The following is a 502,630-nucleotide window of genomic DNA, read 5'->3' on the forward strand; positions in this document are numbered from 1 at the left end:
ATCTTGCATGGTAGATTCGGAAGGAGACTAGCTAACAAGGACGTGTGCCTTTAAACTTCATGCCCTTCTGTATCGTACAACCTTCAATACTGCAAAAACAGTGCAAACACACACAAGTTTGCCCATGTTTTGTTTTTTAAAACTTAAGAAGGAAATTTTGCAAGCTTTATGCAGTATACAAAATATCACACTTATATTCCAATCTCTCGGTGTTACAACCACTTTCCTAATAAGCTTTGCCAGTCCCATACATGCAGTAACAATCCCGCAGCTGATTTCCTACAACTCACTGCTCCCAGTCCCCAAAGTTGGAGATGACAGGGTGGGAGTGTGCCCCCTCTGCCTGTCTCAGTGTTACAGATTTTGGGGAAGTATGTTGAGATCAAGAGACATTTGCTTAAATTAACATTATTATTATAAAAAATCCAAGAAATCTTCAAAAGCAAGAAAGCTTTCCTTGAAATTTTGAGCTTTAGGCCCTAAAAATTTCCAAAATCCTCCTCATAATATATGATGAAACCAATATGATATTAAAAATCATCCCCAGTGTATTTGTCCAAAATAACAAAATAGAAAATTCCAACTTTTTGCCCTTTCTGACAGAAATCATTCCATTTTGACCACCTGACGGGCCCTTGGGGTTAATTAGAAAATCCCCATCAAGAGCTCAGAGGCCAATATCAGCTGTCAAAATCCCACATTCCCCTCTTTCACCTCTTTCAAGTGCAAAACAACCTGTGTCTGAAGATGTGCCAGAGAATAAAAGGGCACACCACAACCACTGTGGGCTCTGACTTAGACCTATTCATGGCCTCACCACTATGAATACAGCAAAATCTCAAATGAAAGTTTTAATCTCCCCACTGCATTCAATCCAAAGAGAAAAGGGCTTCCCTTTTAACAATTTCCCCCCTTAAATCTTTTGTGTTGCTGTGCTCCTGAAAAAGCTGAGATTTTGCTCAGCCTCAGCAAGGGCTTTTTGCCATAGAAAGCGCTGCACCTAACCCCTTTGTGCTGACATAAGAGTAAAGGTCTGCTCAGACCAAAAGTAACTAATGCAAAAGGCCATCAGAAGGTCTAAATACAAACTGAACAAGATCAGAGTTGAAAGTGCAGGCATCTGAGCTTGCCCAACTTGCCTCACTTGCTCTCTTCTCTTGTTCCCAAAGGCGCACCTTAAATACAAAGATGAGTGGGGCAAAACAAACATTGAAAAAAAGAGAGACCAGATGTAATAACACTGGAAGATGAAGACAGAAAAGCCATGTTGCACCACATCCCCTGTATCTCCACCGTTCTGCAGATCAAACAAGATCTCTGTCATACATAGAGGCGCATCTACACATACACAAGTGCTATCAGAAAGCACAGAAGCGTTGCTATCCTGGTGATCACTAGCTCTTTTCCTCTCTGTATAAATTAAGTCGCTTACAGAAAAGTGGCTAGCAATTGAACTTTGTATTTAATTTTATGAATGAAGGCAAACAGCAGAGGCTATGATTTCATTGACTGATTGCTAGGCCATGTGCAGACATGTTAACAGTGCAGGTAGGTGCAGAAAGCCAGACCAATTATGAAAATGTGCCCAGAGTATGAATCTTCAGATGTGCTACTCCACCTTTGTGAGTTTGGGGAGGTTTTTTGCTATTTCACCACAAAATGCACTTTTTGTCCCCTTTTACTCAGAGCAGAACATTTCTTTCCAAGTGCCCCCAGCCTCCAAGAGCAACACCCTGCCTTACCTTTTGTACCCTGTCCCTCTTACCTACATGAAGGCGGCACAATTTTAAATCCTCAGGAGAGAGCACGCTTCCCCCCTGCCCAGGACGGCCTTCTCTCCCGTTCAAGTGATTATTGTTTTGTTTTTTTCTCCTCCTGAGCAGTAACACCTACATTGTATGGGGAGAGACAGCGAGCATTCATAGCCCTCAGAAAGCCATTCACTTCAAGGCAGCTGGAGAGGCTCAGTGTTCGGCTTGCCCTCTTCACTCTTGGATGAGTTTTGTACAAAGCTCGGGCTTGGAGTCCTTTCCCTCACAGATCCAAAGCAATTAATGAGAGGTGGAAAAAGGAGAGAAAATGTCTCAGGGTTTTGTCTCTCTTTGCAGTTTGTTCTTTGTTTGTTTGTAGCTAAATTATACTAGCTGGTTACCTTGGAAGGCTAGAAAAACACCCATCTTCCTTGTGGCGGAAAGGAAACGATGTTTAATTAATTAATATGTCCTTGGGCTTTTTCTTTTATACAAGAGGGCAAGTAAGGGTTTGGAAATAGTACCTCCTATTCACCCAGCAGTAACTGGAGCCACCGCTAGCAGAGAGGTCACTAGCCAAACAAGACTTTGAGTCTTTAAATTTAATATAGTCCTACTTTGGACAGTGGCTCACCTCTTTTTAGAGGATGGTTTTGCAGAGCAAACAGAGTTCAAAAGGTCCTAATGGGCTGTTAACGACCATTTTGCCCTGAGATTTGTGCCATACTGAACAGCATCAAATTCCAAAGCAGCAGTATGGTCCCCTAGGCATTAAAGTCTATGAAAAAGAAAAGGGAAAAAATTTTTTAGAAAATGAGATATTACCTAAACCCCCTCACAGCATCACTCATCTTCCTGTCTCCTTTCCACTTTATTTGCTCTTAATGCAAAGCCATTAGATTTTCAAATGCATTTTATTATCACGCTTTCTTTAAAATATACGTGCACCAAATACGCCCCACACATATTACATGGGCCATCTTCCACTAGAAAGTTAATTTTAACATTTGCTTCAGTGAAAAGGGTTATATATTAATGGAATAAACAGTGTGGTTTGTTTCTGGCAAGCCAAACGCTAAGATCAGTGAATTAATTTTATTGCATTGTTAGTAATAATGTATCATTTGTTCTTAGGGAAATGCAAAAGTAATGTAAAAAGATTACCATCACCAGTATAAAATGAAAATAAACACCATGGACAGTTTTCATTCTTTGATTTCACTTGGGAGACACCAGCTGTGTTAAGACACTGAAATAACACAGCTATAATGACACTGTAATGAATCCAACAAGATAAGATCATTTAAGGCAACTATCTATCATGTTGCAGTTATTTTCTACTGGTGCCAAGGCAGTGTGCTTTATACCAGATACAATCAATGCAAAATAATTTTACTAGGGAGTTGGTCAACAGCAAATGCTGTTATGTTCTATACGATAGCAAAGTCTTTTTCATCTTCCTTGCACCTTTGATAATACTAAAATAATTATTAAATATAATGAAATAATGATACCTTTAATAATATAATATCCTTTTTAATAACATGAAAACTAATTACTACAGATAATAATTTTGTCATGTTATTTTCCGTAGTAACGAAGTATTTTACTATTTAGTCCTAAAAGTAAGGGTAACCAATGGCAGCTGCTTCTAGCTGCTTTAGAAAACTATACAGCCTTGGCCTGGGTAGCACTGGACGGGATCAGAAATATCACTGCCAGTCAAGAGTAACTGTCAAACATTCCACAAACACCAGACCACAGAAATCAAAGGAGTTAAACTCCTTTCACTCTCATTGCACAGATAAATGGCGGGGGGGGGGGGGGGGGGGGGGGGGGGGAAGGGAAAGGAGGAGGAGTCTGGAGGCCTGAATTAGGTAATGGTTCACTGTGTCAGGTGCTGTATAAATATATAGCAAATGGGAGGTGGGGGAGTTTTTAAAAGATGAGTTAATTGCACATGGGAGTCTGGACTCCCCCCAAATGTTAAAGGAATAGTGACAGAGCTGCAGGAACTGCAAATCAATCCACTTGTGCTTGGCAGTGAACTCTACTAGACAGACAAATCAGCAGGATTTTAAGCCAGGGAGGTAAGCGTATTCTGGCAAATAGTACGGTTAATAAAACAGACCACTCTCCAGGCTTGTGTTAAAGGTGGGTTCCTTCCTCCTGTAGTTGTTCCTACTGACTCAGAGACATCCTTGCTTTTGCCTAAGCTGCACTTACTGGTTTAATACCCTGCAACCATACCAAAACAACTGTTTTTAAATTTATCCTGTGGATGACAGGTCTAATGAGCGTGACTTGCTGTGGTATAAGTCAGTGGAGGACCTGACCTCATGCATTTCAGTCCCACAAATAGGCCTCACTCTTGCAAGTAACAGTTAATTTCAGTGCAATACTCTCTGAGAAAGCATTTAATGGACTGTTTGTTCACTGGAGGAACTGGTGTGTGGGATGAGTTAAAATTGGTTTATGCATACTGCTGAACGGGGATCCTTGGTCATTTTTGTTTGATCATTTATACTTGGACAAGATTGTTCTCTCACCTACCCTCTGTGGCAAGTTTTCTTACAATGTCCTTGTCAATCATGGCTAAAATGAAAGTATTTTAACAACATCTGAAGTTCATTGTCAAGTGCCATACAGCCTACAGCACAGCCTCTGATGTGCTCTCTGCATTGCAGAGGAGACTGTGATGTTAAGACATGAGCATTGAGGATGCAGAACAAGCGTATGCACTATATTTGCCTTGATGGCCAAGACTGGTGGCTAACAGAGGTGGTGGACAGAATACCCCCAAGTAGGGTGGTATGTCCTGAGCCAGTGTATGTCAAAGAGCGACGCAGAGGGAGGAAGCCCCTTCTGCTTTCTCTTTCTTCATAGCTCATATAACTTTGTAAGAACAAAGCAGAAAGTTTCTCTGTTCAGTTTGGAGATATGACTTCAGCTTCTCTTTCGATCCTATCTCTTTTCTAGATCCTGAATTTATCAGACACCATTAAGAATCAACAATAACATTTGATAGGTAATATAAGTGATCCCAGGCTACTAAGTTGTATATTGTGATCCTGTTTGTTTTCATTTGCTGTCTTATGACAGCAAGTTTCTAATTGTGTAACACAGATTCATTTACCTGGATATAAAAAATATCCTCTGAGGCCAGTGTTTATTCACAAGGGTTTTTTAGATCTTGGATTGACAATGGAGTTGCTAATTAATGGATTTGAGAGTTTTGTTGGAAACACAGTTGTAATGGGTCACTGGTCGCTACAGTCAAGTCAAAACCTAGACCTCCACACAGGTCATGAATACCCTAGGAGGAAAGGTATAGTTTCAGCAGAGTTGAATTGGCTGAGATATGCCCTAGCAAAGGAGCCACAATGGCTATAATTACAGATTGCCTGGCCCTGTGGTAGGATTTTGACAGATCTGTTACATTAAAAACAGACCTTTCATCCTGTCAAGAAAAATACCTCACAGAATATCTCTACATGAACACTTCTACCTGATTTCAACAAATGATTTAGATCTTAATGAAAAAGTCACACACCCATAAAATTTTATTACACGTTTTGCCCAATTAGTTTTGGGCCAGAAAACTGAAATTAGTCAACTAACATGATACAAAGATTAGATGCGGCAGTAGTATTCTAAATATTGCTCCTATACATTCTTCTTTTCTAAAGCTTTTGAACATCTGCCTGCAGAGGATGTGGGGTCTTATTGTGGGGTCAAACGCAGAAATTTTCACAAATTAAAATATGTCCACAGAGTCCTGAGGAAATGATCCCACATAGCAGCATATCCAGATATCTGTGTGAATTTCCAGTAGTACATGAGGGCATGAACACTCTTCTGCCTAAGAAGAGCAGTCTAGCTCCACAATGCAACAGAAAAATAGGGCAGGGCCTCACAGAAGCAAACTGCAGACCTCTTTCCCCAAATACACCATCCTGGAGCTTCCTATTGCTGGACCCCATCCAGCTCACGAGCCATGAGCATACTACACAGTTTATGCACATATCATATCTTAATGCCTATGATCTATCTTCACGTTTGTAAGCATGAAGACTACTGGAAAAAAAACAAAGTACCTGCTCAGTTGCACCAATGCAAAGCTCTGATGTGCTATAAAGATGCAAACTGAGAGCTGCACCTATAGCATTTTCTTCAAAATAAATTCAATAATTGCCAGTAGGTGTTTACCAGGATGACATATGGTAGCGACATAAGTGTGCTACTTGTCAGAAAGTACAACATGGAAGATACCTATATGATAATGAGCATGGAGGATCTTCTATTTGTCAGCAAGAAAAACACTGAAAAACTACTAAAATAGGGTACTGTTCACTGAAGAGAAAGTTTGCACACCGTTTCCTGAATTACTGCATGATCTCTCACAAGTGAGTTTGGTCAGCTGTGACTATTTTACTGAAGGCAGACAGAGAATCAAGAGCACCTTTGGCTTGATCACAGCTACCCAAGATTCTGAAATGAGTATCATGGAATAGCTGTCAACCTGCCATAGGAGGCAAGAAGAAAAGATGGAAAGTACTAGTGCTGTATATTAGTACCACATGGTTCAACTGAGAAGCCTAGAATTCACCTAGAACTCAATAAATAATCTGTAATCTATAGCTATGACTTTAGACTCCCATTTAGCCACAATTTAAAAATCACTTCCAAAACCTTCTCTTTGGTTGTGATCAATACAACCCTCACACTGTTTTCTAGTTTCTACATCCTTAAGTGGTGAATAGCACTTTTCTATTTAGCGCACGCCAAAATGTTTTAGATAAGGTCATATCACAGATAAGATACAAATGCCACTCCCTCCCAGAAAGATCTTCCGTCAAATAAAGACAGTTTAGTGAAAACTCTAAAGCTGGGTCAAAGTGATGAGCACAGTATAAAAACAATAAAGACAAACTGAACTACGCCTGATCTGACAAACAAGTACCAGGGTATCTGCCTATTTGCAAAATGTCTCATGTTTCCATGTGAACATTGCTGAGCAAGCTGATGCTCTTGCTTAGGAATGATTTAATTTATATGCCCTCAGAATGAGGTCATATCAATATCATGCATGATCTCTATCAGCTTTACAGATGCCTTAACCTGAGAACGTTCAAGCTCTCCGAGAGCTATTCATACTTGGCAGATTGATATAGTAACTGACAATTCACTGCCATCCAAGTGTATCTGAGAACACAAAGCTCACATAAATATTGTTGAGCATATCCCATTGTTGGTTATTTACTTCTGCCATTCAACTTTCTACAGCTCTGAGAGGAAGATCATTTCTCTCCGTGTCATATATCTGACTTACCCAGCAGCCACGAAAAGATTCTTGTTTCCTTTTTACCATTAATGGACTGTGCTAGAAATGTCAAACACAGGTTTGTTCAACCCCGACCAACAAACAATGTGAAACATAAAAGTACAGGAGGGCAGAGACCAGTGAGGAAGCTTGGCTTTGTAACTGGCACAGAAACAGCTTGTAATGGTGTTTCTACATTCAAAAAGCTCCAGAAGGAAACACGAAGACCTGCCTGATACCTTTTCTTCTGCAGTTTCATAAACTGAGCTGACCTAAGCCCTTCCCAAAGACAACTGCGAGCAAACAGCTTGTACAGTGGACAAATGGGATTTTCATGCAGTCCATACTCATGGCTTTCCAATCCAAAAATGCCCACCTGGCCCTTTACTCTGGATTTATTACACTCATCTTAGCCTCTCTCTCACTATGACAACGCTGGGATAGAAAGACACGAAGAGAAGAACAAAGGATGAGAAAGACAGGAAAAGCAGCATGCAAAACTCATCACTTTCAAACTTAACCTGGACCAAATATTTCTGACTTGTAAGTCTGGTTGAAGGTCAGATGTACCCCATTCTAACTTTGGAGAGAGATTCTTTCTTTTAATTTCCTGACGTGCATCTCTCACACCATAATTTAAACTGAAAAGAGGAATCAAATTAAAAATCTATATGTCCCTAGCTGGGCTAATTCCTTTTGTTCAACCATTAACCCCAATTTTTTTAGAAGTCGCTTTTTTTCTTTCTTGATGAACTTCCTGTTGAGTTAGTGAGCCAAACTGGTTGACAAAGAGGTCAAACGAGTGCCACAACTGCCACAAGTAAAGCCATAGACTCATGTAGTCAAAACAGATCGGAGAGTGATTACCTTCAAAGCACCTACAAGCTGCTAGGCAGAACTCAGCCTCTTTGTCTACCAGTGCCCTCTAAGCATCACTTTAAACTTCAGTTGTGCAACTTGGACAGATAGGTTCACTTAATCACATGGAACAACTTTGACAAATCAGCAGTGTCCATACAACAGCTTTTTTCCCCTCATTATTATTGTCACATGCAATATTATTTCACAATTTTGACATAACAGCAGGGAACGGAAGAAAAAGAAGCCTTTCTTCTTTTCTCCTACTCCCCCTTAACACAATGCAAACTACTGGAAGTAAGATCAGTTAATAGCAAAACTGCAAAAATTATATAGCAAGTACCAAAGATACAATGGAGAAACAAGAAACATTCAAAGATAAAGCTTTTCTTTGAGCTGTAAGGATAAGTAATTTAATGTATATTTCTGGTAAAGTATGAAAACAAACAAAAAAAAAAGTAGTTCCATTGTCAAGAAAACTTCTTGAAGTAAGTACCATGAACACTATAGCCAGACCTGATGGAAGGAATAAGGGAGTTTCAGTGAAGTTAATCAATGTACATAATTTTACTCTGTAGATAGGACCATGAAAAGAACCCAGGAGCCTTAGTGTCCTGTACCGTCTTTGGTGCATTAGGCATCTCTTCCTTCCACTGCATCAATGTAAATAGAAGTCTTGTATTTGTCTTAAAGTACTCACGGCTAATTCAACTGGGTATGTTATCCAGGTCAGACAAGCACAGAGGCTCCATTTCATTTGCCTTCAACTTCCCCCAGATTAAGCGATCAGACCTACATCAATCATTGGGTGTAAAAGACATGGAGTAATTGGACTAGAAGGTTGTCAACAGACTGAGGGCTTCTGTTCAGAAAGCAGATGTCTTGGCTTTTTTTTAAGTCTTGTTTATTCTTCATAAATACCAGAGCAAGACAGCAGAGTCACTATTATCTCGTAACAAGGTTCTGTTAATCAGGCATGTCATTTGCTTGTATGGCCCAACCTTCTGCAGATCCCAGACATTCCCCTTCCACAAGAATTAACCACAAAAATACTGCAGTGTAGCTGCTTTATGACCATGGCTAGGATCAATTTGTTTTGTGCTTTCAGACACTGATCTTGCAACAGTGAACACTACAGCAGGTTTTTTTTACATAAATAAGAGGTTTTGACCACCATCTTTCCTTTTTCAATGGCAGTTTGTCAAGATCTTTTGCCTAATTCCCAGCTCAGAAAAAAGACAGCATTCAACTAAGGAACAGCACATCCTTCCCAAATTGCTCTGAAAAGCAGTCAACAGGGTAAAAGCCAGGTCAAAATAATAATTACACTAGAAGTGTAGCATTGGTGGGCTAAACTAAGGAAACAAAAAAAGAAAGAAAAAAGCAAAACAAAACTTGAAAGTTAGAAGCAGTAACCAAAAAAATTAAGAAATAAACATGGTGACACATTCCAGCCTTGAGCTCACATCGTGTCTTGCACACAGCAAGCGTTGGTGAACCTGTCACATCCCTGCCACCGCTGCTGGCCCTGCAGTCCTTCCCCCTCCACCGCAGGGCTTGAGCTCTCACATGGCACCCTGCACTAGGCTGCAGCTTGCTACACCATCTGAAAACTACTTGATTTTACTTCCTCAGGTTAGCTTTCTGCCAGGACACCGAAACAGGTTGGCACAGCATCTGTTAAGCACCACAGCTGAAGGAGGACCTGTGGGCTTACGCAGCCAGGAACAAGAAGGGGGTGAGGCAGGAGGAACCAGACCTTCTCCACCCAGCAACAGCCAGCTGCCAAACTGGCTGAAGAGTCCTGATGGGAAACATCCCTGTAAATCAGACCAATACCACTGGCATCAAGGAAGCCTCAGCACAAGATCTGACCCAAATTATGCATACCTGAGACATCCACAAATACTGAAGTTCAAGTGCAGCTGGCAACACTCCTACAAACCCCCATTTCCCATGTGTGAACATACTTATAGATGATCTACAAATTACAATATTCTTGCCTAGAACAGGAACAATTTTTACAGTGCCATTTGCTACAGCGTAACTACATTCTGCAACATCAATTTGATTCCTCCCGTCTATAGAAATAGCTATTGAGAGCTTTCCCAGCCCCTAGCTGAAGAGGGTAGGTGGGACATGTCCTATCCCCACTGTCTGCACTTGAAGTCTTTAAGTATTAGCAGAAGCAACAGAACTCTGAGTGAAAACTTCGGTAGTCTGCAGTAGGGGCATGTTCACTACAAAACCCTGACATCTTTAATCTTAGTGGATACTTTAAAACTCAAGTGAGTCCAAGTAACAGTCCAACCTTTCTGCGAATACTCAACTAACTCTAGAGAATATGGACCTGGAGGTTCCCACTATACATGTGCACGCTGACCCGCTAAACTGCATCCTAACGTCCTTGCTGGAAGATTTACATGTTGCTTGCTTAGAGCATGTTTTTTCTGGCAAAATGTCTGCAGACTTCAACGAGAGCAGGATTTCGATTATTTTTTTAAACTTCTCACTGCTGTGTTTTGTGAATTTTACACAGTTCGGTTGACTCAACGGACCCAAATATGATTCACAAAACAGTTGCACTACCTGTGTGCAAAGTCCTTTGCCAAACAGTCAAACACTACACTCACGTGGATAGTGAGGAGGAAAAAAGAAAAAAAAAAAACAAAAAACAAAAAACAAACAAAAAACCAACAACAACAAAAAAAAACAACACAAAGCAAACCCTACATAACATTTTATACAATAGAGATGCACAATATTTCACCTGAAAATTTAGGCAAAAATGGAATGTGATAGAATAACAGGTCTGTGTGACTGTGCACACCCCCCATATATTGTCCTCTATAAGGGTGTGCTTCAGGTGTCATGTCCAAAAGTAAAATGCTGGAGAGACTTGTTGGGGAGGGGTGGAGGGAAGCCCTTTTTCTCTTTGAGCCTCTGCTCAGTCACAGCACCAGGACCCACTTGCTCTCCTTCCCTCACCGTGCTGTTAAGATGCATGTGGCCAGCAGAACCATGACCTTCATTCCCCTATGGCAAATGATAACCAGGCTTACACACAAATAGCACTTTGAAAAGTGAAATAAGTGAAATAAGTTTGTGCCAAATAGCACTTTGAAAGTGAATTTGGTTCTCCTAGTTCTTTATCTCCCCACAAAGTAGTTTCTCTGCAGTTCAACATTTACTCCACCTACACAGTATGCCTTTTTTATTTAGGTTTCATTTTTATTAAATATCAAAAATTATGAAGGATGCCATTGTTCTAACTACTGAAAGCAGCACTATTTACATCAAATACGAAAATGTAACTGTAACTAGACATCAGAACACAATTTTCTTTCAGGAGTGTGTCAAACTTCTGCGTGAACAAGTTTAGCTTTGGGTTCTGCACATCGGGGTCGGGGGAAAAAGAAATGGTTTCAGGAGCCCTATAGATGTGCTTTTGCTTCCCTGACTTCTCACACAATATTCTTTCAAATGAATTTAAAGCTTTTCTTGTCCAAATCCCCGCAAAAGTAACCACACTGCAGTTTTTCTACTATTATGCAAATAGATTAATCAGCCAACGCTCCAGTGAGAATTAATTTATATTTGAATCAAATGAGGCCTTAGATTCTTTATAACCCAACCCCCGGGCCAAGGCCTGGGCTAGGTAGCAACCTCATATTATTCATTTGACGAAATGTGAACTGACATAAATACCATGGCTAACTTTCAATCCGATTACCCCGTTACCTCACATCAATGCTCTCCCAGCCATCAGACTCTAGCGTCCCTCCTTTCACCAGCACAGCCAACAACTGACAACTCCTCCCTGATAAACAAGCACCCACGCCGCCACCTCGGACCCCCACTCTTAACCCATCATCCCTGCTCAATGGCCCTTATTCGACAAGGTACTTTATTTTGTTTGTAGGAATCGGAGGACTAAACAGCACAAAAATACTGTTTTGCTGGGCCTGCAATTCAAAGCTGCCCTTTCAGAGCTGTGGAGCACTTGAGGCACTAACAATAAACATCCAAAAATATAGGAGCGTCATATCTGTCCGTACATATGTACACATGCAATTTAATACAGTCACCGACATCTGTTATCTTTCATACTCTCCTTAACCCTTAAAAAAAAAAAAGTAAAACAATGTTTTGGGCTACTATGTCCAAAGGTCAATGTAAAGTGAACCCACATTTTACACAGCATCCTTATACTAAACTCATGTTGACAACCACTAAATTCTTTCTATTGCCCTGCACAGGAACTTGTTTTTTAAAAAGATTTTTTTTTTCCTTTAAAACTGTAAGCATTTAAAAAGCTTGGCCAAACAATCCACCAGGTGTGAGAAAAGCCTTTTCTATGCAAGCAGCTCTGTGTCAGGAAACCTACACTTTGTAATTAGATTAGCAAGCAAGGACTGAATAGCTTTGATCAAAACATTCCCCCCCCCCCATATTGTTTATAGTGCATAACCAATAACTAAGCTTCTCTAGTCATGGTTAAAATCTTCTTAAAAATGGGAGTCCTGTGCACTTTGGAATTTAAATGAAAAGGAAAATAAAACAAAGTACACATTCTTAAAAAAATATAAGTAATTACTTGGCTGTCTTGCTTAAAGAAAGCTTTATTTGAAAATATGTCATAAAACAGACCCTGTATGATTTAACAGCAGCTCTTCAGGAGAGCACTGCTTAAAACACATCTAAGCTAGAGACTTAGAGATGTAATTTTTGCCTTAAGGACATACTTCACAGTGAACAGGCTGGGGCAGAAGGACGACAGTCCTCTTGGCAACATGGCTGCAGCTCCAGGGGACAACCTGGATCCCTGGCGTGAGAGCTGAAAAGTCCCCAGTCCAGGAGGATGACTTTAGTTGTCTGTGGATTTTTCCATGTGGCCAGACAGTCTAGTTGTGTAGTGAAGTCAGTTCCCCAACATAAAGACCAAGTTTGAAATGTGCTGGCTTCCTGGAGACACCAAAAGCGGGGTGAAAAGGAGCTGCAGGATGTTAGAGCACATCATCCCTACCTGCTCCTTCAAAAGAAAGGCTTACACTCACATAGATATGATGGCAAATGGAAAATAAGCCGAAACAAGGATCTTCCTAAAGCTTTCATACAAAGCCTATGTATTTTTCTTGGAAATGCAAGACTGTTTCACAGTCCTGCTCTGTCTTCCCAGAGTGCAAATACCCCAGTTTTGAATTTTGATCTCAGGCCAGCCCAGAGTCAGCCCCATTTTGTGCTGTGGAGCCTGAAAATAGATGCAAACCCTTCTAGGAATCAACTTTCCCAAAGATAGATATCTGATTACTGGATCCTTCTGCTCAGATCGGTACACCTGGTAAATACCATGGTTATTTCATCCTTCTTGAAACAGTCTTTTAAATATTAGGGCTAGGGCATCAGAACTGAGATCAAAAAGTCTTCTCTTTGGCTAAAGGACACTGTAGAAATAGCAGAAGATAACAAGAGGACATTCTCCCTCTCACAAACCTGGAGACACTTGCCATACACACAGCTGTCACAGACAGCAATGAATGAAAACTTTTCCATGCTTCAGTAACTGTCCTACCCCCTCCTGCTTCTGCTATAAGCACAGCAGCAGGGAAAAGGCCCAGACATTAACTCCCCTGGTGCAGAAGTTCAGCCTCTTTGCTTAAACTGCCGCTTGAGAGAGGGTCTGACCCAAGGCAGCAATTTAGTCCTGTCTCTATGCATACCCCTTCACTGATTTTTTTTTTTTTTGTCTTCTTCTGTAGAAGCGGTAAACTTTCAGCAAAAAGGGAGAATGGACAATTTTTTGGTGTGATACCTTTAGGGAAAGCTTGAGAAAGGTTGATAGGTGAGGGAATAGACTTCCATTTAAGACCTAAGCCAGAACTATGTAAGACAGCAGAGAACTAGCCCTTATCCCAAGACATCCATGAATCTGGAGGATGCAAATGTAGCTTAAAGCTCTATTAACCTCCTCTCTCCTGACCTTTCTGGGTCTGACGAGTAACAACCAGAGTTTGGCTCCTCGAAGAGAGCCATGGCCTGTGCTAGGACAACCAGACCTTACCAGACTTCCTCAAGTCAAATTTTAAATCTGCTAAATCCCATCCAATGTCTCTAAAGACCTTTCTGGAGGTACAAGATTTGATGCTCTCCACCCTCTTACATTTTTAATGGAAAAGGAAAAACAGAGAGAAAAAAAAGGACAAAACTCATGTCATGATGAGAGCCAAAAACGTGAATGCAACCACTAAAACATTACTTCCGTTAAGTAATTCTCATTTCTATGGGCATGACAAGAAACTTGAGAAAATCTGTTTCAGACTATGAAGATTCCATTCAAATATCCTGGCTGTCTAATTCTAAACCTCCGTCGTCTTTGATATTTCCCCCTGCAGTATCAAAACGCTCCTGACAAAGTACTGAAAAGAGACGAATACATTCAAATTCTTCTAGGGCTTAACCCCACTGCATTGAAATTAGCATGAGTTTTGCCCCTGACTTCAGCCCTGACAGAACGAGCAACATTCTCAGGCCAAAGGCATGGGGAAAAGCTTTTCTACAACTTTCTTTACATGCTTCCACTTTCCTTAGTCCTAGATATTTCCGTTTGCTTTCAGAAAGCTGAAGGCATACATGGACAGTGCATTCCACCATCTATCCATCCAATCTCCTGGCTGGTGGAAAACAAGCAAGGCACTTTTTCTTCGTCAGAAGGTAGCACAGTTCTCTGAGAAGGAACACACTTTCTACAGGGTGGGGAAGCTCTCATGAGAAAGGTTCTGGTCTTTGTTATTTCAAGGTTTTACACGTGCAAGGGAAATCAGTTTTTCCTGGTGATAAAATGGAACAGCCCTTCATCTCTGAACATCACCAAGCTGTGCTGCTTGCAAAGCAAAGCCCAGAAGAAGGGCAGGCCTGTTCTAGTCTCTCCAATAAGCCACATGTTTTCTAAAGAGAAGAACTCTTTGTCATGAATGGAGATCCAGTGCAAAATCTATTGGTTCTGCAGAGAGGCAGTCATCCTGAATCCAGAGACCTACACTTGAGAATCTTGAAGAGATGTCCATGAGGCATAAGACTATGAAGCTGTTCATTCCTCAGGCATTATTGCTCCATTCTCTTTGGTTTTGTCTACCTGAAGCATCTCACATGAAAAAAAGCATCCCCAAAAGACAACAGAAATACAGTTACCTTCTTTCATCTGACTTTCCAACTTACACAAAGTAACCAGGAGCAGAGCACAGGGACCAGTGCTTACTAACTCATTTCTCATGGGACAAAACTCATCAGCCCTCTCCTTGTCAGAGCTCCAGAAATCAAACATACTCCATACCAATAGCTTTCTCTTTCTGGAAAAAAAACAAGTGTTACACCTTCTCCAAAGAAGCCTGCACATGGTTTTTTCCTCCACGGATGCACTACAGTTTGCCAGCGACCTATAGACATGAATATAGCCATGCTTAGGGCAGGGTCTGGAAGAGAACCATGTAACTGTGAATCCATTGCCTCAGTGGACACCAGTATAATGCTTCCAGGGTGAAATCACTAAGTGCCCAGGGAATTCAATGATTAAAAAAAACCCCAGAACTCACAAATGATTTTTTTTTTTTTTTAAGAGATTCCCCCATTTCAATTGTAAGAGCATTGCAGTATCCCAGCAAGGAAATTTTGCACTTTTTTTCTTGCTAAGTAACTGTTTCAGTGTGTTTGAGTTTCTCATCTTTCCTTATCACATGGCTTTTAGTCCCACCAAAAGATCCATAGGTTAATCACTGCCAGCAGAACTTTTAGCACCTTCTCAGAGGACTCTGAGTGAAAACCACTGAGTTTTGAAGAAGATACCTCCACACCTTCAAATCAGGAATAAGCTTGCAACTATAAGTTTGTACCAAGAAGTTGATGCCTGCATCGTCAAAGCGTTTGCACCAGGAAGACCAATATGAATCTCCAGACAGGACGATACATCACAGTTCAGGTGACTGATTCATTAAAACTCTCTGCCGCTTACCTGGAAACCCCCATGACAGCCATCTCCCCCACTGGATCACAACATCTGAAGGTATTTTCACCTAGAAGGAGCAAAATGAGCCTCTCAGCCCATCACTATCTTTCTGGCTGCTCGCCACCAGCACTTACATTAGGGAAGACTTTCCATTGGGATAAGTGTTTCCCAGTACCCAGGCTCTCATCGGCATCTCACTTCCAAGCCTCTCAAACTTTTCCAGAGAGGCTTAAGCCCCAAGGAGGTGCACTGTCAGTTAGTTGGCATGGTAAAAACTGAGGGATTGAGGGCTAAAGGTCCGGCCCTTTTAAGAAAAAGTGTAGAAATAAGTGAAGGTCCTGGTTTAATCCTACAGGGTAGTTAAATACTAATTCTGTTCTTCTTCCCCCAAGAGACAGAGGCCCCTACGCACTGCTCCAGCGGGTGGAGAACAGCCTCTAAAAGACTGTGTCTGCCCTTGTGGCAGGCATCGAGGGAGTGCGTGGGCTCAGGGGTCTCAGTTTAAGGAGACAGCAAAGTGTCACGTTTGCCCAAATCTGCCCTGGAACACATTCATTCTCCTGTTGAACTGCCCTGAGAGAGTCCTTTCCTCCAAGGAAGGTTGTTCTTTCTGTCATAGCCTGGAGAATGGGGAACAGAACTGGAGCTTTAAGAGTGGAAAAGTAATGGGATCCTCAACTCCCAGCACTTAAAATTGCCCACTGCCTGGAGATTTCAGTGAACCAGTGAGCAGAGAAATTTGCCACTGTTATAAACAAAGGATCACCACATCAGTTTGTGGTGAGGTGGTAGGAGTAGATTTAAGACCTGATTTGAAAGACAAAAGGATTTTTAATTCTTCATACCTACTTGAGTAAAAGGAGAGAAATAGGTATTGGAGAATATGAAGGGGAAGGTACCACGTTCTCTCATCCACCAGGCTTCATCTGCACAGTCTAACTTGGAAACTCTTAGGACAGAGACCACAGCCGAAATAAGCAGGACCTTGGCCTCCAGCATCTGAGAATCAGAACAGCCACTGCCCAATTCCCAGCTAGTTTCCACCATGCTAAATAATCATGAAATTAAGGCAACAAATAAAACACCATGCTGCATTTTGCAAATCCTGGCTCTCCAAAATGTGCAAATCTTAGCTCATGAAAGGAGTTGTTTTTAGGGAGGTTGTGTGGTTGTTTGTTTATTAGACAGATCAGTGGAGAAGAAAGAAGAGGGATTGTTTGACCCCAGATTATTTAAAAAAAAAAAAACAAAACACAGAGGTGGAGGTTGGGGGAAGGATAAAAGGATGAAGTGGACAAAAATAATCGAATTTGGAAGAAAGGATGCAAATTAAACAGGCTTGGAAGGAGTTAGTAAAGTGCAAGCAAGACACAGAGACTAAACTAAAGTTAATTACTTTTGACATGATCAGATCATCTGGTTGCATTTCAGGCTGCGTGCACTCTAGGCTGGCCAGCATGAATGGCGAGGAAAAAGAAAGTAACTCTCCCCTCTAGGTCCCTTTGCCAAGTCTGGGCTGTGCGCTCTGTCCGAGATCCCTCTTTCTTTGCGCAGAGAGAGAGGGGGGGAGAGGAGAGAGAAACACAGTTAACCACCTGTCAGGGCTGAGGACACAATAAGGCAGCCCCCAAAAGAGCTTTTCATGCATGCGTAATATATTTGTTCAGCTATTCACTTAATGAAGCTGATAAATGTGATGCGAAACAATAGTCAAGTTAATCTATTTAGTAAAATGTTTTGAGACTCTCAGGCGATGTTAAGGAGGGTAGTGTGTTCGGGGACATTTTCATTTCAATGCGCTCATCTCTCCCCTCTTAGGGGGGTTTCAAGCAACCTATGTGAATATAATTTCTTATAAATGTGTCTTTAATGGGTTTAATTCACCCTTGCCAGCTGTTTTTTTAGCTATTTTGTAAGAGCAAAACAAACGTGCCAGGCTTGGAAAGCTAGTTAAAATTAGTTTCGGTCACTGGGGCCAAGCTATATTTCCTGCAAACCATCTGCTTGATTGGCACAATAGAAGGATTTTCAAGAAAAGGAGGGATCTAGAAGAGCTTTGAACGAACCAACAGTTACTGTTCCTTGTGCTTGAATTCTAAAGGTGAAGCCTTAGGTGTCTTAATATAGCTGCGCCCCCGCAGCCTCCATTGGCGCCCCCGGCGAGGTCGAGAAGCATCGTTAGGGAGCGGGGACACGCCGGGGACGGAGCAGCCCTCCCTCCCGCCGCCGCTCCCCTCCAGAAAAGAAAAAAACAAACCAAAAACACACACAAAACCAAGAAAACAAACCCAAAACGCGCACCCACACGCTTCCTCCGCAGCTTGGCAGAACGCGAAGCCGCGGGGCGAAGGGAGCGGGGGGAGCGGTTCTCGTCTTGGGAGCGGGACGGGGGATTTTTGGCTTCCACCTGGCTGCGGGACCGGCCCGGGAAAGGCAGGTGGGGGGGCCGTGGCGGTGATTGAGACGTTCGGCCGGCGGGACCGGCGCGGCTCCGCGCCCCCGGGGAGGCGCTGGCCCGGCCCGGGCGAGCTCCTTGGTCTCCGGATTTGAAGTGCTGGCTCTCCCAATTTCATGCGGATTACCAGCCTCGGACCGGGACACACGCAGGCTTCAAGCCCTGCCCCCCCGCCCGCTCCCGGTGGTTTTAGGGTTGGTTGGTTCCCCCCACCCCTTTTTTTTTAATGACAAAGAAAGTGAGTGACTTTTAAGAAATAAATTTGAAGATAACGACATTAAAATGAATGGCAGGAAGCACAAAACGGCATGAGCATAGGTCAAACGGCATTAGTCACAGGTTTTATCCTGAGACATTAGAATTCCCTTTCTCTTAAATGATCACTGCCTTTGAAAAGAAACTTCCAAAGGAGATCACTTAAAATAAGATCCTTTCGTCCGATTTCTTGGTTTCTTATGGTCTATCTTCCCTTTCAATAGATGTCTAGTCCCTTTTGCCGTGGTGCTTAAGGGATTCTTTATGAGTGTGCTCAGACGCATCACAAGGAACTGGGTCCACGTGTGCCCCAGCATGCGTTTGACCCAACCTTCCAGAAAATGTCAGATCCTCTTTTTTAAACCAGAGAAATTAGCAGCAGTTGGTCTATAGTGAGGCAAAATGCCCTCAATGTATATGTAAAGAAAGGAGTAAATCATCTCAAAGGAAACGTATAATGACTGTAAAAAACTAAGTGTTCTCGGAGCAGCCCGGGCGGAGCTGCCTTGGGAAATGCCGGGATGGGTCGGGGGGGGCAGCGCAGGAGCGCGGCTGCAAGAGGGGCAGGGAGCAGGGGGGAGAGCCGGGGTAGGGGGGGGTAAGGGGGTGCCAGTCAATTGTTTTGTTGGGAAAGCCCTGTTTGCTTTTTCCATTCTCTACCGTCCCACTCTCTTGATAACACCTTGAGAGCAGCCATGTGTATAAACGGGCTTGAGAACCCCGGAGCGCCTCGGATGGGGGTGAGAGGAAAGCTCAACCCGGAGCAGGACGGGGCAGCCCCCCTCTTCTTCTCCTGTCCCCCCCCGACACCCGCCGCGCTGCGCGCCAGCCCCTCCCGAGCCCTTTGGGCTCTGCCCGCGCCTTCCTTCCCCTTTTTTTCTTTACCTGCTAAGCATCAGGATTAACAAAACTGGAGAGGGGGGGGGGGGGGGGGGGGGGGGGGACACGGGACTCCAGCGAGGTTTTATTTCAAAGTGATGCTTTCAGACAGCGGATCTTCCAAGTCAACCTTCTGCAGATGCTCATCTGCTGGAGGCCGGCGTACAGCACCGGGAAAGCTTGTCAGGATCATACAATTTCGAGGGCTGATTCCGTCCTCTCTAATAAATAACTTTTTGATTTGAATCAAGGGAGAGGTTTAACAGACTTTCTTTCTTCCCTAATGTGATATAAATCGCAGATGCACTTTTATTGAATGGTTAAAGCATCGACATGGAGATAATCAACACAAAACGTCCGGACAAAAACCATCGAGAGAAATAAAGCTGGTTAATAAGATTTTTGAGAAAGCTTTGTGTTAAAAAGTAAAAAGGGAAAACAGCTGAAGGTGACAGTTAGTTCATGGTTAATAGGATAAAGGCTGCATGGTTGAGCTGCACACTTCTGCTTGCAAAGGTTCAGCCCCACCAAAGGACTGAATAGGGTGCTTTTAAAACATAGGACATTTAACACATCTGCTATAGTCTTTAACAGAGAAATCAGGTAAAACCACTCTCAATAGTTGCTTTCATCACCCAGCTCCAAAGCGAATTAACTACACTTGCGCCTATTTCCATATTTGCCACCACAAACAAAACCTCTCTGCCAGAAAAAGCCCCTCTAGTTTTCTACTTTTCCGTTAGACGATGTCATGTGCCCCTCGCACCCAAGTTAAGGGACCTGGGGCTCTGCACGGAGCTGAAGACGCCGCCAGAAATTCCGCACACGCACAGATCAAAAACCAGTTCAGGTGAACCTGGCGGCGTCGAGCCACCGCTACCGATAAAACCGAGACTAGCTCCGGCAGCTTGAGCCAGAAGGATCCAAATGCTACAACGTTGTCTTCATTTGCACGGTCGGAGGGCAGCGAGTTCCAGTGTTTTTAATGTAGACGAGCTTAAGAGGACCGAGAGACTGAGAACCTGAGGGCGCTGCTCCGGTCCCACAAAGCTGTTCGGATCTTTTCTGCGTTCAGCGTTGGGATGTTCTCGGAGCAGAGTTCTCAGCGGCTACGACAGGGTTTACACTTCGGTCCGGTATGGGCAAGCCCCTCGCCCGAGCACACGTACACAAGACCAACACCAAGCCCGAATCTTGAAAGCAGAGCTTAACACCGCAAATTCGCTTTGTACCGGACCTTTGACGGGCAGATAGAAAAATAACCCCAACTACACGCACAAATTTTGCCGCATACTAATAGCAGGGGGCAGGACGCGCTCAAACCACGATGGGATCCGCTCCCCGAGTATTGCCCCCCCCCCCCAACAGAGCTTAGTTCTACGTTCTCTAAATTGTATTCTCCATTCCACAAAATCCGTGCTTTTCTGAGAGCCCGCAGATAAGTTTATATGAATATTTATTGATTTATTTCCTAAACTCAGCAGGGGAGCGGCAAATAAATTTAGTGCTTTCTTTAAATAATTCCCTTTCTACGAGGCAAGATGTCATTCGAAACTTTTAAATAGGCATTTAATTAGCCTGTGTGTGTTGCCTCTGAACAAAACCCTGCTGGGAGCCTTTGGAGCGCTGTATTCCAAAGAGGCGGTCAATATGCAAAATTGATGACTACACTTTCTTTGTGGCGGGGCCATTGTGCCCCGGTTGCTTATGAAGTCTAATCCAATCATAAATTGCAGCCCCGGACCAATGGAGAAGCCCGGAGCTCGCCCTGAATGAAGCTCAAGTGGAGAACTTTGTTGAACCCCATTGTTGGGGCTGTCACTTTTGAAAGAGCCTCAGCGGGGCTGACCACTATAAAACCCATCGTCCAGGAGGAAGGGGCAGAGAGAACCCCGCCAGGCTTCCTAGCTGGATCTTATACTCCACGAGGTTTGCAAAGCAGAAAACAAAACCAAAAGCAAACAAACAAACAATCGAGCGGCCCCAGCCCTGCTCCGCGGACGGCCCCTGCGATGATGTTCCCCAGCCTCATCGCTCCGCCGGCCGTCTACCCCAGCCTCCTGCGCCCGACCCCCACCCTCACCTTGCCTCAGTCGCTGCAGTCAGCTTTTTCCAGCCATTCCAGCTTCCTGGTGGAAGATTTGATCCGGATCAGCAGACCCACCAGTTACCTGCCCAGGACTGCCCCCCCGTCCAGCATGTCCCCCCCAACCTCGGCGGCCAGGACGGACTCGGGGACGCCGGAGCTCACCAGCTCCACCACCACCTCCGCCGGCTCCAGGAGGATCTGTTCGCCACAGACTTCCAGCGGCGACTCCACTTTCCTCAAGTTTGGAGTCAACGCCATCCTCTCCTCCGCCCCCCGAGCCGGTAAGCGGCCCGATCCCGGCCCCCCCGCACCGCCGCTCCGGGGCTACGGGACCCCCCGCCTGCGGGAGGGGGCGCCGGGGGTGGGGGGAGAGGAAAGGGAGGGAGGACCTAGTACCGAGCTGGAGCCCTCCGGCGTTATTTAAGGGCGAGGGGGAGCGCCGGGAGGCTGCTGGCCCCGCTCCGCCGCAGGACGGACGAGAGGAGCAGGCAGGCGGGGGGGTGGGGGGTCCCCACAGACGGGTCTTCTGACCCACTCTGGCCTCCCGGGTGCCGCTTAGCTGGCAAAACCGTCCCAGCGAACAAGAGCCGCTTTTCCTAGGCGGTTCCGAGCTCAGTTCGGCTGTTTTGGGGCGGGGGCGGGGGGAAAGTCCCACCGCGTTGGTCCCCGGACCAAGCGACAGACCCAGCCGTGCCGTGGGTCGAGTCCAACCCCTCTGCTGAACTTCATTTTATTTATTTACTAGAAACGTCCCCTGCGTTGCTGCAGAGCGTCCCTCCAAAGACTTTCTCCTTTCCGTACTTTGAAGGATCCTTCCAGCCCTTTATCAGATCTTCCTACTTCCCAGGTGGGTCTTGACAAGCGTCTCTCCGGGCGCAGCGCGGTAACACCTCCGCGGCCCCCGCACCCCCGGGGGTTACGCTCCAGTTCAGAGGTTGGAGGGAGTACAACACTCGAGCATCAGTCGCGCCAATTTGATGCCCGATTTAGCACAGGCAGTGACTGCGTGACGCTCCCTGCCCGCTCCCCCCGCTGACCGGCAAATTAGCCGGGATTGTCACGGTCCCGCGGCGAGGCGGGTCCCCCTCCTCCCGGGCAGCCCCCCCCGCCTCCTCCTCGCCGCTTTCAGCACCACGAGGGGAGCGGTCAGCTCCCTCCGCGCCCGCGCAGCCCCCGCGCCCCGCTCCGCGCAGGCGGAGGGAAGCAGCCCGCTCCCCTCCGCCCTGTGGCCGTGTCGTCGTGTCCCCCCACCCCCCCCCCAATCTTTCCGCTCCCGCCGGATTTCTGCCGTTTACAGGCGGATCGAGCGTACCGCGGGCACTGCTCGACTTCCTCCTCCTCCTCCGCGTCCCAACCCTCCCCTCCTTCACCTCGGGTCTCCCACTTCAGCGCTTCTCGTTTAGACCGTCAGTGGTATTCAAACGACATGGTCCCGGCGAGAAAGCAGGCTACGGGGGTATGATTCTTACAGCGCTGAAGTATTATGATGTTGAGAGAACAATTAAAAAAAAAATCTAATTACACAAACAAGCTATTAATTTAAAAAGAAAACAGGGAAAGGGAGAGAGGGAAAAAAATAACCCAAGCTCTTCCATTCATCCTCCGGATAATGGAATTTGCTTCCTTTCTCCAGCATGTGAATAGCCTAACAAAAACAACTTGAGCTTTATAAATAGCTTTTCATGTCCATTTAATGAAAATGATTTGGGGAAAGAGACGATTGTGCCATCAGTATTCTCCCGAGGAGCCTGGCATGCCGTTGTGTTTAGTTTGAAAGTGTAAATCTCTTTTGTTCCAATAATATATGGCGTTAGCTGCTTGTCCTCAGTCTTTTTCTGTTAGTTCATTACTACACAATTACCATTCACGCTTCATTAGCATCTCTGTCTCTCTTGGGGAGTTCCTCCCCCCCCCCCCCTTTTTTTTTTTTTAAGGCGAAACTCTGCCCTTTTTATCATACCAATGCCACTGGGAACCAGGCAATGTGCTAATTAGCAGTTACTTTTCATGTCTTCGGATTGAATTCTCCAACTTTGGGGGGGGGGGGGGGGGGGGAGAGAAGAGATTAATATAAAAAGATGAATACTGATTGATCAAAACTGCATCTGAAGGAGCGGTTTTGTTCAAATCAGAAAAGTCCTCATTTTCATCTCGAGCATAATAAAGCGTCTGAAATGATAAAAGCGACTGAAAAAAAAATCAAATGCTTCTGAGTGGGAGGGAAAGCTTTTTTATTATACCTCTATCTTAGCTGGTACGGCTCGCTTTGCCTTTTCAGGCCGGAGACCTTTGAATCTCCCAACAAAACCGGCCACTATTGATCCATTTTACACGTTTGAGTTGATAGATCTAATCCCAGCGATTGCTGGCTGAAAGGGGGGCGCTTAGTTAAGCCTAAAGCTCCTTTTCACAGCTCCAGGTTGATGGGTGCCCACCCGAAGGGTGGGGAGGGGGTGGTGGGGGCCGGTCCTGCTCCTCTCAGCGCTGTGTGTCCCCCCCCTGCAGCTGCCTCTACTGTGGTCCCCATCCCTGGCACCTTCTCCTGGCCGCTGGCCGCCCGCGGCAAGCCCCGCCGCGGCATGCTGCGCCGGGCCGTCTTCTCCGACGTGCAGCGCAAGGCACTGGAGAAGATGTTCCAGAAGCAGAAGTACATCAGCAAACCCGATAGGAAAAAGTTGGCAGCCAAGCTGGGCCTCAAGGACTCGCAGGTGAGAAGGGGCACAGGGTGGGGAGGGCAGAGGGGGTGGGGGGAGCTGAGCCCCCTGGCAGCTCGAGGGCAGGGGAGGAAAATGGGAGCAGGGAGAACTGCCAACAACCAAGAGCAAGCCCAGAGCAAGTTACAGGGCCGTCAGCATCAGAGCTAAGAGAGCGGTGTGATTCCCAGCTGGGTCAGTAGGACAGGACAGACCATGGTCTTAGTGACCCCCTACCCCTCTCCTAGGGTCCCCAAAGTTCAGGTTTTGTGGTTCCTGTTAGCTTCGCCACAGGCATGAGCAGGGTTTCAGGGTGCAACCAAAAGGCCTTTCCTGGTCCCATTTTTACTGAACCATTTCACTTCTCTGTTGCTTCACCCCCTAGGTGAAGATCTGGTTCCAGAACAGGCGGATGAAGTGGAGGAACTCCAAAGAAAGAGAGCTCCTCTCTTCTGGTGGCTGCAGAGAACAGACCCTACCCACCAAGTTCAACCCTCACCCAGACCTCAGTGACGTAGGCAAGAAATGTTCAGGAGAGGAGGAAGAGGAGGAAGTTCCCCCCGTGTGCCCACCCAGCCCCCGGCACCCCTTAACCTACCAACAGTCCCCAGAACATCTACACCTGAGGGACAGACTGGACTCCCAGATGTCTCCTTCTCCATCCCATTCTAGCAGCCCCAGCAAACCTTCAGACTTCTCAGACTCAGAAGAAGAGGATGATGAAGGGGAAGAGGAAGAGGAGGAGATAACAGTCTCTTAGATCACCCTGCCTGCCCCTGCCATCACATGGGGACATTGCAAAGATGTAAATAAACAGAGGGCTATAAATTGAAGAGGTGATGTCCCACCCAAATGTCCACATACTTCTCCAGTGCAGGTTCTTTATCACATAGCTGCAAGACTTTCTACTTATAGGTATTCCTTATTTTTTTGCCCCATGTGGAGGTTTTTATATTCATAGCATCTGCTAACCTTTTCATAACTCCCTCTGCTTAACAATCAACATTTGCTCCCTTAGTTACCTTCTCCTGAAAGCAAGCAACAGGCAGCTCCTTGCTTTATAGCAGGGAGGAAGGTAGTGCCTGTTGAGGGGGACACTTTTTTCCCCCAGATAAGAAACAACAAAAAATACAATATAGATGCTGTGGCCATTTTCACTGCCTTTCAAATGAACTTCCAGCTACTATTAAGATTTCAAAACCCTGAAGACTGGTCTGATCCAGCAACCCTTTCCTCCAAAAATAAATAACATGATTGAGGGACACAGACCAAACACTGCCTCCCTCCTCACACCAAATAGTGTCGTACTTGTGCAACAGACCCATTGAAATCCCTGGAATGACTTCTAAGGTATACTGTAAGTGTGCCTTGTGTAATGGAGACCTTATATATTTATATGTTCTTCATTTTAATTTATGCACCAATATTATATTGGAAGCACCGTCTAACCCACCTTTTTTCCCCACAGTCCTGCGCTTATTTTCCACTTTGCTTTTGCTATCCATGGTGTGGACAGAGGAAAGTGGATATGCCTCTTTGATTTTTGACTGAACTTTGCTGTCTTTGCACAGCTTATATGAACTGTACACTATTTTGTACACTTACTCTGTATGGATGTTTTATACCAAGGTTATTGTGAATGAATATAACGATGGCTCAACAAGATTGCTCTCCTTTTTTTAATTAAATGACAGCTAAACTACAGACAAATGTAGCTGTTTAATTGTGTAACTTATAAAGAAACGCTTTTATTTTTTATTTTACCATGTACAGACTTTAAATATGTATATATAATAAAGTGAATGATTGCCAAATAAAAAGGTAGGTTTCCAAGTCTGATCATTCAGTAATACTTAGATCTAATTTACAGGTTGTGGTAGGTTGTGTCTGGGGCCAAACAGGCAAAGAGAAGAAAAATACCTTTTATTAACAGTATAGTGATTCAATAAGAATTTAACAACTTCAAATTAAATAACCTTACAAGAATATCTACATGCCTTTTAATTGGGGAGCAACTCAACCAGAGGATTAAAGATTTTCTGCAGTAAAATGAATACAGGTTCTCCCCCTCTGCATTTAAACACAACTTAACTGCTGCTGGTGTTACTCTGTGCTCCCCTCCAAAGCCCTTCTGGCTCTCCTCCTTCCTTCGAGTTATTACCCAGATTAGTCAGGGGGTGGACACCTGCCCTGCATCACCATGCTAAGATACTACAGTTTGTAGACTGAAAGCATGTAATTAGAAGATTCTTATTGTGTAGAGAAACAGAATGGAAGAGATAGACTTAAGACAACTCTTCAGCCTTAAGTCCAGTAGAGGATCTCTTCTACAACAACACAAGGCAAATCCATCCCTGTGTATTTTTTAAATACAAACTTACATAGAGGTAGCAGAGTTCTGCTGAAACAGAGATTACAAAGTTAGTTTATTTTCTGCTCCACAGACTCTAACACCCACCACTCACAACGTGCCAAAACAAAAGAAATAAATGCAGCAGACATCACCTGAACACATCTATCCCTGTATGCTCCACTTCACTACGGTGTCACAGCCACAAGGAAAGACATGAAAAGGAGAAGAGAATGATTCCAGTTGGAAGGGAGCTACAACAATCAACTAGTCCAACTGCCCGACCACTTCAAGGCTGACCAAGAATTAAAACATGTTATTAAAGGGCATTGTCCAAAAGCCTCCTAAACACTGCCAGGCATAAGGCATTGACCACCCCTTTAGGCAGCCTGTTCCAGGCCTTTAGCTACTTTCCAATTAACTGATTGAACACACCATCACATCAATCATCTACCCCTCTGACACCTTCCAGCCATTAGCAATTGATAACATACACCTGAGATAGGGCAGAGAATGGATAAGGCACATACAGTATTTATCCCTCCAAACATAGAAGACAGTGAAACAGCATAAGGGTGTGTTGGGCTTGGTTTGGTTGTTTTGCCCTTTTTTTTTTTTTAAAAAAAAGGTTTTACAAAAAAGCAGCACATCTCCCAAGCATACCTAAAACATCACACTAATGCACATTAAACAGCAACTGACACAATCAAGTGCTCATCCAGGGTCAAATAGAAGAGCTGCGACATGCATTATCAACAATGTACATACTGGAGGATGTATTGTTATCCACCTATTGACTCTTTAAGTGATAGAGCACCCCATAAGAATTATTTATAACTTAAATTTTACTAGTCCAGTAAACGTAAGACCGCAGTTAATAACCTATAAAGACAGATCTAATTCAAAACACGTATTTTGTTTTAAAATTCATAGACTCCTCCAGAGACCACAGGTACCATCACACATACCACAATACTCAAGAAAGGAACACGTTCAAAACAAGAGCAGGTATCGCTTATACATAATCCCTCCCAATTCAGTGTTCAACAAAAGCTACTAATCATCTTACACCCTCTGATCTTTACAGCTTGTCTGCACTTGGAATGTTACCAAAAACAATTACTTCAGACTACTTACTTCACCATAAGTACTATTACATCTTATTCTGCCAGACAAATAGACTTACTAAAGGAAAAACAACCTAGAAATACCAGTTAACAGTGAAAAACCCTTACCTGAATTACGATGTTTATCAATCTTACTCTTTCTTTTTTTTTTTCTTCCTTTCTTTTTTTGCAGCAAAAAGAACATTGTATCACCACCAACACAATAATTTGCGATGCACAAATATCTTAATATGAAATTAAAGAGCTATTTGTTTTTACTTACTAACACCTGCTAGATTGCTCTGGTACCTTGCAAGAAGAGTAGTCCCTCTCCGAGGCTTCCATTTTATACTCTGGAAGGTGAAGCCAGAGGTCACAGCTCCCAGGTGATGGCTCATGCAGGACAGCTGTGCCACAAGAAGTCCTGCAGAAGTACCTACCCTGTCTTATATCAGAGGCATAAACTTATTTGCTTACCTCAAATGCACAGAGATTCTAGTTGCTTTAAGAGGACCTGATGACAACTGGTTCTGTTTCTGGTGTGCATGACACTGGGACTTCATCTTGGGTGTATTTCTAAGAGCAAAATGTTTCATAATTTGCTGTTAACATAAAGAGTGGCAGAGACCACCTCCTCCCATTCCTTGAAAACAGCTAATCTTGATTTGGCTAATACAAAACTGCTGGCTTTGAATTTATTTTTTTTTTTTCTTCCCCAAAACCAGCTCTCTTTTTGCTTTGGGAAAGGAGGAAAGGTGATAAGAAACCTTTCCTGCCTTCATGGAGATGGAAAGAGTTACATATTGACTAGTAGCATTCGCAGTACTTGAAACTCTGGAACAGAGTAATCCTGTATGTAATGCGCTCCCATAACAACTGCTCTTTATGAAATTAAAGTGCTCTTTTTAAAGTCCTGGTGTCCCAGAGTGGTCTTATATGTCTAGTTGTCTTTCTTCTCACAGCCAGGATGGAAATATCTGACACTGGGGAACAGAAAAGGCTGAGGGGGGGATTTATCTTTGGTGACTGTGAGCTCAGGGCAGCAAATTCTCAATTATTTTATCCCTTAAGAAACCAGCTGGTTCAGCATCTGTGCCTGCTGTAACTCTGATCTCCCCCAGCGTGGGAGAGTGGCATTTGGGCAGGGACAGAAAGGAAAATAAATCGCTTTCTTGGGGAGTCTGTGATGTTGTTATCTGCAGAGCTGTAACGCAGCATCCTCCGCTGGCAGCCCCAAAACATGCCTGGGATGTGCGGGGCCCCGCTTCGCCCCTCCAGTCCCCCTCCCCAGCTGAAAAGCTGCTCAACCAGTTCTTTGCACAAGTCGAGAAGCTGGAATCGTTTTCACCTGTGCCACAGCCAGGGCAGACAAGGCAGGCAGCCTTCTGCATAGCCCTGTACTGGGAGCACTGCAGCAATACTGCCATGTGCCCATTGAAAAAAACACTTATCCATATGTGTAGAAATCATCTAATAAGCCACAGATGTTAGCATCATATGCAGGAAGGCATGTTTACCCCATCTGTATGAAATACTGTCTTTCCTAACAAGCAAGCCAAAAATCCTCACCAGCCACCCCACATTTCAGTACTGCAGAGTTTGAGAATGCCACAGTCGAGGCAAAAAAATAATTAAAAAAAAAATTAAATTGCCTTTTTTGAAGAACACCTGTCCTCCAGGAAAGTTTGAACATTGCAATCATCTTGAAGAAATAGAGCCCAAGATACAAGGCTGTAGTTTCCAGAAGCAACCAGCACAGGCTGAGGCTCATGAAAGGCTAAACCCCCACCCTAAGGAAAACCAGACATCTTTGAAGAGTCCTCAAAAACACTGATGGCATTTAAAAATCTTTGCCTGGGAAGTTTAAAATAGAGTTTGACACAACAGCTATGGGCTCTGCTATTGTCAAGAGGAACAAGGCAGAGTCTCACTCCTGGCTGTGTTGCCTCATCTCCTCCCCAACCCATGCACAAGCATTGACACATAGCTGGGCCTGAAGTGATCAGTTTGAAGAGCAGAAAATTGATCTGTTTTCTGGATTTGCTTTGATTTCAGCTGGTCTAGTACCTGGAACTGCCCTGTCAGCGTGTCAGAAGTGCATGTGGCAGAAACACTCAGCGAGGACGGGAAAGAGGTATAGAAGATCATCCCTTCTGCCAGCCCTTGTTATTAATGATCTTAATTGTACATCTTGAGGGCTCTTGTATTTTTCAACCAAGACTGAACCTGATCTAAATAAATAAAACCTCTCAAACTCCAAAGAACATATCAGGATCACTTTCCCAACTCACATAACAGAGATATAACACCAGGGAAAGCCCAGCAAAGTATCCAGGACCTCACAGGAGTGCCTTTACTGAACAAGCACAAGTGCTAGGTGTGCTGTTTTTACCTAGTTTTTCCCTCCCTTATAATCAGGAAAGGGTTAAAATACTTCATAGGATCATAGAACAGCCCAGGTTGGAAGGGAGCTGAAAAGATCCTCTGGTCCAACCCTTCATGGGAAAGGGAGCCTAGATGAGAACTCTTACCCTGTTCAACCACATCTTGAAAAACCTCCAGCGATGGGGACTTTACCATGTCCCTGGGGAGGTTGTTCCAGTGAATGATTGTTCTCACTGTAAAAAAAAGTCTTTCTTATATCGAGATAAAAAAACCTCATTGCTAAGCCACGGTGGTCTCTTATTCTGGCTTCTCCCTTTCCCTTCATAGGGGATGGACTGTTCTTGTGCTTCCAGGAGGCTGTTCTTGAGCGACTCCCAGCACTCACAAGGTCCTTTGCCCTCCATGGATTCTTCCCACAGACTCACTCACAGCTGGGCTCTGAGCGTATTGAAGTCGGCCCTTCTGAAATCCAGGGTCTTTGTCCTACTACTGGTCTTCAGTGTGCTTAGCAGGATCTTAAACTCCACGATGTTATGATCCCTATATCCAAGGCTACCACTGTTAAGTTGTAAAGTAAGTCTTACCGGGTTGTGAGCAGTAAATCTAGCAACGGGCTGTTCCTAGTCAGCATGTCCAGCACCTGCAGCAGGAAGCAGTCCTCAGTGCCTTCCAGGAATCTCAACGCCTTCCAGGAACCTGATGGACGACTTGTGCATTGCTGTGAAGAAATAGATTGGTTTAACAAAAACTGATGAGGGGGCAGGCAGAGAGTGGGAACCTGAAAATGATGGAATAACGTTGCCAGAAATACTGGATGAGGTGGATGAGGTTCAGTGGCTCACACAGATCTGAGTTTACGAGGTTTTTCCTCCACCACTGAACTTGGGCTTTGTGTCCTAACATCTGTTTTGCACTGGGTGGTGCTGGTTCACTATGATCCCACTAAGAAAGACCATGCTTAGCCAGAGCATGGTCTCCATCCCTTGTAACTAGCTCAGTCTCCTTCAGTCTCCAGCAAAGGAGCAAATAAAAAGTATCTGTGTATCTGAGCAACCTGATCCAGCTGAAGATGTCCCTGCTCATTGCAGGGGGGTTGGACTAGGTGACCTTTAAAGGTCTCTTCCAACCCAAACCATTCTGTGATTCAGGAAGGAGAGAGGAACATGGATTATTTGTGTGGCTAAGCCAAGAGAGATGTCGATGAGAAAGTTATTTGCCTATAGTCAGTCCCACTGCAATTGGCAGAGATAAGAGTTGTCATCAGCTGCTGTGCTCTGCTTTGACCCCCGAAAGTCTTCTCCTGATAAGAAGGGGGCGGGAATGACTGAGGCTTATAGGGTCCACGGACAGCTGCTCCTCTCCTGCTGACGTACTGCAAACATGTGCTATGGAAAGCAACCTCACGAGTTCTCCCTGTGCCAAGTTGGGGCTATAAACCGCGGAGCAGAGAGAACTAGACTGATTGTCCACATTAAAAGCTAGAAACCAATGAAGAGTAGGTGTTCCCATACCACCAGCCCTTGCTTATCACACCTAACACAGAGATTAATGTCAGAATCGTCAGCATCAGTAAAGTGGCAAAATGAGGCCGTGCACAGAAAATGCAGAAGAGAGGGTGGGAGCCTGAAGGGTATCAGGAGGTATTTCCTCTCTGGTTCTTGAGGTGACTATTTCAAGATACCAGTAGAAAGCGAAGGGTGTAAGTACATGTCACAGACTGAGGACTGATTTCATAAAACAACTCCAGGGAATTTCCCTATTGCAGAAAGGAAGTCAGCACCGATCCTACCGCTCTGAGAAATGATGAGGTGGATCCAGGAAGGATATAAAACAATGAAATAGGACGCTGGAAACAGAAAAGCAGGAAAATAAAGGTTAAAAGAGATGAGGTTGGGGGAAAAGTGAAGATGAGTGTACAAGACTGTGCACAGAGCAGAGAACAAGAACATGGGGGAGGGATGGGGAAGCGAAAAATGGAAAGGGAAGACTCCTGACATATTAAGCATTTTGGTGCCAGTCCAGTATTGATTCAAACATTGTCCAAGATCAGGGCTGGAGTGTTTTCCAGGGCCAATTCTAAAATGTGCAATTCTTGAATCAAAGCAAGTTTACAGAACACAGAAAAATCTGCTTGAGCATGTTCAAAACTATTCTGCCTCTGGAAAATTCCTGTGGAGGGACAAACGAAGCCCATATTATGGAAGATCAGCTCTGAGTTACAGTTTGCACTGCTGCATTATTAAAAGTATTTTTAGATTAAACTAACTTGAATGCAGATCATCAATTCTCAGCAGAATTTCTTCTCTTTCAAAACTTTTTCTTTGATATAGGTGAATCTGTCCTACCAACATTAATAGTTGAAATTAGTGAGTAGAGGACAACATAACTACAAGGAACTGTAGGAACTTACACTCTAAGTGCAGAGGGTTTGGGATTTATCCTTTCTGAAAAGACAATAGCTTTTTTTTTTTTTCCCCCCACCAAGTTAGAGCATTTGAAAGAACAGATCCCTCCATGTTCTTACTGATAAATGTAAATTTATTACTGTATAATCAGAGTGTCTCTACCAAATGGGTGAAGAGGAAATGATAATAATGTGTGGAACATGTAGGTTGCCCAGAGAGGTGGTAGATGCCCCATCCCTGGAAACATTCAAGGCCAGGTTGGACTGGGCTCTGAGCGACCTGATCTACCTGAAGAGGTCCCTGCTCATTGCAGGGGGCTTGGACTAGATGTCCTTTAAAGGTCCCTTCCAACCCAAACCAATTGTATGATTCTATGAATTTCATTCTGCAAAGCATGATAATAAGCCTAACATACACTGCTACCCACGGCCCTTGTGACCAACAGGGAATTCGCTCAAAAAAGAAGCTGGCACCAGCTGGTATGACGGTACGCCCAGCCTGCTGGCCACGTATTGACTGACCATGATCTATGCAGAGACACTCTGAATTGATAGACCAGTCTTGTCTTGAGCAGATCTTGATGGCTACTGTGTGCAAACATTAGCTATGGGAGAGAATCCTATTGGTGTAGCCCCTCTACTAGATCTCCTCCTGGATGTGGGTAAGGGCTGTTGGCATCTTTTCACAAGTACTTAAAAGAAGCCAATAAAAACAAGAACTGAACCCCACAATCTTCAAATAAAAACTAGCAAATGTTGATTAAGAAGGGACAAAACGTTCTGGGAAGCCACAAATCTGAATAAATAAGCATCAATTTTATTGAATCATGAATAATTTAAGACTGGTACAATCATCAGCTTTATTTTCCATGACACAGGGGCAAGGAAGGGGGAGAAACGAGGAGGGTGAGAAAGGGGAGGCATGATCTCAAACAGACCATTCACAAATTCCAATCCTAAATGAGAACTGAAAATTAAATAGGGAGAGGAGCAAATGGAAAACATCATAAACGTACACAAAATACTCAATTCCTAGTTTTTCTCTTTAAAAATGGCTAGAAAAAATTCATCAAAATGCAGCACTTTTAATCAAATATTTACATTTCTATGTTACAATGAAAAAATGTACATCTTATAGAACATATTTCATAAACTGTTCCACTGGAAACGACTAGATCAAAACAGCAACCTTCCATTTAATATCGACAAAGATTTTTTTGCTTTGTTTTTGTTATTTTTTTCTTGAAAGAAAATTGCCACATTTAGACAAGATTTCATACACATAATATCGAAGTTAAGCATCAACAATGAAATATCAGTTTGTTTCTTCCAAAATGTACAAAAAGGCTAACCAACCCCCTCCCTCCCCTTCCCCAAATAAACCACATCTCATTTATGGCCTGATCATTCTTGGCAGTTCCGAAGGAAAGAAAATGGTTTATACTTTCAATTTAGAACTCAACATGAATGTTGCATAGAATCTTGCATTTCTTTCTTGTTGTTTTTTTTTTTTTTTTTTTAAAACAAGCCAACTTTGTAAGGAAAAAAAGGCAAAAAAAGAAAAAAAGGAAGCGTTTTTAAAAAGCCTTAAATGAGAACAAAGTCACTTAAAGAAAGACTTAATCTATGAAAAGTCTTGATAAAAACTGACGTGTGCACAACAGGTAACCCTGCTTCCCGAAGTTTCAGAAAAGACACTGAATATTGTGATGCTTAGAATGACTAGCCTACTCAAACTTGCCCCTCTCACTGTAATCCAAGCTAGTGTCAATAAAAATAAGATAACAGAAATTCTTTCCTGAGCTTAAGCACAGGATTAAAAATGAGAGAAAAAACCCAAACCACCCCGTTCCCCACAAATAAAACACCATTTTAAACATGTCTTACAGCACTCAGTTAAAGGTTAACTGAGACATTTTCTAGGATATTAAGTCCATCTAAAGCCCTAGCCCTGCAACTGGATTTTTTTACAGGCACATGCTCTATCTGCATGGATTCAGTTGGGGGATTAGGTACCAAAATTCACAGTAGTAGCAGGTAAAGTCAGTGCTGGGAAGCAGAATTGTCAAGACTACTGGAAAAATTAACCTCTCAAACTCATCATCAGCATGCTATGTATTTGATTCCATATAGATTTATCCCATTTTTACAGTACCAAGAACTGGATTAGGAACATTGGCCGAGTAACCCTTGGTATTCATTCCGTGAAATAATGGAATAGAGTTCATAAGGTTAAAACAGTAACAACACCAAGCTTTCCCCCCCCATCATTAAAATATTTAAATTTTTCTTTTACAATATTTTTTCTTTAAAAAAAAAAAAAGTCATCAGCACTTAAAAGTTGTAACAGGAGAAGATTCAAGACCAGCTCAGTAAGACAAAGTACAGTTATGTTACAGAAAGTCATGAGGTATAATAAAACGATCCTCTCAAGCTGAGTCACAGAAGCATGAACTGTCTGTTGTATTACTTTAAACCCACAAGCTCTTTAAAAAGTGTTTGCAATAAGTTTTCTTTCTGTACATTGAAATACCAGCATATTCCTGTAATTTATTAATGACAGCATTTATTATAGTTGAAAAGCTTTTTTTTTTTTCTCCTGCATGGATAAAACAGCTCTTCAGTGTTTTGTTAGCTGCGGATTGATATGAACCTGAAAAGTTATCTCATTTCCCTCCTTTTTGTCACATTTAAACAAATTCTAGTATCTCATACAAACAATATTCACAGCAACTTATGATATTCCAAGAGATGACTTTAGCCCTGTTTCTTTAAATAAAATCCCATAATATACAGCACTAATTTAGTCAAACATAATTAGTACAAAATAAGGCATCGCTTTAAAAGTCAGCACCAAAAGATAGCTGGAAAGGCTAGTACAAATCAATATTGAGGAGTGATGTTTTTGCTGAGGTACAGCTGACGTTGTGGTGATGGTGGTCTAAGTATTTGCTTCCGTAAAAAGGAAAGTGCAATTCTTTAGGAGATGTTCTTGCTCCCCAACAGAAGTACAAGCCTTAACACTGATAGTGTAGGTGTGTGCGTTCAGAGAGGAGGAGAAATAAAACCAGGTTCACAGCTCTGCCAAAACTCAAAAGCATGGCCCAGCTAAACTTAAAAGACGCAATACCTTCCCTCCTTTTTTCCCAGATCTGAATACTGTTAAAATACTAATTTTTTTCTTTTACAATTAAAAAGAAAAGTCATGGAAATAAATGTTGTCACCAGAGTAGCACTGGAACTGCCACAGAGCCGAGTTTTAATTAACCCAATTTATGGTTGTGCTGATTGGAACGAAACCTCTGAACAAAACCCAAAGTTTTTAGAAAACAGCTGTAACATTTCATGGCAAGAATTAAAAACTGAAAGTCCAATTAATCCCTTTTCGGGGGTGTAGCTCACCTCCGTGTACAGGGCTCACGATGCCTGTGCACTGCCGAAGGTCCTTTGGAGCTGTAGGACTTCATGGGGCATGGCCCTTTTGCTGACTTCTGCGGAGGAGGGAAACTCACTCACATCGGTGTAAATAAATCGGGTGTAATGCCACTGAAGTCAACTGAGTTGGTTACGTGGATGTAAGTGGGAAGAGAATCAGGCCCTGACTAGCAAAGGGCTACCTGATCTTTCACTTGTAGTGGGATTGATTGTTACACAGTGTTTGAAAAAACCTGATTTGTTCAGACTGTATATATATTTTTATATATTCCTATTTATATATATATCTTTATAAACACACAATGAAAGAAAGCCAAGGTCTCAGACTGGCAAGGAGAGCAGCGCTTTTTGTTTTCTTTTTTCTTTTTTTTTTTTTTTTTAAATTTTCTTTTTTAATATTTATTCAAACTTCCCTGTTTTGCAGCTTTGCCTTTATTGAGTATTATTACCAAGGCAAGCAATATTGTTATAGCACCAGAACTATATGAAGCTGAGCTTAATCTGCAAAGCTGATTGGTAAAAGTCCAGCCCTCACCTAAATGTGTTTGGTCAGAAGCAGCATAGGCAAAAATTTCCTCTCCCCTCTCCTTCCAGACAGTACATGGCACAAAGCTGTTTGCTTCATAGCTGTGAAGTTCCCCCCTGCCCCTTCAACTTTTAGCAATGATGATTATTTTTAACATCTTCAGTATCTTAGGCATGAGAGCTTACAGCAACTAAACAGAAGGAAACAAAGGAATAGTGCAGTTCTCATCATCGTCAAAAGAAAAACAATACAAAGGTTGCTTGGGTTGCCTGCACCCAGATTCAAGAGTGACTCCAAGTGTCGTGCTGTTCTTGCAGCTCTAATACTGAGATCCCAGCCCAGCCTAGGAACGTGCTCTTTTCATGAGTCTGTGATCAGAGTTCTTGCCAAGTGGGAGAGCAATAATGGAAACAACCTATTTCTCTCTGAGGAAGATCACAACGTCGACTCCAGAGACGAATCGAGGATGTCATCATGATGGCTGTTGCTGTTAGAGTCACTGTCATAACTCTGGGGACTTGAGTAGTTGGCTGCTTCTTGCAGTCTCATTAGCATGTTCATCTGCAAAGGCACAGAAGTTCATGATTATTTGTATTCTGAGGTAAAAAAATTATGAGCTCCATATGAAAGCTACAGTGGCATTCACTTTGCCAGTGGGTAACAAAGGAAAGGAAGAGACAACTGGGGTAATTAATACTGAGTCTCTGAAAAGAAATATTAACTGTAGAACATGTCATAACAGCACGCAAGTTAGTCACGAGAAGTATGCTTTTCCAGCAAAAGTGAAAATGAGAAGATTGAAGGGATCTGCCCACAGCTGTACTCGACAGGATTCTGCAAGCATCCTACCCCTCTCCTGCTCTGACCCATGAAAGTAACTGCAGATCAGTCAAAAGAAGCAAATCTGAATGTCCTAATATCTAGCCTGATGTTTGTATATGTATATATGAGCTAGTGAAAAGTGTAACACATGTTCTATACTCCCAACTGTCTAGAAAAACACACACCTCAACAGAACAGCTTCAGGGAATTCATAGTTTGCATGGAAGTTTCAGTAACTGTTTCCCGTTGGAAGAAAACGTCCATTAGTGTTACCTTCAGGCTCGAATTTATGCATTCTAAACAAGCACAAGTTAGTATTTCCCTGTATGCCTGCATGGCATTTCTGATTCATAAGTTAGACACCAATCACAGAGACTAGTTTATACACTCTTTGAAAATCTCAATTTTCATTTGGTGTCAAATGAAAACCACGTGAAGTAAAGCAAAAAGCCTATTTTGTGATTGTGGCAAAGCAGGCTAAATGAAATGGTTCCACTGTGTTATTCAAGTATGTGTAAGATCATGTATTTAATTTCACAGTGTAGAAATTAAGTTTATTACACTCATCTCCAGTCACTCCTCAAAAAATGAACCCTAAAAATATCCTCAACAAATGAATCTGAAAAGCTTCTGCCACTGTTTTCTGCAAAACTGTACAGGTTTTCTGTGTGAATGCATTCCCTGAGCCGGTGTGATGACCTTCCCAGAACCACTGCCTTCTCATTTGAGAACTTTTAAATACTCTTCAACGGTTCTTTGTTTTTTTATTTCTGTTTCTAATCCCTAGAAACAAGGGAAACGAGGCGGTTCTGCCATTTCAAAAATGAAAGCTTACCAAAGGATCTCCTTCAGCATCACTCACTGGAACTTGTTTGCTGGTTGAGCCTTCCCGTGACATCGAGTAGCCGTCAAAGCCCACATCCTCAGGCCGCAGCTGTAGCAGAGGAGGCCACTCATGGTGCTGGGGGGTGGCTGCCCAGGGATAGGTGTCCATTACCCATTTGGCAGGATCCTCCCAGGGCGCTCTCCTCCCGTACAACTGGAAAAACATAAAAACATGTAAAACATTCTCATTACTGTAAGGACATACAAACTTTCAGCTGTTTTTAATGGCAACTGATTTGGAAGAGGCTGACCACCTCCTGTGAGACTGCAGTGCCTTTCTGTTGGCACCAGTTAAAGAAAATGAGACCTGAAAATAACTTCACTTTAATAAAGTTAACTTAAATAAAGTCAATACACAACAGAGGCCGTCGATGTTGACACCCGGATCGCAGCAGCAGCTGCCTTATCTACGTTTGCTGTCGTCGTGAAACTGCTGTCAGTGGAATGCGTAGGAGGAAATGTGAGACCTGTCATCAGGCAATAATGATGGATGTCATAGCAAAAGGTTTTCAAGTCAGGGGAATTTCTTTGTATTCAACCAAGAAAAAGCGCCAGCAGGATTTGGCTATGTTGATGTTCCTGTTTCAAGTATGCAAGCTCTATTTCAAAAACTTTTTCTGTTTGGAACAGACTGTGTTACTGAAACCCAATGTATTCTTGTTATATTCTGTTAAGCTTGCCTTAATTAGGTAATAAATTCATTTTAATTTCACATGACTTTCGGAAGCATAACTACAACTTGAAGTGACATCAAAACATTTATTTCTGCTTTATAAATCTCAGCCTAAATATCCTTCAGCAACTGGAGTTCGTTCCTGACATTCTGAATTCAGAGAACTCGCCTGCACAACACACAGGGGGAGAAGCAGTGGTCTAACAAAGAAATCCATCAGCTCTCTGATGGATCTAAGACTGTCTCACTTTCCTCATCACTATTGCTTCTTGGGTTTTTTGTGGCTTTATTTTTTGCACGCACAAAGTGTTAAATTGCTCTAAATACCAACATCTGCTTTATTCTGAAGCAGAAGTGAGCGGGCCCCAGCCCAGAGCAGAGGTGCCCAGCAGATGGGGCTAGGCAATCTCAAACACAGCCTCTGCCACAGCCCAAAAACTCATCATCCTCGAGCTGTACTGTATTATTTTCCTAGCATAATGTCTTCAAGCTGTGGTAAACCAGATCTCCTATTTTAATCTTGTTCTCAAATTTACAGCAATACATGTCAGTTGCTAAGTATTTTGTATTTTTCACATGTCTTTGCTACCCAGTGTGGATCCTAGCTCATTTCTGAAAATTGCCTAGTAAATAAAATTCCCATTTCAATATATGAAATCAACACATATCTTCAGGAGATGAGAGACTGAATGACTAACTCACTATTCCCTTCCACAGCAACCAGTTCTGTCCATCCCTTTCACGTGCACGTTTTCTAGGGAGTAATTAAGGGAGCAAGGATGGAACAGGCTGCTTCCCAAAGCACCAAACAGAAACAACTGGAGTATGAGTGACGGTGGCAGGAAGCCGCAGGGACTCTGGGTCCTCTTTTTGCTGGTGCTGCACTCTGTATCGACACACCGAGCAGGAAGAACTGGGGTTTTATATAACCCTCTAATTTTCACATCTCTGTTTTGAAGAACAAAAAAACTCAGCTCCAATGGGAGCAATTATTGTAAGGATCCATTTGGCTCGCTTGTCTTTGACCCAAAATAGTTCTCTAAATGAGAAACAGAAATATAAAAATAGTTCAGTTTAGATCCACAGAGATCAGAGTGAAATCAGCAGTCCACCCTTCCTTTCTGGCAGGCAGTTTCATGAGAGAAGATGTGTTCTCAGAGGAGCCTTTGTGGGTGTGGGGGACAGAAAATAGCCCAAAATATAACACCCAATTCTAGCCTTAGCTTGTTAATTAGCAGAACCCTGGCTACTCTTCAAGTACTGAAATCTTATCCATTCACTAAACAAAAGAGAAAATATTTAAATTATTTAAATGGAAATGAATTAGTGGAATTTGGGGAAATGGGACTGAACTGGATAAAGAATCTAAAGCACAAAGTAAGAAACTGAAATCCTTACACTTGGAATGCAAACCACTCAAATAACTTAAGCAAAGATGCAGGTATCAGGGAAAACAAGTAAGCAAAAAGATGGTATTATTAATTGTTTTTCTTTCTCTTAATTTCTGTTACTAATTTTTCAGTGCTTTCCACACCTACTGACCAGTGATACGAGAGCTTCAAAACACAGTACAAGGAGCCCAAGCATCCCAGCTTTCTCCATTTCAGGAAGAAACACTCACATGCTCTCCTTTCTCTTGTTTTAGGTCAAAAAGATTGTTGGCTCCCCTTACCTTCCTTTATAGGAAGTTTTATGCAAAATGGTTCTCCTGTTCTATTTCTAGCAAAGTTCCTCTGTGTGTTTTGGACTCTAGGGCCTATCGTGTTCCTCATGCCTAAGAATCTACCACAATTGTCTCGGAGAAAATGAGGTCTCCAGGCATGGACAGATTTCAAATGGTGATCGCAGTTTGCCCAAATTTTAAGCAAAACTTGCTGAAGAAATCATGTATTTCACAGATTTGTAAGAAGCTGTTAGTATAACCTGTTTTCTATGATAGGGTTTTCTCCTCTCTCTGTAAACATCTATAAATCTTTGCTGTACAGGTACTAAATTAAACCTCAGGTGGTTTTAACTGGACAATGCAAAATTCCCCCCCCATTTTTTTTGTACTTCTTCCAAGTACTCGGACTGGTGCATCTTCATGATTTCACCATTCACTGCAGAGTACTCCCATGCAGACAAGAGCTGAACCTCTAATATAGAAAGGGTACTGCATAGAAAAGAAATGTAACAAACAAGCAAGTCAAAACAAAATCCCAGTATTTTCTAAAAGAAATCTTTCACGCTTTTTTAAACGTATGTTAATGGCAAGGCATCCTGACAGACGCTGCAATGGTGAGCCCTAAGCAGCAGCAGAATGGAGAAATGTTTTTCACAAACATTCTGCAACAAAACTGTTTCTCCATGGAGCTCGTACTTGGGAGTTATTTCATGCTTCAGAAACACTTCAGAGACAGACAGAAATGTGGTGGAGAACCTATTACTTCTGTAAGTAAAATTTTGTTAATTAATCTCACTAATAACAAGCCATGTCTTTCTTACAGTTTGGATTTTTCTAGTCCAAACTTGTCAAAAATCCATTAGACTTTTTCTTCCCTGCAGGACTAAAGCAGAAGACTCCCATAGACAAGTAGTATTGTAGCTTCCTCTTGAATAAACTGAATAGTTTGAGCTGGTCACCTCTCTCATTGAATAATTCTTCCTGTTATCTTAATGATACCTACTGCTCTCTTCTGAACCCTCTCCACATTTTTATGTTTCTAGTGAGCCTTTTTATATATGGAAGTACTACCCTCTTCCTACCTTTATCAGATGTAATTATAGCTAATGCCCTCAAAATGGCATTTGTCCTCTTACCAAAACACAAGCTTCAATGCATTGCCATAATTTCCTATTCTCCATCTACCTTTATCCCATTTTTAATATTTTTTAATTTCACTGTGATCCACCTTTTTATTTCTGTATGTGTGATCTCATGTTTAGCTCTATGGAAAAGAAGTGACTTGAAAATGAGCCATCTGCTAACAGATGCTGCAGTGAGAAAGCTTCATGTTCCCATCTGTCCTGGCTCTTCATATTACCAAAATACAGGGAGCTTTCTCACAGAAAAAGCTTTATCAAAAATAATTACTTTCATGTATGCAATGCCCAGGATTTACTGATATTTGAATATGCTATGTCCAAAACTGTCTTTTAAATTATGTTTTGCCATGCTTATTCTGTGAACAGAGGACCGAAGAATAAAAAAAAGTCATTTTTTCCACAGATGCAGGGCAAGTTAATAGCAATCCTCTGTTGAACCCAACTCCTGATTCCAACAAGCTTTATAGTCATACAGATGCTAAGAATTGTGTGGCAATGCTTAGAACTATCCAAACTGCTAAAGTATGAATCAGTTACTAAGTACAGGCAATCAATAATGATTGCACTATGGCCTCTGAAAGAATTATGAAGGAATATACTGAAATATTAATTCTGTAGACTGAGAAGTAATCAAAATGTCACCGATACTGATCCTGTCACTCATTAACACATTTCTCTCCATACACAGCTTTGTTCCTCCTCTGTTGAAAGATTTGATTTACAAAGGAAAATCCTGCATAACTACATTAATGACCACAAATATGTTCTTCAGATGCACAGTACAATTTCAAAGTGTGCTTCTGGAACAGATTATTGACAGATATTTGGGTGTCTAACTCCCACCCCCCTGAAAACGTCAGTAGTTTGGCATCTAAACACTTGTCAAAAAATCTCATCTGGACTTCTAGTGCTGCCACTCCGTATTTCAAAATCATTTGAAGAGAATAATTCTGCCTGAAATTAATGACAATTTAGGTTACATTTTCACAAACATGCAGGTATTCAGTATGCAAAGTTTTATCTACAGAAAATGTTGCCATGATTCAGTTTTGTCCGATGCTGTATGGCCTTCTGAATAGATACCATTCAAGATCTATGATTTTTCACTTTTGCCTGCTCACCTGTAGCCCTTCTCTAACTGCCTCCAGAAGATATGGGATGATGGAGTAGTTCCACAAGTCAGTAAACCAAACTCTAGAACCATCGACATCTATGGGACAGGAGAGGAAAAGCCGTGGACCTGGAAAAGGAAATTCAACTATTACACTCAAACCACGATCATGATATGCCTCAAAATAGGATCAAAATAAATTCCACTTCTCTGGAGCATGAAGCCAACAATGAGAGAACATAAGTGGCTATCTGGTGAACTGCTGTTCCTGAGAGCTCAAAAAATCCTCTGAATCAACTTGAAAAGCTACAGCCTTCAAGGTGAAAACAATTAACTACATTTCGTAACACAGTTTATATCCAGGACTTAGAAAGAAGTCCTTTTCTCTTAGAATTGTTTAGAAACTTCTTGTACAGCTTGTACATCTAAAAGTAGGGTTTTAATGAAACCTTTTCAAAGTGATACAGCACAAGGAAATGTACAAGGATGGACCCGATCTACAAGGAAATAAAACGCATACATTGACATATGCCTGAGCATATGGGCAGAGCACTTACCAATAGTAACGTCAGAGGAGCTGTGAGCCTCCAAGAATTTGTTCAGATGTTGCCAGACCTTGGGAATCCAATCAATAATTTTAACCAGCTCTGCATTTCTCATCCTGCCACTGATCTCTGTTTCAATTAGCTTTCTTCTCAAGAAACGGCCAAGAAAGCCTTTGACCGGCTCAGTGTGGTTAGCACATAGCACCCATCTATGGCAGAACAGCAGAAATGTCCATTATTTCTCTTCCATGCTACTGAACATACCTATTCTGGGCTAAATTTCTTTTATTATTTCTAGATTGTTGTCATGATCAAAATGGATTATCCCAGTCACATATGTTTCTTAGAAGAAGTTATTTTTTTATTTCATTAGATGAAACAATTTGTATTATGCATTGTTTCAGCTTATTTCTCATTCAGTGTCTTCTTTGCCTATTATTTTATTTAAAATTTGTTAGAGGATCAAATATCTTAACAATCCTCTGAAAAGTTTTATGAACCGTAGTTATTTTAATAACAGCATCATAACAAAGTCACGCGTGTTAGGGCAGCAACTAGTAGCGAATGGTATTTCTCTCTTAGTTTGCTATTTCAGCCAATAAGAACATTTTTAGATGACTCAGTAGCCATTACTCCTTTGCCAGTCCACAAACATAAATAAGAAACATGAATAAACAGTACCTGAAATTGTGGTGAAGTTGAAGATTAGGTGTTGAGGAGGTGGCTTGGTTCATTGTGCCAATAATATATGGACTATTTAAAAAAAAAAAAAAAATCAAGCAAATCATACTTGTAAATTTTGAAAACCTAAGATCTCAACATTAAAAAAGGTTATTCAAACCTCTTTTGTCAAAGAATTTTTGTAATTACTTATAACCAAATTCTCTACTGAGAATCAGACTTCTGAGAACATTAAATTCGAAACCAAACCAGAAATCTCAAAGCAGGAACATTCACTAAAAATAGGGTTGTAGTATTGGAGATCTACTGCATGAAGTGAATGCAAATTACCCCAACCCTCTACTACTTTTTTATTACTGACTTCAGAGGAATTGATCATTTTATGAAAAAAAAAAGACCTCGTGTTGTCCATAATATGGACTGTCTGGCCATCTCAGTCCACTTTACCAAATTAATCTAGAGCTTGGTTTTGCGATCACATTTTGCAACAGCAGTGCAAAAGACTGCAGTATTGAAATCTGGAATGTTCTGATATTATTTCTTTACCATTTGTGGTACTTGCAGTTTAGAAGTCCATTAAAGATCTCTCCTAGGGAGCTAACATGATGCAAATTATCCAAAATGATTACGAGAGGCATATCCACAGCATTATTTTCACTGTTACACTGGTCTGCAAGGTTGGACAGGTATTGGCGGAGTTCCTGCAAAGCACGTATAAAGAAAAGAAAAAAAAAAATTAAAAAGGTAAATAAGAGTTTTCATCATATTCCTTGAAAACCCAGTTAAAATAAATAAGGTACTGGGGCTTTGTCATGAAATCTAAAGCAAAAGAGCCTGGCACCTTATAAATGCACACATTTTCCATGAGAAAACAGAATAATATGGGTTTCGTTCTCTTTTGTAGGTTATGCTGAAGATTCAAAGACTGTATCAGAAATCCTGTGAGAGATAAGGGCCTAAAGGCAGGTAAGATGTTCTTGTTTGGTTTGTGTTTTTGCATTCATGCTGTCCTAATCTGACACTGAAGAGGTCTGAAATGTATTCTTCTTTCTTTTCACCAACTTGTTCAACTCTCCATACACCAAACCAAATTTGCATCCCAGCTAGGTTTGTTCTATCTTCTTGAAACTGTGTGTCTATTGAAATACAGCTGATAAAGTTAATCTGGAACAAAGCATCCCTTGGCAGAGGCCAAATTCAGATGCCTTCAATAATGCTGTGAAATAAGGATGAGCTTGCGGGGCTGCTGCCAGGTGACTGGGTGTAGCTGAAATGCTCTCAGCAGCTTTAAAGCATTTATTCAATAGCATGTCTCAAATTATACCAGTGGCCTACAACCACAATTTCAAACATCCCTTTCCTCCAGAGGAAAATGTGCCTAAGGCCATCAAATATACAGCTGTTTGGGTTTTTTTTTTTCCTTTAATCTAGACATTCATTGGAGGTATATTCAGCACAACCAGCAGCACATAAAAAAGCAGAGACATGTCTTACGGGTGCAGGAATGTGTCTGGACAACAGTCCCTCCAAACCCAGCATATGCAGATTACAACTGCTGATACTTGCAGCTGCAGAAACTTTTGACAGCCCAGAGATGCATTTGAGCCTTTTTGGAAAAACGCCCACATGCAATAGGGATTGCTTGGGTTGCTGGGAATTTTATGCAGGTGTTTAACTTCCTGAGCAATTCTCAGGCTCCTAACCACTTGAAAATCATGGTACCTTTAGGTGTTTGAATATACACCTGGCAGCCTGCTGTTTCAGGCCCACAAACAGGTGAATCTGCAGTTCTGAAAACCTTAAATATTATTCCCTTCAAGATTAACATAATGCTTTAAAAAGAAAAAGAAGTTTAAAATCAGCTTTTCATGGATTAACAAAGGAAGAGTCTCTCATTTTTGATATACAGTAGCATTAGTTGTGCAAGGATGATTTCTGTTTCCTCACCTTACTGGATTTATGGTCCACATTGAAGGTTGCGATAATGCCATCAGCCAACTCCCTGCCTTCTCTAAGGACCATATACTCAGACAGACGGTTTGCTAGATATGTTTTACCAGTGCCACTGGGGCCAGATAAGATAATCCGTCTATGTTCCATCAGGAGAGAGACGTAACGCTGCAGTATAGGCTTTGGGATCAGTGATTCAAACACCAGACCGTCCAAACTGTTCTCGCAGATACCTGCAACAGGAAAGGATTCCTCATTTAGAGGGATTCCCAATTTTTATCCAAATTACCTGCATTTTTAAAAGGTTTGTTTTTCACTAAGTAGTTGTAATGCTGCAAAGCAATCCTGTTAGTGGAGTCTGAACAAATCAAGATTAGTTGAAATGACTAGATAGTCAAACCGGAGAACCAAATAATGTGGTTTTGTGAACGTACCTGGGCCCAGTAACAGTAGGAGAAAACCCCAAAATAACACATAGAATCAGCAGATTTAGATCCAACCTGACCAAGTGGTTTCTCACTTCAGAGATAAATCCCTTCCTTAACCCTGGCATCCCTCGTGGTCGAGAGCAGCACATATAAAACATAAAACAAGTGCAGAAGTGACCTGTGGGCTTAGCCTGGATTCTTCTCTTCAGCTCTCCCAGTTTTCAAAGTACTCAGCTGCACCCTAACAGTGTCTAAGGCCCTATGAAAGCTGCCATACTAAATGATTCCAGGCCACATTTTTCACACACAAACCATCCATTTTTCAGTATTTCACCATGTATGGTACGCGTTCATCCAGAATGTACCTGTTTACTTTTGAATCTCTAGACAAAAAGCCCAGCTATCATCAACTCCCCCTACTTTCCCAAATGCTTGTAATTAAACTCCTTCTCTGTATGCTGATAGTTATCTCTTCCAACAAAAAACTCCTACTGATAAGCATTTACGCAATGTCAGCAGTCACTTTAGGCAGAATTGGCTCAGAGAAAATACACAGTGCTTCAAAATAAACAGCAGAAAGGGAAGTTGGCAGATCACACACAGAAACGTTTGCACCTCAGTGGTTACTTGGAATATTAAATATTTATATAGGCAGCTTTTTATCTCAAAGGTATATGTAAGTGATTTTCCATAAATTGATTAAATACACTTCTGTTTTTATTGAAAACTGTTATCATATATGAACCTTCAAAGTACAAGTCAAGCCAATGCAAGTTAAATTTAAAATCAGATTGCAGCTTTACAGATATGGCTAGACCTTAAGCAGTATTTCAAATAGGATTTACTATTGGACAATGTATTCTAAGTAAGCAGAATACCCTGGGTTCACATCGAGCCTCAGGAAATTGAGATATTTCATAGCTTATTTTGTCTTCCTGCCTGCTGATTTGCTACCCAAGGTAATTGATTTTTTTTACTCCAGTATCTATAAATCAAACTACTTTCAGTCAAATGCCACAGCCAAACTCTGAAGCTGAGCTGCAGAGTGTTTGGCAATGCTCTCAAATACTCTACTGCTCTGTGCAGATCTGTGCTCGAGACTTCACTGCTGTGATGTTGAGCAAGCTGATGTACTTTCAAAATGCAGTGCTTGAGGGTTTTTCCTTCAAACTGAGTTTCAAAGTATAGTTTTACATGTAACAATGATTCCTTGAGAAACCAAATGGGCTTATATGAGAAATATAAGCATTAATTTCTTATCAGTATGATATAATGAAACTGATGAGAATTTTGAAAACAGTACATTTTGAAAAAATCCAGAGTTTAAGGTGTTTGTGAATTCTGGGATCCCTCCTTACTGGCGCCTAAGGAGGGACTCTTCAGGGACATAAATCAAGCAAGTGAAATCAGTAATTTTTTTACTCTGCATGAAGGAAATAACACATATAGCTGTTACAAAGAGGTGATGAAATTCTGAGGCTTTATTCATTTGGCCAGGTTGGATGGGACTTTGAGCAACATGTTGTACTGGAAGGTGTCCCTGCCCATGGCAGGGGGGTTAGAACTAGGTGATCTTTAAGGTGTCTTCCAACCAAAACTATTCTATGAGTCTACAATTTGCAACGTACTGTGCTGCTCAAACAACTCCACTACGTCCCTTGTGGTGTGAAGTCTTCTCCAGAACAACTCCAGGCATCAGTTCAAGATATGTAGAGATTGTGTGTAATTATTCCTACTGTTACAGGTTGAAAATTTGCTGAATGTATAGACTTAGCATACTCTAAGTGCTGTCTTTATCAAATAAAAATAGAAGGACCAGTAAACAAAAGGCAGGCACAGGGAAAAAGAAACAGAATAAAAAGTTTCTACTCCTCTGAGTTTCTTGACATAGCAGGCTTTGATAAAACTGTAATTAGTGAGAACTACAACAGACAGGTCAAGCATAATTACCTTTGATAGTAACTGAAATAGTGTTGTTTTCTCCAACTAGATAGCCACAAGGCAACAGCTCGGGTGTCTCAGCACTATTAGTACGTTTGATTTCTCCAATGCTGTAGCCCAGAACACTGTCTGAATTCAGTCCCAGCTGGCTCACGGGATCCACGTGAATGATATACTCCTAGAGTGAAAAAGGGACACGAAAAGTTAGGCAGCACTGAAATCTCCGTGACTTTGTTCTGTGCTATATAATAGTAATAATCACACCAAGTTGCTTGGTACCATCAAAATCTAATAGGAGAATTCAAGCACACAGCAAATTGTACTCACTAACCTTAAACAACCGTCTTACAACTCCATCCAGCACATCCCACTTGGTCTTGCCACTGACTCCGATGCAGCCTATGAGGAAGGTGCGAGGCCTCGAATCCTAAATGAATAGAAATGTGAATTTAAGTTAATAAATAAATCCTAACTGCATTAGATAAGTCTGTCTAATATAATTAACATGCTTTTAATATAATTAACATGCTTTTCCCCCCTTTTTTTTTAAGTTATGGTGCATCTTTACCACTCTGTATGATGAATTCTGAACGCTATATGAAATCATTGTTTTCTACTCAACATCTTCTACAGTGTTGGAGTCACAAATCTAAAGGATACTTAAGTGGTACTGAAGATATTTATTAAACAATCCACGAACAATTCAAAAACCTCCGAAACGATTACAGCTTAGCAAAAACACAGAAAGACTCAGGGAAATTACAGGCAGAAAAATTCAATTCATATTTATTTCTCCATGACTTAACAATCAAATATGTTGCATTTGCAAGGTTTATTCTATTTACTTCTAGAAATGCTGCCATGGACATAGAAATCTAAAAATATATATATCAATTATACATGGTTATATGCATAAGTAGTTATATACAGAATTTTAAAAATATATGTATTTATGTATATATAAATATATATATGTATATATAACACTTCTGTGTTATGTTTAGTATATCACAGCATTTTAGTGGATAATTGTTTCCAATTTCTAAGGCAGATTAAAAAAACAGAACACACCTCATCTTTCTTTTCTTCTATAGCTGCGCTCACTGTGAAACATTCACTGAAGAATAACTAATTTCTATCATAAGACTTCAAGTTCAACTAAAACACAGGAAGTCATTTCCACGTGGTAACTTTACTGACTGTGAGCACAGTGGAGTCCAACAGAATTAGCAATATAGCTTTACTGGTAATTTGTTTATCCAGGGCTGTAATTATTGATGCAAAATAGGTACTTCATGGAAAGATCTGCCAAGTCAATTTTATTTCTGATTATTCACATTTTTGTCCCCTCCCTTTACAAAAGACATCAAATTATTTCTTAAATACACTTTTACAGGTACTCAAAATGTGAGATAGCAAGGTCAGTGCTTGGTAAAGATTGTGTAGTACATTCATGCATGCGTTACACACATGAAGTGGGCTGCAATTTTACAATATCTGAAATGCATTTGGGTATTTAGGATTCTTTCAATTACTTGCAAATGGAGAACATCTGAAAGATGTCATTCAAAATGGGATACCTGTATCAGAAAGGACAACTTGAACTAGAACAATAAGGTATAGATCTCCCAGTTCGGATCCATTAAGCTCTTCCACAATATTGATGCATTTCGGTGCACCTTCTATTGACACATAGGATCACTGTCATTATTAGTTAAAATTTTATTTAACAGAAAGGCCCAAGAGCTTTGTGCAGCATTTAAGATACCAGTCTTAAACAGATGCTATCCCAAGGTACAGATTAGTCTGCTAACCTCCTTGATGCCGATGGAACGGCCTGGTTTTCAGAGATACTACTGAAAGGCTTAAATTGTAATATTATTGCCTACACCGCTGACACACGGTCTAGTCTAGCTAACCTGTGCTACTGACACTGTTCATGGCCAGTGCTGATGGCACCAACAAGAAACTGCAAAATAAAAAGCTACTGCAGGTGAGTCCACGAGACAACTTGAACTGGCGGTGTTGGCTTTCAGCAGTTCCAAGGAAGTGGGAGGGAGCCGAGTGCCTTGTCTATCACTAGTGATACACCAGTGAACTATTTTGCTGAGAAAATTTTAAAAAGTTTTTTGCAAATAATAAGCACCTCCAAAACAAATTGGATTTGAATTCCTGGGCACATTCCAAAGTCACTTATATTCCAGAGCTGAGGACAAAGCACAACTCACCTCCTTCCATTTCATTTCATCCTGAAAGTTGACAACTATTTTGACATGCCTGCCTCCTTCTTTCCGGGCAGAGCCATCTCCAGTGTCATCTAACAGCATGTCTGTGAACAGAAAACATCAACAGCTTCACAGCTGTCTCTTAATAACAATGAAGACCATTCACCAACATGTTTATTGTAGTCAAACACAACACATCTGGGCTTCACATGCCCCGAGGTAAAACACAGGAACCAGGTTTACTGACTTCCCTACCAAACATCAGTATCGCTCTTAAAAAGTGAAGGTCATTGAAAATTATTAGTCAGTTACTCTGTATTTTCCTTCCTACAATATATCCCCTGGCAAACGTAGACCATTAAATGGCTTTAAACATGACTCTTTGCAGCTGAGGTCATAATTGGACAACTCTGATCTAGGGCGTAGCAGGCCTATGACGACATTTTAAAAGAAGGCTTTGTGCCAGCTCCTGACATATTTCCACACCTCAACTGTTAATAATTTTCATGCTTTCATTTTTCCATGGCTAACCAAACCAAATCTTCCAAATGCAGGATAAAACCTGCCCACCGCCTTTCTCATTAAACTCACCGAGACTGGTTGACTCCGTGAGGTTCAAACTGTGTTGAGAGAGACCCACTGAATGTCTTGGAGAGGATGAAATGGAAACCTGAGACTGAGCCCTGCTACAGCTGCCGTGGTTTTCAGATTTCAGCCGATCATTTTCTGCTTTTAATTTTTCAATCTCACTCTTGAAAAGACAAGTCAGGAGTTAGAAGGCACAGTGAAAACACACATAAAAGACAGCAACATAAGTAACTTGGGAATAAATAGTAGTTTAGCAGAAATGCCATTTTCATAATATTTTAATTTATTTTAATAAATTAATTATTTTAATTATTACAATATCCCTTCCATGAAACTTTTCAAAGTATCCTAGAAAACATAAACATGTGTGAATCTACTAAATACTGAAATGGAGCTACATTAAGGCAGAGAGCATGGGAACATTTTAAGAGGTTGCTGACAGTCAACAAAATGATCTCCACATGGGTTTTTAGGGTTGAAACAGTTACAGCTGCAGAGCTGAGGGCAGCAGAACTCATGCGTTCAAGCTGACCTTTAATGAAGGTACAAGGTTTAACAATGGCACAAAACTAAACACAACTTTAGTGAGCATTCAAACACTTCAGACTTACCTTCTTTCAGATCTTCACTGTGTGGCAGGTTGGCCAAGCATTAACACATCAACATAGACTGCAATATTTGGGGTGGTTATTTCTTACCTGCATTCTGTTCATCGCCTCCCGAAGCTGGTCAAGCTGATGAGCAGAGCTAAGGGCTTCTAGCCGAATATCAGTCAACTTCATCTCCTTGTCTCTCAGCTCATTTCGTAACTGCATGACCGTTTCAGCTTCGCTGTCAGTGCATTCAGAAATACTGGAGGAGATTGAAAAACAAGACATTGAACAAGACCATTTGTTACTTCTCAGATGTTGCTTCTCCAGCATTTATGAATAAAGGAGGAATAAACCCCCTTTTTATTCTGCGGGAAGCAGGGAACAGTGTTGGCTTATTGGATTAGTGATACCATAAATCAGATATTAAATAGGTCATGGAAACATAAAAGAGACTAGTGAAATAAATATGTCTGAGGGTTATTTTTCTTTGATCAGCATGTGAAACAGAATTCTGGAAATCACCTACTATTGGATAGTCTTCATTTTTTTCATGGTAGTTGCCATAAAGGAAAATTTCTAAAGCCAAAATCTAAATAAATTAAGGGGGTGCAGGCAGTAACAGCAGTTGGTTGGAGATTGATGAGTTTACAGACAGATTTAAAGCTCACCAGGTGTGCACAGCTGGGTTTCCCTGAACTGTTCTGGAGGGCTTTGGAACTCTACACCTATTCAAGTGTGATAAATTCCTACTCACTTTAAAGCACTCATGCTTAAAAAATTTTTGGTGGCGTTTTCCTTCACTCCTCCCACAAAAAAAAGATTCTGGGTGAGTAACATTTCAGCACTTTCATAAGTGTATCTATATAAAGATCAACTACACAGCTGCATGCTTTGAGGGAAGTTTCATATAAAATGCCTCTTCCTAAATCAGGTTAATGAGAGATGTTTTCCCCACCAAAAAGCCAATAAGCCAAAACACACAAGTTTTACTTGTGCTCTAGCCTTCCTGCAGTTTGCATATTTACTCTCTTCTCATGTTTAGCCTTTTGGCTTTCATGTCACGATGAGACGCATGCACATAGCATTTTGAATGATGATAGATGGGATCATCATTTGACAGTTTTCAGGCCTTAGATTTCTAAAGCACAATTTGCTGTAGTCACCAGAAACTCACTGAGTGAGGCTCAAGAGACTGGAGAAGCTTTTAAAAAAAAAATCATGAGGGATTATCTTCTGCTACTAACATTTCATCGCTATTATATGGCTGGAAACTATTGCTATTGTTTTCACTTCTTCATGTGAAAACAGGTGATGGGCAAAACTTCAAGTTTGGGTATTCACTCAAATGCATTTGATCTGAAATCAGGCTGGAAACTTTGCATGACATCTACAAGGTCGTAAGGCTGTCAGGTAATTATATGTTTCACAATACTGCCTCTTACAACCTTCTGTATTTATTTATCTCACTCAAGCGACGAAGCTACTGACAGAATTAACATAAAATTTGTTTTATAGTTTTCCAAGCACGTTCTAAAACGTGAGTTTAGACACAAGCAGTGTGGTAAGGCAATTATTTAACTTTATTTTACAGGTGGTCAAAATGAAGCCTCGCGATTGCCTGTGACTTTCCCACAAACATAAAATAAGTTAGGCCGCAGAGCAGAAGTCCTGACTTTGAAGTCTACATCTCATTCTCATACAAACACAAGCAGAAGGGTACGGTTTGGTCACATAGATAAGCTTGTACAATAGCTTGCTGCTACGCAAAGGAGCACATTTGTTTCTCACTCCTCTTCCCCAGCCTGCTGCTCCTGGCTGTGCTGCTGTTATGCCCCCATGCTTATGCCAGCTCTGGCACTCAGCCGAGTCTGACCAGACCCCTGAGCTGAGCCAACCCAGCAACCTGGGCAAAAAATAACTGTTCACATGTCCGTCAAATTATTTTTCACATAATTTAGCATGTTGCATCAGCTCAGAGGAGTTGTCTGAGAAGTAGCAGAGCCAGTGCAAGTGAAGGAGCAGGCACAGGCAGCTGGGGAGGTACAAAAGGAAAAAGGAGAGGATCATCTCCATTCATCAGGCACAAGCTGTTAGATGAGTTCAGCTGTATCACTAAACCATGCTGTTTGATTTCCAGTAAATCCTTACCTTTATCTGAATTTGTCAACTTAATTGGGAACTCATCATGGCAGATTAGTGCAATATGTACTGTCTTAGCCAACAGAGAAAACAAAATCCCAGACTTGGCCTGGCTTGTTTCATTAACAGCAAGAGATCCAATTAATTCTGCACTCCAAGGTCACCCGGGTTATAAATACTCTTCATACTCAATATGTTCTGCTGAGAGAGCACCCCAATGAAATATTAAATTATACTACAGTAACAATGCAATGATTTTTGCCTTCCTGGACACTGATGCAAAGGCACTGGGTTGGGAATCAGTTTACATATTTTTAATTCTCTGAATATATAAATTCTGCTTTTCTGTCTTCTGCCTGGAATCTCCCTTGACTACAGAACATTCAAAATAGGCAGTAGTTGAAAGTGTGATCTTTGCTCATTCTTTTGCCAATATGACAGGGTTAAGGATTTTACCCAAAACATTCAATGCAAAACACAGCCCTCGTCTGGGAGATAAGGTAAGTGATGCTTGGGAGAAGGACTGAGCAGTGGCAACAGACCAGCCCTGATCTACAGGATAATCCTGTCTGGCCCACTGTGTCTTCTGCTGTGGCCTCATGGCTAACAGTTGGGTGGGTCTGGCAGTGCATGTAGCTGAACAGCCGTTGGACTCCTGTAGCGCTCATACAGATGTGCAGATGCTCAGACAGAGAAACCAAAGGGCGCAGGACAGTGTAGGGTACTCTGCTTGTTTCTGTAAAGTGGCCTAGAGATGTCCTGTAAAGCTAGCATGGAAAACACTGGATCTTTCCAAAGCACGATATTTCTCCTCTCCTCTACCAAGGCAGCAAGATGCCTCCCATTCTATTTTCTATTTAAAAATTATAAAACCACTCACAGAGAATTGGAATGGGAAGCTCTCAGCAATGGTGTTGAAACAGTGGAGTTATGGTGTGGTAGTTTTGGCGAAGAAGGTAACGAAGAATCAGTCATCTCCTCAATATCTGAATGAGAAGATGCTGACTTGGGAGATTTCTTTTTACCAAAAGCTTGCTTGAAGGAGCTGCGTAACTGAAAAAACAAGACCACAACAGTAGGCACATCATTAAGGATGAAACCAGGCAAAAAAAGCCATAGAGTAAAAACTCTAACATGCAAATACTCCAAATGATACAGCCATACTCACATATATTTTAATATAGGTAAAAAAAGAATCAAAAAGCTTTTTTTTCCTTAACTATTTTATGAGATTAATAAGGTCAATAGGACTGGATATGAATGCTTCCTATTTTTAAGATAACTATTTTACAGCAAACTCTGTTCAGTGGAACAAGCTTTACAGCGATGTTGTAACAACTTGCAGCTATAATGTAACGTGGCTCAGACAAGGTTAAGGATGCTGAAATGGTTAGTGATGTAAATGGATGAGTTAGCTTTGTATCTCATAGTTTAAAGTAGGTCTTCCTTACCTCATTGACCTGCCGGAAGAAGCGCAAGCAAAAGGAAGCAGGGGAAGGAAAAAAGACATGTTTTAACAGATAAAGCCAGTGATAAGGAAAGCTTTGGATTTCTAAGATAAACATGACCAATAATCAACAAAGACCAACAGTTACTTTAAAACTGGAACCCTCTATTTTCCAAAACCAGGTGTTTCAGACAACATACAGTCATTTTTGCATTACTTGAGGGAGACACCAGACCCAGATCTCTTAACCATTTAAATTATATTTTCTCCTTGGCTCAGACAGAATGTTTTGGCTAACAGCCAAGTTAATGCTGTGTTTTTCGTCACTGGAACAAGTATTTCACCAGGTGAAAAGACTGAATCTTCTCTACCTATCTGCAACTAAAATAACCTTTTTAAAGTGACTGTCACTTTCACAACAACGAAAAGAATGAATATTCATGTGATTAAATTGATTACCCCAAAGTTACAGTTCAACAGTTAGTGTTCAAGAAGCGTTTGGACAATGTTTAACTTTAAGGTTGCCCTGTGTGGAGTCAGGGCTTGGACTTGATGATCCTCATGGGTCCCTTCTAACCCAGGATACTCTACGAGCAGTGTTTAATGCTATTGCAAATTACCTGTTGCAAACAGGCTGGCTTAATATGAGCTGAAAGTTATTCTTAAACTAGACAAAGACTCCTATGGCGATGTTGAAATGTTGAAAATCTGGTGTTTCAGCCCTGAATGGACAGCTGTGTTGTTTTCTATATATAGCAAAAAAATCTTGGTCGAGAACTTCCTCAGTATTTGTGGAATAAACAATGCGTAAATCAGACTCAACAATATATTTTTCTCAGTAAATGACTGATTTAATTTCCAATCTTCATTTTACGGCAATGATGTATTTTTAATAACAAGATAAAAATACTGTCCTGCTTCTTCTACTTCATGAAAACTTTACTTATTTCTCTTTATAATAAGATGTTTCCTTAACCTTCTTTAAAAATAGTCGTCTGACAAGGAGGATGTGTAGGCTGATGTAGGATATCTACTAGGTTACAATAACAAAGAATAGAAGCTGAAGTAAAAATTTTAAGTGCTTATCTTAACTAAGGCTTAATGATTACAAAAGGTTTATGTCACAAATTAAGAGTCACTGGCAATTTAAAAGTTACAGCAATTTACTCTGTCTATAACTAATGTATAACGTAGCACAAGAAGGATTTGGAGATGACACTGTTTCAATTCAACCCATTATTTAAGGGGCAGAGTGAAAGGAGCAGGCAAGATATCAATATTAAACCACTGGGGTAAGAGAAATAAAACCAAGAACCTGCTCAGGAAGCTGTTTCTTACAGTTCAGGAGTTTTATAAACATTTCTGAGGGGATATTGTGCAAATACAAAACAACCTTTTACCACCTCAAACCACATTTTGTTAACTATACAGATTTATCTGTACACCCCAAAGATCCAGGGAGATTTAAATTCAGTGGGAAGGAAGCGGTGGATTGCTTTACTGGCTACAACAAAGGATCTAGGGACTGTAGTCCAAACTACAATCAGACTAGGTCACTAAAGCAGTTATGGTCTAACTCAAAATGGAGTTTAATATAATGTACCTTTCCTCCCGTACAGAGTACCTTCTACACAGTACACGATAACTAAATAAGGCAAAATGGGAAATGAAAGGTAAGTATTGCAAAATCTTGCAAAAGAAATGACCAGCACCATAAACTTTTAAAGACTGGTATTTTTTTGTTGTAGAACTCCACAGTAATGTTCAAAACACAGTTCTTGAAGTGTTTAACATGTTTACTTAAAAGAAAGCCCTACGAGCCAAAAAGAAAAAAAAAGTAAGAACGATCTCTCATTGTGGATTTGTTTTACTTTAATAACAGACGTCAAGTTTTCCCTAAGGGGTTGGACACCGTATTACTTTTAGCCAGAATTGATCTTTGACAGCTATTTCTAATTTAATACTGGCCTTTTGGCTATTAAGCTAAAATTCAATCCTAGGCAGAGTCAACACAAGCATATACATCACTTACGACTCAATTAAGCCTTCAAAAGAGAGTTTACACAGGATTTAAAGAGTGCATAGTCCTTGTGCTGACCTGTTGCATGAGGGGAGGAAGGAGGAGCTGAGAGGCTAGATTTCACCGTGCATGTTCCGACAATTTTATATAAACCTCAAGCGATCTGTTAAAATACACTCACCCAGTTCTTTCTCTTCTTTTTCTTTGAATCACTCTCAATGTTGCTTCCCACACTGGAGTGACTGGTAGCACTGTTAATACTGGAGACACTATCTGAAGAGTGCTGCCTTCGGATCCGCAGGTCTGTGGCTTGAGCAGCTCCAGGTCCTGAATGTGAATAGAGGTGGTGTCAAAATTATGTAGGAAACTTGATAGAAGTGTAAATTACTGGGATAAGTAAGAGAAGTGAGTTAAGACAGGACTGCATTCAGACTTTACATTGGAAATTACTGAAAACACCACAGAAAATAAAGCCAAGTGCTTGACAGCTCTGAAATGGGGATCTCTTCTCCTTGCTGCTTCACATTAGGGTCTATGTGGGTGAATTACTACATGCTATAGTAAATTCAGCGAGCTCACACTGAAGGTGGAGAAGCTTTGTTAAAATGCCTTCCTGTGTGTCTAACATATCCATTTACCTTTGTAGAATCGACCGTGCTATTTACACAAATACCCATTTCAAATCCCCACATCCAAAACAAGTAAATCTCGGATGGTTACATCAGCTATTACCAAGAGGTCTGAAGTCCCATGAGCACCGCACAGTTGCTAAATGTAGTGCTTGTTTCTCACCTTTGCAGTTGAGCTCAGGTGTGTTGATGACTCCATTGATGGCAGCCTGGGCAGCAGCATTTTGCTTCTTCAGTAGTTCAATAGTCTTCCTTAACTCGTTCAGTTCTGAGTCCTTGAATAAGAAAAAAAAAAAACGGTGATACATGTCTTATGAGGAGCGGCTGAGGGAACTGGGGTTGTTTAGTCTGGAGAAGAGGAGGCTGAGGGGAGACCTCATCGCCCTCTACAACTCCCTGAAAAGAGGGTGCAGAGAGGGGGGATGAGTCTCTTTAACCAAGTAACAAGTGACAGGACAACAGGTAATGGCCTCAAGCTGCGCCAGGGCAGGGTTAGACTCGCTCTTAGGAAGTATTTCTTTGCAGAAGGGGTTGTTGGGCGTTGGAATGGGCTGCCCAGGGCAGGGGTGGAGTCCCCATCCCTGGAGGGGTTGAAGAGACGGGTTGACCCAGCGCTGAGGGATCTGGTGGAGTTGAGAATGGTCAGTGTGAGGTTAATGGTTGGACTGGATGATCTTCAAGGTCTTTTCTAACCTTGATGATTTGGTGATTCTGTGATTGTAAAATGCAGATAGTATCTAACTGTTCCAAAGAAGCCACATTTCAATCTGAGCATTGGCGGTTGATAGACAATTTATGAAATATATATATGTACAATGAGATGACAATGAGGTTTGGTATACCTGGGGAAGCAGAACCTCAACAGGCTGCAAAATAGCTTTGTTATTACAACACACAAAAAAAGTACATGCTTTGTAATACAGAAATAATGTATAGTCAAGCACACTGTCCAAAAATCCAATATTGCCTGTCTTGCAATGATTTTTCTTGGTGTTTCTCTTGAACATGCACACGTATGGATGCACTGAGAAGAAATCTGTTACAAAAATATGCAATACTGAAGATTACTTGTGTCCAAAGCAACAATTTGTAGGAATACCCTGATCAGTTGCCACAACATGCCAGTGCAGAAGAGTATTTTATACAAAATTTTTACTACATTTTACTCTAGTCATCACAATTGAGGAAACTAAGGTGGAACAGTGTATGCGATTTTTTTTTCCCCCCCCAACTACAAAAGGAGCATGAGCAACAATGCTAGAAGCAGAAGTTAAGACTTCCCAAAAAACTTTTCAAGCTTGCCTTTTGTTCTGCGGTCATTGTCAGGCTCTGCAGTCTGATCGTCATGTTCCCCAGGCTCTGCTCAAATGCTGCCACCAGGTGAGCCTGAAAGTTAAACCATACAGAAGTAGTTTGTTCTCTCCCCCCAAACCAAGAATATTTCTGCAGGTATTTAAACAGACCACCTACTGCATTGCGTTGTTTGTTGTGTAAACGATACAAAGAAAATAAGTGATTAGAAAAGGCCAAAGGAGCAGGGCATATATGGTGAAAATGTTTGCAAATGAATTAACAGGAACAATTTAATTGTGGAAAATTAGAAATGCCAAAGGTAACAGACCAATTTCAAAATTTTAGAAAATGACAGCCCTTTCATGTACAACTGCTACTAGCAGCACACTACGAAATGATGCAGTTTTAGGCTATAAACCATGCTCGGCAGCTGCTGCTACACAATGCTTTAGGAAACACAGATGTAGGAGTAACACTGTGACCTGGCACATCGGTAGGAGATTTCCTGGAGATGGCTCCTCAGTCAGCTGCTACATCCATTTCTTTGATACTATTATTTCAACAGCCAGGACAGTTATCTCAGACATAATCCAACAGAGCAGCAAAGTGGGATTTTTTCCTAGTTTGGAATTCTCGTTATTGGGTAAAATGTGCAACTCGACATCCAGGATAGATCAAGAACAAAAACACCTCCTGGGTCCCGAGGAGTAAAGGCCCTTTGAAGAGTCACATCTCAAAACTAATCCAGTTCATGTTCTTTTCTCAGTTGTTTAAAGCTGCTTGGATTTTGTGATAAATGGAAAATACATTTTGCAATTTGTTGAAATAGATTCAACTTATTTTTTGGAAAACATCTCACAGATTAAGTAACTGAGGTTTTCAAGGGACACTTTAGAGAATACATGTTGTCACCTGAAAGTATTCCTGATACCAAAAAGGCACGGAAGGATGTCCTTGGTTATCTAGCCATGTCCCCAGGCTATTGCAAGCAATGACATAAAAAGACCTCCTATCACAAAATGTAGAGAGGAAAAAGAGACAAATCCACCCATATTTCTAAACATCTCCTGCTGTTCCATTTTTGAACTCAGACTTGAACTTTGACTTTTTATGTGGGCCATTATTAGCATGTATAAGGTTACTTAGTGATAGTTTTCAGGTATCCTCACACAGTTAAGGTAAGTCTTGCCACAAAGCTTTTTGCAAAAAGTTTGGATCTAAAAAAACCCCAAAACGTCACTCGTAAGTTTTAGGATACCCTAAAAAAGTAAAATAAAATAGAAAACAGTAAATAAAATATAAAGCAAGTTTTTAAATAGAGGAAAGCCAGGCAGAAATTTCCCTTCAACTAGACCACTTATTTTGCTGGTGGATATTTAAAGCAAAAAGATGCTGGAAGACATACATAGAGGTGGAGATCCTCACTATGCTACCCCAACAGAAGAACTCTGACAGCAAGGTCAGTCAGTTCAGTCAAGGTGCCTCCTCTGCAGAGAGGGACAAGGATGGAGGCAGAACTGCTGCGGCATTGCAGCCAGTCTGCCAGATGCTTTATCAGCTGATACACCTGCACATAACTCAAAGACCTGTCCAATATTTGAATGCACCTTGCTTGAAACTGAGATCTATGTGGTAAATATCATCCAAAACCTCCTGGTGCTTGGCCAATTACCCACCCTTCTTTTCCCAAGAAGCACTGAGAACCCCATGTTGATTATATTAAGGACATCAGCTAGGAATTGAAAATGACTGAGAGGTAAAAGGAAGGAAAAGTAGATTGAGAAGATGGAAAGGAACTTGATAAAAAGGAACTCTGTTTCTGGTGCGATGACATGGGTCTGTTTTATAGATATACATGTATATCTATATGCATGTGCACAAATAACTGAACACAGGCATAGTTCAATACCTATTTCTCATTAGCCATGACAATCTATACTAACCATATAAAATATTTTATTTCTCTATTAAAAATAATTCTACACGCACAACGACAAGTAAAATTGTGTGAAATCTTTCCAAGCGGAAAAGAACATTCTCTCACCTAAATATATACAGAACAGCAAAACCTTTCACAGAGCTATTCCAGACTTATTCATCAGCAGCACACAGCTGACTTGTCCTAAATAACTGTTCTCACATTCACAATGAAAACAAACATGAGCAGTACAATAACACAGGGATGTGCATCTCTCATTCCCATCAGCCTCTATGAAAATAAGCAGAGCAGAGACTGTGAGAAAATAGCAAAAAGTAATTTAAACCCTCACCCTACACATGTATGAAAACCTAAATATTTATTTTAAAACCAGAGATTGCAAAGCTTCTGTTGGGGAGGATGGACAGGGAACAACAAAACTGATATTCAGGAATCCTCAGCAATACTTTGCAAAAGCTAAAAATAAATGGGCAAGTGGGACCACACGGATTAATAATGGGATCTAAACCCTTAATGTTGTGACCTGAACCTTAAGAAAAAGTTTCTCTTTGAAAATTGGACTGGGCATCCTGTCTGGAAATTGTTCAGTGAGCTATGGAAAAGAGTTATCTTCACTTCCTAGTTGGAGCAAAACCTTTTCAAATTCTTGCCCCTGATGGCCTGAGAAGCATCAAAAGCTGCAATGCCTATATAGGAAAATTGAGGGAAAAGTTCATAAATTACATAAAGAGATGAATTCAAATTGCCTAGAGTTAGAAGCATTTTATTAAAAAAAATCTGTGTAAAGAAAATGTCCATAAAGCAGTGTCTTAACAAACAGCATTTACTAGTCTTAACTTTTTTGGGAACAGACCTGGCCTTTTAGACAGGAAAAGAGGATGTTCTCTGAAAAGAGATGGCCAGAGACTGAAATATATTACTAGGACAGTTATAGCAACATCTCTGCAGCAGACTGTTGCTGATTTAAGGACAAATAAGGGGCAGGTCCAAGTCTAAGAAGTTTAAATAGCATGAATAAAAAACTTCAAAGTTTCAGTGAAGTGAATGAAGCAAAAAAGGAAAATTATCAAAACAATAAATGATGCTAACTTTTTGGGGTGAACACTCTCTCTCCCCAAAACCCCAAAACCCAAATGACTCCGAAACAAAAATGTACAGCAGCAGCATATGTTAAAAACTATTCTCTGCAAAGATAGTGGTAGTGACCACACACAAATTCTTGGGCAAATTATGGCAGCTGGGGCAGGAACAGAGTAGCCTGTGCTACTCACTGCTCTTGGAGACAAGCTACTAACTCCTGTGTTGAGTAACACCCTACTGAATCTGAACGCTGCATGAAGAGAAACACAGCAAAACTAAGGCAGAGCTAGATGAGGCACAGCGGACAAGTTCTGTGTTTGGAGGACACAATCTGAGTTATTTAACAACATGATAAAACACTGTATGCAAGAGAGTCTGGTCCTGCTTTCTCACATGTAAAAGAAACTTCTGGATTAAAACCAACTCATGTATCCAGTCCCCTTTGTATTTGAAAGGCAAACATCAGATCTGATTTTTGGGGAGATTTTTAACATTTTTTCTTTTCCTTTTGGGACAGTGACTGAGTGGTTACATGCAGTCAAAGCCTTTTTATTTGACTTCCCTATTAACCGAGTTCTTGGTTTTCCCTTTCCATTTCGCAAGCTGGATGAAGCACTGTGATGCCTGCAGTGAACACCACAATAGATTTTCCCTTGAATCCTCCTTGTGATAGGTGTTACTGCTCAGATGAAAGCTGTCCTTCACTGTGCCAAGTTTCATATCCCACCTATTCAGAGAGCTCATGGACAGCAGCGTCCTCTTCAGTACCATGTGTTCTGATATTTATTCATTCCCACAAACTAGGATGTCGGTATGATCTGATTTGATGAGTATTCATCTGTAGCTTATTTACTCTAGAACTGCTTATTTTTCTAGCAAGCTTCTGTTTTGCAGATTTCTGCTATCTGTGACTACAGCACAGAACACATAAATAAACTTGCTCAGGGTCATACATACTGTTGTCTCAACACCTCCTGGCTCCCAAATCTTTTTTTTACAAGTGTCTTACATTACTTATTCATCAAATTCCTCAGAGGAAACAAGCAGAATTATTGTCTACACTGGTTAAAAATCAAGTATGTCCACTCTTTAGGCATAACTTTAAATTAGTTCTCAGAGCCTCTTATGCCACTATCACCTATCATGCCATCAGCCCACACCTTCATGCAACAGCAAAATACAATGCATTTCAACCCACATTTCTACCAGTTCTTATTCCTATCAATTATAACATCTGTATCTCACCCCACCCAAATGTCAACGCAAGTCACTATTTATAAGAAAAGACCCTGTTTCTCAAGATGGTTTACATATACATAAAGCCAAATGAGTATTATAATTCAGTATGTAAAGAAAAGCGTAACACAATTCAGTAGGACAGAGGATGTTATATTTGGAAAGGTCCCACATACAGGCAGTCATTTTTTTAAACGCATCGGTAATATGAACAGAACCTTATACACATGAAATCTTTTTGTCACTTAGAAAAACTGGGGTAGTAATTGGTGCATTAAAGGCATTCCCTGTTAGTGTTTGTTCTCAGAGTTGTACTCACATTGGCAGTCAACTGAGTTGTCAGAGCTGACACTTTTTCTTGGGATGCATCCAACTCTCTTCGCAGCTTGCGAATCTATATATTTTAAGAGAGCACTTTATTGCATCATAATATGGAGAAATAAGATAGCAAGACAAGAAATGCAGAGTGTCTTGACAGAACAATTACGCCTGTCAAACACGGTGTGCTCTTACCTCTGACTGGCACTTCTCTTCAGGCTATAAAATAAAAACAGAGGAAAACACATGAGGATATTACAACACAACCAGCCTGACAAATTTATAACTTTTTTTTTTTTTTAAATTTCAAAAACTCTAATGTGAATTTCTTATTTTGGAATCCCACTTCCATATTCAATCTAAAATAATCTCCTAATTTATTTATTCTTCAGGAAAAACAAAACAGGCTGCTAGTACAGTACTTCTCCCTGCAGGAAGGAATTTGGGCTCCACTTCCCAGCTTGCTGACCAGTGCACCTTGGAGTCTGAGCCATGGAAGGGTGAAGTCCTGGCTCCATGCAGAAGGGACTGCACGAGGCTCTGAAGAGCAGGACTGTCATAGAACATGGCTGATCCTAGGCAATTCCCTTCCTCTGATGCTCAGCTCTCCACAGGAGGGAGATCATGGTTTTGCATTCCAAACTGATGTGGAAAAAAAAAAGTATTATTCCCACTTGGGTGCTGCCTAGGCACTGTGGTGATGAAAAACTGAGGACACACTAGTTAACTGAGGATGCAAAGCGGATGTACCGACCATCCGTTGTGGTCTGCATGATAAAACTGTGGCTCCTATGGCTTGCTTCTAACCAAAGCTATCAGCTAAAGAGAAGTATATGGTAGGAAGTTACACACTCCACTGTCCTTATGTAAACATGTCCACTACCAGCCACCATGAAAATTATACCTATCAAACCACACTATTAAGAGCTGCTTGTGCTTGGGCAGCAAGCACATAAACCAGAAGCTCAGACAGCAGCTGCTGAGGGATCTGCTTGTGGCTCTCAGGGTTATAAACCAGAGGAAAAGGTCTGCTCTCCATCCTTCCAGTACGTTATCTGTTTTGGCTTCATATGGACCTTGCTTGAGGCAAGGTCATAATGAAAGGTGGTATTTTCAATTCATTATCAAGGTCTTAAGGCCATGTTACACATGTAGCCTCCTAACATGTAAAATCATGCTAAAAACCACTATGCTGGCTTGACAGACTTCACAGACAGTTATACATGACCTTCCAAGAGCAAGTTCTTCCACGTACTCCTGTATCACATACTTGTTTCAGCTGTGGATGTGTGGTAATTGTGAAGCTACATCATACTTGCACAAAAATTTGAAGATCCCGTTCAGTTAACACATATTTCAGAAGTAATTATTATCCACTGTTTTTTAAAAGGTTGTCCTTTAAGAAACCCCCAAAACTGTGATCGTAGCATGCCAGGAATACATAAGGCACCTTTAATCTGGCTAGCTTGGATAGTTACAGCAGTGAAGCCACTTGGATTTAACCATCAGTGCCAAATACTTCTGTACAGTCTTGTGTGGGCTGGAACCTGCCGTGCCCCTGGGTCGCTGCCATCACCCCAACTAGTTAGAGAAAAGCTAGGCAAGACAGGTCTGCATGTTGCAGCCTCACCTCCCCATTACAGCACAGGTATAGTTTTAATTTACATGGTCTTCCATAATATACATTTAAATGGAAAATCTTTCATAAGAATATGAGAAGAAAATAAGCAAATGCAACATGAGTTTAAAAAAACCCCGTTTTTTCAAACTCCAGTAAGCCTTATTTTAGGATCAGATAACCTAAATGAATACATACTTTTAGAGAAAATATTACTGGCATGATGGCTTCTTTAGAATTGTTAAATTCTGTGCATTAAAAACTTAGTAGCAAATCAAGGCTGGAATGACTATTCAGCAAATTTTGGGGTGCTTTAGGTAATGAAGTTTAAATCTCCTCAGATCTACTGAGGTCCTTTGTAGCAAAACTTATTTAGTGTAGTTGTAAAATACTGACCCAAAAAATAAATTGCTGCTTTTAGGCCATTAACGTCTGTGTTTAATGAGGATACTGCTAAATACCCACAGACATCATTATGAACATAAACATTTCTTTTGCAGCCAGCATTCAGAACACAATCAAATGAAAAATGCTTTTTCTTCTCCTCCTTGAATGGCAAAAATAATTAGCACAATAAGACCAGTCAATTCAATAATTTTGATCAGTATACTCACTGTTGAATAAATAGATGACGTACTGGACACCAAAGAAAGAGAAGAACCATGCACTAAAGGAAAGAAAATAAACACAACTAATATAAATACAGTAACCACACAGTGGAATCATCATAGATCATCCACTGCCAACTACCAGCCTACTGAAGAAATACTTTCACAAATTTCATCATCCATCATAAACTTAATTATATTACACTGCACCAATAATGTACAAGTTTGAAGAATGCATGGCCAGGTAATACAATCCATAAACTCTGATTTGGTAAAGCTATTTTAACTGTTTAATAATACTTGTTTTTTGGGGGAATGAGATGTGGTCAAGAAGATTAAAAAGAATAGTTTCAATGAAGATTTGTTGAGAAATAAATTTCTCTGGACAGCTTATTTTAAAGCCCTTGCAAAAGGGCTTAATCAGCAACAAATTAACTGAAATGCAGGAGAGATTACAGAAATAAATCTAACTGCTTCATCTTCAGTTTTAGATGAGACTGAGGGGGCAGGTTGTTTTCTTTAAGCAGCAGACCAAGATGGAGATGTCCTGAGAAGACCAATATAGCCAGCTCTGGTATATAATCAGATGCTCCAGAGGAAGACGTGGAGCACCCAGGGCAGAAACCGTTGTCTACTTTTGGGGCTCTGAATGCTGCTCTGAATGTAGCTGTAACTTCCTTTTGCTGATTACAAGGGCGTGGTATCATGGGTGTCCATGAGCTGAACATTCCCTATCCTTGCAGGGTTTTTTGGTCTTTCTTTAAAGCAATGACGTTTCTTTAACAAGGCCCAGTTCTTTCTCTCATAGAAAAATTACCTGAGTGAAAACATGGCTACAAAACCTTTTCTGGAAAAGAATCCATTTTAAGAAGTTTTTGTATTTAAATATACATTTGGTAAAAGATATACATATACATTGATTCTCAATCACCCCAGTGTTAGGGTTTACATATAACATAATTTAAATTTCAATTATGCTATTAAAAAAACTACCTGAAGCTATTCTTTCTGCTACTGAAGCATGCTAAATTATCTTTATTTTTAGTTTTAGAAACAAAATATATTTAACTGAAACTTTAATTTCAAACTTCAGGTAACTTCATAAAAATCATACAAAATCACGTTAAATCACTTTTTTCCCCCATTTAATTCCTCCAGTCAAAAAAAAAAAAAAAAGTTCAGAAAAGTTGCCATTTTGCTCTAATTACCTACTGCAATTCTCCTACATTCATAATAAATGGGCTCTGCTTTCCCATTGACATTATATCCTTAGGCAAGGCTGGAAAGAGAAGTAAACAAAGTCTAAGGTGGCTTCTGGAGGAATTTAAGACAATTAAAAAAACCCACAAGAAAGTAAAAAAGACTCACACCCGTTTGCTTTTTCTGGTTAATCATATTTTCAATTAAAAGGATCTTTATAGTTAGATGTTAAGGACTGTAGTGCATTAAGAACATAAAAATAACTAGCGTTGAGTCAGACCCAGGGTCTGTCTAATCGTGTGCTCCATCTCTGGCTGCAACCTCAGCGCATGTTTAGGGAAACGAATGCAAGAAGGAGGCAGATAGTTGGTGATTTTTCCCCAGGTACACCTTTGTATCTTCTGGGAATCATCAGAGATGGAAATTCCTGAGATGGAAACTGCAGTCAGACCATTATTTTTCATAGTTGCTGTGACCTCTCTGTCATTAACTTGCCTAACCGCTTCTGAACCCACTGACACATTTTGTCTGTAACAAAAAACTCTTCTGGTGTTTAGAAATAGAATTATTTGCAATTGTTTTAGACCTGTGACTGAACCAGTCAGTAAGTTCCTTGAGTTCCACACCCTGTGATATGACAAGTAATGGATAACTGACCTCTTTATAATGCACTAAATGATATATTATCACCTCCCTTCAGTCATCCTATTTCCAAGCTGAAGATTCCTAATCTATTATAGCTCTCTTCATATCGTAGATGCTATGCTTTAAGATCTCCTTGTCACTTTTCTTTTTACCTGCATTTTACCTTTAGGACCTCCCTTTCAAGATGGAAAGCCCAAAGCACAGGCAATATTGCACAAAGCCACCAATGGACTCATACAGAGAACATGTTCTTTTCTGGTTTGCCTCTCTATATTCTTCCTTTGTGCAGTTTTTACTAACAGAGATGTAGTCAAAAAAGCAGTCATACCAACTGGCCAGAGAAGAAACAGATCTCTTTACAATGGACTGGGACACATACATTTCTGAGTTAGCATCAACTGGAATTTTTAAGATCACATTGGGATTTAAAGGAGGAAAGAATACTCAAAATAAAAAAAGGGAAAGAACATGTAACTCTGGGAATCATACTCTTGCCTTGTAAAACATCACGACCGCACCGTTTGAATGTGTATATAATTTGAGATTTCTAGTTTTAAGGACAACCAAAGAGTTAATATTTTTGCGCAATTTCTCTTTAAAGTATCTGCAGATGGCTACTTTAAGGCTATTTAATTAGGAGCCTGAAGGCAGTTACGTTCTTGATGTGATTCCTGTTTTTAGCAGTTAACATGCATCTGCACGCAGGCTACAAACCCAAATTGTTTTGGAGCTATTATTTTAAAGCACTATAAATGCATATGCAAGCATGTATCATTTTTTATGTTAGAAAAGAAACGGTCTTGCCATGATCAACTGTCTAAAGAGTAGAAAGAACGACAGGTATTGCAGTCAGTAGCACAAAAAAGAATAAAAATTTATACCCCAAATACAATGAATTTAATTCCTTTCTCACTAGGAGGTTGAAGTATCAGGGTGAAGCCAGCAGCAGCACAGCTCCTGGGGAAGGCTGATGGCCAGCGAAGTGGGCAAATTGGATAGCCAAGAGACCACTTCAGTTTAAGGCTGTGTTTTTTCCCCTGAAGTTCTGGCTGGTTTGGAGGCTGTTGCTGCTGGCATCTCTCCAGTCCTGAAACCCTTCCTACCCGAAGAATTATGTTCTGCAAGGCTGACTAACATTTCAACCTACATGCTGCACTGTGAGAGAACATGACTGTACTTCGTACTGTGGAGACAAAAGAAAAAAAAGGCTTTTAAGAATAAATCCTGGCCCTACTGATGTTAATAAGAATAAAATGTCTTGTAATCTTATGTGCTAATAAAAAAAATAAGAAGTAAATTGGTAAGCTTTACTTAACACCTGGATTTATGCTTCATTGACACTGGCTGATTGTATAAAATCAATTTGTTCGTTAACCACAAATTTAATGCCTGTAACACTTTTTGATCTATTCTCTCAAGGTGAAGGTGAATGATGTATTCATGCTTTTCGATCTATTCTCTCATTCTGTGAAAGTGAATTAGATCTACAGGTTTGAAAGCACAGGACAACATATATGCCATATTCAGAACCACTTGCCCACTTGTAACTTGTGATTCCCTGAGAAATAAGCAGCTAATTAAGCAGGCTATTCCTGCCTTCTATATGGCCAGAGAAGTGACAGAAGGCCTTTAACCTGAAGACAAAAATACGGAGACTGCACCTACATGTTCATCCCATCTGGTAAAATATTATCATCCTCTTGGGTGCCAAAAAATTAGGAAAATTTGAAAGGGACTTCTTCAGCATGTCCACTGTAGAGACAAATTCCTTCCTCATATACAAAAGTCATCTTTTTCCAGTGCTGTCAGGTCCATAACTTGGTAGAGCTTTCTTGGACTTTGTTTTTAATTCTTTTTTTAAATTAATGAAATGTACTTTGCAGAACATGTCACCTAACTCTTCCCTTTTCCTTTTCTTTTTTTTCAAATGGTTCATCCTCAAACATGTAATACTTATTAAATATTCTTCCAAACTAGCCTCTTTCCTGGACAACAATTTCTGAATTATAAGAGATAGTTTAACCTCCAACATGCCAAAATGGATTTGCTGCAATTTTAAGCACACTTAAAAAGATTAAGGTTACAATATTTTGAGGACGTCTTCAATAAAACCTCTGTAAGTTTTGCTGTAGTAGTTCTTTCAGTAAATCTAAGAATAACACAGATGCAGTGATCTAAATCCCTTCACAGATTATATTAAGGAACTCTTTAGTAAAAGCAGGACTGTTCATCACAAAATGGAATTCAAGTATCTGACAATCTGTGACTGTTCAGGATCATCTAGCTTCCTGAGAGCATGGCACAAACAAAAGTTAATTCCTGCAATGACAGAGTTTTCAGCCCTACAGCGTTATTCTAATAGTTTTCAACCCCTAACGAAGATCCTCAGCCATGGGCCTCTAAAATACAATTAGATGTAATGGAGTTAGATTGGCAAAATTCGATAATGAATTAGCCCTGCATCTTTCCGCAGCCATATCCAATACACATTTTCTATCTTTTCCAATGGCAGAAAACTGATGGGAGAACCAGTACCTCCAGGGAGGCACCCTGGGGCTCTTAAAGGCCCCTACAAGCATTCCAGTGTGGCTCCCACGCACGCCTGGCTCTAGGGGAGCAGCAACAATGGGCCACTGATATTAACACTGCTGAGCAAGGTCTTCAGCAGTGGAGGAAGCAAGACAGCCAAGGCTTGTGTGACCTGTAGTGATAAAGTACTTGATAGCCAACCAAGCTCCCCATCCTTGTCAGAAAGGAGATGTAAGACTCAAGAGAGCTAACGCTGGAAGAGCTTCCTACGACCTTCCTATGAACCACTCCCAGAGCTCACCCCACTTCTGACTTCTCAAAGTGCAACAGTTGAGGGTTTTAACATGTGCTCATAGTTACTCCTGCTACGGCCATAATGTTGCTTGATCAGTAGCAATCAAACTAAACATTTATTTATAGGTAAATTACTTTTTCTTCTTATATTTACATGTGCTTCTTTTATCAGGTATGATTACGCATTTGAAAAGACAACAAGGGATTAAAAAGAAGAGCCTAGATGTTTTGAAGAACTACTCAGGTCCCTTCTGTGGAAGCTGTGTGATATCAACCCAGGACATTCAGCAGAAATAAAAAGTAAAGACAATTTGAATACAGATTAAATACTGGAAAGATTAACCAGGATAGAAACAACAGTCTGGTTAATACCAATTATTTATACTACAAAAAGAAGCGTGGAGGCCCAGGTTCAAGAGAACAGTCCTATTCAAGGAAACACTGTAATATGCTAACTCGAAGCATGAATTAGAGTCATTCTCAGATCACTAAAAATGAAGCAGAGGATGTGTTTAAACAATTTCTTGAACAGTGATGGTCTAGGTACAACACTTCCATGCTTTCCTATGTCCGACCAGAAGGATCACTGAATGAATATCATCAGAACAACGATGACCAAGACTAAAGTTTTATCTAACACTAAGAGCTTCCCACAGAGAGAACTGTGCTGCGAAATGACCCCTCTGCTGACTGAAAAGCACCAAATTTATACTTGGTTTATGTGAGAATGACATCTTCTGATCATTTCCAGCACCATCACATATTTATTTTACTAACCTTCTTCAAAGCCATCGCGGAAAGAGCCAGACCGGCTCATTGTTCTGCTTTTCTCATCCAGGGACATCGAGCTGTTCCTGAAGCGTGTATCGCTGTAGGGGTCGTAAGGACCATCTGCATTGGAAAGGCTGTGGGTCCGTAACATGGTTGGATTTGACAAGCTCATCTGGGCTGCAGTGGTTGGGCTTGCTATAAAGTGAAGAACAACCACCAATTTATTTGCGTGACCACAAATTTTAATACTTAATTTTTGTTTAACTACCAATAAACTTTTTTTTTTCTTTAAGACACAAATTTTTGATGTCATCCTCTCCAGGCTTCATTATTTTTCTAAATTTAATGAATTAAAATAAGAGGTATGCAAATCAAGCTAGTGAATAAGCAAACTCAAGTAAATAAGGTCATTTTAAACACTGCGTGATATGTCTATGCTTCTACAGACAAGCTCAGTCAACTCACTAACACCTTGTAGGCATGAACTAATTAACCATCATTTAATTTGGAACAGTCCTTCCTCAAAAAGGACTAAAATGCCCAAAGGAATTTAAACTAGTGTTTGGCCTATATAGAACAGGCCTTATGAACTATCTCCTTCAAAGCCTTCAGGTTCTCAAAAAATGACATTTTCCTATGTATTTAAGTCACAAATGTTAAAAGCTTTAGTTTCCTAATAGTTGTGTATTTCATAATTGTTTCTTTCCACTATGAGGAGCTAAGAACTATAAAAGACCAAATCTGCCAATACTCTCTCAACCATTATATAGAGTGCAAAACATCTACTCCAGTTTCACATTTTTTAAAAGAACTTTTGTGCTAAAATTATACCTTGTATTTACTAAGAACTAGTTGATTTGTGCAAAAAAGGGAACAACAAAATTGCTGTTCCAACTGGGAGGTTCCTCTTAGCGTGCTGTCACTGCCAGTTTCTATATATAGCATCTGATACAGACTATTGTAGAAGATAAAATAATTCAGTTTAAGCTCAACTTTCATATCAACATTTGCTATTAAGTTAAACACAGTGACCTCTCTTGACTCCAATATCTCCAAGCTCTTTTCTTAAGAACACAGAAAAATATCTTCTTTTTTTTGGTTAGTTGCTTGTGGCCAAACAGCTTTTGAAGATTATTAATGTAAATAATCTTCAATATTCTCCATAAAGAGTTAACTTTCTGGGCCCAAGACTATGCTTTTTTTTTACCATTAAGGTACTTTCATGAACTTTCATGACAGTTTGTTAGCTGTTGGCAATGTAATTACACTGTGTGTATATTCAGCTGAAATTCTGTTAAGTGTCAGTTTATTTAAAGCTGTTTATTTAATCTGTTTCTTTTCATCGCATTCAAAGAAAGGCTCTAAAACGTCACTGCTGCAATTCAAAACTGCACTAGAAATAAGTGACCATGTAAGTTGCTGCAGATTCACACAACACATGTAGCTCACAAGTATAGGCTTAGCTATTTTGCATATTATTTCTTTATTGTTCTAGAAAAGATGGAGGGGCTTCTGAAAGTCAAAAAGAAACAGCAAATGTCTGTTTGACATAGTTTTTCCAAATGTCACTTAACTTAAAGACAATATATATATATCTCTCCTGTTAGGACTGATTTACACACCTAAACAAATTGCAAAGGCAACAAAGTAATATTAAGCAGCACACCAGAGATGAGCGCTACAAGCACTTTAAATTAGGTTATTTCAGCTGCTGATATGGTCAACCAAAATCTGCGATGTTTTATGGATCCTGTCAATCAACTTTTATTGTTTCCTTCATTTAAAAAGTGTTTACTTTTATCAATGTAATTAAGTGAAGGAATGATATCTTTTCCTGATTTAAAATTCTTCTGACTTTTATTTCAGACTGAGCTTTATGCAACTTTCCAACAAGCCGCCTGAAAAATACATACAAAGATAAAATATCTTAAACTGATGAGACTGGCACATACAGTAAGTAATATGCTTGGATTTTAAAACAATATTACTAAATAGGTAGCCAACATCTTAAGTCCTTTAAACACACCAATGTGTGATATTAACAAATAGCTCTACTGAATAGCTCATAATTTATATTAAGGCATCTGATTACTCCCAGAACAGTATTTTCAAAGAGTTACTGCAAGTATGCCACCTTTGGGCATACAAGATAATAATGCTAATTAGTCACACTCATTTCAATGAAAGAGCTTCCTGATGTTGAATGAGGGACTCGAGCTGCTGAAAGAAAATTATATGGTGTAATATGCTATTTTCAAGACACACAATGTATTGCTATGATTATTCAAACAGATAATTATTCACCAAGCTGTGAGAAGTTAAATCTAGTTCCAGAGGGTGATGTTATGCTGGACCCAGATGAAAATGGAGAATTGCCAGCAGTATCCTGAAGTCCTCCTGCTGAATGAGACCGTAGCCATTCTTTTGCATCTTCCTGATTACGGAGCTGGGAGGATGGAGTATACCTGCAGAAACAAACAGTTTTTTCAAAATGAACTTTGACATTTATTTAAAATTAAAAAAAAAAATAAAATGAGATGTCACAAGACTTGGGCAGGAAGAAAGGGAAAGAAAGATGAAGAACTCTCATATGAAGTTTAAGGATTATATGATATAAAGCCAATACAATTCTGAATTAGGGAACTGCTCCAAGCTGTTCCTAATTCATTCCACCTCTGGCAAAAAAACCCCACAAACTCATTTCCTATGGTTTCAGTAGTAATCAAACTGGTAGTGAACAAAAAGCTACAGTTGTGCACTGTAGCATTTCAAAATAAGATACAGTGTGTATTATGTATGTATGATTTAAAAATAACCATAATTTGGAAATCCTTTCCTTAGGTTATGCCAAAATTCTATCACTATTTTAATATTTCAGTGTATTGCTAAACTTAGTTGGCTTTTTGTCATATTATAACAAAATTCAAGTCAACAAAGCCATTACCAGATTTTTCAACAAGTTGTGACTCAATAATTCATATTATAGAGACAACAGCATAAAGGCCTGTGGAGGTGTATCCCATTTAGTTCAAAACTAATAGCATTAAATCATCAGAAAGAAGAGTATGGTTAGTTTTTTCTGAAGGCAAAGAAAATAGCAGAAACATTGTCTATGCCAACATCAATGGCAAAACACCCGCCGGCTTCAGCTAAAGCAAAGTTTTAAATCTGCTTCTGTATATGCCTGAAAAATAGGTGTTACCACAGGTGTTATGTGAAATACATGATAGGGTACAGGTATCAACAGAAGAAGCATCATGGAAACACTTGTCTGCTGATAGATGTCAGTGTCTGCCTTATGCTGTGCCATCTGCTTTTGAGAAATATTTATGAGTTACTAGCTCTCCTTCCAAAAACTAAACACTTGGAGCCTATTATTAGTCGATATTATCTATTTAATTAATTAGATTGGCTCCAACTAAATACGTTACAATAAGATATCACTTATTAAGACTTATTAAGACTATTTTAAATTAATGTGACCACTAATTAACATTGCAAAAACTCAAACTGCTTTCAAAAAATACATTCCTTCTTCTGCTTATGCCTCAACACTTAAGCAACAGTCCCTGACTATCAGCATCTCTTAAAACTTTGCACATATATCTGTCTATTAAGAAAGGGACTTTAAGCAGTCATTTTACTTTAACACACTGAGGATTTTTTATTTGAGCGTTAATACCTACCTCTTCAGCACTCAAATGTTTCGGTCTTAAAAGAGAGTCTTTATTTATTAGAGACATACTTGTGAACCACAGAAACATTTTAAACAAAATGCCATTTTAATAAAGGCTTTTAGCACTCAAAGCAGCTATGAAGAACAATGTGTATAGCACAGAATAAATTGCTGCTGCAATTTCAAGGCATCAACTCAGTGATCCTAGAAGCTGCATTAAGCAATTCTGAAGCTGCAATTTTCTAAATTGTCTAAGATATCTTCTGTAAATTCTGTAACCCTTAAAGCATTTAATTAATACACTTAATGTTGATTATCTTATAGAATTGTATCAATGGTAAAATCTTTTTTGGTCCAGTTTTTTTATGTTATAAAAATCATGACCTTTCAGACATACAAAATGTATGAGAAGACAATTATCAATAGTTTATTCTGGGATTTTTTTGTTCTTTTCTAGAAGAGCAGAAGTTATCTCTAAGAGGCCTATATATTTATGTATTCTGAGGCAAATATTTTTTTAAAATTAGTATGTCCAATCTCATCCTAAAAGGTTTGCCGTGATATTGCAAATATTTTCTATGTATATCAACACCAAGGTTCCCGGGGTGAAAATGATCTAAAGTCATTCCATGTAATAGCCATAGAAGCTGAAAAATTACTGTTTTAAAGTCAAGCCCAGTCATGGTTTATGAGATGCTTTTCAGCAATTCAGCCAGCAAAAGCCACAGTTCTTGCTCAAGCAGAGAAGCCACTGGATGAAAAAAAGCACAGTGGTCAATGGCCTTCTTTGACGATTAAAGAAAGAAAGAAAGACAATATTGTTGCCACCTCTTGCAAACTGCGACCATCACCACCAGCCACAACAGAAACACAAAGCAAACTCCAAAGCCACAACAAAAGCTGTTAAACCGTGTGGAAACACCAATACCTGAGTCCCTTCTTAGGCAAAGTGTTCCTATCAAGATGTGGGTCGCTGCAGAAAAGTTAAAAGAAAAGAACTTCAGAGAAGAACAAAAGGGAAGGAACAAGATCAGGACCAACAAACATCTGCATCACCTTTTCAGAGGAAAAGGTGCTGGGGCCTTCCTACAGAAACATGCAAAAGCCTCCTTACCCAGGTGTGGATTTGCACAAACATGCATCTGGTACCATGCCAATGAATCTCATCTGTTCACAACGTGATTTTGCTATTTCTCCTACCCACAATGAACAAAAATGGCATTTTAAACGTTAAATGGATGCTTAAAAATATGCTTTTCAGCAGGCATGAGACAACTATTTGAGAAAACTGATGAGAATCTCCAAGTCCAAACCACCTTCCTGTCATTTCTTTCAGCAGACACCGTTTAGGGAATGCAGCTAATTACTGTTACGTAGCTGCAATGTGTATCAGTAAAAGTATTGAGCCCAGACGGTTTAAATTTCCAAATCTTAGCTTAAATTCCATTAGTGAAGCAAAATGAATCTACTAGTTGTCCATAACCCAAATATTTACGTTTTTACAACTGATGAACTTGTAACTGAGCGGAGTCTTTTAATTTGTTTTTAAAGAAAATATCCATGTGTTTAAATTAATTAATTTAATAACAATCCTTATAGCTAAATTACAGAGTGGGAGTGATTCAAATTACAGCAGTGAGCAAAAGTGAGCTAGATGTTTAGATTCAGGTCATCTTTTCCTAACTTTAGCATTTGTCTTTACAAGGATGGATGTGCCTAAGTCCCTGCAAAACACTCATGAGCCAAACTGCAATAAAAGACTGACGACACTGAATGACACTGGGACTTCACGACAAAAAAGGACAGGCCTGAAAGGCAGTGGGAAAAGCAGCATGCCAGAGGAATGCTGAAATGCTAGTGAGAGTTTAGATTGGTAGAAAAAAAATGGCAAGATTTTCAAATTGCCTTTGGCAAAGAAATGAGGGGGGGAAAAAAATAACCCCCCACACCAAAAGATGTTCCCAGTAATAAGCACAACACCAAAAACATGCCAACTCTGCTGTATGCCATTCTCCAGATTGATTTCGGTAGATAGATGGGGTGTTTGAGGGGACTCTCACTGGCATGTCTTTGTGTCAGTTCACACCTGAACGATGAACACAGCAGAGGACTCAACTGAGCACAGCCAGTCACAAAACAATTTGCTTCACCAAGATGGGCAACAAAACCTACAGCCTTGTGCATACTCCTGTCTTGAGACAGCATTACCTGTCCTGTCTCCTGGGCAAAGTATTTCGGCAGAATTTGGGGCTAGCAGCAGGGGAAGAAAGAGGGCTAGAAGAATCAGTCCAACAAGACAGAAAACGAGAGAAGGAATATTAGAATGAAAAGAGGAGACAACAGAAAGGAGTTATAATAAAACACAAACAGAAACCCAAACTGTCAGAACATTATATTCAGCAGTAATTTTCTCCATCGAGATGCAACTACAAAAATTTTGCTACCTGACTACAGAATTACACATCAGAATACAGCTGATTTCCAATGCTTGCAGGGGTACTACTGCCCTCTACAAAAGGTCACTCAGAGAGCATGCAAGTCACTGTTGGATTTATCCCAATGTTAGCTCAATGTGCCATTAATACAGCTCTGATGTTGAAAAAGCAGTCCCGTCCCCTCCTCCCTGCTCAGTCTGTTCCCAGCTCCTACTCTGTGTCCACACAGATATTGATTAATCTCATCATGTAAGGAGCTGGGGAACTCATCAGTCTGAAATACAATTCAGATGATCGTTTTTCAGTTGGACCCATCTCCCAGTTGGGTTCACTGTGCATTCACAGGAATGCCTATAACCAAAACACTGTAGGGAGCAGCTGGAGATGGGACAGGGCAGCAGGGAGAGAACGAGAAGGGATCAAGTAACTAGGGAGACAGTGACTTCTCTTTTCAGCATGACTTCCAGCTTAAAAGCTTGTCAAATGTTACAAACAAGAAGTTTAACAAGAAACAGTTGGCTTCTCAAATCAAAATGGTAACAATGATGGAGGTTTCTTTTGAGTATCTGTATCACATGAACTTTGGAAGGATAATATATGATGCAGAATTCAAATATTAGGTAGTAGCAAGAAAGCTCTCACATTGGCTACCACAGCAAATTAAAAACCTCACCTGAACCCATCCTCTTGCTCTGAACTAGGCTCCTTGCCTGGAATGGCCTCTTTATATGTTCTAGCAACACCATTCAGTATTATCTTGTAAAAAGCACAGTTTGATTTGCATCTGCAGTGTAGGTTACTGCTGCCAGGACTTTGTTCGCATATAAGCTACATAAAAGCTTAATGGAAACGAGAGAAAAAACTACTAACCTTTCAGACAATGTAGTCTTAACACTGTTGGTTCGGACAAAGGGAGTCAGAGAATCATCTTTAGAGGCTGGAATCAAGCCAGTGGAGGAGTTATGGCTCAGCCCACCTCCACTGCTCAGAGAGATATCAATGGATTCACAACTGGTGTGCAGACTGCTGACAGACTGATATCCAATGCCATCCTTGCTAACAGCAGAAGAGCTACTTGCGTTGGTACCCCACGTTAAACTGTTGGAAGGAGCTGAATGTGCTGAACTGGGACTAGAAGCTAGTGGAGACTGGTTCATATCTGTGTTTTTGCTATACAGAGGACTGCTGCCCCCACTGCTCAGCACACCACTGCCAGATGGTGAATCAAGATTACCCTGCTGGTTCATAGTAGCGTGAGGATTGGAGATGACTACTGAATTTTTCATGTTTTCAGCTGTTGTGATGGGAACTTGTTTACTAGGCTTGCCACCAAAAAGTCTGTAAAAAAAGACAACATGAAAAATACATAAAAGCGAATATTAAATGCAAGCATATTTTATATTAAGACCATATATCTTAGCTTCAGAAAACCACCATTAAGTAAGATCCTAGACTGGGCATACACAACTATAAATTTATGAATCTCCTTGTGTTCACTCTGCCTTCAATGATGCCCAGAGACAATTATCCTAGCTTCAAATCTATCTTAGGTGTGTCTTCTCTGAATCATCAAATACTCCTTTCACAAAGCTAAAACACAGCTTCACAGAACTAAAATACAGCCATATTGTCTTCTGCTCCTTAAGGAAAAAGTATACCAGAGAAACACTGCATTCATTAATCTGAAGCATGGAATATTAGAGGTTGAAAGCTTGTCTTCCAGGTAAATTCTGTGCAAATCACCAAATGCTCTGCACAGAAGCAGCATTTGCTGGGATGTAACAGGAAAAATATCTACTGATATCAAAGCGTGGCTAGAGGAAGACGACTGCAGCATCTCCAGTTTGCATCACTGTTGCCTGTGACACAGCTGCACTGCCAGTGAAGAAGAGACTTCAGTTCCCTCATTAATAGTCAATGGGAAAGTTCTCAGAAGTACAAAAGTGTCTTAGAAGTAAACATGCTCAAGAGCAGATTATCAATCATTCTAAAACTGATCCTCAAACTTATGAAGCATATCTTTTGACTCTAGCTTCAAACATCCACCCCAAAACGTTGCTTCTGTTTCGGCCACTTAGTTCCTGTAACTGCCGTTGGAACCTTAGTCTTCCTCACACATACCTGTATGGATTTGCTTTTTTTTAAATCAACCATGTGGAGTATTGAAGATGAAATCTTTCAAAGTGGGTATCTATTGGACCGTAGTCCTCAGAATAGAGGACTACAGCACTTCCACACAAGAGCTCCTGGAGACTTACGGGTGGGTATGCACCAAGCAGAACTTTCTCTGCTTTTGGGTCTGCCCAGGTTGTCTGTACAACACACGCACACTAAGTCACTTTGTCCAACACTTCCCAGAAACACAGGCCGTGGAACGCAGCTGGGACCTTACCGCACACGTGCAGTAAGCCCAGTGATGCCCAGAAGCACTGTACTTATTGCGCAGGTGCTATCTGCAGCTCCAGTGTACCTGCACAAGACACCTGGAACATATCTCAGATCTCGGCTGGATGGCTGCTGTGGTATACTTGCCACAAAGCACCTGGACAACACTGCTGGAGCAGGCTAAGATGCCCATCTACATCTACCTCATAATCCAGCACTGCTCTGTGCCATGATCCTCTCAGCACCTGATGTAGACAGTCACAAACCAGCACAGACCTGGCAAACTTGGTTCACCTGGAGACCACACCTCACCAATTAGGAGACACTGATTTAGACAGAACCCATTCCTACAGGATTAAGAGATATTTAGAGTCTAGGGTTTATTTAGAGTTAATGTTATCACAGTGAATATGAAGAAAAATGTCAAACCATACTGCAACTATACATGGCCTTCAGCAGCAGTAGCAGCTTAGGGTACTCCTGCTCCTACGGCATTGCACACCACCTCTTCAGTTGTACTGGGGGAACTGCACTCTCAGAGATAGGATGCTAGAGCTTAAAAAAACCCCCAACCACCAACACAACAGTTTTACAAGCTGTTTTTAAGCTATGCAGTCTTCTCCAAATGTCTCACAGCACCTCTAATACAACTAAAAGGCTACTGCACTGTGGCACAAACAGAAACATGCTGCTAAAGGCAAATGCCTGGTCAAACCACAACCTCATAACAAATGCCTTCAGAAGAGGATGCGGTCTGGCGAGCATTTGTTTCAGTCCAGAGAAAATCCAATCCAGCGAGACAGTCACATCAACACAGAGATTAACTCTGGAAGGACATCCCCTACAAGGAAGGACATCCCCTACAAGGACATCTCTTTATTCCTATCTACTATTATTGACAAGAGATTGACATATCTGAGCTGGCTCTTGGGTCATGCATGTCTCCCATCAACAGAAAAGCAGTGTATTATACACTGCAAAGCATGAAGGCCCAATTTAATAATAAAATATATCAAGATAAATGATGGTTTCACTTAAGGGACATGCCAGATACATAATACCAGAGCTGAAGGGAATGCTGAGAGAACAGAGACAGCAATGGCCCTCACAGCAGAATTATAGAATTTCACTGTTTATGACAGCATAGAAGTTACGTATATTCACAGACTTACAGGTAAATCTGTATCACTACAAACGTATGGATTCTAATTTGTTGTATAATATTAAAAAACTACAGGGCCAAGAAGAAATAAGCAAAAAAACAACATGTGCAACTCATTTCAACTGACTATGAAAATTAAGCTCAAAAAATCTTCTTTACTGTCATTCTAGAAATCTAGATTCTTGAGGAAATCTAAATCTAGTGGACGAGGTCCAATTCAACTCTGCTGCATTTCAATACATGACAATTTGAACAGTCTGGTAAAATTCAAGACTGAAATTGTAAATCAAATGAGGGAACAGTTAAATTGAGCCTCAGTGTCTTGTCTTTGAAGCTTCATGTATTTCTAATGTAGTATTTCAATTACATAGTTAGCAATGTGGCTTTGTTGTAATCAAAAAAAATTTCCAATCAAATTTCAAGATTGATGTGCCCGAGGCTTGCAATACTGAACATCTGCATTTCTCACGGGGCATACTGTAGAAATGAAAGGTCTATTGGAGTTTTCCTTTATAAGCAGCCATTGACAAAAATTAAATGTTCTAAAGGACATGGCTTATCTAATGATAACCAGAAATAAAGAAAGTATCTTGAATTATCCTCACATAAGATCTTCAAATAAAACCACCCATCCAAAAAGAAAGTTTACAACTCTTCACAGCGTTAGCCTAAGCTGCCATCACAGCCATTATGCTTGCACTGGTGCTTCAGATGGAATGTGGCTTTCTCACATCACTGGAAGCAGGATGATGTAGCATAACTGTATGGGTATTATGGGTGTCAAGACAAAATGAAATGCAAAACACTGCAACTTGAAACAGACAAGCTACTCAATGTCAAATTAAATTGAAAAATAATCTTAACGGAACCTTTCACCAATATCAAGGCTTTGATGCATACTGCATCAACAAATTAATTCCTGACCAACTCAATGCTAATGTTAAAATAATGTGTGGGGTAGTCATGAAGAAACAGAAGACAGATAAGATTTTTGTTTAAAAAAATATTATTAAAATAAAAAAATTCAACCCAGCTTAGACAGTAACTTTACTTAGGGTTCTTCTACACAGGCGAATAACCTGATGTTGACTCTCACAACACACTGCCCTAATCCACACAACTGTAAGATCGGTTTGGGTTAGACATGTGAATCTAAGTATGGCAGGTCAAGCTATGCCACTGTCATCAGGAAAAGCTGAAATAACTCTCCTGTCATCAGTTTATAATTCGATCCACCACTGGAGTATTTCCAGGTTTGTTACATATACATTGGTGCAAGAACTCTTCAGTAATCTTCAGGCAAGAAAACTCTTATTCCTGCGATATCTGCATGGATAAAGCCTTCAGGTATGACTTTTGCAACAAAGAGACTCGTATCACAATCGCCAAACTTTCTGCCAGACAGCTTTTTTTTCCCAAATGTTAAATTTTTGCTACTGTTGCGTGATGTACTGAGTATTTACAACACTGGCCAACCTGTTTATGTGAAATTAAAGGTAAATACAAAGACCTTGATGTAGGACACTAAATAGTAAGTGCTCCACAAAACACAGCCAGGCTTGGCTTGAAGAGTCCTCATCATTCAGCTCTGACTAACATCATTGCACAATCAACGAATTTATTGCCTACCTGCGCAAAGTGGGAGAGGCCACATCGGGGTACTTGGCTCCTTGCTGGTGGGTACTTTGAGCTCCGCTAGAAGCAGTCTGTGATGCAGGGTTCACTTTAACAGAATTACATGAGGCCACGCTTTCGTTGTCAGACGAAATCCCTTTCTCTTTATCAGTCTGATTGACTAATCCTGGCAGAGAGTTTCCAAGGATTACCTTGGCAGGCTCTCTCATTTTAGGGACAGGCAACCCAGCTGACTTGCTGCTTATGTTGGAGTCTATGCTACTTGTGCTAGATCTATTCCCAGCTCCACTTCTGCTACTGGATTTACTGGGCCGGGGTAAACTACGATACTGAAGATTAGTTCGGGCACTAAGTGCTAAGTAGCCATCATCCTGGTTCTGTGAGCCATCAACACTAGTCTTCCGACCAGTGGTCCTACCCATGAGTCCAGATGACTTTGGGATTTTTCCCAGGGTAGCCGATCTACTGGTGATAGTTGCCCCACTGGCAGTGATTATAGTCATGCCTACAGCTGACCCGCTCTGTTTCTTAAATCCAAATGTATTAGCATTAGCAGCAGTTGTTCTAGAGTTACTTGTGGGAAGCTTTTTGGATTCATCACCACTGCTGCGTCCTGCATCTGATGGGGAACGTTTAACATGTCCAGCTTTAGGAGATAGTCTACCCTTTTCTGATACCTTGGCGTCATCAGTTTTCCCTACAAAAATAGAAAAAGAATTCTAATATTTAATGACTTGAAAACATCAAGCAAATGATGAAACTCAAAGCAGCATGAAAAGCAAAAGCGTGTTAGCCACCAGAGTGTGGTTAAAAGTTATGATCTAGTCTGCACTGAACTTACATGCCACTCTGGTGAGTTATACATGCAGACTTGCCAGAGGAAGTATGTGGTGTGTTTGCCCCCAAGACTACGAAAAGCAGAACAGTCTTATGTAATAGTGACAGATAAGAAAAAAAAATGTTTCCCTCTGTATCTATCACAGATTGATCCTTTTTTATCATTAGACAAAAGTAGCGTTAGGCCATTAGTAAAATTTTGCTAGAAAGCATTGTTCAAGAAAGTATCTCACTGAACTTTTTCATGTACAATTGTGTACATGACCAAATAAGAGGAGAGATATTAACTTACATTAGTAGATTATGGAAATTCAATCAATTTTCATTCACACATCTGCAAGTGCTAAAATCACTAATACATTTCTAAGAAAATCCAGAACTAGTGTTTAGTATAAATGAACATGCTGGTTTAGTATGGGAAAAAAAAATAAAAAATCTCCTCAAACACACACACTGTATGTTCTTAAAATTAACCGTGACTTTACAAGCTGAAATTATATTATTTATTCTTCATATGATAATACTGTGCCCAAAAATAGCTTGGCTTCAGATTAGAGTTGTCATGAAAACAACTTGCACGGTGTACTAATTCAAAATATTCATTTTCAAATGAACAGAAATAGAAATGTGAACATACGAGATACTGCACAGGTTAAAACAATACCTAAAAATAAAGACAGGATTACCTGAAGTTCAGGTTCTGCCTCTGGAAAGTATTTAAACTGTTTTCATACCGAACACACTTTTGGGCTTGTTTATATCTTACACCTTTTCTCACCTGTTCCAGGTGTCTTTAACGTGCCTGAGGTGGTTGAAGGTTTAGTCCTTGGTGTGGTAATGCCAACCTGAGCTGACATGCCCCGTCGCCAGGAGCCCGTCTGTGAAATAACAGTGTTCTTCCTACCAGAAGTGCTTTTATCAGATTCATCTGACACATCAGACGGATTCCGCCTCCATTTAGATCCTGGCTCCATTTTTATACCGCTATCAGATCCTCCGTCTGATTTCTTGACTTCATCACCAGACCATAAGGAATTCCGCTCAACCTGGGAATGCTTTTCTGCATCAGTCTAGGACAGATAAGGAATTGCAATACAACCTTCAGAGCAAGCCTTTCTTTTAAGAAGCTTCATAAATGAAACCATCAAACTGATTAATCAACTGAGCAGTCATCTCTTAAGTACCAACAAACATAATACACCTGTGATAAAGAAATGTCACAGCAAGAAACGAACACCAGCAACAACACATTTTTTAAAATATGCTAGGGAAAAAAAATACAAATAGCGTAACAGCCATGCCCCTCAGAATAACTAAATAAATAAATAAACACCCTGAAAACCCCCCACTTGATTTGTAAAGGACATATTCAAGCTCCATGACATTTATAATCCTCCATCTCGAATTTCTGATGAACCCTTTTACTGCAATGCCAAAAAAACGTTTCAAACCTGTGCAGCCAGCTTTCCTTTGTTCTTGCTGCTTTCCTATCTCTTGTCTGGCAATCTTATCTCCACAGCATGAGGAGGCAGAGTTTTGAAGAGATTTGAAGGTGCGGAATGCTGTTCATTTTAATCTACCATAGTAGAAGGACACCCAAGAACTGAAGAACAACTCCCCAGCAACTTCCTAACAATACTCAAGACTGACTTAAATTACCTTAGTTTTTAATGTATATTCAACTCTCACAAACTGCTTTTTTCCCTATTATTTGCACAGACTGACTGTACTACCAGTCTTTTATGGAGAATTTTGCAAAGCTCAAAATCAAATATAGAATTTTCTCATTAGCAAGACTTTGCCAAATTCTCAGAAACACTTAAATAAAATCTGTAATCCCATATATATAAAAAATATATTCTCCATACGTTAACGTTTCCTACTGCTAATGATTACTCTTGTAGAATTCTATTTCTCCTGTCAAATGCTGTTGATTAATTTGGGCAAATTTTGTTATACCACAATCAACTATTTTGTGATCAGGCACAAATGACAAATATCCACACATTTGACCCTGATCCAGATAAAAAATTCATAGCTGAAGTGTTCTGCAGCCATCATGGTACCGTGAAAGAGACTGACAATTCAACACTTGATCACGAAGCTCCCAGTACAGAGTTGGCGAATTTTGCTAAGATGTTGAGTGCTATCTCTTCCCTGCAGCCTCAGCAGAAGATGAACGAGCATGACCATCTACCATGCTTTCAGCAGAATGTTATATTTTATTTTTAAGTTCCTAAAGTGTGTTTCAAGTTTATGACTTTTCTCTTCCTACCAGATCACACCATTAATATTAAAGAATCTAGGGAAGCTATGGTTTCATTTCCTCTGCTTTTTACTATAATTATTTTTTTTTATAAAGCTTGAAAAACAAGTTTAAGCAATCAGTATGTGAAAACTGACACCACACATCACAATGGTCTTTCTTCAGTCATGTGTAAGAGTTAGTTATTTGCCTGCATATTGAGTCATTAGACTAACAAGCATTTGCTGAATTATGGATTTAGATATTATTTTCTTGTACCTTCCTCGTGCTATGCAAATGTTGTTTCCTTGCCACTCCATTCAAAGAGAGCAAGTCAGCATAGGCTTGAATGAAACACTGCTTTCCAACTTCCTTCTTTTTGTATGGCTGCAAGGTTTGGGGATGGTTGGTTACCTTTCTATTTATGACCACTGGTAGGTGTGGAATAAATTCAGTGAGACTGTTTCTATGTCTCGTGTTTCTCTAAAATCATAATTTCATGCAAACATCTCCTACATTTATAGATTTTTGAAGAGAGCAGAGGCAAGAAGTAACAAATAATCAACCAGCAAAACAACTTCAACATCATCCCTCGTGTTCTTATTAGTATTTTGCTTCAAGTGTCTTGTCTGGAATTGCATATTTACACTGTTAGTGTTCAACAGCAAGAAATACATGTACTTTCTAGTAAATGGATTATTCTAGTTTTGGTTGACTATGAAATATTCCTGCACCTCTATTTCCCCTCCTTTATACCTGTAAGAATAGGAGAGTCTCAACAGAGAGAACAGCATTACAAGAAGTCCTCTATCTTTGTTCTCTTTCATTTCATTCTACTACTACACCATGGCCAGAGCTTTTCCATAGCCTCTGAAATGCTCCACACATCTACCCTTGAAGCCCTCTGGCCAGAGATGTTTCTGTTTAATGGTAAACAGTGAGCACAGCACAGAAACATGACTAAGGAATCAAAACCAAAACACAGTGAAACCTGGCTTCAGGATTGCAGCTGAAACTCCACCTGCCTGAAAGGCCTGGAGTGGGTGAAAGTGGAAATATTGTTTGCTGGAGGTCATGGCAAGCCACAGCGAGCATGAGCTGAGAGCAAAGCCTGCGGTCTGACTGAGCTGGGAGTAGCAGTAACCACTAGGATTTCTCAAATTTATTCCTATGGTTTTGTAAATCTATTCATGAAGCTGTGAGCAGACCAAACCCATCTTTGGTCCAACGAAACTGAGAAGTTGTCTTGATCCAACAGCTTGAAGATGCTGCTGTTTCCCATTTAATGGAATTGTTTCCCTTCCATCTTCTGACCTTTTTAGCATTGCATGAACAAGTTTATTACTTGATCGCTTTCTCTCTTCCACCTTATTTCAGTTAAATAAGTTATTTTCAAATGCCCACCAGATCTTAATTTCTCCTTAAAATAAGGTATATGATGTGACTTTAAAGGCATACTATATGCAATGCCCTGTAAAAGGTAACTTATCTAAGTCTGTGCAACATAAGGGAAAAATACTAGGTTCCCAGAAGTTGTATAGCTACATTAAGCGGTTTGGTGCTTGACACGATCTGAGCACGACATCGATCACTAGCTTGTTCAGAACCAACTTGCAAACATCTTCATACCGTTGTTACAAAAAGGGACTACAATTATGAATGTCTACAAAGCTGGAGTTACTATCATATTTAAGTCCTGATTCTCAAAGATGGAGAAACTACGGCTTCTGGAGTATGGGGTACTCAGCAGCTTTGAAATTAGCTTCTTAGTAGGGACTTTTTTTCTTCCTGCAACCATACCTTCTTCCTTTGCAGAAATGATTCTGCCCAAGTTACTGATTTTATCAGCACACACTGACATGTTAGGGCTCTCTCCCTTTGATGTTACCGTATTATTTGTCTGGACTCCCAGCTGCATATGTATTGGCTTCAAACTCCCTCTTTATCTGAAATCCAACTTCCGTAACATCTCAAAAAGAGGTGGCAGAATCACAGCAGCTTAAAAGTTAAGTGCCTGCTGTTTAGGAGAACCAAAGCAGTGGATACCCCGAGAAGAAAATTCCACATCCCTCTGCAGATGTCTGCCAGTCCTTTGGGCTCCCCACCCAGGGGAACACAAACCTGGGCACAGGTCATCATACAATACTCCAGGTAAGACAGAGAAGGCATGTATGCAGCATTCACTGTGTCATGAGCTCTGACAACTACTTTGGGCAGCAAAAAATCAACCCTGCAAGCTACGCATGGTTCCGTCACTCCAAGTTATTTGAATTCTCCTGGCTGACAAGATTAGGATATTCTGTCTGAACGAAAATGAATTATTTTATGGACAGTAATTTGCAGGTAATAGTAATACCTACAATATTGTCAGTCATGAAAACTAAGGAGAGAGGCAGATCACAGACACACAGCAAAAAACTGCTAACACAACTTATACGTCTTCGCTCCTAGCTTCCTCTTTTAATGACTACGCTCTACTGTCTGTACAAGCTTCAGCTGCTTTTCTTCTGGTGTATGTCTGCACTCTCTTGGATGCTGTAATAGTTGTGGAGGAGGAAGAGGAGTTCGTCAACACAGATTTTGATCTCTCTGAGGTGTTTCCAAGAATCTGATCCATCAGAAGATAGAAGTCAAATGAGTTTCTATTTTTTTTCCTTAGGTTAATGTTTAGTCATGTCTCCCTTTTTCTTCCTTTTTTCCAACAGTATTACAATGTTGAGACAGTAACAATTGTCAAAAAATACTTCGAGTTGTCTATGTTACTCTCTCTGTTACACACTGAAAAACACGCCGATAGAGCTTAACTCCTCTCAACTTGTATGGGACTTGTATTAGCAGTTTCGAGCACACACGCAATCGCTGTGATTTCCAGAGGCTCACTGGAAATCTTTAATGTAGGCTCAAATATGCACTTCATGGCAAGGGAACAAAGGCTAATATATGCTTGCACCACAGTCCTGTAGGCAGAGTAACACTTCACAGCAACCACAGGTCTACATTAAAACTTGATATTAAAAACAGATTTGAGGTCCAGTCATGAAAAGGACTGGAGAAGAATAAAAGAGGAAAGAAACAGAGGAGAAGGTTATACCTACATCCCCCTCCTCTACCTGCTGCAACGCCAAGTACTGCGTCCCGGCTGCTTTGACACACAACACCCAAGTCCCTTCAGCAGGTGGGTGTACAAAAACAAAGCTGGAATTCTTAGTCCTGCACTTTTCCAAACAAAATTCTATACAACTGGGGAAAAAAGCAGTTTATATTACTGCAAATCTCTGTATTATGCAGTCTACTTGATGAATGAAAATCTGTTGGATACCTTCACTTGTTTTACCCTCCTTGGATGTGTGGTGTCTGGGCACAAAATGTACACATATGCTGCTGATGGATGTAAAATTTATCCTCCTATGAAATGCTGCCAAAAATAAAAAGCCTGCAGTAACATGCCACCCCGGAAGTTTAAAATAATCTATTTAATTTGCCTAGCACACTTAACATTTCTGATGGAAGTGTAAACAATCTCTGAACTTTCATGTTGACTTAATTAAACTTTATTCTTTAAGAGAAAACTTAATACCTTTTCTAGAGCTAAAAAAAAAAAAAAATCCCATCTAGTGATGCATGCTTTCTGTGCAGCAGTGCCACCAGGAAGGCAGAAGCTGTTGCCACACCATCGCAGCAGAGATGCCACGGATTCCACGTGTAGAGGAAATATTAAGTACATACCACGTATGATAAGGCAGTTATATTGCTTGACATTGCCTTTTCAGTGATACTGTCTGTACTGAAGGCTGTCTGTGTGTTCAAGTTCATCCAACTTAGAACAATTATACCTACTACAGAGAGAAAATAATAAATATCAGTGTTACTTGTCTAAACCAGAAGTCTTACCTGTGCATCTAAGTTTTTGCGGGAGGAGGCAGGTGTGTTGGCATAGGAGCTGATAGAGGAGCTAGTGTTAATGTCATCAGTACTGAGATTATCTATGGTGTCACTGATCCCACTGCTGACAGAGCTGCTGTCATCCCAGCTGGAGAAAAAGCACAACAAAGATAGAAAACAAGGGTCAAAAGACAGAACATCATTCAAAAGGAAAAGTATTATTTCTACAAGCCTTTTTCTACTCACAGCTGCCAAATGTAAACGGTCTGCTCATTTTCCTAACTCACCTTTTTGCACTTCAAGTCTAAATTCATACAGCTCATTGGCTGCCACAAAGCCTAACATATACCATCATTAAGCCAATAGCACCAATGGTGCAACTCTCCCTGACCCAATTTAAAGTTTGTATGAGCATACAAACTTTCAAGTGACCCTCAAGATTTATGCCTGTAGTCTCAAAGCAGGGGAAGGTGGTGATAAGAAGTTTCTCCAGGTCGGCATAGTACTGACTTGGTGAGCCGGAACGCAGAGATGAAGCTTAAATGCAAGGAAAAAATCGTCCTGAAGCAATCGTTTGTACCTGGCTGTTACAAAGACCTGGGCAACAACTTGGATCTACCATTGACAGCATCACCGGTCTCAGAAATTTTTAGCAATTGAAAGTTTAGTTGTTCAGATGGTACATAACCCTCCTGAGCTGTACCACACATCCTTTTCAAGATCTATCAAAAGCTTACTATTCAGGACTACCTTCTTCCAGCATGTGACAGCTCCAGCATTCCCTAGAAATGAGAAATGTGTAACTGGAAGTTCAGGACACAGAAAGCACAAAAAAAAAAGGCCATACCTGAAGCGATTTGAGTGTTAGGACAGAATCAAAATGATCTAAAAGTCAAGTCAGACACTCCGCTCCTAAAATGCCTGTAAAAATAAGCTCCTTAAGGAAGAGATTTATGAACTGGCGTACAAGTGTTCCATCTCCAAGAACAATAAAGATGGGATTGAAACACTGTCCTGAAAGTAGCTCTGTGAAGACATTTCAGTCCTGATGGATAACTACTGCTGGAAATGCATAAATACATATTTTGTAGATGATCTGCGAAAGCTAGAGGTAGGAGCTCATCTCCTGGCAGTTCTCTAACTATTTATCACCATAGCCTCAGATTTTGGGAGCTCCAGACTCTCCTCCCTATTGCATTTGTTTGCTTTACAAACTTGTAACAAAGAGATTGCAGTGAGTTTTTTGACCATAGCGTGAAAGCCATTCACAAATTGATGATATACTGGACATTTAATACATGCATTTAAAAGCGAATTGCATGTTGTGTAATTGAACTATGTACAGAAAGGCAGTCTCTGTCTGGTTTCTTGAATTTTATTCATAGCTTCACCACTGATTTACTATATAGCCTTACCATATAACCTTTGGCAACTTTGAAATGAAAAGCATTTCATTTTTCTCACTTAGCTCTATAAAGCAGCTACCCCTATGGGTTTTAATGACGCTTTAATAATTTTTAATTGCTTTTTGCTTACTTGGGAGTACTTTGTTCACCCACATCTACATAAGGCCTTTCAGGGAACTGAGCACAGCTTAACCAGCAGCACAATTTGCTGAACCACATGAACAGCAGTGGCCACAGGGACATGCTTCTCTGCGTGCCTGCAGAGAGGGTTATTGCTCACAGCTGCTCTTTGCTACTGCTTTGTTCCCTGTTACGGTCCTCATCAATCTGCCAGCACAGTCATTTGTGCCAGTTCTCCCCATATCGCTGCAGTCAAGGCCAGCTGGGAAGCTCAGATCAACAGTTTCAGCAAGCCGGATTGATTTTGCCTGCAGGAAATTTGGGAGCGCTCAGCCAGGCGGCTCTGCTGGCAGAGGAGAGGGATGGACAGGGACCGACACCAGGACACCAGGACCAACCGCTGAACCCTGCCCCAGGCTCCGTTTCACGGAGCCTTGAGATCGTCCTTCATCTGGTGTCCTCCAGCTTGTAAAAACACACTCCTGCCAGTTCTGCTTGACTTCCAGGAGTGTCCCAGTTTACAGGCAAGGCCCTGGCTTTGCAGATTTTCCAAACACTATTTGATAAATCCACAGACACTCCAGCTCTCCTAATCAGAATGAAATGCTGTAGTCTACAGAGTTGGTGATGCTACAATTTAAAGGAAAGATTTTTTTTTTCTAGATTTGCCTTCACCTGGATATTTTTAAAGAGGAATCCGCTGTAATACAAAATATAACTCCATGCACAATGAGACCCACTGAGTCTGAGAAAGCCAGCCATCCAGATTCAACACAACCATTTTATTTGCTATTTTCCAAAATCTTTCTCAGCATAAGTGAATGAAAGATGTGCTGACCATCCACAGAAATCCATGAAATGTAAATTGGGGACACACACAATCATATTTTTCCCCCCAGTGCCTAGTATGGAAAAATTGAAAACTTGGAAAAGAATTGACAGGCTTCTTTGAAGCACCTTTTTTTTTTTTAGAGCAGGCAATTAAATATTATAATGCAAAATATTTAAAGTTGTTATTACTTCTAAATTTCAGTTCTTAAAAAGAGGCCCTATAACTGATACTTACTTCTATTTCAAAACCTATAACATAAAGCAATTACAATCCCTAGATTTTATAAGTCTATAAGTTACAAAACAGTTATTAAAATAACTGCATAAAAGAATATGCTCCTCATTTTCCAAAGTTTTGTGTAGCAACTTACATCATCTTTTCTATTTCTGAACCTATAATAAAATCCTAATAATAATAATATCAGCAATGCCAATGTTTTTCCATGTTTAACAGTTTAATTTCCTTCTTAGGGAGATATGCCAATGCCCCCCCAGTACAATAACATTCTTCTGTATGACTCATAGTTCCATCCTGAATGTACAGAAACATTACATTTCCAGCCATTCACCATTCTTAAACTATCACAGGTCCCAGTCAATCAGCATCTGAAGAATGTGTCTAATGTTAATCATAAGCAGTTTGACTGGCATCAGCCAGTCCTGTTGACTTCAGTTGGGCAATCTAAGGCATTATGGAAGTATTTGAGCGCCCTTCTGAACTGGGACACGTGCCTGAGGACAAAGGTAGAAACATGCACCTGAATACATTGATGCTTGTGGCTTCCCCTTATGTATATTCTGGGCTTTAAGTCTTTTATGTTCTGATGGAAACGACGAACAACTCAAACTTTGTATTTTCAAGTTTACTGATCTGTTACTAAATTAAAATAGATTAGCTACTATGAGGTCCAAAGATAGATGTCTAGCTTTTTGGCTGCCAGAAGCTAAGCAACGCAGCTCTTGTAGGCATGTTGATGACACCAAGTGATGATACTGATGCACAGGGCTGTTCTGACAAGGGACGGTGCTGTGTTAGCTTAACCCAGACATCTCAGGTTTAGCTTTATTTAAAAAAATCACTTCAGTAAGTGAGTAATGAGGGGTCACTCTCTAGCTAAAACAAAAGGATGTAAGAGAATAAGAAAACACGACATCGTAAGACATTTAAAATAATTTTGAAAACCTACATAAGCAATTATTGATGCTGTCCTCTGGAGTAACTCTACAGACAGTTTTAATGCAAATGAGATGGTACGTAGAATTCACTGAACTCTTGTCAATTAGATGCCACCGCAAGCAACTTTATGAGAATACCACATATACTGCTAAAAAGTAATACAATTAAAGCACATACAGTGCTTAACCTGCTGACAATGATCCATTACACTAAATGCTCTGCCCCATCATACGTATTGGGTGTAAGATACACAGTATAGGACACGCTGCTCCATGTCCGTATCTGCACATGGGTGAAGACTGCAGCTTCTCGAGGGGACAGCATCTGTTAACAAATTGAGGTAACTCTATTTCACATTGTTCTTGAAACCCCAAGCCCTTCACATAAATTAGTTCACTTTTACCTTGATCCAGTGCCTTGATGGTTAAAGTCAAAAGCAAGTGAGCAGAATGGGTAATCTAACAGCCCTCCTAATTACGGTGTTCTTGGCTCCCAAAGCCATGATAACATCTTTGTAATTTAGCTGGTGCAATTAATAATTTCTGATGTCAGCAAAACTCTACTCAACCATAACCTGAAACTGAAATGTTTGGACTTTCCTTTATTTGATCAATCACCTGAAACTTTACTTTGATTACCGAAAATTACAAAAAAGAAATAATCTTAGAAGTGTATTATATATGAAAATTATACAACCACCCATTTAAAAACCATCACCACCATCACTTAAAACTCCCACAGAGCTGCCTCCTGCTCTCTGTGAAACCAAGCACCCTAAGCACCCTCCTCTCCCTCCCCATCTCAGCCTGCTCTCCCTATAATGTAACTAACAACATCGCTACTCTAGATCGCACACATACAGCACCAGGTCAGCTACTCAAAGCTGCTTTTTGAAAGAGGTTTGCAAAGCAGTTAGGCTCAGACTTGTATTTTTCCACAGTCTATCAGCACTTTTCCATCTTGCATAATCATCATCCGTGGAATTGGCTCTTCGTTGTCAACTTGGACGGCACAGCACATGAAACCATCCTGCAATCCTCAGGACAGCCCCCCTCATGACAGAAATCTTCCCCCTTCGCAAGTCCAAAGCAAAGGATCATTAAATCACTACTAAATAAAGCTATTGTTAAAGGCTGAAAACGCACCCTTCTCTACGTATGGGTGTGGATTTTAACTTTGCTGGGTCTTCAGTCAAAATCAAAATTACAATGAGCTGCTGAAAAATACATTTGTCCGAGACAGGAGCTTGGGGCTCTACAATATTTCAAGTGGAAACATGGTAATTATCCTCTTCTACCTAAAAATTTAACTATTTATGAGTTGATAGAACCCCCCCAAAAAAACCCTTACAAAAAAAAAAAAAAAGTCAAGGTGTAAAACGACTGAAACTTCACAGCATCTTCAAAGAATTAAATGGAAAAATAAAATTCCAGAAAAATGTAAATGTGCTACAAAGCAAGATACAAAATACTGCAATTTCCATTGTTTTCTTCTGGGATTTCCTACAATACTGACATCACTGGTCAGAAATCCAAAAACCATATACAGACCCTTGCATGGTTTTCCTTTCAAAATAGTATGAAAGGTGACAAATAGTCATTTGCAAGAGAATGGATGGAAATCTACTTCAAGAGAAGTGAATTTAATTAATGTATTTTTACATGGTTATTAATCACCCACCTTCCCCATGTCTTCAGTTTCTCTCTTCTTATTCCATCTCATTATAGGTATTTTAAAATAAACCACTTTGTTTCTAACTGAAGGTGGAGCCCAGGGACAGCACTGTTACATTGAAACGCTTTGTAAAGCCAGAGCATGAAAAGTGAAAAGTAAACCAGGCAAAATGAATATAGACCATTTCCAGCTGTTCTTTCTGGAGCAGAATCTAATCCTTTTAATGACATTTTTTGGTGCAGAGTTAAACTTCTGTAAGCGTGCTCGGAGCTATTCAGATTCAGTGATTATTCGGTTTACAGCCAACAAGCTGAAATACAGCTCTGTCAAGCTCTGTTTAGAATTCATCCAATTCAGGATTTACATTTAAAATACCTATTTGTAAAAGAGAATAACTCACAGAAGAAAAGTATCAATTAGTGTCGAAAAAAGTTGGGTAAGAAAAGATCTGCAGAAGCTAAAAAACCTGCACATGCTCCTTTAATTTTTTTATATCAGTGCTAATAACCTTATAAAAATAACAGTGGATTTTATTTTGTCCCTTAAAATCTGACCAGGAATTTGACCAAGCCATTGTCAAACTTGAAGTGAACACAGCTGAGCACACACACTGGAGCTGCTAAACCCAGCTAATCTCAGGGAGTTTACCGTTTGCAACACTCTAAAGCTTCATGAAAGCAATCTGACTTTCCACTGAAACTCATCATCTCCTGCTCTAAAGCAGAAATTCAAATGGCACCTTCTCCACCTGCACACATTTTGCTCAGAGACCCTTCAGTCTTTCACTGCCTAGAGTCACTAAATGCAGCAGCCAGCGCAACTGTATTCAGTTGCAAAATGCTTTGACTGGTGGAACTTGTTTTTTTGGCCATTGTTCACAAGAGTGGATCCTCCAGCATTGCACAGCCTCGGGGGAAGGTGGGAACCCAGAGCAAGGCCCTGCCTTTGACCCAAGTGCTGGAGAACATAAACTCCTGCCTAGGTCTGAAATACTTAGCGTAAAATGCTTCAACTAGCTACCAACTTCTTTTTCCTGGACTCACGACCTATAAACCATATTCTTGGCATTCCCCGTTTACTGTTCTGTCTGAAGACTTACTGTGCTTATAAAGCAGTTTACAGACCAGGCCTACACTGGGCGCAGAGCACCCCTGTGGCCAGCAGCACCTTCCCCTCCCTGCTTTGAAGGCCATGGGGTTGATACTCATCCCTGATCATTTCTGTGCGACTCCACTGACCCCAACTGATTTGCACCAGTGAAAGCTGGAAAGAAAATCAGTGTCTTCGTACTGCAGTAATGTCAGTGTTAAATCTCAGCTGTTGTTATGTAAAAAATATGCTTTGTTTGTTATGCCTTTGTTTCCAAGTCAGTAAGAAGTGCTGAGCAAAGTCTTCTAATGGAAGTCAGAAATCTTTTTTTAATGTACAAAGCCTCTGGTGCTCTCCAGAAAATAAATCCCTGTAAAGTGCATAGCCTGCATGTGACAGAGATGGACTGAACAAACCCACAGAGGTCAAGCCAAAGCCACTGGGGATGCTGTGATGGGCTCAGGGATACCGCGATGGATGTGGGGGATGCTGCGATGGATGGCAGAGCTGTGGTTAGGGACGCTGGGGATGCTGTGGTGGATGCTGGGGATGCTGTGATGGATAGCCCCAGCTCCCTGCACTCTCCTGGAGTGAGGGAATGGGGAGGAGTTCCCTGGCAAAGATCCAGGTGTGGATCACCACGGCAAAATGCCTCTTGGCCAGGCCCCAGCCCAAACACCTCCCTCCTCCAGGCAGGCAGAGAAGGTGCCCTGCCCAGGGGATGGAGAGTTATGATAACCAAACATCAGATTGTGTAGGTTTCTTTCCCCTGCCTTACTTACCAGTTTACACTTTCTTCTCCCCCAAAAGCAGATACCTTCGGGATCACATCACCTCCTCTACGAAGGCACTATTTAAGTTATGACTTAAAGAAGGGGTGGCACTTACTGGAAACACTGCCATGGTTTCTGACACCCATCTTCTACCTGCACGCTCCTCCAGCACTGAACTGAGCTGGTGAGAGCTCAGCAGCCCACCAGCAGTTACTGGTACCTGTCAGCCTGCTTCATCAAAGGCTCCAAAACACAGTAAAAACGGGCTTAAACAGCAAGAAGAAAAAGACTAGATTAGCTAAATTCTTATGGGACTGACGTAACTAAAACATGGAAGGAAAGGAATGAAGGGTAGTATGGAAACAAAACTATGCAAGACACATTTCAATTCCCCGCTGCTGAGTGCGCTTTTGAAAGATTCACAGGGCTGGACCCACCTGCCCCTGTGGTCACTTGCCCTCCGGCCAGGGCCACTTGCCCACCCACTCCCCCAGCACAAACGGCCACTGGGACCACTGGGTAGCCTCACCCAGGGAAAGGTGGCTACTAAACACAAACCACAGAGCCAAAACCTCCCGCAGCTGGCAGGTAGAATATAGCTCCTTTGGTTCCCAGTCTGGTTTTATTCCCTCCTGCCACTGTAACTCCAGTAGTGACACCAGTGCAAATCTTCCAAGGTCTGCAGGCTGTAATCCCAAGCAAGAAACATGCAGGCACAAAATGAAGAAGTGATACATATGCATGAACACTTGAAGCAATTCACAGCCACTGCTAAGTTCTTCCTTATTCAGAATACACTGTAAAGCTGCTACATAAATTGATCAAGGCAAAAACCTGTGCACAGCAAAAGGCAGATTTCACACATGAGAACTGCTCCTCTCGCACACAGCAGTATCAGCTGCACTAAGTACACGGACATAAACATGTATGCTTGCACACTCTTCTCCCATCCGAAAAAAGGAGGAAAACACAAAATTTGTCTTTCTGAACGCATTACAGCCTGCTGACATATGTCTTAAAACAAAGCTGAACTTGACAATAAAAGGTGTTAATTTGATCACAGGACACAGCACTGTTCCTCAGGAACCCAAACCACTGAAAACCAAGCACCGTTATCACACCAGGGATTTATAGAACAGACACACACATAATCAAGTGAAACATTTTATTCTTTGTAATATGGAGATGTGTGGAAGATGTTAGCTACTACCAATTCTGAAAGCAGGTTTTCTCCTAGCAGAACTGCAACATCCTAAGTAGTACCAGTAACTCCTGTTCTATGTCGGCCTTTAAAATTGGGCTTATTTGAAAGAATCAGTAGAAAGTAAAAAAGATCTTCTAACCTTACTCAGACAAATTAGGAAGCCGACAGAAATTTGCACAGGAGTGACAATAAGAACTGCTTATTATGTCCTAAAAAGCAAGTGCACTCTGGGCTGTGATCTGGCCTGAAACAGCCTCACACACGCCTTTGTTTCCCTGCAGAGTGAGCTCATTCCCACAGAGGTTCCTCCTTTGCACAGAAAGCAAACTTACAGTGCTAAAATATAACAAAGCCCCATAGTTTTCTGAGGCTAAAAGCCTGTAACACTAGTGGAAAGATAGCCGGTTAGATTGCACCCTGTGAGACGGTAATAATTATTGATAAACCTCACAGAATGCTAAAGTTAAGCCAGAAGAAAACAAATACAGTGGCAGCTGTCAGATCTCACAGGGGGTATTTCCTATTATGTTATTTAAATATTTGTAACGTACTAAAAATATGTTGATTTCATATAGCATGCAGTGATTCAAATGAAATCGTGCAGGGAGAAAACTTATCAGATTTACTCCATCATCTAATGTGTTTCCATTGCTGTCAGCATTTACAAAGCTAAACCTACTTATACAAAGGTGTAACACAACACACTTCCATGCTTTCAAAAGCACAAAAAATCTCTTACCTTGCAATATTCCCTGGCCAAAGCACTTCTCCACCTTGTTGCCCATGAAGAATTCCAGCAAAGGGGCTTAGATGTATTTTGCAGGTTGATACCTTCATTAGGCTACCATCCAACACCCCCCCAAATGAAACAGCTTGTAACCTGACTATCTAGGAAAAGACTTGAAAAAAACGTTGGAGCGAGGTTGTTTTCCAACAGAGCCCTCAACATTCAGCAGCTCTGAAAGACACTGGAAAGTAAAGCCTAGCTAGAAGGTGATCATCAGAAACTTCCCCTAGAAAGAAATCTGATCCCTCAACAAAATTAACCTCTGAAGTGCTGAAAAAGTGAGAGGTCAAGACTTTCTGCTGGGACTAGGTCATCCTTGAAAAGCTGTAACCTGATGGCAGTAAAGCAGGCAGACTGGGTGCCTCCAGATCACATACCGTATCGTATGAAGCAAAAGCTCATGTCAGCAACCCTGTACTTGAAGGTACTAAATGACAGTATTTGATCTCAGCTAAAAGCCTACAATCTCTAAAAGCGTATTTCCTACTCTGCTTTTATAGATGGATTCAGCAACGTGACTGCTGAAACAACTATAGCTTTATGAGAATGTAGCAGGAGGAAAACCCCAAAGGTTTTTACATAAAATACTCGAATACTGGTAAAATAAGGAATTCTTTTTTTTTTTTTTTTTTTTTTTTTAGGGGGGCTAGTAAAAAACACTTCCAATACAAATTGTACTGAAAATACCCATTTATTCACTGGTATCCCCAATAAAGACCTTATGAAACTGGGACAAGATATGTAAGATTTCTCTGAGTAGAGATTAAACACGTTAATCGTTATTTACAGTTGTAAAGGGACTTATACTTCCCTTTATAGTAAATAGAGATGGGTATTTATACCTATTTGGTCAATAAAAATTTATGGTGGTTAGCATTCAAAACTCTTATTTTAGCCTAATATATATATATATTTCTGACAGGATTCTTCCCAGATCTCTGCATTCTGCCATACACATGGGATTTTTTTATTCTAATATGGGAAATTACACCAGCTCTATTTACCGTGGGTAGTAGTGCTCAGAGGCACTAATTACCCTTATGCTAGATGCTGCATGAACATAACCTGTAAACATTAGAAAACCTGGAAAACAGTGAGAACTGGAAAGCTGGTCACTTCCAGCTCCCGTAAAGTCGTCACTCATGGAGTCTGCAGCGTGCTAATGGGCACAGAGCAGCAAATGATACAAGTACGCCAAAAGAGAAATACCAGAAATGGTAGTAATAGCATAGATGATGGAAAACAGAGTGGCATTGGATAGCCCCGACTAGTTGGGCATGGAAGGCAGTACTTGGAGTAGAAGACTATGGGGAAAGGTCAGGGAGCCCATGGGTGGATGAAGAACCAAGGTCACTGCAAGCTGAAAGCAGCTGGTGGGAGAAATGCTACAAGTAGATGTGTGAAGGATCTGGGGACAGGGAGTTGGAATAAGGAAACTGAGGTTAGGGGTGGGGTCTTGGAAGGTGGCCTGAGGCTGAAAAAAGACATCTATCAGATGTAAAGCACAGTGAGGAGATAAGATGAACTTGACAAATAGCTGCAAGTCAGGGAATTGGACTTCAAAATGGAGAAAACAGATTAGGGAAAAAAAGTCTGAGTTTATGAAGTTAAGAGCATATTACAGTAATATGCACAAGGAGAAGGGATTAAATTCAAGATTGAGCCTACAGTGTTTATCATATTTTATTATTTAAATGGGGACACACACAAAACACTGACTCTTGCTGTAGTTTATAGAGTTATCAACATTAACCAACACACTGACTTCCAGCCAAGGGGGGAGTACACAAGTCCGTTCCCATTTTTACAGACAGATTTGTTCACTAAGCAAGACACTACATTTCTAACTCAACCAGCGTAGATTTCTGTTGTCTGGGTTACCGATGAGGGATCCCATCATGAAAAGGAGACAGGCAGCCTTTCAGATGGAGGAAGTGGAGAAGACAATACCGTGTTGTCCTCTTAGCCTCACCTCAAGAAAACCATCAATCATTTGGCCCGAAACCAAAGAAGTCAACTACACCCATGTATTTATTAACTCTGTTCAGCGTGGCTACCCTATCTTAAATAAAATACATCTTTTAGCACAACATTTTTAGTTGAAAGAGTTAAAATGCAAGTATTCAAAGGTTATAAAATAAAGACTTTGTGGACATATTCTGCTGCCAAAACCTTCAAATAAATGAGTCGCAGTCTGAGCTTGCCTTTCTACACCGGAGTCTATATTTTAGTGGCCACGGTGTTACTATAGCAACACAGAGGACTGGTAATTTAGAGGCTGGTGGATGTGACAACTTGTAATTTAGAACAATACTAATAATAAAAGCGGCTTGGGAAAAGCATCATTTAACACAAATGTTTGTGTTTTAAAATGAAAAAAGGCTGTTCATTTAATTCCTTTTTTTTTTTTTTTTTTTTTTTGCAGTTGGACGATTATCTATATTAAGTTAGTCTGGTGGTGAATAAAAGATAGAAACATGACTCTTCTGCTTTTTGGTATGTCTGTACCCTAGAGTGCAGTCAACTCACCCCCTTCGCGATGTGTCTATGTATAAATGCAAAGCTGCAGATGTCATTATTTCTGTTGAAGATTAGACAAGAATCACACAGCTTTTTTTTTAAAAAAAGTATGTATTATCCATAATGAAAATGAGGGTGAAGATACTCATGGACTATTATTAATCCCGTCTTTCTTGCCTCCGGTGATTTTAACTGATATCCTTTATTAACAAATCCCATAAACTGCTCCTCATTCATTACTTTAATCACAGAATAGTTACTAGAGATAACTCTCAGATATTACAGATACTTAGAAGAATCACAACTAGAATAGCAAAGCTGCTTCTAATCTCTAACATCCTTCCTGTCTTCATCAAAGTAGGTCTCACAAACATGATGTTTCTCAATTATCTGCTCACAGGGGTATATACGAAATTAGTGACTGACCCGTAAATAAGAACAGCCAAAAATATTCTAATTGCAAAAATAATCAAATCTGAAATGGTAACCTAGGGAAAAAAAAAGAATTTGAACATCCCATCTGTTGAATCACCAGCTCCAAATAAAACCAAAATCACAAGATTAAGGTACAGCATTACTCGCTATACACCAATTTACAGCCCCATTGTCCTTCGTTTTCCTGGCAGCCCTTACACTGCAAAAGAGGAGGGATTTTGCAACATAATACCCATAACACTAAATACAGAGGGATATTTCCAGATGAATTTTACATGTAGTAATAATCATAGTTTTATGGGTCAGGAAGTTCAGAAGATTAGTGTGTTATGGCTGCAGTTTATAAAAGCGTTTGTGTTAGAAGTTTCACATAGCAATCGGGTGAGATAAGCTGTGAACAGCTTTACATTAAGTTCTTTTATGGTAGTTAAAGCTGGGGAGAAGTAAAGAGACCCCAGGTATTAATTTACCTAAAGAACAGCTGCTTAGAAAAGGCTGCAAAGTGTCCTAATACTTGGTGTAATAAAATCATTGCACCTCCAATTGCTTGTTCTTTCTCCCCACACTCATGTGCTATTCCCATTAATCTTAGTAAGAATTGTGTTCACCGCCTGAACCGAGCTAAAACTGTACACAACAAAAAAAGAGACTTATCAAAGAAACGCGTGGTTTGATTCTTATTTGAAAAGGCCCAAAACCATAATTACAGGTTTGCATTCTAGGTTAAAGCAGCACAAATCTTGCTGCGTTTCAAACTCTCTCTTAGAGAACATCAAAACGCCTGGAAATTGGGGTTTTACTGCAATACGTTAATTTCCTTTGTATTTTTTTCTCATTAGCTGAGATATATCAGTAAGGAGCTTACAAAATGTCTGCATTTGCTGACTACAAAAGTAATGCAAGCAGCATAGACTGTAAAGACATTGCGCTTCACGGTCTTTGTAAGCTGTTTTATGTGTGGTATGAAGCGTCTGCCACACTTCACCCTGGAAGAGACTCCATTACAACCGGGTAAACTGATGCCTTAAAATGACCTCAGCTGTAATTTTTTAAGACTTCTTTTTCCTTTCTGTCCTCCTAAAGAACACCAAGATTATTAAAATGAGAAAAAAATATATTCGTAAAGCCAAAACATGTTCTGAACAGACTCAAACGTGCTTTTGAACACACTTCTATCCTTTTAACTTAAGCACATTAAACAAAAACATACATTTTAAAAGTACTTTTATTGATGAAATATATGCATGAGAAAATAAATCAGGAACACAGCAACTTGCTGCACCATTACAACTATCACAGATCACACTATAGGGCTAAAATTCTATGTATCAACCTAAACAAACTACGTTTCCTGTTAAAGTGAAATTTTTTAGAAGAAAAACAACTTCTTGTACTTATATGTAATCGTCAATCCTGGGAAGGTATTTCTAATTAAATCCAGAGGAACACTGGAAGCACCATAAACCCACAGTAAGAGAAATGGTAACAAACAGACCCTAGCTGCTACAACCCTGTGAGTTGTGGCTTTTCACTGTGGTTCCAAAGGGAGCTTGGGGGCCAGGAGAAGCGAGTCTGGAAAAATGAAGATGTCTTTTTGAATTCCCCTCGTTCTGCTGAACAAAAGAGGCACTAAGTTTGCAGACTGATGAGGGATATATGCTACAAAATACTCTTCTTCACATTCTTAAACTGCAAGGGTAAGAGACTTCCCTGAGAAGAGGCCATTATATTCTAGTGGTGCCGATTTATTTATTTTTAGAAGTGAGCAAATGTAGTGTAGAATACTTTAGGATTTTGTTAAAATTACTCATATAGGTAGTGTTGTACAGAAGAAAGTAAAAAGGAATCATCAGTGTGCATTACTGTGTGGGTATGTAAGAAATGCAAAGGAACTGACCCATCACAGATTTAGGGAAAGAGGGCAAGATTTTTCTAGTCCCTTGCCACTTAACAGCAAAACTTCACTTGACTTGAAGAGTAGGGATTTTGGCCCTGGAAAGACTGTGCATACACAGAAAAGCAAAATACGGGATAAGATTAATGATTTGGAGTAAGATTCATGATTATTGCATTGATAATGCATCAGGAAAATAACATGAGACAGACTTAGCATCTAACTCCTAGGAATTTTCACTGACCAACTGTTAAAGAAAAACACAGCTTCCTCCAACAAGGTGACATGCATGTCTGATGGAGAAGAAAAGACTATTTATGTATGTGTAATATATGATAAAAAAAATGGTTTTATAAGCTTTTATATTTACTTCAAAGATTGTTTAAAAAATGGCAGTAGCCTACATGGAGCACTTGTGTTGACACAAGTGTGAGGCATACTTTTCACTATACCCGCTTCAAATGAGTAAGCACATCATAGTGAATAAACACAAATGGTTACTTTCTAGTGGCAGTGGAGAAAGAAAACGGCAGGCAACTGGAGATAATCCAATAAAAACTGAGGATGCTGAGCAGCAGTGCAGCTTGCATGCTATTATCTGAGAGGAATTCCAAATGAATGCTGAATTCAGGCATTATATTCGGATGATCCAAATATTTGTTTCTAGTTTTAAACGTCTTATCAAGTCTCAAACTCCTTCAGCGAGAAATGCTATCAACATATTTATACATACACATGTATACGCTTTTGTATCTGTTTTCTATGCTAATTTTTTCCAGATATAGCAAATAATCAAATCAAACAAAAATATGTATGACAGGGCAAATAGCTTATTAGTAAGAACAGTCTATACAAAATGGAAAAAAATCTGATCTTATAACACAGTTAATGTAGTGAAATACAAGAATGAAATATCATTCCCATTGTTTTAAATGCAATTTGCTTTTGTGTCCTTCTCCAAACCATAAAAATCAGTCCTCTTTCCAAAGAGCATAACACTGTCAATCACAGATTTTAACACACATGCCATTGACCAAGGGGAAAAATTTAATTCTTCCAATCTAAACTGCTGAATAGAGTAACAGTTTACTTCTATTTTGTTGTAAGACCTTGTCTTCTGCAACCATTAAGATTTTCAACTCGATCCCTAACATAGAAGTTATAAGAATAGTGCAGCTGGCATGATTGCTTTTCTCTCAGGACTCTGAAAAATGCTTTGGGAGGAATATATGACAGATGTCTGTATATGATTTAGTTTGTTTTCTGAGCTTTCTAATGTGACATCAACAAGCACTACAGTGGAGAACAGAAACATCAGATATGAAAGCAACTATACAAACCCATACCTAGGAGCAAAGTTCTTCATGGCCAACGAGGCAGAGAACAGCTCAGAGAGAAATAATATTTGAATTACAGGTTCTGTTTCCTCCAGCAGGACCAGGGGACTATCTCAGAGGATGCATTCAGGCCCAAGAAGGGTATGTCAAGTGTAGTATCTACAGAACTACACTGAGATACTTCTGGTTGAATAAGCAGCTCTCCAGGTAGCTGTAGTATGGTTTTGAAAAGCCCCACAAAACTTGATTTACCCTCCCCTCCCACACACCCCCAACAAAATATTAAAATCATTATTGCTTAATCAATAGCAGTTATTTTATTAACAGCTTATTAACCATCTGATTGCAGACATTAACCATCTCATGGTGCCCACTGTAAATGGCACTGTTTGTCAGCTATAGGTGTCTTAGTCAAATCCTGTTCAGTTATGATCAATAGAGTTTGCCCATCTTAATTGCTTCGGCCTCCCCCTAATTAGATGTATCTCCACATTTACAGTTGTTTATTGTTGCTGTGGCTGTTAAAAAGCTAATACATCCCACTAGAAAAGTAAACTCATTTATGCTAATTAAAGTAGAACTACTAAATCAAGCTAGCATCATTATAGCTTGATCTTGTGTTTGCAAATCCTCTGTATTACTGAGTCTATAAACATTCAAACCACATAAACACTTCAACTGAGTAATGAGCAAAGAACAAAGATGCAAACCCTCAACTTCAACAAAAATTAATTTTCCTTTATTTTGAGAGTCCATCTGCATTTTTCTAATAAAACAAAGGGATCCACTTCACCCATACAACACAAGAATGTTCCGAAGATTGTATCCGAGTCAAAAGACCCTTTCTCAGATTACCTTGCAAAATCTTTCAATTCTTTTGAACATGGTTTCCCATGTGAATTGCTTTTTTCTTATTCTTACTGGTACTGTCTGTCAAATAGACTAACTTGCCATTTCCAAATTCACAGTAGACTATTAATGCAATCTAGAATGAGACTTTTCTCCTCCCTGACACTGTTACCTACGCCTGGTTAAGAAAACCACTAAATTTTCTTTAAATTTATAATCTTCCTAACACAAACGGTAATTGAATCAAACCACTTACCTACAAGACAGCAGCTCTGACTGGTGGGCACTTTCAGACAAATGTCTTTCTTAGCTCTACATTTTATGGTTTTGTGAGTAATGCTGGCAACTCTTACGGACTCAATATTTTTGCTCATTCAGAGACAGAAATTCTTAATTAAGCAGTACAAAAAAACCCAAGCTTGTCAGATAAAACACTGAATTTAAACTAATATTTGAAAATTACAGCTGATGAGAAGTATGCTGTCCATGAAACTCCTTATCTCACAAACACCTGTGGCAATCACACCTTGCCCACGTGAACTTCTGACCTTCACTAAGCCCTAATAAAATCGTAGCTGTAGACGACCTGAGAAGAGTAACAGTCACCCAGATTAGAGTATTGCAGCACACACTTCAGGTAGCTAACATATCAGCTTTATGGAAGCTTGTCTGGAGGAAATTTCAGATGGTAGACTTGCTCTTATCAAAAGGTCAACATTTTAGCTGCAACATCAGTAAACTGAAAATGTATTTTCCATTGCTCAAAAATTATGCACTTAGAAAAAACTCTTCTCCTTGCAAACACAGAAAGCCTCTAAGGGTGAAATGTTCTGCTTTTATTGCATCAGAAGGACATGATAACAGTCGACACGTTGTTTAGACTCTGCACTGTACCAGTTGGGTTTGCCACGACTGCCTGTGCCCCTGAACAACGATGAGTCTGCTAGCTCAATGCTACCTAAATCTCTGTCCCTTCACAGATGCTCAGCAGAAGCTACCTCAGAATAACCACAGTGACCATGAGCCTCCTGGTGAGGGACATAAAGTTTCCCCCCCATGGTAAGCCACTTGGAGCAGAGATTGTAACTAGTACACGACTGGGCAAATTTGGCTCACTGTTTCCATACCAGGGGTGAAGGTCAGTGTAGACACAGTGGACTACTGCAATTACAGTGCAGAAGAGCGTGGGGCTTGGGAAGCAGAGGATCTGCAGAAGGAACAGCAAAATTTAATGGGTGCATAGCCAGGCTGGCGTAACACTTCCTCCAACTCCTACCTGAGCACTCAGCTGCGGCAGTGACAGCACGGTGTAATGACTGCACACCAGGGATCAAGGGTGCAGCCATCCCCAGGCTGCCTGCACCCAGCTCCAGCCAAGCTTCTACAGTGGGGTGCAGCACCCCGTGATGCTCCCTGCAGGCAGCAGGCTGTGGGGGGAACCGGGAGCTGCACGCAGTTCTGCCTGTGCTGAGTGAACTTGAGTGAGCAGCACCTCTTCAAAATTATTAAACCCATTAATTTTCCTCTGGAGGAGCAAATCCTTTCAATTGCTATAGATCCTACAATAACTATAAAACATGCAGAGTGAGCTGCAATGGGACGTGGGAACATCAATGGCAATAACAACTGAATATTGATGTGGCAAGCTATTGCATTTAACAGTTATTTTCTTTTGAAACTGAACTACTAATTCCAAACATCTGTGCCTTATAGATTATCTGATACCCAAAAAATTAATCTGGTAATAACTTGTAAATTATATTCTTAAGAGTTTCCTAACAGGTAAATATTTCTATTATATACCTTATGAACTTTGTTAAATATTTAGTCTGGAATGCCAGATAACAACTCTTAGATCTTTTCCCAAGATACTATGGGTTTGGTTTTCTTTTTTAATTATTTCATTCTAAGTAATAAGCTGAAAGCAGTGCTCAGTGGTGTCAAAATACTATCAGAAAAAAATCAGCACAGCTATAAATACAGAAGGCATAGCTACACGGTGCTATGAAACATGGTTCAGAGATTCCTGAACTGGTGCTGCATTATGCTTTACAGATGCACATCTGAAGGTACTAAAGTGGGTCTGGATGCAATGCAGATTCAGCACGACACAACCTCAGCTGTCACATCATTACATTTTATAGGGCGTCATTCACTTCTACCACTAGGTACTCTCATCCTATGGGCCAAGTTCTACTCGTATTCATTTAAGTGAGTAGGTCAGAAGGACAAGTGGGAACTTTCAGTTAGGCGTAATGAAATGAGAAATGCTAGGCATTCAGAAGATGTGTGGGAAAGGAGGGAGGAGAAGAAAGAATATGTGGAGCTGCCCTTCTGACCCAGCTCGCCGAAAGTCCAGTCTTCCTACCAGTCAGAAATACTCTGGTCACAAGATGCTGATCTAATATAAACATGGCTCTGATTCACGTGTTCAAATATTTTCCAAAGAGTAACTCTGCTCACATTTTTCTACCTCTCCACAGAGCCTGGTCTCACCTGTCCTCCCCCAGGTGGCATAAAGTCAGTATAAAACTACTAAACTTTATGCTCTGGTATAAAGGCACAGCAATACACACAAGCATGCACGCAGTAATTAGCCAACACGGGGTTAATTACTATCATGCATCGTTGCATTATCATGCATTCATGTACCCTTTTGTTTTATTTTATTGTCATTATAATCAGGTGCAAGGACAGATGTTGTCAGTGCCAGAGTGACACTAATCCTGGGCTCCTTCCAGAAAGGTCTCTGGTATGCGTGGTTATCTCCAGGGCCCATCTAGCCCGGTATGCCGCTGTTCATTGTATTAGCTATTTATTTGCACAAGAAAACTTTGCAATATTCATTAACGTGATGCATCATTTTACAAATGAAAATGCTAAGGACAAAACCTAAGATGTGCATTACTGGCAATGTGCACAGTGTAATTAACATGCAGATGATCCGTATGCAAATCGTGTTATTGAAAATAGTGACTATTAGCATAACAAGTGCTTATTATTTATTGAGATGCAACTCAAGCAGGCATCCTGCTGGGGTCCAACATCCTTCCTTTAAACAGCACCATCTTTTCTTTCTTCGTTTACACATTCTTCTCTCCTCTTGATGATTAACAGCACAGAAAACAGGGAGACTCCCCTCTGTGCCTTTGTTTAAAGGGGGAAATCTTGTGTGTTTAATTGCCCTCAAGCATCTGATCCAGTTCAAAGCTCAGCGGAGCCTCTCCTATGGTGCTACATTCCCCTCCCACCCCCATCATGACTGAACTGCGGCTGTTTAAATGAACTGTTAATATATGCAACTTCACCTACATTATCTCTCTCTAATTCTTAACTGATAACAAGTTAAAAGCAGTTAGGCTTCTTTCTCTGTCTCTTTTTTTTTTTTTTTTTTTAAGGCATAAAATGGGTACAAAGTGGGAGAAAACAAAAGCTCAACTGTGCAGGTATCATGCCACCCTTCTCCTATGGCACTGCAGATGAATTTAACCTTTTAATCATTCCAGCCATGAAATGTAACAAAAAAGCACAATTTTTATTTTTTTTTCCCGGTAGGTCCGAGCAAAGCTTTCTTGCTGGATCAGTTCTGCTAGCCCTGTCTGCTGGAAGGCCTGCATCACTGGTGCTGGCACTGTTTCCTCACTCCTCTCCCTACCCTGCAGAAGTCCTGAGGTCCCAGGGTCTCTGCAGGACTCTTTAACCTTTCCTAGAATTTCTCTAACAGCAAAAACTTGCAAAACTGTTCCTTGCCCAGCCCTGCTGGGTTTTAGGCTGCATGTTTGTTCTCTCTGAGGCTACACCCTCTGCTTCAGAGATGGCTGTGTTACAGTAATGAAATAATTAGCAGGGGGAATGATTTCAATTATTTATCATTTTGCCAAAATTGAGCTGTTTGGCCTGAAGTTTTCCAAGCTGCATGCCAACCTAAGGATGGACTTTGGTCTCAGTTAAAAACAGCACAACAATTCCTGAGTATTGTTAGAAAAGATGCATGATTTTACTATTAAGTTATATCGATCTTCCCTGAGAAACCTTGTCTTGCAATACAAATTTTTTATTTGGTTCTGGTGGGCCCTGGAGAACAGGGACAGTAAGTCAAGAAGGGAAGCTCAGACTGTATGTGAAAAATAAATGGAAAAAAGAAAAGGAAAGGGAAAACAAATTCAGGTGGAAACTCTGAAGTCAAAGGCTGGGACCTGCTGCGCAAAAACAACAGAGCTGGGACAAGAAGCCTCAAATGGGCCTGGAAAAGGAAAAAATAGATGTGGGACAAATTGGAAGGAAAGTATCAGAACTGAATTGTCTGTAAATACACATTTTGATATATCCTTTAACGATGGGATTTTTTTCCTGCTTTCTTTTTATGACTCCTATTTGACTGCAGGAGACAGATCTGCTGCAGAGGTGAATCACTGCTCTACCACGATGACGCCTGTTACTTGGGGAAGCCCTGCCTGCTCGTCACAGCACAACCTCAATTTTCTGGTAATGCCATTTTTCGCAGGCAATAAGTATATAGGCCCAAGTTGTTCCCTACCACTCATTCTTTCTTTGAGATGCTGAGAACTTTATAGACTTACCTTCTAACCAAACACAACACCTTTACACCACAGTGGTGACACAAAAGCAGCTTAGAAGCAGTAACTGGAATCCAGTCGGAAATTAACTTTGTTAAAAAGAGGTTTTCAGGCACTCTCTCCCCTCCTCTACTTTGGCAAGCTTTAGATAAAACTCTCAAACTGCCAGTTCTGCTACCGCTACAGCAATGTTTTAGAGATGGTTTGGAATTTTTTGATTAAAAATAATTAAATATCCTGTTGGTTTATAAAAAAACGTAACTCTTCACAACCCTAAGACTCCCTTGGACCCTTTGTTAATTTTCATAGTTAAATCATCCAGGGGAGATGTGGGAGTTCAAGGACTTCAACCTTAATTCTTTCCATCACATTTCTGTGACCTGATGGCTCCACAACAGCCAAGAGTCCAATTAACACCTTTTGGTATCTTGTATTGATATTATTTCCAGCAAATAATTTGGCAGGAGAGACAGAGAAATGTTCTTAAAAAACCAACCCAAATAGAGGAGGCCAAAACTGAGATCCCTGCTCCAGTCAGGCACAGCAGAGACCTCAACTTGACTTTTTACATTAGAATCTGAATCACTGCATCACTGCTCTGTAAGGGGAAGAAAAAAAAAGAACAAACCCCAAACTCTTATTTTCTGTTCTACCCCAGTGCAATAATGAAATGAAAATAATTTTAAACCAGCCTCTCATCTTTCTGTCCTATTTCAACATCGGCAGAATATGGTCATCTTGTTAAGGCTGAGCTGTGAAATGGTGTCTCACCTCGCTATCAAAGACTTAACACAAACTAGTACTGATAAAGACAGCTCTACTTCAGTGAATTCCTCTAGAATTAAGGAGTGGTCATTGGATATCTTTGTTTAGAGACTTTAATGAAGTGAACTGCACAAGGGACGATAGGATGAAAGAAAACCCAGATTACTAGTTAGATTAATGCAAGCATTCTTATTTTGTATCGTAACAGGCACACCTAACAAACTATGAGGAAAGTCCTTGCCTTCAGTATTAATAATTAAAGATTCATCTGGAAAACCACTTTGCCTCTAATATGTGATTGTGCTTTGGTTCATAAAGATTTTTAAACACACAAAGGACAGACTTCCTAGACACTAGTTACAAGTCAGTAAGTGCCAGAGAGGTTTTTCTTACAATCATTCTATGTTTTCCTTGTCTCCCTTGAATCCATTCTACTTAAGTTATAGCTACAATTCACCGTTCCTGAAAATGTCCAAAGAAAGTTTTGTTCTCCTCCCATGATCTCAGTCAGCCTCACTTAGCCAAGCTGTAAGTTACCTTTGGCTCTCAGTTTTTTCTTTCTAAAATAATCCCTTGTTCCTAAATGATTTGATAACATACACATTGCCATAATAAACTTAACCGCATTGCCATGTACTGCAAGCTCCCTCACTCCAATGGTGTTAAAATATAGATCTGAAATCAGAGACTGATGTGATTAAATAAGAGGAGAATGTATTCAAAGTAGGGAGCAACTTTAAGATTCAAACACTTTTCATGAATGAAGCTGGGTTTCAGTAATTCATCGAGGACAAAGGTAGACATGATGAAAGCCCACCATTGAAAGCATAATGCACTGGCTGGAAAGAGATAAATGGCTGCAAGAGAAAACAATTTGGTAGCAGAGGGGAAGATGTAGGAAAGGTAAAATAACTGGGTCAAGTATGACTGGAATTGTGGTAGTGGAGACTAGGGAAAACATATGGCATGACTCACAGGAAAGAATGATTATTTTATCAGTCACATGTTTAGCTCATTACAACTAATGTAAGGTCAGCCCATAAAAACATGGTGAGAGAGAGAAACAGAATGTCACTAAATCAAGAAACACTCAGAAGCTACTGCAGAAAGGGACCCAAACTCTAAGCCACAGCATGGAAGACACCTCTGTTTCTACCTTCTGGATGTTGGTGTTGGAGGCCAAACCACCCAGCAGGTTTTGACCAAAAGGAATGTCAAGCAACTTCATGTTGCCATATGGCATACTTGCTTTGAATCTATACTAACAAAAAAATGGCTTAGTGGTTATCATTAGAAGACAACAAAGAATTTCAACAGAAATCAGGGCACAGAACTCATATCTTGACTTCAATCTGAAATCAGAGTCTTCTGATTTCAGAAAATTTCTGTCTTTCTTTTGCATGCACATTTAACATATTAGATATGTATACATGCAGATTTCTTGCCACCACCCGATCTATCTTATGAGTCCTTTGGTTCAGAAATGCTCTCAAAGCACAGATGGATAAATTCTCTACGTAGGAGCAGACAGAGAATACACACAGTCCCAAAATATGGATTAAGTGGAGTATAAGGCTTTCCTGGATGAACATAACCTCTGTGAACTTCAGCTGGCACAGGACGCTCATACTACTTTCCCAGAGGCTCATGATGGTGATTCTTCCTTCTCCTTTTCCCTTTCTTCTCTTTCCACAGAGATATACAGTTGTCTACAAATACATCTCTAGCTATTTCCTGATAATATTCCCTTCATCCCTTCTGCATTCAAACCAGTTCAGTTTTGCAAATGCAACATTATGTTTCAGACATCTCTGAAAATAAAAGTTAAATCTTTGCATAAAAATGCAAATGAAACATAAAACTACGCATGTGCACATCAGATAGTATCAAATAACACCAATAGTTTCAAAGAGATGTTTAAGGCATTAAGTCATGTTACGAAGAGTATTTCTAGCTGCAAGTTTCATAACAAGAATAAATCAATCTTGACAAAGAACATGAAAGAGCAATAAAACCTTTTTGAACACTCAAGGTGGTTTGCTCATTTCCCCTGAACCAAAACGAATGAATTAGTTGATATATATGAAAATTAACTTAGGCTAAAAACATAATCAGAGAAGATAAACTTTAAAGTTAAAATTAGATTAAAAAGATAAAAAATATTACTTGGGGCTGATGAGAGCACATGGCAACTCCAGAGTAGCTGCTGAGCTGAGCCTTTGTCAGTTAAGAAACAACAACAACAAAAAAATCATATAGTTAAAAAGAGCTGACCTCAGCCCTTGGACTTTGCTCAGGCACTAACCAGACTTCCAGTGTTTAGCGTCGATCCTCTGGCTACTTATTGACCATATATACCTGGACACACATAAACATAGCCTCTAGCTATGTGGTAGTTACTCGGGCTCCCCGTGCTAACTCTGCACACAGGTTTCACACTGTTCCAGTATCACTAATGTCAAATTAATTAGTCTCAAATTGCAGCAATCAAGATGCAAAATTAGATGCTTTATTTTTACTGAGAATATAAAAACTTTTACTAATAAAAACATATTACACACGTTCTCATAATACTGCTGTAACAGCACAATGTAGCTCCAAGTGTTTCCACTGTAGAGCTGGAATCGTTTATCCTGGCCAAATGTATATTTAACTGTATATACTTTAGTAACATAAGACTATCATGTGAAAGCCCTAATGCCTGTTTATATAATAGCAGAGCATTTTTAAGCCCCATGGAGCTGTGTTAACACTGGGCCATTTAAGCCTCAGGCTGTTGGTGCTCAACTCCGAAAGATCAGGAGCAAAGTGACTACTTGTTCTGTGGAGTCTCAACTTCACTGTGAATCCTACTAGCTGTCATAAAAAGGTCACAAAGTCACGTTATCATAGTGCTGCAAAATCCCTATACCATGAGGAAGCTGAGCAGAACAGGACTCACAGATAAGAAGGGTATGGAGCCCCAATATGGAATAGCTTGTTGGCCACCAAGGAAGCTATCGTGGCACCAAGGAACAGCCTGATATAAATACAGTAGCTCCAAGAATCCTGGGGCAGCAATAATATAGTTATGCACTTCTGTCCCTGCCACTCCACTCCCTCAACACCTCTTCTGCAAAATGCAGCACAGCTGCTCTCCAGAGCTGGAAAGTCCTTCCAGTGGGGACAGACGTTCATTCTACATGGTCCATACACCCCGATTTCTGCACTTCTGTCTGTGGAGATGTACATGGGAAATGAGACATTCCCTTCTTTATGAAAACTCAGTTACAGTTGGTAGGTAAGGTCTGTGAGAGGAGGGAAGGCAGTGCACCTCTTTGTGAGCCATGGAAACAGGGAGTGCACCTTCATTTTATCTGAAAATATCTTCTGCCTTGAGGAGTGCTAGGTCAGGGACACTTTGGTTTCTTTTCACATCAGCCATCCCAGAAGTATCTCCTTTACTTGATTACCTTCTTAACACAGGAGTTGCCATTCAGGACAGGTGAAGGAGATGACTGCTTATGAAATACATAGCATTTTAAATACGAGCTCAAGGTTGTGATACCTTACAGCTCCTCCCGCTGTGCTGCAGATGTGGATGTGTATTGGATATACAGGGCTATTAGTATCATCCAACTTGAAACCTTTTAGTTAGCTGTCCGAGTTAGTAGTCTCATGTCCCTGTATAGGAAATGGATCAAAGCATCTGGATACCCTGAATTCCTTGGAGGCTTCTCACTGATGATATAGAGGGTGTCCCCTCACCACATCTGCAGTGCCATGTTCGAAAGCTCCTCACTGGATGGGACAAGACTGGGAATAAATGACTGAATATTCGATAAACATAATCAATAGAGTAAAAAAAAAAAAACAACAAACCCAAAACAAACTAAAAACTCCAGCAAAGCTCAGAAGAGCATGCACAAAGACATGGGCATCCTATATTTGGACTCAGAATTTTGATATCATTTTCCAAACAATACAATTACAGGAAACATTCAGCCACTAAACAGAAAGCTTAGGAGTCTGGCTATTAACATTAACGTTCCTATTAACATGTAAGTCATTACTAACGGAGTATTATTATAATCACAAGAGAATACATAGCTGTAGAACAGAAGCAAAAAAACCTTATGAAAAATTCTAATGAAGTTTTTCCGTACAATTACAGACAACTTCAAAGCTCCAACAAACCAAGAAGGGCAAACAAAGACCAAAGGGAGAATCTTAGTTTTTCTGGTAATGAGACATTTAGTAATACACACAATATTTGAAAAAATCATCTGTCTTGAAATTTGCTTTACAGCCACAATGAGCTTCCACGCTCGTCAAAGAGCCCCAAACTGAGATTTTTCTTTTGGAGTCTGACAGCTGTCTGCTATTAGTTTTATCTATTCAATCTACAAATCCCAAACTCAGAGGTTACTGGTGTAGGTCAGTTGTGAGACTATGTTGACTCTCTTGCCATTCGACATGGAAAACCAAATAACAAAGTCTGCACTATGTCAGCAAGCATTTCACATTCTTCGGTTTGTCATGCAAAGCACAAAGACCCTGATACAGTTCAAAATGGTCTTTGTATCTACAATCTTGTTTACCCTTGGAATACAAGCTTAATTTCCCACATGCCTAAAGTGTTTTAAAAGCCACTTCATACAACAGAAAAGACAGTGCTAAACTCTGGCAATGGAACCAGAAATATTGAGGGTTTCAGAAGAGACTCCAAATCAGTCGTTAGATCAACTTTATACTAATACACATAAAGTGGGTGTGTATGAAAGGAAATGTCACTTCAGGAAAATCTAGTTCCAGTGGTGTAGGATCATGATTTTTGCCATCCCTAGATGCAAATTATTCAGCTGCTTAAATCAGGCAGCTCCTCCTATTTCCACAGAATCAGTATTCACAATTCTAGAAGATGTAAGGTCCCTTCTTCACCTGTACACACGCCACAGTGCAACCTTCTAGGGGAAGAGACAAACTGTCCATAGTAGAATATATGGGCAAAACCAAAGTCCTAACTTAGCTATGACGAGTTGCTCCCTTGAGCCACCTGCCACCTTTCATCAGCTTTGTAGTGAACTTCAGCTCCTGGCTTAAGCATTTTAACTAGATGCTAGAGCAGAGGTGCAGATACCCCCTAAAATATAAAGGAATGCAGAATAAGAATCACAGCAACGGGCATGACATGAGGAAAAAGGTTTCAACAAGAAATGCGGTTTTTAAAGCCTAGATCCAGCCTCTCTCTTCAGTCTTTACATCTAAGCAAAAAAGCAGTTCTGAAGAAGGGATTTAAAACTGTAGTGACAGCCAAGCATGTAAAGATTGCCTAATCTACTAACTTTGGAGAGAACAGCTTGCAATTGGGGGGTGTTTTGTTTGGCTGGTTGGTTTTTAGTGTTGAGTGGTAGAACTGTACCTCCTAATTGAAACAAAGTTCTTGAGAAAGGCAAGGGACTGCTCTCAACTGGCTTGTCAGCCTGTGGAGCTACTAAAAGAGTATTAGCTAAAAGAGAAGAACAGGATCATTCTTGACTTGTACACATGTAGGTCCTACCTGCAGCAAAATCTGCTTTTCTTTGTGGCCATGGATACATGGAAAAGGGACTTCTCCCATAGGAAAACAGATTGCATTTTACAAAAAGTCAGTTAACTAATAGGCACAAAACTGCTTCAAGTACCAAACCCCCTCACATCAATCATACATCTGCTATTGCTACATGACATGATAATCTAGAACCTGGATAGAAATTTTTAAACAAATACAATTTCTGCTTAAAAATTATCTACTTCCTTAAGTCATCCTCAAAACTCTTTCTAGCCTCCTCAAAACTCTAGCCGTCAAGGAGTTCCCAACCTCACTAAGTTGATTGTTGGAAACAAACTCTGCTGATCATCATGCAATGAGTAAAATTAGACCAAGCCTGAGAAACAAACAAGTGTGTCCAACATATCTCCATTCCATCACGCCTCTCTAAACAGAAATGACACTATCACCAAATCCTACATAAGTACTTCCCAGAATACAGTATACTTCATTCAGTGTACTATACATAAGCCCAGAAGTATGTGCATGGAAAAAAGGGAAAAAAAAAAAAAAAAAGTATTACTGTGCCCACTGAGTGAACTCACATGCAAACCACAAAGCTGAGAAGAACCTGGTTACCCAAGGGGGGCAATTCTCACAAAACCACTTCATCTCTGACCTTTTCCTTCTCATCTTCAAGGAGTTCTATAAAGCATCTTCAAAGAATAAACCAGAGTATTAAAATAATAACTCTGGTAGATATTAAAAACCATAGATTCAATAAAGAGACAGCCTTTACAGCCTGTAATAATTTGATCCCTCTCTCCACTCAACCGCTCCATGTTATACAGGTGATAAATCATCGATCTCTCTCTTCTACAGCACACAAACATCACATCATACCTTTCCTTGCTAAATCTTCCTCAGATTTGTAGGTATTGTCTGCCTTTAAGAGTTAGTCTAAACTACTAACACAGCCTGGTAAATTTAGAGCAACTGTTCTTCAACTTGTATTTAGTAATGAAAATTTTTGCTTCTGTTTTAGACCTGAAGAAAAACTTACGTGCCCAGAAGTTTGTCTTCTTTAGCCCACTGAAATGGATCTGACAAAAGACATTGCTTCCCTTGACTAACCTTGGTACTGATAATTTCAGCCCTCGGGTATAGCTACTATACCTTTGCTTTCAACTACTATTTGTTGCTTAACTTTGCAATTACTTTATATAACCTAAACTCACTTTGGATTGCAGCTTGTAAAAAAATTCCTTGGAAAATAGAAGTCTATGGTATTGTGATTCTAATCAGCAGATCCCAAGGCCATAAACTTCAAAGCATCTTTGCAATGTGAATTTCCCTGTTTCTGCGAGTCAGTTTTCAAGACAAATGTGGGATCTTTCAAAGACAGAGAGATAGGTATCTATAGGTACTAAGGTACAGCTTGCATATTCAGAAGAAGCAGTATTTTTTCTAACTTAGTGATAAAATCCAAACAGATGGTCCAGCAGAGTAGAAGATCTGTTAGGCACGAATAATTTCACCAGTCCTGTGACCTTGCTGTTAAGCAACTATATGTGGGCATATATTTACAAATCGCAGTGATTCACAGCACAGATACAGTGAGCAATGAAAGCTCAGGTGTTGGCACTTACTTTCTGATCTATATTATTTTAAAACAATTTAGAGACTTTTAAATTATTTTCTAGAAAACTATACTTAATTAGTACATAGGATCCTTATATAGGGGTTTCCACTGTCCTAGCAAAAAAAAAAACCCCAAACAAAACCAACCAAAAAAACCCCAGAAGGGAAAAGTAGAATTTATAAATTATTTTAGTCATAACAACTGAATGCAAGTACAATTGCCAGGGCTTTCTGGAAGTGAAGGAACTGTGAAATGATGGCACAAAATCTTCCTGGTAGAGTGGTAACAGCTTGGCAGCAACTTTTTTAGCTGAGATCTCCTGAGGTCTGTAGATGATTTCAATGGATATACCTCCTCCTGACAGAAAGGACATCCTCCCTCCACAAACCCATTCACATAAAATAACAGATGAATCTCCCTGCAAGTTCATTTACTGTGAAACTCCACAAACACTTATGTCAACGCTCCTGAGGGAGCACTGCAGGAGCAGGAGATGCTGTGCAGGAAGGAGATGATGGGAATTCCACTGCCATATCTATTTCTACGTATTTTTACAACCGTTGGGTCCATCTGATGTTTAAGATATAACCCAGTCATGTTTTAACATTTTAAGACAAAGACTATCCAGTCTATGTGCCTATACGTGTCTATTCCAGACAAATTTTCTCTGTTTTTCACCTTTTCTTATGCATCATGTTACCACTGCTAGAGTAGCAAAACCACAGTAATGATGAGATGGGCAGTAATGGGGTAGTATTGCTAACAGATATTCTCTGTGAATGGAGGACTGAATTCCTCATTTGTAAAGCCAAGAAATGCAGACACCTTCATTTAATCTTAGCTGCATTGTCTCAGTTAAGAAGAAAAACTGAAAATACATGCTCAGGACTTAAAACAGTCTTATCCTACTATAAAACTACATAAAGGATACCTTAACAAAATTTTCTTTTTTCCATGGTCTACAATAAAGGATATTGTAACATTTTCCCATGGTCTATAATAAAGTAGCACCTAAAAAGAAGAAAATTTGATACAGCTTCTTATGTGATACCCATCAGCACAGTGTCTGTAATCTTGCTTTCAGTGAAATTTGCCTCCTTCCAAAAGCAGTGACATCTTCTTCTCTCCCCCCTTTTCAGAACAGGCCAATATTGCCCCCAACTTGCTTCAACTTGCTTTTCAGCTCTTCTGAAGCCTGATTGAAGTTCTCATGGTTATGAAGGCAGTCCAACAATCTCCCTCCAGCCCTGAATGCTAACCCATATTTTCAGTAATCTCATCGCTGTAACAGTATTCAAGAAATTAAATTGCAGTTAGTGAATTTAAACATACTCCAGTCAAAGGGTTTTACTCCATGAATGCATGTGAAGCGTTGTCTACTACCTCAGCCAAGACACATATAAATAACCTTAATCTGTTTTTATAAAATGCAAAATAACAGCAAAATACTACTCTTCAGCTATTTTTGAAAGCTGTAATTCTTACCATTTGTAGAAATTACTATAAAGCATAGCATCTGAAAAATCTGCATTCAGTGAAATTCTTATTAATAGTGATATATCCGTGCTCTGCATGGAATGTCCTCTGTTCTTCTGCTCGGTTTCTGCTTTACTTTCAGTTCTTTTTTCCTGGCCATCTCCTCTCCTGGTTCCACAGTCTCCTCTGGGATTATCCAAAAATTTTGCCAAAAGCAGGAAATGCTACCAACTGCCAGGAGTCAGCTTCAGTCACAAGTCCTAAGAGTTAGGCTGAATATGGTCTTGTTTCTAAGAGTGTGACAAGACTGTCATTGCAGTCGTCATAGATCTGAACCATGATACAGAAACACTCTTGAAGAGCATGCTCAACACCCCAGACGTGTCTTACCTACAGCCCACCAATGCTGTAGCTGTTGGAAGTACCAAGACAATGTAACCTGCTATCTGCTGAGACAGGTCCTCATAGTCAGAAGCTGGGAAGATCTTTTTATGCCTTATACTCTTATGCAAAGACATGTAATGAATGCAACCTCAAATTAAACTGTAGAAGGAAAACAATCCAAGTTAACCATGCTCGGAAGTAGTTATTTAAGCACTTCATCACGGAGGATTTTTAAAAAAGTCATACAGACATTTCCCTAATAACAGCATTAAAGTTACTCTTGACAAGCTCACATCCATTAATATAGTATCCTGTCCTATTCACAAGGATATGAAAAAATCAGCACAGGTCTGAATTATTTTGTCTAAATAATAGGTTATACAAGCAAGCAATTACAGAAAGATTTACTCAAATCTAAGTTTCAAATTTCTTCCTTCTTATCTATATGTATAAATGCAAGTTACATATAGAACAGTAAGGGCAGAATTTTGTGTCAGATCAAGCAGCTGCACCTGACAATGTGAAATCAACTTAAATAATCAGATGGTACACACCAAGCCCACGTATCTAGAAGAGACAAACCCATAGGTGGCTAATTTGCAACCTTAAAAAAAAAAAATAATCACAAACTAAATAAAAAGGCATTTTTAATGCCTTTTTTCATTAAAAATGCCTTTGTTCTATGCAAACACAAATTGTCTCAAAGTGAATAAATAAGCTCAGCTGTGTTGTGCAATGATTCCATTAACCTTGCAATCAAGCATTAAATTAAATTGCCTTGTTTGGATTTCCCTGCTGCAGGGGAAAATGTACCTTCTAAGGTCTCTTTTATGTTACCAGAGCCAATGAGTAAAAGCTTCGCAACTAAACTTCTACAATAACATAAGAAACTAAACAAGTAAGCATACTGCAAAAATGCCTCTGATAACTTTTTAATGATTAACCTTATACTCTAAGGTTCGCAGCCTGTCACACTCGTTCTCCCATGCATTCAATTAACATCTGCTTTGAACAAGTTAAATGTAATCTTCATATGTTTTCTAGGTGTACTAATAAACCAACTCAGCACTCCTGCTTGCTGCCTCCATTCACAGAAAGAAGAAAGAGATTCATTACTGCGTTTTATTCAAATCCTTTTTCTTATGCCAATTTTCACCCTGGAAAACTGTTGCTCAAACCGAGATTAAATTTTTGTTTAAACTGCACGTCATGATCACCCAGCAACCAAAGAGGAGCTATTTTCAAATCACTACCCTATTGTCAGAAAACTCTGCATAAGGTGAGTAGGCTTACATTCTAAATAGAACAGACTAAATCAAAACAACACATAATAATGCCAGCAACCCTGGGACCAAGGGTAATTTTTCTGTGATCTCACGTTGCAGCAAATTGTGAGCCATACGAAGTCTTTATTGTGTGTAAAGTCCGTTCCCTGCATGTGAACTGAGAGAAGCTGAAACAATTGACATAAACTAGGGATTGCATTTCAGTGTATCACAATCCCATTCTAAGTGGGATATATTTAAACACACAAATAGTTTCTCTTGTTGAACATACATAATTGGTCCTGATGTGTGGTGTCTTCAGGGAAGGAGTTTAGCAAATAAAATATGAGAATAATTTACATGCCAAGAGGAAGTGTTGTAAGCACAGAAAACATTGGATGGGGGAAGGAATCAGTGACGAGGAATGTATCACTAGCTCTCCAGAAGGCTGACTGTTACTTAAACAATAATATAATTTATATTAGACCAATTCTGTATTGTAAACAGATAGTTTCTGTTAATGTGGCAATGTTCAGAAGCCACAGCAACAGACAAGGATGATACTTGGTTAGCCTTCGGTTGCATCACCAGGCAGCAATGCCTTCACCCACCGTCAACCAGGAGCGAGCACTGTTGGCTGAGTACGGGTTTCAAGTTGCAAATTTCAGAGAGAGAGAGATATGAGCTCTTGAAAAATCCAGGCATGTTTTGCAACTGGCAAGCATATGTTGACTTGGTAATTGAAACTGAGCTGAGGTTCTCTGAAAGGTTTTAGCTCTTTTGTTTTGATTTACCATCCTGCTCTTTACTAATATCAAGAGAACACCAAAGCAAATTTAGTATGGTTTTCTTTGAACACAAGGCTACATTCTCCATCACTTGTATTTCCTTAGTAATCTGTGCATCACTACCAAGAAAGTATCAGTCATATCAAACACAGTCAACTGCATTATGTCCCAGGAAAGACTTATCGATAACAAAACAAAAGGAGAAAAAACTTTCAGTTCAGAAACTGCTTCAAACCTGTAACTCAAAATCCATGTTTTATACTTAGGGGCCCCTTATGGAAGAAAAAGAATACAAAGTTCACTTACTACATCAACAGTAATGCTCATCAGGCTTTGGGTTTGGAAAGGAAAGAAGCAGCAATAGGCTGATGCCATTAAAAGCAAAAGTATTTAACCCATTTATCTCAACTCTAACAGAATACAGGTCTCATTACTGTCCATTTCCCCAGCTTCCTTTATGATTGCACTCCCATAAATTATGGATTTTTAGTCAGCTAGTTCTTGACCTTTGGCCTTGACCGTTCACACTGAATCACTGGACTTGGAAGAATCAGTGGAAATAAGAAGACAATTAGGTCTTTTTTATTTCAAACACAATTAAAATAGAAGGTTTACATTTTCTTGTGTTGCGTTCTGTTCACAAAAACCCAGGTAAGATTTCAGCAGAGCAATCAGAAGACACAAAGCCAGCATTTATCCTGACACCTCTGTCAGCCTAAAATACCCTGGAGAAGCTTATATCCACCTATTCAGTATCTGAATTGCCAAAGCTATTTAATCTCATAGATTCCATAAGCATTAAATACAGCGTGAAACAAATAATCCATTATACGCAAGTATTTGCTGGATGAGACCTTACCTGTCAGCATCTCCTAGTCCCAGTGAAGTGTTACGCTGCATCGTCTCCCGCACTGCAGCCATGCCATCAGGCAGACGGTTTAGCCTTCGAGTATAGAGGCCCAGACCACCATCAGTCATATATCTTTAAAGGAGCAAAACAAAATGTCATGTTCAGTAAAACAATAAAACTTTCACATATTATTGTAGCTCCTATCTTCTGCATGTTTTTAACTGTATATTGTAATTTCCCCACTTTTAAATTAAGAATATTACTTGGAATATGAAGCAAGGAAAACTTTATTCTTCATTAGATCAGAAATATTTTTTGCTTCTCATCATTCTCCACTGCATCCTGCACTCCCTCTCATCCATAAGAACTGAATTTCAGTATAACTGTGACAAAGGAAGAATACTTAACTTTCATTAATGATGCCTAGATGGGAGTAATTTAACATTTGTGCATGCTGTCATTAATCATCCCTTCCCATCAAAAAAATGCATGGTTTATACCATCCTGAACTATTTTGTGTGGGCTAAAACAACATGATGGAAATCTCAACCCTTTTACAAGTTAACTGCAAAAATCGTATTCATCCTAGATTTTGTCAGTGATCCATGAACAGTGAGTAGCTGAAGAGTAGCCCAAGATTTATTGTGAGAAATCAAAGTTGTAGCATGAATGAAAAGTTTTTTCCAACCTTGTTTTGGCTCCTACATTGTACTCTGTCTGTAACTGAGACCTAGAGACATCTGCATTTAAAAAGTGTTATTATTCTTAGATATTAAGATGTGCCAGGTGTACGTATGACACTTCACAAATTGCTAAGATAGCACATTTCTTACTTTCTAGTTTAGACAAATGAAAAACGAAACTTAAATTGAGCAGAAAAGACGCATGGTGGACAAGAATAGATAGATATTGATCACCAGGAGCAATTCCTCACAAAATGCAGATTGTGTCATCCAGCATTTTTGGTGAAGCCTGTACCGATGCAGACAGCAAGAGCCATCATGTAGTGTAACTTCAGGATGTGGTGGGAACGAAGAAAGGGAAGTTTTAAAAACTGTACAACTACCCAGCACTTTGCTTTAGTTTATGAATAAAATATTTTAATATATTAAAACTGAAATTAAGAAGTTACTCCAATCTTCCCTTCTTGAATAGTTTTCTCAACGAGCTGCCCTACATCACTATCTCAATAATGTTTAAAATATTTTGTGGTGTTTCACAACAGCAGTATGTAAATGAGTTCCAACTGTCAAAATAAAAGAGGAGGATTTATCTCTTGGTTTAGCTTAATTTCTTTAAGTATTTCTGACTACAGCTATATGTGAGCTAGCTTTAAACTAGAAGGGCAAGTCCCATTCACCTCTCAAGACGAGTGAGCTCTGTGCTACCACCACTGGTTTGTCAGCCCAGGTACACCTACATGAGCAGCACTGATAGCTGTGTAAACACACTGCAAAGATTTTCACGCACCCGAGACTGAAATGACTCTAACAACTCTAGCAATACGCCTGCTTTCTCTGGCATACTGTTGGATGTGTAACATACCTCACTGAGTTTGGAGTTTATGCGATTGTATCCTCTTAATCCTTTAGCCACTCTTAGCAAATCGACAGCAGCCCAGAGAATATCCAGATACACAGCACACCCTCCTCTTGCTTAACAAGGCACAGAGGTTTCTCCTTAACAGCGAGACACCCTCATCCACAGCAAGAAAGGACAGATGCTCCTAGCTGCAGCCACCAATGCCTCTGCCAGCAAGATGTTACTGCAACAGATGTACTTCACTCAAGTCAAATTCGGTTACTACATTTATAAAAACAGGATGGTAGACAGTCAAGAAGCCTTGCACAATCTGCTGGTTAACATTTCAGTCAGATGTATAAATCTGCACAGGGCCTTCCCAGGAACAACCCAGGAGTCTCTCTGGGGAGTCTAACAAAGAGGTTGCTAAGCCCAGCAAGTCAGACACAAGAGTATTCTCTGTTCAGCAAATCTGTGGGGACATGATTCTCCAAACTCATAAACAAAGACTGTACAAAACACGAGGGGCAGTTGCACTGTAACTCATGTGGAATTTGCCTTAGGTCTAGCATTTTAACTTCTGTTTGACATAGTATAAATATTTTATTGTGGAAGAATATTTTTTCCCTAAGCTACTAAAATAAAAGAAAGGGAAAGAAAAGCTGAGCTTGAGACTGTATCGTTATACAAACAGACAAGCAGCATTTTGCAAAAACGTCTAATGTACATACGCTAGTTGGTTTATTGCACATACTTGTCTGCACATGAAACACGTTTTTGTATGAATACCCGTTGTACACGTACTGGAAAGTGCAGCTTTGGGCTTTGCTGTCAGATTTCTGGCATACGACTAGTCCTTTGATAAAAAAGAACAACTACACCTGAGATGGATTGTTCTCCGTACTTATTACTCAGAATAACACAGAATATGTGAAATAAAATATAACTTAAGAGTTAGCAACGTTGAAATCAATGGAAAGCCTTTTCACCAGCATCAACAGATTTCATCCTCTACGTGGAAGCTCAGCAAGATGATAGATTAGAATAATTCGGCAGTTGCATCAAACTGAAAACTAACAGTCAGATTTTCATTGGTTTTAAGCGCTCATAAATTTTACAGAAGTCAATGGAACCTGGATGCCTTTGGCATCTTTGACAACTAGATTGTGAGTTTTTCTAACCAAGACCCTGTAAAAAAGAACATAGATGATGACTTTTACCTGCTATACCAACAGGACAAGTTTCTTACATGCCAGAACAACACAAGATAGATTTTTGTATTTTGAAACAGGTTTGTGTAATCACAGATTGAAAGTTTTATATCTTTTTTTTTTTTTTTTTTTACATGCAATGTCCTCTACCCAAGAATGTTTAATTCCAAAAAGATGCCAAAACCAACGATGCCTGAATCCTGCATGCAACAGTGAGGTGAAAGAAGGAGGAAAGGTACTAGTTTATAAATTCTGTGGAGAAAAACGCATTTCCAATAAATACACTTGAAAATAAATGAAAAAAAAAGTAAACTCTCTTCTATCCATTGGTTATTACAAAGGAGATTAAAAATTACTGGTGCCACAAACCTCCAGCCATGGCTTTCTTTTCCTTCTTCCTCTTCATCCCTTCACACTTAATGCTGTTTTGGCTCTCAGAAACCATCTTGCCTTTATGAATACAATGTTACTATTGCTGCAGATTCTTGCTTTATGAGAAAGGAGAATATAATGAAGGTATATTTTTCTAAAGACAATCTTATAAGGTTTTACTCAGGGAGGAATAAAACCAGGAAATATTATCCTGCATGTGTATAATTCTAACGGTACTCAACACTAACTGAATTTATTACCCTATCACACACCTACTCAATATGGAATGCCAGTATGCTAGCCTCTCCTCTACAATGACCCACTGCAGTCCAAACAATTGTATTAGGCCAGTTATTGATTAGGTGTAACTTTTCTTATTAAAAAAATGACAAATTTGTACTAGATGCCTTGCCAGATTCATGAATCGTAAGAACTCTACAAGCACATTCAGTGCAAAAACAAGCACTTCAAAGTATGATTAGGGAAAAAGCATAGTATCCAGACTCTGTGACTTTTATACAGATGAGTAAATTCTACACGTTCAAAAAATTTAATAGCTTTAGGAATGGTACCAACAGCCAATGGAGAATGACTGCCTTTAATGAAGTCGAATATAATAACACTTAATGAATGGACAGTGAGGATGGTTATAGGGAATTTCTAATCTTTTCAGGAAAGAATGCTTAATACTCATCTCTAGAGTTTCACTCTTCATCAGCAAGGAAACAAAATTAACCAAACTTCTCTGACTATGAAAAGACTCAGGTTGAACAAGAGCAGTATTATGCACTTCTAACACACAACTGGAACTTACAGCCCACTTTCTAGGTGACACTTTTTCCTGTAAGTGGCTCCCTGTCCTGTATTACAGGCATAAAGTAATTTGTTTTGGAGTTCCCTGGACAACGTGGACCTTTGAACTTCTCTTTTCTTTATCCAGATCGCCTTTTCTGTGCCTCTGAAATTTTGAATGCTGTAATAAGTCCTTCCAAGTGCAATATTTTTAGGGTATTTCTGATGCTGAAGTGATTTATTTCCCTTTCCTGAAAGGCACGCTGAGGAAACAGGAACGGGTTATGTCAGGGATCTGTAAAACCCAGCGGTCTGAGTCACTTGACTTCTGTCCGCACTCCCTACTTACCCACTTATCCAGCCAGCCAACAGCACACCTACTTTTATGGTCTGACAACTCTACCACTTCATATATATTCATTTCACTCCTTAATGTATGAATATGAATTTTCCAATTTTGAAAATAGATAGCCAAGAGACAGGCATTCTTTACTTAAGCAGCAGGTCAGTCAGCAGCACACAACAGTCCAGGCAAGCCTACCCTGACCTGCTCAGCATCACATGGCTCCCTAATCCCAAATCCACAAGCAGGAGAGCAGCAACGTGCCCCAAAACTGGAGCTGACTTTGGCAGCCCAGGTGCTCCTGCCTTCTTGGTGCTTTGAATTCAAGGTTAGTTTGGAAAGAGCTGCCCAGGTGCCTCCTGGCAGCAGACCTGCCCAGCAACCCAAGTGCTTGAAACTTGAAGAAACAAAAAACTTCTAGGAATTACAGTTTTTGGATTATTCTGTGCATCAACATCCGCTTTGACATGCCAAAGCATTCTCTTTTAGCTGCAGCAATAGCACTGTTATCCTTAATGCTTTCCTTTAAACGTTTCTTTTCACTAGGCTTCATCTGCCTTGTCATTACAGTCAGTTAAAACAAGATCAAGAGGCTTAACAAGCTCTGAGTATCAAAGGAGTCTAACTTTGCCAGTTGCTAAAAACCAACAGCAGAAAATTCTCCACTGCTGTTTTGGAAATATGATAAATGAGACCAAAACGATCCTGCTATTGCAACCAGGAATATGTTCCAAATCTGACTGAAAAAGAAATTCTAGCCTCACAGCAGGATGATGGCAACCCCAAATTTCTCAGTTTAATATGAATTTGGTCTGTATTTTCCATCATGACATTGGAATTAGACCGTATGACCTCTCCCCATGTTTCCCCCCCGAAGTCTTTCCACCCATTATTCTTGCCTGACTACTCTCTGTTACGATGCCCACCACATCAGCACAGTACTTGATCTCTCTAACCAGAGGGCTGAACATAAACCTTGTCTACAAGGCCTGTGACTGGTTTAAATTCCATTCTTTTATCCATGGGAATTTCAACAAAGGTATACAGGAACAGGATTAAGTCCTGAGCTTTCAGGTTGGGACTGCTAACTCAATGCCCAAATCCCTAACTTTAGACCAAATATTACCTTTCAGGTTCAGAGAAACACAAACCTATTGCTCATTTCATCCAAAATTAATAGACTTTTAATAATAATCAGTAACTACTTGCAATTAACAAACTAACGAATGAAGTATGAATTGTTTTGAAGATGCTCAAACCCAGAAGTGGAGTAAATGCAGAAATAACAGTGACTTGCAGTCTCAAAAATCCTATCACTGCTGGGAAGAAGCAGATACCTGTTCCACTAATGTGTAAGACTGGAAAAATGAGATTATGCAAAACTTAATAAGTATATTTTAGTTTCATTGTTTACTTGGAGAAACCTCTCACCTGTAAATCACTAATAACATGAACGGTAGCTGCTTATTCTCACTGTCCAAACCAGTCCAGACACAAAACAAGTTCACCCCCATTAACTACTTAACCCTCAGATCTTCTTCTGGGAAAAAAAAAGAAGAAATCTACAGAAAGAAGTGGCTTCTGTGAAATCAATACTTTTCTACTCGAGATGTATTAAGACTGCCTGGCACACAAGTCATTCAGCAGCCATCAGATAACACTTTTAGGGCATTGCTGCCCAGGGCTAAATTTATTTCTACCTATCTTCTCAGCTGGGTCTCCCTTTCAAGAAGGCTTGTTGCTATAAAACTTGCATTTGCTAAGGGAAGGATTTCCAAGGACTGTATAGCCTGGAAGGGACTTGGGTGGCTGCACTCACTCCAGGTTAGATCTCACACATGCCCCCACATCTGTTCCCTCCATGACAATGGCTTCTTACCAAGCTTCTGAAGAAACCAGTTTCCTGTGGAATTAGCAGTCTTATATAGATCTAGTTTAAGAGAAACTGTCAGTATATAAGAGAAGAATATTAGACTGAAAATAGGCATCTCTTACACATCACTGCATCCATTCCTGTTTCAGAGGAGACTCTTCTATTATATGATCCTCTTTCCAACACTCGCTCAACCTGTCCACCAAGTGCACCTTAAACTTAAAATCACCTTCCTCTCAAGGAAGAGGGCTTGCTCCAGCATCATTTTAAAAGCTCTTTTACAAATCTTGCCAGCCCATCCATGATGATGACATGGATTAGGCAGTGAAAAGCATCCATTTAAGATAACCGGACTTTCAAAAGCTATAGTAGAATAAGATTATTTTGAAATTTTTATATTAAATTATAAATACTATTTTATGTTCTCCTCGATTGCCTCAATTTCTCTCCCTTTCTTTAGGCTGTTAATGAGACAAAAGAATAGGTTAAAGCTTTACTTACTCCTCTTCATCTATCTTGGAGTTGAACAGCCCTTCAGAAATGAATGGAGCACTGTATCTTGAAGGAGAACCCTGGCTACGACAATGAGACTTCAAATGCCAATATTAACTATGAACAGCCCCCAAAGCAGGCTTCAAAGAAGCCAGATGATTAACATATGTACAAGAAGATAGCAAGACCTGAGAAAACTCATGGGAAGAGACTAGGACAGATCCTCCCCAGATTTCATGGAGGAATTTGGACAGTGACTCTTCAGTGACTTTGTTAGGAGACACGAGGGCTTCATTAGAGCATTAGGACTTCATTAGGATTAGAAGAATTTTCCCCCTTGTAACCAAATGACCAGTAAAAGCATAATTATTTTTAAAAATGTAGTCTTGCTTAACTATATTTATTGCTGTTTCCCCACATTTTTCCCAAACTGTATCTTTAATTCTGAGCAGGTTTAGTTTAATCCAGTGAGACCATCAAGTTAATCCTAAATTGTGTGATTTAGAGGCCTTGGTGCAGAGCTGCAAGAGTTGCCTGTATGCAGGAACTGGGCCATAGCAGATGCTAAATCTGGGGTCTACCGCAAAGCCTCTCTAGCCCAAATCTATGTCCAACATACCCAGATTGAAGGTGAGCAGCACAAAAAGGTAATTAAAAAAAACCCTGCTCCCTTCTCTGTGTGAGGAGATTAAAACCCACATTACTCATCTCACTGAAGTCATCATCTGACAAGTGGACTAAGCTAACACTAACGCCACACTAAATGCTCTCCAGGGGATGGAAAAGGGCATCAGCTATCCACCTGACTGGAGCTGGGCCAGTGAAACCCAAATGGGTCACCACACTGGAAGGTTCACTCACACAAAGGAGAGTAAATCATAGCACAGCCATTGCAGCATTCAGAAGGAGGAAGGGCTAAGCCCTGGGGTTCCAATTCCCAGGTGGTTTCAGAAATCTGCCCAGTCATTTGCTAACATAAAATGAATGACCCATCCTGGGAGAGGTGACCAGAGACAGTGATCTGACAAAATGAGGCAGACAAGACTGGAAAACACCCAAGACGTTAATTCTTTCAGGTGTGCACCCCAGTGAAACAGGGGTGAAAACACGTTACTTAAGACAATGATCCCACCCACCAAGCACAGGCTGCCAGCCTGGAGCAAGCTGAAGATCCACCAGAGTTGGGCAGCTGTTCAATAGGGTTTTGCATATGCCAATTTTGATTTAAATGCCTAAATCCTTTCTCAGAATCTGTTTCAATGAAAATCACTGAAATAAGCTATAGAATGAGTGATCCATTTCGCATTGTCCTCTTTAATTTTCTTAGGGAGGGGAATGACATGCGACCAAAGAGAAGCAACAAGGGAGTGGTGCTGCTTCTCCACAGGTGCTCAGCAGGGTCAGCAGCGAAGGAAGAGTCACTCCACAGCAACTATCGACTCCCTCTGCCTCCTCCTTGCCTGCAGACGATCGACAAACTGTGTATGACTGCATCCCCCTCTACTGGCTAGCCCCAGAGTGGGACCGTGTTTCATCCAGAAGCTGTCCTTTTGCTCAAATTACAAAAACCTGTTGGCACTGAAGCAGCAGTTCAAACACTGCTGAGGTGTTTATTACAGAAGCAAGCGCCGAGTGGGATAATGGCTATTAAATGGAATTTTGGTAGTCCTTGACAATAGGACAGTATGTACTAAGTAAGCAAAAAATGCAACACACCACAAGTCGAGAGTTGGTTTTACTGACCTATGGCCCTTTTTAGCAGTATACTGAATAAAAAGCTTGATTCCAGCTTATCTAATGTTATGACGTATAAGCCTATGATGTCTTCCTACGCTGAATGCTACTCTGCAAGAAAAGTTCTATGAGAGCGATTTATCTGAGATACCGTTTGTGGTAAATGACCAAACACTGTTTTATGGATGAAGCTGATGCCAGCACCACTCCTGAGCTGAGTGCAGTATTTAAGAATATTTAAAATAATATACAACATTAATAATATTCAAAATCCTTATGTAATATTCTAGTCATGTCTCCTGTAAAGAACTTTAAGTGCAGTTCTTGGAATAAGAATATTATTTTGATTTAAACACTGCCATAATTTTTTCTTTTCATTCTCACAACACCAGGTCATCTATGACAAAGTCCGAAAGCTAGTTCTGAACCAGCTTCAACACAGTTTACTAAGAAGTCAGAAGTCAAGGTTTCCTTATACATTTTCATAAAAGTCAAAATTTTTGAGTTCACTTGCCTGACCCCTTCATTATTTGCATTAATTATCTATTTACCATATATAGCTACTATTCTACAATGTTGAAAAGATCAAAATGTAAGAAGCCAGTCCCAGCAGACAGAAGGCAGTTTAAATAAACACTCTGCTCAAACAGAGAAGAAAAATAAAATAAACCTGCTAATGATTCTCAGTCATGTCGAAGTGTTATAGCCATATAAGGAATGCAGTTTTATCCATCCACTATCTTTAGATAAAATATTATCACTAAAATCATACCATTTAGAGAGCAATGTCCAGTAAAATTACTAACCCACTGTAACTCAAAGCATACAGAAAAAATACAGTGGTAATGACCGTGGCAAAAAATCGGCTAGAAAAGACTATATCTAGCATTGAATCAATGTAGAGGGTGAACAGGCTCTCATTCAGACCATGATTACTACTGTCACTCTTGATTTCTAGCTAGCCACACGTTACCTGGAGAAGCAACCATTCCTGTTGCAGACAGCTTAGAAGGAAATGGTTTCTCTTACCTACTGTTACCAAGAACAAATTCTCATAAGCAGCAAACTGCATAGTCCTCCTTTTCTCTCTCTAAACCCTTAGCCCAAGGGAAGGTCTGTTGCGCCACATATGAGCCTGACATCTGAAAAAGATGTGTCGCTGTCTAACTGATAAATAGAACAAAAGCAAGCAACTGAGCCACAAGAATCCTACAGATACGAATTACACGTCAACACGCAATGAAATCAGGCCTCAGTGTCAGCTCTTCATATCAAACTCTTCTTTGCCTCCTAATAGAACTCCTAAATTTCAGCCTACAAGAGAACTCTATTTCAATGACGGTTTTGGTTCATGTTACTCACGGGCAGACAGGCCTCTGCACCACAAAGATGATTTCTACCTTAGGACACCACGATTTTGTCTGGGTTTGAGTGACCTGAGCAGAAGCAGGGGGTGAAGCCTGGTTCCCCAGCCCAGAGTGGCCTTCTCTCCCTTTTACCATCCTTTCATCCATGTTCCCAATTCACCTGCTTGTAGTGCTTGTAGAAAAATCCCTGGAGAGCACAAAGGCTTGAATAAACAAGAAGGAATCATAATCCCATGAGCATCGCACACAGAAACACATTAAGAGTTTACAGAAAAAGAGATATGGCATGGTAACGTATTGGCCCCAAAGCATCAAATAAATGGCGAGGTTAATAAAACGGTAAAAAGCCTCTTCCTCCCCTGCCAGCAGCTGCTGTACCCGCGGGAGGTTGCTGAAAGGAGAATTTTAGCATAGGGCCTCTGAATACTGTATGCAGGCTGAGCACTTCTGTCCTTGTCTAATAGCTGAGGGAGCAGTTCGCTGCTAGGCTGGCTAAGGGAGGTACGAGAGTCACTAGCTAACGTTTCTTAATGAGATGCACTCCAAAGAGTGAGCTGGGCATGCCCCAGAGCCCAGCCTGGTGTGCAGCAGACTCATGGTCCATGCACGGGGCTGCTCACATCTGCCCTGCCTTGAAGATCAGGCTCTAGGGTGGCTGAGCTGTCAAATCATCAAATCTACATTTTCTTGGAACATAGCTGGAACAGCCACGCTTCTGCAAAAAATTGTTTTGACAAGCTGCGTTTGCAGACCCAAAGCCATTTCCTGAGAAAATCTGTGACCAGCACTAATCAGTATATCCACCCTGTTAATTCTGCATAGAAAGCTGCACACCAAGGTAATGAAAACAGGGGCAGAGGATTAATTAAATTAAAAGAATTTTTAACAGCTCTGTTGCTCCATTCCAAGGACAGATAAAAAGGAAATTAACTCTACAATCTCATTAGAGATGCCACTTTCTGATGAAGCTCTGAAGCCTCGAGCTCAACCAGCTGCTGGAAGAGGTGGTTGGGTGCTTGCTCCCCACCTCACACAAATCCTAGTCCTGTTACTTTGTCGTTCGGTTCATGTTTTAGCTCCCACAATAAGACAACTTCTTACCTTTGATCCACTCCCTGGAGACTTCCTTTGTTTAAGGGATATTCTCTGCCCGTTTGGAAAAGATACTCTTTCTAACCCTATGAAAGCAATCCTGGTGTCTGCCAGAGCTCTGCTTGAGCAGATTTATTAAAGGAGGCCAAACGAAACTTCCCATGACCCAGTACATTTCAGAGAAAGCATCAGGATCACAGGGCTAGAATAGTTTGTCTTGGCTATTGGATTTATTTTGGCTGTAACAAATATTTTGGCTTCCTTCCCTATCAGTTTGCCAATGAAAACACAGATCCAAGGTTTTCAGACTGCAGGATTGTAGCAATTCTGAAAAATGACAAAGTGAAACACATACCAGCTAATAAAGAGCTATTCATGCTATAAATGCCCTCTTGTGCTGCTTTCCACATACTGTAACTCAGCTTCTGGAAATACTGGGCTTGTTTGCCCTAACATTGATCTCAGAGATTTGTTCTGCAGCAAGTCACTCAGATGCTTTCTTTACAAGCAACCTCCCCGACTTCTAAGCGGTGTGTTATTCCTCTGCCACAAAACCACAATGCTATCCTATTTTTTTATTACTGGGAATAAACCGACATAGGGGAAGATAACTTATGAAACAGGCTACCAAAACATCTGTTCACACTGGAGATGGTAGTCCAGCATTATTAGGTGTCAGTGAGATTCACCAAAGGTAACACCCTCATTTTTTATCTCTCTCCATTGGTCCTGGGATTATATCCAATGCTGTTATTGCAATTCAGTACTGCAATACTCCCTTCTCGGGGAATCTGCACACACAATTACTCCCCACAGACTATGCAACCCCAACACTGTGGGGCTCCTTCCCCGAACACTCCCTCCAAATGCCCACCAGTGCAGCAACAAGAGGACCTCCAAATCCCCCAACCTCCAAACCCTGACCACAACCTGGAAATGGAGCTGGATCTTTCTGATGAGGGATTGACCTACAACACAGATTCTGCCCTTGGAATTTAGTCAATGGCTACAATAATGCTGTATAAATCAATGAACCAACTCACATTATTTAGCAAAATAGGCTTTTGTAGCTAAAGGCAAAAAATATGGAAAAGAAAAAGACATTTGTACACATAACTCTTCTTGTCCTAAGAACTTTAAGCTGTCATCTCATTTATCAATCTGTGACTGGTTATATGAGTAAAAACTGAAGGTTATCTCCCTCCTTTAAAAACTAGTGGGAAATAAGTGTCAGGTAGTCAATTAAAGATGTTCTAACACTCAAGGCTAGGAGCGAGGTGCTGTGCAGTATATGACTCTTCTGCTAAATGATGCATTCACCATTCTTGGTATTATTCTTGGTATATAACTCGCTGCTTTGGTGACAGAGGTACCAACTGGCAAACACATTTTATTACATTATTAGTCCCTTAGACCCAGAATCCAAAGACCACTCTTACATTTTCAGACTACAGAGACTTCCATTTTTTTATCCTACAGGATGGCCAGATAGACACAGAAAAGGAAATGATACACAGAGATGAGCGAAGGCACAGATTTCTCTGGAAATATCATTTAAAAACTCAACAGCTTTCTTATTCTTTCCTTTTCCTCAACCTGGAATCTAAACTTCATACACTATGTAAAGATCTGCAAAGACTGGGGCTCCTCTAGGATATGAGCAGCAGAAGCCTGAACTGACACAACTCTGCCAGGGACACTTCTCAGTTCATACTCTAGGTGTTTTATAGAAACCATAGTGCTACTCAGAACTTACTTTCCTCACTTTTAGACCAAACTACAGCCACCAGTTTAAATAAAAGTCATAGCCCAGAGGAAAAGCAGTAACTGTTATTACAATGAACACTGCCAAATTCAGGTGTAAGTTGATTTATTTCAGAAAACACAGGGTGCTTTAGTGACACGATGTAGTATTAATGCAGCAACAGCTACTGGGGTGCTTTATCTGAAACAGAATTTTATGCTGCTTTTTGCATCGGCTTCTTTACTATATACTTCCCTAACGAAGAATTAAAAATAAAGTGTTTGACTTCTTAAAAAGGACAGTGTGAAAACATACAAATATTCACAAAGGACGGAATTAATGGAGGTTTCCAGATTGTGTAACTTAACTGGTTAAGTTAGTGACAAATCAGCAGCTGGATTCCACCTATTTCAGTAAGAGACACTAAATCTTCCAAATAAGCCAGTGCTACAAGAAATGTCACTTATAAAAAAATTACAGAAAAGCAAAGGATGTAAGATGGCCAGACAGGGAAAAAGCTGCCACAAAATAAATATAGCATTTACATCTCAAAGATCAGTTTTAACATCAGTGTAATGCTGATGTACTTGAGCTAAGAAAAAATGACTATACTTTCTAGAAGGAACTGAAAATGGACATAATGAATTGAATACTGACTTTGGATCAAAGAACAAATGCTTTTTCCAGTCAAGGCAGAGGTAAAATGTTGACATACACCATTGTTAATAATTGCCTATCAGTTTATATTTCTGCACACTAACTTGTTCTTTAGACTTTATTTTGCGCATACAACTATTTTACCCTACACAGAGATGTAAACTCACTTCCCTCCAAAATGTTCAGACAGCAAAAGGGTTCAGTAAAAGTACAGCAAACGCCTCACTCGCCCCATCTTCTGGGCATAAATGAACATTGCAGCATGTATTTGCCGACCACAATAAACCCTGAATCGGGAAAACATTTAATCATGTACAAGAGTATATTCATATATAGGAATATCTTCTTAACATGCACTTAAAACTTAAATCGTGTGCTTAAATCTCACTGACTAAATTAACTGTGATAATGACCTGTCCCTCTAAACGCTTATGAAAACTGGTAGAATATCTTTGGGGATTTTCTTTCTTTCTCCAAATAATCACAGGAGTACAATGGCATTAAACATAATTGAAAAATCACTTGAAGTATAGTATTTAGGAAGAAAAATAAAGGCACTTACCCACTTGTGATGTCATCAGCTCTGATATTCTTGCCCAGCACATCCCCATCGCTCATATAGCCGGTGGCATCCATGGTGATGCCTTCCAGATCGATTTCATCACTTCCCTTGTCCGAGATGTCCACGTGGCAGACACTGCTCCCGCGAGACGCCAGCTGCCTCCGCAGAGGTGCCGAATACATGTAACGTCCTGACTCGGTGTTGATGAAGCGGCTGGCGTTGCCTCGCGGAGGATACCCGTTTCCCATCGATGGAGCATCACCTGCCTGCAGGCGAGGGCTGGACTGCCCCAGTCTCCATGATAAGGGGGTCGGTCGTCCCGTCAAGCTGAGGATGCTGCGGCCACTTATCTCGGTAGTGACGTTGGTGTCAAATGTAGTTTCCAATGTGCTTAAAAAAAAAAGAAATGCATTTGATTAAACGTATATGGAGCACCGTGAGATTTCAGGTAAATGCAAGACCCTACACACCAAACACTCACCAAGTTACAGCATTAACAGAATTTATCTGCTACAATGCCTTGAGAGAGATAGTCCATTCACAGAGTCATCTCGGTTGGAAAAGACCTTGAAGATCTTCCAGTCCAACCATGAACCTCACACTGACCGTTCTCAACTCCACCAGATCCCTCAGCGCTGGGTCAACCCCACTCTTCAACACCTCCAGGGATGGGCACTCCACCATCTCCCTGGGCAGCCCATTCCAACGCCCAACAACCCCTTCTGGAAAGAAATACTTCCTAAGAGCCAGTCTAACCTTGCCCTGGTGCAGCTTGAGGCCATTCCCTCTTGTCCTGTCGCTTGTTCCTTGGTTCAAGAGACGCATCCCCCCTCTCTGCACCCTCCTTTCAGGTAGTTGTAGAGGGCGATGAGGTCTCCCCTCAGCCTCCTCTTCTCCAGACTAAACCCCCCCCCCAGTTCCCTCAGCTGCTCCCCATCAGACCTGTGCTCCAGACCCTTCACCAGCTTTGTTGCCCTTCTCTGGACACGCTCGAGTAATTCCATGTCCTTTTTGTAGTGAGGGGCCCAAAATTGAACAGAGTAATCGAGGTGTTGGTTCCTCCAACACTGTTCTTAAATAATGATACTCTTGCACCCAGGTCACCAAGTGTTCTACATACATGTGAGAAGACTTAAGCAGGAACTTTTTAATGATTATCCACAGTATCAAAGAATAACTTTTTCATCTTCAGTCATATATAACTCTATTACACCATGGGTTTGCCACTCAAGGCAAGGGAGTGGGATATTACGCTGACTAAAGGAAAACCAACTCAAGTACTATTTTTCTGATACATTTTCTCTTTTTTTTGGCTGCATCCATGAAAGTCCTAATACTCTGGAGACGTGTCCAGCACTAACACGGTAGCTATTTCTACACTGAGAAAAGAATTAAATGAAAAAACTGTAAGAAAGGCAAAACAAGTTTATTTTTCAAAGTAGATTTTATATATTCATGAATTTATTTTTCAAAATATTGATAATATTTATGCAGAGCTCTGGTTACAAAAGCATTTTAAGTCATGGCCTGTAAATACAGTTTTTGACAAGTGTCAGCTACGTGAAATCTTCCATTCTCTGAATCTGACTGTGTGATTATGTTGCACCCCTTCCAACAGTAATGCTAGTATGGTGTGAGTATGGTCTGAGAATGCTGTGACCACTCATCTTGGCAGTGACATTGGCATCAAAAGTAGTTTCCAATTATCCAAAAGATAAATGCATTTGATTAAACGTAGACTACTATATGGAACCTTAAAAATGGGATTGCTACACCATGACATTTCAGGTGATGTGTATAGACTGCAAGACTACACCCTGAACACTCACAGCTTAGTTGCAGCTAATTTATTTGCAGCTAATCCATAGCTGCAACTTCTCTTACACACACGAACTCCCTCTTTTCCTTTCTTGCTCAACTAAAGGCTGTTGCTTTTTTTTTTTTTTTAATTGTGGCTATTTGTTAAAATAAGCAACATTGTACTATTTGCAATATAATGCTACATATACGCTGCAAAAACCTATGCATCCTCTGGTTATAGTAATTCAATCATAATGAACTGTCACATTAACTGAAATTTGAAAAGAAAAATAGCATTGGGAGTTCATCTTTGAAAGCTCTGCCTCAGTTTTAGATACAAAGCCAAAGCATAAAGTGTTGCCCCCATGAACTCATTTAGGGCTGGAGTCCATAAGGCACTGAGCAGGACCCCGACCTCATTAGGGGCCAAACAGCTTATTCTCCAAGCCTCCTGTTCAACACTGAGAAGATCTGAGTCACAGAATGTTTAAATGTAATAATAGTCTTTGTTTATTTAGAGCATATTTTAAATATTGCTGAAGATTTCCAAACGCTGCTTTACAAAGAAAAAGCAGTTATATACATGGATGACTAACACTATTAGAAAAATTTGTTTGTCCAAAGATTGGTCAGGAATTCAAGTTATGCACTTGAAGTGGGTCAAGCGCAGTTCACCTGCTTATTTAAACAAAATATTACACATAGGGGAGAGGGGTGTAATGCACTGAAGTTGTTTAAGATGAAGAAACATTTTAAACTGTAACCTATATTCAAACATCACCTAACACATTTAACAAGCACTGATTATTCTCCACCTTTGATTCTATATACAACCCACCACCACCAATTACTCATCATATATCTCAACAAACACTGAACATTATTCAGAATCTGTGCTTTAAGACAAGAAGTACAAGATCAGTATCTTCCACTGTCAGTGTTAACAATTTTTAAAGGATGCAACCCAGTCAGATCTAAGAGATGTAAAGTAAGAGCACAATGATGTCCATTTTCTTATAAACAAAGTCATGTCATTACCTGTGAGTGACCTGGGTTCCACGTAAACTGGACATAGTTTCCTCTAAGTTCTGTCGAAGATCGGCAATGTTTTTCACAGTTCGTAACCGCCGAGTTTCTGGATCCTCTCCTACAGGGAAAAAAAAAATGTAAGAAAGGATAACACAGGAAACAGCAGAGAACTGAGCTGTTACCTCTGCCTGATTCTGACTCAAACACACCTTTTTCTGACTTTCTGTTATTTAACACTCCAAACTGATTACGATGGAGATACCATTCCCTTACGGCAGGCACCTGCCGCTGCCACAGCCGGACTGAGAACGAGCTCTGTACTGTTAACTTTAATTCACAGGCTGCCTTTGCACCAGATGTTTCTATATCGTAATTTCCCCATATGACCCAATTTAAATTCCGGTTAACTTTCCACCTCATTAGGAGATATAGTCCATCAATACCACCCTTTCCATCTCATATATTGACACAATTAACATCAACCCAACACAGCCAATTTCTCCAATGCTGTATTTTCACTAGATCTTCTTTTTTCATTTTAAATAGTTGTCATTCTACAACAACAGCCTTCCAATAAACTAACTTGTGTAGACTAGGCGCTCCTTGCCAAGTGATGTTTTAGGTAATGTAGCAAAAATTTTTGCTTGTCAACATGACAACACAGTTATCGTTACTTAAGTGTGCTACATGACACAAAGTTGGGGGATGACTTTTAGTTTCCCTGGCATTTAGAAATCCTGTTCTTCACATATTCTGATCTAAAACACATTTATGTCCTGTTCTTTAACTCTAAAAGTAGAGTTTACACACATAAAAAAAGTCCTCCTAGTGTCTCAGCATAATTTATTTTTATAAAATTAATAATTAGTGCCTCAGCATAGTTTATTTACTTGCTCTCAGCTGTCAATGAAGAAAAGCTTTGGTTGCTAACTCAACTGAGCTTTATATGGTTAAACCTTCTAAGAGGTTGAAGAGCACTGAATTTCTAGTAGTGCCAACATATTCTTTGTAAGCTGAGTACTGAAACAGAAAACCTCCAAAAAGCCGTCACAAAGCTTCTGCTGGGCTTTGTGGAAGGAAATGATTTCATTCTAAAGGGTTTACAACTCATGACTAAAGAAAATACTACAGCAAATTTAAAACTTTTCAAATTTTGTATCCGCCTTCTCTGCACAAGTGATGCATTCTTCAGCTGCCAGGATACTGGTCATCCATACAATTGGTAGTTTAGATGGCTATCTATACATCACACACATCAAAAGTGTTAGGGAGCAGATAAATGAACTGTTGTTGGAACTTTCCAAATTCTTTGCTTTAAAATTCATGTTTCTGAAAGATGCCAGGTTACTGGCACAGAAAAAGCAAGGCAGGTACTCTTGCCCGCAAAGCGGCAGTTAGAAACTACTCGCCAAAGTGCTGGAGCCCCAACTACAGGGGAATTCTCTAGGGAGGGGAAGATAGACTTTAATGTTTATACAATCATTAGCCTTTCTGAGACAAACAACAATGGCTCATGTTAGCAAAAATGTTAGCAATTTTGTTTTAATGGGTCTCTACTCCCTGGGAAATAATCTCCCTGAGATACAATTCACTTAGGCCAAATGATCAAACAATTATGATCTGGCTGGACTGGCAGTAGCCGCCTTACAAGACCAATTCCTTTAGCCAATGGGTCTCTGGGACAGAAAACATCTTCTACACTCATAGTTCTACAAATTTTTGCAGTAAAGAACATAAAATATTTATAGGCCTTTAGCCTAACAAAGGTCACAGTGCTCTTTTACAGATCATTTCTCTCATAGCTATTAAGGCAAATGGCAGATAAATTCTTAAGAGAATAAACGTGAGACAAGCTAAACCAATTTCTATTGAGATGACTCTTATACCTAAATTGATACCGAATTTTTATTTAAATGACATTCAGTTGCTAAAATTATGAGTATACTTAAAAGACAGACATTGGATAGTGCCATTAGAACTTAATTATTAAATCACTTAGCTCTTCATGAACAGGCACTATCACTAAACTATTCAACTCCCAGTTTTCCCTATCCATGCTCTCTTTTGTTTTATATGTGCTTTTAAATTAAAAGCAACAATAGCTGCTACGTAGTGAGAAAAGAAATCTGTCCCTTATTTCTTCTAATTTATTTGGGTTGAGAGACCCTTTTGTTTTGTTTGCTTCTTTTCCCCTATGATCCCTTCAGGGACTGCTGCTGTCTGTGGGGTTTGGCTGCACACAGCTGGGTTTTGCATCTCCACTGTTTGAGGTTGTCAGCTGTCTTCCATTTTTGTATCCCAAAACTTACATATTCTGCTTGAATAATAGTTTGCATTTACGTAACATCTGTCGTTAAAGACTACAGACCTTTTGTGATCTATAAACACTTCTCAGTTTACAGGCTAAAATACACCTAGGCTAGACAACATGATGACTAAGAGGCAATACTGAAAAAGTTTAACAGCTGGACACTCTGCATTTCTTACTTTGAACTGTCTCTCATATTTAAATATGAACCCAAAGATGTTCTCAAGGATTTTATCCATTGTGCCATTTATTTGCCTTTTAAATATTTAATCCACCTATATATGTCATACACACAGATACACATATTTATGCATTCCTGGAGCCCTTTTCCTCACCAATGACTCTGCCCCTTGCCTTTGCCATCAGCATACATGCACACAGGTATAAACACAGCATTGACAGAACATGTAACGCAGTATGAAATTAACCCAATTGTGAAACTTTTAGTGACATGATTTTTCCAAGCAAGACGATCAGTTTCAAAACACACATTAAACTGGAGGACACCAAACCTAAGTAGATGAAAAAACCTGAGATATTCTACTGATGTGATATACTGCAATAGTATGCAGTAAGCAAAGTTATAGACATTGCTGAAACTGGAATAGGAGACTTGACTGTGACTATAAAACCACATTTTAGATCTTTAGTAGAATATGGTTGTTAAAAATTGCTTTGTTATATTGATAAGCTTAAAAAATATTGCTAATTATCATATATTTCTTACAGTAGCAAGAATTCTAGATAAACATATGAAGTACTTTTTAATTTAGACTGCTAGTATCCTAATTACAATCAGTTTCAGCTTCTATATGCTGGACACAGTAAAATACGGTTGGATTTCTGTCTCCTATTGCTGCAGAGACCAATTCTCAAATTGATCAGATTCACGTGAGTGAATAGTGAGATTCCTCCAAACTTAGAAATGAACCAAAACATCAAGGAAATTAACTTAATCTCCTCTGTAAGCTCGGAAGCAAAGTTTTAAAAAGAAAAAAATAAAAATCAAATGCTTCGGAATACTTAGGATCCTTATAACAGCTTAATCCTAAAAGGTGCTGCACACCTCCTAGAAAAACATTAAGTACCTAGAATTTGTAATGATTTCAAGAAATTTGTGGGGCACACCACTGCGTAGAACTGGAGCATCTAGTATTCACATTATTGACAGCTGATTGCCAGTGCTGAAAAGCTGAAAGAAATATCATAACTAGTAAGCTAAAGCATTAGGAATAAAACCAAATTAAATCCCCCCTTAAATAAGGAGCTCCTGACTTCAACCTTGCTTTGGCCCATTCTTATTTAACCAGACCACAGACAGCGGGTCATGCTGCAAGACATACCTGAGAGGTCTTCGAGGGCAGGCTGTCCAGTTTTGACATAAAGAGCAGAATCCATGCTGACCCCTCCTGTGCTGGCCTCGGCTGTTACGTTCCCTTCGTTGTCTGTCTGCGATCTGGACGGCAAAACAGAACAGAGACGTGCAGTCACTCTCCATCAAAAGTATCTCAAGTATAACAACTAGACAATTGCACCTGCCATCAGCCACTCTGTCCCCCTCTCCAGAATAGACCAGCAGACTGATTTTACATAATTCATTAGTCCCATGTTGAATTATGTCCTAGAAATGGAAACAAGCACTCAGCTGTAAAAGATAAAAAATTCATAGTCAAAGATAAGCTTCACAGGTCTTCAGATGGGGTCTTAAGACACTCTGTTTTCCAGCTAAATTTTAATTATCAATAACCATCATCTGATCCTCTCTAATAAAGTCTGTATTGCGTGAATATAAAGCAGGTAGTGCATGATGGCATGTTACACTCCTGCTAGTTTCCCTTCATTTGTATTTTAAAATAAAGGACTGGGTAAAACCAACTTCAAGCTCCAATTTATTGTCTGATATTGTGGCTGTCAGGTAATGAAAGGTGATGTACGAATCTATTGTCACATTTGAGTAATATATCTTGACTCGTTTCATTTTACTAGTTGCACCGTGTTTTGCTCATAGAGCCACATCAACAGCGGCGGGAAGTTCTCCTGTCCAAAGGGTAAGTGCTATACAAAAGTGAAGACACAGCCGGGAATGACTATTGCAATATTCTTATTTTCCGTTGGCCCTATATGAAATGTAGAACAACCTCTCACGTCTTTTAGTTTAAAAACCCAAACAAAAAGTCTATAGGCAGATGAAAAGTTTAAAGTAACCTTTAGTGATAGCAGGAAAAAACTGAGACTACTACTGCAATGCATTAACAAGTGCATTTTGCAGATTCAAAAAGTGTCTGAATAGTAAACTTATAACAACACTATATGTTTGCCTTGCAAGTCAATACAATTTGACTTTTCTCTTTCCTTTTAAAGCCATCAAGATTACACAGTTTGGCCTTTTTTCCTCCAATGCTGAAAAGTAAAGGTTATTTTTTCAATTTCTCATCGTTTTCTCCAGCTGCCAATAGGTAGTTTCATTACTGTTTTTTTGTAAAAAGTCAAACCGAGAGTTTATCAGTATGCTTAGATTACAGAGAACATACGGACTGCATCAGCTTTTACACTTTAGATGATGATTTCTATGTTCAAACTAATATGAACAACAAGTTGAGTGCTTTTTCACTTTATCTTTTGACAGGACATTAAAATGATAAACTGAACAACCCAAAGCATCATGAATACATTTTTGGAGGTTATGAGGGATAAACAGTATAGCAATCAGTTTGCAATCACAATTTTCTACTTAATTATGGATTACAATAGTACAAACTGCTCTGGCAATTTTTAACTCAAAATAAATCTCCAAAAATTACCAGTAATAGATCTCACCTTCAAAGACACAACAACAATGCTGATGTATATAGATGAAAGCAAGAGCAAGGGAAAACTAGAACATATACTATTAACACAAGTTTTAGTCAGATGAACTTTTCCCAACTGGTTCCTTTTCATGTGACCGCATCCCAGAAGGACACCTGGCATTTTATTCCATACACACAGGGAAAACACTCAAGGGGTCAGGAGACTCAGGGGTTGCTCTTCCCATTTTGCATTCCTACATTGGCCTTTGGCATCCCTCTCTTTTAGGTTTATTGCATTTACATTCACTTTTATTTAAAAAATGTGGCCAACCATCTCTTATGCTATATCTGCCAAGAGATCAAAGGCAAAATGTGTATAGTAGAACTGAAAAAATGATGGGAAAGGGCAACAAAGATGACCAGAGGCTATGAACAGCATCTCTACAAGTAAAATCTAAACAGGCTACATGACACCTTAGCCTAGAAAAGACACATCTTAAGGGAGGGAAGGATATGACAGGTCTCTCAAATCATGAGCAGCAAGAAGATGATAAAGACAGAACAACTGCTTGCATATTCTTCCTATGAAAATGGCTGTCAAAACCAAAAATCCCACCATCTGACTGAGGAATTTCTTGCATCATGGTCAGGCTGGGGACCATGTCTTTAGGAAGATTTGTTACTGATTTCTTTCTTGTTAGTTTTCCCTACATATCCTCTACTGTCATTGTCAAAGAGAAGATGCTGGACTAGATGGAGATTAGAGGCAACCCCATATGGCTGTTCTTTTGCTTACCTCATTCAGGGTTAATGCACAGAACAGCAGACTTAGTGCCTGGGCTTACCTATACTAAGGGATTTTTATTTCATGTTTTAAGTTTTCCCATTACGGCTTATAGTGAGGCAGCTCCACCACTGTTAGCCGCACTGAAAAGAATAAGTGTATCTATGTCATAAATTGGCATTGCTACAACTTTTAAAGCTATGATGCAAAAAACCCCACCTAATTCCATGGTGCAAAACCAGGCACGAGCAGCACCTGGTCAAGAAGGTGTTAGCATTCTCATCTTAACTGTTAGTAGGGTCGGATACAACAATTATTCACCCTCCTATCTAGCACAACTTCTTGTACATCTTAGTCTGATGGCCTTCACCAAGAATTTGTGTGTAAATGTATACACTGTCTACTCTCTTAAAGCAAGAAACTTCTAAATTGCGTGCCATTCATCTCGCTGCCTCACCCCCCTCAAAGAGAGTCCAAAAAGAAATCTTCCTATCTAAGTGTCATGTTCAAAACAGTCTAGTGGAGAAGTTCACCATACCTGTACATGAAGGGAGCTACCGTGGCAGTGTTCGGGTGGCTGTATTGCTGTTGGGGATGAGGTAGCTGAACACTCACAGTATTGCTCCCTGTGGTGTGTGTCGTCGCGGCGGGTCCGTTGACAGCTTGGCTGCTGCTGCTGCTGTTGAGGCCTCCTACGCCTTTTCCTTCTGAAGAGGCCAGGCTGGACGAGGAGCTGGAATGCCTGCTGTCCAGCTGAGACTTCTGATGAGAGAGTCCCGCGCCGGCTTTCCCGCTGCGGCTTCTCTCGCCTTCCTTTGCAGGAACGGGGGCACTTGAGGATTTCCCTGTGGTGTTTTTCATTCCTGGTTTTGGTATTCCACTGTGCGAAGGGGCAGAGGCCTCCTTCTTGGCACTATTCAGCTTGCCTCCTTTAGGGATAAAGCTTGCGATCTTGGAGGACTTTTTTGGCATCTCTGTTGTTGTTAATGTTGTCTGTTCTTCTTTTGGTTCCTCTTTCAGGTCCAGCTTTTCAGTGATAGATGTTCTCTTTGCAATGTCTTTACTTTTATCCTTTTCTTTCTCTTTCTGTTTCTCTTTATCCTTCTCATTACCCTTTGGAGAACTCTTCTTATTAGTTAGTGCCCGACTAAAAGTCCTTTGTGCAATTCCCTTGAGTGCAATTTTGGGACTACTGGACATCGATCCCGGATTGTTCACATTCTGATTCGTGGCATCAATTTCTTCGCTCTCCTCAAAGCTGAGAAGTGTCTCCAGCTTTTCACAACTGTTGTCCCGAGACCCCGGACACTCAAGAGTTGTCCCTCCTGCTTTGGAGCCTCCTTTGCTATTGAAGAGTTTTAACTTTTCAAGCATGGATTTTTGACCATTGGGAGTTGTTTTGGCGATTTCTGAGGGTGGCTTTGGAGGTTCCGATATGGGCTGCTTTACGGATAACATGGAAGACGTAGCTGTGTGCTTAGCACTAAGGGACTTGCTGCGCCAAGGTTTAATAGCAGAGCTGGGCTGAGGGATGGCTGATGAGTTATTGCAACTAACAGAACTGCTGCAGCTTTGAACTGAGGATGAGACATTTTCATTCATTCCTGTGGGCTGGGAGGCTGCACTGTCCGCAGACTCTGGAGAAAAACCAAAAAGAACCCAAAAAACCAACACAGTAGTACCTGATATTATAGCTAGACTGAGATTCTTTCTGTAATGAAACATTAGGAATTTTACACTAACAACATTAAAAAGAGACATATATTAGTATTTTCAACATCAGTATCACTTAAAGAAAATAGAAGCCAGTTTTCTTTTCCTAGCCAGCAGAACAGCAATGAGCTCCTACTATGTAATTTACATTTACTTGCTGTTTCAAGAAAGAAAAAAATAAATCTCCTCCAATTGAAACCAAAATGTGTTTCACAATGTGTTCTCCCTTATTAAGTTCATTATACTTTTTCATTAGCAAAAACACAGCACTATTTTCTAACTAGGGATTCCCTCTGCTTTTGGCAAAATACTTTCTGTCCAAGTTCGATTCTTAGAAAAACCTCAAACATATAAAAAAATGCAGGAGTAAGGAAAAAATTAAAACTGAAGTCCTTTCAGTTATTGGGGGGAGGATATGAGATCTTCATATGCAAAAGGTAGAAGAAAACTCCATGTACAAAAATAATTGTGCCGTTATGCAATGAACCTAAATTAAGTATTACCACATATCTTAACCCAGCTGTAAGAGAAACTAGTGGCAGTAACTACAGCCCTCCCCCCTCAGAGAAAGTAAATCTTCTATTTACTTAGTTCTTCCTAATGTTATTTGTTCTTGTTAAGAAATTAGTTCAGAGCTTAGAGAGAGCTTGAAAAATCACACTCACCTACCAGTGGCCACTTCTCCTCTGAAGTTTCTCTTTGCAGAGTTTCCTTTCTGGAGACGTTACTCTCTCAATTATCACAAATATGTTTTCTGTTAAACTGCTCATGTTTCCAATTAACTTTTGTCATCTATGTCTGTTCGCCTGCCCAGCAGCCTGCTGGGGATTAACGGCTCTTACCTATATTTCCCTGCCCTCTAGCAATAAAGTAAACTGTGTATAGAGCTGCATTTTTTTAATTCAAAAATCAACAGCGGTTGAGAGCGTGCGTTTTCAGCAGCAGGAGCAGCCCTGTGAATTCAGCCCTGTAAATCATGAGCCGCTGCAACCACACAGGGACTGTTTTACTTCACTTTCAGCTCTCAGTGAAGATACGGCTCTGTTAACCTCCCTCCTCTGATCCAAACCAGATCTACTAAAGATTTAAAGTACATTCATCTTCCTGACTTAGCGCAGAATCGGGTTTCTAAGAGTATTAGAGACTCCTTAATAATAAACTCAGTCATTTCACGTGGTTATGGACAAAGCGGGATAGCAGGAATTAATGATACTTTTAAAAATATTACTGAAGTCAGAAGATTTCCAGGACTCTTGTTATTAACCAATAACTATTATACTGGGCAGTCTGCTAGTCCTTTTCCTATGGCAAACTACCCATGTGGAACTGGAAGGAAGCAAGAGCCAGATTACAGACACAGAAACGAATTGTACTTCTTTTAAGCTAGTGCCAGTCTGCTGACTTCCAGGGCATTACTCTTGTTTTACTCTAGTACAGAAGGAAAAGCAAGCCACCGAATGTCCCAAACAGCAATGCCACCTGGTCCTCTAGGTGCCCTGCTCAAGCCTGCTAAACACAACCCGATGGGTTAAGGAGGACTGAAGAAGTGATAGCGTAGGAGTCGCAGTGACTCCCAGCGCGAGGGGAAGCAGTGACCCACCATCACAGCACCCTGCCCACGGACACGAGAGAGGAAGGAAGGTCACAACTACTTCAGAAGCTGCTGGAAATGTTATTCCCTCTGCTTTCAAAAGCTGTGCACCACTGCTTTCTCCTTCATGCCTCTTACCGTACACTGCTGCTTTGTTATTATTTTTATTTCCTGAAGTCCTCCTACCCATCAAAATCTACTTCCCATTGCAACACTGCACCACGGTCCTTTTGAAAACTCAGAACAAGCAAGCCTTTGTCTCAGCCTGCCTTCCACAGAAGACACCCAGCAATGTACTGAAAGCTTCACTAAAATCCCAATTGTGCATCATTTACAATTCATTTGTATAGTTTCTTTTAAAAAAAAATATTTCCCTTCTCAATATCGGATATTTCTACAGAAACTGCAGTACTTTCAACACTAAGTTCCTAATCCAGATGCATTCCGGCCATATCATGCTAAACAAATCTCGACACAAAGTGTACCTGTGCCCATAAATCATCAGAGCTGCCTGTGATTCATGAACACGCCCAGGACGAATTTACAACTGGGTCCAGGGATGAACGTACTAATCAACATGGGCAGGGAATACTTTACTTTCTCAGAAAAACTGATTGCAAGGAGTAACGGGACTGGGACAATTATAAGGGTGACAAATTGAAAATTACTGGTAAGGGATGTAACTACAAAGTAGAAGAGCTGGTTGCACCCTCGGTTAGTACAACACACGCAGCAATACAAACCCAGCAAGGGGTGAAACAGCGTTCAGACTGAGCACGCAGCCAACTGAACAGACTTGGGAAAGAAATCTGCATTCTTCTCAAACAGGTTCTTAACAACAGTTTGAAAAAAAATACAGGCAATGTGTGTATCGGTAAGAACAAAGCCATCCTGCACCCACCAGAACTCAGCCTATGCAGAGTCTTTGCGTGAGCCATGACCCGCTGCGGCACCCACTGGAGACAGGAGCTACCTGAGTACCAGGCTGTGGTCCATAACCTCACTGTAAGGTCTGACTCCAGCTCAAACCCTGAGCGAGCTGTTAAGACGCTGCAGATCAGCTGGGGGAGCAGACACCGGAGGCAACCCACAGCACACCAGGGTTCCTACCAACTCTACAGTGTTTTCCTGGAAGTGAATGGAAGGTGTTGGTTCACTTGGGATGGCAACCTCATCCTAACAGTCCAGGTGAGTGCTCTAGTTCATCGACTTTTGGGGAAAAGGTTTCGCTTGGATCAAGTGAAATAACTTGTTTTCCAAATCCAAAAGCATTGCTCAGAATTTATTTCCCAACAAAATCCAGAACTTTTTCTTTTCTCCTTCTCTTGAATGCTTTCAGGATTTTTTTTATTTTATTTTATTTTATTTTAAATTCTGTTTGGTCACTGACCAAACTATATTTTTTTCAGTTTGTTTGTTTTTAAACACAGCACTCGCTTTGTCCCCAACTCCCCCACATACACCCTCCTGTTTGGAACTTAACTGTGCTTCTGTTGCCAGAGGTGTAGGATGAGTACAATGTAACTCCATTGACACAGTTGCTCCTCATTTGCAGACATGTCAGAGAAATCAGAAGTAGGACAATACTGTGACTGTAACATTTTAAAAAATGAATATATTGGGACGTTAATGTCATTTTCAGAGTCTCTACCTAACATTTTCCAGAAGTGAATTCTGTGAACGTTGGATGCTACACATGCAAAATGAATGAAAAATATTTACCAACTCTTACATATACATGTTAAGCAGCTACACTATGGGAAAGGGAAGAAGATATTTTATTACACAAGTACAATGGATTTTGATTCATACTTGGATCAAATACAGTGAAACTGGAAATAAGTCCTCAAGTTTTTGTTACATTGCACCATGCAATGTTAATGCAAGAAATAAAAGGTTCACCATAAAACACAATCACGAAAAATGGCTTCAGCTTAAGAAAACTTCAGGCTTTTTGAGATTCTCTGTTTCTTTCTTACAAACAACTCTGCTGGCTCTTTTACTCCTCAGACCAATCTTGGTAAACGAAAGGGGTTCTGCTGCCAGAATGGAGATTCAAATGCTAGGTTTCCTAATGAAGCAGTAACATCAATACGTGGATAACACATCAGCATGCAAAGGGGAAAGTTTTATTCAGCGTAGCATAGGCCCTTCTTTCATGAAAAGGAGAGCAGGTTTCATGCATTCGATTAATAAGCTTATTATTTCCCATGTGTTCCTTTGTGAGGGAGATATTTTCTTTCTTCAGCAACCTGCATTAACTAAAACTGACTATAAAAGAAATGTTTTCAAACCCAAGCTACAGTCTACAATAAATAATGATCGCTTTCCTCTTTTCAAAGTCAAATCTTGGCTTGAAATCTATTTTGTTCCTAGCGTTCCTGTTAAAAAAGATGTTGGTGGTCTAGTTCCAATGCCAATACGCACTGTAGCATGGGTAAATCTGATTTCAGCTGCTCCTGCAAAGTCTTAACTGCATCTGCAAACCTATCCATTTGTGATGAAAAAAAGAGTCTGAAGGCTTATGATTTAATTCTTCCACTGAAGTCTTTGAGAGCTTACGTTATAATAAGGTCAGGAGAAAATATATGCAATTTCCCATCATTTGTCATGTTCGCTCTAAGCAAGTGGACTTTGATTTGTTATAACTGAAAACTTTCTAAAACAGTCATTATAAGCATGAAAGGCAACACAAAGACAAAGGATGTTCTCATAGTTACTTCTCCTTAGGAGGGTCAAGAACTTAACAGCATTTTTATTCATTTTATAATGAACAAGCTGTCATTTTTTATTTCACAGCTATGGGAAAAATAAGAAGTTCTCATGAAGAGAAATATCTTTTAGTCCAGCCCATAGATTAGATAACCAAGTTAGAAACATCCACAAGCAAATTCTAATTTAGGAAGTAAAAGCAGATCTGCTCTATGACATTACAGTGTCAGAACTGCAGAAATCACTGTGACAGTTTCATCATTTCCCATCTAGAGGAATAACTGGTGAATCTTGACCCTTCCCATCCACCCACCAGAAGATTCTCCTTCAAAGCACTACAAGTAAGAGTCCTACAGAGAAAAGCTTTTTAGCTTATTATCTTCTTCAGTAATGATTTATCATTCTCAGCAAACCTCTGAAATATGGGAATGCCTGCATTTCTGCCAGGAGTTGCCTATAAAAATCAGAATCTTTCCATAATCTAAACCACGAGCAGGTAGAGCAGAACATTCCCAACAAGAGCAACCTGGCACACAGCCCTTCCTCAAAATAAGCACCACTCCTCCGGCCCACAGAAGTGTCTATTTCAGCTGAAACGTTGTTGACCTGAGAGAACTACAGCTGGGTGGAAGGCACTGTCTAGTTACTGGCTTGGGGTGGGCAAGAGGTATGGCCTCCACCCACAAGATAGCCAAAGCTTTCTTTGTGTTGTCTCTTTTACTCTGGACCACAACAAAAAGCAACAAAAACATTTTCTTAAAGAAGAGATTGACAGATAGGGAAATTCTGCATAACCTGACAAAAGCCCAGATAGGAAACATTTTACTTTGCTGAGGACAAACACTTGCCGAAGCTGAGCAGAATTGGTTCCTTCAAATTTTTTCCACTGTCTTTCGCTTTAGGGGTCATTTAATTTACTGTAACATGAGACAAAAATTACCTTTACTCCTTGATATTTTTCTTTCCTTCCATCGTATCTACTTCTTCAGTCCCAGTGTTGTAAACTCCGTAGCTTCAACAGCAGTTTCATGTATTCACAGAAATGTGCTGTACCTCTGAAAACCCGTACCGAAGCCCATGGATATGTCAGTAACTCGACTTCCACATTTCTGTACGGTTGCCTTCATTCACACAGCGCTCCAGTACATGAAACAACAGTTTTGCTGTTTACTTCGCCAAGACTCAGCATTTTTGCTGAGGTGAAGGGAAATAAAACTGGAGCACAAGCGATCCTCTTCTCATTGTCTTGACATAACTAAGACACTTGAATTCCTTGTTGTTTTTGTTTAGTTACTGTAAAATTCAAAATGCTGTCCACATGACTGCCTGAGAAAGAGGTTGGAGGGACCTCTATCGACTACATACCGGTTAGATGACCATAAAAATAATGAAACCAAGTTTACTGTGCCATTCAAAACAAGTCGCACTCTCCATTTAATATTAGACAAATACCATTCTTGTTCAATACTCTCCATTTTCTTCTCACTATTTGTACAATCAAATCCCCCAAGATTCCTCATAACAGAGTTATTCAAAAGCATTAATGAATTCCAGGCAGGGAGCTGTTATGGAGTCTTTCATTTGATTTTATATATAGCTGGAGGGGACACTATGTACACTTAGCAGCCTCGATCTGACACATCTCTCCTACAGGTAGGTTATATGAAATAGGACATACACGCATTAGTGGCCTGAGAATTGCACTTAGGGATTTTGACCATTAATAGTGGCTCAAAATCAGGGCTTGGAGCAACCATGAAGGTAGAAACCAAGGCAGATTTTTAACAGAGAAGCAACAGGCAACAGGAAAAATATCTGGAAAACTACCACTGATCAGTCAATCTACATTTTAACTCAGAAATGCCTTACTCTTCTCACTGCGAAGTCATACAAGTGCCCAACTGTACACAATGAGGTGGTGAATACCAAAGCACTCTCAAAGACGGATATTCTGTGTTCAAACAGAGGAGTCAAACCAAGCCATACAAAAACACCAACACTTTACCATCATCTGTATTCGCACCTATATATGAACATACATAAATACGTGGAAATCTATCATATTTTTATATCAAAACCAGCTAACAGACACATGCTACTACTTATACTGGGGTCTTCTTCATTTTCTCTCTCTGGTCAATGAAACTACTCTACGATCTGTAGCAGTAGATCTTTCAAACCAGGCCAACATGCAAGTAACCACTGACTATTCATGACAGTAAGGAAGGGCTGGGCCATGGCTTTATGCACATCAGCCACTTCAGAGATGGTGGGAGTTCTCTGGCACCAGACATGGATTCTTTAGGTATATTTGGTTATGGATGAGGAACAGGCAGAAGGCTCAGTAGAGCAGCCACGAATGGATGGGACCAGAGAGGCTGGACGATGCTCTCACCCAGGGAGAGGAGGCTTCTACAGGTGTGGTAGAAACAGGCTGGCACTTATACAAGTCTGGGACATCGCACCACTGCTGTTTGCTTTCCTATGATTTAATAGTGAACTTTTGTTTCCATGGCTGTTCTGGCACGATTCACCCCGCAATAAATTTACAAGAAATTGTAAATATTTATTTTAAAAGGAAACATCTACGAACTGTAAAGGCCATGAAATGCTGGGCCAGCTCTTCAGCTGGTATAAATTAACATGGTTCCACTGTCTCCAGTGCAGCTACACAGATGTACACTAGGGAAGAAGCTGCTTCCCAAGGTTACATTTTACTTCAAAGCTCAGGATTTTTATCCTCATGAACTGTACAGTTAAGAACATGTCATTGGCTAATTTTTAGTTTTGTTTTTTTTAAAAAAAACTTTATTTAAATACATTTTTGGCTTGTTTTAGATATTCCTAAAGTTTATACCAACTATGGCAAAGCTCTGTGGTCTTGTAAAGCTCCACTTCAGCTGCAATTAAGCCTTCAGCCAGCCTTTGTTTAGGCAAAAGAGAACATATTTTTACATGCCAAATTCAGCCAGTTGAACAGTTGTAAAATTAAGCACAAATATGATTTACTGCATACTTGTATCTGGTACTATAAATGAGCCATATTGCTTGTTATATTCTGACAGTCTTTAAACTGTTTTATGGGCACACACCCAACATATTCACTAAGATGAGACAATCTTTCAAAAAATGTACTTGATTAGAAAAGTGAAAAGATACAATCAACACCCCAGCACATATATAGATCTATCTCAATTGCCCAAAAATTAGTATTTTGTTTGATGCTCTCATGAGGGTCACCTTATCACATAAGCCAGTAACCTCATGTTTGGGGAATACAGAGGCATTAATACATTTGGTAGATTGGAGACATAACTGAGTCAATAAGATTACTGAAAAGTTCTGTGCTTAGAAATAAGAAATTGAATGCCTAAATAGAAAAAGGTCAAACAATCAGCTATGCACCTATATTGCAGAAAAGAAATAGGAGTTACAGTAGACCACAACTGCACACCTCTTAAATGTGACACTAAGGAAAAACTAACATCATTCAGGAATGCATTATGAGTATCAGATACAAGACAGAGAATGTAGTTATTCTGTCCTACTCAGCACTAGAATAAGACATCAGGTGGAGCACTGTGTCCAGCCCCAGCAGCTCTCTAAAAAAGAGGTCAGAATAGATCATCAAGACACAAAAAGATTTATCTCAATCTATGAGAAGGTTGAAATAGTAGAGATTGTTTAGTCTAGAACAGAGAAGACTGAGGGGAGACAATGTAAGCCTTCAAATATACGAAGACTGTTATAAGCAAGACAGAGATCGAGGAAGAGTAATAATGTGCTTAATTTTTAGCCAAGCAGAATCCTGGTTTTATATATTTTTTTAAAAAAGCTAGCTTTAAGATCAAATGGACACTGGAAGGGACACGCTTAATGAGATCATCAAGTCCTTGTCATGAGACATTTCAGAACAGACTAGCAAACAACCCTCAGGTACAGGGACAGTTGATTTTGCTTCAGAGTTGGAGCAGAGACTCCCTTGGTTATCTACAGATGCAATTCTAGAAATATATCATGTACACTGCAAATGTCGTAATTTCAAACACAGTTCTTTAAATGGAGTTAAAACCAGAAGGCATATCTACACTGCAAAGTTATGACTCAAATTTGCATAAGGATATGAGAAGCAGTTTTAGGCTAAGGGACAAACAAAAACCTAAAGATTCTCCCAGGAAGAAAATACAAACCAAACCACCAAGTTCTCAGGGTATCTTTCAGATTATCCCACACTCCTTCGTTTCTCTCTCAGTTTTTATTTTTTCTCTTGCCACATCAAATTCATGATCACTGTATCACATTCAAGGCAAAATAAATCATACTGAACATTAGGTAAATACCTTCAGAGTAAGTTATATTTAGAAAACTGGAAAGGGTTATTCCAGCACCTCCTTTTTAGTAGTTCATACAGCAGAACGATAGAAAACAGCAACTACTCTGGTTATGGATTTGTCTGGACTAATTATGCAAACTTACTTTACCATCAGTCTGACTTATAAGGGAAAATGGTCAGCCAGTGAAAACAGAGAACACCTCTCAACTGCCAGCACAGGTGAGCACTGAGGCAGCATCCTAAACACAAAGCAGAATATGCTGTTTGCTTCGTACCTGACCTAGATGAAACACTTGTACATTTTTAAAGGGTGTAATGACTGAAATTTATGAAATTATCATACTCTCACTTTGTTGAGCCAATCACATTTATTTCCCAGTGAAAATCTGAAAGCATGGGTAAACTGGTTTCAAACTTTATGGACTTATGTCTCTTTAAAAAAGTAAAACCTTTCCCACTTTTGCAGTCCTTTCAATCTTATTGGCTTTTGCATAGTCTTATCAAGTCAACACTTTGAGAGTAAACATTAGATTCATTCAATTTTCTAAAGAAAAAGAAAGCTAAAGAGACACTTAAAGCTGAGAAGGATATAGAACAGGAGTGAAAGTAACTGCTCCAAAAAGTCAAATGAAGGAATTTTTTTCTAAATCTATACGGACACAATTTTCAGTCATGAAGAAAGTTATAAACACCAAAAAATAAAATAACAGTAATCTTTAACTTACTGCTATCTGCTGCATGAGCCAACTGTTTCATTCTATAAAATCACTTCCCAGATTTCTGACATCCATACACTGTTCGTCAATAAGGAGAGGAATCATTCCATTTCAGGAACTCTGCTTATTTATCCTGGTCTCTAGTGAACTGTTAAATCATTCTGCTGGTCCTGGTTTCAAAAGGCTTCCTCACCCCATCACTCCCCCTCCCGCTCTCAGCAGCCTCGCAGAGCTGGGCTCAGCGCTAGTCCACTGGCACAGTTAAACCCAATTTCAGTGATGATCTGGCAGTTTGTCATATAAAAAGGGTCAATGCCTTTTTAGTATCAACTGAAGTATAACAGGATCCTCAGTCCGAACCCACAGCAGCCTACTGCCTGTAAAGGCCACTGGTTGAGATACCAGGCTTAATTTCACATTTCAGTCTTATTTACCAACATTGCCTGTGTGTCACCGATACTGCAGTGACCAACTCAACAGGGAGCACCATAAAAACAGGGAGTACTCCCAGCTGCAAATTAACTTTGTGGGTTTGCATTGACTCTCTCTTCTATAAGATACCACGCACCTTCTATAAGATACCACGCACCATACATCAGGACTATTTAGTCTTTGACTAGTAAAAGATGTCACTCAAAATGCTAAGACTTATTATGACAACTGTTATATATATATAGGATGTATAAATAATTTAATATATATATTAGAGCAACTGTTATTAATATGTTGGTTTATTGTTGGGGGCTTCTGTAAGAAGAACATCACAAGTGCTTTCAGATTGCTTTAAAGACAGTCCTCACCCAGCTCTCTGAAAAGCACCCCTTTGTTACTTCAAGATAGTTTCTGAACACGAGAGGAATCGACCACAGACCCTGATGAACCTCGAAGACTGGACTTATTCAGCACGACACCAACAGAAAAACTTTCCTCAATGCTTAAAAAACAAGAAGTTGAGCAGTTCAGGCTGTGCAGTAAGCTGCCTGGCAAGACCAAATCTAGAGGTCCCGCTTTTATTTTAACTCTTCCTATTGAGCCAAAGAATCCTGTCTAGTAAGTCCTCTAGCCTGATTACTAAAAAGGACAAAACCACAGAGGACAACTGCTATTTTAGGCCAAAAGAGATTGATTTACTACTACTGGAGTGTTATTATTGTCTCCTACAGTGGAATGAAAATTGTTGTAGATACAAATCAAGCTGGTATGAATTGGGGACAATAAAATCTGTTTAATTTTTTTTCTTCCAGGTGACAATAGTCATTTGAAATGAGTTCACATCAGCCCAGGTTGGTCATTAATATGCCCAGCACTGAAATGTTCACACAGTAGCTGACAACTTGATCATCACCAAATCGAAACAGCCGGTGGGTTTGTTTGCTTTAAACATATCACTTGTTATCCTGATCATCTCAACCATTAAATATTGAAAGGAATGGCTTTTTCTTTGGCCAGGAAAAGGGGGATGCGAGGTGGCACTGAGCCCTGGAACAGGCTGGCCATATATATAGCTTCCACTTGGAAGAGACTGACTGTTCAGCCATCCCAGTAACCTATTGCCAGCCCTAAGTCAAGCTGGCTCAATGCCACAGGAATTGAATCCGATGTCTCAGCTCCCCTGCCAGAGCTGTCATGACAACTATCCCTGTACCTGCAGCCAGAAAAAGCCTTCACTTTCATACTCAGGCTTCTACGCTGAATGCCACTATAGATGGGTAAAAAAAAAAAAAAATGTTAACTCTCTAACAGGAATTTCTATCATGCTTTACAAGTCTCAAAGCTCTTTTTTCACCACTTTAAAAAAAATTCTTATACTATTATTTGGCACAAAGACAAAAGCCTGGGTTTTGTCTCTGTTTATTATTATTAATGTTTTTGGAGTGGAAAAACTGCATGAGGTTAAACAGAACAGAAGGGTTCCAGTGAGGAAGCTTACGCAACATCACTTGATCATCCTGTACGATGTACAGGAGCCAAACCCAGCCATTCAGAACATCAGATATTTCATCTGATTTTATGTGCAGCTATAGAAGAAGGCTTGTCCTTCATTTTCATGTTATTAAATGAAAGATTTTTCATTCAAGAAAACAACTAGGATCATCTGGGTTGATCTTAAGGATAACATGGTTCAAAGAATTTCACTCATTTCTGAGCCTCATTAATTTCTGAGCCAAAACTGTAACTCTGTCTGAACATCAGCTCTAGGCAAATATTAAATTTTGACTCATTATGTCTGATTTAATCCTTTTCAATGGCTAATCATCCTCATTCTTAAAATTTTTATTCAGTTTGTGGTCTGAATCGGGCTAATTTTAAATTCCAAACAAACACGTACTCATACACTATCTATTGAGGTAATGAAGAACCCTTATTACTATAAATGTCCCTACCTACAGGTATCTTGTAGACAACAAGGTAGTAACCTTCCTTTTAGACAAAGAACATAAACTAACCTTATAAATACCTAACTGCAAAGGAGTTTTTCCAAAACTCTAATTATGCAGAGCTCTTCTCTATGTTTTATCAGCATCCATCTTTTTCAAAGCCCATTGGAATACTGCTGAAATTTTTAGCCTTCAAAATATTGCCCACAAGAACTCTGAGTTTTGATCTCACTATGGACATCTCACCTTGCTCCTCACAGGGATGAGAGACTTTCTTCTCTATTTCTAAAGTAGCGTTTTAAAATTGAATCTGAGGGTTTGATATAACCCAAATCTGCCACTTCTAAATGACCTTTAATGACGCTGAACTCAAGACAGGCTCAGTATCACACAGAACCAAGCCATAAGAGTGTATTCCCATGTGCTTTTTGTATCAGTGCAGGATTTAATATGAAAAATTTGAGTCATTAGAAGGAGAAATTTCAATTGGTTTGGTTCCAGATTTAGGATTTTCTACTCTTTACACAAGAAGACATTTAAAATAAATGAATAAATATGGATTTCACAGTAAAGTTGATATGAAAAACTATGGTTTGCATCAACATCGGTAAAATAAAAGATTACTTTGTAAACAAACTCTGGACAACCCCCCTTTTTTTTTTTTTTAATTTTAAATTGATGTCTGCTAGTTCACACAACAGGAACATACAATCACACTAGAGAATCCCCCAGTGACCTGCTGAGCAGTGCACATCCAGGAATCAGTACCACGTGGATTCACATAATGTTTAGTTGTGAAAATCTCACTGCAGCTATATAGATTTAACTTTGAAGAGTCGTTCCTACTAAAACCATGACAAGATATGCCATGCCCTCTTGAACTGTGACAACAACTATAACTGCCTACATATAAAATGCACAAATTTGGCATATATAACCATACACCAATAAGACAGATTTGCTCAGCAGAGCGGAGGTTATATTTCCTTGCTAACTGTTTATTAATTTGGTAGCTCGGTCCTATTCTCACAACACAAAGTTTAAAAGTTATAGAAAAGAAATTCTGTAACTGCCCTTTGAAATACCGTAGTATCTCTTCCTATTTAACTAGTTTATATTTAATAAAAAATTTAAAAGGAAATAATATTTAAAGGTATCAAAAATGTGGTAATTTTATACCTGCCAGAGCTCAGAGCTGGACTCAAGTAATATTAGCCCCTTAGTGCTGGCTTCATACAGGGCTGATCCATGCAAAACTGTCATTGCCATGAGACCCTGTCTCTTTGGGATCTGCCGGTCCCTGCACTTCCCTCTGTCTCTATGCCACCCTCTGTACTGGAAGTAATTTAGCTGTGTGAGCAGAGTAAATATGTCTGTAATGGCTATAATGCAGACTGGTTTGATTATCACTGCATCACACTGCAATACACACAGCTTTGCACGACAACAGACCAGAACTGCGCATCAACACAGAAGAAGGGAAAACATGGAACATATTTAAATAAGGCAGGCGTGTAGGACACTTATAAAATATTATATATTTTTCTTAACAGGCAGAACTATCAGTCCTGAAGCACACTTCAGTTTTGCTTTGCCTTTATTTTCCCTCCACAGAGTCCCTGGAATAAATCACTGATAACTGTTTAGATAGTGTCCAGTGTACTTTTAACACTCTAAGAAACTAACCATACATTTCAATTGTAGAAATCATAGGACAGTCCAGGAAGAAACCTCTGGAGATCATTCCTTCCAGCCTTCGCTTGAATGAGGTCATCCAGGGCTCTGTCAAAGCAAGTCCTGAGTACCTCCAGCAAGGGAGATTCCACCACTTTGGACAAAATTCTCCAATGTTTAATTCTTCTCGTGGCAAAGAATTTTATTCTTATTGCCAGACAGAAATTCCCCTAAAGGAACTTGTGCCCATTGCCTCTTGTCCTGTCACCACGCATCATTGTGACTACAGTGACTACCCTTTAAATATTAAAAGACAGTGATCAAATATATTCTGCGTTCCAAGTTAAAAGGGATTGCCCCAAATTTGAAAGAAATAAAACAAAAGGAGCATCAACCAGAGGGGCACATGCTTTTCTTACTCTCCTGCCCCTATAGTATATCCATATCTGAAAATCAAGACATGCAGAGCTCAGATTATAGCTGAGTCAGCACGATCAGGTTTCAGAACCCTCTAATGAGACTGGCATCAAGTAAGTCTGCAAGAACACTGCTATTAAAACAGTTATTCATTTAATCTGAGTGCATTAATCTGTATGCATATATTTTTTTTCCTCCTTTTTTTCTAATACTACCTATTTAAGAGAAACCTGACATTATTAGCACTGCCTTCTTCACAAATCTTAATGATAAAACATTTCCTCTGATCTCACGTGGAAATGGTCAAAGTCTGGTAGTGCTCTTTTCCTCTTGACATTTTACTTAACATTCAATCCAAAGGCAAAGTGCCATTTTTCCCACAGACTTCTACTGCCCTCTGTAGGATTATTTTAAATAAAATAACAGGAACAAAGTAGAAGAAAAAAATAAAAAGAAAGGATGTAAGTCTGTCACATTACTATATCACTTCATAAACATACCAGAGATGGTGTATTAAGTTGATGTTTCCTATAGCTTCATAAGTTCAGGGATTTTATAGACTGTGGATCCAAATCAGGAAGTCATAATCAGAATATTCCCATACAATGTTACCAGACTTTTGAGACTGCAAAATGAAAAAGGAACGCCTGAAGATCAGTGAAGACAGTGGATATATGAGGGTGTTCAGAGCTAGTCAAAAATACCCATCATTTCTCAGAACGGCAGACTGCTTTCAAAGCATGTTCCAAAAGACTCTCCACCAGGTGTAGCTAAGCAAAACACTGAACTAAATTAGTGAGAAAATCTACTCTATCAACGTCTTTACTGAAGTTGCATGCTTCAATATTTAAGTTTCATTCTTGATACTACCTAGGACACAGTTCTGCTCCTCCTTGCCATGGACAAAAAATTAGATTTCTTTATTCTAAATTGCACATGCAGATAAAATTTTGGCTATTTTTTATTTGATGATCATATTGGACAATTGGAAGGACATGGTAATGTGGAGCCTCAAGATAACTGATAACTAATAATTTACATACAGGCATAGAAATGCAAAGCTTATTTGCCTCTTTACATTCCACAGAAATGTTTTTGATAATTTAGATGAGTTCTGTAGTGACCTTGGGAGTGGCTGATGCTTTTCATGCTATAGTATGCTTGTGGTGCCAAAGGATATTAAAGGGCAAGAAAGTAAATCAAAAGTATACTTACATATGCATGGACTAAATAACTCTGACAATTCAGAAGTGAATTAAAAGGCTCTGATTGTATGAAGGGATTATGATGACACAAAAAAAATCACAAGCCTGAGCGGCTCATTATTTCCCCACAATCTAAAAATGCAATTAGACTTCAACTGCATTTTTCTTAAGAAAAAAGAGCCTGCAACAGCAATTACACACATTAAAATACCCTGCCTAGAATGTTACTGCAATTATAAATGGCTAATCACTGTGACAATAAATAAAAAAATGTACCACAGCGTGTTACCATTCCATGATGTGAGGAATGAGGGCACTGAAATCCCTGTAAGTTTGAAGGGAATTTCGCATATAAACTGCAGGGCTAACTCCAAAAGGCAAGTTAAACCTATCATGCCCTAACCTCAAAGAAGGCGTCCACAGGACTGAAGTAGGTGTCTAAGTGATCCCTACTAGAGAAGACGTATCTCTTCTCCACATCTTGAAACTGGTTTCAGACAGCATGCAAAGATGCGAAGACTGAGAAAGCAAAATAAAATACTGAAAACACAACGTAAGCTGTGGGGAAGTGAGGTTCGCATCTCTTTATGTGTGCTCCTTTGCTAAGAGTACATATGCATCTCACAACAAACATGTACATACATCCAAGAATCTGTTATTTTTATACAACAGTGTAACTGTTTTTGACGTTACGTAAATCCTTTCCCCTAGATTTCTAGGAAACCAGTGGCCTCATCATTAATTGATTAATGGAATCTTTCAAAAAATCTAGGTTATTTATTTTCCAGCAGCTAGCTATTCCTCCACGCTCCATTTACTGTCTTTTTCATTTCTGATGTATTCTGTTTCAATTAATCCACTTTCATTGCCACAAGACACAGACGATTGACTAACAAGACAATTCACATTTGGAGGGAAAGGCCACAAATTAATAAAAGCTGAAAATGACAACCTACTTTGTAAGAAATGATTCAAACAGAAGACACTGAAAGCTACCTTCCATCACAAAGTGACCACTCGTGCCAAAACAGTCTCCTGAAACAGGAAGATTTCTCTTTCTCCCATTTCCTTTGCCAGAAATATGCAACGTAGCTAGTACTGGGTAAAGAGATGAAAACTTACCAAGACTAGCACACGACATGGTCATGTAGGTCTCATTTCCTTAGGCAAAATACAGGATATGGGTCAGAAAACTTGAATTGTCTTAGTATTCTGACAATAAACTTTGTCTGGCAACATTACAATTAACTTAAAATAAGCCAAAAATTTGTCAGACCAACTACTTTTGTTTCTCATGGATGCAGACCAACTTTGTGTCATGATTATATTTTTAAGTAAAGTTCAAGTTCAACTTACATAAGCCCTCATTATTTTTTTTTAAGACCATAACTTATGACTGGAAATTTTGACCACAGCAAAGTTCTCAGTATTTAATGCAACTTATGTAGGCTGTCAACCTAAAAACCAACCCCGTTTCTTCCAGTCATTTGTAATATTCATAGGAAGCAGATGATCTTGTAGGCTTCTTCAGCAACCAGTTTATCTTTCTGAAGAGATGGATTACAATGAAGAATGAGGGTTCACAGAACTGTCTGCCTAAAAGCAGTTGATATTTAAGTTACTTAGTTGACAAATTATTGTTATTTCTCTGTATGTGAGGACTTTTTTTTTCTTCTTCTTTTTTTTTTTTAAAGAGTGAAACCAGTACTTTACTTTCCTTATTTAGTAATCTTGGTAAACTGTTAAAAAGACATGACAGTTCAGGTTATCTCTTCAATGCAACCTAAGAGCACACCACCCATGCGCAGGTAGGGATCATCTAGACAACCAACCTATGCTTCAGGACGAGACATCCCACACTGAGTCTCCCCAATCCAGCAGTTATGGGAGATAAGCAAAAGAGGAGAGTATTGACAAGGAGGAGACAGAGGGAGACTGGGGAGATATTACACAGCAAAACAAGGTTTCAACAGTTCTAGCTCATGCCATAACTTGTCAGCTTGTTCTTTTAACTGACAGATCTAATTCAGGTTTAGAGATGACTATTGCTGATGTTACAGTTAAATCATTACTGTTCACATAGTGTGCCTTCTAAAATAGTAATCATGGATTTACCAAGGTAGACTGTTGCTAATCTGTTTGTATGTTATGTTAATACATTATATCATCATATAATGACAACAATTATATTACTCAGCTGTGAATTTAATTTTCTTCTTATACAGGGTCTGATCAGGGTGATTCAGAATGTCCCTGGAGGATGCTGAAGACCCTCCACTGCCATTGTCACAAGATGAGGTTTGGGCTTTAATGGCTACGTGGGGTAACACTCCAAAACCTAATGACATGCAGTCACAGGACAACAGTTTCTAGAGAAGGAAAAACACAATTTCCTGAAAAGAAACAAGCACGAAAACCACAGGCAAGTTGAACCAGACCAGTACTTTTCCCTCAAGCAAAATCCTCATTACTGCTAACAGAAGTTATGCACAGACAAGATGGAGACTTGAGCCTAAAGGGTGCGACTGCCAAGTCACTGCAAGAAGATTGCACTGAAACCCAGTGTTGATCTATCTTTGTAAGCGCAATGACTTTGTTAAGGATACAGAATTAGCTGCCAGCCTACGCCAACAATTTGACTGTATCAGACTAATTTGCTCAGTTCTCACCAGCCACATCCCCCAAAACTCCATGGTAAATGCTGCATTATAGAGCTCAGAGCTACAAAGTCAAGCTAATGAATGCTGTCAGATTACTATCTTAGTGAATGGACACAAAGTCAGTAAATGTCATTCAAAAAGCACCATTTCAGACAGAACACAGTACTTAGCATTTCTGATGCACTCCCAGAGACACAGCTTCACTGCAAATTTATAAAACTATAACATGTTCCTGCCTTCAAACCCTATGCCAGACAATCCTTGAAATTAGATTTAAATCATGTATTTCTGTAACTTAAAGGATCTTCCACAACAGTGGAGGAAAGGAAAGCAAATGGTACTATTTATCATATAAAATCACTCAAGAAATCTTTAGTGGTCATTTTCCTTTCCTGTCAAACTATTCATCAAAATGTCTTATTTTTTGATTAATTCACTCCCCCTCATCTGTGTTTGAAGCAAAATGAAAAAAAAACATGTTTCACCAGCGCCAGTTTTTCTTGAAGTTATTTTTTGCATGTACCTTCAGGACAGCAAGTCACAGCTTCAGTTATACTGAAGGAGGACTATAGCTTTTTCAAGAAAAGCCAGCTGGTTTTTGGATTGTAAATGTCATGTTTACAACATACAGCTTTGAGATAGCCTTACAACTTCTTGAGCTTAATGGAAAATTCAATTTCCCCCGAACGAAGCTGCTATTAAGAAAAATCTGAGGATGCCCAAATCTCAAGTGCTTACCTCTGTCATTGCTACTTGTTGGTGTTGGAGGGGGAAGTCCAGGCTTAGATTTGTCGTAATTGTTAAAGCTCTGGCTGCGACGGTTGTTGGCACTAATAGAACCACGAGCTTTGGCCTCACTGCCTGCAGCGGACACCCTCGTGGTGGGGCCTGGAAGTCTGATGAAAGAATTACAGTATGATTAAATATATTAAAAAACCACTCTGGGAATGAAACTGTGGAATACCGTGCATAAACTGAAAAGAAAAGGATCAATACCACAAGTGTATACTCATAAGGGTCTTTGTTATTCTCTAAGAACAAATCAAAAAATCATCCTAGATGAAAAATATATGTCAAACAAGCTACAGTCTGAATTGTTTTACATCAGAAAAAAAACCCTGAACTGAAATTAATGGTCACTTGTCATAAATCTTCTGAATCAGAAATAGTTGCAAGTAAATTCAGTGGAGCAATACCACTGGTACAAGATTAAGACTGAGACACTACTGTACTTAAACCAGATTGCTGGTCACTATTATATGCTGCACATGTAAGGGCTACCCTTATTTTGGAAATAACAATGAGACAGAACATGGCTGCCTTTTCCCTTGTAGAGAAGCACATCACATCTCTGCTCTGAAAGCTACAAACCCTAAAAGCCAAGCCCAGCAAAACTTTAACTTGGTTTAATTATTTGAGCCTATAAAAATCACTCAAAGATTAAATACCCCCTCTTAGGGCAACCACGTTATCAGTGAGCTGGTATAAGCCTCTGGTTTTAAACTGGGTCAATCTCTTCCAGCATTTCCTTACCGTAGCCTGTATTTACAAGATTTAGCTGTTTACCTACAAAAAAAAGTAGTTAGGATTCTGGAGTAAGTAGTCAGGGAGGGATATTGCTTTCATGCTTTTCAAGCGAAAGGGGAGGTGGAAAACTTTTCTAAAAAGCCCGACAGAATTAGGAAAACCACTAACATCATGTCTTAGAACAAGATGTGTGCTTGAGTCCTTCAAAATCAAAGTTCATACATAAAGTTTCCATGTTTGTACTGTATTTTGTGAACTAATGAGCACTATTTCTACATTCCAAATAGATGAAATATTAACAATTGAAAGATTTGGTAGTTGTTCAAAACGCATATGAGAGTTAGTGAAACAGCTCACTGTTTTGAAAAGCAAGGACATCACCTTAAAGACTAAGACAGAACCACTTCATGTCACCTACAGTAGGACTGAAAGGGACCGCTCTTTGCCATCTTTGTATTTTCTGTACAGTAGAATCTCTTTAAAACTTCTTTATATAAAACACAAAAATCTGTCTTAAACAACATGTGCCAATAATAGGTTAAAAGGAAGAAGTCCCAGCTGTCAGAGAGAATGGGGATGCAACCGACCAAATCACCGTTGTGCCTCTGGGAAGGAAGAGAAGCCAGGAAGGAGTCTGGCAGGGCTTCCTAAATAAACTGACTTATCCAAGACTAGTGAAAAAAATAGGAAATATGAAAAGAAACGTGAAGGGAAAGAGCAAAAAATGTCAACAGCTGCATGCACATGCTTTCAAAGCTCAAAAGAGGGTAAGACATAAGGGCATCATTCAAATACAAAACCAAAAATTAATTTACAAACTCAAACCACCACAGATCTGGCACAGCACATCATGGTTCTGAGGTTGACTTTGCTGAAGCCTTTTCGACTAACCCCTCAATTTATCCAGCCTTTTTCAACACTGGGGGTTGCTAGAAAGTTGTACATACTCATCACTGCAGCAAGGTGTAAATGAGAACACCCCAGAGATGCTTCATCCACTGTAGAGGAGACTACACGGGAAGAAGCAGAGGCAAACCAGGGACAAACGCTGATCTTGACAACTTAGAAGTCACCAAGACAAGAAAGTTCATTAAGAGTTTGTTTTGCTTAATAGGAAACGAGCTAGGTTTCCTACAGGTAGGAAGGGCACACAAGATACCTCCACTGAAAGTTTCTACCCAGTGATAAAACATTGCGAGTATGGGCCAACCACCGCAGGAAGGCTACCAGAGCCCCCAGTACTGGGAGAGGAGATTTCTAGCAGGGCTGGGCAGGAGGGAAGGGATAATGTTCTGGTACCGATGGGTAAGAAAAGGGTCCCCACACAGGTTTTACAAATCTGTCACATTTTGAAGTAAATAAAGCTACTCAAACCATGTGACCACTCGAGAAATGACACGTTTTCGATTCAAGTCAGTATTGTCACTGCCAATAAAAACATACTGAGAATAAAAAACATACATGCTAAAAACACTCTCGAAGAAGGTATCATTTCTCTTAGACTTTTTTTCTCCCTGTAGTTTACTGACTGATTCTAAGCGCCTGCTTTTGGTATTAGGCCAAGATATTTCACAGCAGTGCCTGTGAAATCTAGGGGAAAAAAAAAAATAGGTTCAGGGAGACATTTCTAGCTTCTTGCTATGAGAGACAAGGTACTGAGCTTGGAGAATACTCTCCATTATTGCACTTCAGCACCTCTTCTAGGCAAGTATGAATCACCAAGCCATAATTATGATCAAGAGAGAACATGAAAAGGAAAGATGGGACGTTTTAACAGGGGTTATACTGCAGACCTTCACTGTTGTCACAAAAGAAACAAGATGGGGTAAATAAATGCAAATTATACAGCAGAACTAACAATGTATACAAACTTGGCAAGCTGAATAAAAATTGTAATTAATAGTTCACAAGCTTAGCAAAAATGGTATAGTATACTTTACCAATGTATAACTATATAAAAATTCCTACTGTAACATTTTAATATATAATAGTACTAAAAGCAAACATGATTAATAACCACATTAAGAACACAGCAACCCTTATGATCACTGAGATGAGATGGTCATACAAGCTGGCATGCAAGTCATGCTGGGATTCAGGGAAAAAACAGACTGAAATACCTATCAATCATTTTTAGGGAGATTAGCTGTGCTCAGCCTCAGAGCACTGGGGAGTGCAGCTCTGATGAGACAGACCCACACAGTGCTGTTTAGGCTCGCATGGTTCACGTGATGCTCCACTTACTGCTAAGACAACAGCCTGATACTGGTCGTTTCAATAATGCAGATCTAAATACAACTAATACAGATGTGTACAGTGGGGAGAGAACTCCCAGAACCATGTTTCATTCTCAAAAGCAAAAGCTCATAAGGACAAGAAAACCAAATTATTTTCTTGCGGGCCAGAATGCATTCCACGCCTTCAAAAAAAACAAAAAAATTAAAATCCATCTAATACTTCCAGGCTTCAGCTGTTTGTAAAATGCCTGGTTACAAACTATTTTCAACAGGAACCCTAAACATGCATCCAGAAATACTGCAAAAGGATTATTCATGCTTTGCAGAAGATGAAGAAATGCTAACCTAGAAGACTTTTTCTGACCAAGAGTGAATCGGATGATTTTGCTTTGAGATGAGTCCCTGGGAGATGCACTGTATGACAGGAAAGAAAAAGTGGAAGATAACATTGAACAAAGAAACTTTTTTTTTTTATTTAGCCACTGAATTTATTAACTGGTTTTAGGGAAGAAGAGTTTTTATTAATTTCACAGGAAAAAAAAGCTTCTTGCCTAAGTATAACTTTATGCGAAAACTCCTAAAATCTGAAATGAATTAATTTTTACAGAGTAATGAACGTGCAATCCTGCATGCAAACCCCAACTTCACTACTCTTTACTTTCCCAGTCTTTTATTATATGTATTTTTCTGCACAATCTGAGCAATTTCACTTTAGTATGTAGTAAGAAAACATGACGTTTAAGACCTTCACGTTAGATATTTTTAAATTATTTGAAACCCAGCACAATCCACACAATGGACTGAAAATATCAAAGCAATATTCAAATGGTCCCATGCACTTCTGCATGTTTTTGACAGAAACGTCGCAGAAATACATTCAAATACATCTTTGTTTTCCAGTAATTATGTCCTGTGCAAGTTTATAGATGCTGTAGCAACACTATGTTTTTCAGTTATACGAAAATATTGTTTACACCCAAAATGAGCATGATTTATGAAGGAAGAGATAAGCAAAAACCAAATAAGCTCTCAGTAGTCTCACTTGGAAGGCCTCATTTAAACTGTTTATATCCCTCATAAAGCAACACTTAAACTACTGTTCACCTTAATATGTGTTATTTTAGCAGAAATAAGCCTTAACAATTTGAGATATTTAAAAAAAAAAAAAAAGAGCCTTCATACTTCAGTAATTGTGCAAATACAGCTTCAGTCCTTACTCCTGCCCACTGATCCCCACTAAATCCCTCACTCTCTCAGCAGTGGAAGGATCAGACAAGCAGAATGCTGTACATGGATTCACAGTGATACTGCCTTCATAAATTGCTTTTATTCTAACCTGGAAGGAGTACCCTAGGATTAAAGTCATTCAAGGGACAAAGACTCCTTCTATTTATCTTTATTCAGATCTAGGAGCGCCAACAAACACCAATTGTGAAAATTATTTTTCATATAAGCCAGCAGCATATTATTTTTGACCAATAAGCCTAGATTCGATTTTGACTGTCACCAGCCATGATGAGCTCTATTTCTTTTACCCCTGTCAGAGCCTTCCACTTCTTAGTGAGGACTGTAATTCTTGTAAACTGAGAACCGAAGTTGGTTTTCACATGCGCAAAGTATATATTCTGTAATGGCAATGATATACGTGGTTTGCAAGCAGAAAGAAGCAAAAGGAATACTGAGGAAAACTTTCGTATAAAATACTGTGGTTACTTTGTCTAGCAGGTATTTTACACCCAAAGGACTGGATATTTCCAGCACTGAGAACATATTTAAGCACATCTGTTTTGATTTCCAAATGCGTGAAGTCAATTTCCAACACACTCTATTCTAGAGCAGAACTACAGAAAGAAGTTTCTTTGGCTTCTGAAAACCTTGAACAAGAAGAGAAAAAAGAATGAAACAAATAATGAAAAAACAAAAAAAACAACTTAAAGGAAATTTCCCCACCTGGACTGCATTTCTGGTTGTGCTTTGAACTGATGCTGCGCAGCTTGCGGGGGCTGTTGGCACGGAGTCTGGAGTGAAGCTGGTACCTGCTGCTGCAGGACCCCGACCTGGCACTGGGATGGAGGCCCTGCTTGCTGGGATACGGAGGGAGGCTGCTGGGACGGATGGTGTTGTGGTTGCTGTTTCTGTGGCTGCTGTTGCTGTTGCTTGTATCGAGATAAACTGAAGAAAAGGCCCAAGATGGCCTTTAGATTCCCATTCCTGATTTCTGTAAGGCAATGTTCAGAGGTCACTCGTCAGTCACCAGTCGTTGTTCCTCTCCAGCAGTACAGTGGGTCAGCCACTGCACTCTTCATCACACTGTCTGGACTCAGATCCTCTAGGATATAACAGGCTTTCTGAACATCTAATCGGCATTACAGCTGATTACCAGTGAGCACCAACTACAAATAAATAAATAATTTCTCCCCTGCGGTGACTGCACAATGTCTCACATTTCTGCTATAGTCTGCATTAACGCCAGTGTGTTTAAAAAGACAGTTCCTTTAAATAGTTCCTTTAAACTAAAGTAACCAAAAAAACCAAAACCAAAAACCCGCAACAAGTGTATTAACAACAGCACACTGTAAATGATTTCTCAGTCCTAAATTTGCACGAGGAGAAACTACTCAGATAACACACAGTATTATATCATTTCTGCTATATCAGACTAATTGCTTCCACTAAGAAAATCTGATGCAAGTTTTGTACCAGAAAATATGATTATTGGGTGAAATAGCTGTATTAGAACAGATAATTACCAGTTTGATGCTATCACAAGCCGATAAAGAATGGATACCTAAGGTATGTAAAAACAGCTTGAGAGTGAACGAAGGAACATTTCAATTCCTAAAAGTCATCCTGTTCTTCTAGGCAACATCAAATGCAAAAATGTAAAAAAAACCCAGAAGTACAAAGATAAAGACATGTATCAGAACATGCAGTTAACGGCTGTATCATAATTAATATGCAAGAGCGCTAATTCCATCTTGCAGACAACCTTAATAATGCACCATGACTCAATTATTTAGCATGTTTAATTTCCTAAATTAAAAAAGTGAATTAAAAAAGCTATATCAAACAGCTGAACTTTTGCATGCACTATAGAGACCACGTGACCTAATAAAACTTACTGTTGCCCTATGCTTCTAAATCCCTCCACATGGAGTAGTGCAAGAGGGGAAGAAAAGGACATGTGGCAAGACAGTGACCAAGCACAAAGGTGAGAACCAGAATTTTAATTTCTGTTCCCAGTTCTGACTGACAGATTGCTGTGACTTCGTAATGGCCCCCGCTCTACCCTCTATTTCCTCTGCCAGCCAACATTTCTGCTCACACTGCTCATCTTTGCTGTGTAACAAGCTTCTGTTCTTAAACCCAAGCCCTTTACCCAGCAAATCTCAGGCTCACGGCTTAAAAATTTTGCTCCCCTTTTTAGACCAGCTTCCAGGTCTGGTGACCTTGTCTATCTGTGCCTCAGTCCACCTTTTCTTCCTAGCCTCTAATCTAATTTACTTTCTTTCTTAATTTTGTTTTGGCCCATGCCCATGTCCTCAGAGACTCCTAAGTGGTCCTGGTCATCACCCAGACCCAGAATATTCCTTTGCTTTCCTCTCTGACTTCTTGACTGAACTTCCTTACCCATTTTTTCCTCCCTGCGGTCTGGCCCCACCACCAGTGCTCTCTCCCATCACTGTCCCCATTCTCTTGTTTAAATGATTATCAATCCCAGGGCCCTTGAGCAGCCATTTTCTGTCTTCCTTTGTTTTCTTAACCAATTTTAGTCTCTTCTTGGACAATGGGGTCCCAACGAATCCTGCCCGTTTCCCCTTTTCCCACTCCTTCTCCCATGCAGTGTCATGCCACAGACCCATCCTTCTCCCACTGCCATCAGTATCTGCATCAGGCAGGTTCCTTCTCTAATCTGCCCGTGTTTAGCTAGGGAGGACAGGAACAGAAGTAGACAATAAAGTAAAACAGACACAAAAGACAGCAAAGCACAGTATAAAGGATCTTATCTTCAGTAAAGAACTCAAATTATGGATGGGAATTGTAAGGAAAGTAAGTACTTAATCAAAAGCTGAAGCATAACTAAACAGAGCCAGAGGCACTGGGAAGCTGAACTGCACAAATACGGGCCAGAAGATAAAAGAAATTACCATGGGTCTGCATGTTTAAACTTAGCAAAGCTATACACAATTGGAAGGGACTTGATTTCCATGTGAAACAAGAGGCTATTATAAAAAAAAAACACCTAAAACCTGTCGCTTTCTGTGGCTGTCTGTCTTCTGCTGTATTTATCAGAAGAGCAACCTGCTTTTGACATTTTTCTAAGGTGACCAAAAAATAATCTAAAGAAAAACACCTTTAATGAGTTTAAAAAGAAGCAGTTTCTCTTCCTCTGGATTTTAAGTAAATTATTTCAAATGGCACTTTCAGAGGTAGTTCTGTTTCTCTTATCTTAAAGATAGACTGAGGTAATTTGCCTGGCAGTTTGCCGCTGCACTTTGTACAAAAAGAGTATTTCAAAGAGTACTTCAACCTCACTGTGCTCTGCCCATCAGTGCAGTCTCAACCGCTTCCTGCCTTAAGGCCCCTCCAGCCCATGCGTCAGCTTAAATATGCGTATTAACTTAGATAAGGACAAACATGTCACCCACCCATTTTAAATCTGGAGCCAAAAATTACTCATCTTGTTTATTGGAAACAAACACTCTAGACATTTGAGAGGAAAGTGGAATTTGGTTTTGAGAGAAACCCCAAAAATCTACCCTTTGGAAATTTCCATCCTGAAATATCTCCATTGCTGCTTGCTTCCCCTACATCTGGAGCTTCCATCACTGTAGCTTGCCAACCACCCTTCTCCATCTTCACAAAAATGCACTGGACTTGGTGGAAATTGAAAAAAAAAAATCAGTTCAGGACAAAGAAAATGTAAAGAAAAGAAAAGTCTGCTGGATAGATTACTAGAGAAATATCATTACCTGATTCCTCTAACACCTGAGAATGCAATTTCTGCAAATCATAAACTACTCATTGTGTACACAATGCAGATCAAAGCAAACCAGTGAAGAAGAAAAAAGGTCTATCACTGTTACCTAGTCAAGCTTGTTTGCAACTGCTTCTGTAAAGCTTATTTTGTATCTGATCCTATAATGCACGTGGGACTAGAAAAAACAGAACTAGACTACATGGACTAGGTTGGTTAGTCAAACTGGTTAGCAGGAGTACAGATTAAGCATCACTGCTCATCCCTTAGCTGGCATTTATCCTGCCAGAAAATAGGGGTGTCATATATGCGTACTATTTACCCCTCAAGATAGTGGGTGTCTGCTTCCATCGCTTTACACTAGCCTCTTATGGTTGACGACCAAGGGATTCTGCAATCAGTCCCCATCAGCCCTTTCTAGTTCATTTAAGAGGTGAGGCAAGATGGTCTGCTGAACAGAACAAAATGAAAAAAACGCAGGAAATTGTGTCCACAGTGAATGATGGGAGAGGAGAGAAAGGGCCAAACTAACTACAAGCAGGTCTGAATTTAAGATAAAATGTTGAGAAGTAGATATATGCTACATCTGCAGGTGTTTTGATAATTAAAGAGCAATTTTTTGAAGGCTGCACATAACTGTACTCAGTGTGGTATCATCAAAATCTGGCAGCATGGTAAATGCCCTACTCAGGTATGCTTAAAATAGCACTGTGGGATATTTGTGCTGTACAAACAAAAATTCCACCTTGACACTGCAAAGGACCTAAAATGGAGGAACTGCAGTACTGCAGACTGTGTACACTGAAACTCCTTTACCTACCAAAACATGAATGCCATTTCAGAGGCAAAAGTCTAAGCTGAATTGTGGTTGTTCCAAAGTCTGGTGAGATGCGTTCTTTCATCACTTTATGGTTTCATGATTTGTTCAGCTGATCGTTATCCAGCTAATCTGTTACCCAGAAGAGGTGCAGCTGCTACCTATGACATCAGTTTGAGTTTTTAATGAACATTTACATTCTCCATAATCTTCAAAACCTGGGCAGTGAGGAGATATTGTGTGAAGGAGGGAAAGCTTAGGTGGGCAGCTGCAATTCCAGAAGTCTAAAACCCAGCTCTGTGTGGAAATAAGTGTAAGAGCATGGGTATGGAGAGACAGCTCAAAGCAATGGACAATAAAAAATTGCAGCAAGGAGAGAAAAGAATTTTCCAGCATCCCTGCAGTTTTCTTCAGTAACTACAAATGGAGATTTTAGGATTTAAAAATCTTTGAGTAGGGAATGCCTTTCTGGCTCCGCATCGCTGGGGAAGGGGGCCTGTCTCTAGTACGGTCATCACCAGTGATTGCAGATCCTTAGCATCTTCACTGCATAAATCCGTAAAAAAAGACTACGTCTAAGTGGCATGTACATATCAAAGCAGGATTTTTTTTTTAATACTGGAAGGATACGACACATAATGTCCCAAATTATTTAAACATATAGAAGTCATCCAAATTCCGGTTTTGAATCATGTAACTTCCCCCCACATTAAAACCACGCTATTGAAAAATACATTGTTCTCAAGCAACCCAGGAGAGACTTCAATGTTTATTCCCATTTGGAAGCAATCACAATCTTCTCCTTCCTCCTAGATGAGGATCTGCCAGTGAAGTAAACAAAGTTATTTGCACTTGACCTAGCCGGCCTTGGCAACTTGCGCAGAAACGCTGGCTTTTTTGGTTACGGCACTATTCATTTTAAGTGATTCTGTGTTTTCTCTTGTTCGGTTTCTCCCTCCTGCCTCAGCACAGCTAAGGAGTGACTAAGAACAGAAATTGAATTTATTGTTGAAATCAAGTCTTTTAACTTCATTTTATTAAAAAAAAAATGTTCTTTCCCTCCCCCTCTCTAGCTGTTGCTCTTTTCCTTCAATGTTAGCAGTGGAGCCAGTAAGCGTTCTCACGCATATGTTGGCAGCAAACATGACTGGTCTCTTCCTAGCTTCCGTATGATTTAATATGTTAATTCCTAGACAGTGTAAAAGAAAGGAAGAAATAAAAAAATCATCGAAGCCATGGGATAACCTACATCCTGCTGAGTCTGACTTGTGATTTGGCGGGAGAGCAATGAACATTAATCATGCTGTCCCTTCCCCAGCGTGAACAACACTACAATGCCAACTTGCACACCCAGACAGTTTCCTCATCAACTTATCTGCTACTTTTCTTAGATTTTGCATTGTATCGAGACAGGTAAATAATGTGAAATTTACTATATTTTTACAACGTTTACATATCATGTCAAGGTCGAAATTGGCTTTTACAACTGACTCAGTTGTATTTTCTTTTTAACCATTTCCTAGTAAACAAACTTTCTACTCTTGGAAGTTTTAGCTCATACTTTCTTTTCTTGACATGAGAATCCTTCTGATTATAACAGCTACTGAGGCATATAACACAGGCAGCACTTGGGTTGACCATATTAAAGCTTCTTTCTGGAGGAAAATACTTGTTATTGGTGTTCTAACCCAGCTTAAGGATACACCACAGAAAAAGACAGCTAACCTTCAGCCTCCTCTTCTCCTACCAGTTGTTGTAACAGCAGGTTAGAACAATGTGTACTAAGTATCTGCTACTTTGCTTTCCACACTTACAATCCACCTCAAACTTAGGCTTCAAATTTTAAATTACATTTCAAATACACATTTTCAAGTGGCTTGTAAGATCTCATAGACTAGGATGAGCTAGGCGGCTTCCTTTCAAGGACAGCAAGAAATTCTTTAAGCTGTTTTCCAAATTGTTAAAATGTAATTTTAAATTGTAAGTTTTAGTAACAGTTTTCTAAATATAAAAGCTTTGATTTTATAGTAATTTTATGAAAGTTTTAATATTTTTGTAATGTTCTTTAAATGTAACGTACATATATAAAACGATAATTTCACCATGAAGTTCATCCACAGCGGTTATCTGGCATACATTTATTGACATCATTTACCATCCCTAAGGGAAAGTGTGTTTTAGCTAAGACTTCAAATGATGATCACAAAGCGCATGGTGCTGGGTCTTGGATTAGTGACTAAAACAGTGTTGCTAAGGCACAGTGTTTTGGCAATACTTGCTCAGTGTCAAGGTTTTCTCTTTCTCCCACACTGCCCTCCCCCAGCACACAGGCTGGGATGGGCAAGAGCTGGGAGGGGTCACAACCTGGAGAGCTGACCCCAGCTGACTGAAGGGATACCCCATGCCGTTGGATGTCATGCTCAGTAATAAAAACTCAGGTGGGTGGTGAGAGGGTGTTGGGGAGGTAGCCATTGCTCAGAAACTGGCTGGGCATCTGCCTACTTGTGAGAGGTGGTGAGTGATTGCCGTTGCATCACTTGCTTTGTTTTTTCTCTTCCTCTTTCCTTCACTTATCAAACTATCGTTATCTTGACCCATGCATTTTCTCACTTTTGCTCTTCCTATTCTCTCTGGTGCCTAGCTGCCGGCCAGGGTCAGCCCACTGCACCTACACATCCTTTCTTGCCTTCCTTGTTTGAGCTATAGGATTCCTTCAGAGGAAGAAACACAGCTTTAAACATACAGGCAAATCAAGTTATTCACACACAAGTAAATGTACATGCATGATCTGATGATATAACCTCCTCCTCTAAACTGGCTTTGCAAAAAGACTCAGTCACCATCAGCCTCACCTGATGCCACACATCCAATTATTTGTTCTGTGAAGCACCAAAGGAGGTATCTTATAATAGACTCAAAGTTTGCCTTACCAGCTACCGAACCCAATTGCTTTTCCAGCACATTTAAAGAAAAGTATAAGTGGAAGTTGGTGCTGCGGATGACAGAAGTCTGTTTGATCTCTTAAAAAGACAGCAGTTAAACAGCTTCTGAGCCAGAAGGTACCATACATCCTGACACACATCATGCACTGGCATAAAGGAATATAGTATGCTGAGTCATGTTTGGGTTTCAGAAAAATTCTGGTGCTCTTCAAAAGAAGAGTGATAAATTAGAGGTCAAGATGTCTTTTTTGTTTTGTTTCAAAACACTTGGATTTTATTGTTTCATGCATTTGGAAACAAGCTTTTAAAAAAATAGCCCTTCTTTAAAAAACAGAAGAAAGCAGGATACTTCTTCAGGTAGGAGAATAATTTAAGAATGAGAAAAGAAATTTTTCTCTCAAAAGGCACACAACTGCCAGCAGTTCACTATACATATGTGAAAAATTTACACTCTCATCAGTGTGCCAGTTATAGAACTTAAGATGAGAAATTTCTGGTTTTTAGCAAAAAGAAACCAAGTTATTGAATTCTAGTTCAATCTCACTGATTGTTTTTACAAGTCAACTGTGTGGAGATTAGATATATATTTACCTACCTTTCACAGTGAGATGGGGAAAAAAGAAGTAAAGACTGTCAAAAGTTTAAATTATCCATATTACTCTTCCATGTGTTGGTTACAATCACAAGTAGTAATTCAGGTTTCTCGTTTAAAATGGAATTTTAAACAACCAATTGACTCACCTTCTGCTGACAGCCCCTGTATGTTAATTCCCTTAGCAGCCAAGAAACTCAGGCATGCATCTATGTTTTCAATCTGTTCAAGAACAAACAGAGAGACACAAAAAGAAAATGCATTGTAATAATTGTTTACTTTCATCTCCCGCCACCCTTTATTGCACTCAGTCTTCATATCACACAAAAAGTCCCTCTGCTCCTTATGTGGAAACCATAATATGACACCTCCTCTGTAACTAAGGTCCTAAATTGATCCAGTATTACGTGGGTCGGGACTTTCTGTTATTCGTACTTGCATGAAGCAAGCTATTTAATACTCTAACCATGAAAAAAGATCACTACATATCTTACTAAAGGGTCAGGGATGTTATGCCAGGATTCTTAACCTACGATAAGTATAACAAACGTGAAACCGAAAATAAACATGGAGGCCACATTTGCTTGAGAAGGCAGATTGCCACTTGCTCTTAAGTTGACAGCTGGCAAAAGTTTCCAGCCACAAAAGCAGTCAAATATAAAAACTGTAACTGGAAACCCCAGCTGGAATCCAAAAAACAGTCACTTGCCATATCTTCCACGTGTCAGAAATGACAGGCAACTCTGGTGGCTCACAGTAGGGCAAATCCTACCCTTCAGAGAGATGGTACGATGGCATTAAATCGCACAGGATAAAATGAATTTTGACCAGGTAGGGTCTTCTGCACAACAGGCCTGACTGTTACTGACTACAGCTACTAGATACAGACTGGACTCAAATCCTACCTAACAAAGTGAACTCCAGAAAGGTTGAACTAATTAGGCATTTCTTCCCCTGTATCTCAACATCACAGTAGAGATCTTGCAGTAGCTTCATGCCTAGTTTCCCACCAAGCTACCACCAAAACTCTGTTGTCATATTCAGAAGATGCAGAGAGATGCCAGTCCCCCTAGACCACAGTACTTCTATGCAGAAGCCTAAGCTTAGACACCTTGAGAAGCTGCAAGGAGCAACACTTTAGGAAATATGATGTTTTGTGTGTGGTTACACAGAAGACTTCTAGATAATACCATTGAGCAATTCTTTGTTTTATCATGATAATCAGTAAGTGATAAAATGGGGTGACCATGTTTGAACATCGTGCAAACATTAATTTATTAATTCCCAAAACATTGCAACCAAACATTGCTTCCACTTCATAGATAAGGAAGTAGAGACACTGATCCCCATGCTTGCTCTCACATAACTACCTTTCTTCTGTGAAGTTTGGAGACATCAGAAAGGACATGAAAGATCCAGCTTCCCTGTCAGCTCCTGCCGGCCCTCGAAAAAATCCACAAGTGAGGGCTGTGTGGCATTCTGGAGGCTGAGCTCCCAGCACCTGACCAGCACTTCCCGCCCTTCTCAAAGTTATGAAAAAGTACTGGGGAAACTGCCAGAAAACCACCAGCATGGATTTCTCTCAAGGTACTTTCATTTATTGTCTATAAATATAACAATAAAAACATTCTCTTCTATCAGGGGGGAAAAAAAATTATTGGCATTACCTAACTCTGATTTCAACAATTACAAACACTGATATACTCAAAACTATTATCAACCTCATTATACTTTCTGATATACTACATCAAAGTATACAAAGCATGTAGTACACTCTGAGTATACAATATACTTCAAAAACCAGAGAGATACCAAAGAAAACATTTCCTGTAATGTTCAGACCTTAAAGCTTGTAGCAGGGTACAGTTCAAAGGTTCATTTATCCCCAGTTCAATATGATACAACAGTCAATCTCTACCTGTTTCCTGCCTCAGTGTTCAACAACCCTTTCAAGTTTTCAAGCAGCTCTTTTATTGAGGTGATTTGGGACCTTGCCGGAAAGCCAAAGTTCACCTTTTCAAGAATAAACACCACATAAAAGCAACAATCCATTTCTACCACCTGCACTTAACAAGTCTTCATCATTCCAAGAACACTTGCAGCCTTCCACAGCTGTGGGTAGGTTTGTCCTCTCCTAATAAGGAGGATTACTTAGGTTAGTGAGTAAAGGTAAGTAATATTTAATTTCCACTCCAGATTTGCCATTGTAGAAACTCAAAGTAGCTCTTTCAGTCCTGCTTTGTTTCTCTTCCCAGGTCCCTCATCTTTGCTCAAACTCCTTTAGGATAGATTGACCAAAGGATTAAGATTTACTTCTGGGTATCAAGTTCCTCATTGCTGACTTCCTAATCTCATGCTCACTGAAGACACAATTCAGACCCAAGAAGTCCCCTTTAAAATCACTACCACCTCTTCCCTGGGACAAAGCCACAGTTTTTACCAAGCATTTTAGCCCCTTAATTAACATATACAGCTCCTGTTCTCAGACTAATAGATGATCTCCACTGGAGCACTAATGTTTGAAGTTGAGTGACCTGGACCTCACTGCCATATAAAAGGACAGACGGGCTACCCTGCTGCACCAGTTGTAACGCCTGGCTAAAGACTGTGAGAAACAGGGGCTTTTAGGTACTGTATCGATATGGAAACAAAATAAGGAAAAAAAATTAAGAGTAATAGAAAATGCAGAAAAAAGATTACAGGATATAGACTGTCAAAAATTTATAATGCATTACAGTCAAGAACTCATAAGAATCAGAATATTATAGAAACAGGAAAATATCCTATTTCAGAACTTAAAACCAGGCATAATGAAATAAAGTGGTAATAACAGAGGCTTGCAAAAGCAAACCTCTTACATTCAGAAAATAAAGTACTATGATAAGATCCTACAGGGATGCAGAGCATTGCACGTACAAGGAATTCACTAAAAAAATACAAGTAAAGGACAAAAAAGCATCAATGATTCTGTTAACATCTACGCAGCATCATCTGTGATACTAACAACGTTACATGGCAGAATGACAGGAATGTGAGCAATTAGTTGATTTTGCAGGAAAAATAGAGGCCAAAAAGGAAAACAGAAAGAAATCTGGACAAATTCAAGAAGAAAGTGAAACGCAGAATGCAGGTCTATAGCTGAAATGATTAAAACTTAGTGTTGACAGAAATTCAGGGTGCTTCCCACACAGTGACTTGCTGGTGGCCCACATAAAAGTGATTTGTGACTGCTCTCCAGCTCCACTGGGAAAGGGCTCACGCTCACTTGGCACTCTGGAGTCTCATAAGAGGCAAAAGCCCTGAATGCTCAACCAAGGACCTGTCTCCAACCCCCCAAGGTGCAGAGAATGAAAACACTGATGTTGGGATGTGTGAGGGAAGCAATCATTGATTTTTAATATTGTAAAAAACAATGATAAAAAAGGTACTGAAATCTTCGTATGTCAAATAGCTTAAGGTGTGACTATTATTTTGTGGCCACTGGCCTGAAGAACCCAAAGCTTGGTTGAATTAGTCTAATGCATCAGAAATCAAGTTCCTTGTTTAAAGAGAAGCGTTTCCAACAGTGTAACATTTAATTAATTTCACCTATAAAAGCTCCAAGAAAGGATTCTGCTCTAGCGGCTGCTGTATTAACGTAAGAACTAACTACTTATAATCTACAAATACTGTTTTATGGAAAAAGATTCCCCAGTGCATAAAGGATTGAAGATAGCAAGCTATTCTGAAGTAGTAGCCTGGTAGTTAGACCATTTAGATGTATGTACCCAGGACAGAAGTGAAGTTCCTGGATAAATCTCAGCTAAGCAAAGACCTAATGACCCTACGTAGTGATGACTTCCAACACAAAGTACAGCTGCCTCCTCAAAATTGCAGTAATCAGCAGCAAATTGTCACTGAGACTCTACGGGCCCTTTCTTGGCCAAGTCCATGTATTGCTTAAACCCTTTAAGCAGATGTGAACAGAGTGGATTTGCCAAAGGGGAGTGTATATTCTCTTTTTCACTGTGAGTTACAATTGTTTTTTGGCTGACAATTCTGATTTCTCATTTGCTTTGCCAGCAATGCTTAACACAGCAGAAGCAAAGCAAGAAAGAAGGCAGTTAGATGCTCTCATTTTCCACCTACCCAAAATAGGGGAAAAGCTGTGCAAAAAGAGAAGGAAAACCAAGGATCGACATCCACAGTAATTATCTCACTCGGACACATTACTGGGAGTGTCCACAACTGAGCCTTGCCTTGTTATACTTCCTGGCCAAAAGCATCAAATGAATTTGCAATTTTGAACCGCCGTTAAATAAACTATTTCAGGTATAGTCAACTATCAAAGCATGCTATCAGTCCCACACCCTACACAATGGGTATTTATTCCAAAACGTCTCTAACTGCCAACCAAGGACTGCTGAGCCCCCACCTGAGGGGCTGCCCACTTCCAGGGGCTCCTCCTCCTTTTTTAGATTATAAAACCCTGTAGAATGAAACAAGTGTTACAACTCCCATTCACATACTCACAGAAACGGTGTGTTTCAGTCACCTACCTGAAAACTTCCTCTTAACATGGATTTCTGGGTGGCATTTGCTACCGTGCAAGATGGGAGCTGAAGGCATCATGCCAAAGAAGTATTGCACACGCATAATGTTCAAACACCAGACCAGCAGCCGTTGCTTTGTTATACCAGTAAGACCATCAGCCTTTTACTGGAAAAGCAGGATTAAAAGCTAGTGGTGTATTTAGCGATTTCTAAGTAAAGAACATCATTGAACATCACTGTTTTCATTCCCACCAGACCTGCACGTTCCTCATTCCTTCCTAGCTTCTACACATATGAAACTCAAGTACACACAAATTTAACAGCTTCATTGAGTTTCTACATGTGTGAGAAAATACATTTATTGCATTGTCATTCCACAATTACTTTCCCAGGTACATCACTCAGATTTCCCTCTATTCTCAAATGTACCTTACAGTAATCATGCATTTCCAACAACACCAGCCACCAGATCCACACAAGTTTTTGCACTTGTCACGTAATAGCAATTTCAATTTCTGTTCTTGTCAGTGCTAGAAAGAAAAGGAGCTAGGAAACATGCCCTGGCCTGTATGAGCAAAATAGGACAGACTAGAATAAAAAAAAAAACAAACAAATAACCTCAGCCTGTACCCTGTAAATGGAAACCCATACATGGGCACCGATATACATTGAACGTTGACTATAATAGACAAAGACTCTCTCCAGAAGGGAAAGAGACACCTGCTAATCCGGGATATGGAGACGGCTGAAATACTCAATGACTTTTTTGCCTCATTCTTCACTGTCAAGGGCTCCAGCCACAACACCCAAGATGCAGAAGGCAAAGGAGGAAACTGGGAGAATGAAGAACAGCCCACTGAAGGAGAAGATCACATTCGAGACCATCAAAGGAACCTGAACATGCACAAGTCCATGGGACCTGATGAGATGCACCCGTGGTTCCCGAGGGAACTGGCAGATGAAGTGACTAAGCCACTATCCACTGCATTTGAGAAGTAGTGGCAATCCAGTGAAGGTCCCACTGATGGGAAAAGGGGAAACCTAACCCCCCCTTTTTAAAAAGGGAAAAAAGGAAGACCCAGGAACTACATGCCAGTCAATCTCACTTCTGTGCCTGGCAAGATCATGGACCAGGTCCTCCCAGAAACTATATGAGGACACATGAAAAATAAGGAGGTGATTGATGACAGCCAACATGGTTTCACTGAAGGCGAATCATGCCTGACAAATCTGGAGGCCTTCTATGACAGGGTTACAGCACTGGTGGATAAGGGAAGAGCAACTAACGTCATCTACCTGGATTTGTGCAAAGCTTCTGACACTGTCCCACAGAACATCCTTGTCTCTAAATTGGAGAGACATGGATTTGATGGATGGACCACTCGGTGGATAAGGAATTATCTGGATGGTCGCACTCAAAGAGTTGCGGTCAATGGCTCAATGTCCAAGTGCAGAGCAGTGACGAGTGACGTTCCTCAGGGGCTGGTAATGGGACCAGTGCCATTTAACATCTTTGTTGGTGACGTGGACAGTGGGACCGAGTGCACCCTCAGCAAGTTTGCCAATGACACTGAGCTGTGCAGAGCAGTCAACAGGCTGGAGGGAAGGGATGTGCCATCCAGAGGGACTTGGACAGGCTGGAGAGGTGGGCCCATGTGAACCTTATGGAGTTCAACAAGGCCAAGTACAAGGTGCTGCACATGGGTCAGGGCAATCCCAAGCACAAATACAGGCTGGGCAAGGAGTGGATTGAGAGCAGCCCCGTGGAGGACCTGGGGGTATTAGTGGATGCAAAAACTGACTATGAGCTAACAATGTGCACTCACAGCCCAGAAAGCCAACTGTGTCCTGGGCTGCATCAAGAGAAGTGTGGCCAGCAGGTTGAGGGAGGAGATTCTCCCCCTCTACTCCTCTCTCCTGCAACCTCACCTGCAGTGCTGTGTCCAGCTCTGGGGCCACTAACGTAAGAAGGGCATGGACCTGCTCGATCCAGTCCAGGAGGCCACAAAGATGATCGAGGGGCTGGAGCACCTCCTTTATGAGGACAGGCTGAGACAGTTGGAGTTTCTCAGCCTGGAGAAGAGAAGGCTCCAGGGAGACCTTAGAGCAGCCTCCCAATACTTAAAGGGGCTACAGGAAAGATGGGGAGGGACTCTTGATCAGGGACTGCAGGGATAGGGCTATGGGTAATGGTTTAAACTGAAAGAGGATTGATTTAAATTAGATATAAGGAAGAAATTCTTCCCTGTGAGGGTGGTGAGGCCCTGGCACAGGTTGCCCAGAGAAGCTGTGGCTGCCCCCTCCCTGGAAAGGTTCAATGCCAGGTTGGATGGGCCTTTGAGCAACCTGGTCTAGTGGAAGGGAGGTGGGAACTAGATGATCTTTAAGGTACCTTCCACTTCAAACCATTCTATGATCCTATTATTCTATGATCTATGAATATGGAAACTGTCTACAGCCAAAGCTACCCATCCAACTCAGTCAAATCAAATACAGTAAATTATAACTAGTGATGCCCTTGTGACAGATACAGATGTTCTCAAACAAAAATCAGAATTAAACTTACTGTAGGTTCCTTCACTTAGAAACCATGGGAAGTTTCTCATGTTATGATGCAAGACCTCTGAGCCCAACTTTTACAGTGATAGATGTGGTGTTTTTATGAGACTATCCAGAAAACCCACCAACTTATATTGAAACCAGTGCTTTCCATTTAATGTGAGGCTCCATGTTATGGCCAGTATACTCTTTTTCAAAGGAGGGAAAAGAAGATTGATTTCATGTGAAATTTTTTGAAGTTACACAAAGCCTTGTGCAATATTCCAGCAGACTTCACATACAATGTAGAAAACAAGGGAAGAGCCTAACATAAGCTGTTTTCAGCAAGCTGTTTCTTAAGGCAAAATATATTCCTTGTATTTTCAGATCAAGCTTTTATGCCCAATGTTTTTATATCATAAAGTTTAGGAATACCCTTAAAATCTTAAGCCATTACATTGACAATCCTTAAAATCCTGAAGGAATTTTGGGGGGGGGAGGGTTCTCCCCTCAAATAATGTCTCATTTGCACTATTTCCTAAACATAATTATACATAAGAAATACCAAGGCAAAATTGCAAATTCCGTTTTCCCTAGAAGGATGTAAATACTATTATTGCTTTGTTTAAAATACATCTTCATTAGGAGTTACCCCAAACAAAACATATCTTTTTTAAAAGAAAATAATATATTGCTCAAAGTATGCATATGCTATTCCCGGCTATTTGGATAAAAATGCGTCTCAAAATTACGTTTCAAGATTTTAATGGAAGTTAGTGGTTATCTTGGAAATGAAATAACAGATGTAACATTAGGACAAATTAAGCTAATCCATATTCTGGAGCCAGGCTTTAACAGATCTAGCCACCAAAACAAAAATGTATTATCATGGGTACATTGTTTTCACATGTATGTGAAGAGTTGACCCCCTCCATTACAACTGCACTATTTTGGGTTTTTAAAGAAAAGGACAGTTTGGGCACTAACCTAAGGCTGGAGGACTAGCCTCAGCCTCATCTCTTGCATCCCCTCCTCTGTGCCCCTGGGTTAAACCTTAGCTTTCCTGTGCCCCAGCTCTTTCTCTGGAAATAATGGAACAAATAACATTTCTCTACTTTACAATATGCTGTTAATATTCAATATTCACTCACAACATGCCTAATATAAATAGAAACAGGGGCAGCAAGCACCACAGAGAAAGCTCCAATTCATCATGGCCAAGATTTCTAATCACATCAAAGAGCATATCCAAAGGGCATTCTTGTATTGTGAATGGTTTCAGGCAATCCTGTGCAACTCACAGGGCTTGCCAAAGCTAAGCCAGTCTGCGAGAGGCAGATGGAAGGGTTGTAGAAATTTTCCTAGTTTATTTTGAAATTCAGCTTTTCGGGGTTTTTTCAGGTTTATTTATTAAAAACTGAAACTTTCCTCTGGAGAAAAAAAAAAGTAAAAGTGTAATCTCTTTGAAAAATATCCCTAGAAATATTATTTTTGGATCAGCTTTTCAGGATCAGGCCTTAAATATTTTTGAAAAGTTGAAACAGATAATTTGTGTGTAACAGATAATTTGAAATCTTGAGACATCCTAGATTACAATTTATTAAGCGACAATTTCAACTTTGCAAAACAAATATCAACAGAGTATCCTGCCTCTGGAGAATCGTTAATTTAGGATATAGATGAAACCTCTTCACTGATCTCAATAGACACGTGACTAGATCTTAACACATACCAACACTAACTGTATATTACTGTCATTATATGTATAAATGAAGACAGGAACAGATGGGGAGAAACCGTGGCTGTACTCAGTAAATACATAATGATGAGGGTAGCAAGTCCCATGAATGCTTTATTTCCACCTTCCCTGGTTGCTTGCAGAAGACCCTTTTCTATCTAGGGCTTCCAGACTAGAAGTTATACTTTTAGTGCTGTGCAGCTGGGATTAAATATAAAATATGATCAATATCTAGTGACATCCTTGAATTCTACATAAAACAATATTTTTAAAGAGCATAAACACTTAAAAGGAAGGACTGACACTAAAGCCACTGGCTCTTGTACACTGCTGTATTTCCTGACATACTAGCTCAAGTGTTGAAAGCTTTGTACATCCTGAATTGGAATTTGCAGCAGGAATCCAGGATTTAACAAAACGCATGTAGAAAGAACTACACAGAATGTTTTACCACAAACAGCTTTTAGCTCAGCAAAAGTTTCATATTAATACTGCCGCACTTTATTAAATGATTGATTATAAAAATAAAACCACCTAACAATCAAAAATTTATTTTAAGTAATGCAAATAAACGACAGATTCTCAATTATTGCAAGTGAGATGACAGTACACCAGCTAGTGATCTGGTTTCATTTATTCAAATACACACCAGTATACAAGTAGTAACCGTCACCTATGGTGTGTCACACAAGGACCTCTTGCAATATAGTCACTGACAGTTGTTCATTTCTAAAAAAGATCCACGGGAAGGGAGCTCCCGCTGCAGCCGCTTCCCAGGCGCAGCGTACCCTCTCCCTCTTGGCTGACGTGCATACTTATGTCTCGGGGCCTGAGGGTCACAGCTTCACCTGTTCCCAACAGATTTATTCTAGTGGCTGGAGGGGCACCAAGACATATGTGCCCCCTCCTTCCTTGCACCTGGATCCTGGATAACATCTCCTACTGAAATTCCCCTGCATAATGGCTTAGGGCAAGCATAGCAGTACTGTTTAGATATATAAAAATAATCCTACATAAAACCAAAAGAATAAAACTTTCTGGATATGTATTACCTCCACAGAGTGATTAATTAAAATAGCCACTATGACACAGTTACAGTGTATAAGCAATGGCTGGAAATCAAAGGTTTATGACAAGTAGACAAAAAAGTTTATTTCTCTGGGCAGTCTTTATCCTTTGTAAAAGCTATGATCTGTTTCAAATATTCAACAGTGAAGAGCTTAGTACTACATATCCTATGAAAAGAAACTAAGACCTAGGCACGAGAAGAAATTTCCATACAAACAGCTTTAATTCTTACATCACAAACGTGACAGAGAAATTTGTCATATTCTTGTTTAGTTTATAGTTTCACTCTACTGTTTTTAAACAGTGGAGCTGACAGTGAGGTTTCTGTTGAGAAAGCAAAGCAACAACACACAAGTCAGAAACCAGAATTAAACTATGTAAACAGAAGCAGATACCTTTTGTTATCAATCTAAGCTTTAAACTCGGGTTACTGTGATTTTGCTGCCGTTTTGAAAGTCTAAGAAGTTTTCTTCATAGCCAGGGTTCAGAAAAAGAATGAATTTCCCAGAAAGGAGAATAATTGAATTTTTACTGCCATCTGTCCTCAAATCAACATAACCTTTTTTCCTTAGTTAGAAAAGGCTCAGACAACATTAACCCTGAATAAAAACATAATTTACCCCTGAGACTCCACACAAAATTTAGTCTTGAGCACAATTTTTGCTCATGGTACCAAATTCAACACCAACAGAATCTCGGTGAAGTTAATACAATGTGCTACACCCCATATGGCTTCACCAAGAATGGAGTTTCATACACTGCATATGCCCTAACATGCAGGTGTGGGAGGTTAAAGACTGTCATCCATGATTTCCCATTTTTCACCATTTATGCAAAACATAGCAAGAAGCTAATTTTACATAAATATTAGGCATGGCAAAAAAGAATTCTTTTTCTAGACTTTGGTGCAGGTGTAAATACTTAAGTGAAAGTTATAGGGATCTCCACATACCTAAGTGGAATGACCCTGGCCCCTTAATGCATTTGCTGTTTCGTCTACTTAATCCACAAGGCGGGTAGAACCATGTATTTAGTCCACAAAGGTATAGAACCATAGGTATTTAAAAAGTGTTAATTCCTCTTAATTCCTTAACAGTGAAATAAATGACCAAATAGAATCCAATTCTGTCTTTATAGTTAAGCTCACATCTTCCAGTTTTCCCATAAAAATTACTTTTAAAATCAGTTCTCTTTTGCTCTTTATCAAATCTCATGCTGTTTCAGAGACAGATGATGTCTAAATTCTTACATCACTGTATAGGGCAAAGAGCACACCATTGAGGACCAGCAAGATGATCTCTTATGGGGATGACAGACTCATCAGCAATGTCTCCAAAGGTACCACACACCCAATGGACAGAACAGCACACACATACTGCCTTATCTCCATCTCTGCACATGGAAGAATTTTGGAAGCCTTTCCCTCCAGAAATTAAACAAATATCTGTTTAGTGACATGTTATCATGCAGTATGGCAGGGAGATGTATATATCAGCCTTTCCCAATCCAGTCTAGCTCTATTTATCATGTTATTTTCCATGTAGGACGATGGCGGGGTGAGAGGGCGGCTTGTGGTTTTATTTAGACTGCAAGCTCTGCAACACAGAAACCTATGATCCAGCCACGCCTGTCTCACTGATAACAATACACAAATAGTAAGCATAATAGTGTAACAGCAGTCTGGATCTCTGGAAAAAAATACAATAAAATGAATCTTATCTAGGAGCAACAATCATTATAAAGTGAGAAAGAAGGACACCTAAGTACAAGGAACCTGGCAGATCACCTCTTGAGTAAATTGTTCTTGCCTACATGACAACATGGGTTCATACATGATCAACAGAGACCCGGGAAGCTTAGAGAAAATGCTTTAAACATTCCTAAACTCAGTATCTGGCCAAGTGCCTCCACAGGCAGTTGAAGGAGCTAAGCTGGTGTCTGCCACTGGCCAGTCTGGCATGGCTCTGGGAAACATCTTCCCCTCCAGCTAACCTTCAGCTGTGAGGAAATATACCACAGGTTAGGGCCAAAAGATACCCATTTGTTACTATAGTAACACTAAACCAGATTAAATTTCTAAACATATACTGACAGTATGATACAAATTCCCCAAGCAAAGCAGGGGGAATGCTTACCACAAGACAGAAAAGTTCCCTTTACTACATTGCTCAAAACAACCTTGGAGCAGGATTACTTGAAAATGTATGGCTATATTTAACCACTGGCTTATGTTTCCAAAAATCCTACACTGGGAATTTGCAGAGGAAAAACATGCTTGTGATGCTTTTGATCTTTCCGGTGGACCGGCTCCCCTGAATTAGCAGCACATGCCCAGGCAGCAGAGCCCTCCTCGGCTTGGGGAACGGGTGGCTGATGGACCAGACTTCAGTCCCACCAACCCGGAGCGGGCTGGAGCAAGAGCTTTGCAGATTTATTGCACCTAGCTAGGGCAATGTTTAGACAACACCAGCTCTACAAAAATGCTCAAAATGTTTAGAGGAGCAGGTTGAAGTGGACGCCTCCTCTTGCAAAGCAAAGACAGAATTACCTTCCATGAAAAAAATACAAGCTACTACATATATTTAAACCTCCCCCCCCCGCCCCCATACAGCAGCCATTTTTAATTATTTGTACAAAACACATCAGCTCACCTATTTAGTGGATATTGCACACACATAGTTAACTGCTTGGGTAATTCAGATGGTTTCAGCTCTTATTATTCCTGCTAATCAACTCATTAATGTGTATCCAGCAATACCCTTTAAGTATGGGCCATATCACACCAGCATTTAGATTTATTATTTCAATTCATTGAAGTGTTGAGAAGAAGAACACACAAGTATGTATAGCATGTGCCATACACACAAACAGTAATGAAGATTTCAACATCTCATGCTCTTTTCACCAATTAAAAAATATTCATAGAGCAGGGGCGGAGCTGACAAGGGTCACACTGAGGACGGAAGTGGACACATGGCTCTAACAGCTGAATTCAAACTCCCAGCACTGCTCACTTCAAAATCAGGGTCCCTACAGGCTGGAGAACTTTCATACAAACTGTTTTTTGACTTTGGGTGTCACACATATTGCAGAACATCTCATTTTCAGAATATAAGAAATCAGTCAAATATTATAGTAATAGTCAAATTGCCATCACTGGAGCAAGGTTTCCTTGCAAATTAAGTCATCATACTGAAAACACAGCCTTCGTCTCGACTTTCAAAGTGTTTGGCAAGAAATGCAGGCTCTGGCCCATACTGCAGTACAAGATTCTTTATGTTTCCAAGACACTAGCAGAAAGACTGAGCCATATTATTTCACTACTACATCTTGATATCTGCATCAGAAAGAGATGGTTCTTGAAAAACTTTTGGTCAACACGCACACAAAAAACAAACTCCTTTCTGTTATTTGATAACACAAATACTTATACACAGAAAGTGATCATCCTTAAAAATAATAAAAACCAACCACAAACCCACATGAGAACCACAGTTATTTCCTCCTCTATATATAGGTGTTGGTTCAGCCTACATGCCTTTCTGTTGCTCCAAATTCTTGTCTTGGGTGTCCCACAACTTCCCCAGGCTTGGCACAGAAAGATGAAAGAGTCTGGTGTATCCACCTACAGATTCCGCCATCCTCTTCCCTTCAGCACTGACAGCTTTGCTACTGCTCCACTCCTTCAGGCTTCAGTTACAAGGGCAACATGCTATCACTTCTCAGAGTTTCACACCTAACATTCTAGTCCCTTCTAGAATATCATAATCTGTGATTTTTTTATTTTGAACGTTGGAAAAAATACATTAGTATCTTCTCTATTTTTTAAAAAATAGATATAGAGATGTGTCTTATCTCTTTCCTATGCCACATTCAGTATTTCTTACCTTCACATTCAAGGTGGCAAAACCCCTCTACCTCTCCTATAAGACACATTGCTGCTACTTCTTTTATCCCTTCTTCCAGTCCCATCTTCAGTTGTGTTTCAACTGTCGTTTGTGTCTGCTAACATATCCCTTCACTTGCAAGTATCTCCTCTCTTTGCCTTCAAGTCCACATTTTCAAAATGAACTTTCTTTACTTGTCTCTCTCCCCAGGCACTTCTAGTCTAGCTGACAGGGATCTTCTCGTTCCTTCACCTTGCTCTCCATTTCAATGCTCTAATTTTTCAAACGTCTTGTTCTTTGCTTTTTTCTTGTATCATCTAATCTTTACCATTCTCTCATCTGCTGTGATTTATCACTTCCATGTAACAGGTAACACAACCACCTCCCTCTCTCTCCCTCCTTGCCATGCTATGCAAAAAGGATGTATTAATGTACAAGATAATAAAATGCTCAGCTATCACACTGTGCTAAAACACTGATGTGAAACTTCTTTCAAAACCTGTGAGCATTTTACGCAACATATTTCCTCACAGACAGAACACAGCCCCTTACAGAGCAAGATTTCTACAGCCTGCCATTACAGCAAGACTTGATATAAAACATATAGCATATAACAAATCACTTAAGTACTCCATTTTTTGTTTATCATTTTACAAATACAAGTGACATGAACACTTTTACAATAGGTATCATTCAGCACTTGCAAAGGTACCACATCAATAACAGTAATTTACACTACCTAGAAGGGCAGGTACGAAGCAGTACCTCCTATATCATCCAGATTCTTCAGGATGCCAAATATTGACCTCTAATATCATCCCCAAAACAAGAGGCAAATTGAAAGAAAGAAAAAAAGAAAAAAAAAAATCTCTGTTTTTCTATAACCAAACAATATTAGCAGAGACAGCCCTACTCAGGTTTACTGACCTCAGTCTTCTTTTCAGAAGCAGGTAGAGGAAACTGAGGTCTTGTTTTACCCTCCTTTGCCCAGTTATCAAGGGCTATGCCAATATTTTCTGGGGCTTCATTCTAAAAACCCAAACGTAGTTGTGGTGACAGCCTCCAAATCTTCTTGGTCTCAGAGGCTGTGCTCCATACAACTACATCCTCTATTAACCACAGGATTTTCTGCATGTCAGCTGGAACTAATCACTACAATTACAGGCTTTTGTTTAGAGGAACATCTACAGTACAAAAATGCAGAGGTTTGGGAAAAAAACCCTGAAACAGGTCGTATGCAGAGGACAAGATATAGAATACTCTATAACATATTATATAAAAGGCAGCCAACTCTTATCTGGAGCAAAGGAAAACAGCGATGTTCCCCACAGCAGAGAAACCCAGACAAGATGACAAGGGGGGATAGGTTCTCACCTAAGTGATTTTTCATGGAGCCAGTGGGGGTCCTTGTCATGTCATTTCTGGCTCGGGGACTACGTTGATAATCACTGGTGGTCCCAAATGGTTCTGTAGTACTAAACTTAAATTGACAAGGCTTATTAGCACTGGCATTGAGCCTGACAGACCCAAGCTGTCTCTAATGCTCAATTTGGACAAATTTGTATGATGCTCTCCAACACTATAGCAATGGGAACAATGCAAAGAGACCTGATCTGGCTCTGTGTTGAGCTCACTAAGGTTTGGCGGGCTTTACTGGCGTAGGGACTGTGCCACATGGAAGCAAATATACTTGCTTTCACACCCCCTTTAATGAGCTTGGAAGACACAGATTTGCTCCAGCTTTCTAAGCTGATACATCTGGCTGGATGTGAGCTAGCTCTTCACAGTTCAGCTCACACGTGTCTCTGCTCATGGCATCCTAATAACTGCCCGTTGCGGGAAAGATGATGGTAGAAGGCTTCCCTCTAAGCTCTGTTGTATTTCTATTTAATGAGCAACATTAAATCTTCATTTACAGTGCTTTTTTTAAAAAAAAGAAAATCTACCCATTTGTGGTGCCCACCTCACAGACACTACAGTATAGATATGGACAACTGAAAGATTCATTTGAAAAAATAAGACTAGACATGATGTGGTTGAGTGTTTGAACCGTCTGGATAGCCTTGCCTCTGCCACCTCTCTGAACCAGAAGTACCAGACACAAACAGCAGTTCCCACACTCTGTAAGCTATATTAAGAGGAAAGCACATTGAAACGCAAAGGATTAAGACTGCTGTATCTAAACAAACACTGTAACACAGGCATTTTCCCTAGAATACAAGAGACCTGCAAAAAGGGCTGTCTTCTTAAACACTGCAAGCAACTGTGTAAACACCACCTCTATGAAGATGCTCATGTTCTTGTCTTAGTATCTTTATTGTAAGATGATGAAGAGCTTTGTAAGCACACACACTTAATAAAAGCAAGCCATAAGAATAATCCTCGTTTTTCTCATGTGAGGGAAAACCACTGGGGACACTTAGCTGCGACTGATGCAGGTCTCATGAGCGGGGGATACAGTCCCACTCACTCCACTCTCCTGAACGAGCAACTGGAGTAAAATCACAGCTTCAGAGGTGGCAGCACAGAGCAAACACTTCTTTCCAGCACTCTTCATAACTCCTGACCCAGCACATGCCCTCTGCATGCCTCTGGTTATAACCAGATCTGACTTCTATAAGTAACTGACAGTGTGCATCCGACTATCCAACACAACAACACTGTTCCTTCGCTGAGAATAATGACTCAAAGGGACGTTTAGCTACAGTGTCCTGAAATTTGTTATAGACTCCAGTCCTGAATGAAATTCTGTTCTTATGATACACTTGTGGAACATTATAGTAATTGTCAAAATTTCCTCAATTATTTATATTCTAGACAGCTGCTGTGGCTACAGCAAGAATAGCAACCAGCCTCTTCAAAGCAGTAAAAAGTAGCAATGATAAATCTTTTAGATGGCTTTCTTTTTAGGGAGCTCTTGCCCCGTGGGTTTAAGCAAGATTGCTAACTTCCAAGAAACAACAAAAAGCCAAAAAAGAATAGCAGAACACAGTGTGGTTTCTGAGTTAAGATGGCAAGCTCTCATCAAATCTTTAATCTTTCATCTAACTACGTGAGTGGTTTTGCTGAAGTTGCAATCGTGGAGGTAGGGGCAGTCGGGAACAGTCATAAAAATGAAAAACATTAAAACAGCTTCACACACAGAACAGATACTCCCGTATCCCAATGTGAGCATTTGCAATGCAAAGAGAAGATTTTAGAGTTTATATTGTAAACGAGTTTTTTCAAGATACAGAAGGAAATAACCTTTAAAGTATCATAAATGTTAAACACTCCTCTCCTAGGATGCATTTTAAAAATCAGTTTCTTATAATGTGCATTCTTAGTAAAGTTCTGCCTATAATTTTAGCTTCAGCAAGCCTCGCAGCAGACATACTCCTGAGGTACTATAAGCTTTTAATTTTACTGCACTTTTTTTTGGTTCTTCGGTTTTAAATATTATATACAAGCAAACTTCTATTAGAAATTAAAACTAGTCAGTCAAAAACAAGTTGCATACATAAAACATCTTGAAGTCAGCAATTAGAAATTTTTTCGTTTACTGTGTTTTGCTCATTTACTTTGTTTCTCTTCAAATGATATGGGAACTCTTAATCCAACTTTAACATAAGTATCTAATTCTGCTTTTCCAATACTACTATCTATATAGAGGAACAATATTTTATTTTTATACATTCCTGTTTAACTATGTGATATTTCAGAAATATGAAATACCAATGTAAGAATAATATTGATTTCAAGTATGTGATAAAAGGCCTAATTCAACTACTGTGGAGTACAATGGGGCAAGAACTGTAATATTAATGTTCTTTATATATTTGTTCTCACTACTATAAAAAACTAATTAAAATTTTTTATTAAAAGTCTCAGACAGCAAAGTCACACATACTCAGTCAATTCTCAACCACGTATACACAAAAAACAGATCTACTTACCATTTGAGACCTATTTTTTGGGCAGCCATTGATGTCTTCAATCTTTTCATTTGCTGAAAAGCAAAAAAGAGGAAATAAAGCAAAAAACTGTACCAAGGACGTTTATTCCAATTATTTCCAGAGCACTTGCTGGTAGCTAAATAAAGGGGCTTCAGATTGTAGTTGTCCAGTCAAAGCGAATGTGTGAAACACTGAGACCCATCAAAAAAAAAGCAGCTGGAGTTTCCTAGTGGGTCATGCCTCTAGAGACAGCTGGGGGCAGAAAACAACTGGTCTGACAACATCTTGTACAAGTCGGGTGACTCCTTTAAACTACAAAAAAACATTTAAACTCTGGAAACTGAATCACTGCTGGGTGGAAAAGAGAACACCGCACACGTATAGATGTTTGCATGTCAATTCATTTGCTTGTAGAGCAAATATAGGTTTTAAATCTAGATGGGAAATTTATGATGAATAACTGGTTTTGGGGGGGGTTTTAAAGCAGAAATCACGGGTCTACTTTTCAAGCTTCTTGTCCACAGCTTACACACATTACTACTTGCAGAAAAAAAATACAGTTTCAATCTTTAAAGTCCCAAGTGAATTGTTGAGGTGGTTATGTGTTTGCCTTAGAATCTTAGTTTGCTCAGTTTCATCTTTCAGTACTGGACCCACAAAAAAATATTTTTTGTACTAGACTGAAGAATCAGCTATAATCAAAATTCAGTTTCCCACATTTTTTTCACTGTAATAAAGGTGAGTGTTCACATCCCATTTGATGAATCAAACAGATTTGCCTCCCATCGATTCATATATTAAAAGCTGTATTTTCTACCAGTCCCATATTCTTAGGACATCAGTCAGAACTCCATCTCCCTTCATGTTGTTCTTCAGTTAGGAATATCAAATTTGGCACGATAGTCCTATAGCAGTCATAACAGTGGCAAACAAAGAAGCAACATAACTTCGCTCTTGTCTAGTATTCCCCTTTTTACACATCAAGGTGTCCCAGTACACCTTTATGCCACAGTAACACATTTAAGAATCGATGCTGATATGAAAGAGACTGCAGCTAAATCCACTGTATTGTTCCCCAGAGTGGTCTATCAGCCTCTACACAGAAAGACACATTTCCTTCTAGAGGTGTGATCTCAGATTTCATCACACAGAAACAATCTTTCATCTGTTTATTTTCCTTTAAAAAAAGAAGAGTTTTTCCCCTAGTCCTCCACAACTTCTAAAACGTTACACGATGCATTTAAAACCTATGTTAGTAAACCATAAAGCTTATTACCTGGCCCTTTTTAAGCTCTTGTACACAAACTACCTAGACTTGCCTACTTGAAACTGCCTAAACTGTTAGCAACTCCTCTCCAAGATTCTGCTGCAATATAGCTTTTGATGGTTTCTGAGGTTTTTTTAGTATGCAAATGTAGAGCTAAATTATTTACTCAATGCTTCTATACTTTGTGGGTATTGCTACAGGCTCGGAGTACAAGCTTGGTTCTAGAGCTGCACACTGAACCTTAACCCCACAAACCCTAAAAATTAACAAATAGACTGTTCTGTAACATGGGAAAAATAATGGCAAACCAAGATGTAAGCCACCTGAAATTCTTCTGTCAAGAGAAATTTACATCCAACACACCAACTATTTGAGATGTTACTTCTTTATCCCTTTCCTTTTTTACACTGTAGTTAATAATATTACCATTTTCAACTAGAAATCATTCCTTTTGTCCTCTTACCTTTCCATAAGTCTCCAAGATATTATCAGCTATCCTTGTACTCTTCTGATCAACTTCTTTATAGCTTTATTTCATTACTATCAGTTTCCTGCAATTTCTTGTGCTCTACTTTTCCTTTGTTTGTTTTTAAACAGTTGCTTTTACTTCCTCTCAAAAGCTATGTAAACCAAGGCAACTTTCCCCCCCACTTGTGAACCTACAGTTTTTTGTCCACCACTTGGTGATTCCTCATCAGTTCCCAATAACTCACCACTTCCTTTTATGCTGTTGGCATTCTCTGCCACAGGTGATTTAGGATGTAGATGACTCGAAATGCTGGAAATCATAAGAGCAACAAGAACTGGAGTTTCTGCTCCAATTTACCCGGCCCATCAGGTGCTATATTTCTGCTTACCCTGAGCAATCACCTTTCCCTGGGCAGGTTTCTTCTCTACCTTTTTTCCTTCTAACCCACTCCCAACTCACACACGGCTCTTGGGTTACTCCTTTCTCTAGATTAATGCAATTCTTATCACCTCCTGGCTGGTGCAAGTGTTACAAAAAGCAGGTGTAATCATGAGCCACCAAAAAAGCTGGGGGGGGGGGCAAGCTGGCCACTGAGCTGAACTTTAACTCACACCTCTCTACTGAACCCAGCAGGACAAGGCCTCGGAGACTCAACCTAGGCTGGGGAAATGCATCAAAGTGGCCCACAGGCATATTTGGCACTTTGCAGGAATCTGCCTAATTCACCATGCAACTGTTTTGATGCTCCGCTGGACCCTATCTTTGACCCTTCCACCTAGCTCCAAGGAACAGCACTTGCAGCAGGTACCAGCTAATTTGCCTTTCTCGTGGGGGATGATTAGAAAGAAAGAGCCACAAATGAGATCAAAACGTGGGTGCTCACAGGCAGTGTGATGTTACAGGGGGCCTTGGAAACGTGTCCAATTTCACAGCTGAAAAGCACAGCTTTCTGGCTGAGATAAATAGGCAACTCTCACAGCTACTGTTTCTATTTGCCATGTAGAAACACTACATCATTTAGCATAAACTGGATGTCACAGGCAATCGTAAAGGCTTTAAATTCTATTTCAGCCTTCAACAAGATGTAAATTCACAGCCACAGAAATGTGAAATACAGGGGATTTTTCCCGAACTGACTGCAAGTATGCTGAACTTCCTCCCATCACCCTTTTTCCTTCCATGTGAATACAGCGAATTTGGTTCAAACACTTGTAAGTGTTTGCAAACTTTTCCCATTTATACACAGATTGAGGGATGTACTAAGGTAGACAGTAGAAACCCGCTGTGCTCTCTATAATGAAAGTAGTGCTTTCACTAGCTGGTTCTGAATCAAAGCTTGGAAAATGGTACCTAAAAGAATATTCGGGTTGAAGTAGTTCAACAGGAGGCATATTATGAAACTGCAAGCCAAAATTATATGAAAACACAAGTGAAAAGGAACCTCTAAAGTGAAAAGTTGTAAAGAATACTTTAAATCTACTGGCCAGCCAGCTGTCAGTGTCCATTTGCATAGGTAAAGGTATGCATTCCTGGTGAAAAAAAAACTTCAGCAAATGACATTCCAATAAGTGTGTGAAAACTCATAATCAGAACAAATCAAAAGTGTTTCAACAAGCATTATACAGAGCAAAATTGGCTCCATATAATTAATCATACATTTATACGGACAAAAAAAATCATACAATTATATGGACAAAAATAAGTCCATGTAGTTCATAATAACGAATTAAGCCTTCTGTCACAACCTTAGCAGCTCTTCTGCATTATTCAGTATTTTAGGCATACCCTTGGACATCAGATTACTTATCTTGAATGTATGAATGAATACTGTTCAATGTAATTCCTACATTTGCACAGGAATTGTCATCTGCAGCTTTAAACTGAACAGCCATTCAAATATTAGTAAAATGAACTTTTGTGTAATGTCCCACCCAAAATATAATAGGAGTTATCACTAGAGAGTACTGCTAGGCTTGATCCGAAGACTCTGGTTTGAAATACAAACCTGTGATCTACACCTGCCAATTTAACGTTACAATTTTCATGACAGCAGACAAAAGCTGTACTGACATAAGTCACGGTATGAATTTGCACTGGAATAGTTACCTGGAGTAATCGCAAATGACTTAAAATGAAAGATCTATTCTGTTTAAATTAATGCAATTAATTTCAATCAGAACACAAGTTACCCAGAATATTTAGATATACCTGTAAGATATGCTATCTTCGCATACCCAAAGCACCTACACCAAACCATGTGCCCACCACCTCCTATAATGGTGTACCTATTGCCCAGCACAACACTGATGTCCATATTTTACTTCTTATTGAAACTACTTTTATTGACCTGAATAAGTGTTTAACATTAACGCTATGTCTGCATCCCTATTTATAAAGCCACAGCTTTTATATCTGATCTGACTTTGATTGTATCCAATCAATTAAAACATTCCACAAAACATCCTAGGCATCAGTAGGAAAAGTCCTATTGGACTGAGTTGAAGTTTAATTTTAGCATTGATTTTAAGTCTTGAAAATTTAAGGTTCTCACAGAGAACTAACTGGCAATTTGATATGCTACCAATTTCAGAGCATGCACAGACCCAGTACATCTTCATTCATGAATTTAAATACAGCCACTATGTTTATATGGCATTACTAACACATATTACTTATGAATTCTTTTACAGACTCTTAAATTTTTAACTGAAATAAACCAGAATACTATGAATGTATTTTAACTGGCTTGCAAATAGAAAAAACTGTCATCATATAATGCTTCTATATTATCATCAGCAGTTTTGAAGTCTTAAGATTATCTCCCCTGAAGTCAAATGCAGCAATGTTTAGTTTCACATCTTCTTAGATTTCCTCCTTGTTTGGATGCTAAATTGAAAGAACTGCCTAATTATTACTAATTTTAAAATTTTATTTTCCTAAATATGCAGCTATTTCACTTAAAGGGAAGCAGAAAGGATTGCAATCACTGTCTCTGTATCATCATTAACTCTTATGGAGTCTTCATTTAAAAAAAAAATAAAAATTACATTCATTCTTTTTCCAGCTTTGGGTATTAAGTAGCATTTCAAGATTCAACATCTGCGATGCAAATCTCAGATGGTGAACACAAGAAAAATTGTATCACTAATAATTAAACCTCAATCAATTTTGATGACTTTGGATAATCTCCAGATATTCCAGGCACAGGAGGAGGAAAGGAGGAAATCTTCATGGACGCTTTTACACATAGCACACCATAACATAAAAAAGAAAAACCTCTCCTGCACTGCATGTAGAAGCTTTCTTAGTATGCAGTCTTGTTTGTTAGGAAAAAAAGTTTCTATTTTGCAGGCTACAGTTAAAGCTGCTTCTAGGTGTGAAAGTTATCACCATCTTTGTGACAATGAGATGCAGTGTGCCTAAGGCCATACACAGCAGATACAAATGACTTTTTCTTCACTGTTAAATCCGAGGATTAAACTGAGAATGTTTCAATATGGACTTTCTTTCACATGGAAAACATTCTTTGAAAATGAAATCTTTCGCCTTGTACTTTAATTTTTGAAAGCTTGCAGACCTAATCTTAAATATTAGCCAAAAGGCAGCTCTAAGAATAGCTAAAAAAAATGCAAAGATGAATCAAAACAAAATACAATAAGCAATATTATTTCTGTGTATTTTAGAGGGAATAACTTGAATTTCATGAGAGTTTTCACAAGTCAATACTCAAACAACTACATGTAAATGTTTGGTACAACCAGGTTCACATTTACATGGTCGTATTCTCACACAGAAATTTTCTACAACAGTGTTAACGCAGGGTAGCTAGGTATGCACAAAAGGAGTCAACAGCTAACTGCTCCTGGGTTTCCAAAAATTTTACCTATTAAAGGAAACAGATATAGGATGAAGTGGTGTTCACTATGAATACCTGCCAGCACACAACCCATTCACGACCTGTTTTTATACATCTGCAGCTGCATGGCAGATCTGTAGAATGCTACCGAGATAAAATGTTGCTTCTACAACAGAGACAAAATCTTTTTTGATGTATTCCAGTGCAGCTCTAGCAGAGTCATTGGAACGATGCCTCGCAATTTCATCCCAGAACAGGGCTTGCAGATTAGTACCTTAAACCAAGGAACTAGCTCGTTTACAGCATCTAAACACATATAAATATGCATGCACTGATGTCTTGTTACTTCACTGCTGTCTTCTTAATTTGCATCTCAAATCTGTCAGTTTGCTTCTAACAATAGTTGTCCTAATTCCCATTAGCAGGCATTCTGATTCCATCAATCTCCACTGGCCCATGCGTGTGTTTTGTGGCATCCCAAGTACCAGATGGATGAGCCTCTGAAGGAACTAATGAAGGATCCAGGCCCAAGGGAGAGGGACAATCTGTACCTTTACATGGGGCCAATGGAGAACTGTTTAAAACCTTCATTATCTATAAATATTAGTGCAAACTGAGGGAATGAAAGGCTCTGTAGAACTGAGCCTATATTTGAGACTTGTCCTAATGATACATGATCTTCTTTATTTGAAAACTCATCAAGAGAGATTTGTTTTTTCTGCCACACAAACATTATACCCCTTCTCCCTTCCTAGCTGCATATATGGAAACTATACTAGGGCATATGGAAAATATAGAGGTGATTGGTGACAGCCAACATGGCTTCGCTAACAGCAAATCATACCTATAAATCTGGGGGCCTTCTACGACTGGGTTACAGCACTGGTAGAAAAGGGAAGCGCAACTAACATGATCTACCTGGATTTTTGCAAAGCATGGGACACTGTCCCACATGACACCCTTTTCTTTGAATTAGAGAGACATGGATTTGACAGATGGACCGCTCGGTGGATAAGGAATTGGCTGGATGGTCGCACTCAAAGAGTTGCGGTCAACGGCTCAATGTCCAAGTGGAGGGCAGTGACGAGTGACGTTCCTCAGAGTCGGTGTTGGGACTGGCGCTGTTTAACATCTTTGTTGGTGACACGGACAGTGGGACTGAGTGCACCCTCAGCAAGTTTGCCAACGACACCAAGCTGTGTGGTGCGGTCGACAGGCTGGAGGGAAGGGATGTGCCATCCAGAGGGACCTGGACAGGCTGGAGAGGTGGGTCTGTGCAAACCTCGTGGAGTTCAACAAGGCCAAGTGCAAGGTCCTGCATGTGGACTGGGGCAATCCCAAGCACAAATACAGGCTGCGTGAGGAATGGATTGAGAGCAGCCCTGTGAAGAGGGACTTGGGGGTACTGGTGGATGGAAAACTGACTGTGAGCCAGCAATGTGCGCTCGCATCCCAGAAAGCCAACCATGTCCTGGGCTGCATCCAGAGCAGTGTGGCCAGCAGGCTGAGGGAGGGGATTCTCCCCCTCTGCTCCGCTCTTGGGAGACCTCCCTGCAGTGCTGTGTCCAGCTCTGTGGCCCCCATCATCAGAAGGACACGGACCTGCTCGAGCAGGTGCAGAGGAGGCCATGAAGATGATCAAGCGGCTGGGGCACGTCCCTGATGAGGACAGGCTGAGAGAGTTGGGGGTGTTCAGCCTGGAGAAGAGAAGGCTCCAAGGAGACATTATAGTGGCCTTCCAGGTCTTAAAGAGGACTACAGGAAAGATGGAGAGGGACTTTTCATCAGGGAGAGTAGTGATAGGACAAGGGTAATGGTTTTAAACTGAAAGAGGCAGATATAAGGAAGAAATTCTTTACTGTGACAGCGGTGAGACACTGGAACAGGTTGTGGCTGCCCCCTCCCTGGAAGGGTTCAAGGCCAGGTTGGACGGGGCTTTGAGCAACCTGCTCTAGTGGAAGGTGTCCCTGCACATGGCAGGGGGTTGGAACTAGATGATCTTTAAGGTCCCTTCCAGCCCAAACCATTCTGTGATCCTACGACTTCCCAAATCCAACTGGAAGCAGGAGGTTCAACACATCAGTCCAGTATCACTGTGAATTATACTCAGACCAATCCCCAAAAGGTATCACAAACAGAGATAGTGAAGCCTAGTAACATCCTTGTGGAAAAAAAATCCCTCATTGGTTTCTTTTTTAGCATTCAGCTCTGTGGAGTGATGTTGCTGTGTCAGGAGATCTTATCAGCAACATCAAATATTTTTCCACTATGCTTTAAGACAAGGCTTTATCGAATTAATTAGCAAAGTCTCTGAAGGAAAATTATCTACATAATTCCATGTAGTTTGATGGATTCCGCCCCCCCTGCCCCCCCCCCCCCCCGGTGTTTATCTAGAAGATAAAGGCAGGGAATTTCTGAGAGAGTTGGTAGACACCTCGCAGGAAAACACAAAGTCACTCACCTACAACCTGGATTATTTCAGCTAGTAAGACTCCATCAGTCACATCTTGCTGTAGATCCTTTATCAATCTCTTGTGGCCAGATTTTGCTAGATAGTGATTAGCCCAATCCGTATAAATCTGTTAGGAGAAAGATAAACAAAAATAAATTATTCCTCATAACACCAACTTTAAAAATGAGTGTTCTTTGTTTCTCTCAGTATCCGAGAGGCTGATTTAAGATCACAGCTTTTTGCTCTTTGAAACAAGTCAACAACATTAAAATTCAGGGCATTGTGCAGATCAAGTATTCAGCTTCCTATACTACGGCTTTTCCTATTCAGAAATTTGATATCAAAGCTCGCTGAAGATGACAGTAAACTCCTGAACATGTTACAGCTTAAATGGACCATCAGGTGGTCAACTGAATGTTCTACATCAGTAACAAGTGTGTAGAAGTGGTTTCAGTTTCCATCTAAGGTTTTTTTTTTTTTTGCATTTTCCCTTTGACATTCCTTCTCTGTATCTGGTATTGAGAAATCTGAAAGATTCTTTTCAAAGAACCACTTCTGGTAGATACTAGCCATACAGCAATTTCATTTTCAGGAAACTCCTTTGTTATATTACCCAACAAGCCATTAAAGGTCTTAAAAATCTCCTCATTGTAATAAATCCATCTCACAGACTACAGAGGCCTATTAACTTGATTTTAATCTCATGAAAACTTTTAACTGTTGGGATTTATTTTAAAATGTATTATCTGAAAACTAAGCAAACAAACCAGTCAAAATCTCTCTTTAATTTGCATTAAGCACTGCTCACCACATGCTAGCACAATTTATCCAAGATCACCAGAAAACTTGTAAAATCTTTTCATGCTAGGTTACCAAAAAGAAGGAAAAATACCCAATTAGGAATTTCTGCTTATGAATTAAATAACACTTCTTGTTTTTTGTATAGGAAGAAATTTAAGGGGAGACTTTTTTATATGATCTAATTATATTCCAAAGAAATAAAGTAAAAGCAACTAAATATCAGGATTTTATCTTTTAAAGACCCAGACAAATACTAAGGTTCACCCCTACTCTCAAGAGTGTCCAGCATATTAGAAATACATTCATCCCAATTCAGCCAATCAGTAAGCAGTAGATTCAATGTGCTTCCTAGACCATGACCCATGCCAAGTCTTCACCATCCCTTACAAACCACCATGTACTGGGTTTGGGTTTTGGGGTTTTTTTAAATTATAGCGCTATGTTGGTGATGATTGCCTCTCACAAGTGGCTGAATCACTGACCTGGAGAGAAATGTCTGTGCAACTCTACAGTCCCCAGAAGCCCAGGGAAAGCTCTCCCTGTGCACTGCCCAGGAACCACGGTTTTCCTGCACACCTACAGACAGTTAGAAAGACAAGAGGACAAGGAGAGGGGCCCTAGCCCACAGGGCTCTGAAGCTTCCTATCCCCAGCCTTAAGAAAGCAGATGTAAATAATGGCCACTGATTCTGTCTGCTAGTAAAACACTGTTGAAAGATAACATGGGTTCAGAGCCATTCCCCCTCCACCACCCAGTTCCTGAGCTTTGCAACCTCCCATATCATTGTATATCAACACAGATCCTTTAAATTACTGACTAATATCACGGAGCATAGACAGGGCTACTGATTTCAGAAGCATCTTCAGCATCATATTGAAAATGCAAGGCTTATGTCCTTCTCCTTCATGGAAGTCAAAAGCCAACTGCCAAGTCTGAGAGGCAAGTATGTGCCCCACGGGATGGAGGAACCTGGAAATAATACAAGGATTGTAATTTCACGCTCCTCTTGCACTTGCTGAGTCAATGTTAATATGATAAAAATGAGGAACAGACATTTTCACTAGAGTTATTTTGGTTATAAAGTCTTCATTTGTGATTTTATTTTAACCTATAAAACACTACTGGTAGCAGCAATGAACAAATCACTCAAAATCCGAAACATATGCCCCTATTTTCCATCATTTATCCTCTAACTTCCATCTCTAGACCAGCGGGATGTGCATTTCCTACACTAACAGCGTCACGAACTTGAACAGAAAAACACACTGGAACACCCCCATGAAAAAAAAAAAGAGCTGAAAAACATCTCAATGAAAAACATCTCAATGAAATAAACGCTGAGTACATGAGTGATTTCCCTAGCCGACAGAAAAAAGAGAAGGGGAAAAAAAACCCCACACCTTGCACAAACCAGACATTGTGTTCCTTAAGTACTTTTACAAGAAAACATTTTCCATAACAGGAAGATATTTTTAAAGATCCAACGACTTCAAGGAGCTAGAATTGACCTCACCTATTTTTCTGCCACATGTTCCTACCTTGCTTATCTACAAGCAAAGCCATTATCAGAAAACAGGTTGAAAAGTACTTACTTCACAAGCGCAAGGGTCCACACACCCCTACACCGATACTGCAATTTAGCTGACAAGCGATTTATCAAACACAATAACTAAGTTTCTTTTAATGGGAGGGCTGTGATGAATGTCCTAATTTATCACATAAGGACTCTCAGCAAATAAAAGATTGTACTTCGATGCATCAGTTCCAGCCTGGATCATTTCCACGATGAGACCATCATGCTATCAAACCAATGCTTGGACCAGCCCTAGACTTAAGACAACACAGGAACAGAGAACAGGCAGAGCAGACCCCTCCTGGCAGAGCCTGAAATGACAGCATCAGCAAGACCTTGAGAGCTAGTTAAGCATTGATTTTTAAGTCAAATAACAGCGTGAGAATACATGGCTGGCATTGCAAAACTGCTATTTCGGAGCTGTTTCCTAGTGCGCTAATTCCTGCTGCATCCAGGACACGAGATCTTATATTCATACCCTGTAAATAAACAGAACTGCATCAAAGAAATCCCTAACTCCCTCAACAAATCCTCCTGGTAAAGGAGACAGCTGGAAACACCCCCAAATACCTGATTGTCTGATTCACTGTCTCCAATAACACATAAAGAAATTCCCTCTGTGGACAAATCATTCTTGTAACCCCTACTTTTGTGTGCTGAAGTCCATGTCTGTGTTTGGTATCAGAACTGCAAACAGAGCTTTTATGCTCATTGTAAAATATTCCATTAAATGCATCAATAGTGCATACCCATATAGAGAAAATCATTTGTTTCTGGGGTATTTAAGGGTGTGGAATATTATTTCATTCAACCAGTTGATTAAGAAAGCTTTTTGCAGCAAAACACAAATATAATAAATCTGTTTCTCTTAAAAACTTTATCACATTATTTTGCAATACGCTTAACATGCAAAATATATTTTTTTAAACTGACTGGGCTATATATTTACGAGCTCTGAAGCGTTCTTATGGATGCAGTATTATCCAGGCTTATTGTAGTACCTCTTCATTGTAACTGCTCATTTTTATGGCATATATTAAACTAATTATGGAAACTTTCCAGGATGTTTTCAAAACCTGTTTGTTGCAAGTCTTTGTAATGTATTACACAAATACGATTCCTAATGTTTCTTTTCCTTTTCCATACAAACAAGTGAAAAAAATATAAGTGTACAATAGTTGCTATTTCTAGACACATGAAAAATGTTTCAAAGCACATAGTGTTTTCAAATGTTCAAAACCAAGCAAATAATTAGGAAAACAATAATAAAAGAACTAGGAAAACACTGCTGAGAAACTCCATTCATATATGCTTATCTCTCCACATGAATTTTGAGTGTTCCTCAGGTATTTTCAGCACACGGGTTACAAAGTCACATGTTTGAATATTCACATGAAAATTACCTGAACAGTCGCCTAATAAAAAAATACAAAATTATGTGATATGAAATATTTGACCCACTACAACCATACAGATACTGCCTTATTATATATACCTCTATGGGCTTTTAAAACTTCTCAGTGATTTCACACAGTATGAAAATCAGTGGAAGCAGCTTCATTATTTTAGTTTAAAAAAATCAAGCCAACAACATGATTTGGGCATTATCACCATAAGCAGGTCTTTGTGCCTGAAACCAGTCAGTTTAATGTTTAACTCAGGTCTAAGTTCTGGCTTTTGTTAAAGGTAGACTCAGCTGTTGGGTAGCTTTTTTTCTCCATAGTCTGTGATCTTAGGAATCCAATTATCTTGGAACAAATTAAAAACAAATGTGAAAGATTTTTTTTCCCCTACACCCCCCCCCCCCCCCCCCCCCCCCAATCCATCAGGTTTGAATTAAGAGCATTACAGGTAAATACTGATTTTGGAAATATGCAGTACATGATGAGTCATAGCTAAAACACTACTGCATGAAGTACCAAGGTTTTGAGCAAACCCCCCTAAATTCTACAGCTTTTGAAAGCTGTCTGTAAAGAAAAAGGCCTGAAGATAATAAGTCTTCAGTCAGTAAGAACACTACATTTTGAAATTTAGTGGGGTTTCTTCCCCCTCCCTTTTCCATAGCCTTATATCTGCTTGTTTAAAGCACGTTTCAGATGAAAGAGAAATCTTGCTTTCCAGCTAGGAGACCTCTGCACTTTCTTGTCACTTCAAGTCTCGAGTAACTTTTCTGACTGTACTAAGAGATCACATCTATCACACCCAGAGCACACTTCAGACCACCTGCACCATATCTGAATACAGAATCAGCAGAAAAAGTGCTTTTGCAGAACCAGTTTTTTCTTCAAGACCACACAGCTACCACTAAGCAACTTGGGAAAGGCTGGGGAACGTACCTACCAGTAAAACGCAAAAACCCTGAAGCTTCTGTCCACTTAGAAGTAATTCATACAGTCTTTTTAACCTTGGAAAAAATCAACCAAAAAGCTGTATAAACTAGAGCTTGCCTAGCTAGCCATAACAGTCTGAAGCTGGCATCTCAAACCCCAACGTTCCTTTCTCCAGACCCCATTTTGGAGGCAATAAGCCAATACCTGGGTGCTCAGACATGCTGATGGGCCGGTGGTTCTTGATCTGCTGGCAGATAAGGCCTAACATCTGTAGAACTATATTCCTCTGTTCCCATAATCAAACCCAGGAAACAGAGTGTGAATAAAGTCATGAGAGCAATGAATCCAGGAAGACCCTTTAGAGATCATGAAGGAGAGCCAGTATATCCGCAGAACTGCAATTACATTAAGGTGCCAGGTATTATCATGTACTCCAGGGTCTCCTTTAAATGGAATTCAGTCCCAAATAGGAACACAACTACCCAATGTTTTTTGCCTCCCCACTGGTATTCTGAAATACACTCATTATGAAAAGGGTTCACACAAAACTCCTTGAAAAGGATTTCCATCTTCTATGCAAGTAAGTAGAAAATAGGCCTGAACCTCTTCCTTGTTACTCACTTCCACAACAAAAATATAATTATAATAAATGCCCAAGTACATTTCTTTCCCTTCCTCACCATGTCAGTTCCTAACTAATCAGACACTGATTGTTTTCTTCCAATAATTATCGTGAATCAGGCTTTCATGCATTTGATAACAGCTGAAGAGTATCTTTTTAACATCATGTAGCATAATTAGACCAGAGCAAGGCTTTTTTCATGACTGAATAGCAGGGTTAGTCACATCCATGAACTACACCAGAACACCCATTACAATGCAATGCCTGTGTTGCTGCTAACCCAAACCACACTGCCTACTGAAGTTCACAGGGAAAAAACCACCCCAAACCCCCAAAACAGACCCAATATATTGAGATGATCCTAATGGGAATGACTGCAGTTGTTACAATGCTATGGGGGGAGGAAAGCCCATCAGATACTCATTGCTGCCCAGTGTAATGGGGTTCACACATTCAGAGTCATGAAATCCCTTGACTGGTAACATTAATTGCAGTCTTATGCTGATCCACGATACGCTCCAATACAATTATATTTATTAAGAGATATCACACTGCAAAGCCCAGAGGTAAACAGCTAAAGCCAAAGCTTAGCTGAAAAACTGGTCTCTCGGAAGCATCTCTGGCTCCAAGGGAGCACGCTGAGGATATCAGCTATTTTGAAGGTGTATAGAGATTATGGCCTTGACAATAACATAGCTTATATTTTGCTGAGTTACTGGCAAAAAGACAACTAAAAAGCACATGGTAAAAAAAAAAAAAAAAGTAACAGCATTTGTCACAGACCTTTTATCAGAGATTTCTTACAACTTGTGGCCTTACTTGCCCCCATGCACTTCCTAAATCCTGTAAGGTAGTCTGTATCTCTACATCTACACCATGACACAAATCCCACTTAAAAGGACAGTACTGGTTCTTCTAGAATGAGTAAAGCTTTGTGCTGCTACCCAAAAGACTGTTTAGGGTTTTCTCCCCAATGTAAGCTCTTGCAAGAGAGAGGAGGAAGAGAAAAAAAAAAAGCTGAAAAAGCAGGGCACAGAATACCATATAACATGTGCCCACATTTCTCTGCAATAAATAAAAGACATTAGGGGCTTTGAGGAGAGCGCTCTATCTTCTCATTTTCTTTAAGAATACTGCTAAAGGTATTTAGAGAGTAGCATACGATGCGAAAATAAAAATACGCTGTCCTCAGGGATGCCCATGAGCACCCATGATCCCCAGCTCAAAGGGAGAGGTGGACGTATGGAGTAGGCAGTGAATGGTTAAGTCTCCTCTCTGCTCTGAAATACTGGAAGCCCCCTGAAAGTCAGGATGGGAGCCTGGGGACTTTTTTACTCCACCCCACCAGAATCTTGGCACCACTACTAGCAAAAAGCAAGGAAACCACGAGAAACTCCAAGTCTGAGGCGATAATGGGCTGGGTTGCAGCGGACACCTTCTGATAGGCAGGGGAGACAGTAAAATAACCTTCCTGAAAGGAATCCATACATTTGCAATCCCCTAAAATAGTTGTCACAATAATTAGCTACCAATTAATGATGCCACTAAAATACTATAAATTATCTAAAGTGCTGGAACTTTCCAGTCACCATCAACTATTGGGAATGCAGCTGTAACCAGCTGAGGTCTTGGCTTCCACTTCTCTGGGGAGACAAAAGGTAACTGCTTCTTTTTTTCATTTATTAAGTGGAACTAAACTAACTGATTTATTCTATTCACACATGCAAGTGTTTGTTGGAACAGCTTTAAATTATTAGTCAGTTGGTGGGAGGTATTCCACTGAATATTACATTTTACTGGACACTTACGTACATTAACTACCCTTTGGAAGTTAAATAGAGAAATGGGTAATTTAAACAAACACCACCGGGACTATTTATTTCTCTCTCTTTAAAGCCTTATTCCCGACTGGGGAGAGCTATTCTCATGCATATGACAACTATTCAAAAGCAATGGGCTGACTCACAGCACATGCAGCCAAGCATATGTGTAAATTTTAGCATGCTTGCAAGCCTTTCCAGGAATAGAGCCTCAGACTGTCCACACTTGAGGGCAAGCACTGCTGCCTCTGACTTCCTGTAAAGCAAATCTTTGGTGGACGCTAAACAAGTAGTACACTTTAAATTGCCTAACCAGCATCTTTCTTACTCCTATCCTACTGAATGTTTTACTACATTTAATATAAAAGAGGAGAAAACATGTGTTTTCTTTTTTTCCCCCCAACTGTACAGTTTCTGAGCCCCATTACTGACAGGCACTGCCTATACAGAGGAGTAGATATTTCACACCAAAGCAACATTTTCCTACACACCAGCTAGAAGGTGAAGCAAGGCCAGCAATTGTGCTGGTATCCAGCAGGCTCTGCTCTCAATGCTCCCATTATACACGTTTGCCATATACAAATCCCCTTCAAGCTGGAACCACACACTAAGCCAAGCAGGTGGCCACTCTCTTATTCCCCCTTGCAAAACACTTTAAGTCCTGAATAGAAATGAGATTACATTCACACCTGCATCAACTTCTTTGCATATCCAAAAGTGAAACAGAGTTTAGTTTGCTGAGCTGATCAGCAAAACCCGTTCCAAGTCATATTTGGCCACAGTGAATCAAGTGATTTGATCTCATGCCAACAAAATAAAATTGACCTCAGAGAACAAGAGAAGCAAATGTACTATATTTTTCTTCAGCGTTTTCTAACAAGTTACCTCAAGCACACACCAAATTATTTTCAAATATCACAGTTCTCATACATGAAATAAACCCATTTACATTTATCATCACACATGAATAGCAACAGAAAAGGGCTTATCTGAAAAGGTGATACATTTCTACTCCGAAGAGAAACCACATAAAATCTTAAGAAGCTGCAAGCTGCAGGAGGTTAAAAAAAAAAAAAATATCACTTCTGAGGCTGACGTTCGATACTGTTCAACAGCACCACTGCCATTATCAAGGAGCCAAGAGCTGCTTACTGTTTTATAATGGTCACAGGAAAATTTACTTCTCCCACGAGCAGGGACCTGAAAGGTCATACTACTTATTGGCATATTTAACATGAACATATACTGCACGATTCCAGCTTGCTCTCTCTTCGCAAGGGGTCTACGGTTAAATGATGATATATACGTTGGCATGTGAAGCTTGGATGGCTAATTTTAGCTGAAGTCACGCAGGCACGGTGCTCAGATTTCTTACACTGTCACATTTTACAACTCCCACCCCTCCTGCAGCTCTTCCCTTACACCCCCACTGCTTCCTTCTCTTACTACCATCTGTAACACTGAGCTGCAATGTTTGACATCAATTTCAAACAGGATCAATATATTTTATATCTACACTCCTATATAATGAAGCTACTGGCAGCAAGCATAAAGTTTGCCAAGTCTTTTGTGTTAGATGCTGTAGGCATTAAAAGACAATTACTAAAAAGATCATAGTTTTTTGTTTGTTGGGGTTTTTTTTATTGTTTGGGTTTGTTTGGGTTTTTTTTCCACAATCAGAAGACTTTCTACCTACTATAGAGACAACACCCTTCATCTAAATGCTCCTAATATCTGTGGACGTTTACGCTTTGAATGGAACTGTCATTGTTAGGTCAATGGTTGGACTAGATGATCTTCAAGGTCTTTTCCAACCTAGAAGATTCTGTGATTCTGAAATCCAAAATCTGCATGCCACAAGAATCCAGATACATCCTTTTTTTAAAATTTGGAGCGTTCACAATATCGATCAAACATTTGAAGGTTGTATCTATTGCAAATGTAAGCTACAAAGCATAAGGCTGAATTAGCCCTCAAGTGGACACCCGCACAGCCTGTTTTCCTGAGCAAGGCCTGGTATGGACAGCAAGGGCTGCCTGCCCTCTGGCAAGACCCCACCGCATGCACAAGTCAGCCCAAATCCCACGGTCTGACCACGTTGCTGGCACTCCTTACAAATACAGAGAATTGGCCCTTGTAAGCATTTTGCTTGAATTTTTTATATTAAAAAAATAATGTTGCCATGTTGACAAGGTGAGAAGTGATGACTGCTTCACCTCCCCTCTTGCCAAGTTGAAGGATAGATGTCTGACATTTTAACTGTGTATTTTTCAAAAGGCACACTTCTGCCAGAGTAAAATCTATACAGGTCTTTTAACTGCTCCATGAAAAGTAAATAACTTGGTAGCCACACTGTCTCCACATCAGCTGACCCTCCAGCAAAGCCCACTCATCGCCAGCGGAGGTATGTGTTTGTTTTGGGGAGGTGGGGGATGAACAGAGCTTTGAAGTTTGAAGAGAACATAATATACCATGACTATCCACGACATGAAGTAGCTGCTTCACCTACAGCACAGTGCTGTGCCTCTGATGTGCCCAGGAACACTCTACAGTGCTACAAGCAGCAGCTGTGCGAACGTAAAGACAGGCACCTGGTTGAGTGGGAGAAGCGGGGAGGCTTGCACATGTTCCCCCCAAAACCCTGACCATTGAAGGGAGAGATCTAACTTCAGGCAGCTACAGTCTTAAATATATCCTTCTGTAGTAAGCATCCAATACTGCAATACTCAAAATGTGGTCAGCTCCCAAAACTCAACGTTATTTTGGCACACTTGGCCTGTGACAGCAAATAAGTCTTCTAAACTTTTCTAAGGAAGACAGACTCATTTTCCCTATTTGGAAAAGGTGTGGCAGACTGTTCCAAACAGCTGCTATAATTTCACTGGTATTTTTCACCTGGGGTCGCAAATCTGTATGGCTTCAGTATCATCTCTTCTGGGCAGAGAGCCATGGCTACAAGCAGGATCAAAACAAACCACCACTGCTGTATTGGACTCTGAGAAGGAAAGGGTAAGGCAAAGGCTCTAAGAGATAATAATAATCTAAGAGGGCTGGAAATGAAACCTGACTTGCCATGTAGCATCTTAGGCACAAATTCATTCCTCTATTCCATTTTCTCTTGATTGCTTAGAGGATTAATTCAACAAAACAATGCTCACAGTTGTGAAGCAACTCCAAATGAAAGCAAAATTGTTCTCAAAGGCACACAACTAAATCATTTCAACTCTTAGCAATGTGTGAAGATTAAAGTTATCTGATCCAAATAGTGGGGCCAGAAACATTACAAAAGCTTTTCTTAATTTTTAACAAAAGCAATTTGCTGTGGGGATTAGGGAATTTGAGAAATTGGCCTTTGTCTCACACAAGAGACCAAATCCTAGACCTCTTTTAGCCAAGAAGGACAAGACAGCATTCCCCTTTGGGTCTGCTTAGTGCTTGATTGAAAAAACTGAGTCTTCAAAACCAGGGGTTGGGTAGGTTCAGTCCATACCAACACACTGAAGTCACCAGCAAACTATCCTCCACTCCCGCGAACAGGATGTCTAATGCCACTCAAAATCCAATGAATCATGTGCACTGCCTTTCTCACTCTGCAAAATGTAATTTAGTTCAGGGTCCAAGATTTTTCACAGGAGGCAACACTTCTGAAATTGCCAAAAATTGGTGAGAGGTGGTGCTCTCTAACACTTGGAAGGACATAAAGCAAGATGTAACGAAGACACAGATGGAAGATCAGTGCAACTGAGTTTTGAAGGCCAACAACCTATTCATCACTATATCTGCCAAGCAAGATGAATGCAAAATCTGGAGAAAGAAAGAACAAAAGGAGAAAAAAACCCCTCAAACTTGAGGAAGTGCTTGACCACACGCTTGCTTCAAGCATGTGCTCAAGTCTCCCTTACTTAGTACATATTTAACTCTTCCAAACAGGAATGCTGTCTTGAAGTTGGTTGTTAGAGAATTACATATTAATTCCATTATTTCTAAAGATTATTGATGGTAAGAGTAAGAATGAGAAAGGAACAATTATATTTCTAAAAAGTTTTTGCATATTCTACCCAGGCTTCTATTTCTAATGCTCTTCTAATGCTCCCGCTCTTGGGCACTGTTGGAAGTGGGACACTTGGCTAGACAAATCTTAGGTGGCACCTACTTTTGAAAGATCTATTTTTATTTTAAGCTGCATTTTTCAGATAGTGAAAAATACTTTGTGACAGCTGAGCATTAATTTGCGTGGCACAGACTCGATCCCAAAGACGCGGAAAAAGACTAAGAATTTCAGAAGGGTTCGGCATCCTAATTAGAGACAGATTATCACAAGACCTCAACTTACACATAGCCATCAAAATAAATACACAAATTTTCAGACACTTTTAAAAAACCCAAACAAGGGCTAGATTTCCAGCACTTTAAAATCTGATCTTCGCTTTTTGATGAGGAAGAGGGAGAAAGGAATACATACATGTATATATTTGCGTTGACGGATAGATGGGGGGACACAGCCCACACAGGTGTCTGGCCCTGTTTTGCTAATGAGATCCTAAGATAAAATTCTTGCATTTGAAAATACTAATAACCATTTAGCCATAGGTGGCAGCATTTCTGGTTTTGTTATGTCATTTACTATATTGCTGCACATACTAGAAAGCAGGCTCGGGCAAAAACCTTTCTGTGTACTCAAGCATCACCAGGGTTTTGCCACATTTCACACAAAAAATAAGGGGGTCTTCATAAATTCTTCCTGCTAAGCAGTTACCAAATCATCCAAATTGTTGTGGGTTTTTTTTTTCCCCAAAACAAAAAATAAAGTGCTGAATTAATTTCCACACACATAACAAACCTAACCTAATCATCTTGCAGTTGGCCATCTGTTTCACAGATAACGAATCTAACTGAATCTTCTACTGACTGGTAACTTTCTAAATTAAATTGCCTGTGATGACCCTGCTTTCAGCTTAGTTCCTCCTGTTTCCATTTAAAGGGTTTGGAGTGCTTTCTATATAATGATCTATATGCCAGTTAGAAGACAACTGGTAAAAGTTAAAGCTGGATATTTGGTACCAAATCAAACTCAATCATGCAGAGAAGGGCAGCATCCCCATCTATGATGTAGATTAAGGGAATAAAGGAAAAAGAACTACTAAAATACAGGGGTTATACTGAAAAATTCTTAGTTCCCTTTCTCCACTACAATCTGTGTCCCAACCGAAGACCTTTTCAGTCAAAGGTATTTGTATATTTATGAAGAATTTAAGAAATACCCTTCCTAATAGGAAAGAGTAAGTAATTAGTTTACGGCTATAGAAAAGGATGAGTATTTTATGCCTAAAGGCCATTTACAGCCATGCCGGCCAAGACCCCCAGTTACCAATTCACTGCCTTTGGGATGAAGAATGATCCTCTGTATGATATGAGGAAAATTCTGTTTCTCCACTCCCTGCTGACCCTATGCATTATTGGGGAAGGCGGGAACTGGAGGCAGACATCCATCAAAGCCCACAGAGCCAGCATGGGCACTGCTGGAGGCAAGATGCTACACTTGGAGACTCAGTAAACCATCAGCCCGATCTGTGATGGCAAATCCTATGCTCCTAATTAGAGAGGTTCACTGAAGTGACACCAGCCTATGCTTTCATTGATCTGGTGATTAAAATCAATGCTGGAGGGTTTAACTAAAATTTCTGATACTCAGCCTCTAAAACAGCCTTCTACAAAAAGAAAAAAAAAAAAAAAAGAAAATCCAGTAAAGTAAAATTTATAACAGGCTACTGATTAATAATTTAAAACAATATTTTATGGCTGATCAAGAAATGAAAGTACAGGCACAATTCCCACAAGCATAGCAGGTTCAGGCATCTCCTCTTGAGAGCTTCCTTGCGTAGCTAGCGGCCACTTAAAGGCCTTCTGCACCTTCCTGAAAAAATCATTCAAGCAAAGGAAATAATTTTTGCATTGCTCCTGAAGCTTTATGCAGAAACATATATAGAACAGTCCTTGAATAGGACTGTCATGAGGCAGATCAATTGGAGATTTCATCTATATTCAGCACAAAGGGTTTTAATATAAAGATATTTAATGGGAATTGCTAAGTCTTGAACAGCATGACCTACCAGGGTAAGGCTTTATTATTTTAGTTCCTTATGATCTCTGTCGATACATACCTTTTTTAAATGTGAATGGTGGAAATATTTCTATTAATACTCTTAACAATTTTATGGCAGCAAGGAGCTTGATCAAAAGATCTGTAAGCCCTGGAAAATTCAGGGAACACAACGCACTGACAGCAGACTATCCTCATGTGGCATCCATCACTCAAATTCCTACCTAATTTTATACACACCTACATAATCCCTTTCTCCATTTGAGATCCTGCATTTAGTTTCCCACGTTAAGTCCTGCTTCTGCCTGAACACCTACACCTAGGAAACTGGTACTCCAGCAAACTTATGTTCTTAAAATTAGCTGAGTAACAGGTTTAATGAGAAGAAAAATAATACGGAATTTACAGGGAATAAATCCCTTAATTAATCCATTGTGGTCATTTTACAGGGGTCCATAGATATTAAAAATTTGACTTTTTTTTTTTTTTTAAACTTTTTAAATCTTTACCTTCAGACAAGAACATTCACTTTGATCCATGCTACAGATGTGGTCAAATTTTCACCACAGGATGTAGGTCAAAGCACATCTATGTATGAAACTGAGTATAGTTTAAAGTAACATCAGATAAGAATACTGACTCAGCTGCAGATAAAATCAGAGCAATTTACTGGTAATCATTTGGGAGGACAGAGTCTACCAGCATAGAAACAAGGCTTACACATTGGCAAAATCAGTTATTCTTTCTTGCCTGGAGCAAGGGTTGGAGGAATGTAGAACAAAGAGCACACTGCTAATTTAGAAAAAAAGAAAACAAAAAAGAGAAGAGAAGGGCATATGCATATATATATATCCTAAAATCTTAATTCAGAAATCAACCACAGAGATCCCAATACTAGGAGGGAAAAAAAAAAAAAAAGAAGAGCTATCAGGACTGGTTGTCTACTTTCCTGCTCAAACATGACTAATATTTATACCACTATTTTCTCCAGTTCTTTGTCAACTATAGTTTGACCTGCATAATCTTAAAGCTTTAGAAATAGGGGGAAAAAAATTTAAAAAAACCCCTCGCAATAGTTGTTGTAGCGCAGTGTTAAGATTTCTAGGTAACAGGCCGTTTTTCTTCAAAAGGGAGGCTGAAAACACTCTCTAAAACTTGGAATTGTAGCAAATGAATTAAACCACAGGCAGATGGTTGAGGTGTGAATGAAATCTAAAATTTCTATTAAAAACAACCTAAAAAGGCAGCTCCTTGGGTGTTATTTTTTTAAAAACAATGTCAACTCTACCACAGAACTCCCTAGTACTATCATTTTTGTAGTGTTGTTTTTAACACCTTTCGCAACACTTTTTTTGTATGTTTTGTTTGTGCGATCTCTTAATCACTAGGATGCTGTGGATTATCCATTTATCTCTACAAATAACTTCCCAGATACCTCTTACAGGTTTCCTCCTGAGTGATCGCTGTTGGATTTTTGAAGAGCACGACTGCTTGGCATTAGACTTCCACCCGTGATTGCGTTTATCACTGTAACACATACAGCAGCCTCAGCAAATACATTTCAGGGAATATAAACTGGTGACAGCCTGTGAGAATCAGAAGGATAGATTCTGGCAAGTGACAGTATGGTTCTGGGCCAGTTCCACTGCAGCTCATACACGGACATCATTTTAAGGACCTCACTGAGGTGAGTGACACTTATAGGCATGCATTAAAGGAGTGCATGCTTGTCCCTATCAGAGCAATTATGAGATAAAGATCGATAAAGAAAAAAAATCCTACTGAACTGTATAAGAGCTGACAAAGGCAGCAGCTGCTCTCCTCCACAGGGCAAATTTATATTTAGAGTAGGAGTTGGGAAAAATTGATCCTTACAGAAATTAGCTTCAGTTCATCCACTCTGGCTCCAAGGCCATCTGGGAGACCCAAAGATTCTAGAAGAAACTTTAAGTAAATCAGAGCACAATTTCATTTTCAAGACATGAAAAGCATCTAAATTCAACAAAATTCTCACTGATTTCATATATATAATGAAAATAGATTGGCCGAACTTGTTGGGTTTTTTAAAAGTTAGATTATAAGGAATCTTCAAGTTTCAGATCACAAGGCCATCATGAAGCGACCACACCATGAAAAAAAAACAAAGCAGATTTCAGTGAAGTAACTCAAAACATGTCAACATCTATCAGCTTTAGCAATAATTCCATTTAAGATATAAAGCACCAAATCAATATAGCTTTCATATTAAGTGCTTCAAAATTTCATAAAACCACCAGCCGTTCACTTTAGTGCCATGACACTGAGAGCAGCTGAAGCGCAAGTTCATGCTCACTAGATGACGTAGCACTCTGGTCAAACTGTCATCTTCTACGAGTTGACCAGGAAAATTAGCCTTTGCTATTCCAATTTAAAAGGTACACCAAATTTGCAGTGATGATGACTATGCCAGACACTACCCTCAAAGGACTACTCTTCTGAGCTTAAAAAAATATGTTCATATTTAAGTCCACAGACACATTCAGAAGAGTCATGCAGCGACAGTTCTGAAGAGCATGCAGAAACAACAGAAACTAACATTTCCCAACATACACTGAAAAGAATATTGATAAGCTGGTACAGCAGTGCCTACAAAAGAAACAGATCCCTCTACTACATTTCAGAAGTTCCTAGAGGTTTTGAAGGATGGATGGATGGATGTTTTGGCATATGCCATTAAGTCCTCAAACCTTATTGTATTAGTGCTGAACGCAAAAATTTGCTACTGCTACAAGCTGACCTAAGAAATAATTACTGAGTATTAACTATCTTAGGCAATAACTGGTAAAAATTGTAATTACTTTAAAATCAAGCAATCTTAGATGTTGAGATTGTAGCCAGAAAATTTAAAAACCCGAGAGTTTTATATAAAAAACATGTCATGGAATAATGGTGATGCTTGGTACCCTAAATCTGACTTAACCCATCTCCATCAACTCATTAGCTGGTAAAGCCAAGCCACAGTCTGAAGGAGAAGTTGTTAGCACTTGCCTGTTGTATAAGGGGCAAAGTCTGTGCAGTTTTATATGCTGACATTTGTCCAGCATTTTGCAAACCAATAATGCAGAAAATAATTTCTTAATACAATTCTGAATAAAATATTTACATATAACTGCATTTAGCACATCTGTTTCTGTATTTCTACATTATCAATTTTTCCTTTTTTAGTCTAACTAGTAGTAAATAGCACATTAAAGTATTCTGACAATCTAAAAGAGTTAGTCTTCATGGTGTTTTTAACACTCGTGTCTACTTAGTATGATTCTTTACATTTTCTGCATATAAACTATGATGTGACAATGCTTGGGTAAAGGATACGGGAGGGCTTTGCAAATGCTTCAGGGACACTTGCTTCATGCTGCTGACATTTTATTTTCCCAACTCACTGCAGATGCTTGTCTCAAAAAGCAAATAACCCAAAAATCAGATTAGCAGACTGATATTTCCATGGGTGCAGCTAAGACTAGCAGACCTCATAAAAGTACTTACTAGCCTTGGGACCAGCCTCCACTCCCACAGAAGGATTAAACACAATTAGCATCAGATGTGTCTAACCAGTAAAGCAGATGTCTAACAAAGTAATAAACCTGTAACTTTTACATGGGGTTAAAAATTTTGCTGTCCTTTCCAATATTTAGCAAATGATCCATGGGCCCCCAAATGTATTGCATACCACTTTATGCTACCTTGAGACTCCCTTATTCTCTAATCAGTCAATTCATCAACAATCACTTGTGAGAAAAAAAAACACAAGAAAAAAGCTTATTGGGCAAATGTCAGCGAACATTAAATTAACCAGTCGAAGATCAGCAATGAACAGCTGACACCACACTGAACCCAACACATGGCCCCATTCACATTATTGTTAAATACGTGCAGCCAATCCTCCAATCATTCTACCTTCAGAATAACAGTAAAGGATCCTTATTTTATAAACCAAAAAAATTTGCTTGAGAATGGATAGTAAGCTTAATATTAAATACCATCATAAAAAATAAGCTATTACTTTTATGCAGTTTGGATTCAAGGTACTGTTTTATCTCTGAGCACAAACTAGATTTATTAAGCATCTTCTCTTTAGCTCAAAGTGACCCTCAATATATTTCTGTGTACTTCTATTTGCATACAAAAATGTATCATCTTACAAAAGGCCTCCCAAGAACCCACTCAAGTCTGCATTAAATTTCCTCCCTGCTTTGTAGAGTCAGGTTGGTTCCCTCAATGAGGAAGTAAGTTAGTTTACAGTGGCACAGTGGTATCCCCTCGCTAATTCCAGTCTTCAAAATAGATTATTCATACACGTACTCATGCCTAAGAAACAGCAGTTGAAGGTACCATCTTAAACAGATGTTCTAATGTTGAAAATGGCCATTGCTCCTCACCCAAAAAGCTACAGTTCAAAATGATGAAATGGCTGAGAGCCACAACACACATCTTATACCTTGGAAGGCCCAAGGGAGGATGTGATCTCAGGTGCAAGATAACAACAACTCTCCCAAGGTCCCACAACTCTCATGTGAAAATTAGCTGGGCTTAGCAGTCCAGGTGGGTCCCAAAATGACCCAATGATTAACAGCATCTTTAAGCTTGCTTCTCCCAAAACAATGATTTCAGACTGTCCTATCAACACCCACGTCAAAATACGCCTTCCCCAAGAGCACATGCATTCTCCAGCCTTGCCAGGGACCACAGTGGAAGAAGCATTTGACCCAGCAACTGATGTCTCCAGAGCAGAAAAAACAGAGTACCATGCAATATAAATGCATTAAAGCAAGCAAGAAGCCTGATGGCTTTCTCTCCTGGCAGCAAAGGTCATGCAGTGCTGTAGCTGTTAATCAGTTAACAACAGGTTATCTGGGGACAAGAGAGATAGTTGCATGTTAGTGTGGGGGCAGGGTACCTAATGACATACATTTATTCTTTCTCAATAAAGGAAAAAGCCAAGCAGGTACTATTTTCAATATCTTAAACACTGGTTGTTGAATTAACAGGAGAAGAACCATATCTGCATAAGACTAAAGGTGCCCAGAACAGCAGGTGTATTTCTTATTATTTCTTGAAAATTAACTTTTCAGCCCTGAGTAAATCTCTCTACTACTTTATATGCCTGTCACCCCTCCCACCCCTTGTCTGTCTTATTTAGATAATACTTTTCAGACATATTTATACTACACAACTCCAGGATAAGAGCTGCCACTCTATGTTTCAGCAGCACCTCATGAAACATGGTTGTAATCTCAGTAAAAGAATCTAGGCAATCTCAAGATTTAAATAATGTTTTTCAAAAGGCAAAAAATATGGCTCCTAAACTGACACCTAGTCATGAAAATAATGTGTTTTTACAGGAGGCCAGAACAAACTAATTCTTCCCCAGACACTTCATCCTTAGGAATCCTGGTATCCTATATTGTGGATCCTCTCCCAATGTAAATTTTCCACTAGAACGTCTTAAACTGAAATATTTCAAGCCAACAAATATTTCTACCTTCTAAATTCTTAAACATGTATCACAGAGCTCAGGAGGACAAGGTAACACCTACATGGTTTTGGAAGCCTCTTCCAAAACCAAGCCAGAATTCAGGTAAGTCTTTGAAAGTGCTGATCTTTTCATATACCCTGTACTGAATCCAATAGTAGTCTAATTCTGAGCCCAGGTTATTTACACGCATTTTGGTCATTTAAAAAAAAAAAAAAAATTTACTTCCAAGACTTCTTAAAGAAAAGGGAACAGCCCTTATGGCAAATCTCTGAATGCAAACCACAGAGGAGAAAACCAACTTGCTTTACAATGCCCAACTATTTCATAGGTGATTATCAATCACATTACAATGCAGAACAGTCATAGCACTCAACTAGAGTTGACTAGAGTCACAGCACTCAACACATGCTAGAACAGTCACAGCACTCAACTAATGGAAATCGGATACTCAGGAGTGCTCTTGAAGTTCTCTAGTACTTCACTGAAAAGATATTGATTAAAAAAAAGATATACAACTACTTCTTTGTTCAGAAGCCTTTTTAAAGTACGAGAAGCCTTTTAAAAGTACAATGCCCTTCCCACACCAAAATCATCTTTCCTCCTTCCCTTTCACAGTAATTACTCTGAAGAAATTTTTAACAAAAGTTACGTAGAGCCATTTTCCTTAGACAACAAGATTAAGATCGTTATAATAAAATCTAGTAACTGCACAGATAATCTATGAGGAATTTATATTTGTCAAAACTGTGCACATTTCAAAATGAAAAAGCAGATCCATTATGACAATAAGCAAGCATATCAAAAGGGAATGGTGAATATTTGAAGGCTTTTCAGACAGAAAGGCAGCACAGAAAACATCTGAGCAGTCACAGCCTCACCATAACAACCCTAATCATGAACCATCTGCTAATAAAAAAATGCAAGTACTGGTTGGCCGAGAGACTGAATGCTTACTCACATGTAAAATTTTTATGAAAATTAAGACATACTAAAGACCTCGTCCAATGCTCTGGGTAAGACTTCACCTGAAACATCTCTGACAGTTCTCGTCACCTGTGTTCAACAAGGAGAAATTCAGACTAGAAATGGTACAGAAAAGGACTTTGGAAGTTAAGGAACTGCCTTGCAAAAGAAAACTCTAAGAATTTGGTTTATTTCAACTTCACAGAGCAAGATGTTCTTTGCCCAGGAACATCAGGGCAGAGGAGCAGAACAGCTAACAGACATGCTGGCAAAACCCCCTCAAATGTACATGAATAGGCTATGTGTATGTCAAAGCAAATGAGGCTGGAGGAAAATTTTGGGGCAGTCTTCCACAAAGAGTAAGAGAATGCAAGCCAATTAGTTTTAAAATTTTATATCCACAAACATGATGATATCATTACATTAATCAGTACACTGTAACAGTAAAGTCTGACATTGATAAAAAAAATAATCCCTCTATCTCACATGCTATGAAATATCCACCATCTGCATCTATCCCTCTGTGCTCTGCAATAAAGAAGAGTTAGCACAAAGTCACATGCCACCGGGAGTAAAAAAAAAAAAATACGGTTTTTATTAGAACAGTGTATATAATTTTTAATCTTCCCTCAGTGTCCTGTGAGGGACAGAATTAAAGAAACTAAAATCAAGTTGCACTCCCAAAAGGCATCCTGTACCAGAACAGGAATGCTTTTTTGAAGGATAGCCTACCTCAAATCCCTTTCAGGTCTGTTTACTGCCCTAAGCACAGAACAGAATTAAATGAGGCTCAAATCTCTACACCTGAATTCTAAATTAAGGCAAACAGATTAATCTGGAATATTTCAGAAAGCCTAGAACAAGCAACACAGAGCACCTACATAAATTTTTAGATTTGCATTTCTGAAGTTCCTTACATAGGAAGTGTATTATTTTAACGATCTCTGCACTGAAATGTGAAATGTACATCTTGTAACAAAACAGTTATATGGTGTTTACATTGAGATATAAACAACTGAATACACACATTAGAGCATTTACACATTATTAAAATTTTTTTCTCATTGCTTTGATTTCTGTAATGACATCAACTCCTTACTTAAAGAACTCTGCTTAATACAATTTCAGATATTTAACTTTTATGTAATATTTAAGTATCTATATATTGTGCAAAATAAATACAGGCTGTGGTGGGTGACCCTGGCCAGCAGCTAAGCATATGGGTTGCTATGAAGAAAGTTAACTCCATCCCAGCCAGTCCCAGCACACATACACATTGCAGATACTGAATCCAGAGCTCATGAAGGTAAACAGGAACACAGCCTGGAAAGTACCTGTATCTAGCAATTTAACTAACTATATGACACAACTGCTGTCATAAATTGATCAAAGTCTCTCCTAAAAGGTATATTGAAGTTTACCTCTTTTAACGAGAGCCTGTTTCAGTACCCGCCCGCGCTGATTAGAAGCCCTCTGCTGCATTTTGAAGTCTTTACAGAGAATACTCCCATGCCCACGTTACCCTTGTTTTCCTGGGTATGAGGGTCAAGGAAACAGATTTTTCTTTCTCTCAGTCAACCCAACAGCCCTTGCTTCCTTTGAACTGCTCTTTCAAAAATGATACCACTACGTGTGTATAAAATTCTGTACGAGGTTTCTCCTGCCTCCTGGTAGTTTCACTGCATTCATACTTCGCTATCTCTACTGAAAGTACCTTTCCTGATACCTCTTAGGAACAAATTTGCCCTTTTCACAGCCTTATGACACTGCAGTTCACAGCTCTGTTGTCCTCTCTTGACAGACCCTCCTCAGGAAAAAGATGTGTGTGTCCTTTTAAGACACTGTATGCTCACAGGCTTCTGTGTCAAAAGAACATTTCCTTAACTGTAATTAAATAGAAGGGTGGGAAATGTATGATTATATGCAATGGTATCTTTCAGAGATATCCTAACCTATGAAACGTAGAATTGTATTTTGCTATTTATTGTAATCCTTGTAAAGTGCCAGCAACTAAGCCTTCGATCTAGACATCTAAAAACGGGCCGAGGCTCCAAACTTTTCAACTTGGGAAAGCTCTGTAATAGGCTGTGATCCGATGACAACATCAAGTCAATTATCAGCTGCAAGATAATGCTATGATGATTCAAATAAACCGCTTATAAGTCACTAATATAGATGGCAAAAGCTGAAGGAACTGCAGTGATTTTTTCCCTCACTTAATGAAAAGTCAGCTAGCAAAAATAGGTCTATCAAACTGTAACTTCCCAAACCTCTTATCATCCCAGTCAATGCTTCTCTTGCAGTTTTTAAGTTAAGCACTTGAAAGTCTTTTCCAGAATGAAGTGTTTCTTCCAAATAAGTATATTTCCTTTGCTGTATGCTACACATTAGTCCGGCAGGCACATTGAGATAAGAGCATTAAAGGGAAATGTTTAATAAAAGGAGAAGCCATGTGTAAACCAGGACAGAAATTTATACGTAGTAATAAATCTTTTAACACTCTATTCACTCTGAATTAACTCATAATTTTACAAGAACAACTTTTTTTTTTTTAATAAGAACATTTTTTAAAAATTCAATGGTTGGATTGAATGGGCCAACTTAAGGCTTATTTAACTTCTGCAAAACTCAGGCACTGGTCTAGCTGGCACCATTCACCTCCTGGCACATGTCCGGGGTGGTGCTGAGCTATATTGTATGAGCAGGAGACATCATTCCTCCTTACCTAGCCCATCTGGAGTGGTATTTTCCTCTAGCCACAGGGGTATGGGATGAAGAGATGGCCAACTCCTTCTTGCACCTCCTGACCCTCAGCAGTGATCGCACCAGGGCAAGTCTCCCACTCCCTGAAGCTCAGGGTCTTCTGGGTGCAAGGGCAAGGACCGAAAAACCATCCTTGCTTGAAACCTCCCTCCCCCTCAGCCCTCATGGTTCAGCACACGCAAGTGCAGATAGTCATCGCAGAGTTATCCTTGCAATAAAGATGAGATTCTGGCTGGATGTACACTGAGGTACATCTACACTGAGAGGCTGTTTGCTGCTGTGAAAATCAGAATCTGGTCCTATTCCTAAATTAGAGGTGTATATATATAAAGTGCTTATGCAAAGACACGCACATCTCTTTTCTCTCATGTTCATTCAACATATTAAGATCTTAAACAGAGAATAATTACAAGGAGAGAAAAATCAAAACAGAATTCTATCTGTTTAATAGTAAGTACCATTCAAGTTTTATAAACCGAAAACAGAATAGAGGTGAACAGGGAAAGCTGAGCAACCTTCTGTTCAGTTTTCTCCAGCTCTGTATATCCCATAAACCTAATTCCAACTGAGAAAAGCTAACAGCTACTCCCTTCCTAAAAAAAATAAAATTACAAATACATGTTTGTGCATCTGAAAACTGTTTTTGAAACACAATTGTTTGTGAAGTAGCATAATAAAATGCTAGCTTCTGTTGATACTAACATGGCTCTTCAATCAAGATTCTTTTATTCCATCTAAAGAAACAAAACTTAATATGGGCTGATTCTGGGGCAATTTATTATTCCATGTCAGACTCAGAATGTTGAGATGACATACATATCATTTTCACTCATTATTTGCTTGCGGGCTCAAAAAAACCCCAACCCCAAGCACAAAAAAACCACCTGGAAAGGTTATCTACTGCCAGTTATATCCAGATAAGCTGGTTACTATGTTTCTACTGATACAATAGTAGGGAAAATCTTATAGAAGGCTGGAACATTCTCAGATTTCACCGTTGTATACATGCTACAAGGCTGGGGGCTGCTTAAAACCAGGCCAATTTCAACCTCGCATGAAGAAAAAGGATCACATGCTTTTTACAACAACCTTCAATCATCACAAAAACAATATATTGCACCTTGCAAATTCTCAAGGCCATAAAACAGTGAGTGGGAAACAGCCTTGTTTTGATTACATTAAAAAAAGGTGTTTGTGTAAGGTGTGTAGGTGACTCATAACAGTTAAACAAAAAAAAAAAAAAGAGGAAGGTTTTACACTATATGTTGAAATTTTTTTCTGGTAGTCTCAAATGTAAAACAGAAAGAAAATCAGAATTAAGCATTTGTTTTTAAAAACACAGGAATAAGGAACTCTGGTGTCAAACTAGGTAGGTTAACAGCCATGCACAAGTCACTCACCATGAGAAGGAGCAAGCGACCTAAATTCAATCTGTTTCTCCTGAGAGCTGGCAATACCTTAGAAAGTAGGCACAGTCTACTCAGCAAAAAAGCTATCTTCATTACTGTCTGGCCACTCCTCTGAATGTCCAGGAGTAACATGAATATGCTCCAGAAAGACTGGCAAGAAGCCTGTCACGGTTGCCCAGGAAATACATCCAGCAATAAAAGCTCCCTTGTCTTATGCAGGTAATTTAAGATGACAAACAGGTTTGTACAAACATTTTGTCAGGGTTTTTCCCACCCTCCCAAACAGAATGATTAACATAAAAACTAACATTTTAATAGTTTTCCAGAATCAAGTCTGGATGGCAGTTATCACTAAGTTACAAGCAACGCAAGCAAGGGAGGGAAACTGCTAGGAGGAAAGGGAGCCGAGTTTGTTCAGCCTCTGAAATGCAAGAGGCTGAGGTGGGGGCCTCTGGTCCCTGTCTTCAAACATCTAGGGAGGGTGGGTGGAGAAGACAGTTGCACAGCAAGAGACAAGTAAGCATCACTGGTTGAATCGAGGGTAATTCTGGGTAGATTTAGGGAAAAAAAATTCTCTCTGTGGAAACGATGAAACACTGGGGTAGAAGCTGTGCATTGCTGGAGCTTGGCAAAATCGGTTGGCCCACAGCAATCTGATATTTCTTTCAAGTGAGCTCTACTTTGAGCGAGGGGCTGGCCCACTTCCCAGAGGTCTCTTCCAACCTAAATTATTTTGTGATTCTGTTTATAAAAATAGCTGGGATAGTTAAAGTTACTCTTAAAGACTCTGGAGGGATCAGACAATCATCTCCAGATCTTGGTTACACTTCTTTTCCTTAACAAAAACATGATTTGCCTTCTATGTCTATCTTTCAGAAGACATCATCAACTTGGTTCCCAAGCTAAATTAACAGACAAAATGTCTAAAATGAAATGCTGGCTCTGGAGATGACATGATTCACATATACCCTCAACTAAGTGTACAACGCTATATCCAATATAGTGATGATTTTCAAATATTTCAGAAAGAAATTGTTTCCAGGTATTTAAAATTATTTTCTCAAGTGTTGAAGTGTGGCACAGTAAGTACCTAACAGAAAAGCAGTGAAGTGGTGGCAAGTATACCACAAGCATCAACAACCAAACCACTAACTCTGAAGTGTACTAACAAACAGCATCACTCTAGATTAAGAGTGAAAAACACTCCTACAGATGCTGCAGTACAGTTTTGTATCATGCAAACCAACCCCCCAAAAAATAAAAGGGTACTTTTTGGCAATAGCTCAAAGGACTCCTGCAGAAGTCACCCATACCTTCTTCAATATTTTTTATGCTGCTGTATTTAAGATCTATTTCTACACCCACAGAAGTAGCAAGCCCAATTTTTCAATAACCTAATCAGAGTTGGACCTGTAGTAGACTTGCTAATCCTCTACAACTGCATTCCCAAGAAGTTTATGCTAAGCCTTGTTGGCTGCAAGTAATGAAGATGTGCCTTAAACATCAGAATCTCCCAACATATTTTTTCATAAAGCAAAAGCAAACACAAATAAAATGAGTGCTAAGTGGTTTGTATATGGGTATGTGATAGAAATTAGGCTACCATCCCCCCAAATTATTCAAGGACAATATTTTGGAAGAGGAGCTACCAACACTGAGCTTCAAGCAGAGTTACACACCTATTTTTGCCCTGCACTCTTACTGCAACATCCCAGATTTTACAAACTTAACTAAGTCTTGCAGGATCAGACTCTGTGACAACAGCAGGCAGAGGGATTTATTCCTGGCTGCCTAAAAAGCCCTGTATTACAGATCAGAAAAAACCTCAGCTTTCACACTCAGTCGGATGCTTTCAAGCACAAAGTGATCCTTGCCACCACCACCCAAAACTCTCAATGTTATATATGTGGTTATTTTTGGTATACTAGCTATAATCAGCTCAACCTAAGCAAACGCTGACAAGCATTTTCTCCTTCTTTCTTCCACAGGAACTTCACTGGCCCAAAGAAAGAAGTCAGGAGAGAAAGCAGTGGGGAGAGGAGGGAGGGAATCGGTAGGGCATGGCGTTCTGTGGGCGTCCTTCGGGCCCTTTAAGTCCTCACCAGCCCCATTGATAACACCAACACCCTCCATCCCCGACTCCAACCCAGCACAATGTTGACTGAGTTCCTGCCCTCAGCTATTGCCAAAGCCCCGCTGCCCGCTCCAAAATATTGACAGAGCCCACACCTGCCTTTCAGCACTAAGGCAGGAGGCACCGTGTCTTTCTCACCCGCAGGGATCCAGTGGAAATTGTTTTAAGATTCTGTGACCTACTGGTGAAGTACCTTGCAATCCTTTGAAAAGTTATGCCAAACAAACGGGGACAACTGTAAGAAACTGGGTATTCAATAAATTTATGTCATGTAAAACTTCATGGCCAGAGAAAGAACAAAAAAGTACAGCTTCACTGATTGTTACAAAAGGCAAATTTTCATTTGCTGCTAATTACCATGACAAACAGCTGAGAATGACTCATTTAATCTTATTTCCTGCAAGATATGCAGTTATTTATTTAATGTTTTATTTATTTTAAAGTTTTAATTCAGTTCTTCTTTTTAGTTGTTGCCAATTAAAACCTTTTTTGTTTTTTTTTTTTTTTTGCAGATGCCTAAGACGTTCTCATTGGGCATCCTCTGGTCTATTTACTCTGATACTCACTTAGCTGAGGAGTCTTTTTTTAATTATTACTATAAAGCTGACTTTCTTTGATCCACTTTATCACTACAGACCAGCCAAGGACTAAGGAAGAGCTCTGCATAAAGCTCAGCTCTTCCAAGCGCCTTAGGCAAAGCCTTGCCAGGCCCCCAGAGCCTGAGAAGCACCCACGCACCCATGGCTCTCCCTGCCCAGCACCCAGCAAACCATCCCCACGCAGGAGGCAGCCCCACAAGAGCAATCTCTGCCGTTCCCTAATTACAGGGGGCAATAAATATCCACCGGTTTACAGGGGGAGGGAGTCGGGAGTAAGCCATGGAGTGAAGGTTTTTATACTTTTCTCCTCCTGACAAAGGAGCCGGTAAATCCAGCACTTTCCTTGCAGCCTGAGCATTACTTGGTTAGATTTTGTCGTGCCTTGAATACTAGCAGCTATTTCATTTCTCAGCTCACATCTGCTTTTCTCTGAATTTACATGCTCAGTTCTTACAGGTGCTTATTCCGTTCGTAAAGTCCATTGGTGGCTGGTTTAAAAGCCAATGTATATGCAAAGACTTTTTAATACACCTGTGTACATAGCTCTTGCTGCCTCCTAAAGAGATCTTTGCATATGAAAAGGGAGAGAGGGCTCGCTTCAACCTCCCTTCCCAAAATGCTTGGCTTCAGCTGGAACCGAGCTGGCGCAACCCCCACACTAAGCCGCACATTTTCTCTGCCAGCTCACAAATTCATTATTCCAGCGGCTACTCATGCATGAAATATCCGAAACTATCTGATCCCACGTGAAGAGCTGCTTTTCTATCTACAGCAGGGTACTCCTTAAATAACACGAGTTTATCACCTCATTCCTTGCAATCAAAGTATGTAAAAACAGAGATTGTTAAATTACTAGACGCACCATAAATTGCTGTGATCACAGAGCCCGATATGAAGAGGTGCTCTGGGTACCTTTGACTCCCACATGGATTTCAACAAAGTTTTCACATATAAAGGCTAAACGACTACACCTGTAACAAATCCTTAGTTTTGATTAGAAATTTCTCAGGAAAAGAAATCTTTCATATAAAAACTGCACAGAAATGTAATTTTCTTTGTTTAAATAATCTGCCAGAGACACAGAGAAAACAAATTTAAAGCTATCTCAGACAGCCACTGCCTTGATATTCTTTACATCAAACAGCTTTAAAAAAAAAAAAAAAACCAAAAAACGAACTGTTCATGGGAAGTCTTAAGTTTTGACCAGAGTTTAAATCTTGCTATGCACAGTAATTCAAACAGACAGGCAGATACGTGGGTTTCCTGATCTCATTTATGCTGAGGGAATGAAGCAATCACACACTTTCTACTTTGAGGGGACAGTGGGGTTTTTACTTTCCGGGGGGGGGGGGGGTGGGGTGGCAGAGAATTTAAAAACAAACTGTTGAGCAAACAAAACCCCAAAATGCTCCCAGCTGACAAAATTGTTCCAGAAAGACTGCAAGAGAGGAAACTGCTTCCAAAGAGAAAAAGGTAAAGAGGCAATAAATAAAGTGAGAGCTATACACATAATCCGTATTTCTACTCTTACTTTTAAATAAGCTTAACGTCAAAGATCAAACAACACGCCAAACAACCTAAAGCAGTCCAAAAGATGAACTAATGAGTAACAGATCCAGCTGCAACTCTACTGCCAAACGGCACTCCACTCGGAGACGACATCGGTTCAGCATCAGCCCTTCCAGCCCACCTACTTCACTATTTATTAGGTATTTATTTACCTCCTCCGGACAAAAGCTCCCGTTTGCTAATGACAAACGCGCAGGGAAAACCAAGTGCCGCGCAAATGCCTTTGTCATCAGCAGCCGGCACGACCAGGGCTCCTTCCAAATCCTTACCAGCTTCATGGTGCTGTTGTTCTGCTCCCAGCGCCACAGCATCAGGCTCATGGTCCCCGCCGAGCACCTGCCGGGCCAGCCGCGACCAGGCGGGGCCACCGAGCCCCAGCTAGCCCCTCTGCGCAGCCCGGGGGCCACCTCCCTGCCGGCCGCGCATCCCCGGGCCGAGCTGCGCCGCTCCCGGGGATGGGGGGGCCGGCGGGGGGGATACGGCGCGATCGCCAGCGCCCTGCCCGCTCCGGGAGGGCAGAGGCGGGAGGAGGCGACCGGGCCACCTCCCCTCCCATCCCATCCCCTCCCCTCCGCTGGCAGCTCCCGGAGGAGGATCGCCCTTAACCCCTTCGAGGAGGTGGGGGGGGGGTCCCTCCGCTCCGGCTGGACCAAGCAAGAAGACAGGCGCGTTGCGGTTTTGTTTTTTTCTTTTTTTTTTTTTTTGAAAAAAGCGGGGGAATAGGGGCATAACCAGGCAGTGAAGGTGAAAAGGAATTTTTCGCAAAGAACTAGCTGAAAATACAAACGATCAGAGTTCCATGTGAGCCGTGGCTTAGGAAGATGACTACGGGTACCGGCCACGTTTTCGAGCAAAACAGTCAATTACAGGGGGTTTTCTAACGACTTTGACAACCTGACACTGGTAAGAGCTCAGCTTCTAAAGCTGGCTTGGTTTATCAGCATTTAGTGCCATCGAGGCTGCTTCCACTTAGGCTTTCATTTATACTTAAGTCTGCTGATGTGAAAGGACTAGACTTGCCCTTAGTAAAAGGCAAAGGGGAAAAGAGAGAAGAATATACTGCCCTGAAAATGATTCAACATGTGCAACATCACGGATCAGCTTCAAGAACATAAACTTGGCATTTCAAGAGATTAGTAAAAGTAGGTAGAATATCCAAAATGGCTGTATTTAAAGGTAATAAATATCAATTCGACACATTGTCTGTATTTAAGAGACAGCTATTCAAGATCTATGTGAATGCCAGACTACTCCACAGCTTCTCTCTTGCATCCTTCTGAAATCTCTCATCTGTTCGCCTGCAGTGTCTTGCCCTGAGCAGCCGTCCAGACAAGACACTCAACTGTAGGAAGATTCATGTCTGATCTTGCCCAAGGTCCTACGAAATCACCAGTGGGAATTGAGCCTCGGGCCATGCACTTAGCTGTTGCTCCTCACCCTAGAAGGTGCTATACCCGATAAAGAGGGGCCCACGGCGGGACAGGAGCCGGCAGCAGCTCCACGCACCCCCACAGCTCCCAGTGCAGGTGCATCCCCATCCAGTGCTCTCCAAGCCTGGGTTTGGGGGGTGGTTTCTTTGGTGGCTTTGGTTTTGCAGGCCACAAATGAATCATAGGGAACTATGGGGAAAAAAACAAAAACATGTTTGAAGCAATTCCCCAGGCTGCCCTCTTCCCACCCTCTCTCCAAATATAAATTGTGAGTCACATAAAGATAACTTTGCTGGCTGCAGGAGGGGAGGCTAGAAATGACCACAGGCTTAACCCATGGCTAATGGACCCGGAGCCCCTGAGCAGCTCCTGCCAGCTTGCCATCATTTTCCAAGTGTTAACCACTTCAATATTCCTGTAGGAAGATAGAATCCTTATACAAAAGCACCCAGCGCTCTTTCTGCCACTGAAGCATTGGAAATTTCAGCCTTAAAGCGGTTGCTTCTTAGCTAAAGCGCTGGAGTCTCTTTTTCAGGACGCCGTTTATGCCTGCAGAACTTGAACCCATAGTCCTGCATTTGTAACAGCCCTTCTTAAGGACCACAGCTGGCTTCAGGGGCCAAAGGAGTAAACGTAACCAATGTTCTCACAGTACAGTTAAAACATTTAAAAAAAAAAAAAGGACCAAATTCTACCCAAACTGCTCACTTTCTTAGCTAAAAATTCCCCTATTGTATGATTTTACTGGCTAGGCTGTTTGATGTACCCATTCCGTAAGTTGCTGAAGAAATACTACAATAAATCATTAAATAAACATTTTAAATTCTGCATATACACATTTCCATAAGAAAAAATGCATGCATCTCCTTACTGAAGTCTTTTCCCTAACAGTTATGCTTCTATGACTTGAATTTCATTCCTTAAGTTTGTTATTGTTCTCTTGTTCTAATTTAAGTGATAAGGAAGAAGGAATAATTATTGAAACAAACAATAATTATTTTCCTTCACTGTAAAAAGAATTCCCTTACCAATTTTGGTAGCTTGAATAGCTACGGATGTTGAAAGCATTTAAAGACTTCATGCATACAGGTTACATTTGAACCGTAGAAGTAAAATCTGAATCCCTTCCTGAGAATAAAGAACTCTTGTTCTTTCACTTCAAGCCTACATGGACCAAAGCCCTAGCACAGCCAAATCTTCCCAGTCAGGCCTCTACATCAGCAAGTACCCTGCTGAAAGGTCATTTCTACAACGTTCAAAAGAGGAGAAGGTCATAGCCCATTTGAGAGCTTGAACATAAGATGTATGGTCTTCAGGAGGGTCACAGGCAGACACAATAACCTGCTGACAGACCCATGAATGAATGAATGAATGCATGCACTCGGAGGGAGAAGCCTGGGTGTGACGCCAAAAGGATTTTGTAAGAGCGTCTTACCAGCACCTCAGTGGAGCTGCCAGTGCCTGTAGTGCATGCTCCTGAGCTTAAATTTGTCCCTTCCCTGTTGCTGACACTGTGGAAACATCACAAGGCCTTCCCATCAATGTGCTGCCATCTGGCTAAACATCATGACTCAAAGATTGTGCTCTGCTTCCAAAAAACACACCAACTTCAGACAAAAAAACAAGGGAGCTGAGACACAAGGAGCTTCACACTTACAGGATTACAGCCCATACAAAGAGCCAAGACAACCCCCAACACAAGTCAGGGTAGCCTCAGACATCTCCTAAGCCTCTTAAAAGGTTGTTGATGATCTGCTCTGCCACTTTGAGCAGCCAAATGTTTTCATTCAACCCTCAACCTGGCACCGAAACCAGGCATTGTGAGAAGGAGAAGTCTCAGAACATGGCAGGTTCTTGTCTCCCATTGCAGGGGAAAACTCCGTCTTTGGGACTTTTCCATGCTGCTTTAGTGCCCAGGGAACAGGGCAGGGCCAACCTGCCCTTCAAAGAGGGGCCCAGATTAAAAGACCAGATATGGATGAAGGACATAGGCTTTAATTACTCTTCAGCCAACCAATCTTGTTTCTTTGAATACAGTTTGCCGTCTGTTTTTACGTTAACTGAAGTGTGGCTCAGATTTGGATTATTTTCTCATTTTATCCCTTATGGGCCAACTGAGCATGCTGAACACGGAGAGATGCTCACATGTAATCAGTCTGAAATATTAATGAAGCAAAGCTCCTGAGGTTAAAGTGTAAGTTCTGTGCCCCTCAATCACTTTTTAAATTAATTAATATCCTTAATTAAAACCTGTGTTGCTTTTAGATGCTTTTATTTAATGACTTCTCCTAAGACAGCCTTGATTTGGGATGAAGATTCCCCTGAGTTTTGATAGCGTTGCCAGGTGTAACCGGAATTTATTTCTTCCATTAAAAAGTAAGACTTTGGAGCTGCTTTTCATCCTCCTATCTCTCTTTTAGGCTCCCTCAACAGAGTGAAAGAGATAAGATTGGGATTGAAGTCGGTAAAATCCATGCATGACCTCTTGCCCCCGGCAGCATCGCGGCAGGAGTCCTTCCCTGATTGCTGTGCCCCGGCTTTGCTGACAGGTCTGGGAGATGCCTTTCACATACAATGCCCAATTTCAAAAGAGAACAAGGACGGGATATTTGCTTGTATTTGAATTCTTTAGCCATAAAGCATTAGAGCTCTCTAGAAAGCTTTATTATGAACTTTGACAACATGTGCATGATGACATGGAGACAATATTAAGTTGAACCTCCAGAAACGGACATTATTTACAGCTGTAACTGGCATCTAAACATCTCTATTAGTGCTAAACAATACATTTGTTATTCACTAGTGAGTCTTCAATGACAGAGAAACACGTGTGTCCCCAGCACACCCCGCACTCTAATGAGACACCATTCCAGTTCCCAACACTTTCTAAATAAAACTGTTGGAAAAACAGGAGGAAACAGGTGTTGGAGACATTATGAATGAACTCAGTGCATACAGTCATTGTCTGCACAACATTTACTATAAAGAAAGCTTGGGGAAATCCGTTCACTAATAATCCATTGTTTGCCTATGAAAAATATGTGTGCTAACAGCTTGCTCCGCAATCATTAAACAAAGTCACACTCTTGTACTTACCCATTACTTTTGCTTTTTAATCACATAACACTTTGTTATGGTTTTTATTTGGAAAAGGAAGCATATTATTAGAAAATTTTATTCCTGCTCTTCAATGCATTTTGGTAAAAAATACTAAAATTTTCTATTCACTGAAAGCTGGATTATTGTTTATTTTACTAAAAGCCAATAACCACTTAGGTTTTCCTTTCATGCTTTACAAACTGGAAATATCTACAAAATTAAAATACTGGTTAAAAAAATCTTGAAGTTGTCAATAGCAAGTATTTTGCTATGCACGATGTGGGAGAGAAGGGGAGACTAGCTCACAGAACCATAACAGATGCTAAACACTAATTTTCATTCAAAAAAAGCTCTCAAAATGATGTTGAACAGCAGCCTTTGAATTAAACATTTTCTAAAACAGCAGATAAGATACCTTGTATTGCCTATTTTTAGAGGACCCAATGAAGGAGTTACCCAAATGGTTAATCTTGATTTTCAGCAGTTCTTGGGAGGTTCTGGAGGACAGAGAGACAGTTCGTGCTGGGTACCAGCTTTCAAAGAACAAGAATGAGATGGCCTTGATAGTCACAGGCCTATCAGCCTCCCACCAGACCCAGACAGAAGTACAAACTGAAGGATAGAAACTCAATTAATCAACAGCTGAAGCAGATAGTATTATTACTGGCAAATGAGCATCCCTCTCTGGAAAACGTGTCTTGCTAAACTGGTATTTTCTGCTGAGTTCACAGAAGCTTACGAAAGCGCTAACACTCTGGCCTTTATGTCTCCTGACACATTGAAAACCACAATAATAACAAATCAACCTGGCATACATCAGCTGGACTGAAAATGAGCTAACTGATTTAAAAAACACATGATAAATGGGAAATCATCAGTAAGAAAATAAGCAGCTTGACTGTGTTTCACAGGAATCATTGTCAGCCCTACTTTTCTGAGCAAGCCCTGGAAGGGACATGAAACAGGAAATTTGCAGGTAGCACATCAGTAATGAGAGAAGTAAATGATAAAAAAGAATAACAGTAAAGTTAAAGAAGCTCATACATGCTTACTAGAGTCATGAAAAGGTGTTTCAATACAGCAAATATAATCTTGCAACAATAACAAACCAGGTATGTCACAGAGCAAAAGACTCTCCATGAATTTGGTGAATCTGAACGACTTGGGGATCAAGAAAAGCATTATTGACAAGATGCACCATCACAATGACAGGCTTTGTGCTGTGATTGTATGGGTAATGCAATTCTTGTACATAAAGAACAGGTGGTATCAAATAAGAATAGGCTTTATCACCTACTGGTTTTAATGCTGGTTTGCGTGCAACAGTCCAACAGGTTTATTAACCTTTGGAGAGGCTTCAGAGAAGAACCACAAGAATGGTTTACCGACTGGAAAATGCATATCACAGGACAAGATTCAAAAAGCTCTATTTCATTTGTCAGAGAAGAGTAAGGACAAATACGAGATCATAACATGAACCAAATAAAAAAATGGAAGTAATTCAGGTGAAGTCATGTGGACTGTTTTACAGAGGAAGTCAGATGAATTATCATATTTATTGTCATCTGTCTTTATCATCAAAGGCTATTTCTAACTTCCCCATAGAAGTGTATCAATTGGCTACAGATCTGTTCTTGCCAACCTTTACGCATATTTGTAACTCACCGGTTTCAAAAAGTCGCAAGGAGGTGTAAGCAAGAAAGGCATTACAGCAGGAAGTCTTAATGGCAGAAGAAACCACTGACCCCATGATCAGTTAAGACTGAGATCGCTTCTGAGAAGGAACACACAATGCAATAACCTACCTTGCAGCCCGATCTCTGATATAAGAGTGTGTTTCAATGTAAATTTTAAGTTGTCTGAGGAATAGGGGGCTTATAAAGAAAGCACTGCTACAGCTGTAACTCTGGCAGAGAAGGGAAGCTGGACAAAAGGATGCATTCCTCTGTACTCCTTTAACAAACTGGAATAAATCAGAACTTCCCACAGAATCACAGACTCATAGAATCATCTAGGTTGGAAAAGACCTTGAAGATCATCTAGTCCAACCATTAACCTCACACTGACCATACAAACAGAAATACTTTAAAAACTAGACATCACCAAATTAGTTAACTTTTGATGTCTGCTTGATAATTCCTCACTATTAGGGCCAGATCAATAAATGTTTTTAACGTACTTTGGCCTCTCTTCCCCCCCATGCATGCACCAACACAGGTGAAAGCAGCATAAAAGCAGCAGTTTCCAAGGATTAAAAGGAACACAGTAGTGAAAAGCTTCTCATGCTTCATCCCAAATTCCAGCCTGATTGTACTCAGCTCACCAGTGCACCAAGAAATAGGCGGGCCTGGTGGAGGTTTTTAATTTCTTGATTCAGTACACAACGTGATGGAAAAAGCTGCTAAATAAAGTAACAAAAATAACAATACACTGAATAACCACTGGTTAAGCAATGCTGACGTTATTAACTAGGCTGCCCAGTGATGGAGGGCAGTAAATTCCCATCGTGGTCTGAGGGAGCCAAGTGCCACAGCCACCACAAATGAGTCAGTGACTGAAAGGAGCCTCTTCCCACCACCCTCACCTGACAGCACTGGCTCTAGTATTTGTCTACTTGTAGAAGTTTCCAGACAGGATATTTTGTTTGCAGGATACACTCTCCATCTGCAACATCACTCATGCAATTAAATCTCTGTGAGCATCCAGCGGGGCCCGGCCCCTGAGCTGGGGAGACAAGTAAACAATTCAGTTTTATTCATTGTGATCAGGCGTATGAGAGCAAAGGAGAAAACCTCTTACTTGAGCACTAATATCACCAAACATATTATGCTGTTCTACAAATGTTAACAAATCCCCAAGGCCACTCACTGTTCATCCTTTACAGGTTACTCCCTTTAATCAAGGCAGGTATTTGTTTCCTCACTGCAGCCAAAGGAAAAAAAAAAAAGCAATGAGAGAAATGAAAAAGGGTAGCTTGCTTGATAGCTTTTGCCATAACACAACACCGCTAGAGAAGCATAGCAACTGAAAAATAAAATCATTAGAAACTGATCTCATAGTGGTCCGAAGACGACAATAATCCAGGGGTCAGCTTCGCCAAGGAAACCTTCTACGGATCCTACTCCAAAAATCTCCTAGGACAGTATTGTCTTTGGATTATGATTTTCTGAATGTAATCCCAGCTCACGCTCCCAGCTCTGTGACCTGATGTGCCCTGTACCCAGTTTCCCAACATGTAAAAGCTCAGAATATTTACCAAGTTTTAGAGATTTGGTGGGGTTTCAACAACTGAAGGAATAGGATGCTGCGGAATGGTATTTACAGGCAGCTCCTCCCAAAGACACTGTTCTACAGGCAATACAATGCAAGAAATATGTTTAGATCTCTTAATTTCCATGTCTTTTCATGAGCCATATGCACCACACACCCATCCATACAGCCCTATTCTACTGGCCAAAAGAAAAAGGCCAAGGAGCGTTCCTCCTCTGGCAGCTCTCTGTGGTCACCTCCAGAGGCCTGGCTATAAAAGGATGAGTTATTTACAGAGGGTTAAAAAACTTCAAATATTTTGTGCGGCCCCTTGAACTAAGAGAGATACATAATTAAAACTCATCATTGAACCTGTATTTATGAAAGAAGATGGAAAGACATAACGATCATCTACTTAAAAAAGACAGTGGGAAATCAGAGCACTACTAAAGTACAACCTTGTTTAAGCTTTTGGCCATTTCACAAATGCAATGAAACCTCTATTTCCTTCTCAGATCAGTGAGGGCACAGGAGAAGATTAAGAAGATATTCTTAAAGATACTGATAGCATTTGTGAAGAGAACCTTGTCCACCTGCATAGACAGAGCTACCATCTGCTTTATGCACAGTCACATCTATAAAGATCCTATATACAAAAGCCATACACACCACGAAGTGCTACAGTGCACAGAAAGCCATTTAGTGACTAAGCAGTTTCTTCAGTCCAGCTTTTTTCCCTGGGAGGTAACACTCAATAAAACTTGCATGAAAGCATCCCTTTTTAAAGTCTAAAAACTATTGGTAAACATTTCCATAGGAAAAAAATCTTAATGATTTCAAATAAAAATAGATTCACTTACTATTTTTGAAACTAATTCTTGATTCAGGTTATTTTAGTAGAAAGATTAAAATACAGCCAGAAAAGGGTTATTTGCTCTGTTTCTGCTGAGTTTTTGCCAAGTGCCCTTAATACCAACAATAATTTAAAATTAACTAAGCAATCCTTCTTAAGCAGATGCACAACAGTATGAAAAAGTGTTTAAATTACAGTCTGTAGATAAGGCTGCTCAGTACTAACAAAGGATCCCTCATCAAAACTTCTGAAACCTGTCCCATGAAAAAACAGACACTAAGATTTAATTAAAAAATAGCTGATACTCCAAGCCTTGATTAGCTACATGGAACACTTGATAATAACTGGCATCTACCAGTTCCTCTTGCCGAAATCTTTTCCTTTATACTCTCCATTAACTTGAATGAAGCAGTTGCTAACTCCAGAGAACAAAATTCTGCAAATAAAACAGCCTATATGGTAGATTCAAGCAGAAAATGTTTCTGCTCGATGCATTCTGAATTAGATATGCACACATATATAGAAATATATATATACAGTGACTTGTACTAACTAAAAGGATGCATTTAGAGTTGAATCCATAGAGTAGTTTGCCTCTAAACATTGTAGTCAATTTACTAGTGATGGAAGTGCCATAATCACAGTCTTCCCAACTGATTTGATTTCAAAGAATTATTCCCAGTGTCCACAGAACCTTCTGGGTGGTGCTGTACTCCCCACGCTTAAATTTCCATCACTGCCTTCTGAACCTGCATCTTCAACACTAAGCAAGTAAGTACAACGCTCAGGCTTGTTTCCAGCTTGTTGACGATGGCACGGAACAACATTAATGAATGAATAGGGCCATCCCATTTATTTTTTTATTGTTTATTCAAGCACTATCTTTGAAAGCTTTCAGCATTGCCCTGCTTTCCTCATTGCATGGCTCGGAGTCAACGGCTGCCATCAGCATGGGCAGCCTTGGACAGTTCCCCTTGCCTCCCCTGCTCAACTAAGAGAGGGGGCAGAGCTGCTACAAGTCCCACAAAATTGCCCTCTTCACCTCCTTCCCCAGCTTCTAAAGCACTGACGACATATCTTCAGGGATATATCACCTCCATTTCAGTCATTAGCCATAATAAATCCCCCAAAGACAACAATTTGGAGATGTAAGCATAGGCTATGAAAAGCAGTCTATATTTTCATGAAAAATACTTCTTGCTCTGGAAGAGTGCTGGTCGAGGACCAACACTGCCAAGGACAGCAGAGTTGGGGTAGATCTCCTTTCTTACTCAAAATGTTACATCACATCATGAGGGAAAGCTCTTGGTGCAGGCTTGTAACTAGAGAAACGCACATTCCCAGCTGCTGCACAACAACATACTGTTTTCAAAGCGCACACATCATAAATAACTGGACACATGGAAACAGGAAAAACCCTGGTCCTGTGCTAAGGACATTTAAATCAGAAACAAGGATGCTATAGCCCTTCTCTCTCTCCTCAATAAATTTACACTTCTACACTTCCCAAACAAGAAGCGTTTTTTAAAAGTTCACACAAGCTTTCTGTACCCTCAGTGAACCTCTTACCTGAGCTAAGAAATTAGACTGTAGTGAGAAACACTTGGTTTTTTTAATACAGGGAATACTGTTGTGAAAAACACAATTACTGGATATGGTCATATGTAGCAGGAATGACTTCTTTATCTGCATAGCCAGAGCATTAGAGTGGAATGCACTGATTCTTTCTCTTTACACAGAAGAATACTAGTTGTGCATGTCATGGTGGTATGGCAGGTTGCAGTCAGAAGAGCACTAATTTGACATTAGAAAACAAAGATACAAGGAATTAAATAATTAGAGCCTTAATGACAGAGCACAATGCGTGTCCCCTTTGATTATCTCTTGAACTCTAAAGATAAATGCTGCATGCAAGATGCACAGTAACTCAAAGTTTCAGTGTAGTGAAACAAATTATAGTTCCATAGTATTTCAACATCTTAAAAAGATTAGTGTGGTGGTGCAATTCTTACCCCACCACCACCCCCCCGCCCCTCTTTGTTGGGCTGCTTGGTGCTAGGTGCGATTCCACCCACATCCCCCGAGCTATACACCAATCTGTGGAGATAAGGACTGACAATGTTAAGGAGCCTGGCTCCTGCCCCTCCCGATTGCTCGGAAATGGTTAAAATGGCCCATCAACTCCTAAGGGCCTGGCACACCTGTGCCTGGGATGTGGTCAAATGGGAACAATAACAGAGTTGCACATTAATCAAATTCTTTTGTAACTGCTGGAAGGCACCAGAAGGCATTTGACAAAAGTCAATTATCTTGGACCCTATAAATGGCGACCACCAGGGAGACCCTTTGAGCTCTCCTGGATCCCAGCGGGCCTGTGACCAGCATCTCCCCTGAGCTGGGACGCCTCTCAGGTACCAAACCCTTAAGGTGTCGTCTGCTCCACACGGAAGGCCAGGGCGAAGTCCCCCGCTCGAGTCTCAATTATCGCCCGATGAGGAATGCCAAGGCATTGTGAGTATTTGCTCTAAACTCGAGAGGGAAATTTTCTTTGAGCTAGCTTCTCTTTACTCTGTGTGTGTGGGTACGTACCCTTGTTTCTGTGTGTGCATGTCCGTTCTGTGTTCATTCTACTGAATCTAAACACCTTTGTTTCTGTATGTTTGTCCGTTTTGTTATGTGCATGCATGTGTGTATAAATATATATATAGGTACCGTTAAGTAAGTTAGTGTGAATCTTGTCATTTTATAATCTGAATAAGTCGCTTTTCTTTCTTTTAGTATTTCTGAATTATTTTATAATAATAAATAGCTGTTAGTTATTCATAAACCTAGATTTCTTACTAAATATTACCGTGTCAATACTTTCATCTGCGAAAACTAGTCTGTTAAAGCAAAAACTTCTCTCTTTAGTTCTCTGGGCTACTTGTGCTCTTTTGTGTCTCCCTTCTAGCTGTTTTTCTCTCACCTCCTCTGCCAGCCTCCCCTTGTCTCAGTGCACTCCTGGGTAGATGGAATTTTCCTCACTGTAGTACTGCTCATGGCAGAGGGGCAGGTTGATAATAGTAGAGGTAACGAGGAATTAGTACATACTACGTGTTTTTCCCTACTCTCAAATTCATTTTTTGAAAATATCTGAAATTCATCCTCGCCCACTTGCTTTCAACTTCTGTCTCAATTTTCATCCTGCGCACATACTGCCATATTCTGAATCTTGTCAATTAAGAAAACATCGAGATATCTGCAAGCCCACAAGGGTTTTCAGCAGACTAGAAATCAACTAGAAGCATTTCTTCGCTGCTCTGTCTCTGTAGGCTGAATTGCATACATGCAAGGAATGGCATCAACAGAAGCAGAAATGCTAATGTCAAAGAAAGGAATGAAGATGATATTTATCACGAAAGAATGCTCTAGGCTGTATGAAATAGAAATGCAAATTCTACTTCATGATGCTGGATACATCCAGATCTCAACCTATTCCTACTACTTGAAAAAGGGGAGATTCCTCTAAAGTGTAAACAAATGATGAGCTGCCTAGGTGGGGGGCTGAAAATAACTTTTGGCTAAGCAAAGAAAGCCTTCCTAGTCACTGACATTGATGCTGAATTATGCTTCTGGTATTCTAAAGGCATTATCACTTGCCTGAAAATAAACACAAAAATTCTACTGTAAAAGTTAATCAACTTGGTTTATGTTTTTGGTGGATTATTAAAATAGCACAGAGCTATGAATATAGGTTTTTAAATATAATCTTATTTTCCCGTCTATTATCATCATTAAGGATTACTTCCAATGGCTTCTGGCATTGTTATTTTTCTGTATCTCAAAATATGATAAAGTAAATAAAGAATTTACAGCACACCCTATTGTAAGCAGCCAGAGCAATTTGCTGAGTTCAATTTATATTGCACTAGTGAACAGAGTATATCCTGACCCCATGAATGTCAAAAGTTTTCTCCCTGTTCCAAGTTACTCTAAAATGATTTGGTCTATATTGACATGACAGTGCTAATTACTTTAATTTGCTCCCCACATTGGCCAAATCTAGTATGATGTGAATGAAGTTATTATCTTTTACTAAGATAACTTATTTACCAACACCAAATTGAGATGCTTCTCCAAGAACATAACATCAGCATTTTTTCCGTGGTTCACTTAAACAGTTAATAGCTTTCAGTTACAGAGTCATATTAGAATACAAGGCATTTTTTTTCCCCCTAATTGCACCATTCCACATTGCTTGCGTGTCTCACTAGCTATATACCTTAGTACCAAAATTATTACTGCTCTGTTCTGAATGTACCTTAATACGATGAGGAAATAAAAAGAAAAAAACAATTAAGATATATTGGATCTGACTCTTCTTTGCCTTGAAGTTTGACCATGTAACCTAGCATCTGACCTTCACATTCAACTTGTGTAACTAGCATAATGACATAAGCTGCACGGCAGAAAAGAATCAGACCTCTTTTATTACATAAAATTAAACATTTCTTATTTTTATTAAACATTCTTTCACTGATGTCAGGCCATGCCCTAAGGAGGAGATTCTAATACTACTTCTAAAGTATTTAAAAGATTTTAAAACAGTGTCAAACTATGCTTTGAATATCCTAAAATGTGCTAGTTGTGACCACGATGTTATTTTCCAAGCCAGATAAATAACAAACGTTAGGCTCATTCCCTGGTAAGCCTACAGTGGTATTTATTGTGAGAGGAAGCAAGAAACAGACCTCATGGTTTACACTGAGCAAAGGTGTCTATCCAAAATACACTGTATTATGCCAGTAAACGACTTGGCAAAACAACAAGGGCAATGCCCGCAGATTCAAACACCAAGCTGGATCTAATTTCTATAGTGACCTCTGCCTCAGCTAGAGGTTGTTTCTCTGACTCAGGGTTTTTTCCCCAAATTTTGTTTTCCATTCAACATGAATCTTTCACCTTCCCAAAAGGCTAAGCAGAGTTATGTATAAACTCTACGTAGAAATCACAAGCTCAGGTTCTCCACTCCTCAAGCCTGCTTTTACTGTCAGGCACTCTTGAATAGACAGCAACAAGGATGAAACTGAATGCAAGGAACCCAGTAATCACAATACTAATCATAGAATGAAATTTGTTCCTGTAAAGACAAAAATCTAATACCTCATCAGCAATGTTTTATATTTCCAACAGAAGGTGGCTTCATGGGATTGATGAATTAACTGTTAATAGGCTAGGTCCCTGATCTGATTCCAAAAAATAAATAGCGTTAGCACCCAAATTGAAGGCAACGCATAGCTTTTTGGAGGGGTCTGGGTCTCAACATTATCTCTGTGCTCCACTTTTTCTCCTGTTGACATCACACCCCAGAACTTTGAGGGGTCACAACAGAACTGTCTAAATGAAAATGACCCAGATGAAATCTGACTGCCTAACAGGAATACTCCCACTGACATCAGTTGTCCGAGTCTGACATTATTAAGACAGGATTTACATCGATTTTAGTGCATCATTCATCATTTATTCAATGTTGCTGATAAAAATATACCTTAATAAAGTGCTCAACGACACATTTCCTCTTCTCTGCTATGCCTCTCGTCAAAAAGCCCATTTAATGATGGTAAAGAATCAGGCTACTAATGAGGTATAAACCAGACTATTTATTTGTTTGGTTAACTTTTTAAACTCCCTTAGCCCTTCATATAGTCCATGTCAGCATTTACATTTTGCACCTCTCTCTTTGAAAAGGTCATCTGCAGAAATAACACAAAGCAAATATTTTACCCAGTCCTGTGGGGGATGTCCTGAACTGTACATTCTTCATTCCAGTAAAAATACGACTGCAGCAGTTGGCACTGAAAGCTATCTTTATTACCAGAAGGGCTGGAAACATATTTTCCTTTCAGGTTTGCTTCAGAGGAGAGTATCAACCTGCCCAGAAAGAGCTTCAGAAAGCACTGTGCTTGTGACCTTGAGCCTGTGATTCACAGTGGTCAGGTTTTCTCAAGTGACCATGTAACAAGACAGAAATAAAACGCAGCAGATGAGTTTTCCAGTGCTGTATAGCAGTGCCTAAAATATTAGAAAATACTAAGCTAGTCATAAGTCTGATTTTAAGAGCGAGGTTTGAAATATGTATTTTGTGTCTGCTTTATCCCTTATCCTTTATCCTGCTTACGCTTGAGAAAAGGTTTTTCCTCTGTATTTCTTCCCATCAAAGCAACAGGAACATCTTCTGTGCTTGGGACAAAGGCTAGAGGTTGGTGAGACAACAGACTTCTCACCCTGAAAGTTCTGGTGAGAAGATGGCAAGTAGTCTACTCACAAGACACAGCAAGTTAGTTTACAAACTGAGCAAGAGTAATTCCTATTCGTGCATTAACATCTCACAGAAGTGAAACAAACCACATTAACACCTAGCTCGCATCGTGCTGTAAGTTACCATGCTTCCTTCACACATACTAGGAGCAGGCAACCAGTCTCTGAAAACAAGATTAGTTTCCAACCCCTGGTGTAGCTACATGGAGTTCAAATCGTGGACCGACAAAAAATAGGAAGACTTGCTGCTGCTACTGTTACAGCGCTTCACTAGTGTGACTAGTAAAAATAAATAAACCTAAGAACGTGCTATTAATCGTTTTCCTCTGCAGATAAATATTATTAATGTTGCTTGGTTTACTCTTCAAGTACTTTGCCCAAAAGCAGCGGTGTTCCACCAACCCTTGCTCCTGACACAAACCACCAGCACAGAGACCTTCCCCAGCACAATAAAGCACAGCTAGCTCTCCCAAACCCACAGCTACGTGGGAAGTATTCTTGCAAACCACACCACAGCACTACCAAGGTTTTAGAAACCTTGAGTTTTGGTTCATCAAAGTCCAAGAACTGGAAAGAGAGGAGTAGGGAAAAAGAGCTAGGAAAAAAGGGACATCTGCCTCAGGATGCCTTCCAAAAATTATGTGTTCTCTTACAATTTGAAAATGTGTTGTACTTCTCTCATAGACATGGACAGTAAAAAGTTAGGGTCCTCTCTGGTTAAATTGAAACGTGCAGGTGAGATTATGCAGGCCAGGGAATCAAGGCTTTGTCATCATGCTACCTCCAATCTACATTTGAAACATTCTGGTCAGATAGTGTTCCCTTAAGAAGGCCCCATTGAGTGGTTTTAAATCTAAAGGGTGAGCACAACCAAAGTGTCCTTAAATAAGTTCATTTCAATCTACTTTTACCTGTTACCAACAGACAGCTCAGCTAAACCCTTCATCTTCAGCTTTCAGCATCCTCAGAGCATGACCTAATAGCACCAGGACAATTCTTACTTGCCCTGGGGGTGCCTGTACTCCACTCTCTGCCTGCCTTTAAACTGAGAAGCCACACGCTCACAGGGGTAGTAACAGCCACCTAAACACCCATGCTGCACCCAGCGCCAGCAGCCACCTTCGTGCCACCACCTTTTGCCTGCTGCACCCAGCGGGAGCAGAACCTAGGATGAAGGAGAGTGAGAAGGTGCTCACAGGAGGGCTAGGAAGGACGATTCTCTTCAAAACCCCTCTGGTGTGCTAGCAGAACCACATCAAATGGTAGAAACGTTCAGGTACAAACAAAATCTTTGCTAAAGAAAAGACACCTCAAATTCAATGCATTTGCTTTTGTCCATTTTTACTGCACATGACAATCTACGATCACTGTAAGCAGCATGTGTCGTACTGCTGTGATCCAATTCATTTTCCAAGTACTGCAAGGATTACACGCATATGAATTGGAACGAAAAAAACCCAACCATCACACATGAGAAGAAGTCTGGCTTCCTTTCAGGGAATACTGATAACTGAAACTGTTAACTGATGGACGACTGTTCCGCTTCCTGCTGGTTTAACCACTTCTAGACAAAACCATGATTACTGCTAATAAGCCTATAAATCAAATAAGCCTTAGTAACAATACAGAACAGCAAGTTACAAAATAACTATGCTCTCTGGCCAGAATGGTCTCCTACAGCCGAAAATACAGCGGAAAGGCCGTATGAAAGAGCCCAGGGAAATGTGCGTTTGCTATTTGTGAGGGAAGTGACTCTGTACATGAGACGAACCATTTAGACGTATTTCAGGTCCTGTAAAATCAGCTCGACTTGCCTTATTAACTGTATTGTAAAAGCAAATGGGGAAAGGACTTTGCTAATGGGAGAAGAAAAGTCAAAATTACTACAAGTGGTCCATATAACTGACTTAAGAGTCTATACATGAAATCCTGTTCCGTAGATCTGGTCTGTTGCCAGTGGACATTTGCTCAGTCACTACTGGGCAGCGCTCTGCTGGGGTCCCATGGGCCCTTTGGATGGCGTTCTCGATGCTGACAGTGTTATGGGACCTGGTGCCTCTGAAACACAAGGAGTCCTGGGATGCTTTTTTGGAAACCCAAAGATGATACGAGGACAGTATAGCTGCTTCAAATAATTCTTTATTCCCCTATTAAAATTATTTCCTTTCATTCTGAAAGATCTTAACAACATACTGTATTTTTCAGCCAAAATGCCAAGGAAATTCTTGAAACTATAATGAATTTATATTTTTCCCTGAAACAGTTTTTTATAGCATAGTACATGGCAGCTACAAGAGAGGGAAAGAAACATTTAGGTCAGACACCTACCACAGGTCAGATCAAATTTCTACACATGACAAAGACAACCTTAGCTCCTAAGTGCTGCCCAGAAGATTCATAGCAAATAACCTATGCCAGTAGTTCACCGGAAAACACTATCAAGCTCTGAAGTACTCCAGCAGATGCAGTTATTTTATAGAGACAGAGAACCTAAAGGTTAAACTACAGAGTGTGGTTTTGTCACTGAACAGGAGGGGTTGAGCAGAGATCTCCTTTTTTCTTGGTAACTACAACTTAACCTGTATTCCCCTACTAAAAGGATTGCAATAAAACTCCATATAATGAAAGGACAATTAAGTCATGTTAAGTGCAAAAAGTGGTAATTTGATAATGATCCACTAATTTCAGCAAGATGAGATACTAGTCACTTAAAGAAATCAAATTTGCACTGGTAATGCAGTGACTGGACCATGCTGAAGCAATCTAGAGATGTTCATTAACTCTGCTTCCATATGCCACCAAATCCCAGCATGTTTCTGATGGAGACGCTCTGAGGCTGGGAGGGCAGCACCTTACCTCCTGTTTGGTTCTGTCATGTCACCCTGTACCATGAAAGGTAGATTCTGGATTCATAAATCATACTTATTTTATGGGTTTCCAGCCAGACAAGTGCTTGTGCCAGGCAATCCAAATAAAATCATCACTGGTACTGAACCCAATACAATTCAGTTTGAGGAACAATTAAGAGAAATTAAAATGCTAATCACTGGCCTGACGCTGCCACAGCTGCACCAGTGCGATGATAGCTATATACACCACCAAACCCACAGGAATACCTATGGACTTGTGACTACTGCCCACTCCACTCAGAATGAAGTGTCTCTGCACAAACACGGCAGAGCTTCCCCCACCAAACACCAAATACTTGGGCAGTTCAGGTCCCGCCAGGAGCAGATACTCCCTGCTGCTCTTTTTAGTCCTTCTCCAAAGGGCTGCCCACACAAACCACCTCTCACACATTGCAACCAGCTCCCCCAAAACTGGGGGAACGCTATTCAGAATCTGATGATGCTCAAAGAAAAGTTCAATTATTTATTTATATTTTTTACAACGTTTTCTATGCCCAAAATAAATGTTGGTCATAAAATACAGTGGATTTTTTTTTCCTCACTGAAAGAATGATCTGTGGGTAGCTACAATAATTCTAATTGATACCCAATAGCTACTTAACTTCATGGAGCTAACCTGAGGACACTGAAGAAAAATAAGGTCCTGTTCGGTTTTGTTCAACACCACCAGGTGGCAATAGCAGCCCAGCTGTAGGAACTGCTTATTACCCTTTTTCCTTACACTCAGCCCTATCCCGAGCTTTTTTAAATTTGCTTGCAGTTAAATTCAGTGTCAGACTAACCACATATAATAAAAAGACACACACTCTCAGCTATTCTTATTTAATAAGAGAGTCCAAAGATTGGGTCAAACCTAAGTAGCTCCTGAGAACCCATGACTGATCACTTCCAACCTGGCAAATCCTGCTCTTTAGCTGTCTCATGCAGGTTATCCATTACATCCACTTACTTCTGCAAACCGACCCCATTTCAGTGTATTTTGGTTCAGAGAAGGAACAATGTGGCCCTGAATCTCCCACTACCTGTAGGCCACTATAATTTCCTGCTATCACAGGCCACCATTATTTCTGTTTTGTAACTTCAGGGAACTTCCTTATGAAACAACACCATATGCCCTCACATAATAACACACAACAACTAATTCACTATCCAAACACTACATATATGCCCCCAATCACACGACATCTGGAAAAACAAAAAAAGATGCTTTCTGATGACCTGAGAGCAATAGAAATACACCAGGACTGTATTTAGATAGAAAGCTAGTTCAAAAAGGGTACTTATTTCCTCAGCTTTCAATGAGTCTTCTATTTGAGTTAGGACCTGATGGTCTTATTTTACCAGCTATTTTGTTTAAGTTGGATCAAGAGGCAGAGGTGGCTTGGTGTACAGCAATTAATTCCCACTGCAAACACAAATATAGTAGCACACATCACACTGGATTATGACGCTGTAAATCAAAAAGCGATCTGGTCTCATCCAGTATCCCAGGACTACGGTTTCTAAACTTCTCAGACAGCTTAGTAAACAAATCTCAGTGTTTGTTTGTTTTTTTTTTTTTTTAAACGGAGTTGCAGGAAGGATATATTCCTAGGTAAATTCATCTATAAAATTACATCTCTGATCTGACCTCACCCAGTATCCCATTTGGAATTACAATAAGGTAGGCAAAAATCATAGTCATTGATCTATATCTGCTCTTCAGAATGACTTACAGGCTGATCCTAAGTGCTGAATGACTTCAGACTGCCCATGACTTCCTCCAGCACCACGAAGATCAGCAGCCTCTCCCTAGCAGCCATGTTTCTGGCCTAACTCACTGACAGAGTCAAAAAACATTTCATATGATCTTAAAGCAGACCTTGGATAATTTGCATTGTAACCACTGTTCTCTACTAAGATTTTTTTTCTGTTAAGTGAGATGGATGCACACTCATACTTCTTTGCACAAAAAACATGCATACAAAACATGAACAACTGATTATTTGAAACCAGCTACCTGACACAGACAATCTCCTCCTCATTTGTTGTTCCACGTACAAGACATTAACCAATTTAGACACACATGATAAACCATAAAACCCCACCAGTTCTATACAGCACAATGGTCTGGAATAGAACTTGGACCTTGGTCCCTGTCAGGAAGGAACACCTACCTGAAGCCTCCCACTTCTTCCAGTACAAGCCTACGCTCTACACTGTGCAGATGCACTGGGAAGCAGAAGGGAGGCAACCCAGCTCCCATGTGCAGCTTCCTAAGGCTGATTAGCAACAGCAGCCAGTCCCACTCAGCTTAATCAGGAAGAGCTGAGTTAGCTGACTGGGAGGGAAAGAGAAGTCAGCTGCAAAATGTTAAGGCATGTCCATTAACCAGGGGAGGGGGTGTAGCATTAACACTTTATGGAAAGTCTTATCCCAAGACTGGGAAAGGAAACGTGACTCAAGACAACAGAAGGTGGTCGAAGAAAAGGAGGAAAAGGAATTATATTTTCTTGGCTTCCACCCATCACTGTAGACTTCTAAAACTGAGCACATTCATCCTTGATATAAAGGTTTTATCTTGTGGTAGGCAAAACCCATTGCCATCTTCTTGTCAGAGGAACAGCTGCTCAAATGCAAGTTACACACCAGGACCTTTTGTCCCAAGTTGCTTTGGTCTTTAAAACCAGTTCCAGTACTGGCTGCAATTTTATTCATAAAGCTAAATTATGACTTTAACGGCAAGATATATTCTAGCTCCTTCAGAATTTAAAATAAGAAATCAGAATATGAAATTACCCACTGACTCCAGCTGCGATATGCTTGTTATTTCACACTTTCACCCACTCTCATTGGAAATTCAGTTCAAATATGACAACTTGAAAATTGGTTTTAATCACAACTAATACATGTAAGGCTTTTTCCCCCCTTCTTTTTGTTCCTTACGTCGCATAAGCACCAAAACCAAAGATGTGTAGAATGGCAGAAGGTGAGTCAAATACCTGCTGAAGTTACTCCAAAGCACCACACATCTAAGCAACAGGTGTCAAGCTCTGCAAAACAAAACCAGATACCAAGAAACCCAAAACACACTTTAATCTGAACTATTCTTCTGGGCATTCAGCCTCAGGCCTAACACTGCAGCTATTCACAGCATCCACTAATACTTCTGTGCCATTTCTAAGCCGGAGGACTAACATTTTCCTTTGGGTCTCTTGAATGGAAGAGATGCAATGCAGTATAACCGGCTGGACCTCCACATAAAAAGACTGCATAAGTAGGGTTTCGCTCTGTGTTTCAACTGGTAAAATTTGCAAAGCTAAACACAAAATCAACCTGCCACACACAGCAATATGGTAGCTCTAGTTCTCTAGAAATGAAGCTATTTTTAAACTGCAGTAGCAATGTGAACTGCATAAATTAGCATAATTTCAGCCTTCACAGATAGTTCTCCGTTGACTGTGTTACATGCTACGAATTAACACTCTGCGGATTCCTTGCTTCCACTAACACGGTCAATCATGCAATTCATAGGGCTTAAAATCTCCCTTTTCAGTTCTCCAAAATCTCAACGGCCTTTTTTATACTCCTCTTTTTCTTTTCAGAGCAGTACTATCAAAGGCTTGGGTTTCCTTACAAATCTCACAAGGTCTTCATGTGTAACTGGTGGTTATGTGGCTTCATAATTTGCAGGACGTCCTACTATCTTCTCCACTGGCGATTTTCTCCTTGTGGGCAGATGGCATCGAAGTGGAGTGCAGATGGTAACCCACAGCCCACAAACTCCTCATTATAATTTGAAATAGTGTATGCAGCAATTCCGATTCTTATCTTCTCTTGAAATTATCCTCAGCATTAAAGGATAAATTGCTGTTTTCAGAAGGCACAGCCAAAAGTAATGATACCTGTTTATAGTTGAGAACCTTCTCCTAACAAAGACGTAATGATGCACTTTCTATCTTCACAAGTTTTATTAAAATTCATAAATCATTAGTGGAAAGGATTTTAAATCAAGTATCTCTTGCTTTGATTCAACTATTGCCTTAAGAAAAAAAAAAATCGATAAGGAAAAAAACAGATCACACTGAAGCATCAAGGATTAAGAGTCACACAGTTAGCTATTCAAGGTAATTTCATGGAGCCAGGTATCACTTTACCTGAGCTGCTTGGAATTATAATGGATTTATCTCCGCAGAACACCTGTGAGATAAGGGAGGGAGTTGCTGGTGACTCCTCTGAAGCTACACTGATGACCTCTGGGTCTTCAGGGCTCACACACTCACCACTGCATCCTCCTGCCCTTTAAGGACTGAAACCCTTCCTGGCAGAAAGGCACAGCTCAAAATGAAGGTGCCATAAAAACTAATCTTATCCTACTTTCAAGCTTTTTCACAGCATGTCCAGTCTGGTGGAACTGGCTTTCCTAACCTTTTGACCAGTTGGAAAAGTCCTAAAAACAGCGAGTGAAAAGTATCTGTGGTAGAAAATAGAAAGGAATGAAATAATAAGCATTAGAGGACAAGCCTGTATCCCTGAAGAGTTTGTATTAACCAATGGAAAAGCATTAAAAGGAATAAGCTTATCCCTTAGTTATAAAAAGAAAACAAACAATACTTAAAACGCCCAAGTGACACGGTTGATGAGGATTTACTAACTCACAGTCAGCTCTCACACACAGCGTAAATGAAAAGTTGGCTAATTTGCTCCCGTTCCAGAAGCCTAGAGTCAGACTTTATAATCACAAATAGCATCATTTGTTGGAAGTTTTGACCTGGTGCCTGACAACCAATTACTAAACCACGCTACCTCAGCTATAATGGAACCTTCTAAACTGTGTCACAAAACGGTTTCTGTCTATTTAAAGGATGGATACATGTTACTTAACTAAATTTACTGCCTTTAAGAGTAACCATTAGCAAGCCTTTTCCTCAAATGGCTGAAATTATTTGCATATTATACATCAAAAATTCGGATGTTCAGTTGAATTATGGTATACATACACTACAACATAAATAATCTGACTATATAATACGGGGGTATAATCTTCCACAGCATGCAGGCATGCTAATGATCTTACACATGGATAACACGAGATGAAATAATGAATTATTTCATCACTGAGGGCAATTTGTCTTGTCTACATTCGTGGAAGAAGATTATAGGACGTCATCTTCTTAGTGGTTTCCCTTTCACAACAAAAAAAGACGATAATCAGTTTTCATTAGGGAAGACTTGTCCTTTCTGTTGTACCAATGACACTTTCATGTCATATACACCAAATACAGCACTGATGTCAATTGAATAACTACACAGTATCTTCTAACACAAAGGTTTATAAAGGGTAATAGAAATGCTTAATCTCCCAATGCAATATTGAAGGATTTATGCATGTCAAAAGAACCTAACAGATATGTTTTCTCTCTAGCTTAATGGCTTGTGCTTGAAACTAGTAAGGGTCTTCAGAACTGATCATTTGAAACTGCTGTTCCATGAGAAACCTCTGCTCAAATCCTAACTCAAGAGAATAAAAAATTTCCAGAGGAAGAGAAAGTTCCACCACAAGTGCCTTAAGGAAGCCCTGACTTTGTAAAGCCCATCTTCACCACACAATATCTCAGAGTTCATCCAAAGGCACTTTCAGAGCTCTTTGGCATGAGAGGCCCATCGCCCACAGAAAGGCAAGAGGATTTTGGCAGAGGATGAAATACTGTGCCAGCATTTCTGATGCAGTAAGAGTGACTCTATCACACATCTGTTCCTCTGCGAGAAGCTGAATCTGCCTGTGACAAGGTCAATTTTGAGAAGGGTTGGTATTAAAAGATTATGCTCCCTCCATCCTCTCACTGAGGCTGTGTTAATTATTTCAGGGGAGCGAAGGAATTCTTTGATCCTCCAACTCTTCCTTCCCTTGCAAGGTGACTCTGGCTGCCAGCACAGCACCCAGAGGAACGGCATGACACATCCTAATTCCGTAATTGTGGAATTAGCCATTTTCAAGCTTGAAATTTAACCCTAAGAAATTGAGTATGCAGTAATCCACGTAATCCAGGCCTCTACACCTGTCCCTCTCCCAACTAATCTCGCCATCCTTCATCATGTCACATCTTAATTTAGAGTCCTGTCTCCTAAGGTCAGGTTAAGTGGAGGCTCACGAAGTCGCAACAAATATTTGTCACATGGTGGGACCAATTACCTCCTTTGTGAACTCTGTGAGATACAGAAATATCAACAGACAGCAAAGTCTTTCCCCAGCGACACATAAATGATCCTACAAATGTTCTGGGAAGTAGCAGAGAGACTAAATAAATAAATAAATAAAGTGTAGCCCTGGGTAATGCGATCTGCTGGTATTAAGTTTTCTCCTGAAGGAGTTAAGTATATACCAGCTGCTCTACATTAAACCGAGCTGGCATTTTAAATCATGCAAATTAGCTGAGCTCTCATCCATTTCAGCCCAGCATTTAACAGCACTGCTATAAATGATGCAAAGTACTGGCCAAACCAAGGCCTGCCATTTCAGCTGCTGTCAGAGAAGAAAGGAGGAGGGAGGGTAACAGCACTGAGTGATGCTGCAGCTATTCACAACATGGTTTACAAGAGACTCCTGCCACCACAGGTCTTGTTCACGTGACCAGAACGTGCACAGAAAGCCCGAGGCTTTTATTCGTTGAAAATCCGTTTATATAAGCTGCTAAGAACCACTTCGAAATTATCCAATATTAAATGATTTGCCAGTAGAACACTGAAATTTCAAATCATTCTTCGCTTAATGCTGTACAATAAACAGAGTGGATCTGACAGGCCATCGGGTCAGAAATGCCAACACAGCAGCCTACAGGAAGACGAGGGTGGCATCAGTCCCCACCATAATGTCTCACACCAATGGACATGTCTCAGACCATGAAGATAACAGATACAAATTTGTTTGTTCAATGCAAACCCCTTTTCTGCTGAATCTCAGAGAGCTCAGGAGGCAATAGAGGACTAGATTAAGATCCAGCACAAATATGAAACTGCATTAGAGTGAATGATCTGCTATTAAGTGGTCTAGTAGCTTTGCAGACTGTTTTTTTGATTTCAGGTTCTTTCATATGCCTTTTTTTTTTTTCTTCTTTCTTTTTTCTCCTTTTTCAAGTGCCTATCGCAGCAAGCAACCTACTCAACAAGGGGCAGCTGGAATTGATTCTTGTGTTAAAAACAAGCTACAGCTGCCTTGCTATCCAACCTGATAAACCAAACCACCAGTGGGTATGACCCACAGACATTACATCCCACTGCTCAGTATGCATATGCCCCACAAATCACTCCACGTGGTCCAAACCCTACCAGGTAAAAGGCTGAAAGGCAACCCCTTACAGGCAACCAAAAGGAAAATCTTCATTGCTACAGTGAGGGAAGTTTGTATCTGACTGCTTGGAAACGGGATCCTAGGCAACTGCTGCTCTTCCCTCTTGAAAAGCAGAAAGTGGTTTTGTTTTGTAAATTAAAGCAAATTCATTAGAATTCCCCTGGCGAGGTTGTGTAGGGATAAATACAATGCTGCTGCCTCCCCTTTCCAGCTCCACAGTAGAGGACAGGCACATTTTTGCCAGCTTTCCTTGGCAGTGCTCGTTTGGCACATTACCCTGGAGGATCAGACCCCTGTGTGCTCCAGAGCCCATCCCGGAGGAGTAAAATGTAGCAATGCTGAAAATACTCCTTCCCAAAATAATCTGTCCCAGTTAAGCCACAGACAAGTCTGGAATACATACGGCTGTCCTGAGAAGCAGACTGACCCGTGGTTACTGAGCAAGGAAAAAGAAACATGTTTCTGAGCTACTGCTTCAAATGGCCAATGCACATTTGCTCTTGAAACACACATGACATTTTAAAAATTAGTTTTGAAGACTCAAATATCCATAAGACTCTTTGAAATGAAGAATAATTTATAACTGCATCAAATTTGTCTTACTAGACCAATCCATTAATTATTGTCTCCACCAGCTATAATCCAAGTAGCACACTGATCAATGTGGATGCAAATGTGTCCTCTACATCTGTTCCATGTCTTTAACCTCCGACACGCACATACAGATACTGTTCTCAGATTAAATTTCTCTAAGAAAATATAACCTTTCATCATGCCATACTGGTTTAAGGAGGATTTCTGACTCAAAAGACATGACACAAATCTTTGTATCTGCTTGATCTTATAATACTATGCCTGATAGTTGTCTATCTGCCAGAGGAAGCAAATTTGCTAGACCCCTTGTACAAGTGGATTAGAAATTACTTCCTGGTAATTAATGACATAATCTGAGAGACAGCCAAAATAGATATGATGTGGAAAGACAGCTGTCACAGTTTTTTAAAAATACTTGTACAAACCTAGAATTTAGCTTATCAGTACTCAAGTTACCCACAGTTTCTAACAGTGGACATGGCTAACGAAAAAGGAATCGACTTATAAGATTTGTTTCAAGATATATAAATGTAAAAAGTCTCAGTATCCATGTTCACCATAAAATGTTGCACAAGCTAGATCAGCAACATGAAATTGCACTAGGGTATTCATTTTGTTCTACCAATGGGCAAGTATATAGAATTAATAGATGGCAGAAAAATACAATATAAAAATATTTTTTGGTCAGTACTTTCAGTAGAAAATAGGTGATCCTATCAGGGAAGATTCAACTCTTCATGTGAAACAAGAAGGTATTACTACAACAATCTTCACAACTGAGAACTACTCTGTTGTCCAAATGGCAGATCCATCAAATGGGTTCCAAGGAGGCTGAGATGCTATGAAATATTACAGATGATCGTATGTTGTGGCAATGAGACCACCACACTCAAAATCCCCTTAATTTGAAGAACAGGCTCTAAAGAGCTCCATGACAGACCTAAAATACGTAAAATTATAATTCCAGCCTGTTGTATGCCTCTTCCACTTCTCCCAAGAACAAAGCATGGGTATCCTCAGGCAGCCATCCTAGAAAATTTTCTTCCTATACAACTCTGAAAAATGTAGTTGCTATTAGCAAAAAGGCCTTGTCAGCTTCTACAGCGTTATTAGGGAGACAAGGAGGACATGGAAATGATGGAGGAAGTTAGTTGAGTCCATCCGTTTGAAGGAAGCATAACCAAATCAACAAAATCCCAGCACTGAGAACAGCTACTTCTGCAGTCGTATAGTAAGTCAGCCTGTCAAGTGTTGTTTTGTGCGTTTTTGGGGGTTTGATTCGGTTTTTTTATATATATTTTTATATATTTAATTTATTTTATATATTTAATGAGAAGCCTGGATGTGTATAACTAGGTAACTTTGTTATCAGGTAGGTGAGACAAACATCTCTGGGTTTCTCCAAGAAGTCTTTACGGCCCAGAACTCCACGCCTCTGGGACTGTCATGCCTAAGAACTGGGCCTTCCCCCACCCAAGGCGTGGAGGGAATCAAGTACTTTGGCCTCCACCCCTGTGAGCTCCTGGAGCTTGAAGGAAGGACTAATAGTATTTAGAACTCTCATGAATAGGCAGACTTCCACTTTCAAAGAAAATGCTGAAGAATCCATCAACTTACTGCCCAAGAATTCATCTTTCACAGACCTGACCATGTTTTTTCATCAAGCATAGCACTATTGCTACCAAATCAATAGATATCAGTCCCTAGTTGCTTGGTCTCTACAGTCCATAAGTCTTCCTTCTTGCTTGTATAAAATAAAACCTCAGCAACAACTATTGGAAAGTAGCCCACAGACTCTCTCTACAGCTGCTAGTTCCTCCAATACAGTCTTGCTACTATCTGCTACCTACAGGCAATTCTGAAGTCTACACTGTAAACATGAACTCACCACTACACACTTTTGGATTATACCATGTTGGTCATTATGTAAAGGGCAAGGCAGAAGAAATGGACCAATATTAGTGAGAGGACAGGTAAAATAAGGAGATTTAGGGACTCTTTCCAACTACGAAAGAGAGGATATGGCAACTTCTAGCCATAGCTGCAAAGAAAAAACCCACACAAGCTGAGAACAGGAAGAGGACTTAGGGAAACATTCCAGACAAGGGATGGACACGGTAAAATTTAACAAGAGCCCATGGGCGTAAACAAGATATTATCAAAAAATGATGATATTACAGTCCAAAACTGAACATGCATAGGGGAAAAAGACCTGGTAAAAGCGTATTTTGAAAAACAGAAGTTAGGTATTTTTTTCCCTTGCATTTATTGTTTTCCCACACATGGCTTCCAATTCTAAAATAACCCAAAAGTAAAATGAAAAATAATCCAAGGATAAGACACCTAAAAATACTTTCAGGAGGTAAAAAAAAGGTGGAATCAGAGTAAAATTTCAGATCTCAGCCTGTTTTAAAATAAGAAGTGACCTGTTTATTTGTTTTAAGTTTTAGCAGTTATTTCCATGCCTATGCTTTGCAAAACTGAAGAAACTGAGAATGTTTCCACAAACTATTTCAGAAAAAACAATTTACAGATAAAATTAGAGGCATACAAGTAAGTGCCAAGTGTTTGACTGAATTCCAGTTCTTGGTGAATGGAAAACCAGCAGCTTCCTGTTACAAAATGTACCAACAGTTCATGTCTAATAATACACATAAAATCTGATCATTTATATACTTCAAATATAGATGTTTCTAAAAATATTCAAGCAGGGTATTTTTAGCCAGGTGAACTTCTCAGGAGAATGACATTCTACAGTTTGCTACAAGGAAAAAATAAATTAATGGATTAAATTTTAAGAGCATGTCCTGATTTATACCAGAAAAAAAAAAGTAGAAAGTTTAGCCCCAAAACTTAAATATAACAGAAAGCAAGTGGGAAGAAAATGGAAGAACAGAACACACATCCTTTCATTAAAGGCTCGGCTATCACTTTATTCAAAACTATCTTCTTAAACAGCACTTATAAAATTTACTCTGTCTTGCAAGTTTGGGAAATTCAAACAAAATAATTATTGATTTAAATCCCTCCTTAATTTCTTCCACTGTGGTAGGAAAAAGGGACTTGCAAGCTAAAAGTATTAAAATACTATACAAATTAAACAGATTTAAATGTAGTTGTGAGATAGTCTGGAAACTAGACTCAAAAAATAAGTACACAGTGTTTCTCAAATGACTCTTCAAAGGAAATAAAAAATAGCCAAACCCAGCCCTGAATTTCCAAAACCAAGAACTGAATCCACCCCTCCTATCTCAATAAAATAAAGGCTTTCTTTTCTGATACCTTCTGGATAGAAAAAAAGACCACAGGTGGTGTTGGTCTCATAAATTTCTAGCTTTTTGGTACTTCTCAGATACTTGAAACTTGGGAAAGGTTTGTGTTTTGTTCATCAGACCCCCTCTTTAGAATTTTTTTTTTTTTTTTTTTTTTGAGAAGTAAAGCTCAGGTTTAGTGCCAGGAGTTTTAAAAAGCAGTAGCTGTTGTTCTCCTTTACTAATACCCTTGTACCTCTCTGCATCTCCAGGAGAGTCCTTTAGGATAGGTTTCATGTTTCATACCACCTGATCTTTGATGCGAGTATTTTGCCGAAGACTAGAGAACGTTACTTTATGATGAGCTCGTGAAGCGTGCCAGAATGGTTTTCAGCCACTAAGAACACTTATCCAGCTTGAGTGGTGCCTGTGCCAGGTCTACGATACACACAGATGCTTTTGTCTTTCAGTTTCCTCATGTTACACTTGCTTTTCAAATTCAAATTTTTTTATCCATATTTGAACATTAACAAATTAGATATATCAGCTAGAAATTGGATAGGTAGAAAGACTTAATGCTTTCTGTCGAAGCCAATTTCAGTTCAAACGAGCAGTCTCCAGCAGAGACTGAGTGTCTAACAGAACTAAAATACAACACATAAATCAAGAAAAAGAAGTTCTGTGGAATGCACAATGGACAAACAATCTAGGCAAAGTAAGAAACAAAACTCTAAAAGCTGTCAAAGAAATTCACCAGTGCAGCCAGGGAGGCAAAGGCAGGCAGGGAGAAAGAGACTAAGCAAAAAAAAAAAATTATTAATCCATTTCTGGTTAGAGGACAGCTGGACCAAAGTGTCCTGGGTGCTGCCATACATCAAGTGTCAGAGCAGAAGGTGATAAAAATTACTTGCTAAAACAGGGACAAAGGAAGTGAGAGTGTTCACTTAAAAAAATACAATTTTATACAGTAAACTAAGAGTTTCAAGGACTGAGTGAGAACACATGGACACCATATGCACAAGCATTTTGAACTGATTAACAAGTAACAGCAAAGCAGAAAGATAATCTAATAATCAGGGGACTAGCTAGTCATTTTCTATAGCAATGCAGACTTTATGACCTTGGGTAAGTTACTTTGTGCCTTAGCCATTCTCTTATAAAATAAGAACAATATCTCTACCTCTAAAGAGTATGCTTACATTAAGTATATTAAAATTTGGAAGCCCATTAGATAGAACCTATTAGCAAAGATCAGAGAAATATCATAAAAAATAACCAAATCGGAAGCAGGAAAAAAGGTCATATTAAATGAGTGTTTCAAAAGTACTACCACAGACCATGAAAACTTGAGTGAATTCAACAGCAGCATTATTAGCTCTACAATAAACATTTTTGGAAATTCCATTTTGAGCAATTTGACAGTAAACATGCTGAAGTTAGGAAGGAACATTACACGATGACCAAATGCTCTTTTATGCAAGAACTGTCACAATTAAACTGAAATCAGAGCAAAAAACATTTTCACTCATTATCCAGTAAAATTAAGAACTGAATGGAACTTAGAAGCCTATTCTAAATGAAAACCCAATGATGAAAGAACCTCCTGAGTTTACAGTGCAATCTTACATCTTTTGTTCTAATGCAGGGCATTAAAAAAGGGTGGCTCTTTATATTAAAAGACATATCACTGAAAACTCCATGTTAATAATCAGAATAAGGCAATTTCTGAATTGTTTCCTTGTTTTTTATCCGGTAACATTTCATTTGGAACAACCCTCTAATAGTTTAATATTTACCGGTATGTATCTATAAACATCAAAACCATTGTAATCATAAATAGAAGAAGAATTTGGCTACTTAAGAACCTCAGTTTGCTTAGAGTGCATCAAAAAAAATCCATCAGAACACAAGACACAGTAAGGTTTTTTTCATAGGAATGTACCTAGGTACATAACTATAATCATACAAGCAAGCTCATTAATACTAATTTAAAATTATTTTTGTGGTTATATAATTTAATAGCCTGAATCCATAGTTTTTCTTAGATTTTCCCAACTCTTCAGTAAAATTTCTCCTTTGTACACATCCTAAATGTGACCTCATTTGGCTTCTTCCAACATTCCAAAAAGCTATCCTTTATGGTTATCAGTATTACTGACCACATTTCTCATAATTTCTTTTATAATTAGCTCAGCAGTGGTAGCGAGACCAAATTTTACACCACTGACGCAGCTCACATAATGGCATTGAAACCAGTCAATGTACATCTGACTTGAAATTGGGTCCAGATAAAGATTTGCTTGATCGCTATCCCTTCTGCAAGATGGTTCTATAGTAAAACTGAGAAGCCCAGTATCACACATAAAAATGGATAGTACATGTGAGAAAGGAAGGCACGATTTCTCTGCAATATGCTTTATTAATCTTTCTCTCTATGAAGCTTCACATTAGCAAGCCAGTGATATGGAGGTATAAATGACTTCTGATAAAGTTAATTGAAATATAGAAAAGTAATTACTAATATCTGAACTATATGGCTTCATTTGGATTGCTAATGGCTCGGGAACAGTGAAGGCTAACCAACAGCCAACAAACTGCAAGTCACATGCGGCTCATCAAACAGTTGATGTGAGCCTAAATTTGAAGTGTGGAAAAATACTGGAACAATCTATTAAGTAATCAATTTGTGAGCAGCTAGAGTACATCAAGGCAGCGCACAACTGACTGAAAAACTCCCTGACATCTGTCAGCAGTGTGCTACCAACCTGGGAATAGCTACCCAAGAGACTTTTTGCAGGGATCTGTAATGGAGCTTCTCCACCAATTCCATTCCATACCATCATCATTGACTTGGACTACAGAATGGCTCATGAGAAAAAAAACATAATCTCAATGGGTACTGCAAATGTTTTTGGAGCACACTCCAGATCTAGGACACCCCAGGTGTAGATGATCTTCATAAACTGGGAAAGCAGAGCTAAATCACTAGAAGAAAAATCTAGTGCAAGACTAGAAAATGGGGAGATCTAGAGCACCCCAGATCTGGAGCGCCCAACTCAACATCATCTTCACAAATTGGGAAAACAAGTGAAGAAAAATCTAGCTGAACAAGGTAGTTTTATTGCAGATGATAGCTATCCAGTTTTGAACTGAATCCTTAGAAAAAGGTCTAGGCAAACTGAAAGGAAGCATGTACTGAGTAAGGAAGAGTTACGTACGAGTTCTAGAAACCCTGAGAGGAAAGATAAGAAGAATGAGGTTTGCCTAGTGTAGAGAGAGAAAAAAGTGAGGGAGAACGTGATGACACCTAGTGAGCATCTGCCTTCCACATCCACCAGGAGAGGAGAACTGCCTAACTTCCAGCAAATGAATACTGCAAAGAAGTTTGCAAAGGAATGACAAGTCCCCACCACCACCCCTCCCTGCCAAACATTAAGGACAATTCCAGGCAATTGCTGAATACACATACTTTAATACCAGATTAAATAGATGACTCTCAACTTTAAGTGTTTTAGTGGAAGGGTGGGACCAATGACTTACTAAGGTCCTGGTGCTTTTAGGACTGCTATGGTACTTAAGATACAAACTTTAATTTATGTTCTCATGAAAATCAAGACGCTAGAGAATACAACAGAGCAGCAATAAACAGTAATTAAATCCACAATCTCCTTCAGTGGCTTTCATAATAACATGGCAACAGACTGTATTCCTGGAACAGTATCTTCCTTCTTGCATCCTGCACCAACAATTGTACCATGCCCATGCACTTCTAATTGGTAATGACTTCTGTCTTAAATAACTAAAGCAAATTTAGTAGCCAAATACATATGACTTTTTCAGAATAATAAATACCATTTTGTATATGAGAGATCACTATCTTGCTCTCTACTTGACGGAAGTTTCTCTGGTAACAAAGTTAAATATTTCCAAAACAATGCTCTCTAAATACGGGTACAATTTATTGGCGGTGTTTTCAAATTAGACAAAATAAGCACCAGTGCAACAGTAGGATACTGTTGTGCACAACATAGGGAATTTAATATGGAAAAATGAATGGAGTGTGTGTATCAGTAACAATAAAATAGGAATGATACTGCCATGATTCATCAACCTAAGATTTCCAACTAGCATTTATAATGGGCTTGATGTTAAAACCCTCAGACCTTTCTTTGGAAAGTGCCTCTGAAATACTCTGAAGAAAGCTTTTTATAAATTGCACAGCATTTTAAATAACACATTGCCCTTATATGGCCTTAAGGCACAAAACTTCCAGTCACTGTAAAATCCAGCTTACACTTGTAAAACCATATCAAGAAGAACAAGAAAAAAAATTTAAAAATCAAAATATTGAGAAGTTTTCACTGATACCACATTTCTCAAGTGGGACACCTTCATTTTCAGCAGTTTTTTAAAAATGAGTACTTTAATGAATACCACCTGCAGTGTCCATGTTCTCTGAAGAATCTGGCTCAAGATAGGTACCACATGACACCGAAAAAACTCATGAACCTAGCACTGGTGTGCAATGGCTTGAGACATGCTAAAACAGCATTAGAACATGATCCAGTGCCTTCACACTGTGCCTTCTGGTCCATGCACCAGACAGAGCCTCTTGTCCAGACTAATCAGTAAACTAAGTTCAGGGAAAAGGCATACACAAATTCAAAATGGAAATATATATGTATGCTATGATAGAAGAAAAAAATTCATATGTACAAGATAGATAGCCCATCTATCTGTTTCATCCTTCCCATCACCTCTTTCCCTGTAAGCAGATGTCCTAAACATTAGGTCAAGCTGCGCTCTCTCCTTTGTACATGCAACTGAATTTTATATTATGTAGTGCAAAGAGGACCAACTTCAACAGGATTAAGAACCACTCCCTAAAATAATCCCAGAACATCCTGCGGCTTGTTGATTATGAAACCCTTCAGAGATACGACAGGAGTTTCAATTCCCTCGTGTTGAAATAGAAACTGAACCCAGATAGCCCACTCTGTGAGCGGCTGCTCTAACTACTCAGCAGCTGTACAAGAGCAATCCTTCCCTGCCACTTGTGTTCAAAGTGGCCTGACATCACCTTGGGTTTTGATGGAAACAGTTTATGTCTCTAACTCCAAGAGAGAGTTTGGGGCTGCAAATTCCAAGTTCAGCCTCAGCAAGGAATACAGCACAAGTTAAATAGATTTTGGTGATTTTTATTTCTTCTCTTTGGTTTTTTGATCCAAGTATCACAATCTCTTTTTAATTCTCTCTCCACCAACGCAGGAGGATGTCTTCCTCCGTGGGCTGCAAACTCCATGTGGGGACCAAGATGTACAAAAAATAGGTGCCAAAACATTTGGTATCGGTCCAACTGGTGGATCTAAACTCAAAATGTCACGATAAGAATATAACTTACCTCCCTCAATGGGGATGCCAGGTGCCTGCACAGTAAAATGATGAGGGCCAAATTGCTGCTTAAGACAAAATATCCAGAGAAGCAAATGGTCACCCCCATAGGACATGTCTGTGATGCTTGAGATATTTAGACCTAGTGCAGTGTTTAAGACTAAACCTTGCTAGGCTTATTATCAGAAAGCATTTCTACACCTGAATGTAGCTGAAGGTCTTCCAAGACAAAAATGCTTCAGCTGCTGACATACCACCTGGCAGCTGTCCATCCATCCCATTCCTCCTCCCTTGGGAAGGAGGGACAGGAAAAAAAGAAAGGAACACTGCCCTTGATACAACCAATCTGGAAAAATCTCTCTTTAGATATGGACCCATGTTTCAAATTACTACCCTGAATGGCAAAAACCTGCATGCTGATGTGGGCAGAGGGATCAAAGTTGGATCAATAAGAATAACAAAAAATGACTGTGTTTATTCAAGATAATGGATAGTAGAACAAACCTCACTGGTTCACACCTTAAAAGGTGCTGGTCATCTGCTAAGACTGCTACCCAAATGAGGTTACTGAGAATGACAAAGCTTAGGATTTCTCCCACTGCTGAAGTTATTCAAAACTCAAAATTATCTGAAATTCCTTTGGCCAAAATCACTCCCTGTTTAAATATAACAAGTTAGCATGAAGACCCTTTCATCTTCAGGATAGAAAAAAAACCAGGGTTTGATCCACATCTGCATCAGAGTTAAAACCACGACAGTATTGCCCTTACTGCTGCAAGCGGCTACCACTGGCAGGATCTCTCTGATTATAATCTGTTATGAGAAAGTATTTACGAATAAGAAACACTTTTGTAGGAATGTAAATTTCTATGCAGAAACCAAGGTGTGTCTGAGAGAAAGAACAGCATATAATGAGATTTTGCTGACATTTCATAATGACAAGGACAGACTCTAGCACCAGGAAAAAAAAAGAGTACTCGTCTCTTTTAAGCATAAGATGTGATGCGCAGGTCGGTCTGTCTGCTGCCACCACCCTGCTACCAATACTTGTCTGTCTCCTTTCCCTGCTCTCAGTCCCTCAGGAACTGCTACAGTCGTATTTGTCTGGCCTGAGCAGCCTGATACATCACCCTGTCTATCAGCAACAAAAGTGCAGCATATCCTAAAATTCAGGGCACGAGGCCGAACATGCCCAATCAGGAGTCACACTCATCTTAAGAGAATAGGGTTATGAGGTCATAGATTTCAAAATCTAGATGGTAGGGATGATCCATTATTCCCTGAGGAAGGAAAAGAAAAAAAAAAGATAAGAATCTTGTCATCATTTCCCTATCCCTGTATAACAGTATCACCTTCTACCGGGCTCAGATATTGGCAGAAGCAGCTTGTAATGTATATGGCTGTTGCCAAAATACATCATGCTGCTATACAGCAGTCCCTATATAACATTAATCAATTCTGCTTGCTGCAGCAGACCATCTGCTTTGCTCACACCGTAGTACGCTAACACATACTATCTGCTTACACTGCTGTTGAGCACACTGGGGCATCAGTGTACAAGGCAACCCGAGCCGTGCTGAAAACGTTACCATGCTGACAAAAAATAAACCAGCTGAAGAACGTACGTTTCTCCTCCCTATACAGGAAGCAGCATATATAAAAATAGGTTAGAAAACTGACACATTGAAGGAAAATCTGAAAAATGCATATTGATAAGGTGCTGCATCTACAATGTCATGCACATAGCATCAAAATAGACAATTCCACTTGAGTATTCATTTCCTACATTATTTAGCTACACTCAGAATGACATACATGTTGTAATTGAACATCAAGCACTGCCTCTCATTCACTCCCCACACAACTACAAATACGAAATGTACGACTAATGCTCCAGTGCAGTACATGACCAAACACAAAACACATTCACGACAACCAGCACTCCCTCCCCATCGCAGGCACACAACCCAGCCATTACAATTAGCACCTACAGAAAGACCACAAAGAACACACCCATAAACATCTCTACCGTCTCCCTTCTGTAAAACCCCCAAGTTCAGGCAAAGGCAAAAGAGAAGGCAACACAGGCAAACAGCACACACAGCACCATCCCTCACCACCCCACCATCAACTCCACCATGCTGACAAAATCACAAGATCATCCCTTGGTAACACATGCCACTATGTGGAATATAAAACATCCCACCACTGTAGACAGATGTCATTACACACACACACCCCCCTTCTCTCACTCCTCTTCACACCACTGCTGTCTACCCCAGAAAACCTGCTGCACACATTCAGTATAGAAATAAATTCCCACAAACACCTCCCCAACACTTGGTGCCTTCTAACCTGTGTGTCAAATCCATTTTCTACCGAGCTACTCTTCCTTGGTGGGAGTCCATCTCCTGCGTTTTCTTGTCCATTAGGAGATTTGAGAGGAATCTGGCTGGAATACAATGGCTTCGTCACCTCCACCTTGCTCCCAAACTTCAGGTAACAGGGCTGTGGGATGGTCCTGGCTGTTGGGACATGCAGGATTGGAGCAGCGCTGTGTACGGGTTTAGGTAGTCCCGATTTCATTTTGGAGGCTACCAGGATGGCTGGCATTTTCTCTTTCTGCTTTCCTAACACGTTTCTGTCAGCAGCAGCAGAGACAGCAGGCAGGGAGAGAGAAAAGGACACGTTGGGGTAGCTGCTCTACTCTAAAGCAGTCTGGCTTACTGCAGGGATCTCCAAAACCAGCTTAGAATTTAAAACTAGAAAAAAAAAAAAAAAAAAAAAAAAGAAACAGAAAACCCACACCACTTTCAGCCTAAAATGTCTCCCAGCTTTATGCCAGCTTTCCACCTGTTTCCTCTAATTTTATTTTCAGTTCTTCACCACTGTCCTCCTTCCTATTTCTGCTGTTATTTGACTTGCTGCTTCCTTTCTCTGGCTGACTCCTGTAATTGTCTCCCCTGGAAATGGGAGACTTTCACTCCATTATCTTGTCACTGCATCTCCAAAGTGAGGCAGCCTTTTGGAATAAAAAAAAAAAAGGAACCTGCTGCTACATATGCTTCCCCTTCCGTATGCACTAGAGAGCGAGTGAGCAAGCAGGATTTCCAGCTTAAGATGTCTTTCTTCAGTCTTAGCCAAGAAGCAGATGTAGCTCAGTGTGCTAATGACTGATGCCCTTGGATACGAGCCTTAGAGAATCAAGCTTCTTAAGCCTTAATAGCTGTGAACAGGACAACGATGCTGGAGCAGAAGGAGAAACGTCCACTGACAGCAATTTTAAATAAAAATAAGGCAGTGGCCACAAAATTTCCCGACTCCCCCAGTGCTGATCGCGAAAACCTGGAGGGAAAAAAAAATAAAAAACCCATTCAGCTGTCAGACGGAAGGGAAAGCAGCCGCCACCTCATTCTCCCCTCCCGCAGTGGCGCGGGTCCCCGCCCGGCGCAGCTCCGCGCATCCTGCGCTCTCCCGGGCAGCCGCGGAGCGGGGCGGGGGGCGGCGGCTGCTGCCTTGCCGGCACGGTGCAGGCAGGGCGGCCCCCGGATTGGTCCTGCCTGCTCGAAGCAGGAACAAAAAAAAAAAAAGGCAAAAAAAAAAAAAATCTCCCTCTCCGCAAGGGGAGGAGCGGCTTCAAGTCCTGCGGCGGGCTGGGAACTCGGCAGCAAAGCGGGCGGCGGGGAGAGATGCTCTAGGGGCTGCACGGGGGGAGTTTCGTACCGGTTTCTTTTTGAAATTTAAAAAAAAAAAAAAAAAAAAAAAGCGCGCTTTCAAATAAAAACACCTGGAGATGACTCATTGTTCGTTGCTATTCGGGAAAACTCCCGCTGCCAGCATCAACAGGAATTTGAATAAGCACAGTGAGTAATCCAGCCCTATTATAGCAACACTTGGCACTTGGCTGTTCGGGGCCTTTCTTTCAGTGTCACAGGTTCCTCCTCACGCTGCTCTGCAGATGCCGTGACCCGTTACAGCCCCCAGATCCTGCATTCCTCTAAGCATTACACATTTCAGAGCCGCACGTATCCCTCTTTCTGCCCACAGAGCACTGTCCTGGACCACGGAGGATTATCAGCGTGGAAGCTCAGGGCACCAAGAGATGCCTTCGGACTCGGACAGGGGTCTTGGCACCGGCATATACAGTGCCACAATGCCTAGTTTTCAGGTAGCCTGTAATGATGGCCAAAGGCTTTGAGTTACCACATAGGCTTCTTAAATTATATACAGGGAGGGGAGAGTGCCTAGGAATAATATTCACAAAGCCAACACAAGACATGGAAGAGAAAGTTGCATTTAAATCACATCCTCATCACAGCCCAAGGTATCACATTATTTCCCAAGTAGGGGCACTTCCTTCACCTCCTTATTCTCACCTCACCCACCGTCTGAAGACCAAAGAAGCAAGAACCTTGGGTGGCGGGGACAAGAGCGATCCTAGCAAGCAGAGAGAAGCAAGGAACCTACCCTCGAAGTACCTGAAATATGCACTGAGTGAGTGTCCAACCCATGGACTGCTGGGCTGGACAGGGGAAGCCCAGGCCCACCGCCCTGCCCCATCTAGGCTGCGAGGAGCACTCAGGGAAGGAAGGTTGAATCACGCTCCGCGACCCATTCCAAGGGGAGCTGGGCCCTGCCTATCTGACACCCTGACTTGTGGGAAAGTTTCAAATGTGCAAAACCCAGGTTTTTACATCTGAGACTCTCAGATAGAAAAATGAAGCATTTCTGGATTGTAGGTGTCTCCAAGATTAGGACAGTGTTTTAGGAAATGCAAATGGGAATCAGATAAGACCTGCACACTGGATCCTTCCATGGATGTCATCTTAAATGACTTCTCCAGGGTTACATAGCGAGTAAGTGGCAGAACTGGAAATCAAAGCCAGAACTTGTGTTCTACTCTGTAGAGTAGAACGGTACTTTTAAAGTACTATTGTTCCTCAATATCACAATGTAAAACGGTCTGTCCCCGTTAACAGAACACAGTTTCAGAAGACATTAGCTGTGCTACAAGGGGTTTGCTGTTGCTGTTGGTGGTTTGGGTTTGTCTGCCTTTTTTTTTGAGTTATCTCACATCAACTATATTATTTAAAAGCTAAAGCAAAGGCTGGACACGCTGTCACTGCAGTCTGACATCTCTCTCCCTTAGCACTGCCCCGTGATTGCATAACTCAAGTTCCCACAGTACACATGGAGCTCACATGTTAACTAGAGTTTTGGTTGTTGCTGGGATTTTTCAACACATCTGCTTTTGCATATACCAGCTCAGCAGGCTCTTTGTATTACTCAAAGAGGATAATTCTTTTGTTGTTGTTTTTAGGAGTAACTGCTTTCACCCTCGCCTCTTTATCCACTAATCTCAGACTGGAAACTGCACATCATTGTTCACCCGTCTCACTGAGGTGGATCTTCTAAAGTTTACTGCTCTGTCATAACACCATGCACAGTGTCAGCTTAAACACAACTGTATAGAAAATGTCAAAGCCCAACAACTCCATGAAGAACATCAGATTTACCATATGAAAGGACTGGTAGTTATGGGAGCAGAAATGTGTCAAATGCTCCAATACCATTTCCATTGTTCAGTGCTGAAAACTCAGCCTTGCTAGCTAAAAGAAGGTTGGGCTGAAGTATGAAAAACTTGAAAAAGATCCAAGTCTGAAAACAAGGCTAATTTTAGGTCTGTAATAAAATATAGTAATGTTTAAAAGCTATTAGAAGATCTAATTGACAACTTTATGTTCTGTTCTTCACTTACACGTTTTATGAGGTTCAGGTCACCAATCCCAGATACACAGAACTTGCCAGTTTTTGTTGTTCTGTTTTCATCTTGGAAAACTGGCTAGGTTACAGGATACCAAAACAGACATAATGTTAATTTGAGCAAAAGAAAAGGATTCCTTTCATTGTTCCTTTAACAATTATGGAATCTGATCCTTTGATGATGCTGGATTGAATATTCCACAGCTAGAGGAAACTATTTCTTGGTGTGCAGTCCCGCCTATGAAGTGAAGATGACGGCTTCTGAATACACTCCTTCTATGCTCCTGACAGGTATTTTGCCAGTTCAGTAATATGGACCCCTTCTTTACCAAAGCTTAATGTGAATTCCTGATAACACATTTGAAGAGTGGCCTGGAATCACTGCTTCTCTTATGGATTCAGTAAAAAACAGCTATTTAAGAAAAAAGTTTGCAGTGGCAGTGCAGCCATACCATGAGTTCATAAATTCTTAACACATCACATTATAGCCTATATCTGCAAAGATGGGCAACATCAATTTTGGTCTATCTTTGGAAGTGACTAGGTTTTTGGTTGTTTGTGGGTTTTTTAAATATACATAATTGATTTTACTGTTTTTATGGCTAGGATTTTTAAAATAAACTACTTCTCTGGGACAGCTGATAGGATCTGGGAAGCTATCTTCCTTATCTTCTTTGAAAAGTCCAACGAGTTTTCCCTTCCCCTGTTTTGAATCACCTAAATTTCTGTATCTAAGCTATAAGATGAGTAAGGAATATTAAACAAAAAACAACAGCTTCATTCCTTCCTGTCACAAATGTCCTGTGAGCCACTAACTAGGGGAACATTCCCTTGCAGCTTTTAGTTTGATGAGTATCTTTGCCTGAATAATCACAACATCCCCCCTTATCTGCCTGTAGTCCAGCAAGCCTCCATCCACTCCCCAAATGAGGAAATACAGCGAGAAAAATGCTATAAACAAGCACTCTACTTCCCTGTTAGAAAAAAAAAACTAAAAAAACCAAAACCACACACAAAAACCCCTAGTGACTTGGCTTATAGGACAGATTTTTAAGCTCAGAGAATGCCAGTGCTCAGGACTCAAGCTGTGGTTACTTAGCACCATGTAGCATCATCTCAAATGCCAAGACTCTGGTGGTGAGAACTGGCTTAATATCCTCAAAATTTTAGTGAGCAGACTCATGTGAACTGGAGACCTTAACACATCAGTGGAAACTATTTGAATACTCTGTAGTTTAAGAGCTTGTAGGCAAGTCAGCACATTGCCCAAAACAAAGCCAGTAAACAGAACAAAAACCAGGGTCGACTGCTCTTGAACAGATGATCTTTATGAATGAGATGAATGTTTCTGGAACAGTAAAACTATTGAAGCTGCCTTCATTGCTCATACACTATCAATTAACAACCGAACAGGGTCTCTAGACCCAAGCGGAAAGAAAAATGCCTATAGGGATTGTGTCTGAGTATTGCAAGTAAAATTAAAAGCTTTATGAAATGTAGCAAAGGATCAGAGAATCAGACCTTCCTTTCAACTTGTGGTTAATATCCATCCTCAATGAAGCCAAATGTTACATTAGTGTAAGTGGAAAAGCTATGCAGAATTACTATATCAATTAGAACACCTCGTTACCTGGTCTGGTGATTCAGAACTGCTGACGGAACTAAACTCAAGGCTTGAAAACACCTGGATCAATGCTACCTTTGTCTTTCAGGCATCACATGTATCTGAATCTGTAGATCTATATAAAATCTCCCAGAAAATCATTTTAAGCCGAGGTGAATATTCCTAAAATGTCACCACGTACTGTCAATATCAGAAGGCTTAATTGTTCTTACAAAATCATTCTCCCCAAACTTTCCTACTGCCAGGCAGCCAGCTGTCCTATAGACTGTGGGGTTATTCAGCCTTGGCACAACTCCATCAACGTCAGTGAAGTTATGACACGAATAAATATGGACCTATTTTTGGTACTGCAGGCATTTTGCACATTCACATCCATCTTTTGTCCCTGATCAGAGCATTGAATATGTAAAAGCCTGATCCTGTCTACAGACTTACGCTACCATTTCAGGAAAGAACCCATAAAGGTCTGAATGGGATCAAGCTCCTAATTTCTTGTTGTGTCCCCACAAGAGGAAGGGTAAAGATTAGAAAAGAGAGATGTGAGTAGAAGCATTATATAATTTGGCATCCTCTCACCACAGCAATTATAATCTGTACATGCGAGTTCTTTATATAGAGCAGAGAGAAAAGGAGGAAACCTTGGTTCTGTTCCCAGTTCTTTTCACAGAAATCTTGTCTGCATTACACTAATTCTGATCTAAAATTCCTTTTGTAATCCCCTGACACATTTCTAACTCACACTGGGTTTAATTCCACTTCACAACAGTGTCATGCTTTAACAAATACACAAGCTAAGTTCCACCTGGACAAGAACACCCATTACACTGATTTTCAGAAGATACATGGAAAATTTCACTAGCCACACTAGAGATACAGGCAGACACTTTTGCATGGCAACACAAAATGGCACCATTTTACATGAACATCATCTCAACAACGCTCGTATTTATCCTGTTTCTGTACCAGAACACTTCATGGTTTTGTAATGTAAGCATGAACAGCAGGAGCTGGCATCACAACTGCACTGAAATACTTTTCCCACCTCATTCCTGACTGGTATTTTTTTTATTTCATGATGCATTTATCATTGGACTACATTACCATTTTACCTCAGTATAACTCTGGTAGCGCTTCACTCAAAAGCTACGTAACTTCTACTGTCATAGCAAATGCGTTTTGATCAACACCCACGTCTTTGATTTCATTATGTTTCCATCACTTTTGGATCTGTAGCCATATCAGTTTCTTGTAATCTAATAAAAACTGGGATCAGCTGGCTGGAGACAGACATACTGACAGGGGTTCTGTGATTGGCTTTAAAAAGGTCCATCTCTGACTTTGCATGTAAAGGTCATTCCTCAGACTTAAACTCATCAAGCACAGGAGTGAAAGGGATGAGGCATGCAAGAGCTTATTTCAATTAATGCTTTCTGCAGTGTTGTAAGATTCAGATGCATATTGTATGTCTATACTGTAGTTACAGCAGTGACCACTGCGTATACGCGTGAATAATCTTTACGATCCTAAGAGACTAGCTTTGTCATGCCAACCTATAGCTCACCTTGACTTACATATCTCTTAACGTCTGTGACCATAAGAAGAGACATCATCTTTCCATGCCACTAACAGCACCTGGAATAAATATTTCAATAACATTTTAGAAAGATCCTTGCAAATCACGTCTTCCCAACAGAGATGTGCATCTGGGTATTCTTAACGTATTCATGTGTCCTTTGCTTCTACAAGGTTAATAGTACTAGCTCCTGTATTATTTTATGCCTGATTTGATATTGCCTATGGCTTCATGTGTTTGGAAAAGCAAAGAAAACATCTGTGACTAATGAGAATATCACAGAAGGAAGGTGACGACGATCCAAATACCACAAACTACTCTTGACTTGAAGAACCATCAAGTTAAGATGACATATAAAGAAGAGGACCTAAAAAAATGCTCTCTTCCCTGTGCTGCTATTCTCCCTACCTTATCAAGAAGTGGCAGGGAAAAAAAAATCCCACTACTTATAAACTAACAATCCCACATCATCAGGTAGTCACCTTTCGTAACCTTGCTGTCCCTTACTGGCTCATTTCAAATACACCCACTCCATCATCTGAAAGACTTGTCAGTGTCTAAAGGTAGAAACCATCTGAGAAGTGGATTGGAAGGAAAGGCTATATTTCAAAGTCTTTTTTTTCAACTGGATCTGGTTAAGCATTCCAGCCCAGCCTCAGCTGCCATCAATCTCTCCCACATCAGCAGTTTTGAACAAACGCAAATTGGCCAGATTATCATTAAGCAACTTCAGCTATTTTGTAAAGAGCAAAGTATGACTATTCAAACTAAATGGTGAGAGTCAGATTTTCACCTGCTCTACATCAGTGTAGTTTCTCTGCAGCCAACATCAGAATCTGACTTCCAATTAGAAGTATTTATCAGCATCTTCTTTAGATAACTATTCCCATCCTATCCTACACTCGCATTATCTCCCTTCCCATCAATACACACTACCAATCAATTTGTGTTAAAAAAATCCTCTTGGATACTGAGCCCACACATCCAGTTCAGCTGATGATGCACAGTGCAGCTCTGGAGCCATGGAAGTGGTGCTTGTGGTGCTCACCAACTGCCAACTAGGTATCAGAGAACAACAAATACCATCCCACACTTGCAGGCTTTGCCAAGTACACTTCACAACCAAAGTCTGCACGCAGCTGCTCTTCCCCGGAAGCCAAAAAAAGAGAGCATTCCCACAGGGCACCCATTCAGGAGCAGTTTGCTGCTGGAGGTCAGCGGCAATGCACCATATAATGTCACAATGATTAATTGCAATGTTACAAACACCAGCTATTTCTGAATGTGTTACCAAGAAAAAAAATCTGCATAAACCTAGATTGTTCACAATGATAGAAAAGGAAACACAGAAAGTGCTTAACACAATGCCCTGATACAAATGTTGCCTACGTCCACAGCTTCTTTAAAGAAGGCTTAGTCCTGATTTGATGTTTATGGAAAATAAAAGCACATCCTTAGAAGCTAAAATTTGGGGTACTCTGATGGTCCTACTGAAATTCTTAAGTCAAAAATTTCAGCAAAACTTCTTTCAATTTACATAGGCATAACTCAAGTCAACCTTCAGCCCAACAGCCATGACCATTCTTGAGAGTCAACATCCAAAAAACCCAGTCTGCCACCTCCATCTCCAATATGACAATCTATCACAAGGCAATTTGATGAGTATTGCCCCATAAACTGTGGAAAAACAACAGAAAGTACTGATTCATTTTGCATTTAAAAATCACGGGTACATTTGAGGCTGAGGTTTACTTGCACCTGTCAGACATCATGCTCAGTTTTAAACCAGAAAGCTTCAAAGATCACTCTGCAAGGGAATGCACAGGAAACAGTTATTCCTTAATCTCTATATTAATGTAACACAGAACACTCAAAACTAAAGTGCTGCAGGGCCACCACGCAGCCTCATGCATGGCAGTATCAAACTTCCCTTCTCAAATTTCCTTATATTTCCTCTGTTCTCTCATTCTCCCATTAGCAAACTGGTAACTAACCCTCCTACTGTTTTAATACTGATTTTTTTCAAGCTTTTGTAATATCTACCACCCGAAATGACATAAAAAAATAACAATGTTGTCCTAGTATTTTGTTTCATACCAAAAAAAAGGAGGTTCCCAGTGTAATGATTAATGACATGTTTGTTGCCTTAAACAGCTTTGATATTTCAACATTTAATCAATTTTACTTTTTTAAGGTGACAGGATGTTATTCCATCCGAAAGTTTCCTGCCAACCTGAATTTTACCCATAGTGCTGTATTGAACTCACACTGTTTAAAGCTACAGTATAAAGACCTGACAGCATTGCATTTACTTTACACACCCCATCATAGGATTTTCAATAATGCTGCTCTCAGCATTTGGAGTATTTTGGGAAGGTGTCAGTGTCAAAACATCACACAGCCCTAACATGCTGTATTACCCCCAAGGAAGATCTGGCTGACGTTTATCATTGGAAAACAAAGAGCAAACAGGAGGCATAAAACTGAGAGATAATTTTCTCTATTTTGTATTTCCTCTTACCATTTTAATAGTAAGATCATTGTAATATGCAACCTTTTTTTAGGTAGATGGTATTCAATTGATGAAATGATTTTCTGTGTTCTGAGACATAATCACCTCCTGTATTAGAATTAACATAAGCTTTGTTTATTTCAGGAGTAAAACAACCTGTATTCAAGCTAGTCCAAGATTTAAAAAAAAAAAAAAAAGAGCACTGTCTGGAAACTCAAATCACTCTGCTGTAAAAGCAGTAGTCAATCATTCCTGTCACAACATTGGTATATTATTGGCTGTTGGCAAATGGGTCAGCTTGTCATAGGCAAAGTACTTATCAGAAGCTCCGTTTCTCTCTATCCTGGTTGGCACATGAAACAACGTTACAGATGCTGAAAGAGATGCTGCTGAATTTCAAAATGCATCCATCTGTTTAACTTCCTAAAATGACTTTAAAGAGTTGGATACAACAAACACATCTGCTGCTTCAGCACATTAAAAAAGATCATCTGGAAAATAACTGGCAAATTATAAACGTTTTCAGATAGCGATCCACAATGACATTTCAATACACGTGTAACATCTGTTCCACCTTCAATTACACCTCAAGGCTTTGCACCTCTGTCTCCCTGAAGAGGCAAGTCCTGACCTTAGTCATAACCAGCTCTGTATCTCCTTATCTCACTGTTAGAGTTTGTTTAGGAAAACACCATGGGGCATCCATCTATTCAACCTTGTCACCCCCCAAAAGAGCATATACTACACCTGCTCTCAAACATGATCCAGTATGGAGCCATACAAGTCCACTTGTTATCACAGAATCATACAGGTTGGAAAAGCCCTTGAAGATCATCCAGTCCAACCATGAACCTCACACTGACCATTCTCAACTCCACCAGATCCCTCAGCACTGGGTCATCCCAACTCTTCAACCCCTCCAGGGATGGGGACTCCACCACTGCCCTGGGCAGCCCATTCCAATGCCCAACAACCCCTTCTGGAAAGAAATACTTCCTAAGAGCCAGTCTGACCCTGCCCTGGCCCAGCTTGAGGCCATTCGCTCTTGTCTCGTCACTTGTTCCTTGAGTCAAGAGACTCATCCCCCCTCTCTGCACCCTCTTTTCAGGGAGTTGTAGAGGGCAATAAGGTCTCCCTTCAGCTTCCTCTTCTCCAGACTAAACCCCCCAATTCCCTCAGCCGCTCCCCATCAGACCTGTGCTCCAGACCCTGCACCAACTTTGTTGCCCTTCTCTGGACACGCTTGAGTAATTTCATGTCCTTTTTGTAGTGAGGGGCCCAAAACTGAACCCAGTGATTGATGGGCAGCCTCAGAAGGACTCCAGACACTCTCACTGGCAACATGGCAGCAAGGAGCTGTTAATGAGTCCGTCAAGTACAACAGACAACTGAATTTCTAAGAAGTGAAACAATATTCATTTTAATTGGGAAGAAAGTACTCTGTTCCACTCTCACTATACAAACCGGGGCAAGTTCAGCGAAGGTCAGCAGGACAGTCGGGCCTGGAGCACTTACCCTGGGAGGAGAGGGTGAGGAATGGGACTGGTCCAGCCTGGAGAAGTGATGGCTGCGGGGGCACGTAGCAGCAGCTCCTGCTACCTATGGGGGGTTATCGAGAAGACAGAACCAGGCTTTACACAACAGTACCCGACTGGAGTGCAAGGGACAACATGAGTAAATAGCAACAAGAGGTTCAGACAGGGTACGAGGAGAACCTTTCGCTGCAAGGACAGAGAGGCAGTGGCACAGCCTGCCCAGAGAGGTTGTGCACTCTCTAACCTCAGACATTTTCAGGACCCAACTGGATAAAGCCTTGAGTAATGTGGTCTGATCTCATAGCTGACCCTACCTTGAGTAGAAGGTTAGACTGGAGACCTCCTGAGGGTCCTTCCAATCTGAATTACCCCAATGATTCCTGAATAAAAAGTAAAATAAAAGATAAAATTGTAATTAAAAAAATATCCATTAGGATTCACTGGAAGAACCTAAAGTGGAAACCAACTATAACCAATAATCTGGTCCAGCAGAAGAAAAGGCTTAGGCAGGAGGTCCAGCAGAAGATACCAGTAGATGAAATTTTAGGAAGAAAACTCTAGCACATGTTTAAGTGTGATTTTTCTTTCAGTTCTTCTCCCACATCTCTCACAAACATAAATGTGTTATCACTGAATTAAGTGAACAGATGCTTACATTTGCAATTTATATTAACCTAGCCTGCGTTAACAGTGATTTCAACACAAAATGCAAACCACAACGCATTTTTTCACCCTAGGGTATAATGTATGTGTAAACTGCAGCTCCAGGACATCTCAGTAAGTTCCTTTGCTACCCACTGCATTCTCAGAAATATTCTTAAGGTATCCCGATATCATCTGCAGAGCGTGGGTAGAGAGCTGGTGTGACATAAGGCAGGAAACACAGAAGCATCTTCCACCGACCAGCAGCCACCAGAAAGGCTGTCAGGGACGCAGCGAGATACTAGAGATCGCACCCGAGGAGTCTGCCATATCTGCTTGAGAGGTGAGGAGAGCACACAAGGACACACAAGAAAGGCAGCCACTGGGGAATATGTTAACAACAAGCTGGGAAACAAGAGACGTGCTCTGGCTAAATGCACATGAAGTGTAGGCTGAGACAGACTTCCAGTAACAGAAATTAGTACTTGATACTCAATATTAAAGCAAAACCTTTGAAGAGCGTCACTTTGCAGCAGCACTAACACTGTTCTATATATATATAAATGAGAAACAAAATTTTCTTTGCTGTAAATAGCTTGTGCAATTAACGGAAGTTAGCTGTTCCTGTCTCTTTCCAATTACAGACTCAGGATAAAATGGCATATTAAGTTACCTCATGCAATTCTGGACCACCTAATGTTAGAAGAGCAATTTGAGGATGAGCTGTTACTGTTAATTATCGGAATTAAAAACTGAAATAGCGATGTACAACTTCTAAAAGTGAGATGATTTTCTACTGCAGGCATAACTTTCCATTGCTCTCCTCTGCCAACAGTTACCACTTTCGTCTGAGGATTCAAGGGCTGAAACTTTGAACACAGAAATGCCATCGTACAGCAAACCTTTCAAAACGTTTTGGGTCACCATTTTGGGTCTTTCAAAATAAACTCATTTATTTATCCTTGGCTAATTACCTTTTAGTCCCTCTGCACAGACACAAAATATTTGGGTTTCTATTTTGTCTTTACTTTTTCATTTTCAGACAGCTGCATCCATTTCCAAAGTCATCATCATGTTTCCACCATGATGTTAGGAAAAAAAATTCTTCTGGACAGTATCGCTGCTGGTACAACAAAAAAAAAACCCTACAACTGTGCATGCATCTGCATGCGTGCACACGCACACGTATTGCGAGCTGAATAAAAATGTGGTGATGCCTAATTTGGCCTGAGAAAATCAGAACAGCACTTCTACATAAACAGGAAAAGGTTTGACACTATTTGCAACACAGCATCACGAAGCCAATTCCAATCTCTCCTACACTGTGCTGAACGAGCATTTCCAATTCAAAAGAGTAATTAGCATACTGTATAAAAATTAGAGCACTAGCAAATACCAAAGCTTTAACCTTGCATTAGCAAAGATCAATGAGAATTCATCACTGTAAGCCCACCACGAGCACTTGCTGCTCAAACACGCTGGGAGAGCTGGGATAGGCAGCACTGTGCCTGCTCCACTTGTGTTGCTCATAGGAAGCTTCAAACCCCATTAGGGAATAATTAAATATCAGGTATAATTTTTATAAACATCATCATCACTTCATTAAAGCTGACTGAGATTTTCCACTCTAATACCTTGTGTTCTCAGCTGCTGATCATTTTGTCAAACTTTAAGACTCTGGTATGAAACGTACAATGCCAGAACCCACCTCAGGCTGAAAATTTTGGAATGTTTTAGCCAAAATGCCAAACCAAGGTATAAGAATACATCATTACTCAACCACATACAAAAGTATCAGTGACCTTTGCTTTTACAAGCTCTGGCACTCCAGAGCTTTGAACAAGGAACTCGCAATTAGGCAACATAGTGTCGTTTGTGCCAGAAATAAGTTTAACGTGGTTTCTCTGAGAACGCACACAACACAGACAATTTAAAAATCACTTCATTTCACATGTGCTCCATAAAAACGTTTAAATGTGGCAGCCAAGATCTGCCGAGTGCATCCTCCTGAACGCTCCCCTTCACTGCTCTCACAAGTGAGGGTGCTGCTCGGGTACCATGCCCCAGCTGAACTGAGCACTCCCCAGCCCAGAGGAACCCAAAGAAACACCCTTCAGGGTATTTTGGGTAGTTCTATATAAAAAAAAAACATCTCCTTGCAGTAGTGCCAGTGACATTCCTGTTGGTTCACAGGTGCTATGAATGACAACACTACCTGTGTCTAACTCAAAAGCTGAGTTGGACCACAGCAAGAATGAGCAAAAGGAGGAATCTAATGAGAAGGGAACATAATGAGGCTCAACGAACCTGTAAGTGAGGCTGAGAGCATGAACTGTGGAAGAACATGGAGATGGAAACTGGTTCCAAAGAGGAAGGTCTGAAGAGCGGAGCCAGCAATGGGAACAGGACTAGGATGAACACTCAGGTATAAAAAAGAGATAGTACTAGGATGTGGAAACTCTGGACCTATAAAATACTACACCATGTATGCCCAAAATCAGGTTCATATTTTATGCATCAAGTTAGTAAAATACTCGTTTTCACTATCCCAGTGTTTTAGTCCCTTATTTACATAATAGAGATTATACCATCCCCATAATCCACCATATCTCATCCAGAGATGAGGTGAAGGTACATTACTGCCAATACAGTATTTAGGTATTATATTGATCAGCACTATTCACTGTGAAGAATCCAAGAGGAAAAATTCATGGGAGCATAAGGAAGGAGAGAAAATAAGAATTTTGAGTTTAGAGAAGAATTAAGTACAGTAAATAAAACTCAGAGTCTCACATACTGTTCTTTTTTTAATAAAATGTACTATTGAATAACTGCTTGCTATCTCACTGCTGTATAAGGCCAACATAGGAAAAAACAGTGTATGATGATGCCCTTAAAGACTGCACCATCGTGACAAAAAGACTTTATGTCACAAAATGCAAAAAGCAGACACTTAGGACATGTTGCTTCTGGCATTTCCTAAACTTTGGATCCTTAACCTCAGTATTTCAGCAATCCTAATAACCTTTTAACACTTTTTGTTTGTTTGTTTAAGGAATGTGACATTGTTTCCCAGTGTGTATTAGATAGTATATCAGAGAACTTCAGACACTTGCACAGAAGATTCAGGAATTATTCGTTACTTGGGAATTCAGCAGAACTGCACACAGCCCACACGTCCCACCCGTGCCCCACACAACACCCCCGTAGCCTGCCCTGACCCTTTCACCACAGACAGGACACACACCCTTCTCTGATAATCATCCCACCACAGGCACAGAGCAACCCGAAGGTCATCATCTGACAGCAATGCCGGGCTAAGTCCCAAACACACGCCTCTCTCTAAGGTCATCATCTCACAGCGATGCTGGGATAAGTCCCACACACCTCTCTTTCTCCGGGGAAGGAGCAGGCACAGGACCAGCTCTCACAGCCATACATCTGAAGAGAGCGAGAACGTATTATCAGCTCAGCTTGGATCACCACCCAGCAGTGCAAAGCCACCAGCTGTAAAAGGCGCGCTCCAGCGACCATCACACCCTTCGCCACAACTTCCCTCTGTCAACCGACAGCCAGGCCTTTTCTGCACGTACATACAGTGTCACCTGCAAACGGGTCCCCAACCCTCTGACCCAGTCTCAGCAGCAGCCAGGCCTGCTCCACATGACAGCCTGGCATCTACTCAGCCAGGCTTGGCAAGCACGTCTGGCACCGGCTTTCAGAATAGCGAGCAGGCAGGGGGAACAAATAGCAGATGGCTTTCCCTATCTCCACAACAATTTAATCGCAGCGGTCTTGACGACACTGACGTGCTCCGTGCCATTGACAGCACCTCGGCCAGCCGCGCTGCAAGGTGAGCAAGCTGCTCTTTTCCAAGGGCAGTCCTTGCGGCTGGCCAGGCTGCAGTGCCCAAGAAGTGTTTTAAGGGTCTGCAGCCAGGATGCAAACTACACTTACTCAACTTTGAACTTCAAAATGAGAACAGAGCAAGACAGATCTGACCAGTTCAGGAAAAAGGAGAGTTGTGACACTGGAAGTCAAGAGCATGAGCGCCCAGCGCCGCCGCCAAGCTCCCCTGCAAACGTAGGCAAGCTGGCCTGACATCTTGGCAAACGCCTCAAATCAGGCTTCCCAAAATAGAAACAAGTAAAATTAGTTGCTGCTTTAGAGATGTATTTCTTCATTTTCTCTTTATGAACTGTAAAACCGGATAAAAATGTCTTCACACTGTCCAGGGAAATGTGACAGCTATGTTAGCAGGAGGCCTTCAGATATTGAAAAGTTACCAGATAGAGATTTCATTTAAACGCGGAAGTAATCTCCGCTGTGTAGTTAATGCTGATCTACATTTGTGTAACATACCGAAGGACAGGCTCCTCTGCATTAAAGCGGATCTGGAGATACCTTTATTCCTATGTGGGCAAATCCAAAAGGAACGCAAAGGCAGCAACTATTCTCCTAGTAAACAACAGGGACTATTAATGTGTCATCTTTTACCAGCCTCAACTGGAATTAGGAAACAAACATAAAAGTTTAAATTAGTCATGTTTGGGGCTCCTTAGCAAGACAAAACTAAAAAACCCAGAACATCATAGTTGATTTTATATTTCCTGAAGGGTACAGCTAACATCAGTTCTCTAGGCTAGTCTACAAACAAGGGTTTTTTAACATATCTAGAGGACTTATACACATGGATGCAGCAGCAGTTAAACAAAATAGCTGTAATTATTTCCAAACCTGTAGAAATCACAACAGGGAAGCAGTTGGAAGTGGGCATAGAGAGTCAAAGCTTGACAAATGGAAAAGACAAAACCATTGGAAAAACTTTGGGATGTGTAAGGAAGCTAATGAAGAGTAGAAATAAATAAAAGTATAATAAATATATATAAAAATATATAAAGCAATCTAAAATAACAGCTTTCTCTTTTGATGTGACTTTCTGTTTTGATTTCATGTTTATGACACTACCGAGTTCAAAACAAATCAGATGAAAAGCAGAGAGGGTTATGCAGATAACGTTGTTGAAGGAAGGAAGAAATAAAGAAAGGTACTGTTTATCTTTCCTTTTACGCTCAGTATTTTGAGTCCCTGCCCCATAAACAGGAGGGTGGGGGAAAGCTAGTGCTGTTCGCAACTTTGAAAACTTAGTTCTGTTCCCTTGATCCAAAAAAACCCACAAAATGTTCATCCTTTCCGTATGACACTTTACCATCTAGAGTCAGAGGACAAAGGGCAGCAGTTCCCAATATGTGTGTGTGTACACAGGCACACACACACACGAACCTTTGTGTGGCAGAGTTGTGCTAGGAGCAGATAATTATGGCAAAAAAAAAAAAGGCATCTCTGAATATAACAATGAGGAAGCAAATTCAATTGCTAAGTTCATTGCCTGAAAACAGCCCTCGGAAACAAAGAACCAGCCACATCAGAGCAATCTTTCATACTTGTATAAAATAAGTAATTGAGTCATGGACAGAGTAAAGCCTGGGAGCACAAAGGAAGATCACAAGTCGAAGCTGGAAACTGTCCCAATGGACCCATATTTCAGGTCCCTCTTTGCTTGCTATTCTTCCCACTCAGGGTTTAAGCATGGCACCAAAGCTCGTTATTAATCTGTAATCAAGGCTATTAGAGCTCTTGAATTCAACCTGAAGACATACTCAGCAAAACCTGGCAAGGCAGCAATAATGATCCCCTTTGAGTAATCAGAGTATTGCTTCATAAGATGCTGATAGAAAATGGTCCCTTTGTGCCAAGGGGCCTGCAAGAGGGCTCACTTGAGAGAAAATGTTATCTTACACACTATAAATACATGAAAATAAGATTAGAGGCAACTGTTGTGACAGCAATTAGCTTACCCTGTCAATACACCCCCCTCACACTCTGCCCAGATTTTTAGCTCAAAAGCAAGAGTGACGTCGCCAAACCTCCTACTTCTGTGCATTTCCCATCCACTTCTGTTGCCCAAGGACTGCCCTCATCCTCACCTGACTTCACTTCAGCTATCAGATACACAATCAAGCATCCCTCCAGTATTTGTGAACCGATGCAGAAGAGGATAACTTGTTTACTCTCCTAGTTCAACTCTATGACATTGCAGCAAGTGTTGATCAGTAGCAATGTTAACACAAAGCTAGATGTTTGAAGCATTTCACTGAAAATTAAATGTAGTTACTTGTCAATGTTAACTCCTGCCCTATTACGTATTATTAATAATCCTAAGCATTCTGTAAGATAATTATCTGCATTCATTACTTCCAGTAGGTAAGAAGCCACTGAGTTGGAGAGAAATAACAATTTTTAACATTACTCTGGGTTTAGGTATTTGATACAGTTATTTCCCAGATAACCTAGTGGTTATTTTTATGTATACTGTGTGTAGTTGCCTCAGCCACGAATGAAGATCCAAAACTGGTGCCAACTATAAAGTAGCTGCTACAATATGCAAGAGATGCATAAGGACACACTGCAAAATGTGACTACTAGCCATAAAGCTATTGATGGGAAAAGTACGGTCTACTTACTTCTTAAAGAAAAACAGAAAGCATCAGCATGCTAGCTTGCCTCAGAGTCAGAATTAGGCTGGGCACTCTCAAGAGTTAGGGATAATATATTTTAAAATATAGGTAGCAGGAGGCAAAATTCTTGGGAAGTAACTCCCAGATTTGAATGAGGATGTACAGAAAACCTAAATCAAGACCTCTATGCTTCCATTAGTTCTTTTAGCTCAGTCTCTGGAAGCACTTCACAAGGATGGCTCAGTATCTGCAAATTGTTCTTCTCAGAGATGTCCTTCATGAGATATAGCAAGTACTGAGCGATGGAGTGACAGAAGTCTTATATTTTTTGTACCTGTTATGAAAGGGTTGACCTCTGCTGAGATTTCTAAATTATGGTGAATAGAAAGATCTAGCTGTTGCCACCCCTGAGCAGCACCAAGCAGTGCAAGATCACGGTGAAAGGGAAAAAAATTGTATCAACAATTATGTAGCCAGCAGGGACAGGGAAGGGATCTCACCCCTGTACTCAGCACTGGTGAGGCCTCCCCTCGATCACTGTGTTCAGTGTTGGGCCTCTCACTCCAAAAAGGCCATTGAACGACTCGAAAATGTCCAGAGAAGGGCAACAAAGCTGGTGCAGGGTCTGGAGCACAGGTCTGATGGGGAGCGGCTGAGGGAACTGGGGGGGTTTAGTCTGGAGAAGAGGAGGCTGAGGGGAGACCTCATCGCCCTCTACAACTCCCTGAGAGGAGGGTGCAGAGAGGGGGGGATGAGTCTCTTGAACCAAGGAACAAGAGACGGGACAAGAGAGAATGGCCTTAAGCTGCACCAGGGCAGGGTCAGACTGGCTCTTAGGAAGTATTTCTTTCCAAAAGGGGTTGTCGGGCGTTGGAATGGGCTGCCCAGGGCAGGGGTGGAGGCCTGGAGGGGTTGAAGAGTGGGGTTGACCCAGCGCTGAGGGATCTGGTGGAGTTGAGAACGGTCAGTGTGAGGTTCATGGTTGGACTGGATGATCTTCAAGGTCTTTTCCAACCTAGATGATTCTGTGATTCTGATTCTGTGAAGGAGGTGGCAACGCCATGACCAGATTGCATGCCCACGTCCCAGCCACCTGTGCAGAGCAGGGGTGGAAGGCTGCACCCTTCCAGGGGACAGCCCTGGCACCCTGCAGTACACTCCCACACACACTCCCACTCCCAGATGGCCTCCAAATGTCCTTTCCAACATAAATTATTTTAGGATACTAGTAATTAAGCCACAAAGCCCAAATCTTTGCCTCCCAGTCAGGAGCGCAACTCACTGTCATCATATCAAAAGAAGAGGAAAAAAAACAGACAGACAGACAAATGTCCCTCCCAAAACAAAAATAATCATAATAAAATATTCCTGTTCCTACAGCGAGTCACCTAAGCATTCAAAATACCACCCATGAGTTTGTTCTGCTGACAGCTCTGCGTTTCCACCTGCTGCTTTTCCTCACCCTGAGTTTGGCAGGCAACAAAAGCAGGAATGGAAATCATGTGTGAGCAGACAAGCAGCTGAAATTATTGGGAACAAGAGAAGTAACACTGCAATGAAAGGCACGGGCGATGTCACAGGCAAACTAAGAGCTAACATTTCCAGCTCAATGGACAACAAGCTCTCACATTGGGATTTGTATTTTGTTGTTTGCTTACAATTTGGAAGACAGCAGTGAGACTCCAGTAAATCAGAGGAGGCGAAAAGGCAGCTACAGAGCTTTAACCCAGTTTAGTGATGAGTTCAGTTAAACTGAGAACCTATTGTTCATGACATTTTCTTTACAATATATTAATTTTTAGAGTACATCACCATATCTACCCTGCAAATCTATGCATTGAGGAGCTAATTGTTTTCCCTTCAAACCTACTGAAGTGAGGGAAGAAACACAGTGACTTGCAGCAGAGGATTCTCTCAATTTCTGTCCTTCCTGGAAAGAGAAGATTGGGCAAAAAGATTAATCAGATAAATTGAACTGTGTTAGAGACAGGAACCAGAGCTTAGTAAGCCCTCAGGTAACCACTTGCATTTAAATGTCTGTAGCAACTTAGTAAACTTTCAACAACACAGACATTAAACAGTCATTTCTGAAGCCTAGCACAGAAAGACAAGGGTTATTTTTGCTTGACTGCTTGCTTTTAATTGTGTCCTTAATCCTTATATTCTATAATTTACCATCTTCTTACCAAGATCTTTTACAAGGAAATTTAATAACAATCTGCTTGTCCATCCCATCTCATGATGCTGACTCACAGGCAGGAGTGACACACTGGAAAGACTGACAAAGTCACCAGGACCTGCAATGTGCCCCATCCCTAATGCATGTATGACTCCAGCTTCCCATAAAACAGGCCTTGAGTCGAGTTCACAACAAGCTATGTACAGGGAAAGCAATAATCAGTGCTGCTCTAAACTGGAACAGCCTGCTCCGACTGCAGCGGTCCAGCCTCTGCACATCCACCTCAGCTACCCCCACCGCTCATCAGTCCTGCAGTCACGACCCTCTGCTGCTCCCAGTATAAGTCACCCCATGAGTCACTGCCCTCTGTTAGCTGGTACATCCCCAAATCCACCAAAACGTGACCTGCTGTTTTATGAGGCTGTCAGGTCACCGTGATGAGTTACAGGAATAGCTGAATCACCCGTTTTCCGGCACACTCACTGCTGTCATTGTCCCAGGTCTGAAACTGTCCTTGCCTCGGTGTCTCACCACGTCAGCCTGTGCAGAGCCAACGTTGAAGCTTTTGGCACCCATTAAAGCTACATTATTGAGGGAAAGCATTCGGAGAAAGGGCTGTGGGCAGAGCTTTATGGGCAGGGGACATCACCTGCAAAAGAAGAAGCCTACCAGACTCCAAAGAAAAGTCAACAGAAATACACAGATACTACTCCAAGTCTGTTAAAAGCAAATCCTCACTAATAGCCCCGTTAAATTTAATAATTAAACCCCTAGGCCAGGCTTTCGGGAAGGAGGCAAGTCCCAGTTACAATGCTATCTCAGGAGTGAGGAGAAAAAATAAATCTGATCCTGACTGACAAACCCCTGATTCACATCTGAGGCTGACATCTAGCTATAACACCAGGTAAGTGCAGGATCAACACAAGAGGTATCAAAGATGAGATATTGTACAGATTCCTCTCTCCCTCAAAGGCAAAAGATATTTTTAAAAAGCCTCAAGAATCAAAGGACAAAAAATCCAAGATATAAACTATTCTTAAAAAAATTATGCTTTTAAACGAAATGTTATGCTAAGGAATAATATCACAGCACTGAAATGACTAGAAATGACACAACTGATATAATACTCGCAGATCTACTTTCCATACATTTGGCTCAACCCCACAGTTCTATACCAGACCACACAAGTTTATATTCTCCTACCTCTAGTCTCTTTGTTCTTACCCCTTAATCCCCAGATAAATCTCTGATCCTCACGCCAAGCTGTCATTAATGAATGGCATGAGGCTGGGCTAGCATTTATTCTCTTTCCTGGCCTGCAATAATACAAATGACACCTTTACAGACTCCATCACCATTTGCCTATTTATTTCTCAATGCATTTTACCCAGGCTTGCCCAAAGGAAACGGGCTTCCCAGTTTCATTTCCTGGCAGACAGGAATAGTGAAGTGATTCAAACATCAGGCTGTGAATACTGCAAGGAAATGTTTCAATACGAGTAATTTTTGCACCCAAGCTGAAAGAAACAGCATGAAAAACATTTATTGCTAGAGTTTTGGAAAAAGTGTGGCTTCTCTCTACCACCCTCACTACAAACCAAATATTTTGGGTCTAGCCAGCTATTTACATTGCTCTCAGCCAGTATCTTCGACACCGTAACTCAATCTCTGCTGAGAAGCGAGCTGATCTTGTGTCCTGTGTTAAAGCAGTCGCTATGTCATCAATTGCTCTCACCGACATGGCACGACAGAACCACCATCATCACTTTTTGCAAGACTTCTCCTTCCTTCCCGACAGCCACATGAGCAAAGCTTCCCCCCATCGCACTCCCCAGAGCCAGCCTTGGAGCATGTTTCTTCCAGGGGAAGAGCAATGTTTCTACAACTTTGGAAATGATGATTTCTAAACATAAAAAAAATAAAATAAAATAATGACTATGACATTATAAAGAGCCATTTTGGGGCATAAGATGGAGTTGGGCACATCTTACCTTCATATAAGCAACATACACATTCTAGAGTCCGGCAAAAAGTAGGGAAGGCCTTTGCTAAGATGAAAGGATGAGGCACTTAAGCATGTGTACTTGAAGATGAGAAGGCTACAGGGGAGGAACTTCTTGTGCTGTGTAAGTACCTTAAGGGGGATCACAAGGATCTGGGGGATGGATAAAATTGAAGTAAGCAGCAACAGAAAAACATGGACAATCCTGAGCTTTAAAATAGAAATAATTTATATTAAACAAAACTGTGATGATTTATCCAAAGTGTGCTGCTATCTAGCCATGTGGAATTTTTTGTCCAAGAGACCTCTGCAGCATACAAATAATGCAAGAGCCAAGAAAATAAAAGCAGATTGCTTGGATACCAGCGATATCTATGGATATGTACAGGATTAGATGCTTAAGTATGATAATTTTGCTTAGGCACAAGGGCTCGTGTTCAGCATCAGTAAGGAATATTCTTTTCTCAGGTTACTACAGGGAGTTGGGGAGATGGCAACTTCACAGAGATGCTAAGAAAAAAAATGGATATAGTCTTGATAAACACACAATGTGGAATATTTTTTCTAGTACCCAACCAATCAGAATTTCTAACACAGATACAGGAACATCAAGGACACTTATTGCACCATTCTTAAATGACAGAATGGGAGAGCAAGACATTCAAGTGTCTCTCACCTGCCTATCAAAGTCTAACCTAAGGGGTGTAGGGACCCCTCCTGGTTCCTGACCCCTGCAGCTACCACTGCGCTTTGGGGCCTGTCCAAAAATGCCACGATTCTGTTCCCAACATACTCTAAAAGTTACAGCGCACAAGTGCTTGAAATTCAGGATTTCCCCTTGACTGGAAAAGGGAGCTGAGGAGAGCTCTAACAGACATCTCCCAGGGGTTGGGATTCAATGACCTAGAAGCTCTTATATTTCTCTTTTATTGGCAAGTTTGTACATCACTGAAAGAATACATTTTAAAGGGAACAGCTAGATTTCAGATAGTGAGATTTCACACAAAATGTCTTATACAAATAAAAGCCAAAACCCAATCATGTCTAAAAACCCCTACAAACCCCACAGAAAGTGAGGCCAGTGTGAATTGGTGCCAAATTCAGCCAGGCCCCAGGTTCACTCTCCCCAGTACAACCATTTGCAATACGCAACCATTGCTGAAGTACATGTAAGCCACGGTCAGAGCTCAGCAGAAAACATCCATCCCCATTTCCACCATCTCACCCGCCGACTGCCAGCAGAGACCGAGCTGAGCCGATGCAGAGGACTGCTGAAAGTTGTGCCCACTCGTCACAAAACGATAAATGATCCTGCCTCAAATCATTGCACTATATATACGTGAAACAAACAGGGTAAAGAAGAGTCACTGCAAAGAAGTAAAGAAGTGACTGCAGCACAATTTTGAACATAATCTGTACGGGTGTCCCTGGTGAGGTGCTGGCAGTGGGGGCTGCGAGGGTCTCTGTGAGGAGAGGCCGGGGCTGCCCCATGCCGAGTATGGCCGGTACTCCCCTGGATGTTTAATGGCAATTTGAAAACTAATCCTCTTTCAGAGAATTGATAAATTCTTCAGAAACTATAGAGTTACCTGCATCCCAGCATATCCCACACAGCAAACTGGACACGACTGAGAATACTGCTCCAGGACCGCTCGTTTTTTCAAGAAACGATCTTAATTTTCCCCTGGGATTTTCCAGACCCAAGTAACATGCACGTCTTGGGATACAGAACCTCTCTACCTTGTTACCACTGCACAGGATCACTTTTAAACATTTATTCAGTGGAAATGTTGGGCTACTAATTGAATAACACCAGATTTGAAGTCTGCAGCAACAGGAGAAGTAATACACGGAGTTGTGGAAAGGGTGTTACCTCTAAGAAAAGCCGTATCTCTCAGATGTGGTAAACCCTACCTGTCAGCCTCGACTCTGCCTGCTCTTCCCCTCCTCAGAGATGGTTTCTGGCACAGAGATGACTTCTTGCCATTGCCATGGGACTCGGGGTGCAGGCCTCAGCATCCACATCTGGCACACCCTTCTTGCTGAGTGCTACCCTCATCTTTGAATACTTACCACCACAGCTTCATCAAAACACCCCCGATCTTTGTTTAACTGCATCTTGCAAATGTTCTTAACGCATTTTTACTGAACACTAAATGTCTAGCCTATGTTGTTAACTAAACGCAGAGAAATCTTTAAGCCCAGCATTTTCCTTCTCAAAACCCAAGTAGGCTGACACTATTTCATGCTGTGTAAAGAGCAACTCACTGGATATCTTTCTTAACTGAAACTCTTGCCAGTGGCCAAAAACTGGTGTTTTATTTTTGTTGGATTGGGAGTTTCACATTGGCTCCTTACAGACGTTGAGAAGAAATTTGGATCTGCTGCTGCAGTTTCATCTTGGGTGCCTCGACTTTTCTGTACTAAACAGGAAGCCCTTGTCAATACAATACTATTTAAGCACTAGCCTAGCTAGCCTGTGCTATGTCTAGATAATTCAGCCTAATGAGGGATTATTTCCTGTGTTTGTGGCTGACAATACCCAAAGACATTCTGGGATTGTGTGGTGATAAAAACTGAGCTATATTAAGCTAATAGCATGGAGCTATTAATTTTAAATAGAGAGCAGAAGAGAGAACGGATACTGCCCTGCACCCTCCAAATGTCACCAAGGTTTGTGGCTGAGCCAGGAAAAAAAAAAAAAAAAAAAATACAGGTTTTTCTGAGTTTAGGACTGATATCTTTGCTACATCCACTGAGCTCTGTAACCTTACCTATATGTTAAAATGCAGAGGGGTATCTGAAGAAAAGGACTACCATGTCAGTGTGATTACAGGCTAATGGGAGTTCTGCTTTTTTCCTCAGTGGATGTGGCTGGACTAAAACTAATCCTATTCATAATACACAACAGCAAAGGTCAGTCCAAACAAAAGATAAGGATCAAATCTCAGGCAAAACTGACAGTAGCACGGGGAGCTGCTGGTCTCTGGCAGAAGCAGGTATGTCAAAGAAGTGACATATGCTCCTGTGAAGTCACCCAGGGGGTATGAGGTAAGGTACAGCATTTCTTTGCTTCCCCAAAGCGAGCTGAGCCCAGACCTGAGCCAGTGGATTATTAATATCACAATTTAATTTCTTTTCCAATTTCAGAATATGGGCCACAGACTTACTCCTTCAGTTATCCAGGGTCCTGCGTGGACATTATAGATGACTGACTTGCTCACCAGCAGCTAAAGGAAGGCTTAAACCAATATGCTGTAGACTGTAGCAAGTTTATAGCCTCTGTGGAGAAGAAATACTGATGTCCACTGTGTTTGAAGAAGAAACATGTTCCTGTATAAACAAGTCGGTATGTTCCAGATGAAGGAAATGAAGAGTGGCAATGCAGCATATCCAATAATTCTCAGCCAGCTATCAGTCTAGCTAGGAAAACAACAGATCAAAAGCAAACTTTTTTTTTTTCCTTGTGCGTTCATGCACAGAAGACTTTTTTTATCATCATTCTTTCCATTTTATAATATCATCATTTAGATATGCAGATTATTAAAGCCAAACCAAATACTTCAGTTATTCTGAAACCACATATCCTCTTCACTCATCTTTACTGGGCAGAGTTAGAAGCCTGCCTAACATTTCTAGCTGCACTGCTATTCACTTCTACAAAGAAACAAATAGAGAGCTGCACGAGACATGAATTTAAAAAAAAATAATTCAGCTTTGCAATACAATCTAAACCATGTTATTGGGCCACCTGTCTGTACCAATTACAGTGTTTTTCAGACTTGTATGAGTGTGATAAGATCTTCAGGTATAATTAGAAGGGAATCAGAGAGAGTCTGATGGCCCAGCCTACAGGCAGGCTGCCAGGCAGCCATATTTAAAAATAAATGGTTTACTTGAGGAGAACATAACAGGTTAATTAAGACAGGAAAACTGCAACAGCCCAGGCATGCATATGATTTCATTTCACCTCCCATCAACCGTTACAAGGCAAAACTGACACTAAAAATAAAAAAGCATCATACAAGCTTAATTTCTTCCCATATTTTTGATATGACTACTTCTTTCAACCACACAAGACATTTTACCTTACATTTTTTCTGCAGTTCCTACACATCATTCTCTATTTGCTATTTCCAAGGCAACGCCACACTAGAATTTCAATGGTTTGAAGGAACTTGCAGGGTTCAGTCATACAAGGCAGACTGAGTTGGTCTATAATCCTCCTGGTTGCTGAAAGGGTATACAAGTGTGAAAAGAAAAAAAGTATTAAAAATTATAAAAGAAGAAAATTAGTACTAGTCTTACTGTGCTTGCAAGTACAACAGATGCCCAAGATGTCTGAAGGCCGTATTAGTTGAGTAGTCTGACAAAAGACCACCTTGCATGTAACAAAACTACATACAGGACACAGGCTGTACACAGAAAGAATTATGATATTCTGAAAGCCAGGACCAGCTAGAACTCCCTTTGCCATCAAAGGGGAGAAACAGTACTGCTTCCACATACTTGAGCTTATCCTGCACTGTGTATCTAAAATAGTTCAGGTCAATCACATCCTGAAAATGCTTATTTCCGTTCTTTAACTATAAAACGAGACTAAGGCAATTAGTTCAAATGTATACAACTACAGTGCAAAGGTCTAAAGAAAGAGGAATTAATTTCTCTTGAAAAGAGATTCTATGCAGAATCACAAAAAGTTCCTTAATATTATGCAGTGGTGAGATATCTGAGGAAATTACTACTCGGAGACTGGAAATGGGGTCCACTTTTTTGATAATACAAATAGCTATCCAATGCCTCCCCCTGTGTTTAAAAAAAATTAAGTTATCACAGCGTTACTGTACGAAGAGGGTAACTGCCAATATGCAAGGAACCAGATGACTTGATTCTACTAAAGGGAACTTTTCACAGTGAAGTTACCATTTCCACTCTCCCAAAATAAATAACAAACAAGAGTCTTAAAGGAGAAAATAAAATAACACTCTAGAAAGCTATTGACTTTTCTTCAAGATAAATTCAGTTCTTAAACCAAACCTGTCCACCTCACAATAAATACAGACTAATTAAAGGGTAAGAAGTGAAGAGCACCCAACTTTAAGCACTTAGCTCTACAGTGAGGTCAATGAACGTGAAGGGAACATTGCTGCTGTTTGTGCGGCATGATTCAATCCAATTTCCAGAGTTTCCAAGACTGGTAACTCTCACAAGCATTAAATTCCCTAAGTACTAGAATAATTAAAAAATACTACTAGGAAGAAAAAAATGCACTGAATTGACTGCACATGCTTGGTTAATTCCCAGCAACTCTGCCTCTTTCTATTACTTTTTGGATGCTAAAGCATATTCCTGTAATTCAAAAGTAAACAATTATTCAGGAAGGCTATTCAGACAGAAACTGAACTGGAAACATCTGAGAAGCACGCACTCAGCCAGTTAACCAGCAAATCCTCTGACTCATCGGAGGAGTCGCCGCGCTGACAGGCAGCACATGCTTTCATTTTCATAAAACGCTCAGGACTTGTCATGCTGCACGAGGGAAAAGCATCCGGCCTCTGCAGATCAAAAGCATTAACCTTGAAATGATGAACGGCCACCAGCAGCCTTCTGACAAGTCAGTCAGCCTACAGATATCAAGTCAGGCTTACTAACTAAGCTCAGCCCGGGGATCTGCTCAAATCTCTACCATGAGCAAGGACTTTTCCCTTCTAAGGACCTGTTTCACCTTAAGCAGTTTGCTTTATGCTTCTCCAAACTCGCGGGAGGAAGGAAAGGGTGGAAGAAGCTTTCATTCCCTCAAAACAATAGACTATAAACTGACTAGAATATCTATAATTTTACCAGAGTTAAAAACCGTGTCACATGGAAACAGAAAGTCTAGCTCTCTCATTTCAGAGTCTGACAGAGAAGAGACAGGGACATTTTTCTGTACCAAGCAGTCAGGATTTGGGGACCCTCTGCCCAGGTCAGTCACACCATACAAAGTCCTTATTCCCAGGAATTCCCAGGCAGCGGCTGGCAGGAGAGCACACGTTACTAGGCAAGGAAACAGAGGTGAGATTTCCCTGACATCGCTTGCACAGGCTACAAAGCAATAATCTCCTACTTCTATTTTGAGTTCTTCCAAACCCAGCTTGTTGTGGGCTGCTCGTAGAAATTGCTGCCAAACACCCAAAACTGTGTGAACATCTGTCATGGTAGACCATGATTTTGGGAAAAGTCATGTCTACGGCTGCTCTGCAAAGGGCCACAGAGGAAGCCCTGACTGCAACGCAGGAACTGAGGGTCAGCACCTAGCACTAATGACCAGCACTCGGCAATGCTGCATGTCTAAGTACTGATGAACTTTCATCTCGAGCAGAAATTGCCCATTCACTTAAAGCTGCTTTCTGTTTCCCTGGGGATGAGGAAAAACCAGACCATGCCAGCTTTATCTCTACTCATGAATCACAGCCCAATCTTTCTAGTCTCCTTGACTACAGCTAAATAAAACAGGGCCAGGAATCATCCGCTAGCCGTTAAGTGCCCGAAATAACGCAGTGACTGCATTGCAGCCAGTAAGTTTAATGGCAGGGAATTTCGAGATGTGTGTTTCATGCCCTGGGCTGTGGCATAAAGGGCATCAACGGGTGCCTGAGGTTTCAGAATGCCTTGAGGTAGTGCTCAAGGACAGCGTAGGACAAAGGGAGCCAAGTCCCTGGCATATGTTGCCCCAACACATCAGAGGGATAAACTGCCCCAGGATCTGCTAACAGGGCAGATGGCCAATCGGCAGTACCGTGGCTGATTCACTCCCTGAAGCTTATTTAGCACTATAAATGTAGCCTGTGTGAGTGCAAAACCAACAGACCATCTCCCCCAAGTACTAAATCTGAAGATAAGAGCTGATGGACATGGGGACGCGAAGTCCCACAAGTGAGACGGTGATGGTCAGCAGTGAAAACCTGGCTTCTGAATCAACACCTCCCACTCCAAACCCCAAAGTTACTTTTGCTTACTGGGTTAAGTATCTTCTGTTGTAGAGACAGCCTCATCTGATGCCTGAGTTTAATTTCAGTTAACAGGATCTCACCAGCTACTTAAAGACACATCAAGAATAGTCTCAAAAACTTGAGGTGACAACAACCCCTCCGGCAAGAAACAATCATCTGAATCAGTTTTGATATCATAAAAGGGAAAAAAATACTGACTATAGTTCTTCGTGTTCTGAAGCTGAGTAGTTTATTCCTGTTTCAAATAAATCCAGAAGGGCAAACTGTGTTTTTGCTTAATTCCTAGGTTTCAGTGAATATGAACTTAAAGAGAAACAAAAAACCTACCAATGCATTCTTCCTAACCATCCACATCAGCAAGTCTTTTTATGCAGACCAAATGGAGTATGTAAAGTCTCAGAGCAGGAAAACAGTATTATAAAGGGATTTTGGAGAAACATTAATTCCTAAGAGCAAGTTGCACACAACTTTCCTACACTGCCCTTGCCTAATTAATTCTCTATCCATAGAAAACTAGTACTGCATGAATGAAGCAATCTCTTGAGAAACAACTACATGATAATAAAACAGGACATGTTAAAATTATTGCCAGGATATCTCTAAATCTTTGCCATATATTTTTACAATGTGCTTGCCTACATCTGACCTCAGTGCAATATTTATAAAATAGAACTGCCAGAGAAGAGAGCACTTCCTTTCAACAATCCCAAGGTGGTATGCAAACTGTTTTTTTTTCAACTCAGCATTCCATCTTGGGATTTCAAACAGAGAATGGAGTTGACCCGCAACCAGAACAGTAGAGATATATAAAAAAAAAGCCTCCAGCAATGACAACTTCCTCCCCAGGAACACTTGCAAGTTTTCCAACTCAGACCCAAGACTGTCAAGGCTGTACTTTTATCAGCCATCACTCTACCACAAAGAGGCTGACACAATAATTTTAAATACTAATTGATTCCTCTCTTCTTTAACATGAGTTTAAATCCACCCACTCTAGAAACAACAGATCACATGGTAACATACTGAATTATTTGCTCTCAGCCAAGCACCTAACTATCAAGGGAAACAATCCTGCTTAAATGTTGTGGGGAGCTAATTGTGACTGGAGCTTATTGTAAATCCACAGGCGCATGGAAGTTAACTGGAACCTGAAAACTACCCTAGAATACATGGAGCCTGACAGCTGCTTTTGGCACCTGTGATGCTCAGAAGAAATCTACCGCCTCCATAAACCGAGCCTTGCTTCTGGATTGCAGTGCTTTTACAAGTGGAAGCAGAACACATTCAGCAGCAGCTCACTGTTATATCTGCTGTGAACAAAATTAACAAAATTTTCTCATGTAAACATGGGCTCCATCAAATAAAATACTCCCAAACTGTTGCAGTACAAGTATTATCTGCAATGAAAGAAATGAGAAAGTCTTTTCTTGCAATACTAAAAGATAAAGTGTTCTGGGATGTCATCCAGAGCATTCAGAATGATCATGTATTTAGATTACATAGATTTAAGTAAGGTCACTTTGTTTCAAAAGAAATTCAAGGATGATCCAAAAGAAATACAAATTTCATTAGGCTTGAGCTTCCGTGTTACTGCAAGAAATGTTGAAAATAGATATTGCCTCAGCCACCCGTAATTCTTACACTTCTTACAGTATAGCATCAACTTTTATAGATTCAGAGATTTTTATGGAGGAGGAGTGAGCATAATTTTGCCAACTGTAAAAGACCAACCGCAAAGTCCAACTCAGATCTCTGCACTGGACTAAGACCTCTGTAATTGGACATCTTGCATCATCTTGTATAACTGCTTAAGCACTGTGATAGTAGAGTGCCTCATGCAATATTCTCTCCAATAAGTCTCTTCTTGTTGGTTCATTCCTGATCAGGTAGGTAACTTTTAACTTCACAGTAAGCCATCCACAGCCAACACTTTACCTGGAAAGTATCTTTTTAACATTCTTGTTCTGAAGACCAAACTCTTCTTCAACTGATGTTTTCCAAAATCCACTTCATGTTACAAACTCATTTTCCACACCATACTGTGTGTTTCGGCTGTTTGTTGGGAGATCATAAATGCCACAGCAATAGCTATATAGACCTGGTTAAGAAAACACAGTCTGAGGGACTGCGTTCTATCAAAAGGACACTTCCAAGGTGCATGTTGCAGAAATTTTTTGGCAACAATTATTTGGGTTGTCAGACTGTCTTTTTTTTTTTTTCTTGTGGATTTGATTGCCATTTTTCCCCCTGAAATGAGAAAATCATCACCCATCCTTGTAAGTGAGAAAACCACCAGGCAAACGCACACTAATCCAGACCGTATGAGGTATTCACCCCTCTCTCCTGGGGGTTCATAATGCCACTGCTTCCTCTCTGCAGTTCACACATGCAGGCTGAGGTGTCCTCCTAGGAGGCTCCACCTTTATTTCAGCCAGTGCATACAACAGCTGAATTAAATATCTTCACAAAGTTCTTAAAATTATCTGAATTGCAGTAATTGTATTAAGCTGAGCCTGTTTTGATCAGTACTAAGTGTGAAATTTTGTCACCCGATTAATACCTCACATTGCCACAGGCGTGAACAGCAGAGCAGTTGAAAATGTTTCCTAGAGACCGGGCATGTTTTCTCAGCTGCAAACTTTGCCTCTCCATCCGCAGAGTCAGAAACTGGAAGTGTTTTCTCATGGAGCAACAGGGACTTCTAAACACATGGCTAGCCGGGTCATCTGAGGGCAAGTCTGTTTCAATTACTTTTTATTTTAAAACCCCAAAGCCCTTTGCCCTACCGTGCTGCACTTTCTGACTTTGTCAAAGGATAGCTGCTACAATTTCTAGGTCACTAGGTCTCCAGTACTGCCCTTCGGGTATATTTTCACAAGACTCGATACAGTTAACATATCAGACACATATCAGTAAATCTCTCCTACTGCCTGTTGCTTTAGAGAACCACTGGTTTCACATTAAAATATGACTACTTCTATTAAAATATATTGATAGATTTTTAAAAAATAAAACCTTACACTAATTTACACATTCTAAATGGGACTGTAAATGGTTGTTCATAATCTGAATTTCATCTCCCTTGCTCTGACAATAAGAAACGAAGTGGCCCATGCTACAGCATCTGCTTGCCACTGTCCTCACGCTAGCAAGCCAGCCTGCTAGACCACTAAAGCAACAGTGTTGGTGTAGAACCAGGTGAAAATTCCAGTTCCTCAGCACTGCTTTCAACAGACACTGTATCTATCCTTAGGGCTGAGTTGACAGCATGAGATATGAAAAACATCGTATTTACGATATTGCCTTAATTTCTGTTTTCCCTTCTCTTCCTTTTAAAGTAGATTAAGCTAATGGGCAAAAGCCCCCATTATAGGTGTCATGCCTAATAATGCCATTCCCACAAGTAGCATTGGAGTCTTCCTCCCTAAAGAGAAAAAAAAGCACAATTGTAGAGGATTTAGAGGTGATTCCTTTGTTCGCTGTTAGTACTTTTTTTTAAATTGTACTTCCCTTTTAGCTACTTCATTAATTTATCATAATGAATGCATGGGACCATATTCCAGTCAGTTTAGATTATCTTTCAAGATCTGCACAAAGCACAAATTCCCAAATCCCAAAGAAAATTATTAACATTTCATGTCTCTTGCTGAGCCACCTGGAAATATTAGGAGACTGTTTCTCAAAAGCCAGGATATTTCTCAAGCGTTTCCCTTGATTTATTTCTGTCCATTATCAGCTGTTACCTGCACGAGTCCAAAGATTTGGAGATGCTGAAAAACAACATTTCCCTTTACTGGAGTTTAATATGAAAATATATTTGGAGATTAGGATCATTATGATCATCCGGATCACCAGAGACAACCTTGTCAAAGCTAAATATCACAGTTTCAAAGGAAGATGATCCCTTGATAGGGAGAGTCCAGAAAGGAATTTGTGTCAGGGCTGATGTTAGTTAGGCTTCTGTTTGGAAACATCAGAAGTATTAATTACCTCATGTACAAAGAGTGACGAAAATAGTCACTAATACATGAGCACTGTCAAAGATGTTTTTGTAGGAGACTAAGTCAGTCACATTCTGGAAGCAATGTGAAAACAATGATTTTTTAATTTTTTTTTACTTTCTCATCAAAAAGTCTTGGCAAAGAGATTTTATTAGTATCTTTAGATACTAAAAGAACTGGCATGTGTGATTTTAGAGAAGAAATTCTAACAATTGGTTGGTTTCCTTTCTCCCTCCTTAGCTCTCCCTTCACTCCCAGAAATTCCCTTAGTGATACAGGCAGGATCATTTCCAGAATAAAGTTCAACAGCTGTGTAACAACCCACATCTTTCTTGAGGTTTCCATGACTTGGAACACAACGTGAAGAAAAATAGTGTACCTGGTCAAAACTGATGCTGTAGGAAGGCAAAACATCACTATCTCTACTCCAAGCTGTGATACTAGTTCCCTTTAGATCTTAAGGAGAACAGACCATGGTTAACCACTCGCTCTACGTCCAGCAGCCTCTGAAACCTTTGGGCTTTCATCCTGTTCAGCTTGCTAAAGGCAACATATTAAAAAGCCAGAGTGACACATTTGTACGTATGCAGTTGAGTTATTAAACAGCTAAATTTCTTTAACTCAGTTTAGGTCAGCTCTTTCACTGATTCTTATTTTTACTTTGAAACTGAGGAGCACTACATACTGTCTAATTTACTAAATCACCTGTGGTTCAGATGTACAGTGCTTTCTGGTTCATAAAGCTGCAGTTTTATATTGCAATACCTCACTGATGCAGTAAACTGCTGATGTGTAATACACAGTCAGGTGGGAAGATATGCCGCCGGTGGAAATCCCCATCTGCCACTCTTTCACACATACTGAAGTAGAAAGGATGAATTCCTGATGCAAACTGATCAAATATGCATGTGTTTTGCTAGAAGAGGAAGACAGCTGATATCCTAGAGATGAAAAAGTAAGCGGTAATGAACCAGGGCCAAGTCTAAGCCACTACCCCTGCGCCCTGCAGTATGCCAACAGCAGACTGCTTTGTGGTTCTGATCTTTAGACGTCTCCACCTGTGTTTCAGGGAAATGCCAATAGATTGGTAAAATTAAAGACTTAAATAATTTTCTGCTACAGCAACTACATCAAAGTGTCAGACTGTTTCAGCACACACATACACACCACACATTCTTCCTCCGCTCACACTATATATATATTATATATATTTACGTATTTAGAGATAGATTTATTATATACATGTTAAAAGGGGAAAATGTGTCTCATATGCTGTATTGGTTGACTTCAGCTAAAGCTTTTGAAGACTGCAGTTCCTATTTAATGGCTGCAAGAGATATGGATAGTCAAGTCTTTGGATGAGGAAGCAATGGTATTTATGAGACTAACAAATATTTGGGTTCATCTGGCTTTAAAATTACTATAATAGGACAAAACAGAGGAGTCAAATGGGCAACCAACAGCAACAACAAACAGAAGCCTTCCCAATTCAAGCTCTAATTATGTGGAATGCCCTGGCTAGAGAGGACAACCCACAATTTCACTAAATATTCTAGCACATCATTCTTTCTATTCCATGTCAAAAAGGTTATTTCTGCTCCTCGACATACAGTAGCACCAGTTATTTTCTGACTACTTCAAGACAGAAATTTACTAAATCTGATTGATATTCAGCTTTTCAGCTTTTCTTTTTTCCTCTAAGATGTTTCTTGTTTACTTTGCTTATTCATTAGCAGTTTCCTTACACACTGACTAGATCATGAACTGAAGAATAGTAAAGCAAATAAACAGAGATTAAAGAAAGCTGCAGCAGAGTTATATCTTTAAGAATTAAATCCAACCCCTAAACTGCAGAGGCAACTCTTCAAAGGCATGTTAAGTAGAATAAGTACATTTGCAGTCCAACTTCCATTTAAAGTGGATGACAAGTTTAGCAAGGATAATACTCTTCAAATACTAGCTGACTGGAGAGGCAAGGACATTTGCTCAATTTACTGATAGTATTATCCTCCTGGCTTGCTGGGAGTTGATGTCCTGCTGTGAGTTAACAACAAGAGTTTTCCTTCTGAAGTCCCTGACGTGGGAGTGTTTTTCTTAAAGATCATGGGAAAGTTTGGGGTTTTTATTTTAAACCACTGCAGCAAAAAGTAAAGATTAATTGGGTTTGCTACACAATTCATCCCACTGTTTTTGGCTAATTCACAGTCAGCATAGTCTAGAATTTAGTTTTTAAATGTCAAATATTTATTAGTTAAAAATTATTATAGTATATAATAAAAGACAAACATTTTATGATGCTGAAAAAAAAATAGAATTTTAACTTATATATGCAAAATATTTCATTTCAGAAGACTAACAGTAATCTACCTGCAAATCAGTATCCAAAGATAAGATATCCTGCTATTTTTCCTTCTGCTCCCTAACTACTTAACGATCAAGATGCACAGCAATGTGCTGATTTGATCTAGTACTGTTTCAAGTGTAAACTTCCACTTGCAGCAGAAAATTTCAAGCAGATGGTGCTTGGATATAGCCAATTGATACACAAGTAAACTGGGACACCCTGACAGCTACGGCCAACAGGCTGTATTACAACTCGCAGAAGGCTTATAAGGCAAAGCTCAGTCTTACAGAAAGGCTAACGCTATCCAGGGAACTTGTTAGGACTGACATGCTTATGGTATTAAAATCTCACATGCACCGTGACTGGCAAAACACAAAAGATTTTTTGACTGTGACCCGTCAAGAACTTTCCTGCATTTAGTAATCGGGCATTTCATTACTTGGCAGTGAGAGAGATCAGATATTTAATTTTCTTGACTGGTCACAAAATAGGTTAGTAATTTAAAAAAATTCCTTCTACTACACAGGAATACATTATTATTGTGTTATTATTCTTTGTATTTATTGTAGTTTTTTTCTATATGTAGGATTTACTATTTTATTCCTCTGCATCTTATATTAACAAGATAATTTTGTTCTTTTTATAGATGAAATAATCAAATGTTGGTATTCAGCAGAACGTGATTCTTCACTGTAAAAGCAAGTGGTATGAGAAAACCAGGGGCAGCTTTCAGGCACGGCACTGCTGCCGTGACCGCAGCACCTGCAGCACGCCGACATCTTGGCTCTTCTCCTGGGAAAGCTGCATTAACCCACTTCTCTGGGTCAGGCTGTCTCTTCCTCTCACACCTCAGCACTGCAACCTTCCAGCTTCTCAGCAGCAGATCCAGGGAAGGGAGGTCACCAGAGGCCACTGCCTTACTGGGATGGGGTGAGGTTTATTGTGCTGAGCTGCTTTTTCTCCTGTGAATAGGGAAAGAGCATTACTCTAACAAGGAAGGGAGCAGGGGTTGCTCTTTACACAGGGGAGCAGAAAAATGGCCCAGAGCCAAAGCCCAGCTCCTCCCCGACCCCCACCTCAAGGTGCTGAGGCAGGACTAGCCTGGCACAGAGAACCTCCTGACATCCTCAACAGGGTATGAAAACTGAAAAATTGTGAACACATTTATTGCATTAGTCTGAATGATCTGCACTCTGCAGTACACTTGTTAAATATTTTATCACTTCTGATTAATTGATGGATTTTTAATTTTTAAATATGCTCACATATAATTCTTAATTCTTGGCAAGAAACAAAGGACTGTAGCAGTTTAGTAACCTGCTCTCTACAAGTACTGTACCTATCTCTCCTTATGATCAAGATCATCACCTTCCAAACCACAGGAACAATTTCAGTGAATTTAAATTTTCACTGAAATATTTTAAGATACTTGGCATTTCTGAGGCACAATTCACCCAAGATTTCTATGTACGTTACAAACGTTAAAGAATGTCTGCATCATATACTACATACTGCAGCCTTGGGCTTTCAGTCCACAGCATGGGGAAGGTAAGATACAAAATCACTGCTTGTATGTCCTTAGACTGCACAATTAATGAGCTGAGACTAAAGCCCCTCTTAATCCCCAGTATCTGATTGAAGTACATTGGGGATAACTTTTTTTTTTTTTTAAATTTGTTAGTACATACAACTAGGGTGTATCTTGTTTGAAAAGAAGAACAAAACCAACCGATCAAAAACCCACAAAGTAGCAAATGGGATTCAGTTTCCTTCTGTTCACCACCTCACTGTGTTCCAGAAGGACTGAAAGAATTAATTTATTCTATGGGTTGTGAGGAGTTAGAGTTGGCTGTTGGTCCATAACCATATTTGTGTTGACAGTTATTGGGAACTCACAAGGTCTGCTGAAAAAGAACCAAAATTGATAAATAACCACATTTACATTTTTGAGCATCATCTTTTTGCAGGATTTTGTTTGCCTGTTTTTACTAAGACAGTTTCTTCATAGAAAACAGATTTTCAAAGGAAAAGTCACATGATCACAGCCTTAACTGTATATATAGACATGGTTTTGATCAGCCCTTTTATTAGTATTCAGCAGCCCTGGCCAAACCTGGAGATCCAGGTGGGTTTTGTACACACTTGTAAGAGACTGTATCCGCCACAAACAACATGCAGTATAGACAGTCACAAGAGACAAGGGATGGAAAAACAAGGTTTATGTCCCCATTATACAGACAAGGTACAGAGACACTGAGAAATACAGTGACTTGAGATGTGCCGAAAAGCCATCCGAAAAACAGTCACCTTGAAAAGTTCATGTCAGCGGAAGAACCAACCATTCACGCTAGTACTTGCCAGAAAGCAAGCATGACCCAAAGCATCATCGACAAGAACTTGCGCTTTATGTGTACAGTATTGCAACTTTCAGATATTTACTGCCAAGTTCTTCCTCTGAACACTTTTACTATGTTGTTACTGAGAGAAAACCCAGGGAGACTCCCCCCATTTCAGCGGTTGGCACCAACCCCCATGGCGTGCTGAGCAAAAGCATTCCTCCGTAGCACACTCTCATACTGCCATGAATACCCAGACTGATTTAAAGTGGGCCCCCCGGGTTACAGCCACTCTCATCTATACTACATGAATAGAGAAATATCCTTTGACTGATAAACGAAAGCTGACACTCAGTCAGACTCCTCCTGTACTCAGCTGCACAAGCTTTCACATCCAATCCTACTTTGAATGCAGAAATTTAACTACAGGGCTCTTCACTTTCATTTGGAAAATAAAGCTGCAGCTCTGTATCTGTGTTCTTTATTTTGAGGCTAGGTTTGTCAGAGGGTTTTTTTGTTGTTGTTTTGTTTTACAGCAGTACTCAGGGCCTCAGCAGCATACTCGTGATGAACTGTTGCAGATAACGACAGCATAGGCTGAGCAGATGACTTACTGCAGAACATGCTGCTATGATGGAGACTTCATCTCTCTGAGTTTATAGTGGAAGCACATTTTGGAGGCAATTCCTCACATCCCTGAGGGCAGATGAAAATGATTCATTTTGTGCAAGTACCGCTATCCCACTACTACCACCATGCTCTTATTTCACTACTAATTGATGCTTGGAGCAGTGCTAATGAACTCTGGAATGAGCTCTGTTCACCTGTCCCTTGGCCAGGACAGCTGGAAAAAGGTCATTAAACGGAAAGACATATGAGGGGCACAGGAACTGTGAACAGAGCAATGTATCCAAGCAAAGAACAGGTTTGTGGTCTCCTCACCTGATATAGAAACACTCAGATAGTCAGAAGAGTGCTCACACCAAAGAAAACTGCAAACAGCTAAGAAGTTTCCATCAAGTAATGTAATGACTCCTTGGGTAGGCGACCCTGCTGAGATACCAGAGATACACACCCAGCTGCTAGGAAACAAGTTTGGTTTGCTGCACACTTAAACCAAAGGAGATGGGAAGCAGAAACATGCGCTTCATCAAAACCAGATTCACAGCAGGACTCAGAAGTAACCATATGGTAATTACTTTTAAATACAAAGTGAAGGGCATTCTATTAATACTAATGTAATGCTGTAATCTCTAGTTTATACCCTTATTGATCTTGGATGCTTGCAAAAATCATTCAAGTAACACTGAATATATTTCCAATTTTGTTGCTTATTCAGTTCTCTTTCATGGTTCTTTGTTGGCAGGCTACAATTTCTATGCATATATTATTTATCAGATGTATGCTTTCCCCATTTCTTCATCAATTACGTGCATTAACTACTTAATGACTTGCAGCTTGAAATCTTCAAGTCCTGTTTGCCCTATTTTTAGTTTTGACTGATACAGTCAATGAAAAAAGCTTCAAAATAATAGCATTAATAAAGGTTTATCAAATCTGCATGATTAAATTATTTATGTCATCACCAAATGATACTTTTTCTACTGGACTATGAAACATACATAAAGTCTTAGCGCGTTCTAGAAATACGTACTGCAGCACAGTTATGTTGTAAATGTAAATTGACTGAGCACAGCCATCTTGACTTTAATACAGTTAAGCTCAATTTTACTTAATTTTTGCATAGAGAACATTAGCTGGCAGCTCATCTTAATATCAAAATGCTTTTATCAATATTTAGCAGCTAAAGCAGCCACTGCCATGAAAACATATGAAAAGGGATTTGTACAACCTACAAGGATGATGCAGTACCTGAAATAATTCCAGGGAAAAAAATATTTTAGAAATCTTAAGTCCTAAAAACAGCTATGTCCAAACACTTTTTGCTTTGTAGCAGTAAACTGCTTAGAGAGAAAAATCATTTCTTGGTTTGCCGACATAATGCTTTTGTGTGAATGAAGCCGCAGGCCAACCTAAAGAGAAAAAGTCAGCACAAGTTCACTTACCATCTTTTGAGAAGCAGACCTACTTGCACAGCAAAACTGCTGTTTTGAATTCACAAATGGCAGCCAGACACATGCTAACACAGCAGTTTTATGAGATAGGAATATATTAACATTTATCAAACAGAACCACAATTAATTGGGTGCCACCAGAAAAAAGTTCCCCTGCCCACACTGGAACAAGAAAGCGTCTCCTGTGGATTTGTGCCCTACATCCCATTCGCACACCTCCATCCATCATCAATAGTCCTTGCTCTTTGCCCTTCTCAGTGACACATTCCCAGTAATAACTCGCACCACCACAGCCCCCGTTTCCCCCAAGACCCTGAAGACTTACCACTTGACTACTACTCCTCTTGCCATCCCTCTCCCTGGCAGGATCTTTATTTCCACTAAACTATGCAGAGTATCTTCCATATGTTCTTGAATGACCTCCAGTGTCCTCTCCACAGCTTGACGTTGCATTTCCCTCCATGAGGAGATCAGGAATGCCTTCCCTCTAGACAGCTAGTGATTTTCATTAGCCTCACTGAGCCATTTATTCAATGCATTTACTGTTGCTTCAGAGGTGTTTGAAATCAGTAAATGGATTCAAAAGGTACTGGAAGGAGGTAGAGGAGAAAAGTTGAACTTTTTCATAAGGAGCAACAGAGTTATCAAAAACATTTAAGTTCCTTTGGAAAGCAGCTTAAATACACAAAGGGAGATGAAGGGAGAATGAACCAATAACACACCTCTTCCCAGTAAAACAAAAACTCATCAGGAGAAGGGAGACTCCCTGAGCACAAGGCTAGAAAGAACTGAGAACATCTCAGAAACGGTGTTTCCTGAGATTACAAATCCACTGCCCTAATCAGTATGGCTTCTACCTTATTCCACCAGATTTAGCAACGTGTTGCTGTACTTCCATGCCTGCCAAAGACAGAAACACTCAATCTCAGTATTTGCAGTGACTAACTTTCACAGGTTTTTTCTACTTTCACTAAGAAATATTCAGCTTGTTCTGCCACTTTTTGTCATTCAGTCATATTTGCTCTGAAACAGTGGACTGTGCCTATCTCACATCTTTTAATAATCTTTGCATTTCCACCCATGAATTGAGGAGAGGACTTTGCCCAAAGAGATGGCTTGTGACATCCCACATCTTGGCAATCCCATACATCTTTGACTAGGCGCAGTATTAGTAGGAAGTCTAACTCTTGAACCTGTTTCACATCACAAAATGCAATTGCTGATAAGAGAAGGGCGAGAGAACCATTTCCATTCTTTGCTTACTAGCAAGTAACCTACAAAGGCTTATCTGCTACTTTTTGGTCTGTATGCCGTGCACTAGCAGATGCCTCTGTTGTGCAATCCGAAGGCAGTACTGGAGTCACCTCAGGAAACAATTCAGCCTTTGCTGGCATTGAAAATCAAAACCCATGAAAACAATGGGAACATTTTTGGGTGTTCACAGCAGTACAGGAAAGGGAAATGAAATCCAAAAATTAAGCAGGGTTTCTACTGGAGCGCTCACGGCTTTCCTGGTCCGTTTGACTTCAGAGCACAGACATTCACGCTTTGAACTCCAAGGCAAAAAACCACAGCAGAAATTCTTCCCTGTTAATGGCAGGAAGCCATTACTGATGTCTGATAATTGCTGTCTGGCATTAAAGCTCGGGTCCTGCACATCTTTCTTAAAACTAAGTACCTATGTTTTAGATATACATCTAACATAGTCTCCAGCATCAACTCGTTATATGAAGTTCGAAAATCACGTATTAAAACACAATCAACGTACTACTTCAAATGTATTCCTAAATTGCATCAAGTGACTGTTTACTTCTTGTCTTTGATCCCCAGCACAGTCTCTTAAATTCAAAATTTACATAGGGAAAAATGATCCCACCATATTGACTTATATAATGACACGCTCTACCATTAGGGTGCACTGAACGTGGTTATTAGCTTGTGGTACATATATCTCTCCTCTACAGCACCTCAAGTTCCCCAACAGCAGCTTGTTTTGCTAGGCAGACTCTATCAAGCTATTTTTCCTCTGATCATTGAACAGTCATCAGCCAGAATAAATGGGAGACTTCTGTGAGCACAGAAGTGTAACAGGCTGTGAGACTGCTGCCTTCATTCAGGACACATCACCAGCTTAATGTGCTAACCTAAAGGGATGAATATATTCTTTCTGTAGGATGAGTTTCTACAATGCTATCTTCTGAAAAGCAAGAAGGCTATTGATGTGGTTGGGGTTGTGGGGGAGAGAGGGGTGTCAAAGGCAAGAGTCCAAGCTAAATCTTCATTCAGTTGGGATGCACTCTTCAGATGCTATCCTGGGAGGTGGCTTTCTCTGCTGCATTAGCAGCTGCTAAATACAGCCCTGGAAACAGCCACATTCTGGCAACAGATGAAAACACTCTTCCTTCAAAAGACATTTTTGTCAACCTTTGGCTCAGCCTCTGCAGAAACACTCTTGCTATCAATTCTTGCTTCTTGCTATTACTACTGTAGCACAATTAAATTGATTCTTAGTGTTATTATCTCAATATATCCACAGGTTTATATGATGAGAGGGGGAAAAAAAAGCAAGATAGGAATTACGGAGAAAAAAATGTCTTTTCATTGATTGGATTGTTAGCTTACTGTGAAGATAAAATATGCACATTCTGTATTATGCCTTTGTTGGCCACTCATGGAGCACAAAGAACTAAATTAGTACTAATTACCAAGAGCTAAGATTAGTCTCTTCTAGCCTGTGGAAAATACAAAGGTGAGTTTTAATAGCAGGGCAAGGAGATTAAGCAACATGAATTCTGACATGAGCTGTAAGAAAAAGGCAAGTAAATTATCCCTTGTGATCTAAAAATATAAAATTAAGTCATACCAGAATTTATTATGGCTTTCCTTGAAAAAGCCACAGGTCCTTTCTTCATAAAAATTCAGTGTAGGACAAAAAGGCACTATCACATATATTCTGCAGTCGTAAAGAAACTACACACAGATCTCCAGAATTCACGAGTCCTATTTACTTGTGATCAGCAAAGACATTTGTTATGTATTAGCACTGCAGCCTAAGTCAATACCCTCTGGAGTTTATAATATGTATTTTCTTTAAATACCTCAGTTCCACTGACACCAGCTGCTATATAATGGAACCAAAATGCCATACAAGAGGAAAGCGTGTGGTCCACTTCAGAACATTTTCTTTCTAAACATTCCATGTTTAAATTGAAAGAACTCAATCACACAAACTAAATATAGCTAAGAACAATCATAAATATGCAAGGGTCTCAGCAGAAAAAAAAAAGGCATGTGTCTATCCAACAGTTCTGGTATAAGGAATATGTATATATAAACAGATATATACATATATAAAATACTTTAGACTCGAAAGAATGTCTTGTTTATACAAATTACCATGTATGACAAAGTTCAGCAGTTTCAGAGAGTCTGAATTGTGCTAACGTCACCTAAAAGCAGATGGAAGCGGGCTCAGCAGGGTAGAAGAAAGGAGAAGCAATGAAGCAGGTTGCAGAAGAGGAATATTCTAATTTTCCAGTAGCAGAAACATTTTTTAATATCTTCGCAGATGTTGGCCAATTTAAACAGCTTTTGAGAAATGCAAGTTAGAAAATAATCTGGAGCATTTGGAACAGTATTCAACTCTTGTGTATAGTGCTCATTTCCCTTTGAGTCTGTTAAGTAAAGCTAATGAAGCACTAATGAAACTGATTTCCTATGACTTTTTGTCTAGTGGTTGGAATTGCTGAAATTTAGTAAAATATGAGCTTCCTTTGACTTTTTTTTTTTTATGTGGTAGATGCATTCACAGCATTTCTCCCTTTCCAGGTTTAAGAGAGAATGGGCTCCCACTGCAAATTTTTTGTTGGCAAAAGAACTAATCCAATTTATGTCTTCCTTCTGGGTGGCAATATTCACCAAACTTGCAAGAACCTTAGAGCCCAGCACTGAGATAATGGTTGAAATAGGTCAGAAGATTCAGAAGCTGTGAGGAGAGCTGGGGCAATGAGACTGGAAATAGCAGGCAAGCAGGGGAAAAGAGCACCAGAGTGAAAGAAATTGTGCAAGTTCCACTTTCCTACATTGAAATGCATGACTTGGGAAGGGAAACAAGGCTATCGTGGGGAAAGCTAAAGGAGACACATCAAAACCACATGTAACTGATGACTACAATCCATCATGAGTACATAAAAATGTTTTCTAACTCATGATTATTAATAGGCTAAACTAATTTCTCTCTCAAAATTTGTCAATTGGAACACTGCTTTTTGGAACTGGGCCAGCATTCAACATAGCCGCATATTAAGTATTATTCTTCAAGCTTTTAGTTGTGAAGATTTCTTTCATGTGGCTACAAGAAATGAAAAGGATTCAATACTCCTACAATCCCTCCATGACTTTGCTACTGACTTCTAGTATCAGGCAACAAAAGTTAAATCCTTTCTCTCCAGAATTTCCAGGGCAGTTTTCTTGTCTAAGTCTCATCAACCTCCTTTAAAAAACCAACTGGCTTTGCTTCATTTTCATTCCGACCAAAATGAGGCTCTGCTGAGACAGCACACAAAAGCAGAATGCAACTACTCAAGGGAGAATATTAAGAAGTAATGGAAGCCCTCAGCCTGAACCTGACCTAAATATTTATGCCCTTGCTAACATTTAAAGCATAACACAAAAGGCAATAAACACATTACTTAAGAAATACCAAAGAACCCAAAATACCAGCCAGCTCAACAGAGCCAGCAGGCGAAAGGACAACTGGCATCTGGAAACGAATGGAAGAAAATCACTTTGGGATAAAGTTATGTCTTTGTCATGGAAAATAAAATGAAATTAAAAACCCAACAAAAATTACTTTGGGTTTTCTCAGATATGTAACAATGTTTTCCTATATTCTTCCTCCCTAAATGGAGTGTCTTTTGTATGCACTAACATTATTCATTTCCTGCAAAACACCTCCTACCCACAGTACATTCCTGCTTCCACTTCTGTCCCCACCTGAAATCACTCTAAAAACTCACCACCTCTAATCCATGAATGATTTTGAACCTCATAGACTTAGGACAAAACTGCCTCTGCACGGTTGTTCACTGTGCCTACCACAAAAGACACCAGGCCCACCCATGTCTTCAGTAACTTCAACTATCACCCGAAATTAACTGTCTACTCCAATCAGAATCAAATCATTGAGTTCAAAGCTCCATATAAGTTACTTTATTGGTTCACTGAGATGATTTTGATGTTCACAGCTAACTATGCAAGTTGATTCCACTTCTGCACCTCTTTCCAGTCGTAAGTTTCCAAAGTACACCGAAGTGCATTCATTTCCATACATTAACCAGCATCCTCTAGACAGTATTCTGCATCCATAAAATTGATTTATTAAAACTATCATCATTTTAGGATAAGAAAAATGCATTTGTGGCTCTAATAGGAGAAGCAAATAAGAGCAGAATAATTCTGCCTCTTCTATGATTCTTCATTGTACCTTTCAAAAAAACTATAGCATTCATCATACAAAGAACGTGTCTTTCCAGCAACAGCACATTCTTCATACATATGCACACTTATTCCAGACTATAGCTAATTATTTCCCCAGTAAAATTATTTCTATACAAATTTAAATAGTGTTCATAGCTTAGTGAAATGAAACACATGCACAAAAAATAACTGTAGTCACAGACATCCGGACCAGATGCGAATATTTTTCATTTGCTATGAGAAAAATTGGAAGTTTATTGAAGAAAAATAGTTAGAGAGAACGACACCATCTGCATAACCTCCATCACAGGATGGTTCCCGAACTCGCCCTCTGAATTACCACCATATGACCCTGCCCAAAGCGAACCTTTGGTACCAACCCTGACACCACCAAAATCGAGAACCACAGAAGTTACAGTGCTGTATGTTTCATAAGAAAAAACACACTCACTGTACTCATTTTGAGTTTTCCCTTCTTCTGTGAGAAGCTGCTAGAAAGCTCCCCCATGTCCGATAGAGCCAAAGCCAGCCGGCTCCAAGATGGACCTGCCACTGGCCAAGGCTGAGCCCATCAGCAATGGTGGTAGCACCTCTGGGATAATGTATTTAAGAAGGGGGAGAAAAAAATCACCTGTGCAATAGAAACTGCACTGGAGAGAGAAGTGAGAATATGAGAAAGCAACAACACTTCAAACACCAAGGTCAGTGAGGAAGGAGGGGAGGAGGTGCTCCAGGCACCAGAGCAGAGATTCCCCTGCAGCCCCTGGTGCAGCCCCTGGTGAGGCAGCTGTGCCCTGCACCCAGGGAGGCCCACAGGGGAGCAGAGACACACCTGCAGCCTGTGAGGGACCCCACGCCAGAGCAGGGGGATGCCCGAAGGAGGCTGTGACCCTGTGGGAAGCCCACGCTGGAGCAGGCTCCTGGCAGGACTCATGGCCCTGTGGAGAGAGGAGCCCAGACTGGAGCAGGTTTGCTGGCAGGACTGGTGACCCCACGGGGGACCCACGCTGGAGCAGTTTGTGAAGAACTGCAACCCGTGGGAAGGACTCACATGGGAGAAGTTCATAGAGGACTGTGTCCTGTGGGAGGGACCCCACGCTGGAGCAGGGGAAGAGTGTGAGAAGGAAAGAGCAGCAAAGACAACGTGTGATGAACTGACCACAACCCCCATTCCCAGTCCCACTGTGCCACTGGGGGGAGGAGGTAGAGAAAATCAGGAGTGAAATTGAGCCCAGGAAGAAGGGAGGGGTGGGGAGAAGGTGCTTTTAAGATTTCGTTTTATTTCTCATTACCCTACTCTGATTTGATTAGTAACAAATTAAACTAGTTTCCCCAAGTCTGTTTTGCCTGTGACAGTAACTGGTGATTGATCTCTCCCTGTCCATATCTCAACCCAAGAACCTTTCGTTATATTCTCTCTCCCGTGCCCAGCTGAGACGGGGAGTGACAGAGCAGCTTTGGTGAGCACCTGGCATCCAGCCAGGGTCAACTCACCACAGTAGTGCTTGAGATAAAAGCTAGATGTTGGCATGAGAATGTAACTGTTCATACAAATAAAGCCAGTATTTGGCATGCAAAGATCCATTTCTGTATCTCTGTGCCTGACTAGATACAGAAAGTCTTGAACCACACAACTGGGGGGGGGGGGGGAATCAAACCACTTTCTTACAAGGTAGTTGAAGGTGATGCCCACATTACAGTTCTGAAAAACAAACATAAACCCAAGGTCTCCTCACTCCTGAATATCTCACTGAACACATAAGCTCAAGTAGAAGGGCAGCACTTTGACAAATATCTTAAATTATGTTAGACATTTTTTCTTGTATGTGCCCTTCATACAGGTGCTCACAACTTCACTGTGGGTAAGCACAGCCTACATTAGAAGACACTGATGATGGTGGTTTAAATACATGTTCTTACAGTAACCACAATATGGGAATTGATGATCCATTTTTTCATCTCAATCTACAGCATTGAAAAGCTTCAGTCCTCATCTTTCTCGAGAAATGTGCTATTTGATGCATAAATGAATATTCAGATGATGAAAGTCCTTTAAGTGAACAAAAGCATCTTAGAGAAATACCAGGCTGCAAACCCTGCTCCATTCTGGGCACCAGAAACTGGAAGATAATGACTGTCTTTTTCAGTTCGTCATCGCTGAGGAGCATGGAGAAGGCTGGAGATGACACAACACCCACGCCAGCAGCTAACCCAGGGCAGAAATAATGCCTTACAGTTCAAAATGCCATTATGTTAAATACCACTGCATCAGTCACACATGACAGCGCCAGCCACATACAAAGATGTGTGTTTAACTCAGGACTTGCCATGAAAATGTTAATTTTTAGCTAATATCAGAGTGACTTGGCAAAAGTAGTGACCATCCTGATGTTACCCCTACAAGGCAGGGAACATTAATGCCAGTTCACACACGCTGATGGCAAAATGATAATTTTAAGCAGCAACTCCTATACAAGTATTTTCAAATACAACTCCATACATACTTTTCAATTCCCGCTTGACCGCACAAAAATGTTTTTTAAACAAGAGTCTGACCAGAGACACTGAAATTCTTCATGATGTACACAACATTTACAGCTAAGAAGTGAGCACACAGGAGATACAAAATGCAGGTAAGGAAAAAGTAGAAAGTGATCTTTTACTAATTGACTTAGGGAAAAATGATTCTAGCTGCTGAAATAGGATTTAATTTTACTTCTGTCACGCTGCACTGGATTAAATGGCTTAGAAGTGTTCATATCACAAGGTTAAAATACAAAGAGCTTGGCCAGGACAGTTGGGCTTCGATTCTTTGAAGGTGTCAGTTACAACATTGGGAACAATTTTATCTCATCCGGTCTTCTCCATATTGTTCCTCTGTATTGAGGAATTGTTCCTTTGTATCCCCCTGAACACCACCCACTGATAAGCAAAGCATTTAGGATTACTTTGCTTCATGTTGAAAATCAACAACCTTTCAAATTCTACAAGCATCTCATGTACTTTAGGGGACAACATAATTAACAGGGTTTGGTTCCTTCTGGTTCCAATTTTTCAACTTTAAATACCTTGAAAATGCAGTTCCTGGCCATACATAGAGTGCACTCCTGATCATTAGGACTTTTAAAAGCATCTCAGAGTAGACACTCAGAAATTAAAACATCCAAAATTATTAGACACTGCAAAAATGTTTGATAGATACATATGCACTAACAACGTACTGCATATTTAAACATCTTCTGTCAGCCAAAATTAAGAGTTTCAGATTGACAAAACAGGATAAAATTTTTATTAGGCTGCTCCAATACATGAGGACTACTACCACAGCCTGTATTAGCGTTATGAGGATCTTTTAACTGTTTCAGAGTGACTAGGTAATTATTTTTAATACCATTCTCTAGAGGGCCTAAAAGTCTATTTTTAGAAGCGCAAAGGCAGAGTTTATTGATGTATTTGAACTCACTACTGCTAGATGTACTTTATTCATTCACCATGAATGAACCTTTGGCTGCTAAATGATGATATCGATATTTAAAAATCAATCAATCAGTCAAGATTTGGTCTAAATCCTTGGAGTTATTTAGCTGCCTATCTCTCCAAGAATTTCTTAAATGGTGCAATTGCCGTTGACCTTCCCTGTCTTTTAGGCTCTTAAACACACAGCGAAGGTCAGAGCCAGTAAATTGCCAGCACCCTTGACTGAAGCACATTGATCAAGGCCGGTTTAGTACTTGCTGAGTTTAGCAGATAAAATGTGGAAGTCAGCATTTCTAAATAAATTATATGATTTCTAGGTAGTGATGCATGATTTTGATAAACATGATGACTCATCATCTGATAGAGGGGAAAACAAAAGAAAATCTCAGGAATTTTAAGAGAGGCCAAAGCATAATTCAGCCTGTCTTTTCAGTACATTAAAAATCCTCTAAAGAACTGGGTAAATCACCTTGAAGCAACACTACTAACAAGATCCTTTTTACGAACAAGTGACTTTTTCGGATCCCAGCTGCCTTAGTTGTAATGGAAGATGACTGAAGGAAAAGGAATTTAAGATAAGTGAGTAGAGTTCATGCTGTAATCATATTGCTGGTGGTCTACAGTCATCTTTATCTCCTACACAACATAGAAAAGCTCTGCCAGTAACCCAGGGCTGACCACAAATGCTCTATGTTCGTTTCCTAGTTAGTCTCCAGGCAGTTATCAGCTGAAAAGACACATCCCCTCCATTTCTATTTCCCTTTCTACAAAGCGAGAATTTCAGCTTTAGCTCCTAAGAGCTGACGTACCAGGTTAGACCACAGGTCAGTTTAGTCCTGTCTCCCACCCCCAGTGGTGCCCACAGCAGTTGCCCCGAGGAGGCTGTAAGAGCAGGACAAACATACCGTCACACCTCCCCACTTACCAGGACCTGTAGCTCAGGGACCCTCCTGAGCTAGGGGCATTTGCTACATATTTACTAACCCTGAAGAAATTTCTGCTGCATTGTCTGGCAAGGAGTTCCTGAGTTTAAACACATATTGTGGCTAAAAATCATCTTCTTGTTTTTTTAAAATTCCTATCTGCTAACTTGCTTATTTCACATCCCCTAGAATATTTTTTTTTTTTTACCATTTGCCTTTTAAATGACCTGATACATTAGCATTTGTATTTGCATTTAGAAACATTTTCACCTCTATGAAACTAGAGAGTTCTGAGACAAAAGCTATTAAAATGTACGATCCCATGTAGAAAATTCTCGTTTTAAACATCAGCCCCCATGTTCTGGTACATCTCCTCACCCCGTTACCCTTGTTTTGGTAATAACATCCACAGACTGTCCCAAGGATGCTGTACCCAGAGAATGGTTTAAACAATTTGCCGACAATCAAGACTAGTGGTAGTTTATCTGCAAAGCCTGCAATACACCATGAGCCACATCTTTGCCTAGAGCACCTGGAAAAATGAGATTATAATTTGATATCACTGGAGTCAAATGACCAGCCAGAAGAATATTTCATAAATAAAAAGCATTGTTGTTAGTAACACATTTTTGCACAGACCAAAGACACAAGTTGTATAAAACCAAAGGAGACTGAAGTTTGCCACACTGCTGTGGAAACACAAATGCTCTGCTCAAGTATTTGATGTGATGTTGTAATTAGAAGCTATTAAAAGGTAAAGGTCTAATAAAGACATTTTAAGACTCACTTCATTTACAAGTGTTATTTGTTTTCCTTTTGAATAGATGAGCTTTAGGATTATGTGGATTATCAGAAAGGATCATGGTTTCTAGTTTTATTAGGCATGTTTTTGTTAGCATTTCCACTAGGTGTATCTCCTGCCATCTGTCACTGGATGATAGCATACTCTGCTATTTGTTATGATAGCCTGACCCCAAGTGATCTCTATCTAAAATTAAACATTTTAAAAAAGAAATTAAATAAAAACAAAACTTGCTATAACTTTTGAAAACAGCTATGTTAGCACTAGTAGCCATTACTGGCTGAGACCAATCTTCCCTAATATGCACAGAAGTTCACCAGCTCATGAATTTTTGCCTGAATTAAAGAAAAAAAGGCAAATCTTATCACTTCGTGCATTTGTTTCATCTCTAACAAGTCTGAACACCATCAGCTTGGTTTAGCTGCTGTATTAGCAAAGCCTCAAACATATCAAGGTCCAATAGGGTTCATGGATTAGAGTAACCCTCCCACCGAGGATCTGCAGCCAGAGCCACTGATATCAGCCACCAGAATTTAGTCGTGAAGGCTTCAAAACCAGCAAAGCTGAAACTGATGTCTTACTTGGCACCAGAAAAATCCAAACATGAGGCAAATCCAGGGGGAACCTGGCTTTCACTGCTCTGCTGCTCACAGAAGGGCTTGTTTTGAATGGATATTTGAGCTATTCAGATCCTGTATCTCTTTTGACCTTCCTACCTCACTAGCCACAAATCAGAGGATGTCGGGAACACGATGTCCCTGCATCCTTTCATCGAAGGAAGGGCACTGCAGTGGGGATGGCAATGAGAGGCAGCAGAGCACACTAATAAGACTTTATTGATTTACCCATCACAAGCAGCAATTTCACAGTTAGGCAGTACAGCCATTTAAGGGGAACAGAAGCCAACTAGGAAAAAAGATTTTATTAAGAACTGAATCTGGTAAAAGTCAAAATATTTTATCCCTTTGTAGAAAACTACCTAAGTTATAGATGAGAAATGCTGTTTAAAAACATGACATTCATGTTCTTTGCCAGGACTGTATGCTACTCATATAGCGATGAATTCAATAGAAATTGTCTCTCTGTTGCTCCTCAAAATCCTAATATCTCATTTCTGTGGCAACTACGGCCGTTTACTCTGCAAAATCCAGCAGTTTCCTGCTTGTTTTAATTGATCATATGAAACAAACTGCAACTTTTATTATTTGGGTAAAGGGACAGTAATCCAGATAGAGGCATTTAATTATTAACAATGTTTCATACTGCACTGGGGAGACTCAACTTGTTCCTGCTAACTTAATAACGAATTATTTCTATCTACCTGGCAAACAATTATTAAAATTTCCAAAGCTTACTGCAAAGTATTATGCAGCTCAAATGGCAGTTAAGTAGGAAAACTGAAGCTGAGATAGCTGGATTACTTGGGTTACCAGACCAGTGTGTTTCTATATAACTTGTATTTAATGTAAAAAACACTGCCTCGTAGTTACTGTGACTTGATCTGTTCCTACGCATTTGTAGTTTTTGTATTTCTTGCATATTTCCTTCTAACAGTGTCCTCCACTAGTTGTACGTCCAGTAAGAGCTAATACATGACCAGTAACAGCGTGTAACTTCAGGAAAAGAGAAAGAAAATGTAGATCTTGCTTACAACTGGATAAATGATGCAAACATTTTGCATACAGCCATGTCTCAAGAAGAGTCCAACGGGATGCCTGGCCAAACATACGGGCTCTGGTCTCCACCTCATCCCACTGTTCTCCAAAACAGTTTCTCCAAGAAATACTTTGAAGATTCACCTGTCTGCCAGGCAGGAAAGCCAACTACTGCTTTTGCAGAGTTAGGTGTAGCATTTCTGTGATGGTTACAAAGGTCAGTAGGCAAGAAGAGAGCACTCTCCTCTTCCTGAGGCAGAGGTGAGGCCACGATTCAGGAATGTATTTAAGCACATACTTACTTCTAAGTATATACTCAAGTACCAATTCACTCAAGAGGATGCAAAGGGCGCATACACGTGCTTCATCAAGCACGGGTAATATTTCCTTCCCAGGCTCAGGCGACCTGACAAAGGTCAGGTTGGGACCTTCTCACGCTTTTTTGCTACGCTGATACCAAATGTTTTTCAGGCAATTCCATTTAATAATTTCATAAAGTGAAGAGCTGGAATATAAACTTAGCGTGTCTGCAAAATTCTGTAAGGTGCCTTTTCTATGGTAATCGCAGATATAATATTTCAGATATAGTAATCTGAAAATAACAGTATTATTAAGACACATGCAACATATGTTGGTAGCACGGAGGGGTGTAAGCAGAGCCCTGCCATGACAAGCACTGTATCACCCCAGAACACGGGAGAATAATCCTGCCTTCAGGGAGTTTTAAACCCAATGGTACGCAGGTTTCACAAGTATTTCAAGTCAGTGTCAGTGCAGGTTATCATAAAAAGACAAAACCTGTGATCCGAGCCCCCATTTAGGGCTCTTACCAGCAATTGTGCAACGAACTAGGTAAGGGCACTACATCCAGGTGAAACACAGCCTAGCAAGGGGAGATTACTCTGCAGTTTGCTCACACTATCACCAGAGATAGCACAAACATCTCACCAGGGACCAGACAACCTTTTTCAAAGGTAGCCCACACACTGAGACTGGCTTACCCCAACTATGCAACCACAGACCTTGTGACTGACACTGGATGGCCAGGTTTTTCCTCTTTAGAAGCTGACATCATCGCATACCATCCTGCTATCGAAAGTCCCCCAAACATTTTGCAGCATGTTTGAAATGCATTACCAAATTAAATTTGGCATATAAAACAGAAATTGAGAAATTGTTACTGCAAACATGCCAAGCATTGTTAATATAACTTCTAATTTTTTCAAAGTTGATCTGATTTTGAATTTACTGTAATGTTCAAGCACAGACTTACTGGCACAGAACAGGTAATGACCTTAAGCAGAAAAGTCAATGCAGGTTATGGGTTTCTGACAAGAAACATTTATTTAGATGCTGCAAGATTTATGTCCTTACCAGTGATGGTTTCAAATTAAGATTGGTAATTAAAAAAAAAATAAAAATCATTAAATCAAGACATTTGCCTCAGGTTTTACTTCTGTCTTCACTGTCATTTGATGGGATGTTTCCTGGCAGATGATTAAGATCTAAGGGATTTATACCAGATACTCAAGGTTAAGAATTTCTCCCATACTAAGTCCTAGGAATGGGAATAAACCTAAGAATAAAAATCACAACCAGAAATTTGCAAAACTATGAACTTTTGGTTACAATGTTTGAAGAAAAGGTGTGCTTTTATAAAAATCCATTTAATTCAAATCTAGATGTAAATCATTCATGTTGAAGTTTCTGAAAGTTTGGGTTTTCTTCAGACACAGGTTTTGATCACTGTCTTTGATCAGCCATGGGATTTACATGCTGGAAGATGACAATCTTCCACCTAGTAACCATAAGTGGATTTTGCCTACAAGTCAACACCTTACATGCAATTTAGAAAAAAAACTTCAATTACAGCAAGCAATAAAAACTCAGTTTTAAACTATTAAGATTTCTCTAAACTTAGAGATAGATAAGCTATAATTTTTCTCTTGTGGAGGACAGAAAATTAGTTATTGTGGCTGCCACTGCCTCTGTGTCTCCTGTTCTGAAGAACTGAAGAGCTACCAGCTTTCCATCCAGCAAGCAATGAATGGACTTTGGGAGAACCCCAAACCTTCAAAAAAAGTTACGATTTACCAAAACAACAAAAACCAGTCTTATTCAGAGATGAAAAAGACTCAATACCCAAGTCAGCACCTCAAACCTGCAGCAGCCCATCACTTCAAATAGATTACTAAGCATCAAAGACTAGTCTGCAACACAGACCTAGTTGAGCTGCCAGTTCTCTCCTTGTCAACATCCAGTATGTGGATGCTTGAGGATTCCAGATAAGCCGTGGGGAACATCAAGATAAGAAAATGGCTGTTTTCCTCACTCGGAAACCTGCTGTCATTTTGACCACAAAAAGAAGAGATTCTCCATGGACATGCAAATATAAACCTTTAACCAGTTAGCAAATTGAAAACCTAACAAACAGATCTGAATATTTACATTTGGATATATACACCCAGCATATATGTATCTTGGAACAGATTTGTAAATGTTTCCACTGTGTACTGCTTGTAAAATTTCAGAGTTTGGAAAAGTGCCCTGAATGCTATGTCACTGCACTCACTGCCAGAGTAAGAAGGGGGCTAATAAAATACGCATTAGCAGGAGAACACAATGTGAGAAGCAATTTTTTTAGAAGGGAGGCCTTCTTCAGGTTATGCTTTTCAGTATCAACTTCAAAAGGAAACAAGCGGTTAAGGGAAAAAGAAAGGCAGGTGGCTCGCCAAATTATATATTCAGACCCATGACAACTTTTCACAACGACATCACAACTAGAAACGTAGATGTTGAAAGCCCAGCTTATATTTTACTGCACATCTGCTGTGACAGAAGATGCTTCCAGAGCAATTAGGATCAATTTTAAAAGTTAATTTTCAACTAAATGGACATAAGCCACAAATGGTCTAAAACCTCAAATTTTTCTTAAGTTACAGACCAAGGCTCATTCTGTGTTTTGATTTTTGTTGCATTTATCCTCGTGTTTTGAAAACTTATTGCAGATGTAGGCAGTTGTGCAGATGCAGGAGGCGGCACTGGAAGTTACCTCCATTCTAGAGAGGATTATGGCTGAGAAGAGGTCATCAGCATCTCTTTAGCTCTCCCAAACCCCAACTTGTCATTCTCTTTTTCCAGTAACATTACAAACCACAGTTCCCAAGCTGTAACACTCGCACAAAGTGTGTGGAGCACGGCAAACTGCTCTGCTTGTGCTGGGTAGAAGTTGCAGCAGCCTGATTCTCACCTGGGCAGTGAGGCTAAAACAGGCATTAGGAGTTGACCAGCGGTAGCTTGTTCCTGCAAATAAGAGAAATTCCCAGCTCCAAGTTTTCCTCGCTGTTTTCCAAAGTGTCTGTCAAAACTAGGTAATGGCTGGACTGACACTTCCAACACCGATCAGAGAAATGAAATAAAGTCCCTTGGAGATAAAGAGATCAAAGCCGGTAACACAGCAAATGTTAGAGGAGCCAACAAGTGAGGCTGGGATCCCAGTTTGTGACGGAAAGATAATTTTTCTTCTGTTTTCCTATTAAGAAAGTCCTCCTCCACATCTCACAAAACATCCAACGCTATTCCACAGCCTCCCTTCCTCTTCTTGCTGCTGCAAAGCAGCTCCAACAGAGCAAGGGGACCACAAGAGCAGCAGCGAGGAGGGACCAGGTGCCCCAGAGGTTCAGGGAGCCTGGGGCTGCTGCAGAGACCCCCCAGTTCTGCATCAGAGCTTTCACAAGAGAGGCTGTGGGGAACCCAGGGACCCCACAACATTTTGCCTCAAGATGGAAAAGGAGGTTGCACTGGCCTCTTTAGGGAGGCTGCACCCAGGACAAGGGAAGAAAGAAAAGAAGGAAAAAGGATGAAGAGAAGCATCCTTCTACACATGTGGGATGTTCGGGAGCAAGGCAGAAGCTGCTGTCATCATCAACAGTGGTATGTGATGAAGTCACATACAGGAGCACCTCTACTAATTAATATTTTACCAACTGCCATTTTATGTTTTAATGCTGTTGAGAAAAAGCAAAGGGTGGGTTCATAAGGACCGTAAAACTGCATTTTCCATTTGTCCCAAATGTGTTAAAGGCATTTTTGTCCTCAATTCAGCTACATAAGCAAATTATGACACAGTGTATTGAGGACCACACAGTTGTTTATGAAAAGGATACTTAATTCAATGGATGTCAGATAGAAAAGAGATTTTAAAGCTTCTAAGTTGTTTATGATAAATAAATATATGCCCATACACGTTCAATTCATGATAAAAAAAATATTGGATGAGAGTCAGTAGAGTTGCACAAGGAAGGAAACATCATCCAACACATATACAGAGGCCTATTAGAAAATTTTCCTTAGCTTCTTTACACCCACTCACATGCAATTCTTTTCTTTTTAACCAAGGAGAAAGCAGCTTCAGAGATAGTCTTTACTTGACTAATTCAAGATCTTTAGATGACCTCTATATATAATTGAAGGTAAAACTAGACCATCAACTCCACTGCAGAAGCATTAAACAAGGTACTTTTACAGAGAATTATACAGCAAAATAAAAATAGAGGAAAGCTATTGAAAAAAACCACCTCAATAAAACAGAGAAGTTTCACTGCATCCATAGTATAATAGGATCCCATGCCCACCACCTACCCAGAAATGGGACATTAAAGGCTATTTCATATGATAATAATTTGGCAAGACCTTTGTGGAACATTATGAAGTCATTGAGAGCTCATGACTCAAATATAGAAAAATAATAATGCTTCACACCCTTGCATCCCAGCAGTTTGCACACAGGTCACTACTACCTTTCACTGTCCTCCAAAACATGAGACTTAAAAGGTGACAAATCCAGGAATTACACCTTTTAATTCTTTTTTCTCCCCTCATTTAAGACAGCACAACTCTCCTGTGGTGCCACACTGTCACCCAAAGAGCAGAACTTGCTCTTCTCAGTCCCCTGCTCCTGCCCCGTGTTGTTCCTCCCATCGCACTGGCACACGTAGAGCCAGGCTGCCAGCTGGAACAGCTAACTCATCTGAGATAAAACCAAAATACAAAAATCCAGCAATTTCTCTTGGATTAATGTTACCTTGCGTCGGTTCCTCAGCCCATATCAATGCACAGCTGCACATACCCTTGCACTGGCACAGTGGAGGAGGCAACGGTGGAGGAATGTGAACAAGCTGCCAGGGGAAGGTGGGACTGTTTCTCTTGGCAACAATGCCAACTTATGCCAGTTAAAAGCACCTATGATTTAGGGCCATAATAATTGCAAGTTGAAGTATTTTTTGTTATGTGTTTGTTTGGTTTTCTACTTGTATTTTAGCCAAAGGAATACAAAAGTCAGAGTTTAATAAGAAATAATCCACTGGAGTCCTCTGTTGAGTTACTCTAAAATCAGACATGTTTTTTCAGCCATCATCATTTATCTTGTGTCCCATACAACTTCCTCAGTAGGATGCCTTGAGGATGAACAGCAAATCTTCCCAGCTACATTTTAAATTACTTCCAATACCGAAAGAGACCCTTCATACCATATTAAGCATGCAAGCAGCATCTCAGGTGCTAACTGTAACTGTTCAGAAGGATTAATCTGACATCAGAGCTGTGGCAGAACCAGCCTTTATCCTGAATGGGACTACAAAACAGATTAACAAGGATCTTGATATTCTTTCTGCCTCATCTACATTTTTTTCTGAGTGTTGCCATACTCTATCAGAGCAATCACTGGTAGCTACCTATCTCTAGTTGGAGCAGTTGCATCTTGGAAGTAAAGAAATTCATGTCTTTCACAGGCCAAAAATTCTTACAGTTTTCCTCAGGGACATAATACATTATAGAGCCACTGTTAAAGCTATATATCAGTTCAAATAAGGATTTACTCAGCTTCCTGACATTAATATTTCCTATGCAGACATGTATGCAAGAGCCATTCCCCTGCGGCAGTTCAGATACCATGACCTAAACTTGTCACGATCTAGCTAGATGCCCACAGAAATAGGCACATTCACTGAACTGCCATAGCAATGAATGTAAACCTTGTGCTGCAACAGCAAGGGCATATATTTTGTTCCCTCAGATTGATGTAGACTTTTTTAGGTGGCAGTAACAGGGAAGTAAAGTCACCACCTACTCTCAATTGCAGTCAAGAATGACATTAGTGGCTTCAAAAAATCTCAAATTACAGTGGACATCAACAAGAACAGGATCCAGCAAACCTTCTCCCTTGCTAAATTCTTTTTCTTACCAAAGTTTTCCAAGGACTCGTCAAAAGGTCACAAATTATTTGTACAGAATAGCAAGAGTTCCTCATGAATAAAGAGGCAAATACTCATCTCTTGCAGTGACAATGTTACATACCAGTGAGCCACAGTCATGAAAAACAAGAAAGGACCAGCAGGTTGTGGAAGACCTCTTCTGACACCAGAGTCCTAGAGATCTCAGTGATCTTTACCCTTCGTTACTTATCACCCAAACTGTTCTCATTAGAAAGGTCTTTTGCGACCTACTTTTAGAAAGACTGAAACTCTACCGTCAGCAAGGCCCTGTGAAGAATACAGGTTTGACACTAGCATGCCAAGTACTACCAACAGCCATAGCTTGTCCTAGTCCGAGGCCGAACAGTCAGTGGGCATTTAGCCACACTAAAATCCTTGTGTACAACAACGCATCAGGCTCTCACATGAAATACACGCTTCGATCCCTGGCAGAAAGGCAACAGGTAGGGCAAAAAACTGAAAAATACAGAAGCAGTAAGAAAATTCAGGGAGAAATTACTAAATTCTTCAGTAAATGCTCTGCCTCCACAAATTCTGCTACCCACAAAGCAAACATGTTTTCTGTGAGAGTGCTCTCCACTGTTTTTGTGATCACAAAACATTTTGTGGCTAATGGGAATCTGGAAAATCATGCCCTACATATCCACAAAATAGAGATATGGCACAACATGTGGAGAGGTCAGATAACTACAGCAACTCTAGTATTTATGTTTTGTTCTGCTTTTAGAAACCTTTTCAGTCTTCCATTAGATAATTACAGGTTTCATATTCTCGCTTTCAAGGTTTATTTTCAAAACACTTCTGTCACTAAAGCAATTTATTTCTAAGTTACCTACTTGCCAAAAGCAATTTAGAGACTTCCACATGACAGAAGCAAAGCATACAAAGTATTCTCTTCTTACATATAAAATAGTGGTATTTAACTACTTTTCCTCTCAATATTATAGAAATAAACATGTAAATCAACCTGCCATTTTATAACTAGTGTAAAAGTGTCTTAGTACTATAATGACATTCACCTAACGTAAGCTCAGGGTTAACAGGAGATTTTGCACATTCAGTACAAAGGAAATATGGGCTTCCCTATACATGAGAACATGCATGACACTGACACAAGTAGAAAACAAGATGCAGAGCTATTAAAAACAATATTTAGATTTTTAAAAAATGCATCAGAGGCACAGGACAAATGCTGCAATTTTATTCTTCTCCTCATTATATTTAAGGAGTAATACTGAGATATTTGGTTAGGTTTTTCCCCGTCACATCTTTTACCATAGAAATATCAGAAACTGCAAGTCAGCCTACCTAGTTTTTCCCTAGAAACCTTAACAGAAACCTTTCCTGAAAAGCCCAGGGAGAAGTTATCAAATACAAACTGAACTGCCTCCATGCTCATCCAAACTTTAGCCAAGGTGTTCTTCAGATGCTAATATTAAATAGGAGAAAATCCCTCAATTGAAACAGCTATCAAAATAAAGACCCCATCAACTCTTACATAATTTAATTTCCAGCATTTTTAGAATAAATTTGGGACCAACTCATATCTGAAATATATCCCATTCAGTTTAGGTCATGGTGCACACAATCAATCTGATCAGGTAATCATTATTAAAATGGTATTATTAAAAGGAAAAGCAGTAGTTCCATATTCGATATGATGTTTGCCTGCGTAACTGTGAGCAAGTTGTGTGAAGCACCACAATAAAATTCCAGCTTTTGATGATAGTGAGAGTGGTCCATTAATCTCTTTTTTTTAATAGAAGACAAATGCTACCTTAGGATTCAGATATTAAAGACTTGTGAAAACCCATCTTCAGATAATGATAAGGCTTAACATTTCTTGTTAAGAGGACAGAGAGGATAAGTGAAGGTGTTCCATGTTAATAACTGGTTTTAAAAAGAAAAAACAGGGTATTTCTGAAAAGCTCACCTAACACACAAAGTCATGGTTCGGTTGATCAGTTGTACCTAACCCAGATAAACCAACAAACCCATTGGGGTTTTGTGTGTGCACGGTATGTGTGTTCAGCATTATCACACTGACATTGGCTCAATTAGTGAAACACAGAAATTGCCAGCTCCTGGCAATGGTGAACTCAGAACAAGGGGCTACATATGAATGCCTAAGAGCCCACCCCAAGAAGTTTTGGTTATGCAAATTCAACAACAGTCAGCTACAATCTGTAATCCATGCGAACAGCATAGCTCTACCTAGCAACCATTATACTTGAAGCATGGGTTTTGGTTTTTCTTTTTCCTCTTTTGCATTTCTAATCTGGAAAGCAATTCTCCTGGCAAGTTGAATGCACGTGCTGGCCTGTCTGTTGGGTGGGATGAAGACCAAGCACTTAGGAAAAGAAGATTATCTGACAGACAACTGCGAAGCTATCCCCTGCTCCACCTGCAAGTCTGGAGGGAAGGTTATTTCTGGGAGGCAGCGCGAGCCGAGAGGCACCAGCAGCAGGGGAGGGATGGCAGCTTCTCCTAACACAGGCACAGCCAGGAGAGAAGCAGGAAGCCTGAATGGGCTCTGCTTAAGCTCTGGCTGGTCCCACTCTGGACAGGCTCTCTACACACAAGCCACAGGGCTGAGCATCCCCCAAAAGGAAGAGAAGATGGGCAAGCTGCTGTAGCCAACACAGGCTGGCTTTGATTCCCTAGCAGCCTTCCAACAGCCATGCTCTAATAGAAATGGAAACTGTGCCAACCCCACATCCACCTTGTGAGCTGCCTGATGAGCAGACACAGACCTCCAAAGAGGGCAGAGAACCTCCTCCTCTCCCAGGTGCTAATATTGCACTTTTGAGAAATCAGGTGGTGAGGACTGAAGACCCTACGCATGGGTAAACGCTGCTGCCCCAACCCAGCTCGCTACCGTTCCGCTGAAATCAAAGGTAACGACTGCGACAGCAGCAGGGGACCCGGTCTTGAACAAACACTTCTAGCTGAGTGGAAATGGTGAATCACATTTTCTGTATTTTTAGGTGATATTTGTTTCCTTTTATGAAATGATTTATTTCAAGCTGTTCTTCAGCCTAAATATTTCCAGATATTACACTAAAAAACCGCCATTCTTTTCATAATGTCCATCAGATTTCTTTTCACTATCTTGTTTTTAAAAAAGCCATGAAACTATTAGTTTTTGAAGTGATGCAAAACTAAACATGCTGCTCTGAAAAAGCCCGTAATTAAGCAGGCTGTAATAATTTTTCACTATCTGGCTCCTTTTCAAAGCATACGTCATTCTTTTGTTCCTCCTGCAGTATATACTCATGGCAGCAGCAACCATGCTGATCCTAGGCATTAATTACTGTTTAGGAGAATGGAAAGGAGGAGAGCAAACAGAATGGAGAGAGCAAAGAACACAACACTATACAATTCCACAAAAACCTCTTGCTGTGACATTTGAAAAAGTAGCTTACAAATACCTACCCACACAACACTTATTAGAGGATTTGTCTGCACCTTTTAAGGACCTAACCTTGTAACAAAACTCTTTAATTTCTCAGTCTAAGGAAGATATTGACATCAAAATCTATTTTTAGTTAACTAAAAGGATGCAAAACAATTACTGCTAAAATAAAAAAATATGTATTTATGGGAACTGTTTTCCTGGGTTATTCTAAAAGTGCCTCAGAGAGGTCTAGTGTTAATCTAAACTAACATTTATTCCTACACAATAAAGAACAATTAAAATTAGCCTAGGTATCAATGAGTTTCTAATGTAGCCTTTTCACGTGCTAGTGACACCTTTTAGACATCTAATAACAAGGTGTCTAATTTATAGAACAAGGAGAGCCACAGACTGCTACCACAATCTTCTAACTATAAGCTACATGCTAGAAATTTTCACATGAAAAAGTTGCTATCTGTAAACTTGTCTTTTTTCCAAGGTATTAATAACTCAGTAATTATTAGTGCAGAATAGTAATTACTCAAATCATTCAATAATTTTGTTTTGGAAGACATCCACAGCAATCAATGTTTCCTGTTCTATTTCGCACTCAGAATTTCTATTTAACTTGTATTTGAAAATATTCTTTTTGAGGTGAAGGTTGGAATCAGGCCTGGTTAAAAAAGATTTCTTGAAGGACATAAAAATTTTACGTGTTTGGCACTTAAAAGAGTACAGAATGATCCGAGGCCCCACAGGGTGAGATTTATGCTATCAGGGTTTGTGTTTCATATTCAGCTTATGTTCAGAGCCATATCTGCCTGAGCCAGCTGAAGTTCAAAGCTAAGAGCCTTGGCTTACTAGCTCAGGTACAGTAATATGCTAATGCAGCTATATATGTTGTAGGTTGGATCTGCCTCATGCTTAACCAGCTCAGAGCAGGTGCAAAACAAGCCAAAGGTTATCTCTGAAAAATCATTAAATACACAATTCAATAAGTTACTTATACAGATGGTCAGCACTTAACCTTTTTCATTGGAAGAGAACTGAAATTTTATTGAGCATATTAAAAGACCAAGGTAGAGCATAGCCTTTGGTTTTCTGAACTATACAAATACATGCATGTAGATATTTTTATATATATATATCTATATATCTATATATCTCCATTCTATGGTTCTATAACTTGACTACCAGTAATGAGAGACACGATTGGCACAAGAAACCACCAAGGAATCCAGAGAATCCAAGAAAAAAATCTGAAGAAATATCATCCAAAATTCTCTCATATCTCCAGCTGCTTTCCAAGGGACACTATATTCCAGAATCTGGATTGAAAAAGAAACATATATATTGCATAGTGTCTACATATATATACACCTCAGGATTTGTTCTTGTATACGGTATCATAGATAGCATCCAAACTCTTAGATACTATATGCACATATGTACAGAAGCAGATACGTGTGAGATCACATACAGCCTTCAGATCAAGAGTTAAACAGAAGCTCTTTACTCTTTTACAGCCTTGCTTCTTCCTGATCTCGAGTTTCACACATCCTGGTGTTAAGCATAAGGATGCATAAGCTCTTGGTATCTCTTGAACTCTGATGCGTCTTGGACTTGCCAGGCTCCTTCATTTTACCTTCAGTAAACTTGATCCTGTCTATGGATAACACTGCAGTAACAAAGCTTGCAAGGCCAATGACAGAGTTTGTCAATTTGTATCACAAGTCAGCAGAAGGCTTTTTTGCACTTCCTAATGTTTCTATATATATCTCAGTACTTTTAATCTGAAATTGATTCTAACACAACATCACCACAGCATAAAGCAACACCTGATTTACAAGCTGAGGTATTACTGTGATGTGACATCTATCAAGAAAAAGACAACATATTTCCTAGGATCAACAGAACAGTTAATAAGAACATAGCTGTAAAAACATTTAACTAAGCACACTAATCTATCATGCTAATCTTGAAGCATTAAGTGTAAAATACAACACTTACAGGCCAAGAATGCCAAACATGCAAACTGATAATCTTTTAAACTGGTCTAGCTATGCCAGATCTAGCTCTGCTGGTTTTCCAACCATAAAACACTGATAGAAACTTAAATAATTATGGTGTGAAGAAAATATCATATTATTTGTTTGCTGATAGATTATATATCAGCATAGGAATAGGTTTAAGGGATAAAAATCTCTGATGGAAAGATATTAAAATTCAAAACAATTCATATCTGCTGTAGACTTCTAAATCACTTCCATCTGGTAAACACTATCACCAGCAGTAAAAAGATATCATAAGGCTTTGTTCTGAGACACTTAAACCTGCTATTGTGTGAGCAGGCATTATAAACACAAGAACACGGACTTCAGAAAACAAAGAAAAAGTCAACATTTACCTTCACAAGGTGCAAAATCCTAGGAAAAGATATGGTGTAGCTTGATGCTGTGAAGCAAATTGATTTTTTAAAATGGGATTTGCTTACATGTCTTCCTCTATAAAGGATGCAACATATCATCTCACTTGTATTTCTCTTCCTCCTTGATTCAGATGGAAAATTCTCCTCTTACTGCAGGAAACTCTAGGCTGGGCTAGTCCATCTCAGTGACTTAGAGCTTCCAGCATTTTTCTGTCCATTTATTGTACCCAGACTCTCATTTTGTCTGGGTATGAGTCAGCATTTTAAGCAAGGTACAGAATTAACATCATTGTAATGATTATTTGCTGAAAATTCAGACCTTCTCGTAGATAGGGACATGCAGAAAAAACAAAACAACACACCAAAGTACTATTATTGGAATATCTCTGAAGTCATTGCTGTCGAGAAAAGTTTGCTATTCCCACTAAAAGTGGAATCACTGTCTTAGTCACCAACCTAGGGACAGACCGAAGGGACCAGACAACACAGACAATTGTATTCAGGTTAAAGGCCAATCTGAAACCCATTTGCCTGTCAGGATTTAGTCCTCTGAGTCAGAATTTCATCTTCATTTCTTGCCATGCAACTTATTAATGTTAGAAGTGATTATCATAAGCTTGATAATTACTCTTCTTCTCCATGCCTCCAAAAGAACCCTCCAGGGGCTCAGTGTGATGGATTTTCAGACTAAGGCTCCCAAGAAACAATAATGAAAGGGCAAGGCTGCTATATTGAGGGAAGTAAAAGCAAGAAAGGTCTGTGTTTGGGGTTTTTTGGGGGAGAGTGGGTCTAGAGGGAAAGGGAAGCTAAGAAGACTGCAAGAACTTACTTTAGGTACAAATATAGTTAAAAATAAGATTGGAGCTTTGTGAAACTGCACTAGGGTATCCAGATCTTTTGTGGATTCTGTTCCTCTGCATCCCTTTTTTCTCATCCTGGGTTTCTCTCATATGTGGTATATTAGAATTTAATATGCCATCTCTTAACCTTTTAGCCATATTTAAAAAAAAAAAAAAAAGATAAGCAGCAAGAACATGATCTTAGTTCTTGTTCATGTGGTTGTTTCCTTAGTGTAGTAAACTGAACTCCAAAAGGCTGAAGAATCTTTCCAGAAGCTATACACATATAAAGGACTAGGGCTTTTCTCAGCCACAGCAAACAGGCTGAAGGTGTCCTTAACAGCCTGATACTGTTCCTCTAGATGAGTTTTATGGGTGCATTACAGATAAAAACAGATCATACACCCCTTTGTTGCTCACCAAAACGCTTCATGTAAAGAGGGAAGCAAAAATTCCAGGGATTATTTCAAAGGACTCTGTGAGCTGAATTTGCCCATAGAGCTCATCAGGACAAGACCTCAGTGACAGACATAAACCCTTCACCAACAGAGCTGCCCTTGTATTTCAGAGAAATTGAATCAAAGGAATGTGTGTGCATTAGAAGCAGCTGCTGAATCAGAGCATCAGGAAGGTAATTGCTCCATTAGGAGAAGTCAGCATGGTGAGTTAATAAAATGATATGTACTATCAATCAATAGTTTGGAAATGACTCAAATTGTTGGGCTGGAGGAAATAAAAAGGCCTCTTGGTTTTCTGATCAAAGCATTTCACTGCTCTGGGTACATGTAAGCTTAATGCAAAAAGGTATGAAAAAGAAAATGGAAGCTTTATTTTAGAACTCGGACAATTATAATAGCAAATTGAGCAATACGGCCATTAGGTTTGTTTCATCATAATTAGATTTTTAAGAGGAAGCAACTAAGTATTGCTTATGAATAGAAACACTCCTATCACAACTGTTTACTCTAAATGCACTCTGTACATGCCTCATGTTCTTGACTTTGTTCTTCAACTATTATATATCATTTCTAACCCTCATCAGAAAACAGAAAAGTCTAATATTATCCTTAAATTATTTTCAGACAGTAAAATTGAACTTGACCTCAAAATCTTTGGAAGACCCTGCATTCCATGCGTTGTGAAAAGAAAGCTAAAGAAAACTGAACCAGCTTTGCAAATGGTTTGAAGATTACTTAAATTGAAAGAATCACACCTCAACTGTTATTTATCAATTTAAGCATTAGAAATATTCTTGATTTCCCTTTTTTTTTAAATTTTGATTTGGGTTTGGGTTTGTTTTTTTTTTTTTTTCTTTTTCAATATACACAACAATATATACATCTGCCAAGTTAAACAGGAATATAAGAATTACATACAACATCTGCCTTGGCAATCAGCTGCAACTACAGCTCATGTAGACATGCCCAAACTGGCTTTAAAGCAGAGTGATAAGGATCAGTAGCACAGAGCTAGGGGTAGGCCTATATTCAGCCCAGCAGCAGTCATTCTACGAGCCTTCTGCTGATGATGCTGTTCTTGAATCGGTGGGCAAGCTGCAGAGCATCAGGTTAGGCTGGGATATGAATCTACACGGCAGCAAGGAATATGAAATCTGTTTACATATTTACATTTAAATTCATAAAGTGATAGTCATTGCTATGCTAATTGAAGCACTTAATTCCATCTCTCTGACATTTCTTGTATTTAAATCAGAGATAGCAGAAGATTCTGCATAAAATCCCTTACAAGTTAACATAAAACACATGATGTATTGCTAGGCTTCAGGAAGCTAAGAAATTCATACATTTTCATGCCTGATGAATCAAGAGGAGGAAAATGCAGTAATGAATCAAAACATGTAAATGACAATTATCTCAAAGGTCACTGTATTTATGGTGCTCATTATATATTAATGAAATATGCTTAATGAACATCCTTCCAATTATGACTGCATGATGTCCCATAGCAAATGTAGCAATCACAAATGTGTGAATAGGATTAAGCATCTCCATAACTTCACAAATTAAGCATGTGTGTGAATATTATATCAGATCCAGGCCAGAGCATTTAACACTACATAAGTACACTTAAGTCGACATTACAAAATACTGAGTCAATAGTATCTATGGGTCATAACTCAGAGCCATTAACTTACCCTTTCTTAAATCATTAGTAAAATGTGACATAAATGTCTCAATGCCTTTGCAAACAATAAATGACTCGTGATGCTTGTTATTAATTACAGTTGAAGAATACTCTGAATGTGTAATTTTTCTTTAAACATACATCTGCAAAATTGATTTGAAATCTATGTGGCCCATTAAACAAGACAAAGGAAGAAAACGGGAAAAAATAAGAGCTTTTTATTCCTTCTTCCTTCATTCCACCTGAAAGCCTGGCAAAGCCAACATGTGCCTTCAAAGGTATTAATCATGCTGTTTCATCCCATATGGAATTATTGTCCTGAGAACAAAAAATAAGCAAGTAAATCTGAACTACTCAATTTAAACTTGTGGTAAGTTTACAAAACATTCATCAGAGCCCGCAGCATATCTTTTGAACCTACATAATTGAAGCTTATCGACAAAGGTTCTCAGCAAGAAGCTGATTTTTGTGCTTAATAAGATACTCCTAGTTGTAGGGCAGAGTGTGTGTAATTTTTTGGTTGGTTGGGGTTTTTTAAACAGAATTCACTTTTCTAAGCAGTTGCTTTTTTACCAAGTGAAAAACCTTTCCGGTCCAATGTTTCATTTGATCTGATCTGCACAAAATATCAGTATCTGTCACTAAATCTAAATTAATAAGAAATAAATTGGAAAGGGCTATAAGAACTCTCTTTTGTGAATTTAGTTAAAATATTAGTGGCACCACTGTCATCCTTCGCCTCAACCAGTGACATTTTACTCATAATGTATACCCCATTCTAAGAATTTGCTGTTTAAGATTATACAGTTCTTCCTTGGTCTTTAACAGATATTTGTCATTAGCAAGATTTCTGTTCAAGTCATCCATGCGTAGTTCAAGGGAGGTTCATGATAAAGCTACACAAGCAAAACAATGCACAAGTGTTTGCTTAATAGAACAGGACTTGAAATTCAGATGAAGTTTCAGCTTAACATGAATCAAAAAGAGCTCCAGGGGAAATCTCTCCCTCACTTGAGACTGGAGTTAGATAACTTAATAACTAAGAAAAAAACTCTTATTCACCTGTTCAATTGAATTAATTAATAAAATTTCACAATGAAGAGAAATATATTAATAACATTACCCTCATTTTAATGAAAGACAGTAATTTCTTTAAAAAAACCAAACCACTAGACACTTGCTGTAACTTTTTTAAATTGGAGGTTATGTAGTGAAAAGATCTGGTCTAATCCTGTAGAGATTTCTTCCCCAAGACAAAGTGTTATCTACTGAAAGTCAAGAAGAATGTTCTTAATATGCATGAAATTTATTTCTTAATATCACATTTTTTTAAACAAAAACCCCATTAGCTTCAGATAATTTAAAAAATTTACACATTTTATCACTAGGTTTATTACCTCTTTGAAATGATACTTAATAAAACAAAACACTTTGGTATAAACAAAATGACAGGGACTTGTTTGAATGCTGCAGTAATGATTGCAAAAAATAAAACATTCACTGTCTGAACACTAATTCATTTTTCCTTTGTGCACTTGCGGTTTTGCTTCCCTAGTGCATGGCTGGCTACAGAGAAATTAATTTCTGGTATAAGAAGGTGCGGCAGCAAAGATGCTGAACAACCGACTATAAATTAGGGTAAGGAAATTGCACATATACTTTGTCAGGGATGTCCATTTAAGAATCACAGCTAAAGGGAACAGGCCAAACTCTGAGGGGACTAAATGGCAATTTAGTTTTATATACAAATCCTCTAATCCCAAGGACATATAATTAGCTCCTTTTAAGCTTGCACCTCACTGCTGTGAAAGAAAAGCTGAAGCGCTCACTAATTCCAAACATATCTAAGGGACTCTCTCAGCTAAAAGAGAATAGAAGAAAGTGACATGACTGGAAAAATAACCAACTGTGTGCAAGGTATAGCAGCATATGTGTTCCCCTCCTCATGGGGTTGATCCTCTCCCACCCACTCTGTCACAGCCCAACTGCCCAGGCTTTGATGGAAGGAGGCACGGGTACAAACCAGCAGATGAAAAGGGTCATCACACCAAGAGATGTCTACACACAAGCCACCAGTTTACAGTCCCTACTCATTCACATGTCCATAGATTCATAAATTACATATTTTAAGTCATCTCTTACTGTGGCAAGACCCATGTATGTTTTCACCACCAAACATCGCACAGCAAGAGTTCGTTGGAGGTGGCAAGAGGAGCTGTGCATGACTCCATGTACCCATCAGGTCTGCCAAGCATACAGCAAACACCTTGCATATACTGGCCTCCATGTGTCAAGCCAGGCATATCGGACAGCATGCTATGTATATGGTTTACTCACACTTTTGAAAGTAGAATAACATTTACTTGGCTCTACCCATCACTCCTTTCCCCTACCATGAAGGGAGCAAACAGAAGCAGGCCACAAGCCATGAATGGTAAACACCTTCTGATGCAATACCTGCCAAGGTGGCAGCTATGGCAAATGCCCACATCTTTTAGTGGTGAGCCGAGTGCCAGAGCAACTCGAGAAATACACAACCATCACTGCCACTCGTCTTGAGGTCTCCAGCTAGCTGAGACAGCCTCAAAAGCTAAAAGACAGAGCAAGTTAAAAGCACAACAGGTAAGGGTCCTTCAGCCTTGAACATCACTTACAGACAGACATTTATTGTCTCTGTGTGTGTCATGGCCTTTTATCAATGACAGGTTCGCTTAAAAAGTCAGGTAGTGTTACCAGCTAATTACACATCTCCTTATGCTTATATTAGAGCCATGCAAATACAGTAGACCTATCCACCGCTACATGAAAAGCAGAAATGGCATTTAAACTACCAAGTACTGCAGAATACCTCCAGATGGAATGTGCTGAAAACACGCAACTGGTATGTTATACTGATAAATGGAAAAAGACGGAATGTTTCTTTAATTATTCTTCTCTTTTCCTCCTATTCCTATATATTTTAAGCAGTACCCTGTTCCCACTTCCATTATCTGGCAAAGTCTGTAACTGGAAAACAAGCTGCACATTTTATGACCCCCTAATCTGGCTCTGTCTCAAAAGGCAACCATACAAATACAACACAAGACCTGCCTGGGATATTATCGAACAGCAAACACCCCCAGTGTTTCCCCCTGTTCTTTATGCTGCCTTTGCATGCACAGTTCTGTCCTTGCAGAACCACTGCTCCCATTAACAGTAAAAGCATCTGTTATTTGGTGTTGATTGATTAACTCTGATGGAAATACTTGTATGTATCATGGGAAAAACACATACCAAAGCTTTTAGAAAAAAAAAAACAAACCATAGAGCAAGGTCTTCTCAGGACATTGTGACAGGAAACAAAGAGACCTAGTTTGAAAACAAATACACCGATGGGAAGCAGGAACTTCAGTAACTTGTTTGGTCAGCCTCTCTGGTTGCCGTCTTTCTTGGTAAACTGTACCTGGGATTAAACACTACTAAATATATTGCCAAATTAAGTGACAGTTGTCAATTAAAAGTGTTGAAAACATATGCTAGAAGATTACCATTTACACTTATTATTACAGTATTTGTGTAAGTCCTCTATTAATCCTTTTGGTCTGGTAAGGAATCTTAGGAATCTCTGTAAAGGAAGCATAACAGTTATTTTGCATGGAATTCACACAGGAGGCTGAAATCACTCACGATAACTTGGCTCAAGTTACTATTGTTATCTACCTACTTCAAAATTAATATCATCCAGAAGCAGAATTGTTGCTAATTTTATTTTCCACAACTTGCTGCTAATAAACAGAGTTGAAGAACCCCATGTGGTGCTAATGTACTAGCTTAATAACAGTACCACTTATTTTTCTAAAAAGACAGTCAATAGGATGTTGAGATAATTTTTGTTTACAAACCAGAAGTTTGGTCTTGAAGTCCAAAACTTTGGCTCTTACTAATGTTAAATAGTAAATATAGCAGTTCAGGTATTATTAACAGACATTTTTCTACTAAACACTGATATTTTTGGTAGTGCTAACAAGTTAATAACATCCTGATGCACTGATATGTTCCCTTTACAATAGGGTTTTCCATTACACATGATTTCTTCACAATTTTTTAACAGAAAGACTAGAGTTGCAAACCTCATACGTAGTGCTGCTCTCTCACCCCACGGCATACAGCACAGCTGTGATACATGCAGATTTTCTGATAACTGGGAAAACATTAGCCAATATCAGTGCCAGAAAAACAAACTGGATCATCCAGTCATCTCACAGACCTTCTCACTGCCACAAACATGTTACCTAATGATGACTGGAAAATTCCGATTATCAAAGCTGCATGATTTTTTCAGCAAATAAATTACCCGTTAAAACCTAATTTTGGTTAAACCATCCCTGGTAATGAGTTTGAATTGAATATAGTAAACAGCATAAATTAAAAACCATGTTTTTTCACAGGCAAATCTAGAAAATGAAAAATGAAGCGGTGGTTTTGGACTCCACAGCAGCATCTTGGTTCAAACTCTCTGCTGGCCTCATCCCAAGCTGTTACTGGAACCGAATCCTTGCACAAGCCTGCTGAATGTTGCAATCCCTAGCTCTTACAGCACACCAAGGAGCCTCCTCTTCTGTTGACAATATTTTATTTTGTACAAAATTCCTGCTCAGGCTTTGGGCAGAAGGTGGCGAGTGATTCGAGTGTCTGCTGGCTACGGCATTCACCGGGAGGCGTGGCAGTAAGTTCTGGCACCAAGGAGCACTTAGGATTTTTGTTTGTTTTAGAAGGCTGTAGAAAAGAGGCTGAGGTAACCCTATCCTGAATACTGCATCTGATGCTCTTGGACCACTCCAGGAAGAGATGCAGGTTCATGCCTCATCACTTGAGGATGGGGATCAAAGCCAGGTTCTCTCCATGCTGGGTAAGCATCTTAATCGCAAGAGCAGTGACCGGCAATCTCCTGTTCCACCTCACTGGTTTTTATGAAAAACAGTGGTTGTACCATCATTTGTTTAGATTCCTGAGGTGGAATTAAGGCAACATATTTAGAAAGAGAAAGCTGAATCTTGTTTTCTCTTCTCTTTGCCCCCTGCCCTTGACAAAGCAGGTTTAAAAGAATCTGCTTTAATTGATGCGCCATCATACAAATAATGTCAGCTTTCTTCAAATAAGTGTAATTTGGTTTTCATGCTCTAGCTAAGAGACATGTGCTATTGCTAAACAGTGATAAAGTTGGTAAGTTAGCCTCCATTACTTACAATCACTAGCATAATTAGAGTTTTAGCATGGGTTAAATGCCAAAAAGTAAAATTAAAATCAAAAGAAATATCCAGATTCCCTGTAGTTTTGCTAATTAATTTGATTCTTGCCATCCTTTCGCTTGGTGTGTTTCATGATGTGAAAATGCAGATGACCGCTCTGAGATGTAGGATGCATTTAGAAAATAGATTTGTAAGTTTAAGAGCTCCCTTTAGTAACAATTTCAGGTCAAATTCTTTGTGGTATGACATACAAACTAGTCTACATGACAAAACACCCAAGTATCAGTAAAAAGGTAAATACACAATCAAAGTTTTTAGTCACCCGACAGAAGAAATCCCACTGATACTTGAACAAGGCGCAGATCTTCAGATGCAGCTTACACAACAGCATTTCAAAATCATCTTTGATTTCTCCCAGGGCTAGGACGTGGGTGGTGATCTGGTGCTCAGAGCAATAAGAAGCTCTATAATATACAACATTCTTGCTATAGACAGAGGCTCATTCAGTGGTTGGTTCAAATTTGTCTCAAATTGATCTGTCCTGCTTAAAAGAGGGGAAGTCTTAATTAAAAGTAACCTGAACCCCACTGTAGTTTCTTGCCATTGAGCGTCGCACATTTTCTTTAAAGATCCATAATATCCTACAAGTTTGATCTAAGAAGAATATAGCAGTACCAGCTTAAGGATTTAAAATAAAAGCTTTGAGTTCCCAAAGCAGTTAGGTGCTACTGAAGCCCTAAGATGCAGCAAGAGACAAAGAAGCCTTCATTTTCCTTAAGGGTACTTGCACTAGAAAGAGGTCAATAGGAGAAACACATTTGCCCCTAAACTACCTGCAGAGATTTTGTGAACCAAACATGACAGTACAGACCAAGGATCCTCTTACTCCTAACACTCATTAATTAATAGCAAGTGCCAATTACAGCACTGTAATTTTACAAGTCCTTCCTTTTACAAATCCTTCAAAGCCCTAATCCTATTACAATCAAAAACATGCAACAACAATGTTATGGCTTGTATTTCTAACATATTAATACATTTAACTTACTGTAATTAAAAAAAAAAAGCACCAAATGCTAGTGAGCCTAAAGGCAAAGAACTGATACCTAGACATTCCACTGAAGAGCTATTTTTAGGTAACGATCATTATTTCATTAAGTCAAGCCAGGTAATACATGCTATTATATCTAGAAGAATAGAAGACAAAACTAGTAAGTGAAACCTATTGTTAAAAATCCAATTAAAAAAACCCACAAAATGGATATGAGATTGCTGCGATCTAAGATAAAGGTGAGCTTTAAGCCTTAATTTTGAATATTAAGAACATGGCATAACACAAAGGTGTGAATCGAGGGGAAGAAATGAAAACCAAACAGCAACCACGTTCTTTGCACTATGGGAAGAGATCAGGCTGAACCCTGAAAACACGGGAACTGCAGTAACATCATACCAGCTCCTTAGCTTAATGATGTAACATTTCCAAAGTTAACATCAAGTTGCACATTAAGTTAGTAATAACATGGAAGTTGCAGTTTAAATATGGATACGGTTGACTATCATCACGGAGAAGCACCAATGCAACTATATTTTGCTGAAAAACAAAAATTCTCACTGAAGTTCACATACGTTAGAAACCTAATTTTTAATTTTTCTCAAGAGTAACTTCACCTGCAGCCAAATTATTTCAAATAACCTTCACAAATACAACCAGAATCAAATTAACTTTACAACTCCACTCCTCGCTCCTGTCATCTCACTCGGACTCACGCCTTTCAGTTTGGAAACTCATTTTTCACAGGCAGCATTTAATATCAAATATGATGCATCTTGCAGCTCCAAGGAAGTACCAGACAAGCATTTGCCCCATCTATTTTTCAGGTGGCCCAGGACATTTGTTTGGGTAGAAACGTAGGGGGTGGAAAAAAAGAAATATTGGCTGAATAACCACAAGACTGATTTAAAACATAACAAAGGTTGGATTTCTAATTCAACTATTTCAGAACTTGTATTAGATAGGAATACATATTCACTTCAAGGCAATCCTTTCCAACAACAGGACCTAAAAAACTCGCTTCTGACTTAAGGAAGTCAATAGTATTTTTAATATTTTAAATTTAAAATGTTTACTATCACATACACAAGAAATGACCCAGGTAACGGAAATGAGTAATATGCCTTTACTCCAACTTAATGGTAAGAAGTCATACAAGCTAATGAGTTTCAATGGTAATTTAAGCCGTAACAAAACAGGATTTTTTTTTTAAGAGATTAAAAAAGTGCTTATTTATTTTCTTCCCTTTACACAGTTTGACGTACGATATGTTGGGTTTTTTTTAATCAGTACCTGCTCTGCTACTACTTAATATATTGAGTTTGTATAAAATCTAGGGAAAGTGATGGCATTTTCTAGAAAAAGCTTTCAGGACTTGGAGAACTGCTCATTCCAGGGATGTGCAGACACACCTATATAATTCCCTCCTCCACACCCCTCTTAAATTTTTATCAGGATTCCCTGGGAGCATTTGTTTTGCTTTTCTAGTGAGGTTTACTGAATGTATAATCTCTTGAAATTTTTTTTTTAAAAAAAAGGTATGTGGAGAAACAATTACTTTTCTCGTGGATGGAACCGCATGCAAATAGTTGAATTAAAAAGGCCAAGTCAGAAAACACTCATAACAAACAGCACATAAAGATGCACCTATAGATGATGAGATGCTTGTAAGAGCTTGAACAACAGGTACAATGGTTTCCATGCTCCTGCTGTGCATGTGAAGATTTTTGGTCCCCACTTGTTTATAATGGGGTTTTTTTTTTGACAACATTTCAGAATCTCTAAATAAAATAATCAAAGGTCCATGCTACAGCCTCCACCCATACCCTGCAACCTTCTCCCTCCAGGTACTTAGATAAGAGGCATCGTCACTCTATCATCTGCAGGGGTGGAGGCAGGGGAACAGATCTAAAAACCAGCAAAGAGCACACAGTTGATTGCACTGCTAGGCAAACTGGAAAAATTAGTTATTCTGCCTTTTGACTCTTTGAATGTATTTTATATCCATAAAATTTAATAGGTTTTCTGGGTTTGGTTAGGGTTTTTTGATGGTGGGGGTTTTTTTCTTCCCTCTTTTTTCTTCCCTTTTTTTTTTCCTTCAACACACTATTCTGCTGACGTTGGAGCTGTTTTATTTGAAGCAGGCAAAAAAAGGATTGCTGTAGCACTGCCTCTCACCTCCCACACAGCCCGTACCTACTGTACCACAACGTGCGTTCCAGCTCCCAGCAGCATGCTCCAGCAGCAACGCCAGGAAATTATTTACCCAAGGAAATAACTATGATAAGAGGATAAAAATAGCCTGAAATGATGGAAAGTATTTCGTTGATAGGTATGTTGAAAAGAAAGGAAACGAAGCTGTTAAAAAGATAGAACATGGACCAAGGCACAGAAGGGGGGGACTATTCCTTTCGTTGCAGCAGGAGATCTGGCAGAGGCGATGCATTTTTTCCTCTGCTGCACTCACACACTGCAGTTTACACTGATGGCTGGTCCAGCTCCAAAGCAAGCGAACTCCCCTTGACAGAAGGCCTATTGCTAAGACTTTGCCTTACATAGCTCTCCCATTCACTTCGCTCCCAGAACCAGTAGGTCAAAATAAACTACATGTATCCTACCTTTGGGATGCACAATAAAACCCGTGTACGTGCTCTGGTCTGTATTGCAGCCCGAAAGCTTCATTAGACAATCTCATGCATTTCAAATAAAACATATTTGTGGATCTGATAGCTTATAGAGAACAACATTAATACCCTTCTGGGCCATTTCTGTTGGCATTCAGGCCCTCCGTGCAGGGGAAAATAATGAAAAAACACAAAAAAGCAGCCCATCAGTATAGGGACAGAAAAACAGGTGCTTACTTTATCTGAAATTAAATCACCTATTTTGCCGATTAAATAATATCTATCCCATATTAGACAACCAAACCAAATTATTTTTGCCTCATTTTTTGAATACTGACTTTTTAAAGGTAATAATTAAAACGGTGAATTCAGTACCTTCCATGAGCAACAGCAAGATCCATTTACAGCTGTAGAAGAGGAAGGGCAAGGTGCCTTCATATTGCAAGAGAAAATTTACATGCATAAAATATACCACCTACTGACTGTGGAGAACTCCTAAGCAGAAACACAAGAGAATAGATAATGCTGTAAGGTTTGCTTTCTTCTATTGTTTTATAGACCTACATATTAAAGTCAGAATCAGTCACACTGAGTGTTTGAGATTCTGTGAAAACCAATTCTATGAGTTTCACTTACATCTACATCAATAAACACTGTCTGAAATAAAATCTATTTTTAGAAAGGCCCAGCATTATGAATGAGACATTTTGTATTACACAATACATGCCATGTGCTCTGGTTAAGACACAAAACCAGCCTTTGCTAGTTTTCCATCCCGGATGAAGATAGTTCTTTCAAGAAAGGAGTATACCAACTCATCAGAAGCTACTAAATGAAGCTGTGGAAATACTCCCCCACCCCTTCAGCCTCTCCAGGTTACCCACAGAGTGAGGCCAATCCTACTAAGTTATACCTAAACCTCAACTTATTTTCTGATAAAGTTATAGGTGCAGAGATCCACATCTTCCAACACTCCACTTCAGAAAGAATAAGGAAATAACTAAATGGCACGCAAGTCACGAGGAATGTAGCAACTGTTTAGCTTAAGAGTATGCAGGAGCAAAGTCAGTAAGAAGAAAGCTCAGACTGAATTTCGGAAAACATTTCATAACGATGAGATCAATTTTTGCAGTTACGTATCAAGACAACACTTTTTTGTGTGTATGTCACCGCAAGGCAGCTGCCCCTGTCTCTTCAGGGGGATGATGAGCCCAGTGGCCACTCAAACACCATGATACAACAGTGCCATCTTGCTTGATTGTTTTCAAGTCAGCGTTACCCAGATTCAACTGCAGCTTCACAAGACAACGCAATAACCAACTCACTAACCAGTCAGGCCAAATCACCAGCATAGCAAGTGGTGGATCCGCCTAAAACTCACAAATACATGAGTTACCATGGTCTTATCAAAACCATGGGTAACTGACTTCATCTGTGACACTCAGCATTTTTCTTCATTTTTTCCAACTACCCCAACATGAGGTAATGATACAGGCAACCATATCTATAACTATTAAGAGATCAACAGCAGAAATAAAAGCTGTTCTCACCCAGACCTACTAAAACTTGCTGAGAACTTTTCTAGTCTTCCTCAGAAGGAAGCTTGTGAGCAGCAGCACTGTGCATCTAAAAATAAAACCACCCATTTCCTCTAGCTGCATTCGGCATTTCTATTTCAAAAGCAAAAATACACATTGCATTTTGAAATTGTTTGGAATGGCATACATTGAAATGTCACAGCTAAACCAGTTAATATTTAGTGACAATTAATGCTTTATAAGAAACCTTTCCATCAGCATTGTCATTAAATTAAAAACAACTGGAGCTGAATATACAGCCATCAAGGATACAAGTTAATGGCTATGGCTCTATAGGACCAATTCTGACAATTTACCCTTACAGTGTAATACAGTACATATCTTTAAGGCACATTTGAATTTTTCATGTGTCAGTGAATCAATAAAACAATATAAAACTGGAAAGCATTTCCTGGACAAAATTAATATGGAGTGAAAACTGAATGAGAACTGTGACACAAGCAGCTCTTACCTATGCATGAAATAGCCAGTGTGGCTTTGCTTGCCTGTGATCATTTCTATTGCATAGATATTGCTGTCCCTGATGTGACAGCTTTGCCTACTTTAGAGAAGCATTCCTATCCAGGGAAATCCTTAAGTGCATGCTAATTCACGCCAAAGTCAGCGATACTTCGGCATATGCTTATTTCAGATACTTCAGTGTTGGTTTTTGTTCTTATCTGAACTGGTCCAACTGCTCAACTCAGTGGACCTTGAACTGATTTAATCAAGGTTCATGTGGCATCTGAAGTACCTGGGAACATCGGTGATGTGAAGTGCAGAAAGGCAGCAATCTCATAATATGGGAAATGGAGAGCTGGATACTTGGCAGTTAAATAAAAGGAATCCATGTTTGGACAGCACATGTGGTAGGTAAGGGGGATATGCTGTTTCAATTTCTCCTTTGAAGTGAGAAGGAAATATTGGAATATAATCTAGACTAAATTATTTACATCACAATTATAAATATTACAGAAAGAGCTCTGTTGCGCTGCCTTTGCCTTGCTTTCATCCCTCAAAGTAACAAATAGTTTTAGGATAGATGTTTTTGAGCACATATCTGTAAGCACAAAGACATTTGCAATTTTTATTTGCAGTCATTTGAAACAGTAAAACTTATTTTGGGAAACTGCACCTCCGCTGCTACACAGAGACCATACAAAAGGTTAGACATTAGATTAATACTGTCTTCAGGAATTTATTATTAGTGGCAGCATTTTGAACAGCTACTACACACGCTATCACCATTTGAAAGTGATTTCACTGTATTTTTTGCAACATGTAGCAAAATTTTAATCACAACTTCCATGGGATAGATTGGTCTATTCATAACATATAGGTAATATGTCTCCCTCCTATTTCAGAAAATGAGCTCTGAGGCATTCAAATGTGGGAGCTAAATATCCTACTGGGGGTAGGTAGCTATAGGACACAATCTCCCCTTAAAAGGCAGGAAATGAAAGGACTTTTCACATGTGATTGAATATATATAAATATAATAAATATATATTATTAACATGTATATATATATGCACACTGCTTACCACCATTAAAACACTTCATCTATTGTCTGGCACGATGCATTGTATGGAGAGACTGTCCAGATGAAAAAGAGTTGCTTTACTAAGCAGAAGTTTATATTGCATAAACATTTCCATATAAAGAACGTACATGGAATTTCTAATGTCTATTCTAAATGAAGACTGCTCTTAGCCATTGGCTTAACAATGCCCCTAATCAGTTGGGGTCAGCTGAAACCAAAGTCATCTATGTTCTGACCATACATCAGATCTACTGGGAAACCCAAGTCCAACATTAACAGAGAAAAAATTCAAGACTATGTACTATGAAGTACCGAGTTATCTGTGAGCTGTTAGTCACAGCTCTGATGGGGACCTGCAGCTATTTTCCATAGGTGATTGTTTGTATACATATTAATATGAAACTCAGACCAGTAGCACTGAAGCCAAAGTAATAAATAATTTTAGAAAAAGCCTTCAAAAGATGAAGTAAGGATTGCAGTCTGTTCCAGAAGCAATGTTACCTTGTCAGATAATTATGAATATTTGAAAAACATTACAACTATACCCTCAAATCCATGCTTTACCCCTTTAAATAGAGCAATAATTACAAAGATAGTTTAGGATGCTTTTATGTCTTTCCCTAAGTGCAATAGAAACCAGGTTGCCACTTCTACAGCATCAAAGGCCAAATTAGATCAAGGCGTGCGGAGGTAATAACTGCAGCAACAGATTCCCTTCCTACTCCTTTCATGGTTAAGTGAAGTTTGTTCCTTTTTTATTTTCTAAGTATGGTTAGGCGCCTCAAGCATGCTTGTTAGGATGGAAAAAGCGTGCAAATCCCAGACCTAGGACCCTGCCAAAAGTCTCTTTAGACAGTCAAGGCAGCCAGAAGTATGCTGAGAGCTTGCCAGAGCCATATTGGGTGGCTAAAATTAAATAAACAGTTAATAAAAAGATTTTGAATCAACCTAAATAAATACAAACTTATAGATTAACTGCCTTATCTGCTTTATAAAAGAGGATCTAAGATAGCAACTGAGCCCTTGAAATGCTTAGACACCCACAAGTTTTGCACAGCAGATTTAAACAGAGAAGTACTTGCTATTATCTCTTTCAATGAGGCTTACATTTGAAAAAAAAAAATAATCATTGACTCCTCTGACAGCGATTTCTCTTCTTTTAAAACATAAACTCACTCTGCCCCCTGTTGTCAGCAAATTACAAATTGTATCCTGCAGCAACAAGCAAACAGCAGGACCCGAATGACTGAAATATCGAGAATTATTTAAAACAAAAGGCAGCATGCCGCAAAGATATTTTAGGAATATGTTGCTGCATAGTAAAAATGTTCCTGAATTATTATCTGCATGCTTGAGGCAGTTTATTTTTTCTGCTCAGTATATTATTATTTTTGGAAAATGTTAGCATGTATATGAAACCAAATGTATATAAGTGGCCAGTGTTTTGGATATTGAAAAAGGCTAGCTGCTCTAGGAAGAAAGGAAAAAAAATTATAAAAATGTTTGAAGGAATTAAAGATGAGTTTTATTAAGGTTCAGAAGCCTTTTCTTTTCCTTTACCTCTGAATGCTTATACCGAATAAGGCAAAGATCGATGCTATGAGTTCAGCCATGTAGCTTCTTAGCTATAATGTGAGCTTATATCCCAGTTTGAATAAGTGATAGGAATGCAATAATTTGTCACTGACATTTTTCCATATCACAAAGTCATGCAAATTTACTGTAGCCAACTTTTGGCGAGGAGATTAAACACTGATCCGCACCCATCAGGACAACTCGGGAAGCTTCCCAGATTTCTCTTGCCTATGGAGCTTCTGATTTAGACCTTCCCTGGCATCTGGGGGAGAAGACGATAACCAAAGGAGAAAGAAAACTTTTTGGTGATGAAAAATGACCCAACAGAAAATGAATAACCAAAATCTTGGATTACTGCAACCACAAGGCATTTCTGACCAACACGTTGCTAGCCCTTCAAAAATAAAGTGACTGATAAAACAAACTCACCAGTGATAGAAATACACAGTTCCTACCTCCAAGTACAGTTAACAATAATATTTGCACTCCCGTGTCCTTCTTAGAATAAAATTGTTTAAAACGTCAGAAGGAATGGCTTCGTGGTCTAATCTTGAGTTAAGTATTCCTTTAGTCCACAAGTTTAAACACCAGTGGGGTCAATTTGCTCTTCTCCTTTCCAGGACAGAGCAGATGAATCGCAAGCAGCTTACACTATGCAGTTCAGGGATAGCTGTGGCTTTCAGATGGTGCAAATTGAAAGAGAGACTTTTTATAACCCACTTGACCAACTAGAAATCAGTTGTATCTATCATAAAAATCAAGGTTTGTCTGTTGTCCCAGAACCTATTTTCCAGTTGTGTTTTCTCTCTGCTACCATTCCTTTACCTTGGAAGCAGCTGCAAGTTACTTAATTCTCAGTATTCAGCATCCATTCACTGCAAACACTTCCAAATTTTGCTGATATATTATTGTAAAGCCACTGGAATTGCTTGCAGTGAAACCATGCGTGTGTGCTCCAGACCAGGACTAATATCTCCATATATTTATTTAGAAGCATCCTCACTAGCTGCCCTTTGGCCACTGACTTTTGATCAACCATTTTGTTTGTGAAATTGTACCTAGCAAAAAAAGAAATAACATAATCCTGGAAAATAAACCAAAAATCACATTGGAGAAGTTACCAATATCTACTTTTTATTCATCTATGAATATCTGCTTTTAAGCAGCTTATTCTGGGTTTGAATGTTTTCTCATGTGAGAGCAGGAAGAATGTAAAGTATCATCAAGAAGCATATTTTGGCTTTGCCTATTGTCTTAAAGTGTTCATAAATATGAAAACTATTGCTCTAAGACTCGCATATAATTTTTTCCTCCTGAACATCTGACATTCAGTAGCAGTTGTGGTGTTTATTTCCCCATCCCTGGCAGGAGACAGAGGCCAAGCACCTTCTAGTTCACTGACCAGAAAATAGAGTGGAGACGAGATATATATATATAAAATAATGTTCGAGTTCACTGTTGGAATAAGAACTAAAGATTTTTCTCCCCTATACATTTTCAGTTAATACATTCTTTTCAAGCATACCTTTAGAAAACATCCACAGTCTAACAGGCAAGAGCTCCTCTATAATCCTGCTCTCTCATTCTGTCCATTTACTGGTTATAAAATATGCGTACAGCAAACTGTGCCCAATACCCGTAATAAACATTAGTCTTTCCGTATAAGCCTAACTTTAGGAAGCTGCTGCACAGGAAGAGAAGGGTTTATGAAGGAGGATGGTTTAGCAGATATCTCTGATTACATGCAATCCTTACCTTTAATTGCAAAACATCTGAATTGCCATAAAAACTGAATGGCCATAAAATCTGCATTATAAATCTGGCAAGAAAGCATTCACGCAAGACTGAAAACTTGCACAGTAGCACCATTAAATAGGGAATGGGAAAGAGACACCTCTCGTGTTGTTGCTGTAAGCCAATTAGTTGGCTGCATTCATTTGCACCTTCTTAGGGGAAAAAATTAAGTTTTAAAATTGTACAGCTGGTTGCTATAAGGCTTCTCATGTATTGTCTTACATATCACATACAGTGATTCTAACAGCACTGCTACCACTCCTTTAACTTAGTTTAACACACTACTGCTAAAACATACAAATCAGTAGTTTAACAAGAAATCAATATATTTCTGCATCAGCTAAAGTCAAAAAAGTGACATTTTAACACTTAAGCAGCAGTTTTACAACACAACTAAAACGAGTTAACAGTTTTCAAAGGCGGGACTGGCACAGGAGCTGCCTCTGGCCCAGCCTCGTGCTCCTGCTCCGTTCATATTGTGCTAGTTTAACTTCCTATGCTGGCTCACACCTGGGCTAGACAAGTGAAAACATCACTACAAGGAGCACGAAGAGCTATCGTTTCCTTTGAGTCTGGCGATGGGGGTGGCTCAGTCATGAGGGGCCACTATTCCCTCCTGCCTCTCTCCCAAAGGAAAGGCCCCAGAGCTACAGTGGATGCTTATGCCTGGTTTCATCAGCAGGTACATCAGCCCATCTCAAGTTTCACTCAAATTCACTGAAGGAAAGCAAAGTACACATTACAGCTGCCAGGATTGGGTACATACAGGGACTGTAATTCGAAATATAGAAATGGTTCTTGAGAAAGGAATAAAATTAAATAAGAACAGACTTTAATGCCGGTTCCAAACTACTTGTTATTACACTTTGTGACTTACAGTCAAAACTCCAGTAATCCTGCGAGTCCCTGACAAATCATAACCGTTTCAGAAGTTTAAAATTCAGGTATTTCCAGTTGAAAGGGTTGGTTTTGATTAGAAGCATTTTAACCCAATATATTTATTCTTTTATTTGTTCAAAACTTTTCCTCAATGTTCTCATCTATACTTTGATACTCTTAAATATTTGTAGTGCCAGCTTGCCTTGCAGACCCTTCGATCTCAGTTCGGAGCCACTTCAGTAAATGGAAAGGAAAATCGGGCTGAGGGCGCATTTCTGTTTCTGTAGCTGCCAAAGGCAGACAAAGAGTCAAACCCAGCTTGTTGTGAGTTCCATAGAGGCATCAAGCATACTGTAATTTCCCAACTGTAATTTCCTAAAGTATTTATCAAATTAACTCAAAAGAACAGCTTTATATGGGATTCCCAACAGATATACACAGGCAGGACTTCTACATTCCCTTTCCCCTGCGATGCTGTTTGCTAGTCATTAACTTCTGTCCTGGGAATAACACAGAAGCAAGCGGAGGAAATGACTGCCTTGTTATTATCCCTCCCCAAAGCTAGATACAAGAAACATTTGTGCTGCTATGAGCAAATGGTGTCTCCGTCCTGCAGAGACAAGTATTCATCCTAAAGAGGTATTGCCAAACATCTGCATGGACCACTGCAAAGATTGAGGCATCTCACCCTAAAGATGCTGGGGCAGATGTACATAAACAGTGCACATCAGTTTAAAGTAATTATAATGGTGTTGTAAAGAGACACTGACTTAATGAGTTGGTTTAATGGTATCTTCTGTGATCAACTAAACTAAATACAAACAATGCTGTTCAGGAAGTAGACAAAAGTACAATCCCTTCAGGAAAGCCCCTAATTCTTCCCATCTTCTATGTAAAACCAAGTCTTAATACATAATACCATCAATCAGGTGGCTAGCCACAGACATCAGCTGGTTTTGTATGGTTTGCTTCATTGTTTTAATTCTAGTAATGGGGGGGGGGGGGGGGGGGAGGAACCCAAAATTTTTAGCATCTGGCACCACTGGCATTTCAGGTCATTGTAAAGATCTATGGTCAAATTTGAACAATTGCAATTCACCTCAGATGTGATGTGACCAGTGCCATGCAACTAGTCACCTGCCTTCCACCACAATCCTTCAGCCACTCATAACCTTCTGTAATTCCCCAGAAGCTTAAGTTTACCACATTTCACAACCGAAGCTTTCTTTGCTAAGACAGCGCATCTTCCAAACCCTGTCAAGGACATCACGCAAGGACACACTTAATCTTCACCACACAGAGGTCCTCAAGTTTGGCTAGACCACCAGAGCACTTGTCTTTAGGATCAAGCCCTGGGTTGCTTCCTGGGATTTCTATTGAACAAGCACTATCAAGCTCATTTCTGAAAAGCTAAGAAGGATGATATTGTATATGAGGTTATAGAAGCCATTTAAATATTACTGTATTGACTTTAGTAAATGAAGAACTAAAATGAAGAACTTCAGTTACTGCCACAGCTGTTGTCTCAAACCTGCTTCATGAGGACTTCTCTCTGCTATGGAACTAAGCAGAGCAAAAACTGAAGAGCTAGGCTACCTTGTATGGGTCTAGGTTTTCTTAAATTAAGTTTCTTTTGTTATTAGGTCCTATCTAACAAGCCTGGTATAAAGCTAATACTATCCTCACTGCAAATCTATCTTGGCAGCAGGGATCTGTTAAAATTTTTGTTTAGCGTGTAGCAGAGGAGAAATATTCCAGCACTATGTCCCCTCTGCCAAGTAGCATGCCTCCAGAGCCATGCAATACAGATTAGCGTCCCAACTTGTTCCCGTACTCATACGAATCACCAATCCCCTCCTCGCAACATCAATATTTTTCATACTGAGGGCCAGCACAGGCCCTAGTTTTAATGGATGATAAATAGATAGTTTTTATATGACAGTAGTATCTCCCACTACTGAACCTGAAGTTCGGTAGTGATCCTTAAATATCAAACCGGGCTGGATTTGGCTGCTGAGAACTGTTTCTTGGTTTTGATTTTAAAAGGTAATTTCTGGTCAGAAGGCAAGCAAGCAATGTGAGTCAGCCACTTCTGGGAAAGGAGCACCTCAAAGACACAGGGGAGCCACCCATCATGGGATCCTTCCTGAAGAGAAAACCTCCTTCTCATAAAGAATATTTGCTATTCAAGCCTTTGGCCAGTCTTCCCCTTTTAACCCCTTTTCAGTTTTCAACAGTGTCTACCACTCTCAGCAATGAGACTAACCCAACTTTTCTTGTAATACATACAAGCCTACTCATGGAAACTATTTATCAAACATACAACACCTCAGGATGGGACGATGACCAGCCCAGAACTATTTCCAACTAGCTCTTTACTCCTAACGTTTCATTTCTACGTCAAGCTCTGCATATCCACTCCTTTGGGTTGGCTCTCGTCTGTATAAATTTTTATGAGACTCTTAAGTCCAGCATTATACAACACCTTTTAATCCAAAAACACATTAAAAACTCAACACTGACTGCCGTCTCAAGTTGCCATCAACACATTCTAGTTAAAACTCAAATATCCATATTTAATCTTCAATTTCTAACTGTTTGAAGCCACCTTTGAGGCACTATGATGGTTTTCTTGTGCCTATTCCTTTTCAGCAAGTTAGCGTAATGCATTTTTAGAGTCAGAATGCTGAAACACAGAAGAACAACTCGTTAGCTTTGGGACAGACTAGCAAAAGTGGATTAAAGCTAAATATACAGTTTATTAGTCTTATGTGAAGCTCTGTAAATTATCTGTTTCTTAATACTTGAACAACCCAGCAGAGGGCAGGTTCTGCCCTTCCAAACAGCGATCGAAATCTACTGAGGATACATTTGTGATTCAACCAGAAAATGCCCTCACCAAACAGATCAGCATACACACCCCTCAACAAGCACTGGAAAAAAAGCTAGCAATTTAAAATTTCCTTTTACAGACCAATAGCCTCCTGGAGCTCCATTCTAACTGATTTACAAGATAAACTACTTATTTTAGACCCACTTCAATGGGCTTGTGAGCCAAACCAAGCAAGAGCTAGAAATACATTTAACTGTATGATTTAGCTCTGATATACAGACAAATTATACATTCAAAAATTAATTATAAATACATTCACCAAGTATCCTTCCTTTTCAGCAAAAATACTTGGGGGGGGGGGGGGGGGGGGGAGGATGAAGAATATGCACACTTCCCTGCACTGTAACCTGTAGCAAGAAGGGATAATCTTTGACATGTACCATCACAGAGCATTTTTTTAGGGGACTAACATATTTTATAAGGAAAGATAATCTACAGTTAGATCACATTGGATGTCTATGTGGTGAGGGCAAAGAAAATCAATACTTAAAGGGTCTATGCCTCTCCTCACAGCCACCTTTGGGGAGTCCATCTAAGGAGGCATTTACATATTTCCACAATGCCTTGTATGCTACAACCTATATTACAATGCGAGGAAAGCAAATACACCAACAGCGCAGCCTCACCCACTTGTGTCAAGCTCCCTTTTACCTTCCCACCCTGCTCATTAGGCTTTGCCTGTTTTGACCCATTTGTGCACATATAAAGCACCTAACGCCCTGAGAACAGTGCTATTGAGAAAAAGCATTCCATAGAAAATACCAGGATGTTTTAGAAATCCACTGGATCAAAATTGCCGCTCTAGATCTTTATTTTTGGTGAACCTGGGGCATTCTCCCAGAATCAGTTCCATGCAGCAAGTACTCTCTTCTTAATATTTCTTCTATAATTTCAAATGCAATCATCTCATATTCAATTTGACAAAAAAAGTTTTGTAAAAACGCTCAAGTAAGTATTAGAATACAAATTCCAAAAAGAAATAACTTCCATTTAAAAAAAAAAAAGGTGCCAAAGTATCTGCAAATCTGCATCATTACTGAAACTCAGCCACTACCAGCGATAAAATGATATATGAAAGCGATAGCACATGCTTCAGCAGGCAAGTCAGAACATTTTGACTCCTGCTTTGAGAAGCCATGGGAAACATGCCAAGACAGTTGCAATAATTATGCCAAGCAAACAAAAATCTTAGTTTCAATACTGAGAATAAAATCCTATTGTGGTGGGATACCCTCTAGGGTATCTTGCCTTGTAAGAAGGAAGAGCTGAGTCAACCTTCCTGGGCACATTTTCTCCTGAATCAGCATATTTCAGAAAAAGAAACAGCTCTAACCTGAGATTAAGCCTTTTAGCTATGACTTACTGCTGACTTTTTTATTCCCCTCCCCACGTAATAGCCAAAATGACTAGAGATTCAGTCCTAGTAGCCACAAGAGTGATGAGGAGGAAAAAATCCTCCCTCCCCTTTCTGAGGAGATTGCACGATAAACTATGGTACTTTTAAACTAAAACCACCCTTCAAACACATTATCAGCTTACCAAGAAGGTCTACAAATTTATAAGATCCCTATAGCATTAAATAATTCAGTAAGCACTGTCACCCTTTCCTAAAAAAAGAAAATAAAAAAACTATGCAGTGAATACTGCTGTTTGTTGCAGCTGTGTCTCATATACATGAGAGATTTCTCTAGGGTTTTACGGCAAATGAGCAAGCTGAGGATTCTGCCAAAGGTTGTATTTATCACTTTTGGGTGGGTGGAAAGACACCCGTCTCTAGATTACCTCATCATTACTCATGAATCACAGAGAACACTATATGTCAATAAAAGATATTAGCACCACACAGCATCTACACTATCTTGCAAATATTAAATATTAGATGTGTTTCCCCCCACTGCTTTTCTATTAATTTTGTAAGGGAAGACTCCAAATAACGTTTTAATCAATTATCAGGGACTTGAGTAGGAATTAAAAAAAATTAAGAATGCTAAAATATCCATATCTATAAAGTGCAAATTCTCACTGCCACAAGCTCTTCTCACATATTCCATCCATCTGTTTTCTTTCTATCATTGCTGTTGGAAAGTACCCTTTTGTCCTGCCCTCAGGCAGAAGAAAATTTAGTGTGGGGAAACCTGGCGGTCACTGATCTGTGTGTTCCTACCATCTGCACCCCCCGTCAGCTGCCTAGGGCTCCCCCACCTTCCCCTGCCCATCTTCTACCAGCAACACCCCCCGCTCTGCCTGACCACCCCACTCCCCTTTAGTGGCTTCATTAATAATTTACCAGCTGCAAGAGACAAAGAAAACAGTCTAGTAACACTGCATTGGGGCTGATAAGATTTTTGCCAGATTGTGAGGCTGAGAAGAAAAAAAAACAAAAAACACAACACAGAGCTTATGAATTTGGTACATAGCAAATAGTAGAAATAAAAAAATTAGGAGTAAACACAATCATTTAATTGTGTCTACAATCTACACATCAGGAGAAGAGAGATGCGCAACTAGACCTGAAACAGATACGTCCTAAGGAGTGCAACTTGTCACAGCTGTCACGATAAAACAAATTTACAGGGTATATTTTTTTGAAGCAAATTACTGTAATATAATCTACTACTTTGAATGCCTTAGTGCTGGAAATTTGAAAGATTCTCAAAGAGCAGATTGCTTTGTGGTTGTTATTCTGACAGTAAGTCTGTTATATTATTATTTATAACCAATTAGAGCACTAATTACTGTTTTTACTGCTTTGTTAAGTTCTAGAAAATACTGGATAAAGGAATGAGAACAAGCTATGGAGAGTGAAGCAGCAGTTTTGATTATTTAATTAGGCTGGCTAGGAGGTTCTTACAAACTGCCAGAGATGACAGACCAGGGAAAGGGAAAATGTGACACCTCAGTTGCGACTAGAAAATACTGACAACACAAATGTTTAGTTTTTAATTACATGGGTTTGAAAGATTGCTACAGGCTATGACCTGCAGATCCCATTAGATCTGCTGTACTAAGTAGAGTTGGACTCAACTATTACATGCATGAGAGGCCATCAAGAAAACCTGGAGGAATTGGTTTTGCTTCAGCAGATGGCAAATTTCCCTTAGAGCAGTGACCAAATGTCCACACATGGTGTTAGCATTGCATTATTGAGTCAAACATCTTTAAGACACAACTTATGAAGAGCTATAAGGAAGTTTTACAGTAGTATAGTCACATAGACATACCTGCAAATCCTTCAAGAGGAAATTATCCTCTAACCACTAGCAGTCAGATCATTCAGCTCTTGCAGATAAAACCAATTTAGTCAAGAAGCAGTTTTCCATAGGAAACGGCTTGCTGCAGAAGTGTAATGTTGCATAAAAATGACAGACAACCAGATCATACATGCGGTTTGATTTTATTTGATAAAGCCAAAATCTGTTCCCAGCATGCAGGAACGTAATATCCTCTAAAATGCCTCTTTATTGATGGCATGGATGGAAACAGATATCCCTTCACATTTCTTACTACCTAGGTCTTTCAAGAGGTGAGACAGCTTTCTGAAACAGCCTGTGTCAAAAGACAGACAACAGACAGTCACCATAGTACTGCAACGAGATGTTCCTCACAACACCCTCAAACTACTTAAGTAGTCAATACCTGCCCTTTAGGATTTTAACGGATTTAGGATTCAAAAATAAAACATCCACAATGCATAAATCTAAACTACCTATGGTAGCAATACCAGATTTCATTCATTACTTTCCCCAGCAAGTGTCTCATGCCAGACACATCCACTGTCAGCCTTTGGCCACACAGCTTTTCAAAGAATGGTTTGGGTTGGAAGGTACCTCCAAAGATCATCTAGTCCAACCCCCCTGCAATGAGCAGGGACATCTTCACCTAGATCAGGTTGCTCAGAGCCCCGTCCAACCTGACCTTGAACATTTCCAGGGATGGGGCATCTACCACCTCTCTGAGCAACCTGTTTCAGTGTTCTACCACCCTCATCGTAAAACATGTCTTCCTTATATCTAGTCTGAATCTACCCTCTTTTAGTTTAAAACCATTACCCCTTGTCCTATCACTACAGGCTCTATTAAGCCCGTCCCTATCTTTCTTATAACCTTTAAATATGGAAGGCTGCAATAAGGTCTCCCCAGAGCCTTCTCTTCTCCAGGCTGAACAACCCCAACTCTCTCAGCCTGTCCTTGTAGAAGAGATGTTCCATCCTGCTGATCATTTTTTGTTCCTTTCATAAGGAATCCAGCCCAACTTGACTCTTCAGCATTAATAATTCACTCTGCTGTGGAGAACAAAACCGACAGCCTGAGGCTGAAGATGGCAATCTCTGTGAAGATAATCTACACAAGGACCTAAAGTGGTAAGCAGCTCTAGTCCCCTGACTCACTCTGGTGAGCATCCCAATCAAGGACCCCCACATTTGCAGTGAGTACAGGAGATAGGGTCAGGCAGAGATAAGCATCCACTGCTGGTGCCACCTCACCCTTCTCTTGAAAAGAGCCACAAAGACTTAGGAACTTCTGTACACATACAAAACCCAAAACCCCTGGGGTGCGAACTGGATCTTCCTGACCACACCAGGATATACGTAACCAGAAAACACTGCTCCAAGTTGGCCACTGTTTTTAGCATTCTACTAGCCATGCTCCGGATCTTCAGTCTCCCTGCAAAATAAAAACTGGCCTGTCCTGAAGGGCTTCTCTAAGGAACCAGGTAAAACACTCCCTGTGAGGTTTTAAATAGGTTAGTCCTCTCCTGTGGGCAGAATGTTGGGCCAAGAGAATGATCCTGGCATTGAATATTTGAGGTCCTTAAACATGTATTTTTAAAAAGATGCACAGCACTTTTAGTTGTCTGTCTTCAGCAGTTTCCGGGTAACCTGAAAAATTAACACTGCCAATATAAATTAGTCTGGCAGCATCAACCGCCTGGTTTTGTTCTTTGTATACAATGGTGCTGTGTATACTGTTAAACAGATGATTACTATCAGAATTGTAAATAATAAGACAGATAACTGCTACAAAATTAGTGATTGTTTCTTTACGCATCCATTTTTCCACAAGATGTATTGTTTTTGCATTAAACCAGCTCAAGAAAAGTAAAATGGAATGGAAATTGTATAGGGAACATCTTGGCAGGAGATAAGCACAGGAGCTAATATTGATTGCATCAGTTTCCAAAGCCCATTAACATCAAATGAATGCAGCTGACCTTGAGAGCCTGCAGGAGCCACAGGAAGGAGTCGCTTTAAGTATAAGATTGGGTAAGTGCTATGTCTCAGCTCAGCAAAATGCCTAGACAATTTTATAATTATATTTCTTTTACTTTGTAGCACACCATAAGTGACAAAGCTTTTGGTTTATGCTGTACAAGACAAAACCAATAATTCCTTCTAGTTTTACTCACAGGGGTTTCTATTTCCATGACCAAATGTTGCTTCATGCCACACAAACATGAAGAGAGAATACCTGTAAAAGGAATGTATTTCTGTTTATTGCCTTTTAAAGATTATTTCTTTGTATTTCCTGAAATTATTGCAAGAGGAGAAAGGAAAAAAAAGAAAATCCTCTAATCCGTGTGCACGTTTGGGTCATCTACTCTTGCCTCTATCTTCTAAATCCATAAATAAGGATTAATAACACAAAGAGAAAGCAGTGGTTGCTGCAGCATGGACTGAAGGCAGGGAAACTGTGGCTTAGTTCATTTCTGGAAGTTCATTTCACAGCTGAATTCCTTTTTATTATTAAGTTTTCATTTGGCCATATCTGAAATTGTTTAGATCCACAGAAATCTGGGGACTTGATTGCCACACAGCTATCTAACTACTCAGCTGTGGGAGAGATCTGTGGCCATCCGCTGCTTCAGCCTACATATATTAATCCTACTCTTCATCAATTAAAAAAATGTTTTAAAAATTGTATCATGCTGTTTTTCACAAGCAGCCAACCTTTTGGTGACTTACTAAGTCCTTCTGTGACTAATAAGTATGATGACTTGTTAATTAGTTGGCTAATCACTGTCCACATCTATCAACATAGTTTCAAAGAGCAAGTCATTTATTGCACTACAGACCAAATCAAGTCAGGCAAAGTTCATTTGGTTCCATGACAGAGTCCAATGATTTCAGCATTTCTTTAAAATCTTTATATCTACCCTTTTTCAGAAAAAGAGTACTTTGCAAGGACAACTAGAGAGGCCTGATGTGAGTGGAGAAACTGTTCAACCAAGGTAAAATGTATAATTTCACATGGAGCTTCAAGATGAGGACAGATTTTATTTTTTTTAATATTATATTAGAGCAGGAGTAGTAATTCTGTGTAGAGGGAAAACATTCAGAGAATAACTCAAGACATACAATTTATATTTTTTTTATATAAAGACAATTTTCTTGGGAGAACACTAAGCTGCCTAAGCATTTTATAAGCAGTGCTTTCTCATATAAGCTAACCAGCTGATGTTCAGGAGTCAGCCCAAATGGGAAAGCTAGTGTCATCTAAGACAGTAAACATGGTCCTTAAGTAAGATACCAGGTGGCTTGCAGCTCAAATCAATGATAGCATCCAATTATTACAAAATAAAATGACCCACTGAAGAAAATGGCTCCCACGGGCACCACAAATCAGACGGACATGTTTTCTTCTGGCATGTTCTGCATTTTAAGTCCCTAAAAATGTTACTATGAACCTGTCATCCTGTTCATGCACAAGAACAGATGATAATTTATCTGCTGAAATCACCTATGAATTCACGAGTAAGCATATTACGCATATTTATTATGATTTCTTTTCACCATCTCCAAACAAATGACCAAATTGCAGGTTTAATAAATTACTTAAATTATTATAGCATGTCTGCTTTTTAATTTCATTTACAAATACGAAAAAAGCTGTCAACAACCCTTCATTTCTCTGTACCAGCTGAAATTCTCGGAGATACAATATATACATCGGGTGCTTAAATTCCCAGGATACTTAAATGGTACAGGCACATTTCACAGTTTGTCCCTCTATTTTCCAGGAAAGCAGATGATCCTTCAAGTAATGCAGTTCTCTCTTGCTTCTGTGGCTATGAAATCCATCTTTGCTACAGGCACATAATATGACATGCTTCAAAGTTTTATGCTATAAAGGGATGGGCAGTTACTCAAATAGCCTGAAATTTTCATGCTTATCTACAAATTGAAGAATGCATGCCACGGTACAAAACAAAAATTAAATGAAAAGGCCTTTAAAGCCCTTTGCAGAAATTTTAAGGTTTGGTAGAAGTTGATTGAGAATCAGGGGAGGGGAAAAGGAAAATCATAGGCCACAATTTCCCTTTGCTTCCATATTCAGAGCTAAGGATCAGGGTATCACATCTGTACCTTTGGGTTAACTCAGCTTGTCACTGGTGTAGCTAATAAGATTTTTCCAATACAGACTGTAAAGAACAGATTTAGAATTCAATGTGAAGAGGAAAAAAACTAGTTCCACTCCTTAAATTAAAACAATTATTAAATCAGTACAGAAACAGGTTTCCCTTGCTACATGGCAGGACAGCAAGGCCTGGTTTGCAGCAAATTTCAGTATCTTCACTCTACCAGAAACTCACACTGCCTCCAAAGGGGAAATTTCTGTCACCAGATAACTTGATTCCTGAAGTAGTCCCAGTGAAATCAGACTAAGGAAAAAAAAAAAAAAACACTGAGAATTAATTGCTATTAAAAAAAAAAATCATTATTTGGAGATTACACATGCTTGTTAGTACTTTAATTTTTTTATTCCCTAACAAAAAGTAAATCCATTAACTAGCTAACAGAAGTTCTGTGAACCAGTTCCTGTTTAGAAAGCAATATTGCAATTATACTGAACTTTCTCAGTATGCAGAATCAAGCTAATCTTTTTTTATTCAAGAACACATCAACTCTGACTGCATTTTATAGCAATGAACATCAACAGTTCGATGATAAAAACAAGTCTTATCTCAGAACCATTGCCACTGCCACCGGGAACGAGTTAATTGCAAGAACAAATTAAACATTAATCATTTAAGTGATTTAAATTTAAGTTGTGCATACTGTTCCATTGCTCATTTTAGCATTAACATATGAAGCTGCTCAAAGCCATTAAAACACATGCAGCAATGAGGCAAAAAGATTAAAACCAGGCTGACTATTTCTTTTCTTCCTGCTCAGCTATAGATATTACCAAACCTTCTCCATGTGCTATTCAATGATTTGAAATGTGAATTTGATGAGCTGTAAGAATAGGATTACCTACTTGCATATGGATTTGTGCTGTACCCTTGCCTTTTCACCTTGCCTTCCTTGTGTCCTCTAACTGACACCATCACCTGCAGCCACAGACATGGGTATCATTACCCATGAGCCCACACCCTTGATTTCTGCTCCATCAATACAGACTAAACCAACAGCAGCTGAACTCTCCCTGCCTTTCTTCAGCAGAAGGGCTGATTTGGGTCTATTTCTTCTACCAAGCCACTAGCGTACATAACTTGCATGAACTTAATTGCACTTTGAAGTTTCTCCTACCCTTCCAGTTATGGCTACGACTGGCTAATGGGATGCAGAAGCTAAGACGGACGCTGAGCATAATGGTCTACATTTTACTGCAGAAGTCAGACAACAGTGCCTTGCAATACCTGTATGGAAGACGTTAGAGCTAATTCTCTTGGCTTTCAGGTTACCCAATTTGCACACAAATCCAACAGCACAGATGCAGAATAAGGAAGAATCAGGCTTCCTGACTGCTCACTGTCCTAATCGCTTGATAAACTTCAACTGTCACACCAAAAATGTGAAAGGTAACCCCCGCACATTGAGAATATTTGTACCAACGGGTTTGGGCACCTGGATACAGTTAGAGTGTAAACTTCTTTGCAGAAAATAGGTTTAATGTAAAACATGTAGGAAGAAAAGCATGTCCTTTGTGTCCACACATACAAACCATTCTGCACTTATTCCAGGTCTTTTCTTTGATAAGCATCTCTTTCAGAAGTATTTTTATGTCAAACTCTTTCAGAAAAATACCTACTTCCAACCCAGTTTTATACCATTGAACCATAATAAGCTAACAAATTTTTGTTCAGCTATTATATTTAGACTCAGTCCATAGGCTAAAGTATATTATAACACAATGTCTATGTAACTTTCCTTCTCCTTCACATATACAGTGTATAAATGACTAGGAGCTTGCAGTTCTACTGTCTTCCCTCCAGGGATCTAGAAGTGTTTTATAATGGGGAATTTAACTTCAAAGTGCTTCTGTGAATGAGATGCAGCACTTGATATTTTTCCCCATTCCATATACAATGAAGCTATAGCAAAGAAAGATTACATCAAAGGTCAGACAGACGGTCACTGATGTAGCTGAAAGTCCTACGTGTTCCTCTTGCCTCAAGTGCAGCAGTGTTATGAAGCAATTCTTATTAAGTATGGAGTATATTCAGGTAAACGAACCTGATCCCTGAAGGATTTACAGGCCTTAAACTATTTCAAGCTACGGAGACCTTCTGACTGGAGTGATTTCTTTCACTAGAAGTAGTGATATTTCAATCTATGGAAAATAGAATAGAATTAATTTCTACTTCTATTATGACAGAACGTGTACTGAGAAGATGGGCCACTCTGTCTACAGTAAAAGGGATGGGATGTTTCAGACCATGTACCTGGCACCTCTGTGGGACCAAAAGGGGTAGCAAAGAAGCTTCCAGTAGTATAAGGCATCCTATTTCCACTGCAATCAGTTCTCTCCAGAGGAGGTTTCAATCCTACATACTACAGGCGATGGGAAGCAGCTCAGGTCAGCTAACCTTAAGGAAAGAAGACGTGTCCCAAAAGAAGAGGCTGAAATTTCAGTGCTCCGATACATACATACCTAGAACAAGTCAAAGCAAATATCAAATTATTGAACAACAGTTGATGTTTCTCATTAAGTTCTTTAATTCTATTTTTCCCCTCATTAGACAAATGTTTCCCAAACTGCAGTTTCCTAGAAGCAAAATGTTTGTTTCCTCCTTCCTTGGTTGAAACATCTTTCCTGGAGTTTAAAAAATAAATAATTTTTTAAAATAGAAAAATCAATGGTAACAGATGCCATAAAGCACTGATATCTACTGCCAGAGTTCCACCATGAGGTCATGCCTCCAGGGATTCGCCAACTAATGACCTCACCTCGCTCACTTAATGAACAACCACATATGAACAGGAGCGAGTCATTCATTAGGATGTTACAATATGCGAAATTGCTAATTCTTCAAACTGTAGCCATGCGTGCTTGTTTGCATTGCCACAACGCTGCATTTTAAATGTCAACAGGGAATGAAACTGTTTGTGAATCACCAGACACTGTGATCAAAGTAGTTGGCTGAAACTGCTGAACCATGATTTATTAATAAGGAATAAAGAGAATGCAAATAAACTAATTATAAAATGGAGGGTTTAAGAGCCAAATTCCCAAAGTAAAACTTTAAGCAATGTTCAAGTGATTATCCATATAATTAGGAGCACATAGGCAAATACAAACAGCCTGATAGCCAACTTCAGTGCAGTTAGCATTTAACATACAGACTGACCGCATGCTTGATTTGTCAGCGTCAGGAGTCAGGTGGCATGTGCTGAACCTAAAAATACAAAGTGTCTAAAGCAGTTTAGACAATGACATACATGAGGAATACTAACAGAGCCATTTGACACACTGTCCTTGCACACGCACAAACCTCTCCACTGAGCTCTTCATGGATCCCACACAGTGGTACAAAGTCTGTTTTTCAGCTGTATCACACTTCTATCCTTTTAATAGATCAGACAATGATATACTTTGCACTCACATATTCTACTTATGTTCAAAAATCCATGAATTCATGAAGGAATCTGCTTCCAGAAACATAATTATTTGAAATAGTTATGTTTTATCATTACAGAAAATGGAAAATTTCTCCGCAGTTGATGAAGGTGTACACTTAGGGGATGCCAGCAGTGCTAAATGGTCAGAAGACCACATCTCTGCATTGTCTATGCATAGAAAAAGAAGTTTTATTTACAAGAGCAATGTAGAAGTGATTTACATTACAGATTTCAACAACTCTAATCTTTCCATCTTTAAGTAGAAAGGTTCACTGAGCCAGCTCTTTAATTGCTGCAAACCTGCTAAGACTCACTGAAATCTTTTCTCCGTTTTTGTGTCATCCAGAGTGTCAGTGCAGTAAAGTTTGTAGTTAGGTGCCTAGTTTTACAGGAGAAATCCTTTCCATTTCAACAGCATTTCTCAGTGATTAACAGAGGCACTACCTGCATTCAGAGCAGCAGCACATCTCAATATTCACTTAAGCATAGTACTTTGAGGGGAAAAAAGTTCAACCACATATGCTGCCTAATTCAGGGAAAAAAAATATTTATCGATTTGAATTCCACCAACCAGATACTGACTGAATGAGCTATTAAGGCCTGCATCTAATTTTAAGCACTATACTATTTCATAAAGGCAACTGCTCATCCGGTCAGGCTTAGCACACATCTACAGAAGCTAAGATGGGCATGTTGTACATTACTCTCCTGTTAAGGTATTACTGTGGAGACACTGGGCCCCAACAGTACAGGACAAAGATGGAAAAAAAGATCAATGCACAACCACAAATCAGAACCCAGAGAAACTCCCTGGCAATTGCAGTGAGCTCTCTCTCAGCCCAGAATGGTTTAAAAACCATAAGGAACTCCAGAGCTGGCATGAAACACTTCAGTAGAACCAGACCAAAAGAGCATACGTAGTGGATTAACTTATACTAAATTAATTTTCCTTCCCTTGTATCTACTTTCATGAAGAATTCTGCAGCAGTATGTGCTTTTAGCAAAAACACTAGCTCCTCAGGACTTTGCCTTTTGCTGAATTAGAGACTAACCACCAGAGCACCACTGCTGCGCCTCTTCACAGCACACACTATGGCTTATATCAATGATACTATTTCTTAGTCAAGGGGCACAGAATCATTTGCCAGATTGCAAATGTTAGACTATATACAAAGGATACATGTAAAAAAACCTTTAAACATATTCAGTTTAGTGGAAACACAGACAGTATTTACTAGCTTTTTAGAACTGTTCACCGAATTCTTATTTACAAAAAGATGATGGGGATCTTCAGGGTTACAACATACAACAGCTGTCTCTATAGAAGTGCCAGCCTTGACATTAACAAGATGATAAATTGACTGATTAGTATTTAAGTAGTATTAAAATGGAACTAAATTATACTAAGATTCAGACTTACCGTTTTTGTCAGTTCTCTGTAGAGCAATTGGGCTGGAGAGTGGGGACAGAAAAGGAAAAGCTCCTGTACCTCAGAGAATTTATTCTTTTTTTCTTAAAATGCAGAAATATGTGAGTTACAACCACATTTCAACGCTGACTTCACACTTGACCAAATACCAATGACATTCATAGGCTTTATTTTCAATAATACAAACTTGCCACTCACATTTTTTGTGTGTCTGACATGGAATCAGCTGTGCAAACCACTGGAAAGAGTCTTCCTCTTCGAGCCCATGGATAACAGTAGGAAGGCGGTGAGGGACGGCACAACCACCCTACTGAGGGGCAAAATGAAGTGAGTCCGATGGGTGATGGATGGGAAACGTACTATTATGCTTGATAAGGATCCAACTGGTTAATGGGAGATGTGGCCATGCCTGTGGGGTAGCTGTAAAATGCATCTGGAAGCGGAAGAGATCTGCACTGCCACCACCGCTGATCACCAGGACCTTGTGACAGCACAAAATTAGTAAGTGATGGAAATCAAGACATTTTTTCAAGTGAGAAGAGAAAGCCAAGACTGGCGATACTGTACCCAGTTATTATACACAGCTGCAGTAATGATGACACGTCATGTCCACGTCTACAAGTTTTGCCTTGCAGAGGAAAGTTACTTTAAGACAGTGTAGCATACTCACTTTCACAGGCACTAACATCCCACTGGACTCAGCTAGAACTGCAGACATCAAAACATAATCAATGGAAAACAACCTGCTTTATTAATATTGGACAAGCTATATAAAGTTCATATTTACGCTTCATTCTGACAATGCCTGAAATATCTAAATGTAAATGTCATTATAGTTGACATTTGTGATTGATGAGAGTCACATTTACTATGTTATTGGCAATATTGCCTACCTGGTAGTAGAGGTAAACAGAGATTTTGTACCTATTTAACGCTTCAACAACACAGAAATAATAAGGGTGCCAACATATGATAATACTATTCAACTGCCTTATTTTTAATCAAAGCACAGTACAGCTGACTTCTCTGGAAAAAGAACCATCTTCCACAATTGTCCGGACTTGTTTATTTTACCAGCAAAAATGCCCATTAATTTAAGGCCATTTGGCTCTAACAGATTCATCCTAGACAGAGTAATGGCATTAAATTCCTTTTGCAGCACCCTTTTGCTGGGAGAGACACCTTTTTCTTTCTTTCTAAGAAGACAGCGCTTAGAATTACACTCCATCAAGTAAGTAATTAAGACAAGGAGCATAAACTGAAATTAGAAACAAATGCTGTATTTAAAATTGTGTTGTGCCCTGGAATTTGCAGTTACCCATAGCAGAGGCATACCTCCCACACAAACAGCTAAGCTGGGCTTCCAAAGCTTGACTAAATCTTTAGCCTTGCAGAGTAATGACAGAATGAAAAATATTTGCATAAGCTTGTAACTTGAGCAAGCATAATATGGGCGAATCATGGGAATACAAAGCAGTTTCCACTGTGACACAGTTATGCTGAAGCACAAAGCTACGTATTAATTGTAAAAGGAAGACACATGTCCTGAGATGTCATTTAAGCTTATATAGTTTAAAAAAATACATATGCCTCCTACATGCTTTAAAATAATTGTCCTCACCTTCCCAAAACAACAATCCCACTAGGCAATTCTAGTGCAGTTGGTGTTGGGAATGGAATGCTAATCCTGGAAGCACAGTGTCTGCATATGAATGAGCCCCTCTTTGGGTCCCTAACATTTAATAATCTTTGATAAATGCAATGAGCAGTAGCTTTCTATCCAATGCTGCTGAAATCTGAAATGTGTTTTCTCAAGTGTTGGCAGTTTATACAATAAAAATTTATTTTGCAAAAAGCACAGTTAAAATGAATGTTATTTGCTTTTCTCATTACAGGCTGGAAATTTTAAAGTATGTTTTAAGCTAATGGCGGGTCTTAGTATTTTCCATACTCAAGAAAAAAATTCCTTTTGCAGCTCCACACACCACTGGTTTGTGCAAGAATTAGGGTGGCTCTGTCTGGCCATGAAGTAAAATCCATCAGTAACAACACTAGAGTTTCTCCCTACATATTCCAGACCACCACCAAAAAACCCACCACACTGCAGCATCTTTCTCCTACTTTCCACTGCAATCAGCTCCATCATTCAGGCCGCTCCTACATAGTAATCTGTTCTTGAGAACTGTAATTGCACACTGGGAAACTCAATAAACCTAGATCTTATCTGAAAGAGAAGCTGGTAATTGCCTGAAAGAAATGGATCTTGTTGCGGAAGGATGCAAGACAGTGTCAGATGTATTGTTAGCCACTCTGTTAAAAAAAAAACACATCAGTTTTCTTTTTTCTTCCTTTTTTTTTTCTTCAAGATTAGCATCTAGCTAAGATTTACAAAAATACACAGTTTTTCTGAAAAAAGCCAACTTTTTTTTTGGTTAAAATTAAAACCTGGGTTTTAAGTTATTAAATATTTTGGAAGATCAACACTATAGAAAGAATGCTGGCAGATCAATACATACTCTCACTATCAAACTAATCTTCACTGGCTTCTGAATAATTCAGGCTCATTAGACTTCCAAGCTGTCTGGCCTAAAGGTTACGTGAGACATGCATCAATCTGTCAGAAAGGTGGCAAATTTTTTCATCTCTTTTCCATCCACACACTCTGTATTTGTATAATAATAATAATAATAACAACTTAAAAGCCTTCAGTTAAATCATAATTAGTCTGCAACCCTCCATCCAAAATATTGAATATGTTTGTTAAATTAAAAAACAACCCCCAGAATGCACACATGGAGAGCAGGAGGAATACAGGCACAAGATTCTTAAATGTCATTTGGTACAAGGCTACAGACTGGGTTTTTTTAAATAAAAAAATGCAAGCTAATTAGGTGAAGTAAGGATATATTCAGAAAAACATTAAGAGAACAGAAACACTGATGCAACCGTATTTTATCAACTGTATTACTTAAATCTTGCATTTACCAGGGCGCTTTAGCTATTCTCTCCTATTGTTTCATTGCCATCTTACCAGCGCTGGCAAAGATTCAGTCATCACATAACATCCACAGGACATCATTGTTTTGGTTCTTCAAGCTAATAGCAACGATGATTGTCAGGTACAGACACCTCCTCTGCTGTGGTTCGGCAATCCTAAATCACACCCCCCTAACCTTTCCTTCTGTGATATAAGAACACATCACTAAAGGATTAGTAATGGGTGTGGTCAAAGGATTTTTATTTTTCAAAATGTTGGCAAACCAAAGCCAAAGGTTAACAGAATATGCAGGAGACTGTGTCCAAGCTACAGCTGTGTTTCAGCAGTAGCAATTTCAGTCCTGATCACCCCCAAACCCTGTACATCACATTCTGATGCCCACTCCTGACAAGATATATTTTCTGACTTACTGTAGCATTGTATATGTCAAGTCAATTTTCAAAAAAAAAAAATTTGAGTGAACTTCTTTATGCTAAACAGAAAATAAAGAAGAGAATTATGAGAACATACACAGCAGCTTGTATACAACACAGTGTCACTGTTCACCCTCTTATAATATACAGAGGGACATTTAGTAAAGTTCAAAGACTGTAAAACTGAAAACTGACCCGAGATTTTAAACAACAAGTTCCACCAATAGTACCCATCTCCACAGTGGGTCACCAAGATCAAAATCTTGATATACAGTGCTAAATTTGGTCATCTCTTAGGCTAGACTCAATTGATTTGCCTCTATTAAGAAAAAAAAAGAGAGAGATAAGTATCTATGGCAAATAATTAGGTAACTTGAACTAGTAGGGATACTAAATGACAAATGTCCTTGGATTGTGCTTAGTAGGACATTTATCACTGAAAATTGGGATCAAACATTTTAGATTATCAAGTTGTGGTGATGTGGGTGTAAGGAAGTACATAAGCAACAGAAAAATGGGTTTTCAGAGATTGATCATGCAGTAATCTACATGTCCGTTCAGCAAAGTTTTCTTTACAGAAGGCTAATTTGGTTACCACAGTATCCAACTGATGTGGAAGATAAGCACTTTTCCCATTGTAGTGTGACCTCCTATTTGATATTGAAAAATCAATTCAATCTGGAGCAATTTTAAAAAGAGCACTAACCTTGGAAAGCAGAGATCTTGTCTCCAGTGAACACATCGCACATGATTTCATGCTATGATTCCAGTCGAACGCAACAAATGACTTGAAAAATTGAACCTTGCATCGTTGGTTGCCAAAAGAGAACTGACAGTGACAGGTTCCTTCAAAACCACGTATGCCCTCCCTGAATGAGGATATCCATGTTATTTCAGTATCCACTAAGCTTACTGTACAGACCAACAAGGTACTGGCCAGTTAGAAACTTAAGGCAGTGGAAGATAAATGCTGGTCTGAAGAACAAAACAGAAAGGAATGAGCAAAGTTCACAGCTGTTTAAATAAATTAAGGCATGCACCCATGTATCTGCTAAGTGTTCACATTTTCAGTAGAGTCAGAGACTTCAAACAGCTCAAAATATTCAAAAATACTTTCTTTTCCCTCCCACTGGCCATAAAATCGACCACAGTGCAGGAGACATCTACTTCCCTTTGCAAGGTCTCTTTTATGCTGCAGGTGCCCATCCTTCTCCTGGGTTAAGATGTATCATCTCGCACACGTCGTATCATCTGGCTGACACTGTTCAGTTCCAGGCACAACTAGAGGTGTCTATCCATACAGTCAAGAAGTCCACCACTTCTTCCACATCCCACCATGAACTTTATAATCCTTTACGGTGCTTGAGAACTTAGCCCCTACACCATGTTCTCTTTTTCTCTTAAAATTCGATCCAAACACATTTGGGATTACTGCAAGTACAGGGTAAGACCAAAAGGAGTTTTATCTCCAACTTTCAAGGATATTTCTGCCCTACACAAATCTTTCCAGAGTGAAAGCGCATGTACGTGGTGCATGTATTTTGGTGTTTAATTGTTTCCCTTAACTCCTTTTAGTTATGGTCTAGTTGCAGGAATGAAGCAGTTTTTTTGTATCACTGCAAATGTTTAGCAATGCTCTCGGTGAAAGCAGGATAATCCATCATTAACACAGACCTTCTCCAACATGTCACTGTAGGATCTTTAGCATTTTCACCCTTGCTTAGAAAACAAGACTTCATAGAGCAGACTTTTTTTTTTTTTTAAAATTAACCATTTACATGAAAATATTTCTGTTAAGGTCTACGTAACCCCCTGAATGAAGGGCTCCAGTTCTGATCTTGCCTGTATTTCTACTTCTCAGGCATCATAAACTCTGAGCTTCCAGCCTCCCTACAGCCCCCTGATTAAAGACAAGGCTGTGACCACAAGCCTGAACTGACTCAACCCTATAAACCTGCCTTTCAAAATCCTCTACAGCTGTCTTTTCATTCAAGAAGTATCTTCCAATCCCATTACTACTTAATCCCTTTATAATCCAATCAACCTCAGCAGCATCATGTCAGCTCCTTCTGTCAACGCTGTAACCCTGTAATATTTCATTCTGGGGAAGAGCAGCGCTACTTCCCATTTCCAGCAAAGATGTAACTCTTCCCCTTTACCCAGCTTTGTTCCAGATTCATCTTTAATTGCCATAACCACATTAGAAAGACCTACTGTATCTTCATCTTAGATTGGGTAAAACAAAAAAATTAAACTTGTCCAGCTATTTCTAAGGAAATTAAATACCTGGCATAATTCAGACAGTAATTTGGTTTGGTTTACACCTCTGTCTTCCCAGTTCACTTGCAAGTCTGCAAGACTTAATTAATTGGAGGTTTAACTAATAACATTTGAATTTCAGGCATGAAAAATTAATGAATATATTATGCAGAGCTAATTGATGGACTGTACCTGATTGGAACAGCCAAGACTATTCCCAAGCCCTGAAACATTGCAGCCACCAAACAACAAAAAAAAATATCAAGAAAAACTTTAACTACTAATTCCTTCTGCCAGTATCAGACTAAGGAAAAAAAGTTCATTAAGTAGACTGTAGCCAATACATTCATCTTTGGATGGCTAAGAAACCATTACAAGATATATGAAGAAGGTAAACTTAATTTTTCCATGGTTTTGATCAAGTTTTCATCATTTCTTCTAGTGATTTTTCTTCATTTCCCTTAAGCTAAACAGCAAACAAAATAACCTCAACTTTTTTATTTAGTTACTAAAAACAAGGCCTCTATAAGATAGAATATATTTATTAGCTTTTGTTGCTTATGTGTTATTTTTTTCTAGTTATTAATATTCTTTATGAAAAGCTCCTACTTTAACATAGTCCAAGAACAGCAGAGAGGTATAAAGGCACTCCCTGGTCCAAGACACCAAGGATTTTGTAAACCCACGACATGTTCCTGCTTCTCTTATGCCGTTGCAGGTGTAGTACAGGATCATCATACCCCTTTATCATCATCCTTACAATCCACAAGAGGATACAATCCTGTAACCATAGAAACATGGATGGTCCTATGGACATCTTCTGCCTATTATATCAAAAAAACCCAGAACTGAGCCTTGTCTGCTCTCTCCACAACACTGTCCCAACACTACCTGAAAAGAAAAATCTCATGTTCATCTTAAACCAGTGCAGTAGCTCACAACCCCTTGTGTTCTCTCTCTTCTGAGATGAATACAGGAATACAGCATGGCTTGGCTTTGCCTTTGAGCCCCTTCCTCGTGCTAGCTGCAACTGATCTTATTTGCCACCTATCCAGTCAAAGAGTAGGCACTGGTCACAGTCATGCTCAACAGCTCTTGAAACTCAAAGAAACGAGTAAGATTTTTCCTAAAAAGTTGGGGTGTACCTATTCCTCTCTCCCAACACACAAGACATTTCTTCAGAGCTTCTATTTTTCCTTAAAGCCCTAGCACTTCATAGAACAGGTACCCTTGGATGTATAAAACTGCCATTTGCCACAATCAACAGCTGAGCAAAGAAACCGAGAGACCACAGCCACTGTCAGTTCAGCCACCCACCCCTGTAGCGAGCAGCCAGATGGAGCCCATGAGTGACCAGGAACACTGTACCTGTCTGGGTCAACTGGTTTTTATCTCTTCAAGAATTGCCTTATTCAAGTAAGCGAAGTGCAGCTGGAGAACATTAGGGCTTAATTCTATCAATACTGAGGGATACGGTAGGTATGGTTACCATATATTACAATTCTCAAAAAACTGGATCATTATTCACTGTTTGAAGATATGTATTTAACCACGAAAAGCTAGCACATTTAGAAAGTATTTTCATACTATCCATGACCAAGCAGTAATAGCCAAAACATTTTGACAGAGTCTTAGTTAAAACTGATGTAGAAGGAGGTTTAGGTACTCTTCAAAAAATTAACACATAAAAGTGGGAAAATTAGCAGTAACAGTTATTTTGTGTATTTCCAGAAAATACTTTTACTCCTGTAATGCATTCTGAATTATTCTCAGCATCCTAAATGTTGCACAGTCCTTTAAATCTCTGAAAGTTCAAGGTATTCCCTGGGCAAAGGATAAGTGCTCCGCTCCATACACAATTATGCATTTACTGAAGTCAGATGCTAGGAAGAATAAAAACCTTTTCCTCCCCTGGCAATGTAATTTAATAATTGTAAATCAGTAAAGCATTATAAACAATTTCAGCATTTAGAATGCAGGCTTTACTGAGCATATTACTTCAAGACAATTAAAGATAATGACTGATACAAACATCTAGTCACAGATATTTACAAAAAATATACATTACTCAACATTAACGTGGAGAAATTAGGCACTGAGAAGTTAAAACATTAGGACTATGAAACTCCTAGAGGAACTTTAATCATGCTTATTTTATATCTCATGCAATATACCATGCAACTTTGAATATTCCTAAAAATTCCTGAATGTGTATGCAACATAGCCAATGATAAAACTTGCTAGAGGAACGCTTATATCTCATGAGCTTTGCAGTTTTTCATATTATCATGTTAAGTTTTTCCATTAGTGTACACTGCAGTTAATTTCCTTTTTGATATACAAATAAAATTTACAAAAACCCTCTTTGGAATTGAGGAACAATTTAGTTCTGAAATCAAAAGCTATTCACTGCAATTCAGCTTTTTAAAACCCTGTTTATTTCATCTTAAAGAAAATTTTGTTCATATTCATTCCCAAAGTGCCTAATCAGTCATTATTAAAAAAAATAATCACAAAGGCTTTTTAAAATTCAAATATGAATTAATTACCCATCCTCAGTGACGAGAAGTCTCTTATGTTTACCATGAGTGACTCTGGCCATCGGGAGAAGGGTGAAATCTTATTTTTACTTTATATTTTAGTTCAGCCTATTAGATGTAAACTCAAATACCAAGTAGCTAGTTTAAATTGCTCAATAAAGCTGAATTGTAATAGAGCATAAAATGCTCACGTATAAAGTTGCCACCTACGGATTTCAGAATAACTACTCACAGGCAGCCGCTACATAACAGGCAAATTTCATGTGTTTAAAAAGGTTTTTGGCTGCCTGTGTAAATCACCTCTCAGCTAGAGAAACAGGTGCCCCAGTTAACTGAAAATCAACAGGGACAACATCTAATTAAGATTACAGTGGAACTGCAAATGCCATAAAGGGATGAAGATTCTCCAAAGGCTCTAATACATGGAACTAAACCTTCAAACACACACACTGCCAAGCAGAAACAGTTCTGCTTAACAAGTATTACATCAATGTTTTATTGCCTCTAAAATGCCAAGTGAGTGATTTTTTTTTTTGTGTCGTTTGACATTATTCATACTATTAAAAAAAGTTATGAGCAAAATGTTTTATAGAGGTGTTGGTAAATAGTTAAGCAGGGAATTTGTCAACTTCTTGTTTAGAAATTCAAGTTGATGAGAATGCCACATAAATAGACTGCTGCCACATGAATCCCACCTGCGATCAAACAGGCTTGCTCCTCAGCCATGAGGAACCCCCATTGTCTCTATGAGCTCTGGGTTATATTCAAAGGAAAGACTCTATGGTGCTGTCAATCATCCATCACAGATATTTAAGACAGTGTTATAAAGTGATGAAGCTACATTATTTTACAGACTTCACAGCTGATTGTGATTTATTTTGTTCATTGAAACACTAATCCTTATTTTAATAGAAAGCATTTGGTATGAAAACTTAAGTGGTCCCAACAAAATTAATCACAGAAATAGCAAAAAAAAAAAAAAATCAGTGACTTCAGCTTTTCATCTCCCTTACCAAAATAAAGTTAGTGCTCTGCATTACAGCTTATCTTTCAAACATATGTGTCATGAACAGTTGTGTTATCCCAAAATTCCTTTAGCACCATAACAGATATCAAGAAGTTAAGACCTCAAACAAATATGCTTGAGGCAGAAAAACACACTCCAGCCTTTTAAACACAAGTTGGGATGTAAATACATTATCAAGAGCATCACCAACTGCAAGCACTTGCGCTCCATGAGACAACAGTAACTTCTCTGATCAGATTTTGGCTTGAACTTTTGTAGCATGATTATTTTGCTCATTTTCACAGGCTTAAATACAGGGAATTTGTGGTGGCATTTTTTGTTTGTTTTTCAAATAGCACAAAGTCCTTCCCATTTCATGAGCATGTAGTGAATACTGCCTTTACAAAATATCATCTGAGCAACAACCTCCCATGACTGGTTGCTCCTGTTTCTGAGCAGAACAAAGCTCAGCACTCAGCTTCCCTCCCTCCTTCCCACCCAGAAAGCATGTATTGCTCACAGAAAGTGTGTATGCAGTACTGACCAAAACCCTAAAGCTCAAAAACATGCTCTGACTCTCAGTATGGGGCATAAAATAGAAGTGAGGACAAGGGGCTTCTCAGAGTTAAAGCACAGAAGGTATCACTGGCCCTTCTGTTTTCCCTTTCAAACATTGGCCATTAAGTTTCAAGCTGAGACCAGTACTTGCAATTGATTAAAGCTAACTCTCTCAAAACCATCCAAGTATTGAATTGAAAGCCTCAAGAGAGGTGCTGCAAGTTTTGGTAAGACTTTTGCAATGTTTAACACCCTCAGTTTTGAAAAAATTCTTAATTTCACACTCACATTACCCGGCTTCAGCTTCCAGGAGTTGAATAGTTTTGCTGCTATTCAGTATTTTCTTACAGTGAAGTTATTAATGTACTGTAATCAAGCCACCTTTATTTATCCCTTTTGATAGGCAGAACATCAAATCTACCTGACAAAACTATCTGCAACCATCACTTCATCCCCAGTATTGACTGAAAACTTAATAGGTTAGATAGAGAATAATAGATTTTTATCTTCTCATCTAACACAACAGAAATAACCACTGTGTTATTTGCTTACCTCAGATCTGAAGGTCTAAATATTTTGGCCTAAAATTCACATTTCCTTTTTTATCGTGATCATGGTGAAATTTACCAACTCCTTTGTAAACCAGTATTTCTGATACTGCAGTTTACATAAAACATATAACAATACTCAATGGTAATGAAGGTTAAACTGGTTCTAATCATATAAACGTTTATTCACACCTCGAACTGCATGGGCACTTGAGCTGCATGGGACAAAAACTGGAAAGAATAGTATTTTATTACCCTTGTAAGCTTCCTGGCTCCAATTAGGATAAATATAAATCTCTTTTTATTGGCCACTTATGTAAGGTGACGTACCAAATGTCTCAGGCTCCAAGGAGTTGAATGGAGCTACATAGACCACCTTCATGGAAACACTTCTTCGTCGCAGGCATGGTGGGACACACCTGGGAGAGCAATGGCCACGCTGGTGGTGGGATCACAGCACTCCAGCAGCTCCAAGCAATGCTTCCACTCACACAGCACCATAGGAGACTAAAATCGCACCAAGCCACCTAACATCAAGATAACATGCAAAGGTGACAAGATCAGTACAAGACAGACACGGACCTGCTAGAGCAGGTCCAGAGGAGGCCACAAAGATCATCAGAGAGATGGAACACCTCTCCTACAAGGACAGGCTGAGAGAGTTGGGGTTGTTCAGCCTGGAGAAGAGAAGGCTCTGGGGAGACCTTATTGCAGCCTTCCAATACTTAAACAAAGTTTATAAGACAGATGGGAACATACTTTTTAATAGAGCCTGTAGCAATAGAACAAGGGAGGGTATATTCAGACTAGATATAAGGAAGAAATGTTTTATGACGAGGGTGATGCAACACTGAAGCAGGTTGCCCAGAGAGGTGGTAGATGCCCCATCCCTGCAGACATTGAAGGTCAGGTTGGACGGGGCAACCTGGTTTAGTTGAAAATGTCCCTGCTCATTGCAGGGGAGTTGGATTAGATGACCTTTGGAGGTCCCTTCCAACACAAATGATTCTATGATCCCCTTGTATGATTCTGTGATCCCCTTGACCTCCTCTGTCCTGTTCAGCAGCCTCACTAACACAGGTTATTCAGAAAGTCATCACACCTAAAACATCCATTCCACGGGTGAACTCCTCACCCAGGGAGTCCCAGAACACCACCTACTAGCTGTTCTCTTTTTAATCACAACAAAGTAACTGATTTATCTTTTGCAGCACTGTTTCTGGATGCCCCTTAACACATCAAACAAGGTACCTGATCTTATTTCATCTTGAAGCCTAAGCAACCAAAGGGTGTCAGTAGTACGTGGCTAGGAAGTCACTCAGGCCTTCCACCCACTATAACAGCCAAGAAGCCAAGCCACAATACGTAACAAACTTCATAAAACAGAAAGAAAACAGCTAGAAAGAAATACTGCTGAGATGACACACAGATATGACAGTAATCTGTTTCTTGGTTTAGCCTGTCCTGCATGTCTAGATTTCATAAATGAACTAATCACTTCAAACATTAAATGCTGGCTGGGACGCGAAAGTTGAACTGCTCCTCTCACCGTTAGATGATGCTGTTCATGAACTAAAGCACAGGTAACATATGAGTGGGAATCTGGCGTTTCCATTGATGGGGCAAGTGATGACCAAAACTTATCACTAAGCATCACTGCAGGTCTCCAGTTTACGCTCGAGTCCCTGGGGCTCTAGTTAGCAGATTTTAGTGCTTTAGTCAGTAGCACTGAGGATATCTGATAAACAGGTATCTTAGTGGCAGCCTCCGCATCCAGAAGCGCTGAAAACAAGAGCTACAGCAACACTGTTATGGCTTACACTGAACAGGACATCAGCCCACCTCCATAAAACAGTAGCGTATCTAAGCAGAGTCTCAAAACATGGAATAAATTAAATTATTTCATTACCTGAACACTATGAAGAGTGCAAACTGCTTTACCACCTAGCTGATTCATAGAAGTCACTGATGGAATAAGGTACAATGCTTAAATTCTGCCCAGTTCACCCTAATCCCACCTGACTAGGACAACACTTTCCCTGGATGCAAGCTATGGCTGTGACAAACCAGTTCTGCTTTAGGATACATAAGGGTGCTTACGTGGCACCTGCATTACAGTAAAATTAGTTTTATAACAAGAACTCAAAATCTGTTAGCACTTTAATAGAAAACAAATGTTCTGATATTCATTGAGAACTAACAACAAACTGAATTTTAACTCTGCATATAAAATTAGTTTAATTCCTACAAGGTAAAGGCGTAACTTCTCTGTTTACTTTTCTTCCAAAACATCTCTTTGGTTTTGTTGAGCTATAACTGTTTTGTTCAGTTTGCATCTATACACAGCAGCTGCCAGGCAGTTTCAAATGTTTCCTCAAAGCTCTGGTTGTAAGCTTTCAACAGGTAATTAAGTTACAGCCACATTTGCATGCAGCTTTTTGTAATAAGCCAATTCGGTGCAGGCTTCAGTTACAGGTAGTTAAAAGTTCTCTGATAAAGTAAAACTCACCCAGAATAGCTGACCTACAGGCAAAAAAGGTCCAAAACATGAGGAAAATGGAAACACCATGTAAATGAGTTGCCTGAAACTGCAGCAAGGGAAAAAAACCAACAGGGGACAATAAACTGACTCCATTGCAAAAGCGCAATGAAACGGCCACCTGCAGATCTCAGTCACTTACATCCTTCCCTGACCCTGTTGACCCTTCTAGAAGGGAAGGAAAATTTAGATTTAGGTGAGATATAAGGAAGAAATTCTTCACTGTGAGGGTGGTGAAGCACTCGAGCAGGTTGCCCAGAGAAGCTGTGGCTGCCCCCTCCCTGGAGCGTTCAAGGCCAGGTTGGACGGGGCTTTGGGCAACCTGGGCTAGTGGAAGGTGTCCCTGCCCAGGGCAGGGGGGTTGCACTAGATGATCTTTAAGGTCCCTTCTAACACAAACCATTCTAGGATTCTATGAAAATCTATTTTCAATTTCTACACACCTTTCATTTATATCCCCTCCCCGAGTTGAATTGTGACCACCAAGGAAGGGAGAGGAGTGCCAGGTTAGCCAGGGTGGCCTCCAGTGTGCAGGAGTTTATTTTGCCAAGAGAAATAAAGAAGGGACAATCCTATGGCTGGAATCATGAAGCAAGGAAAAAGTTAAAGCCCATTGGAAAGGCTGGAGCTGGATATAGCCACAAAATTAAGGCAGAGCCAACAAACCAGGTACTTCTGTAACTGTGGTTGGGCTGACAGGGGGATGCAACAGTAGTGCAAGGCAGGACAACCCACAAACAGATGGTGCAAACAACTGTGTGTGACGAGATGACAGCACAGGCAGGCAATGCACCAGGGTTTTTTGTTGAAATTACAGCTGCTTACAGCATCAAACATTTCCTTGCTACTAGCCCTTGTAAGAGATTGTTCTTGACTCAGAAGTTAATACATGCTTAATGAAAGGCAGAAAAACCAAGAACCAGCCAACAGGAATATTTAGGTTTCCTTCAGGAGGACATCAGACTGTCACAGCAACTAGTGACAGTGCTTTCAGTCATTTCTGTGACGTTTGGGAATTTCTACACTTAAATTCCAGTTGCAGCAATATCTGAGAGGCAGAGAAGAGTTTGCAAGTATATGTATGTACATTTATGGCTCAAAAATGGTAGGTATATTTTTTTTTTTTTAGAAAAAGTAAATCTTTCTTTCAATCAGCCTCGTCTGAAAGGAGTACAAAGTATTCTTTTGAATGCTTCAGAATTCAGTTCAAGGAGAAACATTCCCTACACTGGGATTGGGTACTCAAGCGTAAGCAAAAAATTACCATAATGGAACACGAAGATTTTTGCACCCTCCTTGCAACAAGTACAATGCTCATTTAGATTCACAGAGTACACGATATTTTCATCTAAAATTGGCTTTTTTCCCCCCTTAGAATCCTGTAGGGCTTGTTTAATTACTGTTAATGAGAATGCATTTTTACATGCTACCTGTTCTTTTCAGATTTATTCTTAATACCAACCCGTTCCCCTTGGGAAAATGACCATCATTATCACAGTCCTCCGAGAAAAAAAATAGCAGCTGTCACTTCGGGTCACCATAGCAACACTACTGTAACTACATTGAATTTGGTTCAACAGGAGAATATATAGAGATGTATGTACTCACACACACACAGAGGTGATGATAATAAATGGTTCATAATATAGTTCAGGGAATTCTCATTTTGATGATGATGTGCTTCCTGCTCCTTTTGCCAAACTAACCCAGTTAAGCTTAGCACATCCTGGAGCAGCAGTGGATAATGCTGCAGATCATCTCCTCCACAGCATCCATCACCCAGCAACCTTCCAGCCTCATGGTATTGGGAAATATCACGTTGTCTCTCACAGTGCCAACAAAAGCAAGTTCTGGAGGATTTTTCTCTCCCCTCTCTGAATTCGGATGTGTTGCCTAGAGGCTCCTGCCCTCACGTAAAGCCACTGCTGCTGGGGGTCTGGCAGAGCAGCCCCTGCCAAGCCAAGCTGATAAAGCAGCGCTGGCCACTGCTGGTCACCTCTGTGTTCTGCTCAGCCACAGTTCCAGGAGGCACCTTGTTGAACAGGGATGCAGTCATCATTTGGTGCACTAATTTAAAGAGAGTGCCAAATACTGTCAGAAATGCCATTGTATCACAGGCTAGCAAATAGGTGATCTAGTCACATGCTGTAACCGCATCAGTTCCCAAGGGATTCATCCATTGAAGTCACATTAACGTTAATGAGAATTATGTTCCAAGCACAAAGACATCTGAGTGAAACAAGCTTGTAAGAGTGAATTCACTGTCAGAAGCAAAAATTAAATGTTTGCCATTATTTTTGCTGGGATCCCAACCCAGTTAAATCAGCTAATCCATTTTTATAGAGAAAAAAGCTCTAAGGTAAATTCTGAAAATTGAACATCTGGCTTCTTAGTCTTTACTTCGCAACAGAAAATATAGCAGAAAAAATGAAAAAAAAAAAAGGCAGTATTTTTATCTGGAAGACACCAAAGTGTTTAATGAATACTAGTTCATTAGTCCTCACAACACTCATCCAGGCATCCTAACTTTCTTGTGGACAAGCAGAATTTTGCCACAGCCACCAAGAGACAATTTCTTGGCCACCTTCTCACAAAAACCACAACAGTTATGGTGGAAAATCTCTTTTAGCAGGTTCCGCCCCCCCCCCCCCGCCCCCGATCTATGCTGTATACTTCATTTTGCATTCAATCCAGTGTTTAAATACACAGCCCAGCTTAAATGGAAGCTTGTCTTCCCTCTTGTCCCCCATCACCCAACAGAGAGAGGGAAAACATTAATATCTATGAATGACATTCCTGATAACAGACTAGTAGTCTACAGCATACTTAAAAGTATTATCATGCACTTTGAAACTGATAAATTCAAGCTTTCGGTTATTTCTCATCTGTGAAGTCACATTTTCTGACTTTAATTCTGTTAGTCCTTTTTTCAGTGTCAAAAAAATGTTACAGTACTACATTCTTAAGAAAACTAAACAATTTTTAGTTTCATAATTTTCTAAACTATCACTTTTAATCAAATTCACTACCTTTTTCAGTGATTTAACATCAACAGAAAATTGTGTGCTCAAATTAAGGTATCAATACTGTTCAAACTAAAAAACAAGGAAAATGCCATGGTAGATGACCCGCTGATGAAAAGAATGTGAAAATGCTTTCTGATATTTTATGTCCTTCTACATTACAGTTTTTGCCACCTTTCTAGATGGAAAACCAGACCAAAGTCCCTGTATCTGAACCCAGAAAGAAGCAGCCCAGGAGTATTTTAGTGTCTGAACTGGAATTGAATGGACACTCCAAATTACCCAGGGCAATGAGCCCCATCGAAAAACCTCCTGGGGCAGATCACCTCTTAACTGGCTGCAGAAAAGAACTGCCTCTCTTTATTTGTTTTTAAGATCCCACCATTTTATTTCATCATTTCCTTCTCTGGACCTGTGTTGTGAGAGAGAACCAGGGTTGCTAAATTTACTTTCCCTGTGGGATTAGGTGCCTCATATCTTTCCCAGACCCTGTCACTTCCAGCTTTGAACGAGAAGCATCCCAGCCTTCACCGGTGTCCTCTTGAAGAAGTTTTTCATGTCTTCGGTTATTTTCTTCAACTTTATTTTACTCCTTCTAGCTGTTTTCTGAGAGATGTGCAACAACAAGCATCCAGCTCCAGATGAAGCTTCCTCACATATCCATGCAACAGCCCATGAATCACTTACTGCACTATCCCACCTCCCACAACTTCACATCTTATTTGCTTTTTGGATTATTAACCTCTTCATGGAAGTTTTAATGGGACAAAATATAATAATAACGCTCATGCCTTTTTTTGAGCAGAAATATCATTTCACCATAAGGCTGATATATAACCATCTTGTTTGTGCCAAGTATGAAATATCAGCATTTACTTTGAAAGCAATTATAGTAAAACTACACCCAAAACTGCATGTTAACCACAGATTCACATCACAAAGAGCTTAGCAGTAATAGCAGGATAAGAAATATCTGACCTGCATTCATCCACCCCTTTCTCCTCCACGCGATCACACAGTTCACAGTCCCCCAGCTTGGAGAGCACAAGGTATTTGCGGGGCCATGCTCTGAGATGAGCTTCTCTGATTCCTTGACACCACCTACAGCTTCATCCCTGAAAGGTGCGCTGGCACGGCAGAGAAGACAGTATTTCATAAGGTGGTAGGGAGATTACTTCCATCCCTAGCTGAACATTTTACATGCGTAAATTACCCTTTTAGTGGCAGTGAATTTTAAGACTCCAGTAATCTGCTCTTCAGGTACAATTTAGCATTTTTAGACTAGACAATTCCTACATGACTGTAAATCACATGCAATCTAATCTCCCTTTCTCAGTTTCTATAAGGCTCCTATCTGTTTCTTCAGTGATATAAAGAGAGTTTAACAATAAACGGTTTTGCATCAATTTAACTCAAATAGTTTAAAAGAACCAATGCAGTTAAATGAGAACAACTGCCTGGTGAAGATACAGATTAAACAACACTGGTGTTAAAGGGAAAAAAAAACACCTCTTGCTCTTCATAGATATGGATTGGTATTACCACTGTTTAAATAATGAATGACAGCTCTGAGTCTTTTTTCTTCTATTTCTTCCTGTCTCTGGCACAGTGCCTTGTCTTTAGTTAAGAAGAGAATAGCGCAGCTTGGGGAAAGGAAGTCTCTGCAAAGATGAAGCCGGCTGTGAAAAGCTGGCTTGCCTCAACCCAAGCTGACTGAACATGAACCAAGCCGCTCCAACAGCTGCGGGGTGTGCTGGCAATGCCAGGAGCCAAACACAACTCAGAAAAAACAGATTATTCTTCCTCTCCTCCCATTCGAGACCACCCTGACATTCATAATCATGGGGACCCAGTCTAGGTTTTGGTATTCTGTAGCTCTCCCCTGGAGTCACTGGTTCTGCATCCTCTTTAACCACGTACACATGAAAGATGCACACTAATTGCTTAAAAAAACCCCCCAAACAACTACTTTCAGTTTACTCTGAGAAGACAACAACAGATCAGAGTAAAACAGCACCAGGGTGGATCTGGTCTTTGGGCTGCAAGGCCTTTGACCATCAGCTGTCACATAAGATCTACACTACCTGTAAGACACAGCTGGATCAGCTTCATGTAGTCAATTACGAAAGCTTTCCCATTAGAGTTTATAAACCAAATCACAGCCAGGAACTAAGCTTATGTGTACTGTGTTTAAGGCACATGACAACAAAAGTTGCAAGGATAAAGCTTCAGCCAGGAAGAAACATATCAGTTGTAGTCTCCATACTTTCACTGATGTGCAATAATTATGGTTCATGGCTGCTAAAAGGCTTCTAACAAACCTTTCAAAGTAATTTATCATAATTAACATAACCTTAGATATGTTTCAAGCTTTTGGTCCTCAGCTCATTATTTATGAGCCTTTCAATGTTGTTCCAGTACATTAATTTTTCTATTTTTAAGCAAATCTATAAGCAGAGCCTATCAAATGCTAAAAGAATTACACTTCCCAATTTATAAATGTGGGTAATATACATGCACATTAATAGCTTAGATCTTTTTTTAAGCAGTATTGAGTCATTAATTCATGATCTACAGAAATTGAGTTGGGTAAGGCCTACTTTGCAAGAAAGATATTATAGATATCTTAAAAAGAACAGAATTTGCTAACAACACAAAATCTGCAGAACATAACAAGCATTTAAAATGTTTTGTATATGTTAGCGTTAATAGTACTTTCACAATGTTACAGATCAGTATTCTTCTGAATAGTCTTCCAACACCTTCACCCCGCTTTAAATTCAAAAATCAGTTACAATAACAAAGTTAGAAAAATACATCTAAAGTGAGGGCAGTTTCATATGGAAATATAAAAATATATTTCATACAGAAATATAGAAATCAATGTAAAGGTGCTCAAGTTAAAATTATCAAGATACAGATATGTCAGGTTCAGAGGACTGAGAGTATTAAATTGGGGGGGGGGGGGGGGGGCGGATTTCACTTGTCTTCAGTTTAACCAGATTTGCCATTCTACCATGCAGTACTACATGAAGACACCCAAACTAGGAATGACTAAAATGAAAAAGACTTCACAAATATCCAGAAGCTACTAAATCAACAATTCATCTGAACAAATACATCCAGAAAATATGTTTTAACCAATTTGATTACCTAAAAACCTAGGTATAGCATTGGTTATGTTGAAAAGTAACAAATAAAGGGAGATAAAATGTGAAATTGGCCTTTTCCCATCTAGCAGGCTTCCGACAGTTGTGTGCAATTAAGGCTCTAGGATCCTAACAGCTCAGTCCTCTACTCTCTGCACCCTGCAAGCCATGGAGGAAGGATGTCAGCAGCCAGTAGCAGCAACGCCTGCAAAAAGTAGAGATCTTCAGATACAAGTGATTTCATATAACTCCCTACAGTTTGGACCAAACTTGTACCAAATACTAAATATTTCCATCACAGTCTCTTCATACCAACTATTTTCCATGCCTGTACTTTTCCCATTCCAGCCTTACTAAAATGTACATGATCCAAAATACATTATCCACCTTCCAGAGCAATTAAATACCTCATGGTCAGAGCCTCAGAGCTCACAACTATAACAGACAGAAGCTGGTCCTGATCCTTGCTCTGCATAATTTAGACCAGGAAAGTTTCCCTCTGCCTCCCCCTACATAAAATAGCTGTAGGGTGACCCACTACTTACGTTCTGGAGCAAACACCGACCAATGCCTGTAGCTGGCTGTAAGCAAGCACCATAATAAAGGCATCTCTAAGTAAAGACTGCCTTGTGGTGGGACAAAGTACCCTTACACACTTATTTACTCCTAGATAAGTCTGATCGGGATAGGTTAACTACAAAATACCAGCATGCTATACTACTAAAACAACATGTAAGGCATGTAAGGCAATGCACATAGAGTTAATCTATCAAGTGAGTTTTTTCACTCAGTACAGCAAAATCTCTGTAAGAGGGCAACTGCATTTGAGGAGAGCTGTTCCTCACCACAGCAGTGCGCAAATGCTTGCTGGAGTCAGTCCAGACTAGATAGGACCCATCCCCCATGCCATTCTGGAGCATGAAGCTTCAGTCATAAGTGGAAGATACTACAATCAGGAGGAAACTCCTTTCTTCTAGTCAACACAGAGCATCCCCCCATCATCTCCATCAGAACTAGTATAGCTATGTCTACCCAAGCAAAATTGCCTTAGAAGTTGTCACAGCCTCATTGACAAAAAAATATTAAGTGATCTTTCAGTCAATAAAGCCCACAGCCAAGATGAACTCTTACTTCCTTTTTTATATTTAAAACATCTGGAAATACTTTGATTAATAGGGGATGAAGAGAAATTATTGTCCAAGAAGAAGAGCAGTCAATCATAACCTTTGTTAACACGACTGTAATGGGAGGTCCTGACACAGTAAGACCTCTTCTAGCTCCTATTCAAGCAGCCAAATGGCCCCTGGAGGCATCTGAAGAACAGGGTGGCTAAATCAGGCAGTCCAGTTTATCACAGCATAACAAAACAGAATTAAATTCTTAGTCTTTCCCCGATTACAAAGCACAGTGTTGTTCTGAGAATGAAAGACCTTAATGTGCTTTATAAGGCAGACATTTCACCAGGAGCTGGCTACTAGCCAGCATATATCTCTGTCACTTTTTAAAGATAATCTGGTTAAACAGCTACATCTTTCCTTATTATGTTTTTGTTTCCACTATACACATGAAAATTAGCTTAGAGACTAAGAGAGCTAATTTACATTTTTAGGGATATGTTTTATCATTGTGTGCAGATAGGATTTGCAGTCTTTGCTGAACGCGTTGTGTTACCAACCCACTCGTTTTTCTCTGTCCAAAGGAAAAAGGACATTTGCATCACGTAAGCAGAGAATATAGTCCAGCTTTTCATCAAAAGAAAAAAGCCTAGAATTATTACCCGTACCTAATAAAGCTGGGGAAAACTGAAGCATAACAGATGCTGAAAGCAAAATTTCCCCGACACTAATAAAATAGCAGGAAAAAGCACAAACTGTCATTTTTTTTGGTCACTACCTTTGAGAATGCGCTCTTGTGAACATGATATGAATCCCACATGAACAAAGCATGACATAAAATTTTTCACCACAATTGCAGATATTTGTAGTTGTAAATAAAAATGTCTAATTTGCAGAAGTTTTGTTGCCAATCTTGTCAGTAGCACTAGCAAGTGTATGAAAATTGTACTCAGTGCTTACCTTCAGGCAAAGCTTTGAAAAGTGGGTCTGAGATGTAAAACAGTAAAGCACCAGTATATATTTACCACTCCTGGAGAGAAAAAAACCTTAAGGAAGGGGATAAAACACAAGAAACCCTGTCTCCCAGTATTATTCCACTCTATTTACTCAAAGAGGAGAGGAGTAAGGAAGCAAATCTAGGATATTGATATATATTACCTCCAATTCCCATCATTCAGTAGCCATGACCAGGGAATGGGAACAGGTACTAATAGAAACTACAAATAGAAGAAAACGTGAACAGAAATAGGATTTTAAAATACTAATATAGTTTGCAGGCTGATAAAACAGAACTGCCCATCACATTCAGTACCGTGTACTCTGTTGGGTCACACGGCATCTCAGTCCTTTTCACAACGGACTATGATCATATCACCAGTGCAACATCAATGGTTTTTATACACCCATGCCTACAGTATTGTTATGTTAAATTGGTATTTAATTCAAATGTGTATATGATCAAGTAAAACGCCTATACATACACACACATCATGAACAGCACGGTCAGTAACTTGATCTACGCTGAAGTTACACAACAAAACACAAGCATGGGGAGAGCTGCATCTTTGGCAGAAAAGAGAAACCAAAAAAACAAGTAGTTTTCACCGTGATTTTATGTGCATGTTAGACTGGCAGAAAACTGTAATTCTATTTCAGAGACTTTTTGTTCCACAACAATTTGATCTTGTTCAACTTGCAGAAGTGCAAAACGTCAGTATTGCTGTACAAGTCAATGGAGCTGTGGCTTCGGTGCAGTCCCCCTGTGACGCTGCACAAAAAGACTCCAAAGACTCCCACGCAACTTCTTGCCCTATTTTGCAACTAAGAATAAAGTCTGTAAGCAACCAAAACACCAGTGTTGGGAATCAGAGAAGCCAACAGGTACAGGTGCTGCCAGGAAGCGGAGATCTTTTCAGCCTTGTGCCTGGGTGTCATCAGATCTTTACTACAATCAAATAGTGTCAACAAGAACCCTGCAACTCTGAGAAATCAACAATTTGAGTCATAATGAGTTATGGGTGGTTATTTTTTTAATCCTCCTTTCCACATATCTGTCCCAAACCCATCAGTCTGCCTTTTTCTGCAAACTTTGCATTTAGTGGAGCATCTTGGGCTGACATCTGCCCACAACTCCAGATGCAAGATGTTAGGGCTATTTATTAAGTTCTGTGTCTCACTAAGTCGCACTTCATGCATTCTTACTGTAAGATTAATAAAATAATACTGGAAAGCAAGAGTTCTGTCATCATAATCATTTAGTATACATACCAGAGATATAACTATAAATTATTAAACCCACCAATCTGAAATACACATCTGAAAGTCATTGCAACTGCCACCAAATACACAATTTCAAGTTCATTCGACATGTAATACCAAAAACACTAGCAACAGTATAGAACAGTATTGAAATACAGTGAGAATTATTTATTCGTAGAGTCTGATCTTGCATGTCAAATGTGGTAATTAAAAATATCACTGAGCTATCTCACTCTGATTCCCTTTGCATTACTTTTTTCCAGTTCCATGGCGATATGAAAAAAAAAAAACAACTTACCCATGAAACAGGTAAGTAAAAAACAATTCTCATACGTAGTGTTTAATTGCCCAATTTTGTCTACTGGTCTTCCTACACAATCCACTTCCTAAATCCATTTGCTTTTCTGCTGTGAAAATTCAAATAGACTAATGGGCTTCTCCATCTCTGGTAACAAGAGAATGTTATTTTTAATACCCTATTTAAATACAATTACTGTATCAGATTCAATGCTTTTCACTCAGTTATTCAATGTACCCTGTGAAAAACTAAGTTGCATTGGAAGTGTGTTTCATCTTTTATTAACCGATAGAAAGGGGCTAAGGCTAAAACAAGAAAATATTTGTTTAACAGAGACATAATGAAATATTGACCGACAGAGGGGAAAGAGTGGCTTTGTTTAGCCTTGAAAACTATGATATAGTTCACATTAAAGCCCAGAAAAGACAATCACAATAAAAACAACTTCTCTAACAATGATAGCTTACGTTCCTGTGAATGTTTTGCCAATTATACTGGCAACACAGCATCAAAAACATAAATATATGAGGGTATGCAAAAAAAAGGTAGCTCACTTAATTCCAAAGCTACAGTAACTAAAACATTTGGCAATAAGAATTCAATTACACAAGAATATGTACAAGCTACGATTCCTTTGACTGCAGGTACAAGGGAGCGCAAGACTTACAAATACACTGTGTTAACATTAACACTACTTCCAGCTACTTGCATCTTGCTTCTTACAGTGCCAGAATGAATTTCAACTGTGTATTTTGGGCAACATCCAAAACACAGTTTTCTAATTAGGGGGAAGAACATCCAGCCCAGACAAATAAAACAAGACGCATCCAGAGGAATACTACCGAAGGGATGCACACAACAGCAGGAGCTGAAGAGGGAGCGTGGAGGAGGACCTCAGAAGGGTGATGAATACTGGAACACAGCTACAATTTGTGATAACATTTAACCCTCTGCCCTCAATTTAGACTCTCTAAGACATTAAATGAATACCAATATGTCAATAAGCCAGGACAAACACAAGCCCAGACAGAACAACAAAACCCCTGCCCCTAACAGCATCCATCCCTCTTTGTCTTCCAGATTACAGGAGACGCCACGGAATCAGAAGTCTTTAATCCACAGGCAAAAGCTGCCGGGGAAGAGTTAAAGCAAGCAGAGCCACCCGCACCTGCGGCAGTGGCTCATCTGCTCTCCCTACAAAGCAGCCCTGGAGGTCACTGCACTTAAAAAAAAAAATCTGTCTGCTAGCACCAAGCCAATATCTGTCACCGCTGCAGCTGTAATATACAGCAGCTGGCATGGATAAAATAATTCCTTGTTGAGGAAGGATTTATAAAGTATGCAGAACATTAACTGAACATACGCAGCTATTAGTTTGAGATTATAAATTCATTTACCTAGACACAATTGCTGGATAGAAGGCAGGCCAGAGAACCAGTCCAGACTCCCTCCGCTTTGTCAAGGGGGACACAGCAGAATTTGCCTACTTTAGGACAAGTACAAAGACCACAATATTAGAATGAAGGTCCCAGACTGATGGGAATTAAGGGTGAAACTTCAGTACACAGAACAGATTCCAGAACAGGGAAGACTTCATTTAAGCGTTGAACTGCCTTAACATCCCCAAGAGTAAAATTGTTAGCACCTCCAACATCCATCACATTAACCATTTGGCCCGCAAAACTCCTTAAGGAAGGGACAGTGCCAAATCTCTTCTTTCAAACATGACCATTAGAAGCTACTTAAACATCAAACACGCCACTGTCCAAATGCTGCTGTGAGATGTCCAGGTCTTCTCAAACCGCTCTTTCATCCTGCCATAAGCAAGTTTTGTTTATAAAGCATCCCCTCTTTGATCTGCAATGCCATGGCAGGCCAGGTCTTAGCATCCTCTGCATGGGTGGATGGGAAAGGAGGTAGCACCAGCAGTTGCCCAGCAGACTGTGGAGAGAAGGAGAAAAGTCGCCTTTGTTTGATCCAAGTATCAGCTGAGAAGAGTCCAACTGGAAAGAAATCACTCTTCTGACTTCCCTTGGACACCTGGGCTAAGCACAACAGCCTTTCTCAGCAGGGCTGAGGAGCACATAGCTCCTGCTTGAAGGCACCAGTCCTGCAGATACCTCTTACCACCCCTTAATTAGCAGCAACAATTTGCTCCTTATCACTCCCAAGGAGCTATTGGGTTGGGTTTTTGTTGTTGTTTGGTTTGGAGGATTTTTTGTTGGTTTTTTGTTTGTTTTGTTGGGGGTTTTTCTGGTCGTTTTTTTTTTTTAAAGATGACTTGCCCTGGCATTCAAGGGCTACATTTTATTTTCAGCTCAAATTAAAGGCTGCCGAAATCCATCATGGTCTCGCTTCCCTGCATGAGGAGTCAGCTCTTATCTCTCAGTGGGGGGAAGCGAAAATGGGCTCGGTTGCCTAGAAACCTGAATGAGCATCTTTTAAGTGAAAAGCAACTTCTGGACTGTTAATTTAGGAGTGGAGAGTCCGAGCAAGAGGATGGTGCCAGTTACTTCGCTTTCAACATCTACAGAGTGATCCTTTCCTGGGGAGAATGAAGGGTAAACACACACTGGTCTAAGACTGAATAGAGACCAGGGGTTTTTTAAACCAAGTAGTTGCAGATGCTCCAAGCACAGCATCAGCCTCTCCAGGTCAACAAGACCCCTTCCTACTGGGTCACAAAAGCCAGCACCCATAGAGATTTGCTCATTCATTTACTTCATGTGCAGCACCACAGGTACCTGTTTGCTGGAAGGGAATCCAAGAATGAGCCAGGGGACACATCACTTACTACTGTATATCCACTTTCAGATAACACATTACACACAGTATTATTTGTCTTACAAAAAGCTTGGGTTGCTCTGCTCTCAGTAAGAATGAATTATATTGTATTTTATGCAGAGATACAAGTATTTTTTTTTTATAAGAAAAAAATATATACTCTCCTCTCATCTAAGTTACAGCATTTACCGTGTAGGTACTAAGCATGTTTTCCTTTAATTTACAAAGAAACCCATGATTAACAGCATCTTAGGAAGAGTATTCTATGAAATTTAATATTAGATCTCAAATCTGTTCCCCTCTGAAATGTTTTCAGTAGTGAAAGCAAAATCCTCAAGATATTCCCATAAAGTTAATCATATCTTAAATACTGGTCATGCTGATAGCTATGCCATAAAAGAAAAATAAGTAAAAAATAGTGGTTTGAACACTAGCTGCATTTGGAGACTACACATATTAAAGGCTAAAAACAAGTAGTTCAAGATAGTGAAGTACCAAGGCAAAGACCCATGTTCATGAAGAGCATTCGAAGTAAGACCCAAACTCTTCGAGCAGCTATTGCTGAAATTGGTGAAGTCAGGCAAACACCAGAGTAAATGCCAGGTCATACTGTACTCCTCCATTGGATTTGAGCCAATACATTGCCACAGGAATCTCTGTTCACCTGGGAAGCAGAAGAGAGCTACAACAGGGGGAGCAAAGGGCTGTCGGAGAGATCACCGCATCCAGCTCTTCTGCGTGAAGTGGGTGTCCCCAGCCATCCTTGCCTGAAGGTCGTGCCAGCAACGGGGAGCACCCCGGGATGCAGATACACTTCTGCCTGCTATTCTTGCCTTCAGGTCTTAGTCAAGTCATTTAGACCGTACCTTCAATGCCAGAAAGCACACTACACAGAAACAACCGATTTGACTTTGCTACTTTGCATTAAAGCCCAAGAGGATACAAGATATATTATACTTCTAAGTTGGCCAAGGATAACATTACAAGCAACTACGACTATACTAACTACAAAGTTTGTATACTAAGTCCAAGTACAAACCATTTGTGCTTTGTCTCTACTAGGACTTGATATTAAAACAAGTATATTTAAGACTAGAATCACTGCAGACCTACAATATTTGTATTATTTGGGGGAAAAGCAAATAATTTGGCCCCAGTTTGCACAGAGCTTAAATGTCTCTGTTTAAAACAAACAACTATTTTTTTTCCTTATCTTGCAGAAGTACTAAGGATAACTATGTGAAGGGTTCTCCAGTGTGCAGATGTTCCAGTAAGTGTCCAATCACAGCTAAAAATCAAAAAGAAGAATTCATCAGCACAACGAGAAGTTCTGTCCTGCTTGTTCTTCTTGTCTGCTCTTCCCCCCCCCCCCCCTTTCTTTTTAAATCTCTCTTCTTCCCTGCTCCTTTCCTTAAGTTACTTTATTCCAACATTTTTCTTGACGCAACAGGCTCAATAACATCCATGTAACTAAAGGAACCCATCTGGTTTCCCTCCCTTCCATCGCCTCAAGCATTGGAAACAAGATCTACCACCATGTGCCACTAAACCACTGACCTCCGCATTTTCAAGCTCATGAAAGCTTAGATCATGGCAAGTCCACTCTACAGTAACTGTTGCTCCTAGGTCAAAGATTTTATCTACCATCTACCCTGAACACCAGTAATCACTATGCGAGAACACTGATGTTAAACACTGCCTCAGCACTCTGACAAAGCAGTCAAAATATAATAAAGGTTATAAGCACGGACCCTGTTCTGATAGTTACTATGCATTCAGCTATCCCTGTCTTAATTAAGAATCATAATGTGGTTCGGGTTGGAAGGGACCTTAAAGATCATCTAGTTCCAACCCCCTGCCATGGGCAGGGACACTTTCCATTAGCCCAGGTTGCTCAAAGCCCTGTCCAACCTGGCCTTGAACCCTTCCAGGGAGAGGGCAGCCACGACTTCAATTTAAACTAGATTTCAAATCATCTGCTTGACACACCAGGTCATACAGGGCAGACAGCAAGCTCTTCCCCAAGTCCTCACTCTACCTCCATGGACAGAGACAAAATAAAACCCACTGATCACTGTCTAGCCTACTGCCCTGAATATCCTCTACACCCCACTGCAATACAAAGAACAACTTATACTTTCTCCTCTCTCCTTCCCTCAAACTTCAGAGGGCCACAAGCAGGAGCAACTTAAACAGAGCAGCACATCCCAGGCTTGCTCTCAGGCTTTAGTCCCAGCTGCACACAGCCGATTCCCACCCCGCTCCCCGGAGATGGCATTATCAGTGCGTTGCCAGCCGAGAAGGTGAAAACAAGGGAAGGGGACTGCTAAGAAAAGGAAGGAGAAATCAAATGAAAAATAACGCAGCAGCTGGTCAGTGAGACTTGATTTTCAAATCTAATCTCGGTTTGTGCAGTCAATGGGGGAGAAATGCCACAATTTGCATGACAACGGCCAAGCGAACTGAATAGTGGCAAATCAATTCTGCAAGAGAAGATAAAGCAGAATACACCTAATATATTAGCAACAAGGTAGAATTCAATTCCCATAATGTCTGATGATATTGATTAAAACTGACACTTTTTTTATTATTATTGTTCCTCTTCCACTTAGAATGTGCAAACAACTGAGCCATATAAAGATGCAGTTGTCTTACAGAAATGGAAACATACTTGGCCATGGGAGAAAATAATGTCAAGTCCACATCCATTAGGAGTAACAGCCCTAGAAAATATTCGGTCTAGCCATTTTAGCACGTTACAAAAAAAGCACACTGACTTGGGCTTAGGCAGGGATTCAGCGACTTCAATTTATACCCATCAGGAGAGAAGTAAATAGTATAGCTGAAAGGAAGTATTAGGTTTTATTTATGGCTTAGTTTAAAATAATCAGCAAACATGATATTTCTGACTTCCTTCCCACTTATTTAGAGATTTCGCTGTCAATGTTGACTTGCTGTTGAATTTAAATAACCCTCACAATCACTACCGGGTTTAACATGAAAACTTCCCGAGTATGTGCACTAGTCTATAATTAAAAACAATTCTTTTAAACTCAAACTGCTCCATCCCTTCCTTGGTCAGTGTCATTATCTCATTTAATAATCTCTTTTTTAAAGACGACATTACAGCTGAATAAGAATTGCTGGTCTGGCAAGGGAAGCACAATCAGCACACAGAAAAAGAAAGTACCTACCAGTGATGTTGCTGTTTGCATCTAAGCAAAAGGTAATTGGAAAGAAAAAAAAAAACCCACAGTGTTAGGATGCTGAAAAGTCGACATTACTTTTAACAAAGGAATTTGCTACAGTAAATAGTCGTTTCCAAGTAAAAAAAATTAAATCCTTTTTTTGTGCTTTTTCAATTACAGTGCATGTTCATCATAGGTATTGGAGACAGACTGACAAATATCTCAGCCGATACTGCTTATGTGATTGAATCTATTCTGCATAGCACTAGAGAAGGATAGTAAACACACCTGTATCTTGCCAATGCCAAATCTTTTGACTTGGTTAGCAGCTAAAAGAGAACCCCCTCAGTCCCACTTGCACCACTGCACATTTGGAAGAAGTGTTTCCCCACAATACACAGAAGAGAGCCAGAAGCTTCACATAGTGCCTCCTTGAATACTAAACACTTCCACCCGTCTACATGCTGATGTTGTCCTTGGACTCAAAAAGATAGTGATCTGCCACAATAATGTGCTAAGAAAGGCAGACTGTTGATGCTCCTGGTTTTGAGGGTGTCCTAAAGGGTGCTGGAGGGTAGCTGGAGAAAAAGGGGGGCTCTCAGTTGAGTCTGCAGAGAAGCAGGGTCCCCCTCTTGCCTTACAGATGTCAGGGGAACGGGCAGGTACCACCCTGCCCTCGCACATCCTCTTAAATCTTCCCTAGAAACTGCTTCAGTTTACTACCTGCCGTGCATACATTACAGATCCCAGACACAGACATGTCCAAACCTGCCCTGTAATAACATCTCCTTCAACAGGCAGCAGCCTTACATAAATATATTAGGTTTCGTAACCAACTTGAGTAGAGATGTGACATTTGCTTCCTGAAGTGAAATTATACATTTATATACATACTATCGTGCTTTGCCATCTCTTTTTTTTACAGCAGTTCAGCTGTCACAATCTCTCTCCAGCACGAAAGGAAACAGATCTTCTGAGTTTAACAATGAGAAGGCAAAAAACCCAAGAACAAGCCAATGTCAGTAGCAGGGCACTGAGCCCAGTTTATGGATCAAAAAGTCCAGGCACAAGACAGTTTTGAAGAAAAAGGAGCGTGCTTTACCAGTTTGTTTTCAATAGTTCCTTCAGGGACATAAACCTTCACTAAATTATCCCTCAGAAAACTGCGTGGTCACATACAGCGATTTTGTCTTTTTTTGGTTTTTGAGAAAAAAATAAATCTATAAATGCAAGGCCTAAAATTTGGTTAACATGCTAATGTAACTATGTGGCCCTGTGTTTAAACTGATTCAAAAGCAGTTTAAAATACACATTTCATAAATTCAAATCTTTCCGCTCTTCTGATCTTGGTTATTCTCTTTGTTAAATAAAAAAACCCAGCAACTCCCAGCACTGAGCTGTATAGTTCAGGATTGGAGCATCCCACTACATTTCAATCAAAGAAGTCCTTAAGAGGAAATACGAAACACCACTCATTTTATTTGCACTTATATTGGCTAGAATAAATGGAAAACATGGAAAACCAACATTTCTAATTTCATTACAATATGGTGATGAGTAAGCCGATCTGAACAAGAGGAATTAAGTATTCAGATGACTTTTTGTTCACAGAATCTGGATGAATAATTTATAGGATAAACTTCTAAGTTACCAAGAACAGATTTTAGTTTATACACAGTTTGCAGATAACACCACCACAGATCCTATCTGAACTATTAGCAGTTCTTAAATTAAAAATATTATTACGAGTAACAAAAATTCAACCAAATCTGTTAATTCAATTGAAACATTGCATGGTTTTTTCCCCACCCTAGGTTGAATGACTTCAACTGTTAGAGTGCATAATCATTTTTTATTTTAAGGCAATATAATACTGTGCTGACACTGGAAAAAAAATAGTTTTGCCTTTCCTCCAAGTCACCTACACTATCACCATTCCCTCTGTAGTGATCATATGCACCCAAGTACCCAAGTCAGATCAGCTTCCTCATCCAACAAATGAAGGAACTGGAAATTAACTGAAGAAAACGGCTATATAATCAATCTTACTTACCTTAAAGTTACTGAAGATGAAAGAGAATTAAGTAAAAATATTTGATCAGGTTTGCAAAAGGGGCAGGACTGTTCTGGTAGATGGCAAGCCATGCTTTCAGTAACACATGCCGATGAATAAACTACACTGCTAGGTATCAGCACAGCTTTACTTTCTTCTGATACTCTTGCAGGTTTTTTACTCTGCATCTATCATGGTATGAACGCAGTGTAATATAACCTCATGCAATATGCATCATCTCATACAGCATAGATTCAAACATCAATGATGAAATTTATTCAAATCCTACTCCTGAAAAATATTCTTGCCCTCACCATCCTTCATTCTTTCCAAGGGCATAGGCATGTGATTGATTATAATGGGATGATTTCTGGATGAGTAATTAAGAATGTATATAACAAAAGTGCAAAGAAAGGACAAAACTCTCATAAAGATCCAGTTAAAAAAAAATCTAAGTTATTAGAATGTTTGTTCAAATATATGCCCACTTCTGTTCTTGACATTTAAACTGACAGTTCTAAATAGTGACTATTAAGGTACATCCCAGACTACTGCCCCAGCAACCTACCTCCTACAAGTTAATAGAAGGTAAAACTATTTTAGGTTAAATATAATCCCACAGTTTGCAGGATGCTTTGTCATCACAATGCTCATCCTGTTCCTGCTGTGTTAGCAGGAAACCATGCTCTTTCAAGAAATCAACTTTAAGACTTCAAACCCATTTATAAAATTAGTACTGCATAAATATTTAGGAACTCAATTACGTGAGAGTAATTCCTTTCTACGCCACAACCAACCAAGATACTAACAGAAAGAACCATAAGAGACTGGAGAGTTTCTTTCCCTCATATATAGATTTTTACAACACATGCATACAACATACGAACACACATGCCTCGTGTAGTATATTAAAAAGAATTGTACAGATTAACATGAAGCTACAGCTTCAGGTACCATAATAGCTCATTCTAAAGAGTGTTTGTGAGAAGTTACAGATAATCAACTAAATTTCAACCAGTTCTGCTCTTGGGTCTTATATTCAAGAACAGTGTTAATACATCACCTCAAAGAGTTAAATTCTCACTAGATTAAAAATAGCACAGTTAAATTTGTTTCTGACAAAGAAGAAGAAAGAGTCTTGAGGAAAATTCTCTTGTAGTTAATGGAGTTGAATTGGGGTAAATCAAAGTAAAATGAAGCCCATTTGGTTGTGTTTGTGCAGACACAACAAAGCCTGTGTCACCCCAACACTAACAGGAACTATTCCAGTGCCTTGCTCCTGGGAAAATTAGATGCTTTCAGGAAAGTCAGTGAAATGTCTCTTGCAAATCAGTCTCTGAAGACAATGAAGATCAAAGCCATTAAACGAATGGGGAAACAAGGAAAGAAAATACCACCCAACAATTCCAGATCACCATTACTCTTTTAATTTCTTTCATTTGTAAAATCAAAACGTTTTTAGCAGACAAGTATGAAGAAGATGGGACCAAAACTTTACTAACTCTTGTTCCACTCACACCTGCGGGACAGGGGCTGCAACAGCCCGGACCCCTCTTGCATGGAGGATGTTTAAGCAGGGGACAGTACCCTATTGTCATCCACTGCCAAGCATATTACAGAGAACATCACCCTTGTTTAACAGCTCCACAGTGCTAGTAGTAGTGCAATGAAACCACAGGACACCAAAGGCCTTCAGAGACCATGAAGTTACACATTTGCTTCTTCCACCGCCTAGGTGATTTCATCAGCTTTTACTAAAAACCTGCTCCCAGTTCCTGGCCTTCTAGGCCAGTGGAAACTCAATATATTCTAGAGTAATAATTCCATCTGGCTGAAAACATCCATTTACATCACTTAGTGACACCAAAGCAGCTGACAAAGGGAGCTCTTCACTCTTCGAGATGGATTAAGGGACATTTTACTGGCAGCTGCACAGTGAGCAGTAGGTATGGGGCCATCTGCAGAGAAGGAAATACTGAGAAACAACATGACAAATCAGAGCAATAGACAGGAAGGAAAAAAAAAATATATCCTTCAGCATCAGTCAGGGACTTAGCTAGAAATACTCCTGCCAGATTAGTTTCTGCAAGGCTCTGAGCCACCAGCTTCCAAAACCATTGGTTCACTGAATACATTTACAACGAATAATAATCAACTTCTCAGCTTCTTTTGACTTCTTTTTTTATTCCTTAATCCTGTATCAGAATTCAAGCCATGTTAACAGAAAAAAACGTGTTTAAGAGTGAGGATCACATGCAAACATGAAATAATCATACACATGAAATGATTCTGATTGTAGGTTTGAGGAAGTGAAATATTAGTGAGTCATACTACTGACTAGTGCAGAAGTCTGTTATACTTGTACACTGCTTCTTTTCCACTGGCAACTCTAATGAAAATTGATTATTTTTTTTTGTTTTAAATCACATAATACAAGAAAATATACTTCCGAAGTTTTCCCTCCCCTCAATTCAGATGCATTCCACTAGCTTCCCTTTTAAATTATAAATGTCTTTATGGCTCTGGCTGAGTTTATTTTATTGAAGGTTTTTTGAGCAACAAAACAGGCAGACAAGAAAAACTGAAAACTTAAAGAATCAAAGCTTTAAAGGAGTCAAAGAGTGATCCCAGTGAATCTGCAATTTTCTGGTGCATCATTCTGCATCAGATGAGTAATCCATCGTTTGGGACAGTTTCCAAGAACGGACCATCTGCTCTCAGCATGACCGCATTCGTGGAAGCTGCGCAGAATCTTTCACCTTCTCTTCACTAGAGAATAATAATAATAACGTTTCTAAAAAGGGCAAAGCTAATAAATTGTAAGCTGCTTTGCCTGAAACACTATTCACATGTTCAGTACATCTAACTTTGCAGCATTAGTGGCCTTCTACCACACAGAAGTGTCATTTGACATGGAGGAAACAAATGATACTGACAGGAGAAAATGGATTTTCAGCCATGAGATCACAGCACTAAAACAATAAAATCAGTTAAGTGATTGAGGGAATTTGCATATGTACCATTTCTAAATTCTTCCTGATTTCACGCACACGCTCTCTCACAAATGCCTCAAAGAGCAGCAAGGCAACTACAGAATGAAAAAACTCCCCATCTACCTCTACCCTGCATGCAAGGAAAGCTAGAGGACAAAAGCCCTAAACCTTAATGCTCCAGCAAGGCAACTCCGTGGAAGGGGACAGATCTGAAAGTGAAAAAGCAACAGAACAAACACTTTTTATGAAACTATCCTGCAAAGTCGAATTAAAACAGCTGGCTAATGGGATAGGAAATCAAATTCTTATACCAACAAACAAGTGGGTGCTGCCAGAAGAAGTGGTCTTGTTCCCATCACCCTGGCCACAGCTTCACACCCTGCCCTATGCCCGCACAGGCACTCACCTGACCCTTACAGAAGGAAGACTTAAGGAACTGAACCAGCACAAGGTTTCAGATTTTTACACAGGAGCGAAAAAACCTCATGAGGAGTCTTTAGTCAGGGGGAAAAGATCAATACCAACATTTTTGGCAGCACCACTAGGTCAGGTTAGCTGTACTTTAAAAATCCAGCTAAGAGTTGATTCTTAAGCAGCGAAGTCACTCTAAGATCCCACCTGGATTGGGATTTTACAAGCACATAGGTTCTAATGGGATCACATGGTTGAAGAGGTCAAGGCTCAACTGCCCTCTTAGGTATTAACAGTGGTCTTAGATCCAGTATCTTGCTGCCATGAAAAGGGTGAGGTACCACCGTCTCCCCACTTCCCAGCTGCATGCTCCCACTCCCTCTCTCCTGTGAGGACCAGTGCTCTTCCAAAGCTCAACTGAGCCACTACCCCAACAGAAGAGTTCTTCACGAGGCTCCATCCTTCAAATCTGAAAGTCAAAAGGTCAAGCTAACTTAAAGGAAGACAGGTAGAATGACCAGGTTTACTATGCCCTCAGTATCCATATGGTATTGCTACTGCTTCATCTAAAGACCAGCTGGGTTTGGGACCTCCTGAACAAGCTGATCTCATGTCACCAGAGTACCAAACTCCAAACAAAGCCCACAAAGGCCAGTGGAGAAGAACTAGAAGAAAAGGTTTACCTAAGCTATTACAGGGGTGGGGGTTTTTTTTTAAAGAAGAGGCCAAACTATTTTCTAAAGCTGGTAGAAATGGCTTTGGGCCTTAATGTTCAAAAGTGCAAGACAGAACACTCCACGTACAAGAAGCATGTCTCTGAAGTATGCACTTAGAAAGCCAAAAGAAATGCCAACACTTTGCTCACATTTTGGAAGTTCAAAGTTGAACACAAGATCACTGGAACATAACACAGCAAAAAGAAAGCATGCAAAGAGACCAGTAGCTTTTTTATTTAGAAAAAAAATCAAAATTAAGGATACCTTGTGTGTGCTTTTTATTTGGCCTACAACTGTAAAGACTCGAATTGAAAGGAGCAATTGCAGCATCACGCTTCTCTTGATCAAGTTAGCAGCTGTCATACTTCAAAGGCTGGAGGACCCAAAACAGGTCCAGCCAGGGCTTCATCCAGCCCTGAGTCTGCTCCTGGCTGTTGACACACACCTTCTGCTGTGCCACACCAGGCAAAAGGACTGGAAATGGTTGCTTCCACAGCTGAAGTGGGAGTTCGCCATTCTCACCTTCCAGACTACACTACAATGAAGACAAAAACATCGTTCCCAGAACACTCTTCTCACATCTTCCCTGAGAGCACAGGGATAATTCCTTGAGAGCAAAAGGCAGAAGGGGTGCAGAAGAGCACATCACAGGGAGGAGCAAGGAAGCGTGCATGGGAAAAGGGGCTATAACTGTAGGAGTCCAGGGTGTAAGGATAAGAATACAAGGGCAGTGAAGGAGGACTAAGGGTAAGATGTGCTCTAGGACAGACATTCAGCTAGTGCAGAAATGGAGTGGAAGAGAGGGAAGAAAGTGCAGAATTATCAATGTATGAAATCAGGAGCTGAAGCAGCAGGAATACATGCACAAGTGGGATTTAGAGCTTGAGTTAGAGAAGTGATGGAGAAAAACACATCCATGAGTTTTCAGAAGTTAAGCTCAATTTTACAGAACATTTCTCCTCTGGCTCTTGTGCCACAACCAGGAAAGAGGAGCCTGTTCCCTTGGTATCTACAAGCAGCTTCAGTCAGGGCAGCACTTCTCTTCCTGACCAGGCACTGTAGTGTCCCTCAGACTCCAGCTACATGGATCCTAGAAGCTTCAGCCCTTACTACTGGTCCTTATTCCAAAACATCTTCATCAGTTATTGTACATCTCAAGTATGGCTCCAGTACTACTCTTTTGCAAAATATTCTAAAAATCAAAGGAGAAAGGTGTTTAAGGAGAAAGGAATAATTTGACATGAGAAAGGAAAAATTCAACACAGACCTTTGCAAACATATCTGGCCTTCTCATCACCCTCCTTTAGCCTCTTTAAAAACCATTTCCAATAGGCACATATTGAGCTGCCAGATTAATTGCTCAGCTGGCAGGATAGCAGGCCACCAGACTCCCTGAGGCCCCAGCTGCTCCTCCCCTATTACTATCAGGGCTCCCATTAGAGGCAACATATCCTACCCTGATTAAAACATTTCCTACATAAGACTTACACCAGCATCAGCCTGCCAGTTTCAAAAGACTTGCTCTTGATTTATACCAAAGTAAATGAGAGGAGGAGGCAGTTCAGAACTGAGGAAAAACACAAAACAATGATAGGGGGCAGGGGGGGGAAGATGAGTAACACTCAGTCCTTGAGCTGCAGGACTATCTTTCAGACCTATGAGCATTGGTCCTAAAATATAGTTTATTATCTTAGGAATCTAAAATAATTACTTTCCATAAAGGAAAAAAAAAATGTTTCAGTGTTTTATGAACTAACACGCTCCATTCTTGGATTACTATCAAACTACCAGGATTAGCTATCACAGAATTAGGTATGATCCACGTACACAGCTGCATCATTTCCAAAGTACTGCAGAACGTAAAAAGGATGTAATGAATATGCAGAAACTGTATTTACAATTACAAGCAATCATCTTATTTGCCCTTCCTTTTGTTACAGTATTTTAATATATTAACACTCATTCTTTGTGCTCTTCTACACTGCTGAGTCTCGATTGATGATTCTTGTAAATATTTGTTTAGCGATTAATCCTCTGTCTCTACCTTTTGGACTTTACTGAAAGCATCTTGATCACAAAACTTAATACAGAACACTGTAACTGCCTCCAAAGAGGTGAGGGAAAAAACCTATCAGGATCACTGCAGCTCCCAAGTCTATGCCATTCACACATGCCACTGAGCAGCCGCCTTCTCTCAGGCAAGGGCTCAAAACAGATACTATAAGTAGCAACAGTGATGTTTAAATAGGATGCTGTGGATTATTGAATGGTGGTGTTACAGGACATTAGTTATTAGTGCTATGAGTTGGTGGTTGGTTTGTTTTTTGAAGGACCACAGCTAACTACTTCCCCTCACTCTTTTCCCCTTAATAGATAAACCATCTGAAAGTAATAATAAATTGTATTTGACCAGTGTAATATCTAGTTGTCAGGTAATAATTTCCCCACAGATATTACGGGAAACTTATGGCCTTGAAGCCACGGTCATACTGAGAAGGCCAAAAACTCACTGCTGGGGGTTCTTTCATTTTTTGAAGAAACAGAAAATATTTTGCATCCATCACTCCAAGTGCTACAGGGCAACAGTGTCTACAGCATCCAAGGATATCCTTATCCTAGGTAACGCCTCCTAATGTAAACCAGACCAAAACCAACAAACAAACTAAAAAAAAAAAAAAAAAAAATCACACTCCAAATGACACCCTACAGCATGAAATAGTAAGAGGCAGGATGAGAACTCAAGTTTGTGATGTTTCATGTTGTACCAAACTTGACACCAGAGTACAAAAGTCCTTCCACAACTTAAATGACACATTCTTTAGTCACATAAGCATCACAAAAGGAAACAAGGCTTATCTGCTTAAACTGCTCCACTCCCTTGCACGCAATACCTTTCCTACACTCCTTCCCCTTGCAGCTGAACTACAGCATATGGTATACGTAGATACTGATACTCCTCTCCCAACAATACCACTGCTCCAGCCCTTGTAGCTGCCCTCAACTGGTAAATCAGCGTTTGCCAGCCACATTACCGCTGCTCTCTTGGCAGCGTTTTCCATGGCTGTGGAGCAAACGTGCTCCTGTTCCATGTGTTCCCAAGCGAGAACGCCAATCTTTGGACACCAGCCTTCGGCATCAAGCCAGATGGATGCTTTCTGCTGTTCCTCTGCTTTATGGACTTGAATAGCAAGAGACTACAAACTGTAACAACACAATACTGCTGTCTACTGAAGAAATAAGCATTGGTCTGCCACACAGCAGCAAAACAACCTCAGATTAGAAATTAGAAATTTCAGAAAGAAGACAGTCACTGAAAAAACACATAATAATCTAACAGGAAACCAAAATGTAAAACTAATGTAGAGAAATAAAAAGTAACTTGCCATCCAATATACACATACTTGAGGTAAACGGAGAGACTCACATTGCTGCACCATATTAAAGAAAATAAATATTACTTATGCCTCACATTTGTGGAACAGAGTGAGGAGCTTTTTCAGAGCTGGGGAATTACTATTCAAAAGCTCTAAAGAAAGCTGTGACATGTGTCTTTTCAGCAGTTCCTAAGATGGTCCCCATAAGCAGGTGGCATTTTCTGAGCAGAAACATCTCCCACTTTTTCCCACTATCCCATATTTATGCCCGCACTCCAAACTTAAACAACTCCTCCAGATCTACTTCATTCATCAGATAAATGGCTACTGTTTTTGACTTGACTTTAAGGAACATTAACTTTCAGCACAGCAGATAATTCCGGGTGGATTAATTACACTTCCCAGGGCAGCCAGGCACAGACACAAAGGAAGAGTAACCCTTTTTGGACAAGGCAACAGATCAGCAGTCACACAGCCTGCTATACCCCAATACTATCCTGTGCACAAATAACAACAGTCTGTGCCTGTCTGGCACATTTACGAAGAGAAATCTGGCATATGTTTTACTGTGAATAATTAGGACAAACACCCAGAACTCTATTTCAAGGTAGCTTTTATTAGTGCTCCAGTCCTCCAGACTTTTAAAACAAGAGTTTGATGACAAGATACAAGACTATCAAAATTCAGTTCAGCAAGAGGCTGAAACAGATGATCGGGTAGGAATTGGAGTAAATAAAGCCTCCACATAAGCTCAAGAAAACCAAACAAAACAGACACCAAACTGCATTTCGGAAATCTGTTCATCTGTAAAACTATGGCTATTTCACAGTTTCTCCCTGCTTTCTTCCTAAAGTGATTTAGCTATGAAATCTTTATAATATAACCTGAATCCAGTTTAGATATTACATACGTAAACCTTGATATACGTAAAAACCTGATCTTGGAAACAGATAGTGGCTTGTCTTTTTAGCAAAGGATTTTTAGTTGTTTAAGAAATGTGTCCATGGACAGGAAGAGGATCCACATAAAAATCTAGGGAACGTGCCTGATTTCCACTTTGGTTGGCATTGAGTCTCCTGATTTTAAGTGCAACTCCTGCCATATTTAGAGGTTTTGCAAAACCTTTTTTTTTTTTTTTTTTTTTAAACAAATCCTGAGAACATACCAGATTTCACCCAGGGGCAGAGCCTGGAGCCAGGCTGACAGACCTCCTGGCACCCTGAAGGCACACACAGGACTCCTGTGATTTACAGTTCAGAAAGCAAACAGAAAGACCTCTGGATACTTCAATGATTTGGGGTTTTTTTAAAGTAACATTACAGTATCACGTGATAGTCTTGAAAATAGTGAAATACACCACATGCTATGAACAGTCATTTTCAAAAACCTGGCATCAGCAACACCTTTTTTTGGCATGAAGTCCATTGAGGATGCAAAAGCCACAGGGAGCTACAGAAGCCCTCAGCTGCTCACTCCTGCTCCTCCCATCCTTTGAACACCAACGTTCTCGCGGACAGGCTGAGAACAAAGACCAGTTCTCCATATGTCCCCAAAAGGTGGCTTGTGCCTACACTAGGGAGATGGCAGCCAGCCCAGCATCAGCCACGAAGGGCTCAGCAGCAGGACAGAGCAGAAGCACCTCCACTGGTGCCAGTCACAACAGCAGCACATGTTTTACCATATCTTGGGGACTTCTACTTGTAAATTCAGGGCTTGGTTTTCAAGACTCTTCATTTGCACAAGCTTACACTGAAAAATACTTCCACGCATAGGCTGGTCAAAAAAAAAACTAAATCCTGTTTGTCCAAGTGGGCTTGCAGGTGTCTGTCTTGTACAGGGATTCAAAACCAATGTAGGGCCAAAAACATCAAAGCCTGACTAGAACCAACCACCGTAACCACAACGAGGGAGGAAAAAAAGTCATGTGATTAAACTGGTTTAATAAAGTGGCAATAGAGGAGACATAATTTGGACAGGAAATACACTGGGCTTACACATATTATGTTTTTCTATCCTAGAAGTTTTCAGTTCCAGGCAGTTTTGAAGTGTAGTAGTGACTGATGCTTCAAGACCTCAACTTGTTCCAGCTGAATTTGGAAAGGGTTTAATCATCCTGTTCCGGACAGCTATGATGGAAGTGATGAGTTACATGAGTCAGGGTTGGTGTCTAATCAGCATAATTAATTCCATGATTAACCCAAGGTGGGAAGAGCTGCTTTAGGCACAGGTAAAAATCGCACATGAGTCATTACTTGGCAGTGACAGTGATTGGTTTGAAAATGCAAGTTGTGGTTTGTTGGAAGGTTGGACTTGGTCTAAAAAGGAAACACACAAATTATTAGGTGCTAGGACAGAAACTCTAGGCAGTCTTTGTCCAACCACCAGAAAACAAAACACCACTGTCACTCAAAACATCTGTTAGTTAGTCCAACACTAGAAACTGTCTTGGGACACAACACCCAAGTTACAACTGTACATGAAACACTGCTCTGACACTGGCCAGTTCTGTTGCAAGTACTAGGAGCAAAGGCTCTTCACAGTTTTATATATCATGCTACATTTAGAGGCTTTATCATCATTGATTCACCCTGCCCCAAAATTACTATCGAAATGCTCTCATTAATATCCACAGAGAAGATAACGGCTTTCACAGTGCCAGGACCCATTTTAGAAGCATCTGATGTCTCCTAAGCATTGCTCCTGGTTTCTTCACACAGAAGTTTCAGAAATCCCTTATGCAACTTCAAAGCCACATCTCATAGAATACAGTCCAGCTTCAGCACAATACAAACAACAAGCTGTTTAAGTCTCGCCATACATTCCTATAAATTTGAGGCAGCAAAAGCTAGCATAGCCACCAAAGGAAGCAGCTTACCCTTGCAGATACCGGGGTGTCTGTTCCTGCCCTCACACCTTTTCCTTTTCTGCATTATGTGGCTGACCAGCAAATTGGATGGGTGAATTGACCCAGAATAAAAACATTCTGAGGGTAAAGGAAGGTTAGTTTTCAGTTTATTTATGTTTAGAGCACATATGAAATTTCACAGTTCCTTCCAGAAGTCTAAGAAACTGACCGAAGACAAAACCGACTTGTCACATCTGACATCTGAGAGTTGTCCAGCCCCAATTTCAAGTGGCTGTTTGCCAATTAAGCCAATTGCTGTCACACTGGAAACACACATTAGTTCGGGAAAGGTTCCTAGTGATTCCTGGCAATGCATCGCTCCATACATAGATTTTGCAGCCTGCCTGTACACTTAACGGCCATGAAAACAATTGCCTTAGAAGTGATTTATGCTCTTTGACCTGATCTAAAGGCAACAGAGCTCAGCCACGGCATCCAGCAAACTTTGGATCAGAGTATTTACAGCTATCACTGGCTAATGTCTGAATACTGATAGAAAAGCCATCTTCTGTTTCATATTCAGAAAGTTAATATACAGCACATTTCATTTTTATTTCTTAGCTTCCACTAGGGGAGACAGAAATGTTGAAACTCTTAAACAATTACCATCATATAGCATGCAGCTAAGGTGAGAACTGTCCCCATTTTATTCAGATCTAAACCAATTGCTACTCCTGTTATGAAATAAATCACTGCTTACATCTGTATCAACTATTAATTCAGGAATGTGCTTACCAAATTCTTAAGACTCGTCTGCTGAGGTGCATAATCAGTACTGCACAAAGCAGTAGCCAGGGAAGGGAGGAACAACATCTCTTGAAGGTTTACATTGGCCATTACCAGAGGTTAGGACAGTTGCAGACAATATACCCCATGTGTTGTTGAATGTTGCATATGAAGATGCAGAGCTGTTTCATTATTTCCTACATAACTCCAAACAAGAGAAGTTCAGAAGTTCTCAGCATGAACTGGAAATGAAGTCTTATCCCTTAATTGCTTTGTTTTTTCCCCCCAACTGTAAAATTCCTACTGAAAAATTAATGAAATATTTTGTGGTAACAGCTCCAATTAAGTTAGTCAATAGTAGCACAAAACATGTTAACAAGGACAGTTCAGGGAGGGGGAAGATTTTGTAATAGCTAGAAGTTCTCTTCTAACCCAAATCACACTATTATTATGGAGTAAACCTAATAACGAGCAATGCGAGTGAGCGCTTTCGGAGTAGTCATTACCTAACAGTTACAATCTTTATTTTTTTCCAGCACCCTGGTGGACAGCCTTACTACAGCAGACAAGAAATCCATGTTTATAGAGAACATGTTACTTTCCACCCGTGAAAGAAAATTCTCACCAAGTCATGACGTACGTCAACTGTTATGCTCGCACTAACAAGCTTTCACCAGCACTGAAAAGCCAGATACCACAGAAATCCTGCTCGCAAGGCCTGGCAATCCACTGCTATTCCTTCATCTCTCCAAGCATCAGTAATCAAAATAAATGCACACGCACGCATGCCTTCCTGCACACACACTCTAAACCAGTTATATTTTTAGTTTAAGTTTTTATACATCTCAAAGTTTTCTCATAAGGTCACACAAGAGCTATTAGTGTATCTCTAGAACAAATTCATCCTGAAGCAATAAAAACATATACCTCCAACAATTACCACAGAGAACTGCACAAGGAATTGTTGCAACAACCTGCCAACCAGAGGAGTGTTCTGCTCCACGGGAGCACGTACTAGTCAGAAGAGTCCACTGAGATCCTATCCTCAGTGTGGCATTTTGAAAGCCTTTTTCTTTCAAGCAAGACCATGCCCCTTGCAAAGAAATAGCCAGAATTAGACCAGAACTCATTTGGAGTACTTAATGAACAAACATGAATATAAGGGATTACACTAACGCAAAAGAAGCAGGCAGATGTGAACAGGAGCCCATGGCAGGCATAAGAATAAAGCCAGAGCATCAGGACCGCTGCTGGTAACAGGCAACCCAAAGGCTTCATGGCAAGCAAAGCTACTGTCCTGCAGTCAAGTTGCAGATTCAAGTCAAAGCAGCAGAGACCACAGGATGTCCTCCAAAAGCTATGTAAGAACTATTTCTAAATGTGATCCTCCGTCCCCTGGAGATAAGACTGACAAGCAGTTTCACTACAGTCAGTACAGTATCACTAGATAGAAGCCAACCCTTCATTCTGGACAGGCTTCCCCCTGCCCTCCCTCATCAGCAGCTCTCCAGTGTTTCTCATCCGTGTATCAGAGATGTTTTCATCTCTTCTCATGTGGGTATTTTTTATTATTTATGTTTTGCATTTTCTTATTTTATGGATGGGAGATGAGGGGAAAGAAGACAGCAGTAATGGAAGTTTAAAAATCCCCACGCTGATTCCAGAGAATCCAGGAAAATTGGCGCCTCTGTGTTTGTATCATCATTATCCTCTCAGTAGGTATGAGAATTTGCTCTTCACAGACTGAAAAGACACAGATCCCAACTGGTTGTACAGAGTCTTGAAACCCTAAAGAAGATTTTTAAAACAACAGCCAAGGGACATGGAGAAGCAAAGCAACAGGACCAGCTGCAGGGGACAAGTATGAAGATGATCATTCCAGCTTGAAAAAATAATTAAGATTAACTGTCAAAGAAGAAAAAATAAAAATAGTTTGTCACTTGTAACTCATGCAAGGCTATCCTAAAGTCCTGAAAAGTTATTTTCAACTGACTGGGATTTGAATGCTAGCAATTAGACAAGAAACAGATGCCTCACTACAAGGAAGAGCAATAACAGTAACAACAATTACCATTTTGTGAGATGGAGTGTAATGCACATCAGAAAAATGCATTTTTAATTTGTTAAAGCTAATATTTATCCAAGGTAACAGATGATTTACTTAGTTGATTGCAGCTTCTGGAGCCCTGGGTTGAATCTGTACATATCATAAAGCTCCCTTCAGCATCAAGCAAATCTTTGGTGGCAACCAACAGAAGGAATTTGAAAAGTATAAATTAAAAAAACTGGAAAAGAAAGTGAAATAATTGTTTTACATCACAACCATAGTAGAGGCTTTGTTCTTCCTCTATATAAATTCTCTCAGTAATCTACAGTTATCATAAGAAAAATTAAAATAATCAGACAACGTGCCTTTCTTCTAAACCACTTCTCAAATTTTCTGATAAGGTTCAGCCACATGCAATCAAGAGACTATCAACACTGAATTGATCTTGCCTGCATAAGGTTGTAATTTACACTGTTTATCTTGTGAATATTACCTCACATCCTATTTTGTCAGCACAGATGATATTTGGTTTAAAATTACCAAGCTCATTTAGTCTCTGGACTGTGTATGTAGAGAGCCCAGTTATATTATGGTACAACAGTTGTAATGGCTAGTGTGCATTTAGTCTTAGATTAAAATAAGACATGACAAATACATGTGAAAAAATTTCTGTCCTGCTAAGAGCATTTGCACACAAGTATTACTTTCGGTTGTTACTGTACGGGCACAGTTTTGTCTCACATCTAGAGATAAGGTGTTGGGTTTCTGTCATTGTTTTTAAATCAAATAATTTGCCTTTTCTAGTGCACATTTATTAATCTATAAAGTATGTATTAAGCATATACCTTCCTTTTAGAACAGGACTACTGCAGCACTTCAGCAATTTCTGTTTGTTATGTGGTTTCATATCCTTGTATAATCCCCCCCAACTTCTGTGTGTCTCACTAATTACTATTACCTTACGGATTTGTGTAGAACATGAATGAATCCTGTCATCAAAACAACAACCAAACAGCTGGGGCAATGACAACAATAGCTTAAATCCCTTATTGTCCATTTTCCACTTCATTGGATTCGATGCCACAAGCCACTGGAAACCCTCTGAAACCCAACAGGGTCATGCAGGTGCAAACCCATATTGAATACAACATATGCAGAGGTCATACAACTTAACTTGTCCCGTTCCGTCTCAATTTGACACAAGCTGTTGTACTATTCCTTGCCCCTATTTTTTCAGAAACTGACACCTTCGATTTCTCCTGTCTTGAACAATTTCAACTCAGACATAGCATATCTAAACAAAGGCTTGACTAAGTGTGCATTTAGAAGCATTAAAACAAAAGAATATCATAGTTTGGAGACTACACCACATGCATCATGTACGTTATTTATAGACCGGTGTGGATAGCATGCACTTTTACATGTACTTCACGAGGAGCTTTACATGCAATGTATCTTTTAACATCAAATTACTGACTTTGGCACAATTGCTACCTCGACTAAGTAAACCAAAGTAACACATATGAAAATTACCATTCACTTCCTTTAAAGTTGTATTCAGGTCATTATCCTTAAGGTGAAGCAGGTGTGCTGAATTTAGGATGCTTTTTTGCTGAATATATCCAAATGACAACCAACCTTTACAAGTCTATGAAATAAAACTCTTCAGATACCTGGAGGTTTTCTTAAAAATCCATCTTAAAAAGCCATTTCAGAAAGAAAAAACCCCTACTCACACTCACACCGCAAAATGTCACAGGTTCAGCAGTTCAACTGATTTCTTCAGTGTCTACTTGGTTTTAAGCCTTTTACACACACATGCACACCATATAATTGTAGGTACAATACTTACCCTTATTATTTAATCCCCTGAAGCTATAACTGAAAAATGCTAATATTACCTTGCATGCTTGAAGCAGCTTGTTAAAGAAAGGCAATTTTCTCATGTGTCAAAAGATTCCAGTCCCATGAGATCCTCTGGTTAATTCATAAAGTAATTTAATCATAATTAAAGCAAAATTGTGTCTTACCCAACCATCATGTTTTGCAAGACAGATTTAGCTAAAAAATAAAAAGTCTACATCGCCAGCAGGAAGAGAGTAAAAGCACATTACAGTAGACAGGGAATTAAAGGTTAGAGGCTGTCAAATCTGCTAGAGGTAATAAAGAACTTCTGCAGGTCCAGGTTCCTCTCCAGCTCTTGGCAAGCCCATAGGTAGATGGGCCATACTCTTCTGTACATAGCAGATGACTTATTTTGCATTTCTCCCTCTGAAAAATTATTTAGTTCAGGAACTCACTCATACCCAACTAATTACAGCAACATAAAAGCATAGCTTTTGCCATTTGCCCACACACAGCCATCAGAAAACAACATGGATATTTTGTTTTCTGACAGGTTATATTTAGCCATAGAAGTAACCACGTACCCAACGGTGATACTGAAATTAAAATAACCAGAATCTAACCCTGCACCTAATGTTGTTTTCCTGAATGGGTTGACTTTAGCAATACATGCAGCATACAATGCAGCAACTATCTGCCTCTGAATTAAGCCACAACATTTCACAAAGGAAAACAGACTAAGTCTTTTGTGTTTGGATTTGGCTTGTTATTTTGGTTTTGTTTGGTTTGGGTTTCTAATTACTGAAAACTGAGACATATATCAAATACAATAACTAGCTATAATCTAGTTTATAGAAATTGTTAGGAGTCAGCAAAACTATGTATAAAACACCATCCGACTGAAAATGATGACATTTCCCTCACTAGTAGCTACAGAGAACTTTGAAGCCTCAAGACTACATTGAAGTCCAATGAAAGTAGGTTCAAATGGGGCACTCAGGTAAATAAGGGCTAGATCAGGCAATTCTCCCTAATTCTGACACACATTGCAGGGAAAAAAAAACAAACAAACAAAAAACCCCACCCAAAACCAAACACCAAGAACACACACTAGAAAAGCACTGTCTTGCTGTGCTTAAAAGAGAAAACAGCTACATTGGATAGAATCAAACTTTATACTCACTACCAGAAGGTCCTTGATAGAGAAGCAGCAGCAGAAGAACAACTATTATATTTCAAGATTCAGCATTTGGTAAAGTTTTGTTTTACTAGTTCTTTTTTGCAACAACCCAAAGCTCAAGCCTCAAACCACAAACCTTCTCCTGGGAAAAAACCAACCCAACCCTTTGTGGCTGTGGCATGCATGGCTGCATCTGAGTTAAACAGAGCTTAACTGTTAGCACTGATGAGACAAGGTCAACCATGCCTTCCGAAATGGAGCTGAACATGAAGCCTATCAGCCTCTGGAGACCATCTTCTCATGGTCTGGCATGTTAGAGGTCTCTCACACCCTAATATTTTCAAAACGTCCCCACGGCAGGCTGTGCCGCCCACACAGACTAGCTCATGCACCCAATGCTCCAGTTCAGAGATACTCCAGCTTTTCTAAATCCACGGACAGCCCAAAGCTTGCTAGAAACACCTTCTACAGTATCACAACAGTGACTTGAATTCACAAGTAAGACTTATGCTCAACTTTAAATACCCATCTATTGGTCCATCTCCCCTTTATTCCTTGCTAATACACGTGGGAGTGAGGGAGGTTTAGAAGGGGTTTTGGTTTTTTTTAAACAGGTGCTTTTAGATTCCTAAGCCATTCTCTGTAGAGCATCAATGCTAGTTACTAGGGCTTCAAACTACAGAAGGGTCTTACCGATATCAAAAAGAACTTAGGATTTGGAAAATATGTTCTTGTTTCTTCAAGAATAGGATGTATTTCTTAGTTTCCTTCTGACAACCCAAATGCTGCATTCCACAAACACCAAGATCTTGAAAGGTTTAGTCCACAAAGAATTAACTACCATGGCAAAATAAAATCAGATCCTCTTATGTTTGCACAGACTGTAACACTTACAATATGGGCCAGAGTGAAAACACCTTTCACATTTTAGATATTTTCTTTAAAAAATATTTAAGAACAAAACAAAAATCCCTGCTGTGGTTACAATTCAAAAGCATTGTTACAGTCTCACTCTCTGAAGATTTCAATACAAGTCATCATTTTCAACTATAATTTTTGAAGTTTTAAATAGAAGACCAGTGAGAATTAAAGTGAATGCACCATTTACATGTTATTCAAACTATGCTTAATTTTTACTGCAAGGTTCAGAGAGCATGTTTTAGGCATCCTTTAGATCTCTTCAAGAAACTAATTAAGTACTGTGGTTTTATCTCCTGTGCCATCTGTAGGGCCACTTTCAGGTCAATGACAACTCTTACGAAAAAAATAGCTAAAATACTTAATATTATTATTACCCCGTTTAGCATCAAGATGATACTTGGAGTTAAGGAATGGTGGCAAGCGGACACAAGGGACATGAGGTCTCCAGCACATTTGCTGACACTGTCGATGACCCACCTGTAAATGTTCTGAAGGGGTAGCAGTCCACCACCCCATGGGAGATTATTAACAGTCTACTACACTTGAAGGTCTAATAAGTCACTGTCAGGATAGTCATCTTATTTTTGTTGATATTCGTTCCATATATTACTTAATAATCTGAATCCATCTTGAATAACTGCTCTAATCAGTCTTTATGCTGTGTTGATACTAGCAAGTATAGTACTGCATTCATCCCAGCTCCTCTGAAGGCATTTTAGCCTGACATATACATTTTCTGTATCACTGAACGAGGGCAGAAACAAGCTCTGCCTACCTTAAGAAAGGAAAGGCACAGCCTCCATCTGGTTGAGACACAAATGTTTTGTTTTACTTTAACCTACGTGTTCTCTTTCAGATCAAGGTCATTAATTAGAAGTCAAAGATCCTAATTTGCCTGGCTAGTAGATCGGTTAAATCAATTGATAGTTTATTAACATGGATTTCTGACCCTGGCATGCTTTACAGGACACTGAGCATCTCTCACTTCTCAACGCATTTTGTGGAGAAGCCAGGAATAAGCTGACATATATGACAGACCTGCTTTGCTGAGTGCTTGCAGAGGAGAAGTTTAACACAGAAACCAGGGAATAAAGCAGAGTTATCTCACTGATTTACAGTGTGAAAAGGCAAGATGTCAGTCCTGTCTTTGAGATGTTGTTTAGTCAATGAATACAGGATTCTTATTTCTGACTTGTACTAGGACAGCATAATTAATCTACGTGTAATTGGGTGGGAGTTAATGGTTTTCACATGCTTCCAGGCTGCAGGACAGTTGCCTCCTTCCATTCAGGAGAGAAAATTGTAAACCTAAGCATGACTTTATAATACTGTGTTAACATGATAGCCCCTCTTCACATAGAGTACTAATCCCACAACATTTAATGGCAGAACTACCAGGTTATTACTGCTATAATAATATGTTATAGTAATAAGCTGGTGTCACATTAGTCACAATCAGGCACTGTAAATCAAATTATGGCTCAGCAGTAGCCTTATCACCAACTTGGGAGCAGGCAGGGCTGAGCTGCCTGCCTCCCCAGGGCAGGAGCCACAACAGCAGTCGGCTGAAGATCTCCACATCCGACACTCACCAACCCACTCAAGAATATAGAAAGCATCTACCACTTGAACATAAAGCCAGCTCAACTATGGAAGAACAAAGCTATGTTCCATCTGTAGATGCATTGTGTCAAGAACTGAGAAGTTGTTCTGCCTTTGTATTAGATTAAAATCAATGTTAATCCTCTGCTTCCTTAGCAGGGAGGCTCTTCTATGGCTTCCTGTATCTATCTGAAATGATTTCTCTTGGGTGGCATGAGGAAACACTAAAACCTGTAGTCCACTGTGCTTCTCAGAAGCTGCAGTTGCAACTATCAAAAGGACCAAAACAAAGCAAAAAAAAATCCAAGATTGATGTGGGTGTCAGCAGCAGATGACAAATGACCTACTTTCAAGTTAAGGGCTGTTCCATATGTTCATCTGGAAAAGTACCACCAAATCATTAGCAAATCTATTACCAAGAAGATTCTCTGAAAAAGCAATAGGTTGGTTTACATAGTGAGCCAGAATTGTGTCAAAACACAAAGAAAGACAGTAACATCAAACAGGTAAAAGCAACAGTGAAAAAAAGCATCTTTTGCGAAAAAAAAAAAGCAAAAACCAATGCACTTCAAGGACAGCATGTGTAAGCACCAGGCATAGCCAATGCCCAAGCAGTCTAGACAGTACTAAAGCAGGTGAACATTGCAGATTTGTGGTGTTCCTATCTGTTTCCTACTACTGGCTATACTGAAGGCCAGGGGCAAAGCAGGTCTCAAGTACAGAAAATATACCCCGGCAAAACATCTTGCAATATGTCGCAATATATAGAAGCAGGGGAAAGTCTATGTCATGGTATGTAGTTTGCTTACTGGGAACCAAAGAGCAGAAGGATAAAGTACTTTGAGTCACACAAGAAGTCTACGGCAGAAGAAGCACACCCAGACACCCCAAACCCACGTCCACCAGCCAAACCCTAACACTGAAAAAACACTGTGGGACAGATGTGGAGTTCTGCAGTTTCTTGCATCCAACTGGAAACACATATAGGATTTGAAAAAGAAAAATTAGATATTTTCATTAAAAACAAACATCCTTATAACTTAGGCAACTCAACTGAACTGAGGAATTGAGGGATTAATCAAAGGATTCATTGATTGAACTGAACAGTGCAAATGCTTAATGCACTCTAGTTTAAAGAGTGTGACTGACATCCATTTTTCATCTTTATGGAGTATTAATATAGCTGTCATATTTAATTTGAGGTCACATGGTGTTTCAAAAAAAAAATTTACTTTTAGGTACAATTTCTATTGTGGTTTTGGTCCCTGTCTAAAAGCCTGAAGAGCCATGCTTGGCATCAGACAGGAAGGTGGTGTGTGTTTACAGCAACTGGTTCAGCCGAACTGAATCTGAAGACTCACAACTCAGCAAAAACTGCATCACTTCATATTCTGTAACTTATTATAATCATACTTTACTGTGAGAACATGTCACAGAAGAGTATTTTCCCTATATAAAAGGAAATTTGACAGAGTACAGGAACCCTATAAACAAATCCATAAATGCATAAGAATTCACGGTGGTCCCCACATATCAGGGCCAGCCAGTGGAGTCTCAAGAAACAACTTTTATCACTCTCATTTACAAAAAAAAAAAGAGAAAGGATAATCCCTATTAGCACTCTAATTGCAAAATTACAAAAGAATTGTTTATTAATACCGTGTCACAAATTTACAAATTCAAACCACATTTAGCAGGCTCGAGAGTGCTGAGCGTTAAGTGACCTGTAGTACAGTGGTGGTGTGACCCTCTCACCAGGTCTTCACTGTCAACACTGGCATCTCACAACAAGAAATATAAGCCAATGCCTCTCTCGAGATGAGTTTTTCAAAGAAGATCTGACTTCTCTGGATAAAGATTTATAGTAGTTAAAGAAGTGTTTTGGTTTTGTTAACCTGATTCTAGACTACAGTGACCAAGACTGGCTTTTGTTCTATATTCGGGAAGCATCAACAAGTCCCATAGCAGCCACACGGCACTGAATATCCTGGGACAGTTATTGAGATTTTGGTCTTTGCACAGCAAGGGTAAGATAAACTTTCATATCTGCACATACAGCAAGTTGATGACATCTGTGTAATAAATTAGTACCTAGCGCTGACTTAAGTGGTTCAGTTGCCAAAGCACTTCATTAAAATTAAAGCATACAAGCAGGAACCTGTGGATCAACCGAGTGGCTCAATTCTAGCTTACAACTGCAGAAAGCAAGACAGATATAGAGCACAAGCCTGCACAATGGCAAACGTTATCATCATCTCCTTGTTAGGATACAACCCCACAAAGTCCTCAAATCTATGAAACACCCACACTACAAACAGAGTCAATTTCAGAACCAGAATTAAGACACCAAAATAATATCATTCAAAAAAAAAATAAATAATTGCATACATGTCCATGTAGACAAAACTACTTTTCAAATACAAACCCAAAATCACTGCTCAATGTTGCAGACAACTTCTTCCCCAGTATTTGCACTCACACGCCTGCAAATAAAAGTCTATTTATCCAGAGTTCCCTCCTAAAGGCAAATGCTTTGTTTTATTACAGAACAGTACATACGTAGAACAATTGTTTCCCAACCCTCAATATTTTTTGCTCAAAACTTCCGGCAGTTACATCCCCATTAGCAGTCACCCAGGCAAGCTAAATTGATGCGTTAATAACTACTAACTATCCAGTATTTATTCCGGCACCAAGGCTATTCCTTTCTAATGAAGTAAAACATTTCTGATCTCCACCTACCAGTAAGAAATCTGGGTTCTGGTAACTACAGAAGTTAAACCACCACCCCATTTAATGGTCTTGGAATTTTACAATCTGAGAGGCCCCCGGAATTGTGCAATGGCAGCCTTGATCTTTGGTTAATGTTGCTTACCTGGAAAACAGAAAACTTGCTGCTATCTTTAGATTCCTGTCATCCAAAAAACAACCCAAGCCCCAGCAGTGGCAACCTGGCCATCATGTCTCTGTTCAAACACATGCACCAAAGGCTGCTCCAGCTGAACTGGGCAGCTCACCTAGGTAACCCTCACTGCATATGGATCTAGGACCATACAAAACTTCAGGATATACGTTGCAACATGTTTTCTTGCACAGCATAAATGCTAAGCTGAACTGGAAGATGAGCCACAGCTGCCAATTCTCCTCAAACAGTGGCACAAAACAAATATTTGTGGATTAACCCACTGCTGCTCACAGAAAAACTCCACATATGCAGAAAACCACATTTGTGTAAGCATGTGGTTTTCCAGGGCTGATTTAAACCTTAAAAATAACAACTCGTTTCTTTAACACAACACTTTGAGACTTTAAAGATCTTTACTGTTTGCAGTGTACTTCAGGGGGAGTAAAATTACCCTTAAGAAATGCTGCTGTACCATTTGGGACTTTTCCAAGTGATTCTGTAATTATCCCTGCACTGAACCTTGCTGAAATCTTATTTTCTGTATGTTCATTTGCACTGGTGTGTCTGCTGACAATAGAAAAGCAACTGAGGTTTCACAGAAGTGAAACAGAGAACCTAATTTAGCCCCAAAGACTTTTATTACCAGTTATGATGTGCAAAAATAAGAAAACACAGCTTGGCTTTCAGAACATATTGCAGCTTTGCTCAATTGGCAGTATCTGAAACATTTTTTTTTCCTAATTTGCAGCCACAGATGTCCTCTTCAGTACAATTCCAGTGGTATTTTTACTAAAATAAGTTTCAATTATTACTAAAATAATTGTCCTCTCCACAGACTTTTCTTCAAAAAACCTCTGATGATTAGGCTTTTCCTGGTATCCACATCAGATGAAGACACAAAACAAATGAGACAAACAGAGGTTACTGAGACCAATTCCAAATTTACAGTTATTCCCGGGTCTCCAGATGGTAAAAACCACTAAACCATGCTACAGTAAATAGATGTTGAAAAATAGAATAACTAATTTCTTTGTTTTGCTTATCTTGTTATCAGAAAATAAAGGTGGGTTGGGCTTTTTTTTTTAAACAAAAAATTAAGCTGGCCTTTTCTAACATTTCCACATTATTGGTTTTGTACACACAGCCAAAATAGCTAATCAAAGGATGGCCATGTTCCTGTCAGGATACAGGACGGAGCATAGCTACCCACATTTGTGTGCAGTGCCTTGAAGCAGTTTAGGAAGCCCTGATCCCTCTCAGTTACTTATTTCTACACACAGTGGTGCACTGGGGCATCTCCTGCCACGGGGTTCACCGCCTCTGGAAGCGATCCCGGTGGCATGTGAGGAAATCCTTATTCCCAAGAAAAGATTTTTTTAAACAAACACAGGAGCAGGCTGGTTTTCAGCTAGTATTTTCTAACCTTCCAATACAGATACCCAAGCACTTACAAACATGCATCTGTGGCCAGAGGAGGGCAGGGACCGGGGTGGGCAGCTGCAGCCTGAACTCCAGCTTACACAGATCCGCTGCAAATGTCCACCTGCAAGTGCTCAGGTAACATTTTTACCTTGGAAAGGCCTGTGTGAGGATGTTGTATTTTGAAAGCTTTCCCTCACTATTCGGACAAAAGCTACTTGCAGGGGATAGGTGCTGAAATGATCCTTTTTAGTATGCTGTTGAGTATTTTGTTACAGATCACGCCATCTGTCCAAGTGTGTGAATGCAAATGAATCTATCAATTTTTAAAATATAAACTTAAAAAAAAAAGATATGCATGTGATATTAAAAACCCCATACAAGCACCTTCTGCTGCACAGCTATTATTTGAGATCTACCACTGAAAACATGGGATTTCAAAAACATGTTCTGAGTTCTTAAAAAGGCTCCCCTTTATTTCTAAGTTCACCAGGCTTTGAATGAAAACAATACTTCTGGCTTTATCATCTGAATATTAACAGACACAGTACAAAGTATTTTGTTGATATTAATGTGCTTACAGCTTATTACGCTGAGTTAATTAAAAACTGAGCAAGTCAAATCTTGGAATTCTGCATGTCTAATTTGTCCACTAAAGCAGGTTGGGTAATAACACACAGCTCTGTAAGAGCATTAGGCTATCACAATGCAGCATATGATTCCATTCCAGCTCTATTCATTTCCAAAAGAAATGGGAAAAGCTGCATGGCTTTGTGGACAAACCATTAGCTTGTCATCTCTAGGGAAATGGTTCATCAAAGCATTTCAGCTCCAGCCCGATTAGATCTCAGCCTGCTTCTCTTTCAGCAGCATCTACTGGCATGTAGCAAGACCACAGAAGGGCTGTCCCATTTGGGACAGCTGAAGTCACCCCACAGCCTGAGTCTGAGTTTTTGAGATGCAAATCAAAGCCATTGGCAGTTTATTACAACAGCAAGTAAAAAGGTGCTGTCACAGGGTAGGCATATACAGCAATTCAATTCCTATAGCTTTCAGCCTGAAATATAGGCTTCAGGAAGCCCTGTAACACTAGGCTCTTCTTCAAAAGGTGCAGTGCTCCGGCAGGGAAGTGCACCAGCCAGGCTAAAGCTTCAAAAGAAGGCACATGCAGAATCCTTTCTGCTCTGCCTTAACTCCCTCCTCGCAAAAATCCTTGGACTGTCCTTCTGCAATGGTACAAGCCTGCAAAGTCTGAACCCCCCATGTTTCGTACATTACACATGCAAACGCATGAACACGCACACAAACACCGAGCCATATTGTCCACCAACAGTTTCACTGCCACAAGGCTGGATCATCAGCTGGGCACAGCCTGACATCCCTCACTTGCGCTAATGAAGCTATGATAATTCATACCAGCTGAGGATTTATCCCCTGGGAATCTAGATTGGCATACGTTATGTTAGCTGCCTGCATCCTCTCCTACACTGCTCTGTCAGCCAGCATAAACTCACTATTGCTGTACCAGAACCTGTCTTACTCCCACACCAGGAATCTTGCCCCCCCAGAAAAAATTAAAAAAAAAAAAGGTTCAGATTAACATCAGGATAGTATTCAACCGTACCTGTACTGCAGTCACCTGAGAATGAGTTTTATGAGTTTTAGTCCACCCAGTTTCTCCCCAAATCTTATAGTTTGTTTAAGGAATTATTTGACTTTTCTCTTACAATCCCCATCTCTAAACTGTTGTGAGTATAAGAGAAATTTAAAATCTTCCTCAAAGTACAACAAAGCAAACTAAGGAAGGTTCTAATGCTGACTGTCATAGTCAGAAGAAAGGACTATTTGACCCAGGCTCAAAAATCCCAAATTCAATAAACACAAATTTTCAAGTTCAAGCATTAAGTGATTGAGCCATGTTCTTGACTACATGAACTTTTCTCCTCCAAACTTTCAGAAATTAAAAAGGAGAAAAAGACAGAAGCAACTGTGATTAAATGAAGTCTCAACTGAAGCACACTTAGTAAATTTAATACATTTTATTTCTCCCTCAATTCCACTCCCAAGTGCTCCTTCAAGCACACATTGCTGAAAAAGTGCAAATCCTGCTGGATTACTTTGGGAAAGCTTGCTTAGAGCTTTTCAGGAATATATGGGCTCAACACAGTACCCCTACCAATAGCAGCTATCTTGGCATCCAGAAAGGAGTTGAAAGCCTAAATCTGATCAACAACAGCTCCCAACAGTTTCCGCCAAGATATATAGTCCCTACTCTTCAGTGCATGAAAAAAACTGCACTGCTTATAAACAATGGTGAATTTCTCAAAATTAAAAAGCAAGACTTGCAGTAAGAGCTACAAAACACTAGCACAAATACACACTCCCATATTTAGTTTCCTACCTCTTATACTTCTTATATCAGCTTATTGGTAACAGCAAGTTTATGCAACAGCTCTAGGGGGTTAAGCTAGTCATTTTTTCAAATATGTATTCCCCTATGCATAAAAAACATCAGGAAAAGCTTATTCAACACTAGCTTCTATAAACTGTGTACATCACAGCAAGGCAGAAGTTCAGGGATCACTCCTTAAGAAAGCTACTTGCACACTTTTAAACACCAGCCACACCACAGCCTTAGTGAAGAACATCCTGGGATCTTTGAATGCGTAAAGGTGCTTTTTGTTTATGTTTTTACCACTTTTGCAATTATTTCTTGTCTTAATAGCTTTAATGAATTTAAGCATTCCCTTACCTTAAAAAAAAAATTCCACAGATTGGATCCATTGAAAACCACAGTAAATGGAGTATACAAGGGCATAAAGGATGCTTACAAGGCTTTAAAAATTCAAAGTCAGAATCAGAAAAATTGCAGAAAGCTCCGAAAAGAAATAAATGAAGGTCCAACAGCAAGTGTTCAAACTTAGTGCAGTGACTTTTACCATTGGACTGAATAATGCACATTATTGATATCCATAACCATTTGAAAGACTGAAATATTAACATGGCAACATATAGCAATACTTTTGGTTATCTAAAAGGGCATATCGTTGGGAAATATATCATAGAGTAATGTCCAGCCAAATATAGTACATTTTCCCCAGAAACTCATATATTTAGGCTCAGGAGTGCAGATGTCATTATATCCCATTTAAACTGAAGTGGACTAAACAACCAAAGACCAGTAAAAAACGTCTCCTCACCCAGCATAGGACCACCTTAGCTGTTTTGTCAGACTGGGCATTTGGGATTCATTCCCTAGATGCAGTCTGAAGTGAGAAATGAAGTCTTCACAAATAAACAAAACACCTAAACAGAAATGAAGGATCTGCTCATTCATTATCTGTTGTCAGAGCAGCAAGCTGCTAGAATCCATATCTCAACCATTGTGCAGGGTGGCATGAAGAACTCTGGTTGATGATTATATATATCCTCTGCAGCCACATCTCTTGTTCTTCGCCAAGCAAACTGGGAAAGCGTCCAAAGATGAAGGGACAGATACTGTGAGTTGCCAGTGTCCTTCCAGAATTTGTGTTGCCATCAGCGTGTCAGCCTCAGTGCCCACTCTCACCCTTGGCAGTTCAGGCTTTTGGGATCCTTCAGACTCAGATAAGGCAGATTCAGATTCTTAAATTGCTTTCAATTTCAACGCTGTACAAAGAGCAGAGTAGTGAAATCCATCAGAGCCTCCTGCTGGTAGTTCAGGGGGTTCTGCTGCCTTGTTCCATACAGTCACGCATGCTATCAAGGCTTCCCAGGGACACAGGCTTTCCTTGAGGCACTACACTACTCATGCATGAGCTTCAGATTAAATTTGAAGAAAGGTATGTTTGTCAAATCTTTCTTCCTTCATTTCTATTCTAATAGCATTAAAACTGCCTGAAGTCTTTCAGATATAACCTCACAGTAAAGCCTCCTGCACACAGAGGTTCAGGCAGAAGTAGAACTGGAGTCCTTGGGAAGGTGTTCTTCAACATGACTTAGCAGTGGCGCCTCTGACGAGCTAGACACTGGCACCAACACAGTAAGTTTTCCTTCCAGGAAGGTACTGATGACCGTATGAAGCCAGGAGAAGGTGGGTACACAGAAATAAGTGCAACTGAACCAAGGACAAAAATTCATTAATGCACTGCGATACATAAATCAGTAACAGGCTTCAAGGACATTGAAGAGAGTCCCTGGACAGCTGTTTGCTTTTAATATTTTATTTTTTAAAAGCATAAGTATTTCTATCTAAAGTTCCTACAAAAAAATCATTAGGTAAAAAATGCTTCTTTTAAAGCAGACTAGATAAAAACCTTTTGAGCCAACAGGATACCAAAGATTCCTGGAGTGTCTTAAGCTTTTATTCACTGAAAAATTGATATCCAGCTGAGAAGTTATGCTTCTGATCAGCCACAGTACAAAATATTAGCTTGATACACTATTAAGCCTAGACTCTTGAACATCCACATCTAGAACAAGATTTACAAATCAAAATGTCACCTGACTAAGAAAGAAGAACAATGAAACCCACAGATCTCACCTTATAAGAAATGACTCAGGATGGTATATTCAAGTCGCCAAGTTCAGAGTTCTTCAGCTGCAGTTACAGTTCATTTGCATTTTGAAGCCAATGCCATTGCATTTCTATAGTAGATGAAGTATGTATTAAATTCAAACTCAGCAGTTTGATATCTAATCAACCATGGGACAGTTAGGTATCGATTACAGGTAGATGATTAATTTTACCATTTATCATTATACTTATATTGTGATCATACTCTCCCTACCTCCCCCCACTCAATAAGATATTGTAAATCTAACAACTCATGCCATAGAGCAAGAAATATTCAGGGAAAGTATTAAAGGAACAAAACACCCTGTTCCCTCAGAATAGTCTGTCATGCCTTCTAAGTGTTGATAGAGGTGTTGATCCCGTATGACTTGCAAGATTAAGTATGAAGACTAGTCCTAATGATTTTTTTTTTTCCAAGTCAGCATAATCATGTCTCATAAAGCAAGCTGAGAACCTCCTGTGGCACCCTGGGGACCCCCCAGCTGTGCACAAGCAGTCTCCTTTCTCCAGCACAACAGGAACAGCAGCCCAGCATTTCTAGACTCTTCCAAGACAAGACTTGATCAGGAACAAGCTGGAGCTCCAACTGCTTGGCTTGAACATAGTGTTTAAAACAGACCAAAAATGTCGCTGTCAAGTTTTGTTGGTTAATATATGTCATTTAGCTCAAGCCACTTCAACCAGCAAGTGGAGAGGAAGCTTTCCACAAGCCTAGCAGAGGCAGGAATCCATGTGCCCTGACAGGGATGCTCACAGAGAAAATTAGCAGCTATGACCAGGACTTCAGGGGTACAAGCAGAAGCTGTCGGGGTGGCATGCTGTATGAAAACGCTCCTCAGTCACATCTTTCTTCACTAGTGATGTGCACATAGCTTGTGTATACAACGACCAGCTGTAAGGCGTCTATCACAGCAGATGCGAGGGATAGTTTCTCTGGCTGCAGATATTTTCCGTATATCTTTCATGGTCCCTCTGTCTCACTTTGCTTCAGAACAATCAAGGAAAATCCGAGTCTCCTGTTTCTTATCTGGAGGGGGGAGGTGGGAGTGTTCATATTATGTTCAAGATCCAGTACAGGTTTATTTCACAACCAAACAATTTGTGTCACCGCTCTGCTCAGATAAGAACATCTGAAATATTAAAAAATAAAAACCCCCAAGAAATAAAAATATTACAGAATTAGAGAGTCTGTATTTTATTAATGCCTACTAATTCTTTTTATGCAATTTTTTTCTCCCCTACTTGGACTATAGTAGTTCTTAAGTTTGTGGTCAAGCTGACTTTGACATTTAAAACCATGTGGTGTTAATTATCTTTACATCAAGTCCACACAGGGAAAAAAATTAAAATATTGACATATCAGAAACATATAAGTACAAACAAAACCAAGGCAGAACCTAGTCACACCATGCTTTCTGAAATTAGCTTTGTTTGACATAAAAGTAGTTGATTTATATTTGATGTCTTCTCTGTGCTATTCTGATTTAAACATCATTTTAATTTAACTACCCTTTTTCCATAGGGACTTCTTGTTTAAATTCCATTCACAACACAGCTATTTCTCTAAATTACATTGATGTAGGGATGAACTGATCTTATCAGTATCATTGGACTCACATAGCACTTAATACAGGGTTTTTCATTATTTTTACTGTGATATGACTTACATCAAGCCTATTTACAATCACTAAACTCGTCTGAAGGAGATTATCAGCCAGGCTGGTAGAAAGACTTGACAGCCGAGGCTCAAACAACTGCTTGTATGTCTGCATTAGAAAACACAAGAAAAGCAGAAGTGAAATATGCAGCACTATCAAGAAAAGCTCAAGTAGTTAAAAAAGATTTACCCAATTGGGGATGTACAGTTATCCAGGTAAAACAGAGTTTAACAATATAAATATTTAGTACAACAGACATAGAAATATTTAATAAGACAACCTCAGCCTTTTGCATAGACCCTCCTAAAAGAGAGCAGAGGATTTCCTCCACAGAACTAAGAGCTACTTTACTACTATGCTCCAAAAATAATGTTTTCTCTGCACATCAGTTAGAAATGAGCTAATACACAAGAAAGGAAATTTTATTAGAGGCTTTATTTAATCCACTTCTGTATCACACACATGCAGGGATTTTCCTCTACCTTGTTACTTTTTTTTTCTTTTTAAATTAGGAGAGCAAACCTTTTTTCTTCCAAAGCAAAAGGAAAGACAGATCTAAGGTAGATGAGCAGAATGCTTTTTTCAACTTCTGTCCTCCAATATTTCACGGTTCACAGTTTACAGTCATAACAGGATTCTAAATCTCGACAGCAGCCAGCATCGTGCTGGTACTATTTAAAACCTCTCTAATGGCACTGCCAGCAGGAGGGAGATAACAAGAACCCCGGTGTTTACGATCCGGAGCAGAGAGAGAAGCTTTACGGCAGAGAGAAATTCAACTGGCAGACTAACTGCCTTTTTTTGCCTTATTAAGGGGTGGGGAGAAAGGACAGATTAAAGAAAAATTGACTGGTGCCCTTAAAGTTTCCTAGAAACAGATGTTCAGAAGCAAACTTGGTATCATGACTGCTGCATAGCCAAATGATTATGTTTTAAAACATCTGACTGACTTTCAAAATAGACTGCTCTCCAAAGATGGATGGGACAGTCTCTCTGCTCCCCTCTCCCATTCTTCCCTTCCAAGTGCAATTCAATATAAATATTATTATGTAATTGCCTAAGAGGGGGGAAAAAAAAAGTAAAGCTTAAAGGGTCTACTGGATTTCAGTACAGATCTGCCACTAGAAAAAAAATCATCTTGTATGCAGGTGATGTTTGAGAGACAGGTACTCACTAGGTATGCAAGTTAAAGCTCACTTCATTAAATTCCCATTTTTGGCAGGTACTGACTGACAGTGTCTGACTTTCTGCACTTAAACTCAAGACATTTAGATCAGCAGCAATTTCATACCATATGCTCCCAATAACGGTCTTCAAACACTCCCACAGTCAAACCATGTCTGGCAGGAGTTGTGAATTATTTTTTTTTTCCATCCCCAGTTCTACCTTGAAAACAGCTGAATATCAATGAAACAAAAATATCATGATCACTTTCATTTTCTGTACACAGCATGAAGATTGAGAGGCCATTAAATAAAAATCATCGATGTGACTAAAATAGCTGTTAGTAATGCAGAAAGCTGACCAGATAGAAACATCTTGCTTTTTTGATCAATAGCAATTTCCCCTTTAATGTTTATGCATGTGTTTTTTAAGGAAAAACCCTCTTCTTTGAGATGCTCAGTCTCCAGTAGAGAAAATAGACTATTCCATTTTAGTAGGGGATAAACAGTTTCATTTACTAGACATTGGATGCTAAAAGGGAGTTGGAAAGTGTTTGAGTTCATTGTGCTAAGATCTGAGAAGAACAGTCACCTTGACTCCACAACACAATTAAGCTGAGACACGCATATTCCTTGTAAGGTCAACTCCTTGGTTTCTTTTTTTCTCCCCTCGAATACATTTTGGGATCTAACTTTGCAAATGAAAACTAGTACACCTGAACTGTAACACATGCCAATCTGCATTTGTTTCTTAAAACCTTGCTGTAGTTAACTTTTGCCCATTCTTCTGTCATAGTTCTATACATCTCACTGGTTTTTTTTTTCATACACACACAGACAGGGAATTTCACAACAATTTGTTTCTTACTTCTGTTAACATATGTTCCAAGTACATACCATTCAGCTTAGGTTAAACAACATCAGAATACAGCAGAAGTGGGAACAGCAGACTGTTACCATTCCAAATAACTCTGAGAAGTTGTCTCTGCATCAGAGTCAGACTTGAGTCAGCTGTCTGCCAGCAGTAGGGGAGCACAGTCCTACGATGGGTACCCCAGTCCCTACGATGGGTACCCCAGTCCCTACGATGGGTACCCCAGTCCCTACGATGCAGCAATCACTTTTCCTACCATCAAAGGGGCAGGCACAGCACCATGGAAGATCTACCAGTCTCCTTTTCTGATTTCTACTTGAGATTCCAATTTCTACGTAAGTGTTTGATAGCTGCAACAGGTTATTAGTTCTGAGCTGCTGTAGGATTTCAGAAGTGTACCCCAACATCTGTCAGTCTGCACTCCAGCTAACACTCTCGTCCTACTCAGCTCATAGTGCCTTAACCAGCTACAGGTTATCAACCATATGCCTTACTCATGCCCCCAGATTAAATACAACAGAGGTGAACAGGTATTTTTCTGTAAACTTGTCTAGTAAGTCTGGTAAAGAAATTCTTTTAGTTGAGAAATATTACTTAGTTTCAAATATAAAGACTGAAGAAAAATGACATTTTTAAATATATACCTTTCCATTCTGTAGTAAAATGAGCCTGTCAGCAAATCAAACTCTACATTGAGCTTCAAAGCAACTATATACTTCAACAGAATGGAAGTAGCATTTATTTACATCGATACATAAAACAGGCATCTTGTGCTTGTTGTAAGCATTTTAACATCATTTAATAGAAGCACTTTGCAATCTTAGCACTTTGTAATGTGTTAACAATGCTGAATAGATTCTTAAAAGACAAATATAAACTATTAATATTTTATGTGCCAAGATCTTCAGAAGTCTTTGGGACTATTGATTACTTAAACCCATTAAGTGCTATTTTGATCTTAAATAGCTAGAGATATCTGCAAAGAAACTCAAGCTAAGTGGTAATAGTTATTTTGAGAGCAAGCAATTTTCAGTTATCGTTACTGATAATGAAGTTTGCATTTTAGAAGCCGCTAATCAGTAAACAATAGCTGCTAGGGCAGTTTTGTCCAAAAGATTGTGTTTCATCTTGTATTTGCTTTTTTTTCCTGATTTAAACATGTTTGAGTCCAGTTCTTACCAGGAGTACAGACCAAAAGACGACTATAAAATTTATGGCATGAGTTTTCTTACTGTGTCATTTCTGCTTACTTTCCTTCACAAATTGCTGGTTTTGTACTCGTGTATAACTGGGAACGTTGAAACATCTGAAATACTGGGTAAGTCTGAAGGTGACAGTTTTAAGCGCTCTCAAAGTGCAAAGCATTGTTTTCTAAAACAATAGCTGAAGGAGAAAAAAGTATCAGAAAAATTTTGCCTATAGGATTAGAAAGACCCACATAGTTTCCAATAAATCAGTAAGCATCTAGACAACAACAAGAGAAAGAAAATTCAGATTAATTTCTTTTACAGAGCCAGTATTGCTATTTGGCTTGACCCACAGGAAGCAGGGAGTGGTATTCATGGAGCCAACAGGAGACAAAAATAATTTTTGAGGCCAGGTAGTGTTGCTATTTCCATTTCTATTAATTCAATGGACATAAATTTGAGACATAGAGTAAATCACTAAATGCAAGAAAGGCGGTAGCCTACTGCTCCAAGCAGCAGTGCTTCCCTAGAGCTTGTGCCAAGCTGTTAAGGGAGCAGTCAATTGAAGTGCTTTATAAATATTTCCACGGGACTGTAAATACCCAGTTCAGTGGGGAATACCTGTGTACACATCTGAAATACAGAAGCTAACACAGCAGTAAATAGGAGAAAAAGCTATCTGTGTTACCCAGAAGCGCCTCTGTCTCAAATGCTAGCTCAGGTGTCCATTATGCACCTACTCTGCACAATTAGATAGCAGATACTGCTAGGCACTAGCACTAACTTAATTCATACAGAGTACCCCCAATGCAAAGTCCAGCTTCTGGTCATGTACCCTTAACAACTCGGCACCAGCTTCGAAATGTCTTGAAACACTTCTTTTAAATGCTGACATCTTCTAGGATTCTTCCTTTGTCAGCTGTCAGTCAAAAATGAGGGGTCAGGTTAGGAATGACCATGCTAAAAGCCAAGGAAAAGTACCAGCATTTGGAGGACTTGCACCCATCCATTTACCTGCCTCATCACAGCTAAGACAGAACAAAAAAAAAAGCACAAAATAGCTTTAAAGAAATGTGTTTCTCAAACTAATGCTTATTTACACTTTGACTAAAATGCATGTGCTTTAATTTTATTTAGAGGTGGGGGTGAGTTAGAAAAAAGACTGGGAGCAGCTGTTCCATGGTGAGGAAGGGGTCCACTTCATCCAGTTTTGTGAGCTATCAATACCACAGCCCCTTGAACATCATCTCACAGCAGTAACTATCTACATCCTAGCAACAGCATCGTCAGCTATGTGCTTGTGCATCTCTGTCCTGAGGTGCACAAGTTCAGATTTTTAGATATTCAAAGAACATCCATAATCCCACATTACGCTCCCCTTCCCCCCAGGAAATACGTCTACCAGTGGCTGCCAGCAGAATCATAGCAATCCAGGGCTATATTGTGATTGATCCTACTCTCCTTCATACCAATACACAGAATCTTCTAGTGACAGTAAACCACACGAACCTCTCCACAGGGGAGGACATCACATCACTTCCCTCTTAAGGTATGTTACCACGCCACAACAGAAAACCATGTCAAATGTGGAGACCACATCTTAAAATTTCAAGTGTGATAGGTTCAAACTTCACAAAAAGCAAGTCAAGGATAGCAACTTCATCAAAGATGTACATTGGATGGGAAAACCAGGACTCCAGTGATCCTATCACATACACAAGCCAAGATTCAGGCAGGAAAAGGCCGTGCCAAAACACAACAGCATGCAGCAGTTGCCAATATTATTGCCAGGTCCCTTGTTTCCAGTTTCTTTTTACCTTTATCTTTAGCTCTAAATGTCATTATTTTCAGTCCTTCCTTAACTACTACAGTGTTCTGTTAATGCTTTCACTCAAAGTTTGAAGATGTTAGCAACAGCTTATCTTCTTAATCAGTCGTTCTGGATTTCAGATGCAACTCACTACATGAAAATAGCTGTACTAAGTGATAAAATTTTATCTGTTTGTGTTTACACAAAGGACTATTCATTTCACATTCAGGATCTAACTTACAGATAAGACTTACTGCACAGGCATAACTGGGAAAGCTCGATAAATAAAAGACCTCAGGGTGCCAAATCAATTATATTGCTCTTGCTCGTAGTTTTTCCACCAGCAAAGCTTTTTTTATCTCCTGTGAGGAGAAAATTATTTTAACTTGACAGTTGGAGTGACTACAGTTACAAAGTTTAAGAGCAGCTGCAGAGGTTTCTTGAATCTGTGCATTTGATCTTCAGGTCCACAGTTACAGCAGACAAAAGCACAATTTATCTTAAATAAGCCTGAAAACACAAAACTAAGTAGGGCACTTACCCTACTTTAAATCACTGTTGTGCAAAGAGGAATACTGAAGGTGTTCCAAATTCATAATTGAGTCCATATTGGACAGAATAGAAAATGCACAAATGCTCTAGTCTAGCTCTGACTAGGGGTCTCTCACACAAGAAACATTTTAGATAAAACTTGGATCCTTTATTTATCTTCAAGGCCAATCCCAGTTCCACTATCACAATTACACTGTTAGCTATCAAGAGTGGCAGTTTCATCTGAAAGAGACATCCAGGCAGGAATAGATGTCTTATTTTCCCCTAGGAGCAAGATATTCTTCACAGGAGGGGCAAGATGAAGTCTTACTCCTTGCTGGGGCTGAAATAAGTGTAAGCTACTACAGGTATCTATGACATAAACCATAAAAAAGGAACTACAAATAAAGACACTGCAAACACATGTAACGGCAACCAGAGAACAAGCATTGTGGTAGCCAAATGAATTACTCATGCAGGCCAACAAAAACTCAAATGGCCTCTGGATCTCCCTTAAACATCAGACAGACCCTTACATAAACAGTAAATCAGTGTTACAGCACAAGAAACTTCACAGGAAAACACGTGCCAAAACAAGTCACCCACATAGGTTTACTTTCTAGACTGTTATTTAATAGTGATCATTGATGTTACCTTCCAGCTTCTCCCATCTCTTTAACTGGACATCTACATATTTTTCTATTTGCAGGAAGAACATGCATACACCCCATTAGCAAAACTGTCAATGACACTATTAGTTTACTTCTACAGCTAATGATTTTGTGCTCAGACCACAGGCTAAGACAAAAAGCAGAAAACCAAGTAATCCAGCCAGCCTTTATGCTTCTGCTAATAGAAGTAAGGAAAATACTAGGGAAAAGAACCACTCAGCAAACCCTGAACAACCTCAACAAAAAAAGCCCGAAACCAGCGTCAGCAGGAATAGAAATGTAACTGCTTGAAAATAGGAAAAAAGTTTCTGAAATAATATTCTTTACCTTGAACTGCCTATAGCAAGGAAGCCCCACTTCAGAGACACTTCTCCAACTTAAGTCACTTGAACTAAGTGCATTTATATCAATAAACTTCACAATTTAATTAGATGTCTATGACCACTGTAACAAGACTTACTTTAACCTTTTAAACCTTGGATTTAGTATTCATCACCGAGAACATGACTGAACTTAATTTGAGGCTTCGAAAAATGAATATTAACCCTAAGCTTTCAATTACCCTGTCATGTTCTCAAGCAACACTAATACAGCTGGTGTTAATATTTAAAATAAGGGGCTTATTTAGTATGGAAGGAAGTTTTAAAAAGGCATAAACTTTTGGGAAGCCACCACCCAAACACCCCACCACAGTCTCTAAATTAGAAGTGCAAGCCAGAAGGTCATAGCACACCATCACTGTGTTTCTTCGCAAAGGTGGGCTCTCTATTGCATATATGCTTTAGAAGCAGTCCTTAGATCTTCAATAAAATTAATGGAAATATAAGGCCTCAAGAAACCAACTGCACAGAAGAAACCTATGAAAACTATCATTACGGATACTAGATTTTCTCAAATTAGTGGGGGGGAGGGAGCGGAGGCAATTTCAGGATTTTTCTATTTTTAAGACATAGTTCTTGTCTCTTAACTGTAGATGTGGTTTACATGACTGGAGATTACTGTCTTCCCTCAAAAGAGAAAATGAGATATTCTGAAGTACAAACTTAAATAGCAAATGTGTTATTTTCATTGCAACTATAACCTTTAAAATAAGGAGGTACTTAATTACAGAGCAACTGTCCAAATCTTCTAGTGACACTTGAGTGAGGAAGCAAAAAGCTATGGGTTTGGTTTTTTTTTTATTTTTAAGCTCATTATTTCTTCCAGTATTTGGAACAGCTGGTAAAAGTAATCATTTGGCAAGGTCTGTCAAGGGCTGAAAAACATAAGTAAGTGTATTTGCTATGGTAGATTACATACTTTAAACCAAAATGAAAGGCTGAAACATACAAATATTTATAAAAGAATAGGGGCATTTATACTTTCAAATTGTACAATAAATATGTGTTTGTGTATATACACATGCATCGCACACAGTAGTTCTATGTGCTATAAACATATCTCCTTCATTTTGTACTCCGCTATTTAACTCTTTTTACAGTCCCACCTTCCTGAGCCATGGATGTTCCTGCTGCCATGCGCAGGGCAGGCTGTGTCTCAGCGTGCAGCCCACAAACCCCCACTGCAATCCCTGCACTGCCCACCCCCTTCTACAGGCCCTCAACTCCCACCTCCCACCTGGAGCAACAATAAGCCTGGGGCACAGGCATAGGTCACTTTTGCCTTAGGTATCAACTGAAATGCTAAAAACATACAATACAGTTCTGTGTAATATCCACATTAGTTACTTGTTAATCTCTGTGTCACTAAACCATACATTACCTACCACCTGGAAGATCTCAGTAACATACTGATCTTCTACATTTGTATGAGAAAGCTCTGATGCACCCAGCACATGTACAACCCAATTATATTGTTACATTCCTAAGACCGTGCAGATATGGACAGCCTTTCTGACTTGTTTGTATGTCATGGTTTAAGCCCAGAGGGCAACTGAGCATCAGCCCCTCCCTCACTCCTTTCCCCTCAGTAACAGGAAGAAAAAAATAAGGCAAAAAAGGCTTGGGGACAACAAGGAGGGATGACTCACTAATTATGGTCACAGTCAAGACACTGACTCAATTGGGGAAGAAAGAGAACATTGATTTAGTTTGAACACCACCACCACCACTAATTTACCTATCAGAGTAGGACAGTGAGAAACACACCCACATCTTAAAAAAACCTTCCCCCCTCCACTTCTTCCCTGATTTCTCAACCTCCTCTCCCCAGTGGCACAGGGGGATGGGAAATGAGGATTGTGGTCAATTCATCACACCTCATCTCTGCGCTCCTTCCTCCTCAGGAGAACTCCTTCACTCTCTTCCCCTGCTCTAATGTGGGGTCCCTCCCACAGGAGACAGTCCTCCACAAGCTTCTCCAACATGAGTCCTTCCCACAGGCTGCAGCTCTTCACAAACTGCTTCAGCATGGGTCCCTCCTGTGGGCTGCAGCTCTCCCAGTGACAAACTACCCCAGCATGGGCTTCCCTCAGAGTCACAGCCTTCTTCGGGTCCCTGCTCCGGTGTGGTGTCCTCCACAGGCTGCAGATGAGCATCTGCTCCACCACAGACCTCCATGGGCTGCAAGGGCACAGCCTGCCCTCTCACCATGGGCTGCAGGGGGGTCTCTGCTCTGGCACACCTCCCCCCAACCCCTTTCTTCCACTGACCTTGGTGTTTGCAGAGGGTATTTTCCCCTTCCAACCTCTCCTATCAGGTTCTTCTTCTTAAATATGTTACTACAGAGGTGCTGCAACTATCACTAAGTGGCTCGGCTTTGGCCAGAGGTGGGTCCAACTTGGAGCTGAGGGAGCTTTGAGAAGCTTCTCACATGGGGCCACCATTGTAGCCCCCTTCCCTGCTACCAAAACCCCACCGAACACACACACACAAACCCTAGACAGTATTGTTTGAAATGCTTTATGAAGTCATGTAAACCCACTAAAAATTCAGCATTCTTTTCTTCTAGAAAGCCACCATTTTAATTTCATCGGGAAATCAATTTACACAGGCCAAACAATTTATGGTGCACAGAGATAATACGCTGCTTTGTAATAAGAGAGAAAATATGACAAAAGTTTCACCATAAGTCATTAACCACATTATAATATACAGTTGAAACCACACACAGGAAGAATTGCTGAAACCCCTGGATGCGCTCTTCATTCATCTGCACTAGCAGACGCAGACAAAATGGGATACTGGGAGCCAAGTATCAGTGTTATTGACAGAGACCCTTGCAGGACCCAGAGTAAGAAAAACTCCAGGTACAAAAAACAGCTGCTTGGCAAGACCCTCTGAGCATTCAGAGGGGAAGACTGAGTCACTCCAGCACCACCCCATTTTGCCTTAGACCACTGCTGCGACAACCACCATTTCAGTTTCTGGATGATACCTGGCCTCAAACACACTGCAAAGAGCCTGGGAAGTCTGAAGTGAATGGCAAATTTGTCTCAGAAGAACCTTTTTAATCCGTTTCAACCAGGATGGAGGACAAGAGGCCAAATCTCACACTTAGAATGAGGAGTTCCAGCCAAAAAGATGCAGCCACAGTTCTACTGACATTTGTTGCCAATGTATTATTTCTTCTTCACTACTGCAAATTTACTCAAACTTCCAAAACCAGAACGTTTTAGGCTTTACCTGTACCTAAATGAATATCACTAGACTGTTTGAACCAACTCATCCTTCAGTAGGTTACAGGTAAGATTTTTTTTCCTGCTCTTAGAAGTCCATTGAAAAAACATTTCTTGAACAACATTCTCTCCAGGAATATATCCTTGTCACACCAGTTGAGGAAAAGACAGTACTCCTAATGATACAATGCTCATTTTAGAGCTCCCAGTCTTGTCTCATTAGTTCAGATGACCATTAGGAAGTTTGACTGACTTGGATGCACACTGAACAAAATTTTTCAGATTATTTCTTGCAGAAAGACACTTCTGTAACCATGTACTCAGCCTAGCTTGTCACCCTTCCTTCCCTTATTAAGTTTGTAACCTCTCAGTTCAATTTTAACCAAAAATAAGAATAAATGTCTTAAAAGACAAGAGGCTTGAGTTTCACTACTAAAACAAAGACATAGGAAACATCCCAACCAAAGTCAATAGCAGTTTGTGCTGCTTAGCCAGTCACCCCAGAGGTTGTCCAGAACCAAGTGCACATTGTTAGAGGATGTGGAAAAGAGCTGGGGAACTGTAGGACAGGCCATGCAAAGCACACAGCCTCTCCAAGTACTTCCCCCCCACTTTCTGTAACTGACAAAAGTGGAGAAAATGGAGATGAAGCACCTTAATAATAAATGATCTCTCTCCCCAAAGCCCAAATAATTCTCACCTTGAAGCTTTAGACACGAAATAAATAATTCTATGAGAACACCCAGTTTTGAAGAGGCATTTCAAAGATAAACCTGTTACATGGGTTGTGACTTATTTTAAGTTCATTATTCTTCAAAACTTTGAACTTAACCTAACATTAACTTGACCAAACAAGCCAGCAGTTTTCACTTCAGCTGGAAGCACTAAGTTACCCCTGAAAAGAATGATTCCCATTGCAGCACTCCAAATAGCTTCACAGATGTTTCTTGAGGAGACCAGAACTTTCCTTCAGGTGTCACTAAATTACTCAAAGGTGGGTTCACATCATGGTCAGACTGAAGGTCGGGGAAGAGTTAGACTGGCACAAAATGCTGGTCAGAAGAGCTGCCTCCAACCCCACCCCACCCGCTGCTCGCAGAAGCTGAGTCTTGAGTCTCAACCTTTTCACAACTTAACAAAACTTAATTTTTACTAAGATTCATGAGCAGAGGCACTACAGTCATTCGGTTTCCCACTCATTCATATTTTGTGGTTGCAATTTCTAGTGTTTAAACAGCACACCTCTGGCTGAAGTCCTTTGCACAGGTAATGCACTTTTTCTTTCTACCTAGAAGACAACATAACTGTGAACACTTTCAAATTCTGTCAAAATTACTTGCTGCAAAGATTAAGGAAATGCTGTCCATCGCAAATGCACAAGTTTAACTTTCACTATGAAACCAGGTTAAATGCACTTATGAGCCTGTCCTCTTGCACACAGGACCCTGACACATACAAAGCATCTACCAGGCTTAAATGAAAGGGTATAGTAAGAGAAGCACTAATTAAGGTCTGATGTGTCTCCTCCTTGCCATTACCTAGCCATGGAATTACAGGTATCAGCTGACCCACATAATTCAGAGATACCTTCAGAAAGCCTTATTTCACACTATTTATAGGCTCAAACCTTGTAGTAATGGTTATACTGTGAACCTCAGTAGCAACAATCACAGATGAAGTTGTTCTAGATATAGTCCTGTATCTTCATATACATCATCCTAGCACTCACAATGCTACTTCGTCAACTATTCGTTATCACCATTCAAAGATCTACAATGAGGATCCAATAAAACCAAATACAATTAAGAAAGAATTTGAGAGTTGAAGGTTTTAACCTTATCTCAAAATATCCAATGTCTGCATCAAGCACTGTAACAGATGGCCAAAAAACTACTTTTTCTGGCTTTCTGCTAACAGTCCACAACCCCCGGCCCTATGCCTATATCAGACCTCATCACTAAGCAACACAAGTGCAAGGACTACATGTTAAAGCAGGAGAGAATAGCCACAGGAATCTGATGGGGAACCTGATGTCAGTACATGATCAAACCATGCATTAATTGATTAAACTTTTAGGCTAACTTTCAAAATGCATGTTCAAGGACAAGTCATACAGGTTGTTCATGCCTAAGACAGGTATTTCAGCTCCAACCATACAGGTTAAACAGGTACAAAAAAACTTCTGTATCTACTGGCTTTTCCATTACTCTCACCAGTGTATATTTTAAATGAACTCATAGTACTGAAAGGGATTCCTTTATGTGGTGAAATAATATGAACAATAATGCACATCATTTTCTCTCCTAGGAAGGTTGTCTGTAGTGCGACCATCTGAATGCTCAAATTGGCAATAGACACAGTGCTCATTTTCCAGTGGCATCACACCCACTCCTTGAATTCACTAAGAAAACAAAGAATTTATTTTTTTAAAAAAAAACCTGTCAGAATCAATATCACAAATTCGCAAATCCCTATCTGCTAGGGAATCTTTTCAACTGAGTATGATTACTTCAGCTTTTAACTTTAAAAGGCTAAGAATAGCAAGCCTCCTAGTATCACATTCAAAGCAACGTGACAGTAGTGCAACTTGATAATACAGTGCAATAGGCCAATTCTGGTTTCTAACAACCTTCAGACCTGTTCCTGTGCACATCAGTACTCATCTCTAACCAATTTAATGAAAATCTGAATATTTCTTATGGAAAAGATGTGCATTGTTTTGTAGCTGTTATTCATAGGACTTCTCATGTTATTTTGCACTTCACTCCTTGCCTGTAAGCTACTAATTGCAAATGACTGTACTGCTGGGCAAAGTACATATTTGGAAATGTAAGACTGGAAAACCGTAGTGTTTTATGGAAAGTATTTTTCCTATTTGCACACCAACAGGTCTTCAGCAAGCATGACCACTGTGCATCACCTTCCTCAGTATTCTCTGCATATATTTTTGGATCTTACCCTGGGTCTAAAATGGCAAGGATACTTCAAGTAAAAGTTTAAAAGCAACAAAAAGCAAAATAGAGCCCCTTATGCAAGGGCTCAAATGAGAAAATCCATTTTTCTTTGGAGTGTATTAACATAATCACAAGACCTTAGTTTTATTAAACAGAAAATTGTTCTATTGATCACACAGGGAAACGAACAGCAGAATAAAAAGAGTCTAACTCAGACATATGAATTCCAAGTACCCAGGAAAATAACACAGGCCTTAATATCACCACTGGCAGTCTCCAGTAAAATGCAAATTGTATTGTGAGAAAGACTACAAACCCCTTCCCTTCACTGAAAACCAACTGAAACAACAATTCCTCAGTCTTTTCCATTTCTTTCACTCGTTACCATGCTTCGCTGCTCAGTCTTGGACAGACCACTGAGGTAGAGCAGTATAAACACAGCTCATCTACCTCATCCAAAAATTGGAAAGCATATACCCAGGAATACTTTAAGCCATCACAATCTGCTAAGCTTCTTGTTTCTCCGTTTTCATAGCCTCAATAGAGAGGAAAGGAACTGAGACAATTACTGTTATAAAAAAATGTTATTGCATCTTTATGGACAGAAAGATCCAGGCAAACCCAGTGCCTTCTGTTTATAGTTTAAGTTTGAAATGTACCTTTCCACAAAGAAACAATGGCATCACTGCCCAAAAATCTTACGATCTACTTAGACAAACACCAGTATGAACATTGTGGGGTGTAACAAAATGCAAAGATACAAGCTGTTAGGTTGACTGTTCAACAGTTTAATACAGGACTTCATTCTCCCTGTGTTCTTTTGAAACACAGTTCAGAGCCAAGTAGTCAATGTAAGAGTAAATAACAATTTGTATCATTTTTAGTGAGACCACTATATTGTTTCAATGCTGTTACTGTGTGTCTGCAAAACTTATTCCAACTGTGTTGCCTCTCCATCTGGCACAAGATTTGTTATTCAACACCCTTTCCTTTCCAAGGCTGCAGTGAGAAAAGAGAGCAAATTTATATCATTCTTCCTTATCATTTGCATTTCTTTGTATAAAGGTTTTCACTGTGATTGGAATTTTGTTTAAATTAAGTTTCAGAATTAATTTCCTCCATTCCTATAGCTCTATGTGAACATACATCCCAGCATACAGCAACTCTAGAGCAAACTTTTAGAATATGTCACGTTTAGTACAATATTCATAATAGGTTCAACACACTTAAGTGGAAGCAGCAAATGAAAAGCTTTTATGCAGCCACAGTCCTGTTTCATTGAACTTGCATCCCTCCCATCATCATCCCATATTATTTAGCTTTATTGAAACGTTCTTGCATTTTGTCTGTTGGCCCCTGCTTTTATCTAGATCTTTTCTGGATAAAAATCTCACTGTTCCTGAGTGAATAGATATCCCCCTCCCACCTAGCCACTTACATCACTAAAGGAATCATCCCCTTGATTGCCCTAGCAGTACATTAGCAGTTAAAAATATATACATTCTACCACTTAAGCTTGTCTGCCTGGAAGAGCAGATGATGCCCACTCAAGCAGCTTTTCTACATGCAGATCCCCCATCAATTGCAATGCAAATTCCCCACAGGGAATGACTACAAAAACTGGGCTCCTGCAAACATTTATAGTGTAATTCAACATGGTTAATGAAGTAACCATGACACAAACCAGGAAGAATACCAGTTAAGTATGTCAGGCTTTAGCCACGTGAGTAGAAATTAATATATACACATAGATATTATCTAAATCATGAAACAAGTAGAGGCTCTGCATTAGCAAATAGTGCGGCTGTAACAGCACAAGAAGAACCACCTTGAAAAGTGAAGAAGCTTAACAGACAAATACACAAACAGTACAAAAGCTACTGCTACCTTCATTTCAGGAAAAAACTGGTGTGGAAGAATCAGGTGTGGAAGAATCAGCATAGGTGACCTAACTTCCAGTTCAGTTTCTCTTGAGTAAATACGCTGAGATGTAATCTACTTTAGTACTATCAGAAAAAAAAAAAAAAGTTAAGCCTCAGGTTCAAAGCCATCAATTAAAAAATATTATAGGATCTGAAGGAAGTGTTGTTACATGAAAGGTACCAAGTATGAGAATAGTACCCATCTTTTAATTTCCAATCATCAGATTTACACTTTTTACACAATGCCCAAGAAATATCTATCTTGTATTGGGTGCTTATTAGTGCACACACTGGCCATTTCAAGCAGTTTTGCCTACAAAAACAAGATTTCTGAGCTGCGCTCATGTCATTTTTACAAGCATTTATCTTTATCACTTCATGATTTAACATTAAAAAGGGTATATGAGGCATCTAGTGATTAAAAAAAGATTATCTTCCTCACAGTAAAATCCTTTAAAAATATGCTTTTGTGTTCATATTTCAGTCACTATACTCTGGGAAACTGATAGAAATGAGCCTAACAATCTAATACTCTACTCCCATAAGTACATAAAAATCATGCTGTAAACTACTTGTATCCTTGCTTTTCCAAAAGCAATACTTGAATTATAATGTGTGAAGTGAATTACATTATTTTCCTAATTGGATATTCTTTTGCCATTACCCAAAAAATTGGTATTTGATGCAATAGAAGTGTGCACAACACTTTATTAATCACTGTCAACAATGTGAAAGGTTGCAAAAATAACTACTCATCATTATAGACTCTGGGCAGGTGGCCAAAAAGGAAAAAACCCATGGATATTAAGTTATCATCAATGGTTATGAATAGTTTTTGGCTTCCAAAGTTCAACACTCAAACATCTGACATACTGCCTAGATCTGCCTCATGAAAGCCTTGATTTCAAAAGGGTTTAACTGCACGATGTTCCCTGTTAACATAGCATATGCGGCCATGCATTGTGACTGACAACGTGCTTGGATTATAGACACACAGTAAATTCAGATTATTGGAGTCTAAGACTTCATTTTGAACAATTTGCTAAAGTGCAGAGTCATATTTTGCTCTCAAGATTAAGGATGAAACTAATCTATTTAACAGTCACAATGGTGTTTTATGTTATCATTGACATTACTTGCAAAGGAGAAGACACTGTATTACAAATAAAAACAAAGCCTTTATCCAGCCATGAAATAGAAATCCAGATGGACTGTTTTCATTATTTAGGTGCCACAAATCATCCTAAATCGGAATCCACTTCCTAGTTTAGTAAGAATAGAAATTAACTGTAATAACATAAAAAGCACTCTAGATTACTCATCTTAAGTGGCAACAAAAAGATACCATTAAAGTTCATTATAGGAATTGACTTGCAATACAGTAATTTCAGCATATTATCCTCTTTGGGAAGAAAATCAGTCATTCCAAACTCCCAAAACAATTTGGGCAGGATATCTGGGCATCCTTTAAGTTCGCTAAACACACATGCAAGCTTTAAGGAAACATAATTACATCCTGTAGTATCCTCCAAGGACCACGCTAACAGCGTTTGTGTTACCGCTTGTCAAAAGGCACATGCCCAACTGGTCAGCTAGGGCAGCGGTTACAATACACTCCAGAGCACTTCATGCAGCGTGAGGTTGTTAACAGCATATACTGAGGTTCATCAAGGATGGGGCATTGCCTTCCTGACCCCAGGAACAGATGCTAACCTGATAAACTACTAGGTAAATAAAGTACATCTACCAGCACTAACTGTGGTGCACACAGTACTTGACAGGGCTGAGAGAGAATAGACTGCCCTCTTCTAACCATTCTCTAGCTTTGACTCTCCTACTCAGACAAGATTCAGTGCAAAAAAAAAAAAAAGAAAAATAACTTTTCTCTGCCCTGAATATTTGAAGTACACTTACTGAAAAGGCTTACTGTAGAAGTTGCAATTGTAACTGCTACTGTAGTTCATAGAAGCAGGATTCAAGAGACCTTTACACTACTCCCTCATCTAAATATCATTAAATCTATGAAATAAACGAGAAGTTTACTTTGAAGCCCCTAGTATGATAAAGCTAATTAGCATGTTTAATTGGTTTATACATGCATCTCTGAAGAAATGTTCAAAACATTTCAGACCAAAGCCTCTATCATAAAGAAGTCCTTCTGCACTTCATAGTCACTAGCTTTTATTGCACAGCAAACATTATTAGTCATGATACATCACCTTCAGGCACAAGAAATGAAAAGGGAGAGGAGAGAGGGAGAGCAGTGACTGTTTCATCATCTTCGGTAACATGTACAACTGATGCAGATTAGAGAAAGTTATTCAGCTGCCCTTGCTCCCCAAGAGCACAAGGCGGTGCGAGAGCAGGTTTCCTCCATTTCCACACACTCCTCTGGTTCTACGTGACATTCCTCTCAACGCATCCATCGCCCAGTTGTTTTTTTCAGAATGCATCAAGACTTTGTACAGACAGGAATTGTCTGTACTTCAATACACAAATGAAAAGCCATCTATGGAACAGTAACAGTCATTTACAGACTATACAGAGAATATTTTGGAGGATTTTGTTGGGTTTTTTTTTTTTTTTTTTAGAAACAAGGACAACTATATGCTTCAATTTTTAAGCAGATTTCCTTATAGGAGGTGAATGTTTGCATGATATTTGCTCTCATGTTGCTTGCCATGTGTTCTAGTCTGCACAACTAGAACAAGTATTTCTCATTGTTCATGAAGATTATCAATTTCTAACTTCCATTTTAATTATACCAAGAAAAAATACAAACAAAAAACAAAACCAGCACTGCATGAACTTTCAGGGACAAGAGAAAGAGGAAGAGCAAGCCAGTTCTCCACCCTCCATCACTTTCTCATTCTCCCTAATCCTGAGATCAACCAAGGATCTTGGAGTCACATTGCCCAAGAGCCACAAGGAGCCATACCGCCAGCTGGATTCATTTGAAAATTATTACCCTCTCCAAGAAAAAAAAAATTGATGTTAATCTAAGAGGAATCCAATACCAAGGGCTGTGTGTCTCAGATATTCTCATCTGTGTAGGGCAACACCAAAGGAGTCATCCAAATGACACGTTAGCCCTTGAAATGCAAAGCTGCAGCAGCAAGGCAGCAGCAGACAGAGCACTCCAACCCATGTTATACACATGCAGATTCTTACGACGTTTTTTTGTGTGTTTGAACTTTTTAGTAAAGCTCCAGAGATGCTTCTTGCTATTGGAACACACACAGGTTGGGCCAATTACTACAACCCAAATGTAGCACTTGCCAATTCAGATCCTGTGATAATACTGCAGGCAGCAAAAGAGCTAGGATTTTCTTTTATACCTCAGCACTTTACACACTCTTCCTGAACCCAAGAGCTACATCCTTCCTCCTATTATTTCCAGTTACCAGAAACTAATCTTCTACTCTATACAGAGATACGCTTATACACGCAGAAAAACCTAATAGCTACATCTACAAGCTGAAAAATATATTACCTGCAAGTCAGACAAAGTACAGAAGACTATCAACCAGACAATTGTGTTTATGCCATTATTGATTACAACATATGTTAAGAAACCTGGATTTTCTGCTAACACCACTCAACTCTGTCATTTGGTGGTCCCAAAAAGCTTTACAAAGTTGATATTACACCATGCTATAGATAGGAAATACCAAGAGGCGTAAGTCTTTCATATTATCTTATGAACTACCCCCACAAAAACATGTTGTGGGCTAGGAGAGCAAGGAGAACTATATAAGATTTGTATCTGACACCTTATCTTTCAACAATATTCCCTCCCCAATTACCTGAGCAACAGTTACAACACTATCATTATGTAGTATGTATCTGCCAGCTCATTTTGATTCTGTCAAAGCATTGAACACCTTCACTTCAGATTCAGCTACTGTAAACACCAACACCTTAGACCACCCACCAAGAAGATTTAAAGTTCCAGGCTCTTAGGAAAGCTATGATCTACCTATCTAGAAAGACCCTTGTCTGTACATGCTTCCATTTATGTTAGCACTTCAGTGTGCTGTACGGCACTCGAAGTTCCTACATCGTTTACACAAGGTGAAAATCTCCCTCATACTCCACTTTTATCCTCTGCCAGCTGGTCTATTATGTCATATGATTTGAGTTTTAAAAGGATGCATCCATATATTTATTTTTCCCACCTACTAAATATTTATTAAGATTTTATTCCAGTCCTAACACATACATACTGTCACTAATATTCCTTTTATTTAGTCAAGCATCTTAAAGGAAAAGGAGTTTGAAGAGAAGCTATTCCTCTTGCCAAGCTTGAGCTCCAGAAGTCAGCATATTAAACAAAGTGATGCCTGTTTGGAAAGCAAATTAAAAAAAAAAAACAGCAACAAAAAAACCAGCACACGAGATTAGCATGAGTTTCACAACAATGCACTCCATTAAATGCTTAAAACCTGCAAAAATTATATGTTTGAAAGAATGATCTCTTCTGGTGTTTGGTGACGGTTTTCCCATTCGCTAGGATGTGAGCTATCAGCCTAAGCAGCATTAAAGCAGTACTTTATCCAACTAAGAGTTAGCTGATGCAACTTTCACTCGCTTCTAATACCTTATATTAATTTTGATCAAAGCTGATATGGAAAGGACACGCCTTCAATAACCAAACTAGTACCATCTAGTTTTTGTTTGTTTGTTTCAACATTCCCATTGTGGACCAATGGAATAATAATGGAACTGAAGCCCAGTTACTGCCAATCTCACAGAAAACTTAAGTACAATCCAACTTCTCTTACCCAAAGTCTAGCAATTCTGTGATCTCTCCAGCTTCTAACCTCTCTTATTTCCACTGTGTTCACAGGATTTACTCAGAAATTTTGATTACCACAGTAGTAAATTTAATGCACTTTAAGAATTCATAGCCTTGTTTGACATGATACAACAAAAATCAATGAAGAAAACAAGGCATCTGAATTAGAAAGATTCAAAGAGAGACACCGAAATAACATAGGCAATTCCATCTGCCTCGTTACATTTTTGGAGTAGTCACATCAGATGCATGTTGTTTATCCAAAACAAATCCTCCAAGTTACTGAAGATCTGATAGTCACTTCTGTCATCACAATGAAGAACTGAAAGACTTTAGAAAATAAACTGCAAACTGAATGCTTGCAGCAAGTCGAGTTCTCCTTTTCCATATATAAATTGGGTTTTTCATAACAACCTTGTCTCTATTGATTTCTCAACTTACTCTATTATAAGATCTCAGAGGCTACTCCCCTGCCCCTCAGCTCCCTCAAATACAACTCCTTTTTTAGTGCAGAACACTTGAAAAATAGCTACACAAGCCTGAGTACATATTTATTACCATCAACATGAGATAGCCTCAAGAGACATCCACGCATCATTTTCTGTTAGCGAGAAAAGGAATCAGTCTTCAATACCGTGCTATTTTTTCCTAATGCTGCAAGGACAAGCTAATTTGTAAGCCAGATCATTCCTTTCTAAAGGATGAATTATAGTCTTCTGTAAAGGAAAAAATAAAGACCATCCTCTCACTGACTGTTACTGCCATGAGGATGGTGCAGGAGCCTCTCAGAAGACTCCCTAAGACAGGTCTGGTTCCCATCAGAAGCTGCAGGAAGCTCCTGAGGAACGGGAGAGAGGTCTAGGTGTCTACACTAGCTCCATCTCCCCTGTGGTGCTCTACACATGCCATTTCCACCTCAGACTGCAGTTCTCTGTCACATCCTACCTCTGGGTTACCTTGCATCTCCAGAAAAAGAGGAGAAATAAAGACTGAACTGTCTAATAAGAAAAAAAATCTCAGTGCAAGAAAAGGCAAGCAACTCAGACGTATTACCCCTTCCAGTTTTTCTCTGCAAAGAAAAGGGAAATTATGACTTGATCTAGAAAACAAAGAATAGTAAGATACTGCACTACAAGGGGATTTCAGGTTGGGAGAATAAGCTAAAATAACTTAGTCCAGCAGTCTCCTACCAGATCTTTTAGAGCTAGACCAACATAACCATGAACCATTTTAGAAGAAAGTATCAGCTTTCACCTCTAACACATCTATTTTACTACCAGGTTCTGTTACATTCTAAATATTCCTTTTAGCAATCCTTCAAAAATAATATATGAGCTTGAACACATACACAAACGTATGATGGTTTTCAAGGAGAAATATGTAGCTAGGAAACACACACATTTCTCACACTCACTAAAAGCTCCTTCACCTGCAGTGAAACCTATTACAGAGCCACAAACTGCACCAGTAAATATACTTTAAGTTGTCTGTAGTACTGGATCTACACCTTAACACAGAAACCCAATTTCCTTGTTAAAGAATATACTATAGCTTTAGTGCTACTGGAAGTTGTCACTAATATTTGTTTCTTAAAGTTGTTATGAATTGCTGTAGTATGCAAGCATAAATAAATCTATACCACATCTGTCAAACTAGACTATTATCAACCAGAAAAAACCCAAACACTGGGTACCTAAAAATAAATACTGACAAATGCATGTCTGTCTCTCCCTAACGCCTGACTTCCTGAAAGACCCTTGAGGTACTCGTAGCTTTGCAATATGCCCTAAATTTAGTAAATAAGTTAGAATTATCAGAGGCTATTTCCTTTACACTCCTCCCCTGTTTTTCCCATTCCCTTTCCTACCACTCCCTTTACCAGGATTATCAAAATAGATAGAGGACCTCATGGATTTCAAATTTGCTTCCAGGCATAGACATTATGAGAGGCGCTATCTGACTGTCCAATATGAGTTTCCCAGCTATTTAGGTTTTGAAGAATTTAATATCATGGCCCACACATTATTCCATATGACAGTTACATCAAAGCCAGAGGCTAGCCATTTGCATAATAATGAACATTTTTTTCTAAGGAGGTGTGCAGGAAGCTACATGCTGATGACTTCTAATGTATATTATCTAAAAGTCACACTTGCTTTATAAAATAATTAAAACCACAACCTCTAATGTTTACCTACTTGTACCTTTTATGTAACAGACTAAGAGACACCTATCCTATTAAATGAAAACAATCACGTAGGACTGATTTTCACAGTAATTTAAGCTGGACTGTGCACATGTATAAGCATTGCAGGAGTGGGCTGGCTTCTGAAGCTGGGCATCAGGGGAAATGCATCCTATGGCACAGAAAACACATGTTTACCACATCTCAGTCACAGAAAGGGAAATCCAGCCATTTCTGCTAAATCACAGTAAAAGAAGGGAAGGATACATGAGATGCATTTCACAGCTAAAGAAACATTTCCAAGAACGCTTCAGAACCTCACAAGTCGGAGGTAAATTTTTTACAATCTGCCCAGTAACAGAAGAAAAATTCTTATTAGGCTGGGAGTTCTCCACAGTATCCTATGACCCACGTTTGATACAAATGTAGCAGGCTTTTCTTTTTTGACATCAGGAATTGACTTTATTTTGAAACAAGTGTTCTTTGTACTATAAAGAATATATACTACACTAAGTAGCACTTACCTGTATTTACTGCTTGAGCCTTTTGGTGTCGTTACCTTTAACATTAGACTGATGAAGCCGTTGGCATCTTATCAAATCCTCATTTATACCATAGGATGTGCCAAACTAGAGTAAGAGGCTCAGTAACGCACTGAGACACAGCTGCAGCACCAAGTCCAGCCTCAGAGCTCTCACTCAGCCCATACTCACTCACCAGCCCCAGACAAGAAACCCCAGTGCCATCTAGAGAAGACAGCATTCAATGCAGAGCAACACCTCTCCATACAATCCACTGCTGATTGGACACTTTCCACAGAATCAAGGTGCCTGGCTGAACTTTGAAATATCCCAGCTAATTTATGACCATTAATACTCGTAGCCATCCCAGGTAAGAATGATAATCATCTCTAATGCCTTAGGGTTCAAAGCCTCTTGTCAGCAGCAGCTGGAGTAAGGGCTCGATTTCTTCCCTACACACAAGGCAACCAGCTGATGCATCATGTTGGGTTTCTCTCCAGCTCTGAAACGTCAGATATCGATCCATGCCACAGGCAACAGGGCATACCAGGCAGACTGCTCTAGGATTTGTCCGAGCAGATCACACCAGTGTATTCTTAGTTTATCATCAGATAAGAGCGGGGGAAAAAAGCCAGTTTCAAAGTAGATGTTGTGTAGATACATATGTGAGCAGGGAAGTTCTTGCAGCCAAGAGCAGCGTTAGGGGTGTCATATAAAGTACTCATCAGCATTAACCCTCACTCCTTTGGGACTGGAAATAATTCACTCTTCCATATTGTTCCACACAGTTTCAAACAGAAATCATTTCCACCTGATTTTGTACAATTCCCTTTAACATGTCATCTGTACTTATCTACTCTGTAAACATTCTTCCATACAAACATTTTCATGCTTTCCAGGATGTTCAAATAAACCCACAAGAATAATTATTCTGCTTTTATGTGCACATGAGGGCAAGTGACTGTCAGGCTCTTCTGAGCATACAGTAGTAATTCATCCTCATGCTCTATTTTTGGTTAAGATAAAAGCCCAGAACTGGGCATTCTGCTAAAACAGCACCATCAGCAAGTTCACAAAAGGTGTTTCCGGAGTCTTATCCTTTGTAGTGTCATGTTTCATTCGTAGTTATTCCATTAATACATAGCCACAACACAAATAGTAGTTTTTTATGAATCTCATTGCCTACTTGGTTACATCTCCTGATTAACTTTACTCCCTTCCTCTAACAAAGGCTTTAAGTTGGTGTTAATGTAGAAAGCCAATATTGTCCTTCATTGCTTAACCCACCCGTAACATCAGAATTTTCAAAGCACACCCAAATGATTTATAAAGGTATGCTACACCGTCTTGCAATGCCATTGTGCTTACACATGGATATTCTTCTCACATCCTTCAGATACACCCTTTAATCAAGTTACTTTCAAGATAATGAACTTCCCTCAGTATGAGGAAGAGAAAAAAGTCTCGGTGACCACATAATTTTGTTCATTAATTTTTCTTCAGTGAAAGAACTGTTGTGGTGGTTCAACCAAAATAAGAGTTCAGTTTAACATTCTCAGCCAGAGAGGATAGAAATGTGCCAGTACACCAATGTAAAGGAATTTTTTAAAGCTAGATTTACTCTGATGTACATGTCATTGACCAGAAATTGCACAAGCTAGCAATACAAACAACTGACAGATATGAGCTAGCCACTCCTGATCAGGCAACAATCATGATTTGACCTTGGTTATCTACACTGAAGTCTCCCCATCCAATGATATCACATAATTAACATCATCTGGGATATCTTGGGATGGACTCCTTCAGGGATAGTCACTTGGAAGGAAGGTCCAGACCATTAACAACTGAAAAAAAGGTCATACCCAGTATAGAAGTTTGAACGGGTTCTGACATTGTCACAAAAGTAGCCTCACTCACTGGGAGAAAAAGAACAATTTCATTTCGAGTGTTTACCAAGAAGCTTAATTCCAATCACAGGCAGAGAAAAAAAAAAAATTAAGTGTATCAGGTTCAAGAGCAGAGATTATGACAAACTATACAGGAATGAATCCGTATGAATCAATCTGGATATTCTTCCATGAAATGGGAGAATGCAAGTCAAAACTTTGTTTAAATTGAGGTTATACCTCACATATCCCATGTCAACACCTGTATCACTAGGATACAAGCGAAAATCACTGCTGTCCCCTTCAGTTTTACATTCCTATGTTATACACCAACATTCCTAATCCCTGAACATGAACAGATTTGCTTCAGTTCAACTTGAAATGCAGTTGGCTTTCCACGTACAAAGAGCTACCTGCACAGCCACAGCAGCACTTGACTTCTTAAAAGTCTTAATGGTCACCTGACCACCAATAAGAACCAAAATAAATAATCCAAAAGCCTTGGAACAAGCATCAAGTTGCAAATCTGCATCACCGAAGTGAACCGAACTACCTGTTTCTTTGAACGAATCTCTTAACATAGAGAGGTTTAGAACAGTCATGGACAACACACCCACAAAGAAAACTTATGACCTTAAAGCAGAAGTTGAGCCTTGGACAGATCACCAAGGCCCATCCATGTAACTAAGTCTCCCAAATCTGATTCTGTAAATACCAGGTTTAAAGTAGATTTATTAACAATCTTAATTACAAGAATAAAAACGTAAACCCCACAGCTAGGAACTAGAATGCTACAGAGATTGTCCTTTTTACAGAAAGTTTTCAATACTTGCAAAATGAAGGAGATGTTATGACATTTTCTCAGTCTCTTGCTCAGTGGATTTTTATTACATTTCTTTTTCCATAAAAGCCCAGTTAGTTACATTATCAAAACACCACATACCAGCTTGCTATAATTTCATAAGGTAAACCCTGCTGCAATTTATAAGTGCTTATACTTGAGTGCTTCCACACTGGCTCGACAGCACTGCACCCATCAACCACATTAATGTCTCAGCACGAAAGTCTGCTAATAAATACAGTACTCAGCCAACATTGCTCCACTTTAAACAACACAAGTTCTCAATGAGAAGGTCAATACATGCGAGACCACTTATGGTCTTTAAACTGACTTTGATAGAAAGGTAGCAGCGAAGTATCCTCAAGCAAATCTGAAGTGTATCAGTAATAACCCAGGAAAAACATAACACAAACCAGAGAGAAAGCTATAGCATATGGCTTCAGTCATGTGTATCTCAACGACTGTTTCAAGAAAAACAAGTCAAGAGAGAAGACACCCCACGAAAAAGTGTTAGTCTGCTTTTAACACTATGAAACTGCAGCTTGCACATTCTTGATTAAAAAAAAAAGATATGAGGAAGCTCTCTAGCAAGTAGAAAGAGGGGGAAAAAAGCTACTGGAAGACCACATCAGCTCAGCTTGACAAGGTCCAGCACCAAATCCACTGTGCATCTGTGGTAGGATGTCCAGGTAGCTTGAACTGACACTTCAACGTCCAGGGAGACATTTTTTCTGCAGTCAAGAAAAACCCCACAAACCCACACACAAAACAACCTAGAAGCCCTATGCGCAATATTAGCATGCTGCTTTCTGTGCCACGACAACAAAAGACAGAAAACCTAAAACCTACTAGCCGTAAAACCTGCTATCCAAATACACCAGGTAGATACAAATAAATAAATGCTTATTTTGTGATTTTCAGTTTTTATTAGAGCCAAAAGTTAAGTTGGACAACAGAGCACATATAAGCATAAAATACACATTTACAGAGATCCTTCCAATATCTAAATTAGTTTCCCAATTATATTTCACTTGTCCCGTCAAAGCAGGTTCAATCAGGCAGAGCCAAAGACACTTCTGTCACTGTTACGCATATACATTTCTTTACCACGTCCCACTAACTTAGAGCTACTGATCTGAATGAGAAATCAGGAAAACTGGGAATGAAGAATGGAAATCAAATGAAGAAATATTTCATTTCACTTATCAGCAGCAAATGCATTTAATCAGAACACAGGGCATTACTAAATTTCTCATGACATGGGACAATTGAATTGTACCTAACTAGATTATTTTAGCAGCAGTTTTTACCTGCTTTACAGTGATTTCCTCAAGTCTACTCTTCAAGGAAAAAACCAATTCATCTGTTAATTTACTGTTCACAAGACATTAACCATTTTTGGTATCAAAAAAATAACCTACACACAAATTCAGCAAGTCTATAGCATCACCTATATCACTCTTGTATTTAAAGACACTGTTGCCAAGGTCATATATTAGCATAAAGCCTGCTCACTTCATTCACATTACTATTCATGTTAGTAATTCTACTACCTTCAGCTGGTCCACTTACGTGGTTGTTAAACCTGATCAAAATTTTTCACTCGTATATTACAAGTTGCATGGAATTTGGCTATGTAACTCCCACTAGAGCCAACATAACTTATGTAGATAGATGTGATGCTATCCTGAGCATTAATGCTAGAGTCCTCTTAAACTCAGCCTGGAAAGCTAACAGAGTGATGAGTGAAAAGAACCTGCTTCTGCTGATTTCAGCAATGTCAGACACAGCCCAGTTTGTAGTTCTTGAAGATCAGCCAACACACAAAAAGCAAAACCCATACCTCTAAAAAAAATAAGCACAAATACTAAATCTTGTCTTGCTTTAGTCAATACAGCTGCTAAGTAGATACCTAGAAATACACTTACCAGAAAAAAAAACCCTAACAAATTAAGCTTTTTTTCTACACCACAAACGCAAACCTAGCTTTCTGTATTGTACTTGAGAAAGACATGCCAGATGCATCGATTGGTGTACACACTGATTTCTTATTGCTTCAAAAACACTAAACAGTTGACTTTATGTCCATAAAATATATTGTTATAAAAAGGAGAATGCACATGCCTGATTTAAAACAAGCTTAGTCTTATGTCTTCCAGCACAAGCCTCATTTCCAATAACAAAAGTGTCTACTGATGATTAATTTTAATAGCCCTTGATCACACACCCACTTTTCCCAGTCAGAAATCTCGGAATTCTAAGCTTAATAACACCAAAGTTCATATTACTATCCAACTTAACAACAACAACTGAGTTGCATCAACATTTTTATTCCAAACTGATTTTTCCCCTGGTAAACATAATCCTAAGCAAAGCTCTCCTCAGTAACCTTTCCCTGGAAAATTCTATAGGAAATGAAATGTAATACTCTATTAAGACTTGTTTTGCAAACAGAAGTGAGAGAGATCACCCAAGCATGCAGAGTCATTAAAATGGATCTTACATATATCATTATAAATTTAATAATCTCCATGACGGCTAGAGTTCAAGTTAAAATGAATGTCAGCAAAGCATGACCAATTGATGTTATCCCAGCTGCCACTGAGCCTCACTTGGGGTTATATTATACATTCAGAGGCCCCATACTACATGTGCACCAAATACCCAGAGCCAGGAGCAGATGGGAGATGTAGGCTTCTATACCTATCAGCAAGGAGACACAGACATAATTGCATATTAATTTTGGTGCATCAGAACAATTATAGTGTACTTTGGTGTCACAGGTCCCAAATGTTTTTCCCATCATACTCTCTATGCTGTATAATGTTGTATAGTTAAGGAGAAAAAAGTGTACTAGCAGCCTCCAGAAAATAAGTCAATAGAAGGATTTTGTTTCAATTCTTATTGATTTACTTCAGTCCCAGAACACTTCCTTGAAAAAAGTAGAAGGAAGACCTTGGCAGCTTATCAGTTAATAGATCATGCTTAGTGCAATTAAAATACATTGAGGACTTCTATTTTGTTCCCCAAATAAATGTTCCCTAAATGCAATTTCTCTAAGAAAACAGCTGCATTTTATCCAATTTCTGAACGTTTTCCAAGCTGCTTACATTTCTAATGGGGTGACAGGGAAACCGCTTTTATTCTTCAGCGGACTTGACAAAATTGTGACACAAACCTCCCTCTCTCCGAAATTAGACAGCACTGTCGAACAGCAAAAATAATAGCTGACGGTCAATTTTTTTTCCAACTCACTTTTCAACTGAAATAAAAATCATATGTAAAAGCTTCAGGAAAAAGGAGCTCTCCACACAAAGCTGAACACACAGTGTTTTATATCACCCATCAAAACCGTGTGGAAAACAACACAAATGATTTAAACAGTAGAAACTTGTCAAGTTTTACAGTTTGCTTGACCCATGCCAAGAAAACAACTTTGAAGTCCCAATTGCTCACAAGTTGTCTGAGATGGCAACTTCATTTAGGTCAACTTAATGTGCCAATCCGTTACTATTAAATCATACAATAGTACCTTGACACACAGAGCTTCCACAAAGCACTTGTACAAAATAAGGTCCACCAGCTGACATTTAGCACATTCCACTGTGTATTTTGTTTTGTTTCAAGTCAAAGAGACATCTGGAAACTACAGTAAAATACAAACGCTACCATCAGGACAATGAGGATACTGATGAGCATACAAATATAATCACCAAATGCCAAGAAAGCAATTTTTTAAACCTCTCTATTGATATCGGTAAAAAAGTCAGTTACAATAAATCAATGATCTAACCAGACTCAGTAAGTGTCAGTATACTTCATTTACACTGTAAGTCTCTTTATCAACAACTAACCAAAATTCTGTAGATTTCTCCCTTCTTTTACTCATATTACCATTTCCCCTTTCCTCAGCTCTTTGCTCCGTACATTGGAACAAGCCTGAAAAGAAAGACAAACATTTTTTAAAATATATAATCAGGAGAAGAGATCTACAGCTGGCTAAGCTTAGCAAGCAGCAACCGTAATTGAGAAGAGTTATAAGGAGCTCTCCGCCACTTGTATCTCATTCAGCAATTTAAGCAGAAAGTGCTTTCGCCTTTTGTCACTTACCCTTTTTTGATCTTCCAGTCCATGTGTCACAGGCTTTCTTTTCTGATGTTGGCTGGATTCAGAGCCAGGTTCCATTTCCCAGCTACAAAGACTCTTCCAGCCTCTTTAAGATTTCCCTAAAAATCCATAGTATGAACAACAAAAATCTAAAAATAATTTTTAAAAAAGGCAAACGAATTCCTTCAAACCTCGTCCATGCTTTTTATCATCCTTCTAAATTCTTGTTTGCCATCACTGCTCATTATCTTAACAAGCAGCCATTCTGTGAGCCTCTATATCCTATTTTAGCTCAGATGAAGGTTTCCATTTACATGCCTTACAGAAAGATGACAGAGCTGAATCCAAACCCAGTAGTTTGTGCCACATTATTGCTCCATCAGCAGCCTTTTCAGTGCATTCCTGGCACGGATAATTTATATGTCAATAAAGGTGTAAATGTGCATTTAATCCACTGTGTTGATATTATCAGCATCCCTCTCTTGGGCCACCTTCCTCCCATAAATCAATGTAAACACTTCACAGCGATAATTGCCTTTTGCAAATCTAGCAGGTGTTAATTACGTAAAATCATCCATGCACGCTTGTCATCATCTTCTACGTATTCAAACAAATACCTAAAAGGGGGGGAAAAAAAAAAAAGCAGTTTTTACCAGCTTGAAAGAAAACACAGCTACTGATATTCTTTGTCCATCACCTGGAGCTCCAAGTCAGAACTGATACAATAATTACATATTTTGTACACACTACGCTCTTCATCTAAGCCTCTCTAAAGGCTTTGATGCCTATTTAAAGGGTTACCTTGCCTTTGGGCCTTCTTGCATAAAGACACCCCAGAATGACAAGCATTGTGCATCGGAGTCGAGCCTAGTGCCATGCCAACTGAAGTCTGCAAGGATGAACTCAGGCTTCCAGGATTCAAGTTCTGGATCTAAAGCCAAATTTATTGTTCTTCTGGGGTCTCTTACCCAGGGATCTTTCTCCACAGTTCATAAGGTTATTGTGTGTCACCTCCCAAAATCCCAGGCACAAGAATACGTGAATGAACAGGTTATGTTATTACTTGGGAAAGAAAGTGGCACCTGAAATCACAGGTTAGCAACTCCACCACCTTGCAACATTGTTCTTTCTGTACTGAGAAGCACAAGTTTACTGCAGCAGAGACAAATCATTTCCCTGAGTTAATTTGTAAGGTAGGATCAATATCAGCAGGCTTCAACGTGCAGGCACCAGAAAAAGCACATTTATTAAGCTGGATTCCATACCTAAAAAGGCTAAATATTGAATCAATTTCTGCAACCTTAGCTGAGCATGGTGTAAGACCACATATTTAGCTGCATGCTGTTGATACAAGGTCTGGTCATGAGACAAGCACAAAAAAAATCCAAACCTGTGTATCCTACATAAATGAAGACAATACTAAGAAAGAAAACCATCCTAATAATCAGACATTCTCCCATCACTAAAGGGTGGGTAGCATGAAAAAGAGATTTTCTGTAAACATTGTAGAAGCTGGTTATTGGTAGCCCACTCTCATCTTTCTACAAAGCCTCAGCACAGCCTGAAGCAAATACCCAAATCAAATATCCAAGTTAAATATAATGTAGATTTTTGGTCAAATGCATAAATGGGTTTGTTCTACATGCTGAGGTCCCTTGGTATTCCAAGGCAAAAATCACAAGACAACAGGTAAAATACTGCTTTTGCCCATCGCTTCAAAAGCTCTCTTACTGCTCCTCACCATGAAGCACTAGGGCATTAATCCTTTTTTTTTTTTTTCTTCTGCTGAGTACAGGAAAGAATATGACCAACTGCAGTGATGCTGCTATGCTTTGCCATTTGAAAAGTCATCTAAAAAACGCATCTAACCCATTTTATACAGTAACAAGAGGTTTCAAATTTTATTTTGAACCACAATCTCCTCCTGATCTGTGGTTTGACACCCGCTGATATCCATGCAAATCATACAGGTAGCTTGAAGGCAGTAAAGGGCCTTTGACCTCAGCAACAAATATCATGCAATGAAAAAACCCAACTTTTATAAATATCCTTAAGTTCCACCGACTAAAACTTTGTCCCTCCAGTGATTTCACTGTGATGTGACACATGAGACTGCATCAGTCACATCATGTAATGCCGTGCTGGAATAGCATGACATAACCAGTGCAACTAAGGACAGCGTCTCTCTGCATGAAAGGTCCCCTGAACCAGAAAAAAAAAAAAAAAAAAAAAAAAAGAGTGCTATCTCTCTGGAAGTTCCTGTGCATTCAATGTTATGGCTTCAACCATCGTGGAACCAGACAGACAGATTGGGGAAACATGCAAATTTGTATGTAGTACTTAATACATGCCTGTAACCTTAGAGCATGCATTACTGGATATTTAGTGTCACTGCATGAGTTAGCTACATTAATCTTCATATAAAAAAAAATATATTCATTAAAAAAAAGTATCCTGAAGCTTGAAGAACCATTTAATTCAAATCAGCCACAAACCTAAACATTTTATGTACCCAGATTGAATTTATTCCTATTCCATCCAACCAAAAGAAGTTTCACTTTTTATCTCTGTGCATACCTAATTGCCAGGATGGATCTGTTAACAGTAAATTGGCATTAAAAACAATATAGAAACTTTAAGAAGAAAAAAAGTAAGGTTTGCTGTGGATATCACCACATAGCTGTGGATATCATCACAGAGCCATCAGAGATGCTAAAACCAACTAAACGCCAAGTGACCAGCAATCTCTGTTACCTCATTTTCCTACCAGTGAACATCCAGAGGCCCCAGTCAGGGTCTGGACCCCATACCGAAAAACCTCCATGCAAAACCAGCTTTAAGAGCTCATAGCCTAAACCTGACCAAAGCTTAAGCATATGACCCATCTCAATGAACCTCAGATGAATTAATATTCTTAGATTTACGCCTTCAGGGCTGTAACTGGATGGATCCATCCTCACACACAGCCCCAGAAGGACCCACACCTGCGCAAAAGGTCATTCAGAAACACGCGCTAGGTAACCTGATCCCCAACAACGCCTCCCGCCCCCTACTCTTCCATTAAAAGTAAAGCAGATTAAAAAAAAAAAAATAAGCAAACTTGTGTTTAAGGGGGAAAAAAAAATCTCGCATCATCGGAAATTTTTCATTCCCGCAACTGACTCTGTTTCACAGCAAACAAGCAAACCGAAATATGCTCGCGGGTCTTTCTCCACAAGTTTGGTTGTTTGTTTGTTTTTCTACACTGAAAATAAAAGCACAGCAGTAAGTTTCTCCGGTCTCCAACACAGCCCGAGGTGAAAGACAAAACCCTGCGGGGACACCTCCACCCGCGGCTGGCGTGGACTCCCCGGGAGGGGCCAGCACCCCTCTGCCCCAGCAGACAATAAAAAATAAAATCGATAATAATGATGATAATAACCGAGACCAGCAGCAGCAGCAGCACCTCCCGCCCGCCCGGAGCGCGGGGAGGCTCCCATCCCCGGCGGGGCTCAGCCCCTCCAGCCCGCCCACCCCGCCGAGGGAGCGGGGGGGGGCTGCAGACCCCCGACCCCCCACACCGCCCCCCCCCGGCCCCGCACCGCCGCGCCCCCCGCGGAACTTGCGACCCCACCGCCGGCCGCCCCGGCGAGGGAGAGCGCGGAGGAGCCGCTCCCGCCTCGGCACGGCGGGCGGCGCCGGCCCCGCCGAGCGGCGGCGCGGATGGGGCACAGCCCCGCCGGGAACCCCCCCTCCACCGACGCGGCGGCAGGAGCCGCTTCCCCGGCGGTGCAAGACTCGCTGCCGGCCCCTCACCACCGGCGGGGCCCCGCCCGCCCGGGGCCGCCGCTCTCCCGCCGCCGCCGGGACAAACTTTCGCATCGCTCCTGCGAGCCGGGCGGGCTCTCCCCGCGCCGCGGCAGGTCCCCGCCGGTACCTGCTGGTGCTAGCGCTGCTGCGGCGGGGCGGGCGGCTGGGCGCGCTGCTCCTCCGGCGGGCCGGCGGCCCATGCGCCCGGGGCAGGGCGAGGGGCCGCCCGTGCGCGCCCGGCTCCGGCTCCGCCGCTCCGCTCCGCGCCGCCGCCACTACTCACTCTCCCGTTACCCGGGCAACCGCCTCCCGCCCCCTCGCCTTACCCCCGCCCTTCTCGCACGCCCCGCCCTCGCCGGCCAACCACAAGGGCGCCCGCCGTGCCCACGTGATGCCGGCGGACCAATGGGAGGCGTGGGGGCTGCGGCCGTCGCAGTCAATGAAGAAGGCTCTTCGCAGGCGGGAGCGGGGTGTGAGGGGCGGTGCCTCGCCCCGCCCCGCCCCGCAGCCCCGCGGCGGAAGATGGCGCCGGGCGGACACCGGCCACCTGCTTGCGGCGGCCCGGCCAGCCCAAGCGCCGCGCAGGCCCCCGCCCGCCCAGGCGGGGGATCCCCAGACAAGCAGCCACTGGCAGCCCTGAGAACCCTCCGCAGCGGTCGCCGGCAGAGCGATACGGGTCGGGCTCAGAACGGGGTCAGGATGTGCCTTGGGATGGGGGGAGCATCGCTGCAGGACCGGGAACGGGAAACGGGCACACGGGGCCCGGGATGCCGCTCAAGAGGTGGCACAAGGCAGTGTTGCTCACGGAACACTGTAAATGCAATCTGTCGTTGATACCAAACACATCTTGATTAGGGAGGTATTAAAAAAAAAAAAGATATAAATGTGGTACCAGCCTCTCCTTAGTGCAGATGCTCAAATGGCTGGAGCAGAGCCAGCCTGCTCTGGAGCCTCCCAGGCTTTAACAAGCCGGCACTACTAAGGCCGGCTGGGTGTAAGCTCACTCCTCAGCCGCTTGGGCAGCTCGACACCGGCTCTGGAAATGGGAGCGTGGACGTGCTCTGCATCGCTCAGCAGAAGCCAGCTCTGGTCCAACGCGACTTACTGGCCCGTGGTGGTAGCTGGTAGCACACACCTGGGCCCCAGCTGGCCTCAAGCAATGTGTTCCCTTGTCACCCTGTATCTGAGCTAGCCCTGCCTGACCCACGCAGCTTCTGTGGGGAAGAAGAAGAAAACTCCACCAAATATCATCACAGATGGAAAATGCCTGGGGTTTACATTGAAAGATACAGCCTCAAATGGAGACACCTTTGACATTACTGTGGGACATTACCACTGAATTCCAGGCTGGCTGGAGGCCACAGAAGTAGGTAGTGCCAAGGAACTGTGGGTTTCTGAAGGCAATTGGCTGGTCATGGCTCGCTGTTTGCTCTGTCTACAGCCCAGGAAGCCCAGGATGGCTACTGCCTACTGCCTTTTGAGAGAGGTCAGTGTGAAGAGAACTGGTACCTGTTCCTCAGGAGGATGTGTTGGGTGCAGCATCAGCCTTTACCCCTCCCATCCCAGTACCAGCTCAGGATTTCAAGATATTTTATGTCCGAACTTCAGCAAGTCCTATGTGTGGCTTTCTGTGGCATCTCCTTGTGGAAAGAAAATTCAGTTTCCCCACAGATAAAATGATGACTACAGTCTTACCTTGCTTTTAGCTTTCTCCTCAAGATTGTTGATTCAGCAGAGCTGCAGCTTTCAGCCCAGTATTCAGGATGCTAACATGGAATGCCAGTAAATAAATTTTACATCTAATTTAGACCATTCCTTGAATTTAAATGTTAAAGTGCATGGCGTCTGTAGAAAGAAGTCTATGAACTTAGGTTGCCTGAGATTTTGTTTAAACTTACCTGGGAAAACAAGATGCCACGAACACCTGGGCTGCTGTGGCTCTCGAGACCTTGAAGGACATTGTGGCTTGCAGAAGGCTTTGCCACAATGCTCAGTCTTGCCTGTGCTCGAAGGCCTTTGCAAGCATTGCTGAATGCTGGTGCCTGCGGAAGATGACATTTCCATCACTCCGTAACTCAACTGCCATTTTTCCTATCTGATCGATGTTTCACATGCAGACAACAGGAGCGAGAAATTAAGCCAAATCGATTCTTTGGCAAATTCAGATGGTGTATTAATACAGAAAGAGATGTTTCCTAACACAGTAATAAGAAACTCTGCTTCTACTGTAAGATTTTTATATTTAGAAAAATCTTCATTTAAAGTATGTGGCTAGAGGTAGAAAAGAAGGTTATAATAGCCTAGTCTGTGATAAAGGAAAATTTCAATTCAATGGGACTGCTGTAAAGGCCCTTATTTATTTTTCTCAGCAGTTGCATTTTGCCTTTCACTTGCTTGCCTGCAGCTTTGGTTGCTGTGGAGGTTTTCTTCTGTAAATTCTTCAAAGTGATGGATTTTCCCTTTGAAAGAATGCTTGACTGTAGAGAACTACAGAAGTGTAACCTTTTTTATTTTTTTCCTGTGCGTGTGTGATGCTTTGAGCTTTGAAAAGACAGGTGTACTGCCACGTCTTTTGTTAATTTGCATGCCAAGAGCCTGAAAATTTGCATTACTGGTTTCATACTCCCCAACTGAAAGACAAGGACAATGATCTTCTACTCTTGCCAGTTAAAGATCATCTGCAAATACACATTCCTCTCTAGCTCAGATTAGTGAGACATTCAGCATTTTATGAATTAAAGAAGCATAAGGCATATTTTTATTGATTAAATGTTACGGTTGTAGCATGAAGGACTAACATACAAGGTGTTGCACATATGTACCCTCGCCAGTGTTTACAATCCAGACAGACAAAAGGCAAAACCAACATTTTAATCTCTAATATCAGAAAGCTATGGCACAGAGCTGATGAGAGGAATTTGCCAAAATCATGTCTCCAGCTAACATCAGCATCTTAACCACAAGCTATTCCGCTTCTTGTTGGTTCTTATCCTTTTGATGTGTTCCAGCCTGTTTGATAGGTAAAAGTAATCATGTGTTGAGTTACAGGCTTGGACTCTAAAAAGATAATGATCAAAGCCCAAGTTCTCATCTCAGTGATGAGAACTGACACTGGAGCAATTTGATGACTTCATTGGACATTAACGCAGTAGTAATTCCCTTATTTAAGAGTCCTTACAGAACAATGGGTAACATTGTCCTATAAAAATCAGTAACATGCACACCTTTAGTCTAGGGATAATATCATTCAAATCCCAATCCAATTCCTATGACAAAGCCATTTAGTATGTTCACAAAAATGAAATGGTGGCGGGGCAGAAGCACCAGCCTGGGACTCGGGACTCCTGAATCTGTCACCTTTCTGTCATCTAAGCCCACACCGGGTACCATGGAAGCACACTGGATTCCCACAGGATAAAATTTAAATGCCAGCCGTGCATTGTAAATGCGTTAAATCAAAGATTGCCTTTTGCCACAAACTCCATAGTAATTCTAACAAAAACAGCGCTTGATCGTAGCTGGAACTTCAAGACACCGCGTCCACAATGATTAAGCATGTGCACACTAATACTGAACGTGTTTTGGAGTTGTGATCTCAGCAAGGACAGCAGGATCTGGCCCGTTGCATTTTAATTACCACTGCAATACAAGGCTACTTAGATGCTGTGAAAGCCACGATGCCATAATCACGTGCTTCGCCATAAGCATTTGAAAATATGAGGCTTCCTTTGCAAGTGCGTTTTTTCTGACACTACAAAATGTCACAGAAAGTTCAGTTCTAAAACAGTAAGAGATGCCTAAAAATACTGAATATTATTCATATTCTTAAAGAACTAGATTTTATAGTAAGTGAAAAATAAGTTTCATAATTAGAAAACAAACTTTCATAAACAGCTACATGCAATTCATCATCTAAAGAATTTAAACCATTTAACTTCAGATAATTCAGCTTTGATCCTTAGACTGTAAGAGTCAACATTTCCTGAGGTGTTTTCACAGTCTTTTCAGGACAGCCTTGAGTTCATTTGTCTGTGTGTCTGCTGCAGGGTCTGGTAAAACATTCTGTTATGAAACTGATGGCTGCAATGGTAGGATTGTTTAGAGAGCAGAAAAACAGGGATGTTAAACTAAAATAGCAAAGCCCTCATTAATTTTTCAGGCTCTGTTACGTACCTTTTAGCTTTTGGCTGTAGCTAATCTAATTGAATGTTCATGTAAGTTCTGACTTAAGGCAATGAATTCTTAAAAATGTCTTATTTTGCATTTTTAAGATGTTATTGTGTAATGCATGTACATTAAGAAAAGTTGTTGCTTTTGGGAACAGAATGCATCTTGAGAATCTATTTAGCTCTATGAAATCCAATATAATCTTTGAAAGATTAACTCTTGAGATAGCTAATAGGTTTCCTCTAGGACAGCCAGATGCTGTCATTCTTTGTTGTATTGTTTGGGGGGGGGGGGGGGATTGTTTTGTTTTTCAAATATTAAATATTTCTTTAAATAAAATTCAGATTTGGAAATCAACTGCTCATTTGATCAATGGAGCAAAACAGGTATATAACATCTTAGAAGGTGCTTCACCCATTTACCTCTCCTGTGATCTGAAAACCATTAGACTAAAGAGAAAGTTCAAATGCTAAATTTAAATGACACTTTTAAAAGAAAAGGGACAGTTGTTCTCTAAGAATTATGTCCACTCTGTACTTGTTAAAAGGTGGGTACCCCTACCTCTTTGGTAAGGAGTACATAGATTCCTCACTCGTGGTTCATAAGGACAGCTGCTTAGATGGAGTAAAATGTCACAAAACCATGTCTCTACAGCAGTTTACCCGAACTAAGAATTTGCTTCACAGTGCCTTATATTTACAGTGTAAATATTCTAAGACAACTATTGTTATTGTTAGCTAGCGACTCTTTTGTCCTCAGAGTTGTCACTCTGTATTTCCATGACTAGAATACGCATCTCCTCAAACTTCATCCATGGCTTGTATCCATGGACAGCCAGCACATTCCATGGTCACTCGTTATTACAACAAAAAGCCTTTGCAAGGGTCAGTTAGGGTTGCTGTGAGCCATTGCTCCAAGATTTTACCAGTACTCCCACACTGCCAAAGCAGCCTGCTCTCTCCTTGAACCAGTATGTATATTCTCTCAGGATATCAGAATTTTTTAGTAAGTGGCACCTTGCTACACTACAATTCCGTCACCATCAAGTACTTACTTTGCATCATGGCATCAAAATCTTGGTATTGGCTTATGTGCTTTAAAATAAAACAGGGGTAGGAAGAAGCAATTTGGTGACACTTTTTCAATCCTCGCTTTGGCAGGTGAGGCCAAGAGCAGACCTCAGTTGTTTGTCTGCATTCCCAAGATCTTCCTTGAACATCTGCCAGATGTGGTGGCATTCTTCAAATTGTCTCTGCAGTTAGTGTCTCCTTGGCCTCTGAAGCCTAGCTGTCTATTCAGAAACAAACCCTTTCTCAGGCTGCCAAAGGAAGTGGGACATCCTAACCCTCACACCACGCTTGCCTCAGCCTGCCACTGCTGCTTAACCGGAGGATTCCTACTTGGCCGTAGGGACACCATTAACCATGGACGACCCCACAGTGCAAAATGGTTATTAGTTGTTATTCGGTGGAAGGTCCATCTCAGAGAAGCGAACCTGACCTGTTACCCACCTCACAATTTCCAAGATTGGAGATCTTTGTTTTGCTTGAACAGGACACCTTGAAAGTGTCATGGGAGATCTACAGTCAAACAAGGTCTCCAAAACACATTTTCCATGTCTTCTTTTATCTGAACAGAATCTGTCTTACAAGTTAGTCATATATTCTGTAGAAGGTTTTAGACTGCATATAAACATGTTTAATGAAGCTGAATACTGCAAGCATAAGCAGCAAAAATATTTTGTTTACTTAACATTTATACACACTCAAGTAAAAGCTTGTTAAGTTTGGTTGGCTAAGCTTGTTTTCAAAAGGGACCTAGAAGGCTGAAAAAATTAAATAAATCAACATATGCATAACAACACAACTATTCATATTAGCATTCTAGTTAAGTCAATGATTAATTCTTGAGGAAGACGTGGTGGTAGAACATTTAGTCTAATATCTAGTAGCAATATTACAATCAACTCAAAATTCCAGATTGTATCAACACATGCATATGTAATATAGGAGAAACTTTCAGAGCCTAAACTTTAAAGAGAAATCAGAATAAACATGTGCTTATTTGAATATTTAAATGTAAATTCAAACTAGCTACTCTCCACAATTGGCTTGTAGATATCTGCTCTGTCTGCAAATAAAGAGGTCACTAGAGTATTCTGCTGACTTTAAATGGCTAAACTGGAAGAGCAGGATAATGGCACAGCAGCAGCAGAAATTATTAATTCTGAAATAAATCAGCAAATAAGTCAGAAAAGTTCATATGATCTCTAGTGGGATGGTGAGAGACACTACAATGGTGTCTTTTTTAAAACATGACTAGCTGCTCTGTCTTGGACAATCTGGACACGATGAATGTTGTAACAGAGCTTTGAATACAGGTTTGATGGGTTTTTTTCCCCACTGATAAGAGTTCTCCATCTATCAGTAAAGATTGCAATAACACAAACCATTACCCAGCTGGGAGCCATAAGACCAGCACTGGAGAGAAAACTGAAACCTTCTGCAGAAGGTCAGTCTTTTCACACTGACTCAGAAGAGAGGAAACTGAGCTTTTCCTCTTGGGAACCGTGAAAGATGGTATGAGATGCCCAGTATGGGATTAAGAGGTGAGCATGAATGCCTGAGAAAAGCAGCTTTCTACAGATTTTAATTAGTGGCTACAGCAGCGAGGGAATTCCTTATCTTAGCAGGCCAGGAGAGGAGGACTTTCAATATCCAAACCAAGAAGCAGAGAGGACAGCCCTTATTTCCCTACTCCAACTCTGTCCTTAAATATGCAGTACTCCAGTGTCTTGAAAAGGCTGTTGGCTTACCTCCCACAGGCTCATTAACAGTTCTTGCCCTCTCCCTGATTTTCTTTGCAAGGAAAAAGAAGTTAACTGGGAAGGTCCATGGACAATCTTGTGGCTACAGAGATAAATCATTAAGATAGAAAAAAAAAATTTCCTTGTGTCCCAATAGTAACATCTGCATCAGTTTTTGTGAAGGTTATTCTGGAGTGTTGGATTTTGGGGTATTAATTTCAGTAATGTTACTAAAGGCTTCCATAGGTTTTAGATTGTAATGGAAACAGAAGCAGCTGAGTTCATCTAGAGGCTCCAGCTAGAAGCTGGTAGGCTAAAATATTCTCCAACTGGATAAAGCCCTAAGAAACCTGGTCTGATCTCACAGCTGACCTTGTTCTGAGCAGAAGGTAGGACTAAAGATCACCCAAAGACATTCTAACATGAATCATCCTATCATCATATAAAAATAAAGAATATACATTACAGAAACCAGTGCAGATGGTAGGACAGAGAAGATGGTTCCCATCTAGAAAACAAACAATACATTTTGAAAAGATTGCATTATACCAGTTATTTTACAGTCTGAGGTTACGTAAACCTGATAGAGGAACTTCTGTTTTCCTAATAGAAGCCTATGGAGAGAGCAGTATGAATCTTTCAACACTGATGCAGTCCTACAAGATTCAGCTGGATTTAACCAGGACCACATTTTAATTGGGGAAGCACAAAGACTGTGAATAGAAGATTAAAAACATTGCTAAGAAGTTTTTACATTAACTCTGTTAATATGAAAGAGATTATTTTTAAAAATGGGCATTTACAACCTCACGTGATCTGTACATCAAAGTATTTGCCTCGATTCTAAGGCAAGTTTATATGACTACAAAAATCTTCATGAACAGGTGAGCTAAGGGACAAGAGGAGAGAGGTTGTGGGTTCACATTTTTGCTTTAATATTAGTATTTTGCACTTCTGTAATCTCTTTCATCTAAGGATTTCAAAGCACTCCACGGACATTAATGAATTAAGCCTCACAGCAGTCCTGAGAGAAAAGGTAATGATTTAAAGATTGAAATTCAAAGAGACGAATGGATATAAATGGGAAATAGCATTCCTAAAATTTCATATACTACTTAGACCATATGGAAAACCCACTATTTTCCTCTTCATTTATATCCTATGAGCTTTCAAGGCAATTTATAGCACTGAAAAAATTAAGAAGTGTTTACAACTGCTTACATACAGAGTTTGGTTACGATGACAAAAGTAGTAGCAAAAATGAACAGGGAATGGATCAGACTGCAAAAAATGGGTTGTTTTGCACATGTTAAGCTTAGTTTCACCCTATGGAAGTATTGAAACAGATTTGCTTTACAAATTACAACATTTAGGATTGTATGAAATAACTGAGACAGCAGAGTTAGAGAAATACTCTCCTGCTCAGAATCAAACCCAAAGTCTCTGAACACAAAGGCCACAGCAGAAGGAAGGTGTCTTGGCACTCACTGGAATGGAGGCAAGGAAAATGCACAGTATACAATACATTAAAATGCATTTACATCTTTAATGACCAGCCAAATCCCAGTGCCTTTGCTAACCTGACAAGTTTTGTATATAAATAATTCTATTATTAGTTAGCAGAATTCATCCCAAAGGATGCAATATCAGGTGCAGTGATAAAAACAGTATCTTTCAGAAAGCAAGCTAAGCCCTTGATGCACGGGGACATGGCATTTCAGGGAGTGAGCAGGTATTCTGTGAAGTCCTGCAACTTTTCTTCCCCTTTTATGTTTCCACTGGTTGCAGATATACTTTCGAGCAATTTTGCAGTTCTCCAAGCTGTAGAAATTCATAAGCAAGACCCAAAGGGAAAGTGCCTTGTGTCTTCCAGGGAGAATATGTGCTGTAATCATGTAATGAGAGATCTCTCTTGATGTACAGCTTTCATTCAATGAAAGAGTCAACAGTTGTGTTAAGGGCATGTAATTTCCTAGCTCAGAAGTTCTTGCTGTCCTGGGGCATTAGGAAATGAACCTCTTTGCAATTCGATTTTTTTTTTAAGTTTTTTTGAAATTGATTATTCATACTTTGAACAGAGCTTGGAACTGAGAAGTATCTGCTTGCAGAGAAAATAGCTTCACATCAATCAAGAAAGCCTGCAAGTACAAGTGGAAGCTCACTTCACCCTCTATAAAAAGCAAACAAAACCTGAGTTATAATACACACACATTAGCCTTTATTTACAATTATGATAATCAAGCTTCAAGATAAACACCTAGGAGCACATATTTCTGAAGGAGGGCGCTATTCCAAGTGTTCAACTATAAGAGCTGCTGAGTCGCTTTGGCCACCAACCGTTTGGTTCAAAAGAGGACCACCATTTATAGGCCATCCTCCCCTCTGCGTGGTGCGGCTACATATCTCCGCCTCTTCAGAGTATGGCAAGCTGAAAAAATGTCCAACCCCAAAATCAACATCACTATGCAGATTAACCAGGAATAGCAGTGTTACAGCAAATCCAGCTGCATCTATCCCTCTAAAACTATTCTAAGTCTTAGAAAGTAAAAGCAGATGTACAAGTCATGCCAAAACCCAGTTTTGTTCAATAACCTATCCCTAACAGTGCTCAGTAGCCAAAGACTGTGATAAGATGCAAGAACAAACCAAACACAGAGTTATATTTCTGTACTGTATGCTCCCAGCTTCCAGCAATTTGTGGCTCATAGCCTGAGCCAGGCAATGCCTTCTTGTTCTTCTGTTTGAACTGAGAGTAAATAAATACTTACAAGTCTTCCTCTGAAGATAAACAGCTGGGCAGTGATAGGCACCTGGGCATCCCACACAATTTCCTCATCTGTTTACAGTAAAATAGGTAAAACTGTGTATGAATTCTCATAAGGATGTGGGTAGAAGACAAAGCAAGACCCTTCTCAGTGATGCCCAGTGAAAGGACAGGAAGAAATGGGCACAAGGTGAAATACAGAAAATTCTGTTTAAATATTTTTAGTCTTTTTTTCTTTTTTTTGTTTAATTAAAGTTTAAGGGTAATCAAATGCTGGAACAGGTTGCTGAGAGAGGCTGTGTAGTCTCCACCCTTGGACACAATCCTGGGCAATTTGCTGTAGCTGACCCCAGTTGAGCAGAGGGTAAAACTAGGTGATCTCCAGAGATGCCTTCCAACCTCAGCTACACTGTGATGGTGTGAAATACCCTTGATTAGCAAGTAGTAGTCTGTTGCAAAAGATCCATATCCAAAGGATTTCTATTCTTCCTGGCTTGAAGCAAGACTTGAAATTTCATCTTCTATAGCCCAAACTCTTGTATTCTTATGAATAACTGTCTGCTGTCAGGCCAGAAAGTCACACACACTTAGTCATTCTATATAGCTTACCAGTTAAGACATTCCCTCAAAATATGGATAAGACAATTATCTGATACCTTTATCTTTAGTTGTCTTGTATGAACAATCTCTCATATAAGTCAACAGCGAAAGTGCTACCAGCTTTAAAACAGAGACTGTCCCAGCAAAAACATATATATTTTTTTTAACCTTCTGAGTTGCAGGTGCTTATGCACTAATGGTTTATCATGAATGGAACCTGAATTTTTCAGCTCCACAGTACAAGTAAAAACTTGAACTAACAGTTTTAATGACTGGTAACAAATATAAGATCAAAACAAGCTCTCTGGTCCTGCACTATGTAAGTAGGCAAAAGCATACATTTCATCAAGGGGTCATCCATCTCACAGAAGACATTGAAACATTTGAGAGGTCTGCAAAATTCAAGCTCCAAGACTGGGCTTCATCTCAGAAATCTTCACGCACACATCATTAACAGATTAAGAGCTTAAACCTCCAGTTTCTCAGCACAGGCATCTCTCATTTGAAGGTTATTTTCTCTTTTATGAGTAGCAACAGCCCTTATCCTCTCTATGGCTTAGCCATTAAGATGTGACATTTATTTCAGTAACTATTAATGCATCTGGATGAACAGCAAGATTTTACTTTCTAATCCAAATTCTATAATGATGTGCAGCATCAAGATACATATAGCTCTTTCTTTTTGAAAAGCAGAGGCAGTAGGTTCGCAGACTCCTATAGAAGTTAAGTCATCAGGACTCTCTCAATGTTCTTTATGTGCTGCACACAGACCACTGCTTTTTAATTTTCAGTACCCAAAGTTTGTGTTTATCCCAGGCTAACAGAGCTCAGACACCCCCCATCAGATCAGGAAAGCTCTTTAATCCAGAGCGGGAAAAAACATTAAAGGTAGAAGATTTTTAGATCTCAACTGTAGTTTGTTCTTATATGTGGAAATGCCTTTGGAGTGTTTAAGTGCTAAATTCTTACTTTCTGACAAGCTGTTCCCTTACCTATGTTTTTCACTTTCAAAATCTCTCCCCTAAAGCACGAAAGCAAGGGTATTTAAACTATGCATCTAAACTGAATAATGTCTACTAAAAAAAAAAAAGTGTAAGGAAGCCTAAGGATGGCTGAATCTGTCTTTCCTGACCCATGCTACTTATATCCAAGACGTCAATGTTTCCTCTGACAAAGTGCAACATGTTCTTCCTGTATTATTTAATAAAATAGAGTTTAAACCAAATTCCCAAATCCAAACATACAGACTCCAGAAAGATCAGATTTCCAGATTAAAAACAGTGAATAACACCTTACCTTGTATAACACTTTCAAAATCAAGCTCTAAGTCCACAGGTTATGCTTCTGTTCATTTATTACTAAGATTGGCTTCGCCGTTAGCCTGTACTTGTAGGAAGCTGATGAACATGCATTGCCTTTGCTTGCAGTACTCACTCAGAGAGCTAATGTTCTATTATAGTTTAATTATTTCCGTGACACTGACACTACCAAGTACTAATTCAAATACTAGTTTTAAAATGCAAGACATTAAAAGTTCCTCTGCTGCCTTGGGTGCCCCAAACTGGAAAAGCAAGCTCAAGAAAGAAAGAATAAGACTAAGATTAGAATTCAGGTGGTTCTTAGTCCCAGCTGAGGCATTCAGTGTCTCAGCGAGGCATGCAGCTTGGCCGCTGGCTAACTGTGTGACCCTACACCAGCAGGTACAAATAACAGCAATGTTAGATGCACACCAAAGAGAGTTTTAATCAAATAGAGTTTTAATCCCATGAGGAATAAAGGAAATGTGCTTGTTCCCAAGACAGGTTAGCACAATATTGAGTTGTCTTCTTGTTCACTTTTGCTGTTGTCAAATCAACCTGCTATGGTCTCTCCCCACTCTGTATACGGTAAAACTAGCCACAATCGCTAGTTATCACATATTGTCCTATTTAAACACCACACAAACAAATTTTCATTGCAATTACCAGGAATCGTCTTTATTTTGTTTGCAAGTGTCTGGTCCCATGCTAATTTAATCAGTTCAAGCAGTTACAAAAAATTAAAATCCATCCTAAAGTTAGCCAAAATTTACTGGAGTGCAAAACAAATCTAATACATTTATTTCATACTGGCAGTCCTAACCTGACACCTTGAAAGACATAAAATATTTTCAGGGAAGGGAAAAGACAGGGAGAAGAACAGTTGGAGATGAACCACAGATGCGAAATCTGCAGCTAACACCTTTCTATATACACCAGTTGTTACCACAACTCCTGAACAAAACAGGCAAGAAATAGCATGAGCCAGCCCTGCCACTCCATAGTGCTCGGTGGCTGTGGATGAGCCAAAAGAGGCATCACTTTGGTGGCAACATGCACCTCAGGTGAACATCTTTCTTCCTTTTTACAAACTCTTAAAGCTGAAGGAGAGTAGAAACAAAACCTGAAGAACCAACATCCAAAGTAACCACAAATGGATGATGTTTATTTTGGCTAATTTCTTCTTTACATTCAATGTATCCTAGGCTTCTTGGAGCAAGGAATCCTTTTTTGAACATTGCAATAAAATTAATACCAATAAAAGGTCCCTATATTTTTTGGCAATTTCACCTGAAACCTAGCTGCTACTGCTTATGCCTTGTAAGAGAAATTTCTCCATGGGAATTGTGTGCAGAGATGAGGTACTTGTAAAAAGGAAAAAGGTTCCATACCAAAAATACTCTGGATCAATCATGTAAATAAAAACATGCTTCCCTTTCCTACTTCCTAACTTTATTTATTTACATTTAAGGTTTTTTTTTTTGGTCTGAGTGGAGGAAAGAGGGAGTTGAGCAAAGAATGTTATGACTATTGACCTGAGACAGTCTCCTGGAAATAATCTAACAGCAGGGAACAGCAAGGCCTTTTCAAAACCAATGAAGCAAGAAAATGCTGTTGACCAAGCTATTGTGTCAGATTGGAGGGAAGGGAGAGGGAAAAAAAGATGGAGGAGAAGGAAGAGAAAGGATGAAACTATGCCTTAGACTCATACTTACTATTTCCTTTAACAGAAAACCACATATTTTCAAGGCCATCACTTTTATGCTATCTCTACTGTAACTAACTCCTGTTCCAAACAAGACACTTGTTTTTAGTGGCAGTCAGGCTGTGTGTTTAGGCTTATGACTGCAGGATTTTTGCTTGCAGCATGTGGTGCTACACAGCCTTGGATTTTCCCTGATCTGTCTCTCTTTATATGCCCTATGGTAGCTTTGAAAAACAAAGAAGTATTTCTGTAAACTTAATACCGGTTTATGTCCTTCTTCAGGAACTCTCTTTTCAGTAAAAAGCCAGAGACATACGAATTCTGAAATCTTCACATGTTTATTTTAAAAAAAGCTAGGGAAAAAACCCAAAACTCACCAACCAAAACATATTCCCCGTCCTAATGAGATCAGTAGCAGTCAGCATTGCCAGCACCACTTTCACTATGAAATCATGGCCTTACAGAGACCTTGAGGGTGAGGAGGACCTTGCTGGCGTATGTTTTCTGTGTGTCGCTTCAAGATGCTACTACCAGTACCAGCTGGGTCAAGCACTATAGCAAAGTTGGCCTTAGGAACTGAGATAGTGCACATACTATTTGCTTTCTACAGATGCTTTTTCTCTACAAAACCCCTTCTGTTTCAGAATTACAATGTACAATATTGATATATTGTTGGATCTGTACCTAATGGTACTTAAAAACATAATAAAGTGCTTATATGCCCTCTCAAATAAACAGCCTTCACCATCTTAACTTAAGAATGAATGTAGATGAGACACGGTTGTGTTAGAGAAATTTCCCACTCAGGATTTGAGTTTAGTTTGTGTTTAACAATCTTTGGTTCTTTTTGCTGATCTTTCATTCTTTTTGTGCAGGCACACAGAGTGGTTTCTCACTGAAATACAAAACCCTCAACGTTAATTCATCTTTTGAGTTAATCCATTTACACTGAAAGTCAAGAGACTGAAATTATTATTGTTGTGGACTGACAGTTAGGGGCTCCACTGGGAAGCCATAGCAGTGGATTTGACTTTCCCGGCTGCTCATCATTTTCCCACATCAAGTCTGCTAATCTAAACTGTACATAAACAAAGCAGGGTTTATTGTCTTTGAGCGTTAGGAAAGTCAAAACTGAAGCTGTGTGTGAACTCTGGCTTTTATTTATGTCATTTGTTGGTTAAACAGATGCATTTTTCCCACCACATCGTCAGGGAGAGTGGAATCCTGCTCTAAACCATCAGAAATCATCTATTCTTATTACTCAGATATGTGTAGCCACTATTCACACAGGGCAATTTCATGAATAAGTTAGTACATAAATACATTTTTAACCATGATATCACACTTCAGGATTCTTTTTTAAGAAAGAATTCCCTGGTTATTTCAAGAAGTAAAAACCAAACCAGAGCAGGCAGGTTTTCAGAACTTTGAATACCTATCCATAAAATAAATTTCCCCTACTATATCAAAGGCAGATGTTCTGCAGAAGCATCAACACCAATGTGCAGGAAAAAAATAATCTGAACCATTGATGAAATAATGAAGATACTTTTCCACATATTTAGGTATCAAATAAAATAGCCAAGAAAAATGTAATGAAAGAATAAAGACTAAACAAAAAAGCCACAAACCACCTTTTGGGATGAAAGCAAGCATGTGTAATGGGAGCCCAAAGGGTAATATATTCAGAAAGCTGTAAGTGCCTGGAAATGAAGGCTTAGAATGAAAGCTCCTCTTCAGCCATAACTCGTGTCACTAACAGAAAGCCATAATCTTTTTTCCTATGTTCTCACTATTATCCAAGCACTAAGTGTCACTTAAGAAGATGTAAGAGAGCAGGAATTTTCAGTGGGGTGGAAATCTTTTGTCGCCTGTTTTCCTATATATAGGAATGTTAAGAATAAAATTACAATTTTGTTATAGCTTTTAACTAATCTTTGGTTTACTGCTGCTGTGACAACCTTTTAAAGAGGTAGACTGTGAAATGAAATGATACTTTAACACTCTAATACACTGAAAGGGTTTTTTTTTTAACCAAAAATAGCAGTTTCAATATTAACACTTGAAAGATTAAAGCCCTGATGAAAGTGGGAAAGAAGCAAATTTGTTAGCAAGCAGGAAGGGATAGCAGTTCAAGATTTTTCATATACCTTTTTTGTATTTTGAGGGCTGGTAGATAAAATGCAACTGCCTGGAGTCAAAGAATCCCTTTGCTTTACAAATTTCTTATTAGTACCAGGAAAAATACAGCATTTTTACCTAACTATTTTTACAGAAGAGAAAATAGAAGCATTGCAAAGAGAAATTATTTATGGCAAAGGTCCTCCTCATCCACAATCTGTCATTCTTTCATAATATAGCTCCTATAAGAATAGTCACGGTGTTGTTTGCAGCACTGTTTAAAGAATAAGATACTAATCAGAGCAAGCAAGAAAGCCGGATATATCCGTGAGTTAGGAGTCAAGCTCAACGTACTGTTTGTTTCACTTCATAACTGGCTATTTACAAGGTTTCAGACTTAAGGCAGACTGTGGATTTGACTGGAATACCTGAATTTTGAACTGACTCACTCCCCAAAGAAGGAGCACAAAGAAATTTGGATTCACGGTATTCATTACTTCCTCTTAAAGTGAAAAGACTCTTCAGCTGCAATTTCTAGTATGTGCACAACACCTTATTCTCTTTTAAAAAGTAATTTATGTAGGTGATAAATATATATATACTGAGGTATTTTTAAATTAAACAGTATTTATTCACTGTTTCCATGAGACATAGATGTAGGTGACCAGAGAGGGAAAAAACAGCTAAGCCTGTCCTAGAAGGATACAAAGTTGGGTTTACACAAAAATTTGTCACTCAAAATATACCATAGGCTGCTTGCTCCAATAGGCAGGCTATAAATGTCTTTGGGGTAACTTCTTACCAAGTTGCTACATCGAGGGTCTTCTACCTTGAATAACTGGAAGATCAGATACAACCCAGCTCAGCCATGCCCTCTAATCATTCTCTCTCTCTTTTGGCATGCTGACATACGGACTGCTGAACTGATTTTCCCAATTAGAAAGGATCCTGCACACTGAGTCATTTTCAGGAAACAGTTTTCATTTTTTGAGCTGTAAGCACCTTATTAACACAAACCAGTCTATTACCTTTTAATACAGATACTAGATTTTCCATCCAGTATTTAAGAACCTAGTGCACAAGAACGAATATCTCATTGACAGGAACTCTGTTTATTGATCAAACTTATTTAGTGCTATCTTACAAGGCTTTTAAAGTGACAAGGGACAACTCCTTCTTCATCCCTCTCCCTACAACTGGAGAGATGATTAATAGAGAAGACAATTTCCAAAAAGAAGCTCCTCTATGTGGGAAGAGCTCTTCAGCCACTGCTTAGTGCGAGATGGAGAATTAAATAACCCAGTTCCCATTTAACCACAAACATTTTCTTAGGAAATAGCCCAGATCATTATATTTGAGTTTTTAATCCATATACGCCATCACTCATACAAGAAAAGTTACACTATATCTCTTCCAGAGAAAGTAATTAAAAAATATCATCTGTACAGTTTCAGCCATGGTAACAGCAAGACCTAACTGCTTATTATACCATTAATCAGTCTTACACAGGGCTTTGGGGTGGGTTTTTTTGCTAGCAGTAAGACAAAGAAGTGAAGTTTAGGACCCAAAGTGTTCTCATCCCAAAGTGTTTCTGTACTCTCTACTCTGAGGTAACTAGGCAATAAAATGCTTCAGTCACCCACAAGGAAAGCACTCAAACTGCAGTCATGCATCCATGCATTTGGGTATTGTCTTCTGGTTCCTCAATTTCACACTTTGCTAGAAGCACGCAGTAGCAGCAAGTTTCAATTACTCACATCTAAAACACTTACCAATATTTATGAGCCAGAACTGGCGGCATTTGGATCCCCGCTTCTGATATAGAGACAGTATCCTTTTGAATTTTCTAACGCTGTCTGGTTATCATTATTTTGAACATAGCTTTCTGCATCCTAAAGAGACATATTAAAGCAGGAATATGGCAACTGACACATTACTTACTCAAATCACATAAGTGCGGTAGCTTTTCTTAGCAAAGAAAAAGCATTTCTTCCTTTAAACTTAGAAGAAATGAAATGCATCCCCTGCTGCCATAAGTAATGACAGAAAGCAACCTTTTAAAATACTAAGTGGTTGCTCTATTTATTCATACCACAGAAATTACACGTTAGCTTGCCATGTGCACAGATGGATTCACATCTATAAATCACAAGTAATTCAGTAAAGTTTACTGCAGTACAGTTAACTTAATTTTTGGGCTTGTCAGTTCTGTTAGCATCACCCCCATTGCCTCAGAAGAAGATGGGAATCAGTCCAAAGGAGCGTCTAAGAAAGCATAGTCATATAAGGTATTACTACAGCAACTCCTCAGTTGATATAGCAGCAGCTAACTAGTATAGACTTTCACCCTGGAGCCATTTCTAGGTGAATACGTGTCTGAGTTATTACAGTCTGAGTTAAACTCGCTCTTACGTCACCCAGAAATAGCTAGTGACCAGGAAATCTTAGGACCAGGGCTAGGTTTTCTCTTACTTTATGTTCAGAAAAAATAATAGCCATATTCAGTATTTAGTGATCATCTATTTTCTCCCATTTGACCCCTTAATCCAGGAAAACAAAGAAACACTGAAATATATCTGCTGCTGGAGTTCACTCAACATTTCTATAATTAAGCCTGCTGAGAAACTCATTTTAGAGAGGGTTTTTTTTTCCCACAGAGAAGGGAAAACAGATTAATTCCTTGGCAACAAAATTCTAATTAATCAAAAATGTGTCTCTATTCATTCTTAGCTTCTTCATTACAATAAAATATCAGATGTTTACTGCTGAAATTACAGTCTTGATTCAATGCAAAATCAGGTGGCTCTTAAGATTTAATTATAAAAATAAAAATTAGGTTTATTGACTCTGCACAAGTGTTTATCTTGATCTGTGATTCACTGATTAGAGAGAAATGATTTAACATGAGGCAGGACTTTCTGCAAACAACTGTAGAAACATGCTTATCTCCAACCCAATAGACTGTCAATCATCCCAGCAAACTGTCCCCATGTCAACAGCAGAGAACTGGCTTTGTACCTCCTCAGCCTTATTCAAGCAATTATGTAAAGGAAAACAAAATTTTCAAGAGCAATCTGGGGCCATATATAAAGGCCACTTAAGGGACTACTTGCGCTGCCACCAAGGTCATTGCAGAGAGGTCTACTTTCTAGTACATACAAGCTTCCATCATGTCTTTTCCAGTATAAACAGTAGTTTTCCATGGCAATACCCCATCCATCATCTGATTCCATTTTCTTTGTGAGCCACATCTCTCTTCTGTTAATGACAATGCTAATATTCCCAGAATGGGGAGGTTTTGTCTTTTCGTAATTGGATGAACCTGACCCTGCCTTCCAAGTCCACCCAAATCTCCCATTCAAATCAGGACATAACCCAGGGTTTGATTCATGTATTTAATTGCCTAAAACTTGTGTCTCAATGCTAGTTTGTGCATACTGACATTTCTAAAGGAACAATAATGAACCTTACTTACCTGATAGTGTCTCTTTTTAATCATGTTTTGATATGAAATCCAGTCGTTGAGACATGAACTAAAAACCAGCAGTGGTGCTGGCTTTTCTGGTTTTCCATAGATTTCTTGAATCTGGTGGAATGGAGAACATGGAGATGTGTCTGAACCTTTCACTTTTTTCCACTTCTAGATAAAAAACACGCCAGATTTTACCTTTACTTGGTGTAAAGACAATGATTTGAATAGACTAAGAAAGCAATGGATATGCTGGCTAAATGCATAAAGGGAACATGTTCTTGCTCCTCCAAACTCGAGACAGTGAAAAGATGAGCTGTTAACATATTCAACAAGCTTCACCCTGCTCAGGCCTCTGTAATTTTGATAATCCCCTCGGGATTTTTTAGTCTACACCATCACAAATCAAGTAGCTACCTCTGCTCTGTCCCACAAAATTCATCTGGAAGTCCTTGTAAGATGCTCGAAGTTCTCCTCTACACAACGAGATTTGAACTTCTCTGCCCCATCTCCTTAGCATGGCCTTAACCACCAGGAGAATATTCCCAACTCTTCTGCTGAAGCTCTTTCTCTTGTAGAGCATAACCGACTTTTTATTTAATTTAAATTTTTAAACATTTAAACAATTAAACACAATTTAAAAGTGAGGGCATCCACCTGCCATTCTTGCCCTCCACTAGACAACATACAGATATTCTGTGTGAAATATTCACTGGAGACACCAGGAGTACCTCCTCACAGATGAATGTGCTGTGACAGATTCTAGTTCTTTTTCGCTCTTTGGCCCAATAAACGTGCATTATGCAGAAAATTTAGAATAGTCCCAGGCATAGCCAGAGGCAGCCATCTGGGTGCCTGGGGAAGCTGGAATGGGCTTGGCTAGCGGGAAGGGACTCAGTATCTGAAGTCTACAATCAACCAAGTGAGGCAAGGATTTTAGAAAATCTAAGCCCAGTTTTCAAATAAGCACCCTAATTACTGGAAAATCCTTCCTTGTGTATTTTGTAGTTGTGAACAGAATATCAAAATAGTCTTTGTTTCAGCTGATGCTCCTGGATGCTACTGTAATTCAGACAAGAAACGGCACTAGCAAATAGGTGTAAAACGAACTGGGTGCAGTCCCACCCTATTGGCAAACCTTCACCCCCGGTCTCAGACCACCACGGAGGAGCTGGATCTGCCGGGCGCAGGTACACACCACGGAACATCATTTCACATGACAAAGTTCTCAAAAGAGGAGGCTTCCCTCTTTTAAACTAACAAGGAAAAGGCATCCCTTACTTGAGAGTACGCACAGCAAGCTTCCGTCAGGATAAATGGCCCCTGAAAAAGGTGCCTACATGACTGTTAACAGCCTATTATACTTCATCTCCTGAGCGCAGCCTGCCCAGTGTCTTTCCAGACCCCTGTCATTTTAATGGACAACTCTCCATTGTGGCTAAACACTGTATCAGTCCCTTCAGGGGAAAATGGAGCAAACTCTGCAAATCGTGTATACCTGACTGACAGGCCACGTTTTGGAGTACAGCCAGGAGGGAATTCACAGTGAAAACCCCAGTTCATCATAATCTTCACTGGATGCAAAATTTTCCCGTGTCAGATTATTCAGAAGAAAAAAGGCTCTTTGTTAGAGTACCACACAATTTCCTGCATTCTCTGAGGGGGGAGAAACAAAACAGAACAAGATAGCTAAGAAATGAATATTCAAACGCATTTAAGTATCTTTTTTTCCTTTGTATCTTCGCAAGAAAATATCCTCAGAGAATTACCGTTTCTGTGAAGAATTGGTGAGGCTGCCAAGCAAAGCAAACTGGATTTTATTTTGATGGGCATACTGCACTGTGTGTTTATCATCCTCTGTGCCTTCTTGGAGCATGAGTATTGCTGCATTGTACTATCTATGCCAACAACCTCATCTGGAATATTATAATGCCCAGAGAACACCCTAAATGTATTTGTCTAGTTATTAGCCTTAATTGCTAGGCTTTCAGCAGGAATACACTGAAAAGGTAATAAACACAAGTTTCCTTTAATAATAGAGGACTGTAAATTGTTTTTTCATACAGTTCTAGGCTAATGTATATTTGACTACATACTTTTTTCCCAATAAAAATATTTCAAAAGAGTGAAACATGGCTTTTTTTTTTTTTTGGAAAAGAACCTCACCTTTAAAAACTTGATGTTCACAAAATTTTTCATTTCTCTTGACTTCTCTGATATTTTAATCAAAGCCTTCATTGTAAAGCTCTGGTAAGTGACATTTTACAGGCATTTTAAGTAACAAAAATTGTTAATTAATCACAACATGAAATTAAACCTATTTAACAAGACTTACAAATAGCTTTTGAAAAATAGCACTTGAAATATTTTGTCTACAAAATATTATTCAATTATTTTATAAACTGAAACCTGGAGGGCTCAGGAGCCCATTGCTGGGGGGTGGCATATCTTTGACAAGTCTATGAAACTTAAAGATCAATTTAGCCATTTTTCTTACTCACTGTCTTCACTCTGCCAGTTCTTCTAGTTAAAAGTACAGCTCAACTGTCATTAGAATTTAAAGCACTAAGTATTTTCTATTAATAACACAAAGCTTTGCAAAAAATCTCAGTCTTCTTGTAGGTTAGAATCACTTTCTAGGAACAGCCTAACAGGCTTCCAAGCAGAGTGTATGCTCAGCTGGGATTTTAACTAGAACAACACAGACTAGAATTTGTGAGCAAAACCCTCCTGACCATCTTCTGTTTGCAAGAGTGGACACACATGTCAGTACTTGCTATGCCAGCAAATGATACCTTGATAGATTTATGCAGCAAGAGATTTAGTGAGAAAGTTATAATGAAGCTCAGAGCATATTTAGGGAAAAACAACTGCCAGAGAATAAGGCAAAGATAATTACTGTTGACATGTTTAATCCCTTTGTGGCAGATGAAATAACTTAGCTTGGTTAAAATGCTATATACAGAATATAGAGGACTGTTTCAATAGAGATGGCATTTGGAACAGAAGATGGCAGGTGCAAGTAAAGTTTATTTCAGATATTATGGGCTTTGTGGTGGATTTACTGCACTCAAGCAGCATTCTCTTAGGGGAAGAAAGAAAAAGGTTATCTGGGCAGTACTGAATAACTCCCTCTACACACAAAAGACACAGGAAAACTAGCTAATGGAAAGAAAAGTCTGTTTTCTACTCATAACAGAATTTTGCTTTTAATTGCACACAGAAGAAACTCAGAATCCCCTATTCCCTTTATGGCATTATAATGCATGCCATTTCCAAGAAGTAAGGAATTTTTATTACCCTTTCCACAACGTGGAATCCACAGCACAGACAAACTAATTGTGCTTTCAGATGTACAAGGAGGACTGGATACAGGGCATATGGTGCCGAGTACCTTTGAAAAAGCCAGACTTCTCAAATTGCAGAAGGTCAATCGGTAAGTAATCCTTTCAGCTAGAAAAATGCAGAAAGAAGGAAAGGAATGCCGAGTCCTTGTTCAATGTGTTCATCAGTACATTACAAACTTAGAGGTAATTATAATGCACGCTCATGTCCCCGTGCAGGTGCCTATCACGTGCCCGTCGCTGTGGGACCTGACGGCCGCAGAAACACACCGCTTGTGGAGGGGATCACCCAGGAGCAGCCTTAAAAGAATCAATGTGGAACAAATGAGCTATCAGAAGTTAGAGCAAGAGAACCTACAGAGCAAGTAGCACCTTCAGATGAAAGGGTGGCTCAAGTTAGAAAGGCAGAGCTGGCCAGAAGGTTCAAAGCAAGACATGTGAAGAGCCAACACAAAGAAACATCTTTCAAATATATTATCATACAAAAAAATCAGGGAAAAGAGAATCTCACTGAAATGGAGAAAAGTCTTCAAATAGAAAATACTATTAACATTCTTGAACCAAATTCATTCCTGATGTAAAAACCTCTGAAAACAGTCATTTACACTAGAGAAAAAATTTATTCCTTAGTGTGAGATGCAACATTCTTCCAACCTGATGAGTTAAGCCAAACACAAGAATATTGTGAATCTGTTCAGTTGAACTAGAGGAGTGAAGTGTATCTGTACAGTGTCAGTGTAGTCTGTTTTGTTAATCCTACGGTACAAAGTGTTCTGCTGTTGACATGCCATTTCACATTACGTGTGTCGTTTCTCAGCGACAGCGCTGCGGGGAGATGGAATTTGTGTAAGAATCTGCATTTTGAACGAACATTAACTTTTGGATGTCTGTGCAGTAGGAATTCTTCTGAACAAGAACTTAGATGCTCCTTGTTGGCAAGAACCTAATGAAATCAGGTCTTAAGAAAAATGCTTCATAGGCTGCTTTAAGAATCCATGGTAGATTCCACTATAAATACGTGACAGAAGAAATACAAAATAAATTATGCAGTTTCAGTAGCATGATCATGTAGGGAAATAAGATCTTCCAGAGGCTCCTGCCAATAACTGCATAATAGCAAACTTTTTTTTTTACTCCTTATGCCAAACATTTTGACAGGGAATTAACCTCCTTTACTGCATAGTCATTCCAAGGTTTTGGTCAAACAGTGATATCAGCTACTACTTAATACTATCATGTGTGCTTGACCCATATGCAACAGCAACCTCTGCAATATCACAACAGAGCTTGTGACATTATCTATAACAACACTGCTTGGTGCTATCAAAGTAGCACTGAAAGGGCACTTTTCAATAGATCCCAACTGAGGATGAATACCATCGCAGCCCCTTGTAACCGCCTGGTTCATACACAAGCACTATTGACACTTCCCATCTCTTCGACATTTATCCACCCCTCGTTTCTATCGCTCCTGTCTCATCCTCTCTGAGCATTCATCTTCCTATCTTCCTTTCAATCATCAGCAAAGGGCAGTGCTGGGAGAATATTTAACACAAAGAAGCTTGGGCTGATGGACACCAAAGCTTGCAGTATAGATCCCTGTAAGACCAAGATATGCAGTGTGCAATGGATCTGCAGGTTCTGTAGAAGTGCTATTTTTTTTCATGTGGGTTCACTATTATAATAATCTCTTTTCAGTAACAGAGTTGACCCTGTGTTTTAGCTGGCCCATGAACTTCTGACTTCAGTGAGTTGGGTGGAATGCACACAAAGTAGTAAAAAATAATATAAATCTAATCCTCTAGTTCAAGGACATGAAGCAAACAGACCTTTGCTCCAACTTATACTTTATATTTGGATCAGGAAATAACATCTCCATGAAAGACTTGTCTGGATGTTTCTTTGGCAAGCAGAATTCCTCATCATTTCTCAAAAAAAAAAAATTATTCACTTAAATGGCCACAAGTCTCAACTCAGTAGAGATAGCTCATCTCTGAAACATTGCAAGATTAAATTTACAATGCACTAAATTAGGTTAGATGCTATTACCTGTAAAATGTTTGACTATAGAGTAGAATGCATCTGAAGTAGAAACATGCTCTTTACCGAGTACTCTACACTCTTAGCTCTATATGTTCAGCACCAGTGCTAAGGAAGTGTTCAACATCAGATGCGTTTGATCTTGAATATACACACATTTCTGTGCTGTTATCTTCTTTTCCTAATAATCAATTTTAACAGAAAGAATATACCTACAGAAGTGAAGCACTGAAACGCTACATCTCTGTTTCTCTTTGTACCATGCTATTAATATTCTTGCAGTGTAGTTTCTGGTGCATGCATTAAGTTTTAATTAGCATTCCCTGAAATTAGCATGCCTGAAAAAGGCATTTGTTTGTTTAGGAATCCAGGTTTCCATAATGGTGCTTTTTTGTTTGTTTCCTTCCCAGCTTTCACTGCAGAGTTTGACCAGCTGATTTAATTTGCCTAATTTTAAAAGATAATGTAACAACTGAAAGCAAATAAACTGAAGTTAAATTGGATCAACTCATTCAATAATACGCCTTAATATGATTTAATTTTATGCAGTCTAATGAATACAAAAAAGGGAAGGCTCGAGCAAAGCACTCAGCAGCGCCTGCTGGACGAGGCTCTGCCACCTCCTGACCCCGGGGCCGTGCCGCTCCGCCGAGGCCTGCTCCCACACCCAGAGCTGGGGCTGCCACTTATTGCTCCCCCACCAGCACCCGCACCAGCTCACGGGCAGGCAAGTGGCACAGACGATTCCTTTGGGTGCCTACCTGCCACTAAAACTGTGTATGTCTACTGCAGAGCTGAGCTTGCTGCTCGCCCAGGCCATGCTGACAACACGCCACTGTCTGTGGAAATACGGGTGGCAAAAATACATGAGATCGCTTTTAGACACTGTGGTTTTTTAGTCTGCCGTATATCACTTTGTTTGCCATCACTTCCCCACTGTAGATATTTATTCTTTAAAAGTATTTTTTTAAAAACTAAATCAAAAGCCATTTAGTGCTGTTATACACTGTACAAAGCTACACACGTCATTTTGCTGGGTAAACAATATGACGTGAACACAGCCTGCACGCACATCTCCGTGACTTAACGGCAGTCTCGTCTTGCAGATACAAACGAGTAAAAGAAGCCTGACCTCTAGTGAGCCCAAGTGCTCACACCACTTTTGTGAGAGCCAGAGTCAAGATATCTTCACTCTCTGGAAAACTTCATTTGTAGCTCTGAAACGAAGATATGTAACAACATAACCCAGAGTGAAGATGAGGACAACAAAAGGATAAATATTATAATCTAATTACTACAGAATTTTGAAGTGACTGATGAGATTAACATTACAGAAGCATCTGAATAAGGAAAAAGCTGTGGTTGCAGACTACTACATCATACTTCTGAATTTACTCTGCCTTCTTTTAATTTTTATTGAATAATTTCATTATCTATACTTAAAATATAAGCATATCAAATATTTAACCCGATCTACTGAGAGACTTCTGAGATGTTTCAGGGTCTGTTTATATCATGAAGTTCTCTACTAGAAGTACATACCTGTGGAAGACCGCAGTTTCTTCTCAATACACATCAGACATTAGCATTAAGGTATAATAAAACAGAGATAATTATTGCCTTTAAAATTCACTTGAATAAAAGAAATATTACAAGAAAACATGATAACTGAGACGTATGCAATAAATAGCAGTGCTTGCGAGGATTCCCACAAGCAGTATTTCAACAACGAAATCAGATGCCTAACTTGAGGCACTTTCCTGCAAGTCTCCTGCAGGCGACTATTGCTCACAAATCCTCAGCTCCAGTCCTAGAGGAATCGCAAATTACTTCCTCGAGGAAAGCAACCTAAAATACTCTGAACAATCAGGCATGAAGGCAGAAAGCTATGGAAAGTTCAGTTTTCTGAAGGTTGTAAAAACCACAAAATCTTTTAAATTCACATATCATCAGTGATTTTTACAACAGATTCAGAGACATCATCATGATACATCTCACAGAATGGCTGAGGCTGGGAGGATTCTTATACACAGAATTACCTGATAAGAACGATTTCAGTAAAATTCTTTATGCATTTGGTTTTTTGTGAGCCGTTAATTACAATTCCGCTTGACAGAAGTACAGCATCGTATCCATGAAGCACACAAGCACAAGATGTTGAACTTTGCTGCCTTGTGATCATGCAAAAACAAACCCATTACTGACAACATGTTCATACAAGTGCAACTCTGAGCAGAGCATGCAGAGCAAACCAGATTAGTGCTTTCTCTGGCATGGCGCATCGCTAATGCTGTTACAGGAAGAGGAAAACTTCTATAGGCAAGATAAGGAGGCATGCTTAACTAGAATACAGGCACTAGAAGCACTTCAGTTTACATATTCTTGATTTATTTACCACCTTACATATAATCCTAGCTTATCACTCATTGGATTTGGCTAAACCACTAGGATATATCACACATACTCTTTAATCTACACGATGATGCTTCAAGTAACTCTTTAGCTGAACTGGCATAGATAGCATTACACACCCCTCTCCACAATTGATTTCTGGCATCAGGTGGTATCTTGATTCAGCACATTACTTGAAACTAGCAAACATCCCATGTGAGAATCATCATGCAAAAGGCTTCAAGGTTGTATATTAAAAGACCTATTCTTAACTTGGTCCTGGTGCCTCTGGTTCCCATGTCAGGGCCATACAATTTACAATCCTTATGCTTTTCTCTTTAAAAGGCACCTAGCAGAGAATGTAAGTGCTGCTTCTTATACCTAGGGCTACAGAGAGCAACTCAAGCAAGAGCAGAAGGAAATACAGTTTAAATTGATGGCTGCAGCTGAGCACGCCAATTGATTGCTCCATGTATTTCTATCATCTCAAAAAGGCAAAGACAGTAGCATAGAAGGAAGAGCACAGAAGAGGCACACAAGTTACCAATAGAATAATTATTTCAATAACTGTAACAATGTTAGCAATACTTTTAACCTTTACTTTAAAACATCTAATACTATCAAAATGTACAGATTGTAAGGCTAACTTTGAGACTAGGAAAGATCTCCCCAGAACAAAGGGCACGAGAGATACTATGATGTGTTTGAACAGAGATAATGGCTTCTTGATTAGGCAATAAGGGTAATTTTCAAAGCTCAGTATAAATAAAAGAAGTAATCAAACGACAGCTTGAATGTAAAAGTCTGATTTTTTTTTTCCAGTTTGATTTCTGAAATACATGAATGCATTTACTCTTCATTTAAGTAACTCAAATCCCTGCAACCATGGTAATGCATGTGATCATCCCTGGGGAAAAAAAAAGTAAAAACCACCACCATTTTTTAGTATTTATAATTGTACTTCCTGTGAGTCACACACCAATTCTGGGTTATCAGAACACACAACAATTACACCTTCTAGTGCACATTTTACAAAAAGAAGCCAATATAAAGTAATTATATCAAAGCACAAACAAGGAAAAAGAGCAAATGTCCACCCAATCCTAAACCTTGCTTTTTAAGGTGAGGCATGTATGCACTCCAAGATAACAAACTTTAGCTGTCACATGGTTGGCAATACCAAGGACTGAAGATTACTTAGACAATTTTTTCAATTTGAATTTACATGCTTTCAGAGGCTTCCTTTCAGAAAATTACACAGTTTAATAAAGGGTTTTGTCTTTATGCAATCCTAGCTCTAGTATAAGAAAGTGCCCAAATCATAGAATGGTTTGGGCTGGAAGGGACCTTAAAGATCATCTAGTTCCAACCCCCCTGCCATGGGCAGGGACACCTTCCACTAGCCCAGGTTGCCCAAAGCCCCATCCAACCTGGCCTTGAACCCTTCCAGGGAGGGGGCAAGTGGTTTTGAATCCCAAACGTCTCCCTGCAAAATAGAAGTGTTGTAACATCTGTGATAAGCAGTACAGCCTGTCTTAATACCAGACGGCTACTGAAATCTTATCTCCGGGGGCACTAAGAATACCCCTTTGCCAGAAAGTCAATAGTCAGTGATCCCATCCCACAATAAGCCATGCAATCAGTGAATTATTAAGCTTTTTCTTTTTAATATGTGCTTTCCCTCACCGTTAAGAACACATGAGTCATTTGAAGCTGTTGCCAGGAGCAGGCTGCACCCACGTAGGTGGGGAAGCTTTCCCCAGCGTCTGGGGGTGACGCTCAGCCTGGAAGGCCGCCGGTGTCCCCCCCCTCCCGCCCCCGGGCCAGAGAGTCCTCTGGGGGGGAGCGGGGCTGGGGCACCGCCACCTATTAAAAACCGCCACGGTTTTAAAGACCGTGAGGGCCACGGGACGCCGCGAACGAGCACCAGAGCCGCAGGCAGCGGCCGTGAGAGGCGACCGACCGACACGACCCCTGACAAACAGGGTGAAGCGGGGGCAGGTAATTAGCTCCGCTAAGCCAATTAGTGCCCCAATTAGTGCTCGCCCTGCTAATCCCCTCCCTCCCGCTCCCCCTCACGTCAGCAGCCGTTGGGTGGGGGGGGGTGTGAAGCGGCGCGCGCCCTCCCCGCGCGCCCCGGTTCCCGCGCTGCCAACGCGCCAAAGCCGCGGCGCGAGCCCCAACTTCCCCCGGCCCGCGGCGGCGGGAGCGGGAGCAAGAGGAGGGAACGGCCGGGCAACGCCGCGCTCCCATTGGCTGCGCGGGGCGGAGGACAGCGAGCTGATTGGCTGAGCGGCCCCACCCCTCCCTCGGCGGCTCAACCGGTTGAATTCAAATCGGCACCGGGAGCGGCCGCGCAACGGGACGGGACGAGGCTGGGCGGGCGCGGGCAGCGGCAGTAATAACGATACCAGCGGCAGCACCGCTCCCGGTGGGTGCCGCTTGTCACGCGTGGCGAGGTGGGGTGAGCGGCCCATCAGCAGCGGAGGGGAGCCGGTCCCGGGGCGCGACAGTGGCGCCAAAGGTTTAAACCGGATCCCGGAAGGGCCCCGCCCGCCGTTGGTGGCCAATCGGCGGCGCTGCGCTGTCAGCGGGCGCGGGGGGGGGCCGGGGCGTGGCCGGGCCGTTGGGCGGCGGGCGCGGGCCGCCGGGCGCGCGCGGGCCGGGCCCAGAGGCGGGAGGCGCCGAAACGTCCCCGGCGGCAGCGAGGGCGGCGGGAACCGGCCGAGGTGGGCGCCGCCGCCCGGTCTGTCACGGGGGTCCCCGCCGCCTTCCTTGCTAACGCTTCCCTCCCTCTCCCGCCCCGCAGAACCGGCGGGACCTGCGATGCGGAGCGCGGCGGCGGCGGCACCGGCACCGGACAGGGTCGCCTCCTGAGGCTGCGCGGCGGCGGGAGAATGCAGCAGGCGGGCGAGGAGATGGGGACCGGCGACAAGGTAAAACTCCTCCGTTCCGCCGCGCTTGCTCCGGGGGTGGGGGGACACGCAGAGAAGCAGCCGACCCCCCGCCCCGGGGCCGCTGAGGCGCTGCCGCCTGGGCCCGGCGCCGTGACAGCCCCGGGGAGCCCGTGCCGGCCGTTTCAGCACCGCAACGTCTCAACGAACGCGTGTAGAGAACGTTGGACGGCAGCAACCCAGCGCGTTGCACGTTCGCTTTCGTGTCTGTCCTTAACAAAATTACTTAAAACTTGCCCTGACGACCTTTGTAACGAACAGTACTTCTTCCTGCTCACCTTTTTCTCCTTAATAAAAGGTGTTTCGGTCGTTCTTTATAGCTTTCTGCCACGGATTAACATTCATTCTGACTATATTTTCCCTAGAGGGAAAGAAAACTACCTCAAGAAGACGACGGGCCCCATGCCTTAAGCTAAAGGCACGGTCAAAGAAATAGTTTCAGGGACGGGATTCACTGATCCAGAGTAAAACTACAACCTTTGACTTGGAGCTACCCAAAAAAATGCAATTGATCTCTCTTCCACTCCGACTATTATCAACAAACGGATTGTAGTGCTTCTGGTTTTTAACATCAAAGTTTTTCTTTTTTTTTTTTTTGGTGCGTAGGAAAATCATTCTTCTGAGCCATACAGAAGTGTATTGAAAACCCCTTTGAAACAAGCAGCTACCTCACATTCGGTATTGACAGAGATACAGCCTGACTGTCAGCCTCTAACCACACCCCCAAAACCTAAAGAAATCCTTCCAGCGGATCCATGGACACCTACTTCGAACCTGAAAATCCTAATTAGTGCAGCTAGTCCTGAGATTAGGAACAGAGAACAAAGAAGGGAACTGTCAAACAGCACAAGTGAGGTCCTACAGGCAAAACACTGTTTGCAGGTATGTTATAAAGATGTTGTCTATTTACTTTTTTGTTTAAGTTAGCTGGAGATGTTTATTCAATATAAAAAAATTATACATTAACATACAACAACTTTTTTTTTAAAGTTTTGATTTTGGAGTGTTTACAAAATATAAATAAGGATATGGTCTAGTTACACACAACAGGTAATGTTTTGCTGGCTTTATTTCACAGCTGTTGAGGACAAAGGGAGAATACCAGGCCTTTGACAGTGCTCACAATGAAGCTGTTAAACATCTGTGTTTACATATTGTCAAAAATTATAAATTCTCTTTTTCTTATTCCTGTGTAGGAGCACTTATCAGGAGATGAATATGAAAAATCTCAACCAAGTCGCAAAGAGAAAAGTCTAGGATTACTGTGTCATAAATTCTTAGCTCGATATCCTGATTACTCCAGCACTGCAGAGAATAATTACATTTGCCTTGATGAAGTAGCTGAAGAGCTTAGTAAGTTGGTGTATATGCTATTATATATTTCTTCATACAAATGTGCCAATAGCCTACCATTTGGGTTAGTACATTTTTGCTCCATAAAATTTTGAATGCTTACTGTGTGCTCTCAAACTCATTTAAACCCAGCTTAAAACTATTCATTCTTAGAGCAATTATTTTTAAAAGTTAAAGTTTCTTCAGTGAAATGAATTGAGAAACTCAGAGTCATGTTTAATATTAAACATCTAAATTATTGCCAATACCACAAATAACCAGTTGCAGTTTTTTGAATCTAGAGATGATGGCTAAGATTAGTGGTTGGATATTTGCGGCAGGAACTAGCGTTTCTCAAGCTGAACCCTCAACTTCCTGCCCAGTCGTGACATCAAAGCAAGAAACTACTTTCTGCTCTCTATAATTTAACTTTCTCATTTTATATAACTATTTTTATATCGCACCAATAATCTATGGAGAGTCTTAAGTTGCTAACATTAAGCTGAGGCTTTTTTTAATCAAAGAGATATGAAATTATTCTACAGGTTATAACACTGATAATAGTTATAAATCATACCGCTATAAAATTTCTGGTGTCATATCTTCAGAATATGTTGGGGGACACAGAAGAGGGATGAACTGCAAATTAAACAAAACATCTATTCTATTTATATATTATACAAAATAACATCTCTTTTAGAAAATACATAGTCAAAACCAAGAATTCAACAGACAGATAAGGACAGTGTGTTAACAGAGTAAGATATAAAAACAAGTTACCAGTTGTCTACCATGAGTTTCCAATTATATTTAATGATATGACCTAAAATCAATGCAATAAATAATTAAAAATGCTCTGGTTCTTTTTAAAGCTGCATTGAAACCCATCTAATGGCTCTTCTGGCAACAGTAAGTTTTATTTCTTAAGGAATGCTGTAAACCAAGTACAACTGTGGAAAAGCAAGTCCTTCCACATCTAAAACAAGAATTGTTTTCCTTGCTGGCAAGATCTGAGGGCTATTTTCAGAAACCTTTGTAACAAGAAATTGGCAAAAATGGCTTAGAAGTATATTAGGATGTATTAGGAAGTATAGGAAACTGATTCCTTCTCTGTGCAAACCATGTTTCAGGTAAATGTATGATGAAACATATTTTATGTAGTAGTGATGTCACATTCATTTTTTTTTTCCCCAGATGTTGAACGTAGACGCATATATGATATTGTGAATGTGCTGGAGAGCCTACACATGGTGAGCCGCCTCGCCAAAAATAAATATGTTTGGCACGGGCGACATAATCTCTCCAAAACCCTGCAGGCTTTGAAAAAAGTTGGAGAAGACAACAAATATACTCAACAAATTCAGATGATCAAGAAACGAGAGTATGAGCATGAATTTGATTTCGATGGTGAAAGAAATGAAGAAATGGCAAGATCTCTTGGCTCAAATGAGCACTCAGAAATGTCTTTTGTTGAGCTCCCAGGAATGGAATTTCGTGCTGGTAATAACTGTCTATAATGCCAAGATTAATATGTGCTTGTAATGATAAATATCTATGAACTTGGAAAAAACATTTATTGGACTATTTTTTTTATGAAATGCTACTGTCTGAAAGGCACCGCAACTGTTTGTGGTGAGAAGAAGCGTTCTGCACTCTTTCAGTTCTCTTATTCTTTCTATTCTTGCACATGTATTTTGTTTTTACAGTGCAAGAACGAGGGGGCGTTGGGTGAAACCATCAAACATACCCAACATACAATCCAATTTGCGGGATTTGATACTACTGAATGTTATAGAAGCCAAAAGTATAAATGAGTCCATTAATTTTTTTCTTAATTTAGGTTTGATTCGTAACAAAGAATTGTTAATTAAGGATTGTTAAATACATTGTCTAACCTGCAGTTAAGCATCTTTAAGGGTACAAGTTGTCAGACAATAGGAAATGCATACAGGGAGAAACATCGCACTCTCCTTGTAGTTAGACTTGGTATCCACCTAATTATCTGATTCTTGCCATGTAGAGACAGGATTCTGGAGTCCACGTCAGCCCTGCCTAGTTGCTGTGTTGTTTGTTCTTATAATAATTGTTACTGACAAATTTCTTCATTTTTTTAAAAACATTTGTAGCTGGTGTGTCACTTAACACTGTAATCCTTTCTCTTGACTGCTGCAGCATCAGTAAATAGCAGGAAAGACAAGTCTTTACGAGTGATGAGTCAGAAATTTGTGATGCTGTTTCTTGTATCAACTCCTCAAATAGTAAGCCTTGAAGTTGCTGCTAAAATCTTGATTGGAGAAGACCAGTTAGAAGACTTAGATAAAAGCAAGTTTAAAAGTAAGTAAAATGCTGCTGTTGCTGTCTGCTTTTTGATCTTACTCTAAATAGAAGTATCAAGTGTAAGCTAAATGGATTATTCTAGTACAAGTTTATATAGTGTAAAATACTATCATCTTTTTCTTGCCATAAATATATTTGAGCCTCCAAAAACTCACTAAACACCTTGTGCAGTTTTTAACAGAGACCCACTTGTGCATAGTCATTGACACATAATGACCACATGAGAGAAAAAGTCCATTACATCCTCTCTCCTGAAGTAATGTCACAAGGCTGCTTATTGGTAAAAATTTCTCTTTCCTCAAGCAGTCTGTCAAAGATTTTCACATCATTTCATCAAAGACACCCCAGAATCATGCAAATCTGTGTTCTGGTCATATAACTTACTTGTTGGAAATCTAAAGAAAGTCTGTAAAAGTCCTGTTAATAACTTACACGTGAGAGGAAGTGAAACCCCATGCTGTAACTGCCAATTATTTCTCCATTCTTCTACCCTGCTCTCAGTTCCCTGCACACTTCCTCCTCTTCCTCTCCATTCAAATGAAAGGTACTTCTAGGTCTAGGCCTGTATATCTATAATAATAAAAAATGTGCCTGTTCTTGAGTGATTAAGAATTAATTGTGGGTGTCATTGAAAATTACACCCTTCCTTGATTCTCAGACTCCATTGCTTTTTTTTGTGGAATGGTATGTATGCAAAAGGAAAACTGATCCTTGCTGGTTTCAGTTCATAATTTCCTTTCCACTGCATCATGGTAACGTAGAGGGGGTGGGTGGGTAGTCAGTAAGGGAGGTTTGTTTGTTATCATTCCTCCTTCTTCCTCTGTAAAGTCTGTCTTGTAATAAAAGCAGTTTTGGGGCATTCCATCTATGTGTCTGTATTTCAGGTATCACCTGTTTTACTCTGTTCTTGGTGAAGAAGCACAGTCCCAAGTTCCATGACTTGCTAGACTTGAAGTTTTCAGTAGCAGAAGCTTTGGCCTAAGCACATTCACTCTGGTCCAGAAGTCAGTTGTAATTTGACTGCTGCCTAAAACTTTTCCCTAATAGCACAACCTGAAAACAGATAAGAACATGCAGGATGATTATCCTGTTGGATTTTAGTGTATCTCTTCCCCCTAGTTCTCATGTCTGCCGTTGCATACATGTACCTGCCTTTTAAGCTACTTATTCTCACTACAGAATTTCTATAGGTTTGGTCATTGCACAGAACCGAACTTGTTTGGCAAGGTTTTTTCTATATTTAGCATAATATACTTAGCAGTATTTTCTTGTTTAGATCTGTATCTATGTCATTCTGTTTTACATATAAACTTTATATTGTGATATGTTATTTCATAGTCTAAATGCCTGTTCCACAAAATTGTTCTTATAAAAAAATTAAAAAGGTCTTTTCTTTTAGCTGCTAAAAGGGCCTTCTAACATTTCTAATCTGGTGTATGTTAACTTGTTAATCAGAATTGTTCTACTTCACATTTGTTTATTTTATTTCAGCCAAAATTAGGAGACTTTATGACATAGCAAATGTTCTCAGCAGCCTGGGGCTTATCGAGAAAGTTCATGTTGCAGAGGAGAGAGGTAGAAAACCAGCATTCAAGTGGACAGGACCTGAGGTCTTGACAGATAGTCAGGGTAGGTGTATGTGTCATTTCCTTTTGTTCTCCTGATGATTTTGATTCTTCTTCTCTGCTAGAATTTTTTTTTTTGACCAAAAGACAGTAGACTAAGCAGAAAGTCTTTACTAGTCACTGTCCTTGGTCCTTGACAGCAGAGAGCACCCATATGTATTCCCACAGAGTGGATGTACTCATACTGACTCTTGCATTTCCATTTTTGCTGCTGCTAGTACTTCAAAAATTATAAGCCAGGCTCAGATAACTGCTTTTAATTACTGAATCTGCATATATGTATTTACTCTTTGTGGTTTTTTCTGCTTTTTAGATACAAAACTTGAAACAACTTCTACAACCTGTCCCCCACCTATGTCAGAATCCATAACTTCCAAAGAGCAGTGTTCAAAAAACCTTTTTCCTTCAAGAGGAAAGCAAAACTTCACTCGGCATCCTTCTCTAATAAAGTTAGTTAGAAGTATAGAAAACGACAGAAGAAAGATCCAATCTGCTCCGACCAGTCCTGTTAAAATAAGTGCAAGTAAGTAGCTGGAAAATATATTTCTGTATCTTTTTCTGAGTATGTTTTTAACTCAGATGTAGTTTTGCATTAAATATTCAGGCTTACCACCTTCTTATAGGAGATGCAGATGTGTGGGTATGCCTACCTAAACCAAACTTGTCTTAAAAAATGTCAAAAATAGACAAGATGGGGAAAATACATGTTGCTTGTAAATCGAGGCCTTACAAGATTGATAGTGAAAACAAAGCTAAACTGATCTGTGTTCAGTGCATAAGATCTGCAATTAATAGAAGTTCTTTCCAGTCACAACAAAGTAAATATATTCATTGAGATCTGGACCAAATTCAGCCCACTGTAGGGAACTCTAGCCTCCTCTTTCACACCAAATACACAAGTCGTCACATATTACCTTTTTGGGTTTAAGAAGAATATTAAATCCCTTTTTACATATCACTATCTTGACTTTGTCTTACTGGCTACAAACTTCTGTTTGTGTAGGACAGCTGATTCTCTGGATATTGCATCTTCCTCTAGGAACTGCCCTAGCCTTAGTTGTGGAAACTGTGCTTTAGATCATACTATCTAAGCAGTTCTGTATTCTGTAAAATTGCCGGAAAATTACCTAGCAATGCTCACGTTCTTTGGAAGTAAAAAAATGGTGATGAGGCTTTAAAGTTTGTTTGATGTAAGCTGCCATCCAGTTGATCAAATCAAGTCTGGGCTGCAGTTTGAGGATACCGTGGAGTCTTAGTATCTTCTCATTAAATGCGTATGCCACATTAAATAACACCATCTCCTCAAGACAAAATTTAGCTTCTACGTTTGATGCACTAAGTTATGTTTTGTTTTCCCCCTCCAACCAGGCACTGATCAAAATTTATCAGCTTTCCCAAGTAAAATGGCTCAGGTTCCAGCAATGGCCAAACATCAGCTAGAAGGACAATCAAAGTAAGTTTGCACAAGTGTTAAGGTGAGAAGCTTTGTTTTGTCACTGGCCATTAAAGTAAAGCTCTGCTCAGTTTGAGTTGGGCAATAGTCTGCAAAAAATGGTAACCCCTGATACTGCAGGCTGTTTTTTTTCACTTATTTTCTGTTTAGTGGATTGAGAAGTACAAGTGTTTCAAATTTCAGAAGATAATTTGTCAGGGCATTCATTTCTGCACAAAGGTATTAAGATATGTTTGGGGGTGTTTGTTTGTTTGTTTGTTTGTTTGTTTCTAAGGAAAGTGAAAGAGATGAAAATGAAATTGTCAGGATCTGCTTTGGAAAGTAACCTGTCCTCCCCGGAGGTAGTCCCCAAGCCTGACCTTCCTCACACCACAGCACCCTCTCAGCAGCCAGTTCTCACCCAGCCCCTGGGTGTCAGTCCTCTGAGCCACAGTCCAGTCTCACCAGTAATGCTACCTCAGACTCCTTCTGGTGTTTCATATGCAATCTATCTGCACCCTTCCCAAGCCCACACTGTGACAACGTACAGCCCAAGCTTCATGTTGCAGCCTCTACCATGTACTAATGTAACTGAAATAAAGAGTATTAATTCAAAAGTATTAAATAGAATAACCACTGAGGAAGGGGACAATCAGATAGCTACAGATGATCTAACCAAGTCCTCAACAGCTAAAGAAAGATCAACTATAAAATCAGAAACTTCATCACAGCAGTGCCTGAAAAGATCACAAGCATTACAAGACAGTAATTTGATTAAAAGATGTAGAAGTGATGAGGAAAGCCTTGATACTTCTCTGGTAAGTTAAATTATTTTTTAAAATGCTATTTTATAGGTTAATGATGTTGCCACCTACTCATTTTCAAAGTGATTTAGGAGCCTATCAGTGTGTGTAGGCGTTTTCAATAACGTTACGCTCGAAGGGATGATGTTCATTTGTTGTGCTTGCTGATGTTTGGGGGGCTGGTTTTTGTTTGTTTACATACATATATATATCTATATCTATCTCTATAGACCTCAAATATCACATAATCTTGCTGGTATTTGCAAAGCCTCAGGCAGAATATATAGTATGCAGTATAACACATCTTTGAAAGGCCACCCCAGGAGCAGGCTGTATTTTTCTCCTTGTTCCACTCCTGTCCCCCTCCAAATATTTCCAGGAAGACATGTCAAACTGTACAGATGTTAGTCAAATAAAACAACTCCCAAAACATTATGTCAGGACTTAACTATTTATACAATGATTCTGGAGTAGTTCAGGTAGCTCATCTTGCTGGCATTCATTCATTCTTGGCTTCAGAGGTATTAGGAGGGAAAGTGGACACATAGAAGTCACTGGACAGGAAATGTCCCCAAATCCTGATACCTTCTAAATATTTCTATCCAATCTTGTACACTGTTAATGCTGGATTGTTGTAGGCATAACAACACAGCACATGAAGAAAGTACGAGGTTCAGATAACACTTAATACATACAGAGAAACTGGGTCTGCATTGCTTTCTACTCCTCGATTGCTGAATGTTTTAGTGTCCCTGTAAACTATTAGGCTGCTTTAAACTGTCCTTGCCAAAACACGTCGTGAAATGTTATCGGTGTTTTGTGACAACGCGTGGCGTCAAACATCCACTAGCTGTGAAGGAGCAAGAGGGGATAACATGGAACTCATCTTACTGACTAGAAAATTTTATAGCACAAACTTGGGAATAAGGAGAAGGGAGAAATCTTGCTTTCCTAATTTTTAAAATGCATAAATACCATTGCAGACCTGTAATTGCAAGTGTTAAGTCTTACAATGCCTGCCCTTGTTTTCGTATGTACTTATTTTAAAGGGGGAATCCATTAAAAATGAAAGACCACCTTCCAATAGCTCACAAATGAATCATGAAATGGACAGTTCCCAGGAAGACAGACAGAAAAAAGCCAAAATGTTAGATCAAGACATGGCAGGTTGCTGTGACCAATGTAAAAGAGAAGATATTCCAGAAGATGAGGACAAAATCAAAACTAAACAAGACATACCTGTAGCATTTGCCATTCCTGCTCATGAGGTAAGCTTTGTCAGACACCACAGCACATCTTGTCATCACCTGGGAAAACACCACATGTAGTCTTGGCAAAAGAAACAAAACTATAACGAACTACACATACATAGATTGTCTTTGATTGGATTCTTTTTAATGTCCTTTTAAAACCCTATTTCGTAGGAATATAGGACTTGAATTTCTGCCTTAAGTACACAAATAGGACATGAAGTGACTTTCAGGCTTTGATTGGGATGAAGATCACAACTAAGACTAAGCTGGTGAAGGCATTGTTGAGATCCCTTACCTCCCCAGTCCTTTATGTATATTTATTTTCAAATACTTTGAAACAGAATCACATGAAACTCTTCATCGACAAAATCTGGCATTCTACAGTTAAGACTTGCTACTATACAGAACGTGAATAAAGAACAGTTCTTCCAATATTTGTTTTATGAAAAACACAACCTAAGAATGTGGTGACATGATCGTTACTGGGTCCAGATGTTTCTTCTGGGGGAAAAAAAAAAAAAGTATTCAGTATCAGGATTTCTCGTGTCTAGTCTAATTGCACTGTGTTAATTCCAGGTGCATTTCCAGTTCCTCACTGAGGAGGATATCAGCTGGAAATGGAGCTAGCTGACTTCTGTGCAATCTTACTTTAAAGAGTGTGTCCTTGAGTCAGTTGTGTCTAATTTTAGACAGCAGGAAGTACAGACATGAAATAGAGCATGCTGGGGATATGGAGGATAAAGAATAGGAACAAGGCAAGGGGCATGCAACTTCAGAGAAAAACTTCTTTTTTTGTTTATTAGGTTGGGGTAAATGTGTATTGTTTTCTTTTTCAGACTTTTTTTCCATCTGGCTATCTTATTGCTCTTACTCAGTGTACCCATGGCAACAAGGCAGGCTTTTCTAATAAAGAGAAAGCTGGGGTATGTTCATTACAGCACACTACCTACAGCTCCCCCATTGCTGGTGAGTATTAAATAAAATAGGCACACAGTTGCCTGGCTTAAGGGATTGTGAACTTCCTACCAAGGTAATGAAATCACAACACAATGGCTCGAGTCTCAATTTTTTATCTCCTTCAACACTTGATTTTTCTATTTCAGGTGTCATTCCAGTGACAGCATCTGAACTGAACGCAGTTAACATTCCTGCTTTTCATATAACACCCTTGAATATAATGCTGTCACCAACTTCTATAGCTGCTGCACCTGTACTGAGCAACCCCTGTCTCAATTCAAGCAATACCAGTTCTGCCCAAAATCCAAGTTCTTCAGTTCTAAACTTTACCCTGCAACATGTAGGACTAATACCTGCTGGTGTGCAAGTTCCTGCAAATCCTGTTCTTCAGCATGTGCCGGTCTCTTCACAACCAGAAAATGTTAGCCATAGCTCAGAAAACAGGAACTTGCAAGAGGAGAAGGTAAGTAAAAATATATTGCAACTTCTTGACCGTGGTACAAGTTCAATAATTCCCTTACAGCAGGTAAAATGTTTATTTAAACAAACATTTTTTTGATCTTTTTAAATCAGCACTGCCCAAAAAGAGCTGGCAGTGAATGCCAGCAGAAGTACACTAAAACTGAGAGGTTAGAAAAGAAGAACAAGTATCTTCTTTGTTGTGGAAGTGGAGACAGCTGGAAGATGACAAGATGCGAAGAGACACAAAACTGTTTTAGAGGGAGGATTTTGCATCATCTGAGAGGACACTTATTAACAAATTGTCCAGTTGTTACTTTATCTTTCTTTCTTGTTACTCTCCTAATCTACTCTCAAGTTCTTGCATTTAAAGTTAGCTTTTCTTAATAGGATATGTTTGTAGAGGATTTTAAAAGAATATTTTTTTCCATGGGAAGTTTCTCTGTATATTTTATGTAATACTGTATTGCCTAAGATTGTATTAAAAAAGGAGTTAGGAAGGGATTAGAGAAACCATATTTTTATTTTGCTATTTTTTAATATATATTTATAGATATATGAAGGAATATGGGTATATTCTTCTCAGTAAAAAGTTAAGTTTTTAAATCTCAGGCAAAAAATGAGTTTGCTAACATCCTGCAGAAATGGAAAACTAGAATTCATTTTTTTTCTTCCCTTAAATGAAAGTAACTTTCTCTCTTCTCTTTAGCCTTCTGTTCCAAAGGAACCCCAAGAGTCCCAGACAGTTACAGAAAACTTTTTCCGCACACCAGGAGGGCCAAACACAGTATCTTCACTATCTGCAAATTCAGATGGTACCGACAGAATCTCTCAAGGAACTCTGTATATTCCTCAGCGAAAACTTGAAGTGTCAGAAGATTAATTCTGGGATATCAAATTGCTGAATGTGTTAGCAGACATAATTACTGGTAACACACTGCACAGATCTTGGACTGTATGATGGACACTGGGTTTTGGATATGTATTGGCAAGACCTCAATACTGGAATAGCCTTAATTAACTCTTTAGAATTAAAACTGGCCCTTAATGAGAAAGTTAATGTCTAATAATTTTTCCAAAAGGCTTACCTGAAGTATTATAGTGAAGAAGTTATGTATCTAGTGGTTTTTTGTGTTGCTTTTCTGCTATGCAAAATAAGCTGAAATTGTCTTTGTACAGTAAGGTACAGTCTATCAGTCAGTACATATTTTGCACAAAGAAAAGTACTGTGAGTGTGTACATATTTTGTCTTAACAAAAAGGCCATAGTTAAAGTGTCTTGCTCCTATGTTCAATAATGCTCTTTTGTAAAGTTAGAAAAAAAAAATTCTTAATCGTTTTATATAAGTTAAGAATTATTTATACTGTATTTTTAAATCGATTTTTTTCAGATTAAACTTACATCAAACTCAAATTTTGACCTTTTTTTTGATCAAATTGAACTACCTGAGTTAAGTAATATATTGTATATTCACTGGCATCTCTTCATTCTTTTTTGTCAGACAGGGATGTCTCTCTTTTGAAGAAAGGGAAAGTGGTATTTGATCAGAAAGGGATTTAAGTAACTCAATCCGGCTTCTGAACTCTATCGCTAGAGATGACATCTGCTAGTAACTACCATTAGAGAACATAGAGTTATGAGGTTTGGCATTCAGAGTATCCTTATCATGCTGGAGTAGTCTGGAAAGTGCCGTCCAGATGTCACAGAACTGAGAATTTACATGGTTTGGGCCTCAAACTAAACAATCGTAGCAAGATTTCAAGATGAACACTCCTTACCTTGCCTCTCTTCTATTAATCTCAGAGTTTGAGCCAGGTCTGTGCTATGCTATACACGCTCTATAGGCTCTCTTGCCACTGGAGAGGCTTCAAGCCTAAGAGAAAGTTTCCATAACATTTGACCTGAGGTTCTGTAGGCGTCTAAAACAGTGTGTGGCAGAAATCCCACCTGCAGTTACTGAAGCACTAACTCTTCACTGTTGCAAACAGCGGAAGGTCTGGCTCCTAGAAGGAGGGAGCCCCGTGTCTGTGGGACACACCCACACACCCCACAGAGGCTGTAGGGTGAGTTTCTGCTTTCCAGCTAAGGTCAAGGTCAGCTTCCAGCTGCTGTTTCTCCCTCTTGCAATTCCGTATCAATCAGATTCAGTTAAACCAACTGAATTTAAATACATACAGTGGAGTCTTCCATGGTGAAGGAAGAAAGATGAAGCGTCCTACAGCTCACACTCAGATGACAACGAATAACTAACAGAGAAAAATACAGTATATCTGCCTTCCCACCTGAAATGTGCCTGGTTGTCCAAATTAGGACAGGAGAAAAGCTAGCAAGGCCCAAGATTCAGGCTTGGACTGGGTAAAAAAGCATAGCTGAAACAGCCAACACAGTAAAACTAACTCACTTGCTCTTTGAAATGCAAAATTATAATACAAAATGCACTCGACAGAACAGGATGACTTCAAATCTTCCTACATGACAGGAGAAGAAGAAAAGCTGGAAAGTGGAGGAATTCTCACTGCAGCAGTGAGTAGATTTTTTTTCTTCTCCA

General features: G+C 39.9%; 3 protein-coding genes across 8 annotated transcripts; 2 read left to right on the forward strand and 1 right to left on the reverse strand.

The window, feature by feature from the left end:
- The first annotated feature begins 21,532 nt into the window (after positions 1-21,532).
- On the forward strand, positions 21,533-25,062 carry DBX1 (developing brain homeobox 1). The gene is made up of 4 exons (XM_074842598.1): positions 21,533-21,890; positions 22,355-22,456; positions 24,115-24,317; positions 24,688-25,062. Exons 1-4 carry the CDS (start codon positions 21,533-21,535, stop codon positions 25,060-25,062), a joined length of 1,038 nt encoding a protein of 345 aa, XP_074698699.1.
- Positions 25,063-33,342: 8,280 nt separating this feature from the next.
- Positions 33,343-457,006, reverse strand: NAV2 (neuron navigator 2). Of its 6 annotated transcripts, none has more exons than XM_074841829.1 (39): positions 456,440-457,006; positions 203,844-203,961; positions 195,791-195,843; positions 178,242-178,314; positions 170,714-170,981; positions 169,109-169,177; positions 165,738-165,895; positions 146,139-147,237; positions 143,371-143,483; positions 139,729-139,837; positions 136,891-137,280; positions 123,140-123,262; positions 89,788-89,926; positions 84,430-84,721; positions 82,809-83,511; positions 78,503-78,970; positions 77,406-77,471; positions 76,126-76,170; positions 73,826-73,986; positions 71,528-71,716; positions 66,089-66,141; positions 64,052-64,075; positions 63,858-63,932; positions 59,293-59,376; positions 58,154-58,265; positions 57,543-57,688; positions 54,775-54,947; positions 51,861-52,014; positions 51,166-51,325; positions 50,578-50,678; positions 48,681-48,776; positions 48,359-48,527; positions 45,978-46,213; positions 44,577-44,731; positions 44,031-44,102; positions 43,362-43,558; positions 42,815-42,933; positions 38,166-38,369; positions 33,343-37,069 (listed from the first exon to the last, which is right to left on the reverse strand). In XM_074841829.1, the coding sequence occupies exons 1-39, from the start codon at positions 456,512-456,514 to the stop codon at positions 36,944-36,946; spliced, it is 7,167 nt and encodes a 2,388-aa protein (XP_074697930.1). In that variant the 5' UTR covers positions 456,515-457,006; the 3' UTR covers positions 33,343-36,943. The 6 variants fall into 6 exon arrangements, with proteins under 6 accessions (XP_074697930.1, XP_074697928.1, XP_074697931.1 ...); XM_074841827.1 differs by lacking the exon at positions 456,440-457,006 and adding an exon at positions 268,788-270,471; XM_074841830.1 differs by lacking the exon at positions 169,109-169,177.
- A 32,558-nt stretch (positions 457,007-489,564) lies between these two features.
- Positions 489,565-501,495, forward strand: E2F8 (E2F transcription factor 8). The gene is made up of 14 exons (XM_074841593.1): positions 489,565-489,659; positions 489,740-489,866; positions 490,491-490,766; positions 491,081-491,237; positions 492,411-492,716; positions 493,389-493,550; positions 495,045-495,182; positions 495,492-495,701; positions 496,547-496,631; positions 496,906-497,428; positions 498,463-498,681; positions 499,503-499,632; positions 499,770-500,086; positions 500,792-501,495. Exons 2-14 carry the CDS (start codon positions 489,828-489,830, stop codon positions 500,963-500,965), a joined length of 2,736 nt encoding a protein of 911 aa, XP_074697694.1. The 5' UTR covers positions 489,565-489,659; positions 489,740-489,827; the 3' UTR covers positions 500,966-501,495.
- The last annotated feature ends 1,135 nt before the right edge of the window (positions 501,496-502,630 follow it).

The sequence above is a fragment of the Strix aluco genome, chromosome 16, assembly GCF_031877795.1.
Source record: "Strix aluco isolate bStrAlu1 chromosome 16, bStrAlu1.hap1, whole genome shotgun sequence".
NCBI lineage: Eukaryota > Metazoa > Chordata > Aves > Strigiformes > Strigidae > Strix > Strix aluco.

Excerpts from the sequence above, each read along its gene's own strand:
- DBX1 (XM_074842598.1), top strand. The coding sequence starts at position 21,533 with ATGATGTTCCCCAGCCTCATCGCTCCGCCGGCCGTCTACCCCAGCCTC. Across the intron at positions 21,891-22,354 it reads CTCCTCCGCCCCCCGAGCCG|AAACGTCCCCTGCGTTGCTG; the intron begins GTAAGCGGCCCG and ends TTTATTTACTAG. Across the intron at positions 24,318-24,687 it reads TGGGCCTCAAGGACTCGCAG|GTGAAGATCTGGTTCCAGAA; the intron begins GTGAGAAGGGGC and ends TTCACCCCCTAG.
- NAV2 (XM_074841827.1), bottom strand. The coding sequence starts at position 269,045 with ATGCCAGCCATCCTGGTAGCCTCCAAAATGAAATCGGGACTACCTAAA. Across the intron at positions 44,103-44,576 it reads AACTGCAAGTACCACAAATG|TCCATATATTATTGGCACAA; the intron begins GTAAAGAAATAA and ends TTTTTTAAATAG. Across the intron at positions 37,070-38,165 it reads ATGCTGAAGGAGATCCTTTG|ATGAACATGCTAATGAGACT; the intron begins GTAAGCTTTCAT and ends GTGCCTTTGCAG.
- E2F8 (XM_074841593.1), top strand. The coding sequence starts at position 489,828 with ATGCAGCAGGCGGGCGAGGAGATGGGGACCGGCGACAAG. Across the intron at positions 491,238-492,410 it reads TGAAGTAGCTGAAGAGCTTA|ATGTTGAACGTAGACGCATA; the intron begins GTAAGTTGGTGT and ends TTTTTTCCCCAG. Across the intron at positions 492,717-493,388 it reads AGGAATGGAATTTCGTGCTG|CATCAGTAAATAGCAGGAAA; the intron begins GTAATAACTGTC and ends TGACTGCTGCAG.